This window comes from Homo sapiens, chromosome 9, assembly GCF_000001405.40.
Source record: "Homo sapiens chromosome 9, GRCh38.p14 Primary Assembly".
Taxonomy (NCBI): Eukaryota; Metazoa; Chordata; class Mammalia; order Primates; family Hominidae; genus Homo; species Homo sapiens.
Genome location: NC_000009.12, coordinates 83659667 through 84236382, shown reverse-complemented (window position 1 = coordinate 84236382; position 576716 = coordinate 83659667). Strand labels below are relative to the sequence as shown.

The 576716-nt window shown below is 40.0% G+C and overlaps 7 protein-coding genes, 6 long non-coding RNA genes, 1 other non-coding gene and 1 pseudogene across 81 annotated transcripts, besides 25 other annotated features; 7 read left to right on the top strand and 8 right to left on the bottom strand.

Annotated features, from left to right (window-relative positions):
- Window positions 29875-30169: a silencer, noted in NCBI's record as "tiled region #11289; K562 Repressive non-DNase unmatched - State 3:PromF". NCBI's record gives its function as "represses a minimal TATA promoter and a strong SV40 promoter by Sharpr-MPRA in K562 cells {active_cell/tissue: K562}" and the evidence as "EXISTENCE:reporter gene assay evidence [ECO:0000049][PMID:27701403]".
- Window positions 62895-63404: an enhancer, noted in NCBI's record as "H3K4me1 hESC enhancer chr9:86787894-86788403 (GRCh37/hg19 assembly coordinates)". NCBI's record gives its function as "activates a minimal SCP1, AML or CMV promoter by ChIP-STARR-seq in naive H9 embryonic stem cells {active_cell/tissue: H9 hESC(naive)}" and the evidence as "EXISTENCE:reporter gene assay evidence [ECO:0000049][PMID:30033119]".
- Window positions 84291-85227: an enhancer, noted in NCBI's record as "OCT4-NANOG hESC enhancer chr9:86766071-86767007 (GRCh37/hg19 assembly coordinates)". NCBI's record gives its function as "activates a minimal SCP1, AML or CMV promoter by ChIP-STARR-seq in naive and primed H9 embryonic stem cells {active_cell/tissue: H9 hESC(naive and primed)}" and the evidence as "EXISTENCE:reporter gene assay evidence [ECO:0000049][PMID:30033119]".
- On the bottom strand, window positions 141782-172940 carry LOC101927575 (uncharacterized). Its single transcript, NR_110995.1, has 9 exons — window positions 172854-172940; window positions 168956-169088; window positions 160535-160955; window positions 158296-158477; window positions 154374-154445; window positions 153607-153912; window positions 151982-152431; window positions 142750-142868; window positions 141782-142042 (listed from the first exon to the last, which is right to left on the bottom strand). It is a non-coding gene; the product is annotated as an uncharacterized LOC101927575 (long non-coding RNA).
- HMGN2P33 (high mobility group nucleosomal binding domain 2 pseudogene 33) lies at window positions 157326-157866 on the bottom strand (annotated as a pseudogene).
- A 59368-nt stretch (window positions 172941-232308) lies between the features above and the next one.
- On the bottom strand, window positions 232309-256024 carry RMI1 (RecQ mediated genome instability 1). Of its 6 annotated transcripts, none has more exons than NM_001358292.2 (4): window positions 255379-255578; window positions 247979-248054; window positions 236586-236674; window positions 232309-235432 (listed from the first exon to the last, which is right to left on the bottom strand). In NM_001358292.2, exon 4 carries the CDS (start codon window positions 235394-235396, stop codon window positions 233519-233521), a length of 1878 nt encoding a protein of 625 aa, NP_001345221.1. In that variant the 5' UTR covers window positions 235397-235432; window positions 236586-236674; window positions 247979-248054; window positions 255379-255578; the 3' UTR covers window positions 232309-233518. The 6 variants fall into 6 exon arrangements, with proteins under 6 accessions (NP_001345221.1, NP_001345222.1, NP_001345223.1 ...); NM_001358293.2 differs by having other exon boundaries at window positions 255492-255578; NM_001358294.2 differs by lacking the exons at window positions 247979-248054; window positions 255379-255578 and adding an exon at window positions 255840-256024.
- Window positions 254889-255397: an enhancer, noted in NCBI's record as "NANOG-H3K27ac-H3K4me1 hESC enhancer chr9:86595901-86596409 (GRCh37/hg19 assembly coordinates)". NCBI's record gives its function as "activates a minimal SCP1, AML or CMV promoter by ChIP-STARR-seq in primed H9 embryonic stem cells {active_cell/tissue: H9 hESC(primed)}" and the evidence as "EXISTENCE:reporter gene assay evidence [ECO:0000049][PMID:30033119]".
- Window positions 255165-255244: a silencer, noted in NCBI's record as "silent region_19982". NCBI's record gives its function as "represses an Ori minimal core promoter by ATAC-STARR-seq in GM12878 lymphoblastoid cells {active_cell/tissue: GM12878}" and the evidence as "EXISTENCE:reporter gene assay evidence [ECO:0000049][PMID:35858748]".
- Window positions 255398-255905: an enhancer, noted in NCBI's record as "NANOG-H3K27ac-H3K4me1 hESC enhancer chr9:86595393-86595900 (GRCh37/hg19 assembly coordinates)". NCBI's record gives its function as "activates a minimal SCP1, AML or CMV promoter by ChIP-STARR-seq in primed H9 embryonic stem cells {active_cell/tissue: H9 hESC(primed)}" and the evidence as "EXISTENCE:reporter gene assay evidence [ECO:0000049][PMID:30033119]".
- Window positions 255398-255914: a biological region, named in NCBI's record as "NANOG-H3K27ac-H3K4me1 hESC enhancer GRCh37_chr9:86595393-86595900".
- Window positions 255455-255544: an enhancer, noted in NCBI's record as "active region_28501". NCBI's record gives its function as "activates an Ori minimal core promoter by ATAC-STARR-seq in GM12878 lymphoblastoid cells {active_cell/tissue: GM12878}" and the evidence as "EXISTENCE:reporter gene assay evidence [ECO:0000049][PMID:35858748]".
- Window positions 255565-255634: an enhancer, noted in NCBI's record as "active region_28500". NCBI's record gives its function as "activates an Ori minimal core promoter by ATAC-STARR-seq in GM12878 lymphoblastoid cells {active_cell/tissue: GM12878}" and the evidence as "EXISTENCE:reporter gene assay evidence [ECO:0000049][PMID:35858748]".
- Window positions 255765-255824: an enhancer, noted in NCBI's record as "active region_28499". NCBI's record gives its function as "activates an Ori minimal core promoter by ATAC-STARR-seq in GM12878 lymphoblastoid cells {active_cell/tissue: GM12878}" and the evidence as "EXISTENCE:reporter gene assay evidence [ECO:0000049][PMID:35858748]".
- On the top strand, window positions 255768-268300 carry HNRNPK (heterogeneous nuclear ribonucleoprotein K). 9 transcript variants are annotated; one of them, NM_031262.4, is made up of 17 exons: window positions 255768-255880; window positions 257931-258010; window positions 258104-258188; window positions 258597-258694; window positions 259332-259388; window positions 260878-260921; window positions 261794-261866; window positions 262410-262481; window positions 262984-263097; window positions 263411-263539; window positions 264194-264501; window positions 264657-264711; window positions 265027-265110; window positions 265471-265486; window positions 265564-265646; window positions 266052-266221; window positions 267003-268300. In NM_031262.4, exons 3-17 carry the CDS (start codon window positions 258131-258133, stop codon window positions 267031-267033), a joined length of 1392 nt encoding a protein of 463 aa, NP_112552.1. In that variant the 5' UTR covers window positions 255768-255880; window positions 257931-258010; window positions 258104-258130; the 3' UTR covers window positions 267034-268300. The 9 variants fall into 9 exon arrangements, with proteins under 9 accessions (NP_112552.1, NP_002131.2, XP_005252020.1 ...); NM_002140.5 differs by having other exon boundaries at window positions 266943-268300; NM_001318188.2 differs by lacking the exon at window positions 255768-255880 and adding an exon at window positions 256168-256230.
- Window positions 255865-255914: an enhancer, noted in NCBI's record as "active region_28498". NCBI's record gives its function as "activates an Ori minimal core promoter by ATAC-STARR-seq in GM12878 lymphoblastoid cells {active_cell/tissue: GM12878}" and the evidence as "EXISTENCE:reporter gene assay evidence [ECO:0000049][PMID:35858748]".
- Window positions 256055-256194: a silencer, noted in NCBI's record as "silent region_19981". NCBI's record gives its function as "represses an Ori minimal core promoter by ATAC-STARR-seq in GM12878 lymphoblastoid cells {active_cell/tissue: GM12878}" and the evidence as "EXISTENCE:reporter gene assay evidence [ECO:0000049][PMID:35858748]".
- Window positions 256735-256894: an enhancer, noted in NCBI's record as "active region_28497". NCBI's record gives its function as "activates an Ori minimal core promoter by ATAC-STARR-seq in GM12878 lymphoblastoid cells {active_cell/tissue: GM12878}" and the evidence as "EXISTENCE:reporter gene assay evidence [ECO:0000049][PMID:35858748]".
- On the bottom strand, window positions 260603-264288 carry HNRNPK-AS1 (HNRNPK antisense RNA 1). The gene is made up of 2 exons (NR_186535.1): window positions 264106-264288; window positions 260603-260950 (listed from the first exon to the last, which is right to left on the bottom strand). It is a non-coding gene; the product is annotated as an HNRNPK antisense RNA 1 (long non-coding RNA).
- MIR7-1 (microRNA 7-1) lies at window positions 266526-266635 on the top strand. Its single transcript, NR_029605.1, has one exon. It is a non-coding gene; the product is annotated as a microRNA 7-1 (primary transcript).
- Window positions 273065-273695: an enhancer, noted in NCBI's record as "H3K27ac-H3K4me1 hESC enhancer chr9:86577603-86578233 (GRCh37/hg19 assembly coordinates)". NCBI's record gives its function as "activates a minimal SCP1, AML or CMV promoter by ChIP-STARR-seq in primed H9 embryonic stem cells {active_cell/tissue: H9 hESC(primed)}" and the evidence as "EXISTENCE:reporter gene assay evidence [ECO:0000049][PMID:30033119]".
- On the top strand, window positions 279397-298072 carry QNG1 (Q-nucleotide N-glycosylase 1). 3 transcript variants are annotated; one of them, NM_001317997.2, is made up of 5 exons: window positions 279397-279486; window positions 280129-280219; window positions 280743-281002; window positions 291394-291589; window positions 296640-298072. In NM_001317997.2, the coding sequence occupies exons 3-5, from the start codon at window positions 280829-280831 to the stop codon at window positions 296870-296872; spliced, it is 603 nt and encodes a 200-aa protein (NP_001304926.1). In that variant the 5' UTR covers window positions 279397-279486; window positions 280129-280219; window positions 280743-280828; the 3' UTR covers window positions 296873-298072. The 3 variants fall into 3 exon arrangements, with proteins under 3 accessions (NP_001304926.1, NP_115683.3, XP_005252328.1); NM_032307.5 differs by lacking the exon at window positions 279397-279486 and having other exon boundaries at window positions 279641-280219; XM_005252271.5 differs by lacking the exons at window positions 279397-279486; window positions 291394-291589; window positions 296640-298072 and adding an exon at window positions 282540-282731 and having other exon boundaries at window positions 279641-280219.
- Window positions 298073-311497: 13425 nt separating this feature from the next.
- Window positions 311498-315482, bottom strand: LOC105376335 (serine/arginine repetitive matrix protein 1-like). Its single transcript, XM_011519284.2, has 3 exons — window positions 315122-315482; window positions 314685-315029; window positions 311498-311717 (listed from the first exon to the last, which is right to left on the bottom strand). Exons 1-3 carry the CDS (start codon window positions 315480-315482, stop codon window positions 311581-311583), a joined length of 843 nt encoding a protein of 280 aa, XP_011517586.1. The 3' UTR covers window positions 311498-311580.
- Window positions 313551-314055: an enhancer, noted in NCBI's record as "H3K4me1 hESC enhancer chr9:86537243-86537747 (GRCh37/hg19 assembly coordinates)". NCBI's record gives its function as "activates a minimal SCP1, AML or CMV promoter by ChIP-STARR-seq in naive H9 embryonic stem cells {active_cell/tissue: H9 hESC(naive)}" and the evidence as "EXISTENCE:reporter gene assay evidence [ECO:0000049][PMID:30033119]".
- Window positions 314670-315419: an enhancer, noted in NCBI's record as "H3K27ac hESC enhancer chr9:86535879-86536628 (GRCh37/hg19 assembly coordinates)". NCBI's record gives its function as "activates a minimal SCP1, AML or CMV promoter by ChIP-STARR-seq in naive H9 embryonic stem cells {active_cell/tissue: H9 hESC(naive)}" and the evidence as "EXISTENCE:reporter gene assay evidence [ECO:0000049][PMID:30033119]".
- Window positions 314789-314938: a silencer, noted in NCBI's record as "silent region_19980". NCBI's record gives its function as "represses an Ori minimal core promoter by ATAC-STARR-seq in GM12878 lymphoblastoid cells {active_cell/tissue: GM12878}" and the evidence as "EXISTENCE:reporter gene assay evidence [ECO:0000049][PMID:35858748]".
- On the top strand, window positions 314951-402284 carry KIF27 (kinesin family member 27). 34 transcript variants are annotated; one of them, XM_017014900.2, is made up of 21 exons: window positions 314951-315012; window positions 315463-315610; window positions 316171-316277; window positions 320705-321089; window positions 327731-327931; window positions 332365-333323; window positions 336579-336722; window positions 339474-339551; window positions 344882-345088; window positions 347130-347299; window positions 347791-347894; window positions 349187-349342; window positions 352365-352570; window positions 355889-356086; window positions 365751-365864; window positions 368523-368699; window positions 377012-377227; window positions 382548-382754; window positions 386086-386284; window positions 393982-394146; window positions 398898-402284. In XM_017014900.2, the coding sequence occupies exons 4-21, from the start codon at window positions 320792-320794 to the stop codon at window positions 399380-399382; spliced, it is 4284 nt and encodes a 1427-aa protein (XP_016870389.1). In that variant the 5' UTR covers window positions 314951-315012; window positions 315463-315610; window positions 316171-316277; window positions 320705-320791; the 3' UTR covers window positions 399383-402284. The 34 variants fall into 34 exon arrangements, 33 of the variants coding, with proteins under 33 accessions (XP_016870389.1, XP_047279527.1, XP_011517151.1 ...); XM_047423571.1 differs by having other exon boundaries at window positions 315443-315610; XM_017014901.3 differs by lacking the exon at window positions 314951-315012 and having other exon boundaries at window positions 315437-315464; window positions 315497-315610.
- Window positions 314969-315348: a silencer, noted in NCBI's record as "silent region_19979". NCBI's record gives its function as "represses an Ori minimal core promoter by ATAC-STARR-seq in GM12878 lymphoblastoid cells {active_cell/tissue: GM12878}" and the evidence as "EXISTENCE:reporter gene assay evidence [ECO:0000049][PMID:35858748]".
- On the bottom strand, window positions 377223-388517 carry LOC124900638 (uncharacterized). Of its 2 annotated transcripts, none has more exons than XR_007061620.1 (3): window positions 388475-388517; window positions 386792-387011; window positions 377223-377519 (listed from the first exon to the last, which is right to left on the bottom strand). It is a non-coding gene; the product is annotated as an uncharacterized LOC124900638 (long non-coding RNA). The 2 variants fall into 2 exon arrangements; XR_007061621.1 differs by lacking the exon at window positions 388475-388517 and adding an exon at window positions 387428-387549.
- LOC101927552 (uncharacterized) lies at window positions 398800-418717 on the bottom strand. 12 transcript variants are annotated; one of them, XR_001746795.2, is made up of 7 exons: window positions 417810-418519; window positions 416513-416577; window positions 415944-416072; window positions 405430-405515; window positions 404771-404820; window positions 400678-400832; window positions 398800-399353 (listed from the first exon to the last, which is right to left on the bottom strand). It is a non-coding gene; the product is annotated as an uncharacterized LOC101927552 (long non-coding RNA). The 12 variants fall into 12 exon arrangements; XR_001746793.2 differs by adding an exon at window positions 418656-418717 and having other exon boundaries at window positions 415944-417982; XR_001746789.2 differs by adding an exon at window positions 406668-406776 and having other exon boundaries at window positions 415944-418519.
- Window positions 418420-419239: a silencer, noted in NCBI's record as "silent region_19978". NCBI's record gives its function as "represses an Ori minimal core promoter by ATAC-STARR-seq in GM12878 lymphoblastoid cells {active_cell/tissue: GM12878}" and the evidence as "EXISTENCE:reporter gene assay evidence [ECO:0000049][PMID:35858748]".
- GKAP1 (G kinase anchoring protein 1) lies at window positions 418614-496958 on the top strand. 5 transcript variants are annotated; one of them, XM_011519058.3, is made up of 14 exons: window positions 418614-418866; window positions 419256-419387; window positions 420367-420457; window positions 429823-430081; window positions 437055-437198; window positions 447705-447782; window positions 451545-451668; window positions 455979-456001; window positions 467413-467565; window positions 483024-483125; window positions 488011-488074; window positions 493783-493853; window positions 494354-494431; window positions 496639-496958. In XM_011519058.3, exons 4-14 carry the CDS (start codon window positions 429866-429868, stop codon window positions 496684-496686), a joined length of 1101 nt encoding a protein of 366 aa, XP_011517360.1. In that variant the 5' UTR covers window positions 418614-418866; window positions 419256-419387; window positions 420367-420457; window positions 429823-429865; the 3' UTR covers window positions 496687-496958. The 5 variants fall into 5 exon arrangements, with proteins under 5 accessions (XP_011517360.1, NP_079487.2, NP_001129425.1 ...); NM_025211.4 differs by lacking the exon at window positions 420367-420457; XM_005252241.3 differs by lacking the exons at window positions 418614-418866; window positions 420367-420457 and adding an exon at window positions 418900-419151.
- Window positions 426962-427162: a silencer, noted in NCBI's record as "peak7280 fragment used in MPRA reporter construct". NCBI's record gives its function as "represses an SCP1 promoter by STARR-seq MPRAs in K562 erythroleukemia cells {active_cell/tissue: K562}" and the evidence as "EXISTENCE:reporter gene assay evidence [ECO:0000049][PMID:32103011]".
- Window positions 430833-431734: an enhancer, noted in NCBI's record as "NANOG-H3K27ac-H3K4me1 hESC enhancer chr9:86419564-86420465 (GRCh37/hg19 assembly coordinates)". NCBI's record gives its function as "activates a minimal SCP1, AML or CMV promoter by ChIP-STARR-seq in naive H9 embryonic stem cells {active_cell/tissue: H9 hESC(naive)}" and the evidence as "EXISTENCE:reporter gene assay evidence [ECO:0000049][PMID:30033119]".
- Window positions 466342-466542: a silencer, noted in NCBI's record as "peak7279 fragment used in MPRA reporter construct". NCBI's record gives its function as "represses an SCP1 promoter by STARR-seq MPRAs in K562 erythroleukemia cells {active_cell/tissue: K562}" and the evidence as "EXISTENCE:reporter gene assay evidence [ECO:0000049][PMID:32103011]".
- Window positions 496959-498939: 1981 nt separating the features above from the next.
- LOC124902191 (uncharacterized) lies at window positions 498940-517208 on the top strand. The gene is made up of 2 exons (XR_007061617.1): window positions 498940-504218; window positions 516823-517208. It is a non-coding gene; the product is annotated as an uncharacterized LOC124902191 (long non-coding RNA).
- Window positions 517209-522886: 5678 nt separating this feature from the next.
- Window positions 522887-528548, bottom strand: UBQLN1-AS1 (UBQLN1 antisense RNA 1). 2 transcript variants are annotated; one of them, NR_135839.1, is made up of 2 exons: window positions 528071-528548; window positions 522887-523885 (listed from the first exon to the last, which is right to left on the bottom strand). It is a non-coding gene; the product is annotated as a UBQLN1 antisense RNA 1 (long non-coding RNA). The 2 variants fall into 2 exon arrangements; NR_135840.1 differs by lacking the exon at window positions 528071-528548 and adding an exon at window positions 527930-528052.
- Window positions 527623-528511: an enhancer, noted in NCBI's record as "NANOG-H3K27ac-H3K4me1 hESC enhancer chr9:86322787-86323675 (GRCh37/hg19 assembly coordinates)". NCBI's record gives its function as "activates a minimal SCP1, AML or CMV promoter by ChIP-STARR-seq in naive H9 embryonic stem cells {active_cell/tissue: H9 hESC(naive)}" and the evidence as "EXISTENCE:reporter gene assay evidence [ECO:0000049][PMID:30033119]".
- On the top strand, window positions 528425-576415 carry UBQLN1 (ubiquilin 1). 3 transcript variants are annotated; one of them, NM_013438.5, is made up of 11 exons: window positions 528425-528883; window positions 550228-550379; window positions 553317-553432; window positions 556346-556608; window positions 557784-557942; window positions 558422-558656; window positions 567056-567198; window positions 569950-570033; window positions 571238-571353; window positions 572340-572508; window positions 574444-576415. In NM_013438.5, the coding sequence occupies exons 1-11, from the start codon at window positions 528704-528706 to the stop codon at window positions 574594-574596; spliced, it is 1770 nt and encodes a 589-aa protein (NP_038466.2). In that variant the 5' UTR covers window positions 528425-528703; the 3' UTR covers window positions 574597-576415. The 3 variants fall into 3 exon arrangements, with proteins under 3 accessions (NP_038466.2, NP_444295.1, XP_005252005.1); NM_053067.3 differs by lacking the exon at window positions 569950-570033; XM_005251948.4 differs by lacking the exons at window positions 569950-570033; window positions 571238-571353; window positions 572340-572508; window positions 574444-576415 and adding an exon at window positions 567752-568875.
- Window positions 528512-529402: an enhancer, noted in NCBI's record as "NANOG-H3K27ac-H3K4me1 hESC enhancer chr9:86321896-86322786 (GRCh37/hg19 assembly coordinates)". NCBI's record gives its function as "activates a minimal SCP1, AML or CMV promoter by ChIP-STARR-seq in naive H9 embryonic stem cells {active_cell/tissue: H9 hESC(naive)}" and the evidence as "EXISTENCE:reporter gene assay evidence [ECO:0000049][PMID:30033119]".
- Window positions 528675-528744: an enhancer, noted in NCBI's record as "active region_28496". NCBI's record gives its function as "activates an Ori minimal core promoter by ATAC-STARR-seq in GM12878 lymphoblastoid cells {active_cell/tissue: GM12878}" and the evidence as "EXISTENCE:reporter gene assay evidence [ECO:0000049][PMID:35858748]".

Genomic DNA, 576716 nt, shown 5'->3' with positions numbered 1-576716 from the left:
ATATCACAAGTTAGTGGCCGAACTGAGACTTGAGCCTGGTGCTTTATGTGGAAAAAACAAGATTAAAACAAATAAAAACAAGTTCTACTTCATGAAGCAAGCGATTTACTTATGGATTCACCAACCCAAAGGGTGTTCATCTAACCATAAGTTTAAAAATGTTAAAGAAGGATCAAATTGGAAACTGCAGGGTCATATAGGATTAAAGGAACACTTACATATCTAGGGACCATTTCCCTAACACCTACATTGATATTAAAGAGGGTTTTTTTTGCCCTCACTACGCATTTTTCTTAGGTGATAAGTCGACTAATATCAGCCAACTGGAAAACTGTTATTTTATATAGCACCATTTTAACCTTTGATTCTCACTAACAAAGGGCCTTTAACTGTGTTGGGAGATGATTCTCCGTGAGCCTATTTCATGACCAAGGCATTGATCACCCTTTGCTCTAAACTATCTTTTCAGGGATATTTAGTGAACAGCCTTGGGAGACAGAGGTAGCACCTTCCTCCAGAGCAAAGGGCAATCAACTTACTGTTGATTAGAAAAGATTTGTGTTCTCTGAGCTCAGGGCTCCTTTCCTGTAATGCAAACACTGCATGTGCGACGTCCATCTGGGCTCATCTGTGTCACCCCCATGAGACTCAGAGGCAAGGGGCACTGAGGCAATATGCTGCTTATGCTGCATGGCTGTGAGTAATGAAGTCCTTTGTCTCTGGCCCGGGAGTCCCACATCTGCTGCCACCATCCAGGAGCTTATTAGCTTGAAAGCAGGGTGCAATCTCAGATCCTTTGCAGTCTTGACGTGCTTTCTTTTTGTGTTAGAAATGAGGCCAGATCAACAATAAGAGGACAGAACTTTGCAGGTGGAAAGAATGATTACATTCATTGGTGGGTATAATGAACCTCACAAAGTGTTAGCCCCCTATTTTAGCATCTGACAAACTTGTACTTTCTTTCTCAGGGATCAGCTGTACCTCTACCTTAATTCCTTTAAATCTAATAGGGCTAAAATGTCAAAACACTAAGAGACCAGCAGAGGAGGTTTACCACGGAGTGGTAAGCACCACTAAAGCTCTAGTGGCTTAAGCTGCCTAGGCCCTTCCAAGGTCCTGAGAAAAGCTCTAACACACATGGTCATGTGTTTTATAAAGTTTGCAAAAATAAGATTTTTAACCTCAATTGTTCATTTCCATGGGCTTTTTCTACTCTGACTTTTCCTCCATCTCATTACATTTCATCGAGGGTGGCTTTGAAGTGGCCACAGGTATTTTGGGATACCATTGAAGGGGACCTGGCAATACATATAGCTTGGGTTTAGCTTGAGACATACTTACATGCTTCACAGTCACATCCTGTATGGTTTAACCATCCTCTGTAAGGATGGCTTCCAGGAATACTCCTACTGTCTGCTGTGCTAATACACCTGACATGGCATGAGGCTGCTGGCCAGACACTGCCAGGAAATGGAATGGCCCCACAGCACCTGGCACTGTAAGGATGAGGGTATTGGAGGAAAAACAAAGACTGAGATTCTCATAGCCAGAAGCCAATCTAAGAAATTCTTCTAATCATCAGATGTGTAAAACTGTAAGCAGAAGACTGTTGGTCAAATTCCTCTTATTAGGAATACTGAGTGCAGCAGATACAGTAATAAATCTATCGTACAATTTTTTGTGTGTTTATTGGAAATTGTGCAAAATGGAATTTATCAGGATTCTTGCATTTTGGGGGCACAAACAGTGGTACAAACAGTGGCTGTGTGAGATATTACATCTAAAGCATCCCAAGGTGTCAGATTGTATCTTAGCATATCCTATGTATCCTATCCCAACAAAGTCTGACAGTTCCTGATGAGATGGCATGCAAATTTGCCACTAATGTTCAAAAATGGCCTGGAAAAAAAAGAAGAAATTAGTGCTCCAGCAACAAAACTCCTACACATATTCATCAATTGACCAATGGATGTAGTCTAAATGTAATTTGACTACCTAACTACGTAACACTATTCAACTTAGTGGCAATTTCAAAATGCATCTGAATCAGTCATGTGGAACTTATTTTCAAATTAATTTTATAGATTTTACATATTGTGTTCAGAATTACTGATTATACCAAAATAAATACAGCAGGAAGGAAACATCTTGGCGAAAGTCAATAATGTAAATTGAAAAATGAAAATTAGGCCGGGCATGGTGGCTCATGCCTGTGATCCCAGCACCTGGGGAAGTTAAGGTGGGCAAATCACCTGAGGTCAGGAATTCCAGACCAGCCTGGTCAACATGGTGAAACCCCGTCTCTACTACAAGCACAAAAATTAGCCAAGTGTGGCGGCGCATGCCTGTAATCCCAGCTACTCAGGAGGCTGAGGCATGAGAATCGCTTGAACCCTGGGAGGTGGAGGTTACAGTGAGCCGGTGAGCCGAGACTGCGCCACTGCACTCCAGCCTGGGTGACAGAGTGAGACTCTATCTTAAAAAAAAAAAAAAAAAAAAAGAAAGGAAAGGAAAGGAAGAAAGAGAAATAAAGAAAGAAAGAAAGAAAAAGAGGAAAAGAAAAAAGAAATTTAGCAAAATCAAAGCGTCAACAGTTGTCTTGCTATTATAAGATAATGGATATTAAAGAAAATATTAAAATCCTATAGTGGTCAAAATCATGGAAATCCATAAAATGAATCACAATAGCTGATAAAATATACATGAAAAAATAAAATAGAAAAGATCAAGACGATTAGGAGAATTGGCCACTCTAAAATGGAAAAACAAAGGAAGAAAGATGGAAGATATTGAAAGGACAATGCAATTTGTACAGACAATGGAGCAACGTGGGAACCACATCTGCTTCATTTTAATGAATTTGGTAATTCTGCTTGTGGTCTTTACGATGAGTTATCTAGCTAAAAACATAGGGGGAAAAAGTATTGTAGAGTTGTTATCAGCCTATTCAGTTATTTTCTGCACTTTCTGAAGCTTGTGTTATTTTTCAATTTTTTAAAATTTGTAGTTTGTTGTGATTTCTTTTCCAATCCTAAGGATCCACTTTGATCACTAATTTTGTATTTGTAGTTTTGTACTATTTTTCTTCAAGGAGGCCCCAGAATTACATAAGCTTCAGGCCCCACCAAACCCTGGACCCAGCTCCAGAGGCAGCTCCTGCTGTTTCAAGTGCCCTTTATTTCCTGTCAATCAAAGCAAAAGAATATTCAGACATTATCCTCTGCCCAAAAGAGAGGAGATTTGGTTGTCTGAAAGATTCTGGGCCAGAAGAGAGACAGATCCAGGTGGTCCCAGAGGCTCACTTTGTAGGAGTTTGATGAAAGGTGCCAACCAGATTAGTAGCTTTAAGAAAAAAAAAATAGAGTATATCAGCAAGTGGCAGCTGCTTCTCGTACCTTTCAGGAGGACTCAACAACAAACAGTGAATTGAGGGTCAGGATGGCTGGTTTGAAAGCAAAGACGGGGAGAAAGAAAATTATGTCAAAGCAGGTGCTTTCTGCTGTGTTCCTTAATCTCCATCAACCTAGTTCCCTCTCAGGATTGAAAAAAACAACTCTTTCCTGCTAGTGAAGTTTAAAATACAAAAAAGAAAGAAAGAAAAAGAAAAAAAAAACCAACTCTTCCTCTACTCAGATTCTAGGGCCAATTGCTTTATTAGTCAGGGCCCTTACTGTAGACAACGGTATCCACCTAAATTAGTTTAAATGCAAAGGAGTTGCTAAGGATATAAAGTGCTCTTAGAATTGTTGGAAAGGCTGGAGAAAGGCTGCAGCTGTAGGGCAGCTGCCTGGATCAGCAACTCCCACTTGTGGAGGAGCAGCTCCCTTGGTGGCTCGGTTTGGTGGTGTGGTTTTGGAAGGTGTCTTTGAATCCCAGTCTAGGGTCACTTTCAAGCAGAACTCTGGTCAGTGTATCTCACCTAAGAGCAGTGGTGATAATCTGGAATTCTCATCTTTTGCTGTTAGAATGGAAAAGATCTTTCCAGAGTTGTACCAGTAATGTCTGACCCCCTTTGGGGATTTTCTAAAGGACTCCTCATGATAAAACCCAGCTATATTGAGCAAAATGTGTCTGGAAAACATCAAAGAATCAGGCAGTGCAATAGGCAGGAATATCGGTCCTGACTGAGACTAGAAGTATTGTGGGGACCGATAGCCACAATAAGAACAAGGATACAAAGATAGAGGCATCTGAGTTCCACCACCTACGTTATTATGGCTGAGCCTCCCCTCATTGTCTTTTATCAGGCTGTCTCTGACACTGCCACTGTTGTCAATAAAGCTGAAAAAAAAATTATGCCATAAACAGGAAAATTTTGAAAATGTTCAAGTTTACCACTGGAGGTCTCTTCCAAAGCAGTGAGATTCAGTAGTTGACTACTACCATTTCGAATTCTTTTTTTTTGTTCCAGCCCAGGCTGGAGTGCAGTGGCATGGTCTCAGCTCACTGCAACCTCCGCCTCCCGGGTTCAAGCAATTCTCTTGCCTCAGCCTCCCAAGTAGCTGAGATTACAGGTGTGTACCACCATGCCCAGCTAAGTTTTGTATTTTTAGTAGAGACAGGCTTTCACCATATTGGCCAGGCTAGTCTTGAACTCCTGGCCTCACGTGGTCCACCACCTCAGCCTCCCAAAGTTCTGGGATTATAGGTGTGAGCTACCATGCCTGGCTTGAATTATTTAATATTATAATTTATTGCCTGTGTTTGGAACATATGACAAATATCCCATAAGTGCAATAAAATACAATAGGTTCTCTGGGTTCTGAAGAGGACTGCTGCTACAGACAAGTTCAACTTCTGTAATTGTATAAATTCTTCATGATACAAGATTAGCAGCATCTCCAATAACAATAGCTTCTAATTATTGATTGGGGGTATTTTCATGTCCTTTACAGAGATTTTTATACATAGGTTAGCTCAGATTACTTCCTAAGTCTGTTTCAGAGAAATGATACAAACACATGGTCCTTCTCTGATTGGCTCATCAATGCCTCTACCAAAAGACCTGAGAATATTTGGTTCAGTAATTTCTCTCATGGGAGAAAGTATAACATTTCTCTGCAGAATTCTCTCCTCAGTGTTGAGCTTGTTTTCCCTTCTGGGAAACTTCTTCCCTTACAGGAAAACACATCAGCAAAATTTTTCTGGCTTTGCTACCTCTGTAAGCTTCCCTAGGCAATAGTAAATACTATCTTCACTAGAATTCACTTTTCTGTCCTGGCACTGAGTCCTACAGGCACTGCTTGTGGTGGTTTTACTCTGTCAACTTAGCTAAGCTGGAGCTATGCTTCCCAAAAGTCCTTTCCCCAGATGGTTCCAAGTGAGGATTGCACACAAGGAAGATTTGCATGCGGTTTGGAAGCTACATAACAGCAGCCGTTATGCTTTAAGTGCCTTGGAGGCCCCAGGGGCTGATCTGCTGGCTAGTCTTGTTAGCATGGGGCAGAGGCAGGGCACACAGCTCCTTCAGCTCCCACTAGATCAACTCCTTCAGCTTCAACTAGTCCTGGGCCAGACACATGCACAGCTCCATAGCAAAAGGCACCGATTGTTTGATAGGTCATCAGCACCACTGGAGTTAGACATCAGTGAAACACAGATTCAGGCTCCAGTTTGCCCTTTTGCGTTCTACTTGACTATTTCCCTCTGCTTCACAGCCAGCTTTTCTTCCCAACTGCCTGCCCTGCTGACCTACAACTCCCTCAGGCCAACCACAGCTCCCCTTCATGGCCCCTTGTTGGTGATTTTTCTATGATGCTACCCAATCTCCTTTCAGAACTATACTTGCTTAGCCCTTGCACAGTTGCATAAAGTCTAAGCTTTATAACAAATCCCTTATTCATACCACTCATAGTGGTTGTACTTCCCAGACAGAGCTCTGATGCTCTACTGCCAAGTACGGTGACAGGGAATAGAATGACAAATGAACCAGAGGAATTCTACTCGAAATCTCAGCTAGTTAATGACTGCAGTCAAATCAACATTCTCTCAAGAGCACTGGCAGAAAGCAAATCAACACACCTGACACCCTTGTTCCTAAGTCATCGAAAACATTCCCTTTTTTATGCTTTCTGATCCAGCAGTTCCACCTCTAAGAATTTATCTCAAGGAAATAACCATAATACTTTGATAAATTATTTGGTGAACCTTTCAAGGGACATATGAGTTAAAATCGATGGTCCCTGAACTGCTACGTCAAGATGGTTCGTTCTGCTGACCGCAGAACTTTTTGCTTTGCTGAGTGTACAGAGATGAATGACTCTCAACTCTGGACATCATAAGGGACATTTAGAAACTGTCTGGGAAAGAGAAAAAAAGAGAGAAGAGGCCAGTGTCTGGAAAGGAGAATGGGTACAAAGCACAAATATCAAATGGCTAAGTTTCTGTTTCTCCATGAAACATTCATGTCTTCTAACTCACAGTGGAGTTGGCTCTGTTTGGAGGTAAGTCAAAGCTCTGAGCCCTGCTTCAAAATGCACATAAGGCAAAAATGGGAAAAAATAGAGAACTTTGGGAAACAGTCTAAGTGTTGAACAATTGGGAATTATTTAAATGAATTGTGTCATTTCTACAAAAAACATACCAAGACATCATCAACTGTATTGTAAAAGAATGTTTAATGATATGAAAAAACAAATCTGAAGTGAAGAGAGCACATTTCAAGTAAAATGTAGAGTATTAACCCAGAAAAAAGACAAAGTGACCAATGAATGCCGGCAGCCGCTACGGTACATAAGGCCGATTTTTATTTTCTTCTTTTTATTTACTTATAATGTCTTAAGTTTCTATCATAAACATGTATTTCTCTTGTAACAAAAAAGCAGCTGTATGCATATTTTTGTAAATTGGGTGAGATTTATTGAGATGGAGCAAAGACACTCCCCAGCTTTTAGGGGCCTGTGAGCCCCGCCAAGTATGAAAATAAAGGAAAATCTTGAGTTCCTTGAAAGGGGAATTCCAGGTACCTAGCTAGCTAGCCGTGAGAAGTAAATGAACAACTCGGTAAGCAACGAGGTAATTAGTGGCCTAAAACAATAGCAAAGGAAGTTGGAGTCAGGAGACATTTGGTGCCCCTATCAAAACTAAAGGTAACATCTGAACCTGTGTTTCTGAGTTGTTTTTCAGAAACCCAGACTCTCACCAAACAGATTCAAGTAGACCCCAGATAAGAGGGAGCTGAGGATTGAACTCTGACCACCATTCTGTGTTCTAAATTTCTTCCTGAGGGATTTGGAGGGAGTCATACCCATGAGACAGAGCTAACATTTATTTTTCTGCTGACCTCAAATTTTTAAATAGAGCCTGTCTTCCTTAACCAATTGCAAATCAGAAAAGCTTTGAACCTACCCGTGACCTGGAAGTCACTGCTTCAAGATCTCCCACCCTTTTAGGCCAAAACCAATGTGTAACCTCATGCATTGATTTCTAATTTTGCCAGTAATTTCTGCTTCCTGAAATTTACCCCTGCCTTTAAAAATCTCTTCCTGCAAGATATAGGGGAGGTCAGGATTTGAGCATTATGGCCTGGTCCTCCTTGTTTGGCACCCTGCAAACCAACAGCTTCCTTTCTATCACTGCAGAACCTCAGTGTGGATGTCTGGTCTTACTGTGCTGGGTGAGGAGACCCCAGCTCAGTTTTATAACTTGATACCCAGAATAAAGGCTCAATGGTAGGAGAAAAACAGTAAGTTGACTTAGGCAAGGATTCATGGTCCAGAAATTGCTATTTGGATCCAGCTGCATCCCCTCACCGTCCCATTGCCCTCAGGAGTTGAGGCACCCTCCTCTCCACCCCCAGTAGAATCACAATGGGAACGGCAGAAAAGGCTTAACACAAGAGAGGCGGCTCATTGTCCTCAACGGGAGGCAATCTGAGTTCCTACTGGACTCTGTCAAAGGCTGACAATTGACTCTGGGGAGCAACTTGGCACTCTTTAGCAGACTGAAGGCGCACTTCCAAGTTTATACCCTAAAGAAACATGTGCTTAAGGACTTGTGCATTAGAGTGTTTATTCACTTTGGGGCCTTTTTATTGGATTTTTTGTTGTTGTTACTATGGAAAAATCTAAACATGTATAAATGTTAACAGAGCAGTTTAATAAATCCCCACTTTCCTGTCACTCTGTTTCAATAACAATCAATTCATTGCAATATCATTTCATCTAAACCCCACCCACTCATCACCACTCCTGTATTATTTCAAACCACATCCCAGACATTCTATCATCTCATTCATATTTCAGTAAATATATATATATACTGAATATATATATTCAAAATTCTCAGAGAGAGATATATATATATATACCTCAAAAATAAAGAATCTTGTAAAAAATAACCAAAAATAGGCCAAGCCCGGTGGCTCACGCCTGTAAATCCCAGCACTTTGGGAGGCGGGGGTGGGTGGATCACCTGAGATCAGGAGTTCAAGACCAGCCTGGTCAACATGGTGAAACCCCGTCTCCACTAAAAATACAAAAATTAGCCAGGCGTGGTGGCACACGCCTGTACTCAGGAGGCCAAGGCAGGAGAATCGCTTGAACCCGGGAGGCAGAGGTTGCAGTGAGCTGAGATCGCACCATTGCACTCCAGCCTGGGTGACAGAGCAAGACTCTGCCTCAAAAAAAATAAAATAAAATAAACAACAACAACAAAAATAACCAAAATATTAATAAACATAAACTATATAACCATACTAACCAAAAAAAAACAATTATTTCATAACATTTTTAATTATCAGGTCAGAGTTCAAGTTTTTGATTTTTTTTCATAAATGAGAGAATTCTTAAGACAATTGGTACTCTGAAAATGATGGGATATTTAACGATATTTTTATTTGTTTTGAGACAGAGTCTTGCTTTGTCACCCAGGCTGGAGTGCAGTGGCATGATCTTGGCTCACTGCAACCTCCGCCTCCCAGGTTCAAGCAATTCTCCTATCTCAGCCTCCCGAGTAGCTGGGACTACAGGTGCATACCACCACGCCTGGGTAATTTTTGTATTTATTTTAGTAGAGATGGGGTTTCACTATATTGGTCAGGCTGGTCTCGAACTCTTAACCTCAGGTGATCCACCTGCCTCGCCCTCCCAAAGTGCTGGGGTTACAGGCATGAGCCACTGTGCCTAGCCTTAATGATATTTTTAAATGTTACATTTTTTTAGATATAATAATGATTTTGTATTAATGATTAAGCCTTATGCTGAAATATTTATGGCTAAAATGATATGTTATCTGGACGATTTGCTTCCAATTGGAGTAACAGGGGTACAAATGAAGCAAGACTGGTCATGAATTGGTCATTATGGAAACTGATAGACACGTGAGGGGTTTTTTATACTGCTCTCTCTGCTTTTTTATATATTTTAAATGTTCCATCATAAAAAGTTTTTAACCAGCCTGGCCAACGTGGTGAAACCCCATATCTTCTAAAAATACAAAAAATAACCAGGTGTTGTGGTACACGCCTGTAGACCCAGCTACTCGGGAGCCTGAGGTAGGAGAATTGCTTGATCCCAGGAGGCAGAGGTTGCAGTGAGCCAAGATCACACCACTGCACTCCAGCCTGGGCAACAAAGCGAGACCCTTTCTCAAAAAAAAAAAAAAAATAGAAAAGTTTTTAAAAAGCAGATTTAAACAACATATTGTTTACACATAGAAAGATAAAAAGGATAAAAAAAGAGAAAGGGAAAGATAAACACAAAATTAAGGACATGGTTATGTAGGGTTGGGGGGTGCAGAGGGTTGTTAAATGTAAATTACTGGAAATGTTCTAGCTCTTAGTTGTGAGTGACTTTTATGTTATTTTCTAAATTAAAATATTACATGATAGGTAAAAGACAGTGGTCACTTATGCACCATGACAATACTGTGGTGTCCCAAACCAAGGATTATAATTGGTTCAATTCTGTGCACCTGAGGGCCAAAGGAAAAGGAGAAAAATTGCATAGTGACCAATACACAGACACACACACACACACACACGCACTCACACACTGAAAGAGTAGCTCCAAAAACAATGCTTATCTCTACTACATGTAACACTCTGAAGTCTTCTATTCTATTTTAGTTCACTTGTTTAAAAATGCCAGTCAGGATTCAATAAACTGGTTTCCTGACCTTGTATGACCCACAGTATGCAAAACACTGGACCATGTGATGATGAGGGCCTCTTCAAATTCTCACACTCTAAAATGCTTAAGTTGGTTTAATCTATTCAATAGGCTCTACAGCTGATTACAAATAGCAGCAGTAAAAAAGGGGCTTCTTCTGTATTTCTATCTCAGAAAATATAGGGGACTGCTCTCTTGCACTGGCCTCCTTTTCCAGATCTCTAAATGGTGGAGGGCCTTGGGACTCAGTACTCTTTCTGCACCCAAGCCCAGGGGATATCATCCAGTTCCTAGACTTTATAAACGATTTATATCCTGGTGACTCTCAAATTTGTATTTCCAGCCCTAACCTTTTCCCCGAACTCCAGATTCTGACATCCAGCTGCCTACATAACATCTCTACCAGGATATCTGTTACCTCTCTTAAATCCATACTCTATATTTCTTTTTTTCCTTTTTTTTTTTTTTTTTTTTTTTTTGAGATGGAGTCTTACTCTGTCACCATGCTGGAGTGCAGTGGTATGATCTCGACTCACTGCAACCTCTGCCTCCCGGGTTCATGTGATTCTCCTGACTTAGCCTCCCAAGTAGCTGATATTACAAGCACATGCCACCACGCCCAGCTAATTTTTGTATTTTTAGTGGAGACGGGGCTTCACCATGTTGGCCAGGATGGTCTTGATCTCCTGACCTGGTGATCCACCCGCCTCGGCCTCCCAAAGTGCTGAGATTACAGGTGTGAGCCACCGCGCCTGGCTCCATACTCTATATTCTAAGCTGAGTAATAATGACTCTGTTGCTGATCCTCAGGCACAGACTAAAAGCCCTGCAGTCATCCTTGACTTCTCTCTCACACACCCCACATTCAACTCATCAGTAAATCCTCCCTCTCTATACCTTCCAGGCATATTCCAGATCTGACCACAACTGACCACTTCCTACTGACCACTGCAACCACCTTAGCCCACTCCGTCAACTCACTCTCAGAGTTCCTGGAAGGAACTTACCTCGAATGTATTCCTTTTACACCTAGAATGTTTTTCTGCCCTTCAGACTTCATCTTGTGCCACTCACATCTCCAGAACAGAGGCACATGCCTCTGCTTTCTAGCAGAGTAATAAGAAGAAAGCCTGTCCTAGGTAGGATTCTCCAAGAAATTGAGATGGAGCAGGGCTTCCCTCTTAGGGGCCTGAGATCCCCCCACCCAAGCATGGAAATAAAGGAATATCTTGAATTCCTTCTAGAAAAGATCCAAGCACATCGCTAGCCCTGAGAAGTAAATAAGCGACTTGATAAGGAACAGGGTACTCTAAAACAAGAGCCAGGGAAGCTAGAAGTATGGGATATTTGGTTCCCCTAAGAAACTAAAGATAACATTTTAACCCATGTCTCCAAGTTGTTTTTCAGAAACCCAGACCCTCACCAAACAGATCTGCAGGCAAATGGACCTCAGCTAAGGGGAAACTGAGGCCTGAACCCTGACCACCTTTCTTTGTTCTATATTTCTTCCTGAGGGGCCTGGAGGAAGTCACACCCATAGGTCAGAGCGTACATTCTTTTCTGCTGTCCCCAAATGTTTAAACAGAGCCTGTCTTCCTTAACCAACTGCAAATCAGAAAAAGCTTTGAATCTACCCATGACTTTTAAACTCCTGTTTCAAGATATCCTGCTGTGTTAGGCTTGATAAAAGAAAAACTTTAACCAGATTAAATTTAAAGGAGTTTAATTGAGCAATGAACGATTCACAAATTGGGTGGCCTCCAGAGCCACAGCAGATTCACAGAGACTCCAGCACAGCCATGTGGTGGAAGAAGATTTACAGACAAAAAAAGGGAACTGACGTACAGAAATTGGAGGTGAGGTGCAGAACAGCTGGATTGGTTACAGCTCAGTGTTTGCCTTATTTGAACACACTTGGAACACTCAGCAGTGAGAGTGGTTGAGGTACGGCCGCTGGGATTGGCCAAAACTCAGCTATTGTTACAGGCGCATACTCCTAAGTTAGGTTTTCAATATTGTCTACCTATTAAACTAGGTCGCAGTTCATCCACAAGGACCCAACTACAGAGGTATGGAGTCCTTCTCAGGCCATATTTAGTTCGCTTTAACAGGCTAAAACCAATGTGTAACCTCCATGCATTGATTTACAATTTTGTCTGTAATTTCTGCTTTCCTGAAATTTACCCCTGCCTTTATTGCAGTGGCGCAATATAGGCTCACTGCAACCTCCACCTCCCGGGTTCAAGCGATTCTCCTGCCTCAGCCTCCCGAGTAGCTGGGATTACAGGCATCCGCCACCACGCCTGGCTAATTTTTGTATTTTTAGCAGAGACAGGGTTTCACCATGTTGGCCAGGCTGGTCTCAAACTCCTGACCTCAGGTGATCTGCCCACCTCAGTCTCCCAAAGTGCTGGGATTACAGGCATGAGCCACCACGCCTGGCCGCATTTTTCCAGAGTCTTGAAAGGACATTTGCACAGCACTAGAGAAACCATTAGCCTCAGGAGAAGTTTTCTCCCTCTATTTCCCAATCCCTTGCTGCATTTTCCATCTTCCTACTGCAGTGACTCTTCACTCTAGGACACTAATACCCTCTTCCCACAGACACTCTCAGTCACCTGACTTGCTGCACATGTCACACCAGTAGGGGGAAAGAAGTTAGTAAACTAAACAGCTTCTATCCGCCAGGTCAGTTTTGTCTTTGCAAAATCCCCCATACTGCCCCTTCCATCCCTGTACCCACATGGAGAACCTTCGCCAGCCAAGTCACAGCATTGGCTTCTGTGACATTGCAGTCCCCATGCCAGTCAGGAAAAGCACTATGAAGACTGGGGTGACTCTGCTCCAGTTGGAGTCAACAGTAGATGAACCCTCACTCTGTGCCAGGCACCACGTTAGCATGGGTCATGTCAGTTCCACCAAACTGAGCAGGACACAGCCCTCACGCTTCAGAAACTCCTAGAGTTTATGGGGAGTGATCACAAACCACACTCACGCGAACACACACACACCAAAAAGATATAAGAAAAGTGTAAAGTGCTAGGGGAATTTAGAGGTGAGAAGTCACATTTAATTGGAGAGAAGCTTCATCTGTAAGATAGACCTGTGTCTTTGTAACCTCTATATAAACAGAAGACAATATTTATGAAACATAATCATTTTTTTAAAAATTGAATTTCCCATATTGATTATGCCAATTGCACCTGTCATAATGAGGAAATGCACTCAAATTTCCCGAAGTTTATGTGAACTATGTATGGACTTCATTTCCTAGCTGAGACACTTCAACCAGTGTTTGATGAGACTGTCACAAGGGACATGGGATCCTAACTACAAGCCATCAGGGAATGCATTGACTACTTCCTGGTTCTTATTTTTATAAACACATAGAATTTTTAATGTTCCAAGTACTATTCTAAGCACTTTGGAAATATTTAGTCACTTAATCATCATAAGCACCCAAGAAGTAGGTTCCATCACTATTCCCATCTTACATATGATAAAACTGAGGCACAGGTCAATTATATAACTTACCCTAAGTCATATAGCTAATACAAGGTGGGGTTGGGATTTGTACTCATGTAATCTGCATTCTTAACCACTAAATTGCTTATTGACTTGATTACAACAGTCCTCTAGGTTTGATCTATGGTGGAAGATGATTTGGCATCCATCTCTCATGTTTCTGCACATTTTTGAGCAGAGGCAAAACTCCCATTGTTCCTATTATTTCAAGAATGCTTGAACAGTAAAGAGTCTTTAGAAGATAGAGATATTGTCTCTGCTGGACCAGAGGGCAGACATACTTACTGCCTATTATAAAAGATTCAGACTCCCTGAGCTCAGGGTTCCTCTCCTATAATGTAACTAACAAGTGACATGTGGCCTTCTTTGCATCACTCTGTGGGAACTGGGGCTCAGGGAACCGGCGCAACTGCTGACACTCTGGCTAATACTATAGCTGTAAATGATAAAATCCTCTGTCTCTGATCCAAGAGTCTCCTGTCTTCTGCCAGCAGCCATGAAACTGTAGTAGGTGAACTTGTTAGCTTGAAAGTAGTGTAAAATTGCAGACCCTTCACAGTTCTTGACCACCTATATCTCCAGTATGAACACAGATTTGCTTCATAGAAAACCTTCTAGAGGAGGCAGTGTTTAAGCCATGTCCTAAGTGATGAAGAGGAAGGATTTCCTGGCAGGAGAATGGCATGTAAAGTCAGGAAATAGGAGTGTGCATGATACTGCAGGAAGGGACTAGGCTTTGTGGCTCCAAGTTCCAGGCTATCCAGTAAGTTCTCCATTGCAGAATAAACCTGTTTTTAGATAAATATCCTTCCATGGCTCCCAGCTTCTCTTTAGAATCCACAGCATGGTTTCATTTTTTTCACTTTCTCACATTGGCCACCCATGAGCTAAGACAGCACATGCTATAATTTTCATTCTTCCTCAATTATCTCTGATTGTCTTGCCCCTGGATATCAGGCTTGCTAAAGATGAACATCTAGGTTCTAGCAAGAGCTAACGAAGTCTGTGACAGCTTAAGTCAGGGAGGGTTGTCTTGTTCACTAGGAGCACCAAGGCCTCCTCTGCACACCAAGGGAATGCCGCCATTAGACTGATGTTTGTGCCCTGAGTTACAAATTTTACCCTAAACATCTGTTGTAGTAAGACATCTTGGGCTTAATAGATGTCAACTGCAACCTCCGCTTTCTGGACTCAAGCAATCCTCCCACCTTGATCTCCCAAGTAGCCAGGACTACAGGTACATACCACCATGCCCAGCTAATTTTTGTATGTTTTGTAGAGATAGGGTCTCACTATGTTGCCCAGGCTGGTCTTGAATTCCTGGGCTCAAGCAATCCACCCACTTTGGCGTCCCAAAGTGCTGAGATTACTCTTAATGGGAATGTTCACATATAAAATATTATATCCAACCTGCATGTATAAAAAAATCTCCTAACGATTAAAATGGAGGACTTAGTTTTTACTCCAGCAATATGCTTATGTCTGATCTTGGGGTCCCCCAGAAGCAGAGCCTAAGAACAGGTGTCTTAGTCTGTTTTGTGCTGCTATAACACAATATCACAGCCTGGGTGATTTATAATAAAAATTACCACCCTCCCAGTTCTGTCGCATCTGCAGAAGTTTATTTGGCTTATAGTTCTGGAAGCTGGGAAGTCGAAGATCAAGGAGCCCACATCTGGCAAGGGCCTTTATGCTGTGTCATGCCATGGCAAAAAGTGAAAAGGTGAGAGAGAGAGAGATCAAACTCACAGCCCAAGCCCTTTTATAATCAGCATTAATCCATTCACGAGGGTACAGCCCTTGTAACTTAAATACCTCCCATTACGCCCCACCTCCCAACATTGTTGCTTTGGAATTAAGTTTCCAAGACATGCGTTTTAGGGGACACATTCAAACCACAGCACAGAGATTTAGATGAAATAGCTTAATTCTACTGGGAAAACCCTAGGAGCCAGTGTAGTGTACATACCTCTGTGTTCTGCCCCCTGGGAGTGAAGGGGTACAGTACTTGCATACCAATTGTTGTCAGTCTTTGGTTGAAGGCTGCTAATTCTTTTTTGTTTCTTTTTTTTTTTTTTTTTTTTTGAGATGGAATCTCGCTCTGTCGCCCAGGCTGGAGTGCAGTGGCACAATTTTGGCTCACCTCAAACTCCACCTCCTGCGTTGAAGCGATTCTCCTGCTCAGCCTCCCGAGTAGCTGGAACTACAGGCACCCACCACCATGCCGGGCTAATTTTTACATTTTTAGTGGAGATGGGGTTTCACCATGTTGGCCAGGCTGGTCTCAAACTCCTGACCCCAGGTGATCTGCCTGCCTCGGCCTTCCAAAGTTTTGGGATTACAGGCGTGAGCCACTGTGCCTGGCCTGAAGGCTGTTAGTTCACCAACACTTCTGCTTCCTGGGCAAAGAAAGAAGACTGGTGGGTGGAAGCCGGGCAGCACCCACCCAAGTGGTGAGGCCAGAGGGACGTAGGGAGGACACTGCTCCACACTGAAAGGCTTCTGCTGCCAAGCAAGGGCCACTGGGCCAGGCACACACACTCACCCTCTCCTAGAAAAGAAAGTCATAAGAAAAAAAAAAAAAAACAGCACTTTAAAATTGTATCTTATAACGAATGACTAAAAACTCAGGGCTCAAAGTTGTGTTTTAAAAAAAGTTTTCTAGAAAGATCTTTACTGTGCTGTGAACAACAGAGATGTCTCTGGCTGCCCCTCTGCCAAAAAGCAGTTGCTTGAGCAGCATGCCCAGCTGTGGAGGCAGAAGAGAGAGGTGCTGGAGAAGTTGTCTCCCTTGTTCTGCCAGTAGCTGGTCCTCCACTGCCTTTCACTTGTGTCCAACAAGGGCATAGGTCACGTGAGTGATTATCCTTCAACCGAGAGGTAGTTGGTCCCTGAAAGACTGAGGGTGGGGTGAGGAGCTATATCATCCATACATAAGGTCATTCCCCTGGTCTGCACCATGACACACAGTAGTCATGCCTTGCAGAGACAGCAGACCCTGAATGAGCAAGTCAGGGGATGTAGCTTGGCCTTCATGGCTGCCTCCAGGATTTGTTTAAAAGGATCTAGATCCAGACTGGCGCAGTGGCTCATGCCTGTAAGCCCAGCACTTTGGGAGGCTCAGGTGGGCAGATCACTTGAGGTCAGGAGTTTGAGACCAGCCTCACCAACAATGACAAAACTCTATCTCTACTAAAAATACAAAGATTAGCCGGGCGTGGTGGCATGCACCTGTAGTCCTAGCTACTAGGGAGGCTGAGGCAGGAGAATCATTTGAAGCCTGAAGATGAAGGTTGCAGTAAGCCGAAATCACACCACTGCACTCCAGCTTGGGTGACAGAGTGAGACTCTGTCTCAAAAATAAAAATAAATAAATAAAAGGATCTAGGTCTAGACTTGGGGAGGGATTCCTGAGGCAGGGAAAGTTCATGCCTAAGTGGGTACAATGTGTTCAGTGAAGTTGCTTGAATATCCCTCACCTTCTCCCGTACACAAATAGGGAAAGCATCAGCCAAAGACAATTTGCAGGGGCAGGGGGCAGGGAGCAAAGGGGAAACATCGAGACAACCTGTGGCCTTCAGAATTCACCTTTGTGAGAGGAGGGCTCCACAGGGTCATCACCGTCCCTTGCCTGCTCAGGGCTCTCAGCAAAGGTCTGCAGGCACCGCAGCAGCAAGGGCCTTCCCCCCCAGCTGACCACCGTTGTGCTACCTGCTTCGTGATTTGTCCATATGTAGCACCACCACCTGAACAATGGATGATTAGGTACTCTTCTTCAAACTCAGTCCTTTTTATACACACACACATTTGTTAACAAAGGAAATCTGACCTCATTACCATAAATGAAAATGCAATCTCACTGACCACCCATGAAAACTAAGCAATATTATTAAATTCTAGCCAGATCTTCTTGCCCACCATCAGCTAGAGTTCCGAGGGCAGATCTTGCCCACCATCAGCTAGAGTTTCGAGGGCCGCTCTTGCTCTCTGTTGAAACAGGACACATGGCTCGCTCTTTGATTCATGGGAAGGACTGAAACAGACCTGGGAAGAGAGTGTCTTTCTCAGTCTATGCGATATTGTTATTTAATGCCCTGTCAGTGCTTCTGACCTAGCTCTGGGAGACACCTGCCTCCTTCTAACATTCTGGGTTTCGCTGGCTCACTACGTACTCCTCCACATTGCTGGCAGGGATTCCAAATGCCTAGAAAATTTGCAGAAGAAGTAGGTCAGCACCCAAAGCTGAAGCCCTGCCAATGCCCCAGGGTGTGAAATGCAGACACTGGTCTCCAAAGGACACTGAAGAGAAAGGTTTCCAGTCTCCTTCCCCAGGGAGGAAAGGAGGAGTGAGCCACCAGAGAAAGGAAACCGGAATGGAAGAGAAAGAGGGTAAGAAGGGGCACAGAGTGAGCAAGACAGGATGATGGAGAGGAGAGCACACTGCCCCCTCCATGGAAAAGCAGCAGTAAATGTCATTCATTAGCAGGAACTTTCCTCTCATTAAAGCAGTTCAACCCTATTGAACACAGAGCCTTCCTGTCTGCTAATTACTGCAGTATTGACTGCCCTGGGATCCCATCAATGCAGCCATTTGGACTCAAAATTTAACCTGCAAAAAAAGATTCACTCTTAATTGAAACCAAGCTGACCTTTTGGAAGGCTTATTTCTGGAAGAAAAGAACTGACTTTTTAAGATTAATAAATCCTAGTAAGTTCCATAACCACAAGACCAGTGGGCACGTGCACTTGAATATCTGATAGCGTACCCCATAAGAATGTTATAAAAACCTATTTCACATCTTCTGGAGCCTGGAACGTGAGATGAACAGATGGGAGATGACTCTACAGAGGGCATCTCAATGGGCACCCCCACTGACTTGAGAAATGGAACTAGCCCTTGTGGGCAGAGGGCCATGGCAATTGGTTTTTGTCCCAAGAACCCATAGGAAACACTGCAATGCAAGATGTTGAATTTAGGTTGGGGTGGGGCTGATGTGGTAACCACAGAGAGAACTTAGGGTGTGGGGATGTCAATAATGCTTGGAATCTATGCCCACACCGATGGGGTTCTGCTTTATATATTTGTAAGAATGCACCAAACTTCCAGAGACAAAAGATAGTTTGAACTTATGGAAATCCGAGACTCATCTTCGCCTTTGAGCTACAACTGGTAAAAGGCAGGAGACAGGCAAAAATGGAAACCAAAATGTCCTGGAGATACTAGTGGAATTAAGGGTTTCATGTTCAGTGTACTTGACCAGAGATCAGAAGGATTTCTGGCTTCAAGTCTGCTTGAAACGGAGAGCAACAATGCCTTCTCAGTGTAGATTGATTTATTAATTGTTTTCACACGTTAAATTTGATGCTCACAATAATTTGGTGGAGCAAATACCTGAGATAGCAGGTATTATTGTCCTCATTTGACCAACAAGCCTCCAAAGACTTGACTCCAGCTGGGGTCGCCATTCCAGTTCTACCTGCTGGCTGTGTGACCCTGGACAGGTTACTTAACCTTCTCTGTGCCTCATTTTCTTCATCTGTTAAATAGGAATAAGATAGTACTGATTTTACAGAGTTGGGGCAAGGATTAAATGAAATAATATATGTAAAGTGTTTAGAGATGTTTTGGTATTTAATACCAATGAATATCAATGAATGTTAGTTTTTATTGACTAAGTTGTCAGACCTGGAATTTTAATCCAGATCTTCTCATACCCAGACAGATCATTGATTAAGAGCAAGAACTTTGCAGTCTAGCAGATCAGTGTGCAAACCTCTATTGCACAACCTAACTTTAAGATTCAGTTTCCTTATCTGTAAAATGGGAAAGTGATCATAATACCCATTGCATACTTGCTGGGAAGATTGTATGTGCTCAACATTTGGTAGTTGTTTTCCTCATCTTTATCATTCTTTGTTTTCCACTCACTCACAGAGACACTGACAAAACAAACTGGATACATAAGAGCACTGCATGATCTGAAGACTGCAGAATTGTGAGATTACATGATACAGTTATCCTACAGTAGAGCAACTTTTAAGTTAGATCATTTAGGAATGTCCTGCTAAAGATAGAAGGCTGGACCTACTCATCCACTTTTGCTCCCTCCTGAAATCTCACTAATGACACTAAAGATATTTTTAAAACTTTATAAACCCACAAGGACAAAGAGAAAGCGGAGGAAACATTAGGAACAAAATGTTGAAAGCTGGGAACCAGAGGGGCAAGGATGACTGACACCGAAAATCAAGAAATTCTAATCCTGATCAGCATGGAGAAAACCAAGAAGCAACCTCCAAAGGCCCTGAACTCATCAGCTTAGATACTCGCAAGAGTGGGCATGAAAGTGAGGCTAAACAGAAGATGCTCTAGAAGGAGTCATACTCTTAGATGCCATTCCCTACTCAGCCTGGCCAGGTGACTCATCTCCCAGCACTGGCAAAAGACTGAAGGATTTCTTTTCTGGAAAGGAACATCAGCCATAGTTGAAGATGAAAATATTGTACTGAAAAAAAAGGAGATTAAATGAACATTTATGTGTCAATGCCTCACAAAGACACTTCTAGAACTGTACCATGGAATGTAGTGCCACTAGCCATAAAATGAAATAAAACCTAAAATTCAGCTCCACACTCACACTAACCACATTTAAAGTGCTCAATAGCCATATGGGACATGCAGGTCTAGAGCATTCTCATCATCACAGAAAGGTCTATTGGCCAGCACCGGTCTAATGCCCAGATCAGATCCTTACATGAAGGATCTGATCAGCCCAAGGGGAAAGACTCAAAAATACTGACAGTGGTGGTTTCCCAAACAAAACGGCCAAAATTTTTAAACCCCTAAAATCAGTAGCCTCCAATCAGCTTATTACAACCCTCCTTTGAACTGAAACCAAGTACCCTCAGCTAGATGAAGAACACCTCTATCATGAGAGTAGAATCCAAAACAAACAGAACAAAATAATCTGAAGAAACAAACAAAGCAGGGAGAATCAATCTTCAAGAGAACGGTTATTGGCTGGGCTTGGTAGCTCATGCCTGTAATCCCAGCACTTTAGGAGGCCAAGGTAGGCAGATCGCCTGAGGTCAGGAGTTTGAGACACCCAAGGTCAGTCTCAGGTGGTGCTATCCCAACTGCAGACACCAGGCCATGCCTGCTTGCCCTTGGTGGGGGAAAAAAAAAAAAAGCTGATAAAACTACTCAGCACAACTATATGTTACTTTTTGTGAAAAATTAAAGATAAATTTTTTAGCCTAAACTCTTTAATCTCGAGGGATAATTTTAAGGGCAGATCTGTGAACCCAGAGAGTAGAGTCTTGAGGCACAGAGGGTTCCTGATCAAAAAGGGGGAAAATGGAAGGGAAAAAGGAATCTCTATAGCTGTTATTCATTTCCTGAACCAACATTGTACTTGAGGAGTAGATAACTTGTTTTTTTGTTTTGCAGGTCCACAGGTAGAGGGGAATGTTGCCCCAGGATGGCTAATACTTGGAGTCTCACCGATACCTGAGTTAGACATTTAGAGGATGAGATGTGAGACTTTTGAGCTGATAAGATTTAGCTGAGATTTTGGACTTTGAGTTGACGCTGTAATGGGTTGAGGCTTTGGGTGAAGTTGGAATGGGGTGAATGTATTTTACATCTGGGATGGATGTGAATCTTTGGGGGACACAGGGTAGAGCGTGGTAGGTAGAATAGTGGCGTCCCCAAGGATTTCCATGGCCCACTCCCTAGAATCTGTGGATATGTTACTTTACATGACAAAGGGGCTGAAAGTGTGATTAATTTAAGGCTCTTGCAATGGAAAAATTGTCCTGGGCTTTCCACGTAGGCCTGATGTAATCAGATGAGTTATTATAAGAGGGAGGCAGGTGTGTAGGGTCCAGGAGAGAGATATGATGATGCAAGCAAAGGTCAGAGAAAGTAAAAGAAATTTAAGATGCTACTCCGCTGACTTTGAGGGTGGAGGAAGGGGCCATGAGCCAAGGAATAGAGGTGGCCTCTGGAATCTGGAAAAGTCGAGGAAACAGATTCTCCCCAAGACATTCAGAAGGAATATCTTCTGCCAACACCTTGGTTTTAGACCTGCAAGACCTATTTCAATATTCTGACCTCCAGAACTGTAAAATAATTACTTTGTGTTGTTTAAGCCACTACATTTATGGTGATTTGCTACAGCATCAATAGGGTACTAATATAGAGGCCTTGAAACTTCTGCTTTCATTTTCTTAGAAGTTGGCCAAGTGAAAAACGTCTTACCATCCTGATGGGCGGGAGGCCACAAGAAGTAAAAAGGATCTGGGGAATAAGAGACAATACATAGACAGAAAAAGAGATCCAAACAGTCCTCAGTCTTTGTAGCTACCCTTTTGAGGCAGCAGGCATGTGAGTAATGCCATCTTGAAGCCTCCAGTCCCAATTGAATCATCACAGCCATACCCCATGGAGCAGAGACCAGTTGTGCCGTGCCCAGATTGCAGAACCATGAGCAAGCAAATGGTTGACATTGTGTTAACCTATCAAGTTTTGGGGTGGTTTGTTAGGTAGCAATAAATAATTGAAACAATATGATATCCTTTAATGCTGATCACTATCCTATGAGGTAGGGACCAATATGATTTCCATTTCACAAATGTACTAAGGCTTAGAGAGGTGAAATGAGTAACTTGTCCTAAGTCACAGTTAGGAAGCGGAGCCAGGATTTGATCCTAGGCACTATGACTGCAAAACCTATGCTCCGAACTTTGAGGATTTCATATTCTTAGCCATCACTTTTAGTTTTAAGCATCATAAATTCACTTGAACTACTTTATTTATTTATTTATTTTTTCAAGATGGAGTCTCACTCTGTCACCCAGGCTGGAGTGCAGTGGCGTGATCTCAGCTCACCGCAACCTCTACCTCCCAGGTTCAAGAGAGTCTCCTGCCTCAGCCTCCCGAGTAGCTGGGACTACAGGCATGCACCACCACACCCAGCTAACTTTTGTATTTTAGTAGAGACAAGGTTTCACCACATTGGCCAGGCTGGTCTCGAACTCCTGACCTCGTGATCCTCCCGCCTCAGCCTCCCAAAGTGCTGGGATTACAGGCGTGAGCCACCGTGCCTGGCCTACTTGAACTACTTTAATAGAAAAAGTTTTATAATAGCAGAAAAATCAGAAGAGCGAGACTCTGAGACTAAGCTTTGACTGCTGTTAGAACTTGTGTGCGTGTGAGACAGAGAAATGTGTTTCTTTCTCAAAGTATCCATTTCCTTCTGTTGGATGGGCTGGCTTTCTCCAAAAGTTGAAAAGTTTTAGGCAATTTAAAAATGGCTGAATTATGTCAGGAAATATAGCTCTAGCAGCTCCTAGACTCATATATCCTGACTTTGCCATCAAAGGAAACCTGATTAAAAACTCTTGGGGAAGGATTTTAATTGGTCTAGGATGGGCCAGGTGTTCACCCTTGGACCAAAAAACAGCTCAAGGGATGAGATCTTTTTAAAAGGTGGCAGTTCCTATTTGATGCACATAATTTACATTCTAGGAAAGAGAACATTCCAGAGAAGGGTGGGTAGCAGTGTAGCAGTTTGCTGATCTAGTCAGGCAGGCAAAGACACGCACTGCAGAGAAGGTTAGCTTCAAAGATGCAAAAACTATGTCAATGAAAGACATTTGTATATTAGAAAGGGAAAGGGGAGTCAAAATTCAGTTGCCTTTTTCTTTTTTTTGACAGGTTTTCACTTCATTGCCCAGGCTGGAGTCAATGGCGCAACCTCAGTTCACTGCAACCTCCCCTCCAGGGCTCAAGTGATTCTCTTGTCTTAGCCTCCCAAGTAACTGGGACCATAGGCCTGTGCCACCATGCCCAGCTAGTTTTTGTTTTGTTTTTTGTATTTTTTGTACAGACAGGGTTTTACCACGTTGCCCATGCTGGTCTCGGACTCCTGGGCTCAAGCAACCCACCCGCCTCGGCCTCCCAAAGTGCTGGGATAACCGTGCTGGGATAACAGGTGTGAGCCACCATGCCCAGCAGAACTATCCTTTTTAATGTAGGCTATCTGCTCCAGAGAAATTTCTATTCTACATGAATTCAGTGGCATGGCCTTAGATAAAAGTCTTTGAGAAACTCTCCCTCTTGGTTGTATTTATAGAAGCCTTCCTAGTAATGTGGAATCAGTCAAACAGAACCAAGCTAATACAATAAGCTTGACCCTTGGCAACCAGAAGGCTCCTGGTAGAAAATGGCTCAATGTAAGCGCAGACAGGAAAAATGGCTGATAAGCCACATAAAACCCAGAATTTCCAAGTCAGAGGCACCACGGAGCTCATCTAACCTAACCTGGAGGTGTTGACAAGCAGTGATTCATGAATATGCAGTATCAGTGTGAATACACAGAAACGTCACCAACTACTTCCTTAAATGGAAATTTTGTAAAGACTCTTTCCATACAACCAGCATCCAGGCCCCCTCATAAACTAAGTTACTGAAAAGAGAAAACTCCTTGCTACTTTATATAATCTGTGAAGCCCAAAGACAGAATTTTAGTCATAGATGTGTACACATAATAGGCACTAAGTGGCTAGACTTGAGGTAGCCCTCCCCATTCTAGTAGATCTTAATAGTCACTAATAAAAATCTACACATACACATATTTTACTTGTCAGTGTATATTAATGTATTCATAAAGACTATCAGCTCAAGTAAATTAATCATTCCTCTCACACACAACCCTTAATTAATCCAATGATCACATTCTTGAGCAAACCTGTAATTAAATACAGATTTCTGGAGGTTTGAACAGAGTCTATTAAAAGTTTGTTCCTGTGACCTGTTGATGGGCGTTGAGAACACCAAACATGAAAGAAGCTGTCTTCTTTTAAGTAAGCAAGGTTTATTTGGATCAGAGTGTATGAAGGATGAGACGAGTTTCCAAGTTCTGTACCATGCCCTGAGCCAGAGCGTACATTTCCCAAGCAATGCTCTCCCATACTGATTAGAGCTTGACAATATTTGCATCTGGTACTTGTATGTAATGAGTCCTTCCTCTCTGCTCATGTTCAATCACTCTTCTCTTTCATCAAGATGTTCTCTGTCCATCTTCATCATTGTAATATAAAATTTGGCTCTTGAAATCTAAGTGTTCTCCCATGTTTCATTAGCATTCCTTCTATGGTTTCATGGAATTCTTGTACATGATTCAGACATTTTTAAAGCTGCCCAAAACTTTTTTTTTTTTTTTTTTTTTTTTTTTTTTGAGATGGAGTCTCGCTCTGTTGCTCGGTCGCCCAGGCTGGAGGGCAGTGGCGCCATTCTCCCGCCTCAGCCTCCCGAGTAGCTGGGACTACACGCGCCCGCCACTACGCCCAGCTAATTTTTTGTATTTTTAGTAGAGACGGGGTTTCATCATGTTGATCAGGATGGTCTCAATCTCCTGACCTCGTGATCCGCCTGCCTCAGCCTCCCAAAGTGCTGGGATTACAGGCGTGAGCCACCGCACCTGGCCACTGCTCAAAACTTTTAAACCTTTGATTAGTTATATACATGAATATCTCCAAATACACAAAATTCCTTAAGAAATAAATTCTTCAAAATCCCAAGCAATTTTTATAAACACTTAAAAATATGTGCTATCATGGCCAGGCGTGGTGGCTCATATCTGTAATCCCAGGGCTTTGGGAGGCCGAGGCAGGAGGATCACTTGAGGTCAGGAGTTCGAGACCAGCCTGGCCAACATGGCGAAACCTTGTCTCTACTAAAAGTACAAAAATTAGCTGGGCATGGTTGTGGGCACCTGTAATCCCAGCTACTCAGGAGGCTGAGGCGGGAGAATCACTTGAACCTGGGAGGCAGAGGTTGCAGTGAGCCAAGATCACGCCACTGCACTCCATCCTGGGCAACAGAGCAAGACTCCATCTCAAAAAAAGAAAAAGAGAAAAAAAATGTGCTATCTGCTTAAGGATTTCTCATCCTGATTTTTAAATATTAAGTAAATGCTCAGCAATGTTTATAGTTATTTTGAATAGTCACTACCTACTGTTATCAATTAAGAGGGGTATTTCCAAGTGATTACTGGATGTTGTAAACTCAGTGGTTTTAGAGTGACCACATGAAATGGAAATTATAACCAGCTACACTTGGAGACTTTTGTATATATAGGTACACTGGGACAGAAGTGAGAAGCTCACCCATATGCAGGCTTTTCCACGAAGGTCAGAGAGGAGTGGAGAAAACGGGGATATGAGATTGATGGTATCATACACAAGAGACTGGAGAGGTCAATGGATGAAAGAAGGCTGTGGGCAGAAAGCAGAAAGAATGGGATACCATAGGATGCTAGAAATGTATTACTTTAGGAGCTACCAAATCAAATGCCTCCAGGGATTACACTTATGAAAAAAAGACAAGTGGGCCAAGGGAAATTATAAGGTGAACTGAAACAGATAGGCCTCAACCCAAAGGCATTTAAGCTCATTTTTTTTTGTTTCAAGATGGAATCTCACTCTATCACCCAGGCTGGAGTGCAGTGGCATGATATCTGCTCACTGCAACCTCTGCCTCCTGGGTTCAAGCGATTCTCCTGCCTCAGCCTCCTGAGTAGCTGGGACTACGCCCAGCTAATTTTTGTATTTTTAGTAGAGACGGGGTTTCACCATATTGGCCAGCATGGTCTCAATCTCCTGACCTCGTGATCCACCCGTCTCAGCCTCTCAAAGTGCTGGGTTTACAGGCATAAGCCACCACACCTGGCCTAAGCTCAATTTCTAAAAAAATAATGAATGTCAACCAAAACAGAATCTATGAGCCAAATTCAGCTTGCCAGACTGACTTTTGCATTAAACAATAGCTATGTCAATAGTTAGCTGTAGTGGCAGAGAGTATAGACTCAGGAGCCAGACTATTTGGATCAAATCCTCCTCCACCACTTACCAGCTGTGTGACCTTCAGCAAGTGGCTTCACATCCTAAGCCTCAGTTTACTCAGGTGTACTATCAGGGAAGGAACTACACTTGTTCACAGGTAGGGGTGATCATATGCCCAGGTGGGCCTAGGACGGTCCTGGCATATAGAATATTTTTATAATGATTAGAATAATTAAAAGAATAATTATTAACAGTGTCCCTTTCACTGTCAAAACTGTCTGACATATAGGGTCATGGGAGGGTTAAAGAGATCATAATCTATGTAAAGTACTGACCATTGTGCTTAGGATATAGAAGATGCACCCAAAATAATTGACAATAGCTTCATGTAAGACTAGTTCTGTGCAGAATTAGGAGGGGAGAGAAGTTTGTCTTCAGAGTTGTCCTAGGCCCCAGCCTCATGCTACCCAGATTCCTTCACATTGGCATTTCACATGTGCCTGGACCTTTCTTAGTGACCTCAAAAAGCTGTCTCTGATCCACTCTTTCAGGACTCCCCTTTAGGGTTCAGCAAGCTGATCTCCCAGACAGACTAGTCCAGGCCTTGCCAGGTTCCCAGGAGATTTATGTACTGCTCTTCCTAGGTAAGTTGAGATGAAAAAGGATTAATGGGGACTTCAGGCTGGTAGAAGGAGATGCTTTTGGGTAGCTTTCAGTATTTCTTCAAACAACATTACACTAACAGCCCCTTGTGAACTTGAAGCCTACCTTGATTTCTCCAATCTATTGTATATATATATATTTTATATATATATATTTTTATATGTATAAAAAATAGATTGGAGTATTTATATATAGTATATATAAAATAGAGTATATAATATATATTATATATATTACATAATTATATATTATATATAATATTCATAGCCATTCATGAGGGATCCACCCCCATGACCCAACATCTCCCACATTCAACATTGGGATCACATTTCAACATGAGATTTTGAGGAGGCAAATATCCAAACCATATCAGAAGGTTTCTCCACTCTCATGTCTCATGTATAGGCTGGAAAAGCTGGGGGCTGCTTGAGCATCTATCCTCAAGCATCCTCTCCACATGGCTAGGCTGGGTTTCCTATGCAGTATGGTGGTCTCAAAGTAGTTGGACTGGTAGTAGGTGGTCCGTGCATTTCCCCAAGAGGGAATATTCCAGGAGACCCAACAGAAGCTGCAAGGCTTCTTATGATTTGGAGGTTAAACTATGTCAGTTCCACCATATTCTATTGGTCAAGAGCAAGTCACGGGCCAGCCTAGATTCATTAAGGTGGTGGAATAAGTTCCACCTCTCAGTGAAGAATGGCTTGTAGGGAAAGAAAGAACTTAACAGTATTCATCTTGGAGATAAACTACCATACCATCCACCCATCTCTCTCCACCTTGTTATGAATGGAATTCCTAATGGATTCAAAGTAACTAGAAGAGAGGATTCTGAATGCTCTCACCACAAAGAAATGATAAATGTTTGAGGTGACGGATATACTAAATACCATGATTGGATCATTGCATAGTGTATACATGTATTGAAACATCACCCTGTATACCATAAACATGTACAAGTATTATGTATCAAATAAAAACAAACAAAAAATAATGAAATGGAAGACTTAGAAAGTAGCATCTGACTAAAATTTCCTGAATGATCAGTCTTACATTTTTAAAAATTGTTATTATATCAATAATATCTGTTCATTATTAAACTAGCAAATAGAAATAAGTAAATAAAAAATAAAAGATTTCCATGACCCAGAGAAAATCATTCCGAGGTAGGTATGGGTAAAATTAACATTTACCAGATTAGAAAGCCTGCAGACGTGATTTTTCAGCTCTTCCCCTTAAATACCAACTTAGTGCAGGAAAGCACTCAATGTTACCCAACTTAGTTGAACAGGCAAAGAGCCAGCCCCCAGATGTCAGGAAAAATATAGGGGCTTAGCAATTGAATGGGATGGAGGAGACAAATGATTTGAGCAGATGCCACGTTGAAGTTGTGAGAGGAAACATCTGCTGTCCCATTTGCTAAGGTATTTGGTAATCAGGAAGATGGTGTAAATGCACAAACGGAGCAACATGTATTGATATGCAGAGCATGAACACTGATGTCAATGTTTTGTAGCTAATTAGACGGCGAGTGTTACATTGTGTCTCTAATTTTACAGAATGAAAGCAGAATGTTCCTCTCCATCAGAGTTTACTGGCAATTTTCAAGCCGAGTGTGGCCTCATTCCCATTCGTCTGACAGCATAATGAGCAGCAATGAACCACACAGTAACCAAGCCTCAGTTCCTTACATTATACAGCCCAGATGTCCAGGCTTCATTAGTTTTAAGTGTCATAATAAAGTCACATTTCTTTGTGATTAAAAAGTGATGGTGCCTCGGGTTCCCACTGACTCGGCCTGAGGAAGTCCAGTTCTTCTACCAGCTTCCTCTTCACCAGCATTTCTGGGAATCCCAAGGAATCATTTCGCTTGTCAGGATGCTGTTTTCATGGCTCACTGCAGCCTCAGCTACTGGGGAGGCTCTGGCTGCCGGTGGTGGCTCCCGGGGGGTCCCTGGATCTTCCTCTTTCCAGCTGCTGTTTTCTGCTGTACCATTCTGCTCCCCAAAATGGACTCCTCTGACTTCCCATCATTGAATGCAGAAACCAAGCCGTAAGGTTTAAAAGGGGTCTTATGGGGGGTTGGAGTTTGGAGTTAATTTAAGGGAGTTACAACAAAAGAGAGAAACAGCTGGATAGCAGATCGATTCTCTATGGTTCACAGGCAGTTTCCCTTGCTTGCCTCCTCTTTGCCTGATCCTCTACACACATCAAATAGATAGTCCTAGCTTACCATTCCCACTAGAGGCGAACTCAATACTGTTCTATTCAGCATCTGGACCTCAACCTCCACAAGAGCGCAAGACAGGCGAACTCCCCGCCCCCCCTCACCCTATTCCAGCCTGAGACTTGCCTCCTGAACCCTTTTCTGGTCCCAGGTCCTGCTGTTTTACAAAGCTGATTGACAATGGCAACGTCCTTCAACTGGACATTATTTCCAGGAATCCTATTCAGTCTTCTGTAACATTGCTGTGAGATCCAGGTTTTGGTGTGACCAAACCCAGTGTGACGGAATGCAGTGCTTCTCACCCTCTTCTCCAGCGCGACCCACCTTACAGCTGTCTCAGCTCCTGCCTGTCATGAGCAGCAGCTTAATATTCACACACACACACCAGACACACACACTCGCACACATCATATACACACACCACACACATCCTACACACACACCACAACCCCACACACACACACCACCCCACACACACCACACACACACCACCCCACACACACCCTCCACACACACCACCCCACACACACACCGCACACACACACACCACACACACAATTCACACACACCCTACAACCCCCCACACACCCCCCCAACCACCCCCCACACACACAACCCCACACACACCCCACACACACCCCACACACAACTCACACATATCCTACATACACACACCACAACCCCACACACACACCACATACACCACCCCACACACACCACACACACACACCACACCACACACACACCACACACACACACCTCACACACACCCTACACACACAACCCCACACATACACCACACACACACCACACACACACAACTCACACACACCCTACACACACACAACCCCCCCCACACACCACCCCACACACACCACACACACGCCACACACACTCACCTCCCAAGAACAAGCAAGAAGCACAGAGATTGGAATTCTTACAAAGAAAAGCAATGCTTCCTGCCACTACCAAGCTAAAAAGCACCAACCACATCCACAGAGAGACTCATTAGAACACCCACCCATTACTATTGTCCAGCAGACCCCCCAAGGCGGGACTTCAAGGACTGAACTTCAGGAACCCTAGGCCCAGGCCTTTGGGTAAGTTCCTAATGTTCACATCTTCCACAAGGACAAAGCAGGGGTTCTTGCTTCCTGATTAAACATTCACTGTGATGGTGTTCCCAAATAATAGCGCAGACTGCTTGAAAGGTAAATTTAAACCTGTAGGGTAAACGCACCTGGCAGCAATAGCTTAAGCATACCCTTGGACTGACTCTGCATGGAAGGTATACCTGAAGGTGCATTCCAAACTATGGGATCGGGGAACAGCCAACCAGGAGAGTCGTTCCTTATCTATGAGGAGCAACTGAGCCCCTAGCCCACCCGTGGGACACAGGTCTTACAGAGAACTGAGACCCTGAATTTTGGCTTAAGTGAAGGTTATAAAGGGGAGGTTGTTAGGGAGAGGGTGGTCAGTGAAAATTCTACATAAACTGCATGTTATTTGCAAGTGGTTATGGTTTTCCTGCCCAGCCCAATGCCACTGGACTGTATGTAAGGCAGATATCTTGTCCAGCCCACTGCCACTGGACTGTTTCTGCACATAAAGCAGTTATCCCATTCAGCCCACGGCCACTGGACTCTCTCCCCTGTATGGAAGCCCCTAATAAAACTCCATCTCCTTTGCTGACTCTCGGTCTCTTCTTTGGCATCTTGATCCCGGTGCCTTCCCTATTGAGGCTAACAGGGGTTCAGCACTAAAAACCTCATCCCTTGGAGAAGGAAAATTTCATCCTGGAAGCTTAAAATTGTACGGCTGTTATGTTCAGCTCATATCTACCTCTTAGAGAGAGAGAGAAAGAAATGGCCTTTCTCACTTATAAGCTTAAAATATAAACAAAACAAATGTATTCCAACTTGATCTATATTAACTCTCAGGGGCTGGTCCCAAAGAAGAGGAAAGTTCCCATAAAAACAATTGGGGGGCACTTTTTCGGAAACAATTTCTTATTGATACATAATAAATATACATAGCTTCAAGGTACATGTGATAATTTAATACATTTATATAATTTGTAAGTTTGATCAAGTCAGTGTAGTTGGGATAACCATCACTTTAAACATTTGTCTTTATGCTGGAAATAGTTGAATTATTCTCTTCTAGCTATCTTGAAAGGTAAAATGGCTTATTGTAAACTATAGTTACCCTACTGATTTATTGAACACTAGGTTTTATTTCTTCAATCAAACTGTATATTTTCACCCATTAATCAACTTCTCTTCATGCCCTCCTCCTCATTACCCTTCCAAGCCTCTGGCAACCATTATTCTACTCTCTGTCTTCATGAGATCCACTTTTTTAGCTCCCACATATGAGTCAGAACATGTGGTATTTGTCTTTCTGGGGAAGCATGTTTTTTCCCCTATTTTTTGGTGGGGGGGCAGGCACATTTTTGAAAGGTGTTGTTAGACCACCCAGCTAAGAAAGGTACCTTAAGGACCAGACATCTGTCCAACACAGGGGAGCTTTGGATTTTTACTGCCTGTTCACCTGACTTAACCCCAGTGTTCTCTCATGGACATTTGCACCTCATTGGGCACTCCTTCCTCTCTTCTCTTCTCTTCTCTTCTCTCTCTTCTCTTCTCTATTCTCTTCTCTCTTTCCCTTTCTTTCATTCTTGTTCTCACTTCCTTTTCCTCCTTGTGTATAGACAGTTCTATTAACTAGCTGAAAAACATAGCTGTCCAGCTAGTGAGTAGGTAGGATCCCTGCCTCACCATAAATTCCTGAGCCTTGAAGAAACAGCAGGGCTGCCAAGCCTGGAGGTACCATGTAAGCTAAGATGGTAGGCATGGGAGAGGTACCTGGATGACAAGAGGCTCACCCTCCAATGCTTGGCAGTGAGTAAGACCCCAGGACCTTTTTAAACCGGAGGTGAAAATAAAAAGCTCTAATAATGACCAACATTGAGTTTTCCACCAGAAGAAAAACTTGAGAGAATTAAGAAAAATTTAAAAATAAAACCTTTCTTACACACCAAATCCATAATCTGAGAAGCACATGGAATTACTTTTGCATGTCCTCTGTGCTCTCCAAACTTTGAACCTACCCCCAAATCAAAATCATCAACCCATCCTGATGAAGACCTGGGACCAGTCCGGGTTCTGCATTAACAAATGATATCATTTTTGAGGTTCTCAACGCCTATTTTGTGCATTGTGTTGATAACCTGCTTTCCCTAGCTGTTTTCCCTGAATTGCTACAAATTAGGAGCAATTACAGATAAAGAATGTACATTCTTTTTTTTTTTTTTGTTAATGGACTATTTTTTAGAACAGTTTTGGGTTCACAGCAAAATTGAATGGAAAGTACAGAGAGTTCCCATATACCCCTTAGCCCACACATGCACAACCTCTCCCACTGTTAACATCCTGATCCACAGTGGAACATTTGCTACAATTGATAAAGCTGCATGGATACATCATTATCACCCAAAGTCCCTAGTTTACATCAGGTCTTGGTGCTAAGCATTCTGTGGGTGGAGACAAATTGTATAGTAGCATGTATCTACTATTATATCACCATGCAGAATCATCTCATTGCCCTAAAAATCCTCTGTGCTACGTTTACTCATCCCACTCTCCCCCCAGTCCCTGGCAACCACTCATTATTTTACTGTCTCCATGATTTTGCCTTTTGTAAAATGTCATATGTTTGGAATCATATAGTATGTAGTATATTCAGATTGTCTGCTTTCACTTAGTAATGTGCACTTAAGTTTCCTCCATGTATTTTCATGACTTGATAGCTCTTTTTTTTTTTTTTTTTTTTGAGATAAAGTCTCGCTCTGTTGCCCAGGCTGGAGTGTGTGATCTCGGCTCACTGCAACCTCCACCTCCCGGGTTCAAGCAATTCTCTGCCTCAGCCTCCCGAGTAGCTGAGATTACAGGTGCCCACCACCACTCCCAGCTAATTTTTTTGTATTTTTAGTAGAGATGGGGTTTCACCATCTTGGCCAGGCTGGTCTTGAACTCCTGACCTCGTGATCCACCCTCCTTGGCCTCCCAAAGTGCTGGGATTACAGGTGTGAGCCACCGCGCCCGGCCTGATAGCTCATTTCTTTTTAGCACTGAATAATACTGCATGGTCTGTATATACCACAGTTTATTTATTCATTCACTACTGAAGGCCATCTTGATTGCTTCCAAGTTTTGGCAATTATGAATAAAACTGCTATAAACACTTGTGTGCAAGTTTTTGTGTGGGCATAAGTTTTCAGCTCATTTGGGTAAATACCAAGGGGCATGATTACTGGATCTTATAATAAGACTATGTTCAGTTTTGTAAGAAACTGCCAAACTCTCTTCTAAAATGACTGTACCATTTTGCATTCCCATCAGCAGTGAATGAGAGTTTCTGTTGCTCTACATCTTCACCAGCATTTGGTGTTATCAGTGTTTTTTATTTTCACCATTCTAATAGGTGTACCATGGTATTTCACTTTTGTTTTAATTTGCAATTTTGTAATGACATATGATGTTGAGCATCTTATCATATGCTTATTTACCCTCTGTATATCTTCTTTGGTGAGGTGCCTGCTCAGGTCTCCTGCCTATTTTTTAATTAGTTTGTTCATTTTATTATTGTGGGGTTTTAAGAGTTCTTAGTGTATTTGGATAACAGTCATTTATCGAATATATCTTTTGCAAATATTTTCTTCCTGTCTGTGACTTGTCTTCCCATTCTCTTGACTGTGTCTTTTGTAGAAGTTTTTAATTTCAATGAAGTCCAGTTTACCACTTATTTCTTTTTCTTTCTTTTTTTTTTTTTTTTTTTTTTTTTGGAGACGGAGTTTCACTCTTGTTGCCCAGGCGAGAGTGCAGTGGTGCAATCTCAGCTCACTGCAACCTTTGCCTCCCAGGTTCAAGCGATTCTCCTGCCTCAGCCTCCCAAGTAGCTAGGATTACAGGTGTGCACCACCATGCCCAGCTAATTTTTTGTATTTTTAGTAGAGACAGGGGTTCATCATGTTGGTCAGGTCTTGAACTCCTGACCTCACGTGATCCACCCACCTCAGCCTCCCAAAGTGCTGGGATTACAAGCATGAGCCACCATGCCTGGCCAATTATTTCTTTTATGAATCATGCTTATGGCACTCTATTTAAAAAGTTATCACTATACTCAAGGCCATCTAGGTTTTCTCATGTGTTATCTTCTAGAAGTTTTATTGTTACGCATTTTACATTTAGGTTGATGATCCATTTTGAGTTAATTTCTATGAAAGGTATAAGTCTATGTCTAAATTCTTTTTTTTTTTTTTTTGCACTTGGATGTCTAGTTTCTCCAGCACTGTTTGTTGAAAAGACTATCTTTCTTCTATTGTACTGCCTTTGCTCCTACATCAAAGATCAGTTGACCGTATTTGTATGGGTCTTTTTCTGGGCTGTCTATTCTGTTCCATTGATCTATTTGTCAATACCACACTGTCTTGATTACTGTAGCTTTATAGTTAGTCTTGAAGTCAGGTAGTGTCAGTCTTCCAACTTTGTTTCTTCTCCTTCAATATAGAATTGACTATTCTGAGTCTTTTGCCTCTCTGTACAAACTTTCCAATCATTGTCTATAACCACAATACAGCTTCCCAGGATTTTGACTGGGATTGTGCTGAATCTATAGATCAAATTTTAAAGAATCAACATCTTGATGATATTGAGCCTTCCTATCCATGAACATGAAAGATCTCTTCATTTATTCAGTTATTATTTTATTGTACATATTTTGTTAAATTCATATCTTAGTATTTCATTTTGGGGAGTGCTCACATACAGTCAGCCCTCTATATCCTCAGGTTTCCATCTGTGATTTCAAACAACAGAACAAAAAATCAAACAAGCAGATCAAAAATAATTTTTTTTAAAAAAGTACAAAATAAAAAATAATACAAATTTAAAAAGCACTACAGTATAATAACTATTTGCATAGCATTTTCATTGTATTAGGTATTATAAGTAATCTAGAGATTATTTTAAATATACAAGAGGAAGTGTGTAGGTTATATGTAAATATTACACCATTTTATATAAGGGTCTTGAGCATCTGAGGATTTGCTAACATTTTGTCAAAGATTTTTCCATCTGTATTTATGAGATATATTGTTTCGTAGCTTTCTCGTAACGTCTTTGTCTTGTTTTGATATTAGAGTAATGCTACCCTCACAGAATGAATTAGGAAGTTTTTTTCTGGGGTTTTATCTTCTGAAAAGGATTGTATAGAATTGGTATGATTTCTTACTTAAATATTTGGTAGAATTCCCCAGTGAATCCATCTTGTCCTGGTGTTTTCTGTTTTGGGAAGTTTTTAACTATTGATCCAATATTTTTAATAGATATAGGCCTATTCAGATTGTCTGTTTCTTCTTGTGTGAGTTTTAGCACATATGTCTTTCAAGGAATTTATCCATTTCATCTAGGTTGTCAAATTTGTAGGCATAGAGTTGTTCATAATATACCTTTATTATCCTTTTGATACTCATAGGATTTGTAGTGATGTCCTTTCTTTCATTTCTGATATGAGTAATTTCTGTCTTCTCTCCCTCTCTCTTGCTCTCTCTCTCTGTCTCTTCCCCCCACCCCCTCTGTTTTAGAGACAGCGTCTTGCATGCTGTTCAGGCTGGCCTCAAACTCAAACTCCTGAGCTCAGGTGATCCTCCCACCTCAGCCTCCAAAATAGCTGGGATTAAAGGCTTGCATCACCATGCCTGGCCATTATCTTTTCTCTTTTTTTCTTAATTAACCTGGCTAGAGACATCAATTTTATTGATCTTTTCAAAGAACCAGCTTTTGATTTCTTTTCTCTATTGATTTCCTGTTTTTAACTCCATGGATTCCTGCTGTAATTTTTATTTCTTCTGCTTACTTTGGGATTAATTTGTACTTCTTTTTTTAGTTTCCTAATACGGAAGATAGATTATTGATTTTAGATCTTTTTTCTAATATATGCATTCAATGCTATAAATTTCCTGCTAAGCACTGCTTTCTCTGCATTTCACAAATTTTGATTTATTCAGTTATTCTATTTTTACTCTTATTTAGTTCAAATTATTTTTTAATTTCTCTTGAGATTTCTTCTTTGATGTATGTGTTATTTAGAAGTGTGTTGTTTCATTGCAAGTGCACAGAATGCAAGAGTTGAGGCTTGGGAGCCTCCACCTAGATTTCAGAGGATGTATGGAAAAGCCTAGATGTCCAGGCAAAAGCCTGCCAAAGGCCAGGCACGGTGGCTCACGCCTGTAATCCCAGCACTTTGGGAGGCCAAGGTGGGCGGATCACGAGGTGAGGAGATCGAGACCATCCTAGCTAACACGGTGAAACCCCATCTCTACTAAAAATACAAAAAAAAAATTAGCCAGGTGCGGTGGTTGGCGCCTGTAGTCCCAGCTACTCTGGAGGCTGAGGCAGGAGAATGGCACGAACCCGGGAGGCGGAGCTTGCAGTGATCCGAGACCGCGCCACTGCACTCCAGCCTGGGCAACAGGGCGAGACTCCGTCTCAAAAAAAAAAAAAAAAAAGACTTCTAAAGAGGTGTATCCCTCATGGAGAACCTCTATTAGGGCAGTGCAGAGGGGAAATGTGGGATTGGAGCCCCCATACAGAGTCCCCACTGGGCCACTGTCCTCCAGAACCCAGAACGATAGATTCACCAACAGCTTGCACCCTGCACCTGGAAAAGCTGCAGGCACTTAATGCCAGCCTATGAGACCAGGCACAGGGGCTGAGTCCTGTAAAGCCACAGAGGCAGAGCTGCCCAAAGCCTTGGGAGCCCACCCCCTTCCACCAGTGTGCCCTGGTTGTGGGACATGGAGTCAAAGGAGATCATTTTGGAGCTTTAAGATTTAATGGCTGCTCTGCTGGGTTTCAGACTTACGTGGGGCCTGTAGCCCTTTTCTTTTGGCCAATTTCTCCCTTTCGGAATGGGAATGTTTACCCAATGCTTGTGCCCCCATTGTATCTTGGAAATAACTAACTTGTTCTTTATTTTACAGGCTCATAGGTGGAAGGGACTAGCCTTGTCTCAGTTGAGACTTCAGACTTTTGAGTTAGTCAATGCTGGAATTAATTAAGACTTTGAGGGACCGTTGGGAAGGCATGATCGTATTTTGCAACGTGAGAAGGATATGAGATTTGGGAGGAGCTGGGGTGGAATTACATGGTTTGGATCTGTGTTCCTACCAAATCTCATGTCAAATCGTAATCCCTAATGTTGGAGGTGGGGCCTGGTGGGAGGTAACTGAGCCATGCAGGTGAATTTCTCAGGAATGGTTTAGCATCATCCCCTTGGTACTGTCCTCATGGTCATGAGTGTGTTCTCATGATATCTGGTCATTTCAAAGTGTGTGGCACCTCCCCAAACCCCTCCTCCCGCCATGTGAGATGCCTTGCTACACCTTTGCCTTTGGCCATGATTGTAAGTTTCCTGAGGCCTCCCCAGAAGCCAAGCAGATGCCAGCATCATGCTTCCTGTACAGCCTGTGGAACCATGAGCTAATTAAACCTCTTTTCTTTATAAATTACCCAGTCTCAGGTATTCCTTCATAGCAATGCGAGAATGGACTAATACACCCACACAATGAAAAACAGGAAAGATTTCATTTGGAGGATTCTATAAACACTATGTCTTGTGACCACTAATGGTCCATGATATTATTTTACTTCTTTCCAGCCCAGTCTGATAAGATTACAAACACTGAAGTTCAGTTTGCACAGAAAAGAGGACATTTTTTTCCTTCATGTCCTGCTTGATGAGAACATCTATGAATAGTGATCACTGTACTCTAAAAGACAAGGGTATACACTCACGGATGGCTTCAGTCTGAGAAGTCTTCAATAGGGTGGGCACTGGTGAAATTGATATTTTCTTTCCTCCCAATATATACAGTGGGAGAGATTTTTATTCATTCAAACATTCACTAAGTCCACTGCTAGTCATTGGGGATAGAAAGAGTAAGTTCCACCATTGTCTTAGGTAGCTAAAGTCCAGTAAAGAGATAAACATGTAAATAATAAATCCATCAGAGAGAAATCACACCAAGGCTAGCAAGCAGATACAAGATGTGAATGTATAGGAGAGATATACTGGCTTCCCCCAATTTGGAAACCACATTTAGAGATTATCTACAGGTCCCACTATCTGCTAAGAACCTACTATTTACCAAGTCCTATACTAAGTTCTTTGTATAATCCTATTTCATTCTTTTAACAACTGTGCAAGGTAGTTATGGTTATTTTCATTTTCCTTAAAGAAAAACTGAGACTTCAGCAAGGATTATGTAACTTGCCTAAAGTGAAACATTTACAAATTAGTGGAGCCAGAATTTGCACTAAGGGAAATTAGGAAGCTTTTAGTCATCCAAGCAAAAAATAATAGTGGTCTACACTTTTTCCATGGAATCAACTTGCTTCCTCAGGTAGTATATGTGGTACCTAGGTCATCCAGATACTTATTTTACCACTGAAAGAATATGAATCCTAGGCTTTCCAAGCTGACTGACCTTGACTCTAGAATGATCAAGCCAAAAATATTTTAAAACCTTCAAGCTCAGCAGCCGCCTAGAAAAGAAAAAAAGGTGCTTGCTTCTCATTTTGGCTTTTCCATCAATTAATTGTTCAGTAAGGATCCAACCATGCCCACAAATTAGAGAAACAACAAATAAATATGTCTAAGAAACCTGAAACAGAGGTTTGGCATTCCATGTGGCACTTCAGAGCCACTTCATTAAATACAAAGCCATGTTCATTTAAATTTGTCAATATCTCTCTGATCAATGGACATGGAATAGACTCCTCTGAACACATTTATTTGCTGCCTTTGGAGCAGAGCTTTCACTTGCCCCCCACTTGAACATGGTTTATCTTTTCACTTTCTCTACAGTGTTCTTGGAAGCACAAAAGTTTTAAATTTCATGAAGTCTAATGTATCTATTTTTTTTCTTTTGTTGTTTGTGTTTTTGATGTCATATCTAAGAAACCATTCCCTCATCCAGGGCCACAAAGATTTGCTCCTGTGTTTTTGACCTCTTGATCTTACCCATACAAAAACAGATTCCTCACGGTTCCCCAACACTGATGATGGCATGTTGAAATTTAATCACCAATATGATGAAATTACAAAGTGGGGCCTTTGGGAAGTGATTAGGTTACGAGGTCAGAGCCCTTATGAATGGGATTAGTGTCCTTATAAAAAGAGGCCCCAGAGAGCTAGCTTGCCTCTTCCACATATGAGGACACTGGTAGAAAGGCCACCTATAAACCAAAAAGCAGGCCCTCATCAGACAGTAAATCTGCCAGCACTTTGACCTTTGACTTCCCAGTTTTCAGAACTCAATTTCTGTTGTTTATAATCACCCATTCTATGGTATTTTGTTATAGCAGCATGAACAGACCAAGACAGGAGCATACCTCAATTCTAATTTTTTAGTGGCAATCACAATGTGCTTGATCTTTTTTTCTGGTTCCATGGGACAGGCATTTGCACCAGGTTGCAAAAAAGTTTCTGCAAGACTGGCTATGAAACAGCTGCTATTATGGCCAAATCCCTTTAGCACTTCTAGTGAGAAGGGGGTTGGGGCAAATGCCTAGTCCTCACCTACCCCTTAGATATTGTGAGATTTTAGGAAAATAAGAACCAGCCACCTCTTTCCCACAAAAAGGTTGGGGACTCTTTGAAGACACAAAAAGGTGAAAATCTTTGCTTTGTACTTTTCTTGGATTCTCTGCTTCAGGTTGAGTGTCCAAGTGAAGAATTGCTTTCTTGAATCCAGGGGGCCACGTCGGGGGTTCTCTCTGTCTTGATAGTGACTATATCCCAGCCATGATATCATATGAAACCTTCCACTCCCTGCTCAGGTATGCTATTGGCTAGCTGGTGGCTGAGTTTTTCATATGATTATGGTGGCTGAGAATTCCCATGAAATGCCATCTGCAAACTAGGGAACCAGGAAAGCCAGTGGCGGAATTCAGTCTGAAGCTGGAGGCCTGAGAATGGGGTGATTTCCAAGGCAGGAGAAGATGGAGGTCCCAGCTGCAGAACAAAGGGCCTCTTTCATGTCTTTTCAGAGCCTGATAACTCACTTCTTTTTATCACTGAATAATATTATATTGTATGAAGGTACTACAGTTTGTTTATCCATTCATGTACTGAATGACATCTTGGTTACTTCCAAGCTTGACAATAATGAATAAAGCTGCTATAAATATTTATGTGCAAGGTTTATAAAAGCTTTTATTTTAGGTTTAGGGATACATGTGCAGGTTTGTTATATAGGTAAACTTATGTCACAGGGTTGGCTGTACAGATTATTTTGTCATCCACCCTAAGCATAGGACCTGACAGTTATTTTTTTCTGCTCCTCTCCCTCCTTCCATCCTCCACCCTCAAATAGGCCCCAGTGTCTATTGTTCCCCTCTTTGTGTCCATATGTTCTTATCATTTAGCTCCCACTTGTGAGAATATGCAGTATTTGGTTTTCTGTTCTCGCATTAGTTTGTTAAGGATGGTGGTCTCCAGCTCCATTCAGGCTCCTGAAAAGGATACGATCTCATTCTTTTTTATGGCTGCATGGTATTCCATGTTGTATATGTACCACATTTTATTTATATAGTCTACCATTGATGGGCATTTAGGTTGATTCCATGTCTTTGCTATTGTGAATAATGTGTGCAAGTTTTTATGTAGACATAATTTTCAATTCATTTGAGTAAATACCAAGGAGTATGATTGCTAAATCTTATGGTAAGGGTATGTTTCATTTGCTAAGAAACTGACAAATTGCTACCAGCAATGAGGGTTCTTATTGCTTCACATCCTTATGAGCATTTGGTATCCTCAGTGTTTTGGATTCTCACCATTCTCTTATTTCTTAATGATTTTTTCACCCTTCTTATAGGTGTGTAGTGGTTATGACAGCAGCGGCCATCACCACACTGGCTGCAGCAGGGAGGCCCAGCTGTGGCTGCACATTCCATGGAGCCAGTGGGAACCCCACTCCATCTGAGTTGGGGCAGGAGCTCCTCAGGTGCCACTGTAGCCACCCAAACCATAGCTGCAGACCCAGGCCTCCTGCTCTACAGAGCAGGCAGGAGCCATCCCCACCCTCCTGGGTAGGGCTACAGCCGCCCAAACTGCAGTTGTGGATCTGAGCTCCCTGTGCTCTTGGGGGAGGGCTGGGAGCAGGCAGGATCTGCCTTCCTGAGTGCAGCTGTGGCTGCCCTCCCAGGCACAGAACCCAGGCATCTCTACAGCCTGCACCCTCAGGTCAGGAAAGGACTGTCCCTGATGCCCCAAAGGCTCAGGGATGTTGGCTCCCACTGCCTGGCTTCTCTTCTCTCCCTGCACCTGCTCCACTCTCAGAGTAGGGTTGGGGCCAAGTCCTGGGGCCTTGAATGGCAGCAGGAGGCAGAGTCCTGGGTGGAAGAAGGCAGGTACTTGTAAGGCTCTACCTTCAGGCCAGGGAAGACCCGAAGGCTGGGGACCAGGCTGCCAGTCCCACAGACCAGAGTGGGGACTTCTGGTGCCTGTTCCACCCATCCATGGCTACCCATGGACCAATCTGCATGCACTTCCTCCCCTCTGAGGTCCATAAAAGCCCTAGGCTCAGCCAGAACACGGCAGAGGACAGCCAGAGGAGGAAGAGGGCAGAAAGAGGACAGGACCACCAGCTACAGAGAGGAGTACCCTCTCTGCTGATAGCTGGAGATGACAGGACAACCAGTAGCAGGGAGGAGCTACCCTCTCTGCTGAGAGCTGCAGAGATGACCTGCTAGCAGAGAGGAGCCATCTTCTCCAGGGCCTCCTCTCTGCTAAGAACTGAACACTTGAGGGATGACCTGCCTACAGAAAGGAGCTACCCATTGTGGGTCTCCTCTGAGCTGTTGTAACACTCTATAGCTCATCTGCGTCTTGTTCACCCTTCACTTGTCTGCATACCCCATTCTTCCTGGATGCAGGACAAGACCTTAAGTAAAGGCACCATAGCCACAGAGGTTTCTGGCCAGAAAACTGACACCCCAAATATCCTGTAACTGTGGTATTTCATTATTGTTTTAATTTCCAATTCCCTGATGATATATGATGTTCAGTATCTTTTTATATGCTTATTTGCCATCTGCATATCCTCTTTGGTGAGGTGTCTGTTCAGATATTTTGTCCATTTTTTACTTAGATTGTCTGTTTTCTTATTGTTAACTTAGAGCATTTTTAATGATGTAAATAAATATCTATTTAAATATTCTCATTTCAATTGACTCATTTGGTCAGAATAATCTGATATATTGACATGAATCACAAATTGCAGGGGCAACGTAGGAGTGGGGATGAATGGAGAAAGAAGATTTCAATTAAGTTATTGATATCAGCTCCTCCTTCGATTGTTTTTATACAAACGGGGTGCCTATTTGCAAAGCTGGAAGTAGAAACAGAGTCTGGCATCTGTTGTCAAACTTAAGAGACCAGAGACTCTGATCTTAAAATAGGGCTCTGTGGATTATGATAATCCACCCCCAAGAAGGAAAGAAAGCAGTGCTCACACCCCCAGCTTCATACCTCAGTTCCTTACCTGCTTTGCTAAGATTTACAAGAAAAGGGTAGTAAAAGACAGTATTTTTTTTCTATTCATTAATACCAAGGTAAACTGATCAGAACATACATCATGGTGACATGTCTAAGTCTGTTGATTTATGATTATTTGCAAGACATGTGAACAGCATATAATGTGAAAAAAAAGATGCTAGCATTTGTCTAGCAAAACATTAGCAAGCTATAAATGGGTCCTAGTCTTTGTCCCAGTGACCAAAGAGAGAGCTGTTCTCTTGCTGAGATTCTTCATCTTTCTCTGACAGATTTTTCATGGAGATTCTGTGTTCTGATGGAGGGGTTGATATCTTGACTTCCTGCTGCAGAATGATATGCTCCACTTCAGCACAGAGCCTGTAGACGTGGCCTTCTTTGAGACCTCCGCACTTCCCCACCATTCAAGTGAGCAATCTACCAGAGCATACAGCCTGCAGGGAAATGGGTCAGAGGCTCATTTCCTCAGGACATTTGCCTGAAACCTCCTGAGATTTCTTTTTCGAAAGAAAGAAAGAAAGACAGAGAGAGAGAGAGAGAGAGAAAAGAGAGAGAGAGAAAGAGAAAGAAAGAAAGAAAGAAAGAAAGAAAGAAAGAAAGAAAGAAAGAAAGAAAGAAAGAAAGAAAGCCAAGTTGCACAATTTCTAATGCTTCAAATCTCTTTGTAGACAGGAGCCAAGTACCCCCCAAAATTAAAGTGGGTCAAAAAGCAAGGCAGAGGCAGAGCACCCTGTCAATCCCCTCAAAAATCTCACAATAGAATTTGCCAGAGACCAAAATCGGCTTTCCACACATCCATGTTTTGATGTTTTTTTAAAAAGATACAACCACTTTGAACAACTTTTTGGCACTTTCTTCTAAAGTACAACACACACCTCCCATACAGCCCAGCAATTGTACACTTCAGTATTTACCCAACAAAAATGAAAGTGAATATCTGCACGAATATCCGCACAACATTGCATACATAAATGTTCACAGTAACCTTATTCAAAATAGCCAAAAATGGAAACAATCGATGTGCCCATGAACAGAAAGCTAGATCATTTGTGCTCCATCCACAAAATGGATTACATCTCAGCAATAAAAAGGAACAAACTACTGATACATGCGGCAACAGGAATGATCTCAAAGACATTGTGCTGAGTGAAAAGACCAGACCGAAAAGAATACATACTGTGTGATTTCATTTATGTAATGAATGCATAAAAGCAGGCAAAACTAATCTGTGGTGATAAAAATCCAAACAGTGGGAGTTTTCTGGAGGAGGGTAGATTGGGGCAGGAAATGAGAAAACTTTCTGGGGCAACGGAAATGTTCCTTATCTTGGTGGGAATAGCAGTTACATGGGAATGTACATAAGTCCAAACTCAGAAAACTGTATATGTAAAATCTGCAAATCTTATTGTATTTAAATTATACTTTAGGTTTTTTAAAAATAGATATATTGGGGGGAAAAGAAAGTGAAGAATCCCCATTAAGCTGAAAAGAAGGGGAATAGTCCACAGTTTCTGTGGTAATTTAAGCTCCATATTTGGTCTGTGTGTTCAAATGAATTTTTATTACCAAGGGATTATTGAAAGTCATCATCACCAGATGACAGGAAAAAGAAAGAGCAGACAGACCATCCAGAAATAATGTTCCCCATGATTTTTTTAAAGTGCATTTTTCAGTCATTATCTTGAGAGAAAACAAGCAGCTGGGTCTCTCAACAAAGAGGTTTAATAGAATACTGGGAAAAAAGAGAGGAGAAATTGAGGCGAACAATGCCTGTTTCAGTGCCAGCCACACAAAACCAAGCCTTGCAAGGTGAAGCCGATATCTCCTCTCTGCCAGTAACATCATTAGAGGACTAACATTCGATAATGAAGGGTCCCCTAATTATTGGTGTGATTTGAGGCATATTGTTCAAAACATTCTAAAACCTGAAATTGCAGCAGCAAATGCGTTGATGGCCCTCACCCTCATCTGTGAAAATAGATGTAAATGCAAAAGGAAAGAAGATCTGTGGCTCTTCGGGTCCCTGTGTGCATCGTCAACGTACTAACTCTTGCTTCTTTCTACCTTGTCACTTCAAATTCATCTGGGCTCAAACTGCTGGTTTCAAAGTTTCCATCTGACCTCCAACCCAGTTTGTTCATCTCTTTCTGTCTTTCCCGTATTACACAAAATTAGCAAAACACAAGTAATAGATGATTTGAGAGGACATCACAGAACATTCTGAAAAGCAAAAATAAGGGAGGCTTGGGTTTTGTTTAGCAGATTTCTCTCCTCACCTACGACCACACACATATATGCTGTTTAATTGTAAAATTCAGATGTTGGATGGTGGAGAGGGTAAGCCCAGTAACAAAGAAACACAAAGATGCCTTCTAAATTCTATTTAATCTAAATTAACTGCGTGGCCAACAATACAGGTGCTGCTTTTTCCTTAAACACATATATTAGCAGACACAGGCTAAACAAATTCTGTTTAGTGGGAAATGAATTATGTAAATGTAATTTATAGCATTACTGTGGGTTTGTAAATTTAATCCACTCAAACGTAGAAAGGTTTTCGTGCAATGAATATTTCTGAGGTTGTTTAATATGTTAAAATAAATATTGAGCAGCTGACAGAAAAACATGTTCTCTGCATCCCAAAAGCTGTTTTGAAACAATCATTTAAGTGCCTACTGAATATTTACAATCATGAGTTTTTAACTCTTAGGTAAATTTTCTTCCTAAAATATATTCAGGGTGCCAACCATTCAAGCAGCAGGCAGATTCGGATGGCAGCAGATCAGAAATGTGCATGCCAAGAACACTTTGGGTAAATAAGTGCCACAGTATGAGATGAGGGTGGAAGGGAGGGCTTTTTTGTAAAATAGGCCTATTTAATGCCACCTGGAAGGCTGCGAAAAAACACAGATACAGGCATACTTCAGAAATAGTGCAGATTCAGTTCAGACCACCAAAATAAAGCTAATAATTTATTGTGTGACAATAAAGCAAGTCATACAAATTTTTTGGTTTCTCAGTACATAGAAAAGTTATTGTTGCAGGACTTTTCCTTAGTTCAGCTAAAGATGGTCCTTGTCACATGACCATGAAAAATTAGCCTTGCAAATAACTCGAAGGGTGAGAAAAATGGGATTTATCAGGCAAAAAGGAAAAAAGGGAAAACAGGACTCTCTGCAAAACCAGAGTCATCAGAGTCCTGCTAGTGCACTTCCCGCCTTGCAGATTAAATCCCAGGTACCACACCCCAGAACAGGAGAGAGAGGCCAGGCTCCTGCCCACTGCAAAGGGCGAGAACTTCCCACAGCTCCGCCCCAGTACACATTCCTCCCAGTGCGCAGGTCGCTGGAGGTTCTGCCAGGGAGCTCTTCCCACCTGGTTGTCTCATTATGTTTAAACTATTCTGTGGTCGATTAAGTATGCAAGAGCATTACATCTAAAAAAATGTACACACCTTAATTTAAAGATACTTGGTTGCTAAAATTGCTAATGATCATCTGAGCTTTCAGCAAGTCATAATCTTTTGGAAGGTAGAGGGTCTTGCCTTAATTTTGATAGTTGCTGACTGATCAGGGTGGTGGTTGCTGAAGGCTGGGATGGCTGGGGCAATTTCTTAGAATAAGACAGCAATGAAATTTGCTGCATCTATTGACTTTTCTTTTCATGAAAACTTTTCTCTGTAGCATGCAAGGCTGTTTGATAACATTTTACCCACAGTAGAACTTTCAAAATCGGAGTCAACCTTCTCAAACACTGCCACTTCTTTATCAACTAAGTTTATGTAATGTTTTAAATCCTTTGTTGTCATTTCAACAATGTTCATTGCACCTCCACAGAAGTAGATTCCATCTCAAGAAACCACTTTATTTGTTCACCCATAAGAAGCAATTCCTCATCCTTTCAAGTTTTTTCATGAGACTGCAGCAATTCAGTCACATCTTCAGTCTCCACTTCTAATTCTAGTTCTCTTGCTACTTCCACCACCTCTGCAGTTCCTTCCTCCACTGGAGTCTTGAATCCCTCAAAGTCATCCATGAGTGTTGGAATCAACTTCTTCCAAACTCCTGTCAATGTTGACAACATTTTGATCTCCTCCCATGAATCACACTTTTCTTTTTTTTTTTTTTTTTTTTTTTTGTTTTGGAGATGGAGTCTCGCTCTGTCACCCAGGTTGGAGTGCAGTGGCATGATCACAGCTTACTGCAGCCTTGACCACCTGGGCTCAAGCAATTGTCCGACCTCAGCCTCCTAAGTAGCTGGGACCACAGGCACATGCCACCATGCCTGGCTTATTATTATTATTATTATTATTATTATTATTATTATTATTATTTGTAGAGATGAAGTCTCACTATGTTGTCCAAGCTGGTCTCCAACTCCTGGGCTCAGGGGTTCCTCCTGCATTAGCCTCCCAAAGTGCTGGGATTACAGGCCTGAACCATCATGCCCAGCCCATAAATGTTCTTAATGGCACCTAGAATAATAAATCCTTCCCAAAGGTTTTTTATACACCAAGATCCATCAGAGAAATAGTGATCTATGATAGTTATAGACTTACAAAATGTATTTCTTAAATAATACTTGAAAGTCAATACTACTCCTTAATCAATGGGCTGCAGAATGGATGTGGTATTAGCAGGCATGAAAACAATATTGATCTCCTTGTACATCTTTCTCAGAGCTCTTGGGTGACCAGGTGCATTGTCAATGAGCAGTAATATTTTGAAAAAAAATCTTTATTTCTGCTGGGTAAGTCTCAACAGTGATCATAACCCATTCAGTAAACCAAGGTGTAAACACATGTGCTGTCATCTGGGCTTTGTTATTCCACTTACAGAGCACAGGCAGAGTAGAGTTAGCATAATTCTTTTTTTTCTTTTTCTTTTTCTTTTTTTTTTTTTTTGCGATGGAGTCTTGCTCTGTCACCCAGGCTGGAGTGCAGTGGCGTGATCTTGGCTCACTGCAAGCTCCACCTCCCAGGTTCACGCCATTCTCCTGCCTCAGCCTCCCAAGCAGCTGGGACTACAGGCACCCGCCACCATGCCTGGCTAATTTTTTGTATTTTTTAGTAGAAACGGGGTTTCACCGTGTTAGCCAGGATGGTCTCGATCTCCTGACCTCGTGATCTGCCTGCCTTGGCCTCCCAAAGTGCTGGGATTACAGACGTGAGCCACTGCGCCCGGCCGAGTTAGCATAATTCTTAAGAGCTCTAGGATTTTTGGAATGGTAAATGAGCATTCACCTTTAGGTCACCCACTGCGTTATTCCCCAACAAGAGAGTCAGCCTGTCCTTTGAAGCTTCAAAGCCAGGCATTGACTTCTTCCCTCGAGCTATGAAAAGTCCCAGATGGCATCTTCTTCCAAGATAAGGCTGTTTCATCTATACTGAAAATCTGTGGTTTAGTGTAGATGGTGAAGGTGGTGATATAGTTTGGATATTTGTCCTGGCCCAAATCTCATGTTGAATTGTAAGCCCCGGTGTTGGAGGTGGGGCCTGGTGGGTAGTGGCTGGGCCATGGAGTGGAACCCTCTGGGCTTGCTACCCTCCTCAAGAAAGTGAGTTTTCACAAGATCTGGTTGTTTAAAAGTGTGTAGCACCTCACTCTCTTCACTCTCTCTTTCTCCTGCTTTCACCATGTGAAGTGCCTGCTCCCACTTGCCTTCCACCATAAGTAAACACTTCCTGAGGCCTCCCCAGAAGCAGATGCCACCACGATGTCTCCTGCAGGGTCTGAAGAACCAGGATCCAATTAAACCTCTTTTCTTAGGAATTACCCGGTCTCATGTATTTTTTTTTACAGCAATGGAGAACAGCCTAATACAGGTGGCTTCATCAGTGATCTTAACTAGATCTTCCGGATGACTCGCTACAGCTTCTCCATCAGCACTTCCTGCTTCACCTTGTGCTTTTATGTTACGGAGATGGCTTCTTTCCTTAAACCTTGAGAACCATTTCTTCTGCAGTTTCTTTGCCTCTCTCAGCCTTCATAGAATTGAAGAGATTTAGGGCCTTACTCTAAATTTGGCTTTGGCTTAATACTTATGCCTAGCATTCCATTATTGGAATGCTAAGCATGTAGGGGTTACTTATATGCTACTGCTCAAGATCATCGCCAAGGTCTGATTGCAAAAATTCAAAAAATTGCAACCTCAGGCATAAATGGGTTAAGGGAGTGTTGTGGCTGGTTTTATCTTCTATCCAGACCACTGCAACTTTCTCCCTATCGGCAATAAGGCTCTTTCGCTTTTGTATCATTCGTGTGTTTGCTGGAGTAGCACTTTTAATTTCCTTCAAGAACTTTTCCTTTGCATTCTCCACTTTGGTTGTTTGGTGGAAGAGGCCTAGCTTTTGGCCTGTCTCAGTTTTTAACATGCCTTTCTCACTCACTAAGTTTAAGCATTTCTAGCTTTTGATTTAAAGTGAGAGACATGGGACTCTTCCTTTCACTTGAACACTGAGAGTCCATTGTAGGGTTATTAATTGTTCTAGCTTCCATATTTTTGTGTCTCAGGGAATAGGGACTCTGGGGGAGAGAAAGAGAGATGGGAGAACAGGTGGCAGAGCAGTCAAGTACAACAGTACCACCAAATATGATTGATCGTAGATCACCAGAACAGATATAACAAGAAGCAAAAGCTTGAAATATCGTGAGAGTAACAAAAATGTGACATGGTGGCATGAAATGAGCACATGCTGGTGGAAAAACGATGCCAACAGACTTGCTCCATGCTTGGATGATACAAACCTTCAATTTGTAGAAATGCAATATCTGTGAAACACAATAAAATGAGGTATGCCTCTCTTTGGGGAGCTTTATGCTACCCCAAAACCCTCACCATTCATTGGTCACCTTGCTGAAGCATTTATAATGGTGACTCGAATATTAAAGGGAAAAGGAGAGAGCAATTTAGAAGTGTTTTCTTTAAGAGGGTAAACACGACTTTAAACAGGTACTTTAAAAAATAATTTCAACTTTTACCTTAGATTCAGAAAGTACATGTGCAGGTTGGTTACATGTGTGTATTGCATAATGCTGAGATTTGGGGTATGAATGATCTCATCACCCAGGAGTGGGCACAGCATCTAATATAGGAAGGTTTTCAGCCCTTGTCTCCCTCCCTCCCTTCCCCTCTCCTCTCTAGTAGTCTGCAGTATCTATTGTTCCATCTTTATGTCCACAAGTATCCAATGCTTAGCTCCCACTTGTAAGTGAGAACATGCAGTATTTGATTTTCTGTTTGTATGTTAATTCACTTAGGATAATGGCCTCCAGCTGTATCCATGTTGCTACAAAGGACGATTTCATTCTTTTTTATGGCTGCATAGTATTCCGTGGTGTATATGCACCACATTTTCTTTACCCATTCCACCGCTGATGAACCCGTAGGTTGATTCAATGTCTTTGCTATCAAACAAGGTACTTTAAAAAACATAACTAAAGAGTATGAGACAAAAATTACTCATACTGCTCTTTGGGAGAGAAGAGAGAATGTAAAGTCCTAAACGTAGTATTTATAAGATTACAAGCCAGGAGACTGGGGGGAGCATCAATTTTTTACTCAAATATGGATGCCACGTTCCCTGCTTTCCCAGAAAGGCTTTTTTTGTGGCCATCAGGTGGATTATGGGTATGGGAGCATTTCACAGACTCTAGCATCTTGACTAGGAAGGTTAGTTGCCTTTTTATTTGGGAAGTGATCGTTGCTTCTCAGATTAATAGTATCAGGTCAGAAAGTTCCTTGAGGAAAAAAAACGCAGCCTCTGTGAATGGTTTCTACATGAATTTTCTTCCTCAAGTTCCTACTACTGTTTTTGTAGCCCTGTCTTGGAGCACTTGTTGTAGACTTCTCAAAAGAAGCAAAAACTTTTTCTTACTCATGTATCCCCCAGCCAGAGTCTTGGATATATCTGGGGGCTATATCTATCCCCCAGAGTCTTGCATCAGGCCAGGCACTCATGGCAGGCAGTGGGGAATTAAATTAAGTCTAGCCTCCCAATCCCTACCCTCAGGATTGGGTTATTCCCACAGCTTTTATTCTGAAAGGCTTCTGACTTCTAGGACCTAAAGAGAAGGGAAAGGAGATCCAGGCAAAAATGTCTGTGCTTTAGGCAGATGTCTACTTGGAGTATAGAATTTTGAGCCCTTACCTCTGGGCTTGCTTGCAAAGACGCAACAGAGGCAACAGGAGCAAGAACAATGTCCTGTGAGCCACAGGGAATTCGAATGTTTCCATAAGGAAACACAGCTCGCTATGCCCATCCAATTTGCAAAATCCATTTAATTAACCTTTCCAAGATGGGTGTAAGCCAGAAAAAATTGACATAAAAAGACAAGATGTTGATAAAGATCAAAAACTTCTTAAAGCAAGGGTTAATGTACTCAATTGGATCTATTAAATGTTGAAATCAAAGACTTTTCAGAGGCTCTGCCATCTTGAAATTATAATAGGATTAAATGAGAAAACATGATTTGATACAAAACTTCTCTCCATACATACAGCTTTTTAGGAACACGTTATGCATGAAAATGAAGCAAAGTTTTATTGCCCAGGAAAAGTCACATACTGCTCTTAAGTAGGGTCCCCTTGGGCTGCAACAGTATGACTTTAATAGGACTAGATATGATGGGTAGTACTAAGAACGCACTGCACTGTCCAATAGAGTGGCTAATAGCCACGTGTGGCTCTTTAATTTTTAATTAGTTTAAATTATATTTAAAATTCAGTTTCTCAATTGCATTAGCCACATGATGAATAATCAATAGCCAGGTATGGCTACTGGCTGCCTTATAGCACAAAGAGAGAACATTTCCATCACCATGGGAAGTCCTATCTGGCAGCGCTGACCTATAGCAAACATGAAATGACAACTTTCGACATCAAGGAGAAAGTATTTAATACTTAGTATTCAGAGCTTAGAGAAAAGCTTACTAGACATCAAAGAGATTTTAGAGACAACACTGAATACATTAAAGTGATGAAGATTAGATTTACCTTAAAATACACAGATGTCTTTAAATGAGTTGCACTTACGAGTAACCGATAAGCTTTTAAAAATAGCTAACATAAAAATAATTTTCCTAAAGGATGTTTAAAAATAGTTCACCCTTAAAGTTGGCTTCCTCTAGTTTTTATTGGTCAACATCTTAGCATCTGCAAAGTGTTTTACAATTTAATGTGCAGGCTGTTGGTCCTGAGAGTCACTGTATGTGGTTGTTCAGGTTATATACCCAACAGCTCCGGGGACATCATTCGCATAGGCTGCCACGTGAACTCTGGAAGACTGCAGCATCCAAGCTGCACAGAAACATACAGCAGCTCTGGGCTCCCTCACAGCAATTCTAATTTACAACATTGTTTGACATCACACAATCAGTAATTAGTAAGATGAGGATTTGGAACTTAAATTTTTCTATATCCAAAAATTCCTTTTGACCACAGCATTCTAGCTCCTGAATAGGTAATCAAATGAAGATTAACACCAAAAAAAAAGTGTGCTTTTGTTTCCATAGAGTGGAGCTTCACCAGGAACCCAGTTGCTTTGCTAGAATTGGAGATGTGAGACACTGATAGCATTGGAGAGCTTCTTTTCAAAGACACACTTTTTTTTTTTTTTTTGAGACAGAGTCTCGCTCTGTTGCCCAGGCTGGAGTGCAGTGGCTTGATCTTGACTCACTGCAACCTCTGCCTCCTAAGTTCAAGCGATTCTCCTGCATCAGCCTCCCGAGTAGCTGGGATTACAAGTACCACCACCACACCCGGCTAATTTTTTGTATTTTTAGTAAAGACAGGGGTTCACCATGTTGGTCAGGCTGGTCTTGAACTCCTGACCTCATGATCCACCCACCTCAGCCACCCAAAGGGCTGGGAATACAGGCATGAGCCATTTCGTCTGGCAAAGACACACATTTTTTTTTTCATTTTTTTATTATACTTTAAGTTCTAGGGTACATGCGCACAATGTGCAGGTTTGATACATAGATATACATGTGCCATGGTGGTTTGCTGCACCCATCAACTCGTCATTTACATTAGGTATTTCTCCTAATGCTATCCCTCCCCCAGCCCCCCACCCCTCAACAGGCCCTGGTGTGTGATGTTCCCCGCCCTGTGTCCATGTGTTCCCATTGTTCAACTTCCACTTATGAGTGAGAGCATGCGGTGTTTGGTTTTCTGTCCTTGTGATAGTTTGCTGAGAATGATAGTTTCCAGCTTCATCCATGTCCCTGCAAAGGCCATGAACTCATCCTTTTTTATGGCTGCATAGTATTCCATGGTGTATATGTGCCACATTTTCTTAATCCAGTCTATCACTGATGGACATTCGGGTTGATTCCAAGTCTTTGCTATTGTGAATAGTGCAAAGACACACATTTTTAAGGGATAGAAAGTAACTTTCATTTGAACATTTTCCTTCCACCCAAATGTTGAGGGTAGGGAACAATGTAAATCTGCCTTTGTCCTGAGTATCCAAGAAGAGATAATGCTCAGATGAAAATGTTTCCAAGCCAGGCCCGGTGGCTCACACCTGTAATCCCAGCACTTTGCGAGGCCAAGGCAGGCAGATTGCCTGAGCTCAGGAGCTCGAGACCAGCCTGGGCAACACGGTGAAACCCTATCTCTACTAAAATACAAAATATTAGTCAGGCATGGTGGTGGGCGCCTGTAATCCCAGCTACTAGGGAGGCTGAGGTAGAAGAATCGCTTGAACCAGGGAGGCGCAGGTTGCAGTGAGCTGAGATCACGCCACTGCACTCCAGCCTGGGCAACAGAGTGAGACTGTGTCTCCAAAAAATTAAAAAAGAAAATGTTTCCAGCCTTTTGTACACACACATTTATGTGTGTTTAGAAAACAACATTGCAAACAATCCTATAAATAATAGAGTAGTACAGTGCCCGTCTCTCAAAGAACTCAGGAAACGTGGAAGGCATTATCTCATTAAGGCTGACAGCTGCCTCACTGGTGCCAGGGAGTAGTAACCTCAATTGAACTTTCACATGCTTTAGCTACCAGAGGGAGGGAATGAATCTAAATTATCCACGGAGGCTGGTCAGCTCTGTGGCTGAAATAGGACACTGGAAGCTGAGGCTGCAAAGCTCTTGTAACCAGGACTCCTGCCCAGCCCTCAGGGCACAAGATCAGCTATGAGGGGGCAAAACTCATTTCTTGGAAGTTTAACCAGGAGCACTCAGACTGGCCAGAAACTGCTGGGGTGGCATCTTTAGGTCTGGGAGGGCCAGCCAGGAAAGGAAGGGAGAGCAGGTAGTAACACACACGCAGCAGGGGAAGGACAGCTCCAGCAGCTGACAGTGCCTGCCGCCACAGACCTCTCCTCTGGTTCCAGAGTGTTCCAGCCTCATGTTCACTGCTCTTTTGTGATCTGAATCACCAGCCTTGAAATGCCAGAGGGCAGCTCTCTCTCTCTCTCTCTCTCTCTCTCTCTCTCTCTCTCTCTCACACACACACACACACACACACACACACACAGGCTGTAGGGCTCTATCCCTCACCCAGTCTGCTGATGACTACACCAGACGCTCCCAGTGCCCCATTCATATCCTGTCACCTGTACCACTGCTGGGCACACAGCACCTTCCAACACCAGCACCTGCATTCATTTGCCTCAGGGCTTTCACTGGCTCTTGGAACCAGCTTGGCTGCCGAATAATAGGCCAGTAGTGCCATGGAATTAACACCGTGAGAGCAGCCCTTGTCCAATTATAAACACCCCAGCTCTCTTGGCACATGGTGTTTCCCCACTGGCTTCAGCTTCGGCTGCCCACAGAGGTGACTTGCTTGAAAACACACCATTTACCGGCTCCCTTCCCCAACCAGTATCACTTCTCCACTCCCCTGCCTGTATTTCCTTCAGTAGCTTGTTTCAGGATCTGCTTCTAGGGAACACAAATTCAGATGACAACCCAGCAAAAAAATCCTCAAAGCCACAGATGCCCTTTCTGTCTCTGCTCTGCTCTCCCTCCCTCTCACCCCTAGGCCGGGGGGGCAGGCTTCTCTTTTGTAGCCCCTGTGGACAACTTATAGTTGGCTACTATGCACCAGTATTGCCACTGGGATGTTTTTCCCTGGCATCTGTTCTGATTGGTCAGTGCCTGCATTAAATATTTTGATGATCACCCCTGACCCTATGTCACATCCCTCATCTACCATCAAGCCACCAGGATTGTGGCTGTGCTGTCACAGGTGAAAGGACTGTCTTCTCTATACTCAGGAAAACCCTCTGAACTGGGTGTCCCACTCTCAGTTCTTGATGTATTAAAGCTGGGACATAAAAGTTAAAGATGCCATCCAGCTGGGACTAGGAATGGGTCAGGGGCAGGGTTTATTACATAGCACCAAGACTATGAGAGGTAATGCAAGAGAAAAAGGGCTACAGAGTTGTCAGGAGATGCAACATATGTAATAACACTTAGAAGAACAAGTACTGGCCTTGAAGGTCATGGATCTATTCAACAGAACATCCAGTCTCCCACCAAGCAGTAAGGGTGGGGGTGGGATCGGGATCCAGGTGACCTCTTGCCCTGACCCTTGCCCAGTCTATACTGTGTATAGCGTGGACACTCTGCAGGCTACCTCAGTGTCAAGTTCACTGTGAAAGGCAGCCTAAGATGCAGGAAGAAACTCTGACCTGCAGCCAAGCAAGTAGACCTTAGGCAAGCCTCTTAATCATGCCCTAGTTCCACATCTCTCAAATGGAAAGACACCAAATGTCACCTACTCTGTGAAGCCTTCCTTGATGGGGACAATAGAGAGAATCAGACTGAAGGTGCTATGTTCTGATCGTTCACCCTAAATCTGGTCCCACTGTGGCCAGCTGGGCAATCCTGGACAGGTACTTCACCCCTCTGTGCCTGGAGAGCCTCATCTGAATAATGGCAGAATGGTACCTATGTCACAGAGTTACCGGAGAGAAGTAAATTAAGTCACTAAGCACATGCCTCGCAGAGAAGCTTGGTATGTTTTAGCTAATATTGCTGCTGTTGTGATTGTTAACCTCTAAGTTTCCACGGCGTTTGGGACACACCGCCACTCTAGCACTAAAAAACTGGTGTTATTGTAGGCCCAGAACTTTGGGAGGCCGAGGCGGGTGGATTACTTGAGGTCAGGAGTTTGAGACCACCCCGTCTCTACTAAAAATACAAAAATTAGCCTGGCATGGTGGTGCACACCTGTAATCCCAGCTACTCGGAAGACTGAGGCAGGAGAATTGCTTGAGCCCGGGAGGCGGAGGTTGCAGTGAGCCAAGATCATGCCACTGCATTCAAGCCTGGGCGACAGAGCAAGACTCTGTCTCAAAAAAAAAAAAAGAAAAAGAAAAAAAGAAAGAAGCGGTGTTGTACTCCATCCTCTCCTCTGGTTGGATATGAGTGTCATTCAATTTTGGATCCCCAGCGTCTGACCCAATGCTTAACTCAACTCAGTACAACGTAATGGGATAATGTTTTGAAAAGTATCAAGGTATTTTTCTCTTTTGCTTTTCTGAATGAGAGTCCATCTGCCCGTGGGAAAATTAGGATTTGTTACAGAGGTAAAGTACAGAGTCATATGCAGCTTCTAGCAGGCAAATCAGGATTTGGCAGCAAGATAATAGCTGTACAAGTCAGGCTACCTCGTCCAGAGAGGATTTTCCAAATCCTTTTATGTCCCAGCTTTAATACATCAAGAGTCGAGAGTGGGGCACCCAGCTCAGAGGGTTTTCCTGAGTGTGGAGAAGACACTTCTTCCAGCACAGCCACAATCCTGGTGGCTTAATGGTAGAAGAGGGATGTGACATACGGTCAGGGGTGATCATCAAAATATTTAATACAGGCGCTGACCAATCAGAACAGATGCCAGCCAGAAACATCCCAATAGCAATACCGGTGTATAGTAGCCAAGTTATAAGCCATCCACAGGGGCTATAAAAGAGAAGACTCCCTCTGACCCAGGGGTGAGAGGGAAAGAGAACAGAGACAGGCAGACACATCAAATGGTCAGACATGTTCTCCTAATTTTCAGGAGAGAGGCCAAGTCTTTGGCAACAAGTGAGGGAAGAGTGTCTCTCAAGCCAGGGTTTGGCCACACCAAGTCTGTGGTACTGTACGGCCAGACAGAGGAGGATCAAAGTGCTCTGTTGAATAGATCTATGACCTCCAAGGTCATGTCCATGTTCTTCTAAGTTTTATTACATATGTTGCATCTTCTGACAACTCAGTAGCCTTTTTTCTCAGGCATTACTTCATAATCTTGGTGCTATGTAATAAATCCTTCCCCTAACCCACTCCTAGTCCCAGCTAAGGGCATCTTTAACTGCAGCCAGCTATCAGAGCAAACCTATAAAAGTGTGCCAGGTAATATCCAGAATCTACAAAGAACTTAAAAAAATTTACAAGAAAAAAACAACCCCATCAAAAAGCGGGAGAAATATATGAACAGACACTTCTCAAAAGAAGACATTTATGCGGCCAACAAACATATGAAAAAAAGCTCATCATCACTGGTCATTAGAGAAATGCAAATCAAAGCCACAATGAGATACCATCTCACACCAGTTAGAATGGTGATCATTAAAAAGTCAGGAAACTAACAGATGCCAGAGAGGATGTGGAGAATTAGGAACGCTTTTACACTGCTGGTGGGAGTGTAAATTAGTTCAACCATTGTGGAAGATAGTGTGGCGATTTCTCAAGGATCTAGAACCAGAAATACCATTTGACCCAGCAATCCCATTACTGGGTATATACCCAAAGAATTATAAATCATTCTACTATAAAGGCACATGCACACGTATGTTTATTGCAGCACTGTTAACAATAGCAAAGACTTGGAACCAACCCAAATGTCCATCAATGATAGACTGGATAAAGAAAATGTGGAACATATACACCACGGAATGCTATGCAGCCATAAAAAAGGATGAGTTCATGTCTTTTGCAGGGACATGGATGAAGCTGGAAACCATCATTCTCAGCAAACTAACACAAGAAGAGAAAACCAAACACCACGTGTTCTCACTCATAAGTGGGAGTTGAACAATGGGAACACATGGACACTGGGAGGGGAACATCACACACTGGGGCCTGTTGAGGGGTGGGGGGCTGGGGGAGGGATAGCATTAGGAGAAATACCTAATGTAGATGACGGGTTGATGGGTGCAGCAAACCACATGGCACATATATACCTGTGTCACAAACCTGCACGTTCTGCACATGTATCCCAGAACTTAAAGTATAATTTTAAAAAAAGTGTGCCAGGGGTCCCCAAGATCACCCCCTAGTTTGATGACTCACTAAGAAGATTCACAGGACTCAGCGAATAGTGATAATCATGGCATATTAGTCTATTCTCAAGATGCTATGAAGAAATACCCGAGACTGGGTGGTTTATACAGAAAGGAGGTTTAATTGACTCGCAACTCTGCATGGCTGGTGAGGCCTCAGGAAACTTACAATCATGGTGGAAGGCACCTCTTCACAGTGCAGTAGGAGAGGGAATTAATGCCAGCAGGGGAAATGCCAGACACTTATAAAACCATCAGATCTTGTGAGAACTCACTCGCTATCATGAGAACAGCATGGGGAAAACTGCCCTCATGCTTCAATTACCCCCGACAGGGTCCCTCACATGACACACAAGAATTATGGGATTACAATTCAAGATGAGATCTGGATGGGGATGCAAAGCCAAACATTATCACATGGCTATGATTTTTTATACCAAAAGGATGCAAAGCGAAACCAGCAAAGGGAAAAGACACATGGAGCAAAGTCTGCAGGAAATAGAAACAGGCGGCTAAAAGTCCTCTCCCAGTGGAATTGCACAGGACATGCTTATCTCTTCCAGCAATGAGCAGTGATAACACTGGTAAAATGTTGTCTACCAGAGAAGCTCAGAAGAGACTTGACACCCAGGGCTTTCATCAAAGCTGGGCACACAGGCATCCCTGGCCTAGTAGATACCAAAATTCCAGACTCCCAGAAGGAAAGCAGGTATCCTGCATAAACGATGTTATTGGTACAAACAATTTAGGCACTGTGAGCCTCTATTATCAGCTTTGGAAACGGTGGGAACCCCCTCAAAATCCAAGTTCCCTGACACCAGCCAAGGAACAACCTTGCAAGCAGGTCTTTCTAAAGACAGCAGCCTTGGGGTTGCTATGTTAAGTGTTTTCTGCAGTAAAGGTTATAGGGTTAAAAAGTAAAGATAGCTCAACAGTGTCTTTTTTGTCACTATTCTCCATTAAGTGGGGCTATGGGCTGACTTGAGTCCTCCCAAAATTCATATGTTGACACCCTAACCCCCAATAACTCAGAATGTGACTGTGTTTGGAAACAGGCTTTTTAAAGAGGTAGTTACATTAAAATAAGGTCATTAGGGTAGACCCTAATCCAATAGGACTGATGTCCTTATGAGAAGAGATTAGGACAGAGACGCAGGCAGAAGACTGTGTGAAAACACCGAGAGAAGACAGCCCACTACAAGCCTTAGAAGAAACAGCACTGCAGACACCTTGATCTCAGGATCGTGAGGAAATAAATTTCTGTTATTTAAGCCCCACAGTCTGAGGTACTTTGTTATGGCAGCACTAGCAAACCATCCAAGTTGGCAAAATGGAATCTGAGCTTGGATAACCCACAACAGGTCATTATTTATAACTATTGAAAATGTGGTCATTTAAAAAATAACAATAAGTTGCATTTATTGGATTTCCCCCATACTATATTCACATGCCATGCTGTAGCTAGAACAAGTTGAGGCAGACGGGTTCAGGGCGCCACCCAAACCCCTTTAGCCAACCCCAGAGGTCACTTCAAACAAATCCTGAATACACCATCAGCCTCCTGGGTCTCTCCACCGCAGAACTGTGTGCAGGTGCCCCGTAGGCACCGGACACACCTGAGAGTCAATGTTCCAGAGGTGACCTTCCATTCATGACCTTCCTGTCAGAAGGGACAGGAGTTGGTGGTTTAATACCCTGGTTTCCTCTTTTCAGCAACACACTTCTGAGGTGCACTCAGCAGACTCTGAGACGTCCACACAGGGCTGAGTCCACAGTGGTAATGTGCTGCCAAATGCTCCTTGTGTTGGTGATTTCCTCAAATCGTTCTCCATTAACTGCTTCTGCCCTCCATGTTACGGATAGAATTGAAGAAAAAACTCAGGGTTTCTCAATGCCAAATCCAAGAACATGTTCCATGTGATTACTTAGAAAGCATTTCACCAAAACGTTTTTCCTCAAGTATATTCAGATATATTCTACCCATCCTTTCTTTCTAGACATTACTATCAGTTGTCTCCATTTCAGCCCCTGGTGTATGCTTATGACCAGGGCACATTGCCTTGTGGTTAAGGATGTGAGTTTTGGAATCAGAGATTCTAGGTTCAAATCCCGCATCCTCCCCTATAGAATGCCTCTCGGAATTGATGGAGAAGAACAAGCAGCGTGGCAGCCACAGAGCAAGCACTGAATGTATGTGAGGTTCCATTATTGTACCATGAGCAAGAGGTTCCATTCCAAGCTGGGGGGAGGGAAGGTGGGATCCTTCCAAACTGCCGTCTACCTCAGTGACTTTCTCTCTCCAGCACTGCAGGATGAGAGGCCAAGGAAACACTGTCCTGAAACCATCCTCGCTCTTTTCAAGTGTTCTGCAGAGAGGGCACTCTGCCCCATCTTCTGCATTCCACCTGGGGCTGCGAGTCCCAGATGCCACTCTGTAAATATCAAGTGCCTCCTAATAACAAAACTCAAAATCTGGGAGGGCAGACAGACCACAAGGAGCAGGCTGACGAGCACTTTCTGAACCTCTTCAGTTTGTTTATGTCTCCAAGGCCTGCTTTTAGTCTCAGCCAATGTTCATGTAAAAACTTTCTCTCCACTGGAGATAATGATGCTTAAAAGACTCATGGCAGGAGGGACTCTGTGGGTGGAGCAGTCAAAAGAGCAGAGTTTTGGGGGTCAGAGAGACCCCAGTGAAAATCCTGGCTTTGCCCTTTAATAACTGCTTTGTCTGGTAAGTTTCATCTCTTCGCTCAAGTGGAGATGACACTGCCTTCTTCACAGGGCTGCAGCCACAATTACAGATGGCAGTGAAAAGGGCTTTGCTCATCAACTGGCCTAAAGGACTGTTTTTATGACAGATAAATCCCAAAACTTAATGTTACTTATTTCTAATCTCTTCTACTTTAGCCCTGGAGAAATGTTGCTGAAAAGGAACAAAACATCTGATTAGACTTTATTTCTTTTTTAAATCTTTCTTTCTCTATTTCAGACTTTAACTAATGGGAAAGTGGCCACAAGTATGTTGAACAGAAAAGGAGAGAGAACAAAGGGTTTCGATAACCCACAAACTATACCTGCTATTCTAGGTGGGCCGAATTTTGTCCAGCATCAAGTAGACAGATACTCAAAATGAAAAATATGCTTTATTTGTGGATGTCAGAAAAGATTTAATTAGAGGCAGCTTTAAAAACTGGGTGATTAGGGTCAAGCAATTTCATTGACACATTAAATAAGACTTACAGTTGAGTATCATGCCAAAGTTAACTACTTAGAACTACCAATATGTACGAAATCTGGGTAGATGAGACTGCTGGTATTACCCAATATCTATTCTCTTCTTCCACAGCAAGAGAATTTTTAGCTGAGCATATGAACTCCCAGAATAATAACTGCATTTCTTACCCTCTCTTGCAGATAGGTGTGGTCAAGTTATTAAGTTCTAGGCAAAGAAATGTAAGAGGAAGTGGTGTATGCAACATCACAGAAGTGTCCTTATAGGGAAGCTTCTTTTCCTCCTTTCTGCTGGCTGGAATGGGGACATGATGGCTTGAACTGGAGAAGCCATTCAATGTTCCCTGGTATTATGAATAATCACACCAGCCCCTAGACCATTTACTCAGACTTTCACATGAAAAAAATAAATTTCCATCTTTGTTCCACCACTCATTATTTTGGATTTTCTGTTGCTCACAGCTGATTCTAATCCTAATTCAGTCTGGGTGGCATGAATATACAATTGGCTGTGAATTGTTGAATTTCTTGATTTTTTTAATGCATCAAAATCAGGCATTAAAATGCATTGGCTTGGTTTTCTGTATTTGCTGTTTCTGCTATTAACAGAAGTCCTGCTTTATGAAGCAACAGGAACTGCCTTGGTTATTGTTTATATAAAATTTGCTTTGCATGTACAAAAATCTCATTTATCTTGCCATCTGATACTTGGTAGATTTGGGTGTTTAATGGATCTTTGTTACCAAATATTTTTTCACTCATTGTATACAGATGCTGCTCTTGGGCTATAGCCATCCTTCCTAACAAGCAAAAATCCTCAGAAGATATTTCCAGGTTTTTTTATTGAGGATGCGGGTGGTGATGGATAGCTCATCTCCCCGAAGTCATCCAGTAACCCAATTCTACAGACACTTTTTTTGTTGTTGTTGTTATTTGGATCAGGGCTCCATCTCCTCATTCCTCTCCTTTGTTTTATTTTTTGCTTTTTTGCAACAGAAACAGAGATCTGAATTACATTAATAAAATAGAAAAACAGAGTGTCTGCCTGTCCTCCCCCTCTCCCTCTCTTCCTTCCTTTTTTTTTTCCTCTCTCTCTCTCTCTCTTGACTTTGAGTGAAATATGCCTTTCTAAGACTAAGGCAAATGAACTTTTGGGAGGAAGAGGATCCAAATACATAAAACTTTGCATAATCTCTCAAGGGCTGGTGAGCCCCTGGGAGTCTTTTCAGGAACACTGAATTAAGGACCAGTGTCCTTGAGTTTATTCCAGAAAGCTGGAAGCGCTCCAGTTTACAGGTAACCTCAAGCTCTAATACAATTATCCCCCATTCACACTCTCCCTTTGTGATTTGTCAAATACCCGAATACCATTACTTTCCACTTCGGTTTAAATTGACTCACTTTTGAAACTTAAGCTTCACTAATATCCATGAAATCACAGATACGGTGTGCAATTTATATTTTTTCTAATACATGTTAAAACACATGGCCATTAAAATAAAAGTATGTGCCCATGTGCCATTGTTTTAGGTTGGGTTGAGACTAGGACTAGAGTACAAATCATCTATTTGAGAGGTGTTCCCAAGAAGCACCACTAGGGGGCCGGGGAAATAAGTGTGAAGAGAGGAAAGTCAATCCAGGGAGCATTACGGTCTTTGGGGTTGCATCCCTGCGGACCCCCTAAGAAAGCTGGAGAATGAGCCTCAGAGTTTTACCCACCATCTTCCCTTCGTCATTCTTTGAAAGCTACTCTCGTGGATGTGACCATTAACTCCTACCACTGCAGGCCCGCTGTGAAGGTGGGCAAGCCAGCTCCTGCAATCTGAGTTACAGACATTTGCAGTTAAGAAGCCGTCAGCACAGGCCGGGCCGGGCGCGGTGGCTCACGCCTGTAATCCCAACACTTTGGGAGGCCGAGGTGGGCGGATCACGAGGTCAAGAGATCAAGACCTTCCTGACCAACATGGTGAAACCCCGTCTCTACTAAAAATACAAAAAATTAGCTCGGCATGGTGGCGGGCGCCTGTAGTCCCAGCTACTCGAGAGGCTGAGGTAGGAGGATCGCTTGAACCCGGGAGGCGGAGATTGCAGTGAGCCGAGATTGCGCCACTGCACTCCAGCCTGGTGACAGAGCGAGACTCCGTCTCAAAAAACAAACAAACAAAAAACAGAAGCCATCAGCACAGCGAGGAACTGCAAGTGCCTAGGTAGTTTGCTTAGGGCACTAACCATATCTGCTTCAACTACCTAATACATCTTGCATCCCACCATTAGGATATATGCTGCATGTTGGACAATCCTATACAAAGGACCTGAAACCAATGTTTTTTAGCATAAGAGGACAATTTGGTCAGGTGGAGTAGGCATCTAGCTACATATTATAATTTTTTAATGTCAGAAAACGTCCCCTCCACAAATAGATCTCCTTTTGAAACTCCTCCCCCTCCACTTCATCCTTTCTTCTCAAAGTAAGGTGCTAAAGTCTTTTCGCGGGAAATGTTATCTGGGAAGAATAAGATGTTAAGTCATTAGCAGCCAACAGTTTAGATGTCATTAGCTTAACAAATGAGATAAAGCCGAAAGGCTCTAGCTAATATTTGTAATTATTTATATCACATTTGCCTTCCCCACTGAGAGCGTAAATCCCACAGGGGCAGAAGCCAAGGCTGTTCTGTTCACTGCCGCATTCCCAGAATTTAATGTTGTGCCTGGTACACAGCAGTCCTCAGTCAACATTTATTAAATGAATGGATAGAGGAATAAATAGAGAGTAAGAGATATAGCAGATTCTGACAGAAGAAGAGAAAAGGGGGAAAGAGCTTATACTTCTCTTAAATTGGCAGAAATTATAAGTGGAAGGCAGGTGGGACAGGAGGAAGACATCAAGGAACTTGGTAGAGAGGAGAATTAAGTGCTGCAAAAGTCTTCACAAGAAAGTTTGCCCATTTCAACTCAAACACCAAAAACTAATTCAAGAAATAAAATCTTATATCTTACCTTCATGGCACAAAACATTTCTAAATATTAGAAAATGCTGTTGGAACAACTCAATGACATTGTTTTCATTAAATGTCACAATCTTGATTTATGTGCTACATCTTTGTGAACTCTGGAAAATTTTAGGATGACTAAAAAAAGATGTGATAAATTAAATTCCTCTACTCATTCGGCCTATATATATTGGGCACTTAATCAAATCACCATATAAAGGAGGTGGTGGAGGAGCTCTCTGAGCAGGCTTTGTGTGGGAAACCCCGCAGATGCTATTTAAAGATAGATCCCTCGATCCCATCCTAGATCTCTAATCAGAATCTCCAGGGGTTGCACGTGGAAATCCGAACTGTTAAATACCCTGTGTTATTTGGATGCAGGCTATCATTGCAGGTCAGTCAACCCACATTTGGGGATCCTTTCTACAGAGGATGCAAAGATGCTGCTGCTGCTGCCATTTTCATCAAGGAGTTTGCAATCTCAAGTGGATTTTTAAGACATAGATAAAAGTAACAAAATATAAATTAGACGACAAGTATGGCAGATCATTGACATTCTCTCAGGGAGACTTCATCTGGGGAGCCGGATTTGATCTAGATCATGACAGATAAACAGATGTACAATAGGGAGGCCAGAAGTGGGGCTGAGTGGATTTGAGGAAAGAATTTGGTGAACTTCTAAAACTCAACAAGAAGTTTGTTTTCATTATTGTAAGATCACAGACACTGGAAGAGACCTTTGAGATGCCTGGACTTCTGTTCACAAGGAAGGAAGGGCTCTGAGGGATAAAGAGAGCAGTACTGACAGCATGCACTGAACTTCCAGGCGCAGGCTCTCCACCCCGCCTCCCTGCCTCCTGTTGGTCTGACCACAGAGTTAGGAATGTGTTTCTGTTACTCGGAGGGACTGCTTGGCTCATGTCCTGGAGCATGCACTGCCATATGGGACCAGGTGTCAGGAACGGCCTCCTGGGGGCCAAGCAGACCATAGGGCCAGCTGGCAGGCTTTCCACCTCTCAACAAGGCCCTGTTTCATTCTGTCCTGTCACTTACAGAAGCTCCAGGGACAACAATGTTGGGGAGGGTGAGAAGAACACACACACACACACACACACACACACACATACAAATATGCACACACACCCCCTCAGTGAATGAGTAACTGCAGAGACACTGAGACGCTGCCATTGCCCAGGCTGGAGTCACGTACCAGGGACTTTCTGTCAGAGACTTCGCATATTTGGGCTTGTGACAAACTGCATGTGCTCATCCACATTCACCAGCAAGAACCTAATGGGCCTACCTCTTCAGTGGTGCCAGGCCATCCGGACACACTAGCAGGGGTCCACCAATGAGCGTTCTGTGTCCCAGCCAATGAGGGCTATTCTCGGAGATAGAAAAACCACTTGATCCAACCTGGCTCCTCTGATTTAAGGCATTGCTGAGGTAGCAGTGGCTGCACTTCTACGAACCGTAAAGACTCAGCGAAATTCTTAAAGTAAGACTTGTATTGAAACGTAACATTAAAAAAAAAAAAAGTTCACAAATTATAAGCAAATCATGTAACCAGCCCTCAGAACAAAGAAATAGAACAATACCAGCACCCTAGGCTAATCAGTAGGATGATTTCCAGCACAATTTACTAGTTTTGCCTGTTTTTGAAATTTATCTCAATTGAATCATATTAATACATTATATTTTATCTTCAACATTTATGATAGGTGAATGGTTAACAAGAAATTGCCAGCAAAGTTCCCTGCAAGTTTAAAGAACTACAAGAGTAGAAATACAGTCACGTGCCACATCATGATGTTTCAGGCAAGGATGAACTGCATATACAAGGGTGGTCCCATAAGATTAGAATGAAGCTGAAACATTCCTATCGCCCAGTGCCATCATAGCTGTCATATTTAAAAACAAACAAAAAAATGTTAACTGTAAAACAGTCTCAGGCAGGTTCTTCAGGAGGTATTCTGGAAGAAGGCATTGTTATCACAGGAAATGACAGCTCCATGTATGTTCTTGCCCCTGAAGGTTTTCTAGTGGGACAAGATGTGGTGGTGGAAGACAGTGATATTGATGATCCTCACCCTGTGTAGGCTTAGGCTAACGTGTGTGTTTGTGTCTTCATTCTTAATGAAGAAGTTTAAAAAGTGAAACAATATTAATAGAAAAAAGCTTATAGAATAAGCATATAAAGAAAGAATTTTTGGACAGCTGTACAATGTATTTGTGTTTTACACTAAGTGTTCTTACAAAAGAGTCCAAAAATGTTAAAGTTTATAAAGTAAAAAAGTTACAGCAAACTAAAGTTAACATATTATTGAAGAAAAACATTTTTTATAAGTTTAGTGTAACCTAAATGTCCAGTGTTTATAAAGTCTATAGTAATGCACAGTCATGTCCTAGGCCTTCACATTCACTCACCACTCACTCACTGACTCACCCAGGGCAACCTCCAGTCCTGCAAGCTCCATGCATGATAAGTGCCTTATACAGGTGTACCATTTTTTATCTTTTATACCATATTTTTACTGTATCTTTTCTGTGTTTAGACATACTAATACTTAACCATTGAGTTACAGGTGCCTGTAGTAATCAGTATGTAACATGCTGTACAGGTTTGCAGCCTAGGCTCAATAGGCTGTACCATACAGCCTAGGTGTGTAGTAGGCTCTACCAGCTAGGTTTGTATAAGTTCTTTCTATGATGCTCCTAAACAACACAATCGCCTGACTATGCACCATATATCCCCATCATGAAGTGACATATGACTATATTTAACAACAGAGTTTATTCTAGTGTAGACTAGGAGAGCTGTCTGGCTCAGACTTCACTCTCAGGAAGAATCTCAAATTTAGATCTTTGACATCATCTCCAAATGATGTTAATGTACATTTAGAGATAGATACACCAACAGGGCTGGAACTTTAGGCCCATCATACAATTTTAAAGCTCTGTTCCATTTCTGGACTATATCTTCTATCATGAATTATTATTGTAAAGAAATCTTACTATTTGATGAATTCAAAATTACCTTGAATTTTTGTGTTAAAAGCACTAAATATTTAAATGCAAACAATATATATTATATATACTGCTATTTTGGTAACCTTGTGTTGGCTTTCTCCATTTTTAAAGTCTCAGAAAATTAGAAGTGGTCCAGGCTTCACTTAACTTCTAAAAAAGGCCCTGCTTAGTGACATCGCTGGAGGTTTTGTTGCCAGGCTCAGGGGAAGGGCGTGTGCTGCCAACAGAGCCCCCGAAGATGGAGAAATAAGGAGATTGGCTGGGAAGGAACTGATCCCATCCCATTCCTAACAAGTCCCTGCCAGTGAGAAGTCACTTCGTAGTCCTTTATTTTTTTTTTTCATGACTATTATAAAAATAAGTTCCTATAGTACTTGGAAAGACATTTATGAATCTTCTTACTTTTAATTCAATGGGTCATCAGACTTTCATCTTTGCCAAATCCCCTTTATGCCTTCAATTTTTGCCCATGTTTCATTGATATCTAGATACATAAGTGCACTTTCCTTCTGAAGTGTCACACCACGACGCCACCACCTCTGGGGTGTATTTCTCAATGTGAGTTCCTTAGATCACCTTCGCTGGAGGGACCCAGGGTGCTTGTTCCTCATGCATATTCCTGACCCACCCCAGCTCTCCTGAAGCAGAACCTCTAAAGATGGGGCCCAGAAATATGCATCTTAGGTTCAACACCTGCGGCTTCTGCATCACCATATGTTCCTCCCTTAAGGCAGCGGTCCCCAACTTTTTTGGCACGAGGGACCAGTTTCGTGGAAGATAATTTTTCCATGTACAGGTTTGGGGGATGGTTTCGGGATGAAACTGTTCTACCTTGGATCATCAAGCATTAGATTCTCATAGGGAGCACACAACCTAGATCCCTCGCATGTGCAGTTCACAATAGGGTCCGCACCCCCAAGAAAATCTAATGCCGCTGCTGATCTGGCAGGAGGTGGAGCTCGGGAGGTAATGCTCACTAGCCCACCACTCACCTCCTGCTGTGCAGCCAGGTTCCTAACAGGCCACAGACTGGCACCGGTCCATAGCCTGGAGGTTGGCGACCCCTATTTTAAAGAACTGCCTAGATTTCTGCCTTTCTAAAAACATTCATTAGGCCGGGCGCGGTGGCTCACGCCTGTAATCCCAGCACTTTGGGAGGCCGAGGCGGGCGGATCACGAGGTCAGGAGATCGAGACCATCCCGGCTAAAACGGTGAAACCCCGTCTCTACTAAAAATACAAAAAATTAGCCGGGCGTAGTGGCGGGCGCCTGTAGTCCCAGCTACTTGGGAGGCTGAGGCAGGAGAATGGCATGAACCCGGGAGGCAGAGCTTGCAGTGAGCCGAGATCCCGCCACTGCACTCCAGCCTGGGCGACAGAGCGAGACTCCGTCTCAAAAAAAAAAAAAAAAAAATTCATTAACATATTTTAGTAGCATGCATCCCCAGTTTACATGAAGATCCACTACTGATAGGAAAACCGCATTGGAGCTAATAATGCTCAGAGAAGCAGTTAAATATGAAGGTTAAAAGCTTGATGCCTTGTTTAAGATCCAGCTCAGTTACATCCTGGCAGCATGTCCTGGAAACTCAACCTCTCTAAGCCTCGGTTTCTCACTTGTAAAATGGGAAAACGACAGCACTGCTGTGGTTTGGACGTCTGTCCTCTTTAAACTTCATGTTGAAATGTGATCCCCAGTGTTGGAGGTTGGGCCTAACGGGAGGTGTTCGAGTCGTGAGGACGGATCCTACATGAATAGATTAATGTCCTCCCTCTTAGGTGACTGAGTTTTCACCCTACTATTAATAGTTCTTGCAGAGCTTGTTGTTAAAAAGAGCTAAGTACCTCCTCTCCTCTCTCGTTTCCGCTCTCTCCTTGTGATCTCCGTACACACCCGCTCCCGTTTACCTTCCATCATGAGCGGAAGCAGTCAGAGGCTCTCACCAGAGGCAGATGCCAATCCTGAACTTTCCAGCCATCAGAATAACGAGCCAAATAAACCTTTTTTCTTTATAAATTACCTAGCTCCAGATACTCCTTTATAATAACACAAAACAGACTAAGACAAATACCTAACTCAGAGTCCTTGTGAGAATTAAATTAATGTTCATTAAGCACTTAGAGTGTGCCTGACACACAATAAATACTCAATAAGTAGTCCCTATTCTAATCTTTATGACTACTTGCAATTTAGGCTTTTAAAGTAAATATTAAAATTACACAGTAACACCTGATATTCAAGCAATGTAACCAGATTTTAAAGTTTTACTAAAAAGTGAAATGGTGGCAAGGCACGGTGACTCATGCCTGTATTCCTAGCACTTTGGGAGGCCGAGGTGGGCGGATCACTTGAGATCAGGAGTTCAAGACCAGCCTGGCCAACATGGTGAAACCCCATCTCTACTAAAAATACAAAAAACAAAACAAAACAAAACAAAAATTAGCTAGGCATGGTGGCGCATGCCTGTAATCTCAGCTACTCGGGAGGATGAGGCAGGAGAATCGCTTGAACGCAGGAGGCGGAGGTTGCAGTGAGCCAAGATCGCACCATTGCACTCCAGCCTGGGGAACAAGAGCGAAACTCCGTCTCAAAAAAAAAGAAAAGAAAGAAAAGGGAAGGGAAGGGAAGGGAGGGGAAGGGAGGGGAAGGGAAGGGAGGGGAAGGGAGGGGAAGGGAGGGGAAGGGAGGGGAAGGGAGGGGAAGGGAGGGGAAGGGAGGGGAAGGGAAGGGATAACATCCAAAGCTTACACACATGTAAGCTAACACTTGTCTGTACTGCTCCTGGGAAATGTACCAGCATACTCCAGGAAAACAACTTGGCCACAGAGCCTTCCAAGTTGATTTCCTGGCTGTAGGTCTCACACATACATTGTTAAATTGACCCCCCATGGGAATGTCATAATTTTGATGCTACTGTGTCACTTTTACTCAATTTCTGATTATTCATTTCCAGGAAAAGAGTACAATTGACTTGTGTATATTGACACATCTTGAAATCTTGCTAAATTCACACATTGTTTAGTCACTTTTTTGAAGATTAGGATTTTCTTCATATTTGTTATCTTCAAGTAAAGACAGTTTGACTTCTTCCTTTCCAATATATATGACTTTTACTTCTTTTTCTGGACTTTTTACACTGGCTAGGACCTCCAGTACCATGTCAAATAGAAAGGGTGACTGCAAACATCCTCGCTCTGTTTCCATTCTCACGGAGAAAGCATCCAGTCTTTCACTATTAAGTATGATGTTCGTTGTAGGCTTTTGTATATGCACATTATCAGGGTGAGGAAACGCTATTGTATTCTTAATTTCTTGAGACTTTTTTTTTCATGAATGGGTGTTGAATTTTGCCAAGTTTTTTTCCTGCATCAATTGTGATATAATATGGCAAGTTACATTGTTTCATTTCCAAAATTTAAACTAACCTTATATTCCTGGGATAAATTCACTTCATCATAAGGCATTATCCTTTTCATACATTGGGGGATTAGTCTTGCCAATATTGTGAAGATTTCTCCATCTATGTTCATACAGGAGAAAATGTGTTTTTATTTTCCAATGTTTTGGAGCTTGCATTCTTCTAGCCCTAAGGTATTGCAGGATAGAGAGCAAATTGCCCAAGATCAAATTGCATTTTCTCTGTCAATATCACCACTGCATTAGTCTGTTCTCTAAATGCTATAAAGAAATACCTGAGACTGGCTAATTTATAAAGAAAAGAGGTTTAATTGTCTCACGGTTCTGCAGGCTGTACAGGTATGATGCTGGCCACCTGCTCGGCCTCTGGGGAGGCCTCAGAAAATTTACAATCATGGCAGAAGGTGAAGGGGAAGCATGCTCATCTTACAAGTCTGGAGCCGAAGGAAGAGAGAGGGGGGAGGTGCTGCACACTTTTAAACAACCAGATTTTGTGAGAACTCGCTCACCATACAGTACCGAGGGGATAGTGCTAAACCATTTATGAGAACTCCACTCCACGATCCCAGTCACCTCCTACAAGCCCCTCCTCCAACATTGGGAATTACAATTGAACATGAGATTTCAATTGCAATTAGATATGGTTTGGACACATTTTCTATGGTAAGTAGAAAAGTTAAATATACTAAAGGAAATACAAATAACAAATTAACATTTATGTTAAAATTTTTGGCCAGGCATGGTGGCTCACTCCTGTAATTCCAGCACTTTGGGAGGCCAAGGTGAGCAGATCACTTGAGGCCAGGAGTTCGAGACCAGCCCGGCCAACATGGTGAAACCCTGTCTCTACTAAAAATACAAAATCAGCCAGACATGTTGGCACATGCCTGTAATCCCAGCTACTCAGGAGGCTGAAGCATGAGAATTGCTTGAACCCAGGAGGTGAAGGTTGCAGTGAGCCGAGATCATACCACTGCATTGCAGCCTGGGCAACATAGTGAGATTCATCTAAAAAAAAAAATTGGCCGGGCATGGTGTCTCATGCCTGTAATCCCAGCACCTTGGGAGGCCAAGGCAGATGGATTACTTGTGGTCAGGAGTTCAAGACCAGCCTGGCCAACATGGTGAAACCTCATCTCTACTAAAAATACAAAAAATTGGCTGGGCGTGGTGGCGGGCGCCTGTAGTTCCAGCTACTCGGGAGACTGAGGCAGGAGAATCACTTGAATATGGGAAGCAGAGGTTGCAGTGAGCCAAGATCATGCCCCTGCACTCCAGCCTGGGTGACAAGAGCAAAACTCCATCTCAAAAAAAAATTTATATAATAATTTTATATAATAATGGTCATGATAACACTATGCAGCTTAGAAAGCAGTTTTGCATGCACTATCTTATTTGACTCTTATTATAACATATGTTCAGTATTATTATCCGATTTTGCAAGTGAAAAAACTAAGACTAAGAGAGTTTTCAGATCTTTCTTAATGGCCACTCAGCTAGTAAGAATCAGAGCTCCCAATTTGGGAACAGAAAATAATTTTTATAATCATAGACAGAAAGAATAAATTAACAAATTTATAAATTCTCTATATTTTAATTGCAAAGTCTGAATCTTGGCTTAATTAAGTCACATTTTTATGGCTTGAAAACAAGTGTTTTCATATTTTAAAAAATAAACATTCACTGTGCTTTGCTTCTGGTGTAAGATGATGACATATTCAAATATGCTTAAGGAAATACAAATACAATATTATTTTTGGCAGCCATTAATTGTTCTAATAAAGACAGAAGAAATTAGTTCAAACAAAATAGGAGAGTCGGCAGTGTTTGAATCATTATGACTAATGTAATTAATCTTCTTCAATATATTCATTAGCCCTAATTTGGTCTTTAGGACATAGCTCCACACAAACTGCTCTTTCTGGTCTTAAATTACATGTTCCCGATTCTCTGAGCCACTTGATCTCCAGAGTAAACAGCTGCTTATTTCTTTAGACTCTTCTTGGAAACTCCACTCAGACACTGACAGAGTCGTCCCCTTGTATGTTTGGAGCCAAACCACAGGCTACCAGAGCCCCTGTATGCTCCCCTAAGTCATAATTCCCAGACCCCATTCTAGAATTTCTCAAGGGGCCATGGTTTTCAAACTTGCATGTACATAAGAGTCACCCGGAAGGCCCGTTAAAACACAGCTTGCTGGGCCCCACCCACAGAATGTTCAGTTCAGGTCTGAGGTGGAGTCCAACAATCTGCATTTGACAAGTCCCCTGTGATACTACTGGTCCCCTGACCACACTTTGAGAGCCTCTCAACTAGATGGATGATTGGGCCTTTAATTTTCCAGGTTCCTTATTTTTCCCCAGAAGAACAGAAAAAATAGGGAAGTTTTCAGGAAAGGTGTTAGTTAAAAGCTAGTCCTGGAAAAGCTTGTTTCTTTGCTCTGTAACTACAGGTTTACAGCAGGGCCTTGCCTCTATGAATTTTATATCTCTTTTATTTGGATATTTTAATGTAAAATCTCTTTTAAAGAGACAATATTAAGAATCTCTCTTTTTTTTTTTTTGGTTTGCCAAATGAAAGAATACACACACGCACACACACACGCACATACACACACACACACAAATATAATATTTTATATTATACGTGTGTATACGAGTACACACAACAGTACCCGTCTATTAGAGGTAGAATTGTGAATAATGTATTTTTCTTTTTGCGATCAGCATTTTTGGTCTTTACTTGTTAAAACAAATATAGTTTACCTATGTCATACAAAAATGCAGCTGGTAAAAATCAATTGAGTAAATGGTTTTCCCAGGTATTTTAATAGAGGCATAAGGAATAATCAAAATTTCTTCTCTCTTCTCTACAAGCTGAAGCATTTAAGAATGTATCCATTTTTTAACAAGATTTAAGACCTACCTTCTTCCTGACTCTCTACATTACAGTTCACACTTGGAGCCCATTAGTAAATCAAGAAGTAAAATGTCAAAGTCTGAGACCTCTCTGGTCCCCTCTCTCGTCTGTATCCAGACTAAGGTGGTCTCCCCAGCTGATTACTCCCCCAACCATCTTGCCAGGCAATGCTGGTCCCTTCACCCCTTTTTCCCACACCTTCTCTTGGAACTAGAAGTGGTGGACAATTTGTGTATGTGATGTCTTCAGAATCTGCTATGCACTGAGGAAGACCATGGCACTCCATTGAGCCCATTTTCATTCACAATCTCAAGGAAAAGTTTATCCCATCAATTCATACGTTTCCCCAAATTACCATAAGAACAGACTAAGTTGTTCAAAAAAATAACCAAGATAACCTCAGCTTATGAGTGAGAAAAAAATTTTTGCCTACTTACACTTTCATATGTGTTGGGGAATATTTCATAATATGAAAAACAACAAAAGCTAATTTTTGCCACATTCTGCTTCCTTGTCTATACAAAACAATATTGGTTTTTCTTTTTCACACCTACTAATTGTAAAGCCTTCTTTTTCTTTTTCTTCTTCTTCATGGACTTTTAAAATTGCAAAACACGTTATTGAGTTGAAAATTAAGGAAAGGTTTTGATATTTCACATGCCATTATTTTTTCCTCCTGACCAATTCCCTGTAAAAATTCAAATAGCAAGGATGCTTCTTCTCTGGCCTACATAAGCATGTAGATCTGAACTGTGTAACAGTGGAAAAGTCATATCCTCTTTATTATTGTTAATTCATTGCCAAATTAAAATGCATGCAGCCTCTTCTTCTTACCAAATTGTGCCTCGAACAAGATAATAATTCTATTTTGTAGAATAAAAACATCATCCAAATTAAGACAAGGTTTTTCTTAATGACCTAAAATATGTGTTTTCTCTGAAAAGAGAAAGAAATTTAAAAGGCAATGACAACACGGTGTTTTTCCAGGAGATAGTAATTAGAAATGAATTAGAGCTTCCAAAAGAGTGAAAACAAGAAGGCCCCTGTTTACCTCTTACACTAACTACAGCCCAGGCTTATGAGCCTTCATTACTCGAGAGTCATCTCTCAACCGTATCCTACAAATGAATGTGATTTGTAGCTTTAGCTCAACCGGGATTTGAGAGATGAGTGGGTTGTTTTGGCTTTTATTTTTCGAATCTTAAGAGAGACAGTTTCATTCTATCTAAACCAATTTCAGCATCAAAAAAAAAAGAAGCAGCTCCACTCTGCATACTCTCCTGTTGTCCCTTTTAAAGCTATTTTCATATTATTCCGAGAACTCTCAAGCAAACTCACTGAGACTCCAATGTCCATCTCTGTAATTTTGAACAGAACTCATTCCTGGTAGCTTTTTACTCTGGTTATTGTAGTTTGTCCAAATGGAGAAAGCAATTTACAGAAATAAACATGTATATACAAAGTCTGAGACAATAAGAGCACAACCTTCTGGAAGGTCCTGTTCCCTCTCTTATCCCTGAGGGATTTAGTCACTCCCTCAATACTCTCACATATTCTTTTGTAACCATCAGTCCAGCCAACCTCAGCCATCCAACCCCAACAAAGCCACATGAAAAGAGATGAGGAGAGTTGAAAATGAGGAGATGTCATAAACCAACCGGGCTAACCTGGTAGAAGAAAAGGAAAAAGTAAAGCCCTCCTGGCTCCAACCCTGACAACTCCAGCAGAGGCAGGAAAACTGAAAGCCATGTGCTGGAAAGAAGAAAAAAATAAAAGTCAACCAAATGGAACAGAAAGGTGCATAGCTGGGAAGTAGGGAATGGAAATGGCAACTTGAAGAGAATGATGGTTAGATAAGACCTTAGGGAGAGAAGTGTATGGGAAGGTAGGGAAATACAACCCATGAGGGAGGAGGGAAGGACAAACTAGACCAGCAAGGCAGCTGGGGGAATCCATTGAAAAGACACAGTGCTCACCAGACATCCCCAGTGGCACTCATTATTGCTTACTGGAGTGTCAGCTTATTGAGTTATGTGTTTATTTTATTGTTTTTTTTCTAAGATGTAATACATTATTATAGGAAGCTGTCCTTCAACAGCCAGTTTGGAATAATTTTAATTATTCAATTATCTAGAAAATTCACTTTTCCATGACCCAATCCATCTATAATTAATTTTGTAGTTTCACTTTTTACAGTAGAAGTTCTCTTAATATAGTTCCAAGTCTGCAAATAAAGAAGCCTCTCTATTTTCTTAGAAAAACATCCTGACGGGTGCCCACAGCACACTGAATCTACGTGGCTCCAGCCAATTGAGTTTTACATTTACCAAGGATTGGTCATATGGACCTATTTATGCCAGTACTATTGTAATTATGTAACCAAATTTTAAAATATATGTAAACTCATGAAAATTGGTGCAAAAGGAAAAAGTTCTCACATAAACTAAATCGGATGCCTTAAAAAATTAAATTGCTATTTTTTAAATTAGAAGAATTCACAGGGATCTAGTAAGAGTCTGCATTCAGTCTGTTTTCTTAGTGTCTTTAAACACCCTATTGTAAAGAAACAAAGCCAGGAAATTATAGAAAATATAGGGGAATTTCCAATCCACAGATCCGAATTCAAAGCAAAAGCCTTGGTCTTACATCAAAAGACTGGTAAATTGCCATTCATGTATGCATTTTATGTTAACCTATTTAAGGCAAGTATAGATCATTCCATGACAGCCAAATTGAACCAGCTTTTTTCATTTATTGGTCCCAGTGGCTCAGAGAAAAGAGCTTCCACTACATTTATTTTTAAACTCTGTGAATACATGTGTTCCCTCCACCCCACCAACAACTTTTAATCTTCAAAATGCACAATGGTGCTGGTAAATTTCTTCGTGTTTTATGCATAGAATGGAATTTTACTCATCTGACCATGTGCTGAGGAATCTTTTTGTCCTTATGGTGAAATGTGTTCTTCTTTTGTTGACAGTCCTGAAAGTGGAGCTACTCCTGTGTTTTTTGCACAGGTGGGATTCTATTTTAACAATGGCTTCATGCCCTTTTGTCACCAAAGTCTGCTTATCTTGAGGCTGTCTTGGGGTAGAGATGGCGGTTTTCCTTTAGCTCTTGGGTTTTCTTTGCAGACGTGTAGGTTAGAGGAAGGGAGGTGTGTGTGTCCCACTGCTACCCCATGCCCAGGTTCCTCTCTCTCCTGAGCACCTCTCAACATCACTTTGCCTTTGGAATCAACATCCTTTGCTTGGTTTGGTTTCTAAAGTGAACTTATAAGTTCGGCACAAACATTCCAAGCTTCATCCAAACCAGGCATGAAAAGATTTGAAATGGTTCTTTTCCTGGCACCGTTCTTTTATTTTACCCCTGTCCATAATTAAGTGAATAATAAACTTGGAAAAGATGTAAATTGCTGTCATGGGCGTTCTGCAGCAATTTTCATTCACTCAGAAGTGGGATTAAATAAAAGACCTTGAAAATATAATGCATTTCTCTTTATCTCGTGACGCAGTATAAAAATATCTAAGAGAAGAAGGGCAGAAAATAGAAAAAAAACTGCAGCCAATTATGTAAGAGCCACACTCTCCATTAGGTAGAAGTCTGACCACCAAAGTATTAAACGAAACTACCAGGCAGTGGCTTCTCTTGTGAACTGGACACCAGTTAGATCATTTTTTAACAGCCTCTGCCTCTATATAAGATTATTTTCTGTAATAATCACTATTTTCTGGAGTGGGCTATTTAGTTTTAACTTTTAAAAATTTTTTTAACTTTAAAGATATCTTTTAAAATTAAAGATATTTTAATTTTAAAGATACTATATTTAAAATTCCATAAAATATTTCATGTATGAAATAAAATTTGCATTTGTCAAACAAAAACATTACACCTCACAGTTCACCACTCCATTTCACTGTTTAAAGTGCAAATAAAAATTCTGTGATGTGTGAAATGAATCTCTGTAAAGGACTCCTCAGCCTACCTTTTAATAGAATTGAATAGAAATCTATTTTCTGTGGTTAAGCGTGGGCAACAAGCTTTCCCACCAAAAATGGGCATTTTCCTATACAAATGCTTTTACTCAAAAGTAGTTAAAGTTGTAAATATATCTGCCCCACAATGGATAAGCGTATGGCTCCCTCATTCAACATTAACTGCTGCAATTGTTTAGAACTTAGTGCAACAAATTGTGTGTGTTTGTGTATGTAGGAGTATGTTATCTTTGACATTGTTTATAATTGCCAGCATATGGTAATAATAAAAAGCAGACCAAATTTTAGTTGATTTTGTATTGCTTTTAAGTTCTTCATAAACCATGTGCCTGCTCATTGTCTGTACCTGAGGCAAAGTGCTCCCACAGCTATGCCCCTTTGTATGACACTACCGCCAGGCAAGGGCACAACTGTAATCTGAGGTTATACAAGGAAACTGCCCAGACACAAGGATTCCACTTCTGGTTGAATCTAGACAGAGAAATCAGTAGGGTACCTCACCTCCAGAATATCAGTGAGAACTGGTAAAGTGTTTGTTGGATGAAATTTTTTAAATGATATAAAAAAAAGTCCAGTCCTTTCAGAGGATGATAATTTTTTAAAATGAGATTCTAATTCTCACGTCTTGATTAAATGAAACATGCTTTTTCCAGGTCTTCACTTTCCATTCTGGATTGTAAATATTTGCTGAGTGAACAAACAAATAGATGTTTGGGTGAGTTCATGAGAGGAGAGCTACTATTTATATATCTACTTGAACTCATGTCTCTCAATTTGCTAAAAGAAATGGTAATAGGATTATCTACTCAGAGGGTGCTCCAGAAACAAACAGGTGAACTGAACAGGTAACCAAAAGCTCACCAACAAATTTCAAGTCCAGACCTGGAATTGTGTACATGATATTCAGAACACAGAAAGGCGTCCCAAGTCTAGGATGGCCAACTTTTCAGTAAATGCCAGAGAATGACAAACAGCACCATATCTTGTCCTATAGCCCTCTTTGCTGCCATAAGGAAGAGGGCCAAGAAAGAAAGAGAAATTAACTGAGCCTTTTACTTTGGAAATGCCATGTTAGCCATGAAGACTTAATGTTTCAGATATGTCCTGTGTTCTTTCACTTGACCATAAACTCTAACCCTGGATCATTTACAATCAGTGAGGACAAGCATCTGAATTTAGGATCAACCAAAAGAACCCATTCCAAAGGTTTTCCTCTGCTGCTGTCAGAATACAGGAGTTTTCTCCTTTTTATTCTAATCCTCCCACTAGCAGAGAATAAAGCTTTTTCATTTCTTATTACCTTTATTCTGTTAATCTAACTCTAAGACTCTTTACAAAAGGAAGGAAATTGAGAAGAAACTTATTTCAGAAGAAAAGTTACTCCATAAAAAAAAGACATACACACATACAAAAATAATAAACTCCAAAGGTTTTTTTTGTAATGCATGTGTTTCCTTAAGTTGGGTAGTGGATACACAGGAATTCATCAAATTATTCTCCATAATGTTTTTAATGTCTTAAGTGTTTGATAATAAAGAAATCTGCTCATTGTAATAAATTCAAGTAAGATGAGTTTTTAAAAAGTCAACAAAAAAACTTACCATTCAGAAAAAACTAACATTTGGTGAGTATTATTCTGTGTGTGTGTGTGTGTGTGTGTGTTTGTGTATTAGTAGAAGAATGTATGAATGCCTAAATGGACATAATTTCACACAAATGAAGTCATAATAGAAATGCCATTTATTTATTTATTTATTTTATTTATTTATTTTTGGAGACAGAGTCTCACACTACCACCCAGGCTGAAGTACAGTGGCATGATCTCGAGGCTCACTGCAACCTTCACCTGGTGGGTTCAAGTGATTCTTGTGCCTCAGCCTCCCAAGAAGCTGGGAATACAAGCACATGCCACCACACCCGGCTAATTTTTGTATTTTTAGTAGAGACGGGGTTTCACCATGTTTTCCAGGCTGGTCTTGAACTCCTGGCCTCAAACGATTCACCCACCTCAGTCTCCCAACGTGCTGAGATTACAAGTGTGAGCCACCACACCCAGCCTAGATGCTATTTATTTAAAATATTAACTTAAAATTTTCTTCAGTTAATCAGAAAAAATTAAATTAAAACTGAAGGGGATTTTTTTAGCCACAGGAAAATTATTTACTAAAAGCTTAAAGAGAAAAAATACAAAAAGACCCAAAACATCAGACGCTTCATTTTTTTTTAAATAAAAGTGAATCCCATAGAAAATATCAATTGCCTCAGCAATGAGTGTTGAAAAAAGTGATTACTCTTACACTTCCCATTTCTCATTTTTTTCAGACTATTTCTCTATGATCAAGATTATAACATTTACATCCATCTTTATAACCATAATTCCCATATTTGTTTAATGTCATTCTGTGATTAAATGGATTCCAAGTTCACCAGGCCCTTCGCTATGGCTGTTCTTTTGCTGGGTTCCCATATTTACATCTTCCATGGCTAGATTTCATCGTCACATACTTTTTCAAGTAGAATTCAGTTCTTCTGTCTCTGAAAAAATCTTTGGCCATTACACTTGAATGATAACTTGCCTCAGTATAACATTTTGGGGGTTCACAATTCTTTCTTAGACATTACAACAGATTTTTTTCTGGAATGCAGTGTTGCTGTGGAAACATCTCTGGCCTGATTTTTCTCTTCCTTGTAAATGACTTGCATTTTCTACCTGGATCCATGAGCAATTTATTCTCCATCCTTGAAGCAGACAACTTAACTAAGACATAGTTCAGTGTCAGCCACTCTGTAGCCATTTTTCTTTGAACCTTGTTCAGGAAACTTTCTTCCTCTTATGTCTTTGAAGAGTCTGCACACTTCATTTGTTGGGCTGTGTCCTCTAAGTCCACCAATTATTCTTAAATGTTTGATTATCTTTGTCTGCCTTCAATATGTATCTAATTTCTCTTAAATGTTTCACTCTTGTTTTCCTCTGCAAGCATTGTGATTATTTCAGGCCCTTTCTCTGTCGGTAATTCAGTTTATTGCCGTGTCTGTTCTATTCCCTGATACATCAGATGTAAGTGTCAGGTCTATAATGGTATTGATTTGTTCTTCAGTTTCTTTCTTTAGGTTTTCCATCACTTCTTCTTCTTCCTGTTCTAATGTCCCAGCATCTCATTTCTGAGTTCTTGTTTTGTTGAATTTGTGATCTTATTAAGCTCTTTTATTGAATAAATCTCTCTATTCCGTGAGCTATGGTTTCTTACAGACTCGATTCTCTGGGTGTTCAATGTTATATTCCTTTCATCCTCTCTTATTTTGGGGGGAGCGTGGTATGTTTGCCCAGGGCTTGCTCTGATGTGGTGTGGGTAAATTCTTATCAGCTCTCTTCCCATTGTATTGGAGACCACATTGTGTTCACCTCTGAGCTAGAGTTTGAGGAGACTGTGTCCATGTTTCCGTTACCTGCTCTCCTGGGAGTGGAGGTGAATGGCCAGCTGGATCTATGTGCAGCTTTTTTGGGGGGGATCTGAATTATTTTCTCTCTTCCAACATTTGATTTGATATACAGTCCCAGGCCTTGCTCCACCTAAGTGGGGACATGTTCTATTTCCATAGGGGAATATCCTTCTGCTTCAGATGGATTTCCGGTTTGACACGAAGCGTTAGAACCTAGACTCTGTCAGAGAGAATCAGCCCCTGTTCCTGATGTTCCCCATTTCACTGACATATCTCTCCTCAGTAGCAAGTCCTATTCTTCCAATCCAAAGAGGGAACATAAGCTATTTGTGATTTGGGAGCTTGGTATTTAATAGTTGGGTGAGGGGGTCCTAGAAGAGGTTAGAGGATAGAACCTCACTTACGGTTTTCGAAGCACCTCCCCAGCCACACACAGACACAGATATTCACACCTGCTCTTAGTCCTTTAGAGAGCCTGGCATGTATAAATCCCCCTGGTCTGCTTGTTCAGAGCCTTCAGCCGAATCCTTCCTCTCCAAATTGAGCAACAACACTGGGCATAAGAATTTTCAGTATTTTACTGAGTCATCTGTTTTGGGGGATGTGGACAGAGTTAATAACTGAACAACTCAAAACCTACATTCTTACTGTGTCAGGGTTCCCTAGGCCACCCCCAAGTTCAATGACTTGCTTATGATCTTATTATTTTATTGAATAAAGCCAAGGACACCAGTCCTTTAGGACTCACAGGACTCAGCATATATTTGTACTCATGGCTAAGATTTATTACAGCAAAATCAGCAAAGGGAAAAGGCTAATGGATGAAGTCTGGAGGAAACCAGGAACAAGCTTCCAAGAACCGTCTCCTGGTGGCATTGCACAGGACATGCTTATTTCTTCCAGCAATACCCTGTGGCATGCACTGTCTACCAGGAACACATACCTGAGCCTAAAAGAACAGAGTTTTTATCAAAGATTGGTCACACAGGCACATAGGACCCATATGACTAACTGCAATCCCTGACATTTCATGTTCCCAGAAGGAAGGCAGGTATCCAGCATAAACCACATTGTTTGTATAGTAAGTCAATCTTATCATTTAAGGAAAGTTTTGCATCAGTGTAGGGAAGTTTTTACTAACCCAGTTCCCAGACACCAGCCAAGGACCAACTTTGCAAACAGGCTTTTCTAAGGCCAGCAGTATCAGGCCGGCTATGCCTTTCAGCACACATACCTTGGTCACTATTTTTCAAAATACAACATGAGATGTACATCTATCTGAGTCCATTTAAACTTTAATGTCCCCACTGTTTCTTCCATATACTCTTTATATACTAGAATAATGGGAGAAAAGTCAAGAAAATCTATAAAACTACAGCATGAAGATTGCCGTTAGAGTCACCCTTCCACTTCCTAACTGTCTTAATTCCATCTCCACAACTTCACATTCATTTACTCACATTGTCTTTGACTGAAACAAACAAGAAGAAAAAGAAAAACAGCAAAGCAATAAATTTGAAGTCTATTTTTAAAGTTTTGTAAAATCTCCAGCTCCAAAAGAGGTAAAATCAATTTTAGCTAAATTTGATGCTTTAATCAAATCTCAGACATCCTAATTAACATGTGACATAAAATCTAAATTTACACATGAAATTTCTAGGTAGTCAGATATGCAATAATATGTGCCAATATTACCTCTATAACTTTTCTTAGTTGAGTATAGTTTCACTATTTGAGTAGCCAAGAGGTTGTGTCCAAGCAAAAAACAAAAAAAGAGCTAGAGTGTTTCTTTTTTAAAATCTGGAAGAGATATACTTTGTTTCAATACATCCTACTCAGTTAAATGACTCATATTTTTATGTCATTTGCTTATCCACAAAATAACCTGAGATGTATGTAAGAAAAAAAGATGTATGTATAGTTTCACTATTTGAGTAGCCAAGAGGTTGTGTCCAAGCAAAAAACAAAAAAAGAGCTAGAGTGTTTCTTTTTTAAAATCTGGAAGAGATATACTTTGTTTCAATACTTCCTACTCAGTTAAATGACTCAAAATACTTTTATGTCATTTGCTTATCCACAAAATAACCTGAGATGTATGTAAGAAAAAAAAAGCCTCTCCCTGTTAAGTCATTACCTACATATTTTTAAAGTATCTTATCCTCAAAATGACTGTGATACTTCTACTCTAGAAGCTGATATGATATATATATTTATATATAAATATTAGTATATATTATATATATATATATATATATATATATATATATACTTTTAAATCTTCCTGGGGGGGAGAGAAAGAAAAAATATTTAATTTATGGCATCTAAATATTAGAGATCAAATACACATAAATAGAGCAAATCAGGTGTACCAATATCTGCATGGTGTACATAAATGGAAATGTATGCATATTCACGCATTTCACCAATTATTTCAAACCTTAAGGTGAGATTCTAGTTCCAGAACAGCAACTGGCTAACCTGAAAAAATTTAATAACCACTCAGTAATGAGGAATTAGATATGGTCCCTTTACCACACCACCCACATCTCTGTAACTTCTTAAACCATTTCACAAACAGGTCTCCAAAACCTTCTATTTGCTCTCATAGAAACCAGTGGTCATTGGTTCTGAGATATATACAAAGGGCCAAAGGTAAAAGGCTGAATAACTGATTCTTACTAGAGAAAGGAAATATTACTCAGCTTGAATTTCCTCCTCTTCTTCCTGCAAATTGAAATTCTTGCTCTAATCAGGATGTTTCCAAACACATACGAAATGGACAAAAAGGGAGAGGAAATTAAGTATCCCAGGATGTGCTGTAGGCATGTAATGAGACCCACAGCAGTTTCTAGGACCCAGTGATCACCTTGCTATCACATATTTGCTCTTATTGTAACACATTTTCTCCTAACTAGTTACAATAAAATTAATAGAACTAAAATGCTCATCTCTGTTTTCCTTTGCCCTCCATTTTTCCCTTTCTCTTTTTGCTTTTTTATAAGCTCAGAGAGTTATAGAAAAGGGGGTTGCTTTGGTTACCATTAAATCAATCTCACCTCATATCCTTTCACAAGTATAAAATGAATTCTGAGTGATTCTGATTATAGCAACTGTACCCTAGCCCTGATCAAACCTAATTACAATTTGATGCAGGGCCCCATCATTGTTGCATCTAGGTAATGGAGCCTGTATTCCAGCCAGCAGTGCCTCGTTAATGAATAGGAGAGATGAGAGGCCTACACATTGTCTCCAGTGACCTCTTCTGCATCGTAGAGAGCGAACTGCATTGATAAACACACTAAGATGGGTTATTATCCATTATTCAGTTTTACAATTAGCGAACACCTGGCACCAGGGCAGCCAGGAGCTCTTTGCTTCCCATTTGTATCTATGCAAGCGCCAACTCTGACACAATATAGTATGCCAATTTCCCTTCATTAAAGGAAAGAACTTGTAAAGAAAGGGCTGAGGGAGGCTTAGGGAGGTGCTGTTGCTGTTTTTAAGTCTCCTTACTGTTTGAAAGAGACAGATATTGGCAGAAATCCTGTTAGAGATGGCTTTGAGAGGGGTGGCCTTTTAAATATTGTCCTTTTGTGTTAAGAAGAACTTAGAGACCAGTGAGCTCCCCACCAGTTCCTGAAGGCCATTGCGTGTCCAGATTAACAAGACAATGAGGAGCCACAAAGAACAAAGAAATGCAGCGTTGCCGTCTTCGAACCTGTAGAAAAGGAAAACCCATTGCATTTTGTTGAGTCCTGGCTACCTATGGACTTTCGGTTCTCTTCTGACTTTACAAATCTTTATTTCCAACACTCAATTCCCTTTAAGGAAAGCTGCCTGTCTTTGGTGGCAAATACATTTCAGATGTTTTTATCTTTATGTGAGTTATTTAATTTATGATCATTCTTTTAAAAGAAAAAAAATATCCAGTGAAGATTTTTTTTTTGCCAGCAGCAGTTAACAGGCAAGTTTTGAGCCTCCAGGACAGATGACTTCTATATTTGAGATGTCACTAGACGCATTTTCCATATCCTAACAACTTCATAAGCTGTGGGGGAAGGTAGGAGAATGAGAAAGGGAGAGGGATCACAAGGTAGTGGGGCGTGTGGCCTTCATGTATGCTTTTAAAGCAATTTGGAGCCTCTAAAGTCAGCTTAAACTGGGGTTCCCAGGAATCCCTGGAAAAACTGGCTGCCCTTCCAAACTCACCAAAGAACAAACTGGAATCACAAAAGGCAATTTGGATTAACATCTGAAGATGGAATATTGAGTTTACAGGTTCTCTACCAGAAACACACCATGGCTCATAGGCATTATTGGCAGCCTTTGAGCCCAGGGGCTTGTTTGGAAATGACAGCCTCAGCCACCACATAGGTCCCTCAGCAGCCAGTGCTCAAGGCCCTGCTCACATTCTTCCCTACCTCTCATCTCTTTCCAGCACCTAAAAAACAAGATGAACACCACAAAACACAACAAAAAAGGATGGTTGCCTTCCGAGAAGTGTGCAAGGGCCTTCAGTTTTACAGTTACAATAATGAAAGAAGACATGGTCTCACCAAAGCTTGAGTTGGCACCCAGGGATTTCCTCAAGTCTACACAAATATGGGTGGCTTAGTCAAAGACTTGCCAGCTTCCATTATTCTATTATTGTGTCTTTTTTTAAGTTTATTTTTTATTTTTATCTATTTAAGGGATAAAATTATAGATTTCTCTTTTTTGTTTTGTTTTGTTTTTTGAGATAGAGTCTCACTCTGTTACCCAGGCTGGAGTAGAGTGGCGTGATCTCAGGTCACTGCAGCCTCTGCCTCCCAGGTTCAAGCAATTCTCCTGCCTCAGCCTCCCGAATGGCTGAGATTACAGGCACACGCCACCATGCCTGGCTAATTTTTGTATTTTTAGTAGAGATGGGGTTTCACCTTGTTGGCCAGGCTGGTCTCGAACTCCTGACCTCAGGTGATCCGCCCACCTCAGCCTCCCAGAGTGCTGGGATTACAGGTGTGAGCCACCGCGCCCAGCCACAAGTATAGGTTTCTTACATGCATATATTGTGTAGTGATGAAGTCTGGGCTTTTTGAAGTCTGGATGATTACCTCTCAGGTAATTTTTCAAACTTCACCTCTCCCCTGCCCTTCCACATTTTGTAGTCCCCAGTGTCTATTATTCTACTCTGTACATGTATGTGCACTCAACGTTTAGCTCCCACTTACACGTGAGAATGTGAAGAATTTGACTATTTCTGAGTTATTTCACTTAGGATAATGTCCTCCAGTTGCATCCATGTTTCTGCAAAAGATATTGTTTCATCCTATTTTATGGCTAAGTAGTATTCCGTAGTATGTATATACCACATTTTCTTCATCCTATCCTCGGTTGACAAATACTCAGCTTGATTCCATATCTTGGCTATTGTGAGTTGTGCTGCAATTAACATGGACGTGCAGAAATCTCTTCAATATATGGATTTCCTTTCTTCTGTGTATATACTCAGCAGTGAGATTGCTAGATTATGTGGCCTATTTTTTGTTTTTTGAGGAACTTCCATATAGTTTTCCATGATACTGGTACTAATTTACATTCCCACCAAGTATATACTAACATTCTCCTTTTTCCACATCTTCATCAGCATTTGTTATTATATTTTTGATAATAGCACTCCCATGTTTTAGTACTATTCACAATAGCCAAGATATGGAATCAAGCTAAGTGTCCATCAGTAGATGAATGGATAAAGAAAATGTGGTATATCTTCACAATGGAATATTATTCAGCCATAAAATGAATAAAACCCGATTATTTGCAGCAACATGGATGACCTGGAGGACATTACATTAAGTGAAAATAAGTCAGGCACAGAAAAACAAATATCACATGTTCTCATCTATATGTAGGAGCTTAAAAAGCTGATCTCAGGGAGGAAGCAATGATAGATGCCAGGGCCTGGGAAGGGTAGCAGGAAGGAAAGGATGAAGAGAGGTTGGTTAATGGGTACAAAAATACAGTTAGAAAGAAGGAATATGGTTTAATGTTCAAGAGCACAGTGGGATGACTATAGTTATCAATAATTTATTGTATATTTCAAAATAGCTAGAAGAGATTTAGGATGTTCTCAACATAAAGAAATGATAAATATTTGAGGTGATGGATACCCCAATTACCTTGATTTGATCTTACACATTGTATGCATGTATCAAAATATCTCATATACTCTATAAATATGTACAATTATTATGTATTAATTGTTTTTAATTCCATGAAGCCATCACTTTTCAACCATCAAACTAGCAAAGTTGTTTTGCAAGAGTTTGATGGGTTGAGCACCCTCATACATTGCCAGGCTGGGTGGGTGGCTCACGCCTGTAATCCCAGCACTTTGGGAGGCCGAGGTGGGTGGATCACCTGAGGTCAGGAGTTTGAGACCAGCCTGGCCAACACGGTGAAACCCCTTCTGTACTAAAAATACAAAAAATTAGCTAGGCGTGGTAGTGGGTGCCTGTAATCCCAGCTACTCGGTAGGCTGAAGCAGGAGAATTGCTTGAACCCAGGAGGTGGAGGTTGCAGTGAGCCGAGATTGCACCTTTGTACTCCAGCCTGGGCAACAAGAATAAAACTCCCTCTCAAAAATAAATAAATAAATAAATAATAAAAATAAAAATGCATTTAGAAATACCAATACAGTTAGAAAGTAAAACTATCCAGTAATTTCTCCTAGAATTATGAAACTCAACCTTTAGTGTGCCTATAAATCTCAGGAGCTCTTTTTCCAAGGCAGATTTTTGGCCCCTGACTGCAGAGATTCAGATAGTGCAGGTCTGGGTTAGGACCCTGATGTGCATTAATGCCTGGTTATGGTGGAGGTGGCTAAGGTGTCACACCATAGCAAGAGCTGCTCTAAAGAAATCTCTTCCAAGGAAGCAATCAGGAATGTGGAGAAACATTTATATGCAAAGCTCTTTTCAGCTCTTCTTTATAGTGTTGAGAAATTGTAAACAACCTATATTGACATAGATAAGGACACAGAATGTAATTATGATATATTCTTAGATTATTATACAGCCATTAAAAATGATCTTGGGGGGGGGATATTTAACAATGCAGGAAGATGCTAAATGAAAGAAATCAAGACGCAAAACTATGAATACACCAGCTATATTACTTGAAAACAACTACATCAAACCACTAGTAGTGGCTATGTCTGGGTAGTGGGATTCTGAGTCATATTATCTAGGTGCCACTTTTTATTTTCTGAGTTTGAAACAATGACAAGTACTGCTTTCATGATCCAAAAATAAATAAACTTTAAAAAAATAAAGAAGTCATAAATCTCTTCTCTGTTTCCAGCCAGAAATATACCCAAATCATTCCATACATAGCTGCCCCATCTGCTCTTTTTTAGGCCCAATTAAGGAAATCTTCTAGAATTAGACAGTTGTCATTTATGTCAAGCCTATGCTGTCCCTGTTGAAATGTAAATCTGCTTCCTTTATGGACTCGGAGACCAGTTGTTTTCTTACTTCCTGAAAGGGTTGTTCACAATGCTGCCCAAGCTGGTTTGTGTCTATTTATGTCCCGAAGGTCTCCTGGGAAGGAAATGTGTAAACTATCATTGACAAGGAAATGCTGAGGGAGAAGGCTAGTGATTGTGACCATCTAAAAGGGATAAATTCTGGTTTCTGGGGAAGGATGACTGTGAGGGCCAAGGAAGGCATTTTCCAGATAAAGGCCTACTCAATAGACTTTTGGAAGCAATTAATGAGTACCATTTGAAAACATTTGCCTAAAATTCTTCCCCAAGCACGAATTGCAAGGCAATCCCCTAAATCTTACAAAACAATTATAAAAGAATGCTTCTTAAGAAAAACAAAATTTAATGGCCAAGGCCTGACATCTCTCACAGGGAATATGCAATAAAAGCTACTATTGTGGGCAGAGTATCTCTTTCATCCATCTTTTCTTCTTCCTTCCCAGTGCTCAGGCCCTCATCACCCCACACGGCTCAGGTCCTAACTAGTCCTTTTGTTGCCAGTCCTAGGTCCCTGATTTGGTTGTCGCAGTCTTTTGCTCAAAAGCTTTAACAGGAAGTTACTACATTTGGGAAAAAAAACTCAGTGGACCTAAAAATAGATGTTCAAAAGCATGTGGGGAATCCAAAGAGCCTGCCCTATTTCTAGTAGCCAGCCTGTCCGTTTTTCATTCAACACCCATCTCAATACCACTAATAATCCAGTTTTATTTATCTGGGTGTGTCTGGCTTCAGTCCAACACTCAGCACACAGGAGGCACCTAGCATACATTTATTCAAGGAATAGAACTGACCGCCAGTTCCTCTGATGATGGTGAGCCCCCTCGTATGATCCCCATCCCATGTTTTCCAAATAGAAGGAACTTAATCTCTATTGGTCAGATTTGTCTGCCCTTGTATCCATTATTCATTCAATAGCAACAAATGTTTATTGAGCAAATCCTTGGTGTCAGGTATTGGAGATAGAGCAGTGAACAAAATAGACATAGCTCCTGTGTTCACAGAAGTTACACTGTAGTCAGAGGTGATGGGGCAATTAATCAAATAATTGCTTAATTGGCTTTTAAATTATGCTTTTGGATACAGATAAGCACTATGATGAAAATAAAAGTGGGTTCTGTGATACAGCCTAAGCAGCAAGGACAATCATAGCTGGTCAGGGCAGGTTTTTCTGAGGAAGTGACATTTGAACTAAGGCCTGAATGATGAGACCTAGGAAACACTCATCCATGTAGCTTCTCTATAGTTGCAACTTTTTTAATTGAGGCAAAATGTATATTGAGGAAAATGCACGTATCTTAAATTGATAATTGAATGCGTTTTGCTAAATGTACACACCTGTGCAATCCACCATCAAGATAAAAAAAAATTTGCATTACCCCAGAAAGTTATCTTTTTTCCAGTTTTATTGAGGCTTGCTTAACAAATAAAAATTATATATATTCAAGGAGTACAGTGTGCTGTTTTGATTACCCCAGAAAGTTCCTGCATCTGCTTCCCAGTCATTCCCTGCCCCACTCTCAGGGCACCCACTGTTGTGACTTTTATCATCGTAGCTTAGTGTTGCCTCTACGTTAACTTTATAAAGTGGAATCATGCAGGATGTGCCCTTTGTTCCTAGCTTCCTCCTTCAGTATAATGTGCTTGAGACCTATCCATGTTGTTATATATATCAGTAATTTGCTCTTTTTGTTGCTGAGCCATATTCCATTATAAAACTAAACCACAATTTGTTAATTCATTCTCTTATTGACAGTTATGCAGGTTGTCTTCAGATTTTGGCAATTATTCATAAAGCTGCCATAAATATTCTTTGTTTTTCTTTTGAGACAGAGTTTCGCTCTTGTTGCCCAGGCTGCAGTGCAATGGTGTAGTCTCAGCACACTGCAACCTCTGTTCCCAGGTTCAAGCAATTCTCCTACCTCAGCCTCCCATGTAGCTGGGATTACAGGTGCCCACTACCACGCTAGGCTAATTTTTGTATTTTTAGCAGAGACGAGGTTTCACCATGTTGGTCATTCTGGTCTCAAACTCCTGACGTCAGGTGATCCACCTGCCTCAGCCTCCCAAAGTGCTGGGATTACAGGCGTGAGCACCCAGCCTTTCCTGCCATAAATTTCTTATACAAATTTCTTATATAGTCTTGCTATAGATGTATTATTTTATTTCTCTTGGGTAAATATCTAGGAGTAGAGTTGCTGGCTCATAGGTAGGTGTATGTATAACTTTTTTAAACAGGCAGACAAAAGGCTTTCCAAAGTCATTAATAACACACCCTGTTCCCACCTGCAAATTATGAGAATTCCAGTTGCTCCACATATTTGCCAACGTTTGTGTTGTCTGACTAATTTTAGCTACTTTTAAAATGTGGTCACTCACTGTGATTTTTAATTTGCATTTCCTGATGACTGATAACGTTGAACACCTTTCATATGCTTAGTGGCCATTCTTATTAGTTTGTTTACAGAGTGTCTGTTCATGTCTTTTGCCTATTTTTTTTATTACATGGTTTTTATTTTGTTACGGATTTGTAGAAATTTTTAATATATGTGGATAAATGTCCTTTCTCAGATATGTCTCCACCCCCACATCCACCATATGTGGCTTGCCTTTCATTTTCTTAATGGTACTTTTGATAAGCAGAATTTGTAAAATTTTCACGATGTCCAATACATCAATTTTTTTTATGTTTGGTGATTTCTGTGTCTTCTCCAAGAAATGTTTACCTACCCAAGTTTGAGAAGACTTTATTTTTATTTCATGAAAACTTCATAGTTGTAGTTTTTCCACTTAGTCTCTGATCCATCTTGAACTAATTTTTGTGTGTGGTATGAGATAGGGATTAATATTCATATTTTCATATATTTATCCTGTTGTTCCAACATCATTTGTGAGAAGATTATTCTTTCTCTACTGAATTACCTTGGCACCTTTGTAAAGCTCAATTAGCCACATACGCATGGGTCTATTTCTAAACTCTATTCTGTTACATTGATTCATATGTGTATTCTTACACCAATATCACACTTAATTACAAAGTTAGAGAATACTTTGAAATCTGGTAATGTGAGACTTCTAACTTTTTTTTTTTTTGAGACAGGGTCTCATTTTTTCACCCACGCTGGACTGCAGTGGTGCAATCTTGCCTCATTGAAGCCTCGAACACCTGGGCTCAAGCAATCTTCCCACCTCAGCCTCCTGAGTAGCTGGGACTAAAGGCATATGCCACCACACCTGGCTAATTTTTTTTTTTAATTTTCTGTAGAGATAGGGTCTCACTATTTTGCCCAGGCTGGTCTCAAACTCCTGGGCTCAAGCTGTCTGCCCACCTCAGCCTCCCAAAGTGTTGGGATTACAGGCATGAGCCACTGCACTTGGACAAGTCCTCTAACTTATTTTTTCTTTTACAAGATTGTTTTGGATATTCTAAGTTGTTGAATTCTTACATAAATTTTAGAGCATCACTTCCGCTGTACTGTATTGGTCAAAGCATTCATAGAGCAGCCCAGATTCAAGGGGGCAGAGAGGAAACGAATCTGTCTCCTAATGGAGGGATGGCATGAATACACAGAGAGGGAAGGAATTGATGGTAACTACTTTTCAGACATTCTGCCATCTAGCCACAATAATTTGCATCCCTGCCAAAAGTCAAATACACTAACCCCCTTCAAAGATCTCCAAAATCTCATCTCATTATAGCATCAACTCAAAGTCCATGACCTCATCGCCTGAGCCCCAATGAAGGCAGAACTGCTCAGGTGCAACTCCTTGAGTACAGTTTTGCTCATTAGAACTATGATCTACATGACAAGTTATCTGCTTCCCAAACTCCCAACTTACAATGTTGCTGCAAGGAAAGATAACCACAACAGACACCAATGTTCAGAAAGGAGGGAAATAGGCCCACAGCAGTCACTGGTCCATAGAAAGTAGCCATATGAAATTAACTCTCTGTGCCCTCCTGCCATTTCCCACACACACAGGCCCCAAATGCTTGTGGCCAACCTAGAGCAGAGCTTTACAATGAGTGTGCCACAGTGGGAGCCACGACCGTGTCACAGGGTGCTGCTGGCCACCTCCAACTTGGGGCACCTAGTCTAGTGTTTCTCAAAGGGCAGCCCCAGGGAAGTGGGCCCTGGTGGGGGAAGTACAATGAATGACACAGAGACACGCAGACTTCTTGTCCCATTGTAATAGGATGTGAGAAACCAAAGAGATGCCCTCTCACCTGGCTCAGCAGCCCCTTACAGCACACCTCTGTCCCCAGGGGCAGGGGCTGCTGCAGCCGCTGGGGAATAGGCGGCAGGTCTGGGAAGGCTAAGCTGAGGCTACTGGCACACCCGTCAGGTATGGCCCCAGGCTTTGTCTTCACATTGCCTATACTTCTACCCATTTTTGGCTCCCGTGCCCTCTTCTTCATGGTGCCTGAGCACTAACAGAGCTTCATCATTATCTTGAAAAACTTGCTATGAAAAATTTCTATCAGACTTGAAATCCATTCACACTACCACAAGAAATTCCAGTAACATATTTGTCAATGAAAGCAAAGAATGAGCTGTTAGATTCCTTAAATAAAATTTTAATTGTAAATTTTAGAATGGTTTAAACATTAAACCATTAGATTTAAATAAATTAAACATTTTAAATCCCTGGCTTGTGCAAAGTATAAATAGTGACTACTGACACCTTGAAAAGATTGCCATAAAAAAAAATCTTCATCAGGATTTCCTCACAGATATTTTAAGATTATAAATTAATATTACAGCTATGTTCTTATTCAGCAATAAAAATGAATGAGGTACAGATACATGCTACAACATGGATGAACCTTGACAACATTACACTAAGAAGCCAGACACAAGAGACCATGTATTGTATTATTCCGTTTATGTAAAATGTCCAGAATAGGCAAATCTGAAGAAACAGAAAGGAGACTAGTAGTTGCCCAGGGCTGGGGGATGGAGGGAATGTGAGTGATTGCCAATAGATACAATTTTTCTTTCCGGGGTGATAAAGTGTTCTAAAATTGACTGTGGTGATGGACACATAACTGTGAATATACTAAAAACCATTAAATTCAGGAGACTGAGGCAGGAGAATCGCTTGAACCTGGGTAGCAGAATTTGCAGTGAGCCGAGATCACGCTACTGCACTCCAGCCTGGGCCGCAGAGTAAGACTCTATCTCAAAAGCAAACAAACAAACAAAAATCATTAAATTGTATACTTTAAATGAGTGAGTTGTATGGTGGGGGTATTCGTTTTCTGTGGCTACTGCAACAATTTACCACAAACGTGATTGCTTAAAACAACAAAAATTTATTCTCTCACAGTTCTGGAGGCCAGAAGCCCCACGGCAGCATCAAGGTGCTGGCAGGGCCCCTCCCGCCTCTTCCACCTTCTGGTGTCTGCTGTCAATTCCAGGCTTATAGCTGTGTCATTCCAATCAGACAGCATCTTCCAATCTCTCAGCTCCGTCTTCACAAAGCCTTCAGTGTGTATCAAATCTCCCTCTTGAAGGACACAGGTGACTGCACTTAGGGCTTACTCTTGTAATACAGGATAATATTCCCATCTCAAGATTCTTAACTTTATTATGCTGTAAAAACCCTATTTCCATATAAGGTAATAGTCACAGGTTCCAGGGATTGGAATCTGATATCTTAGGGAGTGGAGGGATCATTTTTCAGCCTGCAAGAGTATGTGAATTACATCTCAATAAAGCTATTTTTAAAAACAGGCACAGTATAATATATAAATTAGTATACATTTAAAAAGTTATATTCATGTTATAGATTCAAGAAGATTTGAAAGACATACCAATCGATCGAAAACTTTGTTTTGATCTTGAATTGACCCAAACGGATCAACAGTAAAAGACATTTTATTGAGGCAAATGAAAAAAATTGAACATGAACTGGATGCCAGATAATACTGAGAAATTATTTTTAATTTATTGGAACTGAGAATGGTATTTTGGTTATTTTTAAAGTCCTATCTGTTAGAGATTTGCATTTTAGTGTTTTCAGATGAAATGAAGTGATTCCTGGGATGTGCTTTTAAATATTCTAGGAAAAAAAAAAAAGGAGGATGAGGTAGATGAAATCTGAAAGGCAAATGTGGATAGCCGTTTAATCTGGGTCCTGGCTATGCGCAAGAGGCGAGCTGGTCATTATGCCATTCTCTTTATTTGTATCTGTTTGAAATTTTTCCATAATAAAAGTTACATTCGTGGAAACAAGCTCAATTTTCTCATTTAAAATTTTGAGCAGATTTTATTTGGAAGTTTAAAACACATACAATTTCTTCTAATACTTCATACATATTTTCTTATAATTCTATAACATTAAAAACTGCATTTAATTTTTAAATAAACCTCACAGAGACGCTCTGAAATCCCCTCCAGTTTTACCCCAAATGCTCTTGAAATCAGGTCATTTTCTGTGTGCCCTGACGGAAAAGGTTGGAAAGGCTCGCCCTAGAGAAGCTGATTTTTTGCGAAGGGCGGATAAATACAGGTTTTCAAAATCTTCCGTTTCCGAAAATGCGCAGGGCGCTCGCTCTCTTCCTCTTCAGCATCTTTTAAAGCGCTTTCAGAAAACAAAACGCTTGCGATTGAAGCAGCGCCCGCAGCTGCAGCGCGGGTTTCAAATGCCCCACTATTTTGAAAGAAGACCCGCACACACGCTCTTTGTGTTCTTTTTTGTTTGTTTGTTTCCCAAAGGAAAAGCTAAATCCACCCCAGTGTTTTCATACATTGAAAATGAAAGGCTTGGGGGCTGCCATCGAGCCGACGGAAGAAGACATTTGGCAGAGAAGGCCCCTTCGGGGCTTTCGTTTCCCCCAAACCCCAGTCAATTCGCACCGTGCCTGCCGGGACGCGGCCATCATCGGGGACTTGAGCGAGGACGCGAAGCCGTGCCCGTCCTGGCGGGGCCGCTTTGCCTGGGGAGCCAGGTGTAGGGTGCAGAGTGCTGGGGGCGGACCGGCGTGGAGGGCGTGGAGACGGCAGGTGTCTGCGGCTCCTTTGCAGCCATAAAATCGACCGGGGCTGCAGCCGGCTGGGGCGCACCCCCTCTCCAGACCCCCGGATGCACCCCGCAACCATGCTGCCCATCATTCCTCCCCTGGTGCTTAAGTATTTGCTTACCTCTGAATTTGGTTGTTGGTTGGCTGTTTGACTCACAAAGTAAAAAAGTTTCAAAGAGAACCAGAAAGGTATCCCTGGAAATTCCGTCTCTCAAGGTCCCAAGCCTAGCTTTCCCATGGAGGAAACCAGCGCTACCAGGCTCTTTGTCACCCTTCTAGATATTTCTATGCCTATACACATGTGTATACACATGTATTCAAGTAATCACACACATTCTGCCCCCACTTCCAAATGCTTGCACCACACACACGCTGAATGTTCTTAACATCTTGTGTGTCTTACCTTGTATTTTTACCCTCAAGTTTGTATTGTGGAGATTATACCCTCTCAATATAGAAAGGGATGGCTTGCATTGGGTTTTGATTATTCAATGCTTTTTTAAGGCTATGTATTTCCCAGTATGGATGTATCATAATTTATGTAAGCAATTCCATATTGATGTGTATTTGAGTTGTTTCCAGAGTCGTGCTATTCCAAGCAAAGCTGCCATAGATTTTGCAAACCCTCCAAGCTTTTATGCAAGACTACTCTAGTTTCCTTTAAAAGAAAGACATACACACCATGCTTACATAAAAAGAGAAGGCAACAAAAATCCCCTTTCCAACACACTTAGAATCTGACATTCTTTTAACAGAAGTAGCTGCTCCCCCGACAGAATCAAAACAACGCGGTAAGGATTCGGGCTGTAGAGCTGGCTCCCGTCTCATAATTCCTACTCCCATCTCAACAGATGGCTTTGTAGACAAACCACTGAGGCTCCAGGGTATAAGGATTTCTACCAAGGATATGTTTTCCTTTACCCTCTGACCCTGAGCCAGTTCATAGAAAACCCAGCTTTATTGTTTTTGCAGCCTTTCTTCCCTCAACAAACATCAAGGCTCTGCCTCCATTCCAAGCTGGCATTTCTCCCAGAAAATTGCTCCAGTGTACCTCACGCCTGCCTGGCAATGAATGCAAGTCAAGAAATTGCAAGCAAAGACCTTTAGACAATAGAAACGAAACCAAAGTGCCAGGGGACAAAAGAACGGGAAAGAGACCACTCATAAGGGAAGTGAAAGTGTTAGGCCTTGCATTATCATGTCGTTTGTCCAAATCACCTTTTGCCAACATTCGACCAAATCAAAAGGGGCCACAAGTTTCTCTCAACAACAGCCAAAAGAAATTCATCCAATAATCAAATTCCTCCAGCAGCAAGAAAGAATATCTCATGGTCACACACACACAATGTTTAATTCATTTGGGCAGATTTGGGAGAAAATGAGCTTAAATTAATAAAAAGTCAGGATGATGGACTACTTAAGGAATACAAAATGCAATCCTGTGAGCACTGAACTAGGGCAAGTGCACCATCCACAGAGCTGACCTTAAGAAAATATGCTTTATATGAAAACTGACGTGTCTGAAGTCTTTAAAAATAGTTTATCCTATAGAGCAGATTGAACATTTCCATATGAGGTTCTTCTTAATTTGAGTCACCAGACATCTTTCCTGCCCATTTTATATTAATTAATTCATGTTCCAAATCTGAAAATGCATATGGTTCTATTTTAATGCTTCGATACAGCAAAAACACAAATACTTCAAACACCCTAAAGACAGCCTTTTACTAGTTTGGAGGCTGTTTCTGCATGAAAAGTTAGCACAGTCATGCATCGCTTAATGAAAGGCATGCATTCTAAGAAATGCATTGTTACGGAATTTTGTCATGTGCCAACATCATAGAGTGCACTTTTCCAAACCTAATTTTATAGCCAACTACACACGTAGGCTAGATGGTACAGCCTATTTCTCCTAGGCTACAAATCTGTACAGCATGGGACTGTACTGCATACTGGAGGCAACTGTAACACAATGGTAAGTATTTGTGTATCTAAACATAGAAAAGGTACAGTAAACACATGGTGTTATAATCTTATGGGACTATATTATAATCTTATGGGAACATCATATATGTAGTCTATCAGTGACTAAAATGTTGTTATGTGGTGCATGACAGTATTGCAATTATGTGTCTTACTAAGGGGGTAGTCAAGGCTCAGAGACTGACCCAGCTGCTTTCCTAAAGGCTACTCAGGACAAGGGCTTTGTTATTAGACAGTGCTATTAGACTGGATGTACTTTCCCCAGATTGCTCAAGCTTTCATCCATAGTAAGTGATTATACACTGGGCTCCTTTGAGTTTAGGTACATGGAATGATGTCATGTCCTTGGCACAAGATAGCGCTGTCCTCCTGCAAGAGTTCACACCAGCTTGCAGTGGGGTAAAGTGGGGGCAGCAGAGGGAAGGAACTCAAGGACCTCAGAGACCTTTGGGCCCACACTTTTCAGAAGCCTTCTGAAATGGCAGAGCAAGTCAGGACCTGCCAAGGTATGATTCAGAATTGCAGCACCCCAAAGCTAGCAAGAAACTTGTAGGTCACTAACTCACCCCAGCCCATCCCCCGAAGCCCAGTAAGGGCTATACAGTTGGGTAAAGGCAGGACCTGGGCTAAAACTCAGGTATGTTCTTTTTTAAAGAGATAGATCTGGCTATGCTGGCAGGCTGGAGTGCAATGGCTATTCTCATGTACACTCAGGGCTCACTGCAGCCTCAAATTCCTAAGCTCAAGCAATCCTCCCAACTGAGCCTCCCGAGTAGCTGAGACTACAGGCACGCACCACCACACCTGGCTAAACTCAAGTATCTTGACTGCCAGATTGGCAGCCTGTCTCTTACAGCAGTGCTTCTCCAACTTTAACATGTGTATGAATCACCTGGGGAGCTTATTAAATGTAATTCTGATTCAGATCGAGGGTAGGGTACGAAATTTTGCATTTTGAATAAGCTTCCTGTGATGCCAGTGTTGCTAGTGGAGGACTAATTCTCTGAGAAGCACATTATTACATCTCCATTCTTAACATTTCTCAATCACAGAAAAATCCAGAAAACAGTCCCTCCTGCACTGCCTGGGATCTGAAGAAAGACAGTCATTTTCTTAATCTCTTTTTATTATTATTATTATCAAATTGACTTCAAACAATTAAGTCCCAGCCTTCTCCACTGGAGAGGTCCCTGAATTTCTGCCTAGCCACTTAGTGGGAAGGGAAAGAAAACTGTAAGACTAATATTCCCATCCTTTCTATCAGGTGAGTTTCCATCTAAAGCAGCAGCTCTCCAAGTGTCATCCACAGACCAACAGCTTCACCCAGACTCTTGGTAGAAATGCAAATTTTAAAACTCTAGGAGTGAGTCCCAGAAAGATGTGTTTTAACAAACCTCTCCAGGTGATACAGATACAGTCTCAAGTCCAAGAATCAGTGAGGTAAGACTCATAGCCAAGAGCAGCCAATCAGTGCTTGCAGCTCTGTATCAAGGAAGGGGATTGTATCCAAAAAGTGCTCGCAAAACAATCATCCTCCAGCTCCAGGACATGGACCACTTTGGAGCAAAGAATTGTATATAATCATAACCCAAACCAATGAGTCTGCATGATTATGTGGCCCACCCATGGTGTCTCTCTTCATTGAACTCAAAGATTCCCGAAGCATCAAAAAAGACACTCAAATTTGCTCCCTCAAGGGTTCCTGTCCTTCAGGAAGTACAACCGTAGTGTCCTTGGAACCACGTGTGTGGTCATAGCCCTCTCTGCCTCACACCCCTGGGTGGAGTGCTTTATATACCTGGCTCTCTCCACCAGATAAGATGACAGCTTCTTGCCATGTTCATCTGTGTGTGTGTGTACACGTGTACCCGTGTGTATGTGCCCGTGTGCCCGTGTGTGTAAACTCCTCAACTATATGTTCTTGGAACAGACACCATCTCAAGCTCCATCCTGTCAAACAGGCTGGGACACCAGCAGGTGAAGCTGATGCAGCCGACCTGTGTTCTGCCATGGTAATATTATGGAAATCCTGTAAATATAATCCCACACCTTCTACCGTCTATGCACCTCCCTCATTTTTTAAAATGAGAAACAATAAGAAAACCTCGTGAAAATGTTTGCTGTAACTTTTAAGCTTAATAAGCCCAGCCCTAATAGAACATTCGCTTCTTTGTCTGGCATATAAAGTTGTGATTCATCTGTACGCAATTCCACCTTGTTTGTTATACTGTTGCCATGACAACATTTTTCAAGTACCAAGTAAATTGTGGAAGAGCACATACAAACAGCACACTCCTATAGGTAAATACTTCATTACTATCTGCACACACATTTCATTCACTGCATCCGCTCTCTCCTATCTCAATAAACGCAGCTCTATTTACATCCAGTTTTTGAATTCTTTCCTCCCAAGGATATGTGAAAGCTTTGCTCCACCTGAAAAAGTCTAAATCAAAGACGATTTGGGTTTGAATATTTTAAAATATTTTTCTTTTTCCACAGTTATTCTGGAGGGGCTATCGACACAACAGAAGTTTTAAATATCAAACCAAGAAGTTAATATCCAAAGTTCTCTCCAACCCAAAGAGCAGACATTTCTGCCTTCCATCTCCATGCAAACCGCACAACACCCAGACACCAGTGGTGGACTTTGAGAGTTGACATCCTAGTAGTTTACATGCTTGTTGGGCATTTGTGTACTTATAGCCATACGAGCTCTAAGCCCCAAGTGGCCAGGATGTCTGTATCATATCTTGAGATGTGCTTAGATACAGATCTGTATCTCATCTTCACCTCTCCCATATCAACCAATGCAATGGTTCCATGGATAGATGCATTGGAATCATTTGGGAGCTTTCAAAAGTAGATTCCTGGGTGCCATACCTGGGAACTACGTTCTGAGTAGGTCTATAAAATGGCCATAAAAATTGTCCTTACTCAGAGGACTGTTGTGAGAATTATATGAGATCAAAAATGCACATAAGGCTGGGCGCCGTGGCTCACGCCTATAATCCCAGCACTTTGGGAGGCCGAGGCGGGCAGATCAAGAGGTCAAGAGATCAAGACCATCCTGGCAAACATGGTTAAACCCCATTTCTACTAAAAATACAAAAAAATTAGTTGGGTGTGGTGGTGCGTGCCTATAGTCCCAGCTACTCGGGAGGCTGAGGCAGGAGAATCGCTTGAACCCGGGAGGCAGAGGTTGCAGTGAGCCAAGATCGCACTACTGCAATCCAGCCTGGTGACAGAGCGAGACTGTGTCTCAAAAAAAAAAAAAAGGACATAAAGCCTGTAGCCCTAGGCTTGGCATTATAGGCAATTAATAACTGACAACTGTATTTATTGACAGTAAAACATTAATGTTAATAATGAAGGACTACATGGGTAGGATCATAATGAAATCTGATGAAGGACCCCTGTTTGATAGTAAAGTGCTTGTAGGAATGTATTAGTCAGTGTTCTCTAGAGGGACAGAACTAATAGGATAGATGTATATATGAAGGGGAGTTTATTAAGGAGTATTGACTCACACGATCACAAGGTGAAGTCCCACAATAGGCCATCTGCAAGCTGAGGAGCAAGGAAAGCCAGTATGAGTCCCAAAACTGAAGAACTTGGAGTTCGATGTTCGAGGGCAGGAAGCATCCAGCACGGGAGAAAGATGGAGGCCAGAAGACTAAACCAGTCTGCTCTTTCCACATTTTTTTGCCTGCTTTTATTCTGGCCACACTGGCAGCTGATTAGATGGTGCCCACCCAGACTGAGGGTAGGTCTGCCTCTCCCAATCCACTGACTCAAACGTTAATCTCCTTTGGCAACACCCTCATAGACACACCCAGGAACAATACTTCGCATCCTTCAATCCAATCAAGTTGACACTCAATATTAACCACCAGAAGGAATGCATACCCCAAGCCAGGACACTTGCGAGAGTGGAAGAGAGTGAGTGCTGTTAACAATTATACCAGGACCACAAGCATAAACCAAAAGGTCCTTGGCAAAAGGGATGTGTGATGTTCCTACCACAAATCCTTCTTTACAGTTAACACACCTGGTTAGGTTTCCATGGATAGGGCTGGCTGTTTGATTAGGTTAACAGCTGATCGTATCATCTCTTTGGATATGGTGATACAAATATAACATCCTGGCATGGGCTTTTATACTCTGCAAAAATGTATAGACTGGCACTAACATAAGGTGTTCAGACAAAGCTGAGTTTATTGCTTACCAAGGTAAAGGAGAACACCAGCTCTATATTACTTTGTGTTTAGGATATGGGATGTCAAGTTTAGAATTTACTGAAAATTGGAAATTTAAAGTTTGGTTTAAGGTGGGTCTTTCAACTGGGGAGATAAAGAGGGCATGATTAGGATTGGGTAAGGATGACACAATAGTCCAGGATTGGTGGAAACAGCAAGGTGAGGAGTTTTAAAGCAAGTGGTTCAAAGAATCTTTAGTCCATTGAAGAGTGTATGGGCCTTTTGGGAAATTTCAGTAATGGACAAGGAACTCTGCCTGGGTAAGAGTCTCTCGGAGTTTTAAAATTATGATAATGAAGATACTGGACTAGCAAAGTCATGTTAAGGTAGACAGTAAGTTATATGGGGAATAGTTTGAGTCCTCAGTGTCCAAACTGTGCGTAGGGGGCCAGGGGTGGATGGTTTTTGTACTCAACCTTTCTAGAGGCCAACTGGGCAACAAGTGTAAGGGGTCTTAAAAACATTCCCACTTTTTTACATTGTAATTCTATTCCCAAGAATCTAAGGAAATAATCTGAAGCATGTACAAAAATTTACGTAATGAAGATGTTCACTATGGAGTACAATTATTTATTAATAATAGCCCCAAATTGGAAATAACCCAAATGACTGATAGCAGGTAAATTGTGGCACATACATGTGGTAGAATTTTTGAAGCCATTAAAAGTTTACTAAAATAGGCCAGACACGGTGGCTCACACTTGTAATCCCAGCATTTTGGGAGGCCGAGGCAGGTGGATCGCTTGAGGTCAGGAATTAGAGACCAGCCTAACCAACATGGTGAAACCCCATCTCTACTAAAAATACAAAAAAAATTAGCTGAGCGTGTTGGTGCATGCCTGTAATCCTAGCTACTTGGGAGGCTGAGGCAGAATTGCTTGAACCCAGGAAGCAGAGGTTGCAGTGAGCCAAAATCGTGCCATTGCACTCCAGCCTGGGTGACAGAGTGAGACTCTGTCTCAAAATATATATACTAAATATATTAAAATATCATATACTAAAATATATAAAAACAATGGAACATGCCTGTACTATATTTGTTAAGAACAAAAGCAGATTATAGACTCAAATAAACAAACAAAAAAAAACCCTGCTAGAAGAATATATACCAAACTTACTAAATATAGTACATCAAAATGATACTTCTGGGTAGTTTATTGACAGTTTCAATGTCCTTCTTTTCACTTTTCAGTGTTTTATATATAATTTAACTGAGAATGTATTACTTTTATAATCAGAATTTGTATGTAAGCAATAACATTATGATAGAAAAACAAAATACAAGCACAAAATTTTTAAAAAACAAATAAAAACTATCTGTAATTTTACACCAAGACGTAATTGTACTGAACCTTGTGGTGTACATTCCTCTAGATATGTTTCTATGTGTTTGAGAAAGTGGGACTTTGCTATTATGAGTTAGTACGGAGGGGAAAAAAAAGCACTTTGCCCCCAAGATAAACAAATAAAAATACAGAATCACTCTATCTAGCAGCAGTCCCCAAAACAAAGGAAACCTCATCCCTCTCCTGTGTGCTGACTTCTCTAACAGTGATAATTTTTTTTTTTTTTTGAGACTGATCTCGCTCTATTGCTCAGGCTGGAGTACAGTGGCAGATCTTGGCTCACTGCAACCTTCACCTCCTGGATTCAAGGAATTCTTGTGCCTCAGCCTCCCGAGTAGCTGGGATTACAGGTGCCCACCACCACACCCGGCTAATTTTTGTATTTTTAATAGAGATGGGATTTCACCATGTTGACCAGGTGATCTTGAACTCCTGACCTCAAGTGATCCACCTGCCTTGGCTTCCCAAAGTGCTGGGATTACAGGCGTAAGCCACTGCGCCCGGCCATAAACAGTGATAACTTTATCCCTGCCTTTTTTGTTGCTGACATCTACAAATATATGATGTTCCTCACAGATGTGATAGTTGTGTGAGAAAACTATTTTTCTACCATGACTACACTATCTGCAACCTTGGTAATCTTGTGGGGAATTTTCTTTAAATGCAACATTCTATCTTTTATTCAGCAGGCAAATTCTTCTAAAGTCTAAACTCCTTTGCAAAAAATTTTCAAATAAAAGTTACCTTTCTTTATGCTTTTTTTTCCCTAGTTTTCCTTTCATGTATACCTAATAAATATATGTATTTAGAAAAAAAAGACATATGTGACCTTTTTTTCAATTAAAAATATATCCTGGCTATCTTTTATGTCTATAAATATAAATTTGCCTTTTTAATGACCGAATGGCATTCCAATATTTGGATATTGGACATTATATGTAACCAGGACACTACTGTTGAATTATGTTGTTTTAATTTACAAGAAAAAAAACAAACAACCCAATCAAAAAGTGGGTGAAGGATGTGAACAGACATTTCGCAAAAGAAGACATTTATGCAGCCAAAAGACACATGAAAAAATGCTCATCATTACTGGCCATCAGAGAAACGCAAATCAAAACCACAGTGAGATACCAACTCACACCAATTAGAATGGCGATCATTAAAAAGTCAGGAAACAACAGGTGCTGGAGAGCATGTGGAGAAATAGGAACACTTTTACACTGTTGGTGGGACTGTAAACTAGTTCAACCATTGTGGAAGTCAGTGTGGCGATTCCTCAGGGATCCAGAACTAGAAATACCATTTGACCCAGCCATCCCATTACTGGGTATATACCCAAAGTATTATAAATCATGCTGCTATAAAGACACATGTACACGTATGTTTACTGCAGCACTATTCACAATAGCAAAGACTTGGAACCAACCCAAATGTCCAACAATGATAGACTGGATTAAGAAAATGTGGCACATATACACCATGGAATACTATGCAGCCATAAAACATGATGAGTTCATGTCCTTTGTAGGGACATGGATGAAGCTGGAAACCATCATTCTCAGCATACTATCGCAAGGACAAAAAACCAAACACCTCATATTCTCACTCATAGGTGGGAATTGAACAATGAGAACACATGGACACAGGAAGGGGAACATCACACACCGGGGCCTGTTGTGGGGTGGGGGAAGGGGGGAGAGATGGCATTAGGAAATATGCCTAATGTTAAATGACGAGTTAATGGGTGCAGCACACCAACATGGCACATGTATACATATGTAACAAACCTGCACGTTGTGCACATGTACCCTAAAACTTAAAGTATAATAAAAAAAAAAAAGAATTATGTTGTTTTGTTTTGTTGGCATTATAATAAAAGCCAGAATAAACAGACATCCATACATTTTTGTGTCTTCATCTAGGATAAATTCCTTGAATCAGACGTCTAACTGTAAGGATGTATGTATTTTAAGGTTTTCAATATATACTGCAAAATTATCCTCCAGAAAGGTACACTTACAATTCTCCCAGCAATGCATCAACATTTACCCAGTGACCTTCTCAACATTAGGTATTAGTGCATGTTTTGGTATTCATCAATAAGATAAGCTTAAATGGCATTTTATTTACATATGTACTTATTAGAAATATGAACTATTTCTTCATCTCTTTCCATTTGTATTTTTTATTTTGTGAATTGTTTATAACTTCTCCTGCTTTTACATTGAGATATTCGTCTTATTCTCATGTATTTATAAATGTCCTTTATATGTTAAAGATATTATTTGTCATATATTGTTATCCAGTTTTTTGAAATTTCTTTTTTCAAAATTTTATTTATAATGCTTTGGGTGTGCATTGTAATTAAAAAGAAGTTTTAAATCCAGCTATTGTTTCCTTTATGGCTTTCTGCCATTGGTGTTATATTTGGAAAAGTTTTTTTAATACCTCTAAGTTACAGGAGTTTTCACTTATGACTCTGTGAGTTTTAATATTTAATTTGCAAACTTGTAATTCTTTTTTTTTTTTTTTTTGACACAGAGTCTTGCTGTGCAGCCCAGGTTGGAGTGTGATGGCATAATCTTGTCTCACTGCAAACTCCGCCTCCCGGGTTCAAGCGATTCTCCTGCCTCAGCCTCCCAAGGAGCTGGGACTACCCGTTTTTGTATTTTTTGTAGAGACGGGGTTTCACCACGTTGGCCAGGCTGGTCTTGAATTCCTTACCTCAAGTGATCCACCCGCCTCAGCCTTCCAAAGTGCTGGTATTAAAGGCATGAGCCACCACGCCCAGCTGTAAATCTTTATTTCTAAATAACATATATATCCTGATTTTCCTTGATTCTTCAATTTCAGATACATCGGGCACAAATTTTATGCACCTCCTCAGTCCCTTGGCCGCCTCTTTGCCTTACCTACCACCACTGGCCAGTTCTGCCACTTGGGGCTAACTGGTCACTTGCCTTGGGAATGTCAAAACCTTCCCTGTGGGCACAGCTGCACACCCAGGTCAGAGTTTCTGGCTCCTCCCTCTATTTCAGGACTTAGATGAAGCACCACACTGTACAGCATGGTTCCTGCCATCCCTGGCAGCTTCCAAAGATGCCAAATGATACCATCTGGATGTGCAGAAGAGTGAACTCCCATGGAGTGAACTTTGACCAAGGGAAAGCAAGAGATGGGAGGGATCTGGGCACATAAACTCCCTCGCCTTCCTCCTCATAGATTGCTGGGAAATACGGTCACTCCTTGCAACCCATCTTAAAAAAGTCTTGCATGCTGTGTGGATCTACCTGACCATCGGCCTGCTTTGTCTCTGGGAGTATGTCAGTCTATCTCTCGATCTCTTCCCTTGCTTCACATTCCTTTTGTGCTCCTTCTTGATTCCCAAGTCGTGTGGCTCTCAAATAAGTCACCAAACCTTTCCGTCTTACCTTGGCCCTTGTTTACTAAGAGAGCCTCCCACTGCTTCTCCCCCTCTGCCTCCTCCTCTTTGACCTTCTTCCTAGAATGTTCATCAGCTTTCTTTTCCAACCTTTCCGCTGAATTTTTAAAATTCATGTTAACATTTTTTAAAGACCTTTTTTAGTCTCAAGTGTCCTTTCTTGTAGCATTCTGCCTTCATTTCACTAATGCAATATCTTTTCTTATCTCTCTGAAGATATTGATAGCCTCTTTAAAGTTTTATTCTGCTTTCTGCCTTGTCTCTGTTACCTGAGTTTCTTTTTGATCTATTTTAACTCTTTTGTATTGAATAGTTTCACATTAAGATATTTCCTTAAACATATAATGATTCTTAATCACTCATTAATTTTTTTACTTTTAAAAAGCTGATTGGAAGGTTTGTGTTTGTGAAAGGCTTATAGAATGGTGGCCCTTGGGCCAGGCGCGGTGGCTCACGCCTGTAATCCCAGCACTTTGGGAGGCCGAGATGGGTGGATCACGAGGTCAGGAGATCGAGACCATCCTGTCTAATATGGTGAAACCCCGTCTCTACTAAAATACAAATAATTAGCCAGGCGTGGTGGCGGGCGCCTGTAGTCCCAGTTACTCGGGAGGCTGAGGCAGAAGAATGGCGTGAACCCGGGAGGTGGAGGTTGCAGTGAGCCGAGATCGCGCCACTGCACTCCAGCCCGGGCGACAGAGCGAGACTCCATCTCAAAAAACAAAAAAAAAGAATGGTGGTCCTCACCACTGAGTAATTGGCATGGACCCAGCCATGTCATTAAGGAATACAAATGTCTATTTCTGCAGGTCTTTTCTCTTAGCTTGGTCACAGTTTCCAGAGAGAAATGTTCTACTCTGAGGGGCACAGGCCTGGCTGCCCGCCTCCTGGACACTGAGCAGGAGAAAGGATCTTGTTCTCATCATTCTCAATGACTGTTTTTAGTAGGACCCCCCTCCGCTCGCCACCACCCTCAGCTACCCTTAGTGTCCAGTCTACATCTCTCTGTCTTAAGGTCTCCGGAGAATACAACTCTGAGCCCTTCTTCCAAGTCAGAGAGGGAGAGTTGTTTGAGTGTGGGAGGTGAGGAGAGAATCTCAGGGTCTAACTGCTCTTGATACAAACTTCAGCAGTACACCTTGTTTTCCGCACACCCATATCCTGACTTTTATGGGTACCTGCTTTTGTCATTGCTGAGCTTTTCTGGGCTTCAGTGGTGCACATTAATCTGTTCTCTGCTATTCCATCTACTTTCTTTCTTTCTTTCTTTCAGAATTGCATTGATTTCTTTAGTCTATTATGGTCTTCTCTCTAATTTTCTTTCTCTTTTAAAGTTTCTATACTTTTGTATTTCCTTACCATTATCTTAGTGGAGTTTTGGACTCTTTTGAGCTAATGCACATAATCCATTTTCATATTTAACCAGAAGTCCTCAATGCCTATCCTACCACATCTATCAAGACAATCAAGGGATTTCTTTTTACCTGTAGAGATAATTATATTGATCCTTAAAATAATATTCAGCTATCCTTGCAATTCTGGGATAACCTCTATTTGGTTATAATGTATTATTTTCTATTGAAATTCATTTTATTTTCTTTTTTGAGTGTTATATTGATTGATTTTGGTATTGGAATTCTGGCAGCTTAGTGAAACAATTTGGACAGCTTTTTAATCTACATCTATGCTAGGAAATAAATTTACACTGCATAGAAATTATCTGTTCATTGACAGTTTAAAAACACTTGCCTCTAGACTTCTAGACTCCATGCCTTTTTAAGGTAAATATTTGAAAATTTTTAAAATTTTTGATTATACATTTTTCCTAAGAAACTGTTCACTCAACTTTTCAGAAAATATTTAAAAATTATACTGAATGAAAGAAGCTTTACTCAAGAAAGCACATATTATTTGATTCCATTTATATTCAGTTCTAGGACAGGCATAACTAATATAGGGGGAAAAGATAGAAGAATTGTTTCCTGGAAGAAGGGGGGTGGGTAGGAGCAGAAAAGGACTGGGAAGGGACATGAGGTAAGTTAGTGGGGTAATGGCAATGCTGAATAATTATTGTGATAGAGGCTTGGGTTACACAGGTGTATGCATTTGTCAAACTGAGTGAATGTACACCCAGATTTGTAAACATCATTGTATTTTACATTAAAAGAGAAAACTATTAAGAAATATTGAACTCTAGTTAATGATATGAGTGCTGAAATATTTAGGGGGAAGTGTACAGGTGTCACAATTTACCTTGAAATGCACCAAGAAGTAAGATGGATTGATAGGTAGATAGAGGAATGGATGAATGAATAGATAATATAGATAATGTGATAAAGCAAGTACAGGAAAATCTTTTTTTCTTTTTTACTTTCTCTGTTGCAGGCTGGAGTGCAGTGGCATGATCTTGGCTCACTGCAACCTCTGCCTCCCGGGTTCAAGTGATTCTCCTGCCTCAGCCTCCCGAGTAGCTGGGACTACAGGCGCAAACCACCATTCCCAGCTAATTTTTGTATTTTTAGTAGAGACGGGGTTTCACCATGTTGGCCAGAATGGTCTCGATCTCTTGACCTCGTGATCCGCCTGCCTCGGCCTCCCAAAGTGCTGGGATGGTAAAATCTTAATGGTAGAATCTAAGTGGTAGATATATAGGTGCTCACCATAAACATTGCTTGACTTTGCTCTATGTTTGAGAAATTTTATAGCAAAAAGTAAAAAATTTTTAAAGTAAAAAAAAACTTAGCATAGAAATGTATGTAGTAATTATATTAGTTTTCTATTGCTATGTAACAAATGAACATAAATCTAGCATCTTAGAACAACATGCATTTTTAAAAAATTTCTTTAATTGTATTTTAAGTTCCAGGATACATGTGCAGGACGTGCAGGTTTGTTATGTAGGTAAACGTGTTTCATGGTGGTTTGCTGCACCTGTCAACCTCTCACCTAGGTGTTAAGCCCCACCTGTCAACCTCTCACCTAGGTGTTAAGCCCCACATGAACATGCATTTTTAAATCTCACAGTTTCCATGATCAGGAGTCCAGACACAGAGTGGCTGGGTCCTCCACTCAGGATCACATAAGGCTGCAGTCCAGGTGTTGGCCGGGTTACATTCTCATCTGCAGGCTCAACTTAGGAAGAGTCTGCTTCCAAGCTCATTCAGGCTGTTGACAGAATTCATTTTCTTGCAGCTGTATGACTGAGCACCGTGCTTCCCACTGCCTATTGGTGGAGGCCATCCTTAGCTCCTAGAGGCCACCCACCGTTCCCTGACTTGAGGTCTTCTCCAAAGGCAGTCCACAACAGGACCGTTTGCTTCTTCAAAACCAGCAGGAGGATTTCTTGCTAGCTGATAGAGTTTGGATGTTTGTACCCTCCAAACCTCATGTTGAAATGTGATCCCTAATGTTGTAGGTGGAAACTGGTGGGAGGTGACGGGAGCATGGGGGCAGATCCCTCATAAAGTGTTTGGCACCATCCCCTGGGTAATAAGTGAATTCTTGTTCAGTTAGTTCATGCGAGATCCAGTTGTTTAAAAGTCTGGAAACTCCCCTCCCCACTCTCTCACCCCTCGATCTCCTGCTTGTGTTCTCACCATGTGATGCACCTGCTTCCCCTTCATCTCCTGCCATGAGTGGAAGCTTCCTGAGGCCTCACCAGAAGCAGATGCTGGCACCATACCTCCTGTACACCCTGCGGAACTGTGAGCCAATTAAACCTCTTTTCTTTATAAATTATCCAGTCTCAGGTATTCCTTTATAGTAACATAAACAGACTAACACACTAGTCTGCTAAGATGGAGTCTTACATAATGTAACCAAATCAAGGAGTGATAATCAACCACCTTTCTTTCCCATATTCTGTTGGTTAGAAGCAAGTCATAGATTCCACACACTCAAGGGGAAGGGATTATACAAGAATGTGACCCATAGGGGGTCATCTTAGGGTGTATTCTATCAAAGATAAGCAAAGCTAGACACAAGTAAAAATGGTAAGGATAGATTGTAATCGCCAATATACGACTGCACTAGAGAAGAGGGTCCCACATGAACAGAACTCAACTTCAGTTTGTACAAAGATGATGACATTTTAAAGGGAGAGCAATGGAGTAGGGAGTGGAGACAATGGGGGCTCAGCAGTTAGGGAAGCGAAAACATTTGCAAAGGGTTGTTCAGTGTAAATGCTGATTGGGCCAGCTGTGTCTGCTAGCTGGCAGTTATCAAAGTCAGGATTGCGTCCTTCCACAGTCACTGGGAGACAGAGGCCCTGTTCTTCCTGATGATAGTATCTCAAAGGAATGGCTTTCAGGTCCTTGAGAAAGACACTCCTGAGTTGCAGGAGGTACACACATATCCCAAGGGACAGAGGAAAGATTCACAATAAGCCCTTTTTAGTGAATGCTCTAAGAAAGGATGATCAAGGGCCTATGGTCAGGTGTCAGCTGGAACAAACAGTCAATTCTTTTGTAGCCTTGAGCTCTCCCAAGCAGGCACTTTAAGGGAAGCTAAAGTCACCTAGAGATGTGGCCTTGACTGGTGAGAAACTAAGTTAATGCTTGCTTAAATCTTTTAATGTGAGTGGGGGGCTGGATGACATCATTTGTATTGAGTGTCTGTAGTTTTTACAGGCCAAGATAGAGGCCTAGCCAAGAAGGGGATTCAGAGGACTCTGGCTAGAGTTTAGTAAGAAGAGAATGTTTATCAGTTGAACACACTATTTTTCACTTTACCTTTTAATCTCCTTATTGGTGGTGGTTCTATTTCCTTTCTCTTTCTTAGCGGGGCTTATTTTCTGCCTTTTCTCTTTTACTCATCTTCTTTCCATCCACCAAGATTTATGTTTTGGCTCAGAAAAAAATATGAAACAAATAAAAAGCTGACCACTAAAACAAAAGGTAAAGAAAAAAGGTAAAGGAAGAAAACAACCCACAGCGATAAACACAAAGGACAGTTTCTATTCTGCGTTTTTTCTTTAATTTTTTTAAAATGTGATTTTTAAAATAATGAAAAGTTAATTTCATGGCACAGGGTATCATAAGAGTGAAAACTTGTTTACTTAAAAAGAATAGAAAGAAGAATTTATGAAAAAGAATAGAGGGAAGCAAACCAAAGTACTTGAAGCCCTAACCAAATTAATCAGCTCCTTGAGAAATGTCCATTCCAGAGCCATCAGTAATTAATTTAATTGTTCTTATCTTGATTTAAAAGGACAGCAAAGCAATTTTTAAATAATCTATTTGTTGGCCACAACAAACAGGATCATAATTGAATTTACCAATCTCAGAATTACATTTCTAATCTGTGAAGTATGAGTTAACAGTAGAGTAAGATGAAACATATGTAACACAGTTTCCTTCTCTGTGACAGTGAAGGTCACAGGAGATACAAGGCCGAATTCAGCAATGAGTAAAGCTTTCGGTTTTGAGTGTTCTAAACCAGAGCACTGCTCTAGGGGTAGTAATTTGCATCTAGTTAGCAATCAAATGTTTATTGATAATAATGATTATTAAATGAAAGCTTATATTCCCTAATAAAAATGTTAGTTTGTGAATCTTAAAGTTTAAAAAGCACTCCTTTGAACTGTATGTGAACTTTGTAAAGTACTTATCAGTAGCACCACCTTTTATAAACGAAGCTGACCCACAAAGGGTGTGAGATTTGCCTAAGTCACAGTTGGTGAGTTCAGAACTAACATGCAAACTCCTGTCTCCCTCCAAGATTCCACTCTCTTTCCAGTCTCTCATCTGCTTCCTACCTTCTCATACATTCTTCAATATCAATTTCATAACTTCCCTCTCTCTCATTTCTATACCAAGAAAAAAAGAGTCCAAGAATGATCTCTAACAGTTAGGGTTTTTAAGTAATACCAAGGTCACTTCCCACTGGAGAGGAATTTTCACATTAGATGCAAAGAGAACTCCTAAAAGAGGCTTCCAGCCACAGTTGTGTGTGGGGTGTGTGTGTGTGTGTGTGTGTGTGTGTGTGTGTGTGTGCAGGCATACTCAGGCAAGTACATTAGAAGAAGCCTAGCAGCTGCCTGATAGAGAAATATGAGTAGCAAAGGGATAAATCATGCCACATGTCAAAGCAACAACTAATTTCCAACCCAAACTCTCTGGACTGTTTTGTTTACCTAGTGCCTGCATATATTCCCAGCACACTTCCTGCCCGTTAGCACTCATCTTTAACACCACACTTAGAGAGGGGCCTCTTTCAGGAAACTGAAGCCATCATTCATTATTGATTTTATAGAAGGATTATAAATAAACTCAACATATGGTGCCATGAACTCAGTAAACTTAATGTCGTTAGAAATTCATTTTGGTTAACTTCTAGTCCAGCCCCATTCAATAGAAATATAGTGCAAGCCACCTATGCAATGGTTTATTTTCTAGTATACATTTTAAAAAGTAAAAAGAAACAGGTGAAATTAACTTTAATACAATATGTTATGTAACCTACTATCTCAAAAATATTATTTCAATATAAGAAAGTATTAATAAGATATCTTGCATTATTTTTGTACTGTTTTAAATCCATTGTGTGTTTTACCCTCACAACACATTTCAGTTAAGACTAGCCACATTTCAAGTGCTCAGTAGCCACGTGTGGCTAGCAGCTACAATTTTGGATAGCACCAGTCAAGACTTAGTTAAGAATAACCCATGTGTGAACTATAATATGAAAATTCATTTTCCAGGTAAAAGAAGAAATTGTAGATTTGAAAATCTGATTCCTGCTGACTACAGTAAAATTTGTATTAGTAACAAGTGTTCCAAATCCCTCAAATATCAGAATGCACTGAATGCAAATGAAAGTATTCCATGATCTATATATAGTGAACAAACCTCAAAAGCTTTTAAAAACAAAAAACAAAAAAACTTTTTCTGTGTTGAAGCAAAAAGTCTCTAACTGTGGCCAGGGAACAATTTAACCCAGGTTGCAAGCTAAATGCATTCAGGATCCAGTCAAGTCACATAAATGAATGGGAACCAGTGTGCTGTATGTAAGACAACAGAGTGATGGGAACTGTGCCAAATTAGAAAATTCTTGCTTTGTTTAAACATACTCAAATTGAAAACCTGCATAAATACCACTGTGTCAAACAAAACATCTGTGAGCCAGATTTGGCCTGTGAGATATCAGTCTGCAACTCCTCATTCAACGGGACAAAAAAAGTGAGCATCACAAAGAAAGGATTTGTTTTATTCCCTGAAGGGGTAGGTCTGTCTCCCTGGTTACATTGCCAAAAACAACATTTTCTCCTCCCAATAATAGTGGTTTCTGTGGTGTAAACATGCCTCCCACTTGGAGTTATCTGTTAGAAGTTCAGTCTTTGGGATGTCCAAGAAATGGGAAAACTCACAGACATAAATCCTCCACTGGAGTGTTATGAAACCACTTGAAGAACATGAGCCTGACTTGGTCACTGCTGTGAAACCAAGAGCAGTTTGAGTGCTGGTCACTGCTACACTGTCCCTGCTGACCAGCCAGGCAGCTCTCAACTGTGGAGCTGTGTACTTCAAGGTTATGGGTCCTTTACCTACCATCCATCTTTCTCTAACTAGACGCACTCTTTTAAAGATAAAGAATATTTCACATATACACAAAAATATGTTAAGCCATCTGTCTTAAAACAAAAAATTGGCTTTAGTTCTGAAATTTCTTGAGAATATGTGATAAGGTTTGCATTAGAATAATTATATTCGCATTTTAGAAGGATTACCAAGCAGGTAATCAAAACACACTTCTCCTAACTGCATAGATATACAACAGAGTATCCTCAAAAAGAGAAAGTACCCTTTTAAAAACATACCATACCATTCTTTGGGTGTTCATAATGTAGTTCCTTTTGACAAAGTGACTTCTAATCAGGATGTTGTCATCATGGCAGAAAGAGCAGCCACCTAATTTTAATTAGAAGGGAATACTTTGGACCTCATTAGGCTCATTCTTTTCAGGGAGTGTATTACTCTGCTAGGGCTGCCGTAACAAAATACCACAGACTGTGTGGCTTAAACAATAGAAATTTATATTCTCAATGTTTGGGGGCCTGGAAGTCCAAGATCAGGGTGCCAGCAGGGCAGGGTTCTTCTGAGGTCTCTACCCTTGGCTCGCAGATGGCCCCTCCTGCTGCCTCTTCACAAGGGCGTCCATCTGTGCGTGCACGCCCCTGGTGTCTCTCCCTCTTCTTATGAGGACACCAGTCACATCGGATTAGGTCCCCACCCTAACAGCCTCATTTTAACTCAATTACCTCTTTAAAGGCCTAATCTCCAAATCTGGTTCCATTCTGATGGTCTGGGGGTTGGGGCTTCAACACATGAATTTTGAAGGACACAATTCAGTCCATAACCGAAAGTAACATTTCTTGACAACGAGAACAGCTAACATTCATTGAGCATTTCTTACATGCTACCAACCGTAATCAACACTTTACGTGTTTTAACTCATTTCATTCTCACAACACCTCCATGAGCTAGATCTTTGATAATCCCCATTCTGCAGGTCAAAAGGTTGAGGCAGAAAGAAGATAAGTAACCTGCCCAAGATCTCACGGCTGCTAGTAAGCGGCAGAGCGAGGGCATGAATGTGGACACCTTAGCTCCCAAAACCAAGCATTTAACCAATTTATTACAGATAAAAATGTTTTTACCAGCAGAGAATCTGCTACTCTGAAATGGTTACCAACGGTCTGGTATTCTGCCTGTTATGGATTAAACTGTATCCCCCAAAATGTATGTGTTAAAACCCTAACCCCCCAATGTGACTGTATTTGGAAACAGGGCCTGTAAAAAGATAATTAAGGTTAAATGCGGTCACGAAAATGTGGCCATAATCCAACAGGACTGGTGTTCTTATAAGAAGGGAAGAGATACCACAGAAGAAAGGCTATTTGAGGCCCCAGGGAGAAGACAGACATCTGCAAGGCAAGCAGAGCGGCCTCAGGAGAAACCAAACCTGCGAACATCTTGATCTTGGACTTCAGCCCCCAGAACCTTGAGAAAATAAATTTATGTTGTTTAAGTCATCTGTGATACTTTGTTATGGCAGCCTGAGCTGATACATACACTGCCTCAATCCCTTTTTCAAGAGCTAGTGTGGTAAGGGTCTCTGATAATCACAGATAACCTTTAAGAGTCTGATCCCAGGAGATTGTCAAGTCAGTAAAAATTCTTGAAGAAAGGGGCTTCTCAGGACACTGGACCCTGGAGTTTGAAATGTTTTATAGAAACCTTTAAGCCCTGCTTTCCATGCCCAAGTAAGGATATGAGCTTCTAGATTCTGCATTTGGATTAAGAGTTAGGAGAACCTGGCCGGGTGCAGTGGCTCACTCCTGTAATCCCAGCACTTTGGTAGGCTGAAGTGGGTGGATCACCTGAGGTCAGGAGTTTGAGGCCAGCCTGACCAACATGGTGAAACCCCGTCTCTACTAAATACAAAAATTAACTGGGTGTGGTGGTGGGTACCTGTAATCCCAGCTACTTGGGAGGCTAAGGCAGGAGAATCACTTGAACCCGGGAGGCAGAGGTTGCAGTGAGCTGAGATTGCACCATTGCACTCCACCCTGGGCAACAAGAGCGAAACTTCTCTCAAAAAAAAAAAAAAGAATTAGGAGAACCTAATGTTTGTAAATTTCATGAAAGAAGAAGCCCATAAGTTAAGAGTATAGTTTCTGAGAATAAAAAGGAAGTGGCAAAACAAGAATGGAACTTTTTGAGCTTGTTAAGACCCTAACTCACAGGAACCATATCCCTGCCTCCCAGCATGTTCCTTAATAGACCTATCCCATTAGGAATGTTGGAGCTCACAGGAAGCTGTGCGGAGATAAACTGCATCTGATCTCACCCAACATAATGACCTCACTTCCAATAAAATGTATAATTCTTTGCTGGTTAAGTTGGGCATTTACTTTAAAAGTTAAAATGCTTGTGGGTGTGTACTTTCTTCTGACAAATATGAACCCACCTGACACCCTGTGGAATTGAACTGTGTTTGTATTTTGAGCAACAGGCCTCACAAATGACAAATGTTTGAAAAACAAAAAAAAACTCATACAAAGGTTAAACCTGCTGTAATATAAAAATGGGATATATGCTGTTATCTATAAAATTCTAATATCTTGCATTTCTTGACAAATTTTATCAACAGTATCTTTATTGTTGTTTAAACAGTCTAGTAACCTGACTTCAATTGAAAAGATAAATAAACCAGAGAAAGACCCAGTGTAGACCAAGGAGAAAGACTGCAGCCTGAAGTAAGAGTGTTCATGCATTTATTCAATGCATTTAATCACCAAGCTTTATTAACAGCCTGTTATGTGCCTCTGTGCTGGGTACAGCCAGACTGAGTTGAACAAGCCATAAGAAAAACCAAGGAGAAAATAAAGTGAGCTCCTAAGACATGAGAGCAAGAGCAGCAAGTTCTAGAAGAAACAGAAGTAACTTGACATGACTTACTTGAAAAGGATACCCTTGCAAACTGGGTAACAGCACAGAGAAATTAAAAAAGAGAGGACAGGGCCAGGTGCGGTGGCTCACGCCTATAATCCCAGCACTTTGGGAGGCCGAGGTGGACGGATCACCTGAGGTCAGGAGTTCAAGACCAGCCTGGCCAATATGGTGAAACCCCGTCTCTACTAAAAATACAAAAATTAGCCGGGTGTGGTGGCACGTGCCTGTAATCCCAGCTACTCAGGAGGCTGAGGTAGAAGAATCATTTGAACCTGGGAGGCGGAGGTTGCAGTGAGCCAAGATTGTGTCACTGCACTCCAGCCTGGGTGAGAGAGTGACACTCCATCTCAAAAAAAAAAAAAAAAAAAAAAGAGAGAGAGCAGACAGCTGGGCTTGCAGAACACAGAGGACATGAAATGCTTAGGAAGAAAATCAGCCCAGACAAGAAGAGAAAAGTGGGCTGAGACACATCTAACATTCCAGGCTTGAAAACTTTACCAAGTTATGGGTAAAAAATAATTTACATATCTACTTTTTTGTCCACAATTGAGTTAATTACTTAGAGATATTTGTGATGAGTTCTATAGATTTCTTTAGGCTGCTTCGTTAAATCCACATAAACGCTACCGTACTTATGATGGTGTTTTACCCAGCATAAGTAAATTGAAAATATTGTAAGTCAAAAATGTACTTGATATACTCAACCTACCGAACACCATAGCTTAGCCTAGCCTATGTCAAACATGCTCAGAACACTTACATTAGCCTACAGTTGAGCAAAATCATCTGGAAACACAGAATACTGTAGATTGTTGGTGATTTACAGTGGTGATCATGTGTCTGGCTGGGGGCTGTGGCTCATTGTCACTCCCTGCCATCACAAGATAGTATCATACTACATATTACTAGTCCAAGAAAAGATCAAAAATCAAAATGTGAAGCACTATTTCTACTGAATGTATATTCAGTATGTAAAGCCAATTGTAAAGCCAATATTCACACAGAGAGAATAGCTCAGCAGAGAGAGACTCCATTTGTTTGGGGGAAAATAAGAGGAGAGAATAAGAGTCTCTGCCTCGTAATCAAAAGAATTCTCCTAGATCTTAACCAAGACCACCAAGGTGGTATCTCTACAAGCCTGCAAGAACCACAGCATTACTGGGCTTGGAGTGCCCTGTTAAACAAATATGGCTGCAGTGACCAAAGATTTAGATCACAACCTACACATTCTCTTAAATATCTGGAAAGCTTTCCCAAAAAAGAACGGGTGCAAACAAGCCCAGACTGCAAAATTTACAATAAGTACGTAACTCATCAATGCCCAGACACCAACAAATATTCTCAAGCATCAAGACCATCGAGGAAACCATGACCTTACCAAATGAACTAAATAAGGCACCAGCAAGACAGAGATCTGATACCTTTCAGATAGAAAATTCAAAATAGCTGTTTTGAGGAAGCTCAATTAAATCTAAGATAACACAGAGAAGGGTAGTCAGAATTCTATCAGATAAACTTAACAAAGAGATTAAAATAAAACAATCAAGCAGAAATTCTGGAGTTGAAAAATGCAATTGACATACTGAAAAACGCATCAGAGTCTCTAAACAGCAGAATTGATCAAGCAGAAGAATTAGTGAGCTTGAAGACAGGCTATTTGAAAATACACAGTCAGAGGAGACAAAAGAAAAAAAAGAATAAAGCATGCCTACAAGATCTAAAAAAAATAGCCTCAATAGCCTCCTTGAGGAGGAGGTAGAGAGAGAGATCTGGGTAGAAGGTTTATTGAAAGAGATAATAACAGAGAACTTCCTAAACCTAGAGACAGATATGGATATTCAAGTATAAGGAGGTGATAGAACACCAAGTAGGTTTAATCCAAATAAGACTGCCTCAAGACATTTAATACTTCCAAATGTCAAAGATAAAGAAGGATCCTAAACACGGCAAGAGAAAAGAAACAAATAACCTACAAAGGAGCTCGAATATGTCTGGCAGCAGCCTTCTCTGTGGAAACCTTACAGGCCGAGAGATAGTGGCATGACATATTTAAAGTGCTGAAGGGAAAAAACATTTATCCTAGAATAGTATATTCAGCAAAATTATCCTTCAAACATGAAGGAGATATGAAGATCTTCCCAGACAAACAAAAGCTGAGGGATTTCATCAACAACAGACTTGTCCTGAAAGAAATGCTAAAGGAAGTTCTTCAATCTTAAAGAAAAGGATGTTAATGACCAAGAAGAAATCATCTGAAACTACAAAACTCACTGGTAACAATAAGCACACAGAAAAACACAGACTATTATAACACTGTAATTGTGGTATGTAAACTACCTTAAGTAGAAAGACTGAAAAATGAACCTATCATAAATAATAACTGTAACAACTTTTCAAGACACAGACAGTACAACAAGATATAAATAGAAACAACAAAAAGTTAAAAAGCGAGGGAATGAAATTAAAATGTAGAATTTTTATTAGTTTTCTCTTTGCTTGTTTGTTTATATAACCAGTGTTAAGTTGTCATCAGTTGAAAGTAATGGGCTACAAGTATTTGCAAGTCTCATGGTAACCTGGAATCAAAACACACACACAAGATACACAAAGATAAAAAAACAAGAAATTTAAACATACCACCTGAGAAAATCACTTTTACTAAAACAAAGAAAGGAAGGAAGGAAGGGAGGAAGGGAGAAAAGGAGGGAGGGAGGGAAGGAGGAAGACAAAACAACCAGAATATAAATAACAAAATGGCAAAAGTAAGTCCTTACATATCAATAATTACATTGAATGTAAATGAACTAAATCCTCCAATCAAAAAACATAGAGTGGCTAAATGGATAAAAAATACCAAGACTCAACAATCTGTTGCCTACAAAAAACACACTTTATCTGTAAAGATACACACAGACTAAAAATAATGGGATGAAAAAGATGTTCTATGGGATGAAAAAAGATATTCTATGTGAATGGAAACCAAAAATGAACAAGAGTAGCCATCCTTATACAAAACAAAATAGATTTCAAGACAAAATCTGCAAGAAGAAACAAAGAAGGTCATTATTTAATGACAAAGGGGTCAATTCAGTAAGAGGCTATAACAATTATAAATATATATGCACCCAACACTGGAGCACCCAGATATATAAACTGAGTATTATTAGAGCTAAAGAGAGAGATAGACTCCTATACAATAACAGCTGGAGACTTCAACACTCCACTTGCAGCATTGGACAGATCATCCAAACAGAAAATTAACAAAGAAACATCAGGCTTAATCTGCATTTAATCTGACCAAATGGAGCTAATACATATTTACAGAACATTTTATCCAGTGGCTGCAGAATACATATTTTCAGCACATGGATCATTCTCAAGGATAGACCATACGTTAGGCCATAAAACAAGTCTTTAAAATTTCAAAAAAAAAAATTGAAATCATATCAAGTATCTTATCTAACCACAATAAAACTAGAAATCAATAATAAGAGGAACTTTGGAAACTGTACAAACACATGGAAATTAAATACTATGCTCCTGAATGACCAGTGGGTCAATTAAGAAATTAAGAAGGAAATTGAAAATTTTCTTGAAACAAATGAAAAGGGAAACCTATCAAAATCCATGGGATGCAGTAAATGCAGTACTAAGAGGAAAGTTTATAGTAATAAGCACCTACATCAAAGTAGTAAAAAAACTGAAAATAAACAACCTAACAATGTATCTTTAAAAACTAAAAAGCAAGAGCAAATCAAATCCAAAATCAGAAGAAAAGAAATAAAGATCAGAATAGAAATAAATGAAGTTGAAACTAAAACAAATATAAAAGATCAATGAAACAAAAAGTTGTTTTTTTGAAAAGATAAAACCAACAAACCTTTAGCCAGACTAAGAAAAAAAGAGAAGAGCCAAATAAATAAAATCAGAGATGAAAAAGGAGACATTACAACCAATACTGCAGAAATCCAAAGGACCATTAGAGAATATTATGAGAAACTATATGCCAGTAAGTTGGAAAACCTACATAGAAGAAATCGATAAATTCCTAGACACATACAACCTGCCAAGATTGAACTATGAAGAAAACCAAAACCTGAACAGAGCTATAACAAGTAATGATTTAAAACAATCAAGCAGAATTTAAAACAATATAAGCCATAATAAAAAGTCTTCCAGCAAAGAAGAGCCCAGAACTCAATTACTTCATTGCTGAATTTTACCAAACATTTAAAAAACTAATACCAATCCTACTCAATCTATCCTAAAAAATAGAGGAGAGGGGAATATTTCTAAACTCATTCTATGAGGCCAGTATTACCCTAGATAATGACACATCAAAAAAAGAGAGCTACAAGTCAATATCCCTGATGAACATTGATGAAAAAACCCTCAACAAAGTATTACCAAACTGAATTCACCAATACATTAAAAAAATCATTCATCATGATTATGTGGAATTTATCCCAGGGATGCAAGGATGATTCCACATATGCAAATTAATAAACATGATACATTATATCAACAGAATGAAAGACAAAAACAATATGATCATTTCAGTTGATGCTGAGAAAGCATTTGATAAAATTCAACATCCCTTTATGATAAAATCCCTCAAAACACTGGGTATAGAAGTAACATACCTTAACAAAAGAAAAGCCATATAAAGCAGACCCATAGCTTGTATTACTGAATGGGAAAAACTGAAAGCCTTTCCTCTAAGGTCTGGAGCAAGACAAGGATGCCCACTTTCACCACTGTTAATTCTACATAGTACTGGAGGTCTTAGCTGGAGCAATTAGACAAGAGAAAGAAATAAAGGTGATCCAAAATGGAAAGGAAGAAGTCAAATTACCTTTGTTTGCAGATGATATAAATCTTATATTTGGAAAAACCTAAAGACTTCACCAAAAAAATATTAGAACTGATAAACAAAGTAAAGTTGCAGGGTGCAAAATCAAATGCAAAAATCAGTAGCACTTCTATATGTCAACGGTGAACAATCTGGAAAAGAAATCAAGAAAATAACTTTATTTACAATAGGTACAAATTAAATACCTAGCAGTAAACTTAACCAAATAAATAAAAGATCTCTACAATGAAAAGTAGAAAACATTGATGAAAGAAATTGAAGAGGACACCAAAAAATGGAAAGATATTTTCTGTTCATGGATTAGAAGAATCAATATTGTTAAAATGTTCATACTACCCAAAGCAATCTACAGATTCAATGCAATCCCTATCAAAAATACCAATCACATTCTTCACAGAAATGGAAAAAAAAACATAAAATGTATATGGTACCACAAAAGACCTGGAATAGCCAAAGCTATCTTGAGCAAAAAGAATAAAACTGAAAGAATCACATTACCTGACTTCAAATTATACTACAAAGCTACGGTAACCAAAACAGCATGATACTACATAAAAACAGACACATAGACCCATGGAACAGAATAGAGAACCCAGAAACAAATCCATACTTCTACAGTGAACTCAATTTCAACAAAAGTAGCAAGAACATACATTAGAGAAAGGACAGCCTCTTCAATAAATGATGCTGGGAAAACTGGATATCCATAGGCAGAAGGAGGACCTCTATCTAGGCTTCTATCTCTCTCCATATACAAAAATTAAAATGGGTTAAAGGCTTAAATCTAAGACCTGAAACTACTAAAAGAAAACATTGGGGAAACTCTTCAGGACATCAGACTGGGCAAAGATTTCTTGAGTAATACCCACAAGCACAGGCAACCAAAACAAAAATTGACAAATGAGATCACATCAAGTTAAAAAGCTTCTGCACAACAATGGAAACAATCAACAATGTGAAGAGATAACCTGCAGAATGGAAGAAAATATTTGAAGACTATTCATTTGACTAGGGATAATAACCAGACTATCCATTTGACAAGGGAATAATAACCAGGAGCTCAAACAACTCTATAGAAAAAAAAAAAATCTAATAACCCAATTAAAAATGGGCAAAAGATCTGAATAGACATTTCTCTAAAGAAGACATAAAATGGTAAAGTGTATTTGAAAAGGTGCTCAACATTGATCATCAGAGAAATGCAAATCAAAACCATAATGAGATACAATCTCACTCCAGTTAAGTGGCTTTTATCCAAGACAGGCAATAACACATGCTGGAGAGGATGTGGAGTAAAGGGAACCCTCATTCGCTGTTGGTGAGAATGTAAATTAGTACGATCAATATGGAAAACGACCTGGAGGTTCCTCAAAAAAACTAAAAATAGAGCTGCAATATGATCCAGCAATCCCACTGCTAGTTATATACCCAAAAGAAAGTAAATCAGTATATCAAAGGGATATCTGCATTCTCATGTTTATTACAGCACTTATGTTTATTATAGTCACACTAGCCAAGATTTGGAAGCAACCTAAGTGTCCATCAACAGATGAATGGATAAAGAAAATGTGGTACATATACACAATGGAGTACTATTCAGCCATAAAAAAGAATGAGATCCTGCTCATTTGCAATGACATGGATGGATCTAGAGGTCATTATGTTAAGAGAAATAAGCCAGGCACAGAAAGACAAACTTATTTGTGGGTGCTAAAATATTTAAAACAATTGAAGTCATGGAGATGGAGAGTAGAAAGATGTTTACCAGAGGCTGGGAAGGGTAGTGGGCAGGGGGAGGGAAACCAGTGGGGATGGTTAATTGGTATGAAAATATAGGTAGATAGAATGACACTACCTAGTTGATAACACAACAGGGTGACTACAGTTCAACAATAATTTATTGTACCTTTAAAAATAACTAAAAGAGTATAACTGGATTGTTTGTAACACAAAGAAGGAATAAATGCTTGAGGTAATGAATACCCCCATTTTACCTGTTATGTGATTATTATGCATTATATGCCTGTATCCAAATATCTCATGTACCTCATAAACATATACACCTACTATGTGCCCACAAAAATTAAAGAGAGACTATGAATGAAAAGCAGGAACACATGGGTTGTATTGCTGTGGACAGAAAAAGTCATGTTTTGTATGATGCTGACAAGTCATGAGTCACTGGGTACACCCAGGAAGATAATAAGTTTCCAGAGGCAAGAAAGCACTTGGGGAGAGAAAACTGCCTGGCTAATTAGTTTGCTAGAAAGGCAGGCACATTATCCCGCCTGGGAGTCCAACAGCTGTGCATGTCTCACTCTACCTTCTGAGCGGGCGGTAATGACCACAAGGCTGGCTGACATCAGGGACTGGTCAAGAAAACAAGTTCTGGGGCCTCTGGGACCAGCACTCCATTGTCTTCATTCCCCAAAGCTCATGTCTGGCATGCACAACACAGCCAGAAACTAAGTTAAGCCCTGGAGAAGGCCCCAAGGTTGAAATTGTGGGAAGAATTTGGATTGACCTGCAGAAAACAATGAATGAACAAAAGGTACAATGGGAGTCTAATATCTCCGTCTATAGAAGAACAAGTTTACATATTTGTAAAAATATATATATTATTATTATTATTTAATCAACTCCCGCTATAACATGTTTGTGGTTGATTGGTTGGTTGGTTGGTTGGTTGGTTGGTTAGTTGGTTTGTCGGTTGGTTAGTTGGTTTGTCGGTTTGGGTTTGGTTTTTACTTCTTTGGACCTAACAAAGGATATGTCATATTCACATCATTAACAGTGAATATGACAAATGGACAGGAAAGACAGACAAGCAGAATGTGAAAGAGTCCTGCCCTCCCCTCGAGCCTGCCCACTCAGCCCCTCACCACCACTGAGATTCACAGCTGCAAACCAAGCAGCATGGAGCCTTTCAGAAGGAGCGTGTCTACCCAATGGCGTCAGACTCTAGCAGTTATACACATTTAATTTTACGCATTTAAGAGAGGCTTGACATGGGCTGAAGAGAGGAGCTCTGGGGATGTGAGAAAATCTCCTGGGGGTCCCGGAGAGAGGGATATAGAGGAAGCTCAGAGTTTGAAAGAGGGGCAAGAGAGAAGGAGGCTTTCCAAAGCTCAGAGAGGCTGGAATAAACTCCTCATCACCACAACACTTTAGAAAGCCAGGAGGACCAAGTAGAAGAGACTAAGAAGGACATGGTCAGAGTTAGTCAGGAACTGAGAAAATGAACTGCTTCGAGTAGAGGGCACCCCAAGAAGAGCCAGGAACAGCTTCATCATGATGTTTGAGAATTTTTTTAAATTAATTTCATTTTTTTCTTCAGCCTACTTCAGTTTAATGAGAATTTTTTTTAAAAAAACAGAAATGTATTCTCTCATAATTCTGGAGGCCAGAATTTTTTTAACAGTTTTCAGTTTGAGAATTTTTCACAGTTAAAATTAAGAGTTGGCAGAATGCAATATGGTATCCTACTATATCCTGGAGCAGAAAAAGAACATTAATGGAAAAACTGGTGAAATCCAAATAAAGTCTAGCATTTAGTTAATAGTAAGGTGCCAATGTTAGTTTCTTAGTTTGGACACATGTACTAAGGTAATAAGATGTTAACATTGGAGGAGGCTGGGTAAAAGATATTGGGGACTCTATACTATGCTTGCAACTTTTCTGTAAATCTAAAATTATTCCAAAATTAAGTTATTTTAAAAATTAATCTTTGGCATTTTTAATGGTTAAACACCAAAGTTATCTGATAAACATTCCAAGAAAAATTTATTCATAGCCTCTTAAGTCTTACTTTCAACACATCAAAGGGTTCTGGAATATTTGTACTGACATACAAAACCAATCATCTTGTTACAGAAACTCAAATACTTTTCTGGTAAACTTCTCACCTCTACTACTCCAACTAAAATTCTAACATCCTGTGGTAGACTGCAAAAATGGCCATAATTCTTCACCCCTCCCTATATCCACACCCTTTGCAATGTGACTTAGAAATTACAGAGATTGGTTGCACAATGATGTGAATGTGCTTAACACCAGTGGATTGTACACTTAGAAATGGTTAGGGTGGTACTTTCTTTTTTTTTTTTTTTTTGCGGCAGAGTCTCACTCTATTATCCAGGCTGGAATGCAGTGGCGCAATCTCGACTCACTGCAACCTCCTCCTCCTGGGTTCAAGCGATTCTCCTGCCTCAGCCTCCCAGAGCGTTACATCTTATGTTATATGTATTTTATGACCAGTTTAGAAAGAAAAAAAGGCTTACTGATACATACATACTCTCTGTTCAGCACTCTCACCCTTTCTCACCCAAACTTAACTTCACAACAGGAAGATTTTGCTCTGAATTCTCAGAAGAAATTTCTGCTGATACCAGCTTCTGGTTTAAAATAGAAAAAAAGGAATACATAAAATTTTCCTCTACCATTGTATACACTACCTTGATCTCAAGAAATTAAAGTTATTCTGGAAGCATCCCCCCTCATTTATTTCACCACTCTCAGGAAACCATGCCTCTATAGAAACGTCTTTACTACAAACTCCTAGATGATGTCTTTTCTCTCTCCTCTTTTGCACAAACACCTCCTTTAAACCTCACCAGTGATCTCACGGTGGAAAGCCAAAAATCATACTGAATTCTAAAAGACTGATTAAATGCAGCCTTTACTAAAGCTCAAATAAAAGTATGCTCGTACAATCCGCCAACACTCCAGCTCTGTGTAGTGGAGTGTGTCATGGAGTCACATTCCCAGAAACACCAACCATTTTTAAAAAAAAAGAAAGCAAATTTTGAAAAAGCACTAAAATCTTCATGAGTTTTTAAACTCAAAGGCTAAAGGATTCACAGGTGCCAGGGATCTATACACACATATACATACATATATACACACACATATATATGTGTATATAGATACACATATATATACACACACGTGTATATGTGTGTTTACATATATGTATAAAGACTAAAGGTCCCAGGAGGAGGAGAGTGAATTTTTTTCTTTTTTTGAGACAGAGTCTCACTCTGTTGCCCAGGCTGGAGTGCAATGGCATGATCTCAGCTCACTGCAAGCTCCACCTCCCAGGTTCACGCCATTCTCCTGCCTCAGCCTCCCGAGTAGCTGGGACTACAGGTGCCCGCCACCACGCCCGGCTAATTTTTTGTATTTTTAGTAGAGACAGGGTTTCACTGTGTTAGCCAGGATGGTCTCGATCTCCTGACCTCAGGCAGCAAAACATCTTTAAAATCTGTTCTCTCCATTTTTGTCTTGTCTTCCCCACAAATGGCAGTTCTCAAATCCCAAACAAAAACTTCTTGGATATTCCCAAGCAGCATTTCATCTCCAACTCTATCCACTTCCAGATATGTTCTTTTTTCTTTTTCCAATAGTTGGGGCTTTTGTTTGTATGTTTGCTTTTACCTTTTCCAGTATGAATCTTATGGTCTTACCTGTTGCTTCTGCTCTTTCTGCTCAGATTGTAAAATAAGGCCCAGGAGGGAAAGACAGGCAGAGGAAATTGTCCAAGGGCCAAAGCTCCAGTTTTCTTTTTTGAGGAGATGGAGGCTGTGCTTCCATGTGCACAAATAACTTTAGTCCCTGTATACCCTGGCTAAAATTGATTCTAAGAAAGTAGACATATAGAGGAAAATGGATAAACAACTTAAGCTTCATGGTTCATGTGAAAAAACTTTTAGATAAGAGTTACATTTAAACTGTACCAAATCTATTTCCCAGAAAGTGTGGTTGTTAAGAAAAAAGCCCAAATGAGCGTAATTAAAGGTGTTTTCAATGGAGCAGGGCTTGACATTTCTCATCCCACACAGAAGAAAATGAATAGTGGTGCTGTCACCATTCAAAAACAACGATTTCTGGCACTTGTTCAATCAGATTCTCACCTTCTGATTGCAACAACACACAACCTCCTTTCTGCACCCAAGGTGGCAGGAAAACCTCTTTCCTTGACACACCCAAAGGGGCAAGACACACCCAAAGGCCCTTCTAGAGAAGAGGCCAGCTGTTTTACAATACTTTGTAGGAAATACTGGCTGCATAAACTTTTTTCATTTGATTTGAAATGGCAGTTGATCTCATTTTATACATTAAAATAATTCCTCAGGAGATGATGTCTGCCACCTATGCCACTCTCCAAACCACATTTTTAGCCTCTTCCTGTATGCTGCAGTTATTGAGAGCAATTAATGCTCCCCTAAACCAGAGTACACCAACCTGTGTCCCACCAAATGGATTGAAGCCTCAAAAACTATTGAGCTGCCTCCAACTCAATGGCCTGGGCTGCCTCCGGCTTTGAAAAGCTGTCCACTTATCCCAGGGTACCTCGTAAATCCTACCTTTTTTTCAAGTGCCATCACTTTCCAAAAGTTTATAAGCACTGACCTTTACATACTGTTTTTGGGCTCAGCTGCCCCTTCTGTCTGGAAAACCTTTTTATCTCTGTGATTTACACCCATCTGATTTCCTCCTCCAGGAACTCTTCCCTCATTTGACCTAAACCACTATTTGGTACGTCTCCTCTATGCTCTGAAATACCCCCTACCTCCTATGCCTAGATTCCACATACATGTGTAGAATTATCTGTAGCCACTAATAAGTAATTCCCCTACTGGATATTGCTTTGAGGACAAAGTCGTCATGACTGTTGCTACTCTACTCTTAAATGAAGTGAGGCTGAGTTTTTCAATAAGCTTCTGTTGCCATCTTCTCCATCTAGGGAAAACCTGTATACTTCAAGGCACCACTTAGGTCTCACCTTGCTGACAGCCTTTCTGCTTGATCTCAGCTCCAGTGAGAGCCAAGCTGTGGTGCTTTGTGCATGCTCCGTCATGGCACTGCATGCACTGTGTTCTAGTTTGATGTGCCTGTCTTTCCCTCTCATTAGACTGCAGCCTCATTGGCACCAGCACCATGTCTTATTTATAGTTGAATATCCAACACCTAGCAGTGCCTGGAATAGAGAAGCCTCTAAATGAACACTCTCTTTCCCAAGAAGATCAACCATAATTCTAGATAAATCACCAGGAAGTGAAGACATGTCAACGTTTTTGCTGCTTTTATAAACCCTTAAAACAAATTTCTCGCTCCATGCTCTAAACCGGTGGTTCTCAACCGCAGAGTACATCAATATCACCTACAGAGCTTGTTTAAACAGGTTGCTGGACCCCATGCCCAGAGATTCTGATTTATTGATCTGAGGAGGGGTCCAGGAATTTGCCTTTCTAACAAGCTTCCAGATGATCCCGAGGCTCCAAGTCCAAGAATTACATTTTGAGTAGCTCTGCACATAGCAAGCCATTGGATAATGCAAACAGATCTCCCCTGTGTCTTATCAAATGCATACATCTGATACTGGACTGAATGAATAATCTCAAAGAGAAACTTACCATATAGTGATTACATATTCTAGGTCAGAAGGAAAATACTCTAACTGTTTTCCACCCAGTATTCTTATCAGTTTTTGTTGCTGTTGTTTTTATCACATGGTCCAAAGGGAATTAACAATCAACTGGTACCTACTATGAAAGAGAGCTGGGTACAGAGTTGAAGAATGCAACCCTGAGGTCAGACTCCCTGATACCAAATCCTGGCTCAGCTTAATCTCTGTGCTCCAGCCTTCTCTTCTGTAAATTGGGACTTCTCTTACATGGTTGCTGTGAAGCTTCAATAAGTTTATACATGCAAAGTTTATACAATGTCTGGCACATAGTGCTAAAAAAGCATTAGCTTTCAGCATCACTCATACTCTTAAACATTACTGTTTTTATGCACACTATCTAATTTAATCTTCACCACAACTCTATAAACAGCTTGCCTATGGTCATACAATTAAAAAGAGCTAAAAATGGTATAGAAATCAAGGTTTTGATTCCAAAATTCATGGAATTGTTTTCTAACTCATTCATATGTGTGACGGCTTCTTAAAAGGCAGCTTCTTGGGTCCCATCTGACTGCCCAGATTCTAATCCTAGTACACGGGGGATGCAGAAGTCGGCATTTTAAATCGGCACACCAAGGAATTCTGCATCTGATGCTGGTGGTCTAGGGATATTTTCCATACACTGCCTGCCTTGCAAGATGAATGTTAGAATTAGCAAGAACAAGTGCAGGACAGAGCTTTAGAAACTAAATACTGAAAAAATGTCTATTATTATTATGGAATTAAATTGATTTTCCTCAAATGTTAGAGCTATATAAAAATAAAGAAATCATGTTAGAACACAGTTGTATGGCTGGGTGCAGTGGCTCACGCCTGTAATCCCAGCAGTTTGGGAGGCCAAGGCAGGTGGATCACCTGAGGTCAGGAGTTCGAGATCAGCCTGGCCAACATGGTGAAACCCCATCTCTACTAAAAATACAAAAAATTAGCTGGGAATGGTGGTGGGCGCCTGTAATCCCAGCTACTTGGAAGACTGAGGCAGGAGAATAGCTTGAACCCAGGAGGTGGATGTTGCAGTGAGCCGAGATCGCACCATTGCCCTCCAGCCTGGGCGACAACAGTAAGACTCCATCTCAAGAAAAAAAAAAAAAAAAAGAATACAGTTGTATTAGTCTGTTCTCACACTGCTATAGAGAACTGCCAGAGACTGAGTAATTTATAAAGGGAAGAGGTTTAATTGACCCAGTTCCGCATGGCTAGGGAGGCCTTAGGAAACTTACAATCATGGCAGAAGCAGAAGCAAACACATCCTTCTTCACATGGCAGCAGGAGAGAGAAATGCTGAGCAAAGGTGAGGGAAAGCCCCTTATAAAATTATCAGGTCTTGTGAGAACTCACTCACTATCACACGAACAACATGAGGGTAATCACCCCCATGATTCAATTACCTCCCATGAGGTCCCTCCCATGACAGACACATGGGGATTATGGGAACTACAGTTCAAGATGAGATTTGGGTGGGGACACAGCCAAGCCATATCAACAGTGGAGAACTAAAAGCTATTGCTCTAATTTGACCAGATAAATGAAAACTAAAATTCTGTGGAATCAAATGATTTCACAAAGATTAAGAACTCAGTTTCGAAGGCCAGGCGCGGTGGCTCACGCCTGTAATCCCAGCACTTTGGGAGGCTGAGGAAGGCAGATCATGAGGTCAGGAGATGGAGACCATCCTGGCTAACACGCTGAAACTCCGTCTCTATTAAAAATGCAAAAAATTAGCCGGGCATGGTGGCGGGCGCCTGTAATCCCAGCTACTCGGGAGGCTGAGGCAGGAGAATGGCGTGAACCTGGGAGGCGGAGCTTGTAGTGAGCCGAGATTGTGCCACTGCACTCCAGCTTGGGCGACAGAGCGAGACTCCATCTCAAAAAAAAAAAAAAAAAGAACTCAGTTTCTAGAGTCAGATAGACTTAAATGTCACCCTCAATTCTGTTTCTTATTACTGTGTGATATTGGGCAACTTATTTTACATCTCTGAGCCTCAGTTTGCTCATTCGTAAAACAGAATACCTACCTCAGAGGATTGTAGTTAATACTAAGTGAAATAATGCATGTGAAGTACCTAACCCTGGGCCTGGAACGGAACAGATTCTCAATAAGCTGTGCCTTTGTTATTCCTATAAACACCCATAGCCAGTTAACAGGAGTTGGACAGGAAAGGGAGGATGTTGTATTTGAAAATAGAACAGCTTTATCCACTGATATTAAAAGGTAAAGAAAATGACAGTATTTTAAAATGTAACCCTACTTAGGAATGTTTAGTGTTTACCATTTTCCCTCACATGTGTGTAAATCTCTGCAGCACCACATCTCTGTAAGACCTGAGAAACATGATTAGTGTGTGCCCTAAGAGGCTCTTCCCAAAAGAGCTCTTCATGGTCCCCAGAGTCTAAAGCAGAAATGGACATTGGCACTTGCTCAGCAGCTGCAGAGAAATGAGAAACCTTCTGAGAAAGTGCTTTCACTCACTGTGGCTTTCTCCTCAGTAAATAGCCCCTTCCCACAACCATTACAAACCCATACATTCTAAAATGTCTCATAAATCACTAGAAAGATCCTGACTCCAGTGTCTCCTTTCTATGGACACAGGGAAATAACAGGAATGAAAGAACCGTTAAACAAGAGCACTCACTTGCCCCTGTTTGGTTAACACTGTCCATAAGCAAATTCTGAATCCAGGATTCATGTATGTGTTTCTTTGGAAAACAGAAATGCAGAAGTAAAAATTAATTCTAAATGCTTAAAAAGCATGAGTTGAAATTGCCTAAACATTATATGCTTCTGGCATGTCATGAAAGTGATCTGGTGTGACATAATTCTTAGAAAACACTCCAATGCAGACAGAACAGAAATGCACTACTTGAAAAGAAGACAAAGAATTGTATTGTGAGATCAGCTCTTCTGTCAAGTGAGTAAGTGGGGCTGTTCATTGGGTACAAAGGATTCAGTTAGCCCTAATATTCTAGAATTCTAAGGTTATTTACTCATATATATTTATATATGTGTGTACACAGATACACATGTACATATATAAATATTACCTGGTTCCAGGTGTATGATAGAATGGTGTGATACTACTTTAAATACACCAGAATTATTTTTTTTTATTTTTATAATTTCAACTTTTATTTTAGATTCAGGGGTACATGTGCAGGGCTGTTACCTGGGTATATTGTGTGATGCTGAGGTTTGGGATACAATTGACCCCGTCACCCAGGTACTGAGCATAGCACCTGATACTTTTTCACCCCTGCCTCCCTCCCCCTCCCCAGTGTCTATCGTTGCCATCTTTATGTCCATAAGTACCCACTCTTTAGTTCCCACTTATAAGTGAGAACATGAGCACACCAGAATTCTCTCTCCTTAGCATTAAGTTTATTCATAAACACCAAGATGTTTCTTACCAAATGGAAAAAGGAAATTATTTAAAAATAAAACTACCTCCAAGAAGTATCATAGTATTTTGTTAGGTTAAAGGTTAGGCTAAAATCCTGAAAATGCTGCCATTGTGGAACTCGGAAAATGTTACCAGGTTTTTAAAATTACATTTAATATGTCACGCAATTTATACAAAGTCTTGCCTTGGAAACAGGGGGGAATAGGTTCTAGGACCTACCCCCAATACCAAAAAGTGATGCTCAAGTTCCTTATATAAAATGAGAAAGTATGCGCATGCTCCCGTATACTTGAAATCATCTTTAGATTACTTATATACATAATACAGTGTAATGCTATGCGAATAGTTGTTATACTATATTGGTTTTTATTTATATTATTTTTATTTTTGCATTGTCAGCTCTCCCCACTGCCCCCCGGAATATTTTCCATCAGCTGTTGGTTAAGCAAGAGATGGAGACCCACTCATGCAGAGAGCTGATTTGTACTTATATTTTGTGTGTGGAATTTGTTGTGCTTTTTTTTTTTAAAAGAGATATCCCTCTTGTAAAACTACACAAAGAAGTCCAAAATTGGAAGTGTAAACGGAACAAAAAGGGGAAGAGAGCTCGGAATCCGCCTTCCAAAAAGGCACACAGACCGTTTATCCATTAAATCTCAGGTTGTCGCAGCTTCCTAAACAAGCCCTTTCTTCTTCCTCCCAGCCCCCCCAACCCCAACCCCACCCTCTGTCATCTTCAATATATAAAAGCTTTTTTTTTTTTTTTTTTAACCTATGAAAGGGGACTGGCACCGCTGTCCAGGCGCCCGACTCTTCCACCTGCTCCCGCGGAATTGCGCTCAGGCCTGGCCTCTCGCAGATCGCGCTCCCGCGGCCACGAGCCCCGGGGGAAGGTGACACTTCTCCCTCCTTCTTTCCCTCCTCACTGTCCGCAACATTAAAAGAAGAAAAAACAAAGGGGGTCGGGGGGGAAGCACAAGGGATCCCCTCGTGAATGGCGTCCCGGTGGCAGGTCTCTTTCTGAGCTGGGGTAAACATCCCAGTGGAAAGCGCCAGCCCCGGGGGTCTCCCACAGAAACCTGCACTCATTCCCAGGCAGAACAGGCAGCTGGACTTGGAAATGGCAGGAAAACAGAAGCTCTAACTAGGCGACTCAAGATGTCATCTTTTCCTGCGAACTGGAAACTGCACAGCACAATCCCAGTGGTTCCCAGGGACAATGGGACGCTCACAGAACGTCCTTCTCATCCTGCGCGGCTGACAGAGCCCCTGCCTGGTGCCCGGCACAGGGGCGGGGGGAGCTAAAGTGAATATCACCAGTTTTCCAGTTAAAAGCGCCTCCTATTTAGGTTTACAGATTTACTAGCCAAAAGACACTTTCAATTTGTCCTGTGCACTTTTGTGCTCTGTGGTCAACCTTAATGTCGAATCGACTGCCTGCCCCTGTCTCCCCACCTAGCTTCATTCCGATGAGATGAGTGTTCAAAGAGGAGCTAGACAATAATTTTAATATCTATTTTAATGTTTGTATTAACCCAAGAGAAATACAAAATAAACCTTTAATAGGGGGCGGGGGAGAGAGTTCATTCCCTAGGCAAATACCGTGCCAAAGTTCTGACCTGTACAGGTGCCTAAGCATTTGCTGCCAGAGGTACTTTCTGGAAAAAAAAAAAAAAAAATAGAAGAAAGAAGAAAGAAAGAGGAGGAGGAAAAAGAGGAGGAGAAGGAAGAGGAGGAGGAGAAACCTACAAAACAAATACAAGTTAGCTGTAGTCTCTCTTAGAAGATAAATGGCACAAAATCTTCATTTTATATTTTGCACATTTTCCCCTGAATCCTTCTATAATCCCAAACTTCTCAGCAAACCAAACATTTGAACAAGAATATGATAATGAACCATCATTTCTTAATGTGGGAAGCTGGTTTTGTTTATGAATATGCACAGAACATCCTTGCCCTGGGAGATGCTTGTGTCTGAAATGTTTAGTGAGAGCTAACCAGGTCTTTGGGCCGGCCTAACTTGGTGCAAATAAAATTTGAACTCCATGTGTACACAGGCTTAAGAAGAGAATTTTAAAGAAAAAATGTACTGTTGTGTTCCAGATGGATTTGGAACCTTCTTTACATTCCTGATTATCCAAACTTTATGTTTTCTGGAATATGCCTGATACATGAATGGAGAAGGTTTGCAAGATGATTTCAAATGTTAGGACTGGAAGGAACCTGAGAAAATTATCCATTAAGCCAACATTCTCATCTTTGCAATCAGGGAACCAACATCCTGAGAGTCTGTGACTTGGAACTAAATGCGTAATATATAAACAACCCTTAAAGACAGGGAAAGCCTGGAAGCCACCATTCAGGTCTAACTAGACAGTAGCAGCACAACCACGTAAAAATCCTCTCGGCAGTCCTCCTTCCACATTGACAGGGAGGAGGCTACCCGAGAGCCCTATGTCTATATAAAGCATCGCACTGCAGAGTCCCTCCCTGATCCTTGCTCTCTTCTTGAATACTTGCCCTTCAGTCTTCTAATGAGGCCCTTCTAGGTGGAAGCAGAGGACTAAAGCACTAGGATGCTGTGGTCCAGGCAGTCTCATATGCACCATATACACAATGTGCACTTAACCCTCTTAACCTGCAAGAGGTAGGAAGCTTTGTTTGAATGTTAGTAATATATTTGGCACCAGTAATGAGAGGAGAACTGAGAATGGGTAATGAAGAGTAAACTCGAATCAAAGCAGAAGCAAGCTGTCTCTTCCTGTCTTGCAGGCATAAGCCTGCTCATGAGCATCATGAAGGGGAAGGGGGAGAGAGAGACCGCAAAAGGGGAGGCTTCTCCAGTGGAGTTCCATTTATTTTTTTTACAAAGGTTAAAAGGGCTTCTTTTGAAACGGAGGCCTAGAATTTAAACCTCTACACCAAAAAAGACATGACATTATCTGAAGATATTGCCTAGTAACCCATTGTGCAATCAATATTCATCTAAAAGAGGTGAGTTTTCTCTCCAAAATAAGTATTTTTATTTTTGTTTTTGAGACGGAGTCTAGCTCTGTCACCAGGCTGGAGTGCAGTGGCGCAATCTTGTCTCACTGCAACCTCCGCCTCCCACGTTCAAGCAATTCTCCTGCCTCAGCCTCCTAAGTAGCTGGGATTACAGGCATGCGCCACCACACCCAGCCAATTTTTATATTTTTAGTAGAGACGGGGTTTCACCATGTTAGCCAGGATGATCTTGATCTCCTGACCTCATGATCTATCCACCTCAGCCTCCCAAAGTGCTGGGATTACAGGCCTGAGCCACTGCGCCCGGCCAGAACTAAGTATTTTTAATGTAGATTATTTTGGTTTAGCTAATGAGAAGAATTAGAACTCATCAAAAAATGTTGGTTTCAACAGACTTTTTGTTGATCTCTACTAAGATTCTTTGTTCAGAAATTTGGACTCCTGTTGCACCAGGAAATCTTTGGTTTCTGAGAAGCAGAACAATATTTACCTGGTTTGAAGCTGTGGGTGAGGTTTCTTTTCCTCAAATGAGGCCAGTGTTTCTTAGCCTGTAACACCCTAAATCTCATTAGAACTTGCCACCAGACCCCTCCTCTACTCATCCTTTCTCTTCTCTTCCTCTGGGCGGACCTGGCTGCTGGTCCTAGTTGTTTTCCTAATGAAGCCAGCTGTGTTAAGGCACAGCTTAAAGGAGTCTACTTTTGTAATTTGCACTGTCTCAAACTAATTATTATACTTAAATCATCTAGAAGTGTGATTTATTCATTCACTTTTTAAAGCCATTGACTGTGCTGATGAGCAAAGTGGAAATTAGTAAAATTTCCCTGTACATCACATCAGTTCTCTGTTAATCTATGTTCTGAGAAAATTAAGAATAATAAACTTTTATCTAAGCACCTCAAATGTTACATCCTAGGGCAGTTAAAAAGCAGAGGGATTGATCAACCATATGAATCAAAGGCAAAGACTGTGAAAAGTTCAAAATTAATAATGTTCTCTTTGAGCGGAAAATCTATCTCTTTTCGAGCATTAGAGTCATTAAATTGTACATTTCTGATTTTGCTAATGAGTTCAATTATATTTGAAATATAGATTAATTATCCTAAAAGCATTAATCAATTTGGCAAGGACACCTCAATAATGATGCAGTCTCTTTATTCCTTCAATATTCCATCATAGTATGATGTAATCTCTTTATTGCTTCCCCCATAATCGTAATCAAGGATTGATACAAATGATTCTTCCCTTCAGTTAATTCGAATAGAACATTTCTCTAGTACTTTCAGTTGATAGGATGGTAAATAATTTTTAGACTGAAAGTTGAAGTGGATTGATTAGAAGCAATTTTTTCTGTTTTGCACAATAAAAAGATGAACTACATGGTTCGCCAAGCCAATTTGCAGAGCAACCTCTTCTCTCTAATTGCTGCCAGACTAATGTAGTAGAAGCCGAGTCCTAGGAAGTAGAGAAATCCATTTACCCAGCCATGACATTTAAGTAGCAAACACAAGTAGTGGATTTTTCCATTATCCTTCATTTCAACCCTGCTACATTCCACCTGTGACCCTTATGTGCTGAGGGCAATGTGCTTTCATACAATTTGGTAACTCTAATAAGGGTCCACTTCAAAATGTTTGAGAGCAGGCTAAAAACATTTTTTAGAAAAGCATAATTAAGTTCATAACCAATCTCACTAATTTCTGATAATGTATTGAAAAGCCAAATTATTTGATAAATGCTCTAATAAATGTACATCTTACCAGAGGAAAAATACCATGTTTTCTCTATCACAAATAGCTCCCTGTTCACCAGTAGTCCCAGCACAGTTCTTTTACTTTGTGTCAGACTTTCAACAGCAAGCAGGCAAGTTTTCTGAAAACCACAGGGGCTCCATTGCTGTATGCCCTTCCCAAAAGAAACAGGAAAGCCTCTTTAAATAAAATCCATATTGAAATTCATATCAAAGAAGAAAAAAAATTCTGTACTTTTATTTTTTACGAATCTCCTAAGACATGTGAGTCTCAGCCAGAGTTTCCTCAGGTAAATTATTATCAAACTGAAATACAGAAACTCCCAGGGATGTGTCTTTTCTGTGGTATGTTCACCATCCTTCCTACTGCAAGTACTTGGAATGGAGTAGATGGCCCATAAGGTTTGCTGAATGCATCATTAGGGTAAGCCTGGTAAAAGTTAAAACCTTAAAAAATGCTTGTTTCTAAATAAAAACAGAGTAGTAGGAATGTTATAACATGCTACAGAGTACATATTATATTATAGGTAAAATAATAATCAAAGGTGTAGAAAGTAAAATCCACTGTTAATCTTTTTTTTTTTTTTTTTTTTTCCCCAAAATAAGGAATGGAGCGGTCTGGTAGTACATGAAGGGAAAAAGGTTGACACTTCCCACTGGGAGAAGTCAAATTTACCCCTCAGCAATGTGGCAGTAAATGGTTTTTTGTGTGCTGTTGTTTTTGTTTGTTTGTTTGTTTTTAGATAGGGTTTTACTCTCTTGTCCATCTGGAGTGCAGTGGTACAATTTCAGCTCACTGCAACGTTGGCCTCCCAGGTTCAGGTGACCCTCCCACCTCAGCCTCCAGAGTAGTGGGACTACAGGCCTGTGCCACCACATCCAGCTAGTCTTTGTACTTTTTGTGGAGACAGGGTTTCGCCATATTGCCCAGGCTGGTCTCTAACTCCTGAACTCAAGTGATCCTCCGACTTTGGCCTCCCAAAGTGCTAGGATTACAGGTGTGAGCCATCACACCCAGCTGCAATGGTTCCTTTCAGGCTAAATAATTCCCTTTAGGTCAAATTCATTTGCCTCATCTCATTCAAGTGTATTGAGACTGTACTTATGAAACCTGGTGCCTATCATAATCCCAAAAAACAAGACCCTAAATATAAAGATTGAAATCCTGAAAGCCAAATTCTGGGGAAGGGATTACTGCATTTTCAGTTGTATGCAGGATAGTTGCTTCGTGTTAGTTTCATCACATTAGGTGAAATTATTACTTTATGTGTTAGTCTGTTCTTGCATTGCAATAAAGAAATACCTAAGCCTGGGTAATTTATAAAGAAAAGATATTTAAAAAAAAAACATGTTTGCTTAATGAAGGATGCATGTTTACAGGGTGCTTCCACTTTAAGGGTGGGGAGAAGACCAAAACAGTATTTTTTTTTTCCTTTGAGACGGAGTGCAGTGGCACCATCTCGGGTCACTGCAACCTCTGCCTCCCAGGTTCAAGCGATCCTGCTGGCTCAGCCTCCCAAGTAGCTGAAATTACAGGCAACACGCTACCACACCCAGCTAATTTTTATATTTTTTAGTAGAGACAGCATTTCACCATGTTGGCCAGGCTGGTCTCAAACTTCTGACCTCAGGTGATCTGCCCACCTCAGCCTCCCAAAGTGCTGAGATTACAAGCATGAGCCACCACGCTGGGCCCCAAAACAGTATTTTTAAATGAAGCAAAGTCAGTTTTATTTCACTTCCCCCCACAAAAAAGGAGTTACTCTTGACCTCTAAAAAAAATAAAGCAACTAAAAGAATTTAAGATTTTTACCTCTGATTGAAATTTCTTCAGTAATTCATCACCACCACACTTGAAAGCAATGCAACACATTCACTTCAGAGTTGAATTCAGAAGCCGATGCCACAAAAAGCCTCAAGTATAGCATCTTCAGTTTCAAACAACCCTGTGCAATACCACAAAAACAGAGGACAGTCCTTGCAGAATATGTTATCTGAAAACTAAATGTTTTACCCCTTTATTTTGTTGCTTGCTTAAATTGCTTTGGTAAGAGATTTATCTGCTAGAGAACTTTCCGATATATATTTAATAGCCTGGATATAAAAAGTATCAAGTTGAAAGTTAGAGAGAAAAATGCTAACCTTACTTCTTAATGGACAGCAGTCCACCTAGTCAACAATATCCTTTAAATACAAGTATATTTAAAATTAGGTATGCCAGTCTCAGGCTGAAAACAAGTTTAAAATCATGTAACACAAGCATTAAGCTTCTTCTTGACAAAGTAGTGATGTGAACTGACAACATTTAGATACTGCGATTGTTTCTGCAAAGTAATTTCTACAAGGAGGGAAACTGTCTTGGTAAGATGAATACAACTCTTTTCTCAGATGAGATAATTTGACATTAACAAGGCCTGGTTCTTTCACATTCATCTTAGTGCTTCAGGTTTTGAAAACTACTTTAAAGATGCCCAGATGTTTTTCCTAGAGATCAGACACAGCTGCATAACTTTTCATCATCAACAAAATCAGAGGCAGTAGGAGGAAAGTGTTAGGAACACAGGCATCAGAGCCACACAAGCTGGGTTCAAGGAATACTTCTGCCATGGACTAGCTGTGTCACTTAGGGCACGATAATTAAACTCTCTGAGCCTCATCTGTAAATAGGGAGAGCAGGGAATCTGAGGATTAAGTGGGATAAAACATGTCAAATATTTAGCATAGTGGACATATCATGAATGATTACTGTTGTTATTATCACACAGCAAAATCCTGCATGGGACGAAGAGCTAGAATCTTACATTTAGGCCTCAAAAGGCATAATGCTCCCAGTTGGAACCACAGCTATTTTTCCTCCTCAAAATCTTTTTCAGAATATGGCAAGATTTAAATAAATAACTAATTAAACAGTCACCTGTTTCTGAAATTTTTTCATTGTCCTTTGGCTTCTGCCCTTGTCTCAATTATTTCTAGATTGCCTCTCTTTCGAAGAAGTTTGTTGCATACTCTAGAGAAACATTTAATATAAGTCCAAACCAAATGTAATTAGTAAAATAATCTTCACATCATATCACACATTCCAAGTCAAATGTTCAAATTATTCTATTTGGCCTATGCCTCTTTTGCAGATAATTGAGAAATGACTGCTATAGCAGTACAGACATTCAGGATTAAAATGTGTGTACTATCCATTCAAATGAGACAATACCTACCCCTTTAAGACAAAGTCACGCCGGGCACGGTGGCTCACGCCTGTAATCCCAGCACTTTGGGAGGCCGAGGCGGGCGGATCACGAGGTCAGGACATCGAGACCACGGTGAAACCCCGTCTCTACTAAAAATACAAAAAATTAGCCAGGCGCAGTGGCGGGCGCCTTGTAGTCCCAGCTACTCGGGAGGCTCAGGCAGGAGAATGGCGTGAACCCGGGAGGCGGAGCTTGCAGTGAGCCGAGACTGCGCCACTGCACTTCAGCCTGGGCGACGGAGCGAGACTCCGTCTCCAAAACAAAAAAAAAAGTCACATCACCAGAAATACTCATAACTACTTTAAACTGGGTCATTCCCACTAGTAAGTTAACATACCTATAAAAAGCTGCTTCTATTAAAATGTGGGGTTGTGAGGGGTTTTTTCCCAGTTTAAGATGCTATGCAACTGGAACCTTAGAGAAAAGGTAAATTTTGTATAAGAAAATAAAAACACAGAGAGAAAGAAGATGAAAAGTATAGAGAAAAGGAACCATTGAAGATGAAAGAGAGAGAAAAGAAGGCTAGCTTATGCCTAGGCCTGATGGTGACCATAAATTCAAGGCATCTCAGGTGGGAGGAGTAGCAGGCATCCTTCAACAAACTGTACCTGGCTGCTGAACAATGCTGAGTAATATCCAGGAGCTGTACATCAAAGTAAAATAAGTCCCAGAAATCCAGGTCCCAGAAGGGTTGTTTCTTTCTTTCTTTCTTCCTTTTTTTTTTTTTTTTTTTTTTTTGGAGACGGAGTCTTACTCTGTCAACCGAGGCTGGAGTGCGGCGGCACGATCTCGGTTCACTGCAACTTCTGCCTCCTGGATTCAAGCGATTCTCCTGCCTCAGCCTCCCCAGTAGCTGGGATTATAGGTTCCTGCCACCACGCCCCGCCATGTTGGCGAGGCTGGTCTCAAATTCTAGGCCTCAGTTGATCCACCCGCCTCGGCCTCCCAAAGTGCTGGGATTACAGGTGTGAGCCACTGCACACGGTCAAAAAGCATTCTTGATTATAAATTGTGCCAAGAGAATTTAAATATATTCAGTGACTATAGTCTAGGGATTTACAATAAAAGACTTACTTTACAATTGAAGCTATATAATGTAAATTAAATAATAACTGTGAAGGTTCTGTGTGAAGTGCAGCCACACAAGTGTATTGTTCTTTATTGGCATGCATTACAATGTAAAAAATGTAGAAAGTGACATAGAGGATGAATGGGCTGTTCGGGTTGGGGAAGATGGACTGAACTATTTTTTCCTAATGAACATAATCAGCTTTCAGCTGGGTAAAAAAGCCCCACAAGTGTTCAGGCTATTAAATGATTCTCACCAGCCACCTGGTCATGATACAGCTAATGAGAGTGAGCGGGTAAAGACTCAAGGAACTGTGAGTCAAATTACGAAGTTTTATTAAAATGTTTCTCCACGTGTCTTCAATTATTTAGATCCAATCTAATCTTCCTTCAAAATTAAAGTCTGGGGTTCAAGCTAATTTATGTTACTGAACTTTTAAAAATAGATGTTCTTTCTACCTGTATGTACCATCATGGAAGGGCATGGTATGTTTCCACAGCACTGTTGTTGAAACACAACCATTTTTCTAAACTTATTACAATAACATGCAATGGAAAGAGCATTACTGGAGCACTGTCCCTGAAAACTGACATTTAGAAACCCTCCAAATTACCTTCTTCCCCACTGTCCTGCCTCTCCACTTCTGTAACTGCATCTTCAGCAGCTATAGCCAAGCTCCCTTTCATTTCTCCTAAACCCCATGGCAAGTTGGACACAGACAAAGTGAAGACTCTAGGTCAAAGTTGGAGAGAATGACAATAGATATTCAGCTTCTTGGATAATTATTACAGAACTGTCCCTAAATCTGGAATGTCAGGGGCCATTCAAGAAATAACCCATCTATGACATAAAAACTATCTATCGGGTACTATGCTTATTACCTGGGTGAAAAAAATAATCTGTATACTAAACCCTGTGACACCCAATTTACCTATGTAACAAACCTGCACCTGTACCCCTGAACCTAAAATACAAGTTAAAAACAAAAAGAGGCTGGGCACGGTGTATTATTATAATAATAATACTTTTTAATGATTTTTTTAATGATGAAGCTGTTTTTAAAAAACATACCAAAAGCAAAGTCCTGGCTCACAATATAAACTTAAAAGACAATGACTCTTATAGTCACATAGGAAATAATGGTTAAGTTTAATGAACGAAATAAACCAAGGTAGTTGAGACTGTTCAATATATGCAATTCTATACATTTGTTAACAAATTTAATTACTTTGATGAATAAGTGAGCTGTGAAAGAGCTGCCTTGTAATGATTGCGATATTTAATTGATCCAGCTTGAACTAAGAGGACAAGGCTGAAACACTTTGGATCAAAACAGAAGCTTCACTGAGGTAACTTAATGTGCACTGAGCTTTGTCGCCTGAAAAGAAGAATAAAAGAACTTTAATCTTAACTGTCTACTCCAGAAAAGCATTCTGAATGACGTGGGACCAACTAGGGAAATTCATGTCTAATGCTGCTGCTGCTGTTGCTAAAAAGCTTCTGTACAGCAAAGAAAACAATCGACAAAGTGAAGAGATGCCCTACAGAATGGGAGAAAATATTTGCAAACTATGCATCTGACAAAGCATTAATAACAAGAATATAAGAGGAATTCAATTTGACAGCAAAAAAAAAAAAAGAATTTGATTATAAAACAATGGGCAAGACATCTGAATAGATATTTCTCAAAAGAAGACATATAAATAGTCAACAAGTAGATGAAAAAATGTTAAACATCACTAATCATCAGGGAAATGCAAATCAAAACCACAATGAAATATTATCTTACCCGAGTTTAAATGGCTATTACCAAAAAAACAGAAAATAACAAATGCTGGCGACAATGTGGAGAAAAGGAACTCGTATACACTGCTGATGGGAATGTCAATTAGTACAGCAACTATGAAAACAGTTTGGAGGTTCCTCAAAAAACCTAAAAAGAGAATGCAATCCCATTGCTGGATATATATGCAAAAGAGAGGAAATTAGTATATCAAAGAGATATCTTCACTCCCATAGTTATTACAGCACTATTTATAATAGCCAAGATAATGGAATCAACCTACATATCCATCAACGAATGTATAAAGTAAATTAGGTATAGATACACAATGGAATATTATTCAGCTATAAAAGAAATGAAATGCTGTCATTTGCAGCAAGATGAATGGAATTGGAGGATATTATGTTAAGTGAAATAAGCCAGCATAGAAGAATAAATATTGCATGTTCTCACTCATATGTGAGAGCTTAAAAAAGTCAATCTCATGGTGGTGGAGATTAGAATGGTGGGTACTGGAGGCTGGAAAGGAAGGAGGAGGAAGATGAAGAGATGTTGGTAAATGGGTACGAAAATATAGTTAGATAAAAGGAGTAAGTTCTAGTATTCAAGAGCACAGTAGGGTGACTATTATTAACTATAATTTACTATATATTTCTTCTATATTTCAAATAGCTAGAGGAGAAAATTAGGAATATTCCCAACAGAAAGAAATTATAAACGTTTGAGGTGATGGAGATTTCAATTACCCTTTGATCATTACACATTGTATGCATGTATCAAAATATTACATATATTCCCTAAGTGTATACGATCATTATGTATGAATTTTTAAAAAATACAAACAATATACAAAAACATAAAGTGAAAAGTGGCATACTCAACCCATTCCCATCACCACTCCAACAGGTAATCATTCTTATTACTTTCTTATAATCCTTCTGAAGTTTCTTTATGCATTTAGAAACAAATGTGAATATATATGTTTATTTACTTCTCTTTTCCCACAAAAGGTTGCATAATATATAGTCTTCTGCACTTTTTTTGCTGAAGAATGCAATTATTTGTGTACAAGTTTTATTTTGCCTGTTTATAGTCATACTTCCAATTGAGAAACCTCCATATTAGGATGTTCATTCTCCAAAAAATTAATCTATATAAATTCAGGCAATTCTACTCAAAATCTCAACAATAGTTTTTGTAGACTATGACCAACTGATTTTAAAGTTCATCTTGCTCTCCCTGGTGTGAAAATATACTATAAAACTACAGTAATTAAAACAGTATGCTACTGATAAAGAGACAAATAGACTGATGGGTAAGAATATAAAGTCCTCCCAGCCTGGGCAACGTGTTGAAACCCCATCTCTACAAAAAATACACAAAAAAATTAGCCAGGCATGGTGATGCGTGCCTATAGTCCCAGCTACTCAAGAGGCTGAGACAGCAGAATGGCTTAAACCTGGGAGGCAGAGGTTGCAGTGAGCTGGGCTCACGCCACTGCACTCCAGAGCGAGACTCTGTCTCAAAAAATAAATAAATAAATAAATAAAAAGAAGAAAAATTAGGCTGTTATCTAATATCAAACATAAAGATAAGTTATTTTATCAATTGTATTAAAGATGTCAGTATTATAAACATATATACAGGTATACCTCTTTTTTTTTTTTTTTTTTTTTTTTTTTTGAGACAGTTTCTCACTCTGTTACCCAGGCTGGTGTGCAGTGTTGCAATCATGGCTCAGTGCAGCCTCAACTTCCCAGGTTCAAGCAATCCTCCTCCTGAGTAGCTGGGACCACAGGTGTGTGCCACTGTGCCCTGCTAATTTTTTTATTTTTTTGTAGAGACGGGGTCTGACTATGTTGCCGAGATTGCTCTCAAACTCCTAGGATCAAGTGATCCTCCTGTACCCACCCCATACCTCATTTTATTGTGTTTCACTTTATTGCACTTTGCAGATACTGCATTTTTTTTTATAAAGATTTGTAACAACCCTTCATTAAACAAATCTGTTGGTGCCATTTTTCCAACAGCATGTGCTCCCTTCATGTCTCTGTGTCACATTTTGGTAATTCTCACAATATTTCAAAGTTTTTTATTATTATATCTGTTATAGTGATCTGTGGTCCATGATCTTTGGTGTTACTATTGTAATTGGTTTGGGGCACCATAAATGACACCCACATAAGACTACAAACTGTCTGTTCAGACTGCTCCACCAACCAGCCATCTTCTCATCTCTCTCCCTCTCTCCTTGAGCCTCCCTTTCCCCGAGACACAATAATATTGAAATAGGCCAATTTGTAGTCCTGCAATTGTCTCTAAGTTCAAGTGAAAGGAAGAGTTGCACGTCTCTCACTTGAAATCAAAAGCTAAAAATGATTAAGCTGACTGAGGTTAGCATGTCAAAAACCAAAAGAAATTGAAAGCTAGGTCTCTTGTACCAAACAGTTGCCCAAGTTGTGAATGCAAAAGAAAAGTTATTGAAGGAAATTAAAAGTGCTGTTTCAGTGATAGCACACAAATGATAGGAAAGCAAAACAGCCTTATTTCTGATATGGAGAAAGCTGTAGTGATTTCTGTAGAAAATCAAACCAGCCACACTATTTCCTTAAGCCAAAGCCTAATGCAGAGAAACGCCCTAACTCTCTTCAATAATATGAATGCTGAGAAAGGTGAGGAAGCTGCAGTAGAAAAGTAGGAATTCAGCAGATGTTGGGTTCATGAGGTTTAAGGAAAGAAGCCATTTCCATAACATAAAAGTCAAGGTGGGGAGTGGGTGTAAAAAACAAAAAAGTGCAAGGTGAGGCAGCAACTGCTGATGGAGAAGCTGCAGCAAGTTATCCAGAAGATCTAGCTAGGATCACTGATGAAGGTGGCTACACTAAACAACAGATTTTCAAAGTAGACAAAAGTCTTCTATTGGAAGATGCAATCTAGGACTTTCATAACTAGAGAGGGGAAGTCAAGGACTGGCTTCAAAGCTTCAAAGGACAGGCTGACCCTCTTGTTAGAGAATCATGCCACCAGTGACTTTAAGTTGAATCCAATGCTCATTTACCATCCCAAAATCCTAGGACCCTTAAGAATTATGCTAAATTGGCCAGGCGCAGTGGCTCACACCTGTAATCCCAGCACTTTGGGAGGCCAAGGCGGGTGGATCACCTGGGGTTAGGAGTTCAAGACCAGGCTGGCCAACATGGTGAAACCCCGTCTCTACTAAAAATACAAAAATTAGCTGGGCATGGTGGCAGGCACCTGTAATCCCAGCTACTTGGGAAGCTGGGGCAGGAGAATCGCTTGAACCCAGGAGGTGGAGGTTGCAGTGAGCCATGATGGTGCCATTGTACTCCAGCCTTGGCAACAAGCGAAACTCTGTCTCAAAAAATAAATAAGTAAATAAAAATAAAAGAGTTATGCTAAATCTACTCTGCCTGTGCTCTATAAATGGAATAACAAAGCCCAGATGACAGCACATCTGTTGGCATCACGGTTTACTAAATATTTTAAGTCCACTGTTGGGACCTGCTCCTCAGAAAAAAAAAAAAAAAGATTATTTTCAAAATATTTCGGCTTATTGGCAATGTACCTGGTCACCCAAGAGCTCTGATACAGATGTATAAGGAGATTAATGTTGTCATGCCTGCTAATACCACATCTACTCTGTAGCCCATGGATCAAGGAGTGATTTTTACTTTCAAGTCTTATTATTTAAGAAATATATTTCATAAGGCTCTAGTGGACTTAGATAGTGATTCCTCTGATGGATCTGAGCAAAGTAAATTGAAAACTTTCTGGAAACGATTCACCATTCTCAATGACATTAAGAACATTCGTGATTCATGGGAGGAGGTCAAAATATGAATATTAACAGGAGTTTGGAGAAAGTTCATTCCAACTCTTATGGATGACCTTGAGGGATTCAAGGCCTCAGTGTAGGAAGGAACTGCATATGTAGTAAAAATAGCAAGAGAACTAGAATTAGAAGAGAAGCCTGAAGATGTAACTAAATTGCTGAAACCTTACGATAAAACTTGAAAGGATGAAGACTCACTTCTTTGGATGAGCAAAGAAAGTACTTTCTTGAGGTGGAATGATGAAGGTGCTGTGAACATTGTTGAAATGACAACAAATAATTTAGAATATTACATAAACTTAGTTGATAAAGCAGCAGCAGGGTTTGAGAGGATTGACTCCAATTTTGAAAGAATTTCTACTGTGAGTGAAATGTTATCAAACAGAATTGCATGCTAGAGAAATCTTTCTTGAAAGGAAGAGCAGACTGATGCAGCAAACTTCATTGTTATTTTAAGAAGTTGCCACAGCCACCCCAACCTTCAGCAACCACTACCCTGATCTGTCAGCAGCCATCAACACTGAGGCAAGATCCTCCACCAGCAAAAAGATTACAGTCCACTAAAGGCTCAGATGATTGTTAGCCTCATGCATGCATTTTTATGCAGAAGGAAACTAGGAGAATATATTTGTAAGCTTGTGGCAAGGAAGATTTTCTTAAGCCAAATGTGAAAAAAATGAAAGATTGGTAGACTTGCTTCCAAAAACAGAAAAACTTAACCACAAAAGACATAAACCAAGTTTTTAGGACAAATGAGAAACAGGGAGAAAACATTTATAACATGATGGCCTCCCTCATCACTTCTATTCAAGTCCTAGCTAGAGCAATCAGGCAAGAGAAAGTAATAAAATGCATCCAAATAGGAAGAGAGGACGTCAAACTATCTCTGTTCACAGACAACATGATTCTATACCTAGAAAACCCCCATAGTCTCTGCCCAAAAGCTCCTTCAGCTGATAAACAACTTCAGCAAAGTTGCAGGATATAAAATCAATGTATAAAAATCACTGGCATTCCTGTACACCAACAAGCCAAACCAAGAGCCAAATCAGGAAGGCAATCCCATTCACAATTGCCACATACACACACGCCTGCAAAACAAACAAACAAAAATAAACCTAGGAATACAGCTAACCATAGAGGTGAAAGAGCTCTACCATGAGAATTACAAAACACTGACCAAAGAAATCAGAGAAGACACAAAAAATGAAAAATCCCATGCTCATGGATATGAAGAATCAGTATTATTAAAATGGCTATACTGCCCAAAGCAATTTATAGATTCAGTACTTTCCTATCAAACAAGTCCATTCTTCACAGAACTATTTTAAAGAAAGGCTATTTTAAAACTTATATGGAACCAAAAAAGAGCCCAAATAGCCAAAGCAATCCTAAGCAAAAAGAACAAAGCTGGAGGCATCACATTACCCGACTTCAAACTATGCTACTAGGCTACGGTAACCAAAACAGCATGTTACTAGTACAAAAACAGGCACATAGACTAATGGAACAGAATAGAGAGCCCAGAAATAAGCCTCACATCTACAACCATCTGATCTTCGACAAAGCTGACAAAAACAAGCAATGGGGAAAAGGCTCTCTATTCAAGTGGGATCTCATTAAACTTAAGAGCTTCTGCACAGCAAAAGAAACTAACAACAAAGTAAACAGACAACCTAAAGAGTGGAAGAAAATATATGCAAACTATGCATCTGATGAAGGTCTAATACCCAGCATCTATAAGGAACTTAAATAAATTTACAAGAGAAAAACAATCCCATTAAAAAGTGGGCAAAGGACATGAACAGACACTTCTCAAAAGAAGACATGCATGCAGCCAACAAGGATATGAAAAAAGCTCAATATCACTAATTATTAGAGAAATGCAAATCAAAACAATGAGATATCATCTCACACCAGTCAGAATGGCTATTAAAAAGCCAAAAATAACAGATGCTGGAAAGGTTCCAGAGAAAAGGGAACGCTTATACACTGTTGGTGGGAGTGTAAATTAGTTCAACCATTGTGGAAAGCAGTATGGTGATTCCTCAAAGAGCTAAAAGCAGCTGATCCAGCAATCCTATTACTGGGTGTATCCCCCGGAATATAAAGCATTCTACCATAAAGGGACATGCATGCAAATGTTCATTGCGGCACTATTAACAAAAGCAAAGACATGGAATCAACCTAAATGCCCATCAATGACAGATTGGATAAAGAAAATATGGTACATATACATCATGGAATATTATGCATCAATAAAAAACAACAAGATCATGTCTTTTGTGGAAACGTGGATGGAGCTGGAGGCTACCATCCTTTGCAAACTAATGCAGGAACAGAAAACCAAATACTGCATATTCTCACTTATAAGTGGGAGCTAAATGATAAGAACACATGCACACAAAGAAGGAAACAACAGACACTGGGGTCTACTTGATGGGGGAGGGTGGGAAGGTAGAAGAGGAGCAGAAAAGATAACTATTGGGTACTTGGCTTAACACCGGGGTGATGAAATAGTATATACAACAAACCGCTGTGACACATTTACCTATGTAACAAACCTTCATATGTACCCCCGAACCTAAAATAAACGTTTATTTAAAATAACATGTATAGGTAATCACTGTACAAAGGTCAGAATCACTACCTGAGGCCCGAATATCAGCACAAGATAGTGCCTGAAACAGTCATAAGAAGAGGCCCCATTCCCCCATTCTTTCTGCCCAAGTGGAGGTTTCCAGTTTAGGTAAATAAAGGGATTGTGGCAGGTGCGGGGGAACATGTACAGCAAAAGATTATTATTCCAAAAGTAAGTTAATATTCCAGAATATAAAAGATACAAATGGCTTAGTAAATATATGAAAAATGCTCACTCTTACTCGGAATCAGTGAAACGTACATTGAGAGATCAAATGAATAGCACTTTCTTTACCCATTAGATTATGAAAAATGTTTAGAGGTTTAAAATAGCTGGTAATTTTGAAAATGCTTCCACAAATGTCCAAAGCGGAATGAAGAATTTTGTTGCAGTATTATTTGTAATAATAAAAAGTCAAACAATATGTATGTCTGTAAAGAAAGGAATAGTTAAATAAACTTCAAATATCAACATAACGGAATCTCAAATAGCAATTTTTAGGTAGATTTAGACCCTGCTAAACATGGAAAGTTCTCCAAATGTACACTTAAGTGAAAAAAGTAACTTACAGAATACTATATACAGCATGATAATTTGTGCATATATATATATGATTCTACATGAGCGTTCAAACGTAAATGTGTAGAAAATTAAATATCTCAAAGGATACACACCAAACCGATAGATACAGTGTTTCTGGGTTTTTGTTTTTTTTTTTTGCCAAAGAGAGAAGTGAAATGACCTCACAGGAGGAAAGGTTAAAAAGGAGATATCTTCTTTATATAATTTATACCCCTTGACTTTTTATAAGAATGTATAAGGTATTACATGTACAAATAAAAAGTATACGTTGACATTTTTTAGGAAGTGCAAAGGAATATAACTTGCATGCATATTTTCAAAAGACAAAAGGCAGATTGGGAAAAATATTTGTAACATAAATTAAAAATGGGATTAATACTGTTCATACGCAAATAATACCTATACATCAATTTTAAAAAGAAGCCCAATAAAAACATTTAAAAAAAGAAGAAAAAGAAAAATCAGTAGGCTGGGTGCGGTGGCTCATGCCTATAATCCCAGCACTTTGGGAGGCTGAAGCAGGTGGAACACCTGAGGTCAGGAGTTCGAGACCAGCCTGACCAACATGGTGAAACCCTGTCTCTACTAAAAATACAAAAAATTAGCTGGGCATGGTAGCAGGTGCCTGTAATCCCAGCTACGCAGGAGGATGACACAGGAGAATCGCTTGAACCCAGGAGGCAGACATTGCAGTGAGCTGAGATCGCACCACTGCACTCTAGCCTGGACAACAAGAGTGAAACTCCGTCTCGAAAAAAAGGAAGGAAGGAAGAGAGTGAGGGAGGGTGGGAGGGAGGGAGAATTAGTAATAGAGTGGCACAGAAAAACTCACAAGAGAATAACTATAACCAAAAAGGGGCAGGTAAATGGGAAAAAAAGAATCACTGTAAATGGCAAATAAGTGTAGTATATTTAAAAAAAAAAAAAAGTCTTATGAGTGATAAGAAAAAAGACTTATAGGGTTAAATTTCCCCAGACCAAATTACCCAAAGGTAATGAAGTTTAAAATGATGAGAAGCCACCAAGCATCCCATAGGAGCAGATGACAAATCAGGACCATCAGGAAATGTTTAAAAAAATGATCTTCCAAGAAATTAGGATTTATGGAGAAGAGGTGAGAAGCAGCAGCCAGGAGCAGCTTCAGAAAGAAGATGTCAGAGAGAGCAGGGGTAAACAAGATAAACTCTTCTGTGTGTTAGCTATATTCTTGGCTCCATTTTGTTGATTCTATTCTTGTTTTCCTTTCTTATTTCACTCCGGTTTTCATAGGCCATTTTGTTGTATTTTATTCATCTTGTAAACTGCCTTTCATGTCTGGAACATTTTTGAGAACAGATCATCAAATGAATGGATGATTTATTCATCAAATGGTCAAATGAATGAATGGTTGAATATATTGTGACTGTTTTCAAGAAAAGAAAGGTCCTTGAAGTAATCTAGAAGGATGAGAATACCAGACATTCTGAGTAAAATCTACTTTAGAATCACTGCACAATAACCTAGGCCTCAGATTCCCAGAGAAGGGGATGTATGAGGATTAAGTGTTATACCAAGCACTTAAAGGAGTGCTGGTCCTATGTCAGCAGAACTCATAGCACTGTTAAAATACATAGTATACCAAAATATTATTATAAGGGAGGTTTTATTATTTATTTTATAAGGATAGGCTACCTGCTATAGCAAATGAAAAAAAAATGTATAATGGCCCAGATTCAATAGAAGTTTATTTCTTGCTCATGGAAACAGTACTGAGCAAGTGAATAACTTGGCAGAATAGTCATTCAGGGAACTCAAGCTCATAGAGTCATAACATCCTCAACAAGTGGCTTCCAAGGTTGCCCTGGGAATCGCATCATTCCAACCAGCCATTAGGAGAAAAAAGCAAGGTACATGTGGGAGGTTTTTATGAACCAAGCTGGAAGTAGTATGTATCAATTTTGAATAAAACTCAGGCATGTGACCAAACCTAACTGTACGAAGGGCACATAGTCTAGCCCAGAATGAAGAGGAGAACAAGGACTCGGGTGAGTCCCTAGTCTTTCCTGCCATACACCTAAAGTGAGACTTAAATAAGGGACCTCAATAAATTCTAAGCTCCATCCTGTGATTCTCCTTCTCAGGAACCTGGGAAAATGTACCAAACACCTCTTCAAGAATTACTTTGGTGGTTGGGCACAGTGACTCACGCCTGTAATCCCAGCACTTTGGGAGGCTGAGATGGGTGGATCACCTGAGGTTGGGAGTTTGAGACCAGCCTGGCCAATATGGTGAAACCTCGTCTCTACTAAAAATACAAAAAAAATTAGCTGGGTATGGTGGCATGTGTCTGTAATCCCAGCTACTTGGGAGGCTGAGGCAGGAGAATCGTTTGAACCAGGGAGGTGGAGGTTGCAGTGAGCCAAGATCATGCCACTGCACTCCAGCTTGGGCAACAGAGTGAGACTCTGTCTCACCAAAAAAAATAATAATAATAAAATAAAATAAAATAAAATTCCTTTGGTAAAAAATTCCAGATGAGAATTCCATCTCCCAAAACTCCACTATTAGAGGCTTTTTCAGAGAAGTCTCCTATTCCAATATAGAAGAAGGAAAGGGAGAAAAAAAAGCTTACCCCTGCAGTATATTTTAAGAGGGTCACTGCGGTCTTCAGGGGAAATCAGAGATGAAAGGTTGACTGTGCTTGTAAATAGGGAAGATTTTTCTGTGCAGCCTTGTGCATTGTTGCAGAGAATGTCACGCTGATGTCAATCTTTGTTAAGCCACTGATCAATCCTTTGCAGAGGCACATTTTTTAAAAATATTACTTCTATTGTTCACTGTGCCTTGCTCTGGTAAGGCTATTTCCACTCTGAGTAGGAGATAAAAGAACAGCTGCACCACATCTCTTAACCATGAACCTTACCAGGCACCCATTTTGCTAAAAAGAAAAAATCAATTTTTAGTTTTACAAGAGAGAAATAAAGCCCATTTAAAAGAAAATGTTTAGAATGTCTATTTAAATGCAAATTGAACTACAGCATTTACATGTGTCAATTAAAGTCCCTCCAAGAATTTTCTTAAAATATTAGCATTTGCTCATGTGAACTTTTTATTTTAAAGAAAGAGACTCACAATTAAAAATTGTTCTGAATATCATGGCAGTTGCTATAAAAAGGTAGCTCATTATTAGCTCTGGTAACGTTTGACTTGAGGGACTAATTTATTTTCAGCATGAAAAACATGATGGCTCCTTTACCCATCCAAGAAAGGTCAAGACTTTCAACTCAATGTGACCTCCCATGATTTTATCCTGCTTCCACCCACCCTAGACAGAAGAGCCAAGTTGAGCAGTGATTGCCTGCCACCCACAACACAATCTAAGAATATTAAAGAACTAACATTTGCTGAGGACCTACAGTGATGCCAATCATTTTCTTCTTCGGCTTATGTCTGTCAGCTTCCACAGTTACCCTACAGAGAGGGAAATGGGTAAACATTATTATTCTATTTTACAGATGAGGAAACAGGCTCAAAAGAATACCAATTTACCCTCAGTATTACAATGAGTAAATTGCTAAGTTCACAATTCAAAGCCAAGTGGATGTTATTCCAAAACCCACAGCCCTCATTGCTCTTCCAAGCTAGCTCACATATGTCCAGGTCAGCTAGGCTCTTCCTAATCAGATGCTCTTTCCTGCCTGCATGGAGGCCAAGTGCTCTTGGGGTTGTACTGCAAGTAGTGGGTCCTTTTCAGTGGAGTGACTTTTGTAGGAAAGAAAAAACAGCAACAACTGACCCTGCAAAGAAACTCTACCTAAAAACCGACATCATGTAATTTGCCTGGCCAGCCCTTTAAGGCTGTCCATCCCCTCTTCCAATCAGGAAAAGTTCCCATGTTATTTTATTATACCCAGATGGATATGATTGGCCTTACTAGATGTACAAGACAGTATGAGAGGATTCAAGGAAAGTCTGCCTACTCACACCCACCACTTACCTCTCCCCAAAAGCTTCCTACATCTGCTCACTGATCCCAGAAATTACTTTAACAGATGATCAAGCCTTTAGTTCACAATTAGAGAGAATGATAGTAGAAGGGATATGAGGTAAGGGAGGCCAGTTACCTTAAATTCACACAAAAACTGCACCGGACAATAGCAAATCTTTTTGTATACAATTCTGACATAAGAAGAGGAACATTGACAAATAACACAATAGCATGCTGCTGCCATTGATTTTTATCTAGACCATAACAGACATCACTAATGGAACCCAGCCCAATTTCCCTCTGAGCTTAGACAAAACAATCACCTCAACACAGCACTCTAATCATAGTTGATACATATGATTAGACCCAATATACCCATTCCAGGAATAAAGGGATGCAGGAATCCTTCTGCATGAGGAAGTGCATAAAGTGTCATGAGGTTGGCAAAGCCTGTGGAAGGAAAAGGGTGTGTTCTCCATGGTGCATTTAACCAACTTCCCAATTTTGTTTGGGATCAGTAACCCAAGATTCACAACACTGCTCACAGAAGGCATCATTGGCAGGTAAATTGTAAGAGTGCAAATGCTGGTGGGGAAGGGTAAGTGTTGCCTCCTTCCTGAGTTTCTTCTGTAACAGCCCAGCTACCATTACCATTGGAATAAAACCAATAGGTCACAAGTATTCATATGTTTACCACAAAGACTGCTGTGATCGTAAATTACCTACCTTGGAACCTCAAAGACAAAACTAAAGAGTTACATATAAGACTGCCAGTTCCAGCCCAGCGTGGTGGCTCATGCCTATAATCCTAGCACTTTGGGAGGCTGAGGCGGGTGGATCACAAGGTCAGGAGATCGAGACCATCCTGGCTAACATAGTGAAACCCCGTCTCTACTAAAAATATAAAAAAAATTAGCCAGGCTTGGTGGTAGGCGCCTCCCAGCTACTCGGGAGGCTAAGGCAGGAGAATGGCATGAACCTGGGAGGCGGAGCTTGCAGTGAGCTGAGATCACGCCACTGCACTCCAGCCTGGGCGACAGAGCAAAACTCCATCTCAAAAAAAAAAAAAAAAGTGCCAGTTCCAGGTAAAATTGAATAAGCCCACTCTACTCTGTCTCACCCACTCGATAAAAATATAAAACCTGGAAATAATGCCTGGAGAAGCTATTTGAGGAATCAGAAAAGTAAATAGTAGACCAGTGGGAGGACGGGTAGATGAGTTCCTGTTTTTCCACGAGTATCACTCAGCCTTGACACAAGGCAAGCCAAAACCCAGAAGTAGGTACCAGGAAATAAACACAGACAACTCCAGGAGAAGCCTTCAAATTTTGGATAAGAATGGTACAGGAGACTCCTAATACTCAGACAAAGTGGGAAAAAGCTCCCATTTTACTTTCTTTTTAAAAAAATTTTTTTCCAAGCCAAACTGTATCCAGCCTTATTAAAGATACTTTTCATAAATAATCATGGTATTTCAGGCAGGATGGGAGCAGACAATCATTAACAATATACAACAATTTTCAAACTCCCTTCTTCCATGGACTACCAAAAGTTGGAAACCCACTATAAAACCCAACGAATTAGCGGGGCAGTAGTAGTGTGCACCTGTAATCCCAGCTACCCAGGAGGCTGAGGCAGGAGGATCACTCGAGCCTGGGAGGCAGAGGTCGAGATCGCACCACTGCACTCCAGTCTGGGTGACAGAGTGAGACCCTCAAAAAAAAAAAAAAACAATGAAGTCTTCATCTGATGCTCTGAACAGAGAAACTTTAGAGGTTTAGAGTGAGGACTGACATTTCACATTTAGCATGTTGTTTAACAACTTTTCACAAGCCAATCCTGACTTTCAGGAAGTGAAATGAAAACGGCAGAATTTATCCGAAGATCCACAGTCTAGAAATGGAACCCCTGCTCTTTTGAGGGGTGCCATCTCAGTGGCATCACTGGAAAGTCCAGATTGCCTGACACACTGGTAACCAATTATTTGGGGTCAGGTCCCAACAGATGTCTGGGTTTGAGGGAGTTAAGTCTATGCTGAAAGGTGGAAAGGGAGAAGAGGACATAAAAACGAATTTGTTTTTCATACCACTAGGCTTTTGTGCCAAGGTGGCCATGTGTGTCAAAGTCAGGAAATCCCTCCCTTGGGAGCCAAGAGGAAGTTTCTCAAAGCAGGCGCCTGTAGTCCCAGCTACCCAGGAGGCTGAGGCAGGAGAATGGCGTGAACCCAGGAGGCAGAGCTTGCAGTGAGCTGAGATCGCACCACTGCACTTCAGCCTGGGCAACAGAGAAAGACTCTGTCTCAAAAAAAAAAAAAAAAAAAAATACAAAAAAACAGAACGGAAAAGTGTTCTCCCCCCATCAATCCAGCTTCAGAGACATTCCATGAGTGACACATGCCCCATCCCCCAAAAACAACAAGGAAGTGTTCTGTGTGCTAACAACATAGCTTAAGAAAAAAAAAAGTAAAACAAAATTCTGCGCTTTTATAAAACTTGATTTTAAAAAATAGTATTTCAAACTGTACAGTCACCAGAAGTACACAGTAATCAAAAATGCAGACACTTCACTTGGCATCTCCAGTGCCTTCAGCTTTCTGGGCCTGCTCTGTTTGGCATCTCCATTTTCTGCAGGCTTATTCCCCTCCTTGCCAGCATCAGCTTTTCCTTTTTTCCCTTTGGGTATCTTTTCTCCCTTTTTTGCAGGGGCCTTTTTAGGCTTGGGCTCTGGCTTTGGAGGAGCAGGTTTAGCAGAGACAACCTTGCAGATCTTCTCTGTGGTTTGTCCTTCACCTTGGCTTTGTCTCCTTTAGCACCCCCTTCAGCCTTCCTCTTGGGCATGGTGGTGGTGGGACATAGGCGGTATGCCGGCTTTGGTCAGTCTGGGGATTGTTGCCCCCTCTTCTTCTTCCTTTTTTTTTTTAATTTTTATTTTTGTTGGCACATAGTAGGTGTACATATTTATGGGGTACATCAGATATTTTGCTACAGGCATATAATGCATAATAATCACATCATGGAAAACGGGGTATCCATTTCCTCAAGGATTTATCCTTTGTGTTAAAGACAATCCAATTATACTCTTTTCGTTATTTTTAAATGTGCAATTGAATTATTTCGACGATAGTCATCTTGTGCTATAAAATACTAGGTATTATTCATTCATTCTTTCAAAGTACTTTTTCTATCCATTAGCCATCCCCACTTGCCCCCAATCCCTCACTACCCTTCCCAGCCTCTGGTCACCATCCTTCTACTCTCCATCTCCATATGTTCAATTGTTTGGTTTTTAGATCCCACAAATAAGTGAGAACATGCAATGTTTGTCTTTCTATACCTGGCTTATTTCACTTAGCATAACGACCTCCAGTTGCATCCATGTGGTTGCAAATGACAGGATCTCATTCTTTTTAATGGCTGAATAGTACTCCATTGTGTATATGTACCACATTTTCTTTATCCATTCATCTGTTGATGGAAACTTAGGTTGCTTTCAAATCTTGGCTATTGTGAACAGTGCTGCAACAAACATGGAATTGCAGATATATCTTTGATATACTGATTTCCTTTCTTTTGGGTATACACTTCTGGTATACACCCAGCAGTGGGATTGCTGGATTATATCGTAGCTCAACTTTTAGTTTTTTGAGGAACCTCCAACTTTTCCACAGTGACTATACTAGTTTACATTCCCACCAACAGTGTATGAGGGTTCCCTTTTATCCACATCCTCTCTAGCATTTGTTATCGCCTGTATTTTGGCTATAAGCCATCTTAACAGAGATAAGATGATATCTCATTGTGGCTTGATTTGCGTTTTTTGATGATCAGTGATGCTGAGCACCTTTTCATGTATATATTTGTCATTTGTATGTCCTCTTTTGAGAAATGTCTATTGAGATCCTTTACCCATTTTTTAAATGGGTATTAGATTTTTTCCTATAGAGTTGTTTGAGCTTCTTATATATTCTGGCTATTAACCCCCTGTCAGATGAGTAATTTGCAAATATATTCTCCCATTCTGTGGGTTGTCTCTTCATTTTGTTGATTGTTTCCTTCACTGTGCAGAAGCTGGGATCTCATTTGTCCATTTCTATTTTGGTTGCCTGTGCTTGTGGAATATTTCTCATGAAATCTTTATCCAGACCAATGTCTTGGAGAGTTTCCCCAGTGTTTTCTTTTAGTAGTTTCAGTTTCAGGTTTAACTCTTTAATCCATTTTGATAAGCCTTTAATCCATTTTGATTTGATTATTTGATTGGAATCAAAAACCTTAGAAATTTGCCTGATGTTCTATTCTACTGCAGCCAAGCTGGCACTTAAACCATAATATAAAGTCCTCCCAATCTCCCTCCTCTTTTCCATAGCAGAGGAGCCTCTCCCTGTAGCCACCACCATCAAGTTTCATTCTGCCAGGCCACCGCCGACGTTCACTTAAAACCCAAGGATTCTGCAGTCAGCTTGTGGTGAATGCTGCCAGGCCTGGGACTCACCCTTCAGGGAAGTGGGTTCCCCTCTGCTCCAGGGCAGGTCCAGAAATGCTGTCCAAGAGCCTAGGCCTGGATTCAGGGACCCCAAGAACCCACTTGGTGCTCTACCTCACTGTGGCTGGTACCTAAGGTGTAAGACAAAGTCCCTTCACTTTTCCCTCTGCTTTTCTCAAACCAAAGGGGTCTTTCATCATAGCCACTACAGCTAGGAATGTGCTGGGTCACACCTGAAGTCAGCACATCTAGAGCCCAAGGCCCACAGCGTACTACCTGGGTATCACTGCTGGTTATTCAGGGCCCAGTTGCTCTTTGGTCAGGAGGTAATAAATCCTGCTAGGACTGGCTCCTTCCTTCAAGGCAACAGGTTCCCTTTTGGCCCAGGGTGTGTCTAGAAATGTAATCCAGGAGCTAGGGCCTGGAACAGGGCCCTCATAGCTCTGCCCAGTGCCCTCTCCTACTATGGCTGAACTGCTATCCAAGATGGAAGACAAAGTCCTCTTTATTCTTCACTCTCCACCCCTTAAGCAGAAGGAAGGAGACAATGTCATTGCTACAAGCTGCACTGCCTGGTGTTAGGGGAGGGACAGTGCAAGCGCTCCTTTAGCTGCCCTGACTGGTGTCTTCCTAGGTCACGTGCCACTTTAGTCCTGTGGCTCTGAGCCCAACCCAGCACTAGGAGTTGCCTAGGATTTGCAGTTCTTGTGTCCTAGATTGTCTTTCAAGTTTACCTATGACCCCAGAGCACTTTGGGCCCCAGTGGCAAAGCGTGCCAAGAAATTTTAGGTCCAACCAATGGGATGAGTGGTTCCCCTCTGGCTAGGTCTGATCCAAGTTCTCCCTCGGTGCACCGGCACTGACTGAGCGCAGCACGGCTTTACTCTCTGCTATGACAAGACAGTACTGAGTTCAATGTAAAGCCCCCCAGTCACTGCTCTCCCTCCTCCAATGGCACAGACTCTCCACACTACAAGGCTGCTGCCAGGGGATGGGAGAGGCGTGGCATCAGCATTTCAAGATTTTCTCTCCTGCCCTCCTCAATGTCTCTTTCAATGATATGAAGTTAAAGACAGGTACTATGATTGCTCACCTGATTTTTGGTTCTTATGATGGTGCTTTTCTGTGTGCAGATAGTTTTTAAAATTTGGGTTCCTGTGGGTAGTAGGAAGGATGTAGGCTTGTAGTCCGCCATTTTTCTCCACCCGCCTATTTTTTTTTTTCTTTTACAATCTCCACGCTATCATGTCCTGGCCGCCAGGAAATCCTCCATTCGTGGCAGTAGTGGCGTTAATGGCAGCAACAGCAGCAGCAGCAGGGTCCACAGGTACCTAAAACTTTGTGGAATGGAAACTTTCTTCTCTCCTCAGAGAAGCTGTGGTCCCATGAGGATGGATCAACTCAAACAGGAGTTGATTTTTTTCTTCTATTTCCTCCTACTGCTTAGCCCCAGATGCGGGTGCAATTATGAGACTTCTGTGGCAAACTATGATCACAAAATTCCAGCTTTCTGCCTAAAAAGACAAAAATAGGGCCAGTGAACTGGAAAGGACCACAAAGATCATAGAAAGGAAGGAGATCAGGAAAGTGACCACATGACATTGTTTATGAGCTCATTGACTCACTCTCAAACTACACATGTGGGATATCATAGACTTGAGAACTAAACTATAGGATAGACCACTGCTCAGGTCCCAGATTGACCAATGGATGGTGCACACATGAGACAGATTCAAATAGCACTTCAAAACCTTTGAAAGCAGAACTGACATTGAAACCATAACCCACAGAAGAAAGGTCAGAACTTACAGCCTGTATCCAAATGAGTGAATTGCCTACTAAAGCAAGAAGACCAACATTATCCATAGGATTTAAACAAGACCTAGAGTCTCATAACATATTATCATATTATTCAAAATTTCCAGGATATAATCCAAAAGTAATAAGCATATAAAGAATCAGGAAAATCTCAACTTAAGTAACAAAACATGATTAACAGACACAAACATCAAGATTACACACATATTGCAAGTATCTGAGAGAGATTATAATGCAGCTAATGCAAAAGTGCTCCAAGAAGTATGGCAAACACTCTTAAAGCAAACAGAAAGATAGAAAATCCCAGCAAAAAAAAATAGAAAATAGAAAGAAGAACCAAATAGAAATTTTGGGGCTAATAAATACAATAGCCAAAATTTTAAAACTCACTGAAAGAGCTTAATAGCAAATAAAGATGACAGATGAATGCATCAGTGAACTTGAAGATAGATCAATAGAAATTGTTCAACAATAGAAAGAAAAAAAATTAAAAATATAATTGAGTGGAGCCTCTGTGACCTAAGGTGCTATACCAAAAAGCCTAACATCTGTGTTACAGGAATCTCATCAGGAAAGGAAAAAGGGTGTGGGGCTAAAAAAATATTTAAAGAAATAACAGCTAAAAATTTACTACCTTTGGTGAAAGACATAAAACATAAAACTTACAGATTTGAGAACCAGTAAGCCCCAGCCCCAAAAGAAATACATGCCCAAATACATCATAATCAAATTGCTGAAAACAAAACACTAGGCCAGGCGGGGTGGCTCACACCTATAATGCCAGCACTTTGGGAGGCTGAGGCGGGTGGATCACCTGAGGTCAGGAGTTCGAGACCAGCCTGGCCAACATGGCAAAACTCCATCTCTACTAAAAATACAAAAATTAGCCAGGCGTGGTGGCATGCGCCTGTAGTCCCAGCTTCTTGGGAGGCTGAAGCAGGAGAATCACTTGAACCCGAACCCGGGAGGCAGAGGTTGCATTGAGCCAAGATTGCACCACTGCACTCCAGCCGTCAAAAAAAAAAAAAAAAAAAAAAAACCTAAAGACAAGGACAACAGTGCACTACTTATAGGTGAATAATGATTCAAATAATTCCAGATTTCTCGCTGGAAACCATGGAGGCCAGAAGTAAAATGACATTTTTTTTTTTTGAGAGGGAGTCTCCCTCTGTTGCCCAGGCTGGAGTGCAGTGGTGCAATCTCAGCTCACTGCAAGCTCCGCCTCCCGGGTTCACACCATTCTCCAGCCTTAGCCTCCCAAGTAGCTGGGACTACAGGCGCCCGCCACCACGCCTGGCTAATTTTTTTTTTTTTTTTGTATTTTTAGTAAAGACGGGGTTTCACCGTGTCAGCCAGGATGGTCGATCTCCTGACCTCGTGATCCACCCACCTTGGCCTCCCAAAGTGCTGGGATTACAGGCGTGAGCCACCGCACCCGGCCCAGTAAAATGACATTTTTTACAGTGCTGAAAGAAAATAGTTGTCAACACAGAGTGAAATATCCAGTGAAAATATCCTTCACAAATGACAGGTTTTTTAAAAAATAAATGAATAAATAAAGGACATCTCAGGCAAGAAAAACCATGATAATTTACTGTCAACAGACCTACTCTAAAAGAAGTGCTAAAAGAAATTCTTTAGACAGAAGGAAAATGATACCACAAGGAAATGTGGAAGATTAAGAATGAAGAAAGAGCAACAGAAATGTTAAATATCTGGTTAAGTATAATAGACAAATCTCCTCTTGAGGTCTTTAAAATATGTGTGACAACCAAAAGCAAAAGTTACAACAATATCTGATGAGGTTTTTATTGTATGTAAATGTATTAGATAAGACAACTATGACATAGATTGTGGAAAATAAAGAGATGCATATGGTGGCAAGATTCTACATTTCACTTTGTGTTGGGGTCCCTACAACCACACTCAGGTTCACTGATTTGCTAGAAAGATTCACAGAACTCAGAAAAGCTGTTAATGATCATGGTTACGGCTTATTACAGCAAAAGGATACAGATAAAATCAGCAAAGGTAAAAAATGCATGGGGCAGAGTTCAGGAGAAACCAAGAGCAAGCTTCCAGTTGTCTTCTTAATTTTCCCCACAATGATGTGTGAAAACACATATGGCTGACTGCCAACCAGTGCCAGGATTTGGTGTCCAGGATTTGTTTTGGGGGTTGGCCACATAGGCATGAAACATCCATATGACAAACCTTACTCAGTCTCCAGCTTCTACAGAGGTCAAACGGATACAACGTGGACAAGGCCCCAGTCATAAATCACACTGTTGGCATAAACTATCTGGCAAGGCCCAAGGCCCAGGTATACAAAGATACTTCTATCAAACAGGATATTCAAAGGGCTTAGAGATTACCTCCCAGAAGCTGGTCAAAGGCCAGTCCTTTTTTGGGAATGTTCAGGCCTTGAACATTGCAAGCCTGCTGAATTAATCCTTTACTGAACATACTTGAAGAGGTATAATATTGATTCTAAGTAGAATGTTATGAGTTATGCTATTATATATTATTATGATGTTATTATAATCCCTAGATCAACTACTAAAAAGAAATACCAAAAAACGGTCAAAGACAAAATGAACAAATTAAATAGAATACTAAAATTTGTTCAACTATCCCCAGAAAAGAAGCTGAAAGGGAAATAGAGAAATAAAAATCAGAGGAAAAACAGAACACATATAATAAAATAGTAGGTTCAAATTTAGATATTTCAATAATTACATGTAAATGCTAAATTAAGTGTAAATATTCTAACTATATCAATTAAAAGACAGAGATCAGAATGGATATAAATGGATTTAGAAGTCAATAAAAACATGAGATCACATGTTGCCTACAAGAAATGCACCACAAATATAAAGATATAGGTATGTTAAGTAAAATAATGGAAAGAATATACCATTCAAACACGAATTAAAAGAAAGCTGGCATGGCGTTATTAGTAACAGACAAAGTAAATGTTAGAGCCAGGGATAAAGAGACATTATACAATGATAAAAGGGTCAGTTCATCAAAAACACATAACAATCCTAAATGTGTATGCACCTAACAACAAAGCAGGCTGGACGCAGTGGCTCACACCTATAATCCTAGCACTTTGGGAAGCCAAGGTGGGCAGATCACCTGAGCTCAGGAGTTTGAGACAACCCTGGGCAACGTGACAAAACCCCATCTCCATGAAAAATACAAAAATTAGCCAGGCGTGGTGGTGCACACCTGTAGTCTCAGCTACTTGGGGGGCTAAGGGCAGGAGGATCACTTGAGCCTGGGAAGTTGAGGCTGCAGTGAGCTGTGTTCACACCACTGCAATCCAGCCTGGGTGACAAAGTGAGACCTTGTCACAAAACAAACAAATGAACAAGTAAAAAACATAAAGCTTCATGAACTAAAAAGTGAGAGAACTAAAAGAAGAAATAGATACATCCAAAATTATAATTGGAGACTTCTATACTTCTCTCTCGCTAATCAACAGAACTAGTAGATATAAAATTAGCAAGGATATAGAACAGAACAATACTATCAACCAACTAAATCTAATTTCATTATAGGACATTTCATTCGACAGGTAGATTGTACATTTTTTTCAGATACTTATGAAACATTCACCAAGACAGAGTGTATCCTATAGATTTCAAAGAGTTGAGTCATGCAAAGTATGTTCCCTGACTGTAATGGAATTAAGCTAGAAATCAATAATAGGAAGATAACAGGAAAATCTACAAAACACTTGGAAATTAAACAATATACTTCTAAATAATCCATGGGTCAAAGCGGAGTTATCAAGGGAAATTAGAAAATATTTTTAACTGAATAAAATAAAACTACAATATATCAAAAATTATGGAATGAAATTAAAGGAGAGCTTAGAGGGAAATTTAAAGCATTAAATGCTCACATTAAGAAAGAAGGTCTCAAATTAGTTCATTTAAGCTTCTACCTGGAACAAAATAAATCCAATGCAAGCACAAGGAAGAGGATAAAAAAGTTAAAAGCAACAATCAATGAAACGGAAAAAAGAAAAACAGTAGAGAATATTAGTGAAACAAAGAGGTAGTTCCCTTTAAGAGATCAATACGATTGATAAGTTTCCATCAAGACTAAAAAAGAAGATCAATAAAACGGATAAACCTGATATGGTCTGGATTTGTGTCCCTGACTAAATCTCACGTAAAATTGTAATCCCCCTGTGTTGGAGGAGGAGCCTGGTGGGAGGTGATTGGATCCAGAGGGTGGATTTCCTCCTTGCTGTTCTCGGGTTAGTGAGTGAGTTCTCACGAGATCTGGTTGTTCGAAAGTGTGTAGCACCCCCACCCTCGCTCTCTCCTCCTCCTGCTCCAGCCGTGTAAGGCATGCCTCCTTCCTCTTCACCTTCCACCATGATTGAAAGTTTCTTGAGGCCTCCTCAGCCATGCGTCCAGTATAGCCTACAAAACTGTGTGAGCCAATTAAACCTTTTTTCTTTATAAATTACCCAGTCTCAGGTAGTTCTTAATAGCAATTAGAGAACAGACTAATACAAACTTCTAGCAACACTGACAAAGGAAAAAACAGAGAAGTCACAAACTACCAACATCAGGAATAAAAAGGGTGACATACCGTAGAAATTAAAAGAATAATAAGAGGATGTTGCAAACGATTCTACACACATAAATTCAATAACAGATAAAATGGAGCACTTCTGCAAACCACAAACTAACAACTCACTCAAGATGAAATAGAAAACCTGGGGAAAATTGAATTAGGAGTTAAAAATCACCTGAAAAAGAAATCTTCAGGCTCCAGGTACTTAATTGATGAATTCTACCAAAACCATTAAAGACGAAATGGCCAGGCATGGTGTCTCACCTCTGTAATCCTAGCACTTTTGGGAGGCCGAGGCTGGTAGATCACTTGAGGTCAGGAGTTTGAGACCAGCCTGGCCAACATGGTAAAACCCTGTCTCTACCAAAAATACAAAAATTAGCTGGGAGTGGTGGCACGCACCTGTAGTCCTAGCTACTAGGGAGGCTGAGGCAGGAAGATCACTTGTAACCCAGCAGGCAGAGGTTACAGTGAGCCAAGATCGTGCCACTGCACTCCAGCCTGGGAGACAGAGCAAGACTCCGTCTCAAAAAAAAAAATTAAGAAATAACACAGATTCTTTTTTCTTTTTTTTTTTCTGATGGCATCTCACTCTGTCACCCAGGTTGGAGTGCAGTGGCGCAATCTTGGCTCTCTGCAAGCTCCGCCTCCCGGGTTCACGCCACTCTCCTGCCTCAGCCTCCCAAGTAGCTGGGACTACAGGCACCCGCCACCACACCCGGCTAATTTTTTTGTATTTCTAGTAGAGACGGGGTTTCACCATGTTAGCCAGGATGGTCTGGATCTCCTGACCTTGTGATCCGCCCGCCTTGGCTGGGATTACAGGCATGAGCCACCGCGCCTGGCGAAATAATACAGATTCTAAACAAACTTTCCCAGAAAATAAAAGAGAAGGGAACACTTCCCAACTTATTTTATCAGGCCAGCATTACTCTGATACTAAGTCCAGACAAAGATATTACAAGAAAATAAAATGATATGCCTTATGAATATTTTTGCAAAAACACTCAATAAAATATTAGCAAATTTAATCCAACAAGATATAAAAAAGAATAACATACTTGTTCAACATGCAAACATCAATCAATGTAACCCATCATTATGACATTCTAAAGAAAACCACATGATCCTATCAATGTATGCAAAAATATCACTTGGCAAAATTCAATATTCATTCGTGATTTTAAAAACTCTCAGCAAACCGAAATAGAGTGGAACTTCCTTAACCTAATAAAAGGTATTGTCAGTGGGCTAAATTGTGTTACCCCAAAATTTATGTAATGCCCTAATCCCCAGTACCTCAGAATGTGACTGTGTTTGGAGACAGAACCTTTAAAGAGGTAACTAAATCAAAATGAGGCCGTTAGGGTGGACCCTAATCCAATCTGACTGTCGTCTCTATGAGAAGAGGAAATTTGGACAAACAGAGAAGCACCAGGGATAAGCCCGCACAGAGGAAAGACCATATAAGGATATAGCGAGAAGGAGGCCGTCCACAAGCCAGGAAGAGAAGCTCCAAAGAAAATAAACCTGCCTACACCTGGTTCTTGGACTTCTAGGCTCCAGAAATGTGAGAAACAAACTTCTGTTATTTAAGCCACTCAGTTGATGGTACTTTGTTATGGAAACCTTAGCAAACTAATACAAGTACCTACAAAATATCTACAGCTAACATTATATTTAGGGATGAAAGGCTGAATGATTTTTCTCCCAAGATCAGGAATAAAGCAAGAATGTCTGCTGTCATTGCTCTAGTGCTTACGAAGAGGAGAGTTCAGGTGATTTATCAAGGTAGCCCATTCCAGAGATGTTATCTCCTCAGGTCAATACCCCCCAAGACCAACTACACACACACACACACACAAACACACACACATATACACATACACCTGTTATCTGGATGTCTTAGTTAAAACTAATTTTCACCCACAATATCAAAATAGTTGCCTCAATTCACTTTAAGTGTCCAGAAGCAGCTTGGGCATAATGAGGAAAACGGACAGGGAATCAAATTAGCAGCAGGATTATGAGGTCTGCATAAAAGAAAACTTAAAAAGGAAAGAAGAATTTCAGGGCACTCATATATGAAAATTACAGCCTGCACATCCCTGCAGTGTTATAAAGGGTCAGAGTGCATTTGATGGAGCTTTCTAACCATTATGTTCTCTGGTCATAATATAATATCTGTATTCTAATTAAAAAGGAGAAAAGGATGATTATTTAAAAAGCATAAAGCTTCTTAGAAACCTCAGTTTCTGGCATTTATTTGAAGGTTTCTACTCTCCCCACATATAATGTATCTGAGCAATTTAGAACTATATCTAACAGGCTCCACTTCACATCTACTCTTGCAAGAAAACGGTTTCATGCAAAATGTGAAAATTGCAGCCGGAGCCATTATGTAAGCTACTTAACCTATAGTAGGGGAGGTCTACATGCTATATGTTGCTCTGGATTGTCATGGAAAAAAAAGGTTCAAAAGAAAATAAGGATTATGTTCTGAGGCTGTTTTTCCCTGAGGCTCTTTAAACAATGCCTCTATCTGTTCCCCATTTTCCAATTGTCTTTTCCAGAGATGTGGCAATAATTTAGTTGTATTATGTGCTGTCACTTCTGCATTAATAAACACCAGGACCTGCTGAGTAATTACAGAATAACCTCATAATAAAATGCAGTGAAGAGCTCTAATTAAATGTTAATGTTGCTTAAAACTATCCTACTTTAAAATGAAAATTTTCCATCCATGTATCCTAATGAGTTATCAGAATGCATTACTCCCAAATAAAATGTACAAACGAGAAGGTAAACATAAAATATTACCACCAGTAGGCATGTGTGTGGAAACATTTATAATCAAAATTAATATACTACATTAAAATTACTGAAATATAAATGCATACCAAAATGCTGTAACAACAATGGGGGAAGATTTTTATGAAAGCTCATGCTTCACTTTGAAAGGGAAAAATGCCAAATTATTCTTCAGTCACGTAGTAGGCAATAGAGGTTAAAGCTACTTCTGAACATGGGACTAACACAAGTTAAACTAAGAACATCTACAACTTCTATAAAATAATAGAGCTAAAAGAAAACTCACTGTCTAATTGAAGAAACAAGGACTTCCATTTACTTTATTCTTTAAAATCTGCCAAGAAGGGGTTCCCCTCCCATATTATGTTGCTCTGCTTCTTCACCCACACATCATCCTTCTGGGCATTTAGTGTGCTGACCTAGGTAGACATGGTGAAAATCTATTACTCATAGGTATCTATATAAACCCATTACTCTTTTTGTTTTTTGTTTTTTTTTTTTTTGAGATGGAGTCTCACTCTGTCACCCAGGCTGGAGTGCAGTGGCACAATCTTGGTTCACTGCAACCTCCGCCTCCCATGTTCCAGCGATTCTCCTGCCTCAACCTCCCAAGTAGCTGGGATTACAGACGCCCACCACCACACCCAGCTAATTTTTTATCGTTTTGGTAGAGATGGGGTTTCACCACATTGGCCAGGCTGGTCTCAAACTCCTGACCCCAAGTGATCCACCCACCTCGGCCTCCCAAAGTGCTAGGATTACAGGCGTGAGCCACTGTGCCCCGCCCAACCCATTTCAATTTTCATATCACAGGAAGAAAGTCACAATCATTCCTCCTTCCTTTACATTGCCGGAATAAACAAGTCAATCCATTTAGTCTTTGGAAAAGACCTATCCCCCAACTCTTCTGCCATTATCTGCTGAAATCTGCTATACATTCATCTCACATTTCTGTCAAACCACTTATACTGCTACTTCTCATAGGCCTAATTAATATTCTTTCATGTAATCAGTCTTAAAATACAATCACAAACCTAGTATAGTATTACCTAAAGAATTCTGCAATATGTATTCCTGTTTTGTACTTCCTGTTAGCTTACTCTTTTTCTCCAAGATGAAAAACTAAGAAAAGTTTTATCATTGACAAATTTGAAATCTTTGTTTCCATTACCAGGCTCTTGCGTTATTAGGGATATGTGCCCACTTCAGTGACCTGAGTCCTGGATATCTCCCACACTTGACCTTCCAAGAAGTGGAATCCCTCACACCCACTTATAATACAAGCTGTTGATGCTGCTATTGATAAAGATATTTGTTTACTGCTGACTGTGATGAGATATGTTGGGACCTTTTCTTCCCAGTTTACACCAAATACATAGAAGAGGTGACTTTTCCTAGCGTTCCTCAGATTCTCTTTGGCCATGGCTATGTCTCTTTGGAACAAGACTAGATGCTCTAAGAACTTCTGCTGAACAGCTTGTACAGCCCGAGAGGAGAAGGAGGGAAGGCAAGGAGACATCCAGGGCCTGGCTGAGACATCTCATGTTCTCTCCCATCCCTGGGAACTTCCCATCTGTGTGCAGGGGATTGTCTGTGTCATGAAGAACCAACATGGCACTGACCACCAATCAGTCACCAGACACCACAAAGAGTTGTCGGCAAATGGCGAGACCTCCCCTGCTGCCCCTTGGAGAACAGGAAATAGAGTCACTCGGCAGTTTTCAGGAGGATAATACTTCAGGACACAAGCTTTGGAGTCAGACAGACTTGAGTTTGCATCTCAGTTCTGATGCTTGCTAGTTGTGCCCCCTTGAGCAGTTTGCTTAATCTCTCTGAGCCTCCATTTCATCATCTATGCATTGAGAATAATGCTCACCTCACAAGATTATTATGAGAAATAGGTGAGCAATATATGACAAGCACTTGGCATGCTGAGTGATTCAAGTATTTAATTAGTGGAAGCTGCTATTATTACTACTACCGCCTCTATTAATGGTGTCTTTCCCCGCAAGTAGCAACACCTCCTGGCTTCTATAGTAACACTGATGTTCTTACCTTGAAAAACTTTCAAGTCATCTTGGCCTCTCCCTCAGTCCCCACATCCAAAGTCACCAGGTCTTATCAATCCATCCTCTCCTTTGCATCTCCATTGCCACTCCTCTAGTTTATAGCTTCACTAACTCTCACCTTGACCTTCACTCAGTAAATGTCTATTAAAGCACCTACTGTGTGCTGGGCATGGTGTAAAATACACACATGTAAAATATCTCAAAATATGTATAATCTGGTGGTATGGCAAGGAAATACAGACATTTAGACAGGTAACCAGAATGCAAGGCCAAATGAAACAGCATGGAATATTTAGAAAGGTTTCACATACATATGATTCAACAACAACAAAAAAGATGTACAGGAAGGTTTCACAGAGGCATTGCCCCTTGAGGGGAAACTTGAACAATTAATAAAAAGAAGAAAAAAAAGGCATTACAGTCTGAGAAAACAGCATGAGCAAACACAAGACCTCAAGAATTATGTCACGTGGAGAAAATGCTGAGTTATACAGTGGGACCAGAGTGGGTGGGGAGGACAGAGCCACAGCTGAAGTCGGAAGCAGTCAGTCAGGGGAGTGGAGTGCTTCCAATTCCCCTTCAATGTGGATTCCTCCTGCCTCAAGGTGGATTCCCCTTAAAAGTCTGCCTCCTCCCCTAAAGGCTGTACAGCTATAGACAAAGTACTTACCTTCCCTGAGACTCATTTGTAAAATGCAGACAACAAAATACCTACTTCATGCTGTTCTTGAGGGGATTAAATGAAATAATGTAGGTAAAGAACTTTACACAATGCCTAGACTATAGTAGGCACTTCACAGATGGTAGTTACTGTTTTCCTAGGAAGCTGTCATGGACTGAATGTTTGTGTTTCACAAAAATGTGTATGTCAAAGCACTAACCCACAGTCTGGCTCTATTTGGAGATGGGGCCTCTATGGAACTAAGGTTAAATGAGGTCATAGGGTGTGACCCTGGAGTCTTGATTCAAAAGGATTAGCCTTTATAGAAAGAAACACCAGAGAGCTTGCTCTCTCTCTCCATGAGCACCACCAAGTAAAGGCCACATAAGCACACAGTAAGAAGGTGGCCATTTGCAAGCCATCTGCCCTCACCAGAAACTGAACTGGCCAGAACCTTGAACTTCTAGCCTCCATAACTGTGAGGAAATAAATTTCTGTTGTTTAAGCCCCAAGTCTATGGTATTTTATTATGGCAGCTCAAGCTGACTAGTACGGAGGCCTTGAATGGCATTTTAAGGGGTTTATTCTTTATTTTGTGGACAATGGAGATGCCTTAAACATTTCTGAGAAGGCAAGAATTAACATTTATATCTGACTATCTGAGAGTTGAAGAGTAATGGGGATGTCCTCTTTACTGACCTCCTGCACCCTGCCCCTGCCTCTTCCCATCCATTCATGACAACCAGTCTATGATTAATATCTCCAATATGGCTCAGATGAGCTGCTCAAAATGTTGGCCTATAGAATACAGCCTGGATCCCTTAGTTTGGCATTCAAGCTGGGAAGATCAGACCCTGGCTTTTGCCACATTTGTGTCTTTGCTCAAACTGTTCCTTCCACCAATAATATTATTTCCTACTGTTTTCAGACAGAATCCAATTTATCCTTTAAGACCAATGCCCATGCCACTTGTCTTATGATGTCTCCTCTCCACTGAACCCCTACCGTTTATGCCTCTAGCATGTCACGGTGGTCAACCTCTCTATTCTAAATAATGTTGTTTATAGCTCCTCTAGTAGACTGTAATGACCTGAGGTCAATTTTTGTGGCTTTCACATTACATGGCACAGAAAAGAATTTGAAGGAGGTATGAGGGAAAATCTATAAAGCAGGAGAGAAAAACATTAGGCTTACATAGGAGAGAGACAGTCTGGAAGAGAAGAGGGTTTTTGAGAGCAAAAACTCTTATTGAAAGGAGAATTAGAGTCACTTGATGTGGGTGTGCATTGTGAAACAGATGAATTTCCCTGCACCCCAATTCCCTACAGAGTCTCCATCTCCATTATACTCCCATACACGTGAATTCTCTGAAATTCCCATGAGATACTAGATGGGAAAGATGGTTATTGGGTGACAATAATCATAATCATAGTTAACATCTGTTGAAGACATACCTGGTGCCTGGCGCTGGGCTACAGTACAGGTTTTCAGTATTCCATATGTTATGTTCTTTTTTAGTCCTGAAATGCCTGTCTTTCTGTTGATATAATGTGGCCATTTAAGTGTTCTTTTCATCTGAAATTTTATTCAGAGATTTATCCAGAGGATTATATGCTGCATTAAAACAATGAGTTCAGTCAGGGAGCATTCATTTAGAAAGTTTCTAACCCTATCCCTCCTCTGTTTAAGACTAATATTAAGACCCTTACTTAAGACTCAGGCACTTACATCACTGTAGTTTTAATTCCAACTTTCTGGCTTACTAATGAGGAAAAACAACTTTTATTTTGATTTTGAAAACATCTATTAAATCCCTATAAAATATCTTGGTTTTTTTAAAAATACATCTGAGATAATCTTTCCCTACACATATTTTAAAAACCTTAAAACCTTTTCCTTTTTTTAAAATGTTTTATTTCCATACGTTTTGGGGGGAATGGGTGATGTTTGGTTACATAAGTTCTTTGCTGGTGATTTGTGAGATTCTGGTGCACTTATCTCCAGAGCAGTATACACTGAACCCACTTTGTAGTCTTTTATCCCTCACTCCCTTTCCACCCTTTCCCCTGAGTCACCAAAGTCCATTGTATCATTCTTATGCCTTTGCATCCTCATAGCTTAGTTCCCACTTATGAGTGAGAACATACGATGGACAAACAACTTTTTTATGTCATTAGTCATTTCTATATTTGCACCCCAGTCTATCAGAGTCACTGGTGAAAACTGGCAAAGGGTGAAGGAGAACTCAGAGAGGAAGAGGCTAGGTGCCCAGGATTAATCCCAGCCCTTGGCATGGAGCCTGCCTGCCTCCTTTTTCCCAGGACCCAGTTCTGTCTCCTTCCCTCCCCTCTATTCCTCCAAGGCCAGCCCCAACCTTTCCTAAGATTTTTATTTTATCTAAAAACTTCCCAATAATTCTACTTGGAGATACTTAAGCCAGGAGGACAAAGGATACACAGTCACAAGCCTGGCGTACTCGCAAGTGAAACAACACCCAGAGACAAAATTTATTTTTAAATAAAATATGGAGATTTCTGGTTACATGAAATAAATATACAAATTACCAGTATTCTCAATGGGCTTCGATGTGTGCAGTTAGTAGCCATGCCCTTTGCTGAGAACTCTACTTGCATTATCTATGTCAGTCCTCATGGAGGGGGGTGCTGAATAATTACTATCTATCTCCTTTAGCAATGGGAAGGGTAGGAAGTTACCCTGGGTAGATGGCGCAGGACACTGAGAGTCCTGTTTTAATTTTGACACAAGGAAAAGAGATTTTGCTATATGCCCTCAGCTAGCTTAGGTAGGAAAGGGAGAATCTCCCTTCTTATTTTAATCAATATGTGACTGATTTAAAGGAGCCTCAGAGGCCTTTAGCACTAACAAGGCCCAATCTCTAGGAATTTAAGAATGACAGTGAGTCTGGCACTGTGAGGAGCCTGATGCATGATACCACCGGGGCGCTGAAAGAACACGGCTTATATCACATCTCACACCCTGCCTAGAGAAAGCCACTTTTATTCTAGGCCAAATTCCAAAGTGAAACTGGCAATGGATTTGTTATAATGTTAAAGTTAAATAAAATTGTTCCCAGTAATACAATCACTTTCCTGCTTTTGAAATCTTTATTGTTTGTTATTACAAAAGCAAATAAAACACACAGAGACTGTTGCTGTGCACACCTGCAGTTCTTATTGCAAGCTCCCCCAACCCTCCCTGAGGGCTTTCTCTAGCAGCAGAAATTAGCTCACTACTGTGCAGGGCAGGCAGGTGCTGCCAGGCTGTAAGCCAATCCCTGTTCCCCCCATAACGAATGGGAGATGGAGGGTAAATTGCCCCTCGGGTGGGACAACCTGAGGTGTGTTCTACACAGTTTTCAGAGGCCCCCAGTGGAATGCAGATCCAGTTGCCCCCAGCAGTGACCTGCTCTGAAGTAGTTTCCTTCCTTTCCCTCTCCCTTCACCTCTGTCATCAGGGCTTCCTGGGATCACCTCCCAAATAAACTACTTCTGCATAAATCACTATATACATCTGAGAAAGCCCAACTCAAGACAATTGCTGTAGTTTGAATATATATACATACATATATATATATGTATGTATATATATATAGTTTGTTTGTTTGTTTGTTTGTTTTGGAGATGAAATCTCACTCTGTCGCCCAGGCTGGAGTGCAGTGGTGCGATCTCGGCTTACTGCAACCTCCACCTCCTGGGTTCAAGCTATTCTCCTCCCTCAGCCTCCCGAGTAGCTGGGACTACAGGCATGTGCCACCCCACCAGGCTAGTTTTTTTTATTTTTAGCAGAGAAGGGGTTTCACCCTATTGGCCAGGCTGGTCTCAACTCCTGACCTTGTGATCCGCCCAACTCGGCCTCCCAAAGTGCTGGGATTACAGGCATGAGCCACCACACCTGGCCCAGTAGTTTGAATATTTATCCCCTCCAAAAGTCATGTTGAAACTTAATCCCCAATGTGGCAGTATTGAGATAGGGCCTTTAAGAGGTGATTGGATCATAAGGGCTCTGCCCTCATAAGTGGATTAATCCATTCATGGATGAATGGGTTAAAGGGTCAATGAATATATGGGTTACCATGGGAGTGGAATGGGTTGCTTTATAAGAAGAGGAAGAGGGACCTGAGCTCACACATTCACACGCTCATCCCTCTTGCTGTGTGATACCCTGCCCTGCCTCAGTTCAGAGTCCCCATCAGCAAGAAGTTTCTTACCAGATGTGGCCCCTCGCCCTGGGACTTCATAGCCTCCGTAACTGGAAGAAATAAATTTCTTTTCTTTATAAATTACCCAGTCCGTTTTCCATTGTTATAAGCAACATAACAATGCCCATATATGAGTTTGCTGAGGCTGCAATACCAGAGTACCACAGACTGGGTGGCTTAAACAACAGAAATTTATTTTCTCACAATTCCAGAGGCTGGAAGTCCAAGATCAAAGTGGCAGCAGGGTTATTTCTTCTGAGGCCTCACTCCTTGGCTTATAGATGGCCATCTTCTCCCCTTGTGTTTACACAGCCTTTCCTCTATTGTGTCTTTGTCCTCATCTACTCCTCTTATAAGGACACCAGTCATATTGCATTAGGGTCCACCTATATGACCTTATTTTACCTTAATTATGTGTAAAGACTCTTTCTCCAAATACAATCACATTCTGAGGTACTGGGATTAGAACTTCAGCATAGGAATTTGGGTGGGAACACAATGCTGCCCCTAAGAGCCCAGTATAATCAAAACAAAGTTATATCAAATATTTATTGAAAACACATGCTTGTGTTGACTTCACCCAGCCAGTGAATGAGTCAAGCCTGGTAGGCTGTGGTGGGATGTTTGCTCTGAATCTGCATAGGCTTGTCTTCCAGAGACACATTTATATTCTGATACTATAAAGCAACCATCAGCATTAAGGGAATTGCCCAGTTAGGAATTTAGCATAGATTAATCCAGGCTCCTTCATTCTAACTATTTCTACTGCCCTCTAGGGTGACCAACTCATCTTGGTTTGTCTGGGACTGTCCCGATTTTAGCAATGAAAGTCCTGCATTTCAGTACTTTTTCCGGGGCACAGCAGGATGGTTGATTATCCTTAGTCTCTCATATTTGAGAAATGCGGGGATTTGGGGGAATCAGGAGTAGATAGAAAGAGAGAGAACAGATGACCATTTTGTTTGTCAGGCTGGGTTGGATTGGATGACTTCTGAAATTGTTTCCCGTTTCATTAGTATGAAGAAACAAAGATGTTATCAACTCCTTGGATATTTACCTCTGAAATTCAGTAGTTGGTGAGAAGGTGAGACCAAACATGATAAAAATAATAACTCTAGCAATATTCCAAGAGAAGCTGAAAGGAAGGTGAGAGAGCAGATAACTCCTTGGGAAAAGGTGTCCTCACACTTCCAGACAGAAGAGATCCTCTCTTCTTCTCCTGCCTCACTCACACACTCATGCTCCTCTCTGATTTCCGGTTATACTGGAAATCATCTGTTAGACTTGTCTGCATGCTTCTTTTTCCTACTAGATACCAAGTTCCTTGAGAGACTGGGTCTTATTCATCATTGAAGACCCTGGCACCAAACAGGTATAAATAATTACCTTTTTTCTTCGTATATTTTATTCACAATACATTGTGCTCCCAAAACCAGCATTACCTCCAGTGGGTATCAGGAGTGCCTGGAAAAGAACATTATTGAATGGGTGATCTCTTCCATAATAATCAAACTAATCCTATTACTGATAGAATTACTGATTAACAGTGCCCTTTCACCCCTTGAAGCTTAGTATTTGTGATAGATCTACACTGTGTCTTTCCATTTGATTCATGCAAGATCTACATTATTAGATTGTAGCCATTTCTCAGCCAAGAGTAATTCTGTTGCTTCAAGCTATACATCTATTCTAATAGATAGAGGTGTTTTTTGTTTTTGTTTTTTACCCAATCTTGTCTGAGGTTTTCCATTGTTTTTGCTAGATAAGTCCAACATTTATTAAGTACCCACTGAATATTTTGCATGAATACCATTGATTTATTCAAAAAAATTGTGTCGGATATTTTAGGACTAATTACAGTGGCAGTGTGGTATTATACAGAATCTCTGCCTTCAAGCAATGTCTGATCTATTGAAGGAAATGAGACATATATACATGAAAAAATAACTGATTGTGGATCTTATGTAAAGCAGTAAATTTAATGTGCCAAATGAGTAACATAGAAAATAAATTCCCTGAATTATAATTATTTTGTTTGTGTTGCCAATTATACTGTGAGTATATTGAGAATATATTATTTTATAACCTCAATACCTGCTTTTAAGAAGACATCTGATTTTTAACAAGTTTCCAAGGTGATTCTTCTTTTTTTTTTTAGACAGAGTCTCCCTTTGTCACCCAGCCTGGAGTGCAGCAGTTTGATCTTGGCTCACTGCAACCTCCGCCTCCCAGTCTCAAGCAATCCACCCCCTCAGCAGCCTCCTGAGTAGCTAGGACTACAGGTGCATGCCACCGTGCCCGGCTAATTTTTGTATTTTTTGTAGAGACAGGGTTCACCATGTTGCCCAAGCTGGTCTCAAAGTCCTGAGCTAAAACAATCCACCCACCTCAGCCTTCCAAAGTGTTGGGATTACAGGCGTGAGCCACCACACCCAGCCTTCCCATGTGATTCTAATTATGCTGAAGTTTAAGAATCACTACTGTGGACAATAGGAAGAGATTAAAGAATTTGGGCAATAACATGGCATGATAGAGATATTTGATGAAGATTCATCTGGTGGAGTGCAAGATAGAGCAGAGCATGGAGAAACTGAAGATAGAGGAGACAGAAAGAAAGCTGACTGCATTTTTCCATGCATGAGATAATAACACCGGAACATTAGGAATAGTATGAAGGAAAGATCGGGTAGGCATGGAAAACATTGAGAAGGAGGAATCGCTGAACTTGGTGACTGAGTGTTAAAGAAGAAGAGGGGGAATGAAAAATAATTTCAACATCTTTAACTTTAAAAACTGGAATAATAATAACAGTAACAGCTAACATATATTAATCACTGTGGCAGTCACTGTGGCCTGGCTGCCTCTACAACCATGCCCAACTCTCTTCTCTTATTACAGAAGCTGGAAAACTAGATCGTCACTTTCTTAGCCTCCTTCAAAGTCACGGGAGGACATGTGACTTAGTCCTGGCAATAAGATGTAGGGAGAAATCTTTTGGAAGGCTCCTGGGAACTGGGAAAGCTTTTGCTTTCCTGATGCAAGAGACAGTCGATGCCACCCCTGCCTTTTCCCCTTCATTTTGCCTTGATCCCTGGAGCTGCAGCAGCCTGGTGACCTGTGATAGCCATGAAGATGAAAAGCTGACATGGGAAAGATGGCAGAAGGGAAAGAGAAAAAGACATGCAGTCTTTGGTGGCACCACTGAACTGCTGCAGCAAGGCTGGAACTTCCCACCTCCAGAATTCTACTTATATAAGATAATTATGAGCCAGATGTGGTGGCTCATGCCTGTAATCCCAGCACTTTGGGAGGCCAAGGCAGGTGGATCACCTAAGGTCAGGAGTTTGAGACGAGCCTGACCAATATGGTGAAACCCCATCTCTACTATGTTGTGGCATGAGCCTGTAGTCCCAGCTACTCGGGAAGGCTGAGACAGAAGAATTGCTTGAACTAGGGAGACGGAGGTTGCAGTGAGCCAAGATTGCACCACTGCACTCCAGCCTGGGTGACAGAGGGAGACTCCGTCTCAAAAAAAAAAAAAAAAAAAAAGATAATTAAATGTATTTATTGCCTAAGCTATTATTAATTGGTGTTCTGTTACTTGCAGCCTAATACAACCAAACTGATACAAGCACTGACTACATTCCAGGCATTGGTCTAAACATTTAATTCAATGCTTACAACAACTTGATGAGGGATGTGTTATTATTACAAAGAGGAGGTAAGGAGGCACCAGGAAGTCAAATAACTTATCCAAGTCCACATACCTAGTAAATAGCACAGCAGGGATTTAAAACCCAGCAGTCAGCCTCCAAAGCCCTCAATTGTAATCACTATATATACAGTTTCTCAATAATCGTGATAGCACAGATAGAAAATAAGGAGTTGGGAACAGGTGTTAATGGCTGGAAATCTGAGTAGAAATATTCATCAAGGAGTTAGAAATGCCAAGTCTGAGGCAAAAGAATATAAAGGATATTATTTAGAATAAGGAGCCATCTGCATTAAAATAAGAGTTTATTTAGAGCCTACAGCGGTTCCAAATCCTCCTTATCTACAAGGTGAGATGAATAGAACCATAAATATATAGCATGGCCTGAATACTCTTTTGTTGACAAAATGCCTTTGACTATCCAAAAACTGGCTCCCTTGTTACTGCAAACGTTTAAATTCTGGCCTGTGAATACAGTAACATCATTTAAAGGAATGCTGTGAAGTGGGGTCCAAGGCTGCTCTCCACTCCTGGCTGCCAGGGAAGATTTTTGGCTACGCATAGCAATTCTCCATTGTAAGCCAATGCCAAACATAGCGTCAATCTTCCAGCCAGCTGCCAGTTTGCAAGGCCATGGTGACCCAGCAAAGCTACCCAGAATCTGAAGTGGGCTTCCAGGGCTGTTGACCATTCTATCACCTTCAACATCAGGGCAGCCTGTCCTCAGAAATGAGAACGGATGCTGTTTACCTTTATTCCACTGGTATTCCGAGTAAAAAGTGAGGACCAAAAAGCGAGAGGGAGGGGGAAACAGATAACATTAATTCCAAATAATAAAAATAATGGTAATAAGCTTGCCGTTTTTGAGCACTGACCCTGTGCCAGGCTCTGTGTGGAGTGAATGCCTTTCACGGATTATCTCACTTGAAGCAAATTAATCTTGTGTCTGCTTCTATTTTAACAGACTCACAAGGTCTGTCGCCCAGGCTGGAGTACAGTGGCGCGATCTGGGCTCACTGCAAGCTCCGCCTCCCGGGTTCACGCCATTCTCCTGCCTCAGCCTCCAGAGTAGCTGGGACTTACAGGCGCCCGCCACCACGCCCGGCTAATTTTTTTGTATTTTTTTGGTAGAGACGGGTTTTCGCCATATTAGCCAGGATGGTCTCGATCTCCTGACCTCGTGATCCGCCCGCCTCAGCCTCCCAAAGTGCTGGGATTACAGGCGTGAGCCACCATGCCCGGCCCAGACTCACAAGGTTTCTAAAGAAAATCGTGGTTAATCACTGAAGATACTGTGGCATTTGCCAATTATTGTTGTCGTTGTTGGCTTGCTTGGGGTTTTGTTTGTTTTGTCTTCTTTATTCAAAGGCCTAACAAAGGTCAGCTGGAATATTCCACTGATGCCCATGGACACTGCAATAATTTTCAAACAAGGCTGACAACCAGAGCAATAGATCAGTCCTGTGGAAAACAGATTGGCCTACCTGGGAGAACTGAGAGGGCAATATATGAAAAAGAAACATCTATGAACTTCCTATCACCAACTTTGTCAGGTTGGTATTTACATAGTTCTAGAAATGGGGCCAGTGTAATCCTTATTAATGCAATACAAGGATATAAATGCTCAGTGGCATTGGAAAAGAACTTAAAAAGGGAAAGATGTCTACACTACAGTCCTGGTATTGGTTAGAATGTTTTGTACTTTCCTTGGTGATGAGCTGCAATTAACCCAGTTCTGATCTGGACGTGCTGATCTTCATCACAAATCACCGATGACACTGGAACAATTTCACTGTCATTAAATGCTTAAATGATGTTACAATCACCTAAACAACTAAAGTACACAAATTAAAGCTTTAATTTATAATCCTTTTGCAAAAGCACTCCTGTTAGAATTTAATTTAAGATTTCTGTAGACTCACACTCTAAGTCCAATCATTACAATTAATCCAATCTCTCTAATCAAGGATGCATGTCTTTACTTACTCTCCCTAAAAGTAATGAAGATTATAAATGAATGAATTTCATTACTGTTCATGATTTTGGTCAATTGTTCTCAGTTTCTCAGTCTCAGGTCATTTCTCTCTGGGAGGCTATTTGAAAGATAAACAACTCTATATTTAGATACTACCAACGACAATAACAACAACAACAAAAGACAAAAAATACACATCAGGCTTATTGCAGAGATAAGAATGAGACAAGCCGAGTCATCATTGAAGTGGTCAGCAGTCCAAGGCCACTCATCTTTCATAATCAGCAGCTGTGAAGGGCTTTGCCAAAGGGCAAGGGGTAAGAATCGCTCACGGCCTCAGAGAAGTGGTTCCCTTGCATTAGTGGCTAAATCCAGACAGACCAGAATAAAACCCGCCGGTGAATCTGATCCAGTATTTAAAAGTGCACAAGCAGGAAAGTACTTAGCAAGTCCCTTCATAATTCTGCAAAAGTTTATTCTTTGTCCCAAAAGAAAATGAGGAAGTGTATTCCCCCCTCCTAGACTTTAAACTCAGGATAAAGAGATACTCCTAGCGGAGTATCTGGTGCATGATGGGAGATTAGTAAATGTTTGTTGAAACTAAAATTAACTAGCATGTCCTATCATTGAATCTGCATAACAGCTTGACAGAGTAGGTATTGTTGTCCTATTCTGTAATAAAATTGAGGAATTAAGAAAGATCAGTTTGGTAACTTGTTAACAAGGAATGAAGCCAGGACTCAAACTCAGGTCTTTCTGGCTCCAAAGTTAGTGTTCTTTTCATTATGTCATGCTGCTGCAAAACACCTGCTTTGCTAACTTAAGACCCTTTCTGTTTCTTTTCTAATTATACAATGCACAACACTCTTCTATAAATGTAAAGCCCCCTTCTATTCCAATCTCCTTATTCTCTGCAGATGATCTCATTGTTCCTTTATTCAAAATGTGGTGGTGCTTCTTCTACATTAACATCACTTCCTGTCTCTTCCCTATCTTTGCTTCCTTCACTGCTGTCCCAGATTAAAAAGTGACCTTCCTCTATTTCAAGGTGAAAGCCCCTCTTTATGGCTCTTAATCTCCCCAGTCTGACCACATTTTAATACTTCTTCATTCTTTCTTCTGTGACTTCTTCCTGCCAGTGTATAAATGGTTTGATGTGCTTCCCATCTTAAAATACACACACACACACACACACACATACACACACACACACACACACACACACCCCACCTCCACTCACCAGGCTATCCCTTGAACTACATTCCTGTCCTTCCCTCCTTCCCTTCACTACCAAGTTTCTTTTTCACAGCCTTCATCTTCTAACCATCTCATCATGTACAGAAAATACTCTCTTGATAACAATTGAAAAATCAGATCTACAGATTTTCTTAGTTTTCATTCTCCTCAGATTCTCTGCAGCAAGCCACTACCACCAATTCTCATTTCTTCACGTGATCTTCTCCCATGATTTGTATAAAGCTGTTCACTCTCAGATCTGCCTCTCATTCTCTGACTCCTCTTTCCTCTTCTGACCCCAGAGGTAATTGATGCCTTTGGTTATACCCAGAGCCCATTTCTTCCCTCCACATTCTCTCCTTTGGGTATTTTACTCAGTCTTTTATAACAATCTTCAGTTTTGACTAGTGCTCCAGTCCACATTTCCAACTCCTGTTAGATATTTCCATCTGCCTGTTTCCTACTGACACCCCAAACTCACTATGCTCAAAATATAGTCATAATCTTTTTTCATACATATTTATTACATTGTAAATACTATTATCTCAGTCATTATGGAAAAAAATTACCATGTTAAGGTTGCAGTGTTCAATGCTACAAAGGCCAAATATTAATCATAGAGGCCTAATAGTCAAATAGAACTCATTTTTTCTTTTGTTTAAAGATTATTTTCCAAAATTAATGCATTTTTCCAAAAGTAATGCATATGCTAAAAAGAATAATTCAAAAAATACAAAATAGTATATTACATACGTAAAAAGTAGGTTGTCTTCATCCCTGAACACCTTAAATCGAATTCCCTTCCTCAGAAGCAGTATTATTGGTTTTATCAGTGTTATCAGTTTGCTATAGAAAATGTGCCAGAAATATTCCGTGTATTTTCAAGTATATATGTATAGATGCCTGTCTTAGTTCATTTTCTGTTGCTTATAACAGAATACCTAAACCTCGGTAATTTAAAAAGAAAAGAAATATATTCCTGGCCAGGCACAGTGGCTCATGCCTGTAATCCCAACACTTTGGGAGGCCCAGGTGGGCAGATCACCTGAGGTCAGGAGTTCGAGACCAGTCTAGCCAACACGGTGAAACCCCATGTCTACTAAAAATACAAAAATTAGCCAGACATGGTGGCGGGCACCTGTAATCCCAGCTACTTGGGAGGATGAGGCAAGAGAATCACTTGAACCTGGGAGGCAGAGGTTGCAGTGAGCCAAGATCATGCCACTGCACTCCAGCCTGGGTGACAGAGCAAGATTCTGTCAAAAGAAAGAAAGAGAGAGAGAAAGAGAGAAAGATAAAGGATTGGATTCCTTCCAGTTATGGAGGATGAGAAGTCCAAGGTAGTGTGGCTGCATCTGATGAGGGCCTTCTTGCTGGTAAGGACCCTCTGTAGAGTTCCAAGGTGGCACAGGGCATCCCATGGCAAGGGGACCAAACATGCTAGCTCAGGTCTCTCTTCCTCTTATAAAGCCACCAGTCCTACTCTCATGATAACCCATAAATCCATTAATTATTTGACTTTCTCATTAGGGGGATAAGGGAGTCAGGGGAAATGTAGTGGGAGGACAAGCAGGAGTGGAACAGTCTTGGATTTTGCTAATGAGGGCTACCTGGAATAGTGTGAAGACCTCTGCAGAAAGATGCTAAAGATGTACGAATATATGTCCAAGGGATACTGAGATACTGAGGTCATCATAAGTGACCAGCCAAAGGAAGTCATTCAACCCTGTCAAGGCACCTGCAGGTGGAGATCCCCAGCAATGTATCTCTGAAGAAACCACTAAGGTGCCCCAAGGAAGTCTGATCACTACTAAATTCAGACAGACTCAGCCTAATACCTTCAAAGTCCAGGGAATAACAGTTGAGACCTTTCCTATTCCTTGCCTCTTTAACCTTGGATGTGTCAGATATCATAACTACTGGGAGCAGGGAGTAAGAGGAGGTACAGCCCAAACTAAACTAATTTTACCTGATGCATAAGCATAAACCCTCAACAAATTATTGCACGTGTGCCCCAAGACTTGTACAAGGAGGTCCATAGCAACAACATTTGTAAAAGCAAAATATGGAAACAATCTATCTGCATGTCCACGGATACATGGATCCAGAAGATATGATCTTTTCCTATAATGAAATATTATGCAGCAAAACAAATCAAGTATAGCTACATACATCAACATGGATGAATCTCAAGAATATAATGTTTAGGAGGAAGGAAAGAAGGAAACAGACACAAACTGTACAATTCCATTTATATAAAGTTCAAAAACATGCAGCACTGAACAACATATTCTTTAAGAACATATACAGACTGGGCCGGGCGCATTGGCTCACGCCTGTAATCCCAGCACTTTGGGAGGCCGAGACAAGTGGATCACTTGAGGTCAGGAGTTTGAAACCAGCCTGGCCAACATGGCGAAACCCCATCTCTACTAAAAATACAAAAATTAGCCAGGCACAATGGTGGGCGCCTATAATCCCAGGTACTCAGGAGGCTGAAGCAGGAGAATCGCTTGAACCCGGGAGGCGGAGGCTGCAGTGGGGTGAGATCACACCATTGCTCTCCAGCCTGGGTGACAGGGTGAGACTCCATCTCAAAAAAAAAATAAATAAAAATAAAACATATACAGACTGCTACAATTAATTAAACAAGAAAGCAAGAAAATATTAAACATAAAATTCAGGGGGCTCCTTCTGAAAGAGGGAAGTGGGGTGAGGAAGGACAATGGGAATTCTAAAATGCAGGGAATGATTCTAACTCTCAAACTGTGGGGTGGGTGGAGATGCTTGTTTTTGTTTTATCATCATTCTTTAAACCTTAATAATTTTCCTCATTTGCATATAAGATGTTACCATTCACTAAAGACCTTTAATAAAAAAATCAATTTTCTACAGGATCCTGGTTTTTTCCTTTACAAATGTTTTTAACCTGTTCATTATTTAAACAAATTTTAGAAAAATATAACTATATATTTTAATTAATCTGAACATATCTTAGTTTTCTTTCATTTTCATAATCATGTGGAATATCCATAAAGTACCTAGCACAATGCCCAGCAAATGGGATCTATTTTTATTTGCCTTCAACTCACCACTTACTTGTCTTTGGGGGATTTAAAATATCCAATCCAAGAGTAGCGAGGGAATTTATTTGCTAAGTATAAGTGATTTTAGTAATACTGAGCAGCCGTAAACCATCTTAGGCCGTGTCAGCACAACACCCAACTGAAGCAGGAAGGCTGGAATTATCACACTACCCTTACAATGCCAGAAGTCCAGTGGGAATTATCTTCTCATCAAAGTGAGTAAGTCTGTCCTTCCTGCTTGCAGCATTTGTGTTCACCTTGACAACCTATCACTGCCTGCCTGCAACCTCCCCACTCCAGAACCCTCAGTCATTACCTTCAGCATACTGGGTCAATGTGGCCATAGGTCCATTAACTGAGCACTACTCTGTGCCAGGCACTGCTGTCTCTTTTACTCACCAACATCCCACAGGGATAGTGTGTATTAATTCTATTTTACAGAAGAAAACAGGCTCAGAAGAGATAATCTGTCCAAAACCACTGTCCGCAGCAAGTACTAGAGGCAGAATTCAAGCCCAGATCTCTCTGACTCCAAGTGCAAACTTCCCACCTGGTACCCAGCAATCTTCACCACAGGCTTCCCTTGACTATCTAATTTCCCAACCAACCCTCTTCTTTGTTAAGTAGGCAACTCTCCTTAATGCCTCCTGAATAAGTCAGCTCAATTTGTGTCTATGCTTTTCCTTATGCTATTTCCCTGCTGCAAACATCCTCTCCTCCTTTCCTCTACTCACCTAAACACAACACTTCTTTCACCTTCATTTGGAACTGCTCTCCTTGGGAAGCCTTCCTGAACCAACTCAACTCCCAAGTGGTCTCATTTTCTCAGAATCCTTTCTATCATCTAGTTGTTTTATTAACTAGACTATAGGTTCCACATGAGTCAAAATGGTACCTTCCTTTACAGCATTTTGTTTCACTTTGTTTGGGGTTCTCCAGATAGACACACCCAGTGACTGCTAAATAAATGAAGAAACCAGTGATTTGGGTACTCTACAGACACAAATATAATCCCTGGGGCAGTAGTTCCAAGAAGACTCCAAGTCTCCCTTGAGGCTTTTTAAATGTACAGATGCCAAGCTCCATTCCAACAACCTCACAAGGCAGAATCTCCCAGGACAGGGGCTGGGGAGAACTGAGTATCTATATTATTTACAGACAATTTTTACGTGCACCCTCAGATGAGAATCTTAAGCGTTGTTGCAGTTCAGGACCATGTCCATCCAGATAAACACACAAGGAATAGCCATATGAAGACAAGTGTACCAAAATGCTAAGAAATGTGTGTTTATAAGACAATCAAGAAATCTATTTTCTGATAGGCATGACTGTTCTAAGGGAAAAATAAGGAAAAGGAGGAAAGAAAGAAGAGATGCAGAGAAAGGAAGGAAGGAGGGAAGGAGAGAGAAAAGAGGGGGAAAAAGAAGGGAAGGGAAGGAGAAGGGTCATAGTCTGCTTGGGCTGACACAATAAAATGCCATAGGCTGGGTGGCTTAAACAACAGAAATTTATTTCCTCACAGTTCTGGTGGCCAGAAGGTTGGGATTGGGGTGCCAGCATGATCAGTTGCTGGTAAGGGCTCTCTTCCTGGCCTGAAGATGGCTGCCTTCTTGCTATGCCCTCACATGGCAGAGGGTGTATCTCTCTCTTCCTCTTCTTATAAAGCCATCAATCCTATTGGATTTGTACCCTCACCCTTATGACCACATTTAACCTTAATTACCGCTTAAAAACCCTATATCTAATATAATCGCAATGGGGGTTAGGGCTTCAACACATGAATTTTGAAGGGACATAATTCAGTCCATAGCAGAAGGGAAGAGAAGGGAAGAGAGAGAAAGGATGTGGGCTGTGACTTTATGAAATTTCATAGAATCTCAAGGCAGCCCATTCTGCATTTGAGCAGTCCTGCTTGATAGGACTGCTATTTTGTGCCAAAATCCATCCCTATTACTTTAACCTCCGTGGTCCAAGCTCCTCCCTGACAGGTCTTACATGGCTAGCCTGCCCAGGGATTGCAAAGGCAAATACCTACAAGGCCAACAAGGATACCTAAATGAGTGAAGGCAGCAAGGTGTTAGACAGCAGGAAGTGGTAGGAACTCAGCTGAATTATAGAAGGGGCACCCTACCTAAAAGAGGTAGCAGATAATCATCCCCATGCAGCTTAAGCGACCATTGACAGATCCTCCCATTTATCAATAGAATTGGGATGTCTCACAATTTTTAAGTATTGACCATTGTTGTTGTTTGTTTTGGTTTTTTGTTTTTGGTGGGGGGGTTTTAGTGCTAGTCAAGCCTGGCTTCCACAGATTAAAATCCTCAGCTCTTCGACCACTTCCTCCTTAATACAGCACCAGGCCTCTTCTGCCTATAACAAAACACCGCTTTTCTAGTGCCATCTAATTAACAACAGAAAAGTGCTTCTTTTTTTTTATTTTTTATTTTTATTTTTTCTTTTTTTCTTTTCTATTTTCTTTTTTTAATTTTATTATTATTATACTTTAAGTTTTAGGGTACATGTGCACAATGTGCAGGTTTGTTACATATGTATACATGTGCCATGTTGGTGTGCTGCACCCATTAACTCGTCATTTAGCATTAGGTATATCTCCTAGTGCTATCCCTCCCCCCTCCCCCCAGAAAAGTGCTTCTAAATGCTGCCTTCTAGTAAGAAAATCTGAGACTACCATCAGATTTCATAGTGGCTACATCACATTGTGCACACTAGGTATTTTTAATACATGCTATGGCTAAGCCATGTTTCCCCCCATCATAAACTTCTACAGTTGTATTTCTTGGACCTAAATGTGAGACTTTTAAGTTATTACCATTAAATTTACCTTAACGGTTTCTGTTGCCCTAGGCTGTCAAACACATTTTTTGGATTCTGATTCTGTCATCCAGTGTATTTCCTATCTCTTCCATATTTGGTGGGAGGGAGTCCTTTCTCTACTCATTCAAATCATTGATTTAAAAAAAACTGTGGAACAAGAACAGATCACAGGGAAAGCTCTCTGACACACTACTGAACTAAAAACCACAATCTCATTAACCCATTCGATACAATCAGTCAACAAGAAATGAATCTTAATTGTTCTTGATTCTAGACTATATTATTAGCAAAGATTCTGTGAGAGAATGTGTCAAATGCCTTGCTGAACCCTAAATACAGTAAATGCATATTCCTGTTTTCTCTAGTAATCTATAACATTTCATTCGTTCATTCGACATACCTCTCAACACTTACGATATTCACAACATCGAGCTAAACCCTGAGAATGCAGCAGTGAAGAAGACATTCAAATCCCTGAGTCCATGGAATTTACAATGTGGCAACAGAGATAGTCATTGAACAACAGTGTTCACAATTAATTATTAAATTATAATTATGATACAAAAATATTGGTGATTAAATTGTATAATGTCTAGGGGTATAGTTAAAATAAGGTTGACCGTGAGTTGATAATTATTTAAACAAAGTGACAAAAATGCAAGGACTTATTATACTATTCTCTCTACTTTTTTCTGTGTTTAAAATTTTCCATTAAAATTTTTAAATTATAGTTATAGTAAGTAATATAAAAATGTATGGAGTTTTAGGAGAATACATAACAGTGAAGATCTAAACTAACCTGATGAGGCAGAGAAGTTTTCCCTGAGGAATTGACTTTTAAGTGTAAATTGGAAGAATAAGTACGTATTATCTAAATTGAAAGGGAAATGGAAGAGAAGAAATCTTTCCAGGAAGACAGAATGGCATGTAAAAAAATTACTTTAAAGCAGGAAAGAACAGTATATGTTCAAGGAAGAAGCCCACTGTGGCTGCAGTACAGAAGATAAAAAAGAGTTGCTTGGTTTAAGAAGTGATCAAGTAGACAGATGCCAGATTATGGGGACCATTTGAACAATGTTTTTATCCTAAGAATAATAAATATTTGCCAAACAGTTCTAGTTACATGATCAGATTGGCACTTTTAGAACAGCACTGTATGTGTATGTATGCTCCTATAACCAGTAGTTGAACCTAGAAATCATTCATGTATATCTATGAGTGAATATATGTATATACACACACACACACATTATGTCACTATACATATTATTTTGAAATTAAGTTGTATAATATATATTTATTTTTTAATGGGAAGGTAAACTTTTTAAAAAATGGTTACCTATATGGGGAGGGAGAGAAGGGGGTGATAGAGGGGAAAGAGCTAGAAACCAGACTTTTTAAATATATCTTTTTTATTCATTTGGCCTTGAAATTATGTCAGTGTATTTCATAATTATAAAATAAGTTAATTTTAAAAAATAAACTTCTAAAAGTTAAAGATAAAGTAAAATTATCTGTGTATTGCATTTGTAGCATGACCACAGAAAAGAATGTTTTCGAGTGTTTTAAAACATAATACTTTGTGAGAATTTTATGTAAATCAAAAAAAATACAAAATACATAATCCTTTAGAGGAGAGGCTTCGAGATGACTGACTAGAAGCACCTAGTACTTGCCACTCCCATGAAGAGGAAGCAAACCAGCAAGTAGATAATCACACTTCAAATAGCTTATCCAAGAGAGAGCACTGTAACTCAACAGAGAAGAGATGGGAAGCACTGGAAGCAAGGAAGGACAAAGTGAGGCAGCTTCTTTGGCCAGGATTGGCTGAGAGTCTGGAGAGGCTCCCAATGTGGGGAAAGAGTAAATGAGAGACCCCCAGAAGTCTGCATTCGCGCCACAGATGCTTATAATCCCAGCCACAGGAGATCCTCTTGGCTCTAATGGGTCCTGAGACTAACATAGGGAGCTGCCTGGAGCCCTTGCAAAGGCATGGCTCCAGAAAGAGAGCTCACGCTGAGTTCCATAAACCCCTGAGTCCTCAGCAGCTGCAACACCCTGCCATTTTGAGAGCCCAGGACCCAGCAGACTGTGTCCTGCCCTGCTACCAGGGGTCAAGGCAGTAGCCACAGGCAGCGACTCCACCCCCACCCCCAGCAGAGGGGCAGTTACACATTTTCATGTGCCCTGAAGACAAATTCCACTGCCTGCAACCACTGCTACAGGCTGCTATGGGGCCAAAGTACCAGCAAAGTCCACACCTGCACCCCCCCACCCCAGCTGCCAGCATATAGGCTGCTTCCAGGGTAAACAACCCCGCCCTCCCCCACAGCACCACCACTGCCATCCCCTAACTGAGCATTCCAACAGCCTGGGGATCACCCTGCCCCTGCCTACCACAGCCAGCACCCTGCAGTCATCACCTGGGGGACTGAGGGCAGGTTCACCCAGTCTGGTTTGAGTTCGATTCCCTCCTCCCAGTAATCAAGTATACCATCCAGGGGCCTGGGGATCACCCATCCACACTGTCTAGGGGCCTGGGATCACCCAGCCCAGTCCACCACTGGTGGCACCTGAGCACTCCACCTGGGGTCTGAGGTCCGGTCCATTCAATCTGCTGCTACCACCACAGCTGGCACCCACCTGCATATGCCACCTGCAGGTATGGGGACCAGTCAGCCGAAGCTGCCACACTCACTACCAACACCAGTGCAAACTGCTTCGGTCCCAAAGAGTTGTCTCACCACTGCTACTGCAATTGCCCACTGTTCCTGCTGCCCAGGAAGTCATCGACCTGCCCACCAACCTGACCCACTACTGCCATTTTTGGCACCCAAACAAGCCACCTCGAGGCCCAATAATTGGCTTACCTAGACCCACTAAAAATGGTGCCAGCATATACAACCCTGGGGCCCAAGGACAGGCCTGCTCAGCCCATCACTACCACCACTGAGGCCCAAAGACTGGCCCGCCTGGCATCCCAGTCCCCAGAAAATCTTCTCCATAGCCTCCACTAACCACCACGACCTAAGCCACCAAGGAAACCACAGTATTCACTGATGCTGTTGACAGCTGAAAAAATCATAGAGACTAAACGAAGTCACAGACTCAGAATCAAAGCCAAAGTGCTCTAGCCAACGAACACCATAGATATATCTTCAGGAAAAAGTGCTCCCCTGTGAAAGCAAATTTTAAACATTGGAATAAGTGACTATTATACCAGATATGCAGATAACAACATAAGAACACAGGAAACATGAAAAAGCAAGGAAACATGACACCTCCAGAGGAACACAATAATTCTCCAGCACCAGAGTATAATCCAAACAAAATTTCTGAAATCTCAAATAAAGAATTCAAAATATTGCTACTAAAGAAGCTCAGTGAAGGATTCCTGGGCAAGATGGCTGAATAAGAACAGCTCCAGTCTGCAGCTTCCACCAAGACCAATGCAGAAGGCAGGTGATTTCTTCATTTCCAACTGAGATACCTGGCTTATCTCACTGGGACTGGTTAGACAGTGGGTGCAGCCCACGGAGGGCAAGTCAAAGCAGGGTGGGGCATCACCTTACCCGGGAAGCACAAGGGGTCAGGGAACTCCCTCCCCTAGCCAAGGGAAGCCGTGAAGGACTGTGCCATGAGGGATGGTGCTATCCAGCCCAGATACTATGCTTTTCCCACGGTCTCCACAACCCACAGACCAGGAGATTCCCTGGGGTGCCTATGCCACCAGGGCCCTGGGTTTCAAGCACAAAACTGGGCCGCCATTTGGGCAAACACTGAGCTAGCTGCAGGAGTTTTTTTTTTCATACCCCAGTGGCACCTGGAATGCCAGTGAGACAGAACCATTCACTCCTCTGGAAAGGAGGCTGAAGTCAGGCAGCCAAGTGGTCTTGCTCAGCAGATCCCACCCCCACGGAGCCCAGAAAGCTAAGATCCACTGGCTTGAAATTCTCACTGCCAACATAGCAGTCTGAAGTCAACCTGGGACGCTCGAAGATGGTAGGGGGAGGGGTGTCCACCATTACTGAGGCTTGAGTAAGTGGTTTTCCCCTCACAGTATAAACAAAGCCACCAGGAAGTTTGAACTGGGCGGCAAAGCCACTGTAGCCAGACTACCTCTCTAGATTCCTCCTGTCTGGGCAGGGCATCCCTGAAAGAAAGGCAGCAACCCCAGTCAAGGGCTTATAGCTTGAACTCCCATCTCCCTGGGACAGAGAACCTGGGGAAAGGGGTGGCCATGGATGCAGCTTCAGCCAATTTAAACGTTCCCGCCTCCAGGCTCTGAAGACAGCAGCGGATCTCCCAGCACATCACTCGAGCTCTGCTAAAGGACAGACTGCCCCCTCAAGTGGGTCCCTGACACCCGTGCCTTCTGACAGAGAGACACCTCCCAGCAGGGGTTGATAGACACCTCATACAGAAGAGCTCTGGCTGGCATCTGGTGGGTGCCCCTCTGGGATGAAGCTTCCAGAGGAAGGAGCAGGCAGCAATCTTTGCAGTTCTGCAGCCTCTGCTGGTGATACCCAGGCAAAGAGAGTCTGGAGTGGACCTCCAGCAAACTCCAGCAGACCTGCAGAAGAGGGTCCTGACTGTTAGAAGGAAAACTAACAAACAGAAAGCAATAGCATCAACATCAACAGAAAAAATGACCATGCAAAAACTCCACCTGAAGGTCACCAACAGCAAAGATCAAAGGTAGAGAAATCCACGAAGATAAGCAAAAAACAGAGCAAAAAGCCTGAAAATTCCAAAAACCAGAATGCCTCTTCTCCTCCAAAGGATCACAACTTCTCGCCAGCAAGGGAACAAAACTGGAGAGAGAATGACTTTGACGAACTGACAGAAGTAGGCTTCAGAAGGTGGGTAATAATAAACTCCTCTGAGCTAAAGGAGCGTGTTGTAACCCAATGCAAGGAAGCTAAGAACCTTGAAAAAGGTTAGAGGAATTGCTAACTAGAATAACCAGTTTAGAGAAGAACATAAATGACCTGATGGAGCTGAAAAACACAGCATGAGAACTTTGTGAAGCATACCCAAGTATCAATAGCCAAATCGATCATGCAGAAGAAAGGATACCAGAGATTGAAGATCAACTTAATGAAATAAAGCGTGAAGACAAGATTAGAGAAAAAAAGAATGAAAAGGACCAAACAAAGCCTCCAAGAAATATGGGACTATGAGAAAAGACCAAACCTACGTTTGAATGGTGTACCTGAAAGTGACAGGGAGAATGGAACCAAGTTGGAAAGCACACTTCAGGATATTATCCAGGAGAAATTCCCCAACCTAGCAAGACAGGCCAACATTCAAATTTGGGAAATACAGAGAACACCACAAAGATACTCTTTGAGAAGAGCAACCCCAAACACATAATCATCAGATTCACCAAGGTTGAAATGTATCGGGGTACCACCCCCGATAATTCAACATAGGTTCTTTTCTATTTTCCTAAGTGTTGGCTGGTCTGAGAAATAAAGGGAAAGAGTACAAAAGAGAAACTTTAAAGCTGGGTGTCTGGGGGAGACATTACATGTTGGCAGGTTCTGTGATGCTCCCTGAGCTGCAAAACCAGCAAGTTTTTATTATGGATTTCAAAAGGGGAGGGGTGTATGAATAGGGTGTGGGTCACAGAGATCACATGCTTTAAGGGCAATAAAATATCACAAGGCAAATGAGGGCAGAGCAAGATCACAGGACCAGGGCGAAATTAAAATTGCTAATGAAGTTTTGGGCATGCATTATCATTGATAACATCTTATCAGGAGAGAGGGTTTGAGAGTAGACAACTGGTCTGTCTAAAATTTACTAGGCAGGAATTTCCTCGTCCTAATAGGCCTGGGAGCGCTACAGGAGACTGGGGCTTATATCATCCCTTAACAGCAACTGTATAAGACAGACATTCCCAGAGCAGCCATTTCAGAGACCTCCCCCTAGGAACGCATTCTCTTTCTCAGGGCTGTTCCTTGCTGAGAAAAAGAATTCAGTGATATTTCTATTTGCTTTGGTAAGAAGAGAAATATGGTTCTGTTCCACCCGGCCCTCAGGCAGTCAGACCTGATGGTTATCTTCCTTGTTCCCTGAACATCGCTGTTATCCTGTTCTTTTTTCTTTTTTCTTTTTTCTTTTTTTTTTTTTTTTTTTGAGATGGAGTCTCTCTCTGTCGCCCAGGCTGGAGTGCAGTGGCACTATCTCGGCTCACTGCAAGCTCCACCTCCCACGTTCACACAATTCTCCTGCCTCAGCCTCCCAAGTAGCTGGGACTACAGGCGCCTGCCACCACACCCGGCTAATTTTTTGTATTTTTAGTAGAGACAGGGTTTCACCATGTTAGCCAGGATGGTCTCGATCTCCTGATCTCGTGATCCGCCCACTTCGGCATCCCAAAGTGCTGGGATTACAGGCGTGAGCCACCGCGCCCGGCCTCCTGTTCTTTTTTCAAGGTGCCCAAATTTCATATTGTTTAAACACACATGCTTTATGAACAATTTGTGCAGTTAACACAATCATCACAGGGTCCTGAGGCGACATACATCCTCAGCTTACAAAGATGGCGGGATTAAGAGATTAAAGTAAAGACAGGCGTAGGAAATCACAGGAGTATTGATTGGGGAAGTGATGTCCATGAAATCTTCACAATTTATGTTTTTCTGCCATGGCTTCAGCCAGTCCCTCCGTTCAGGATCCCTGACTTCCCGCAACAGAAATGAAGGAAAAAATGTTGGCCAGGTGTGGTGGCTCAGGCCTGTAATCCCAGGACCTTGGGAGGCCAAGGCAGGTGGATCACGAGGTCAGGAGATCGAGACCATCCTGGTTAACACAGTGAAACCCTGTCTCTACTAAAAATGCAAAAAATTAGCTGGGTGTGGTGGCAGGCGCCTGTAGTCCCAGCTGCTCGGGAGGCTGAGGCAGGAGAATGGCATGAACCCAGGAGGTGGAGGTTGCAGTGAGCCGAGATCATGCCACTGCACTCCAGCCTGGGCAACAGAGCAAGACTCCGTCTCCAAAAAAAAAAAAAAGAAAGAAAGAAAAAAGAAAAAATGTTAAGGGCAGTCAGAGAGGAAGGTCGGGTTATCCACAAAGGAAAGCCCATCAAACTAACAGCAGATCTCTCTGCAGAAAACCTACAAGCCAGAAGAGAGCAGGGGTCAATATTCAACATTCTTAAAGAAAAGAATTTTCAACCTAGATTCTCATATCCAGCCAAATAAAACTTCATAAGGGAAGGAGAAATAAAATCCTTTACAGACAAGCAAAGGCTGAGAGATTTTGTCACCACCAGACCTGCCTTACAAGAGCTCCTGAAGGAAGCACTAAACATGGGAAGGAAAAACCAGTATCAGCTACTGCAAAAACAAACCAAAATGTAAAGACCATCAACACTATGAAAAAAACTGCATCAACTAATGGGCAAAATAACCAGCTAGCATCATAATGAAAGGATTAAATTCACACATAACAATATTAAACTTAAATGTAAATGAGCTAAATGCCCCAACTAAAAGGCACAGACTGGCAAATTGGATAAAAAGGCAAGACCCATCAGTGTGCTGTATTCAGGAGACCTATCTCACATGCAAAGACACACATAGGCTCAAAATAAAGGGATGGAGGAAGATTTACCAACCAAATGGATAGCAAAAAAAAAAAAAAAAAAAAAAAAAAACACGGTTGCTATCCTAGTCTCTGATAAAACAGACTTTAAACCAACAAAGATCAAAAAAGACAAAGGGCATTACATAATGGTAAAGGGATCAATGCAACAAGTAGAGCTAACTATCCTAAATATATATGCACCCAATACAGGAGCACCCAGATTCATAAAGCAAGTTCTTAAGAGACCTATAAAGAGACTTAGACTCCCACACAGTAATAGTAGGAGACTTTAACACTCCACTGTCAATATTAGACAGATTAACAAGACAGAAAATTAACAAGGATATTCAGGACTTGAACTCAGCTCTGGACTAAGTGGACATAATAGACATCTACAGAATTCTCCACCCCAAATCAACAGAATATACATTCTTCTCAGCACCACATAGTGCTTATTCTAAAATCGACCACATAATTGGAAGTAAAACACTCCTCAGCAAATGCAAAAGAACAGAAATCATAAAAAAACAGTCTCTCAGACAACAGTGCAATCAAATTAGAACTCAGGATTAAGAAAATCACTCAAAACCACACAACTGCATGGAAATTGAACAACCTGCTTCTGAATGACTACTGGGTAAATAATGAAATTAAGGGAGAAATAAATAAGTTATTTGAAACCAATGAGAACAAAGACACAACGTACCAGAATCTCTGGGACACAACTAAAGCAGTGTTTAGGGGGAAATATATAGGACTAAATGCCCACAGGAGAAAGCGGGAAAGATCTAAAATCGACACGCTAACATCACGATTAAAAGAACTAGAGAAGCAAGAGCAAACAAATTCAAAAGCTAGCAGAAGACAAGAAATAACTAAGATCAGAGCAAAACTGAAGGAGATACAGATACAAAAACCCTTCAAAAAAATCAATGAATCCAGGACCTAGTTGTTTGAAAACATTAACAAAATAGATAGACTGCTAGCCAGACTAATAAAGAAGAAAAGAGAGAAGTATCAAATAGATACAATAAAAAATGATAAAGGGGAGATCACCACTGATCCCACAGAAATACACTACCATCAGAGAATACTATAAACACCCCTGCACACATAAACTAGAAAATCTAGAAGAAATGGATAAATTCCTGGACACATACACCCTCCCAAGACTAAACCAGGAACAAGTCGAATCCCTGAATAAACCAATAACAAGTTCTGAAATAGAGGCAATAATTAATAGCCTACCAACCAAAAAAGCCCAGGACGAGATGGATTCACAGCCAAATTCTACCAGAGGTACAAAGAGGAGCTGGTACCATTCCTTCTGAAAGTATTTCAGAAAAAGAGGGACCCCTCTCTAACTTATTTTATGAGGCCAGCATCATCCTGATACCAAAACCTGGCAGAGACAGAACAAAAAAAGAAAATTTCAGGTCAATATCCCTGATGAACATTGATGAGAAAATCCTCAATAAAATACTGGCAAACTGAATCCAGCGGCACATTGAAAAGCTTATCCACTATGATCAAGTCGGCTTCATCCCTAGGATGCAAGCCTGGTTTAACATATGCAAATCAATAAACATAATCCATCACATAAGCAGAACCAATGACAAAAACAACATGATTATCTCAATAGATGCAGAAAAGGCCTTCAATAAAACTCAACACCTCTTCATGCTAAAAACACTGAATAAACTAGGTATTGATGGAACGTATCTCAAAATATTAAGAGCTATTTATGACAAACCCACAGCCAATATCATACTGAATGGACAAAAGCTGAAAGCATTCCCTTTGAAAACCAGCACAAGAAAAGGATGCCCTGTCTCACCACTCCTATTCAACATACTGTTGGAAGTTCTGGCCAGGGCAATCAGGCAAGAGATAGAAAGGGTATTCAACTAGGAAGAGAGGAAGTCAAATTGTCTCTATTTGCAAATGACATGATTGTATATTTAGAAAACCCCATGTCTCAGCCCAAAAACTCCATAAGCTGATAAGCAACTTCGGCAAAGTCTCAGCATACAAAATCAACGCGCAAAAATCACAAGCATTCCTATACACCAATAATAGACAAACAGAGAGCCAAATCCTGAGCAAGCTCCCATTTGCAATTGCTACAAAGAGAATAAAATACCTAGGAATGCAACTTACAATGGATGTGAAGGACCTCTTCAAGGAGAACTACAAACCACTGCTCAAGGAAGTAAGAGAGGACAGAAACAAATGGAAAAACATTCCATGCTCATGGATAGGAAGAATCAATATCATGAAAATGCGCATACTGCACAAAGTAATTTATAGATTCAATGCTATTCCCATCAAGCTACCATTAACTTTCTTCACAGAATTAGAAAAATATGCTTTAAATTTCATATGGAACCAAAAAAAGAGCCCATATAGCCAAGACAATCCTAAGCAAAAAGAACAAAGCTGGAGGCATCACACTATCTGACTTCAAACTATACTATAAGTTTACAGTAACCAAAACAGCATGGTACTGGTACCAAAACAGACATATAGACCAATGGATCAGAATAGAGGCCACAGAAATAACACTACACATCTACAACCATACGATCTTTGACAAACCTGACAAAAACAAGCAATGGGGAAAGGATTCCCTGAAACTGGACCCCTTCCTTAAATCTTACAAAAAATTAATTCAAGATAGATTAAAAATTTAAACGTAAGACCTAAAACCATAAAAACCCTAGAAGAAAACCTAGGCAATACCATTCAGGACATAGGCATGGGCAAAGACTTTATGACTAAAACACCAAAAGCAATGGTAACAAAAGTCAAAATTGGCAAATGGGACTAAAGAGGTTCTGCACAGCAAAAGAAACTATCATCAGAGTGAACAGGCAACCTACAGAATGAGAAAAAAATTTTGCAATCTATCCATATGACAAAGGGCTAATATCCAGAATCTACAAGGAACTTAAACAAATTTACAAGAAAAAAACACACAACCCCATCAAAAAGTGGGCAAAGGATATGAACAGATACTTCTCAAAAGAAGACGTTTATGTGGCCAACAAACATATGAAAAAAAGCTTATCATCACTGGTCACTAGAGAAATGCAAATCAAAACCACAATGAGATACCATCTCACGTCAGTTAGAGTGGCAATCATTAAAAAGTCAGGAAACAGAGGCCGGGTGCAGTGGCTCACGCCTGTAATCCCAGCACTCTGGGAGGCTGAGGCAGGCGGATCACGAGGTCAGGAGATCAAAACCATCCTGGCTAACATGGTGAAACCCCGTCTCTACTAAAAATACAAAAAATTAGCCAGGCATGGTGGTGGGTGCCTGTAGTCCCAGTTACTCAGGAGGCTGAGGCAGGAGAATGTCATGAACCCCGGAAGTGGAGCTGGCAGTGAGCCGAGACCGCGCCACTGCACTCCAGCCTGGGTGACAGAGCGAGACTCCATCTCGAAAAAAAATAAAGTTAAAAAAAAAAAAGTCAGGAAACAACAGATGCTAGAGAGGATGTGAAGAAATAGGAACACTTTTACACTGTTGGCGGGAGTGTAAGTTAGTTCAACCATTGTGGAAGACAGTGTGGCGATTCCTCAAGGATGTAGAACTAGAAGTACCATTTGACCCATCAATCCCATTACTGGGTATATACCCAAAGGATTATAAGTCATTCTGCTATGAAGACACATGCACATGTATGTTTATTGCAGCACTATTCACAATAGCAAAGACTTGGGACCAACCCAAATGCCCATCAATGTTAGACTGAATAAAGAAAATGTGGCACATATACACCATGGAATACTATGCAGCCATAAAAAAGGATGAGTTCATGTCCTTTGCAGGGACATGGATGAAGCTGGAAACCATCATTCTCAGCAAACTAACACAGGAACAGAAAACCAAACACCACATGTTCTCACTCATAAGTGGGAGTTGAACAATGAGAATGCATGGATTCGGGGGGTGGGTATGGCAAGCATCACACACCAGGGCCTGTCAGGGGGTGGGGGCCTGGGGGAGGGATAGCATTAGAAGAAATATCTAATGTAGATGATGGGTTGATGGGTGCAGCAAACCACCATGGCACAGGTATACCTATGTAACAAACCTGCACATTCTGCACATGTACCCCAGAACTTAAAGTATAATAATAAAAAAAAGTCTCCCAACAAAGAAAAGTCCAGGACCAGATGGCTCCACTGCCAAATTCTACTAAGATTTCAAAAAAGAATTAACACCAATTTTCTTCAAACTACTCCAAAGAGTTTAAGAGGAAGAAGTTCTCGGCCAAGCGCGGTGGCTCACACCTGTAATCCCAGCATTTTGGGAGGCCCAGGAGGGCGGATCACGAGGTCAGGAATTTGAGACCAGACTGGCCAACATTGTGAAACTCTGTCTCTACTAAAAATACAAAAATTAGCCAGGCTTGGTGGCACACACCTGTAGTCTCAGCTACTTGGGAGGCTGAGGCACGAGAATCGCTTGAACCTAGGAGGTGGAGGTTGTGGTGAGCCGAGATTGAGCCACTGCACTCCAGCCTGGGCAACAGAGCAAGACTCCATCTCAAAAAAAAAAAAAAAGGGGAAGAAGTTCTCCTTAAATCATTCTATGAGGCAAGCATTACGCTGACACCGAAACCAAATAAGAACAAGGACGCCAACAAAAAAACTAAAGGCCAATATCCCTGATGAACAGAAATGCAAAAATTTTCCACAAAATACTAACAAACAAAAATCAAACAGCACATTGAAAAAAAAAATGCCCAAGTGGGATTTATCTTAGATATGCAAGGGTGGTTCAACACACAAAAATCAATAAATATGATACGTCACATCCACAGAATAAAGGACAACACCATATGTTTATCTCAACAGATGCAGAAAAACAATTTATAAAATTCAACGTCTTTTCATGATAAAAACTCTCAAAAACTACACATGGAAGGTGAGAGATGAGGTAGATCTATTTAAGAAAAACTACACATAGAAGGAATATACCTCAACATAATAAAAGCCATGTATGACAGACCCACAGCTAGTATCATTCTGAAGAGGGGAAAACTGAAAGACTTTCCTGTGATCTGGAACACGACAAGGATGTCCACTTTCACCACTGTTATTCAGCATAGTACTGGAAGTCATAGCTAGAGCAATCACACAAGAGAAAGAAATTAAGGTCATTCAAATTGGAAAGCAAGAAGCCAAATTATCCTTGTTTACAGATGATATGATCTTATATTTGGAAAAACCTAAGGACTCTACCAAAATACTGTTAGAACTGATAAATTCAATAAAGTTGCAGGATACAAAAGTAACACACAAAAATCAGTAGCACTTTTATATGCCAACAGTGAACAATTTGAAAAAGAAATTAAAAAGTAATCCCATTGACAATCGCCACAATAAAATTAAATACCTAGGAATTAACTGAAGAAGTGAAAGACCTCTACAAGGAAAACTATAAAACACTGATGAAAGAAATTGAAGAGTACACAAAAAATCGAAAGATTCTACATTCATGAATCAAAAGAATCAATAATGTTAAAATGTCCATACTACCCAAAGCACTCTACAGATTCAATGCAATTCCTGTCAAAGTATCAATGACATTCTTCACAGAAATAGAAGAAACAATCCTAAAATTTATATGGAGTCACAAAAGACCCAGAATAGCCAAAGCTATTGCATAAAAACAGACACATAGACCAATGGAACAGAATAGAGAACCAATAAACAAATCCACACATCTACAGTGAACTCATTTTTGACAAAGGTGCCAAGAACATACATTGGAGAAAGGATAGTCTCTTCAATAAATAGTGCTGAAAAAACTGGATATCCTTATGCAGAAGAATAAAACTAGAGACCTCTCTCTCACTGTATACAAAAACCAAATTAATATGGATTAAAAACTTAAATCTAAGACATCAAACTATGAAACTACTATAAGAAAATATTGGGGAAAACTTCCAGGACATTATCTAGGCAACAATTTCTTGAGTAACACCCCATAAGCACAGGCAACCAAAGACAAAATGGACAAATGAGATGGTTAAAACGCTTCTGCACAGCAAGGAAAACAAACAACAAAGTGAAGAGACAACATACAGAATGGGAGAAAATATTTGCAAACTACGCATCTAACAAGGGATTAATAACCAGAATATATAAGGAGTTCAAACTCTATAGGGAAAAATCTAATAATCCAATCGGAAGATGGGCAAAAGATTTGAATAGACATATTTTAAAAGAATGCATACAAATGGCAAACAAAAGACATATGAAACAGTGCTCAACATCAATGATCATCAAAGAAATGCAAATCAAAACTATAATGAGATACCATCTCACCCCAGTTAAAATGCCTTATACCCAAAGGACAGGCAAGAACAAATGCTGGAGAGGATGTAGAGAAAAGGGAACCCTTGTACATTGTTGACGGGAATGTAAATTAGTACAGCCACTATGGACAACCGTTTGGAGGTTCCTCACAAAACTAAAAATTGAGCTACCATGTGATCCAGCAATCCCACTGCTGGGTATACACCCAAAAGAAAGCAAATCAGTATATCGAAGAGATAGCCACACTCGTGTGTTAGTTGCAGGACTGTTTACAATAGCTAAGATTTGGAACCAACATAAGTGTCCATCAACAGATGAATGGATAAAGAAAATGAGGTAATTACACACAATGGAGTACTATTCAACCTTAAAAAAGAATGAGATCCAGTCATTTGCAATGACTTTGATGGAACTGCATGTCTTTATGTTAAGTGAAATAAGCCAGGCACAGAAAGACAAACATCACATGTTCTCACTTACTCGTGGGATCTAAAAGTCAAAACAATTGAACTCATGGACATAGAGGGTACAGGGATGGTTATCAGAGTCTGGGAAGGGTAGTGGGGAGAGGTAGGGGAGGTGGGGATGGTTAATGGGTACAAAAAAATAGCTAGAACTAGTAAATAAGACCTACTATTTGTTAGCACAACAGGGTGACTATAGTCAATAACTTAACTCTACATTTTTAAATAACTTAAGAAGGTAATTGCACTATTTGCAACTCAATGGATAAATGCTTGAGGGAATGGATACCCCATTCTTCATGATGTGCTTATTTCACATTGCACGCCTGTATCAAAACAACTCATGTACCCACAAATATATACACCTACTAGTGCCCACAAAAAAATAAAAATTAAAAAATTGAAAAAATACTAAAAACAGAGCTACTATATGATCCAGCAATCCCATTGCTAGCTATATACCCAAAAGAAAAAAGATCAATATATTGAAGAGATATCTACACTCCTATGTTTGTTGCAGCACTATTCACAATAGCCAAGATTAGGATGCAAACTAAGTGTCTATCAACAGATGAATGGATAAAGAAAATGTGGTAATTATATACAATGGAGTCCTACTCAGCCATAAAAAAATGAGATCCAGTCATTTGCAACAACACAGATGGAAGTGAAGGTTATTACGTTAAGTGAAATAAGTCAGACACAGAAAAACAAACTTCGCATGTTTTCACTTATTTCTGAGTGCTAAAAACTCAAAACAGTTGAACTCATGGATATGGAGAGTAGAAGAATGGTTACCAGAGGCTGGGAAAGGTAATGGGGAGGCTGGGGATAAGTAGGAATAGTTAATGGGTACAAAAAAATAGTTAGAAATAATGAATAAGATTTACTATTTGACAGCACAACAGGGTGACTATAGTCATCAATAATTTAATTGTACATCGAAAAATAACTTAAAGATATAATTGGATTGTTTGTAATACAAAGAATAAATGCTTGAGGGGATGAATACTCCATCTTCCATGATGTGGTTACTGCTTATTGCATGCCTGTATCAAAGTATCTCATGTAGCTGGGTGTGATGGCGTGTGCCTGTAGTACCAGCAACTCGAGAGGCCGAGGTGGGAGTGCCACTTCAGCAGAGGAGATCAAGGCTGCAGTGAGCTGTGATTGCACCACTCCACTCCCTCCTGGGCAACAGAGCGAGACTCTTTCTCAAATAAAATAAAATAAAATAAAATAAAATAAAATAAAATAAAATAAAATAAAGGAAACTATCAGTACATTCTCATGGTATATTTTATCTTTAACAAAATTAAAGTGATTAAAACTTTCCTGCCCTTCACCCTGAAAACATCTGTAAAAATAACAATTTCTGTAGCAATGAATGTCCTCAGTGCCCATATGATATGCTCTGCATATCATTTTCCACTAAAAGAAGTAAGGGTCCCTGATAGTAATGGTCGATTCGAGGTCTGGGGCAGTAAATGTTGAAGATGAGCTTGGAGGCCAGGCGCAGTGGCTCACACCTGTAATCTCAGCACTTTGGGAGGCCAAGGCAGGTGGATCACCTGAGGTCGGGAGTTTGAGACCAGCCTGGCCAACATGGTGAAACCCCGTCTCTACTTTACTTCTACCCTCTGAGAAGGTGATTTATTACTTATGTGGGAGAACGCTCAAAATCTGGTGCTAGAATGGTAACAGTGATTTTTAAGTGTTCAAAGAATTTGCATACTGCATCTCACTTGAGACTCTCAAGACTCACCCCAACTTTACCAGTGAGAAAACTAAGGCTCAAAGAAATTAGGCAATTGTTAAGAACAAATGCCCTAAAAACCATACCCTAACAGCCCAAAACTCCCTGTGACCCTGGAGCAGACCTGCCTTCTTCCAACTGACCACTTCCTCCAATATTAGCTCTGGGTCACCAGTCAGCAAAAATCCTTATTAAAAAGTTGAAAGTTGAATGTCTAATTATAGTACTGCAATTCACATTAAGGTGTGGATTTTAATAGATTGATTTTAAAAGGCATTTTAATAAACTAATTTCTTAAATCTCTGGAGTGGTAGGAAAAGGGAAAGGATTGTTTTTGTTTTGCTTCATTTTTGTTTTGTTTTTGTATTGGCATACTCAGGATGATTTCGGAGAGAAGATCTGGTCAGGATGTTCCTTCTCCATACACCTTAGCTACATTTTTACACCATTACAGAAAGGCAGGAGTCAGGAACTTGTTCCCCCTTCTGAAAGTTAGCTAACTCCAACTAAAAGCTAAAAAATACTTGATAGACTTCTTTTCCATTCCTCTTCCATTTTCTAGCTCTACTTCCCCTACCTCCACTCAGAGTTAAATGTTAAAAAATTTAAAACTTCTTGAATAAATAGCTTAATAATATTTAGTGGCCGGGTGCAGTGGCTCACGCCTGTAATCCCAACACTTTGGGAGACTGAGGCAGGCAGATCATGAGGTCAGTAGATCAAGACCATCCTGGCTAATACAGTGAAACCCTGTCTCTACTAAAAATACAAAAAATTAGCCGAGCGTGGTGTCACACACCTGTAGTCCCAGCTACTCGGGAGGCTGAGGCAGGAGAATCGCTTGAACCCGGGAGGCAGAGGTTGCAGTGAGCCGAGATCGCTCGCTCCGCTGCACTCCAGCCTGGGCAACAGAGCTAGACTCCATCTAAAAAAAAAAAAAGATTAAATAAATTTGGGCTTAGAGAACTCTGTTTCATTTTATTAGCATCGAGGTCCCATAAAATTGACATAAAGAATCAGGTAATCACAGAAAACCAATAACATCAAATACATAGTTAGAGTTGATTTATATTGGGTCCTAAATGCGTTATAGATCTGCTGTCCCAAATCCCAAAGCTGCAATGAATACCAACAGCATGAATTTACAAAGACATAAACAGAGTACTACCAAATTTACTGGATTTATTTATGGGATAGTCACCTGTCTCTCACTCCTAATTATCAGAGACAGTTCCAAAAACTTAGTATCCTATTGTTCATTCCAACATTTGAGAAATATTTAAAATCATCATCAAGGAATATTTATAAATAATTCACAGAAGAAATACAAATGATCAGATTGACAAAGGTATTTCTTAAATGATAATATTTTGTATAAGTATTTGAGAGGTTTAGAAGTCCTGAACTCTTAAATACTACAGGTAATAATATTAACTGTAATAATTTTTTAAAGTAGTAATAGCTGCCACTGAGTACTTACTATGTGTGAGACACTATGCCAAATATTTTAAAACAATGTATTCTTCTATTATCTCCATTTTATGGATGAGGAAACTGATGCTCAAAAACATTAGGTAACATACCCAAGGTCACAAAACTAGTAGAAAAAGAAAACAGAGCAAGAAGGCAATTAGGCATGAGGTATCAAAAGCCTTCAAAATTTGTGTATATTTGGAGCCAGCAATCCTCCTTGGAGTTTATCATAAAGAAAGAATTATAGGCCAGGCTCGGTGGCTCACGCCTGTAGTCCCAGCACTTTGGGAGGCCGAGGCAGGCGGATCACAAGGTCAGGAGATCAAGACCATCCTGGCTAACATGGTGAAACCCCGTCTCTACTAAAAATACAAAAAATTAGTCGGGCGCGGTGGTGGGCGCCTGCAGTCCCAGCTACTCGGGAGGCTGAGGCAGGAGAATTGCGTGAACCCAGGAGGCGGAGCTTGCAGTGAACCGAGATCTCACTGCACTGCAGTCTGGGTGACAGAGCAAGACTCTGTCTCAAAAAAAAAAAAAAAAAGAAAGAAAGAAAGAAAGAATTATAGAAATATAATACAATTTTGGCCAGGTGCGGTAGCTCACACCTGTAATTGCAGCACTTGGGGAGGTTGGGAGTTCGAGACCAGCCTGACCAACATGGTGAAACCCCATCTCTATTAAAAATTAAAAAAATTAGCCAGGCGTGGTGGCAAGCACTTGTAATCCCAGCTACTCGGGAGGCTGAGGCAGAATTGTTTAAACCCAGGAGGTGGAGGTTGCAGTGAGCTGAGATCGTGCCACGGTACTTTAGCCTGGGCACAAGACAGGGAGACTCCGTCTCAAAAAAAAAAAAAAAAAAAAACCAGAAAAGAAATATACAGTTTTATTTATTTATTTATTTATTTATTTATTTATTTATTTATTTATTTTTTTGAGACGGAGTCTCGCTCTGTCGCCCAGGCTGGAGTGCAGTGGCGGGATCTCGGCTCACTGCAAGCTCTGCCTCCCGGGTTCATGCCATTCTCCTGCCTCAGCCTCCCAAGTAGCTGGGACTACAGGCGCCCGCCACTACGCCCAGCTAATTTTTTGTATTTTTAGTAGAGACGGGGTTTCACCGTTTTAGCCGGGATTGTCTCGATCTCCTGACCTCGTGATCCGCCCGCCTCGGCCTCCCAAAGTGCTGGGATTACAGGCGTGAGCCACCGCGCCCGGCCTTACAGTTTTATTTTTACAACAATGTCCATTGTAATATTATTTATAAAAATGAGAAGTGCAAACAACCTAAAGGTCCAACAAAAACCAAATGGCTAGTTTCCGTATATCCTGCATTGATGTAACAGAACACTATGCAGCTATTTTAAATGATGGTTTAAATGTATATTTATTGGAACAGAAAATCTATTCCCACGTTACATGGAAAAAGCAAAATACAGAGAAGTACATACAGTATAAGGTTTTACTTTAAATAGCATAGGTAGAAAAAAGTTAAGAATAATATACTCCACAATGCTACATCTTGTGGTAAGATTTTAAGTGATGTATTTCTTTACTCTTATATACTTTTTAATATTTCTACAACAAAAATTAACTACCTATATAAACATTTGTTTAAAATGTCCTAAGAAAACTCTATATACTGCCCATGGGAATGCAAAACAATGCTATCATTTTGGAAAACTGGCATTCCTTATCAAATTAAGCACAACTGTGATATAATCCTACCATTCTACTCTTCAGTATGTACCTAAGAGAAATGAAAGTCTATGCCCACACAAATGTTTAAAGTAGCTTTATTAACAAGAGCCAAAAACTGAAAATAATTCAAATATCCATCAACAGGTGAATGGATAAACAAAATGTGGTACATCCGTACAATGGAATACTACTTAACAACAAAAAGGAATGAAATATTGATATATGCCTGGATATACAACATGCTTAACCCTCAAAATCATTATGCTAAGTGAAAGAAACCAGACACAAAAGAGTACACATTACAGACATATCTTGGAGATACTGCAGGTTCAGTTCCAGAGCACTGCAATAAAGCAAACATCACAATAAAGCAAGTCACACAAATTTGTTTCCCAGTGCTTATAAAAATTATGCTTACAGCCTGGTGCAGTGGTTTATGCCTATAATCCCAGCACTTTGAGAGACTGAGGCAGGTGGATCACTTGAGCCTAGGAGTTCGAGACCAGCCAGGGCAACATCGTGAAACCCTATCTCTACAAAAAATACAAACAATTAGCCGGGCGTGGTGATGCATGCCTGTAGTCCCAGCTACTCGGGAGGCTGAGGTGGGAGGATCACTTGAGCCTGGGAGGCAGAGGTTGCAGTGAGCCGAGATCATGCCACTGCACTCCAGCCCAGGTGACAGAGCGAGACCCTGTTCCCCAAACCCAAAAAAAACTATGTTTACATGATACTGTAGTCTATTAAGTATACAACAGCATTTGTCTTAAAAAAAAATGATACCTTAATTTTTAAATACCGTATTGCTAAAAAACGCTACTGATCATCTGAGCCTTCAGCAAGCAAGTAATAATAGTTTGGCTGGTAGAGGGTCTTGCCTTGATTTTTTTTTTTTTTTTTTATTTTAGAGACAGGGTTTTGCTCTGTCACCCAGGCTGGAGTGCAGTGGTATGATCATAGCTCACTGCAAGCCTCAGACTTCTGGGGCTCAAGTGATCCTCCCACATCAGCCTCCTGAGTACGTGAGACCACAGGTGTGCACCACTATGCCCAGCTAAATTTTTATTTATTTATTTATTTGTAAAGGCAAGGTCTCCCTTTGTTGCCCATGCTGGTCTCAAACTCCAGGCCTCAAGTGATCCTCCTACGTTGGCCTGAAAAAGTGCTGGGACTACACACATGAACCACCACGCCCAGCCGTGCCTGGATGTTGATGGCTGCTGACTAATCAGGGTGGTGGCTAAGGCAATTTCTAAAATAAGACAACAATGAAGTCTGCCATATTGACTGACTCTTCCTTTCATGACAGATTTCTCTGTAGCATGCAATGCTGTTTGATAGCATTTTACTTACTGTAGAAATTCTTTCAGAATTGAAGTCAATCTTCTTAATCCCTGCCACTGCTTTATCATCTAAGTTTATGTACTGTTCTAAATCTTGTGTTATCATCTCAACCACGTTTGTAGCATCCTCACCAGAAGTAGAGTCCATCTCAAAAAATCACTTTCTTTTCTCATCCATAAAAAGTAACTCCTCATCCTTTCAAGTTTTATTATGAAATTGCAGCAATTCAGTCACGTCTTCAGTCTCCACTTCTAATTCTAGTTCTCTTGCTATTTCCACCACCTCTGTAGTTCCTTCCTCCAGTGAAGTTTTGAGCCCTGCAAAGTCATCCATGAGAGTTGGAATCAACTTCTTCCAAACTCCTGTTAATGTTGATATTTTCACCTCCTCCTATGAACCATAAATGTTCTTAATGGCATCTAGAATGGTGAATCCTTTCCAGAAAATTTTCAATTTACTTTGCTCAGATCCATCAGAGGAATCACTATCTAAGGCAGCTATAGCCTTATGAGATGTAGTTCTTAAATAATAAGACATGGCCAGGTGCGGTGGCTCATGCCTGTAATCCCAGCACTTTAAGAGGTCTAGGTGTGTGGATCACTTGAGGTCAGGAGTTCAAGACCAGCCCGGCCAACTTGGTGAAACTCTGTCTCTACTAAAAATACAAAAATTAGCCAGGTGTGGTGGCGCACGCTTATAATCCCAGCTACTCAGGGGACTGAGGCATGAGAATTGCTTGAATCCAGGAGTCAGAGGTTGCAGTGAACCAAGATCATCCCACTGCACTCCAGCCTGGGTGACAAAGTGAGACTCTCAAATAAAAAAGATGAAGAAGAAGAAAGAAGGAAGAAGAAGGAAGAAGGAAGAAGAAGGAGAAGAAGAAGGAGAAGAAGAAGGAGAAGAAGAAGAAGAAGAAGAAGAAGAAGAAGAAGAAGAAGAAGAAGAAGGAGGAGGAGGAGGAGGAGGAGGAGGAGGAGGAGGAGGAGGAGAAGGAGAAGAAGGAGAAGAAGAAGAAGAAGGAGAAGAAGGAGAAGAAGGAGGAGGAGGAGGAGAAGAAGAAGAAGAAGAAGAAGAAGAAGAAGAACAACAACAACAACAACAACAACAACAACTTGAAAAATTAAGATCAAGGAAAAATTATTCCTTAATCCATGAGCTACAGAATGGATATTGTTTTAGCAGGCATGAAAATATTAATCTCCTCATACATCTCCATTAGAGCTTTTGGGTGACCAGGTGCACTGTCAAAGAACAGTGATATTCTGAAAAGAATATTTTTTTCTGAGGAATAGGTCTCAACAGTGGGCTTAAATTGTTTAGTAAATTACGCTGTCAATAGATGTGCTGTCATTTGGGCTTTGTTGTTCCACGTATAGAACACAGGTAGAGTAGACTTAAAATAATTCTCCTTCTTTGAGATAGAGTCTCACTGTTGCCCAGGCTGGAATGGCACAATCATGGCTCACTGCAGCCTTGGTCTCCCCAGGCTCAGGTGATCCTCCCACCTCAGTCTCCCAAGTAGCTTGGACCACAGGCACACCCACACCTGGCTAATTGTATATTTTGTAGAGACTGTTTTTCGCCATGGTACCCAGGCTGGTCTTGAACTCCTAGACTCAAGTAATCCACCCACCTCAGCCTCCCAAAATGCTGGGATTACAGGTGTGAGCCCTCATACTTAGCCAACGTAATTCTTAAGGGCTCCAGGATTTTAAACATGGTAAATGAGCATCAGCTTCAACCACATGTCACCAGTTGCATTGGCCCCTAACAATAACGTCAGCCTGTCTTTTGAAGCTTTAAAGCTAGGTGTTGACTTCTCCTCTCTAGCTGTATAAATTCTAGACAGCATCTACTTCCAATTTAAGGCTGTTTTGTCTACATTGAAATTTTCTCCAGTGTAGCCACCTTTATCAATGACCTTAGCTAGACCTTCTGGGTAATTTGCTGCAGCTTCTACATCAGCACTTGCTACTTTAGGTAGTACTTTTTAAGTTATGTCAGTATTCCATTTTATGGATATACCATATGTCGTTTATTCATTCATCAGTTGATAGACACTTGAGTTACCTCCACTTTTTGCCTACTATGAATAATGCTGCTATGAACATTCATGTGCTTTGATATATAAATCATACATACTGTTTTGTTGCATTTATATGAAATTCAAGAACAGGCAAAACTAATCTACAGTGGTAGATGTCAGAAGAGTAGTTACCCAGGGGCAGGCAACTAGTGTTTACTGAAGAAAGGTACCAAAGAAATTTTCAGGAGGAATAGAAACATCACATATTTTCATGTAGGTGGAGGTCACAAAGAGGTAGGTAACTTAAAAGTCATGGAATAATGAGATACCACTTCACATCTATTAGAATAGCTATAATCAAAAAGATAATATTAATTAATTTTAATGCTTAGTAATAATTGGCCGGGTGCAGTGGCTCACGTCTGTAATCCCAGCATTTTGGGAGGCCATGGCGGGCAGATCACTTGAGGTCAGAAGTTCAACAATGGCCTGGCCAACATGGCGAAACTCTGTCTCTACTAAAAATACAAAAATTAGCTGGGCATGTTGGTGCGTGCCTGTAATCCTAGCTACTTGGGAGGCTGTAGCAGGAGGACCCCTTGAACCTGGGAGGCAGAGGTTGCAGTGAGCCAAGATCATGCCATTGCACTCCAGCCTGGGCAAAAAGAGTAAAACTCCATCTCAAAACAACAACAACAAAAAACAAAACAACAACAACAACAAAACTTAGTAATAATTGTTAGCAAAGATGTGGAGAAATGGAAATCCTTGTACATGTTAATGGGAATGTAAAATGGTGCAACCGCTCTGGAAAACAGTTTGGCAGTGCCTCAAAATATTAAAAGTAGAGAACCATATGACCCAGCAATTCTCCTGGTATGTAGCGAAGAGAAATAGAAACACATGTCCACAGGAACACAATTGTTCATAGCAACATTATTCATAATAACCAAAAGTAGAAACAGCCTAAATTTTCATCAACTGATGAATGGATAAATAAAATGTGGTACATGCACAAAATGAACACTATTTGGCAAAAAAAAGGAATGAAGTGTTGATACTTGCTGCAACGTGGATGAATCTCGAAAACATTATGCCAAATGAAATAAGTCAGTCACAAAAGATGACACATTGTAAGATTTCATTCCTATGAAAGGGCCAGAATACTGTAGTGAGCCATGATGTCACCACTGCACTCTAGCCTGGGTGACCAAGCAAGACCTAGACTCAAAAAAAAAAAAAAAAAAAAAAAAAAAACAAGGGCCAAAATAGACAAATATTAAATATATGGAAAGAGCAAGTAGACCAGTGGTTCCCAAGAACTGGCAGGGTAAAGAGAAAGGGAGGACAGGAGCGACTGCTAATGGGTACCAGGTTTCTTTTAGGGTGATAAAAATTTTCTAAAATTAGACTGTGATGATAGGTATAAAAATCTTTAAATATAGGCCACATGTGGTGGCTCACGCCTGTAATCCCGGCACTTTGGGAGGCCAAGGCAGGCGGATCACCTGAGGTCAGGAGTTAGAGACCAGCCTGACCAACATGGAGAAACCCCATCTCTACTAAAAATACAGAATTAGCAGGGCCTGGTGGCGCATGTCTGTAATCCCAGCTATTCGGGAGGCTGAGGCAGGAGAATTGCTTTAACCCAGGAGGCGGAGCTTGCGGTGAGCCGAGATTGCGCCATTGCACTCCAGCGTGGGCAATAAGAGGGAAACTCTGTCTCAAAAAAAAAAAAAATCTTTAAATATACTAAAAACCATTGAACTGTACACATTAAACAGGTGAATTTCGTGGCACGTTAATTATATCCCAATAAAGCTATTTTTATTAAGCCATTGAGCAATACATTTAAAATTTGTATATTTAAACATATGTAAATTATACTCTAAGGTATTGATCAAAAGACATATTATGAACCACTAAAAATAAAGTAAGAAGATCTAAGTAATAGAATCGTGGAATTTTATGGAAGGATGAGGTCTTGGAGGTCATCTGGTCCAGTATTTTGACTGGATAAATAAGAAAACTGAAGTTTGGGGAAACATGACTTGTCTATTCTCGATGGCACAACTGAAAAGAAAGTCAAAGAGTAAATTTGATGATGGGTTGCCAGGATATATACTGAATATCCAAAAACAGGTTTCTAGTATAACATGTATAGATTGCTATATTCAAACACAGAAGTTCCAGAAAATACCTGCGCTCGCGTATATAAAGCAATATTTGTTGGAAAGTATTAACTGGTCTTCTTAGCATGGCCTGTCTGACACATTCTCTTTTATGCAAGTCCCTTAAGAATAAGACTTCAAGACTGGGCGCGGTGGCTCACGTCTGTAATCCCAGCACTTTGGGAGGCTGAGGTGGGCAGATCATGAGGTCAGGAGATCGAGACCATCCTGGCTAACACAGTGAAACCCCGTCTCTACTAAAAATACAAAAAAATTGCCAGGCGTGGTGGCGGGCGCCTGTGGTCCCAGCTACTCAGGAGGCTGAGGCAGGAGAATGGTGTGAACCCAGGAGGAAGAGCTTGCAGTGAGCCGAGATTGCACCACTATACTCCAGCCTGGGCAACAGAGCGAGACTGTGTCTCAAAAAAGAGAAGAATAAGACTTCAGTGGAAAAGGATGTAAGAACAAACATCTTTTATGTGTGCCACTTTAAACCATTCCACTTTCCCTTTCCAGTTGTTATCCATTTCTCTGGATATTGTTCTTTTCCATTGCTTCTGATTGAAAACATTTTAAAATAGTTAGAAAGAGTTCCAAAGAAGTCAAATAATATGTAGCAATTAATGACTAAATATAAGGAATGCAAAGTTGGATAATCCAGAGCAAAGATAACTTGATTCATTTTAGAATCATCTTTCAAACATAGTTAATTAGGTATATACTTAACTAAGTATTTCCTGGGTCTCTTAAAATGAAATTCTTCAGGATGCAATATTTCTGTCACCTCCTAGGATATCTGTAAATATGGCCTTAGAATTTTATACCAATAAATTTAGAGAAAAAACAAGACCATGAAGCTGTAGAGTGGATTTCCTGGGATTTATTCCCTGCTCCATCACTGAATAACTTATTTGGTTTAGAGATATCTATTAATATTTGGTCTCCTTGGGCCAATGTTCCCAACTCCGTAAAATAACATGATATAGGATTGTTCTAAAAATTAAATGAGATTTGTTTCTGTTTAAGACGATGGAAGAGCTATAAGCTTTTTGTTAGTCCCTCTGAAACTTTATTAAAATGACAGTAAAAGTTATTTTCAGGGTATAAAAGTGCAATATTGAAGAGAAAGAAAGGAAAGCCATCAGCAAACAAGTGATTTTATCAAGCTTTTGGAAAACACTGAGTTTGGAGGACTGATCACTGATAAAGGAGGAACCACTACTTAGAAAATGAGTGCATAGCCAGGAGCAATGCCTATAATCCCAGCTATTTGGAAGGCTAAAGAGGGAGGATCACTTAAGGCCAGAATTCGAGACCAGCCTGGACAACATGGCAAAAGCCCGTCTCTACTAAAAATACAAAAAAATTAGCTGGGTGTGGTGTCGCATGCCTGTAAACCCAGCTACTCAGGTGGCTAAGACAGGAGAATTGCTTGAACCCTTGAGACGGAGGTTGCAGTGAACTGAGATCGCGCCACTGCACTCCAGCCTGGGCAATAGAGCAAGACTTTGTCTCAAAAAGAAAAAAAAATTAATAAAAATTAGCTGGGCGTGGTACCCAGGAGACTGGGGCAGGAGGACCCCTTGAGCCCAGGAGTTAGAGGCTGCAGTGAGCTACGATCAAACCACCGCACTCCAGCCTGCGTGACTGTGTGAGTATGAGTGTGTTAAGTGGAAAAGACTCCCCAATGGAAGAGTACACCAATCTTACCTGGAGAAACTTCAAATGCTTAGATTCAGAAAATTCAGTTAGGATGAAAAAGAGGAATGAGACCTGGGAATGAAAGCAGGGTTATTATTTAAAGCATGTGCTATGGTTTGAATGTCCCCGCAAAACTCTTGTTGAAATTTAATTGCCTGGCTGGGCACGGTGGCTCACGCATGCCTATTATCCCAGCACTTTGGGAGGCTGAGGCTGTTGACCAGCCTGGTCAACATGGTGAAACTCCGTCTTTACTAAAAATACAAACATTAGCTGGGCATGGTGGTGCACGCCCGTAATCTCAACTTCTCGGGAGGCTGAGGCAGGAGAATTGCTTGAACGCAGGAGGTGGAGGTTGCAGTGAGCCAAGATCATGCCACCACACTCCAGCTCCAGCCTGGGTGATGGAGCAAGACTGTCTAAAAATAAATAAATAAAATAAAATAAATAAAAAGAAAAAGAAAAAAAGAAAGAAAGAAATTCAATTGTCCATGTAACAGTATTAAGAGGTGAGACTTTAACAGATGATTAGGTCATGAGGGCTCCACCTTCATGAATGAACTACTACTATTATCATGGGAGTGAATTTCTTATCTCAGGAGTAGATTCGTAATTAGAAGGAGGGGGTTTGGCCAAATTTCCTTTCTCTGTCTTGCGTGCTCACTTCTGCTTTCCATGTTTCTGCCCTGGGATGGCCCTCACCAGATGCCAGAGCCATGCTCTTAGACTCCCTAGCCTCCAGAATTGTGAGATGAATAAACTTCTTTTCTTTACGAATTACCCAGTCTCTGGTATTCTGTTATATCAATAGAAAATGGACTAAAACAGCCTGTATAATATGGAGTATATAAAAAGCGCCCACTCCACTCCCACAAACCAGTAAGCAAAACATCCATCAAGCAGGTGATTGTTCTCCAGGCAGAAAATAATAGTAATAGGCCAGGTGCTGTGGCTGACGCCTGTAATCCCAGCACTTTGGGAGGCCGAGGCGGGCAGATCACTAGGTCAGGAGATCCAGACCATCCTGGCTAACATGGTGAAATCCCGTCTCTACTAAAAATACAAAAAATTAGCCCGGCGTGGTGGCGGACGCCTGTAGTCCCAGCTACTCTGGAGGCTGAGGCAGGAGAATGGCGGGAACTCGGGAGGCGGAGCTTGCAGTCAGCCGAGATCGCGCCACTGCACTCCAGCCTGGGCGACACAGCGGACTCCGTCTTAAAAAAAAAAAAAAAAAAAAAAAGGAAGAGAATAATAGTAATAATAAACGTAAACACAGTTTTCTATAAAGAAGTTTATTGAACCATCTAGGAAGAATTAGGGCAGCTAAACGGGGCACTGTTGGCCAAGAAGCCCATTCAAGTATGAAAAGTTCAAAGTCAATCTTTCTATTGCTTCATTCTTTTTTTTTTTTTTTTTCCCCGAGACGGAGTCTCACTCTGTGGTGTGATCTCGACTCACTGCAACCTCCACGTCCCGGATTCAAGAGATTCTCCTGCCTCAGCCTCCCAAGTAGCTGGGACTACAGACACCTGCCACCACGCCCAGCTAATTTTTGTATTTTTAGTAGAGACAGGGTTTCACCCTGTTGGCCAGGATGGTCTCGATTTCTTGACCTCGTGATCTGCCACCTCGGCCTCCCAAAGTGCTGGGATTACAGGCGTGAGCCACCGCACCCAGCCTATTGCCTCATTCTTAAAAGTGGACAGATTATCAAAGATTGCCAGACTTTTAAGGAAAATCTGTAATGTGAATGAGAAACACAAAAGAAAAGAGAGGAATGTATTAAGAGAACTAAAGATAAATTCATAAGACAATTCATAAAACATAAACAACTTTTTTAAAAAAAGATTAGGCTGGGCACGGTGGCTCACGCCTGTAATCCCAGCACTTTGGGAGGCCGAGGTGGGCGGATCACCTAAGGTAATCAAGAGTTCAAGACCAGCCTGGTCAACATGGTGAAACCCCATCTCTACTAAAAAAAATACAAAAATTAGCCAGGCGTGGTGGTGTGCACCTGTAATCCCAACTACTCGGGAGGCTGAGGCAGGAGAATCGCTTGAACCCGGGAGGCAGAGGTTGCAGTGAGCCAAGATCTCACCACTGAACTCCAGCCTGGTGACAGTGCAAGACCCCATAAAAAAAAAAAAAAAAAAAAAAAGATTACTATGTATCCTCAAAAATATACAGAAGATACTACATTTATGAAACAAGAACCAGCTGCTATTAAATTTTTAAATATAATAATTCAATTAAATAACAGAAAGAGTTTTGGGAGATTAACAATTTGATGGCTGAAAAAAATAGAGGTTAGAAGGTAAGGTCAAGAAAGTCTTTCAGAAAGAAGAAACAAGACAAAAAAGTACACCAAGAAGAAAGTTAAGGCCAAGCACAGTGGCTCACACCTGTAATACCAGCACTTTGGGAGGCCAAAGTGGGAGGATCACTTGAGTCCCGGAGTTAGACCAGCCTGAGCAACATAGGGAGACCTCCATCTCTACAAATAATTTAAAAATTAGCTAAGCTTGGTGGCACATGCCCATAGTCCCAGCTACTTGGGAGGCTGAGGTGGGAGGGTCACTTGAGCCCTGGATGTTGAAGCTGCAGCAAGCTGTGACTGTGCCTCTGCATTCTATTCTAGGCAACAGAGCGAGACCCAGTCTCAAAAAAAAAAAGATGAAAGTTAATACACATGAAGACCAATCCAGAAGCCCAATATTTAACTAAAATGATAATTCAAGAAAAAGAAAATGAAAGGATTTTAAAATTAATAATACCAGAAAAACTCCCAGAATGATAGACTGGACTCGGGAAGCTGAGGCAGAAGAATTACTTGAACCTGGGAGGCAGAGGTTGCAGCGAGCTGATATCACGCCACTGGACTCCAGCCTGGGCAACAGAGTGAGACTCCATCTCAAAGAAATAAATAAATAAAAACACACAAAAATGGAAACATATTCCATTTTCATGGATTTGAAGATTTAATATTGTTAAAATGATAATACTACCCAAAGTAATTTACAGGTTCAATACAATCCCTATCAAAATTATAGTAACTGTTCTTCAAAGAAACAAAAAAAGCAATCCTAAAATTTACGTAGAACCATGAAAGACCCCAAATAGCCAAAGCTATCCTGAGCAAAAAGAACAAAGCTGGAGGCATCACACTACCTGTCTTCAAAATATACTACTACAAAGCTACAGTAACCAAATCAGCATTGTACTGGCATACAAACAGACACACAAACAAAAGAAACAGAATAGAGAACCCAGCTATAAATTCACATATTTAGTCATTTTCAACAAAGGTGCTAAAAACATATATTGGGGAAAGGATATGTTCTTCAATAAATGGTGCTGGGAAAACTGGATATTCATAAGCAGAAGAATGAAAACAGATCCCTATTTCTCACCATATACAAAAATCAAATCAAAATGGATTAAAGACTTAAATCTAAGCCAGGCGCGGTGGCTCACGCCTGTAATCTCAGCAGTTTGGGAGGTCGAGGCGGGCGGATCACAAGGTCAGGAGATCGAGACCATCCTAGCTAACACGGTGAAACCCCGTCTCTACTAAAAATACAAAAAATTAGCCGGGCAAAAGGGAAAAGGAAGGCAAGGCAAGGCAGGGCAGGGCAGGGCAAGGCAGGAAAGGGAAAGGGAAAGCAAGGCAGGACAGGGCAGGGCAGGGCAGGGCAGGAAAGGGAAAGGGAAAGCAAGGCAGGACAGGGCAGGGCAGGGCAGGGCAGGGCAGGAAATCCCAGAAACAGTGGATCCAAGTTAAAAGAAAAATGGAAGATAGTCAAGATGAGAGTTGAGCAGCAGGCTAGAAAATACTGAGAATAATTAAACAAATTGACTCCAAAAAAGTTATTTAATACCCAGTGTCCAGACGTCCAGACATTTTTTTCTACTACCATTCTCCAATAAAAGAAGACATTACTGATTCTAGGTCTGGAGAAGGAAATATAAAAGATAAGTCTTGAGCATCTTGTAATACCAGAAAGTAAAGTACTTTAAAAAATGATGGGAGTGGCTGGGTGTGGTGGCTCACACCTGTAATCCCAGCACTTTGGGAGGCCAAGGCAGGTGGATCACTTGAGGTCAGAAGTTCTAAACCAGCCTGGTCAACATGCCAAAACCCTTCTCTACTAAAAATACAAAAATTAGCCAGGCGTGGTGGCAGGCGCCTGTAATCCCAGATACTCGGAAGGCTGAAAAACGAGAATCGCTTGAACCCAGGGGTAGCAGGGGTGGAAGTTGCAGTGAGCTGAGATTGTGCCACTGCACTCCAGCCTGGGCAACAGAGCAAGGCTCTGTCTCAGAAAAAATAAAATAAAAAATAAATGATGGGAGTATGTCAAAGGGACACAAGAACCAAGGGAAAGAAGATCCCAATTGCCAAAGCTGAAACAATTTGAACAACAAAATTTAAAAAGTACTACTGAATTATAACCCAAATTATAAAATATATATCCATGAGTCTATATTCATATAAATCATTGAATAAATTAATTTATGAGGGAAAAGAAACAAATCTCTGTTTCAGAACAATTTCAAATAATTTATGTAGATACTCTGTCCTCAAGGAAGGAGGAACATAAATGGAACACAAACCTTCACTCCTTAAGTATAGATTACACACAGTTACTTCCTTCCAAAGCATTCAGTGTGGAAAGGCTGGGGGAGAGTGGAAGAATAACTTTACTGTAGAAAAACGACAAACACTATCTCATCCAGGTGATCAAGGTCAACATGAACAGTGATTAAATATGTTGATAGTATGTACCCTTGATATGATATAGTAAAAATGACACTTTACCTGTGTGGTCTTCCTCCCAGAAACCAATTAGCCAGTATCATAATGAGAAAAACATCACACAAATTCCAATAGAGGGGCATCCTACAAAGTACTTGACCAATACGCCTCAAAGCTGTCAAGGTCATCAAAAACAAGGAGAGTCTGAGAAACTGTCACAACCAAGAGGAGAGTAAGGAGACATGACAACTAAAGGTAATATAGTATCCTGGATGGGATCCTGGAAGAGAAACACATTAGGTAAAACCTACATACAATATAGACTTTGGTTAATAATGTAACAATATTGGATCATCAGTTGTAACAAATGTACCATACTAATGCAAGATGTTAATAATAGAGCAAACTGGGAGTAGAGTATATAAGAACTCTCTACTATCATCTCAAATTTTCTGCAAATCTAAAAAGGCTTTTTTTTTACAGGAGGTATCTAGAAAAGTAAGAGATGCAAGAGATTTGATATTGTCCTTAAGAAGTTGGAAGAACTTAAGGATGAGAAAAAGGTGTGAATACCCCCAAAATGGACAGCAAATAACACCCCCCATCACCCAAAAAAATCTCTACAAAAAGACTGGTAATGCCAATATACTACACATAACAACCTGTGCAATCACCAATATTTAAATAGTTGTAATAATGTGATCACTGCTTGACGTTTAACCTTTAGAATAAGCTTATAGAGGAAACAGATGTCATAAATCAGATTAATTAATAGAATGCAAACTTATTCAGTCTGATAATGTTGAAGTATGAGGAGACATTAAGCATAAAGAAAAGTTAGGAGTACTAATTAGACTATTTTGTAATATGAGTAGTCAGGAGAAATGGCCTATAGTTGTAATAAGAAATCAAAGTGTAAGTTCACCATTTCATGGTTTTGTTTGTTTATTTGTTTGTTTGTTTTTGAGACAGAGTCTCGCTCTGTCGGCCAGGCTAGAGTGCAGTGGCACGATCTCGGCTCACTGCAACCTGTTTCCTGGGCTCAAGCAATTCTGTCTCAGCCTCCCAAGTAGCTGGGATTACAGGCGTGTGCCACCACACCCGGCTAATTTTGTATTTTTAGTAGAGACGGGGTTTCACCATGTTGGCCAGGCTGCTCTCAAACTCCTGACCCCAGGTAGTCCGCCTGCCACGGCCTCCCAAAGTGTTGGGATTACAGGCACGAGCCACTGCACCCGGCCCATCATTTCATGTTTTAATAATAGCCAATAAAGAAAACCAAAAAGAGTTTTGTAATGGATGGAAAAAAGAGATGCAGGAATCAAGTGAGTTAAAGCTTTATCAGAGCTAACTTGACAGGTAGAAGTCTAAATAATGGAAATTCCCGTATTATTTAAAGAATGAGGACAATCAATAGATACACTAAAAACAGACCTTAATAGGCAACATCGGTCTCCCTGGGGAGCAGAATAGGAGTGGGACGTGGGAAACAGTGAAAAAGAGGATTGCTACTTTTTATCATGGTCTTTCTATACTATGTAATTTTGCGATTATGTTTATGTATTGCTTTGATAAAAGGATTTTAACTTTCTAAAGAAACATTCTTTGTAAAGCATTTAGCACAGTGTCTAACACTCAGCAAGGAGCTCACAACCTTGGCAAAAATTCTTGGATCCATGCATGGCACAAAAGCTTCAAATCCTACTTTGGTAAAAAACAGTAAACAGAAAACAAAGAACGCCATTTCTCTACTCACATCCCATTTCTAGCACCAATTCTAGAGTGTTTTTCCAACACCAACAACGAATTCTCTGATTCTCTGGACACAAACTGGGTGTCCAATAATTCAACTCAATACTGAATTCAATTCAATTCAATACTAACTACCTGGAGTTAAAGCAGACCCCACAGGTTAAGAGCTCAGTCTCACAAGACTGCTCCCCACATCCAAGTCCAGGCCACCTGTACTTATGACCAACTGGGTATAAATCAGGGGATCCCACAAGCCACTCCTTGGGTTCAATAATTTATTAGAACATCTCATAAAACTCAGAAAAACAATACTTAAATTTACAAGTTTATTATAAAGCAAACAATTCAGTGAAGGAGGGGTCAGAGCTTCCATGCCCTCTCCAGCTGTGCTACCCTCCCAGCACTTTGATGTATTCACCTGGAGGCTCATCAAATCTAATTATTCAAGTTTGTATACAGAGGTGAGTGGGTGGGGCAGAAAGTTTCCACCTTCTAATTACTTGGACTTTCTGGTAACCAACTTGATCCTGAGGCCTTTTTGGGGCCCCACCCTAAGTCGCTTCATTAGCATAAACTCAGATGTATTCAAGAGAGGCTCCTTGTGAACAAAAAGGACACTTATGTGAGTTATTTTACAACTCTATTAATTGTAGATAACTGATAGCAATACAAAACAACTCTTGCCTTGTTCATAGTTTTTTAAAACTTTTGTAGAAATGGGGTCTCACTATGTTGCCCAGGCTGCTCTCCAACTCCTGGCTTCAAGCAATTCTCCTGCCTTGGCATCTCAAAGTGCTGGGATTACCCATTTGAGCCACTGTACCCGGCCTTCTCTTTGGCTCATGTCTGTAATCCCAATACTTTGGGAGGCCAAGGTGAGAGGATTGCTTTACGACCAGCTTGGCACAGGGAGACCCCATCTCTACAAAAAGTAAAAATAAATTAGCCAGGTGTGGTGGTGTGTGCCTGTAGTCCCAGCTACTCAGGAAGCTGAGGTGGGAGGATTGCTTGAGCCCAGGAATTGGAGGCCGCAGTGAGTTATGATTATGAGTTATGATTGTATCACTGCACTCCAGCCTGGGCAACAGAGTGAAATCCCATCTCCAAAAAATATATTAAATACATAAATTTAATTAATTAAAGAAAGAAGAGAAATAATCCCATATTAGGCCTTTTATCAGCCAGTGTGATGGTACCAAGTAGGATGGAAGTAATAGTAGGAGAGACAGACGCAGAATTTCTAAATGGTTTGTTTTGGTTCTGCTTCATCAGTTAATTCAGAATTGTTGGTATAAACTTGTCCTTACATAACAGATAAAAGTATTTGCCTTTGGTGCTGAGTAGTGCATTTCAATTAGCTAGTGACTATGAATTATAATATTAATTCTGTGGAACAGTTTATGTAAAGTAGTGTTATTCTTAATACTTTGGAAGAATTCAGTGGGGAAGTCATGAAAGCTGGGAATTTGTGGGAAGTCTTTAAATCATAGATTCTATTTTTAATTCTTAAATTTTAGAAATATATTAAATCACACACCATAAAAATCACCGCTTTAAAGTAAACAATTGAGTGGGTTTTTTTTGTACACTCACAAAGTTATGCAACCATCACCACTATCTAACTCTAGAACACTTAAATCATCCCAAAAAGGAACTCCGTATCCATATCCATATCCATTTGCACAGGAGTCCTCAACCCCCAGGCCACAGACCGGTAGTGGGCCATGGCCCTTTAGGAACCCAGCAGCACAGCAGGAGGTGAAAGGTGGGAGAGCAAGCATTACCACCTGAGCTCCACCTCTTGTCAGATCAGCAGGGGCATTAAATTCTCATAGGAACTCAAACCCTATTGTGAACTGTGCATGCAAGGGATCTAGGTTGCATGCTCCTTATGATAATCTAATTAAAGCCTGATGATCTGGGTGAAACAATTTCATCCCAAAACCATCTGCCCTTCACCCCCAATCAGTGGAAAAATTGTCTTCCATAAAACCGGTTCCTGGTGGCATAAGGGTTGAGGACCACTCACCATTCATCCCCATGCCTCTGCTCCCCAGTCCCTGGCAACCACTAATCTGCTTTCTGTCTCAATGAATTTAACTGTTGTGGATATTTCGAGTTAATCTTATACTAGTGATTAACACGGTGATTAACTATTATGGATGTTATGGATATTATGTGTACGAACATTCACGTACAAGTTATTCTGTGAGCATACCCTTTCGATTCTTTTTTTTTTTTTTTTTTTTTTTTTTTTGAGATGCAGTCTCGCTCTGTCGTCCAGGCTGGAGTGCAGTGGTGCGATCTCGGCTCACTGCAAGCTCCACTCCCAGGTTCATGCTATTCTCCTGCCTCAGGCTCCCGAGTAGCTGGGACTACAGGCACCTGCCACCATGCCCGGCTAATTTTTTGTATTTTTAGCAGAGACGGGGTTTCACTGTGTTAGCCAGGATGGTCTCGATCTCCTGACCTCGTGATCCCAAAGTGCTGGGATTACAGGCGTTAGCCACTGAGCCCGGCCCCTTTCAATTCTTTTAGGTAAGAATGAAATTGCTGGATCACATGGTAACTCTGTTTAGCGTTTTGAGGAACTGCCACACTATTTTCCAAAGTGGCTGTACCATTTCACATTCCCATCAGCATTATATGAAGGTCCCAATTTTTCCACATCCTCATCCTAATTGTCATTGTCTTCTTTTCAATTATAGCCATCCTAGTGGATATGAAGTAGTATCCCATTACAGCTTTTATTTGCATTTCCCTAATGACCAATAATCCTGAGCATCTATTCATGTGTTTACCAGCCATTTGTGTACCTTTGAAGATATAGCTATTCAAATACTTTGCCCATTTTTTAATTGAGCTATTTGTCTTTTTATTCCTGAGGTGTAGAATTTTTTCTATTCTGGATACAAGTCCCTTATCAGATAACATGATTTGCAAATATATTCTTCCATTCTGAGAGAGTTGTCATTTCATTTTCGTGATAGTGTCCTTAGATCACAATTTTTAAAAATTTTGAGGATCTCCAATCTGTTTTTCTTTGATTGCTTGTGCTATACACGTTATATCTAAGAAACCATTGCATCATCCACGGTCACAGATTTACATCTATTTTCTTGTAAAGAGTTTTATAGTTATAGTTCTTACATTTAGGTCTTTATTCCATTTTTAGCTTATTTTTGTATATAGTATGAGGTATAAATTCAACTTCATTCCTCTGCATGTGGTTACCCAGCTGTCCCAAATAACTTCAGCTCTTTATGTTTTCCTTCCTTCTTTGTGCTTAATTTGCAGTTTTTGTAACTTACTGGGATAAATGCTCAGCTTATTGATGTTTGCCCTTTATTCTTTTCTAATAAATTAAGATACGAAGTTCCCTCTAAGGACAGCTTCAGCAATATTCCATAAATTTTGATGTTTTATTATTATAATTAAAATATTTTCTAATTTTCATTGTTTTTTTCCTTAACCCAAAGTTCCTTTGGAGTATGTTTTATAGTTTCTAATCATGTGGTGCAAAAATAATTATGGTTTCTGCATTGTTGGAATTTGCCATTTGATACTGGAATAGATCTTAAATAAATGTGGTTATGTTATACATCATTTTAATGGGCATTTTTTGCTTTATTGTTTTTGCTAATGACTTATTACTTGCTGTTTATGTTGATTTTAAACTATGGAAATGATGTTAGACAAAAAGCAAATTTGAGTGATTTTCTTATCTGAGTTCAAAATGCATAGTGCCCGGCCATGGGAAGTTGACAACAATCAATTGAGAGCAATCATGGAAGCCGATCCTCCTATAACTGCCCATTTCTCCATTGGGTTGTGATGTACCACAAAAAGTGGATTTTATACAACAACCGGCGATGGCCAGCTCAGTGGTTGGACAGAGAAGAAGCTCCAAAGTACTTCCCAAAGCCAAAGTTGCACTAAAAAATGGTGATGGACACTGTTAGATGTCCTGCTGCCACTCTGATTCACTACAGGTTTCTAAACCCCAGCAAAACCCTTCCATCTGAGAAGTATGCTCAGCAAGTCAATGACATGCACTGAAAACTGCAATGCCTGCAGCCAGCATTGGTCAACAGGAAGGGCCCAATTCTTCTCCACAACAACGCCCAGCCATACATTGCACAACCAATGCTTCAAAAATTGGACAAATTGGGCTACAAACTTTTGCCTCATCTGCCATATTCACCTGATCTCTTGCCAACCGACTACCACCTCTTCAAGCATCTCGACAACTTTTTGCAGGGAAAACTCTTCCACTCTTCCAGCAGGATGCAGAAAATTCCTTCCAAGAGTTTGTTGAATCCTGAAGCACAGATTTTTATGCTACAGGAATAAACAAACTTATTTCTCATTGGCAAAAATGTGTTGATTGTAATGGTTCCTATTTTGATCAATAAAGATGTGTTTGAGCCTAGTTATAATGATTTAAAATTGTCTGAAACCACATTACTTTTGCACCAACCTATTAAATATATGAAATGTCTAACCATTTTTTCTAGCTTACTTTAATTATGATCAGAGAATATACTCTGGATCGTTATAATCTTTTGAATCTTATTTAGACTTGTATTATGGTATAGCAGATGGTCAGTTTTTGTAAATGTTCCACATGTACAGTAAAAATGTGTACTATAGGGCCGGGTGCAGTGGCTCACACCTGTAATCCCAGCACTTTGGGAGGCCGAGGCGGGTGGATCACCTGGGGCAGGAATTCGAGACCAGCCTGACCAACATGGTGAAACCCCGTCCCTACTAAAAATACAAAAATTAGCTGGATGTGGTGGCAGGCACCTGTAATCCCAGCTACTCAGGAGGCTGAGGCAGGACAATCGCTTGAACCTGGGAGGCAGAGGTTGCAGTGAGCCAAGAATGTGCCATTGCACTCCAGCCTGGGCAACAGTGAGACTCCATCTCAAAAAAAAAAAAAAAAAAAGAAGGTACCAGGCATTTGTTTTCTATAAATGTTGACTAGGTCGTTTAATTGTATTTTCTGTATCTCTGCCAACATTTTTGATTGAGTGTGTAATCTTTCTTTATGGTTGTGGATTTTCTATTTCTCCTTATAATTCTCTGATAAATTTAGAAGCTATTATTGAATTATATGTCTAGCATTGTTAAACCTTCCTTGTGAATTAGCCCTTTTATCATTAGCAACTGTTTCTCTTTACTAAGTCTTTTGACTGAAATTCTACTGTTTGATATTATTATAGCCACAGCAACTTTCTTTTGATGTTTAGACATCTTTTTATAACCTTTCCTTTTTATCTTTCTCTATCTTTGCATTTTATGCATCTTATAAATTGGCTGTATTATTATCTTGTTTCTCTTTTATTAGAGGATTTAGCCTATTTACATTTAATGCAATTTCTAATAGATTTGCCTTTAAATTTACCACCTCACCAACTGCTTTTCCCCATATGCCACTCTTTCTTTGTTATTTCCTCTTTCCTACCTTCCTCTGGGTTGAGTGCAATTTGTTCTGTATTATCAAATTTTTGTCCCATTAGCTTGGTGGCAATACTTTTAAGATCTTAAAAATCTTTTAGAGTGGTTACCCTGAGTATTATAAAAGCAACTTTGAATATTCGAGCTTAATATATCTGTAGGCCAGGGTTGGAAAGGAAAAATAAAAACTTTAAAAAAGAAAAAAAGTTTAATGTAAAACTACAGCTTAATCTTTTCTCAGAAAATAAGGCCATTAAAACATTTTAACTTGATTTATCCCTCTCCCAAGTTATATGCTTTTTTTTCTTTTTAAAATTCAGATTCTCACTCTGTCACCCAGGGTGGGCTGCAGCGGCGTGATCTTGGCTCACTGCAACCTCCACCTCCTGAGTTCAAGCAATCCTCAAGCCTCAAGCCTCCCAAGTAGCTGGGATTACTGGCATGCACCACCATACCCAGATGATTTTTGTATTTTTAGTAGAGACAGGGTTTCACCATGTTGGCCAGGGTGGTCTGGAACTCCTGGCCTCAAGCAATCCACCCACCTTGGTTTCCCAAAGTGCTAGGATTACAGGTGTGAGCCACTGAGCCTGGCCTGTTTTAAAATCACTATTCATTTATGCTGGGTGCAGTGGCTCATGCCTGTAATTCCAGCAACTCGGGAGGCTGAGGCAGAAGGTTCGCTCGAGGCCAGAAGCTCAATATCAGCCTGGACAACATAGTGAGACCTTGTCTCTATAAATTTTTTTTTAAACTTAGCTAGGTATGGTGTTATGCACCTGTAGTCCCAGCTACTAAGGAGGCTGAAGCGGGAAGATTGTTTGAGCCCAAGAGTTCAAAGCTGCAGTGAGACATGATCACATCACTGTACTCCAGTCTGAGTGACAGAGTAAAACCCTGACTCCAAAAAAAAAGAAAGAAAAACAATCACTATGCATTTAATCCATATATTTACCCTTTTAATTCATATTCCTTCTTGCATCTCCAATCTTCTATCTGGTAATGTTCTCCCTCTGCTTAAAGGCAATTTTTGTGTGTGTGCAGGATTTGCTAGGGGGAAATTCTCATTTTTCGTGTGAAATGTTTTAGTATTTTTGCTTTTTGTTTTTTGAGACAGAGTCTCACTCTGTTGCCCAGGCTGAGTGCAGTGACACGATCTCAGCCAACTGTAACTTCTGCCTCCCAGGTTCAAGCATTTCTCCTGCCTCAGCTTCCTGAGTATCCCAAGTAGCTGGGATTACAAGTGCACACCACCACATCCGACTAATTTTTGTATCTTTAGTAGAGACAGGGTTTCACCATGTTGGCCAGGTTGGTCACAAACTCCTGACCTCAAGTGATCCATGGGCCTCAGCCTCCCAAAATGTTGGGATTACAGGTGTTAGCCACCATGTCTGGCTGAAACGTTAATTTTTCCTATTGCACCCTATTTTTAAGGACAGTTTTGCTTATTATAGACTCTAGGTTAGCAGTTATGTCATCACTTTGAAAATGTCAGTCCATTATCTTCTGATTCCCATTGTTTGTATTGAGAAGTCAGTTGTCACATTTTGGTCCTTAGAAGGTAACATACCTTATTTTTGTCACTGCTCTACAATTTTTCCTTACTTTTCAACTGTATTAGTAATATTTGTATGCGTATTTTTAAAATTTATTTTGCTTGAGGTTTGCAGAGCTTTTGAAATCTATAGCTTGATGATCTTCATGAGTTTTATGAAATTCTTAAGCATTAACTCCAAATATTCTCTACTTTGCTCTTTCTAGAACTCCAGTTGCTTAATGTTAGCCCTTCTGTTACATTGCTTTCCGGTTCTTTTCCATCCTTTTGTCTCTGTATGTATCATTCAGAATTTTTTTCTTCTGACCAAACTAATTTCACTATCCTCAGCTTTGTTTCATCTGGTTTGAAACTCATTCATCAAAAAAAAATTTTTTTTTTGAGACAGAGTTCTGCTCTTGTTGCCCAGGCTGGAGTGCAATGGCACGATCTCGGCTCACCACAACCTCCGCCTCCCAGGTTCAATTGATTCTCCTGCCTCAGCCTCCCGAGTAGCTGGGATTACAGGCATGCACCACCACCCCTGGCTAATTTTGTATTTTTAGTAGAGATGGGATTTCTCCATGTTGGTCAGGCTGGTCTTGAACTCCCGACTTCAGGTGATCCGCCCGCCTTGGCCTCCCAAAGTGCTGGGATTACAGGTGTGAGCCACAGCACCCGGCCTCATCAAATTCTTAATTTTAGCTCTTGCTTTTTTGCTGTTGTTGTTGTTGTTGTTGTTAGAATTTCCACTTAGGCTAGGCACTGTGGCTCACACCTGCAATCCCACTACTTTGGAGGCCAAGGCAGGTAGATTGCTTGAGCTCAGGAGTTTGCGACCAGCCTAGGTAGAAATGGCAAAACCCCATTTCTACTAAAAACACGAAAAAATTATCTGGGCCTGGTGGCGCATACCTGTAGTCCCAGCTACCCAGAGACTGTGGTAGGAGGTTCGCTTGAGCCCAGGAGGTCGAGGCTGCAGTGAGCCATGATTGCACCACTGCACTCCAGCCTGGGTGAAAAAGTAAGACCCTGTATTTAAAAAAAAAAAAAAAAAAATCTATTTAGTTTTTCAGTTCCCAGTTAACTAAAACTTTCAATCTTGTCTTTTTTCAAGCATACTACATTGTTATTTTTAAGTCTAAAAATAACTGAATGTCTGAGAGCTTCATGTGGTGCCTACTAACTCCAGAATTAGGTAGACTAACCCTCCAAGTCACAAGCAGTACTGGAGCCAGGACAAGGGCCAACCAATTAAGACTTAAGAATGAACAAGCAAAGAACATATATGGTCAACCCTCACACCCATGGATTCAACCAACCATGGATCAGAAATATTCAAAATTAAAATGCATCTGTACTTAACATGTACAGACATTTTTTCCTTGTCATTATTCTCTAAACAATACAATATAACAACTATTTACATAGCAGTTACATTGTATTAAGCACTTTAGGAGGCAGAGGCAGGACAATTGCTTGAGGACAGGAGTTGGAGACCAGCCTGGCCAACATGGTGAGACACTATCTCTACAAAAAAAGTTTAATTAGCTGGGCGTGGTGGCATACACCTGTGGTCCCAGCTACTCGGCAGGCTGACACAAGAGGATCACTTGAACCCAGGAGGTCAAGGCCGAAGTAAGCTGTAATTGTGTCACTGCACTCTAGCCAGGGTGACAGAACAAGACCCTGTCTCAAACAAAAAAAAAGAATTATAAGTAACCTAGAAATTAAATTATTTAAAGTATATGGGAGTATGTGCATAGGTTATATGCAAATACTGTGCCATTTTATATCAGAAACTTGAGCATCTGGATGTTGGTATCCGTGGAAGGTTCGAAACCAGTCCCTCATGGATATCAAAGGGCTACTGTACTCTGAAAGCAGAGTCACTCCCAAGAGAAAGAGAAAGCTCATCTGATTATGCTTATTTTTTTCTTCCCATTTGCTTCTCCCAGGAACTCTTAGGATCGTTCTTTTTTGTGTTAAATTATTAGGCCGGAGATTACCGTGCAGGTAACTTTTAAGTGTCTGGTTAGCCCCACATAAGCACAGACCTATGGCTACAAATTCTCAGGGAAAAGAACACATTTTCCCCCACCCAACCAGAATCTAAACCAAGTCATCCAAGTTTTCTCAGTCACTCTTTACTATAGGCCAGATTTTTCTAATCTATTCTTTTTTTTTTGAGATGGAGTCTCACTGTCGCCAGGCTGGAGTGCAGTGGCACGATCTTGGCTCACTGCAGTCTCCGCCTCCCAGGTTCAAGCAATTCTCCTGCCTCAGCCTCCCGAGTAGCTGGGACTACGGTGCGCACCGCCATGCTGAGCTAATTTTTTTGTATTTTTAGTAGAGACAGGGTTTCATCATGTTGGCCAGGATGGTCTTGATCTCCTGACCTTGTGATCCGCCTGCCTCAGCCTCCCAAAGTGCTGGGATTACAGGCTTGAGCCACCACGCCCGGCCCTAATCTATTCTTTCACTAAAGAGAGCAGCTCTTTGAGATGCTGTGTATGCATAGATGTCAGGGCTTTAAGTACCATGCTATTGGAATGGATGACGGGAAATCACAAAAGATATTAGGCAACAGAAGATGATCAGATTTGATGAAATATTACTGGAGCTACAAGGTAAACCCCTCAACCATACTGTCAAGCAGCTTATATTCCAACAGAACAATGGTTCTCAACTGGGGGCATCTCCAGCTCCAGTGACTATCTGGCAATGCCTGGAGAGATTTTTGGTTGTCACAGCTGGAAGGATGCTGCTCACATCCAGTGGGCAGAGGCCAAAGATGTTGCTAAATATCCTACAATGCACACAGGACAGCCCCATAAGACTTATCCTACCAAAAACGTAGCAGCAGAATAACAGAGAAACAAGCACAGTAAAAACACACATAATATTAGTCTGTACAACGTACAGGAGAGCATGCAAGTGGGCAGGGGAATTCATGAAACACTGTAACAGGCACCTAAAGCTTAAACTGAATTGGAAATGATTTAGGAAGGTAGGGGGATCAGGCACTATAAGCATGAGTATGAAAGTAAGAGGTATATTCTTCCACATGTTTAGTGCACTACAAATAACTTGGTACCCCTAAAACTCAGAGGCAAAGAGTAATGGGGCAAGATAAGGCTAAAAAAGAAGTCAGGGGCCAGATCACGAAAGTCCTTACTTACTCAATGAGGAGTTTGGACTTCACCCTATAAGTAATGGGGTGGGAGGAGGTTGGTATTAAAGGTTAATGAAGAGAAAACAAGAAGAAACTTATTTTCGAAAGATCACTCTGCTAACATTATGGAGTACGGTTTGAGGGCAAAATAAGATAAAAGACCAATTAGTAAACCACTGCAGTAATCCAGGCCAGAGAAGACTAGAAACAGGATGTACCAAGAACCAATATAGTAGCATAGATTGATAAAAAGTACGATAGCCAGTCTTTAATGACAATATGAAAAGAAGTTCTAATCCCAATTTTCAAGCCCCATTCACAGAGATGAGAGTATAGAAGGAGAAAATTTAATGAAAAGATAATGAAAGATAAAGCTATCCCATTCAGATCACTTATTAAAAAGCTATGCAAGTATATAGACAAGATTATTACTAGGGCATATATTAGCAATATCTGTGTCCTGGTGCTTTGAACCCTGATACAACAATGAAAATATTTTAAAATCTTTCTCTTCTACTTCTATTATCATACATCATACATGTATTTATCTTACTTCCTGATATTTCGTTACATTATTTTCAATAAAATAAAACACCAATGTATTTTGTTATTTAAGGATTTGTTTAATGTTTTAAAATTCAAAGCACTTTAAATTATTTTAAGACAAAAGATTAATAAAAACAACATTACCTTTCAAATACAACTTTATAACAGCACAGTGGAAGAATGGTAAACAGTCCCTCTTTTTTTTAAAAAAAAATCAGTACTTAAAACCAAAGGAAGGCTTATATGTACAGCTAATTCAGAAAGGGAACAATGACACCTAAAGACATAGATAAATGCTTCATTTTAATCCAATAAATGTCCTACCTACTGGATCTTAATAATGATGTTTTCAATATGCCATTTAAAATAAACTATCCTTGAAAATAAAGTTTTAAATCATTCAATATAATCTATGAAATAGCATCTAGTTAACTAGATTACCTTAAATATACCAAATATTATAATCAGCAAAATAAAAACCAGTAAATCAATTTGTATCTGAAAGCCTGATGTTCTGATCTACTGGATTTTAATTTTTTTTCCCTAAGATTAACAATATAAACAAATCTTTTGGGTACTCAACATATTATGACAAGCTCAGGCATGTTCAGGGTGGTATGGCCATAGACAGTACCAACATATTAGAAGGAAATTACCTATTTATAATTATTAACTTTCAAAAATATGACTCACCACCGAACACCAGTACAATATTTTAGCAATCATCTTATGTGACGTGACAAGTGGAAAACAAATTTCTCAACAATAGTGGGTCACCATATTCCTCCATCTAACAGTTACTTTTAAAAAAAGTAAACTTTGGAGGCCATGACGGCAGGAGTGAGAGGCCAGGAGTTTGAGACCAATCTGGGCAACATAGCAAAACTCTGTCCCTACAAAACAATAATAGTAATTATAAATTAGCTGGGCATGGTGGTACATGCCTATAGTCCCAGCAACTCAAGAGGCTAAGGCAGGAGGATCGCTTGAGCTCAAGAGGTTGATGCAATAACCTATGATCATGCCACTGCACTCTAGCCTGGGCAACAGAGCAATACCCTGACATTAAAAAAAAAAAAAAAAAGATTAACTTATTTTCAAAAGCTCCACATATAACAAACATGATTAAACACTTTAAAATTAAACTGAAATAAGCTATGAAATTTCATTTTTCCTTTTTACACAAAGTATCATAAGTAAAATTGTGAACAAATTCTAAATATTTCCTTGTTGTTTTTAATTGTTCCTAATACTATTTTAGTTTAATTATTTATTTAACCGCTTCTTTAGATTCTCAAGGTGTTCCATATTAACATCTTGTAATGCCAGTACCATTGCTTTAGACAAGGAAGGATTAAATGAAATAGTCATTAGACAGCACAAATCTATTAGATCTCTTTGACATTTCTGCAACCCTTCCAGGAACTTTTGGTATTGAAGAGGATCCTTTTTTGACTGTTTCATTTCTGGTACTGAGAACCCTATCAAGCTAGTAAGTATTTCATCCACAAAGTCTACATCTAGATATGCAGTACCATCAGACACCTTTGCAGTTATACTCCAAATACCACCAGAACTTGAGAGATTTCCAGTTAAGGTTACAATAAATGCTTTCACTTTCACTGTTGTAACTTCCTTTGGTTTGCTGGCCATTAGAACAGACAAATAGACAAAGGGTGGAGAATACAAATCCATGGCAATAGAAAGATTAATGCTATTCTCTGATGATCTTAAAGAACAACTCTGTAAATTACAATCATTTTCATTAGAAATTTGTGAATTCCTTTTCTGTACATAGTTGACCACCTCTCTATTTAATATTTTATTATTTAAGGAATGGCTATCTGAACTGCTGGTTTGTTTTATTTTATTATCTGTCTCTAAGTTCTTTTCTTTATTTGTAAAATCATGGGCTAAGGGTACATTACAATGAACTGAAAAAATACTCCTGTTTTGGTCTCTAACAGATGGACAACCAAATGATTTGTCTTCATTAGTCATTTGTTCAGATACATTTTTTTCACTCCAATTATTGTTTCCATTTTTGCAAGTCAAAGAAAAGTTATTCGTAGTATTAGGATTATGTGAAAATCTCTCTATACTTCGATCGGCATTTCTGTTAAAAGTCAATGGTTGCAATTCCTTAGTTTCCATCTGTTCTTTCTGGACAGTTTCTTCTAAAAGCAAGGCCTCCTCCAGTGAAAAGTCATCTAATTCTCCATCCATTACATGTATAGATAGGTTTGATGGTTCCTCTTTTGGTCTTGGAGAAATAACAAATTCTGGCTCAAAACTTGACTGTCTTGTGGGAATGGTATTTGAGGAACTACCTGTGGTGAAACATCGTTCTGAGGAAGTGTCATTATTTGCTGTAAGCTCATCATTTTCATCAAGACTTGCCAAGAGTTCTTCATCAGAAGGACCTAATGCAGGATCTAGAACATCTGTAACTCTGGGAATGTTTTCGTTAGAATTGTTTGGTATGACTGAAACTACAAGATCAGGTTCCCCTATTAATCTTGCAAGTACTTTTTCTTGGGCATATTCTTCTAAAAGAGCATCTACTTCACCTCCTAACACTTTCACGTTTTCTGGTTTCAATAAGAGAACACCAAGACGGAAAGATATATTTCCATAAATCAAAATTTTTGTACCTGGAGGAAGATCACTATGAAGAATTGGAATAGGCTGATATTCCATTCCCTGTATTTGTACGATTCCATCAGTTAGCTGCAGCATCAACATTCGTGAAGGCTTTGCTTCCCAAGGTTTTGGGGTTACTTGTGCTTCAGCTGTAACTAGATCATTTGTTGTATTCTTTCCTCTCAACTTCTGTATCTGGGAGTATGCAGGCTGACTTACATCAACCAAGGAATTAATCTGCAGAGCATAAAATCCATTTAATTCTCCTTTTGGAATTTCTAAAATGCCATCGGGTAAAAGAGGATGCTCCAAATCCCTCAGATCAGTAAGGAGCCACTGCTCAAACACTTGTTTATTCATTTGGGCCTGACTCAAGTTAACATTATTATTTTCTTCTTGAATCCAGTTAATACAAGCTTCCAGCCACATCGGAGGTACTTTAACATGCCATGCAGCTAAAAGCCAAGTTTCAGCTCTTAATGCAATACTAGTCACATTCATTTCTTTTAAATAAAAGAAATAATATGCATCTATTACCTGAAAACAAAAAACAAAAAAATTTAGATAATTCAGTATATTTGAATACAGCTTCTGTAATTCTCTACAATGCACAGACAGGCACACCCTTTAGATTTTTCACTCTTCAGCATCTTACATGGTCGAAATTGAAACACTACACATAATCAGATGGTAAAATGAGAAAATCAAAAGGTTTGAGACAGCTATACCTAGGTTTGAAAGCTGGCTCTGTCAAGTTACAAGATATGTGACCTAATATAAAATTCTCAACTTCTGTAACCAGTTTTTTCATCTATAAAATGTCAACACTACCATCTATCTTATAGGATTGTTAACAGGATCACATGAATTATATTTGTAAAGCATAATGTCAGACCTATAAAGGATATTCAGTAAACAGTAGTTACATTAGCCTCCCTTATCTATGGGGAATATGCTCCAATACCCCCAGTGGATGTCTGAAACTCTAAATATTATCAAACTTAATATATATTATTTTTTTAAATCCGATGACCAACCAGCTACTAAGTGACTAAAGGGTGGGTAGCATAAACAGCATAGATATGCTGGACAAAGGGATGATCCAAGTCCAGGGTATGATTTCATCACACTATTCGGAACAGCACTAAATTTAAAACTTATGAATTATTTCTGGAATTTTCTGCTAAATATTTTCAGACCTTGGTTGACTGCAGATAACTGAAACCACAGAAAGCAAAACCACGGAGAAAGGGAGACTACTGTATAATATATTATAATTGATCTAATAATCACATTCTAATCATTTAAAATTTAGTTAAGAAACAATGTTCACTAATGTTCTTTATGTATGTGCAATAGTTCTAATTTAACTCTATTAAAACATACCACTGTGTCTGTCCATTTAGTACTTGAATATGTGGTCTAAAGATAAAATTATAACAAATAACAGCAGACTCTGAGCTGATAGATGTAAAGCATCTTATTTGTTGGGCTAAATATTTTCAAAAGTCTGGCCAGGCAAATATATAAATATTTAACTTCTGATTTTCTCAGTATGATAAAGCAGTAGCAAAACAGTAAAGCCCAATCAATCATGTGTTCACAAAAGTATACTTTGTTCCTTCTACAGATGAAGATATTTATGAAGTAGAATATATTAAAGTTTTACTATGTCCATAAGAAAACTTACCACGAGGAACAGCAGCACAGGATTTGATGACAGAATTTGGAACTGGTTGTTAGTGGATTACTTGAAACCTCCACTGCTCAGAAATGGCCCTGGGAGATAAGACAAAAAGCAGTAAGAGTTATAAGATGAAGTTGTAGAAAGACAGGACTATTTTCTTAAGTGCAAGAGTTTGATGGTATGGTTCATGGGGATCAGAAACAAGAGACCATGAGAAAGTTACACATTCTCTCTAAGCCTGTTTCCTTTTCTATATACTTACCTCATAGGCTTACTGTGAAAATTAAAGAAGATAGGAGGTATAGTATTTGATGTTAAGAGTACATCTCTGGTGCTAGACTATATCATAAACTCTTACTTATAACCTCTGACTCTAAACAAGTTACTCAACTTCATGATATCCTACTTATCCTTATCTGATTTGTAAAACAAGAATAACAGGATTTTCCTCAGGCTTGTTATGAAGATTAGATTAATATGAAAAAAGCAGCACCTGGCACACAGCGAGAACTCAGTAAATGTATACTATTATTAGACTTACAGTGCCTACTACAGCAACTGGCAAAAAGCAGCCACTCAAAAACTATACTTATTGTTATTTTATTTTTTTTTATTTTATTTTATTCTATTCTATTTTATTCTATTTTATTTTACTTTTTTGAGACAGAGTCTTGCTCTGTCGCCCAGGGTGGACTGCAGTGGCGCAATCTCGGCTCACTGCAACCTCTGCCTCCCAGGTTCAATCGATTCTCCTGCCTCAGCATCCCCAGTAGCTGGGACTACAGGTGTGTGCCACCACACCTGGCTACTTTTTGTATTTTTAGTAGAGACAGGGTTTCGCCATGTTGGCCAGGCTGGTCTCAAATTCCTGACCTCAAGTGATCTGCCCACCTCAGCCTCCCAAAGTCCTGGGATTACAGGTGTGAGCAATCGCGCCCAGCCATTATTTTAGACTGAATGACCAATTCCTACATTGGATAAGTTCTACACTGCTCTGAAATTACTGAAATGAGACTTTTTTGTAGGTTCTCAAGAAAATAATATATACCTACCTGAGATTTTAGGGGTTTAAACCCTGAAAATGCTAATACAGCTCACCTTAAGCTACTGCTATAACAAAACTATTTTACATTGCATCCCCAAAAACAGCTGAAAGAAATGCAGCACATGTCTGAGAAATGGAAGGAACTAAAACTTCAGTTTATTATTGATTCTAATGCTAGCAGTTGAACATCTTTTCATATTTCTCAGTGACATGGATTCCTTATCACTGCCTCTAAACAATTTCTCCTCTTTTGTTCTGTACTTCTGTCCTAGCACATAGTAAATGTATGTAAGTGCTTGCTACCATTAAAAATTTTTAAATGTCCCATAAAAGAAGACATAGAAGCATATAGTTCTCAGGAACCTATAAACAGTGGGTACATTATTAATTTAATTTAATGGATGATTAGAATTTAAAGGACATGGGGAAGTTAAGGTCATAATTATAGAACTGATTAATCTTTATATTAAAGAAAATGAGAGTATAAACATTTTTTAAACTATATGTAAAAAACAATGTAAAAATTCAAAAGTACAAAAAGTCTTTACTTGTTGTGATGAAGATAAACTATGCAGGTCAAATGAGCAGGTCTCTTTAACAAAGAAACCAAATCTCCACGCCAGCTCTCTGATTTACCAAATGGAAATACTTCCTATCTTGGCTGGGCATGGTAGCTCACGCCTGTAAACCCAGCATTCTGGGAGGCCAAGGTGGGAGGATCACTTGAGCCCAGGAGTTCAAGACCAGCCTGGGCAACAAAGCAAGATCCCATCTTTAAATTTTTTTTTTTAATTAGCCTGAGCATGGTGGTGCATGCCCGTAGTCCCAGCTACTAGGGAGACTGAGGTGGGAGGACTGCTTGAGCCCAGAGGTCGAAGCTACCATGAGCTATGACTGCACCACTGTACTCCACCTGGGCGACAGAGCAAGACCCTGTCTCTCAGAAAAAAAAAAAAATACTCCCTATCTTATTAAGAAAAGCAAAGTATAGGTGATATGGTTTGGGTCTGTGGCCCCACCCAAATCCCCAGTGTTGGAGGTAAGACCTGGTAGGAGGTGACTGAATCATGGTGATGGATTTCCCCCTCAGTGCTGCTCTCATGATAGTAAGTGCTCCTGAGATCTGGTTGTTTAAAAATGTGTGTGGCACAGACGAGGAGAAGAAGCCCCTATGCCAGTTTTCCATGTGACACCCTCCTCCCAGTGGGTGCGGAGCCCTCCTCACTCCTCTCTGACCCGCCCTGTTACACAGCCCACCAGGGTCCAGGGAGGCATTTGTTCTTGCTTTAAGTCAGGAGTAACAAATAATTTCTTTCTTTTTTTTTTTCAATTAAGGGAAAAAAAGGGCCAGGCACAGTAGCTCGTACCTGTAATCCCAGCACTTTGGGAGGCCAAGGTGGAAGGATCACCTGAGGTCGAGAGTTCGAGACCAGCCTGACCAACATGGAGAAACCCCATCTCTACTAAAAATACAAAATTAGCTGGGTGTGGTGGCGCATGCCTGTAATCCCAGCTACTCAGGAGGCTGAGGCAGGAGAATTGCCTGAACTTGGGAGGCAGAGGTTGTGGTGAGCTGAGGTTGCGCCATTGCACTCCAGCCTGGGCAACAAGAGCGAAACCCTATCTCAAAAAAAAAAAAAAAAAAAAGGGGGGGGTGTTGGACTTACCTCTACCTTTAAAACCACCCAGAGCCCTGCCAAAAAAAAAAGGGGGGGGGAATCCACCTCTATCTTTAAAACCACCCAGAGCCCTGCATCCCGCCCCATGTCCTATGTTGTTGCTAATGACAATATGATGTTTACTCTGTTATTCAAAAACTATTTTTATGTAATTAATGTATGCTTTGTTTATAAATGCCTGATTAAAAAAAAAAAGTGTGTGGCACCTTCTCCCTCTCTGCCCTCCCCCTGCTCTGGCCACATAAGATGCACCTGCTTTGCCTTCACTTTCACCATGATTTTAAGTTTCCTGAGGCCTCCCCAGCCTGCTCCTGTACAGCCTGCAGAACCATAAGCCAATTTAAACCTCTTTTCTTTATAAATTACCCAGTCTCAGGTATTTCTTTACAGCAGAACAAGAACGAACTAATCTAATAGGATATATAGTATGCTAACTTTTGTATACAAAACAAAGGAAAATAAGCACATTATTACTTAATAAACATAAAGTACCTCTAGATGGATATACAAGAAACTAGACAAAAATTTAAATATTTAGCTACACTCAATAACAAGAGTAAGATCTTCGTGGGTCAGGAACAGATGGCAAACTTAAGAGTGGTTAAGTGGGCACTAAAGCCGTGCAGCCCCCAGGAAAAGGGCACTTAGCTAAAAACAGTGTAGCTAAAGATACAAAGCTCCAGAAATCCAGCATGCCATGGATGGGACAGAAGACCAGAAACAGACTCCTTGCTGGAACTGGGCCAAAAAAAGTTCCACCCAACACCTACATGTGGCGGGAACAGAGTTACCCTGAGAATAGACACTGGGCCTGCATAACACATATAACACACGTAGTGTGGTCCAGAACTGGGCTATTCACTAAGTAAAAACCCAAATTCCTAATGAAACAGCTGACCTAGAGCTATGTCAGCCAGAGGGACAGGTGGAGTAAACTCTAAAGCCACACAAAAAGGGTAAAACACACACAGGAAAAAACAATCCAACGTGAGCCTGCAAGCCAAAATTATAATACACTTTAGGAAAATTACTACCAATCAGCAGACAGAGCAAATAGAATTTACACCTGAAGACAGTTTTTTAAATGAAACATCTTAATTTTTTTTTTATCTCTTTGAGCATACTAAATATACTTAAGTGGGACTAACATCCTAAAAGAAGAATAGAAGATAATTAAATGATCACGGGCATTTATAAAAAGAATCTACTGCAAATCTTGGAAACAGAAAATGGTCTCTAAAATTAAAATCAATAGATGGGATAAACATCCAGCTAACAACAAATGAGGAGATAACTTATGCATTAGAAATTACCTAGAACACGGTATAAAGAAAGATTAAGATATTACCTGCTGGGCGCAGTGGCTCACGCCTGTAATCCCAGCACTCTGGGAGGCCGAGGTGGGTGGATCACCTGAGGTCAGGAGTTCAAGAACAGCCTGACCAATATGGTGAAACCCCGTCTCTACCAAAAATACAAAAATTAGCCGGGCGTGGTGGCATGTGCCTGTAGTCCCAGCTACTTGGGAGGCTGAGACAGAAGAATTGCTTGAACCCGGGAGGCGGAGGTTGCAGTGATCTGAGATCGTGCTATTGCACTCTAGCCTGCGCAACAGAGTGAGACTCTTGTCTCAATTAAAAAAAAAAAAAAAAGATATTACACAATGAGGAAAAAAGAACTAAGAAGTAGGGAACATAGTTCCAACAGTGAAATAATTGCAATTTCAGAAAGAAAAAATAGAAGAGGTGAAGGAAATGTTTTTTAAAAAGTAATGGTTGAGGCCGGGGCAGTGGCTCATGCCTGTAATGCCAGCATTTTGGGAGGCCAAGGCAGGTGGATCATGAGGTCAGGAGTTCAAGACCACCCTGGCCAACAATGGTGAAACCCCATCTCTACTCGAAATACAAAAATCAGCTGGGCATGGTTGCACGCACCTGTAATCCCAGCTACTCGGGAGGCTTAGGCAGGAGAATGGCTTGAATCTGGGAGGCGGAGGTTGTGGTGAGCCGAGATCTCGCCACTGCACTCCAGCCTGGGTGATACAGTGAGACTTCATCTCAAAATAAATAAATAAATAATGGTTGAAATTTTTCCAAGATATTATTTTCTAGGTTGAAAAAACTCTCTACTGCTAATCAGTATTTTTTTAATCTACACTTATACACAGTAACATGGCAAAATACAAAACATTAAGGATAAAGAAAAGTATCAGAAGACCTAACAAGCTGGATGTAAAATATAAGATAACAAAAATGTGGGAGCTAGACGTGGTGGTTCATGTCTGTAATCACAACACTTGGGAGGCCGAGATGGGCAGAACGCTTGAGCTCAGGAGTTCAAGACCAGCTTGGGCAACATGACAAAACCCCATCTCTACAAAACATACAAAAATCAGCCAGGTGTGATGTCACCTTCTGGTGGTCCCAGCTACTTGGGAGGCTGAGGTGGGAGGATCACTTGATCCCAGGAAGTATCTGGTCAATCTTTGACAATGGTGCCAAGACTCCACAATGGAAAAACGATACTCTCTTCAGCAAATGGTGTTGAGAAAACTGGACATGCCCATGTAAAAGATTAAAGATGGACGTTATCTCACACCATATACAAAAATTAACTCAAAATGGATTACAGGTCTAAAGGTAGCACCTGAAACTATAAAATTCCTAGAAGTAAACATAGGGAAAAAGCTTCATGACATTGAAATGGGCTATGATTTCTTGGATATGACACCAAAAGTACAGGTAACAAAAGCAAAAATAGACAAATGGGACTACATCAAACTGAAAAACTTCTGTGCACCAAAGGACACAATCAACAGAGTAAAAAGACAATTTATGGAATGGGAGAAAATATTTGCAAACCACATATCAGATAAGGTGTTATTACCCAGAATATGTAAAGAACTTCTCAACTTGATAATTAACAACAAAAAATAATCCAATTTGAAAATGGGCAAAGAGCTTGAATAGACATTTCTCCAAAGATATACAATGAGCTGATAACAGTGGCTCACACTTGTAATCCCAGCACTTTGGGAGGCGGAGGCAGGTGGATCACTTGAGCCCAAGAGTTCAAGACCAGCCTGAACAACATGGCGAAACCCCATCTCTACAAAAAAAAAAAAAAAAAATTAGCCGGGCATGGTGGCGCACGCCTGTAGTCCCAGCTACTCATGAGGCTGAGGTGAGAGGACTGCTTGAAGTCAAGGCTGCAGCAAGCCGTAAGTGTGCGACTGCACTCCAGTCTGGGCGACAAAGCAAGACCCTATCTTAAAAAATAATAATAATAATAATAAAAAGATATACAATGGTCAATAAGCATATGAAAAGATGCTCAACATCACTAATCATAAAAGAAATACAAATCAAAACCACAATGAGATCTCATCCTCATACCTGTTAGAAGTGCCAATATCAAAAAACCAGAAAATAACAAGTATTGGAGAGGATGTGGGAAAATTGAAACCCCTGTGCACTGTTAATATTATTATAAAATGGTGAAGCTACTATGGAAAACAGTATAGAGCGTCCTCAAAAAATTAAAACTAGAACTACCACATTATCCCACTTCTAGGTGTATATCCAAATGAACTGAAAACAGGATCTTGAAGAGATATCTCACAATCCACGTTTGTTGCAGCATTGCTCACATTAACGATACAGAAACAATCGAAATGTCCACTGATAGAAGGATACACAAAACATAACATATACATACCATGGAATGTTCAGTATTATAAAAGAAGTAAATCCTATCATATGCCACAACATAAATTAACCTTGAGGACATTATGCTAAGTAAAATAAGCCAATCACAAAAGGACAAATACTGCATGATTCCACTTACATGAGGTACCTAATATAATCAAGCACACAGAAATGGAAAGTAGAATGGTGTTTGTCAAGTGTTGTGGGGAGGGAGAAATGGGTAGTTTCAGTAATGCAAGATGAAAAAGTTATAGATAACTGTTGCACAACAATATGCACATAAGTAACAATGCCATAAATTGTATTCAAAATTTGTTAAGAGTGTAATTTTTTTTTTTTAGGCTACTCAAGTAAAGCACTGGAAATGGAGAAGGAATAAAGAAATCTATAATTGGTTGTGATCAATTAGTTGTAAACATCACTGCAATCAGACCAGTAGGTAAATTTATTTGATGTGCTTTTCACTACAATTTTAAAAAGAGAAAAAGATGGAAGAGAGAAAAAAGGAATAATAAAAGTACCCCTATTTGCCAATGACATGAATATTGATGAAGAAAATGCTAAAGAATCTACAAAAAAGCTCTATCACCTGAGTTAGCAAGATATAAGGCCAATATATAGCACAAAAGTCAATTTTACTTTTATATAATTGATCTTCATTCACAGATTCCTTATTTGCCTACTCACTAAAATTTATTTGTAATCCCAAAATCAATATTTACTGCACTCTCGTGGTCATTCATGAACATGTGCAGAGCAGTGAAAAACCTGAGTCACCCAACATGCACATTCCCAGCTGAGGTCAAAGTGATATTGTGCCTTTTTGGTTCAGGTCTCATACAATAAACAAGTCTCCTTTTAGTGCTCTACTTAGTGCCATGTTTTTATGCTTTTTTTTTTTTCCAGTAGTTTTGATGTTTAAAATGGATCCCTGGCACAGTGCTCAAGTGCTACCTAGTGTACCTAAGCACAAGAAAGCTGTGATCTGTCTTGTGGAGAAAATATGTATTTTAGATAAGCTTATTCAGGCATGAGTTACAGCACTGTTGGCTGTGTAAGTTCAATGTTAATGATTCAATGATATATATTAAATGAGGTGTCTTTAAACCTTCAAATAAGGTTGCCAACTGCACAAGCAACGGACAAAACAGTGTATTTTATAATAGCACCTAAAAGGCAAACACTATGCTGAAAACTATAAATTACAGATTAAAGAAATTAAAAACAACCTAAGCAAATGGAGAGATATGGATGTGTTCATGGATTAGAAGAGTTTACCTGGTTAAGGTTTTAGTTCTCCCCAAATTCATCTATAGATTCAATGCAATTCCATTCAAATCCCCAGCAATCTTTTTATAAAAAATAACAAACTGATTCTAAAATTTATATGGAACGGCAAAGGAACTAGAATTGCCAAGACAATTTTGAAAAAGAAAAACAAAGTTGGAGGATTCACACTATATAACATCGACACTTCATATAAAACTACAATAATCAACAGTGAGATGCTGACAAAAGGATTAACATACTGGAAAATAGGAAGAAAGGACAGTCTACAAATAGACACACATATATATGATCAATTGATTTTCCACAAAGTTGTAGAAGTAATTCAACAAATAAAAATTACCTCAAAATGGATCACAGAGCCAAGTGTAAAAACTAAAACTACAAAATATGTATAAGAAAAGTTTGCAGAAAAAATCTTTGTGACCTTGGTTTCCTAAAAGTTTTCCTAGAAAAATGACACCAGGCTGGACGTGGTGGCTCATGCCTATAATCCTAGCACTTTGGGAGGCCAAGGTGGGAGCATCACCTGAGGACAAAAGTTCAGGAGCAACCTGGGCAACATAGCAAGACCCCATTTCTACAAAAAATTTTTAAAACAAACTGGGGTATGGTGGCATACATTTGTAGTCCCAGCAACTTGGGAGGCTAAAATGGAAGGATTCCTTGAGCCCAGGAGGTTGAGGCTGTAGTCAGCCATGTTTGTGCCACTGCACCCTACCCTGGACACAAAGTGAGAACCTGTCTCTAAAAAATATTAGTTAAAAAAAAAAAAAGAAAAATGACATCAAAAGCATGATCCATGATGCATAAAAGAAAGAAATTTAAAACGTCTGTTCTATGAAAGACACTGTTAGGAATATAAAAAGACAAGACACACACACATGCATATTAGTCTAAAAGAAACATCTAATTGACAAGAGAAATATCCTGAATATCCAAAGAATTTTTAAAATTCAGTAAGAAAACAAATATCGTCCAGGCGCAGTAGCTCAGGCCTATATTCCCAACACTTTGGGAGGCTGAGGCGGGTGGATCACCTGAGGTCGGGAGTTCGAGACCAGCCTGACCAACGTGGAGAAACCCCGTCTCTACTAAAAATACAAAATCAGTTGGGCATGGTGGGACACGCCTGTAATCCCAGCTACTCTGGAGGCTGAGGCAAGATAATTTCTTGAACCCAGGAGGCGGGGGTTGTGGTGAGCCAAGATCGTACCATTGCACTCCAGCCTGGGCAACAAGAGCAAAACTCCGTCTCAAAAAAATAAATAAATAAATAAAAAGAAAGAAAGAAAGAAAACAAATATTAAAATGAGCAAAATACTTTTTATTGATACATAATAACCTACATATATATGGAGTACACATGATATTCCGATACATACATACAGTGTGTAATGATCAAATCAGGGTAATTAGGATATCTATCACTTCACACATTTATCATTTCTTTCTGTAGAGAACATTCCAAACCTTCTCTTCTATTTTGAAATAATAAATTATTGTTAACTATAGCCACAATGCAGTGCTATCAAACACTAGAACTTATTCCAATTGTTTTTTTTTTTTTTTAAGACAGCATTCTAGCTCTGTCGCCCAGGCTGGAGTGCAGCGGCGCTATCTCGACTCACGGCAACCTCCGCCTCCTGACTTCAAGCGATTCTCCTGCCTCAGCCTCCCAAGTAGCTGGGACTAGTCACGTACCACCACGCATGGCTAATTTTTGTATTTTTAGTAGAGACAGGGTTTCACTATGTTGGCCAGGCTGGTCTCGAACTCCTGACCTCGTGATCCGCCCACCTCAGCCTCCCATGCTGGGATTACAGGCATGAGCCACTGCGCCCGGCCTCTAACTGTATTTTTACACCCATTGACCAATCTGTCTTCCTACCCTTTGCCCCCCTACCCTTCCCAGCCTCTGGTAACCATTGTTCTACTCTCTACCTTCCCGAGATCAACTTTTTTTAAATCCCAAGAGTGAGAACATGCAACATGTCCGTGCTTGGCTTATTTCACTGAACATAATGTTCTCCAGTTACATCCATGTTGCTGGAAATGACAGGATATCATTCTTTTTTATGGCTGAATAATATTCCGTGTATATATACATTTTCTTTATCCATTCGTCTGCTGATGGATTCAGGTTTTTCCGTATCTTGGAAACTGTAAATAGTACTGTAATAAACGCTGGAATGCAGATCTCTCTTCAATACATTGATTTCCTTTCTTTTAGTTTATACTTTGTGGTGAAATTGCTGGATCATATGGCAGATCTATTTTGATTTTTTTGAGGAACCTCCATACTGTTTTTTACAGAGGCTACACTAATTTATATTCCCAATAAAACTGTCCTACCATTCCCCTTTCTCTTTATCCTCACAAGAATCTTTTTTATTTTATTTTATTTTTTTTTTTGTCTTTTTGATAGCCATTTTAACTGGGGTGAGACGATATCTCATTGTGGTTTTGATTTGCATTTCCCTGATTCACGATGTCGAATATTTTTTCATGTACCTGTTGGCCACCTGTACATCTTCTTTTGTGAAATGTCTATTCAGATCATTTGCCCATTTTAAAAATCAGATTATTTGGCTTTTTGCCATTGTTTCAGCTCCTTATATATTCTTGTTATTAATCCCTCGTCAGATGGATATTTTGCAAATGTTTTCTCTGATTCAATAAGTTGTCTCTTTACTCTGTTGGTTATTTCCTTTGCTGTACAGAAGCTTTTTAGCTTAATATAATACCATCTATTTTTGCTTTTATTGCCTGTGCTTTTAAGTTTTTACCTCAAAAAAATCTTTGCCCAGAACAATGTCCTGAAGCATTTCCACAATGTTTTTGCCTAGTAGTTTCACAGTTTCAGGTCTTACATTTAAGTATTTAATCCACAAAATAAGAAAGAGATTTGAAAGGATACTTCAGTCCAGGCATAGTGGCTCACACCTATAAGCCTGGCACTTTGGGAGACCAAGGCAGGAGGATCACTTGAGCCCAGGAAATAAAGACCAGCCTGGACAACATACTGAGATCTTGTCTCTACAAAAATATAAACAAAATTAGGTGGGCATGGTGGCATGTGCCTGTGGTCTCAACTACTCAGGAGGTTGAGATGGGAGGATCACTTGAGCCTGGGAGGTCAAGGCAGCAGTGAGCCAAGGTCACACCACTGCATTCAGCCTGGGTAACAGAGCAAGACCCTGTCTCAACAAAAAAACAAACAGAAGGCTAAAAGAAAAACGATATGGAAACTTCACCAAAGAAAATATGCAGATGGCAAATAAACACAGGAAAACAGTTCAATATTATTAGACATCAGGGAAATGCAAAATTAAAATCAAAGGTGATATCACTACACATGTAAAATAAAAAATAACTGACAATACCAAGTACTAGAATTCTCATTGCTAGTGAGAATGCAAAATGGCACAGCCACCGTGGAAAAGAATTTGGCAGGTTTCTACAAAGGAAAACAGTTGGGCAAGGTGCAGTGGCTCATGCCTGTAATCCCAGCACTTTGAGAGGCTGAGGAGGGCAGATTGCTCGAGCCTGAGAGTTCAATACCTGCCTGAGCAACACAGCAAAACTCTGTCTCTACCAAAAATGCAAAAATTAGCCAGACATTGTGGTGCATGCCTGTAGTCCCAGCTACTCAGAAGCCTGAGGGAGGAGGATCACCTGAGCCTAGGAGGACAAGGCTGCAGTGAGATGTGATCATGCCTCTGCTCTCCAGCTTGGGCGATAGAGCAAGACCCTGTTTCAAAACAAAACAAAAGGAAAACAGTTTAGCATTTTCTTAGAAATCAAAACATATACTTACCATACAACCCAGCAATGCAACTGCAAGGTATTTACTCAAGAGAGTAAATAATTTTGACATCCATTAAAATCCTGTATGTGGCCAGGTGTGGTGGCACACACCTGTAATCCCAGCACTTGGGGAAACTGAGGTGGGAGGGTCACTTGAGGCCAGGAGTTCAAAACCAGCCTGGGCAATATCTCTATCTCTCTATCTGTTACAAAAAATTAAAAAACTGAGTGTGGTGGCACATGCCTGTAGTCCTAGCTACCCAGGAGGCAGAGGTAGGAGGATCACTTGAGCCCAGGAGGTTGAGGCTGCAGTGAGCCGTGTTTGCACTACTGCACTCCAGCCTGAGTGACAGACTGAGACTCTGTCTCAAAAAAAAAACCCACCCACATGTCCTTCATTTGGTGAACGGATAAACAAACTGTGATAATATCCATACAATGGAATACTATTTAATAATAAAAATAAATTATGGACACAAGGAATAATATGCATGAATGTCAAATTCAGTATGGTAAGTAAAGGAATAATTCCATTTATATGACATTCTGGAAAAATGCAACACTATACAAACAGAAAACAGTTCAGTGGTTGCCAAAGGCCAGAAATGTGGAAAGAGGTTGACTACAAGGGGCAAAAGAAAATTTTTGGGGTGATGGAATTGTTCTATAACATGACGATGGTGGTGGTTGGTGGTTACATGACTGTTATCTGTTTATCAAAACTCAGAACTATACTCCAAAAAATATGAATTTTACTGAAGGTAAATTATACTCCAATTAAAAAACTGAAGGTAAACACCAAAAGAATAGAAATGTAACAACTAACTTTCAAACTAGCTGAGGAAAATATAAAGAAAACAATCTAAAAGAAGGCACAAAAGGAGCAGAAAAGTGATAAAAATAGAAACAATAAGAAGGCAGGCCGGACGCGGTGGCTCACGCCTGTAACCCTAGCACTTTGGGAGGCCGAGGCGGGTGGATCATCTGAGGTCAGGAGTGTGAGTCAACATGGTGAAACCCCATCTCTACTAAACATACAAAAATTAGCTGGGCGTGGTGGCACGTGCTTGTAATTCCAGCTACTCAGGAGGCTGAGGCAGAAAATCGCTTGAATCCAGGAGGCAGAGGTTGCAGTGAGCCAAGGGTTTCCCACTGCACTCCAGCATGGGTGACAGAGTGAGACTCCATCGGAAAGCGAAGGGAAGGGGAGGGGAGGGGAGGGAAGGAACCCAGCCATGGCTCTTAGTTGCACCAATTCAATAAGGTTCCTATTTCCTCCAGTAAAATTTAAATAACACAGTGCTGGCAAATGGACCTAGTATAATTTTCAAAGGTGTTGTAAAAATGTGATGACAGACATTAGATTAAGTAAACTGAAATGAGGACAAAGTGTACTTTCAGTTGACTTTGAAACTTCAAAAGAAATGAATCAGTAAGAAAAGAAGACTGATTGGTTATGAACTGAAAAGGTCAAGGCTGGACAGAAAATAAACAAGAATGAATTTCAGAGATATTAATCCTATATTTCCCAGCAGGTACAGATGTATAAACAGAGAAGTGAAGACTTTGCTGAAAATAAATTAAAACCTATTTTGTAAGACTTAAAATTTTTTTAAAGATATCAATAAAAAATGTACTTCTACATCTACAATGTTATCTAAACCTCAAAACAGTAATTTTTTGATAGAAAGAGTATTCTCATCTATTTTTGACAATGATGAAACTGAGGCATGAAGATTAAGGCATACATATCATACCCAACAGCAGACCCAGAACTAGAACATAAATTCTGCTAATCTCCATTCTTTTACCTTTTTCTGTCAACTTAAGTGGAAAGAGGAAGTAAAACCAGTCCCTCAATTCATCTATAAAACCCACTTATGTATAAAATCCACATATAAACGGCCATTCTATAAGAGTGGTTTGCTGCTACTATAATGAACAGAATTCTCAGATCTCACGTAAATAACAAGCCCATCTAATGCATTCTAAATTGTTTCATTTACAAAATCAAATGAAAGAAAAACTTAAAAATATCACCTACACCTACTATATTTATCTTTGTGATAGCTTCGACATAGTGCTGCGGTTAAGTACTACTTTTCCTTTTGCTATAACCCTACTAACATAGCACATAAAATAATTTTTACATTTTTTGAATATTACAAACTGATATTCTAAGGCTTATGTATCAGTTTATTTTTTAATTTTTTTTTAATTCCAAACTTGCTCTTCCTGGTATATGCTATTGTTTTGGTGGGTTTTTTTTGGAGTCTTGCTCTGTCGCCCAGGCTGGAGTGCGGTGGTGCAATCTCGCCTCACTGCAAACTCAGCCTGCCGGGTTCCTGCCATTCTCCTGCCTCAGCCTCCCAAGTAGCTGGGACTACAGGCTCCTGCCACCATGCCCGGCTAATTTTTTTGTATTTTTAGTAGAGACGGGGTTTCCCCGTGTTAGCCAGGATGGTCTTGATCTCCTGACCTCGTGATCCACCCGCCTCGGCCTCCCAAAGTGCTGGGATTACAGGCGTGAGCCACCGCGCCCGGCCGTATGTGCTACTGAACACCGCAAGTGGCAAAACTCCTTTCAGCCAAGAGTTGGGATGAATTCTGAAAAACACTGCTCAGTGAACCCCAACAACTAAACTGTTCCATTAAATGTGTCAGTCCTAATTAATAACTCTAAGAACCACTCTCAACTTCTGAAGCTGACATACTATGAATTTACAGTAATGTTATCATAACTGGGCAAAGAAAAAAATTCCATTGACTAAACACCCAAAAGATAACCAAGACACCTGTAAAACACAAGCAAATGTGATAAGAGATACTTAACACTGTACAAGCATTCCAATACAACTATTCTCAAATATTTTACCAAAAAGTCAAGAACTTTAGGGGAAATAAAATAACTGCTAACATACATCTGTTACACAGATTTCATCACTTAACAACAAAGTAGAAAGTAGGATTGATCTAGGATACAGATATAATTCCTACAACTGCATGTCTTAATTATAATAAAAAGATGATGTGTAATAGGTTATTTTTCCTACAGATTAGAAAGAGAAGCTTATTAAAATGTTTAATCAAATGGAAAAATATTATGTAAGATCTATATTATAAAGTTTAGACTGGATATTAATAATTGAGACCTTTAATAATTTGGTAAATTATATTAATGGCATCTAGTCCTTCAGATAATTCCTAAGGTTTTCATCCCTTCTTTGCTTAGGAAATTGGGTAACCATAGTCACAAGCAGGTAGAAGCAGCTCAGAGGCAGAGGTTAGCAAGGGCAGCACAAATTCCCATGTGCAAAGAACAGCTCCTGATCCTAAAGAACTCCACTGTCCAAGAAAATAATAATAAATTTGGAAAACTGTCTTTTAAATTATACAGTAAGATATGTTCGGGCTGGGTGCGGTGGCTCACAGCTGTAATTCCAGCACTTTGGGAGGCTGAGGCAGGTGGATCACCTGAGGTCAGGAGTTCAAGACCAGCCTGACCAACATGGAGAAGCCCGTCTCTACTAAAAATACAAAAAAATTAGCTGAGCCTGGTGGCGCATGCCTGTAATCCCAGCTACTAGGGAGGCTGAGACAGAAGAATCGTTTGAACCAAGGAGGCAGAGGTTGCAGTGAGCCGAGATTGTGCCATTGCACTACAGCCTGGGCAACAAGAACGAAACTTTGTCTCAAAAGAAAAGAAAAAAAGATGTTCAAAACTGGTAATCCCAGCACTTTGGTAGGCCAAGGCGGGTGGATCACCTGAGGTCAGGAGATCCAGACCAGCCTGACCAACATGGAGAAACCCCATCTCTACTAAAAATACAAAAAAATTAGCCGAGCTTGGTAGCACATGCCTGTAATCCCAGCTACTCGGGAGGCTGAGGCAGGAGAATCGTTTGAACCCAGGAAGCAGAGGTTGCAGTGAGCCGAGATTGCGCCACTGCACTCCAGCATAGGCAACAAGAACGAAACTCAGTCTCAAAAAAAAAAAAAAGGTATGTTCATACCATATTATCCACTTCTTTTACTTTCCAGAATTAAGGACATAATCATAAATAAGGACAAAGAAAAGCCATATATTTAAGGAGATAATATCCCCGGTACTGTGATTTGATCTTTACAAATTAAGTGAATATATTAAATTATCACATATACCCCAAAACTATGTACATCTTTTATGCATCAATAAGTAACAAAATAAATAAAGACAAAGATTTATGTGGCAGAGAGTTTACCACTGAGTTTTTATATTTTGAAAAAAACAAAATGTTCAAAATGGGAAAAAAAGTTAAATACATAGCACTACCACCATGAAATGAAAAGCTATGAAATCTTTAAAGAAACCATTTTTAAGAATTATTTAATGACAAAGAAATACATTCACATTTTGTTGGGAAAAAGAACACATATAAAATTACATACAGCTTAATCCCCATTAATTTTATAATCAGGAAAAAACATTTTTAAGAAAGCTGATTAGCATTGTATGAATGATAAACTTGGCTGACCACACTAATCTGCATTCTAGATCTGTACTGCCAGGAACTGAACAAAAGAAAATAAAGTGGGAAAATTTTATCACCTACCACGAAGGTCTAGGCATATTTGATTTACAGATTAATTTTCAGTCAGCCTCATATATTCCAATTTTTTTTTAATAAAAAGCGAGGCAGGAGTGTCATCCTTTTGGACCTTACGTGTGTCATTCTGACAATAGCTGAGACTTAAAAGCACTAACGAATATTTAAATCTACTCCACAGTTCCATTATCTTCATCTAAACAATAAAGGTAAGTCTACATTTTAATTCATTGAGGATGAGTTCAAGGTAATCCTGGAATTTTTGAGAAGATACTCCGAAAATTAGGGAGGAAAAATTTATACCGTATATGACTGAAATTAGAAGAAGTAATCAGAGGAGATTTTTATGGATCCTCCATAACCTAAAGTAAGGAAAAGACAGAAAGAGAATCTGGAACCCCATTTTGCTATGTGACCTTGGATATGTTCCTTAGCTTCTCTTAGTGCTAGTTCATTCGTTCACAAAACAAAGATAACTAACAACTTGCTCAAAGAACTCTAAAAAGTATTAAACTGCCAGCACAACGTTTAGCACACAGTGGGGAACTCAGGAAATAGTAGTTATAAATACTATTTTAAACAATAATGCAGCTGGATAGTGTACATTCTCAATTATATTAGCCCATCTAAAGTAAATCCCCCATCTAAGTAATATTGGGTCTAAATTCACTGAGTCCAAAGTGATCACTACACCATTACACCATTGTACCAATTACACAAGACTGGAGTCAATGAATGTATTGTTAAGTTCTTGAATGAACACAGGTATAAAATTATTGGGTTGAAAAGTCTTAATTTCAAACAGAGAATAAAAGGATGGAGAAAAAAGACTTTCCTGTTATTTAAAGAGCAAACCTAAAAATTAAAAAGACGTAAAGAAGAAATCAAATGGGGGGAAAAATAGCAACCATCCCACAATGGCATCTAGAGGGGATGAATAATTTACACCAGTCGGGGTCCAGTCTGGACAATGAAACTGGGAGGAAGAGGTTTTTTTTTTTGTTTTTGTTTTTGTTTTTGAGACAGGGTCTCGCTCTGTCGCCCAGGCTGGAGTGCAGTGGCGCGATCTCGGCTCACTGCAAGATCAGCCTTCCGGGTTCACGCCATTCTCCTGCCTCGGCCTCCTGAGTAGCTGGGACTACAGGCTCCTGCAACCACACCCGGCTAATTTTTTTTTTTGTCTTTTTAGTAGAGACGGGGTTTCACAATGTTAGCCAGGATGGTCTCGATCTCCTGACCTTGTGGTCCGCCCGCCTCGGCCTCCCAAAGTGCTGGGATTACAGGCGTGAGCCACCGTGCCCGGCCGGAAGAGGTTCTTATATAGGGCTGCTTACTTGTGATTCCCACTCATCATTCCTTATCAAGAAAATGATGACTGCAACATAAATCCTAATTTGAAAGAAAGCACAGCATCATCATTACCGTACCGCTATTTGTGCATATTAGTGTCAGTGACATGTCTCAGGTTTTAAATGACAAACTCAATTAAATGTTGCAAATACTAACTGGCGGATTAAATCTCTATAATCCAAGTATCCTAAGCCCCTACATAAACTCATCAGTTTTGAATATTTAATAAAATTCTGAACTTTGTGTTTTAGAACTGAAATGCGAGTTAAGTTTTACCTACCCAACAAGACTATACACTCTTCATGGTGGGGACCATTTAAAAAATTATATTATCACTTAAAGAGAACTTTTATAAATTCCACAATCCCGGACATTATGTTCTAACAGCATGTGTTAACGTATCCTCCCAGAATGTAAATACTGGTGTTTGTCATGAAATCCTCAGTGCGCCCTAACAAGAGTTTTCCTCTAATCAGTCAAGTAAAAGATGCTGGGTGGATGCAATCATGGCCATTTAAAAGAATGCTGGTATATATGTTTTGCAAATTACCCAAGAAGGAAACATTATAACAGGAATGAATCAGCACAAATTCATCAACACTAAAATATATGCATGTATTCGGCCAATGGTGGATTTCGCTTTATGTGCAGATTATGACACCTTTATGCTTCAAAATGAGTTTGGGATTGTGGGCGGAGGCTGGAAGGTTGACGAGTAAGGATGTGGAAAGCGGGTACTACCAGGGCTGGAGATTTCCCAGGGCTGTCACCGATTGAAAGTGACCTTATGTGCCTTAACAAAGGAAGTCATGAAAGCTTGGCACAGGAGCCTTAAAAGTAAGGAACCGAATACAATGCAAGTGTGCGCTGAACCCGCTAGAACAGGAGCACGTTTGAGGGCAAGGGTTTTTGTCTGTTTTCATCACTGCCACAAGGCAGGCGCTTTGAATGGAACGTGGAGGTCTGCAACGTATTCAGCGATACGCATTCATTTTAGGAGACAAGGGCAATACATATTGCCTAAAAATTTTATCGGAATAAACTACAGCGACGACACTACAAAATACTTCCATCTCAGGTCCCATTACCCAAGAGGAAAGTCTCAGAACCGAGAGCCCTGTGAAACCGCCTGTGCCCTCTCGGCGAGAAGTTCTCCAGTACTCCCAGGCTCGCCCCGCGTTTCCCCGGCTCCCGCCCCGGCGCAAGGCAGGCCGAGAACCGCCAGCTGCGCCCCCGGGCCCGGCCTTGACTGACGGGCGCCCCGGACCATTACAAACAACGGGTTTCCGAAGCGTGGGCCCGGCCCAGCGGACGCAGACGGCCCGCACTTACCGCGCCGCAGCTCGTCCCACAGCCCACAGACCACAGCCCGGGGCGGGGTAAGGGGCTTCGGGCACGAGTGTGGGCTGTGAAAACACGGGCATAAGTCTGGGCCGAGCACCGACCTGGGCGTCCCGCATTTTCCTCGCGCAACATCGGTCCCTGGGCAGCGCAACTGTAAGGACAGGAACCGCCGCGGCGCGCTCCCAGTTCCTTTTTTACCTCTTCCCGCCCGATTTGCCGCGCGCTCGCGCCCCTCCTCCAACCCCAAAGGACTCCTTCGGGGCTGGAAAACGCCCCTTCCCCGCCCCCTCCCTGTGCGCGTGAACTAGGCAGTTGTTAGATCTCGCGAGAGGTTCGCCCCCTAGCCGCCCCTCCCCCCAGCTAGTGAGTGCGCGAACGAGAAAGGAGGAGGGCGCTCCAGGCGACAGCACTGCAGACGCCATTATCCTCTGTTTCTCTGCTGCACCGACCTCGACGTCTTGCCTGTGTCCCACTTGTTCGCGGCCTATAGGTAATTGGAGTTATTGGAGCTTGGGTATTGCTGATTCGGGTAAGGGTTGGGGCTCCCTGAAAGGCTGCGTTTACTTTTCCCAAGCCCGGGTTTTCTCGAGCCCTTAGTGGCCTCCCAGCCCGAAGGGAGGCGCTGGCGGGAGGCGGGGTTGTCGCCTCCTCCGTCGCCTTGATTGACGTGGCCTCGGGCCAATCGCTTCGCCCTCGCACCATCGCTGAAGCCCTGGCAGCCAATAGGGCGCGACGGCGGGGAGGACGCGAGAAGGCGGGGGAGGGGAGCCTGCGCTCGTTTTCTGTCTAGCTCCGACCGGCTGAGGCGGCGCGGCAGCGGAGGGACGGCAGTCTCGCGCGGTGAGGAGCCGGGTTGGGGGAGCGGCTCGTGGAGGTGAGGGTCGGAGCCCAGTTTTTCCGCTTGAGGGAGGCGTCCTGGGAGCCGCTTTGGTGTTTGGCCGCTTCTCCGAGTGGGAACGTTGCCCGGTGTCCCCTCCCCCACCTCCGCCATTTCCCTGAGCGTGTATCCGCAGTCCGCGTTGTGGTCCTAGAGACTTGGGGATTCGTGAGGCATGTGCCTCTAGGATGAGCTGGAGCTATGTGGCACTGGGAACTAGGGACCTCGTGGAGGAAAGGAGGCCGGTGCGGGGAGAAGGTCGCGCCGCCGCTCTCTTTGTGTGAGCCCCGCCTCACCTTGGGTCTCCCGGCCCGGGGTCGGAGCTGGAGCGGCGGGGATGGAACGGTCAGGGCTGCCTCGATGGCTTTGTCTCGGGCAGTGGGGGGAGGATGCGGGGGATGAGACCTCGGGACCGCGTGGTGGGTGGGGGAGGGGGTCGGCGCTCGGCTCCGCCTAGTAGCACGTAGTCGCCATTACGCGGGCCGCCATTTCCTGTCGGATCCGGGTGAGGAGAGGTGCGGTGCTTCTGCTGTCGACTTTCGCTTTTTCCCGTCCTGTTACCCGGCTGTTTTTGATCTCGGTGCCGGGAGGCGGGGAGGGGAGGGCGCGTTGGCGCTCGGCCAGTGGAGCACATACTTAGCGGATTTTTGAGGCCTGGGGACTAGTGACTGCAGGACCCGAAGGGTGAACGGCAAGCGGCAACGTTATTCTTACAGATAAGCCCTGCTGTTTTTGCTTAAACTTTCTTATCCAACTCTTCTCCCACCACACCTCAGAAATTGCGTGCTGGGCCGGAAGGATGTCGTTTCAGTTGTCGTTAGGAGAGCAATAAGTCGACCAACGGTATGGGAGAATGGGAGGCATAAATGTGCCTCGCTTGTTGGCTCTTTGCTGTCTAGCCAACCTTCTAGTAGAGGCCGCTTGTCAACTCCTAGTCCCGACAAGAGGGAAGCTTAAAAAGGCTGTTTGTAGTCCTATCGACCGTTTTGGCACGTAGACACTTTAGTTTTCGTGTTACAGGCATGATTGTTGTGTTGTACTCCCTTAAGCCTAATTTAAAATAATCCGCTAGTGACTGTTAGTTTTCAAGGGCTCCATTTGTTTCGCTGATTAATAATAGACTGGTATTGTGGTAGTTTGGGTCTGGTCCTATATTAGATTTTTGGATTTATCCCTCCGGTAGATTGTTCTGGTTGTTGGATGTGTTCGCAATTGCCGTTGTATTTGTAAACTTTAGAGATGTCACATAAGATCGCTTCAAGCATGAGTCGAAAGAAATAGGAAAGCAATTGGAAGTTTTAATATAAAATTAGTTTTCCCAGTGAATAAGATGCATTGTAACTTTTCATAAATGTATGCTTTGTGGATGACATTTATCTTTTCAGGGTTTTGGGAATGTGCCGTATAAAACAATTCATTGCTGTGGTGGGACTTAATCCAGTGGCTAAAAGTTATTGTTCTAACTTAGCAAAAAATGAAACCAGGCTCCCTTGAATTTTGTATTTTTTAGGCAGTCATTTGAATTGTGAAACCCTAAAATGAAGAATCAAGTTTTAGAAACAGCTGGTTTTTTGGGTTCAAATCAGTATTCACTGTGATCGGAAACAAATATTCAGTAATAAGAATAAACAAAAGCAAAACTGATTTGTGTTGGTTCTTATAGGCTACTGCAGCACTGGGGTGTCAGTTGTTGGTCCGACCCAGAACGCTTCAGTTCTGCTCTGCAAGGATATATAATAACTGGTACGTTCTAGAAGCAATGTCTTTTTTTTTTTTTTTTTTTTACAGCTTGCTTTCCAATAAGCCAAATGTACTAGCTGCTTTATTTTTCCACAGATTGGTGTGCCCGTTTAATAAAAGAATATGGAAACTGAACAGCCAGAAGAAACCTTCCCTAACACTGAAACCAATGGTGAATTTGGTGAGAAGAAATTTTAGTTTTAACAGTATTTTTTTATCCTGTTAATAAATTGCCTTTTTCTGTTAATTATTGCCTTAGGAGTGTGTGGTGAATTTTTGGTATTACTGTTTATGTAATTCTGCGATTATCAGTAGTTACATCTTAGCTTTTATTTATGAAGTAGAAGTAACTGATTTGCATATAAAGAATTTTTCTTGCATTTTGGGATTTCAAATCCTTTGAAGTATTTTGTGGCAGTATTTTGTGTTTGGTGCATTTTACTAGATGGAAGCATAACGTTCAAGTCTGTAGCAATGCCTTTGGTCTTTTCAAAACATGCCTAAGATTAGCAACAAGTCTCTTGAAACAGAATGGAGTTACTTTGGAGACTTCGCTGCTTTCTTTGAAATGTGAACTGTTAATTTTTAGGTAAACGCCCTGCAGAAGATATGGAAGAGGAACAAGCATTTAAAAGATCTAGAAACACTGATGAGATGGTTGAATTACGCATTCTGCTTCAGAGCAAGGTATAAATTTTATTCTTGAAAATTTGAAGGTGGTTCATACTCAGGTAGAAATTAAGGTCTGGTTTGGCTTTCTAGAAAGTCAAAGTTTTACAGATTGAAGAATATAAAACATTTGGTTCTTTCTAAACAGACTTGAAGGCTCTGGTGGTTTTCTTATTCCACTAACAGTTAAGATTAAAGCCCTTGCTGTAGTGAACCGCCACTACAGGTCAAACTAGGAGGAGAGTGTGATTCTTAAAGTGTTAATAGATTAAATCTTAATTATGTGTGGACTCCTTAGGAAACTGCTTGGTTGGCAGTTTATTGTTTGATCACAGGTCACAATATGAAGGTACCTACTAATACTAAATTAATTGACTTATTTTACCAAAGGGTGCTATAAAATCTGTGCTTAGTTTTATTTTATACTTGGTGTTATTTCTGACATTGAGTACTCCAAACTATCTAGTCCTCACAGCACTTAGAATTATATTTTGATTTTTGGTTTGGTTTTGGCCTGGTCGTTTTTACAACCCCAAATAGATTTTTATTCTTATAACAAACAGGTTAGAGGATTTTTTAGCAAAATCTAAGAGCGTAGGTAGCTATTAATTTTAGGGAAAGGCAAAATAATTTTTTGTCTTTGTATCTTCTCCAGAATGCTGGGGCAGTGATTGGAAAAGGAGGCAAGAATATTAAGGCTCTCCGTACAGACGTAAGTATTAAGAGTTTAAACTACTACACGAGCAGCTTCAGTTTATATGTCTATAGAAATTTAAAGATTTACATCCTAGAAATCATTTCATAGTTTAGCTACAAAGACATTTGTAATAATTTATTATTACAGAATTGATTTCGAAGTTATCCATTCCTGTTTTAACAAAAGCCCAGATTGAGCAGGGTGGGGGGGTGGTTTCTTTCAAACCTCTTCACATTTTAATAAGAGTCCACCAAATTATTCACTTCATCAAGCAAGATAACATCTTAATTAGAAATAGCGACAAAGTGTAAAAATCCTTGATTGCACCATTTCCTGTGTGTGAATCAATTACAGTATTACTGAAAACCATTGCAGGTGGCTGGTTAAATCCAGAAAAATTTTTTTGTTTTCTTTGGGAAGAAAAATGTCCATCTGTTCTTTAACAGCTTGCACATGGAGCACAAAGAATTTAATGTTGAGGTTGCATGATTTAAATATGGGTAAAGAATAGAGTAGGCACTTAATCTTATAATTGGGAAACTGTTCGTCAATGCCTATGATTTGTTTGAGTCTTCATTTTACAGTGGGTTGACTCTTGTGATTAGACACATTAAATGTTGGCAGTGCCAGAAGTGAGCACATTTATAGGACTTGGCTACACCAAAATTTCTAAATTTTTTTTCTCATAGTGTACACATTTCTTAATGTTTTTCTTGCTAAAAATGAGGCAAATAACTTTGTGTCGAGTACTTATTTGACAGTATTTCATTTCTCTCTTGGTCGCAGATCTTTGTATGTTCCTCTTGATTACTGTAAACTGAACTTGAAAATTTGTTTAAAATTTTACAAACTTGCCTGTTAGGATCTAGGAATGCATTTCAAAACCTCCAGAAAACCAAACCAGTCTTATTAGTTAGGGTTTTTGGTGGTGTGGGAATTTTTGTTTTGTCTTTTATAAACCTCTCTCCTCTTAATCCAGATGTTCTGTATAATTATCTGGGTTATTAATTTCCCCATTTCCTCAAGAATTTCAGTAAACTTTGAGTCAGGTTTTGTGTCTACCCTCATGAGCCAGCCTGCTACTGAAACATCGTTTGTTTTTCTTAAAAAATAAAAAAGGCTAGAACCATCATTTGAGGTCCTTAATGTTAAGCCACAGTCAGATTTAGAGAAGTCCATTATTGTGTTAGTCTTCAGAACAACTTAAGCTTGTTTCATTGAGAGTATGAGTATAGTTTGTATTAAATTAAAATTTATTGCTTTTCCCCCTTTTCCCTCTCCTTGTTTTTTTGGCCATATATCTCCGTTGCCCATGTACTGGATCGACTTACCCCTGCGTTGCCCACCATGACGTTGGCCCATCCGCCCCTGAACGCCCATGTGAAAACCCTGGTTGGCTATGCCCAAAAATGTGCTCGTTGCCAAACGGGTACCATACTTGACAACTTCTGATTGAATGCCCATGCCCAATGCCAACATCCACGAACGCCAATGACCAATGCAGTACAATGCCAGTGTTTCAGTCCCAGACAGCAGTGGCCCCGAGCGGTATGTCCCAACAGTTTATGCCTCACTGCCTGATTAGAAAGAGAGAAATGTATTTTATTACCTGCCTTTTATATAATTAAATAGTATCCCCTTTAGACGGTGTATTGTTTTTCAAGTTTCTGTCTTATTTTCCCCATTAAGTCTTTTTGTCACTGAACTTTTACCGTGAGTTGCCCACCCAAACGATCCACTAATTTTATTTCGATGGAAGGAGCACAGCTTCAAGTGTTGCATATTTGCCGCATTGTAAATCAAATTGTTACCAAAATAGTCTCTCGCTCTGTCTTTGTGGCCCACCTTGCTTCCCAACATTGCCTGTTCATAATTTTTTCTGATGAAATGCTAACTCTGGTTCACTTTCCTTCACTTCTCATTTGTGTTGTCTTTGTTTTGTCTTGCATTTGTATTTGTTTTCTTGCAGAGCCCATTAGTGATCTAATTTCTAACTGGTATTCATAACCTTACTCCAGATACAATGTTCACCACTTGCATATTCCCCCACTTTGCCTAAGAGAAGGTGTGCCAGTTTTACCAATGTAACAGCAAGGGTATCCTTAACTCAGTGGTGGCGGGGAACATAAATATTCAACTCTGCTTCAGTTCTGGTCAGTTTATTGCCCACTTAATCTGAGCCCTTCCAAAAGCCCATTCTCTCTGTCTCTCTGCAAGTCTCCTAATATTGTTATCATGTCTGTATTGGGTATAAAACAAAATGCATGTGAGAAATCTATAAATAGGCTACTTTAAATGGGGAATATTAAATAATCATGTGTTACATCTCTGTGAAAGTTTGTATGATTTGGTGACAAACACAAAACTCATTTTTCTTTTCCACCTTTTTTGTACTATCTGGTATTTGTGGTGTTTGACAGCATATTGAGTATCAGTGCTGATATTGAAACAATTGGAGAAATTCTGAAGAAAATCATCCCTACCTTGGAAGAGGTAGGCTCATTTTTTTTTAAATGTATTTGACAATATGAGGGGGGAATGTTTAAAGTATGTTGTATTGGGGTATGATGGGGGAGGTGGAGAGACAATGGATATGACAGTTTGTAGCAGTATCTTAACCTGCTACATAATTTTGTACATGCGTAATTTGTTTTTTTTTTTTTAAAAAAAAAAACAGGCTGGCCACTCCTGGAGTAAATGTGAACTTAACCTGTGGTCATGTGCTTTCATGGGTTTAGTATGTATTTTATGGGCTTTAGTTATCAGAAAGATTTTTAAAATTAGAATATTTGTGGGAACATGTTGAAAAGGAGAATTAGTTAGATTTAGTTAGGATTTTAAGACTCTACATAATTCACTAGGTGTATATAGAGAAAAATATTTTATGTTTTGAATCGTCTTAATGTTGAATAAAGCAGTTTCTCATTATTTAATAATATAGATTTAAAATATGTTGTAGTAGCTTTACCAATATATGCGACAATAGCCTGATCACGCTAGACACTTAACCTATTACTCTTATTTTTCTACTTTCAGGGCCTGCAGTTGCCATCACCCACTGCAACCAGCCAGCTCCCGCTCGAATCTGATGCTGTGGAATGCTTAAATGTATGTCATAGTGCCATTGAACCCCACTGAAGTATGGAGCCTGGCCCATAGGATCGATTATATTTTTAACATAGTGTGCTTTTCCCATCTCTATAGAAAAAGGCTTAAAAACATGATACATGAATGGTCTTACAACTCACTGTTGACCCTGCTCCATGCTGCAGTGGGAATTAACTACATTTGCAAAGTGCTTTGCAGTCATTTTTATTATGGTGTTATTTGAATGTTAATAATAATTTTGTGGTAACAGCGACATGCTAAATGGCTGCAGTGTGGGTATGGTGTTGCAGGACCTGAAAATAAAATAGTTTTTTAAGGTGGTGCAGAATGTCCTTTTTGGGCCTGGCTATTGAGGATAATAAGCACATAACTGGTAAAGTTATTGAAATATAAATTCAGGTTGCTCACTGCAACAGTATATTATTGTTATGCTTATAGCAGATAAGTGTGTATTGGGGAATTGTTGATTTGAGACTAAAATTTTATAATTCTCCCTCCACAGTACCAACACTATAAAGGAAGTGACTTTGACTGCGAGTTGAGGCTGTTGATTCATCAGAGTCTAGCAGGAGGAATTATTGGGGTCAAAGGTGCTAAAATCAAAGAACTTCGAGAGGTAAAAAAAAAAAAATTCTGCCGTATTCTTTGCTGGAAAGTAAATTTTCATATAGACTTGTTTCTGTGAGCTTCTCTCGCTTCCCCTCTCAGTTCCCTCCAAAGATTGCTTATCGCAAATGACAAAAAATGTCTGGCACTGCTAGACATGTTATTTTGTCAAAATTTTTATACCATTGCAAAGCCCTGTGATAATTAATGAAGTTTTTATATTGTGGGGGGTTAATTGTTGAATTCAAATGCAATTTTCACTGAACCTAGGAAAGCTAATTTTCTTCTAATTATTATTATTTTTTTTTATGATCTTACTACAGAACACTCAAACCACCATCAAGCTTTTCCAGGAATGCTGTCCTCATTCCACTGACAGAGTTGTTCTTATTGGAGGAAAACCCGATAGGGTTGTAGAGTGCATAAAGATCATCCTTGATCTTATATCTGAGGTACTTCAGAACACTTTTTGTTTACATTTGATTTTATGAAACAAAGTGATAACCTTCTGCAAAAGTAGCTTCAGAGCATTTAGTCTAATAGTCTTTATTTGCCCTTTCCCTAGCAATTTTCTATCACCTGGCTTCAGCCATCACTTTAATTTAAAAATGGTTTTGAAAAAGTGGAGAGTGGTAATTTGTTGGTGGTATTTCTATAGCCTTTGAGCCTTTGAATGAATTTCCTATAGTGTTGCTTGTGTCTTTGTAACTATGCTGCAGGGCTTCCTATCTCAGGTGCCTCAGTATGGATTACAGGCTTGCCAAGACTGATCTCTTCAGCCCTTGTTGTGAAATGTGCATTGTAGTTTGTCATGTGTAAAATGGGAGGGCTTTGTGGTTTCTTACGATCTAAGTGTAAGAGCAAGCTATTACTTCTCCCTGTATAGGCAATAGAACTCACTTTTGTTTAGCATTTGCCAAAAGTATTGGATTTCTTTGGAATCTTTACTTTGCTACTTTTAGCGTTGACATAATTCCTGTTTCTGTCTCTAGTACCTCCTGATGGGGGAATGACTTACATTTTGTTTGATGATGATGTTAGAAGGATTGGTATGAAGCAGGACTCTTTTTCTTCAGTCTGTAAGTTTGTTCCATCTCTGTTTTTAGTCTCCCATCAAAGGACGTGCACAGCCTTATGATCCCAATTTTTACGATGAAACCTATGATTATGGTGGTTTTACAATGATGTTTGATGACCGTCGCGGACGCCCAGTGGGATTTCCCATGCGGGGAAGAGGTGGTTTTGACAGAATGCCTCCTGGTCGGGGTGGGCGTCCCATGCCTCCATCTAGAAGAGATTATGATGATATGAGCCCTCGTCGAGGACCACCTCCCCCTCCTCCCGGACGAGGCGGCCGGGGTGGTAGCAGAGCTCGGAATCTTCCTCTTCCTCCACCACCACCACCTAGAGGGGGGTAAGTTGTTTTTTTTGTTGTTGTTGTTTTTTCTTCCCCCATCTATGAATTATTAACCTGCAAGAGGCTGCACTTAGTGGTAGACAAGGTAGACTTTGATTTGATATGTGTGGCATGTAAGCACGTTTAGATTACAACAAGTACTATGCTTGCAGAGACCTCATGGCCTATGACAGAAGAGGGAGACCTGGAGACCGTTACGACGGCATGGTAAGAACTTTGGTTTATTACCAGTGTGTTGGGTATGTGAGGGTTGTCACAATGTAGTTCACGTTTTGTTGAAGGTTATAGTGATTAAAAAGTTTTTCTTACAAGTAAATTTTGTTTGGATTACTAGTTAAATAATTCTGTTATTTGCTGCTGGAGGATTACGACTTTATTGAGCTTTGTTCCCCTCGATTACAAAATTGCTGCCTATATATGTACCCTCTTTTGTTTTAATGTAACATGCAAATTAGGCATATTAAAAACAGCTCTATAACAAAATACAATGCGGGTTCATGTTAATGTTTTTATCTCTAACAGGTTGGTTTCAGTGCTGATGAAACTTGGGACTCTGCAATAGATACATGGAGCCCATCAGAATGGCAGATGGCTTATGAACCACAGGTTGAGTATCATAGTTGTTCGTGTGTATATCAGTGATAATTTAAGATGCTTACCTGCTCTCCAGTAAGTTTTTTATTCCCCTGAGGATACTTACTGAAAATAGGATACAGGAGGACTTTGGTTTCCTGAAGAGGGATTTTATGAGATTAAAATACTTGAATAGTGAAGCTGGGTGCAGTGGTGCTCACTCATAATCCCAACTACAAAAGAGTCTGAGGCAGGAGGATCACTTGAGCCCGAGAGTTTGAGACCAGCCTGGGCAACATAGCAAGACTCCATTTTATTAAATGAATTTTTTTAAAGTACCGGTAGTAATTACAACGGCAAAGTAATTTTCTATTTTTTTCTTTCTGTTTTTAGGGTGGCTCCGGATATGGTAAGTTCTCTCCTTTGTGAAGTCAAACATTAATTTCATACTTTTTAAATGAACTTACTGCTCATTATTTAAATCAGATTATTCCTATGCAGGGGGTCGTGGCTCATATGGTGATCTTGGTGGACCTATTATTACTACACAAGTAACTATTCCCAAAGATGTAAGTATCTTTAATACTACCAGGAACATTTTATCACTTTTATGATTATTCCTCCTTTCTGTATATTTTTTAATTCAGAAGGTTTTAACAAAAATACACATTTAGGATTGAGGTTATGTTAATGGGCTTTAGTGAGCTGGGTTTTCAGCTGTTTGAGTCTTGTCAAGTGATCAGTGCTATTAATAAAAGTAGTTAAGTAGGTTTTGAGCCCTTAACTAACTAAGGGAAACATTAGTAAGTGTGACATAAATACATTATAACTCAAACCTTGACAGGTTTAGGGAGCGTTAGATCATCAGTTAAGATTCTGAATGAATAAAATTAATAACTTCATGCTCCTTGAAAATACAGGTAGTAAATGTTAAAAGTATATCGTAAACACATACTTTTAAAAAATCTTTTCAGTTGGCTGGATCTATTATTGGCAAAGGTGGTCAGCGGATTAAACAAATCCGTCATGAGTCGGGAGCTTCGATCAAAATTGATGAGCCTTTAGAAGGATCCGAAGATCGGATCATTACCATTACAGGAACACAGGACCAGATACAGAATGCACAGTATTTGCTGCAGAACAGGTCAGTTTAAGTTTAGCTTTGTGTTAGCTTATACATACTAAAACCTTTAAAAAGCTTTTCTTCTCAATTGATTTTTTTCTTTTAGAAGCCATGGTGTCTCAACCTTTTGGGGACCTAACTTCTAAACATTCTAATAGTTTGCCTTAATTTTTCTTCTGCTTTCTTACTAAAAATGAAGACATTCAATACTAATCTTGCTGGAAGAAGCCTTAACCAAGCAAACTTCTCATTTCTCTGGTGAAAACTGCTGCCAAAACCACTTGTTAAAAATTGTACAGAGCCTGTAGAAAATATAGAAGATTCATTGGATGTTGGCCTAGTTCTGTGTGGAAGACTAGTGATTTTGTTGTTTTTAGATAACTAAATCGACAACAAATCACAGTCTGCCATATGGCACAGGCCATGCCTCTACAGGACAAATGATTGGTGCTGTAAAATGCAGCATTTCACACCTTACTAGCATTCTTTGTCTTTTCTACCAAATATTAACAACTTTCAATTCCGTTTTCTTAATTCTGTTCTACTAATGTCCGATTTACTACTCATCATTTTTCTTGACACTTAACATTGCTTTAATTTGTAATTGCTAATGGTTTTTGAACTCTTCTAATTGTAATGGACGTGTTTATCATTTTAATTTAGCATTGAAATTGTCTTGATGTTGATTAAGATGTTACGAGCAAAAATTCTAATTCGCACTTTTTTTTCTTTTCTTTTATAGTGTGAAGCAGTATGCAGATGTTGAAGGATTCTAATGCAAGATATTTTTTCTTTTTTATAGTGTGAAGCAGTATTCTGGAAAGTTTTTCTAAGACTAGTGAAGAACTGAAGGAGTCCTGCATCTTTTTTTTTTTATCTGCTTCTGTTTAAAAAGCCAACATTCCTCTGCTTCATAGGTGTTCTGCATTTGAGGTGTAGTGAAATCTTTGCTGTTCACCAGATGTAATGTTTTAGTTCCTTACAAACAGGGTTGGGGGGGGGAAGGGCGTGCAAAAACTAACATTGAAATTTTGAAACAGCAGCAGAGTGAGTGGATTTTATTTTTCGTTATTGTTGGTGGTTTAAAAAATTCCCCCCATGTAATTATTGTGAACACCTTGCTTTGTGGTCACTGTAACATTTGGGGGGTGGGACAGGGAGGAAAAGTAACAATAGTCCACATGTCCCTGGCATCTGTTCAGAGCAGTGTGCAGAATGTAATGCTCTTTTGTAAGAAACGTTTTATGATTTTTAAAATAAATTTAGTGAACCTATTTTTGGTGGTCATTTTTTTTTTAAGACAGTCATTTTAAAATGGTGGCTGAATTTCCCAACCCACCCCCAAACTAAACACTAAGTTTAATTTTCAGCTCCTCTGTTGGACATATAAGTGCATCTCTTGTTGGACATAGGCAAAATAACTTGGCAAACTTAGTTCTGGTGATTTCTTGATGGTTTGGAAGTCTATTGCTGGGAAGAAATTCCATCATACATATTCATGCTTATAATAAGCTGGGGATTTTTTGTTTGTTTTTGCAAATGCTTGCCCCTACTTTTCAACAATTTTCTATGTTAGTTGTGAAGAACTAAGGTGGGGAGCAGTACTACAAGTTGAGTAATGGTATGAGTATATACCAGAATTCTGATTGGCAGCAAGTTTTATTAATCAGAATAACACTTGGTTATGGAAGTGACTAATGCTGAAAAAATTGATTATTTTTATTAGATAATTTCTCACCTATAGACTTAAACTGTCAATTTGCTCTAGTGTCTTATTAGTTAAACTTTGTAAAATATATATATACTTGTTTTTCCATTGTATGCAAATTGAAAGAAAAAGATGTACCATTTCTCTGTTGTATGTTGGATTATGTAGGAAATGTTTGTGTACAATTCAAAAAAAAAAAAGATGAAAAAAGTTCCTGTGGATGTTTTGTGTAGTATCTTGGCATTTGTATTGATAGTTAAAATTCACTTCCAAATAAATAAAACACCCATGATGCTAGATTTGATGTGTGCCCGATTTGAACAAGGGTTGATTGACACCTGTAAAATTTGTTGAAACGTTCCTCTTAAAAGGAAATATAGTAATCTTATGTATTTTTTTGTGTGAAGTGTTTTTCTAGCATTTATAAGTGAAAGCTGGCAGGGGTGGTAGTTGGGCTCATAATTAACGTGGTAATTTAGCAAAATGAGAGCCTAGTCATCCAATTTTTTTTTTCTTATAGTCAGCCAGAGCTTTCCTCATTACCTATGAGAAATTTTGAGTGAGTTACTTGGTTCCTTTCTCTAAAATAGCTTTAGTTTGATGTTTGAGAATATCGGAGATAATGTAAAATAACTGCAGAGTATGGTTCCCGGCTCATATTTCTGAAGTACTACTTATTAACCTCCAGCTGTCCAGAAAGCTTGAAAACTGTTTTTGTTTTGTTTTGTTTTGTTTTTTGAGACAGTGTCTTGCTGTTTTTCCCAGGCTGGAGTGCAGTGGCATAATCTTGGCTCACTGCAACCTCCATCTTCTGGGCACAAGCAATCTTCCTGCCTCAAAACAGATGAACAACTATATAGGAAAGGAGTCATGAATGTAATTATTGAATTTAGGTCAGAGGCTTGTGTATAATAAAAGTAACAGTTGGGCAGTTCTAGAATTCATGTAAGTATTAATAGTATGAACAGAATAATGTCTTTTAAGGGAAGTAGAGTTGAGTGACATTTAGTTTGGGGAGGGACGTAGAGTGATCTTTTGATTAATGAAGAACATGAAGTAAATGTCAAAATATTACTTAAAACTAGTGAATGCTACCTGTGGTATGGTTTCCCCAGTGTGGTTGAGTTGGGGTTGCTCAGGGTGAAATGAGCCCTTACCCCTAAAGAAAAATGACAAGGACACTTTAGTCAAATTGTTAATCCTACTGAAGGAAAGCATCCCTGGAGAGAACACTGGCTTCCAAAGCTTTTATCTGTTACCTGTAAATGAGTTATGTAACACATGGACCATTAGCTGCAAATGTTTTCACTTTTGCATTTTACAATAATTTCAGACCTTAAACACATCATTCTACTGAAGACTTAATGGATTGAAGAATATCTGGTATTGATATCTTTGATATACAGCTTTGGGAGGGAGAGGGGCCTTTTGCATTGCCACTGCTATTGATTGGTAAATGGTATTTAAAATTTGGGTGAGAATTGGGACAGGTTGGGAGAATTTTCACAAAGGGTGGGAGAAGTGAACATAAGCTCTTTAATTAAATGGAATATTGAGACAATTTTGTAAGAAGTTACTGGTGTATAATGCTGACTTAGTTTCAAAAATTTAGCCTAACTTTTTGTAAGTTAATTACCAAAATGCCAACAGACAGAAACCAAGTTGTACTAGTTATCTCAAGAATTTAAAACCTTTCCCTACTATTCAAATTTTGTTTGCCTTTGTTTTATTGTACTGAGACATATAATGTAAAATACTAAATCTGATCTAATAGCAAAGAAAATCAAACCAAACAGCAAAATTTCCTTTTAAAAAACCCTTTCATTAGTTTTAAGGTTTTTTAGTACTCAATTACTACCGTTCCACGTGAATTAGGTAATGAATTGCTTCAGATTGCTGTGATTCGAAGTAAATTTAATTAGCCTCGGTGCAGTGGCTCACACGTGTAACCCCAGCATTTTGGGGGCCAAGGTGGACAGATGGCTTGAGCCCAAGAGTTTGAGACAGCCTGGGCAATATGGTGAAACCCCATCTCTACAAAAAATTAGCCAAGCATGGTGGCGCGTACCTGTAGTCCCAGTTAGGAGGCTTGAGGTGGGAGGATCGCCTGAGCCCGGGAAGTGGAGGCTGCAGTGAACCTTGATGGCACTACTGCACTACAGCCTGGGTGACAGACCCTGTCTCAATCCAGTAAGTTTTTATGTTAAAGAGAACCAAAAAAAGGAGAAGAATTTTTGTTTTTAAAAAGATGGTCTGGCTGTGTCGCCCAGGCTGGAGTGCAGTGGTGCTATCTCGGCTCCTGGCTCAGGCCATCCCCAGAGACCTTCCTATATTTCAGACCGGGGCAAGAGCAGTGGGAGATGATTAATGAGAGAGCAGAAACTCCAGATGGGTTGAAAAGGACGCCAAAAGCACAAAAACAAGGCACTAGCCTCACTTCTAATTTGAAACCCTGCAAAGTGTTCCTATGACCACATGGGATAGAAAGCACAGAAGACCGAGAGATACACAATGTTTGGCACAGAGATGATCTGAGATTACAGACACAAACACCCCACAGAATTTTCCTTTGATTCCCAGATGTCGTAAGAGGGACATCACTTGAGAACCAATGGGACTTGTGATGGGGTCATTATGGTGAAAGATAGGGTTACTGCATAGTAGCAGCTGTAAGATAAAGAGCCCAGCTAGTGGCTGGATACAGATGGCAGAATAGCAAAAGATTTGCAGTACCAGTGAAAGCCAAGGCGAGATAGTCAAGGAGAGACCACTGAATTGAGTGCCAGTTATATTAGCTTTGGCGCACACCTATAATCCCAGCTGCTCAGGAGGCTGAGGCAGGAGAATTGCTTGAATCTGGGAGGCGGAGGTTGCAGTGAGCCGAGATCGTGCCACTGCACTCTAGCCTGGGCAACAAGAGAAAAACTCCGTCTCAAATAAAAAAAGGAAGACCAGTTTTTTCTGCTATCAGTGGGAATGGGAATTTATGAGAAAACTCACAAGGCATATCTAGGAATTTACCCTGGAATTACCAAGAAACAGGAGAGTTAAGACTAATGCAATCAAACCATAAATTCTAGGTGGAGGTGATCTCACTTGGAATGGGCCTTCAGATCATTTATTCATACTTTGTGTCTCAAATTGGTACCAATTCTGTGTATAGTTCAGACTCTGGAACTCGGGATCAGGCTGACACTGCTGAGACTGCATCATGGTTTGACCAATTTTCCCTGCCCTGTGCTCCTTTCCTCATTCTGCTTCAACTGAGAGCACTCTCGAAGTGAATCAATTGCACAAAAATCCCTGGCTTAGGCTCTGCTTCTAGGACTTGATCTAACACAGTTAAGCTGAAGCTAAAGCAGAAATGTACATCACCCACATATCCTGGACTTGATTGTGATGCAGCAAATAATGAGACTGGGTTGTCTCCCTCAGAAGAGGGGGTGAGAAACTTATGAAGAATAACTGCATTATACTAGTATTTCTGAAAGTACATGAGAAAAAAATTCTTGAATGCTGAACAGCTAAAGGGTGAATTATAATGGACATCTTATTAATACCACATCAGTTTCCCCTTTCTAATTGCACACAGTTTTCCTTGAGTTTTTCTCTCTCCATTGTACATAGGCTTGAGGAGAAAGAAATCCTGGTCCTTAACGGGTTATTTTGTCACCCCAGAGGGTGGACATTTGATTTAGGCTTGGCCAACCAGACTCTTTCTCCTGAGATTTTCAATCTTGAGGAGAATGATGCAAGCAAGCTGTAATGCTTATAGGTTTTTTTGGGTTTTTTGTTTGTTTTTTGAGATAGTCTCCCTCTGTCACCCAGGCTGCAGTACAGTGGCATCTCGGCTCACTGCAACCTCCGCCTGCCAGGTTCAAGTGATTTGCCTGCCTCAGCCTCCGGAGTAGCTGGGACTACAGAACTACAGCCACCACACCGAGCTAATTTTTTTTTTTTTTTTTTTTTTTTTTTTGAGACAGAGTCTTGCTCTGTCACCCAGGCTGGAGTGCAGTGCTGTGATCTCTGCTCACTGCAAGCTCCGCCTCCCGGGTTCTCGCCATTCTCCTGCCTCAGCCTCCTGAGTAGCTGGGACTACAGGTGTCCGCCACCACGCCCGGCTAATTTTTTTGTATTTTTAGTAGAGACAGGGTTTCACCATGTAAGCCAGGATGGTCTCCATCTCCTGACCTCGTGATCTGCCCGCTTCGGCTTCCCAAAGTGCTAGGGATTACAGGCGTGAGCCACCGCGCCCCGCCTTTTTTTTTTTTTTTTTTTTTTTTTTTTTTTCAGTAGAGACACGGTTTCACCATGTTGGCCAGGCTGGTCTTTTTTTTTTTTTTTTTTTTTTTTCCTGAGATGGAGTTTCGCTCTTGTTGCCAGGCTGGAGTGCAATGGCGCAATCTTGGTTCACTGCAACCTCTGCCTCTGGGATTCAAGCAATTCTCCTACCTCAGCCTCCCATGTAGCTGGGATTACAGGCAGGCGCCACCACACCCGGCTAATTTTTGTATTTTTAGTACAGACGGGGTTTCACCATGTTGGCCAGGCTGGTCTCAAACTCCTGCCCACCTCGGCCTCCCAAAGTGCTGGGATTACAGGCGTGAGCCACCACACCCAGCACAGACTGGTCTTGAACTCCTAAACTCAGTTAATCTGCCTGCCTTGGCCTCCCAAAGTGCTAGGATTCAGGCATGAGCCACCATGCCCAGCCTATAGTTCATTTTTTAAATAGCACTAATTAGAAGACAACTTTGGGCAGTTTCTGCTCTCAAAACTCTAAAGCTGCCGGTTTTCTGTTTATGAGTCTGGTTACCCAGCCTTCTCTTCCATCGTGTGAGCTTTCTCATAACCTTTCAAAACATTCCTCTCACCGCAAAAATAATAACTGTGAGGTAATGCATTTACTAATTAGCTAGATTTAAACATTCCACAATGCAAGTATACTTCAAAACATCATGTTGTACGTAAGTACATATAATTTTATTTGCCAATTAAATTTTTTTTTTTTTTTTTTGGAGACAGTCTTGCTCTGTCGTCCAGGCTGGAGTGCAGTGGCGCGATACTAGCTCACTGCAACCTCCGTCTCCCAGGTTCAAGTGATTCTCCTGCCTCCGCCTCCTGAGTAGCTGGGACTACAGGCTCGTGCCACCACGCCTGGCTAATTTTTTGTATTTTTAGTAGAGACAGGTTTTCACTGTGTTAGCCAGGATGGTCTCACATCTCCTGACCTCGTGATCCGCCCACCTCGGACTCCCAAAGTGCTGAGATTACAGGCATGAGCTACCGCACCCGGCCTTAAAATTTTTTTTTTTTTAATTTTGCTTAGCCATTCAGTGGCTATTACATGCAGCCCTTCAATTAAAGAGGTTTATCTTATACAGGCAGCATTGCTAATTTAAGGGAGGACAGCAACAAAATAATGGATGACAGCTCTTGCTCCACCTCAGCTGCCACTGCTGCCAACCAGTTTCACTAGACCATAGTTACGCCATGTCTGGGGCTGATCAGTCATTTCCTAGAAAGTGCCAGGCTCTACCTCAAGGTTGAACAGGCAGGACAATGAGTAACATACCTGGGCTCTTTTTTTTTTTTTTTTTTTTTTTTTTTTTGAGATAGGATCTCACTTTGTTGCCCAGGCTGGAGTACAGTGGCAGGATCTCTCCTCACTGCAACCTTTGCCTCCCAGGTTCAAGCCATCCTCCTGCCTCAGCCTCCTGAGTAGCAGGAACTAGAGGCGCGTGCCACCATGCCCAGCTAACTTTTTTAAATTTTTTGTAGAGATGGGGTTTCACCATGTTGCCCAGGCTGGTGTTGAACTGATGGACTCAAGACAATTTGCCAGCCTCGGCCTCCCATAGTGCTGGGATTACAGGTGTTAGCCACCATGCCCAGCCCATACCTAGGGTTTCTGGCTTTTCCTTCACTTTCAGACTTGGATAAAATGCCACACCTCACAGGGATACGACTTCCTGAGTAACCACCAAAGGAGCTGGATGATGCAACCTGGAATTATGGAGGAGTTAACTCCCTGTGGGGCAAACTGTAACCAATGGGAATTTGTTTTCCTTCCTCCCAAAAACTGCCCTGAGGCAGTTTGTCCAGAAAGTTTGTCGAGAGACTTCCCCAAAGACTGTGCCAGCACTCCTACTGAGTGACTAGCTGTGTCTCTCTGAGCTCACCATGAAGCAGTGGCAGGACAATACAGTGTCCCCGTCAATGTCCACACCCAAAGATTGCACCTCATAGATTAAATATCAGCACTTAACCCCTGCCCCAGATTCTGTTTTCAAGGGAATCCAAGTTAAATAATCCTTTGTACCTGTTTATTTTTGTACTGTTTTAAAATAATACTTAGCTCTTCCTCCTAAGTAGGAAATATTAACTTCACTAATTAAAAGCAAAATATGGGCTGGGCACAATGGCTCACGCCTGTAATACCAGCACTTTGGGAGGCCAAGGCGGGCAGATCACGAGTTCAGGAGTTCAAGACCAGTCTGGCCAACATGGTGAAACCCCATCTCTACTAAAAATACAAAAATTAGCTAGGCATGGTGGCACACGTGTGTAATCCCAAGCTACTCAGGAGGCTGAGGCAGGAGAATTGCTTGAACCCAGGAGGTGGAGGTTGCAGTGAGCTGAGATCACGCCACTGCACTGCACTCCAGCCTAGGCGACAGAGTGAGACTCTTTCTCAAAAAAAAAAAAAAAAAAAAGCAAAATATGGTTCAAAAAACTCTAACTGGCTTTGAACTGTAGTAATAATGTTAATGATATATAATGGGAAACAATAGATTTATTCCATTATAATTTAATATTTTAAATCAGAAATTGAAGTAATTAATAGGCATGGTTTTCACAGAAAGATTCCATTCTATCCCTAAGTCATATCCTATAAATAGGAAACATTCCAAACTCAGTAAGGAGAGAGTAGGAAGAGCTTTCAATGACACTAAGAAAACCAGGAAAATATAAATGCCCTGCAAGCCAATGGACAATTTCAAGGAAGTGCTCAATCTTAAATGCTAAATATGGATAAATCAAGAAGAAAAGGAACAGAAAAATTACACTGTAGTGAGCCATATCTCTTTTCTGCTATGGCTTCATGGGGATTCAGTCTGTCATTTTGTGTATATAAAAAGAAATAAAAATAAGAGATGTCTTACCTCCACAAAATCCATTTCACTTCTATGCATAACTCTTTGAGCACATATGGGAAACTATGTCCTCCCACTAGCGATGTCTATTGTCCATCCACTGCTCTAGGCAACTTTTGCAACTTCCTCTGTTGCCCAGGCTGGAGTGCAGTGGCACGAACACAGCTCACTGCAGCCTCGACCTCTTGGGCTCAAGCGATCCTCTTGCCTCAGGCGCCTAAGAAGCTGAGACTATAGGCACATGCCACCACACCTAGATAATTTTTTTTATTGTTTTTTGTACAGACAGGGTCTCACTATGTTGTTGAGGTTGGTCTCAAACCCCTGAGCTCAAATGATCAGCCCGCCTCGGCCTCCCAAAGTGCTGGGATTACAGGCATGAGCCACCACACCTGGCCGACCCTCCATTTCTTTAATGCTATAGCCTATCATAGAAAATAGAAGATATAGCAATAATCATTCCCAAGAGCTTGACATGTAATTTAGCTAATCAAAAATGATGACTCTCTTGATGACTGGAATAATCTAACTTGGATACTGTTCAAGGGGGGGAAAGTTATATGGACACATCATTGATCATGTCTTCCTCCTTTGTTAACCTTTAAAATGCAAGCTTAGAGGTTATTTAGAGGTCATCACTATCTCTTCAAAAGCCTACCCCTGCAAGGCATAGTAGCTCACGCCTGTAATCCCAGCACTTTGTGAGGCCGAGGCAGGCGGATTACTTGAGCCCAGGAGTTCGAAGCCAACCTGGGCAACACAGCAGACCCCATCTCTACAAAAAAATTAAAAATTAGCTGGGTGCAATGGTACATGCCTGTAGTCCCAGCTACTCAGGAGGATCACTTGAGCTGGGGAGGTCAAGGCTGCAGTGAGCTATGACTGCACCACTGCACTCCAGTCTGTGTGACAGAGTAAGACCCTGTTTCAAATAAATAAATAAAGCCTATGCCTACAGGGTACAGCTTCTGCCAAAGATTTATCTATCTCTATCAGGAGATAGAGACCATCCTGGCTAACATCGTGAAACCCCCGTCTCTACTAAAAAAATACAAAATATTAGCCGGGCATGGTGGCGGGAGCCTGTAATCCCAGCTACTCGGGAGGCTGAGGCAGGAGAGAATGGCCTGAACCCGGGAGGCGGAGGTTGCAGTGAGTGGAGATCGCGCCATTGCACTCCAGCCTAGGCGACAGAGCGAGACTCCGTCTCAAAAAAAAAAAAAAAAACCAAAGTCGGGTGTGGTGGCTCATGCCTGTAATCCCAGCACTTTGGGAGGCCGAGGTGGGCAGATCATGAGGTCAGGAGATCGAGACCATCCTGGCTAACCGGGCATGGTGGCGGCTGATAGAACCGGGGCGGGGGGGCGGCGGGGGGCTGAGGCAGGAGAATGGCGTGAACCCGGGAGGCGGAGCTTGCAGTGAGCCGAGATCGGGCCACTGCACTCTAGCCTGGGCGACAGAGCGAGACTCCATCTCAAACAAAACAAAACCAAAAAACAAACTCAGGTTGCCATCAAAAGGACTGCAGCAATTCCAGGCCTTACATTCAAGGTCAATCAGGTCCAGAGGGAGCCTGAATCACTTCTGAAAATTCTCCTGGAAGAGTGAGGAAAAGCTTTTCTGCAAGCATTCTGCAAATCTTGCAACTCACTGAGGTGAACTGGGAAATATGCATAAACCTAATCCAGTTGCTGGCAAGAGGGTGATATTACCAGTCCTGACTACCCTTGAGTCTGAGGATGCTAAACTAAGCTACAAGGGAGTGCAGTTGAGAGATGGATTCCTAAACAGTATCACAGTATCTATTGGGAAGGAAAAAGCAGGAAAACCATGTTCAGTAGGTGAAGAACTCACTTTTTTTTTTTTTTTTTTTGAGACAGTGGGTTGCCCAGATTGGAGTGCGGTGGTGCCATTTCAGCTCACTGCAACCTCCGCCTCCCAGGCTCAAGGGATCCTCCCACCTCAGCCTCTGGGAGTAGCTGGGACTACAGGCTCCAGCCACCTGGCTAATGTTTTCTTTTTCTTTTTTTTTTTTTGTAGAGACAGGGTTTTGTCATGTTGCCCAGGATGGTCTCGAATTCCTGGGCTCAAGTGATCCTTGGCCTGCTAAAGTGCTGGGATTACAGGCCTGAGTCACCACGGCCAGCCCAACTCATTTTTGTATTCTCAGCATCTTGTAGACACACTTAAAAAAACAAAAACAAAAATCCCAGACACACACAGTTTTGATTTATCTCAAAGTTGAGTGAAGGAGGCATGTTTTATTCTTGTGTATACTACTTTTAGTGCTTAAATACCTTGAACATAGGCAGGAATTTGACTTTTTGGGTGGGAGGGGGAACGGGGGGGGGTCTCACTTTTTCTCACAGTCTGGAGTGCAGTGGCACAATCTCACCTCACTGGAATCTCTCTGCCTCCTGGGCTCAGACGATCCTCCCACCTCAGCCTCCCTAGTAGCTGGGACCACTGGCGCATGCCACCACACCCACCTAATTTTTTGTGTTTTGGGTAGAGACAGGGTTTCCCCATGTTGCTCAGGCTGGCCTCGAACTCATGCACTCAACTGATCCACCCACCTTGGCCTCCCAAAAAGCTGGGATTACAGGCGTGAGTCACCACATCTGGCCGGCATTTGACTTTTTTCTATCAATAAACCTCAGTGAGAGAAAAGGGTCTAAGTTATTTACCCTTCTGGATTATTTTGCAGATTGCTAGATTTCCTTGCTAAATCAATTTGTCTCCCAAGACTTAGGTGCTGTGGTAGAAAGGAAAAATCCCAAGCCAACAGACTTACATTTCCTTAACAACTGTATTAATGTACTAGTGACTTTTTCTGGAAAACGTATCATAGTGGAGTCCTTAAAGTTCCTTTTTCTTACCAAAATGAAGAAACTGGAGTGATGAAGATCTGCTTTTCTAGGGTAACAGCTGTCAAATTTAAAAGCTCCATTTGGGGCCAGGTGTGGTGGCTCATGCCTGTAATCCCAGCATTTTGGGAGGCCAAGACAGGCGGATCACCTGAGGTCAGGAGTTCGAGATCAGCCTGGCCAACATGGTGAAAACCTGTCCCTACTAAAAATACAAAACTTAGCCGGGCGTGGTGGCGGGCACCTATAATCCCAGCTACTCGGGAGGCTAAGCCAGGAGAATTGCTTGAACCCAGGAGGCGGAGGTTGCAGTGAGCCGAGACTGTGCCACTGCATTCCAGCCTGGATGACAGAGTGAGACTCCGTCTCAAAAAAAAAGCTCCATTTGGGAGGCCGAGGAGGGTGGATTACCTGAGGTCAGGAGTTTGAGACCAGCCTGGCCCACATAGGGAAACCCCATCTCTACTAAAAATACAAAAATTAGTCAGGTGTGGTGGCTGACACCTATAATCCCAGCTACTTGGGAAGCTGAGGCAGGGAGAATCACTTGAACCGGGGAGGTGGAGGTTGCAGTGAGCTGAGATCATGCCACTGCACTCCAGCCTGGGCGACAGGGTGAGATTCTGTCTCAAACAAACAAATTTAAAAGCTCCGAATCCTCCAAAAATACCAAGATTTTCCTGTCGGTAACTAGAGATGGGTACTGATGATTATTTTTAATAGGTGATTTTCAAAGATGTGAACGTTATCCATGGAGATTTAAGTCTCCAAAAGGAAAAAAAATGCATACCTTTATACTAAAACTTCATCACCAGTCAAATTTGGATCATCACTAAATTGGCTTCTACACCTCTCTCCTAATATAAGGTACTTGTGTAAGTTTGCAGTTGTGAGACACTTATTTCCTCATTTTTAATGTCTTCTCAGTAGGGCCACTGATATAGTCACTATTTGACTGACCAGAATGGTTGGCACTGGTGATTGGCTCATAAAGTGCCCTCGATTTAGGGGGCTCAATTATCAAAGGTTTAAATCCTAGCCCAAACCATTGCTGTGATGGGGGTTAATCAATGAACCACTCAGCTTCACTTGCAAAAGCGGGATCACAATAGCCGCTTTCGTCATGACCCAGCCTAGGTGAGATTTAGTACTTAAGTACACTGCCAGGCACACAAGGTTAATTTAACAATTTAACACATTTGTTTCCTCATCCATTTCTCCAAACCTTCCAACTAATCCTAACGTTCGTTCGGCCAAATGGGCCAGGAATTCACTTAAACAAAAACAAAAAACAAAACAAACAAAAAAACACTCCCTGGGGCTTGGGGAAGGAGGCACCGCCGCCCATGTCGCAGTCTGGGGGTGGCTCAGTCCTCAGCACCCAGATCTACGGCCATAATGCTCTTCGAGGCCAAGGAGCCCGGATGCGGGGCGTTGCCGAAGGCGTCTTGCTCAGGCTGCGGGAAAGGAGAGGGGTGGGAGCGGGGTGGGGGCATCGCGACCCAGGGCAAGGCGGCGAGTCGCCGTCTTCGAGTCCCACCTGTCCGAAGCGGGGTGAGAAAAGGCAAAACATGGCAAAGCCATGCACCTCCCAGGGTGGGCAACTCACGGCCGGTGAACGCCGGACCCTTAGCAGTTTCCAGACCTTTGGAACCGGAAGCGGAGCCTGAGAGCGCGCCCGAGAGGGCGTGAACGGGACCGCTTTCCCGGAAGTGCTTGCGGCCTCTGCCCAGCGAGCTGCCCCGGGGTCTCTCTGGTTTCCTAATCAGGGCAACGCCGCGGGAGAGAACCTTTACCTTGGCTGCACTAAGTTCTCGGTGCCACTCCCTGGCAGGGCGGGACCTTGTTTAGGCCCTGTGATCGCGCGGTTCGTAGTAGCGCAAGGCGCAGAGTGGACCTTGACCCGCCTAGGGCGGGAAGAGTTTGGCCCGCCGGGTCCCAAAGGGCAGAATGGACGGGCTCCTAAATCCCAGGGAATCCTCTAAATTCATTGCAGAAAACAGTCGGGATGTGTTTATTGACAGCGGAGGCGTACGGAGGGTGGCAGAGCTGCTGCTGGCCAAGGCGGCGGGGCCAGAGCTGCGCGTGGAGGGGTGGAAAGCCCTTCATGAGCTGAACCCCAGGGCGGCCGACGAGGCCGCGGTCAACTGGGTGTTCGTGACAGACACGCTCAACTTCTCCTTTTGGTCGGAGCAGGACGAGCACAAGTGTGTGGTGAGGTACAGAGGGAAAACATACAGTGGGTACTGGTCCCTGTGCGCCGCCGTCAACAGAGCCCTCGACGAAGGTTGGTGCCATACTTGCCATCGGACCTAACGGCCTTTGAGGTTTCCATTTACTTGGGGTGTGTGTAGGGGAGTTCCAAGGAGCGGGTTGGGAGATGGAATAATGGAAAGCGAACCTGAAGTTCGTTGCAAGTCCTTATGCTTAAAATAGAAGTATGAAAAGGGGCATATTTTAGTGGAAAATGATGTTAATATTTATCATTGCAGCATAAAAGTTACAGTAGCATAAAAGTCAGTTTTATAAAGAATGCCATTTGAATGACACCTGAAGAACAAAAGGACCGATGTTATAAAGCAATTTACTCAGAATACATCTGATGTAATATTGCAATAGTTAGAAATGGGTGAATAAGTACAGATGAACAAGTAGAAAATGAGTTTTGCTTTAGATTTTTTATTCTTCCACTTTTGGTGCATTCCTATACCACTCATTTGGTTTCATATTAATTCCATGTTGTAAAAGCAAGGGTTTAATGCATATGGAAGTATGACATTGGTCCTCTGAATTTTATTTTTTCACTAAAGGGATACCAATAACTAGTGCCTCGTACTACGCGACAGTGACCCTGGATCAGGTTCGGAATATACTTCGTTCTGACACAGACGTTTCCATGCCTTTAGTAGAAGAGAGGCATCGGATTCTCAATGAAACCGGGAAAATTCTGCTGGAGAAGTTTGGAGGCTCTTTTCTCAACTGCGTCCGAGAAAGTGAGAATAGTGCGCAGAAGTTAATGCACCTGGTGGTTGAAAGTTTTCCTTCTTACAGAGATGTGACTCTGTTTGAGGTGAGTTGCTTCTGTTGGGGATTTTAGAAGTCTTAATCATCTCAGAGTTAACTCTTTTACTTCCAGAACTCATTTTAAGAATAAAAACTTAAATTTTTAAATGTATTCCTTGTGGAAGAAACTAACAAAATCAAGTAGTGTTTCAAAGTCATTTCTTATGTTTTCTTTTGTTTGTTTGTTTGAGACAGAGTTTTGCTCTTGTTGCGCAGGCTGGAGTGCAGTGGCGTGATCTTGGCTCACCGCAACCTCTGCCTCCCGGGTTCAAGCGATTCTCCTGCCTCAGCCTCCCGAGTAGCTTGGATTACAGGGATGCGCCACCAAGCCCGGCTAATTTTATGTATTTTTAGTAGAGACGGGGTTTCACTATGTTGGCCAGGCTGGTCTCAAACTCCCGACCTCAGGTAATCTGGTCGCCTCAGCCTCCCAAAGTGTTGTGATTACAGGCGTGAACCACCACGCTGGCGTCATTTCTTTCCTTTTTTTTTTTTTTTTTTTTTTTTTGAGATGGACTCTTACTCTGTCACCCAGGCTAGAGTGCAGTGGCGCGATCTTGGCTCACTGCAAACTCCGCCTCCCGGGTTCAGGTGATTCACCTGCCTCAGTCTCCCGACTAGCTGGGATTACAGGTGCCCGCCACTGCGCTAGGCTAATTTTTGTATTTTTAGTAGAGACGGGGTTTCACCATGTTGGCCAGGCTGGTCTTGAATTCCTGACCTCGTGATCCACCCACCTCGGTCTCCCAAAGTGCTGGGATTACAGGCGTGAGCCACTGTGCCGGGCCTTTTTTTTTTCTTTCCCTGAGATGGAGTCTTGCTCTGACTCCCAGGCTGGAGTGCAGTGGCACTATCTCAGCTCACTGCAACCTCCGCCTCCCGGGTTCAAGCGATTCTCCTGCCTTTGCCTCCTGAGTAGCTGGGACTACAGGCGCATGCCACCACACCTGGCTAAGTTTTTTTGTATTTTTAGTAGAGATGGAGTTTCATCTCATTTCTTATGTTTTCTAATCAATATTTCATTCTTTACTTCCTTTTTTTTCCTTTTAAAATGTTTCAAACCTAAAAAACATGGAACCCTCCATGTAATGTTCTCCTTATGGAAAATTAAGTATTTTTAGTACTTCAAGAAGGTTACTTTATTGGTTGAAGATCAGAATGTATACTAACCTCTCCCTAATAAAAAGTATTTCTGGCCAGACTCGGTGGCTCACTCCTGTAATCCCAGCACTTTGGGAGGCCTAGGTAGGTGGATCAACTGAGGTCAGGAGCTCAAGACCAGCCTAGCAACATGGTGAAACCCCATCTCTACTAAAAATACAAAAATTAGCTGGGTATGGTTGCACGCACCTGTAGTCCCAGCTACTTAGGAGGCTGAGGCAGGAGAATCGCTTGAACCCGAGAGGTGGAGGCTGCAGTGAGCCGAGATTGCACCACTGCACTCCAGCCTAGACGAGACAGAATTAGACTCTATCTCAAAAAAGTATTTCTTGAAAAGTTCAGTGTACTGTATATATATTTTGTGTTTTCTTTTTCATACACAGTGTACTTGAACAAATGATGATCATTTTGTTGGACCCTCACAGGCTGCACCCGGATTTTGTTTTTGTAAAATTCTTTTGGAATCTTTTGAACCTGGGAGGGGGAGGTTGCAGTGAGCCGAGATTACGCCACCGCACTCCAGCCTGGGTGACAGAGCTGGACTCCATCTCAAAAAAATAAAAGAAAAAATAAAAGAAATTGGCTTGGCGTGGTGGCTCACACCTGTAATCCCAGCACTTTGGGGGGCCAAGGCGGGTAGATCACAAGGTCAGGAGTTCAAGACCAGCCTGGCCAACGTGGTGAAACCCCGTCTCTACTAAAAATATAAAAATTAGCCGGGTGTGGTGGTGGGTGCCTGTAATCCCAGCTACTCAGGAGGCTGAGGCAGGAGAACCACTTGAACCCAGGAGCTGAAGGTTGCAGTGAGCTGAGATCATGCCACTGCACTCCAGCCTGGACGACAAGAGCAAGACTCTATCTCAAGAAAAAAAAAAAAAAAGAATTCAATTGTATTAGTGTGTTCTCACACTGCTATAAAGAACTGCATTTCATTTATAGCACAGTGCTTTGGTTTTGCTTTGCTGAAAAGTTCAATTTTTAAAAAATGTACCAGAAAGTGGCAGTATCTTGGCTCACTACAACCTCCACCTCCTGGGTTCAAATGATTCTCCTGCCTCAGTCTCCCAAGTAGCTGGGATTACAGGCATCCGCCACCATGCCCAGCTAATTTTGTATTTTTAGTAGAAACAGGGTTTCACCATGTTGGCCAGGCTGGTCTTGAACTCCTGACCTCAAGTGATCTGCCTACCTCAGCTTCCCAAAGTGCTGGGATTACAGGCTTGAGCCACCATGCCCAGCCAATCTGATACTTTTTTTTTTTTTTTTTGAGACAGAGTCTCACTCTGTCACCCAGGCTGTAGTGCGGTGACACCATCTCTGCTCACTGCAACCTCCGCCTCCCAGGTTCAAGCGGTTCTCTGCCTCCGAGTAGCTGGGATTCCAGGCACCCACTACCACGCACAGCTAATTTTTGTTTTTTTTTTTTTTTTTTCAGACGGAGTCTTGCTCTGTCACCCAGGCTGGAGTGCAGTGGCGCGATCTCAGCTCACTGCAAGCTCCGCCTCCTGGGTTGACGCCATTCTCCTGCCTCAGCCTCCCTCGTAGCTGGGACTACAGGTGCCCGCCACCACGCGCGGCTAATTTTTTTGTATTTTTAGTAGAGACAGGGTTTCACCGTGTTAGCCAGGATGGTCTTGATCTCCTGACCTGGTGATCCGCCCGCCTCAGCCTCAAAAGTGCTGGGATTACAGGCGTGAGCCACCGCACCTGGCCTAATTTTTGTATTTTTAGTAGAGACAGGGTTTCACCATATTGGCCAGGCTGATCTTGAACTCCTGACCCTGTGATCCACCCACCTTGGCCTCCCAAAGTTCTGGGATTACAGGCGTGAGCCACAGCGCCTGACCTAATCTGATACATTTTTAAATGAAAATTGGTACAGAAACCATTTCTCATGAGTACTTGTTTCTAACATACAGTTTTACAGAAAAATCCCCAAAATGGGCCAGGCATGGTGGCTCAAGCCCATAATCCCAACACATTGGGTGGCTGAGGTAAGAGGATTGCTTGAGCCCAGGAGGTCGAGACCAGCCTGGACAACACGTGAGACTCCATTTCTACAAAAAATTTAAAAACTAGCCAGGCGTGGTGGCATGCCTGTGGTTCTAGCTACTCAGGAGGCTGAGGCAGGAGGATCGCTTGAGCCCAGGAGGTGGAGGCTGCAGTGAGCTCTGATAGTTCCACTTTACTCCAGCCTGGAAGAGCAAGACCTTGTCCCCAAAAAAATAAATAAATAAAAATAAACAATTTGCACAAACTAGTCATGTGTTTTTAACGTATACCTATTTACTGAGATTATCATTCATTTTTAGACATGAACAGATTAATAAAGTTAACAATTTTTAATTTAGATAGATTTAGATCAGTGATTTCCCAACCTGGCTGTGCCCCAGAATCACTTAGGAGGCTTAATTCAGATATATTTCCAAAACACCACCCTCAAAGAGCCTGATGAATAGGTGAAAGAAGAGCTATTTTTTAAGCTCTTCAAGTTACTCTGATTTAGAGTAATGCAGTAACTTTGTAAAAGTTCTAATTAGCAAATTGGCTTTCTTATGACTATTACTGTTACTGTGACATACTGATAAATATAAAAAACATAAGCTTTTTGATATTTCAATAGATAACATTTTATTTTTTATTTTTAGTTTTTTTGTTGTTGTTTTTTGAGACAGAGTCTCGCTGTCACCCAGGCTGCAGTGCAATGGCGCAATCTCGGCTCACTGCAACCTCTGCCTCCCGGGTTCTAGTGATTCTCCTGCCTCAGCCTCCTGAGTTAGCTGGGATTAGAGGTGCGCACCACCACGCCAGGCTAATTTTTGTATATTAGTAGAGATGGGGTTTTACCATGTTGGCCAGGCTGGTCTCGAACTCCTGACCTCAGGTGATCCACCCGCCTTGGCCTCCCAAAGTGTTGGGATTACAGGCGTGAGCCACCATGCCAGCCTTTGTTTTTTGTTTTTTGTTTTTTGAGATGGAGTCTTGCTGGCGTGCAATGGCACAATCTCAGTTCACTGCAACCTCCGCCTCCCAAGTTGAAGCGATTCTCCCACCTCAGCTCCCGAGTAGCTGGGATTACAGGCACCCGCCATCATGCCTGGTCAATTTTTATATTTTTGTAGAGGCAGGGTTTCACCATGTTGACCAGGCTGGTCTTGAACTCCTGACTTCGGGTGATCTGCCCACCTCGGCCTCCCTCCCAAAGTGCTGGGATTACAGGCATGAGCTACCGCACTTGGCCTATGTTGTTCTTAACTTTTGTAATCCTTGAACTTTCTATTTATTCATGATAAAATTATGGAATAATTTTTTCAAAAAACTTAACTGTCCAGGTGCGATGGCTCTTTCCTGTAATCCTAGAACCTTGGGAGGCCAAGGTGGGTGGATCACTTGAGCCCAGGAGTTCAAGACCAGCCTAGGCAACATGGGGAAACCTCATCTCTGCAAAATAACAAGAAAATTAACTGGCCTTGGTGGTGAACACCTATAGTCCCAGCTATTCAGGAGGCTGAGGTGGGAGGATTGCTTGAGCCCAAGGAGGTCAAGGCAGCAGTGAGCCGTGATTGAGCCACTGAATTGAGCTACAGCCTAGGCAGCAGTGAGGCCCTGTCTCAAAAAAAAAAAAAAAAAGAAAAGAAAAGAAAAAAATTAACTCATGGTCATAGAGCTTTTTATTGACAATTATTTTATAAAGGTACGATTTAGAAAATATTTAAATCACAAAACAATATCATGAAACATGTAAGCAATTGTTATTTGGAGATTTACTAGTAGTTTTAGTGATACCAGTTAATATTTTAGAGATCCAGAATTTGATTACAAAAATCATTTGATTTCTAAAACCATAATGAGCTTACCAAGAAAATGTTTTATAGAGATGGCCAGGCGTGGTGGCTCATACCTGTAATCCTTGCACTTTGGGAGGCCGAGGCAGGTGGATCACAAGGTCAGGAGTTCAAGACCAGCCTGGCACACGTGGTGAAACCCCGTCTCTACTAAAAATACAAAAATTAGCCAGGCGTGTTGGCGCCCATCTGTAATCCCAGCTACTCGGGAGGCTAAGGCAGGAGAATGGCCTGAACCCGGGAGGCAGAGGTTGCAGTGAGCCGAGATTGCACCATTGCACTCCAGCCTGGGCAACAGAGCAAGACTCCGTCTCCAAAAAAAAAAAAAAAAATAGGAAAATGTTTTACAGATTACTTGAATTTATTTTTGATTCCTCCCTTAAATCTTTTTGTTCTTTTTTATATTAATATATTATTATATCTATTATAATCTATTCTTTATATATACTAGTCTGCTACCATGGAAACAGCAGTGACATGATAATTTACATGTTTTCTTAGATGCTAGCACTGATTTTATTTTTATTTTTTGTTTTTTTCCATGTGGGTTGCTATGTAAGTTTGATTTCTAGTTTTTTCCATTTTGCTCTATGAATCTTGTTAAAAATAGCAGATAATGGCTTCTATCTATTATAATAAACTTGATGGTGTAGTAATTGTGTTTAATAGACATTTTTATAAGTTAAGTCTTATGTCTTGCTGGGTTTTTTTTTTGTTTGTTTTTGTTTTTCCCTTGAGACAGAGTTTCATTCTTGTTGCCGAGGCTGGAGTGCAATGGCGTGAACTCGGCTCATCACAACTTCGGCCTCCCGGGTTCAAGTGATTCTCCTGCCTCAGCCTCCCGAGTAGCTGGGATTACAGGCATGTGCCACCATGCCCGGCTAATTTTGTATTTTTTTTAGTAGAGACGGGGTTTCTCTATGTTGGTCAGGCTGGTTTCAAACTCCCAACCTCAGGTGATCCACCCGCCTCGGCCTCCCAAAGTGCTGGGATTACAGGCATGAGCCACTGCACCCAGCCATGTCTTGTGTTGTTTTATAAACTAGACTTGAACTAGAAACCTGGTTGCCATATATAAATCCAGTTTATATAGAGGAACAATTGCCAAGTTGTCATATTTAGATAGGTTTAGGAATATAGGGTGATAGCATAATGTAGGAATGTTTTAAATTGTGATTTGTTCCTTCAGCCCCTTAATTTAATTTAGAGACATTACACCATTTTCTCAGAAAATGAGAATGTATACTTGCTCTGGAAAACAAATTCTGACTTTTTTTTTTTTTTTTAGTATTTATTGATCATTCTTGGGTGTGTCTTGGAGAGGGGGATTTGGCAGGGTCATCGACAATAGTGGAGGGAAGGTCAGCAGATAAACATGTGAACAAGGGTCTCTGGTTTTCCTAGGCAGAGGACCCTGCGGCCTTCCGCAGTGTTTGTGTCCCTGGGTACTTGAGATTAGGGAGTGGTGATGACTCTTAAGGAGCATGCTGCCTTCAAGCATCTGTTTAACAAAGCACATCTTGCACCGCCCTTTATCCATTTAACCCTGAGTGGACCCAGCACATGTTTCAGAGAGCACGGGGTTGGGGGTAAGTTTATAGATTAACAGCATCCCAAGGCAGAAGAATTTTTCTTAGTACATAACAAAATGGAGTCTCCTATGTCTACTTCTTTCTACACGGACACAGTAACAATCCGATCCCTCTTTCCTTTCCCCACATTTCCCCCCTTTCTATTCGACAAAACCGCCATCGTCATCATGGCCCGCTCTCAATGAGCTGTTGGGCATGCCTCCCAGACGTGGTGGCGGCCGGGCAGAAGGGCTCCTCACTTCCCAGACGGGGCGGCCAGGCAGAGGCGCCCCCCCCCTCCCGGACAGGGCGGTGGCCGGGCGGAGGCGCCCCCCACCTCCCTCCCCGACGGGGCGGCTGGCCGGGCGGGGGGGCTGCCCCCCACCTCCCTCCCGGACGGGGCGGCTGCCGGGCTGGGGGCTGACCCCCACCTCCCTCCTGGACGGGGCGGCTGCCGGGCGGAGACCCTCCTCACTTCCCAGACGGGGCGGCTGCCGGGCGGAGGGGCTCCTCACTTCCCAGGCGGGGCGGCTGCTGGGCGGAGGGGCTCCTCACTTCTCAGACGGGGCGGCCGGCCAGAAACGCTCCTCACCTCCCAGACGGGGTGGCGGTCGGGCAGAGACACTCCTCAGTTCCCAGACGGGGTCGCGGCCGGACAGAGGCGCTCCTCACATCCCAGACGGGGCGGCGGGGCAGAGGCGCTCCCCACATCTCAGACGATGGGCAGCCGGGCAGAGACGCTCCTCACTTCTTAGATGGGATGGCAGCCGGGAAGAGGCGCTCCTCACTTCCCAGACTGGGCGGCCGGGCAGAGGGGCTCCTCACATCCCAGACGATGGGCGGCCAGGCAGAGACGCTCCTCACTTCCCATACGGGGTGGCGGCCGGGCAGAGGCTGCAATCTCAGCACTTTGAGAGGCCAAGGCAGGCGGCTGGGAGGTGGAGGTTGTAGTGAGTCGAGATCACGCTACTGCACTCTAGCCTGGGCAACATTGAGCACTGAGTGAGCGAGCCTCTGTCTGCAATCCCGGCACCTCGGGAGGCCCAGGCGGGCAGATCACTCGCGGTCAGGAGCTGGAGACCAGCCCGGCCAACACGGCGAAACCCCATCTCCACCAAAAAATACAAAAACCAGTCAGGCGTGGCGGCGAGCGCCTGCAATCCCAGGCACTTGGCAGTCTGAGGCAGGAGAATCAGGCAGGGAGGTTGCAGTGAGCCGAGATGGCGGCAGTACGGTCCAGCCTCCCCTCGGCATCAGAGGGAGACCCTGGAAAGTGGGAGACGAGGGAGAGGGAGAGGCAAATTCTGACTTTCTTAAATGTAGCTTTAGAAGTTTTAATTTATTTAGTATAATAAAAATAGGTCTGGATCTGTTACAATAGGCATATCTTAAGGTTAAGCAATATTAGGTTATTTCTTGTTATGACAGGGTATCATTGGCATTTTCTTAGTAAATAAAAGAATCTGTAGTGTCATCTTAAGGAATTTTTATATAGAGCCTTTCCTTAAACTTTTAATCTCGTATTTATTTGTTTATGTCATTTACAAGTTAAAATATTCTCCTCCAAGGTGGTCAGGATATATTTTGGGAGCTAGTAATATTGATAAACATTTATAAAACATTATTTAAGGTTATTACTATTGGTATTAGGACTAGTAGTTGATTGTAATTATCTATGTTTTTCCATAATCTAGGCTGATTTGCATTTGTAGATTTACAGAGTGTTTTTGGGGTGTTGTTTTTTGAGATAGAGTCTCAGTTGCCCAGGATGGAGTTTAGTGATGTGATCACAGCTCACTGCAGCCTCTACCTCACAGGCTCAAGCAAACCCCCTGCCTCAGCCTGGTGAGTAGCTGAGACTACAGGCACGTGCCACCACGCCTGGCTAATTAAAAAAAAAAAAAAATTTGTAGGCCAGGCATGGTGGCTCATGCCTGTAATCCCAGCACTTTGAGAGGCCAAGGCACACGGATCGCCTGAGGTCAGGAGTTTGAGACCAGTCTGGCCAACATGGTGAAACCCCATCTCTACTGAAATATGAAAATTAGCCAGGTGTGGTGGTTGTAGAGACAGGGTTTCGCCGTGTTTTGTAGAGATGGAGTTTCATCGTTTTCCAGGCTGGTCTTGAACTTCTGGCTTCAAACAATCCTCTGGCTTTGGCCTCCCAAATTGATGGGATTACAAGTGTAAGCCACCACACTTAGCTAGAATTTTTTAGTTAAATTATAACCCACTAATGCTTGGTTAAATTTGTCTTTTCTATGTATAAATATAATTGGCTATTTTATTTTCATATTTGGACTTACATATCAACTTTGAGCATTTCCAAAATTGGTAAATATGATCATTTTCTAGCTGTTGATCAATTAATGTCTTCATAAAATAAGTTAATCATATTATCTGAAAGGAAACAGTTAAAAATGAATGTTGTGGTTCTCTTCAGACCTGAGCTTATGGATGATTATTCTTTGTATGTTGCTGTATTTTTTTTTAATTATTATTATTTTTGACAGAGCCTTGCTCTGTTGCCCAGGCTGGAGTGCAGTGGTGCGATCTCGGCTCACTGCAACCTCTGCCACTCAAGTTCAAGCAATTCTTCTACCTCAGCCTCCTGAGTAGCTGAGACTACAGGCGATCGCCACCACACCCAGCTAATTTTTGTATTTTTAGTACAGACGGGGTATTACCATATGGGCCAGGCTGGTCTCGAACTCCTGACCTCGTGATCCTCCTGTCTCAGTCTCCCAAAGTGCTGGGATTACAGGCGTGAGCCACCATGCCTGGCCTATACTTGGCTGTATATTATACAATTAATGTGAATTATATTGCAATCAGAAAAACAGACGTGTTTTAATTTAAGAAACTTTCAAAAGGAATGCTATCTACACATTTAAAATAATAAGCCCTTGGGCCAGGCACGGTGGCTTACACCTGTAATCTCGGCACTTTGGGAGGCCGAAGCGGGCAGATCACAAGGTCAGGAGATCGAGACCATCCCGGCTAACACAGTGAAACCCCGTCTCTTCTAAAAAAATTCAAAAAATTAGCCGGGCGTGGTGACGGCGCCCGTAGTCCCAGCTACTCGGGAGGCTGAGGCAGGAGAATGGCGTGAACCCAGGAGGCGGAGCTTGCAGTGAGCCGAGATTGCACCACTGCACTCCAGCCTGGGCGACAGAGCAAGACTCCGTCTCAAAAAATAATAATAATAATAAGCCCTAGGATTATATTGCAGAAATCTGTATATGAAGTAATGCCATTGAAAAAGAATAGTAAGTAGTATCAAGATTACATAAATTGTATTTTATGTGCCTTGAAAAATGGGAAGCGAGTTTGGAGTGATAGAAAATTTAATGTTCATTAAATCCTTTTGTTTCTTGTAAAAGATCTATGAATTTTTTTTTTTTTTTTTTGAGACAGGGTCTCCCTCTGTAACCCAGGCTGGAGTGCAGTGGTGTGATCACAGTTCACTGCAGGCTTGACCTCCCAGGCTCATGCGATTCTCCCACCTCACCTCCTGAGTATCTGGGACCATAGATGTGTGCCACCACGCCCAGCTAATTTTTTTTTTTTGTAGAGTTGGAGTTATGCCATGTTTCACAGGCTGGTCTTGAACTCCTGGGCTCAAGCAATCTGCCCACCTCAGCCTCCCAAAGTGCTGGGATTACAGGCGGGAGCCATGGTGCCCGGCCAATCTATAAATTCTTACCAACAAAGTAAGATTATTCTGCCTTTTAAAAAATGTTTCAACTGCACCTTTAAAAAATAGCATATATAAAGCTTTCAGATACTCAAATAACGTTTATATTCTCTTCATTCATCAGGGGAAAAGAGTTTCTTTTTACAAACGAGCCCAAATCCTTGTAGCAGATACGTGGAGTGTATTGGAAGGAAAAGGAGATGGCTGCTTCAAGGACATCTCCAGTATCACCATGTTTGCTGATTATAGATTACCTCAGGTTCTTGCTCATCTTGGAGCCCTGAAATACTCTGATGACCTACTGAAGAAGCTTCTCAAAGGTTTGCAACTTTAAGTCATTCTTTGTTATACTATGAATTGTTGGATCTCGGTTTAGTTTCTTTTACAAAAGGTCTCCTTTGCTTTAAAAAAAAAGTACTATTTATTGTTCATAGTATATGTAAAAAGGAAAATGCAAAGACAAAATGTAGAGAAAATGATTTTTCTTTTTGTTTACACTGTGAAATGTGGATATTGTAGAAAATTGTGCTATTTGAACATTATAATTTCATAGCCTAATGAAACCTAAATTTATGTTACATGAAAGTATGTAACACTGATAGTTCATCAGTTATAGTATTTGAAGAGTGTTAAGCTGAAGAGCACACTACATGGTTATATGAAGGTAGGTTGAAAGATAGGTAATATGAATTGGCTTTTGAGTGAAGAGACTCCAAGGTCTGCACTGGGATATCTTGCACAAGTCACTCACTTCCTTAGGCTTATTCGCCATTATTGGATATGATTATTGATATCAAGACTAGGAGCCTTATGATATATAAGCTTAGGTAAATTGGGTTGAAAAGTTTGTGTGAAAATTAGCTTATAACATTTCCTTGTATGAGGAAAATAATTATATGATTTTCATGTTAATTTCTCTTTTAGGTGCAAAATTTTCTGCTACTTTTTTCTTTATTTTATTTTATTTAAAAAATATGTTGCCCAGGTTGGTCTTGAATTCCTGGGCTTAAGCAGTCTTCTCACTTCAGCCTTCCAAAGTGCTGGGATTACAGGCGTGAGCCACTGCACCTGGCCTCTTTATGTTTGTTTGTTTGAGACGGAGTCTCACTCTGTTGCCCAGGCTAGAGTGCAGTGGTGCGATATTGGCTCACTGCAAGCTCCGCCTCCCAGGTTCAGGCCATTCTCCTGCCTCAGCCTCCCGAGTAGCTGGGACTACAGGCGCCCGCCACCACACCTAGCTAATTTTTTGTATTTTTAGCAGAAACGGGGTTTCACCGTGTTAGCCAGGATGGTCTCGATCTCCTGACCTTGTGATCCACCCACCTCGGCCTCCCAAAGTGCTGGGATTACAGGTGTGAGCCACCACCCCGGCCTTATGTATTTTTTTAAAAGAAGTAGATTCTATGATTGAATAATTTCCTCTTGTGAAATAGATTTGAATCCCCCAGATCAGAATAACACAGAATATAAAGGTACCATTATTCCTATGGTTGGCTCTACTGGGTTTTTATGCTGCCATGGGCAATCTGTTTTGTCTTCCATTTCCTCATTTGAAAAAGAACATGCTATTTTTTGTCATCATGCCCATGTCAAGGGTCACTAATTGTTGGATACCTTTAAAAGGGACAACATTTAGCAATCAGGGCTTATTTTTCATATGGCCATATTAAGCTGCTTTTTTTTTGTTTTGTACACACTGTTCATTCCTGTCTCTGAGTATTCTCTTACGTGGTTTCCATCGTCCAGTGTTCTTTCTTTTTTTTTTTTTTTTTTTTTTTTTTTGAGACGCTCTGTTGCCCAAGCTGGAGTGTGGTGGCGTGATCTCGGCTCACCAGAACCTCCGCCTCCCAGGTTCAAGCCATTCTCCTGCCTCGGCCTCCTGAGTAGTTGGGATTACAGGCGCATGCCACGATGCCTGGCTAATTTTTGTATTTTGAGTAGAGACGGGGTTTCACCACACTGGTCATGCTGGTCTTGAACTCCTGACCTCATGATCCACCCTCCTCAGCCTCCCAAAGTGCTGGGATTACAGGCGTGAGCCACCACGCCCAGCTTCTTTTTTTCAATTCAAATCCTATACATCACAGAGGCTTCACTCAAATGCTGTCCTCACTTATAGTGATTTGTCCATCTCCTTCTCAGTTTTTATGGCACTTAATTGTCTCTGCTACTATGAGAAAAACCCTAGTGAGAAGGGATCATCCAGCATAGTTGTACAGAGATGTCAGAATTTTCTTCTCCCATCCATTTCAACTCCAGAGGCTCTTTTCCAATATCCACTGGCACTCATTACTGCCTCCATTTATGCCTTGCTTCTAAAAGGGTACTCTCCTATCCGTAGCTAGTTTGATACAGGGTGGACAAATTCTTTTGCCACTTAGTGCATTTAAGTAAAATTTGGATTTTGTTTTCCAAAAGGTATGTTACTGCAAAACTAGACCAAAAATAAACAAACTGTAAATGTAATGTAACAAACATAAGTATAGTGTACTCATTTTTAAAAACTACCTTAAGTGAAATCTAGGACCAGCTTAATTTGACCAGGTGAGGTAGGACCTTCCTTAACTGGCTTCCAATGGTACTTCCAAACTTGAGGATTTGCTACATTTATATTCTTTCCCTTCTCCCCTCATCTGGGTATCTCAGGGACAACCCTTGGAAGTGCCACTTAGATTTCTGTCCACTGTCTTTAACCCATCTCTTCACCAAAGACGTAGTACTTGGCCAATTATAAAGACTAACAATGCAATTTAACTAAAGTTAGCTTTTCACTGTGATTCCAGGGCCAGTTTTTAGACCAAATACCTGGGCCATATTACCTTCCCTGACTCTAATCTATGTCAGTCCACTTAAATGTCTTTTTCTGTCTGAAGTCCATGTTCTATCCCATACTGTAAGTTGCTGCATTAGTTATTACATTAGTTTCCTAGGGCTGACATAACAAATTACCACAAACTAGATGGCTTCAAGGAACAGAAATGTATTGTGTCACAGTTCTGGAGACTGGAAGTCTGAAATCAAGATGTTGGCAGGACCATCCTTCCTCTAAAGGCTCTTGGGAATAATTCTACCTTGCCTCTTTCCAGTACCTTGTGGCTCCAGCAGTCCTTGACATTCCTTGGTTTGTAGCTGCATCACACCAATCATGGCCTTCTTATCCTTGTGTCTCCTGTCTCTTTGTATCCTCTTTTCTTCTTTTTTTTTTTTGAGACGGAGTTTTGTTCTTGTCGCCCAGTGCAATGGCGCCATCTCAGCTCACTGCAACCTCCTTCTCCCGGGTTCAAGTGATTCTCCTGCCTCAGCCTCCTGGATAGCTGGGATTACAGGTGCCCACCACCATGCCTGGCTAATTTTTGTATTTTTGGTAGAGACAAGGTTTTACCATGTTGGCCAGGCTGCTCTCGAATTCCTAACCTCAGGTGATCCACCCGCCTTGGCCTCCCAAAGTGCTGAGATTACAGGCATGAGCCACTGCACCCGACCTGTATCCTCTTCTTTTCTTGCTTGCTTTCTTTTTTGTTTAGAAACAGGGTCTTACTCTGTCACCAAGGCTGGAGTGCAGTGGCATGATCATAACTCACTGCAGCTTCAAACTCCTGGGCTCAAGCGATCCTCCCTTCTCAGCCCCAGCCTCCTGAGTAGCTGGGGCTACTAGAGGTGCATACCACCATGCCTGGCTACTTTTTCCATTTTTTGTAGAGAAGGGGTCTCACCTTTCCTTCATTGGATTTAAGGTTGATCCTAATCCAGTATGACCTCTTCACCTGATTACATCTGCAAAGTCCCTATTTCCAAACAAAGTCAAAGTCACAGGTACCAGGTGTTATGACTTGAATGTATCTTTTTATGAGCCACAGTTCAACCCACTACTATTATCTATTGCTGTGTAACAAATTACGCTAAAATTTAGTGGTTAAAACAACAGACATTTATGATCCTGGGTCAGGAACCTGAGTGCTGCTTAACTTTGTACCTCTGCCTCAAGGTTACAGTCCAGCCGCCAAGTGGAGCAGTGTCTTACCTGATAGCTCTACTCGGGTGGGAGCGTCTGCCTCCGTGGCCACTCTGTTGGCTGATTTGGCAGTTTTAGCAAGTTGATAGTCAAATTTGGAGGAAATGATTAACAGCAAAACTGAAGAGGAAGGTATGGGCTTCTATGCTAGCACCTGGGGCAAAGTAAGGAAATGGAGGAACCTGGTTAATCACTGTTTCCCCACCTGTTCCACTGACCAGTGCCTAAGCCCATGGGAGAGTTGGATGGAGGGGGCATAAGTAACACTACTTAAGGTCACAAGATATCCTGGGTACTGTGAGACTTTGTGCATGGGTGCAGTTTGGTGGCCAGAGGCCAAATACAGCTTGCAGTTGTGTTAGGTTTGGCCTGAAAAATGGCCTAGCAATTTTTAATTAGTTTCCAACACTTGAAAATTAGGAGATTTCACATAAAAATCAAACTTCCTGACTTCTCTCATAAGAAAAATATGGAAACACACAGTACCTTTGCATAGTACTATGTACACTACCTCGCTCACTACAGTTTGCATCTGGCTGCTGCATATAGACATGGGTCCATGAGTCCTACTCTAGTCTCAGTGGTAAGACACAGCCAGTGCCTACCTTGCAGGATCAGATATTCCCAAAATAAATATTTATTTATTTTGGAGATACGGTTGGTTCTGTTGCCTAGACTGGAGTGCAATGGCGTGATCTCGGCTCACTGCAACCTCTGTCTTCTGGACTCAAGCGACCCTCCCACCTCAACCTCCCGAGTAGCTGGGACTACAGGCAATACTACCATGCTGGGACTACTACTCCTGAGTAGTTGGGACTACAGGCACATACCACCATGCCTGGCTAATTTTTGTATGTTTTGTAGAGACAGGGTTTTGTCATGTTGCCCAGGCTGGTCTTGAACTCCTGAGCTCAAGTAATCCTCCTACCTCAGCCTCCCAAATTGCTAGCATTACAGAGGTGAGGCACTGCACCCAGCCTACAATAATTTTATTTCTGGTATCAAACCCAATTTTAAATTCCATCTTTTTAATAACTAGCAGTCATAGTTTTAAATTTATGGTTACCACTTACTCATTTATCAAATATTTATTGGGGAGCTAGTATGTGCAAGGTGCTATGCTAGCTCCTGGGAATATTGAGACAAGCCAGATATGGCCCCTGTCTTTGTGGAATTTAACTTGTAATTTAAAATCAGTGCGAAAGTTTTGAAATGATTTAAATTACCAAAAATAACGTCTGAGATTTACAGTTTTAAAATGAGTACCATTTAAATACTCTGTTTTGTTCTACAGGAAAGTTCAAGTAGATTATGTATCATTGACTATTAATTTTTCTTACTGCTTTTCCCCCTTGCAGGAGAAATGCTCTCATATGGAGACAGGCAAGAGGTGGAAATCAGAGGGTGCTCGCTTTGGTGTGTTGAGCTGATCCGGGATTGTCTTCTGGAGCTTATTGAACAAAAGGGTGAAAAACCTAATGGAGAGATCAATTCCATTCTTCTGGATTATTACTTATGGGACTATGCCCATGACCATAGGGAAGATATGAAAGGAATTCCGTTTCATCGCATACGTTGCATATATTATTGACCTCAAGTGTAAACTGATCCAAAGAAAACCCCCTGCGTTTTATATCATATCATCTGTACAGTTTTGCTTTGATATTTAGAGAACATGATCGAGGTTATAGGAAATTGATTGCCCATTCTCACTTGAAAAATACTTCCTAGGCCGGGCACAGTGGTTTATGCCTGTAATCCCAGCACTGTGGGAGGCTGAGGCGGGTGGATCATCTGAGGTCAGGAGTTTGAGACCACCTGGCCAACATGGTGAAACCCCATCTCTACTAAAAATACAAAATTAGCTGGGCGTGGTGGCACGTGCCTGTAATCCCAGTTACTTGGGAGGCTGAGGCAAGAGAATCGCTTGAACTCAGAAGGTGGAGGTTGCAGTGAGGCGAGATTAGGCCATTGCACTCCAGCCTCAGCAACAAGAGTGAAACTTTGTCTCAAAAAACAACAACAACAACAACAACAACAACAAAACTTCCTAGGCCAGATGTGGTGGCTCATATGTATAATCTTAGCACTTTGGGAGGCCAAGGCAGGAGGATTGCTTGAGGCGAGGAGTTCAAGACCAGCCTAGGCAACATAGGGAGACCCCCATCTCTACAAAAATTTAAAAATTAGCCTAGCATGGTGGCACGCTCTGTAATCCCAAATACGCGGTAGGCTGAGGCTGAGGAGGGTGGATTGCTTGAGCCCAGGGGTTTGAGGCTGCAGTGAGCCACAGTCACGCCACTGCATTCTATCCTGGGCAACAGATGGAGACCTTGTCTCAAAAAAAAAAAATTCCTGACATCGCTATGTATTCCCAACTTTATCATTTGTCTGCCTGTTTAGTTTTGACTTATGTTTTTTTTTTTTCCCCCCTGTGGACATGTAGTTGACGGAAATCGTGAAGGAACTTTAATATTTTATTTAAATTTCCCAAAACTAATCATGCCTTATGTGACTAATCTTCAGTGATAATATTTCATCTACTGATATATTTTCTTGAGGTGTGTAATTTTCAGTATACCTTAATCATTTGGTATAAAAAAGAGAGAGGTTTTTGATATATGAATGCTGTTCTTGTAAAAATCAATCTTGACACTTTATTTTAAACTTTTTATTGGTAATGACAGTGGGTTTTGTACATCATGATTTTCAATTTAGGATATCTGTCTAATTTGTTTTTTCAGAGTAACTATATTGGAATTCAATAAAAATATTCAAAATTTTTCTTAAACCTGGAATGGATTATTTCATTAAAATAGAATTTACTATATATAATTTTAAAAGGTTTACTGTAAGTTAGATTATTTACCTTCTGCTGCAGAACTCTCATTACCTGTCAAGTACTCATTTCCCACCACCCCCGCCACATTCCTTCTAACAGAATCTTGATTTTGTTAGGTATCTACCTTGTCTGCTTGCTGTGACTTCAGAAAAGTCAGAAAAAGATGCCCTTTTCCCAAGCACTTTACTGCCATCTGCTGGAAATTTGTCATAATAACCTTACAAATGACTGTGAGTGAGGCCTCCTGGAGTTGTGCACTACACAACTTGCACAACCATAGGAGTGGTCCTGTGTCTATCCCTGTCCTGTATGACTCAGGGGATGGTGATCCCATCCCCAGTTCTGGAGGTAGATCTTGTATGAATGGTTTACTATTCCTGGTCACTTTACTCTCCTTGCCTGTGATTGCTTTGATAATGGGTATATAATCTAGTTCTGGACAGTGACACTGGATGACAAGTCTGCTGGGAAGCTTCTAGAAAAGGATTCTTCACTTTTAAGAAAGAGATATAGGACAAAGTTCCCTTTTCTTCCTCTGAGCAATGCTTTTAGCATGATACCTGCTATCATGCAGGTAGCCATTTTGTGGAGCTAGAGCCCAGCTATACTTTCCATGCCTGAGCCCATCCTATCCATGGACTTCATACTTGAGATAATAAACACATTACCTTATTATTTCCAGCATCTTGAATTAGTTTTCTGTAACTTGTACCAGAAAGCATCATAACAGTTTCCAGTGTAATCTCTGGGCCTCTGCTCCTGCCACCCTTCTGGCACTTCCTGTCTTCCCTTCCCCCTTTCCCTCTTCTCCTCCCCTTTGCTTCTCTGCCCTCCTCCTTCTTCTTCCCTTCTTTCCCCTCCCCCCTCTTTTTCTTCTCCTTCTCCACTCTCTTTTTTTTTATTTTTTATTTTTTATTTTTTTAGAGATGGTCTCACTGTCACCCAGGCTGGAGCACAGTCGTGAGATCATAGCTCATTGTAACCTTGAACTCCTGGGCTCAAGCAATCCTCCCAAAGTGCTGGGACCACAGGCGCATGCCACTATATCTGGCTAATTTAAATTTTTTGTAGAGATGGGGTCTCACTATGTTGCTCAGGTTGGTCTCGAACTCCTAGGCTCAAGCAGTCCTCCTGCCACTGGCCTTCCAAAGCACCGCGTTTACAGCTGTGAGCCATGGTTTCCCAGACCCAGCTGCCTTTTCTCTTCTGCCACTGAGCATAACCTGGAATCAATCCTGGATGCCTGCATTCTAATCTAGCCAGCAGGATTGAAGCAATAAAGAAGAGTAGAAAGAAAGGGTTGAAGCCAGGTGCAGTGGCTCGCTCCTATGGTCCCAGCCACTGTGTGGTGGGGAGGAACTGAGGTAGGAGGATCCCTTGAACGTAGGAGTTCATGTCCAGCCTGGGCAATGTAGCGAGATCCAGTCTCTTAAAAAAAAATAAGGAAGAAACAAAAAGAGTTGACAAGAAAGGCTCTAGTAGCCACCACATTCCATTTTGGTTTCATCTTACTAGAATTTAGTCACGTGACCACAACTAACTGCCAAGAAGGCTAGGAAAGTGGCATGTATTATGGGCATTGGATACCAGCTAAACTGTGTAGAGAGTATGGATGGGCCTGGGCACAATGGCTCATTCCTATAATCCCAGCACTTTGGGAAGCCAAAGGCGGGATGATCGCTTGAGCCCAGGAGGTCGAGGCTGCAGTGAGCAATGATCACCACTGCACTTCAACCTGGGCAACAGAGTGAGACCCAGTCTCGAGAAAAAAAAAAAGTATGGGTGGATACTGGGAAACAGCAAGAAGTTTTTGCCACCCATTAAGTGGATTTTATAGTTTTCTTACCTGATACAGACTAAGAGCATTAAAATAACATTTTGCCTAATGGCTTTAACAGCCATGGATGATTATTTTTCAGATCTATTATTTCATTAGGGATTGCAAAATGGTAGTGTTCTAGTTCTAACATTTTTGGTTTTTGGGGATTTGTGTGGAGATAACATCCCTCTTGGATTTCAGGGTAGTCTGGGGGAACATAATTAACATGGGGCTAGCTCCTGACGTTCCAGAAGAGAATGGAATGTAGAATTAAGTTCTGAAAGTGTTTTCAGTTGTGTTGATTCATTCTGCACACCCTTTTAAAGGTAATGAAAATGTGCACAGCCTCCTGAAACTCCCTGGCACAGTCCTCCATTCAGAGAAGTCTTTTCTAATTCTTTGGTGACTCAGTTTCCTTTAGTAGCCTTTGATTTGCCATCAGTTATAAAATATTTTGTTTTGTAAACAAATTTCAATTATTTTTCTTCAGAGGCCTCCTAATGATTTGCCTCACTCTATGAACTCAAGTTGTTTAGCCAAGGCACCTTGTCAATGCTTTCCAACCAAAGTAAACAGGTTAGATTTATTACTTGTAGCATGGGGTGACTCAGTAGGAGGATTATTTGGGGCAGGGTCTAAGGAAACTGTTCTGTTGAGATTGGATACTCTCAGAAAGCAGGATCAGTTATACTATTGGCTGCTCTACCATTGACTGCCTCAAATTTTTTCTATAGGGAGGGCAGACAAGAGTAAGGATAAAGCTGTCATTGGTAAAGAAGTCAGCAGTCACTCATTTTAGTGGAGATAGGATGTTTGGGTACTTTGTACGGCACGATGCCCTTGTATTTTTCTGTGGTTAGGCAAAATTCTGAAGTGGCCTTATTTAGTCTTACTTTATCATGGTCTCTGAGTAACCTTTCTGATCCAGTCTCTAAAAAAAAAAAAAAAGAAAGAAAGAAAGAAAAAAACAAAGGGTTGACAAGAAAGGCTTTGGTAGCCACCACATTCCACTTTGGTTTCATCTTACTAGGATTTAGTCACGTGACCACAACTAACTGCCAAGAAGGCTAGGAAAGTGATTATGTCCAACAGAAGACTAACTGGTATAGCTGTGGGTGCCAGGCCAGCTTTTTATCAGGGGCTGCTTTTTTTCCTTTATCAACCTTAAACTTCTCCCTAATTAGCACCAAGGCAAATTAATAGATTTTGTTTCATTCAATTCAGAAATCATGTATTGAGCTTCCTCACAGTGTCCCCTCCCCTGAAGCTGAATGGATAATGGCTTAGTCAGGCTGGCACCCCAGTCTGCCCCAGATGCGGATTTAATGACTGTATATGACCTAGGGGATCAGCTTTGAGGCAACTAGACCTTCCTTTTCCTTGCAACTCTGTGACCCGTCTTTCTCGAGGTGTGCTGTTTTTTGCTTTAGTTTAAAATTTCCAGCTTTTTGGTGGGTGCTATAGTCAAATACAAAACCTAAACAAGTAAGGGAATTGATCTATTCAGGCTATTACAATAGGAAAAGCACTCCAAATCCAAAGATCAGAGTCTCTTGGCAGGGTGGTTTTGCCTTAGACTTTTATAGAGAGGAGTATACAAGTTACAGGTGGAGGACTTACATGTGGGATTGTTTTGCAATCAGAAGTCTCAGTCAGTTGCCAAACAGGAAATATTTATCTCTGTGTCATGCTGGTTTTAGGTGGACAAAGAGTTCTAATAGAGAGACAAAGAATGAGGAATTGGGCTGAGCATGGTGATGCACATCTGTAATCCCACCACTTTGAGAGGCCCACACAGGAGGATTACTTGAGCCCAGGTGTTCAAGACCAGCCTAGGCAACATAGCAAGACCCCGTCTCTACGGAAAAAAAAAAAAAAATTGTAAAAAAGAATGAGGAATTGAAGGGTCTGTGTCTGGTCTTGTCCCACTGGGATGGGATAATCTCATGGGATACCATATACTATGGTGTATGCAGTTCATGGGTGACCAAATCATTGTTATGTGATGCATGCCTGTAATTTGTAAAATTCCTTGCAGGTATACAATTTATTGATTAAACAATTGGAAGTTTGGAGAAATATATTATTGTGCCATTCATCTAAATTTCTCTTTTTTCCATACACTGTGTATCTTTTCCTTTCTTTTATCCCTTTGGGTTAAGGATGTTTTAGTTTTAAATGAAATAAATCAAACTAAAACTAGCATAGTGAAAAAGCAATTGTAGTGATCAACAAAATAAGCCCAGGGATAGAGCTGGCTTTAGCCATGATCATGTAACTAGTTACAGTCTAGGGATTAAAATGCACAAAGACCATACCTCATATTTCTTTTCTTTTCTTTCTTTTTTTTTTGAGATGGAATGTCACTCTTGTTGCCCAAGCTGGAGTGCAATGGTACGATCTTGGCTGAGATCAGGAGAATCACTTGAACCTGGGAGACAGAGGTTGCAGCAAGCTGAGATTGCATCATTGCACTCCAGCACTCCAGCCTGCGCAATAGAGCCAGACTATGTCTCAAAAGAAAAAAAAAAAAGGAAAAGGAAAAGAAAGCACTAATCCAACTTCCTGTCTGGAGACAGGACAAACCTAGGAATTCTCTCCCTTTCTTCGCCATTCCCATTTTGCCACTCTCAAGATAGACTAAGAGTCAGTTGATATAGAATACTAACCTGTATTTGGTTGCAGGAGTAGAATGCAATTATTAAGGCTCAACAGCTTTGTTCCTTTTTTAAAAAAACATAAACATGTTGCTTTGGCCGGGCGTGGTGGCTCACGCCTGTAATCCCAGCACTTTGGGAGGCCGAGGCAGGAGGATCACAAGGTCAGGAGATCAAGACCATCCTGGCTAACACGGTGAAACCTGTCTCTACTAAAAATACAAAAAATTAGCTGGGCGTGGTGGCGGGCACCTGTAGTCCCAGCTACTTGTGAGGTTGAGGCAGGAGAATGGCGTGAACCTGGGAGGCAGAGCTTGCAGTGAGCCGAGATTGCGCCACTGCACTCCAGACTGGGTGACAAAGCGAGACTCCATCTCAAAAAAAAAAAAAGTGTTGCTTTGTTTTTTAGAGGCAGCGTCTCACTCTGTCACCTAAGCTGGAGTGCAGTGGTTTGATCACTGCTCACTGCAGCCTCAACCTCCTGGGCTCAAGCAATTCCCCCACCTCAATCTCCCAAGTAGCTGGGATTACAGGCGTGCACCACCATGCCTGGCTAATTTTTATTTTTTGTAGAGATAGAGTCTCACTAGGTTGCCCAGGCTGGTCTCGAACTCCTGACCTCAAGTAATCCTCCTGCCTCAGCCTCCCAAAGCATGAGCCATTGTGCCCAGCCAAGGCTCAATAACTTTGACGAAGCCTGAGTCAAAGTGAGAAGAAACAAATAGGTCACAATGGTATTTAGAGAGAAGCCTAGAAATACTTTGAGAACCAAAAATAGTATTTTGAAAGCAAGTAAAAAAATATAAAAAAAACTATGAGTTCATAGTTACCCTCCTTCTACCACACACGTGCTCCAAAAAAAGAAACCGTATTGTTTGATTTTGAAGGTTGGTAGGGACCAATTTGTAATTCTGAAAATTGGTAAATAAAAAGGAAAAAAGCATTTATTCTGTTATTCCTGTACTAACTGCATTTCAGGATAATCTGATAGAGGAAAAGCTCTTCTTTATAGAACAATACCAGCTAATAAATGCAAAAAGGAATATTAGAACATTACCATTGTGCAATCCCTAACGAAATAATAGATATGGGAAATGATCCTCAATGGCTTCTAGGTAAAATGTTAATGAGGAACTTTTTTTTTTTTTTTTTTTTTCCCAGACAGAGTCTCCTTCTGTTGCCTAGGCTGGAAGTGCAGTGTGGTGCCATCTCGGCTCACTGCAACCTCCGCCTCCCAGGTTTAAGCAATTCTCTTGTCTCAGTCTCCTGAGTAGCTGGGACTACAGACATGTGCCACCACACCTGGCTAATTTTTGTATTTTTAGTAGAGATGGGGTTTCACCATGTTGGCCAGGCTGGTTTCGAACTCCTGACCTCAAGTGATCCACCCGCCTTGGCCTCCCAAGGTGCTGGGATTACAGGCATGAGCCACCATGCCCAGCCGATGAGGAACTTTTTAATGGATGGATTATACTGAAAAATATCTGTACTCATCTATAATCTTAACATCACCAAAAGCAGGATATGCAGACATTACATGCCTCCTGGTGTGTTGCAACAGGAAGTACATATGCCCATCTATGAATTATTCTTGCCAGAAGAATTGAACCTGAATCTAATCAAGAATCTAGATCTAACTTACTGGTTAACAGGAAATGTAGGAAACAGAGGAACAAGTTAAATGAAAATACAGTATATGATCAGCCAATTCTAAAGTGTGAGAAATCCTATAGGACAAATAGCAGCTTGCTTGCTTGCTTGCTTTCTTTCTTTCTTTCTTTCTTTCTTTCTTTCTTTCTTTCTTTCTTTCTTTCCTTTCTTTCTTTCTTTCTTTCTTTCTTTCTTTCTTTCTTTCTCTCCTTCTTTCTCTTCTTTCTTTCTTTCCTTCTCTCTCTGTCTGTCTCTTTCTTCTTTTAAGACTGGGTCTCGCTCTGTCACCCAGGCTGGAATACAGTGGCATGGTCACAGTTCACTGTGGCCTCAACCTTCTGGGCTCAATTGATCCTCTCACCCTCAGCCTCCCAAGTAGCTAGGACTACAGGCACATGCTACCACAATCAGCCAGTTTGTAAATAGTTTGTAAAGACAGGGTCTCCCCTTGTTGCCCAGGCTTGTCTCAAACTCCTGGCCTCAAGCCATCTTCCCGCGTCAGCCTCCCAAAGTGCTGGGATTACAGGCAAGAGCCACCACACCCGGCCTCTTCCACTTCTTAAAAGGACACTAATTCCATCATGGGGTTCAACCCTCATGACCTCATCTAAATCTAATTACCTCCTAAAGGCCCTACCTGTAAATACTATCACATTGGGATTTAGAGTTTCAACATGAATTTTGGGGAACACAAGCATTCAATCCATAGCAATAATCCCCAAAACTGAAAGTTTCTCAAAGAGATATTTATGCATACATGTTCACAGCAGCATAATTAACAATAGCCAAAAGGTGGAAGCAACCCAAGGGACCAACAGTGGATGAATGGATAAACAATTTGTGATACATACATACAATGGAATATTAATTCAGCCTCAAAAAGAAAGGAAATTCTGATATATGTAACAACATGGATGAAACTTGAGGACATCATACTATGTGAAATAGTCACAAAAGGACTAATACTCTATGATTCCACTTCTATAACCTAGAATAGTCAAATCCATAGAGACAGAAAGTAGCATGGTGGCTGCCAGGGGTCAGAGAAAGAAGGAAATAGTGAGTTATTGTTTAACGGGTGTAGAGTTTCAGTTCTCCAAGATGAAATGAGTTCTGGATATTGGCTGTACAACAATGTGAAGGTACTTAACCATTTTATGTATGTATGTATGCATGTATGTATGTATGTATTTTTGAGATGGAATCTTGCTCTGTCGCCCAGGCCGGAGTGCGGTGGCATGATCTCGGCTCACTGCAACCTCCGTCTCCCAGGTTCAAGTGATTCTCCTGCCTTCAGCCTCCTGAGTAGCTGGGATTACAGACATGCGCCACCATGTCCAGCTAATTTTGTATTTTTAGTAGAGATGGGGTTTCGCCATTTTGGCCACATAGTCTTGAACTCCTGACCTCAGGTGATCCACCCGCCTCGGCCTCCCAAAGTGCTGGGATTACAGTGTGAGCCACCACACCCAGCCAGTACTTAACAATTTTAAAGTGTACAGCTCAGTAGTGTTAAGATAGTCAATTTTATGTTATGTACATTTTACCACAATTTTTTTAAAGGTGAGGGTAATTGTTATTGATTAAAAGAGAATTAAGGTACATATCAATCAAATGCCATATATGGTCCATGTTTGGATCCTGATTGCAGCCAATCAGCTGTAACACAAACAACAAAACTTGAGATTCATTATATAGAATACTGCAGCTCTGCTCAGCTCAGCCTCTGGGGAGGTGTGTTGACTTTGTCATCTGACAGATGGAAGCTTCAGTCTTGCCTTTGTCACTTAACCATGTAGGCTTGAGCAAGTTACTTGTTTTCTGTTTTTAAATTTTTTTATTTCCATAAACATTCATTGACTCTCTGGGATGTGCTTATTATCTATTATGTATTAGACATTGACTGTGCTCAACAATAGAGACATAAGGCCGGGCGCAGTGGCTCACGCCTGTAATACCAGCACTTTGGGAGGCCGAGGTGGGCAGATCACGAGGTCAGGAGATCGAGACCATCCTGGCTAACACGGTGAAACCCCATCTCTACTAAAAATACAAAAACATTAGCTGGGCGTGGTGGTGGGTGCCTGTAGTCCCAGCTACTTGGGAGGCTGAGGCAGGAGAATGGCGTGAACCCGGGAGGCGGAGCTTGCAGCGAGCTGAGATTGTGCCACTGCGCTCCAGCCTGGGTGACACAGCAAGACTCCGTCTCAAACAAACAAACAAACAAACAAACAATAGAGATATAAAGATAAATAACAGGTTGGGCACAGTGAATCACACCTCTAATCCCAGCACTCTGGGAGGCCAAGGTGGGAAGGAAGGCTTGAGACCAGGAGTTCAATACCAGCCCAGGCAACATAGAGTGACCCTATCTCTACAAAAAATTCAATTAGACCGGGCGCAGTGGCTCACGCCTGCAATCCCAGAACTTTGGAAGGCCGAGGCAGGTGTATCCTGAGGTCAGGAGTTTGAGACCAGCCTGGCCAACATGCCAAAACCCCATCTCTACTAAAAATACTGGGCATGGTGGCGGGGGCCTATAACCCCAGCTACTCAGGAGGCTGAGGCAGGAGAATCACTTGAACCCAGGAGGTGGAGGTTGCAGTGAGCTGAGATCATGCCATTGCATTCCAGCCTGGGTGACAAGAGTGAAACTCTGTCTCAAAAAAACAAAAACAAACAAACAAAAAACAAATACAAAAAAAAATAAAATATTAGCCAGGCATGGTGGTGTGCACCTGTATCCTAGCTACTCTGGAGGCTGAAGTGGGAGGACCATTTGAGTCCAGGAGTTCAAGGTTACAATGACCTGTGATCAAACCACTACACTCCAGCCTGGACAACAGAGTAAGACCTTGTCTTTTAAAAAAGTCATAACGTTTAACTCCACCATCCAGAGATGATGGTGGTTATCATTTTAGTGAATTTTGTTGAAAATTTTTACATCTTATGATTTTTTATTTTAGTCTTAAAAATTATTTTATTTTACAGACAGGGTCTTGCTCTGTCACTCAGGCTGGAGTACAGTGGCTCAATCATAGCTCACAGCAGCCTCCCACGCTTGGGCTCAAGCAATTCTTCTGCCTTAGCCTCCTAGGTAGCTGGCACTACAGGTGCAAGCCACTATGCCCAACTAATTGTTTTTTTTTTTTTTTTTTTCTTTCTTTCTTTCTCTTTCTTTCTTTCTTTCTTTCTTTCTTTCTTTCTTTCTTTCTTTCTTTCTTTTCTTTCTTTCTTTCTTTCTTTCTTTCTTTCTTTCTTCTTTTTCTTTTTTTTTTTTTTTTTTTTGAGAAGGGATTCACACTGTGTTGCCCAGGCTGGTCTTGAACTCCTGTCCTCAACTGATCCTACTGCCTCGGCCTCCCAAAGTGCTGGGATTGCAGAAATGACCCACTACACCTTTGGCTTTCTTCTAATCTTCTGCCTTCTAGGTCCACATGGTCAACCTATGGTTTTGTCCAGCACCAGACTGGACAAATGTGTAAGTTAGCAATGCAGACATCATTGAAGATTTTGCAGGGGAGACAGAGGAAGGGGTTTGAATTGCACACTTCACAGCAGGAACATAAAGGCCACCACTGGGTGGGCGCGGTGTTTCACGCCTGGAATCCCAGCACTTTGGGAGGCCGAGGCAGGCAGATCATGAGGTCAGGAGTTCGAGACTAGCCTGACCAACATGGTGATACCCCGTCTCTATTAAAAATACAAAAATTAGCCAGGAGTGGAGGCGCTTGCCTGTAATCCCAGCTACTCAGGAGGCTGAGGTGGCAGAATCGCTTGAAACCGGGAGGCAGAGGTTGCAGTGAGCTGAGATTGTGCCATTGCACTCCAGCCTGGGTGACAGAGCGAGACTCTGTCTCAGTCAATCAATCAATAAATGCCTCCGTTAGCCATTCCCAGTGTCCCTGGGATTCCCTTATCAGTTATTCTCTGCCTCCTCTCTGCTTCAGCTTCTCCCAACACCACCCCCTTCCCCCATCTTCCTCATTCCTTCTCAAGAGCAGTCAAATAATTCTTCCCCTTGTCTCATATGAGCAACACCACCCTCCTCTCTGAAGCTTGGGTACCAACCAAATCAGGCTTCCAAGGCTTATCTTCCACCTAGGGGCAGGCTAGCAAAGCATCTTCTCAGCAAAACTTTGTCTGTCCACATATAGATTTCCCATTCCAGCTGTTAAGGAATAGTATTCTCCATGCCATCACAGGAAGGCTTTAGGCAAAGGACAGACAGTGAGATTCATGTCCTAGATAGATCAGTGTAGAAGGTGTGGAGGGTGGATTTGTAAGTGCAAGACTGGAGACAGGGGGACTAGTTGGTAGGCTGTTGCAGTAGTCTAGGTGAGTGATTGTGAAATCTTGAACTAGAGTAGAAAGGATTTGAAATATTCAGATGTAAAACAAGCAGAATTTGGTGATTAGAATAGGGAATGGGGTGGAGGCGGGGAGGAAATAAAGGTAGCCTCCAATGAATCCTGCCTCCTAGTATTCATACTTTCATGCAACCTGTCTCCTGAATGTGGGATAGACCCAGTGACTTGCTTCTAATGAACAGAATGTGGCAAAGGTGATGGGATATCCTGTCTACAATCAAGTTATAAGTGACTCTGACTTCTCTTTTGCTGATTTTCTTTCCATGGCTCATCTTACATGCTCAATGTGATGCAGAGGGCCACCTGTTCAAGGAACTAAGGGGAAGGAACTGAGGGCAGCCTCTGGCTAATAGCCAGCAGGAATGTGTCCCTCAGTCCAACAACCCTCAAGAACTACCACCAAACACTATAGAAGCTTGGAAACAGATTCTGCCAGTTGACCCTGAAATGTTCGTGGCCCTGACTGACACCTTGATTGCAACCTTGTGACAGCCCTGAAGCAGAGGATCTAGCTAACCCATGCTCAGATTTCTGACCTATAGAAGCTACGACATAAGAATTTTTTTTTTTTTTTTTGAGATGGAGTCCTGCTCTGTTGCCAGGCTGGAGTGCAGTGGTGCAAACTTGGCTCACTGCAACCTCCGCCTCCGGGGTTCAAGCAATTATCTGCCTCAGCCTCCCAAGTAGCTGGGATTACAGGCATCTGCCACCACACCCAGCTAATTTTTGTATTTGTAGTAGAGACGGGGTTTCACCATGTTGGCCAGGATGGTCTTGAACTCCTGACCTTGTGATCCGCCCACCTCGGCCTCCCAAAGTGCTGAGATTACAGGTATGAGCCACCGAGCCCGGCCAAGAAATTTGTTTTAAGCCACTAAGATCTGAAGAAATAGTTCAGCAATAGATAAATAAGGTAATAGGTGTATAATAGTGTTTAGTAGATGAAAATGTCATTTTTCATCCATTTTCAGCCAGATTGTTACCTTAGACCAGAATATTTCAAATTGCAGGCTGCAATCCATTAGTAGGTCATGAAATCAATTTAAAGGGTTGTAATCAACATTAAGAAAAATTGGGCTGGGTATGGTTGCTCATGCCTGTAATCCCAGCATTTTGGGAGGCCAGGGCAGCAGGATCACTTGAGGCTAGGAGTTCAAGACCAGCCTGGGCAACACAGCAAGAATCCATCTCTACAAAAAAATAAAAAATTAGCTGAGCATGGTGGCCGGTGCCTGTATTCCCAGATACTTGGGAGGCTGAGGTGGGAGGATTGCTTGAGCCTGGAAGGTTGAGGCTGCAGTGAGTCATGATTGCACCACTGTACTCAGCCAGGGTGACAGAGTGAGACCTTGTCTCAAAAAAAAAAAAAAAATTGAAGTAGAATAGGGCCAGGCATGGTGGCTCACTCCTGTAATTCCAGCACTTTGGGAGGCTGAGATGGGAGGATCACTTGAGGCCAGGAGTTCGAGACCAGTCTGGTCAACATAGCAAGATCCTGTCTCTAAAAAAAAGAAAAGTAGAATAGAATAAAATAAAATACATAGAACATTGCACTTAGTAAAGGTAAGTATTGTTTCCCAAAACTTTTGTTTTCATTCATTTATTTATTATTTATTTATTTATTTATTTATTTATTTATTGAGATGGAGTCTCGCTCTGTCGCCAGGCTGGGGTACAGTGGTGCAATCTCGGCTCACTGCAACCTCTGCCTCCAGGATTCAAGTGATTCTCCTGCCTCAGCCTCCCGAGTAGCTGGGATTACAGGCTCGTGCCACCACACCCAGCTAATTTTTGTATTTTTATTTTTATTATTTTATTTATTTTTTTTTGAGACGGACTCTCGCTCTGTTTCCCAGGCTGGAGTGCAGTGGCATGATTTTGGCTCACTGCAACCTCTGCCTCCCGGTTTCAAGTGATTCTTCTGCCTCAGCCTCCCGAGTAGCTGGGACTACAGGCACGCACCACCACACCCGGCTAATTTTTGTATTTTTAGTAGAGAGGGGTTTCACCATGTTGGCCAGGCTGGTCTCGAACTCCTGACCTCAAGTGATCCACCTGCCTTGGCCTCCCAAAGTGCTGGGATTACAGGCATGAGCCACTGTGCCTGGCCTTGTTTTCATTTATACACATACCTGTGTATTGAGTCATGATGTCAAGGGAATTTCTGATAGTGGCTCAGTATCAATCAAATTCGAAAGCCAGTGTCCTGGGCTTGCTTTTCAGATTGGGGTGATGGATTATTTCCTAGTCTTCCAAGGTTCCCCTCATGATTGGTGGAGATTGTGGTTGCCCAATTTGACCATAGGGCCAAGCAAATCCACCTGGCACCAGTTGACAGGACCCAAGCAGTATGTTTCCTTAGGAAAGCTAACATTCTCTGCACTAAGTTAAGGAGCCAAAGGCAAAATGATGGCACAGAAACCACCCCTCCCCCTTTTTTTTTCTCAGACGGAGTCTCACTCTGTCACCCAGGCTGGAGTGCAATGGCATGGTCTCGGGTCACTGCAATCTCCGCCTCCTGGGTTCAAGCGATTCTCCCACCTCAGCCTCCTGAGTAGCTGGGACTACAGGGCCATGCCACCATGCCCGGCTAATTTTTGTATTTTTAGCAGAGACGGGGTTTCACTATGTTGGCCAGGCTGGTCTCGAACTCCTGACCTCATGATCCGCCCGCCTCAGCCTCCCAAAGTGCTGGGATTACAGGCGTGCACCACCGCCCACCCCCATTTTTAAAGAAACCCCATTTTTAAAGTATAAAGCTTCTTTTCTCCCCGCCAGAGAAATTAAGGGAATTCATCAAACATTATAGCAACATTAAAAGAATTTAAAGTGGGAGAAGAGGTATGATCTGTGGTTTCCTTAATACTTCCTTTAATACTTCCTTTCTTTCCTGGATCCAGCTTTTCTCAAAATATGGGTGAGGGAAGATGATTTAGGCGAAAAGGGCACATATTTCTTTATTTAATTTGGTCTAGCTGTAATCTTCTGTTTGTTACTGCTTTTCTGGTAAAGTGGACTGGGCATGGATGTTTTTCTCTGTAGGACAAGCAGCCCAAAGCTGGTCTCCCATGGGACATATGCAGAGTTCTTCAGTGGACCTGAAAGATACAGTTCCCTTAAGGAGAAGACCTAGTTCCCTTAAGAAGATCCAGCACTGGCTCAATTACTTCTGCTAATCCCAAGCCCAGCTCCTCCCACTGCCTCTTACTGATGGGGACTTATCTGCAGGAGACAGTCCTCAAGACAATCTTCATGGGGCTCAAGCTTGGGTACCCTCCAAAGGATCCCCTGGACCATGAGCAAATCACAGCTTCTCCCCCTGCTAAACTGCAGGAACACAGACTGCTCTACTACAGCAACATCTCAGTTGCTTCGCTCCATTCTTGAGAAGAAGATCAGCTCACTTCTTCCCCTAGTTGCTCCCACCAGAAGGCCAGGTTTCCTCTTCTAGCACATCACACAGGGTTTGCCCGTCACTCTTAGAGCCTCCTTTGACTTAGGTGGGAGGCCTCTTACTCTCCAACCCACAAGGCCCAAGACCCCTTGACTCCACTGCCGAGTCTTTCTTACAGATACTTAAAAAAGAGATAGGATTGGAATTTGAATGGAATTAGCTTAGTCCTGCTATAAATCCTAGGGAGGAGGGGTTGGCAATGACTGGCATTCACTTCACAGTGTGGGGAACTTAAGTAACTCCTTTTCTCTAACTCTGGACTCAAGACATCAATTTGGGGACAATGGAAAATGCCCCATTCTAATGCTGTTGGGCATTTGCTGACCTCCTCTCTGCAATTGTGTGGCCTCTTGAGAACTTCTGTTGAGACTTCTGGGTATTCCTAGACTTAAATTGTTACGTACTATTAATTATTGAAGTTTTGTCAGCAGACCAGTCTGACTTACCAATTCACAGTCATGATGTGAGTTTTTGTTTGTTTTCAAAGAGTTCTAAAAATGCAACTTGGCCCTATAGTCAAATTGGGCAACCACAATCTCCACCAATCATGAGGGGAACCTTGGAAGACTAGGAAATAATCCATCACCCCAATCTGAAAAGCAAGCCCAGGACACTGGCTTTCGCATTTGATTGATACTGAGCCACTATCAGACATTCCCTTGACATCATGACTCAATACACAGGTATGTGTATAAATGAAATCTTAGAATTTTAAAAATTATGTATTATTTATTATTTTTTTGAGGTAGAGTCTCATTCTGTCACCCAGGCTGCAATGCCATGGTGCAACAACAGCTCACTGCAGCCTTGACCTCCCAGGCTCAAACCATTCTCTCACCTCCACCTCCAGAGTAACTGGAACTGCAGGCATACTCAGCCACACCTGGCTAAGTTTTGATTTTTTGTAGGGATGGGGGGTCTCATTATGTTGCCCAGGCTGGTCTCAAACTCCTGGGCTCAAGTGACCCTCCCAGTTCAGCCTCCCAAAGTGCTGAGATTACAGGTGTGAGCCACTGTGCCCAGACTGAATTTTTAAAATTTTAAATAATTCAGTTAAAAGAAAAAAAAATAAAAACTATAAATAAAATAGTCAGCTTTTTTCCCCCACCTTCATTCCTATATTTCATGAGAGAAGGAAGGGTTTTTGAAGATGCTTAGATTGTGCTACTAAAAACAGGAGGCATTAAAGCATTTAAAACTAAATTGGTAAAGTTAAATATTACCATACGACCCAGCAATTCCACTCTTACGTCCATACCTAAAAGACCTGAAAACAGGCTCGGCGCGGTGGCTCACGCCTATAATCCCAGCACTTTGGGAGGCCAAGGTGGGCGGATCACCTGAGGTCGGGAGTTCGAGCCCAGCCTGACCAACATGGTGAAACCCCGTCTCTACTAAAAATACAGAAAACTTAGCCAGGCGTGGTGGTGGCACATGCCTGTAATCCCAGCTACTCCAGAGGCTGAGGCAGGAGAATTGCTTGAACCCATGAGGCGGAGCTTGCAGTGAGTTGAGATAGCGCCACTGCACTCCAGCCTGGGCAACAGAGCGAGACTCCATCTCAAAAAAAAAAAAGGAACTGAAAACAGACATCCAAATATTGTATGTGAATGTCCATAGCAGCATGGAAACAGCCCAAATGTCCACCACCAGCTGAAGAATGGATAAACAAAATGTGGTATGTCTATATCCATACAATGGAATTTTTTCAGCCCTAAAAAGTCCTGATAGGGCCGGGCAGGGTGGCTCATGCCTGTAATCCCAGCTACTCCGGAGGCTGAGGCAGGAGAATCGCTTGAACCCATGAGGTGGAGGTTGCGTTGAGCCTAGATGGCGCCATTGCATTCCAGCCTGGGCAATAAGAGCGAAACTCCATCTAAAGGGCCGGGCGTGGTGGCTCACGCCTGTAATCCCAGCACTTTGGAAGGCCGAGGCGGGCAGATCACGAGGTCAGGAGATCAAGACCATCCTGGCTAACACAGTGAAACAAACCCCGTCTCTACTAAAAATACAAAAAATTAGCCGGGCGTGGTGGCACGCGCCTGTAATCCCAGCTACTCGGGAGGCTAAGGCAGGAGAATCGCTTGAACCCGGGAGGTGGAGGTTGCAGAGAGCCGAGATCACGCCACTGCACTCCAGCTTGGGCGACAGAGCGCGACTCGGTCTCAAAAAAAAGAAAAGAAAAAAAAGAAAAGAAGTCCTGATAGATGTTACAACATGACTGCATCTTGAAAACATTAAGCAAAAGAAGCTAGACACAAAAGGTCATATACTGAATGATTCCATCAATAAAGAAATGCCCAGAATAGGTAAAGCTATCACAGAGTCAGAAAGTAGATTAGTGGCTGGCTGGGGTTGTGGGGAGAGGGGAACCAGAAGGAATGACTGCTAACTGGTTTGGGGATTTTCTTTTGGGGTTATGAAAATGTTTCTGAACTATATACAGAGGTGATGGTTGCACAACACTGTGAATGCATTAAACGCCACTGAATTGTGAGTTTTAAGATGGTTTATGTTAGGCAAGTTTTACTCAATAAAAATAAAAATAAACTGAATTGGTAGCTAAGATATTGAAACACGGTGTGGAATCGTTCTCACTCATTTCACGAACCCGTAGAAAGATGCTTGCGCTCAGGCCTCACAGACCGGTCCCAGCGCGTTGGTGGGACACAACTCGGATTTGCAGGCAAGCCCAGGGGCCGGCCCTTTGCGGACTTCCTGGGGACGCAGGACTCCTGCGCGGCGGGCTTGGAGGCGTGGCCAGGATGGGGGCGGGGCCAGGACGCGGCATCCAGGAGAGGACGCGGCGGGAGGCGGGCTTCGCCGGTTGCCAGGAGAACTCGCGACAACAAAAGACGCGGACGGCGGCTGCGCGGTGTGGCAGAGCGAAGCTGAGGAGTCCAGCGCTCGCCGACAGGGGCCTGGGCTGTCCCGAGCCGGTCAGTGCTCGGCGGGCCTGGCGGGCGGTGCGGGGAAGTGGGGCGCCCTCCCTTCGCGGTGCCCGCCCTCCAGCCCGCCGCGCCCGCCGCTCCCGCGCCCCCAGCCGGCCGTTGGGACTAGTAGGCTCCGGCTTGGGGTCGGGGCCGCCGCGGGTGGGTAGCGGAGGGTGGGCGGTTGGGGCGCCAGCTAGGCCTATGGGGGCGTCCGAGGGGTCTGGGGTCGGGGCTGGGAGCCGGCGAGCGACTAGAGGCAGAGCGCCCCTTCCGGAGGAAGTTGGGTCAGCCCTGAGGAGCGGGTCCCGGGGAACACCGATCGACCGGAACGCGGGACCCGGCCTTTCAGAGCGCACCCTGTGTTCGTCTCGTGTCGCTGCACGGCGTGAGGTGCGACGCGAGGGCCACCACCACCGAGCGCTTTGTTTTATCGCAGGCGTCTTTTTCCCACCGTAGAGGTTGAAACTTGGGCGCATTTCCCACCGTAGAGGTTGAAACTTGGGCGCATTTCCCACCGTAGAGGTTGAAACTTGGGCGCATTTCCTACCGTAGAGGTTGAACCTTGGGCACATTCAAGCCCGAGAGCTCCCTCCCTCGGAGGCAGGTGACTATAAAGAGCAAAGCGCCCAGATTCTTTCTTTGAAACACCTTTTAAGTAACACCTTTTAAGTCTCCAGTGTTGAAAATCCTTGTTGTTTGCCCTTCTTTACTCTTTTGTCGTCTTTACGCATTTGGGGCCTTTTCTGAGCTCCGTATGCGATTTACTGTCCATCTACTGGCAAGTTTTTTATGAAAATAATTAACAAACCACACATTTAAGACAACCACTGCTTTCTGGGAAATCAAGGGTACGGGATGGCAACGGTTTTTGGAGACACTCATTCCTGACCAGTGACATGACATGAGGGATTCAATATTTCTCTTGCCTTTGCTCAGATTTCAAAAACCCGTTGAGTATACTTAAATACGACCAATCAGATTTTGCTTTTTTTTAAATCATTTATTGGCAACATAATACGTATGTTTCTGATGACTATAATTGATCAGAATCTGAAGTATAAGTGCTATGGATTGTGTAAAAACTTTATTTCTTGTATATTGATGTTTTACAAGCCCTATGTTTGTGGACCATTACTATTGTTTGTTTGTTTTGTTTTGAGACAGGGTCTCGCTCTGTTACTCAGGCTGGAGTGCAGTGGCACACTGCAGCCTCAACCTCCCGGGCTCAAGCGATCCTCCAATCTCAGCCTCCCAAGTAGCTGGGACTACAGGTGCGTCACCACAGCCTGGCACATTCTTGTATTTTTAGTAGAGACAGGGTTTCACCATGTTGCCCAGGCTGGTCTGGAACTCGTGGGCTGAAGCGATCCACCTGCCTTGGCCTCCCAAAGTGCTGGGATTACAGGTGTGAACCACTGTGCCCGGCCCCATTATTATTTTTTTTAATGCTTAGAATAAGTTTCAGTTGCCTTTATAACCAAATTCTTTATAGATATTACCATTAAAAACCCCAAGAAATGAGGCTGGGCATCGTGGCTCACATTTGTTTTGTTTTGTTTTCAGGAGGGATCCTCTCGCTTCAGCCTTCTGAGTAGCTGGGATTACAGGCGCACGCCACCATGCCTGCCTAATTTTTGTATTTTTAGTAGAGACAGGGTTTCTCCATGTTGCCCAGGCTGGTCTCGAACTCCTGGGCTCAAGTGATCCACCCGCCCTGGCCTCCCAAAGTGCTGGGATTACAGATGTGAACCACCGTGCTGGGCCATGGTTTTTTTTTTTTCAAGGGTAGTGAATATTATCAATTCATTGTTGTTAGTGTTATTAATAAAATATTATTTCAGTCTAGTTGTCTGTGTTACTTAATGGTAATCTTCAAGACTCAGCAGCTTTTCCAAAGAACCTAACCTCACCTCAAATTCATTACTTTTCATCATCTGCACTCAAACATTGTCATAGATTACTTGTTAAATTTTGTATAAGCTTTATCCTTCCAAAACTGAACATTTGTATGTAAGTTTTTATGCGAACACAATGTTTTCATTTCTCTTGGGAGTGGAATTGCTGGATCATTTGATGGAGTGGAATTGCTGGGTCAAGAGATAACTGTATGTTTAACTTTTTGCAGAAATGTCAGTCTGTTTTCCAAAGTGGCTATACCATTTTACCTTCCCACAAATAGTGTATGAGGGTTCTAATTTCTTTATACCCTGCCAACACTTATGATCTGTCTTTTTTATTATAGCAGTGCTAGTGGATGTGGATTGGTATCTCATTGTGGTTGTTGTTTGTTTGTTTGTTTGTTTGAGACAGTCTTGGTGTATCGCCCAGGATGGAGTGCAGTGGTTCGATCTCAGCTCACTGCAACCTCTGCCTCCTGGGTTCAAGCGATTCTCCTGCCTCAGCTTCCCTAGTAGCTGGGATTATAGGCGCCCACCACCATGCCCGTCTAATTTTTGTATTTTTAGTAAGGACGGGGTTTCACCATGTTGTTCAGGCTGGTCTCGAACTCCTGACCTCAGGTGATCCTCCCACCTCGGCCTCCCAAAATGCTGGGATTACAGGTTTGAGCCACTGCGCCTGGCTAATTTTTGTATTTTAGGTAGCAATGGGGTTACACCATGTTGTCCAGGCTGGTCTTGAACTCCTGACCTCAGGTCATCCTCCCACCTCAGTCTCCTAAAATTCTGGGATTACAGGCATGAACCACTGTGCACCTGGCCTCTCATTGTGATTTTGATTGCATTTTCCTGATAGCTAATGATGGTGAGCATCTTTTCATGTGCTCATTATTCATTTGTATATCTTCTTTGAAGAACTGCCTTTTCGGATGCTTTGCCTATTTAAAATTTTTAAAAAACTTTTTGAGTTATAATATTTATATATTCTAGTTGCAAGTTCCTTGTTAGATATATGTCTTGCAAATATTTTCTCCCATTCAGTGAGTTGTCTTTTCACTTTCTTGGTAGTTTCCTTCGAGGCACAAAGTTTTTAATTTTGATGTCGTTTTTCCTTCCCTCCCTCCCTCCTCTCCCTCCCTGTCCTGCCCCCCCCCCATTTCTCTCGTTCTCTCTTTCTCTCTCTCTTTGAGACAAGTTCTTGCTCTGCTGTCCACATTATAGTGTTGTCCACGTTATAGTGCAGTGGTGCAGATACAGCTCACTGTAACCTCTGGCTGCTGGGTTCAAGCCAATCTCCCGCCTTAGCTTCCCAAGTAGCTGAGACCACAGGTGCGTACTACCATGCTGAGCTGATTGAAAAAAAAAATTTCTTTGTAGACATGGCGTCTCACTATATTGCCCAGGCTGGGTCTTACTTATTTTTTAATCTATACTTCATCTTTATTTTTTGCTTTTATTATTATTTTTGTTTGACAAAATCATTGTACATATTTATGGGGTACAGTGTGATTTTTCAGTACATGTATACAATGTATAATGTTCAAATTGGTATTTTTTATTTTATTGCTTTTGGTGTCATATCTGAGAAATTATTGCCAAATCCAAGGTCATAAAGAGTTACTCCTGTCTTTTAAGAGTTTTGTAGTTTTACTTCTTATGTTTAGGTCTATGGTCCATTTTTGGTTAACTTTTGTATATGATATGAGGTAGGGAGTCCAACTTCATTATTTTATCCATTGTCCCAGTGCCATTTGTTGAAAAGAGTATTCTTATACTTCAGTTGAATTGTCTTGGCATCTTTGTTGAAAATCACTTGCCCATGAATGTGAGGGTTTATTTCTGGATTCTCAATTCTATTCTGTTGATCTATATGTCTGTCTTTATGCCAGTACCACACTATCATGATTACTGTTGTTTGGTTTTGAAATTAGGAAAGTGTGAGTCCTCTTACTTTGTTCTTTTTCAATATTGTTTTGGTTATTCTCTGTCTCTTGAGTTTTTCTGTGATTTTAGGATCAGCTTGTCAATTTCTGCAACTAAGTCAGCTGACATTTTGATAGGTATTGCATTGAGTCTGTAGATAATTTGGGGAATACTGACATATTAATATATCTTTCAATTCATAAACATGAGATGTTTTTTCATTTACATCTTGTGCTTTCTTCTAACAGTATTTTATAGTTTTCAGACTATATGTTTTACACATCTTTTGTTAAATTTATTTCTAAGTATTTTATTCTTTTTGATGCTATTGTAAATGGAATTGTTTTTTACATTTATTTTTAAGAGTGTTCTGCCACAGGAAGGGGAACATCACACATTGGGGCTTGTTGTGGGGTGGGGGAAGGGGGGAGGGATAGCATTAGGAGATATACCTAATGTAAATGACAAGTTAATGGGTGCAGCACACCAACATGGCACATGTATACATATGTAACAAACCTGCACGTTGTGCACATGTACCCTAGAACTTAAAGTATAATAAAATATATATATTTAAAAAAAAAAGAGTGTTCTGTCGTGCGCGGTGGCTCACGCCTGTAATCCCAGCCCTTTGGGAGGCCAAGACAGGCGCATCACGAGGTCAGGAGATCGAGACCGTCCTGGCTAACACGGTGAAACCCCATGTCTACTAAAAATAGAAAAAATTAGCCAGGCATAGTGGCGGGTGCCTGTAGTCCCAGCTACTCTGGAGGCTGAGGCAGGAGAATGGTGTGAACCCGGGAGGTGGAGCTTGCAGTGAGCCCAGATCGCGCCACTGCACTCCAGCCTGAGCGACAGAGCGAGACTCCGTCTCAAAAAAAAAAAAAAAAAAAGTGTTCATTGTAAATGTAGTTACCAATTATTTGTTTATATATATTTTTAGCCAGGAAACTACAGCCATCAATTTAAATTTTAATGTATTAATTCTAGCAGAGATCTTCAGAAATAAGTACAACATAATATTTAGAAGTAGAAAAAGCAGTTTTTCTGTTAGTTTTGATTATTTTTGAATACAAATTTAGTTTTAAATTTATGTTGACTTATTGAAATTCTTAAAACTATTTTCATGGATTTATTTCTAATAATTGTGGCAAAGAGGAGATGCTATTTTTCAATGCATAGCTATAAAATCTAGTACTAATGTTTGTTTTTAACACATGTACAGGCTGGGCACGGTGGCTCACGCCTGTAATCCTGGCACTTGGGAGGCCGAGGCGGGCGGGTCACCTGAGGTTCGGAGCTTGAGACCAGCCTGGCCAATATGGTGAAACCCTGTCTCTACTAAAAATACAAAAATTAGCTGGGTGTGGTGGCGGGCGCCTGTAACCCCAGCTACTCGAGAGGCCTGAGGCAGGAGAATCACTTGAACCTGGTAGGCAGAGGTTGCAGAGAGCCGAGATCTCACCACTGCGTTCCAGCCTAGACTCCATCTCAAAAAACAAAAAAACGTGTGTACAGTTCCTTACTTATCTCCTTGCCTTAATTTTCTAACTCCCTGGTTATTTAATATTTAGATTAATGAACTGGGAAACATTATTACTGTAGAAATAAAGGCCCAATGGAATCCCATGTACTTATCACCTAGCTTCATCATTTATCAACTCATGGACCCCACACCTAGATTATTTTGAAGCAAACCCAAGACATACTAGTTTGTCTACAAATTTACGATGTATTTTACAAGACAGGCTTACTCTTTGTAACTGTGTTGTATTGGAACAAAACCTGTTCTAATTGACTTTGCTTTAGAAGGTGGTTAGTTTATTGGGATACAAGGAATCAGTAATTAAAATTTGCTTTTTATTTTTGTTGCACAGGAATCCAGATCTTACATAAGATGGAAGTCTCTCACACTAGATACTGAACATTAAATAGAAAATCTATTTAGTAAAATCTAAGTTGCCATGGAAGAAATACCAGTAAAAGTTGCTGTAAGAATTAGACCTCTGCTTTGCAAAGAAGCTCTTCATAATCATCAAGTTTGTGTGAGAGTTATTCCAAACAGCCAGCAAGTTATCATTGGGAGAGATAGAGTCTTCACTTTTGATTTTGTTTTTGGCAAAAATTCCACTCAAGATGAAGTTTATAACACATGTATAAAGCCCCTAGTGTTGTCACTCATTGAGGGCTATAATGCAACTGTTTTTGCCTATGGACAAACTGGATCTGGGAAGACATACACCATTGGAGGGGGCCATATTGGTAAGATTCTTATACTCTTTGACTTTTATTTGTGACGCTAGAAAGAAGCAAAAATATGACCAATACCTGACACATGGTAGGTGTTTAGCATATTGATTGAATAGTGAAGGAATGAATCATGTAATCAAATGTGATCATAAGATCATCATCTTTGAAAGATTCGTTTTTAAATATTGAAGTTTCATTAAGCAATCTAACTTAGGATTATATTTGCTTGAGGAAAGAAGTTTAAAATAGTTTTCAGTGGTCAGCCCTTGTTATTTTGAACAGAATTTAAAATAGAGATAAATGAGTTAACATGATTAGATTTTGCATTCTTTAACAAGCCAGTTGTAAATATTAAGAGTCCCGCAATCAGGACTTAGGGACCGTAGGAAAAATTTATTATGTAAAGTATCTTTTCTTTTTCATATTCTAGCCAGATTTCTTTTTTAAATTCTGAATATTTTAGGACATAATTTCTCCTGCTTATAATTGTAGTTTGGAAAAGATGGAATCATAGGATCTCATATAGAGCTGAAGGGAACCTTGGAAATCATTTTAGTTAAGTGTCTGGTAATAGAGTGGGGGAATTGACAGCCAAGTCCTCTGTTAAGATTGTTTACTGTATTTATATTTTTCCACTAAAAACAAACTTTTGAGTAGTGCACATATGCATCATTGTCTAAAGTTTTAGTTAGTATTCTCTGTATGAATAGTGGCTCTCAATATTTTTCTATTTTCATATTTCACAAATGTAAAATATATGGCTTTCAGAAACTTTTTTCTCTAGCTGTTCAGATATGAGCTGAAACAATAAAAAAATAAAAAATTTTAAAAAAGAAACTTCTCTCATTAAATGCATGGATGGGAGGTGGCTCAGAGGGTGGTTGTGTAGTTTCAGGAAATCTTTATTGCAAAGATTAAAATGGAGGAGCCTTAAGAAGCCAATACTCTCCAACTAAAAGAAAACAATCTGTATATTCTGCAGGATTAGGAGATCACAGATACTAGATTGTTTCAGCGTCTTACAATAAAAAGAATTCAGTTTTTCTAGTATAAATTGTGGCTTTTCTTTAGGATTGTAGGGTTTTTTTTTTTTTGATTGGCAAATGTTTTATAATCCTAATGATCCATTATGTGCTTTATACCAATAGGAGTTATAAATGTTCAGAAGCTGGTGACTTAATTATAGCTATCTTTTTTTTTTATTATTAAGAGACCATGAGTACTATTTTAATTTTGTAAGGGAAAAAGTTATTGAAGTTATCTATTGTCCTAACATATTTTAATTGCTCTAAAGTTCCCTCTATCAGAAGAAATAGAGGACCATTAAGAACATTTTGGATGGTGTTTTCTTTCTACTTTTTTTAAATTAAAGAAATATTTATTATAAGAAGGATTGCAAGTGTTGCATAAGAAATGAAACAAGTGACAGCTCCTCTCACCCCAAAGAAATAAGTTTGATGCATATTACTCACTTGTGTGGTTTTTTGGGTTTTTGTTTGTTTAATGAGATATTATACCTGTGATTCTGTAACTTTCTTTTTGCATTTAACAATGTAAAATATCATTTCAGACCAGGCGTGGTGGCTCACGCCTGTAATCCCAGCACTTTGGGAGGCCGAGGCAGGCAGATCACTTGAGGCCAGGAGTTTGAGACCAGCCTGGTCAACATGATGAAACCCTGTCTCTACTAAAAATACAAAAATTAGCTGGGCGTCGTGGCACATGCCTCTAATCCCAGCTACTTGGGAGGCTGAGGCAGAGAATCGCTTGAACCTGGGAGGCGGAGGCTACAGTGAGCCAAGATCGTGCCACTGCATTCCAGCCTGGGCAACAGACCAAACTCTGTCTCAAAAAAAAAAAAGTTGGATTTATTTTTTGATGTTTTAGTGAGCATTTTATGTTTCCCAGAATGTCTCTATAGGACACCAATTCTGGGTCAGCTTTTTGGTTATAGACCATGCAAATAATGTTTTCTTTTTACCCCTCCAGTGAATATTTATTGAGCATCTGCAGTGTCTAGGTTACCGTGCTGGGCACTAGGGCAGAATGAAACTCTCTTATTTTAAAATGTATTTTACTTTATTTTAAAAACCTTTTTGTAGAGACAGTCTCACTTTGTTTTTTGTTTTTGATTTTGCTTTCAGATAGGGCCTTGGTCTGTCACCCTGGCTGGAGTGCAGTGGCACAATCACAGCTCACTGCAGCCTCAACCTTCTGGGCTTACGAGATTCTTCCACCTTGGCCTCCTAAGTATCTGGGACTACAGGGACATATCACCACTCCCGACTAATTTTTTTTTTTTTTAATTTTTTGCAGAGACAGGGTTTTGCCATGTTGTCCAGGCTGGTCTTGAACACCTGAGATCAAGTGATCCGCCCTGCCTCAGTCTCCCAAAGTGCTGGGATTACAGGTGTGAACCACCACGCCTGGCTTTATTTTTAAATATGATGCTTATTTAGCTAATATTCATTTTCCTGCTTTTCAGAACGTTGGAATTACCTTTACAAGGTATAGCCTTTTCCAAAAACTTTTGTGTACTCTTTAAATACCATATAATAGCTAAATGAGAGTTGTTGAGGTATAAAACTTTGCAGGTTTTCTTTTGGAAATGGTTTATTTCAGGAATATAAGACTAACATTGCAAATTTTATATTTAAATTATCAAAATACATATTGGAGCTTTATTATAAATATTTGAAATTAAGCTTTTTGATACGTCTTTTAAATTGTGCTTTGTTATCTATAGATGTGGGGAATAACTGAACTATTTCTGGTCAATTATTTATTCTGGATAATCAAGATTGCTTATCTATACTAGAGTTTGAAAGGTTTAGATATTTCCTACAGGCTAGTTCCTATAAGCTCTTAAAAGGGAATCTTCCTTTGTACTGTATTAGAAGAAAACCCACAACTTAACTTTACTTGCCACATGATGGCAGTCTTGCCTCTTAAATTAGGGGAAAGGCAGCCATCAAAGTTGATGGAAACTCGGATTTTCAGAACGATTGTTGCCAAAAACCAGAACTTTGGTAATCTTCAACTTGGAAGCAAGTTGTTTTTAAGTTTCATTTGTAAGTCAACTCTTTGTTGCTTGGAATACATTTTCCATGGAACAATGCTAAAAATGATGGGCAGTTTTCTAAATTAGCCTACAGAAACTTTTAAAGTCTCAGCTTTTCCCTCCACTTATTTTAAATTTATCTCATACACTTTTTTTTTACTATTTTTACAATTGTAATAAAGTACATATAAAGATCACCAAACTTACCATTTTAACTACTTTCAAGTGTAGAGTTCTGCAGCATCAAATATACTAATTGTTAATGCAATAATAACCAGTATTTCCAAAGTTTTCATCACCGAAACAGAAGCTATGTACCCATTAAGCAATAGCTCTCCCCGCATTCTCTGATAATCCCTGATTTACTTTCTGTCTCTTTTAGTTTGCCTATTCTAGGTATTTCATGTAAGTGGAGGCCAGGCGTGGTGGCTCACTTCTGTAATCCCAGTACTTTGGGAGGATCACCTGAGCTCAGGAGTTTGAGATCAGCCTGGGCAACATGGTGAAACCCCATCTCTACTATAAATACAAAAAAACCAGTCAGACGTGGTGGTGTGCGCCTGTAATCCCAGCTACTGGAGGCTGAGGCGGGAGAATCACTTGAACCTGGGAGGCAGAGGCTGCAGTGAGCTGAGATCGTGCCACTGCACTCCAGTGTGGGCAACAGAGCAAGACTCTGTCTCAGAGAACAAAACAAAACCAAACACATAAAAGTGGGCCGGGTGTGGTGGCTCACGCCTGTAAGCTCAGCACTTTGGGAGGTCGAGGCGGGTGGATCATGAGGTCAGAAAATCGAGATCATCCTAGCCAACATGGTGAAACCCCATCTCTACTAAAAATACAAAAATTAGCCATGTGTGGTGGTGGGCGCCTGTAGTGCCAGCTACTCAGGAGGCTGAGGCAGGAGAATCGCTTGAACCCAGGAGGTGGAGGTTGCAGTGAGCCAAGATGGCACCACTGCACTCCTGGGCAACATAGTGAGAGCTTGTCTCTACAAAAGCAACAAAAAAATTAGCTTGATGTGGTGGCACATGCCTGTAGTCCCAGCTACTTCAGAGGCTGAGGTGGGAGGATCGCCTGAGCCCGGGAGGTCAAGGCTGTAGTGAGCCATGATTGTGCCACTGCACTCCAGCCTGGGTGACACAGTGAGACCCTGTCTCAAAAAAGAAAAAGAAAAGAAAAAAAGAAGTGGAATCATACAGTATTTTTCCTTCTGTGTCTAGCTTCTCTCTCTTAGCATGTTATGTCACCTATCAGAACTTCATTCCTTTTTCCAACATTCCATTGTATGTATATACTGTGTTTTATTTATCCATTCTTCTTTTGATGGACATTTGGTTTGCTTCCCCCTTGTAGCTCCTGTAAATAATGTTGCTGTGAACACCGATGTAGAAGTATCTGTTTGAGTCCCTCCTACGCCTATTTGTAAAGCTGCTCTAACTCCTTTTTGAAACAAGTGGGAGCAGAAATAAATGTTTACTCATGATGTTATGGTACCGGTCTGTGTTCTGGTTTGTAGAAGCTGTGGGCTTAGGTAGTGCTGGAGGAGAAGAGGTGTAGAGATGTTTCTTTCCTCATTCTTGAACTGAGGGTCTAGGCCTGGGCATAACTGGCCTTTCTGCACCTGTCTTCTGCACACATTCTCTGTCGCCATCAACTCTGGCTTACGTCCCTGTCTTTTCTTGTTGTCCCTTTCTACTCTCAAGCTCCTTGCACCTTTTCACCCCATCCAGAAATCTCAGAACAGATACACTTGGTGACGTGAAGAAATATGATACAAGAATTTTTTTTAAAAAGCATTCTTGCCAACGTAAATGAATTGTGCTCCAGTGATTGGGATTCCACCCAGACCATAATAAATGATCTAAAGAGAAAGATATTTTAGTGCAAAGGACTGTGAAATAGATTGGTCTTACCTAGGGTCAGTTTCCTGCTTTTTACAGCTCTTTTCTGCTTTAGAAATTATATATCATCTAAAAGCACCAACATTTTTATAACGTGGCTCCCACTAGTAGTAGTGAATATCCAAGAGGTGGAGTGGCTTTGGGCAGGGGAAGCCCTTTGTGTAGAATGATGTTTTATGAGCCAAGGGCCACCTCTCTGGATCTAGTATTTAATGAACAGTGAATTGGGAAAGATTATGTATGTAAGTACGTACGTATGTATGTATGTATGTATGTATGTATGTATTTAGAGAAAGGGTCTTGCTCTGTCACCTAGGCTCTGTCTCCTGGCTCACTGCAACCTCTGTCTCCCAGGCTCAAGTAATCCTCCCTTCTCAGCCTCCTAAGCAGCTGAGACCATAGGCATGCAACACGATGCCCAGCTAATTTTTTGTATTTTTTGTAGACAAGGGGTCTTGCCATGTTGCCCAGGCTTGTCTCAAACTTCTTAGCTCAAGCGGTCCACCCACCTCGGCCTCCCCATGTGCTGGGATTACAGGTGTGAGCCACCACAGTATGGCCTATTTATGGAATAAAATGCCACCCCATATAGTTTTATCATTTATATTAAAATATACATTTCTACCATATCTACCTGCTTTGAAATCCACCTGTGCCACTTAATGTCTGTTTCATTCCTGGGACTTTTCAAATATATTTTCTTATTAAATCTTTTTTTTTTTTTTTTTTGAGACAGTTTCCCTCTGTCGCTCAGGCTGGAGTACAGTGGCACTGTCTCAGCTCACTGCAACCTCCACCTCCCAGCTTCAAGTGATTCTCTTGCCTTAGCCACCCAAATATTTGGGATTACAGGCATGGGCCACCACACCTAGCTAGCTAATTTTTGTATTTTTAGTAGGGACAGGGTTTCACCATGTTTCCCAAGCTGGTCTTGAACTCCTGGGCTCAAGTGATCTGCATGCCTTAGCCTCCCAAAGTCTGGGATTACAGGCATGAGCCACTGCGCTTGGCCTCTTTCAAGTCTTTTCTCAGATGTCACCTTCTGAATGATGCCCACCATGACCTTCCTATTTAAAGTTGCAAGCATCTCTCGGCTGGTAGTTACACTTCTAGTCCCCCTACCCTGCCGTATTTTTTTTCCTCCAGGTACAATTAACACTTTTTAATATGCCATATAATTCACTTATCAGTTATTCTTTTTTGCTATTGTCTGTCTTTAGCAGAATCTCACCAGGGAAGGGATTTCTTTTCTCCCTGTTTTGTTTATTGGTGGATTGCAGAGTCCTAGAAAAGTGCCTGGCACATAGTAGATACTAAATAAATACTTGTTCAATGAATACATGAATAAATTCTTGGTAAGGGGATACATGTGAAAACTGTTACTTGTTAATTTTATAGTTGTGGTTTAAAAGAGTTATAATAGCCTGGTGGTGGGCATCTGTAATCCCAGCTACTCAGGAGGCTGAGGCAGGAGAATTGCTTGAATTTGATAGTCGGAGGTTGCAGTGAGCTGAGATTGCACCACTGCACTCCAGCCTGGGCAACAGAGCAAGACTCCGTCCCCCCGCCAAAAAAAAAAAAAGTTATAATATATAGAAATGTAGTAAAATAAATTAACTATAAATTTGGGGTTGTAGCTTTGCTTTTGTTTTAAGTTCCAGATGTGCTTTCTTTTTCTAAATTTTCAGCTTCAGTTGTGGAGGGCCAAAAGGGTATCATTCCTCGAGCTATTCAAGAAATATTTCAAAGCATCTCTGAACATCCTAGCATTGACTTTAATGTAAAAGTATCTTATATAGAAGTGTACAAGGAAGACCTAAGAGATCTTCTAGAATTGGAGACATCCATGAAGGATCTTCACATCCGAGAAGATGAAAAAGGAAACACAGGTAAAGTAGCACACTTAATCAGTTGCCTTCATTAGCAAACAGACATGCTTTAATGCTTTAATTAAGTTTCTGGATATATTCCAAGGAATCTTTAAAAACAGATGCAGAAGCAAAATGAATTTATTTTTACTTTTAAATTGAACAGCTTTATTATTAATCCCTCTCTCTCTCTTTTTTTTTTTTTTTTTTTGAGATGGAGTTTCGCTCCATCAGCCAGGCTAGAGTGTAGTGGTGCGATCTTGGCTCACTGCAACCTCTACCTCCTGGGTTCAAGTGATTCTCCTGCCTTAGCCTCCCGAGTAGCTGGTATTACAGGTGTGCACCACCATGCCTGGCTAATTTTTGTATTTTTAGTAGAGACGGGATTTCACCATGTTGGTCAGGCTGGTCTCGAACTCCTGACCTCGTGATCCGCCTGCCTCAGCCTCCCAAAGTGCTGGGATTACAGGCGTGAGCCACTGCTCCCAGCCTATTAATCTCTCTTAAATCACTCAGATGAAAAAGTAGTTCAGACTGGTTGGTAAGGTGAAGTTATTAATTTGTAATGCAAGATACTGATTTCCTATCATTGTTTCCCTCTAGACTGACTTCAGATGAGACTGTGATATAGGCTAAATTTGTTTTTGTATCTTTCTTCCTCTCAGCTCTACCATGAGATTGGAGGTGGCTTTTGCTTTAAGTGTTTATCAAAGTTGACCCAGAACTTGCCTTTCTTTTCTTTGATTTTTGTCCCAGCACACATACTTCTTCCTCTTTTTTTAAAGTTGAGAGTTTATATTTTTGTTTTTTGATATTGACATTTACCTGTTTTTTTTTGTTGTGTTCCTCAAGGTCTGACTTTCTGCATTAGTAGCCTGTTAATTTCATTAACCAATACCCATTTGTTGGAAATGGGAGAAGGTTAGAATGGGAGGCTCAAACTGCAAATATTTTAAAGAATAACAATTTATGCTTTTCTGGTTTAAAAGCTAACATGTTCATCATAGAGTATTTTGAAAACAGGAAAGTATAAGGAAGAAAGTTAAAAGATTATCTTTAATCCTAGCGCCTAGAAATACCAACTTCTCTTTTTGGTGGGTTTCCTTCCAGAATTATTTTTCTATGTACATATTATTTATTTATTTATTTATTTATTTATTTATTTATTTATTTATTTATTTTTGAGATGGAGTCTTGCTCTGTCACCCAGGCTGGAGTGCAGTGGCGCGATCTGGGCTCACTGCAAGCTCCGCCTCCCGGGTTCACGCCATTCTCCTGCCTCAGCCTCCCGAGTAGCTGGGACTACAGGCGCCCGCCACCATGTCCAGCTAATTTTTTGTATTTTTAGTAGAGACAGGGTTTCACCGTGTTAGCCAGGATTGTCTTGATCTCCTGACCTCGTGATCCTCCCACCTCGGCCTCCCAAAGTGCTGGGATTACAGGCATGAGCCACCATGCCTGGCCCATATAATTTTTTAAAAATGTATACTTGCAACCCTACGCACAGTTTTGCATTTTAGATTTCACTTAATATTTATATTTTGAATATTTTCACATATGTTTAAATATTTTTCATACTTATGACTCTTCATGTTTATATGGTAATTTGTCTTATGAATGTGTTTATAGTTATTTAATATTCCATTGTTGGACATTTAGGCTGTTTCTAGGTTTTAACTATTATTAATAATATTGCAGTGACTATTCTTTTTTTTTTTTTTTTTTTTTGGAGACAGGGTCTTACCTCTGTCAGCCAGGCTGGAGTGCAGTGGCATAATCACAGCTCACTGCAGCCTAAACCTCATGAGCTCAAGTGATCCTCCTACCTCAGCCTCCCGAGTAGCTGGGACTAACAGGCGCCCGCCACCACGCCTGGCTAATTTTTGTATTTTTTTGTAGAGACGGGGTTTCACCATGTTGCCCAGGCTGGTCTTGAACTCTTGGGCTCAAGAGATCTGCCTGCTTTGGCCTCCCAAAGTGCTAGAATTACAGGGGTGAGCCACCATGCCTGGCCTATTCTTGGATGTCTTCTTCCCCTAAAAACCATATTTAGTGGAACCTTCCTGGAGAACCTGCCAGAGGAGGGAATTTCCTAGCAGTTAGGAAAGTTAGGAAAGTAAGATGGCTTTAGTCATTCAAATAGCAGGCTATAGGAGGCAGCAAATCTTGCATCTTTATAGCCCTGTCCTGGCATTCCTGCATGGTTGAGGAAATTGTATTTGTTTTTGTTTTTTAAGAAGAAACTATATATGGTAGCTTATGGTCTTATTAGATAATTCAGTACAGTTTATCTCTTCTGGATAGAATTCATACTGATGTTTTGAGCTCCTTTATCTTATGGAATACAATTATTGAATGTTTTCATCTTTTATTAAAGAGTTACAAAAATAATACATGCTTCTTTGTAAAATATCAAGCAGGATAGAAGTATATACACTTCACCATCACTCTTGATAAACTTGATCAAAATACTTCATATCTGATATCAATGCTGAAAAAATTTTGGAAGGATGTTACAAATGATCTTAAATTACAGTATGTCTTACATAATGTCCCACTTACAAGTAAAGTGCATTTGTTTGACATATTTCTTTAGAATCTCTGTGTGAAGCAGTGATGTCCATGCTGGCTGCCACACAATTAGTACACGTGGGAAGCTTTTTAAAAATACTGATTTCTGGGTCCTACTTCACAGGGATTCTGATTTAATTGGTCTGAGATGGTACCTGGGCATTGGCACTTTCTTTTTATAAAGCTACCAGGTGATTTGCATCTGGATTCGAGAACCATAGTGCTAACTTATAGCCTAACACTGGAAAAATTTAATGAAAGTTTTACTATGACTTACAGGACTTTAAATGAACTGGGTTGTTTAAAAAGTGTCATGATGGAAATAATGAAACTGAAATGATTATTTTTTAAAGAAATAGTGATGTGACAGTATCTGAGTAAAGAGGAATTATGGCAATATAATTTGAGCATGAAATCAGGAGCTTTTCTTCTCTGATTCAATTCCTAAGTCCACCTACTTCTCTTTGAAATATTTTTGGATATAGGCCGGGTGCGGTGGCTCACGCCTGTAATCCCAGCACTTTGGGAGGCCGAGGCAGGTGGATCACGAGGTCAGGAGATCGAGACCATCCTAGCTAACACAGTGAAACCCCGTCTGTACTAAAAATACAAAAAATTAGCCAGGCGTGGTGGTGGGCGCCTGTAATCCCAGCTACTCAGGAGGCTGAGGCAGGAGAATGGTGTGAACCCGGGAGGCGGAGCTTGCAGTGAGCTGAGATTGCGCCACTGCACTCCAGCCTGGGGACAGAGCGAGACTCCATCTCAAGAAAAAAAAAAAAAGAAATATTTTTGGATATAAACAAATAATGCGGGTAGTAAATGTAGGTTATTTTTAGTTCATTCTGCGATTGAAATAAAAACTTTTTTTTCTTTTTTGAGTATGGTACATTATGGTGTTCAAAGTGTTTTCTTTTAATTGCCATCTCATCTGTTTACCTTGCACTCTGATGCAAGGTAAACAGATACCTGTTTTTAAAATGAATAACCAACTTTATTTATAAACCATACCTATTTTTAAAATGAATAACCAACTTTATTTGTATTGAATTTTTTACTCTTCATTGATTATGACCTCACGATACCAAAAAACATAAAAGCTAAGGATGGCTTGATTATTAACAAAACTGAAAAAAAAAACGAATGCCTTTTAATTGATACTAATTAATTCTTCTAATCTACTGATTAACTTTTTTGAATTATATATTTGATTAATTTATAAAAGATTAATCTAGGCCAGGTGCAGTGGCTCACACCTGTTATCCCAGCACTTTGGGAGGCCAAGGCAGGTGGATCACCTGAGGTCAGGAGTTCAAGACCAGCCTGGCCAACGTGGTGAAACCCCATCTCTACTAAAAATACAAAAAAATTAGCCAGGTGTGGTAGCGCATGCCTGTAATCCCAACTACTCGGGAGGCTAAGGCAGGAGAATCACTTGAACCCGAGGTAGAGGTTGCAGTGAGCCAAGATTGTGACACTGCACTCTAGCCTGGGCAACAGGCCGAGACTCCGTCTCAAGAAAAAAAAAAGGATTAATCTATTAGGCTTTACAAATCAAAAGACTGGAATGAAGGGTTTTTCTTTTGTCAGTCATTTTAAGGAATTGAGTGTGACTCATGACTCAAGATAAACTAGATTGTTTTTTCAAAAAATTGTAGCTTTTAGAATATAAACATCAAAATAAGTGCTGTCTGTTAAAATAGTTTCTTTGGGAGATTATCCAAAATTATTTGATGATGTTGCTGATGTTATTATTATTATCTGAAATGCTGTTGACTTTTTAAAAAAGGGACTATCTTGGCCAGGCTGTTTAGCAAATGGTAACTGTTAACTATACTAGGTTTTGATGAAAACTTGGCTTAAAAACATGTTATTACTATTTTAAGTGATTGTTGGGGCCAAGGAATGCCATGTGGAGAGTGCAGGTGAAGTGATGAGTCTTTTGGAGATGGGGAATGCAGCCAGACATACAGGTACCACTCAAATGAATGAGCACTCCAGCAGATCACATGCAATTTTTACAATCAGCATTTGTCAAGTTCATAAAAATATGGAGGCAGCTGAAGATGGATCATGGTATTCCCCTCGGCATATTGTCTCAAAGTTCCACTTTGTGGATTTGGCAGGATCAGAAAGAGTAACCAAAACGGGGAATACTGGTGAACGGTTCAAAGAATCCATTCAAATCAATAGTGGATTGCTGGCTTTAGGAAATGTAATAAGCGCTCTTGGGGACCCACGCAGGAAGAGTTCACATATTCCATATAGGGATGCTAAAATTACCCGGCTTCTGAAAGATTCTCTGGGAGGCAGTGCTAAGACTGTCATGATCACATGTGTCAGCCCCTCCTCCTCGAATTTTGATGAGTCCTTAAATTCTCTCAAATATGCCAACAGAGCACGGAACATTAGAAACAAACCCACTGTAAACTTCAGCCCCGAGTCAGACCGTATAGATGAAATGGAATTTGAGATTAAATTGCTTCGAGAAGCTTTGCAAAGCCAGCAGGCTGGTGTCAGCCAAACTACCCAGATCAATCGAGAAGGGAGTCCTGATACAAATAGGATTCATTCTCTTGAGGAGCAAGTAGCTCAGCTTCAAGGAGAATGTCTGGGTTACCAGTGTTGTGTAGAAGAAGCCTTTACCTTCCTGGTTGACCTAAAAGATACTGTCAGACTAAACGAAAAGCAGCAACACAAACTGCAGGAGTGGTTTAACATGATCCAAGAGGTCAGGAAGGCTGTCCTCACCTCATTTCGAGGAATCGGAGGCACTGCAAGTCTGGAAGAAGGACCACAGCATGTTACAGTTCTCCAGCTGAAGAGAGAGCTTAAGAAATGCCAGGTACTTAGACATCACTTATTTATTTATTTATTTATTTTATTGATACATAATAGATGTACATATTTTGGGGGTACATGTGTTAACATATTTAGACATTGTTATGGATAACTCTTTTAAGGACTAAATTTATTTGGGCAAGTAAATTCTAAGAGTGATTTTGGAATTTCAGGTTTTTTTAAAAAATGATTTATATATGGAATCCCACTTGCCTCTCTTACTTTGTTCTTTCTACCCTCCCCTTTCCTATTGCTTCCTCCTCACAATTCATACCCTTCTTGGCTCCTCCTCCTTTCTCCTTTGGTTAAAGTGTATTTTAATTTGTTATATTTATTAAATAGAACTTTGTGGACCTGGTTGTCAATTTAGAGACTGAAAATAAACTTGTTTCGGAAATAAAACTTAAGTTATCTTTTACTGAGTTTTTCTCCCTCTCTTGGTCAGTAGTTCTTGAAAGAAAAAAATACTTCATCTCTTGTGTTTGGAGTATAGGTTTTAAAAAAAACCAACAAATTAGCATATTTATTAATGTTTAAGGAATGTAGGTATATACATGTATACATGTTACATGTACGTGTATTGAGTTCAGATTTACATTTCCCCACTTTTCATTCAGAAACTGTTTATTGTGTGAAGATTGTATGTCGTGGGAATAGTGGAGGACAGGACACACCTAGTTACTGCTTGCTTGGGTGGAGTTTGCAAGCTAGTGAGCAAATGAATGGTCCTTCAGTTGTTCCTGAGACAACATGGTTCCCAGCTTCCATGGTTCTGTCCATTTTTCAAAGTAGAAAAACTTAAAAAGATAGCTTTTTAGTTAAAAAGGAAATATAGTTAAGTATATTTCCTTTTTTTTAAGCTCTAAGCTTATTTCTCTATCTAGCTAGACATATTTCCTCAAAGCCTTTTTACATGTAATATTATAAAGAAGGCATTTGTATTATCCTCTGTTACAGCAGTGCTCAAGTTCTCAAACTTTTTGATCACAGGACGACTTCTTTACACTTTTAAAGCGAGATCCCTCAAAGAGCTTTTGTTTATGTGGGTTATATCTGTTGATATTTACTGTGTTAGAATTAAAACTGAAAAAATCTAAGCTATTTATTCATTCAAAACTAACAGTAACCCAATTCCATGTTAATATAAAGGGCATTTTTAATGAAAAATATTCTCTAACAATTTTTTTTTTTTGAGATGGAATCTTGCTCTCTCGCCAGGCTGGAGTGTGGTGGTGTGATCTTGGCTCACTGCAACCTCCGCCTCCCAGGTTGAAGCAATTCTCCTGCCTCAGCCTCCCGAGTATCTGGGACTATAGGCACATGCCACCATCCCCAGCTAATTTTTGTATTTTTAGTAGAGACGGGGTTTCACCATGTTGGCCAGGATGGTCTCCATCTCTTGACCTCATGATCCGCCCGCCTCGGCCTCCCAAAGTGCTGGGATTATAGGCATGAGCCACCGCACCCGGCCAACACACAAAAAAATTTTAGTAAGAGTAGAATTCCTTTACATTTTTGCAAATCTCTTTAACATCTGACCTAATAACAGGCAGTTGGATTTTCTTATCTGCTTCAGTATTCAGTTTGTTGCAATATGTTTTGGTTGAAGTTTGTAAAGAAAATTCAGCCTCATAATTGTATAGTTTGAAGGGAGAAGTATTTCACTGATTTTTTCAGATAATTGTGGATGTTCTTCTTTCCTATTATACCAAACTCAACAAGCAGAAATTTCTAGTTACTTGAAATATGAGATTTGAAACTATCTTGTTACATTAAGATCTATACATTAAAATGTACTAGTCTCAGCCAGCACAGTGGCTTATGCCTGTAATCACAGCACTTTGGGAGGCTGAGGCTGGAGGATTGTTTTGAGCCCAGGAGTTTGAAACCAGTCTGGGAAACAAAATGAGACCCCTGTTTCTACAAAAAATCAAAAAACTAGCCAGGCATGGTGGCATACGCCTGTGGTCCCACCTACTCGGGAGGCTTAGGTGGGAGGATTACTTGAGCCCAGGAGTTCAAGGCTGCAGTGAGCTATGATTGCACCACTGCACTCCAGCCTGGGTGGCAGAGTGAGACCCTGTCTCTAAAAATAAATGAATAAATAAATAATAGCATAAAAACAGGTAAGGTAATACTTTTTAAATCTTTTTTTTAGTTCTTTATTTTTTTTTTTTCTGAAAGGTAATAACTGTCTAGGTAGAGCAGGACCTTCCTCATTAGTATAAGAAACTGGTGGAACAGGAAGTACTGGTAATTGGAAGCTTGAATGTTGGAGTTGGTTTATATAGGAGTTGTGATATATACATATATATACACGTATATATATACGTGTATATATATCACAGTTTCTTTATCCATTCGTTGATTGATAGGCATTTGGTTTGGTTCCACAATTTTGCAATTGCGAATTGTGCTGCTGTAAACATGCGTGTGCAAGTATCTTTTTTGTATAATGACTTCTTTTCTTCTGGGTAGATACCCAGTAGTGTGGGATTGCTGGATCAAATGGTAGTTCTACTTTTAGTCCTTCAAGGAATCTCCACACTGTTGTTCATAGTGGCTGTACTAGTTTACATTCCCACTAGCAGTGTAGAAGTGTTCCCTGATCACCGCATCCACACCAACATCTTATTTAGTGAGATTTTTAAAATGCCAAGCCAATATGTGGAATGAGGCTCTCGACAAATAATTTTCTGTTTATTTCATTTAAAAACTACTTTATTATTTACATATCCCAAATGTACTTAAAAATCGGCAAATTTACTAGAAACCAAAAAGTAAAACTGTTTAATCATTTTTAGACATCTTCAAAATATATCTCTTCATAATGAAAGTGTACAAAATCAGCAAATCTGCTTCATTCAAATGCCCTAATGTATTCTTATAACCCTATATGTCAATTTGGAAAATGTGAGCTCTTTGAGTGATCCACATTAAAATCTCATAGCAGTTCTAGCAAACTTGTAAAAATCTTAGTGAAGGTACTCTAGAACCAAAACAACTAGTTTTTATATACAGGAAGTAAAAATCAGGAAAATCTTCTGTCTTCATGGTAATGAATTCCTGTGTTATAGCAATGGTAGGTTCTCTCAACTCTTTCTGCCTTTCTTAGAAAGAAATCAGAAAAAGTTGAAAATGAAAAAAAATTTATGAGACATCATCAAGCTATAATCAAATCACCATTTTTGTGTTATCATATGGGGTTTCTTGATTATTTTCTGTGGTGAATGTCACTTGTGCTTTCTTTCCCCACTAGTGTGTGCTTGCTGCTGATGAAGTAGTATTTAATCAGAAGGAACTGGAGGTGAAGGAACTGAAGAATCAAGTGCAGATGATGGTACAGGAAAACAAAGGGCATGCTGTATCTTTGAAAGAAGCGCAAAAAGTGAATAGACTGCAGGTAGTTTCTTAATGCATCTAGCTCTGTAGATTTTCTTGAAATAGTACCTAACTAAACACAGTAGCATTTTAAATGATAAATGGGAACTTAAAAAAAGGATGTTCATTTGAAGAGTTCTGAACATAGGCACCTGAAAGAATTATTAGTTTTTCCTTTAAATCTGCTTAAATGGAAACATTTTTATTGTTAGCCTGACTTTGGTTTTAGAAATATAAAGATAATACCCAGGAAATTAATTTATAAATCATATCATGGTTATTTTTCCATACTTTTCCTTCCTGTTGTTTGCCAAGGTATTAGGAAATGCAATATTGTTAGGAGTTGGATGGTAAATACATAATTTAAACTTTAAAATGTATTAAATTATCCTCTTACACCTCGTGAGTGATTTGCTTTTTAACTTTGCTTACATCTTTCAAATTTTCTATCTTAGCTTTCCTATTATATTAACATGGATATGTCTACAGTATAACATAGTATGCCTCTACATATTAAACTCCCTGGCTGTGGCTTCTCCCATCACCCCAAATAGTTAATATCATTTAAAGCCTTTAGCTTCCTATCAGGGAATAACTAATGCCCCGAGAAATAATCTGATCCAGCACACATCAGATTTTGATTTTTACGTTGTTTGATTTTTGTTTTCTTTTTTAACCCTTCTAATTGTATTTTGTTGTTGTTTGTTGTTGTTGTTTTGTTTGTTTTGAGACAGGATCTCATTCTGTTGCTCAGGCTGGTGTGCACTGGCACAATCACAGCTCACTGCAGCCTCGACCTCCCAGGCTCAAGTGATCCTCCCGCCTCAGCCTCATGAGTAGCTGTGACCACAGGTGCATGCCACCGTGCCCGGCTAATTTTCTGATTTTTTTGTGGAGACAGGGTCTCACTGTGTTGCTCAAGCTGGTCTCGAACTCCTGGGCTCAGTGATCCTACCACCTCAGCTTCCCAAAGTGCTGAGATTGATTACAGGTATGAGCCACCATGCCTGGCCCTAATTGTATAATAATTTAAAAACATAAAACTAAAGTATATACAAAACAATGCATATTAATCAGTGATTTATCACAGAGAGAACAGCTGGGTAACCACCACCAGGTCAAGAAATTGCTAACTGCCAGCGCCTCAAAATTTTTAGTGCCTCCTTACAATTATTATTCCTCCCTCTTCCTCAGAGAGCCACTCTCTTGACTTACATGGTAATCATTTCTTTGCTTTTCTTATGGTTTTACTATCTAAATATGTATCCTTCAACACTACAGTTTAGTTTTTGGAATTTTTATTAATTTATTCAGTATAGCTTATTCAGTATCTGGCTGCTTTTGTTGAACATTGTTATGATTCATCCACTTTTTAATCATAATATTTTTTCTGTAAATTCTAATATTTTATCTGTAATGTGTGACTGTGGTTTGTTTAGTTTTATAGCTACATAGGATTTTATTGTATGACTATACCACAATTTATTTTCTGTTCTACTGTTTGATGGACATTTGTGGCTTTCTGTGAAATTTTCTCGTGAATTTTCAGTGTCTCTCGGTGCACATGCACATATATTTCTTTCAGATTTGTGCCTAAGAGTTGAATTGCTAGGCCATAGGGTAGATATATCTTTAACTTTTGTAGGTGATACCAGATTGTTTTCCACTTTATACTCCCACCCAGCATTCTCACTATTCCATGTGAGCATTCTCACTGTTCCATGTGCTTCTCAACATTTGTTATTAATTTTTAAATCTTAGCCAATCTGGTAGGCATGTAGTATTTTATTGTGGCTTTAGTTTGCATTTCCCTGATGACTAGTGAGGTTGAGCATTTTTTTCATATGTTTTTGGCTATTTGGATATCCTCCTTTGTGAAGTACTCATTCAAGTCTCTTGTTTGTTTTTCTATTGAGTTACCTGTCTTCTAGATTAATTTGTAGAAGTTTGTTGTATATTCTGGGTGTGAGCGCTTTGTCACTTACATGATTGCAAATAATTTTTCTGTGGCTTGCTTTTTACTCTCAGTGGTATCTTTGATGAAGAGTTCTTATTGTAATCAAATTCATCAATCTTTTCCTTTATGGTTAATGGTATTTGTTCTCTATTTAATAAGTTTTTCCTTTCCCCAGTTGTTTCCTCTGAGGATACTTTCTATATTATCTTCCAGAAGCTTTATTGTTTTGCCTTCCACATTTAGCTGTATAGTCCTCCAGGAATTGATTTCTGTGTATGGAGTAAAGTAAAGATCAAATTTCATTTTTTAAACATATAGATATTCATTTGTTCTAGCATCATTTATTGGAAACCATCTTCTCACAACTGTTTTGAGTGCTATCTTTATCATAAATCAAGGTCCATTTGTGCATGAATCTCTTGTCTATTTCTTGGCCTTCTATTCTGTTGGTTGATTTGTATCTCCTTGAGCCAAGATCACATTTCTTATTTATTGTAGGTTTATAATAAGTCTAGATATTTTGTAGAGCAAGGCCTTCTGCTTTTCTTCTTCCCTCCCCACTCCCCAGATGTCTTGGTTGTTCCATATAAATTTTATTTTAATTTTTAAATTTTTAAAATAATTACTTTATTGAGATATAATTCACATACTATAGAATGCAGCCCTTCAAATATACAATTCAATGATTTTTTTATGTATTTACAGAATTGTTTAACCATCACACCATCTAATTTTAGAATATTTTTATCAACCCAAAATGAAAATGAAAATATTGTATCCACTAGCAGTCACTCCTCATTTTCCTCCTTTCCTCAGCCCCTGGCAAAAACCACTTTACTTTCTACTTCTATGGATTTGCCTATTCTAAACATTTCATACAACTGGAATCATACAGTAAGTGGCCTTTGTGTGTGACTTCTTTCACTTAGTATGCTATTTTCATTTATTTATTTTTCGTGATCAAATAATTTTGTATGTTTCTGGGATACAGTGTAATGTTTTGATGTATGTATACATTATAGAAAGATTCAATCAAGTTGGTTAACATTAATTAACATTAAATTACATTTATATATGTTTAGAATTAATGAACATATTTTGATTGAGTCTCCTAATCCATAAGCATGGTATTGTTCTCCATTTACTTAGATTTCCTTTATTTTTTCTCAGTAATGGCCTACATTTTTTTGTGCAGAAATATTGCAAATAATTTATAGATTTCTTTTTAGGTACTTGATTTTTTTTCTGTCACTATAAATGGAATCTTTAAAAAATTTTATTTTTCAAATTCCCTAATTGTTGGTATGTGGAACTGTACTAATTTTTAGATATTAATACATTATATATCCAGCAACCTGACTAAACTCAGTTTTTGATAAGGAGTGTCTACAGTTACCATCAAGTGGGGAGCCTTCAAAATTCCCAAGATAAATGGAAAAGATCCAAACTTTTTGGAAGTAATTTCTTTTTTTTGTTGTTTTTGAGACGGAGTCTCACTGTGTCACCCAAGATAAGAGCGCAGTGGCACAATCTCCGCTCACTGCAACCTCTGCCTCCCGGGCTCAAGCGATTCTCCTGCCTCAGTCTCCTGTATAGCTGGGATTACAGGCACCCGCTGCCATGCCTGGCTATAAACTTGTGTGTGTTTTGTTTTTTTTTTTTTTTTTTTTTTTTGAGACAGAGTCTCACTCTGTCATCCAGGCTGGAGTGCAATGGCATGATCTCGGCTCACTGTAACCTCTGCCTCCTAGGTTCAAGTGCTTCTCCTGCCTCCACCTCCCTAGTAGCTGGGACTACAGGCATGCACAACCATGCCTGGCTAATTTTTTTTGTATTTTTAGTAGAGACAGGGTTTCAACATGTCAGTCAATCACTCCTGACCTCAAATGATCTACCTGCCTTGGCCTCCCAAAGTACTGGGATTACAGGCGTTAGCCACCGTGCCCGGTCTATACTTGCTTTTTAATTCTAATATTTTATCTGTAAATTCTTTTGGATTTTCATTTATAATTATGTCATCTGCAAATAGTAACAGTTTCATTTCTTCCTTTATAATCCTTTCACCTTCTGTATCTTTTTCTTCTATATCTTCTATATTGTATACTTTAAATAGTTGGATTCTATAGTATGTGAATTTTGTCTCAATAAAGTTATTATAAAAATACCTTCTTGTATTTGCTGGGATCTCCAATGCAGTGTTGAATACAAGTGGTGATAGAAAGCATCCTTGTCTTGTTTCCAATCATAGAGGAAAAGCTTTCAAAATTTCACTCTGAAGTTATTATATTTTCTATAGGTATTTTTAATTTACCCTTTCCCAAACTAAGGAAATAACTGAGAATTTTTATTATGAATGGATATTGATTTTTATCAAATGATTTTTCTTTATCATATGATTTTTCTTCCTTATTCTGCTAATATGGTGAGTTACACTGATTGACCTGATTTTTTTTTTTTTTTTTTCGAGGCAGAGTCTCACTGTGTCACCCAGGCTGGAGTGCAGTGGTGTGATCTCGGCTCACTGCAAGCTCTGCCTCCTGGGTTCATGCCATTCTCCTGCCTCAGCCTCCCAAGTAGCTGGGACTACAGGCGCCCGCCGCCATGCCTGGCTAATTTTTTTTTTTTTTTTTGCATTTTTAGTGGAGACGGGGTTTCACTGTGTTAGCCAGGATGGTCTTGGTCTCGATCTCCTGACCTTATGATCTGCCCACCTCAGCCTCCCAAAGTGCTGGGATTACAGGTGTGAGCCACAGTGCCCGGCCGATTGATCTGATTTTTAACCAATCTTTTATTCCTGGAATAAACCCTTTTTGTTGTTGATGTTGTGATGTACTGTTGTATTGGGGGTTCCCCAAAACCACCCTCAGATTGGATGATGTACTATGAGAACTCAATATATATTCATTCTCCTGGCTAGGATTTATTACAGTGAAAGGATGCAGAGCAAGATCAGCAAAGGAAAAAGACACATGGAACAAAGTCTGGAGGAAACCAGGCACAAGCTTCCAAGACTTGTCTCTCAGCAGAGTCACAGAGGATGTGCTTAATCCCCCAGCAATGAGTTGTGACAACACCTATAAAATGTTATCTGGCGGGGAAACTAAGTAGACTCAGTGCCTATGGGTTATATTGAGGATGCGTGGGTCATGAAGGCACCCTTTGCCTAGCATGAACCAAAGTCCCAGACTACAAGGAAAGCAGGTGTACAGCATAAACCACATTGATAGTGCAAACAGTTGAGCACAGTGAGTCAGTATAATCAGAGTGTTTAAGAAACACTCCCAAAATCCAAGTTCTCAGACATCTGACAACCTCATAGCAGGTCTTCTAAAAGATAGCAGTCAGGTCTGCTATGTTAACTCTTCTGCACAATTGACCTAGATTTGGTTTGCTAGTGTGATGTTTATATTTGTCAGTAAGTTTGTCCTATATTTTTCTTTCTCATAGTATTCTTGTCAGATATTGTAACAAGTTATGCTGGCCTCATAATATAGATTATTTAATTCCCCCTATACCTGGAAAGGTGTGTGAAAATTGGTATTATTTCTTTCTTAAATGTTTGGTTGAATTAGCCTGTTAAGCATTTGGGACTGGAAATTTTCTTTGGGGGTATGTTTTATGAATTAAATCATATTAGTATTTTCTTTTCCTCCAGTTTTGATAAGGTTTATTTTTCTAGGAATTTGACCATTGTATATAATTTTCAAATGTATTGGCATAAGTTTGTTTATGATAGTCTTTTATTCATTAATATCTTTATTAATGAATAAAGGGGACTGTGTAGTCACATGTCCCCTTTTTCATTCCTGATTATTTGTGCCTTCTCTCACTTTTTTTTCTTGCAGTTTCACTAGCTAGTAAAATTACCAATTCATTAGTCTCTTCAAAGAGACAATTTTTGACTTTGTTAATCCTCACTAGTGTATGTTTGTTCATTATTTCATTAGTTTGTTCACTATTTCACTAATTTCTGCCCTTTATTATTTAATTCCTTCTACTTTTGGGGTAACCTCCTGCTATCTTTTTAACATCTTTAGATGAATATTTAGTATATTGATTTTTAGCTTCTCTTCTTTGTGAGTGCAAGTCAAGATAAGCTTACATATTTCTAAGCTTATCTTGACTTGCACTCCACATTGAGCTCAAAATGTTTCCTAATTTTCATTGTGACTTTTTTTTTGACTTGTGAATAACATAGTTATTTTATTTACAGGACATGGGGGATTTATTTTTCTTTAATCAATTTTTATTGCATTGTGATCAGATAACATACTATCTCTGATTTCAGTCCTTTGAATGTATTGAAACTTGCTTTTTGGCTCAGAATAAGGCAAATGTTTGTAAATGTTACAGAGGTACTTGAGAAGAATATGCATTCTGCAGTCATTGGGCACTGTTAATCCTATTATTCAAATCTACATTTTTTACTCACCTTTGAAGTCTTTTTGTTATATCAGTAATTTATAAAGTGATGTTAAAATCTCCCACTATGACAGACCTCAACTCTGTCACCCAGGCTGGGGCACAGTGGCACGATCATGAGTCACTGTAGCCTCGACCTCCTGGGCTCAAGCAGTCCTCCCACTTCAGCCTCCTGAGTAGCTGGGACCACAGGTGCACACCACAATGCCCTGCTAATTCTTGTATTTTTTGTAGAGAAGGGGTTCTTCACCATGTTGTCCAGGCTGCTCTCAAACTCTTGGGCTCAAGTGATCTACTGGCCTTGGCTTCCCAGCGTGCTGGGATTACAGGTGTGAGCCACTGTGCCCAGCCCTACTATAATTTTGGATTTGTCTTATTTCTCCCTGAAGTGCTGATAGTTTTTGCACTACAAATATTGAAGCTGTGTTATTAAGTGGACACAAATGTAGAATTGTTATACCATCCTGGTGAATTGCTCTTTTAATCATTTTTACCTCTTCTTATCTAATGAGTTTTGCCTTAAAGCTTACCTTGACATTACTATAGCTACACCAGCTTTCTTTTGATTAATATTTACATGGTATCTCTTTTTCTATCTTATTTTTAATCTTTCTGTGTCTATTTTAGATATGTTTCTTGTAAGCAGCATATGGTTAGATAATCTTAAAATCCTTTCTGATAGTCTTTATCTTTTAATTTCATTATTCATTCATTAATTTAACATAATTACTGTTTTGGTAAAAATCCACCATTGTGCCTTTTATTTATCCTTCCTCCTCTGTGTTCCTTTTTCCCTCTTTTGGATCATTGGTTATTTTTTCTTTTTCTGTTGTTTTCTCCACTAACTTAGAAGTTATAGTTTTACTCTTTTTTTAGTGGTTATCCTAGAGAGTATACCATGCACCCTAATATTAATTGGTACTTTTATCCTTTTCCCAGGCAATGTAAGAACTCCATTGAATCCTTTGATGTTGTATATTTTAATTATCTGAATACGTGATTTTTAAGTAAGGTTGCATTTTTATTGCTCAGCATTTATACAATGAAAATGTAAGGTTTTTTTTCCTATTTCAACATTGTAGTACATGTGAAGTATTAAGATGAATGACTGTTTCTTATTTACATAAATTTGTGCTTGTAAAACAAAGATTGACATTAGAGCTTTCTAGATTTGATACACTTCAAAAATTTTCTTTAGAGGATACACAAAAAATACTAAACCACATATACACAAACACACACACACATTCCTGATACACAATTTGTTCTGCCTTTGATTTCCAAGTTCTCCTTCCTCTCAGGACTATCAGTTGGCTATCTTCTATCTGTCTGCTTTTGGCTTCCTTTTTCACTAAGGCTTTCACTTCCCTGCACTTGTTACCTCCTTCTGCCTCCTTTGCTGCAAACTCTGCTGCCTACAATTCTTTCTCCACTTTTTGAACTTTCTTGTTTCTTTTTACTTCTTGGATTTCACTCAGAAAGTCCATACTTTAATAAAGATAGCTAATCAAAGTGCTTCAGGTTGGCAAAGCATCCAGTCACAGTGGATGGCGTGTTATCTTTGAGTATTTGACTTTTGACTTTTTTGGCTGTGTTTGTTGCTCCTTACTATTAAAAAGGTTTTACCACTCAGAACAATGTTAGTTACTTGTGAACACCAGAGAGCTAGTCTCTGGATAAATGAGAATTGACTGTATTATTAAAGTAGTTATGATTTTGGTCAATGTAAAATTCATTTTTAATCATAATCTAAATGTACTGAAGTGCTCTATATTAAAAATTTTCATCTCTCTTCTACAAAGAATGAAAAAATAATAGAACAACAACTTCTTGTGGATCAACTGAGTGAAGAACTAACAAAACTTAACCTGTCAGTGACTTCTTCAGCTAAAGAAAATTGTGGAGATGGGCCAGATGCCAGGATCCCTGAAAGGAGACCATATACTGTACCATTTGATACTCATTTGGGGCATTATATTTATATCCCATCAAGACAAGATTCCAGGAAGGTAAAGTCCAAACAATCTTTTCCTTATTTGGAGATTAAAAAAATTTTAGCCATGTGTAATATCACAGTGTATTTATACAGTCTCAGCAGATTTTTTTTGTTTGATTTTATGGAATTTTGTGTATACCTTTTCTTTTAAGCATACTTCTTTCTAATAAAAAAACTAATAAACAAGAGAATACACAGTTACATTTGGAGGGAATAGTTGGATGGAGATAATGTCCATACTTCTTCAATGTGAAAAAGGTATCCTTTGCCATATTTTCAGACATGACCAAGTTTAATATCTACATGAATTTATTTCTTCCTTTAACCACACAAAGTTGAGATGTTAGAGGATATTTATTTCAACTTGTTTGGTCTGTCATTTTTGAAATAATATTTATATGCTGTTCAGTCTTACCAAGTAGACATAATCAAGACAATATAAATATCAATATAAATTTTAGTTTGTGTGTGGTTGGTAAATATATACACACACAGTTTTAAGAATTATCAAAGAATCTCTATTATGGAAAAGACGTAATTAGCAGATTCATGAGTTTTGGTTTAGCAGGTTCATGAATTCTGGTTTCTGTTTCCTCATTTTATGAAGGGAAATGATTTGTTCACGTGAGATCCATCTGGTTGTTACAGTCAGAGGGATAAGAAATGAAAGGCAAGTGATACATGAGCAGTGTCATGGACTTTGCATCAGGCAGCCTTGGGTGGTATGAATACTATAATAGCTCTGGACATTTGGTTTTCTTTGTAAAAAGAAATTTTAAAAGGAAATTACAATCCCAGAGAATGAAGTTGGACTCTGAACAAAGATTTTATTATTTGCTCCTTAAATAATTCCCAAACTCTCACAAAAGAAAACTAGATGCCTGCCAGTTATGGGATAAAATAGCCATGTCTAGTACGTTGTATTTGTTAGATCAGTACTTCTTGAGTTGGTTCTTCTTAAAGAATTCCCCTCCCTCATACCCCATTGGGAGGCCACCTAAAAAACTTTACGCCCATCTATCATGATGCTGATGTGACAGATGATCTAATTAGGTGACTGACAGCAGAAGCACAAAAATCAGATATAAGATGATTTTCAGAATCAGGTAGGATTTTTTAGGAGAGAATACATGACGGGGGCCTATTGTCAAGTGATTAAATCCTAAACACTGTGTGATACTCATATTCCACTATATGTTATAATTTTAACAGCTTATAATAATTTATATTGATAAATGGACTGTCTCCTCTAAGATTTTATTGCCTTTTGAGAGAAGTCATCTTGAGATTTGGTTACAGAGATGGTGCAGAGGAAATATTTTGTAATAGAAACCAGAACAAAGGTATAAAGGCAATTTCTAATTTATTGTTGTTGTTTTCCAAGGTCATTTTTTTTTGAGAATTTAAAGTGCATTTCCAATAGAAGAATGTTGTACTATAGAAAACTCCCAGGCTAGCCATACGATTTTATTTGTCCTATGACATATATTAAATATTTTTCCTAGAGCCTTAATTCAGCTATACCTAACTACCATGTATAAAGAATAAGTATATACATTGTGGTATTCAGATTAGGAATATTGCCCTGGCAGAGGGAGTGGAGACGGCTCTGGGTTTCTTCCTGTGGTAGGATTTGGATTGGAGGGGATGCAGACCTTTGGCGGCAGCACCACAGTTCTCCAGGTGTTCTGAACTGGGAAGATGGGGAAGAGGGTACATTTGTTGGGGTGTGTCTGTGTTGTGTTTAAGAGCTAGGATGTTTTCCATGCGTTCTTTTGGTTTCATTTTTGAATACTGTTTTCTGTAAGTGAAGATAGAAGAGTTGTCCAGAAGAGAAGGAGCTGTGTGGATTCTGAAAGAAGTATTTGTCTGTGAGGCACAACAGTATTGTTAAATTAATTTTGACCTTTGTTTGAGGGGAGCATTTTCCAGTGATTGGCTATTTTAAGAGTGCCAATCTAATAACCCCTTTAAAAGCACTTAGAGTAATAGGATAAAATTAGACTTTTAAAATATCACTTTTTTTGTTGTTGGGTGGGGGAATCACTTGCAAGGTCCACACAAGTCCGCCTATGTACTCTCTGGATCGAATATTTGCTGGATTTCGAACACGAAGTCAGATGCTGTTGGGTCACATAGAAGAACAAGATAAGGTCCTCCACTGCCAATTTTCTGATAACAGTGATGATGAAGAATCAGAAGGCCAAGAGAAATCTGGAACTAGGTATGTTAAATATACACTGATTTAATAAATATTTAGAATTATATGCTGCAATAAATATAGAAGTGTAGGTTTTTTCCATTGGAGTATATCTTTTATGTTTAATAGAAGAGTAGGTAACTTTTGCTAAAAGTACTATCATCTAATGTGTTATGAAAATAGTATTTGAACACAAGTCATCAGTCTTATAACTGAAAAATAATTTTGCTTTTAGAGCTTTTATAGTAATGAGATTCTAATTTTCAGAGGTTTTTTTTTTTTTTTTTTTTTGGATTTCCTTATTCTGCTGCCACGTTGGCAACAAACATGACTTTTCTACTGGATTCAACATGGATGGGGGGGGCATCCTTTTATTTTGAGCAATATTAGTAACATTCTGTTTTTATATGTAACTAATAATTTTTTTAACATTACTTTCACTTTTCGGGGAAACTAATTTGAGGGCAGATTAGAAAACACGAACAAATAAGTTAACTTTCTGATTTTTTTTTAAGATGTAGAAGTCGTTCATGGATTCAGAAGCCAGACTCTGTTTGTTCCCTTGTTGAATTGAGTGATACTCAGGATGAAACACAAAAGTCAGATTTGGAGAATGAAGGTACATAGATCTTCTTAAATAATGTAGACCTAATGGTTATAGGACACTTATCTTTTTCCTCAGTTGATAATTTAAGAAACATCCAGGAATTCTCAAAGACCAGAATTTGGTACAAATGCTTTCCTAGTTGGTAGAACTTCTTTTATGTTCTCTGTTTTACCTCTTTTACTCTTTTACTCCTTAATAAAAAAAGATTTTCTATCAATTAATTATAGCGAGAGATATAGGCTAACTCCCTCAGAATAAGGATTTTTATATTCAGACCTGAATTGATATGCTTTGTATTCCTGATGATGTTAAAATACAGTATAAATAATTGTACTAGGTGTCTACTCCTTCACTGGGACTTGTGCCTAACATCAATGATGTATTTGGCATTAGAGCCCAATTAGTGTACTGGGTGTTGGTAATGTTTTAGTACACAACTGCTAAGAATTTTTATGCATCAATAAGTGCTGGGATTACAGGCATGAGCCACTGTGCCCAGCCGGTAGTAGGAGATTTTGTTAACTCATCTCTCTTGGTCAATGCGTGGTTGACCCACAAAAAATAAGGGAATAGGGATAATACAAGTGCTACACTTTGAAAATATAGAGCATCTCTTTAAGAACCTATACGTGGCTTTATGAGCCAAAAATTTAAGTATAACTAAAATAAATTTCAAAATGTGGAAATAATAAAGGTAAATGCTACTCAAGCAGCCATGCTTGAGCTGTTTGTTACTGCTCTGCAACCAGGAAAAAAACTTACGTCGGAATGTAAATGAGCTTACACTAGTTCCTTCCTTGAGAAAGTCTGGCTATGAAAAAAATGTCACCTGAACTAAAGCAGTGTGCTTAGTGACATAGTTGATTTACATTCTGGTGCAGGACAGTAACAAACAGTGCTAGACCACACTCTGAGTAGCCTGGTATAGTCTGCATTCTCCAATTACAGTAAAAGTAGAAGTTGATAGGAAACAAATTCACCCCTCTCTCCATCTGGAAATTTTATACCTATCTCAAATAACTCATGTTAAAGGCAATGAAAAACTGTGTGTCTGAACTTATGGGATATTAAGAAAGAATATATACATACATGTATTAATTTGTAAGAAAATAAAAACTCTTACTGTAAGCTGGAATGCTAGAGTCCCAATTGCTGTGTATTTTTTCCCCTTTTTCCTCCCCTTCCTTTTTGTCTCTTCCACTGCCACCTCTAAATTGCTTTTGAGTCTGCTTTTCTTTTTTTAACTCTACTTCTGTTGAATATTTTACCAGCAGATAGTTTTATTTCTCCATTTTTTTTTAAAGATTTAAAGATTGATTGTCTCCAGGAGAGTCAAGAATTGAATTTGCAAAAATTAAAGAATTCAGAACGCATACTTACTGAAGCTAAACAAAAAATGAGAGAACTTACAATTAACATCAAGATGAAGGAAGATCTGATTAAAGAATTAATAAAAACAGGTAATAGTATCTTGTGAACCAGCTTAAATGAGAAAGAAAACTTCTTAAAATTGCTTCTGATGTGGTAACAGTTACTTTAGTTTTTGAAGCTCAGGTCTATCCACTTAGCTTGGATTGGTGTAACAAGGTGAGTTTTTAGGCCAATATGTGGAGGTTAGTTATCAGAAGAATTTTGTTGTTTTGGGATTTCACCTCTGAATTGTTCTAACTGGTGTGAACTCTGCATTGTGCTGAAATTCTGTGGCACTTAATGTACCAGTTACAACATGTTTATTTTATTTTTTTGAAACAGGGTCTCACTCTGTCACCTAGGCTGGAGTGCAGTGGTGCAGTCATGACTCACTGCAGCCTTGACCTCTGGGGCTCAACCAATCCTCCTACCTCAGCCTCCCAAGTAGCTGGGACTACAGGCGTGTGCCACCATGCCCAGTATGCGTCAGTAGTTTTTATAATTTTTTTTTGACAGTGTATTAGAATTGATAAAATATAGTATAGATATTTTATCTATAAAATAGATAAAATATAGTCCTGTTATTATTAGTTGGCAGAAGCAGCTGCTATTCAAGAGAAGTCTTCAGTGAGAGGGCATTGAAAAGTAAGCACTCACTGACAACTTTTGTTAGTCACCATCTCTGAGGATTTTTAGGAAAGCTCCAAATTGCCCTTGGTTCTAATGAGCAAGAAAAGGGTCTTCTCTGTATAAGCTCTGGTATCCTCTATTTTAAAACAACCACGTTGGGTATACCAGGCTACAAACACATGCTTGTTTAATGAGATCCATAGTAAGATAACCTTTCTGAAAGAAAGTCATTGATTCTATTGGGTAAATATCCTCAACTTCCACAGGCAGTACCCTGAAATCTTGGGAATGGAGAAACCATTCTAGATCAGCTCCTAGATACTCCTAAGAGGGGTCAACTGGTGTTTGATCCTGCCTGTGGGGAAGCAGCATGGCCAAACTCATTTAAACATCTGCATAACTGGAGCTAGGATGATGCATAGCACATATGTCACTAGGAATGAGAAAGGAAAAAGCTTTGGGAAAGTAGCTAAGCAGAGGATGCTTCTTAAAAAATGTCAAAAAAAAAAAACAACACAAAAAACTTAATGCCCTTAATGCTCTCTCACTGAAGACTTTTCTTGAATAGCAGCTACTTCTGCCAACTAATAATAACAGGACATCTATACTATATTTTATCAATTCTAATACACTGCAAAAAAAATTTATAAAAACTACTGATGCGTACTGGGCATGGTGACACACGCCTGTAGTCCCAGCTACTTGGAAGGCTGAGGTAGGAGGACTGATTCAGCCCCAGAGGTCAAGGCTGCAGTGAGTCATGATTGCACCACTGCATTCCAGCCTAGGTGACAGAGCAAGACCGTCTCAAAAAAATAAAATAAACATGTTGTAATTGGCACTGTATATTTTTTTAGTGGTTCATAAAATATTGGTGTGTTGAACAATTAATGAATAGTCCAAAATGATTTGTTAAAATATAGTAGTTGTATGTATTTTAAAGTTAGTCAAGTAATCATAAATTAGAGTCAGAGGACAGTTCACACTGCATTTAGTTAAATAACTTTTATAAAAAAATGATGAGTATTTTTGGATAGCAGTATAACCAGCTATATAAATAGTATAATAGGCTGGGCACGGTGGCTCACGCCTGTAATCCCAGCACTTTGGGAGGCCGAGGTGGGCAGATCATTTGAGGTCAGGAGTTCGAGACCAGCCTGGCCAACATGGTGAAACCCTGTCTCTACTAAAAATACAAAAATTAGCTGGGCATGGTGGCGTGTGCCTGTAATCCCAGCTACTCAGGAGGCTGTGGCAGGAGAATTGCTGGAACCCAGGAGGCGGAGGTGGCAGTGAGCTGACATTGTACCACTGCACTCTAGCCTGGGTGACAGAGCGAGGCTCTGTCTAAATAAATAAATAGTATAATAAACTGTCTCTGGTGATTATTCATCCTCTGAGCTTTAGACTCCTGTTTTCTACTGCCACGAGTTTGCCAGTCTAGTTCAGGGACGGTTGCCTATTCAGAGCAAATCAAAACCAAGCTTTTAGGGTCACTAGCTGGATTTAGAATCAAGAGATATAGAAATATCTTTATTCTATTTTTTCTCTTCTATATATTAATAAGAAAAGAATTTAAAAGGAATTAATCTTGAATAAGTTCGGGTTAGTGAAAAAGGAGAGAGTTAGCTTTGGATGAAAAGATTCTTAAGAGACATAACAAATCAAATGTATTGTGGACCTTGTTTAGATCCTGATTTAAATAAACCAATTGTGAGACACATTTTGAGGCAATTGGGGAAGTCTGAATATGGACTGATTGGTGTTAATATTGTTAGTGTGATAATGACTTTTTGGTTATGTCCATATTTTGTGTGAATGCCGATTGCAGTATGTATAAGTAAAAAGAGGAATTTAACAAAATGAAGTATGTATAGGTGAGATGAATGACATTTGGGATTGCTTTATAATATTTAAGCAAAGTAAAACAATAGGCATATTTGAAGCAGCTGTGACAAAATCTTGATAACTTTTAAATCTGGGTGATGGCGGTTCATTTTATTATTTCTTTTGTTGTATTTTAAAATTTTCATAATAATTTAAAAAAGGAATTCAAGCAGACAGATTATTGGTAGCAGGAGGCTGGAGTATACTAAGCAAGAGGACAAACAGTCACTCCAAATATCCTTCTTAACTGAGTTTGATGCCAGCAAAGCTCAACTACAAATTCAGAGGACCAGAGATGTCACTCTAAAACGCCAAACATTGAACCAGTGAGACTGACTGGCAGCAGATGGGAACAGTCATTAAGGAACTAATTATTAAGAGGCCTGATGGCAAGCTGTGTTTGATGGGGGTGGGTGGGGACAACTGGGTTTTTAATGCTATGCCTTAAATAGTATCACTGCCTGGCTGGATTTTAGAGTAGAGTATTTTTATGTTTTGGATGTTTAACTTCTTTTTACATAATTTATACTAATAATAATTATTATTACGGTTAAGGTAATGATGCCAAGTCTGTAAGCAAGCAGTATTCTTTGAAAGTAACAAAGCTAGAGCATGATGCAGAACAGGCAAAAGTCGAACTGATTGAAACACAAAAGCAGCTACAGGAGCTGGAAAACAAAGATCTTTCTGATGTTGCAATGAAGGTAAAATTACAGAAAGAGTTTCGTAAAAAGATGGATGCTGCAAAGCTGAGAGTTCAGGTAATTTAAAAAATGTAATTGAGAAAACTTATTTAAGCTTTCTTGCTTCTGAGGATTCTTGTACTGAGTTAGGAAAGAAGTGGGATTCAGTTTATACCAGCAAGAGAAACTGGGTATCAACTTTTCTTTTGTAGTGTGCTGGTCGATTTACATATTTTACAATCTGGGTAGTATATTTCTTAATTCAAGAAGTATCTTCTTTCAATCATCATATCAAAAAACCACATGGTAAGAAATAAACGTAACCACGAAACAGTGTTTATTTCTGAAGGACAAAGGATTAAATAATGATTAAATAATACAAATAAAACAGCTGGTACATATATGACACTTTGTAGACACTCAACAAATGGGAACTATTTCGAGATATGGTTTTCCCAAACCATAACTGATTGGCTTAAGAAAGGTTAATAACTTTGTGTACTGCAACTCATCCTTAACTTCCTAATGCCTGGTTTTAGCTTTAACTTTAGAAATAGCTACAGTTAAAAATTCTATTCTATGAGAAATATTCCATCACATGGAGATTTTGTGTGATGAAGCCATTTCCAGGTGCTTTGGAGATAGTCACAGTGCTTTGTTAGTCTGATCATAATGAACTTTCTAGGATGTGTCCTCTATTTCTTTATCTCTCATGGTCTACTGCTTTCTTTCATGTTATAGAAACATTTTTATATTTTTCCATTTTAGGTAGAGTTGTAATTAACCTATTCACAGCATTATTATTATTATTATTATTGAACTATGCCACAGTTATTTGCTTTAAACAAAATAGATGTTTACAATATACCTCTGGTGTGCCCGGTATATTGTAATATACCAGTATATTCTGGTGTGACAGGCCTGAAAAGTCCCTCCTGGGGTTTCTGATGCCACCTCAAACATCTGGATATTTCCACTAAAAATTGTTACCTAAATAGTTTCTCAAGTCAACATCAAGTTAAAATAATATGACTTGAATATTTGAACTGCTTAAAGGAGGACATAGGGTGGTTATCTATGTCACACCTTCCATTTTCCTTCAGCATAGTTATTTCCACTTTGGAATTCACCTTTCCATGCTTTGCTTCCTGCTGTATATCCTTTTCTGCTAAGAGTACTGATAAGGAAAGAAAATGAAAGGTGTAGAACTTTACCTCAAAAGAAACATCTGATACAGCAGAGGACAGAAAGAAGACATAGTTTTAGAAATTTTGTACCTTTGACATATCCATGCACTACTCATGGGGATAAGGATGATAAGGAGGATGAGGAGGACAGTAGTTACCATTTGAGGGCCTATACATACCAAATGGTTTATACGCATTATTTAATCCTTTGAAGTGGGCATTTTTAGCCATTTTACAAATGTGGAAAGAAAGGTTTAGAAAGGTAAAATAACTCAGTCAGAGTCCCATAGTGGTGATGACAATACCGGTTTTCAGTTCTCTAACATATCATACTTTTTTTTTGAGGTGAAGTCTTGCTCTGTTGCCCAGGCTGGAGTGCAGTGGCATGATCTCAGCCCACTGCAGTTGCCTCCTCCCAGGCTCAAATGATCCTCTTGCCTCAGGCTCTCAAATAGCTGGGATTACAGGTGCCTGCCACCACACCCGCAAATTTTTGTATTTTTAGTAGAGACGCAGTTTCACCACATTGGACAGGCTGGTCTCAAACTCCTGACCTCAAGTGATCCACCCGTCTCGCCCTCAGAAAGTGCTGGGATTACAGGTGTGAGTCACCACACCCAGCCATATCATGCTGTTTTAAAATATTGAAATACTAGTATTATTATTGGTATAAAACAGTTATTTCAATTTTTAAAACAAAACATTTTTAAATTAAAAACTTCTAAAACCTATATTTTTAATGTCTTTAGGTATATGTAGAGCGTTACATGCTGCATTAATAGTTTAATGCTGACAGATGCACTTTTGAGCAACTATGAAATAAGTGCAAAAGACAATGGCAACAGTATCTCACTCTTAAGTAAGACTTTCAGGATGTACACTGATATTTTTAATATTATGTGAAAAAGACACTAAAATGCTGGTATTATAATTTTTGCTGCAGTATTGTAATTACTGTCAATTGTAAGTGGCAAAGCCAGTGTCCAAATTTAGGTACTGGAAATGGCAAAGGCCTGTGGCCTCCAAGCCAGTGGTACCCAAAGTAGTCCATCTGCCGATTGTTCTTGTTCTGTGATGAGATAAAGGTCAGTCATTGCACAGCTTCCTTGATCAAAAAAGTCTCACATGAAAACGTCAACCGAATCTAACAGTATGCTGAGGAGTGCAAATTGACAACAATGTCTGTGAACTAGCACTGGTCCACAGATCACATTTTGAGTAGCACTGCTCTAAGCAGCAGTGCCTCTTGGATACTTAGTTTAATTAAAACAAAACTTGCCTATGCTAACACTTTATTGCCAAAATAAAGGAAATAATTAATTGTGGTCTGCATAATTTATGAATGACATCCCTTTACCTTTTTTATGCCACCTAATTGGTATTTAGTGCAATGCTAATCACATTATACAAGTTTAATACATGTTTGTTTGGTCAGGACTAAATTGTAACACAAGTATTTTATATTAGTGGTGTGAACACTTTGAAAGTCTAATGCTATCTGTACGTAATTTTAGTTAGATGAGAAGGAATTTAAGATAAATGTTAAAATAGTAATTATAATGGTTGGTCACTCTCAGGGAAGATGTTATCAGCTCTGATCATCCTAACTCAGGGATTAACGATTTAGGCTATAGCTGTAGCTATAAAAACAAGAGCACAGTAGAATGCTGTGCAGCCACCTGGAACAAATCTATATGAAAAGACCTCTGAGATAAGTAGGAAAAAAGGGAGACAGTAGTCTATATAGAATACATATGCAGCTATTTGCATGCATATGCATTGCATACATTTTTTTCTGGAAGAATATTTAAGAAATTGATAATTTTGTGTTGGGAAGCAGGACAGGTAGATTAGGGGTATATGATAAGAGTGACTCTTAAAATATAAATTCAGTTTTATACTGTTTTAACTATTTTTTAAATTAAAATACTTATTAATGAAAAGCAAATCATCTGTTTCATTTGTTTGTTGTCCACATCAGGAAGTCTCATGATTCTTTATACTTTTACATATGTGATGCAAATTATGATGGTTTCCCTAATTGCAAAAATGGAAATGTATGATAGTAAGCAATTGTTTGTAAACCTGTCAAAAATAAATGAAAATCTAGGGAAAATTTCTTCTTTTACCATCAAATGAAAAGATTAAGTTTAGTTGAGGATTGTGAGAGATTCAGTTTTTCATTTTGAAATATTCCATATGATCTCAGGTCTTGCAGAAGAAGCAACAAGATAGTAAGAAACTGGCATCACTGTCAATCCAAAATGAGAAACGTGCTAATGAGCTAGAGCAGAGTGTAGATCACATGAAATATCAAAAGATACAGCTACAAAGAAAACTACGAGAAGAAAATGAAAAAAGGAAGCAACTGGATGCAGTAATTAAGCGGGACCAGCAAAAAATCAAAGTAATATTGTCATACATTCCTGCTAAGTATAATATGAAATGTTAAACGGCTCAGAGCTAACGAATCCATGGTCTTCATTCAGTTGGCTTGTGAAGTATCTATCCTTGACCTGCCCTTCACTGCTGTCCTTATTCACTTTAAAGCTTTGTTCATCTACGTAGTAAAACCTACTTATTGAATTTTGAGTACTGTCTTGAAGGCTTTGACTTCACAAAAGAAGGTACAATGATAATTTCTCTTAGTAGGATCCTAACTTTAATTGAAGCTGTCAAAAACATACATTTATAAAGCCAACTTTCTAAATAATACCTATCATTTGAATAGGATTTTCTGTTTTCAAAGTGCTTTGACATGCGTTGTCCATGTGGCTACACAGAAAAAGTACCAGGTAAAGTGGTACCATTTCATTCACAGTGAGCAGAAAAATGATCAGACCTGTATGCACAGCAGTTCTAGAATAGATTGGGCTGGGGAAGAACTTAGTGGTGTCAGCCTAGGCTCTTTGACCAGGCTATCATAGGTTCAAATCCTAGCTCACTCAGTTGCTGGCTGAGAGATTTATTGAGAAAATAAATTTTCTCAAATTTCTCAAAAATTTTACCCTCTCTGAGTCTGTTTATTCTCATCTAAAATGGCCTTAATCCTACTTGTCCCACAGGGCTTTTTTGAAAAAGATGATGATGATCATAATAACAGACACTTATCTAGTACTATGTGCCAGGCTCTGTTCCGTTGAAATGTTAAGCTGAACCCAAGGCATGGGACATAATTGGAGATTTCCTAGATATTTTAAAAATTAAGATTTTATTTTTTTAGAGCCGTTTTAGGTTCACAGCAAAATTGAAAGGAAGGTGCAGAGATATGCCATATACTCCCTGTCCCTGCACATGTTTAGCCTCTCCTGTTATCAGTATGCCCCAGATTTCCTAGATTTTCAACAATGGATATAACCTATTTTCCGACCTTAAAAAAAAAAATCACAGAATTCAGCAATGGAAGGGAACTTAAAGAGCATTTAAACCAAGTTACTCATTATTTATTATTAATTTTTAAGTTGTGGTAAAATATATATAACATAAAATTTACCATTTTAACTTTTTTTCCTTTTTTTTTTTTTTGAGATGGAGTTTCACTCTTGTTGCCCAGGCTGGAGTGCAATGGTGTGATCTCGGCTCAACACAACCTCCGCCTCCTGGGTTCAAGTGATTCTCCTGCCTCAGCCTCCTGAGTAGCTGGGATTACAGGCGTGCACCACCACGCCCGGCTAATTTTGTATTTTTAGTAGAGATGGGGTTTCTCCATGTTGGTCAGGCTGGTCTTGAACTCCCGACCTCAGGTGATCTGCCCGCCTCAGCCTCCCAAAGTGCTGGGATTACAGGTGTGAGCCACCGTGCCCAACCCATTTTAACTGTTTTTTAAGTGTATAATTCAGTGGCATTAATTACATTCACAATCTTGTGCAACCATCACCACTATCTATTTCCAAAACATTTTCATCACTCCAGACAGACACTCTGTAATATTATGGAATAGCTCCTCATTTTCCCCTTCCCCCAGCTCTTGGTAATCTCTAATCTACTTTCTATATGAATTTGCTTATTCTAGATACTTCATATAAGTAGAATTATATAATATTTTACCTTCTGTGTCAGCCTTATTTCATTTAGCATAATATTTTCAAGGTTTGTCTACATTGCAGCATGTACAAGAACTTCATTCCCTTTTATTGCCAAGTAATATTCCATTGTATGGATATGCCACAGTTCTTTATCCATTCATCCATCAATGGACACTTGAGTTGTTTCTACCATTTGGCTATTGTGAATAATGCTGCAGTGAACACTGGCATACAAATAAGTCTCTGTTTTCAATTCCTTTGGGTATGTACCTAGGAGTATGTACCTAGGAGTAGAATTTCTGGGTTATATGGTAAATCTGTGCTTAGCTTTCTGAGAAACCACTGTTCTCCATAGCAGCAGCATCATTTTACATTTCCACCAGCAATGTGTGAATGTTCTAATTTCTCCTCACTTTTGTCAACACCTGTTTCTTTCCTTTTTTTAATTATAGTCATCTGAGTAGGTATGAAGTTGTATCGTTGTATCTCTTTTTTTTTTTTTTTTTTTTTTTTTTTTGAGACAGAGTCTCTCTGTTGCCCAGGCTGGAGTGCAGTGGCGTGATCTCGGCTCACTGCAAGCTCCGCCTCCTGAGTTCACGCCATTCTCCTGCCTCAGCCTCCCGAGTAGCTGGGACTACAGGCACCCGCCACCACGCCCGGCTAATTTTTTGTATTTTTAGTAGAGACGGGTTTTCACTGTGTTAGCCAGGATGGATGAAGTTGTATCTCATTGTGGTTTTGGTTTGCATTTCCCTAATGACTAATGATGTTGAGCATCTTTTCATGTGCTTATTGGCTGTTCATAAATCTTCTTTGGAGAAATGTCTATTCAAGTTCTTTGTCCACATTTTAATTTGGTTCTTTGTCTTTGTTGTTGAGTTGTATGAGTTCTTTACATATTCTGACATTAAATTCTATCAGATACGTGATTTCCAAATATTTTTTCCTATTCTGTAGGTTTTCTTTTTACTTTGATAATATCCTTTGATATGCAAAAATTTTTAGTTTTGTTGAAGTCCAATTTATCTATTTTTTTCTTCTGTTGCTTGTGCTTTTTGGTGTCATGTCTAAGAATCCATTGCCTAAATCCAAGGTCATGAAGATTTATGTTTTCTGCTAAGAGTTTTATGGTTTTTGCTTTTATATTTAGGTCATTGGTCCATTTGGGGTCAGTTTTTGTATATGGTGTGAAGTAGTGGTCCACATTTATTCTTTTGCATGTGGAACTCCAGTTGTACCAGTACCATCTGTTGAAGAGACTGTTCTTTCCTCCATTGAATGGACTTGGCACCCTTATCAAAAATCAGCTGGAGTGGGAAATAGGGAAATGCTGATGGGGAAACGGGGAGATGTTGGTCAAATGGTACAAAGTTGCAGTTATGTAGAATAAATAAGTCTAGAGACTTAGTGTACAGCATGATGACTATTGTATACTGGAAATTTGCTAAGAGAATGGATTTCAGGTACTCTTACCACAAAAAAAAAGCCAAAATGCTAACTATGTGAAGAGATAAATATGTTAGCTTGACTATAGTAATCATTTCACTATGTATATCAAAACATCATGTTGTATACCTTACATATGTACAATTTTGTTTTTTTGAGACAGGGTCTCACTCTGTCACCCAGGCTGAAGTGCGGTGCCATGATCATAGCCCACTGCAGCCTCCAATTCCTGGGCTCAAGTGATCCACCTGCCTTAGCCTCCTAAGCAGTGGGACTACAGACGCACACCACCACACCTGGCTAATTTTTTTCCCTACTTTTTATAGACAGTGTCTTGCTATATTTCCCAGGCTGGTTTTGAACTCCTGGCTTCAAGTGATCCTCTGGTCTTGGCCTCCCAAAGTATTGGGATTACAGACCTGAGCCACCATGCTTGGCCCCAATTTTTATTTTTAAAAAATCAACTGGCCATAGATATATGGTTACTAAACTCTCAGTTCTATTCCATAGGTCTATATGTCTATCCTCATGCTAGTATCACACTATTTTGATTACTGTAGGTTTGTATTAAGTCTTGAAATTGGGAAGTAAGTCCTCCCACCTTGCTCTTCTTTTTCAAGATGATTTTGGCTCTTCAGAGCCCCTACAGTTTTCCATGTGAATTTGAGGATGGGCCTTTCCATTTCTGCAAAAAAGGCCATTGGAATTTTGATAAGGATTGTTGAATCTCTAGATTGCTCTGAGTAGTATTGACATCTTGACAATATTAAATTTTCTTATCCACGAGCATGGGAAGTCTTTCCATTTGTTTAGGTCTTCATTAATTTCTTTCAGCAATGTCGTAATTTTTAGTGTACCAGTAGTATTTTACCTCTTTACTTAAACTTGTTCCTAGATATTCTTTTAGATGCTATTATAAATGGAATTGCTTTTTAAATTTCCTTGACACTATAAGATAACCCAGTGAAGAGTATGAGTTTAATTGCAGCTATGGAAAAGTATTCTATACTCACCTGGGATGGAGTATAGAAGTTAAGAGGGCAAAAATCAGAGCCATGAGGAACTCCCATATTTAAAAGAACTGGTAATAATAATAATGATATTCATAATAATGGTAATAATAATTATAGCAATAGTTAACATTTATTGAGATTTATATTCAGGCAATACTTTGCTAAGCATGTACGTGTCATCTTTTATCCTTTTTTCTTATTTTCAACTTTTTTTTTCTTCTGGATTTGTCTTTAAATATCTTAGTTTTTTTCATCCTAAAATTATCCTCCTTCAACCTTTTTCCCATCCCTTTCTTACCTCCCCTTTGTAACCAAACTTATTGGAAAAGTTGACTGCATTTGTTTCTGTTACTTCTACTTTCATTCATTCTCTTATCCTCTCCAGCTGGCTTCTGGCTCTATCACCCACTTCACAGCTCTTGAGAAGTTCACTAGTGCTCTCTCTGTCACTAAAGTCCTTATCTTAATACTGTGCATCCAGCACAGTTCAGCACTCCCTCCGTCTTGAAGTGTTTTCCCCTTGCTTTTGTGACGTTATACCTTCCTTGTTTTTTCCTCTCTTCCTGATTGCTTGTTCTCTGTCTTGGCTAGCTCATCCTACTCCACCGGTCCTTTTAAATATGGGAGTTCCTCATGGCTCTGGTCTCTGCCCTCTTCTATACTCCATCCTAGGTGAGTATAGGATACTTTTCCATGGCTACAATTAAACTGAAAATTTCCAAATTTAATGCTTAATCCCAAGTCTGTTCTTTGAGCTCCAACCTCTTCCCTAGGTTGTCTTATAGATGAATTAATGATCTTCCTTACTTACCTTTCCATGATTCCCCACTCCCTGCTCTCTTCATGGGGGAAAAATGTAGTTCTCCAATGTGCCTTACATGATATATCAGTTGGGTGTGCTAGAAATTTAGGCATCATCATTGGCTCTTGCGTCTTTCTTATGCATATCCAATGAACCATTAAAGCCTTCAGAGTATATCTTTAAAACACCATGAATCTGTCCAATTTTCATTTCTTCTGCCAACAACTTAGTCTGTTTTGTTTTAGCTCTTTTTCCAATGTGAAGATCAGGCCAGGCTGTTCAGTGTTGTGGTCTTTGGGTTTTAACTCCTCATCTCTCATAGGCCATGGCTTAAACCAGCAAGACATAGCACTCTCTAAATCCATGCTTAGGGAAAAGAAGACACTGTCTTCTTCAAAGAGTAGAAGTCTGCTGAAATGCAACTCTGCTTGTAACTCAAACTTTTACCTTCTTATCTAGTGCACTTTTTTTTTTTTTTTTTTTTGAGACAAGGTCTTGCTCTGTCATCCAGGCTTGAGTGCAGTGATGTGATCATGGCTCACTGTAGCCTTGGCCTCCTGGGCTCAAGGAATCCTCCCACCTCAGCCTCCCAAGTAGCTAGGACTGCAGGCACATGCCAGCGTACCTCACACACTTTTTAATTTTTTGTAGAGATAGGGTCTTACTATATTGCCCAGGCTGATCTCGAACTCCTGGGCTCAAGTGATCCTCCTGCCTCAGCCTCCCAAAATGCTGGGATTACAGGCATAAGCCACCACACCTTGCCACCTAGGGCACTTTTATTCCATCTTGCCACATCTCTAATTTTAGTGAAATGACCCATTTATGGGGGATATCAGGTATTCCAGAAAAAGGAACAGACTTTCCCAAAGATACATTGATGTATCCTCTACTTAATGCAAAAACAGAAAACCTGCTTACAGTCCTAAAGGATAAAATTTGCTGTCTGTTTGGAGCTAACTCTCTGAGACTCCTGTCTCTTTTCTACTTGACTAAACCATTTCCAAAGAATAGTACAACTTCTGCATAGGTTCTCTTCAGAGCGGTAGTTCTTAACTGAGGTCCATGGATAGGCTTTGAAGAAAAGATATGAGAATTCCTGAAATTGTGGGTGGTGGTGTGATCTTAAGCTTTTTAACCACCCATTTCCTCATCTATAAAATGGATTTTATAATAGTCCCTATATCATAGGATTGTTGTGAGGGCTAAATGGGATAATTAAATAGATATAAAAAGTCTAGCACAGTGCCTGGTACACAGTTATTTTAATATGTATAACAAAGATTACAATGTAAGGAAAAAGGCATTGTCTGGAGCAACATGTGGAAGAGGGAATTAGAAGTACTCCTGTGTCCTTTTTTTTTTTGACACGGAGTCTCTCTTTGTTGCCCAGGCTGGAGTGCAGTGGTGTGATCTCGTCTCACTGCAAGCTCCGCCTCCCGGGTTCATGCCATTCTCCTGCCTCAGCCTCCCAAGTAGCTGGGACTACAGGCACTTGCCACCACACCCGGCTAATTTTTTTGTCTTTTTAATAGAGACACAGGGTTTCACGGTGTTAGCTAGGATGGTCTCGATCTCCTGACCTTGTGATCTACCCGCCTTGGCCTCCCAAAGTGCTGGGATTACAAGTGCAGTATACTTTTAAAGTGTATGTGGACAAACAGAAATACTACGTAGAGAGTCAACTCCAAGTATAAGGTCTCTTTATTTAAGGTAGCTTTATTTCATCATCCTGAAATGTCTAGGGCTATCACAGGGGCTAAATTATAGCTATGAACTAGAACTAGGGAAGCATCAAGAACTATGGGTGGTAAACATAATAGAGTCCAAATTCACTCATAACTCAGATGGGTGTAACATTTTTCTTTATTTAGTCTATAGCACCTGTCTTCTTTGTGAGTGCACTTCTCTTATATCCATGTCATGATTATTGCTGGAAATATGGTGGAAACTAATCAAATGTTCTCTCTGTTCAAACCTTGTTCTAAAAATCTAAACACTTCCTTTAAATACTTCTCAGGTCTTTTGAATAAGAAGGCTCAGTCTCTTAGCCTCCTCTTCCCTATGCTTCTCTCCCTAAGATGACAGCCAGTGTATGTTGTAGTTGGGTGTATAGCCTTCTTTTATCCTATGCCTTGGAGTTGAGGATTGTGACCAGCTGGAAATTGTGCTCCCTTGTCCACCTTACCCTGCCTAATCTGCTGGCCCCTGATGATGAAACCCCTGGCTGGTATAACTCGCAGTTTGATCTTGCTTCTGGTTTAGAGCATGGGGGTGCTTTCCCTTCATCTCATCTCCCACTAGCATTATAAGCCCCTACTGAGGCTACTAGGCATTCTGTCTAGCTTGCTAGCCCAGTGGCCTGTCCTTATACCTAGTTTGGGAGCCAGTTCCCCACAGTGACTACCTACATTAGCTCTCAACTCAGGATCCAAGCCACTTGAGACCAAGGAGTCCAACTGGGGTCTCTTTCCTAATCGTACCTCTCTGCTTTTTCAGCAAGGCTGGGCAATTGTATATGGGTGTGGGGCTTCTGCACTGCAGTCTGCATTTTCTCTCCTGAATAGTTTAGGAGCCCGTCTCTCCCCATTGATACCTTTACTTATCATCCCCCTTTCTGGACCAAAACTCAGACAGAGGACAATTGGGAAACAAGTCTTCCTTACTGTCTCTTTTCTCCTTTCTGCCATTCCCAGGGCTGGAGAGCACTAGGCTTTTCTTTTACTTCCTATCAGTGCTTCTGAAATTACTTGTGGAGAAGGTATAATTTTTATTTTGTTATAAATTTGTCACAGCCTAACACTTTTATAAAACATGAATTAGTAGAAAAGTGAAATTTAAAATATACAAATAAAAGTCCATTTTAAAAATTGTTAGAGTCATCAGACATAAAATTATTCTGTCAAATTGCTATAAAAGTATCTCAGCACTTTCAATTGTGTACTTATCCATCACAGACCAGTAACAGAGAGTATGTGAACTGTCCAGCTTTGACTCATGGCCTCCTTCCTGTCCTGCTAAGCTTTAGTGATGGACAACATCATTTCTAAACCCCTAGAAGGCACCATGAACATTGCGCCTTTTGTTTTGTTTTGTTTTGTTTTGAGACGGAGTCTCACTCTGTCACCTAGGCTAGAGTGCAGTGGCGCGATCTCAGCTCACCGTACTCTGCCTCTCAAGTTCAAGCGATTCTCGTGCCTCAGCCTCCTGAGTAGCTGGGAATACAGGCACACGCCCGGCTAATTTTTGTATTTTTAGTAGAGACGGGGTTTCCCCATGTTGGCCAGACTGGTCTTGAACTCCTGACCTCAGGTGATCAGCCTGCCTCAGCCTCCCAAAGTGCTGGATTACAGGCATGAGCCACCACTCCTGGCCAACATCGCACCTCTTGACTTGACCCTTAAGATGTGGATGGAGGCTGGGCGTGGTGGCTCATGCTTGTAATTCCAGCACTTTGGGAGGCTGAGGCAGGTGGATCACCTGAGGTCAGGAGTTCGAGACCAGCCTGGCCAACATGGTAAAACCCTGTCTCTCCTAAAAAATAAAAAAGAAAATACAAAAATTAGCCAGGTGTGGTGGCACATGCCTATAATACCAGCTACTCAGGAGGCTGAGGCATGAGAATTACTTGAAACCTGGGAGGCGGAGGTTGCAGTGGGCCAAGATTATGCCATTGCATCCAGCCTGGGTGACAGAGTGAGACTTTGTCTAGAAAAAAAAAAAAAAGATGTGGATGGAAACTAATTTGGAAAATGCACTTCATAAGACCATGATCTGTCTTCCAAGTCTATTCTCATATTGCAAACTCCCATTTTTGAACACTAGAAATTGAACATTACTTTTCTTTTTGCATTTCTACATAATAAATTTTAATATACTCACAGCAGATGGATGTCTTGGGTGGAGTAACTATGAAAGTAATAAGCTCAGAAAGGCAGAAGAGAATAACCCACTTATAAATTTCAGACTCTTATCCTTGTTACACTAATGTGTAACACTCACGAAGAATGAAAAAAATGCTCAGTTTTGTTAGTAAATCCTAATTTTTGCAGTTGTATTGCCTCAGTAAGAGCTAACATTCCTTTCTTCTTAGATATGCTAATTATCCTGGTCTGATCACTATACGTTATATGTATTGAAATAATCACTGTGTACCTCACGAAAATGTACAATTATTATTTGTCAATTAAAAATTAAGGCTGAGCATGGTGACTTATGCCTATAATCCCAGAACTTTAGGAAGTTGAGGCTGGAGGATCACTGGAGGCCAGGAAGATCACTAGAGACTGGCCTGGGCAATGTAACAAGACCCCATCTCTACAAAAAATTAAAAAAAAAAATTAGCTGGATGTGGTGGTACACACCTGTAGTCCTAGCTACTTGGGAGGCTGAGGTGAGAGGATTACTTGAGCCCAGGAGCTTGAGCTTACAGTGAGCTATGATCACGCCATTGCACTCTAGTCTAGATACAGAGTGAGACCCTATCTCTAAAAAAATTTTTTAAACAAAAAAATCCACACATTATTTTCTTCTCAAATAGAGCCCCAACTGTCATCTACTCATTTTCTCTTTCTGTGACTAAGGAAGTAAATGTTAAGAAAATGTGGCTGGATGGCTTGAGCCCAGGAGTTTGAGGCTGTGATTGTGCCACTGCACTCCAGCCTGGGTGACAGAGCGAGAGCTTGTCTCCAAAAAAAAAAAAAAAAAAAAGAAAATAATTGTCATCAGCATACTTAATGGTCAGGTGTAAAAGCAATAAGGTGTTTTCAATTTCTTTTTCTATAGGAAATACAATTAAAAACAGGACAGGAAGAAGGTCTAAAACCGAAAGCTGAGGACCTTGATGCATGTAACTTGAAAAGGAGAAAAGGTTCGTTTGGAAGTATAGACCATCTCCAGGTTTGTCAATTCTATTTAGTGTTTCCTGGTTTCTCTTCAATCTGATGGTTGTCTAAATAGAGGTAAACTCACACCTGTAATCCTAGCACTTTGGGACGCCGAGGTGGGTGGATCACCTGCGGTCAGGAGTTCAAGACCAGCCTGGTCAACATGGTAAAACCCCGTCTCTACTAAAAGTATAAAAATTAGCCGGGCTTGGTGGCAGGCGCTTGTAATCCCAGCTACTTGGGAGGCTGAGGCAGGAGAATCGCTTGAACCCTGGAGGTGGAGGCTGCAGTGAGCCGAGACCATGCCACTGCACTCCAGACTGGGCAACAAGAGCAAAACTCCCTCTCAATAAATAGATAGGTAGATAGATAGATAGATAGATAGATAGAGAGATAGATAGATGTAAAAACTGGTGGACTCTGAATAAAACCTTCAAACACTAGATGCCGCCCAAATGCAAAATTTCTAGTATTTGTTTTGAAACTTTATTATTTTTCTTTTCTTAAATTTTAGATTCAGGGATACACATGCAGGTTTGTTACATGGGTATATTGTGTGATGCTAAGATTTGGGCTTCTAATAATCCTGTTGCCCAAGTAGTGAAACTTTTATTATTACAAAATTATGTTCTCATCCAGAAATGTGCTGTATTTTTTGTTTTTTCTTGCTCTCAGCAGAATCAATATATTCTTATTTTGGTAGAAATGAGTTGATTTGAATGTTGTAGAATATAAACATGAAATCCATGTTCACTGGACTGTATTTATTCCCATCTCATGAAGACGAGTATATTTTATTTTTTTTGAGACAGAGTCTCGCTCTGTCACCCAGGCTGGAGTGCTGTGGCATGATCTCAGCTCACTGCAAGCTCCGCCTCCCGGGTTCACACCATTCTCTTGCCTCAGCTTCCCAAGTGGCTGGGACCACAGGTGCCCACCACCACGCCTGGCTAATTTTTTGTATTTTTAGTAGAGACGGGGTTTCACCATGTTAGCCAGGATGGTTTCGATTTCATGATCTGCCCGCCTCGGCCTCCCAAAGTGCTGGGATTACAGGTGTGAGCCACCGCGCCCAGCTGAAGACAAGTATATTTCTAAAAATCAGAACTCTACATTCAAAGAAAACCAAATTGTATATGTACTTTATATATTAAAAAGCCATTATTTTAGTGCCACCTTTTAAAAAGAAAGTCATAATCCACAAACTAATTTTGAAGTTCAAAGAAATTGAAATTTTAAATTTTATGTAAGCAAAAAATACTGTATTTAAAATACCTAGAATGCAATTATCTCTACCTTACTTTAGAAAGATTTATTCTCTCTTCATAAATTTTACATTACATTTTCTTAGTGACATTTAATAGTGACATGGGTACATTCCCATACACACCCATTCCACCCAGAAATGTCATCACCAGTTGTAATTTTTTAGGTTTTTTCCTTTTAAGTGGAGCTTAAAAAGAATCTCTTATTCATCTTTCAAACCCCACTCACAGTTTAAGAATGTTTGTAGAATATATTTAAGTTACTTGCTAGACTTCCTAGGATCTCCTACCGGAGTATTTAAGGATATGACAAAATTAACATTTTTATAGTTGCTCTTTCTCTTCCTAATAATTGTAGAGCTACTATAATATTTTAGGCTCCAGTGTTATCTGGACATGATAGTGCTTATAAGATTATACTATTAATATATTGGTATTATTGGAAGACCGAATAGCTATGCATCTTCTTTGTCTTGGCCATTTTGCTCTCTTTTTCTCATATATATTCACTGTCTCATTGTATGATAGATTTCCAGAAACCCTTTCTATAAGGTTCATGAAGGACTAGGAAATAATACTATATGGATTTCTTTTCCTATTTATTTGTTGTTTTGGTGGCAGTGCTTCATTACCATGTCCACTTGGTAGAGTTCCTTTTAAACAGTCATATTCCATCTATATTTATGTTTGTATTTGTTTCCGCATATCCTTAATTCAAGAGAGTACTCAGATGTTTGTTTTGGAGATCTTTTCAGCAATTTTTTATTTTTGTTTTTTTTCTTTTTTAAAAATAATTATTTGAGGTTGACAAGCTACAATGCAAATTGGCTTTCCTTCCATCCTCCATCATCTGTGTCTTCCACTGTGTGTATTCATTTATTCACTTCATTGACTGACTGAATCAGGCATTCATTCACTCATTCATTTAACATTTTATTGAATGCCTACTGTGGCCCAGGCAATATACCAGCCATGTGGATAGACGGGTAAAAACTACAGCCCCTGCAATCAATCAAGGAGCTCAAGCTGGGGAGATAGATACGTAGGGCAGCCACCAGTGTAAGTGCTGTGATGGAACTGTGCACCACTACAACAGAGTAAAAGATTCCAGCATGTTCTTAATATAGGCATAGAAAATTATCAGCCCTTTCTTCGTCAGGCTAAAAAATCCTAGACTGTTTAACATATCTGGGGAGTAAATTTTAATTCTTTATAAAACAACATAGCTACATCTTGACTAGAACCACTGATGTCTTTAGGATCTCAGACGGCTACCTGAGTTACTCTGAGTGATAGTTTTTAAATGTTCATTTAAGAGATTTCAGCCAATCTGAAATTCTATTATTACCATATAATTTTTATGGCAGAAGGAAAAACAAGTAACTTTTTTTTTAATTTTAATGTAGAAATTGGATGAGCAAAAGAAATGGTTAGATGAAGAAGTAGAGAAAGTTCTGAACCAACGCCAAGAATTAGAGGAGCTGGAAGCAGACTTAAAGAAACGGGAGGCCATAGTTTCTAAGAAGGAGGCTCTGTTACAGGAGAAGAGTCACCTGGAAAATAAGAAATTGAGATCTAGTCAGGTATTCTGTTTAATACACTACTTGATTCTGGTTGTAAACCACTCCCTACTCCCCACTAGGATGGCTATAATCAGAAAAACATAATAAGAAATGTGTGGGAGGAGGTGGAGAAATTGGGACCTTCATACACTGCTGGTGAAATTGGAAAATGGTGCAATTGCTTTGGATAACCATTTTGTAGTTCCTCAAAAGGCTAAACTTACGGATACTATGTGACCCAGTAATCTCACTCCTAGGGATGGGTGGGAGGGTGGGTGGGTGGATTAATGGATGGATGGATGGATGGATAGATAGATAGATAGATAGATCTATCTCTGTATGTATTTCTCCATGAGAAATGAAAGCATGTATCCACACAAAAACTTGAACATGAACATTCATAGTAACATTATTCATAATAGCTAAAAACTGAAAACAACACAAATGTTCATCAAGTGATGAATGGATAAACTGTGATTATCCATACAATAGCGTATTATTTGACAATAGAAGGGAATGAAGTACTGATACATGCTACAACATGGATGAACCTTGAAAACCTATGTTAAGTGAAAGAAACCAGTCACAAAAGACCACCTTTGTATAATACCATTTGTATCAAGTCTCCAGAATGGGCAATTCCATTTCTGTCCAGAGACAAAAACTAGAATAGTGGTTACCTAGGGTTGGTGGGGGATTGCGGGGGAAATAGAATGCCTACTAATAGGTGTGGGGTTTCTTTTTTTGGGGGGGGGGTGAATAAAATATAAAATTGATTGTGGTGATGGTTACATAACTGTGAATATATGAAAAACCATTGAATTATATACTTCATTTTTTTTTTTAATTTTTTGAGACTGGAGTGCAGTGGCGCGATCTGTGCTCACTGCAACCTCTGCCTCCTGGGTTCAAGCGATTCTCCTGTATCAGTCTCCCGAGTAGCTCGGACTACAGGCGCACACCACCATGCCCAGCTAGTTTTTGTATTTTTAGTAGAGACTGGGTTTCACCATATTGGTCAGACTGGTCTCGAACTTCTGACCTTGTGATCCGCCCATCTTGGCCTCCCAAAGTGCTGGAATTACAGGCATGAGCCACCATGCCCGGCCTTGAGTTATATACTTTAAATTGGTGAACTGCATGGTATGTAGATTATATCTCATTAAAGCTATTATGTTTTTTGAAAAGCCATAAAAGGGAAAAGACAGTAGAGGAGATAACAGAGGACAAAAGATTACAAAAAAAGAAAAGATGGAAAGCAAATAGATGAGAGCTTATTAACTTAGCAGAACAGAAGATGCTGCATTCCAAGTACCTAGAGAGACACAAATGAGAGCCAGGCCAAGACCCTACATATATGCTATCACCACACATCTTACCAGCTTTTTAATACCTGACTCTGAAATGTGATGGGCATTTTAGGAATGCTTTAGATGTTTTCCTTTTTTAAAAATAACAGTTTTAGAGAGATAAAATTCACATAGAACATCAAAAAGACTCAGAAATGAAGGGACCAAGATTTTCAGAAGGCAGGAGTAGCATAAAGATGAAAACAGGGCATAGTCATGAAACTATTTTTTCTTACTCTGGGACCGATTTATTTTCTGAAGATTGAACCAGGCACAGCAAAGGTTGTGATAAGTCAAAAAAACTCCAGGTAGGGAATGAATGCAAGTCTGCATATGAATCGTGAAACATCTATTTCCTAATCTCTACTTGGATCTAAGAATGCTGGCAGCCAGATTTATACTTCCTAGCCGGAGATTGGCATATTTTCTGAAACATCTAAAAAGATATGAAAACTCTTAAATTTGGAAGCCCCCACTTAAATAAGTGGCCCACGTATATGCTGTTACCACAAATCTTATCTGCTTTTCGATACCTGACTCTGAAATATGATGGACATTTCAGGAATGCCACTATTAAAGACAGAAAACAAAACAAAAGGAAAAAATAAACTCAGAGACATTAGAGATAGAGCAAGAAGCTGAAAAAAACTTCACAGAAATCTTAATATCCTCAATGTGGTAAAAGATGACTATCTATAAATAACTACAAGTTATTAAAAACATGAAAGAGCTCTTGGAAATTAAAAGGGTTGGAGGATAGGCAGGGCGCGGTGGCTCACACCTGTAATCCCAGCACTTTGGGAGGCCAAGGCGGGCAGATCACTGGAGGTCAGGAGTTCGACACCAGCCTGACCAACATGGTGAAACCCTGTCTCTTCTAAAAATACAAAAATTAGCCAGGCGTGGTTGTGGGCACCTGTAATCCCAGGTACTTGGGAGCTGAGGCAGGACAATCACTTGAACCTGAGAGGCAGAGGTTGCAGTGAGCCGAGACCATGCCATTGCACTCCAGTCTGGGTGACAAGAGCAAAACTCCATCTCAAAAAAAAGGGTCAGAGGATAAAGTTGAGGAAATATTCCAAAAAGTAAGTAAAAATATAAGTTAATAGAAAGTAGGAGCAAAACATTTTTAATTGGCAGATAAATCCAGAAAGCCCAAGATCCAAGTAATGGGAATTCCAGAAAGATACAACAGAGAAAACAGAAAAGAGGAGAGTATCAAAGACATCATATAAAAAATTTTCTCAACACCAGTAATGTGAGGCTCTAGGCCTCTCACGTGCAGAGACACATATAGGCTCAAAATAAAGGGATGGAGGAAGATATACCAAGCAAATGGAAAACAAAAAAAGGCAGGGGTTGCAGTCCTAGTCTCTGATAAAACAGACTTTAAACTAAGAAAGATCAAAAGAGATAAAGAAGGCCATTACATAATGGTAAAGGGCTCAATTCAACAAGAAGAGCTAACTATCCTAAATATATATGCACCCAATATAGGGGCACCCAGATTCATAAAGCAAGTCCTTAGAGACCTACAAAGAGACTTAGACTCCCACACAATAATAATGGGAGACTTTTAACACCTCACTGTCAACATTAGACAGATCCATGAGACAGAAAGTTAACAAGGATATCCAGGAATTGAACTCAGCTCTGCACCAAGCAGACCTAATAGACATCTACAGAACTTTCCACCCCAAATCAACACAATATACATTCTTCTCAGCACCACATCACACTTATTCCAAAATTGACCACATAGTTGGAAGTAAAGCACTCCTCAGCAAATGTAAAAGAATAGAAATTATAACAAACTGTCTCTCAGACTACAGTGCAATCAAACTAGAACTCAGGATTAAGAAACTCACTCAAAACCGCTCAACTACATGGAAACTGAACAACCTGCTCCTGAATGACTACTGTGTACCTAATGAAATGAAGGCAGAAATAAAGATGTTCTTTGAAACCAACAAGAACAAAGACACAACATACCAGAATCTCTGGGACACATTTAAAGCAGTGTGTAGAGGGAAATTTATAGCACTAAATGCCGACAAGAGAAAGCAGGAAAGATCTAAAATTAACAGCCTAACATCACAATTAAAAGAATTAGAGAAGCAAGAGCAAACACATTCAAAAGCTAGCAGAAGGCAAGAAATAACTAAGATCAGAGCAGAACTGAAGGAGATAAAGACACAGAAAACCCTTCAAAAAATCAGTGAATCAAGGAGCTGGTTTTTTGAGATCAAGAAAATTGATGGACTGCTAGTAAGACTAATAAAGAAGAAAAGAGAGAAGAATCAAATAGACGCAATAAAAAATGATAAAGGGGATATCACCACCGATCCCACAGAAATACAAACTACCATCAGAGAATACTATAAACACCTCTATGCAAATAAACTAGAAAATCTAGAAGAAATGGATAAATTCCTGGACACATACACCCTCCCAAGACTAAACCAGGAGGAAGTTGAATCTCTGAATAGACCAATGACAGGCTCTGAAATTGAGGCAATAATTAATAGCTTACCAACCGAAAAAAGTCCAGGATCAGACGGATTCACAGCCGAATTCTACCAGAGGTACAAGGAGGAGCTGGTACCATTCCTTCTGAACCTATTCCAATCAATAGAAAAAGAGGGAATCCTCCCTAACTCATTTTATGAGGCCAGCATCATCCTGATAACAAAGCCTGGCAGAGACACAACAAAAAAAGAGAATTTTAGACCAATATCCCTGATGAACATTGATGCAAAAATCATCAATAAAATACTGGCAAACCGAATCCAGCAGCACATCAAAAAGCTTATCCACCATGATCAAGTGGGCTTCATCCCTAGGATGCAAGGCTGGTTCAACATACGCAAATCAATAAATGTAATCCAGCATATAAACAGAACCAAAGACAAAAACCACATGATTATCTCAATAGATGCAGAAAAGGCCTTTGACAAAATTCAACAGCCCTTCATGGTAAAAACTCTCAATAAATTAGGTATTGAGGGGACATATCTCAAAATAATAAGGGCTATTTATGACAAACCTACAGCCAATATCGTACTGAATGGGCAAAAACTGGAAGCATTCCCTTTGAAAACTGGCACAAGACAGGGATGCCCTCTCTCACCACTCCTATTCAACATAGTGTTGGAAGTTCTGGCCAGGGCAATCAGGCAGGAGAAAGAAATAAAGGGTATTCAGTTAGGAAAAGAGGAAGTCAAATTGTCCCTGTTTGCAAATGACATGATTGTATATCTAGAAAACCCCATCGTCTCAGCCCAAAATCTCCTTAAGCTAATAAGCAACTTCAGCAAAGTCTCAGGATACAAAATCAGTGTGCAAAAATCACAAGCATTTTTATACACCAATAACAGACAAACAGAGAGCCCAATCATGAGTGAACTCCCATTCACAATTGCTTCAAAGAGAATAAAATACCTAGGAATCCAACTTACCAGGGATGTGAAGGATCTCTTCAAGGAGAACTACAAACCACTGCTCAATGAAATAAAAGAGGATACAAACAAATGGAAGAATATTCCATGCTCATGGGTAGGAAGAATCAATATCGTGAAAATGGCCATACTGCCCAAGGTAATTTATAGATTCAATGCCATCCCCATCAAGCTACCAATGACTTTCTTCACAGAACTGGAAAAAACTACTTTAAAGTTCATATGGAACCAAAAAAGAGCCCGCATTGCCAAGACAATCCTAAGCCAAAAGAACAAAGCTGGAGGCATCACGCTACCTGACTTCAAACTATACTACAAGGCTACAGTAACCAAAACAGCATGGTACTGGTACCAAAACAGAGATATAGACCAGTGGAACAGAACAGAGCCCTCAGAAATAATACCACACATCTACAACTCTCTGATCTTTGACAAACCTGACAAAACAAGAAATGGGGAAAGGATTCCCTCTTTAACAAATGGTGCTGGGAAAACTGGCTAGCCATATGTAGAAAGCTGAAACTGGATCCCTTCCTTACATCTTATACAAAAATTAATTCAAGATGGATTAAAGACTTAAATGTTAGACCTAAAACCATAAAAACCCTAGAAGAAAACCTAGGCAATACCATTCAGGACATAGGCATGGGCAAGGACTTCATGTCTAAAACACCAAAAGCAATGGCAACAAAAGCCAAAATTGACAAATGGGATCTAATTAAACTAAAGAGCTTCTGCACAGCAAAAGAAACTACCGTCAGAGTGAACAGGCAACCTACAGAATGGGAGAAAATTTTTGCAATCTACTCATCTGACAAAGGGCTAATATCCAGAATCTACAATGAACTCAAACAAATTTACAAGAAAAAAACAACCCCATCAACAAGTGGGCGAAGGATATGAACAGACGCTTCTCGAAAGAAGACATTTATGCAGCCAACAGACACATGAAAAAATGCTCATCATCACTGGCCATCAGAGAAATGCAAATCAAAACCACAATGAGATACCATCTCACACCAGTTAGAATGGCAATCATTAAAAAGTCAGGAAACAACAGGTGCTGGAGAGGATGTGGAGAAATAGGAACACTTTTACACTGTTGGTGGGACTGTAAACTAGTTCAACCATTGTGGAAGACAGTGTGGTGATTCCTCAAGGATCTACAACTAGAAATACCATTTGACCCAGCCATCCCATTACTGGGTATATACCCAAAGGATTATAAATCATGCTGCTATAAAGACACATGCACACATATGTTTATTGTGGCACTATTCACAATAGCAAGACTTGGAACCAACCCAAATGTCCAACAATGATAGACTGGATTAAGAAAATGTGGCACATACACACCGTGGAATACTATGCAGCCATAAAAAGTGATGAGTTCATGTGGTTTGTAGGGACATGGATGAAGCTGGAAACCATCATTCTCAGCAAACTATTGCAAGGACAAAAATCCAAACACCGCATATTCTCACTCATAGGTGGGAATTGAACAATGAGAACACTTGGACACAGGAAGGGGAACATCACACACCGGGGCCTGTTGTGGGGTGGGGGAAGGGGGGAGGGATAGCATTAGGAGATATACCTAATGTAAATGATGAGTTAATGGGTGCAGCACACCAACATGGCCCATGTATACATATGTAACAAACCTGCACATTGTGCACATGTACCCTAGAACTTAAAGTTATATATATATATATAAAGAAATAGCCCATCAAGGGGCCAGCAAAATGAGTACCCAAAAGATATCACTGTGAAGGTTTGGATACACTGACTGAGGAAAAAAGAAGGTCCTGAAAGCGTCTAGACAAAAAAGACTACTTGTAAGTTGCAAGAATCAGAATGGCATTGGACTTCTCAGCTTTCCTCATTAGAAGTTTAAGATCTGAAGCAATCTTTAAACTCGTGAGGAAAATTAAGTCTAATAAATAATTTTCTTCTTAGCCAAACAATCAAATGTGAAGCTAGAATAAGCATTTTCAGGTAAAAAAAAAAAAAATCTCCCATCAAGCCTATCCAGGGAAACTACTAGAGAATGTGCTCCACAAAAATAAGGGCACAAACTATGAAAAAGGAAGACTCAGGATTCTGAAAATGTGCTCCAACATGGAAATTCTCAGGAAATACCAAAGGGAAGACCCAGGACAACTGGTCCAGTGTGGAGCAGGAGGATGGATGCTCCAGGCAAAATGTTTCCAGAAAAGAATAGATTGAAAAGATTTCCTGATAAGTTTGATAAATGAAAAAGTGTTGAGGAATTTTATAGTTCTGTTGGAGAAGAATTAGCTATAAGGTGCAATAAAAAGTTGTATCAAAACAGAAGCATGATCATTTCACACTAGATAGTTCACCTATGAATAACAAAGTTATAATAATGAAAATGAATATTGATTTAACTAAAAACTGTAATGTAACTTATATTGGGAGAATGGAGGAGGTTGGGAAGTAGAGTAGGTACAAGAGTGCTAAATCCTTATCTCCCATAATACATAGTCAGTAGACAATGTCTAAAATTGATAATGCCATTTAGAAACATGGACATAAACACCAGAAGAACCAACTGAAAAGGTTGAAGGTGGCCGTCTTGGAGTAGGATTCAATTAAAAGCTTGGGGGAGGGGAATGCTTTTTTAAAGTTATAAACCTTATGATAGTATGTGTCTCTATAATAAACCTTATGGTAGTATATACAAATAATTACTGTGAACAGTAATTTACAAATTACCTGATATTTGACCATAGTGAACATCTCCATAAATCTGACCATATTTTCTGATCAGAATGAAATACAAGTAAAAACAAATTATATGTTTAAGCCAACCAATCATATGTTTAAACACACCACATCTCAACCCCTAGTAAATTGTAACATAATTCTACAATGTAGAATGTAAGCCAAGAAAGAAAAGTTCAATTTAGAAAATAAGGAAAAAGAAAAATACTGCCTCTGAAAACCTAGTCAAGGCAATTCTTGGCAGTAAACTCAGAGTTTAAATAGACTTTTTTTTTTTAAAAGGCATTCAACTTAAGATTTTAGAAAATGAACACCCCGGTCGGGTGCAGTGTCTCACGTCTGTAATCTCAGAACTTTGGGGGGCTGAGGTGGGTGGATCACCTGAGGTCAGGAGTTCGAGACCAGCCTGGGCAACATGGTAAAACCCTGTCTCTACTAAAAATACAAAAAATTAGCTGCACATGGTGATGAGCACCTGTAATCCCAGCAACCAGGGAGGCTGAAGCAGGAGAATCGCTTGAACCTGGGAAGCGGAGGTTGCAGTGAGCTGAGGTTGCACCATTGCACTCTAGCCTGGGGAACAAGAGCAAAACTCCATGTCAAAAACAAAAAAAGAAAATGAATACCCCCTCCCTCAAAAAAATCCATGGGAGAAAACAATAATATAAAAACTAAAAATATATTCATTTAGCAATTTTCTCTATGTTTTTCCTAATTTTTATGCAGTCTAGATTTCTAGTAACTGTTTTTGAGGTGGCTGGTGGGTTGTATCTTTTAGGCCTTAAACACAGATAGTTTGAAAATATCAACTCGCCTGAACTTACTGGAACAAGAGTTGTCTGAAAAGAATGTGCAGCTCCAGACCAGTACAGCTGAGGAGAAAACAAAGATTTCAGAACAAGTTGAAGTCCTCCAGAAAGAAAAGGATCAGCTCCAGAAACGCAGACACAATGTGGATGAAAAACTTAAAAATGGTAGAGTGTTATCACCTGAAGTAAGTCAGTATTCTTTGGAACTGGAGGTGCTGTATGATGGATCACTTGAGTGATTTCCTCAGTCTTTTTCACATAATCATAAATATTATCTGGTAAACTTGGTTCCTTGAGATTTTGTCAGATGTAGTGAGTTCACCTGGCACTTATTTGGCACCATAAACCACGCTGGACTAGAGACTGAGATATCCTTACATAGTGGTCCATGGACATGGCCCCTTCCTGGCACTGCCAGGCATTTGGAAACTATTACTTTCCTTGAGTATATTTGCCTCCTCAGCTGGGGTTTCTCGTCTGAAATCACAGAACATAGAAAATGATTTGAGGGACTCTTCTGGAGGGCACCTGACTTTTCTCTATACATATTTCTTGAATGATACTAGGTAATTTATTACATACAAGAGATGCCTAAGGAATTAGGGGTTAATTCTTTCCATGAAACCTTGGTTTAGAAGGCCCAGTGTCCATACTATGTCCAGCCAAATAGATGCACAAAATTCCAATCCCAGTAAAAGACCTTTTAGTTATACAGTTTTTTTAAAACTATAGTTTTAGTTATAGTTTTTTAAAACTATGTAGAAGATGATTCATTTATGGGCTGTCAAATTGCCCCAGACTTTGTCTTTTTTCAAAATTTTCAGTCAGTTGGCAGTGGTACCTTTACCTTACTTCATCAGAGAAAGATGAATTTTTGAATCTGAACTTCCTCTGCAAATATTTATTGTTGGTGTCTCATCATTACCAAACCAAGGGAAAATTGCTAAGAGAAGGTGAATAGCTGAGAATCACACACAGTGGTGAATCTTGTAATGTTTTAGTTTGGAGCAAGTGACAGGAAGTTATAGGGGCTAGTTAAGAAATAGGAGCAAGGATAACATTAGATTGTTGCTCACTGAGAATTGATGAAAGGATTGACTTACAAATCAATCCTTGATTGGGGGCTAAGTGGCAGTTGAAAGGAACATTATAGACCTCTGTTGCCCTGTTTTATAACTTAAGCTGGGTAGCTGTGCAGAGGAACAGAGAGCCAGGCTGTCCTCCCAAGGTATTAAATTGGAGCCTAAGGGTTATAGATTTGAAGACATGAGAGCCTAAGATACAGCAGAATTCAAATATTTAAGGAATTCTGCCTGCCGGTGACTATTACTAAGCTCTATAGAAGATAGAAGAAGCAAAAAAAAAAAAAAAAAACCCAAAGTATTATGTTTCCCTTGAGAAATTAATACTCTATTTGGGAAAACAGATAGAAATATAAGAAAACTCTAAACTCTGAAGGACATTGAAAATCAAGTTGTGGATAATGTATTACAGCTATACCTCTTACATTATTTATTCAAAGCAATGAAGTGATCATTTGGGGGAAGATTCATCAAGGCAGCCTCAGTAGATCAGAATCTTGAGCTAGATTATGAAAAACATGATATGCACTGGCAGATACAAGAAAGAAGTCCGTTTTAGACAGAACATCTTTGAAGAAGGCACAGAGATGAGAATTAACAAATTATGTTTGCAGTAGGGTAGAGTTCCATTAATATCAAGAAACATTTAGGTTTCTATTTCATGTGGGATCCCATAACAAAAAACGTTATTTACAGATTTGTGGTGAAAATATAGTATGGCGCATGATACCTATTTTGCGGCTATTCTGGACTGGGGTTTGAGGGAATGATGAGCCTCCTACAACTGGTAGAGTTCTACTTACTCACATGAGCTTCTATGCACCTTTCTTCCACATGGTTGGTTCTTCTTAGTGTACCTCTCAAGTGAGGCTCTGCTCTTATCACGATTTTAAAGCCAAGGTTAATATTCCAAATAGATCTGTCACTAGCAGATGATCGAGAACATGAGATTCTGATGTGACGACACAAGGTATCAATAAAATCTAGTTGGAATGGTTTGCTATCTTAATGTCTTTAAGCTTGTTTAGGATAATTTTCTCTTTCCACAGTAAATTAAAATATTTTTCCTAATTTTATTACTTTATGGAAATGGATAGAAAGATTTTAGATCGTTACACTAATAGAAGATTACCCAACAATTTACTACAGACAAGTCACACCGCTTTTTTTTTTTTTTTTTGGTAAAATCCAGAAACTAAAATTAAAGAATACCTGAACTTTAGATTTCTAATAATACAGAGTAGTTGCTTAATAAGTAGGGAGGAAAATATAAGAACTATTATGTTTATCTAATCTTTTAAACTTTTAATTTCTCATTTTATGATGAGAACATACTTTTTTTTTTTTTTTTTGAGATGGAGTCTCACTCTGTCACTCAGGGTGGAGTGCAGTGGTGCGATCTCGGCTCACTGCCTCCATCTCCTGGGTTCAAGCAATTCTCCTGCCTCAGCCTCCCCAGTAGCTGGGATTACAGATGTGCGCTACCATGCCCAGCTAATTTTTTTTTTTTTTTTTTTTTGAGACGGAGTCTTGCTCTGTCACCAGGCTGGAGTGCAGTGGCGTGATCTCAGCTCACTACAACCTCCGCCTGCCTGGTTCAAGCGATTCCCCTGCCTCAGCCACCTGAGTAGCTGGCACTGCAGGCAAGTGCCATCATGCTTGGCTAGTTTTTTGTATTTTAGTAGAGATGGGGTTTCACCATGTTGGCCAAGATGGTCTCGATCTCCTGACCTCATGATCCACCCACCTCGGCTTCCCAAAGTGCTGGGATTACAGGTGTGAGCCACTGCACCTGGCCTAATTTTTGTATTTTTAGTAGAGATGAGGTTTCGCCATGTTGGTCAGGCTGGTCTCGAACTCCTGACCTCAAGTGATCCACCCGCCTCAGCCTCCCAAAGTGCTGGGTTTACAGGCCTTGAACCACCACACCCTGCCGAGAACATAAAATTTACAGGGAAATCTCTGCAGTGCTTGCTCAAAAGTTGTTGTTAGTTTTTTGTTTCATTTTACTTGGTCTCTGGACCAGCAGCAACAGCATCACTTGGAGGCTTGTTAGAAATGCAGATCCTCAGGCCCCAAGTGGACCTGCTGGATCAGAATCTGAATTCTAGTGAGCTCCTGGGTACACATTAAAGTTGAAAAGCAGTGCTCTATCATAAAGCAGAGTCAACTCTTGATAACCTGTGGTTTGTATTGTGGCAAATTTTTCATCCCAGGATAGTTACTTACCCATTGCCACGTATCTTGTCAGCCTACACCTATTGCTGAGTTAGAGGGAACTGCAAACACTGATATGCTGCAGCCTCACTGGAGCGGGCTGTCCTTGGGTTTCTATATTCACACTACCTTATATTATCTCAGTACTTCCTTAACTTAGATCCAAAACCATAGAAACTGAATTTATACGAAATTGTCCTCAGCCATGTATAAAGGCAAACTCTTCACATTTGTTTTTGATAAAATATAGTCACAGTATAAATTCAAAAGTCAAGTACAGTAAAGTCCTCACTGAACATTGTGGATAGGTTCTTGGAAATTGTGACTTTAAGAGACACCATGTACATCAGGTCCTCAAATTACACTGTTTTCCTTCAACATAGTTGCTTTTGTTACAAAGTTAATAAGAAAAAAAATTTGTTTCGTTATGTATTGTTTCTCTTAAAGTCACAGTTTCCAAGAACCTATTGATGATAAGGACTTACTCTATATTGGATAATTCACTTTTATTTGTGGCTCCTCTTATTCATTCACCTAAGTACATTTTAGTATTTAAGGGGTTTTTTTCTTGAAAAGGTGAATATTATTTTATTCCTTATGGAGCAATTATCAAACCATCAAATTCCATATGGTTAGTGATTGCACAGAGAAATAGAATGGCTGGTGAACATTTTTCTTTAGGTAGATCAGAAATATTCACACTATTGGCCAGGCATGGTGGCTCACACCTGTAATCCCATCACTTTGGGAGGCTGAGGCAGGGAGATCACCTGAAGTCAGGAGTTCCAAGACCAGCCTGGCCAATGTGGCAAAACCCCTTCTCAACTAAAAATACAAAAATTAGCTAGGCGTGGTGGCATGCACCTGTAATCCCAGTTACTTGGGAGGCTGAGGCAGGAGAATTGCTTAAACCCAAGAGGTGGAGGTTGCAGTGAGCTGAGATCCCACCACTGCACTCCAGCCTGGATGACAAAGTGAGTGAGACCCTGTCAAAAAAAAAAAGAAAGAAATATTCATATTATTTTCCTTTGGGATGTTAGGGGAAGGAGTGGAGAGAAATAACATGGGTCCTGTAACCAAGGACACATGAAACTTTTTTCTCTTCTTTCTTCATTAAGTCAACAGATATTGAGTTCAAACTATGTGATAGGTACTGTGCTAGGCAATAAGGGTGTGCAGATGGACAAGATAGTCTGCCACAGGAACTTATCAAGGTGGCCTCCACAATAGGTATGGGTATATGGAAACATATATCCAAATCTCACCAATCTGAAGTAATTCTTTACCACAGATTTGTATCACCAACATAACATGTATTTGGATAGTTCAAAGAACTGGAAGAGCTGGGCATGGTGGCATGTGCCTGTAGTCCCAGCTACTCAGGACGGCAAGGTAGGAGGTTCGCTTGGGCCCAAGACTTTTGAGTTCAGCCTGGGCAACATAGCGAGACCCTGTGTCCAAAATAAAAAAAGAAAAGGAAAAAGAGAACTTGTAGGTTTTCCTACAGGGATTCATCGATCTTCTCTAGTATGTGAAAAAATACTACGTTGCCCTATTTTTAACACCTACATTTTCCTTCTAATAACATTTCATAGGAATCTTATGAAATATTTCAGATACTTAAATCCTCACTACTTTTTTATGCCATATTGTGCTTTTTTATTACTAGTTCTTAATAACTTATTCTAACATTTAGAATAAGTTATTCCCTCTAGGCAGTATATTGTTTTGATAGATCACTGAAGGGACAACAGTGAGTCTCTAGATCTCACTAGTGGAAATATTGACACACAATATGCACTTTAGGGGTTATGGAGGAGATATATGACAATACTGCTAATCCTGTGGGCTTAGGCTTTGTTCAAGTATATTCCGTGGATTAGATGATCAGCATTTGTTGTATAACCTTGGAACATTTCAGAACTCCCCTAAACTTCTGTCTTTTCCATTTTACTCCATCAGGTTTATTGTGACGGCTTAATGATTATGTTAATATGTTGTGTGTGTGTGTTTATGTGTGTGTATACACACATGTATACACACACTGCATTATGTGGCATAGCAAGCGCTCAAAAAACATTTTCTTAAAATCTAGTACAAGAGTGGTAATATCCATTAGACTCAAATAGCTTAGGAGGATCTGAGTATATGACAAAGTCAAAGTTATACTATTTCATTTAAAATGAGTGATTTCTGTTATATCTAGGAAGAACATGTTCTTTTCCAACTTGAAGAAGGGATTGAAGCTTTGGAAGCTGCAATTGAATACAGGAATGAAAGTATCCAGAATCGCCAGAAGTCACTTAGAGCATCATTCCATAACCTCTCTCGTGGTGAAGCAAATGTCTTGGAAAAGCTAGCTTGCCTGAGTCCTGTTGAGATTAGAACTATTCTTTTCAGATATTTCAATAAGGTTTGTTTTTGAGGGTCAGAATATTTTTCTTATAAAGATGGGTCAAGATGCTTACATCCTATATTTATTTTGAATTTTTAAAGAAATTGAAAGGCTTAAAGATTTGATGATGTAACTACAAATTTAAGCATGATTTCTCTTTATAGAACTAAATGTTGTCATCTGAAAGCTTTGTGATTATCCAAAGATGTAGGCCTAACTTTGTGAGGTTCTTAAAGTTGGAGGGCCTTTCAAAAGAAGTCCTTTTTGAAAGTTTTTAAAACCAAAGAATTTAAGTTATATTCCTTGCTCATTATTTCTTGGATGTTTTCTAGATTTGGATGTTCTACCTGGCACTCATGAAAAATCAAGGGCCCTCCAAGTTTTGATTCCCTTTCCTTCATTGCTGCAGGGTAGGGGAATCTGTACTTTCTCATCATGTATGAGTTGAAATGAAGATGAAGTGGTGTATCAGTGGCAAAGATAATAGTAGATTTTATTAACCTGAATGTGCTTAAATCAATTAAAATGTATTTTTTACAGATTAGACAATTTACTGATCCAGAGATGTTTCATAGCATTGAGAACTATATCTGTCTTTTCTCTAATGTCTTTTCCACTTAAGTTATATATTACGAAGTGTTAAACAATGAGATAAGTCTTCTCTGAAAAGTACATTCAATTTATGGGAATATCAGACAATTAATGAAAAATAAAACACTGATATTTTAAAATAAAGTCCTAAGGCCAGGTGCAGTGGCTCATGCCTGTAATCCCAGCACTTTGGGAGGCTGAGTCAAGAGAATCACTTGAGCCCAGAATTTGAGATCCTTTCTCTACAAAAAATACCAAAATTAGCCGGGTATGGTAGCATACACCTGTAGTCCCAGATACTTGGGAGGCTGAGGCAGGAGGATCACATGAGCCCAGGAATTTGAGTTTGTAGTGAGCTATGATCACTACTGCACTTCAGTCTGGGGCAACAGAACAACAGCCTGTCTCAAAAAAATTAAATAAAATTATAATTCTGTGAAATAAGATAAATGAAAATGTTATGCACAGCCTCCTCTTGGATAATCATCATCAGTAGTAAGCTACTGTTATTGTTATTGATGAGAGTGCATCCTATTGCTGCATGTTTGGAGGGTAGAAAGATAGTGGAGTGCTTTGACATAGATAACTTTTTTTTTTTTTTTTGAGACAGAGTCTCGCTCTGTCGCCCAGGCTGGAGTGCAGTGGCGTGATCTCGGCTCAGTGCAAGCTCTGCCTCCCAGGTTCACGCCATTCTCCTGCCTCAGCCTCCTGAGTAGCTGGGACTACAAATGCCCGCCACCACACCTGGCTAATTTTTTTTGTATTTTTTTTTTAGTAGAGACGGGGTTTTACCATGTTAGACAGGGATGGTCTCGATCTCCTGACCTCATGATCCGCCTGCCTCGGCCTCCCAAAGTGCTGGGATTACAGGCGTGAGCCACCGCGCCCAGGCTGATAGAGATAACTCTTTATGCTGTTCTTTTATTTTTTTTTTCCCTGAGATGGACTCTCACTCTGTTGTCCAGACTGGTGTGATCTCAGCTCACTGCAACCTCCGCCCCCCGGGTTCAAGCAATTCTCCTGCCTCAGCCTCCTGAGTAGCTAGGATCACAGGCGTGTGCTGCCATGCCCAGCTCATTTTTGTATTTTTAGTAGAGATGGGGTTTCACCATGTTGGCCAGGCTGGTCTCAAACTCCTGACCTCGTGATCCTCCCGCCTCGGCCTCCCAAAGTGCTGGGATTACAGGTGTGAGCCACGGTGCCTGGCCCTTGTGCTACTCTTAAAGCAAGGCAACCTGGCTAAGGTCAGTGGATTTTCTGATCCTGGGAACCCTTGTATTAATGATTATTTTTCTGGAGAGGTCATTAGATTATTAACAAGTTCTGTGATATAGACATTGTCTGAAGTATTTTTACTTCACATCAGCAGGGAAGAATCCAGTAGACAAAATGCATAACATGGCTGGGTGTGGTGGCTCACGCCTATAATCCCAGTGCTTTGGGACACCAAGGCAGTAGGATCACTTGAGGCCAGGAATTCAAGACCAGCTTGGGCAACATAGTGAGACCGTCTCTACGAAAATATTTTTTAAAAAACTTAGCCAGGCATGATGGCATGTACCTGTGGTCCCAGCTATGTGGGAGGCTGAGGTGGGAGGATCACTTGATCTCAGGAGTTGGAAGCTGCAGTGAACTATGATTGCACCACTGCACTCCAACCTGAGGTGACAGAGTGAGACTCCATCTTAACAATAACAACAACAACAACAAAACACCCAAACTGTCACTTATTTATAACATCCATTCTGGAGTTAAAACTTGGAATTGTCTAGATGTTTCAAGAATCTTTGCCCTCTCACTATCCACTTAGACTAGAGAAATAAAGTTACAGAATTATTAAATGTAAACTGCATAGATTACATTTAAGAAATTATGGAAGGGTGATTATTAGAGCAACAGTATATTAAAAATGAAAGTGTCGGCTGGGCGTGGTGGCTCACGCCTGTAATCCCAGCACTTTGGGAGGCTGAGGCAGGAAGATCACGAGGTCAGGAGATTGAGACCATCCTAGCTAACACGGTGAAACCCCATCTGTACTAAAATACAAAAAATTAGCTGGGCGTGGTGGCGGGCGCCTGTAGTCCCAGCTACTTGGGAGGCTGAGGCAGGAGAATGGCATGAACCCGGGAGGCGGAGCTTGCAGTGAGCCGAGATTGCACCACTGCACTCCAGCTTGGATGACAGAGCGAGACTCCTCAAAAAAAAAAAAAAAAAAAAAAAAAAAAGAAAATGTCATCAATTCAGAATTCCAACAAATTAATTCTTTTTTTTTGAGACAGAGTTTTGCTCTTGCACCCAGGCTGGAGTGCAATGGGGCGATCTTGGCTCCACTGCAGACTCCGCCTCCCAGGTTCAAGCCATTCTCCTGCTTCAGCCTCCCAAGTAGCTGGGATTACAGGCGTGCACCACCACACCCAGCTAATTTTATATATTTTTTAGTAGAGACGGGGTTTTACTATGTTGGTCAGGTTGGTCTCGAACTCCTCACCTCAAGCGATCCCCCCCACCTCAGCCTCCCAAACTGCTGGGACTACAGGCGTGAGCCACTGTGCCTGGCCTGAACTCCAACAAATTCAAAAGGCTGTTAGGTTGTTTTGTGAATATGTTACAAAGCATTTGCCTAAGGACCCAATACCTGGCAGGAATCATTTACACTATGGAGATTAAGGAAGTTCATCTTGAAGTAGCCTAAGAAAAGTAGATTATTATATTAGCTTATCTAAGACACACTTAACAGGTCAAAATATGTATTTGTTAGGTGGTGAATTTGCGAGAAGCTGAACGGAAACAACAGTTATATAATGAAGAAATGAAAATGAAAGTTCTGGAACGGGATAATATGGTTCGTGAATTAGAATCTGCACTGGACCATCTAAAATTGCAGTGTGACCGGAGACTGACCCTCCAGCAAAAGGAACACGAACAAAAGATGCAGTTGCTATTACATCATTTCAAAGGTAACTTCCCCTTTTGACAGTTATGTAAGGTTGATGTGTAGGTGTGGGTACTGAAGGAAGATAGGACAGAATTTGATCACTTAAAAGGTCAACATGTTTAAATAGTTGCTACTTAGACAAGTTTTTGGGCTTTACATGTTTTGGTTGCCGCATTTTGGGACAGTTGACTTTGTTGTAGGGCTATTCGTGCTTGGAATGCCATCCCTTCTGCCTGCCTCCAGTATGCACATAAGAACTGCTACAATCCTGTCAGCTTGTTGTTGGTCTAGTTTTTATGTAGAAATGTGGGATTGATTCAGGCTTTTTGGTATACAGTTGAATTTTTTTTTATTTCTCAGGGATATAATACTATCATATTTAAGTTATTTTCCACTCACAAAATTAAAGTGATAGGTTCTGTCATATTCCTAGTTATATTTCTGGTTATAATTGTCAGTTGATTATAAAATTTTATGCATTAAAGTAATATCTTGGGTCAAAATTATACTGCCATTGATGGGCACATACCATTATCCGTGAGCAGTAGTTCACCACCAACTCTGATAGAAAACTCTTGAGAGTGATCTGGCCTCATTTTACCTAGGCATATGGCCAGTATACAAACAGCTACTATGGCAGCAAAATCATTGTTAGGTGATACTGTTACTCCTTCAATTCAGGCTGCTTAGTCTTGATTCTCATGAATCCATAGCTGAAAGTAGATCAAAAGGGATCTGGAAGAAGCAACCTGAGTAAGCAGAAAATTGGAAAAATCTGTGAATTTGAGTGTTGAGGCAATTTGCTTCTAAGTTAATTCTGTCACTGGTTAATTAGCAACCAGTTGCCTAATGACAATTTCCTGGCAAGATCTCACACATCATTACATTCAAACATGCTCTCCTTACCTTAGTTTAGTTCTGAAACTGATATTTTAATATTTTTTAAAGTGAGTGGGATTATACCACAAAAGTTCATGCTATAGCCAAATAAGAATATATAAAAACTTGGCCAAACATGGTGGCTCATCCCTGTAATCCCAGCACTTTGGGAGGCTGAGTCAAGAGGATTGCTTGAGCCCAGAAGTTCGAGACCAGCCTGGATAACATGGCGAAACCCCATCTCTACAAAAAATACAGAAAACTAGCCAAGCGTGGTGGCACACACCTGTAGTCCCAGCTACTTGGGAGGCTGAGATGGGAGGATCACCTGAGTCCCAGAGGTTGAGCCTGCAGTGGCTGTGGTCACACCACTGCACTCCAGCCTGGGTGACAGAGTTAAGACCCTGTCTCAAAAAAAAAAAAAGTAAAAAAGTCATTCATTTCTATAGCTGTACAAATTGTTCATAACAAAGTTGTGGCTGGGTGCAGTGGCTCATGCCTATAATCCCAGCATTCTGGAAGGTTGTGGTGGGAGGCTTACTTGAAAGCAGCCTGGGCAGCATAGTGGGACCCCATCTGTATTAATCAAGGATCTCTAAAGGGACAGAATAGCATATATATATCATATATGCATATATGCATATATTCATATAGCATATATGATATATATAGATCTATATATAGATATAGATATATGTATATACATAGATATATATGTATATATGCATATATAGCTATATATAGATATATACATATCTATATGTATATATACATATAGATATAGATATATACATATAGCATATATGATATATAGATATATACATATATATCATATATGCATATATAGCATATATGATATATAGATATATGTAGATATATGTAGATATATATAGATACATAGATATATATAGATATATAGATATATGATATATCATATATATCATATCTGATATATCATATATATCATATCTGATATATCATATATATCATATCTGATATATCATATATATCATATCTGATATATCATATATATCATATCTGATATATCATATATATCATATATGATATATCAGATATATCATATATGATATATCAGATATATCATATATGAGATATCAGATATATCAGATATGAGATATCATATATATCATATATATGATATATCATATATCATATATATGATATATAGATATATGTAGATATATATAGATATAGATATAGCATATATGATATATAGATATATAAAATATATAGGATATATAAAATATACAGGATTTATATTATATAAATATATATATAAACATAAAGGGGAGTTTATTAAGTATTGACTTACATGATCACAAGGTCCCACAATAGGCTGTCTGCAAGCTTGAGGAGCAAGGAAGCCAGTCCGAGTCTCAAAACTAAAGAACTTGGAGTCTGATGTTCGAGGACAGGAAGCATTCAGCATGGGAGAAAGATGCAGGCTGGGAGGCTAGGCCAGTCTCACCTTCTTATGTTTTTCTGCCTGCTTTATATTCATTGGCAGCTTATTAGATGGCGCACCAGATTGAGGTTGGATCTGCCTTCCCCAGCCCACTGACTCAAATGTTAACCTCCTTTGGCAACACCCTCACAGACACACCCAGGATCAATACTTTGCATCCTTCAATCCAGTCGACACTCGGTATTTACCATCACAAGTCCATCCCTTGTCAGTTTGAGCTCATACACATCTCCTGAGATCATACATAATCTTCAAATAAAGACAATAATAAGGTTATAATTACACCTCACATAATACAACTATCCTTCATACAACCGGAAATGCACCAATCCCCAACCCAAATGCTATTACATAAAGTTAACAGTACTTAAATGCTGATGTGAAGTCAATAAATCTTATGTCACATGATAAAGGAAAAAGGAAATAAAATGAAGATATTTTCTTAGTACAAGTGTATATGTGCACAAACATGTTTTTAACAAAATAAGGAGGAACTATGACAGTTACAGTCCTCGTTTCTGCGGCTGGTCACATGGTCGTAGCTGGTATTGATGACCACCTTCTTCTGCTACCCATTCTGTATTCCCTTTGCCTTTAGCAAGCAGCTCAGCAGGTTGTGGGTTTTCTTCCTAGTAGAGTGACCCAACCCTTCATTCCTGAAGGGTCTGGACCATTTTTAGTTGTGACTGGATTGGGCTGTTGTAGTTTCCAGTTGACCTTAATCACAGAGCATGGTAATACTAAGCGACGCCCTAATGGATCTCCTGTATTTCTTGCATACTCTTCCTTACCTCTGTTATGAAGTAGTAGACTGATTTCATCTTGATAGTCCAGGTCAGTCACCCCAGCCAACACTGTAACTCCCTTCGTAGCCTGCTGACTTAACGGTAGGTGGAGCCCAAAGTGTCCAGGTGGCAATCTTAACTTTCAGTTTAATGGAATCATTGTTGTGTCTCCTGGTGGCAGTGTTTCTTCCTCTGAAACAAAGACCTCTAGGCCAGCAGAACATAATATTGCGGGAACAGGAAGCAAAAATGTTGCTAATGGATCACTAGGGGTGATGGTGGGTGGTGCCACTTCCACTTCCACCCCTTGGTCCCTGGACTCGTGAATCCTGGCTATGGAAGAAACAGTACCATATACTGGATGCTGATGCAGAGCATACACAGTCTTCTGGAGAACTTTGTCCCAGCCCTGCAAAGTATTGTCATGTAATTGGCATTGTAATTGTGACTTCAAAAGGCCATTCCACCGTTCCATCAATCTAGCTGCTTCAGGATGATGGGGACCTTCATCCCATGAATGACCAGTGAATCCCATGAGCATGAGCCCACTGCCACACTTCTTTAGCCATAAAGTGAGTAACTTGGTCAGAGGTGATGCTGTGTGGAATACCATGACAGTGGATAAGGCACTCTGTGAGTCCATGGATGGTAATCTTGGCAGAAGCATTGCGTGCAGGATAGGCAAACCCACATCCGGAGTAAGTGTCTATTCCAGTGAGGACAAACCTCTGCCCTTTCTGTCATGGAAGAGGTCCAATATAATCAACCTGCCACCAGGTAGCTCGCTGATCACCCTGAGGAATGGTGCCATATTGAGGGCTCAGTGTTGGTCTCTGCTGCTGGCAAACTGGGCACTCAGCAGTGGCCGTAGCCAGGTCAGCCTTGGTGAGTGGAAGTCCATGTTGCTGAGCCCACATCCCTGCCACCATGGCCACTTTGTTCATGGGCCCATTGGGCAATGACAGGGGTGGCTGGGGAAAGAGGCTGAGTGGTATCCACAGACTGGGTTATCATATCCACTTGATTATTAAAATCCTCCTCTGCTGAGGTCATCCGTTGGTGAGCACTCACTTGGGATACAAATATCTTCACAGTTTTTGACTACTCAGAGAGGTCCATCCACATACCTCTTCCCCAAAATTCTTTGTCACCAGTTTTCCAATCATGCTTCTTCCAAGTCCCTGACCATCCAGCCAAACCACTGGCTACAGCCCATGAATTGGTATATAACCGCATATCTGGCCATTTCTCCTTCCATGCAAAGTGCACAACCAGGTGCACTGTTCAAAGTTCTGCCCACTGGGAAGATTTTCCTTCACTGGTATCCTTCAGGGATGTCCTAGAAAGGGGCTGTAGTGCCACAGCTGTCCACTTTCAGGTGGTGCCTGCATATCGTGCAGAACCATCTGTGAACCAGGCCCTAGTCTTCTCTTCCCCTGTCAGCTGATCATAGGGAACTCCCCATGAGGCCATCGGTGCAGGCTGGAGGAGAGAAGGCAGGGTGGCGAGTGGAGACCATGGGCATTTGTGCCACTTCCTCATGTAACTTATGCCTTCAGGACCTGCTTGAGCCTGATCACATATATAGCATTTCCATTTGATGATGGAATGCTGCTGTGCACGACCCACTTTATAGCTAGATAGGTCAGAAAGCACCCAGTTCATGATAGGCAGTTCAGGTCGCATGGTGACTTGATGACCCATAGTCAAACGTTCAGTTTCCACCAAAGCCCAGTAACAGGCCAAGAGCTGTCTCTTAAAAGGAGAGTAGTTAGCTGCAGAAGATGGCGGGGCCTTGCTCCAAAATTCTAGAGGCCTCCACTGTGATTCACTTATGGGGGGCCTGGGAGAGGCTCCAAACAGCATCCCTATCTGCCACTGACACCTCAAGCACCATTGGATCTGCTGGGTCATATGGCCCAAGTGGCAGAGCAGCTTGCACAGCATCCTGGACCTATTGCAGAGCCTTCTCCTGTTGTGGACCCCATTCAAAACTGGCAGCCTTTCAGGTCACTCAATAAATGGGCCAGAGTAACACACCCAAATGAGGAATGTGCTGCCTTCAAAATCCAGATAGGCCCACTAGGCATTGTGCCTCTTTCTTGGTTGTAGGAAGGGCCGAATGTAGCAACTTATCCTTCACCTTAGAAGGAATATTTCGACAGGCCCCACACCACTGGACCCCTAGAAATTTTACTGAGGTAGAAGAGTTCATCATTTTCTTTCATCACTTTGTCCACTGAACTTAGGAGCAACCAACCAGCTTCATTATGTTCCTTGGTTCTCCACATATGGTCAAATTTATTACACAGAGTCACTAAACTCCTTGCCTCTCATGAGCAGTGAATCAGGAGTGTCAAATGCATTTATTTTGCATAATTCTGTAAACAGTTCATGTCAAGGACTATCAGTGTTCTCCATACTATTAGGAGTAGAGTCCTTAGCATTTTTGGGTCTAATCAGATTAAGCAGCCAACTCCAGAAACCCCAAAACCAACAAAAGAACTCCATCCTTAATATTCTGTTCCTTTAGAGCCACTCCTGGTACCAAAACCTGTATTAGGGTTCTCTAGAGGGATAGAACTAATAGGAGATATATAGATATAGATATAGATATAGATATCTATATAAATATATATAGCTATCTATATATCTATATCTCTCTCTATATATATAAAGGGGAGTTTATTATTAACTTACACAATCACAAGGTCCCACAGTAGGCTGTCTGCAAGCTTGAGGAGCAAGGAGAGCCAGTCTGAGTCTCGAAACTGAAGAGCTTGGGGTCTGATGTTCGAGGACAGGAAGCATCCAGCATGGGAGAAAGATGTAGGCTGGGAGGCTAGGTCAGTCTCGCCTTTTTCTGCCTGCTTCATATTCGCTGGCAGCTGATGAGATGGTTCTCACCAGATTAAGAGTGGGTGTGCCTTCCCCAGCCCACTGACTCAAATGTTAACCTCCTTTGGCAACACTTTCACAGACACACTCAATACTTGGCATCAATACTTGGCATCTTTCAGTCCAAACAAGTTGACACTCAGTAGTAACCATCACACCATCTCTACCAAAAATTTAAAAAATTAAGCCAGGCATGGTGGCATGTGCCTGTGGTCCCAGCTACCCCGGAGGCTAAGGTGGGAAGATTATTTGAACCCAGGAGGTTGAAGCTGTAGTAAGCCATGATTGCACCACTACACACTCTACCCTGGGCAACAGGGTGAGATGCTGTCTCAAAAATAATAGTAATAGAAAATCAAATAAAAACAAAGTTATAACTGACAATGTAAACAATTCATGAATTTTCTAATTTCAACTGAATATCGGACATAAAATTAAGTTGATTAATATGACATACTTTATGGGGATTCTGATTTATGATCTCATTAATTTTAAGTATTTTTTAAAACAAGATGATGGACTAATTTAAAATATACAAATATACTTAAACAAAATTCTACAAAACAGCCAATTGTAACCAAAGAAAATCACAAACCAGTAGGATCATTTTATAAATATGCCAGTAGGGGAGAGTAGGTCTGAAATTATGTTTTTTCTGAAGGTTAGTAAACTGGATTTCACTGGTTCAAGAGCATAACCCAATGGAGACAATGTTAGACATTCATAAATATTAATGAAAATATTAATAAAGTTTCTAAACTTTATTACCTGTAAACTTAAAGTTTAGAAACTTTAAGTTATATTGTGGCATAAACTAGAACTTTATGCTGGATTATATTCCCTCTTCTTTTTCTGTGGTGTTTTCCTTTGTGATTTAGTCTTTATGGCCTCTTTTAACAGGTTTTGGTTTTTGTGGGGGTTTTGGCTGTATATTTCTTGGGCCTATAAATCCTAGTCATGTGACTTTTTATATAACCACAGTTCCTGATATAAACTTTACAGAAGATACTAAAGCAGCCAATGAACAGAGTTCCAAACTTGAACTTTTTATAGAAAACACCTTATTTCTGGTGTTCTAAGGATAGGTCTAGTTGGTAGCTACTGCAAAAAAATTCTTATGAAAGTGTGAGGGTTGGTAGGGGGTAGGATGGAGGTGACTAAGGGCTCTCAATCCTACTTTGGGAAATTTTACAGGCAGAAAAATCCAAATGGTAGCTGAAAACAAACCCATTCAGGTAACAGATATGTGTAACATGCTTCTTATCCTTTAAATATAGTCCAGGGCCTATGTTAAAACATAATTTTGCAGCCGGGCACGGTGGCTCATGTCTGTAATCCCAGCACTTTGGGAGGCCGAGGCGGGCGGATCACGAGGTCAGGAGATCGAGACCATCCTGGCTAACATGATGAAACCCCATCTCTACTAAAAATACAAAAAAATTAGCCGGGCGTGGTGCCAGGCACCTGTAGTCCCAGCTGCTTGGGAGGCGGAGGCAGGAGAATGGTGTGAACCTGGGAGGCGGAGCTTACAGTGAGCCGAGCATATCACGCCACTGCACTCTAGCCTGGGCGACAGTGCGAGACTCCGTCTCAAAAAAAACAAACAAACAAAAACATAATTTTGCATCATTTATTTAAAACTGATTTTAAATGCAAATTTTTGTTGTATAGAACAAGATGGAGAAGGCATTATGGAAACTTTCAAAACATATGAAGATAAAATCCAGCAGTTGGAAAAAGATCTTTATTTCTATAAGAAAACCAGCCGGGATCATAAGAAGAAACTTAAGGAACTGGTAGGGGAAGCAATTCGGCGGCAACTAGCACCATCAGAGTGTAAGACTTTTAGTGTTGTCACTCTTAACACTGTTTCTCTAGCATTTGGTGAAGTCATGCCAGCTTTGTAGTGTAGCCTTTACCAATTGACTGGGTTATTTAGGATTAGATACTTCTATTTGTCTCTGTAAACAAAAATCGTTGTCTAAAGTAGAACCACATGAGAAGTGAATGAACAAATTTATAGATGCAAAGGAAATGATCAATTATTGATTGTCTGCCATGTGCCAGGGGCTTGTAGACCTTATCTCATTTAATCCCTAAATTAACTATATTATCTAACATAGCTGTTGTTTTCCTATTTTATAGTAAATTAAGCCTTCTGATTATCACAAAAAAAGATGTATGGTAGGTAAGAGTAAAAGTTTGTATTTTTAAGATAAATCAGGTATTTTTATATATCATGAACCCTGGAAATTAAAAAATGTAATAGAACCTATTTTTGAGACAAAGATGTTTCCTTGTATAATCATATGTAGATATGTAGATTTAGTGCATTCCTAAATGAAATAACATGACAAAATATACTTTGCAAAAATAAAAAATACTATGAAGGTAATATATTCCTATGATTAAAATATACCCTCTTTAAGATAGCTGAATAGAGAGGAATCAATATTTCTAAAATAATAAAGTCTACATTTTATAAAAGAATTAGCTGATAATTTCTAATAATTCTAATAACTTCGATAATTTAAGTATGGTTTATGAAAAGTTGACTTTAAAATCTTTTAGGCACACATGTATTTTTTACCTGGAAAGAAAACTACTTAAAGATGGGCACACAAGATGTAAGAAGACCAGTGAAAAATAATATGGAGGAGCAATGAAGTGATATATGCTGAAAATGTAATAGAAGTAGAATTGGCTAGGTGCGGTGGCTCATGCCTGTAATCCCAGCACTTTGGGAGGCCAAGGCGGGTGGATCACCGGAGGTTAGGAGTTCGAGACCAACCTGACCAACATGGTGAAACCCCGTCTCTATTAAAAAATACAAAATTAGCCAGGTGTGATGGTGCATGCCTGTAATCCCAGCTACTCAGGAGGCTGAGGCAGGAGAATCGCTTGAACCCGGGAGGCGGAGGTTGCAGTGAGCTGAGATCACGACATTGCACCCCGACCTGGGCAACAAGAGCGAAACTCTGTCTCAAAAAAAAAAAAATGCTAACTTATATTTGTGACATTTATCATGTATAGACATTTTCAAGAATAATTCCCTTTAGCCCTCAAACTCAGGATAGGCTGGGGTCTGCTAACTCCATTTTCAGATGAGGCAACTGACGCTTAGAGAAGGCAAGTGACTTAAGGACAGAACAGTAACTATAACACAGTCTAATGTCCCTCATCTTCTGACTGCTGGTTCAGTATTCCAAGATAAAAGTTGCCTGAGGATAAAGACGTGATACAAACATACGAATCCTGCCAAAGAGATTACACTTTCTGATTCTCAGTATAGTAATACAGAGGTGTTTACTGATGTAACTCATTTACTTGAAATACTGTCTGCTATATATAGCTAAAACTTTAACTTGAAACATTACTTGCCAAAAATTAAAAAGTAAACAAGTATCAAGTAAGAAACAAAATAGTCAACATAAGACCACTTTAGCTTTGAAAAAAAGTCTACTGTCAAATTTGAGGTATCTGATATTAGACATCTAGTTTGTAAATGGCCCATGTTTATGCCACCGAGTCTACTAGACATTTCTTTAAAATGACAATGTAGTATGGTGGTATACAGGTTTAAGAAATCTGGATCTTCATCCTGCTCTTTAACCAAACAAACAGACAAATCTAAAACATAGTTAATCTTGGAGAGGTGTAAAATGAGAACAACACTGTTCTGACCAGTTTACCCAAGGAGTCTAGTCTTGATAATAACGTTGGAGATACTATTTCAGCTAATTTGCTATTCTACCTAGAAACATTTAAAATGCTTCTATTTTTGGCTATAAAAATAATGTATAGTCATTATAGAAAAATCTGAAAATGAAGAAAACAAATCAGTTATAATCCTACCCACATTTGAGCATAATTCTTTTCATATTTTGCCCATGCTTTAAAATATACAGTTGCAATTATATTGGGGATATAGTTTACACTATATCCTGTCTCATAATGCTACTCTAATATAATGACATGAAACAAGGTTTGTTTGAATTATAAAATATAGCAATTTATATCAAACTCTGAGTTTCATAAAATGTTTTACATGCTTAATAATCAGTATCCTAGTTAATAACTATCTTGGTATTTGCTGCAGTGTTTTTTCTGTTTGTTTGTTTTTTGTTTTTGAATGGAGTTTCACTCTTGTTACCCAGGCTGGAGTGCAGTGGTGCTATCTCAGCTCACTGCAGCCTCCACCTCCCAGGTTCAAACGATTCTCCTACCTCAGCCTACTCAGTAGCTGGGATTACAGGCGCCACCATCAGGCCCGGCTAATTTTTTGTATTTTTAGTAGAGACCATGTCGGCCAGGCTGGTCTCAAACTCCTGACCTCAGGTGATCCACCAGCCTTGGCCTCCCAAAGTGCTGGAATTACAGGCGTGAGCCACCGTGCCCGGTGGTTCAGTGGGTTTTGATAGAAGACTGCCTACAAGAATTATATTTTCTTTGAATATTTTTGGCATTTTCAAATTGCAGAAAAATTCATCTTTTGACTAAAATATCTTGGTCACTTGATGGTCCTCCCTCTGTTACAGTGTATATGTTTTCTAACATGAGGATAAAATCAGTTTTATATGAACCTACATTCTCTCTACTTGTATTTAAACCTATCCTTGTATCAATTTAAATCACTATAAAACTATATGTAAGGATAATAGAGTCAAAAGATCTGGGTTGGAATCCTTACTTCTTTTACTAGTTGTTTGACCTTGGGCAAATTAATCTTTCCCTAGTCGGTTCCCTCAATTATAAAATTCTGGAAGAGGGAAACTTTCTTGTGAAGAATCCAAGTGGGCTTTGGAGTGAGCCTCAACAATGAGACTCTTTCCTTAAGATCTTTTGAAAATAAGATGCCTTACTCCTTCCCCCAGATACTGTCACCTGGGGAGCAGGATTTTTTTTTTAGAGTTGGGGTCTTGCTGTGTTGCCCAGGCTGGAGCTACCGGTAGTGGTACATTCATGGCTCACTGTAGCCTCAAACTCCTGTGCTTGAGCAATCCTCCCACCTCAGCCTCTCAAGTAGCTGGGGCTACAGGCATAAACCACCGCACCCAGCTAGGGAGCAGGATTTTTTAAAGCTTCCCAGTGACTCTGATGTACTGCAGAGTTTGGGAGCCACTGTCTGTGGTCAACTTAGTATGAGTTCCATGTACGAGGATCTAGATCATTTGCTAGTTCAGGTTATTTGATTTTGAGAGATTTTTAAAAACTAGAGAGTCAGTTATGTTTTAAACCAGGGGTTACAAACTAGAATGCCTACCTGAACCAGAGTGAGCAGTGGGGACTGCAGCAGTCATCTAAATGGTCAGTGGCAACGGTGTTCCAGCTGCTATTGCAATTCAGAAACTGTTAACTCTTATAGTTTTTCTAGAAAAGCTGTAAATCTATATTTTTATATGAAACTTTTCAAATTTTAAATCTTGGGTCAAGTATTACTAACATTATAGGCCAAGCAAAACATGTCTATGGGCCAGATTTGGCTTGAGAGCTGCCAATGTGCAACCTGTGTTTTAAAACTTTGTCTTGGCAGGACTGGGCCAGGTGCGGTGGCTCATGCCTGTAATCCCAGCACTTTGGGAGGCCAAGGCAGGCGGATCACCTGAGGTCAGGAGATCGAGACCATCCTGGCTAACACGGTGAAACCCCATCTCTACTAAAAATACAAAAAATTCGCCGGGCGTGGTGGCGGGTGCCTGTAGTCCCAGCTACTAGGGAGGCTGAGGCAGGAGAATGGCGTGAACCCAGGAAGCGGAGCTTGCAGTGAGCCGAGATCACGCCACTGCACTCCAACCTGGGCGACAGAGCGAGACTCCGTCTCAAAAAAAAAACAACAAAAAACTTTGTCTTTGCAGGACTGAAAGTGTACTAAGCATGCATCAATATATTGAAGTTGGCATTTTTCATCATATTAGGTCTAGTACTTGTATGCATTTCCCTTAAGCAAGTTTTTGTCTTTGCTATTAGATATTCTTTGATTTAAGAACCTCTAGCTTTGATCTCTTCACTCTAATTCCAGTGGGGTGTCCCCACCAAGGGCATATTCTCTCATCTCCATTTCGATGACAGAAATTGTGGCGCACACCCCAGAGTACATTCAGACAGGAGAACCCCGCTATCATGCTGGGAGTGCCAACCAAGGCCAGATTCCCACACATATAATGCCAAGTCCTAGAGTTTTCCCTCGAGATATGGGGCAGAGCCAATATTATCCAGTGCTGGCATCACTTGGCCATGATTTAGAATTCACTAGTAGCAAGAACAGCAGAGAAGGCAGGCATGGAAAGGCACCAGAGGTGCCCAAAGCACTCTTATGTTTCCAGGGAGTACCAAACCCCCAAAAGACTATTTCTCAATTTGTTCCATGAATTAAAGTTGTGAGTTATTCACATGCAAGATGCCTGTAAGTGAAATAAAAATATTCATATTCACACATCTGTTCATCTAAAATAAGTCATTTAACAAAAAAGTTGAAAAACATTATGCATATTGGGTGATAATAATGTATTTATGTTAAGATGTTTTGATTAAAATACCTAATTTTGAGGAAATAGTATCTAATTTTTTGGTTTGGGGATTATTTTTAGATCAAGAGGCTGGAGATGGAGTCCTGAAGCCAGAAGGAGGAGGCATGCTTTCAGAAGAATTAAAATGGGCATCCAGACCTGAAAGTATGAAATTAAGTGGAAGAGAAAGAGAAATGGACAGTTCAGCAAGCAGCTTAAGAACACAGCCAAATCCTCAAAAGCTCTGGGAAGATATCCCAGAATTACCTCCAATTCATAGTTCTTTAGCACCCCCCAGTGGGCATATGTTAGGTAATGAGAATAAAACAGAAACAGATGATAATCAGTTTACAAAATCTCACAGTCGACTGTCATCCCAAATTCAGGTTGTGGGAAATGTGGGACGACTTCATGGTGTCACACCTGTAAAACTGTGTCGAAAAGAATTACGTCAAATTTCCGCCTTGGAACTATCATTGCGACGTTCCAGTCTTGGAGTTGGCATTGGATCAATGGCTGCTGATTCCATCGAAGTATCTAGGAAACCAAGGGACTTAAAAACTTAGACATTGAATAATAGAACTTTTAGTAGATATGTAAAAAGATTCCTTTTTCTAACCTGTTAAAAACTAAAGCTCAAGTTCACTACCTCTTTCCTCAGAATAAAGGAAGAAGGGGAGGAAGGAATCCCTAATTCTTTTATATGCTATAGATGTGTACATCTTCTATATATATTTGGGGAGTTTTAGTTTATATTCCCATAGTAATCAAACATGTTTTCCAATACTTGATAACATTTAAATATTTATAAATACGCTTAAATGTTTTTCCAGGCATATTTGAAGATTAAAACTAGTAATAGACTAAAATATCTATCAAGTATGTATTATTATATAATATAAATGTACATCATAAAAGTATGTTACAATATAACTATATTATTGTTATTCTCAAATACAAGTATATTTTTTTTTTAAAAGATCCAGCTAAATCTTGCTTTTGTCAGAGGGAGTCACCTGCTGCATATGTGGGCTAAGACAACCTCTCAGCTTTATGGATTGAGGCTCATTTACAGTCCTCAGAACTCACAGAAACGGTCAGTCCTGACTTTTTAAACATGCTCACTGTTCTGTTTCTGGAATTTTTTTGGATTTTTAAAAATTTATAATGCTATCTTTTATGTTTGCTAATATTATGCAATATAAGTTTTCATGTCTTTCCTGCTCTATACACTCAATATATCTCTCATTATGTTACTAAAACTGGGAGAAATGAATGCTGTTCCATGGAACACGGAAATTATAGAATAAAACTAAAGCATTCTAACATTTCAAGAGAAAGAACACTGGTTATGACATCTCTGGTCACATGGAGTATGTCTGTAAAGCTTGAAGTCTTGCCAAAGCATCTTTAATGATTTGATGGGCTTAAGTCTGATATTTTTTTCTATAACCTCCTTAGTCAGGCTTTGCACACCGGCCAAACTACACTGGGGCTGTAAATATGTCAATGAAATTTTTACTAAAATCTCCAAGTTTTTCTGGTCAAAATTTTACTATATAATGTACAATTTAGTTTGGAATTAAGAACTAAACAGTTTGCACACCAAATGTAGTTTGTACTTTTTAACCATATTTTTCAGTTATAGGAAACATCCATTGTAATGACCTGAGGAATTATTTTGTTACTTATGTTGTTCTTTGTTACTTTTCCAAAACACTTGTAAACCGAAGTTGAGTTTCTTAAACTAATTAATGTTTTGTTGGGGGCTGTAGCAAAACCATCCTGACATGGATGCTTACTCAGAGTCACCCACTTCCTTGCTGAATCCATTTTTTTCTGATGTAGTGCTGCTACAGACCTTTTCCTTTTGTCCTTTCCTCTGTTGCTGTGGATTTGATCATCTCACATAGGACCCAAACTGTCACCCTGTGCTCAAAGACTTAAGGCTTCCTTTCTCTCATTGCTAGCCCCTAGGGAGTAGAGTTTCTTGGTCTCCTTGCTAAAAACCAGTTCCTTTAGGAAACAAACCAAAACAAAACAAACTTATAAAAAGGAAAATATCTCTTAAGCATGGTACTAAAATTTATTTAAATTAAATAGATTTCTGTGGACTTACCTGGGAATGAAACAATTTATAAATATTGGTCCAATGAGATACTATTTTCTAAATTTCAAAAAACTAATTTACAAACTTAACTGGGAAATTTTATTTTTACCAGGAACTGTTTGAAGTCAGATTCTGGTTTCCAGCTAGTCTTCCATTTTTATAAATTTATGTACATTTATATATAAATATAAATCATACAAACCAAAGGTAAAACATACACATTATAAATATGTATAAATGCACTGACCTTTTGCCATTATTATATATATTTCATATATATATATGTATATACACTTGTACATATACAAGTATATAAGGAAATGTGTTTGTATTTCCATAAGTAAAACAAGTATGTGTAAATTAATTATTTCTAACTAAGGCATAGCACATAATCTTACAAGGAACTTATAATTAGGATCTTTGTTAATAAATACATATTTATTTAAATATATTATTGCTGTGCTTTGTTGAAGGCACTGACCTTTTACCATTATATATACTTGTATATAAACACTTGTATATATATAGTATTATATATATACTTGTATATAGATATAGGTTATACATTTTACATTATTTCACTTTATATTATTTCATATCATATTTTATATCATGATATATCATTATATAGCTATAATGTATATATAGATACACTTGTATATATACATAGATATAGATATATATAATGGCCAAAGGTCAGTGCCCTTAGCAAGCACAGCAATATTTATAAATAAATATTTATTAATGAAGATCCTAATAATAAGTTCCTTATAAGATTAAGTAATGTGCTATGCGTTATTTAGGAATAATTCATTTAAGAATGTATTCTGATACTGGAATCCTACTTGCTCAAGAAATTAACACATACTTGTTTTACCTGTGGAAATACACATTTCCTCAAAGCCAACTCACTAATAAAGCAAGAAAATTTATATCAAAACAACAATGATTAGGTTTGACTATGCAATTGTGAGTTGATTTCTAAATAACAAAGGTATGGTGTTTTTCTTCCTTTTGGTTAAACATATATCCTTTATATATATGACATTTCATGCCACATATGCAAACACACATATAAATAACGTCGTGAATAATATATTCTGGAAATGAACCTCTGGTCATTCTAGTTTAGTCGGTGTTCTCACAAAGGAAAGAAAAAAATTAGACACCTACCCAAGGCAAGTAAAATTATTTTTTTACATATACTAATAATGATTTTACTTTTTCACATGCTTTTTCTAAACATTTTGTCACTTTATTGCCTTTTTGCATGTATATAAAATGTTTGTGGTTTTCTTTTTTTCGTTCATTATGTTCTTTTTTCCTCTTAACTGTAATAAAGCATTTGAAAGGAAAAATATTTGTAAAGTACTAGTTACTTTCCTAACTCTAGAGTGTTATAGCTAACAGAAATGGAAAATTCTTTATGTTGGGAACCACAGGTGGTGAGAACATTGATGAAGGTGCTTTTGTGCTTTAATGTTTGCTTTCTTTTTGTTAATGTATTTTTTTGTCGTTGCCTCAATTCTTCATATCTTCATGAACCCAGGGTCCAAGGAGTCAGCAAAAATATGATCTTCATTAATTGTGGACTAGATTGCCACTAGCCATTGCCTTGTTCAGTCTAGGCCAGTAAAGTGAGGAATGCTTATTTGAGACTAAATTCCTTATATAGAAAAAAATAAAAGTCTTATACTAAGTTTTGGAATGACTATCAGGGAGTGAAATCCTTAGTGGGAGTTCGGTTCTGTGGTCAAAACAAATTCTCATACATTAAATGCAAGTATGACATATTTTGATCTTTCACTTATTTCCTTAGGCACCTACTCGTGACTTTAAAGCACTGGGGTATCAGTATTTGAAAGTTCAGGTAGAAAGTTACTTATGTCCACAATTCCTCTCTCAACTTCACTGGACTTTTTAAAAAAATTCATTATGTATATTTTAAACATTTAAAGTTGTAACAGATTATAGGCTGCCTTGATTAACACTGGTAATATATTCTTCTACATTTATATTTTCAGAAATTGAAAATATAAAGGTGAGAATGAGATCCATTTGCAATAAGCATCTCAAAAGCATTGGGCATGTAGTACTTTTGAGCTTATGTTGGCAGAAGTACACCAAGGGTAGGGTACTGGGGAGCCTCTGCCCGATAAGGAGAAGTATTTTATCACTGTCATTGCTGCTGATAAAAGCAGGCTGAGTTTTCATAGGTTTTGTTGTTTTTAAATTATCTGTAAACAATGCACCCCTTATTGCCTACACCAAGGTTGACTGCTGTGATTCCTTCCATTCCTTGGAATGTACTGCATACAAAGAAAGCATCAAACACTGGAATAGTGTTTGATTTTTATAATGGCTTTCATGTTGACCCCAACATGACTCCAACATGGAGGTAATTAGAACAAAGGAAATTATGAAAAGAAATCCCAGAAAAAGTTGATATTATAATGATGGCTTTTGATATTTTGCATAGTTCTCATTTGTCTGTTTTTATATTTCCTTCTAGGAATTTCTGCAGTGAGTCAACAGAATTGGCACTATTTGAAATGCTAACAGTGTAATTTGAACCCAAATATATTGAATAAGACTTAGATATTATGTTCTACTGGTTAATTGTAACACACAGCTCTATTGAGTTATCTACAGTACTTTAAGAGAAAAATACAACAATCTCATAGTCTGTTATAATGAGCAAGATCCCTATATGCCCAAGGAACAAAACCATTCACAACAGAAAAGAATAGAAAATTAAATATTTTTTAAAAATGTATACTTAATGATTCTTGGAAATTTAAAACTATCTATTAATAATTATATAACTAAAGTAGAAAAGGAATTATTTTAAAACCTTATTTGTATACTGTATTATTGTGTTTTCAAGCTTACTACAGTACTTATATAAAGCAAGGTATAATTTTTCAAGTCCAATGTGGTAAATATTGTTAGAAGTTATGTGAGCGCATGCACACGTATGTTTATTGCGGCACTATTCACAATAGCAAAGACTTGGAACCAACCCAAATGTCCAACAATGATAGACTGGATTAAGAAAATGTGGCACATATACACCATGGAATACTATGCAGCCATAAAAAATGATGAGTTCATGTCCTTTGTAGGGACATGGATGAAGCTGGAAATCATCATTCTCAGTAAACTATCACAAGGACAAAAACCAAACACTGCATGTTCTCACTCATAGGTGGGAATTGAACAATGAGAACACATGGACACAGGAAGGGGAACATCACACTCGGGACTGTTGTGGGGTGGGGGGAGGGGGGAGGGATAGCATTAGGAGATACACCTAATGCTAAATGACGAGTTAATGGGTGCAGCACACCAGCATGGCACATGTATACATATGTAACTAACCTGCACATTGTGCACATGTACCCTAAAACTTAAAGTATAATAATAATAAAATAAAATTAAATTAAAAAAAAAGAAGTTATGTGATCGGCCAGGCACGGTGGCTCATGCCTGTAATCCCAGCACTTTGGGAGGCTGAGGCAGGTGGATCACGAGGTCAGGAGTTCAAGACCAGCCTGGCCATGATGAAACCCCATCTCTACTAAAAATACAAAATTAACCGAGTGTGGTGGCACACCTATAGTTCCAGCTACTCGGAAGGCTGAGGCAGGAGAATTGCTTGTACTCGTGAGGCAGAGGTTGCAGTGAGCCGAGATCGCGCCATTGCACTCCAGCCTGGGCAACAGAGGGAGACTCCGTCTCAAAAAAAAAAAAGTTACGTGGTCTGCCTTATTTTTAAACGAACCATTCCTTGGACCCCACGCCACACTTACCAACAACAAATCATAGGCATGTACTTACTTACCTTTCATTTCCCACAATGATCCAGGATTCCAATAGCTCTAAGACAGATGACTGGAGTGGGAGGGAGACGGGGGAAAGAGGTTTATTTGAAAGCATTCCATAGACAAGCAGAGGATTTTCAAAAAATATTTTGAGAGAATATATTTCTCTGGCATAAGGACTGAAACTTAAATTCAACCTTTGGCTATCTCTAAACACTAAAGAATACTCTTGGTTAGTACTGACTTTGCCATTAAAAAATAACTTTTTTATACTGGTTTTTATTTTTCATACTGGTATATTTTTATACTGGTTCCTTTTCCTATGTTTACTATTCACTCAGGATATTATGAAAAGAAGCCATCCTAGATCGAATTTGAATAGAAATTGTGGAGCCATTCGATAGAGAATTACAAGAAATAGCAGTTTGTGGTAAATTCCAATGGCCTAACAACATACACTGAAGGAAAGCAGTTAGGACTTAAGTGATTTTACCTTTGAAGAACCATGAATGATATACCAAAACAAACAAAAAAATTGCTGTAGGCAAAATGGGATTTATTTTTGTAAAACAATGATATCTCGACTATTTTGCTTATTTTTTTTCCTCTGCTAAAATGTCCCTGAATTTGTCTACCGAAAAACCTGTGTATAAAAAAACTTTAATTCAAGATTACAAACCAGCAGCTACTCGCCTGCCTTGAGGGGCTGGATTAATATTATTCATTTTCATTTGCGGGCTGTAGTTGCACTTCACTGTCTATCCTCTAGGAATGAAAAGGAGTGAGGAGTTATCCGAGTTCAACTAACTGATAATTTTCATAATAATTTATAACTATTAAAGTCAAAGTTTTGTTGTTACTTTCTAGCATGCTTTTTCTAGATGGGAATAATGGGAACAGGGCAAGGTATTTTAATACTGAGGAGTTAATCTCCTTTTGAAATTCCCATCACCTGGGAGGGTTGGACAGCATCTGAATTGTTCCATTCAAGGCCTGGGGCTAAGCCCATCTGTTTCACTAGACATTTTCCTGGCTAGCTCCAGGTGTCACCAGCTGTTAGACATGACTAGAATGACACAGCCTGTAATTTTATTAATAGAGTACATTAAATGACATTTTCTAAACCAAACAGCCTTTAAAAAACTATTTATGAATCACTACCCTGCATTTAATATCAAAATCATATTTTTCAAATGAAACACAAATTAGGGAAATTACTATTTTTGTTACATAGTGAATATTTTTGTTACATACCCTTGCTTTATCAAATAAATGCTTTATCAAATGAAAGCACTTTGAAAATTGAAGCATCATATATGTTTAAGATTAAATTATAAGTAAGTTTTCCATACAGTTGGATGTCAAAATGGGATAACTGTTTGGAACACATGGTTGTTTATTTTACATATATGCAAATCATAAGACATCTTCTAAACAAATTCTCAGTTTTAGTTATATATATCTTCTAAACAAATTCCCAATTTTAGTTATGTATGTTTCAACAGTATAAATAAGAGTATTCTCTGGGAAGATTAATGTGAATTCTAGCAAAAATATTTTAAAGACTTGCTGAATCTATTTTTATAGGCATAGAAGTGCTTCATGACTATTTCGTTGATTTATGAGTGAAAGAGGATGTTTTTTACTGGATCTTTGGCCACCAGTTTTTGGCTATTTATTACTTATTTTTTTAGTAACAGTTACATTTGTGAGCTATTGAACTATGGCTGGAAAATAACTTTTCTTAAAACTGATAAGAATTTTAAACTATTTTTCCCCAAAGAAACTATAAAACAAGTAGTTAATTTTTTTTGCACATGTATAGGTATATGATCAAATAAAAAGCAAATCAGTCCTCATTTAGCATCTGAGACTTTTAGCTCCTAAATACAACAAGTGTATTAATTTTAACATTACCACAGTGGCCTCTCCTTCATAAACATTCAGAAGGAAGCTCATTCCCCTTAGTTTGCAAGTATCTGCCAGTGTAAGGAACATTTTGTCTCTAGATCACAGCACCTATGACCTGAGCAGCCAAGGAAAGAGAAGGTCAAGACTTTAAGGGTAATGGAACCTACAATCATAAGTATTCTAGTGGATTGTGAACAAATAAATCAGAAAAGAAGAATACTAACATACAGTTTTCCTGAGTTACCTTAAGTGGTATGAGGTATTCTTAGTAAGGTTTATTACAAAATTCAGTATCTCCCATGAGAAAGGAAGCTAGGTTTAAGCATTTGATTATGTGAGTTTAGTTGGCCCTTCACCCTTCAAGACATGGGCCAGTACCGTGGGGTTTAGTTCTTATATGGGAAATAATCTGTACCTCTTCCAAAGGGTGGGCTGGTAGCTAAAGTTATTTATTTCCTGAAAATATAAAAAAATGGCATCTATATGTAAATGCTAAAATGTAAAGATGGAAATTTCTACAGGCTTTTAATTTATAGGCATTTTCCTGCTTTATATTTTCTATCAACCTTTATATTTTTGCTGATAGAGTTGAAAACTAAAAGCCCTATCCCTCAAGGAACTTACAGTCCAGTGACATTACTTATGGAGAGAGTAAAGCAGGGTAAGGAGACAGAAAATTAGGGGTGCTTTTTCAGATGGAAATATGTTTCTGAGCTCACATATATATAAAGCTGTAAGAACTACATGTAAACATACTGATCAAAAAATGCTCTTCTAATGTATGCATGCTCAAAAGAAGCAAGTATCATAAATTGTATCTGAACACGGAAATCACATCCAACCAGCTTTGATGGAAGGAGAAGAGCACTTTACAGTTTTAAGTCTTACATTTGGGTCTCTGATCAATTTTGAATTAGTTTTTGTACATGGTATGAGTTAAGGGTCCAACTTCATTATTTTGCATGCAGATATCCAGTTGTGTCAATACAATTTGTTGAAAAAAACTATTCTTTCCTCATTAAATTGTCTTCATACATTTGTTGAAAACCAATTGACCACACAGGTTTATTTCTGGACTCAATTTTATTCCACTGGTCTATATGTCTGTCCTATGACAGACCATACCACACTGTCTTGATTATGTAGTAAATTTTGAAGTCAAAGTGTGAACCCATGAACTTTGTTCTTCTTTTCCAACATTTGTTCATTATTTGGGGTCCCTTAAGTTTCCATATGAATTTTAGGACCAGTTGTCCATTTCTACAAAGAGGAAGATGGAATTTTGATAGGAATTGCATTGAATCTGTAGATCAATTTGGGGAGTACTGCCATCTGAGCAATATTCAGTCTTCCAATCCATGAACATAGGCTATCTTTCCATTCTTTTAACTGTGTTTTTTAGTTTTCAGTGTACATGTCTTACACTTCTTTGGTTTAATTTATTTCTAAATATTTTATTCTTTTTGATGCTACTGTAAGTGGAATTGTGTTCTTAATTTCATTTTCAGATGGTTCATTGCTAGTGTCAAGAAATACAACTGCTTTTTATATAATGATCACCATTTATTTTTAGTGGATAGTAAATTGGTTTAAGAACACATGCCATGAATCAAGAAACTTAGGTGGTGCTTACCCATACAAACTAATTTAATGAGCAGAAACCCCAACTACTTTTTTGTTGTTGTTGATAAAATTTTAGCTGGTTATTTTTAAGACTGTTTCTTTAGGAATTGTTTCTATTTTATTTCTAGGTTAAGGGTGGTATGAGCACAGTAGGTCATTTGGCATTTGTAGTCTGTAGTATGAGATCTTTCCTATAAGTGAAACACAAAGGAATAATCCTGAGCAACCCATGTCTCTCTGTATCTTGAGAATACTTTCTATATATTCTTCAATGCTATATACTGTATTTTAAAGATTAATTATTAATCCTGACAAATTTAATTTATTCAATAAACTTCTGTGTGCTAGGTCTTCATGCTGAGTGCTAAATGCTAAAAGAAACAAAGCTTAATAAACCACAGATCCATCCACCAAGGAACATACAGCCTGTTGAGGAAAGACAGACAAGTAAATAGGCAGTTACATTTGAGTTTGTTCATTCAACAACCACCTGAATGCAAACAATGAGCCTGGCACTGTAGTGACATACCAGTGAGTAAAACAGACCCGGTCTCTGCTTTTAAGGGGCTCACAAAGTAAAGAGGAATATAATGACTCGTAAAAATATAGAGGGTACTGTGGGAGTATGGAGGAAGGGCATCTAACTTTTAGGGGTAAGGTAAGTGAGAACACATGGTATTTGGTATTCTGGTTCCTGCACTAATTCGTTTACGATAATTGGCCTCCAGCTGCATCCATGTTGCTGCAAAGGACATGATTTCGTCGTTTTTTAGGGCTGTGACTATTTTTCCTGGAGGTTTTTATTCCCTTTCTTCTTCTTCTTAGTTGCTTTTTTGTTTTTGTTTTTGTTTTTTGTTTTTTTTTTTGAGACGAAGTCTGGTGTTTAGTTACTATATGCAATGACCTTGGAACGATAAGAGATGGTTGGAGAGTGGAGGCTTGAATTAAATTAGAGGAGGACCTGTAGTTACCAGTAATATTACAGTGTAAGGAATGCATATGAGAATGGATAATTGAGGTACCAGAGGGTACGAGATCCTTTGAAGGGAGGTCAAGGAATTGAGACACAGTAAGGATTTTGAAATGAACATCCACATAGTTATATATATCTGTTATACATACATACATACATATATACACATACCCCTCACAAAGAATTACCGCAAGAGTGATTCCACAATAGTGTTGTAGTAGTGAGTAGTTTTGGAGAGAGTGATAGTAGCCCTAGTACTAAAATCTTTAATCTATGAGTGAGGGGTTGAATTCTTCAAATTAGGCTGCACAGGGACATCAGTGGTTTAATATGTTAAACTCTTGCAAATATCACATTTCATTAAACAGATGCTTTTACGTTTTATGTTGCTAAAGTGAGATTTCTAATTGCTTCTCTCTGACCTCTCAAATTACGATGGTAACTGCCTTCTTTTACAGGAAATGCCCATCTGTCTGTATTAAACACCAGACACATGCCAGGTTTTCCAATTTAAATGACAGTGCTTTAAAACTTGTCATAGACTACTCTGTCCTACCTCCAACGTGTATTTCAAGTAGATACATCTACAGATGCTAGCTCTGCCACATCAAACAATGCACAGTGAATGTTCAAAATCTACATTAAAAACCTCGGTTATAAAGAGCTAGATACTCTGTTTTACATGATGTGATTATTACACATTGCATGCTTGTATCAGAACATCTCATATACCCCATAAATATATACATCTACTGTGTATGCACAAAAATTAAAATTATTATTATTTTTGAGATGGAGTCTTGCCCGGTCAACCAGACCAGAGTGCAGTGGTGCAGTCTCGGCTCACTGCAACTTCCGCCTCCCTGGTTCAAGCGATTCTCCTGCCTCAGCCTCCCGAGTAGCTGGGACTACAGGTGCCCACCACCACACCTGGCTAATTTTTTGTATTTTTAGTAGAGACAGGTTTCACCGTGTTAGCCAGGATGGTCTTGATCTCCCGACCTCGTGCTCTGCCTGCCTCGGCCTCCCAAAGTGCTGGGATTACAGGCATGAGCTATAGTACCCGGGCCAAAAATTAAAATTAAAAATTAAAAAATTAAAACTTCAGTTATAGCTTAAGTTAACAGTAAGTAGGGACTGGCTAAAGACCTGATAAATTGAAAATAAGATTACCTGTAGCTTGGGAAATGATGTACCATGTTATGTAAGATAGGGGCTTTGGGCTCAGACTGCTAGGGGTAGAATTATGAGGTTATTGTGAGGATAAGACACGTTACACACACACACACACACACACACACACACAACCATTCTAAAGACTGCAAGTACATATAAGCATTAAGTTAGGTATGGTTATTCTATTATCATACTTATTTCTAATTATTATGGAATTTCTTTAACTATACATGGACTTTTCCTACTTAGAAAATGTTCATTACATCTGTACACGTTAAGACCCAGTGGCAAGGGGACATCTGGTTAAGCATAGTGCATTGAACACACATTTGTCTCCACTTACTCCAGAGATCTCATTAAAATGACAGTAAAGGAATAAAAGAGATATAAATCTATAAAGAAAAAGCAAACAGGGAAAGAGATCCCAGCTGAATAAAATGCCAACAAAACTTAGAAGCATGGAAAGCAGATGGATGAGTGATCACTGACTTACCAAAGCCGCCAAAGTGACTACTTCAGCTTTTGGGAGAAGGCAGAACCAGCCAGAAGTGAGCCTATCCATGTCACAGCACCCTGGAAAGGCTCTAAAACTAGAGCTGCTTTCTCTCCGAAAGCAGAAGGAGAACAAGGCTGAAAAGGAGAATTCACTGTGAATGTTTTCTAAAGAGAATGATCCTGCCTCCCCTAGATTCCCTACTCCATTCCATGCTGCCCAAATTCACCGGAAGATAGATGGTTTACTTTCTGGAGAGGTTGACTCAGAGCTCTCCTAGGCACCAGGCAGAGCTGAAGACAGGGATGACTCACTACACAGAAAAGCAGAATTAAGTGAAGTTGTGCATATTAAATTATAAGGCAGACCCCTTTCCCCCAGCTTCATTCACAAATTCAGATCCTAGAATGCTGGGATCCTGTCAAGAGACTGGAAGCTTCTTAGGGGAAAACCAGCTGCTCCAAGAGAAGAGGTCTCCAAATATTGAGGTTTGGGGATCCCACGGTGAAGAGTGTGGCTTGTTGACTGTCTTTTACAGTCAGCCCAATAGTCAGTAATCCCTGATTGTTCCTACAGAGGCTCTCATCAACATCTTATTGCCTCATTCTTTTATTTGAAAAATTTTGGCTGGGCGCGCTAGCTAACACCTGTAATCCCAACAGTTTAGGAGGCTGAGGTGAGAGGATCACTTGAGCCCAGGAGTTCAAGACCAGCCTGGGCAACATAGTGAGATCCCATCTCTACAAATAAGAATTAAAAATTAGTTGGGCCTGGTGGTACACACCTGTAGTCCTAGCTACTTGGGAGGCTGAGGGTGGAGGATAATTTGAGCCAGGAGTTTGAGGCTGCAGTGAACTGTGATTGCACCACTGTACTCCAGTCTGGTTAACAGAGTGAGACCCTCTCTAAAAATAATACAAATTTAACAAGTTTTTCATAGATGGGGTATCTCTGTGTTGCACAGGCTGACCTCAAACTCCTGGCCTCAAATGATCCTCCTGCCTGTGTAAATTAGTTCAACCATTGTGGAGGACAATGTGGCAATTCCTCAAGGATCTAGAACTAGATATACCATTTGACCCAGCAATCCCATTATTGGGTATATACCCAGAGGATTATAAATCATGCTACTATAAAGACACACAAACATGTATGTTTATTGTGGCATTATTCACGATAGCAAAGACTTAGAATCAACCCAAATGTCTATCAGTGATAGACTGGATTAAGAAAATGTGGCACATATACACCATGGAATACTATGCAGCCATAAAAAGGATGAGTTCATGTCCTTTGCAGGGACATGAATGAAGTTGGAAACCATCATTCTCAGCAAACTATCACAAGGACAGAAAACCAAACACTGCACGTTCTCACTCATAGATGGGAATTGAACAATGAGAACATTTGGACACAGGGCGAGGAACATCACACACTGGCACCTGTGGGGAGGGATAGCATTCGGAGGTATACCTAATGTAAATGACGAGTTGATGGGTGCAGCAAACCAACATGGCACATGTATACCTATGTATCAAACCTGCACATTGTGCACATGTACCCTAAACTTAAAGTATAATAATAATAATAATAATAAAGATCCTCCTGCCTCAGCCTCCCAAGTAGCTGGGACTACAGGCATGAGCCATGATGCCCAGATATCACCTCATTCTTAAATGTGGTGAACAGTTGATGATCTCCATTTATTTGAAGAAACCTCCTTACATAAAAGACAGAATCTACAATGAACAAACAAGAAAAGAAAAAAAAGCTTTAGAGGCCAGTTGTGGTGTAATCCCTGCACTTTGGGAGGCCAAGGTGGGTGGGTCACCAGAGGTCAGGAGTTCGAGACCAGCCTGGCCAACATGGTGAAACCCCATCTCTACTAAAAATACAAAAAAGTAGCTGCGCGTGGTGGCACACACTTGTAATCCCAGCTACTTGGGAGGCTGAAGCCGGAGAATTGCTTGAACACAGGAGGCAGAGGTTGCAGTGAGCTGAGGTCATGCCACTACACTCCAGCCTGGGAAACGAGTGAAACTCCGTCTCTAAAAAGAAAAAAAAAAAAAGAAATTGGAGGAAATAAAAGCAGTACAGAAAGCCAGAAAACATGTCAAAATCAAGAAATTCTCAAAAATTTTAACTTCCATATACTCTTCTCACTCAGGAAACTGCTGGAAGGAGCACTCCATCCAAGTAAAGGCGTATATCAAGAAACAGAAAAACATGTGGCTGGGCACAGTGGCTCACACCTGTAATCTCAGAACTTTGGGAGGCTGAGGCAGGTGGATCACTTTAGGCCAGAAGTTTGAGACCAGCCTGGCCAATATGGTGAAACCTCATGTTTACCAAAAATACAAAAAAAAAAAAAAAATAGCCGATATGGTGGCACATGCCTGTAATCCCAACTACTTGAGAGGTGGAGGCAGGAGAATCACTTGAACCTGAGAGGCGGAGGCTGCAGTGAGCTGAGATTATGCCTCTGTACTCCAGCCTGGGTGACAGAGTGAGAGTCCGTCTCAAAAAAGAGAAAAAGAGAAACAGAAAAACATGGGATCTGGTAAACCAGAACTCCAACAAAGCAGAAAACAAAGAGAATTCTCTAGACAAGCTTTTCCAACCTGTGGTGTGTGGCCCAGGATGACTTTGAATGTGGCCCATCACAAATTTGTAAACTTTCTTAAAACATACTTTTTTGTGATTTTTTTTTAGCTCATCAGCTATTGTTAGTGTATTTTATTGTGGTCCAAGACAATTCTTCTTCCAGTGTGGCCCAGGAAAGCCAAAAGATTGGACACTCCTGCCCTAGATGAAGGTGATGGGAGGTTCCAGGAAGTCAGCTGTGTAGCAGGCCTGGAGAGCACACTAGAGGATGGAAGTGTCTAGAAGGGATGTCTCCAAGAAAAGAAAATGGAAATGATGGATTACCTAATATGTCTGAAACTTTTGAACAAAATTTCACAACTCTGGTGGAAAATACGGAGATGTAATGGTGATAGATATAGAGAAAACTAAGCAACCACCAGGTGTGGTGGCTCACATCTGTAATCCCAACATTTTGGGAACTGAGGCAGGGGGATGGCTTGAGCTCAGGAGTTTTGAGACCAGGCCAGGCAACATTGTGAGACTTTGTCTCTACCTTAAGAAAAAAAAAAAAATTAGCCAGGAGTACTGGTGCACATCTGTAGTCCCAGCTACTCAGGAGGCTGAGGTGGGAGCCTGGGAGATTGAGGCTGCAGTGGGCTATCATCGCGTCACTGCACTCCAGCCTTAGTGAAAGAATGAGATCCAGTCTCAGAAAAATGAGAGAGAGAGAGATAAAACTAAGCAACTTAAGAAAGAAGGAAGAGCCAGGCGCAGTGGCTCATGCCTGTAATCCCAGCACTTTGGGAGGCCGAGGCAGGCAGAGCACGAGGTCGGGAGATCAAGACCATCCTGGCTAACACGGTGAAACCTGTCTCTACTAAAAATACAAAAAATTAGCCAGGTGTGGTGGTGGGCACCTGTAGTCCCAGCTACTCGGGAGGCTGAGGCAGGAGAATCGCTTGAACCAGGGAGGCGGAAGTTGCAGTGAGCCGAGACTGCACCACTGCACTCTGGTCTGGTTGACCGGGCAAGACTCCATCTCAAAAATAATAATAATTTTAATTTTTGTGCATACACAGTAGATGTATATATTTATGGGGTATATGAGATGTTCTGATACAAGCATGCAATGTGTAATAATCACATCATGTAAAACAGAGTATCTAGCTCTTTATAACCGAGGTTTTTAATGTAGATTTTGAACATTCACTGTGCATTGTTTGATGTGGCAGAGCTAGCATCTGTAGATGTATCTACTTGAAATACACGTTGGAGGTAGGACAGAGTAGTCTATGACAAGTTTTAAAGCACTGTCATTTAAATTGGAAAACCTGGCATGTGTCTGGTGTTTAATACAGACAGATGGGCATTTCCTGTAAAAGAAGGCAGTTACCATCGTAATTTGAGAGGTCAGAGAGAAGCAATTAGAAATCTCACTTTAGCAACATAAAACGTAAAAGCATCTGTTTAATGAAATGTGATATTTGCAAGAGTTTAACATATTAAACCACTGATGTCCCTGTGCAGCCTAATTTGAAGAATTCAACCCCTCACTCATAGATTAAAGATTTTAGTACTAGGGCTACTATCACTCTCTCCAAAACTACTCACTACTACAACACTACTGTGGAATCACTCTTGCGGTAATTCTTTGTGAGGGGTATGTGTATATATGTATGTATGTATGTATAACAGATATATATAACTATGTGGATGTTCATTTCAAAATCCTTACTGTGTCTCAATTCCTTGACCTCCCTTCAAAGGATCTCGTACCCTCTGGTACCTCAATTATCCATTCTCATATGCATTCCTTACACTGTAATATTACTGGTAACTACAGGTCCTCCTCTAATTTAATTCAAGCCTCCACTCTCCAACCACCTCTTATCGTTCCAAGGTCATTGCATATAGTAACTAAACTTCAACAATTCTTCAACCTCATCAAAAACACCAATTCAGTCACTCTACCGTCTTTCCACCATTCTTCACTCCTCTCATAGCTTTACTTCTTACCACTTCTGAAATTATAAGGCCTCCTTTGCCTCTATCAACACCAACTCTGCCCTTATCTTCCCCTTATACTTGCCTGGTCAAATCTCAGTCCTGGTTACTGCCAAAACTGCCTACTCAGTGCCTGCACATGAGCAACTGAATATGGCTAGAGAAAATTGCATAACCAAGTGGCTAGCCTCACTATAAATTCATGACCACTTATTCAATGGGGCTCTTAGTAATGCCTGGAAACTTTACCATGTTCTTTAGTCAGTTCACTCTCCCTCACTCATAAACTCTGATTTCACCTCCCTTCTCTCTTTTTTTCTCAATACTTTCCGTTAAGGACTACATTACCTAGAGTAGGCTAAACTGCTATAAAAAATAGACTGCAAAATGTTATGGCTCCAACTCAATAGAAATATATCTTGCTCACATAATTGGGTGTCCAGGTCAGTGGGTAGCTCTCCTTCATCCAGGCACCTTCTTTCTTGTGGCTCTGCCAACCCCAGAGGTTTGTGGTCATCTGCATAATTGAATCAGAGTCACCGTGTCCAGGGTCCAGCTGGCAGAAAGGAAAATGCATGAAAGAGGCACAAGTACTCTCAAAGTAAACGCCTTGGCCTGACAGTGGCAGACATAACATCTGCTCACGTTCTATAACTTAATACTTGACCATATGCAACTGAAAGAGAGGCTGAGAAAAGCAGTCTGTGTTTTCAGGGAGAAAGGGAGACTAAATTGTGATGGACAATTAGCAGTCTGCCAAAATGATCTTGCTCCTCACTTTGCTGAGAAAATAGAAGCAACTGGAAGAGAACTACTTTCTCCCACTGTCCAATCTATCTACTTATCTCGACATGTCCCATACACGTGGGAACTGGGGAAGATGGGATGGATCCCTAGACTAAACTTGACCAGAAAGGGGATCTTTCTTCCCAGGCTTTCAATAAGAACAATGTGGTCTCAAAGACCCTACTACCTAATCACAAAGTGCAAACATACCTTCTTTCCTTGTGCTTTTCAACCTCTGTGGTTTTGGATATTGTTGAGCAACACTCCTTCCAGCCCTGTTTTTGTGAAACTCCAATTTACCTTGTCTTGATGATTCTGCGTTACCCTATTCTCCTCCCATTTTCTGCTCCATCCCCTTTCTTTGCTGGCTTGGCTCACCTAGATCAGAGCTTCTCAAACTTTTTGATGTGACACAAATCTCTTCGGGTTCTTGTTAAGTTGAAGATGCTGGTTCAGCAGGTCTGGGGTGGAGCCTGAGATTCTGAGTTTCTAACTAACATCCTCATGTCAGTGCTGCTGGGCCACTGACCACGTTTTGAGTAGCGAGACTCTAAAGAGGGTGTTTTCCAAGATTCTGACCTTTGTTTTCTTCTTTTATCTCACAGCAATATCACTCCTAGGCTGATTATTTATGAGTCTATTTTCTAGTTCAGTCCTCTTTCCCATATTACAAAACCTTTATTTCTAACTTATTAGTGTCCATGTCTCTCTGGCTGTCTTGACAACCCTTTGAATTCTTAAAATGTCCAAATCTAAACTGATCTCTCAAGAAGTAGCTCCCTCTCCTTTGTAATTGTCTCTTTTCTCTCTTGCAATTATCTACAAACTCAAAACCTCCACTTTCTTTGATTTCTCTCTTCCTACCCACAATTAATCAATCAGTTGCCAAATTCTATAGATACTGCATGCACATCATCTCTCAACTATGCTCTTTTAAATTCCCCTAGCTGTCCCTTTAGGTCAGACTCATCATTTTTACCTGGCCTACAGTAGATCTGTCCGTTTTTCCACCTCTGATTTCTGCTTCCCCTCACAGATAAATCACTAGCACAAAGAAAAAAAAAAACCTTCCTTTTCTTCCCCCAAACTTCTGAACCATAAAAACTCAAAATACTGAATTAAATATAAATTCATCCATTTGGTATCTTAGGCCCCATACTCCTTTGTCTTTTCTACCTCTCAACATACCCTGGAGTCTTTGCTCTTTCCCCAACACAACTTTCACTGATTCGCCTTCATATATATTCTCATGCTATCCCTGCTTGCTGTAAAACTCTCCCTGTCTCCTTCAAGGTCAATCCCAAATGCCTACTCCTTCATGCTGCCTTTCTTTCCTTATCCCCAAGACAGATATACACGGTTCTTTGATTCCCGGCAGTACTCTGCCACTTTTCACGTGGCACCTATCATGGTTTGTCTTTTATTGTCTGTTTTATCTTTGTTTTATTCCTTACTTCTTTGAAGGCAAAGGTATCTTCAACTCCCCTCTAACTCTGAAGCATCTTACCTGTGGGGCGTCTAATATTAGTTGAATCATGGGGATTTATGGAGATAATGTGATGCGCTGGTAAGCTAACAGAATTGGAAGCCAGTACAGCTGGGTGCCGGCTCTGCCGTTTATTAGCTGTGAGGTTTTGGGTAAGTCACTTAACTTCGCCTGTAAAATTAGTCCACTACGACCTGATGGAGAACCAAGGGAGATAACGTTAAAGCGCCCTGCAACTCTACAGGGAACTGAGCAATGTTAGTTATTTTCCTTACAGAGATCTGATGCACTCTTGCTACTGGAATCTTGACTTGCAGGACCATCCCTACTTCATTGCCTGGAGGTCGAACCCCAAGTTGCAGGGAACCCAAGCTACCAGGTCCCACTGCCCTTTTCCACTCCAGGGCCCTCTAACCGCTCTCCGCGTCGCAGGTGATCCTGCCTTGCTGCGGGGGAGTGGCCTAGAGTCTCACTCCCTCGGGAGGCCTCCCTCCTTCCACCCGCTTGAGGAGAGCCCTTCTCTTCCCTGTGACCCCGAAGACCGTGGCGCCGCCGCCTACGTGAGGCGTTTGGACCCTGCCCGGCCCCCGTAGCTCCCCTTCTCCAGCAGGTGGTTCTGGTCCTCTCCCCCAACTCGGGCGCTCACGTCACCGGCGAACCTCTAACCAGCGCCAGCGCCGCTACCAACCGCGAAAATAAACAAACCCCCGCGCTCGGCGGACGCGCCAGGCCCCGCCCCCGCCCCCGCCCCCGCCCCGAGGCTCTCACGCCGCCTCCTCCGCCCGGGCTTCCCTCCACCCTCCGCCCGCCCGCCTGCTCTCAGCCGCGCTCTCCCCGCCCCTCACCGCAGCCTGCAGCCGCGCTCACCTCCGCGGTCCGCCCCGGCGCCCCGGGACCCGTTAGTGCCCAGCCTGTGGGCCGACCGCGACCCCCGCCCGGCGCGAGCCTGCCCCCAGCTCTGCCGACACTTGACCCAGACCAGTCCCAACGCCCAGTGCGGCCGCCCGGGGAGCCGCGGGAGAGGCGGCGGCGGGGGGAGGAGGGAGAGGAGGGCCGAGCCGGCGGCACGGGAGGCCCGGTGAGTACGCGGAGGCGGGCCCGCCTCGCGGGTGTCCGCTCCGGCACCCCGGAGGCGTAGGCAGCGGCTCGACAGCGCTCCCCTCGGCGCCCCGGCCTCGGGTGGCGGGGACTCGGCCTGAGGCGACGGGCCCCACTGACCGGAGCCGCTGGGCAGAGGGCACGGGAGGGCCGCGGCCCGACGCTCGGCGCAAGGCTCGGGGCGGCGGGGAGGGACTCGCACCCGACTCCCAGGCCGGCGACCGCTGAGCCTCCCGAGACCCCGTGGGGGCCGCTCGAGTGACAGGTGCCACCGTCCCCTCCCCGCCGCTGGCGCCCGCGCTCCCTCCCGGGGAGCCGGGCGCTCGGAAATTTCTGGAGCAACGACCTGACTCGTTTTCTCCCTTTCAGGTTTTGAAGCCGCTTCTCTGCCCGAGTTAGGTTTCGCCCAGCGCAATTTCTTTCTCTATGTACTTTGCGAATAAGTTTCGGAGCATCGGTTAACAGCCTATGGGTGAAATTTGGCTTTCATTCATGAATGAGGTATAGTGAATTACTTTTTGAATATAGTGCTCCTCCTCCTCCCCCGCCAGCTATTGAAAAGTGATTTTTTTTTCTGTTATTGTTTGGAACAGCCTTACCGAATTTTTGTCAGATCTCTAGCATTAAGGTGCTTCATAAATATTGAACAGTAACGACAAAAATAGTTTATCAAATTGGCTGATTGCCTTTTCTCTTCCTCCTCTTTTTCACTCTTTACCTTCGCCAGATTTTTCAGAGTAGATGCAAGTGCTTTCATTAGAAGAACTAATGAAAGATCGTCTGTCTTACACTAAAAAGCCGGAGACACTTTTCTTCACCATTTAGCATTGTCTGTTGTGTAGTAAATGTGCTTGGGATTGTAACTGGAATCATTTAATAAATGTGACTTGTAGCTATAAAAATATTTGAGAAGCTTTTTGGCAAATTAAAATATTAAAAATCTTCATAGAAGTCTAGATTTCTTTTCTCAACAGATTTATAACACTATAGTAGCTTCAATTCTGGAGTAAGAGCAAAACCCAGAAGTTGACCAAAAGAACCTTGTGTGAAAATAGATGTATTTTACTCGTGGGAGAATCCCTCAGGTCCTCACTGAGTACCTGCTTGTATTTTTTGTTTAACTTTCTTGGCCTGCAGAAAGTGGGAGCTGCAGATTGGAGAGGGATCTCAGTACTTAACTATGAGAAAAAAATGGAGTTTGGGGCATACCCATTGGGTTTACATCACTTACAGTAAGTGTGTTTGGAGCAGAGTTTTAGTATGCACTTCACACTTGCTGATTGTGAACCCTATTTTTTTTTTTTCTTGAGGCGGAATTTTGCTCTTGTTGCCCAGGCTGGAGTGTAATGGCGCGATCTCGGCTCACAGCACCTTCTGCCTTCCAGGTTCAAGCAGCTCTCCTGCCTCAGCCTCCTGAGTAGCTGGGATTACAGGCGCCTGGCTAATTTTTTTTTTTTTTTTTTTTGTATTTTTAATACAGACGGTGTTTCGCCTTGTTGGCCAGGCTGGTCTGGAACTCCTGACCTCGTGATCTGCCCACCTCTGCCTCCCAAAGTGCTGGGATTACAAGTGTGAGCCACCACACCTGGCCTGTGAACCCTAATTTTTAAGAAGCCAAAGTGAAAGATACTGTTTGGTTATCTGAAGAACAGAACATGAAATAACACAATTTTTTATTTCACCAGGTGTTAAATCAGTGATACTTGGTGCCATTTCATATTACGCTCAGTTAATTTCGATCTAAGTTATATTTCAGTGAGGCCACACTAATTGGCATCTACATTAATACCTTTTTTTGGTCAGGCTAATTGGTAGTGTTAATAGAAGATGGCTATCATTCATCTCATAAAAAGTAATATATTTGGTTGTTCTTGATTTAAGGATTTTATATGTATAATTGTGTGTGTGTGTGTGTGTGTGTGTTTTCTGAAGTTCCCTAATTGTGGTCTTCTGGACTGAGATATGGCTGCTGCTGTCTTGATTCTAGTGAGGTCATAGTGTAGAGGGATAAGGTCATAATGGCAATGTGCCTCCAAACCTTGATAGAGGCCAAGACTACCAGCCACTTAGGAATTCTTCTGCTTGGGTCGGGCTTGGTGGTGCATGCCTGTAATCCCAGCCCTTTGGGAGGCCGAGGCTGGAGGATTGCTTGAGCTCAGGAGTTTGAGATCAGCCTGGGCAACATAGTGAGACCCCATGTATACACAAAGAGAAAAAAAAAATTCTCCTGCTTGTAGCTTAGGCTATTCATTTTTAGAAGCAGTTTACTTAAGCAGCCAATGCATCCTAGTTCTCTTAAATTAACACTTTAGTTTTTCATTTTTTTGAGACAGTCTCTCGCTCTGTTGCCAGGCTGGAATGTGGTGGCGCAGTCTTGGCTCACTGCAACCTCTACCTCCCTGGTTCAAGCGATTCTCCTGCCTCAGCCTCCCGAGTAGCTGGGACTACAGGCGTGCGCCACCATGCCCAGCTAGTTTTTGTATTTTTAGTAGAGATGGGGTTTCACTACGTTGGCCAGGATGGTCTCGATCTCTTGACCTTGTGATCCACCCGCCTTGGCCTCCCAAAGTGCTGGGATTACAGGCGTGAGCCACCATGCCCGGCTGGCTTAAATCAACACTTTAAAACCAGATATGCTTCCTAGACAAAATTGGTTGTGGCAATTAGTTTGTTAGAATAGTACTTACCGTAATGAAACAACTTTGAACTGCTAATAATTGCTCATGCACATCTGCGTTATGGGAATTGAGGATTGTCTATTGTGCACTTCACATATTTCTTTTTCTACTTGTAGAGCACATTTTTCACTGCATAGACAGCTGTGTACTTGAAGAATGTAAACATGAAGAAAACACTAAGTTCAATAAATGTGTCTTCTATGTGCCAGATCCTGTGGTATTTGTAAGGGATAGAAACTCTTGTCTTTCAGGATCTTGAAATCAGGATCATAGGGGCTAGGCACAACAATAAAGAGAATTTTTTTGGAGTCCATTCAATAATAGTAAGTTTAAAGTATGGAAATATTACAGAGGAGGGAATGTTTAACTTCAGGAACAGGTCAGAGAACGCTTCATAGATATGCTAGCACCTGAGCAGGATTTTGAGGAATAAATGGAAGTTTTCAGTGGAAGAGATAGATGGCATTGTAGACAAAAGAGAACAGCATAGTTAAAGATATGAACAAGTAAACTAATTGTGTGTTCAAGAAATTTCAAGTTGTTTTTTCTTGGAGTACATGCAAAATCTGAAGAAAGAGGGTTGCTAGAGAAAGCCCTAACGCATGCTATTACATTTAATAAGTCAAATAATTGGCTTTTTGGGTATGAAGTATATGTAAAATAAAGACTTTGTTATATTTTTGACATTGCTGCCATCTTTTTTTTTTCTTTTTCTTCTTTGACAAAGGGTCTCAGGCTGTAACCCAAGGTGTAGTGCAGTGGCACAATCACTGCTCACTACAGCCTCGACCCCCAGGCTCAGGTGATCCTACCACCTTAGCCTCCCAAGTAGCTGGGACCACAGTCATGCACCACTATGCCTGCTAACTGTTGTACATTTTGTAGAGAAGGGGTTTTGCCATGTTTCCCTAGCTGATCTTGAACTCCTGGGCTCAAGCAATCTGCCCACCTCAGCCCTTCCAAAGTACCAGGATTACAGGTGTGAACCACCATGTGTGGCCTGCTGCCATCTTAAGTATAAATTAATAGTTTGTACTAGTGGTAGTCATTACATTATGGAAGATAGTAGAAGATATATTTATTTATGGTGAACTGCCTGCATATTGAGAATGTGTGTTTATTTCACATTTTGCCCTGAAACATTTCTGTTTTTAAAATTATCGTGTGAATTTATTTTGTCTTCCTTCAACTATACATTATCCTTGAAATTAGTTTTATCATTTATTTTATGAGATACGGTTTTGCTATGTTGCCTGGGCTGGTCCCAAACTCCTGGACTTAAGTGATCTCCTGCTTCAGTCTCCCAAGTTGCTGAAATTACAGGTGTGCACCACTGAGCCCAGATATCCTTGAAATTATTTTTAAAAGGAACTCAAAGGGAGGAGGGGAAAAATATAAATAAAATAATCATTAGATTTCTGCACCAAAAACCTGATTTGTGTAGTAGTTTAATAATATGTAAATGTTTAATATACAGTATTAGCCACCATATTCATAGACTAATTTAAGTAACTTAATTGGCAGTCCATTGTATTTTCATTTGCATTGTATGGCTTAATTATATTATGTGTATATAAATGTCTAAGCATAGAAGCATCTAAATTTTAAAGACCAAGTGTATTTGAAGGAGAAAAAGTATAGAGAGGGAGGGAGAAGAGCTGTGTTTGAATCTATTTATCCTAACATCTCTTAGATGTGACTGTATGTGGAGATGCAGAAGTTTAGGACACAAGACTGAAGGAATACTAACCCTAGCCATGACCTGAAATATAGTATCTTTTAAAAGCCTAATGTTTTCCTAGTCTCCCTATTTGTTTCTTCTTATCAAGATTAAAAAAAAAGTTACAGAGGAATTCCTGGATTGCATAACATGACTATCTTTTTGAAAATTCTGAAAAATTAGTTAACGAGGGTAGTGTTCTCTTAAAAGTATGCAACATATTAGTCTTCGATAGTTGCTCTCTGTCGTTTGACTTGTCTGTCACTGATGTGAATGGCCAAAGGCGTCTCATTGTCAATTCTGACCTGTAGTTGCCCTTTCTAAATTTTGACACAGGGCAAAAAAATCAATATTGTATTGATTACATTATGCTTAACTTTTTCAACTTGAGTATAGATAACCATTTTTTCTTTTTGAGGTTGTTTTTCTTTTTTTTTTTTAGAACTAATATCATTGTAGAGCCGGGCATGGTGGCTCATTCCTGTAATCCCAGCACTTTGGGAGGCTGAGGTAGGAGGATTGCTTGAGCCTAGGGGTTCAAGACCAGCCTGGGCAACATGGCAAAACCCTGTCTCTGCAAAAAATTAGCCAGGCATGGTGTCACGTGCCTGTAGTCCCAGCTACTCTGGAGGCCGAGGTGGGAGAATCACCTGAGACCAGGAAGTTGAGGCTGCAGTGAGCCGTGATCACACCACTGCTCCAGCCTTGGTGTGTGAGTAAGACCCTGTCTAAAAAAAAATATATATATATATACGTGTATATATATACGTGTGTATATATACATATATATGTATACGTATATATATACGTATATATGTGTATATATATGTGTATATATACGTATACATATATACGTATATATGTATACATGTGTGTGTGTATGTATGTATGTGTATATATATGTGTATATATATATTTATATAGTCATTGTAGAATATTTGGGGAAATAGTAAAAACCATAGAAAGGAAAATAAGCATAGTGAGTAATCCCATGCATTTCTTTCTTCATTTTGGTATGTGTATGAATAATAGACATATTTACAAATTGGGGATTATTTTCATGTTAAGTTTTATTCCCTTCTTTCATTTAAAATTACATTTCCTTCTCTTCTACTTCTGAAGTACTGGTCGTTGTACCTTTTGACATAGTATGTAGATTTCTGTCAAGGCTGTTGCAGTAGATGATGTGTTGATATGTTGGCTATTTTTTTTTTTAAGTATAGCATAGCACAGATGATTGAACTCTTCCAGTTGTTTCATCTCCTATCCCCTTAGCTGCAGATTAAGTAGTGCTATTTTTTGTCTTTAATATTTACTGTTATGTAAAGTCTAATATAATGGGAAGTGGCTGCCACTGTCTTACTCTTTTTGCACTTTACCCTGATCAAACAAGAGGTCATTAAAGGGGCATTTCCCCCTTTCCATTTTAGCTTTTCAGAAGTAACCTTCTGACAGAAGTACCCTTTCAGACATGTTAACACATAGGTTGCTGATGTGACATAGCACAGGTAGCTGCTTTACCAGAAAAATAATTTTGTCTTTTGAGTGTTTGTCATTGGTTCTTTTCTTGATTAACAGTATTTGTCATAATACTTTCTGTTTGCTTTGTGTTTGTTTTGTTACTTCTTTTCATTCATTCAAGAAACGTTTAATATCTATTGTATGCCCACTATTTAAGATATAGTCTCAACTGTGACTCTTGGGTTTCTGGTAGATAGGTATTTTCCTTCCGTAGTATGTTATGTGTAATCTTTAGGTCTTTGACTCTTTTCAGTGGCTGACCACTCACCTACTACTCAATGCCTAAAAACTTTTTTATTTCAAAGATTAAAGCCTTAGCTTGTATAGGGGCCAGATGTTGATAAAGTTTCAAAACACTTTTCAATGGAGTTAGGCATGCTTAGTCAAATTTTTAGATAGTTTGTACCAATTCTCCTATGCCTCATAGCGCCTCATGGCACATTTCAGTCTAATAAGAATAGTAAGAACACCCATAAATGCTTATATAGTCATGTGCTGCAATAACTATGTTTTGTTTTGGTCAATGATGGACATATATAAAGTGGTATTTTTATTGTACCTTTTCTTTAGATATACAAATACTTACCATTGTGTTACAGTTGCCTCCAGTACAGTCACAGGCTGTACAGATTTGTAGCCTAGAAGCAATAGGCCATACCATGTAGCCTAGGTGGATAGTAGGCTGTACCAGTTAGGCTTGTGTAAGTAAACTGTGTGATACTCATACAATGATGAAATCACCTAATGATGCATTTCTCACAACGTATCCCCATCATTAAGTGATGCTTGAGTGTATTGAATGCTTCTGGCTACTGTTCTAAGTACTTTATGTATATTAACTTATTCAGTCTTTACAACAACTCAAGAGAGATCAAGTAGGTTGCTCAAGTACTTACGTTAAGTAGTAAGTTGGGTGTGATGGGCATTCTGGCTCCAGGTCAGTGGTCTTGTGCTGGTGCTCCCTGCCATTTGCCTTTTGCATTACTGACATAAAGAACCAGAGGCATCTCATTCTCCCAAAACTGGAAAGAGATTTAAAGGTGTCTGTACTGAACTAGATGGAAAAAAATGTGAAAAACGTTTTTGTTATAGTATAGGATAAGTAAAACATAATATAAATTTATAGGAAAGATACTAAATGTTGAATTTCTATAAAACTTCAGACTCTTTTCAGGGTTTCTAATGAGAGAATTGTACTTGCTTCTGTGAACATTAACTTTTCATTTTAAAATCAGTTTATCCATGAAATAAGAATATTCAGTTCCTGATCTAGACTTTTAAATAATGATTTCTTAGAATTGAGTACCCATTAAAATTTCATTTGTATGAGTAGGTAATAAAAACAAACAATTTTTATCTAAGCATTCAATAATTTACAACAGTTGGAATTATTTTTAAATAATCTAACAGCTCTTTTCATCAAAAATGTAATAGAAAATTTCTTGCGATAAAAATGAAAGGATTTGGGGCAGTTGCGGTGGCTCATGCCTGTAATCCCAGCACTTTGGGAGGCTAAGGCGGTAGGATCACTTGAGCCCAGGAGTTGGAGACCAGCTTAGGCAACATAGGGAGACCCCCATCTCTATAAAAAAAATAGAAAAAATTAGCCAGGCATGGTGGCACACACTTTTAGTCCCAGCTACTCAGGAGGCTGATCTGGGAGAATCATTTTAGCCCAGGAAGTCGAGGCTGCAGTGAGCCATAATCATGTTACTGCAATCCAGCCTGGGCGACAGAGCGAGACCCTGTCTCAAAAATAAACAAATGAATAAATAAGCAAATGACAGGATTTCAAATTCAATTGACCTTTCTAATTTCAAGTGTTTAATGACAAAGCTCTAGGTGACAGAAAGCATATGCATTGTTTGAGCAGTCACCTTGCAGCTAGATTTGATGCTGCTGAAAATGCATGTCACTGGCAAATGGGTAAAAATATAATCAATATAGAGATTTAAGGCTGTTGCTTTAAGGAAACCTTGCTCACTAGATTTTGGGCTCCCCCATTCTTGACTTGCTGCTTATTCTACTGTGTGCCTTGCTGTTTAGGCACCTTGAACATAATCTTCCAACAGTTTCACAAGCCTGTCTATGATAATGGGTAGCAGTGCATTCTGCAGTTGTCTGATGAGGTAGATTACTAGGACTTGGAGCACTTCCCTTTTCATAGTTGACATAACTCCAGAGCAGCATGTGCAGGAGCTACCCACTGAGGAGCACCGGATGAGGTTTCTTGTATCTGGAAGTGACTGGAACAGAGGCTTTTACTTTTTCAGGGGTTTCCTGGCTACCCCAAGGCCTAAGGGAAACTTTATCTAAGGATACCCTGGTAAGATAGCTCTGCCTTATGCTACAGAAAGAAAATTTCTATGAGCCTTGGAGAGATGTTTCAGAATAGACATTTATGAACATTTAATGCATGCAAATAATCCATATATGAAATTCACAGTTTTCATATCAGTCCTAGAATGGGAAGAAATTTTTTTGTGTAAGGTGTAAGTCTTGATAAGGCTTCAGTAGCAATCTGAAAATCTCAGCAGCTGAAAGCAGCAAAGTTGCTTTCTTGCTCAAGCTACCATGTCCACCACAGGTTAGTAAGGGGGCTTTGTTCATTGTGGTTGCAGACTTTATTAGATCTGGCTGATAGAAATTCCATCTCACTATATGCTTCTGCAATCGCAGAAGCAGGGAAAAGAGAACATGTTGAACCACACACTGACTTGTAAAGCTTTTTAAAGTTTATATTTCGCTGGCCAAAGTAAGTTACCTGGTTATGCCTGCCTTCAACAGAGAAGTGATGTATAGTATCATTCCCCTTCAGGGAGAGACAGTGAATATTTGTGAACAGTAATACAGCTGCCACTTGCAATTAATAGTCCCAACATTTAAAATTGAATATTAATGATAGTTGAACAACTATGTAGGATAATTGTACCTTGAGTGCTCAAGAAAGTAAAATTTTATATAGGATTATTATTTTTTTTTGAGAGAGAGTCTGACTCCGTTGCTCAGGCTGGAGTCAGTCGTGCAACCTCGGTTTGCTGCAATCTCTACTTCCTGGATTCAAGAGATTCTCATGCCTCAGCCTCTGGAGTAGCTGGGATTACAGGCATGCATCACTATGCCCGGCTAATTTTTTGTATTTTTAGTAGAGACAGGGTCTCACTATGTTGCCCAGGCTGGTTTCGAACTCCTGGCCTCCAGTGACCTGCCCACCTCGGCCTCCCAAAGTACTGGGATTACAGGTGTGAGCCACTGCACCCGGCCTATAAGGTTATTTTAATAAGATATGTTGAGGTTGAAGCAGAATTCATCTTTTCCATAATATTTCTGGAATTTCTTTTCCATTTTGAAACATTTTCTTGTTTGTAGTAACTTATGAAGCATTCGTTCTCATGCTTGTAGAAAAGATTGGAGCCAAAAATCTGTCACGGTTTATCAATGTGGTATCATCTCTGTACATTGTGATATTTTATCTTGATTTGCATATTTCTAGCAATTTGTCTTAACATGATACTGTAATAAAATGCTATGACTTAATGACGACTAGATGGCATCTTCAGACATCAGTTCTTACTGTGATTTTTCTTCATTGTATACCAAAAACTTGAAAGATTTCCAAATATTTTTCTGGTTACTTAAGGTGGAAGATTGAATACATACTTCTCATTTTTCTTCCCTCCTGAAAACATACAAACGATAATGTGTGGTTAGCTTTCAGAATGGATCTTAATGATCCTTACTTCTTAGTATTCACCTTTACATAGCCCTTTCCTGCAATGAATAGGGTGGACCTGTGTGATAATGTGAATATAGTAAGAAATATATATGTAACCAGTGGGATATTGTGGAAATGACAGCAGTTCATTCAAATATGATCACTGTGAATCAAGGCATAGAATAGAACTATAAAGAAAAGCAAAGGAGTAAGTTATACAAAAATCAGGATACTTGTTATCTCTGGCTGGTGCAGTGGGGGAATGCAATTGGAGAGAAGCATAGGAGTCAGTTAACGTTTTGTTAACCTTTGTGCTGGCTACTTGGAGTGTTCATCTTAATTTTTTCAAATTGAATATTCAGTTTTTACCTGAAACATTTCAAAATACAAATTTCTGAGTTGCCATTCTGTTAAGACAATCTTTGTCTTTTTTAATTAGAAGAGCACTTAGTCTTCTGGTTGTTACAGGGCTTCTTAATTTGGACTTTCAGAATAAGGTTCAACAAATCTAGGTCCAGGTGGAGACTCAGCCGCTAACTTCCAGAAAGAACTAAGGGAAGTCACATAACCAACTTAAACTCCACTTACCTTAGCTGTATAACTAAAGGATTTGGATTAGGAACTACTAGGGGACTTTTAAGATCCCTTCTAAGTCTAAACGGTTGTGGAAAAGCTGACAGCACATGGAATGAAGCTACACTGACCTATGCTTGCATGGAAACTAGTGAACTAAACATAATGTGGAAGGCATTTTGAAAAGTTTCCTTTGGTTGAGAGAATTTAAGCTCTTTATTTTTGCTGTCAGTTCTAAATCACAGTCTCTAGAATCAAACCTATGGTAGTATTTTATATATGATAAGAGTGGTATTCCGTCTTTACTCCTTTTTTTCTTGTATTGGAAGTTGGGAGTTAACATGTAGTTGGACTAAAGGTCTTTTTTTTGTGTATCATGAAAAAATGATATTCTTTTCCACTGTAAACCATATTGATTTAGGATGTTCTCTATAACTATGTATATATTTCAGAATGATTGAGAGAGGAAGACTGTGAATTTTTAAAGTATACATGGAAAAATGAGTACATTATATCTGTGAAATCTCATATTTTTCTATTGTAAAATGTTATATCGTTTACTTAAATATAAAAGTATGTTATTGCTAATAGTGCTGTGGGTATTAATCCAAATTTACTAAATCCAGTGTCAGAAGAAATTTATTTTATCTACATATGGTTGTTTTAGAATCTACAACAGATTTTACTCTGTTTGTTTACCCATCTGCCTACTCTTCTGCCTCCCCACAGAAATTATTCTTGACAGAAGTATTTTAAAAGAAAAATCTTTACGATGGCCTCAGCAGTACTTAGTTCTGTTCCCACCACCGCTTCTCGTTTTGCCCTGTTACAAGTGGATAGTGGCAGTGGCTCTGATTCTGAACCTGGAAAAGGTAAAGGTCGAAATACTGGAAAGTCTCAAACTTTAGGAAGCAAGTCAACTACAAATGAGAAAAAAAGAGAGAAAAGAAGAAAAAAGAAGGAACAGCAACAGAGTGAAGCAAATGAGGTAACACAATTATCTGTGTTGTCTGCTTTCCCAGTAGATGGTAATCATCCTGAGAACAGATACTATCTTGTTCCCCTGTGTATCCATAGTACCTGTTCCACAGGTACTCTGAAAATATTACTTCAATGAATGGATGTGAATTTGTGTATATTTAAAATCAAATGTAATGATCTTTTTTTTTTTTTGAGACAGGGTCTCACTCTGTCACCTAGGCTGGAGTGCAGTGGGATGATCACAGTTCACTGTAGCCTCAACCTCCTAGGCTCAAGGTAGCCTCACACCTTAGCCTCCCAAGTAGCTGGGACCACAGGCACACACTGCCATGCCTGGCTAATTTTTGCGTTTTTTGTAGAGATGGAGTTTTGCCATGTTGCATAGGCTGGTCTTGAACACCTGGGCTCAAGCAATCTGCTTGCCTCAGCCTCCCAAAGGGTTGGGATTACAGGCGTGAGCCACCACACCCTGCCTGAACATTTTTAAAGTACGTTTTTTCTGACTGGAAGTTTGTGTGTTCATTGCATAAAGTTTAAAATAGGAAAGTCTTAAAAGGAAACAGGTCATTTATAGATATAACCAGAGATATAACCAATTAATATTTTGGTATGTGTTTTCTGTACACATATATAAATTTATATGAATATATACATGTATGTATATATCCTTCTAATACTTAAATGAAAATGGGGTTATATAATAGACTGTTTTATAACTGGCTTTTAAAAAAAATTAACCATGAGCAGTTTTCCATATTGGTAAATACAGATCTCTGTTATTTTAAATGAATCCACAGTTTACAATATTTAATTACATGGTTTTTTTTTTATTTTTTATTTTTTTTATTGATCATTCTTGGGTGTTTCTCGCAGAGGGGGATTTGGCAGGGTCATAGGACAATAGTGGAGGGAAGGTCGGCAGATAAACAAGTGAACAAAGGTTTCTGGTTTTCCTAGGCAGAGGACCCTGCGGCCTTCCGCAGTGTTTGTGTCCCTGGGTACTTGAGATTAGGGAGTGGTGATGATTCTTAACGAGCATGCTGCCTTCAAGCATCTGTTTAACAAAGCACATCTTGCACCGCCCTTAATCCATTTAACCCTGAGTGGACACAGCACGTTTCAGAGAGCACAGGGTTGGGGGTAAGGTCACCGATCAACAGGATCCCAAGGCAGAAGAATTTATCTTAGTACAGAACAAAATGAAAAGTCTCCCATGTCTACTTCTTTCTACACAGACACGGCAACCATCCGATTTCTCAATCTTTTCCCCACCTTTCCCCCCCTTCTATTCCACAAAACTGCCATTGTCATCCCGGCCCGTTCTCAATGAGCTGTTGGGTACACCTCCCAGATGGGGTGGTGGCCGGGCAGAGGGGCTCCTCACTTCCCAGTAGGGGCGGCCGGGCAGAGGCGCCCCTCACCTCCCGGACGGGGCGGCTGGCCGGGCGGGGGGCTGACCCCCCACCTCCCTCCCGGACGGGGCGGCTGACCAGGCAGAGGGGCTCCTCACTTCCCAGTAGGGGCGGCCGGGCAGAGGCGCCCCTCACCTCCCGGACGGGGTGGCTGGCCCGGCGGGGGGCTGACCCCACCTCCCTCCCGTACGGGGCGGCTGGCCGGGCGGGGGGCTGGACCCCCCCACCTCCCTCCCGGACGGGGCGGCTGGCCAGGCGGGGGGCTGACCCCCCCCACCTCCCTCCTGGATGGGGCGGCTGGCCGGGCCGGGGGCTGACCCCCCCACCTCCCTCCCGGACGGGGCGTCTGGCTGGGCGGGGGGCTGACCCCCCCACCTCCCTCCCGGACGGGGCGGCTGGCCGAGCAGAGGGGCTCCTCACTTCCCAGTAGGGGTGGCCGGGCAGAGGCGCCCCTCACCTCCCGGACGGGGTGGCTGGCCGGGCGGGGGGCTGACCCCCCCCACCTCCCTCCCGGACGGGGCGGCTGGCCGGGCGGGGGGCTGACCCCCCCACCTCCCTCCCGGATGGGGCGGCTGGCCGGGCGGGGTGCTGACCCCCCCACCTCCCTCCCAGATGGGGCGGCTGGCCGGGCGGGGGGCTGAGCCCCCCACCTCCCTCCCGGACGGGGTGGCTGGCCCGGCAGAGGGGCTCCTCACTTCCCAGTAGGGGCGGCTGGGCAGAGGCGCCCCTCACCTCCCAGACGGGGCGGCTGGCCGTGCGGGGGGCTGACCCCCCTACCTCCCTCCCGGACGGGGCGGCTGCCGGGCGGAGACGCTCCTCACTTCCCAGACGGGGTGGCTGCCGGGCAGAGGGGCTCCTTACTTCTCAGACGGGGCGGATGCTGGGCGGAGGGTCTCCTCACTTCTCAGACGGGGCGGCTGGGCAGAGACGCTCCTCACCTCCCAGACGGGGTCGCGGCCGGGCAGAGGCGCTCCTCACATCCCAGACGGGGCGGCGGGGCAGAGGCGCTCCCCACATCTCAGACGATGGGCGGCCGGGCAGAAACGCTCCTCACTTCCCAGATGGGATGGCTGCCGGGAAGAGGCGCTCCTCACTTCCTAGATGGGATGGCGGCCGGGCAGAGACGCTCCTCACTTTCCAGACTGGGCAGCCAGGCAGAGGGGCTCCTCACGTCCCAGACGATGGGCTGCCAGGCAGAGACGCTCCTCACTTCCCAGACGGGGTGGCGGCCGGGCAGAGGCTGCAATCTTGGCACTTTGGGAGGCCAAGGCAGGCGGCTGGGAGATGGAGGTTGTAGCGAGCTGAGATCACGCCACTGCACTCCAGCCTGGGCACCATTGAGCACTGAGTGAACCACACTCCGTCTGCAATCCCGGCACCTCGGGAGGCCGAGGCTGGTGGATCACTCGCGGCTAGGAGCTGGAGACCAGCCCGGCCAACACAGCGAAACCCCGTCTCCACCAAAAAAGTACGAAAACCAGTCAGGCGTGGTGGCACACGCCTGCAATCGCAGGCACTCGGCAGGCTGAGGCAGGAGAATCAGGCAGGGAGGTTGCAGTGAGCCGAGATGGCAGCAGTACAGTCCAGCTTCGGCTCGGCATCAGAGGGAGACCGTGGAAAGAGAGGGAGAGGGAGACCGAGAGGGAGAGGGGAGAGGGGAGAGGGGAGAGGGAGCTACATGGTTATTTCATACTTTATTTAATTGAACTCATGATAAGCATTTGGGTTGTTTCCTATTTTTTACTGTTATAGGCAAAAATCATATGACTAGTTGTTTTTGTTTTTTTGAGACGGGGTCTCACTCTTGTTACCCAGATTGGAATGCAGTAGTATGATCTCGGCTCACTACAACCTCTGCCTCCCAGGCTCAAGTGATCCTCCCACCTCAGCCTCCCAAGCAACTGGGACCACAGGCACACACCACTACGCCAGGCTAATTTTTTGTATTTTTGGTAGAGACAGGGTTTCATCATGTTGCTCAAGTGATCCACCCCACCTTGGCCTCCCAAAGTGCTGGGATTATAGGTGTGAGCCACCATGCTGGCCTCTTTTATTTTTTTTTTTTAAAGAGAAGACAGAATCTCTCTCTCTTGTCCAGGCTGGAGTTCAGTGGCATGATATAGCTCACTGTAGCCTCAAACTCCTGGGTTCAAGCAGTCCTGTTGCCTCAGCCTCCCAAGTAGCTAGGACTACAGGCAAGCACCACCACACCCAGCTAATTTTGTTTTTTTGTAGAGACAGGGTCACAGTACATTGCCCAGGCTGTTCTCAAACTCCTGGCCTCAAGCAGTCCACCTGCCTCAGCTTCCCAAAATGCTGAGATTACAGGTGTGCAACACTATTCCTGACCCTCTGTAACTTGCATTGAATGTACATTTTTATGCATTCGATGGTCTTTTTTTTTTTTTTTTTTCTGAGATGGAGTCTTCCTCTGTTGCCCGAGCTGGGTTTTAGTGCCGTGATCTCAGCTCACTGCAACCTCCTCTGCTTCCCAGGTTCAAGCAGTTCTTCTGCCTCAGCCTCTCGAGTAGCTGGGACTACAGGCACGTGCCACCACACCTGGCTAATTTTTATATTTTTAGTAGAGATGGGGTTTCACAATATTGGCCAGGCTGGTCTGGAACTCCTGACCTCGTGATCCGCCTGCCTCGGCCTCCCAAAGTACTGGGATTGCAGGTGTGAGCCACTGCGCCTGGCCCATTTCTTTTCTTTAGAGTAAAAACTGTATGGAAGGCCCTTTTTTCCTAGACATCCTTAGCTTTACTTAAATGCCCAACATTTAATATGCCCATTGTTTTTAAAAGAAATTCTGAGCTACAACTCTAGTATGTGTTTTGTTTAATAGAAGGAGCCGTTGGGTATATAAGGACCTTTCTTTTTATTATTTAATGAAAGAATAGTGTTTTATTCTCATAGTAATGTCCCAAGACTTAGAAAAAAGCCTTTTCAGTTTATTTTTTCTATTACATTTCCATCTCCATTGCTTTCTGAATATTCTTTAAAATGCTATCCACACAGTAACTTTAAAGGAAAGATACTTTCCTCACTGGATGATAACCTTTCAGAAGTCAGATCTTTCAGAACTTTTGATTGCCCACTATTTTCTTTTAGGAATTAAGATGATTTGGGGGAAACAGAAAATAAGGCAATAATGGAGTTTATATTAGAGAATAAGAAAATATAAAACAGAATGAGTGTGAAGGATCCACCCTTTCCACTTCAGCCATTTGCAGTTCTATAAGCCTTTACTTTCTGTAAAGCAAACAGTAGCTGACCTACCAGTGCTTCATTTCCAGCAGCATCTCCTTCTGAATGTCCTTTCCAAATCAGAAACCAGCTACTTACAGTGGTGTTTCTATCTTACTCCCTTTTGCAGAACAATGTATTTGGTAAAAACCACAATTACTTTGCACCAACCTAATATTAACAGTTAAAATTGTTGATCCTCAGTTGAAATCCTCTTTATTAGTTTCTCAGGGCTGCCTTAAAAAAAAAAAAAACACAAACTTGGTGGCTTAAAACAACGGAAATTTATTTTTTCACAGTTCTGGAGTCTAGTAGAGGTTCAAATCCACAGATCAAAAGGGCCATTCCTTCTCTGAGACTCTGAGTAGAATCTTTCCATGCCTCTTCTAGCTTCTGGGTGGCAGCTGTCAATCCATGGCATTCCTTTGGCTTGCTGTGTCCTCACCCCAATCTCTGCCTGTGTTGTTATGTGGCATTCTCTGTGTATCTGTGTCTTCACCTCTTTGTATAAGGATACCAGTCATATTGGATTAGGGCCCAACCTAATTCAGCATGACTTTATCTTAACTTGATTACATCTGTAAAGACCCAATTTCCAAATAAGGTCACATTCAGGGACACTTGGAGGTTAGGGCTTCAAGGTATCTTTAGGGAGGATACAATTTGTTAAAAACTTAAGACAAATTAAATTGAACACTTCAAATGTGCAAAGACCGATTCACAATTCAGCAGCCCCCAGAACCAGAATAGATTCAGAGCTACAACTGGGCTGTCAGTTGGTCAGATAGTATTTGTGGACAGAAAACGGAAGTGAGGTACAGAAACAGCTGGACTGGTTACAGCTCCACCTTTGCCTTATTTGAACATGGTTTGACAGTTGACCACCTGTGATTGGCTAAAACTGGGCGATTGGTACAAAAGTAGGTTATAGTTTGTTTATACATTGTTAGGTTACAGTTCACTATGTATGGAGAAACTTTCAAGTTGAACTTAAAATATGTAAGGAGGCAGTGGGGGCCGGGCGCGGTGGCTCACGCCTGTAATCCCAACACTTTTGGGAGGCTGAGGTGGGTGGGATCACCTGAGGTCAGGAGTTCAAGACCAGCCTGGCCAACATGGTGAAAACCCATCTGTACTAAAAATAGAAAAAGTATCTGGGCGTGGTGGCATGTGACTGTAATCCCAGCTATTTGAGAGGCTGAGGCAGGAGAATTGCTTGAACCTGGGAGGCGGAGGTTACAGTGAGCGAGATTGTGCCACTGCATTCCAGCTGGCGACAGAGCGAGACTCTGCCAAAAAAAAAAAAAACAAAAAAAAAACGTAAGGAGGCAGCTTTAGGCTAAACTTTTTTTTTTTTTAAACTGCTCCTTGCAGAACAGGGCTAACTCATAGGCAGTATGCTCAGTGTCTGCTGGCTAAACTTAATTTAACAAATTCAGTTCATAACAGCCTCTCAGTATTTTTCTCTCGTTTCAACTACTTTGTCTCAGATTATTTTTATTGTTGGGAGTGGCTTGGCCCATACTGTTTTAGTTGATTATGTTACTTTGTGGACTAGGCCCTGTATTTTTCAGGACTAGCAAAGTAGTTGTCAGAGTTGCTTAGGCGATCTCTCACTATTTAAACTTTTAAATGTGTATGCTTTCTGAACTGTATTGTTTTGCATTTTATTTTATTTTTATTTTTGAGACAGGGTCTCACTCTGTTGCCCAGGCTGGAGTGCAGTGGCATGATCACTGCTCACTGCAGCCTCAACCCCCTGGGCTCAGGTGATCCTCCCACCTCAGCCTCCTGGGTAGCTGGGACCACAGGTGTGTGTCACCACACCCGGCTAGTTTTTTTGTTGTTGTTGTATTTTTTGTGAAGACTGGGTTTTGCCACATTTCTGAGGCTGGTCTCAATCTCCTGGGCTCAAGCAGTCCACCTGCTTCACCCTTCCAATGGGCTAAGATTAGAGGGGTGAGCCACTGAGCCCAGTTGTGTTTTGCATTTTAAAAGCACACTTGTTTTACTGTTTTCTACTCCTATAAACTTCTTTTTAGTAAAGAAGAATGATTAAAATGGTGGTATAATAGAGTATAATACATTTTTCACTTAATCATTTTATATATAGATCTACCAACATTATCTCAAATGCTGGCAAAATTAACATTCTACAAAGATTATAGAAAACACAAATAATAACTTTAGCTGTGTGAGTTAGCAAAACGAGTGGTTTCAGTAGAAGTATAAAAATATCATTGGTTTTTTTTTAATTAAAAAAATCATTAGTATCCCAGGATTGGTAAACTGAATTTAATATATTTTTTGTTTGTTTTATAGCTCAGGAATCTTGCTTTTAAGAAAATTCCCCAGAAATCCTCCCATGCTGTTTGTAACGCTCAACATGATCTTCCATTGTCAAACCCAGTACAGAAGGATTCACGAGAAGAAAATTGGCAAGAGTGGAGACAAAGAGATGAGCAGGTACAACTAAGTAAATAAAATTGCTTTGTTTTTCATTGAATTTATGGATTTTTCACATGGCAGTGCCTCTGAATTCACGTCACCACTGTTCTGAGAAGCAATTTGTATTGGATTAATTCATATTTGTTGCTTTTAATAAGAGGTTCTGTTTTTGATCTACTGAAAAACAAAAGTGATACATTTGTTGTTTATGTTAGTTTTGACAATAGGAAGCAGTTATTTTGTGGTTTTAAAAATCATCTGCCTTTTACAAATCAGGGAGAGACAGGGAAGGTAGGGGAACAGTATTAAATTATTCCAAGTAAGAAAATCACATTTGTAGGGCAGAAATCTCTTGTTAAAAATACACAGTGACTAGGCTGGGTGTGTACAGCCTACAGGTGGCTCACACCTGTAATCCCAGCAATTTGGGAGTCTGAGGCGGGTGGATGGCTTGAGCCTAGGAGTTTGAGACCACCCTGGGCCACAGAGCAAAACCCTTTGTCTACAAAAAAAACAGAAAAATTAGCCGGGCATGGAGGCGCACACTTGTGGTCCCAGCTACTCAGGTGGCTGAGGTGGGAAGATCAGAGCTCAGGAGGTCGAGGCTGCAGTGAGCCATGATTTTGTCACTGCACTCCAGCCTGGGCAGCAGAGTGAGACCCTGTCTCATAACAAAAAACAAATAATACCCAGTGACAGTTTTGCTTAAAAAAGAAATCCTTTGGGAAACTTTACTGTTGTTTGTTTCTTTAACCTGTTTACATGATATTTTGTTCTTCTATGTCTCTATTAAATGTCATTAACAACCAAATAAAATAGATAACTCATTAAGACGAATACATATCTTTTTTGTGTGTGGAGTCCAGGAAAATAACATACTAAGCCTGGAATGTACTCTAGGAGATGCTATATGTATAGTAAGTGATGAATTATTTATTTGCCTGTCAAACTATCATTTGATGCATTCAGAATAAGTATCATTCTAGCAGATGTTAGGTCTAGTAGAGTGGCTGTTTCTATCATTCTTGGGTTACCAGTTTTAAAATAGACTATACTGAGTTATTCTCTTAACATAAACTGTGCTAATTATAACATTTTCTTTAGGATTTTGCAGTGCCTCAGGCTCATGATTATGAGCATTAATTATTACTATAGAGCCATGCAGTAGTGCTGTTCAAATGGCAGTTCCAGGTACTGGTATACTGGATAAATCATCTTGTACTGTTTCTAGGGGTTGATTCTTTTTTTTCTTATAAAATATTCATTATGACCGATTCTTGTTTACAAATATAAATGTTTTGATGATCTACTTGTTTAGCCAGTAATAGAATTTACCAGTGTCTTCATTGGAGAGAATTTCTCCCAGTGGCCTAAAGTTTACTGGAGAACTAATGAAGGAAAACTACTCAAATTTGCACCAAAATAAATTCCATGCAACATGGGAACTTGATCACAGATATCTGATTGCCTTTTCTTCTGCTCCCACTGATTGCTGCTGAAATGAGCAGGTAATGATGAAAAGGAAATAGTGTGACTTGGCCCTGATCCTATATAAGGATGCCGTTGAAGGCCCAGGAACTTTGACGAATTTCTGCTGAGTATACTACTGATGGGTCACTTAGGAAGACCTGGAGCCTTATGTGGGAGACTCACTTGGAAGAAAATAATGTGTGGAAGTAGAGTAGATCTTGGGATAATTACACTGAGAGGTGAGGAAGAGATAAGGGCAAGCCTTGCAACTGATGGACAATATACTGTCTGGAATCTATCTTATTAATAGAGTAATAATAGATTTCAAAAGTAGCTACATTTACAGGGATCAGGCAATGACTATATACTAGGCAGAAAGCATACAATGTAGGGGGTGTTCTTCCTGACACAGTATGAGAAATTTCGGGGATGGAGGGCTGAGCCAGACAGAAAGCTGGACATGGAAAACTTAGCTGTTACTTGGCTGCTTATGTCAAACACGAAAGAGAAATTATGGTAAGAACAAAGTTTCCTACTCCTAAATCACCATATAGATAATGCAAATTTACATCAACTAAGCCTTAGCATACAATCTGAGAGCTAGAATTAAACACCTAACCAGATGGACAGTAGGAAAGCACTCAGTTCGCCTGTTTATGAGCAAACACTGGATCTCAGTTGATCTTGTATCAATGGAAGAAAAGTTTCTGCCACATGAAGGAAAAGCACATTGTACTTAGTGTCTGGAGTGAAAGCACACCTCGAAAAAGATTTGCTGCAGGAAATGGAAGTTTATTTTAGATAGCATCTATGTTTTGCTTTAATAAAAATCAAGAGGCTAGAACGTTTTGTAAAAGTCAAGGGGATAGTAATGTTATATAAGAAAGTAAGATAAAATAATGCACTAAAATGAAAAAGTGACTGAGAGAAATTAAAAGGGAGACGGGTGAATTAAAACTGAGATGGGGCCGGGTGCGGTGGCTCACACCTGTAATCCCAGCACTTTGGGAGGCCTAGGTGGGCGGATCAGCTGAGGTCGGGAGTTCGAGACCAGCCTGACCAATGTGGAGAAGTCCCGTCTCTACTAAAAATACAAAATTAGCCAGGCGTGATGGTGCATGCCTGTAATCCCAGGTACTCGGGAGACTGAGGCAGGAGAATATCTTGAGCCCAGGAGGCAGAGGTTGTGAGCCAAGATTGTGCCATTGCACTCCAGCCTGGGCAACAAGAGTGAAACTCCATCTCAAAAAAACAAAAAAAAGTGAGATGGGTGAATTTTAAAATTTAGGAAGTAAAATCATAGCAGATTAAAAACTTAATTAGAAGGACCAGAGTATCTACTAAAGAAAGCTGAGCCAATTCTGTGAAGGAAAATTTGAGATAAGTTTTGCTGATAAAATTGACATGATAGATTGGAACACTGAATTTAAATCCAACAGAGGCATAATTAATGTCCCTGAAACAAATAGAAGAGACACAGGTATTAGAGATTATGTTGATAGGCCGAGTGCAGTGGCTCATGCCTGTAATCCCAGCACTTTGGGAGGTTGAGGCAGGAATATTGCTTGAGGCCAGGAGTTTGAGACTGGCCTGGGCAACATAGTGAGACCCTAGCTCTAAAAAAAGAAAAAAGATTATTTTGATAAAATCTAAGCTTGAAAAGAACACCAAATTTAAGCGTTTTAAGAATTAGATTCTAATTTTAAGAATGAGGAATAAGGAAATAGTAGTATAAATATATACACAGGAGAAAACTGGTTGCCTATACAGGATGAAGAATCAGGCTGGCTACTTTAATCACCAGAACCAAAATGTTAAGACCAAGAATTTCACATCTAGCCTAGAAGTCATTTGTGTGAATGTGAAAGAAACACACTTAGGCCCAGTGCAGCAGGTCATTCCTGTAATCCCAGCACTTTAGGAGGCCAAGGTAGGCAGATCACTTGAGCCCAGGAGTTTGCGAGACCAGCCTAGGCAATATGGCAAATCCCCATCTCTACAAAAAAATGCAAAAATTCACTGGATGTGGTAGCGCATGCCTGTAGTCCCAGCTACTCAGGCTGCAGTGAGCCGTGATCATGCCAGTGCACTTCAGCCTGGGTGACAGAGCGAGACCCTATCTCAAAAAAAAAAAAAAAAAAAAAGACACTCTCAGACATAACCATAACTGAGAGAGTATACCACCATTATCCTTTCTGCAAATTTTTCTGAGATGTGCTCCTGTCAATTAAAAAGAAAATCTAAATAAAGAGCACAAACAATAAAAAAAACACTAGTGGTGAGTATTTAAGCTAGTTCAATAAAGAATTAACTCTAAGTAGCAGCTAACTTGTATCTATCCCAGCACACTTCATTGTGGAAAAGTGGTCTTATATTCCCTACTCATTTATTTGCTTAGATGTATATATCAAAAGATGTGTATGTTTCTTAATTGAAATGAGTGTCATGTGATACATGATGTATAAAATGATATGTAAATTATATCCCAGTAAAGCTGTTTTTAAAAAAATACGTAGGGCATGGCTTTGACTTGGTTGTATGCATAATTTTCACTTTTTTTTTTTTTTTTTTTTTTTGAGATGGAGTCTCGCTCTTGTCGCCCAGACTGGAGTGCAGTGGCACAATCTCGGCTCACTGTGACCTCCGCCTCCCGGATTCAAGCGATTCTCCTACCTCAGCCTCCTGAGTAGCTGGGATTACAGGCATGTGCCACCACGCCCGGCTAGTTTTTTGTATTGTTTTTTAGTGGAGGTGGGATTTTACAGGCCAGGCTGGTCTCGAACTCCTGACCTCAGATGATCCTCCCCTCCCCACCTCCACCTACCAAAGTGCTGGGATTACAGGCGCGAGCCACCACACCCAGCCACTGTTTTTTAAAACGATTAAATCAAGATCAAGAAACATATTGTTCACCAACAGCTGTTGCCTAGGAATAAATCTCTGTGTAGATGTTTTTCAGGTATAATCTGCTTTATGCATGATGCACTGATACTATTGATTCCAGTGTACCTTTTTTTAAAAGTCATGACTCAAAAAATAAGTAGAAAAATCTCTTCTTAAGGGTTTCAGTGATTAACAGACCAAATTTTATTGTGTATTTCTTCTGTTACTGTATTGATTCAAACTCTACACGTCACTGGTATTTTTCTCACTCTGAAGTGACATGTCTGTTAGTATGTGCACAATAGCAAGTTCTCTCTTACGTGACATCCTTCAGTTCATTTGATAAAGGTTTTTTTCCAATAGCTTGTTCTGGTTTTGTTTGTTTGTGAGTGTAATATTTATCATTAACTGTGTGGCTGGTATAATAAATCCCTTGGCAGTAGTTTGACTACCTGGTTTCCTTATAAGGAGTGTAAATTCAAATAAATCCATTGTATTTTTGGCTCTTTAGCAACAAAATTAATCACTTTTATGCTGGAAAGCATTACTTAGTAGTTGTTCTGGAAAGACTCCTACAGGTCCCTTGGCTTTGTTTGAAAGTGAAACAAAAACTGTGATATCTTCAGGCCACTGGTCTCACCAAGTTTCTTTCTCTCTCTTTTTTAATTTTCATATATTTTTTGAGATGGGGTCTTACTCCCATCGCCCAAGCTGGAATGCAGTGGTGTGATCATGGCTAACTGCAGCCTTGACTCCCAGGCTCAGATGATTCTCCCGCCTCAGCCTCCCAAGTAGCTGGGACTACAGGCACACTCCACCATGGCTGGCTAATTTTTTGTATTTTTAGTAGAGATGGGGTTTTGCCATGTTGCCCAGGCTGGTCTTGAACTCCTGGTCTCAAGCAGTCCACATACCTCAGCTTCCCAAAGTGCTGGGATTGTAGGCATGAGCCACCACACCCAGTCTTCTGACCAGATTTCATGACAGGTAGCTAGGAGCAAATAGATGGATGACTCAAATGAAAATTTTAAATATTCATTATCTTAATTTTCTGTTTATAACTTTCCTTTTCTGCTCCTTTTGTGACATCACTCTCATCCTAACACATACACGTTTATATTCTATATTCACTGTATTGGAGTCCTGTTAATTTCAAAATTTATTGTGTTTTTATAAGTTGCATTATTTACGGTTCTATTTTCATTACTACTTTTAATTCTTTTGTGACTCATGAACCATTTTTATTGCTTGGAGGTGTGATAAAGCATACAACAAAAATACAGACTTAGTAAATGCAAACAGCACTCAGAAGACATAAAAATACATTAGCTGAGATGAACTGAATGTGGTAATGAATGTGAATTATATATGTCATTTTTGTAGAACTCTGACAACCTTTAGAATAATTATGTTCAATAAGACTACTGTAAGATTTCTGGGAAAATAATCTTGCCTTCCAAATTACTGAAAGATATGTAGTCTACACTTTGAAAATCTAATGGGTTAGGGGACCACTATGCACCACTGCTATTAAGTCCAATCAGTTGGCTGCAAGTGTTAGATGTCTTCAGAATGGTGATCTCTTTTGTTTTATAGTAACTATATTTCCATGTTGCCTATGAGAATTGAAGACTAACTCTTCATTTGGAATTTATTTTGTTTGGATTTAAATGAGTAAAATTGTAATGGTACTTAGACTTACAAATTAATTTTTAAAAAATGTTAGTACCAAAATATTTACTGTCCTTTAGGTTTTTCATTGGTTCTTCATACTCTTTAACTGATTGAGCTATAGGTTTGCTTAAATAGAAGAAAAAATGTTTTACTACTAGATGGGGAGTAGGAGGCAATGAGGAAGTCAAGAGGAAGGGGATCTGAAGTACTCCATCTTGGACACATGTAAGTATCTTCTTGAATTCTGTAGGCATTTTAGTGCCTGCTATTTCCTCTTTTTCTTCCTTTCCTCCTACTCCCATAAATAAAAAGAAAATAATAAGGAACTTCCCATTCGCAAACTTAAACAAGGTACTTTTTTAAAAGTATGCTTTTATTTGCATTTTATTGCCTGGAGCCTGTCTTATAGGCCCAGTCTCTGTCTCTGTCTCCCTCTCTCTTTTACCTATACATTTACTGATTAAGTAGATTGTCAGCTATAGTTATAGCAGTCTTTGATAGAGAATAAAGATATGTTTAGAGAATTTTGAATCACATTTTCTTTCTCTTTTCTGATATGTGTTAGTCTTGTGCTACCATTCTCCCTGTTATCTAAGGTCAAAAACCTTATCTTTGATTCTTTCACACTTCATATTGTCAGTGTTCCAAAACTTGATCAGTCTCTTCTTTATTTTCTGCGCTGCTACATTTTGGTCCAGGTGCCCATATGCTGTCTGAGATTACAATGGCTTAGTCAGACACATTGATTCTAGGTTCTCATTCTTCTAATATTCCAGTTTATATCTTAAAAATTACTTTTATTTAATATTAGCATTCCTCTTTTTTCTGCCCTATAGCCTTAAATTTTAGGAAGTGTCTGGAACCTTATGCTGCCCTAACTAAGCAATCTTATTTTCTACTATTCTCCAACATGGGAGAGTAATTCTAATTCATTTGGTACTGCTCTTATGCCAGGAACTGTGCTAGGTACTTCATACATATTACAACTTTAAGTCCTTAAAACTACCTTGTACAGTTGATATTCCAATGTCCTTTTTAAATGTTCTGAGATTCACAGGAGTTAATATAACTTGTTCAAAGTCACAGCTAGCATGGGTGGAATAGGAATTTAAATTATCAATTTCTGTGATCTCCCAAAGCCTGTGTTTTTTCCACATCTTTCTCTTGTAATGTTTAAAATTCACTTTTTGTCAGAATGACTTTCCTTAGTATCCCATAGTATATCTATTCTTAATATTATAACATTAACATAATGTGGCTCTTCCTGCAGTTCTATTTCTGCCTATCCAAATTGTATCTATATTTAAATACCAACTTAAAAGGATTTTTTTTCTGTATTCCTGAATCACATTTGTTGTTGATCTTCTTTTTCTCAACTTTTGTAGCTCTTTTAATGTCTTATTCTATTTCCTGTAGTTCATACACGTTAATCTTACATCCTCAACTGGGTAGGAATTCTTCAAGGGCAAAAGCCAAATTTATGCTGCTGCTTTAAATTAAGCCCCATAGGCAGGGAGGGCACAGCCCCTAGAAGACTCTAAATGAATCCTTAATGGCTGATTGGTCATACAATGAAATTTTTGGAAGATTTGTTCTAGTTTTCAAAAATTTAAATTTAAATCATTTTTGTCTACCTGCATTTTCTTGTATACTAGTTTGTGTTAACAATTAAAAGGTAGATTTAAAGTCTGAGCTACAATTAGAATCAGTTGCTGGGAGGGCCATATGTTTTTACTTTAAAATTTCTATTTCTATTTTCCTTTTTTTTTTTTTGAGACGGAGTCTCGCTCTGTCGCCCAGGCTAGGGTGCAGTGGCGTGATGTCGGCTCACTGCAAGCTCCGCCTCCTGGGTTCACACCATTCTCGTGCCTCAGCCTCCCGAGTAGCTGGGACTACAGGCACCCGCCACCACGTCCGGCTAATTTTTTTGTATTTTTAGTAGAGACGGGGTTTCACCGTGTTAGCCAGGATGGTCTTGATCTCCTGACCTTGTGATCTGCCTGTCTCGGCCTCCCAAAGTGCTGGGATTACAGGCATGAGCCACCACGCCTGGCCTAAAATTTCTATTTCATTCAGTTTTTATCATGCGATTAGAATGAACTGCCTTAACATTTAAATTCTGTAAGTTAATATGAAAAATAAAAATGACATCTAACAAGACTTCCAACTTCCTAACCTGTTCTGCCCACTAACTTATTTCTGGAATATCATCAGACTATGTGACATATTAGAAATAATCTCAAATGCCCTTTCTATAATTAAATGTCATCAATAGGGATTAAAATTTTAGTGGCAAATTGAAAAGCTTTGTTCAGAATAAACAAGTAGTTTTGTTACTTTTTCTTTTTTTCTTTTTCTTTTTTTGAGACGGAGTCCCACTCTGTCATCTAGTCTGGAGTGCAGTGGTGCAATCTCAGCTCACTGCAACCTCCGCCTCTGGGTTTAAGCGATACTCCTGCCTCAGCCTCCCGAGTAGCTGGAATTACAGGCATGCACCACCATGCCAGGCTGTTTTTTTGTTTGTTTGTTTTTTTGTTTTGTTTTGTTTTGTTTTTTGTATTTTTAGTATTTCACCATGTTGGCCAGGCTGGTCTCAAACTCCTGACCTCAGGTGATCCGCCCACCTCGTCCTCCTAAAGTGCTGGGATTATAGGCGTGAGCCACTGTGCCGGCCTAGTTTTGTTAATTTTTCTGTTAGGATGATTACTGTCCTTTAAGTTTAGTGAAACATTTTATTATCAGTTTGCCATGAGGTTAGGTGGAGAAATTGATGGAAATTTCCTTTTACCTTATAACCATTGAATACCCATGTACATAAGTGTATATAGTAAGACTAAAAGATTAATTTATTACTTTTTCTTGCTAATTACTAGTTCAGAGTAATTCTTCAATTCTTTTCAGTTATTCCATAAAGTATGTATAATTTACACTGGGCTTAATCTGATTTTCTAGTTCTATATATCCTTACCATTTTAATTCTAATTGTATTTTTCTGCATTCGATTGTTTTTCTGTGTAAGCTTAATCTTTTTTTCCTCTCTTTTTATTGTATCAGCATAGGATTAGATGCTTTCAAAGGGATGACTTTGCTTAGAAATGTTTAGTTCATAGTGTCTATTAAGATTTTTCTAGTTTTTAAGGTTTCTCCTTGAAACAGATCACTTCTTTTTGGAGTTGGTTTCTATTTTAGTTTAGATTTTTAAAAATCATTAAGTAATAGAAACAATTATGATTAACTTAGCCAAAAACCTTTTTTGAAGGATACTGAGTGATTCACAGATTTGAATTAAAAACTAAATAATTAGGTCTTGAAAAAGCTGGAAACCAAGGAATTTGGGAGTGCTCAGAGGCATGAGCTAGTAGATGTCATTTTTCGAGGGTTATCATCAGATAATTAAACCCACCTGCTTTTCCTTTGTTCTCAAAATTTAATTCCTGGGAGGAAAAAAAAGGAATTGGATCACTTGCCCCCACCTTTTGTCATTGGTGATGATAGCTTGGGTGTTTGTGTGGTATGGTAGTGCTTAGTGTACAGAATTATGCGACTGGCTGTTCTGCTGAAACCATGGGACTTTGGAATGAAGTGCACTTATTTAAAGGAATCGAGGAAGGGATTCTGGACAGATAAAAACAAGAGATGCCCACTAAATTTATGCTTTTGTTATCCTGTACACATAGACACATACATGTACACAAATCCAGGATGTTTACCCATGTCATGTTGCAGCTATCTTATATACAGCTGCAAACCCACTCACCTTATGCCCAGTAGTGGACAACTCAAAGTCGCATCCAACTACTGCAACATTCTGTTTGGCAATTAGGAAAAGTAAGTCTTGTAGAGATTAATTGGATTGGAGGGTGGTGAAAACTGGATTTTAAAAAGTTAGGTGAGATTGATTAGTGAAAAAGAGAAACAAATATATATCACAAAGAATCATTATTAGATGACTTAAAGCAACCATATAGTTTATCATTTTGAGAGTAAAAAGATGCACTATGAACAATTATTCTGTAACACCTGGCATATGCCAGGACATTTGGCAAACTTATTTTGTACCTGTGGTTTTTTCTATATTCATGAAATGGCATATTGTGTTTAATAATGCTTATTGAGTTATTTTTTAGTATTCTTATATTTTTGAGTAATAATCACTCATAATTTTTAGTGTCCTAAACTGAATGTTGCCTTTGACATCTATTATAGTGCCAATTATTTGGTAAGATTTTTTTATTAAGGTAAAAAGTAAGATTATATCATATATAATAGATAACAATGAAGAGGAGAAATGGAAATCTCAAAATTGGAAGTTTGTATTTTGATGTCTTCTATAGAATATAGGCTTCCTAGTTTGGCATGGTTAGATAACTTTGGAGAATCCATATTGTTTTTTAACATATTTGCTTTCTTTTCCTCTGTATATAGTAATATGTATGGTTATTTTGCTCATGTGATGTAATGATACTGTCTGTTTATTGTGAAACTTTTTTTTTGTAGCTGACATCTGAAATGTTTGAAGCAGATCTTGAGAAGGCATTGTTACTAAGTAAACTAGAATATGAAGAGCACAAAAAGGTATTTACATACTTACTGATTTAGATATTTTAGAAGTTTAAGTGGTGAGAGGTTAAAATCAACCTACTTGAATTTTACATAAAATTTTTCTGTAAAAGTTTGTCCAAAAATTCATTACCATAATAAAATATTACCAAGAAGTGTTTATAATAGGATTCCTTCTCAAGTTTTGAGATAGAACAGAAACAGTTGGAATTAAGCTTTGTCCGGTGACTTGGAATGTTAAGGAATTTCCCCACCCAAGATGAAGGGAAGAGAGAGAATAAAATTCACAACAGATGATTTTAATTTAATTTTATTTATTTTTATTATTATTTTTTCTTGGGACCGAGTCTCACTCTCTTGCCCAGGCTGGAGTGCAGTGGCATGATCTCACCTCACTGCAACCTCCGCCTCCCAGGTTCAAGCGATTCTCACGCCTCAGCCTCCTGAGTAGCTGGGACTACAGGCGTGAGCCACCACACCCAGCTACATTTTGTTTTTTTAGTAGAGATGGGATTTCGCCATGTTGGCCAGGCTGGTCTCAAACTCCTGAGCTCTGCTGATCCACCCACCTTGGCCTCCCAAAGTGCTGGGATTACAGGTGTGAGCCACTGTGCCCTGCCGATTATTTTAATTTTAAATGAACATAGAAAATAAGTGGATTTAAAATTTTAATATGGGCTATTACAGTACAGGGGCATTTATTGAGAGACCCTCTGCCAGAGTTGCACTACAAATCAAATAAAGTAGAAGGCCATTTCTGAAATTTTGGCCTTGAAAACTCAGCATTTGTCACTGAGCTTTGATATTAGGTTGTGTGTTGAAATGCATTCTATAGCTTGTTATTAAAGGAGGATTTAAGTAAAAAGAAGTGTTGGTTTCCAGTTTCCGTATTTAAATTGTGTGAGTATTCATTACGTTAATATCATTTAACATTTTATTCCGTAACATTTACTGGGATCCTTTTTTGGTTTATAACATTTGTTCAAGCTGTGATTACTCAGTGGTTGATCATAAATGGCCTCTGGTCACCCTGAAGACTTTTTGGCCATGTCCTTGTGCATTAGTGTCTTTATCCAAAATGAAAAGAAGTGAATAATTAAAATTCACAGCAGCTACTCAGGAGGCTGAGACAGGAGGATTGCTTGAGGCCAGGAGTTTGAGACTAGCTTGGGTTAACACAGCAAGACACTGTCTCTAAAAATTTTTTTTTAATTAGCTGGGCATGGTGGTGTGAGCCTGTATTCCCAGCTACTTGGGAGGCTGAGGTGGGAGAACCCCTTGAACCCAGCAGTTAGAGGATGCAGTGAGCTATGATCATCCCACTGCACTCCTCCTGCCTGGGCAAGAAAGGGAGATCCCATCTTAACAAAAAAATTCACAGCATTGATTTTGCTAGTTATTTATAGTTCAAGGGAAAAGGAAAAAAGTTGCTAATAAAGTGGGCTGTATATATTATATGTGTTTCATTTCCATATCCCTTTCTGTTACCTCAAATAACGAAGAATGAACTGTAACCATTATTGTTACATACCCATTTAGACACAAAGCAGGAAAATTAACAAAAATTGATACAGCTAGTTTTACTATGATTTAATCATTTAAATGGACTGTCAGGTTACACCGGAAAAGTAATCCTGTCTTGCTCAATTAGGAGATAAAATTTATCAAATAGAATATTATACAAAGGTGACTTCTTGCTGTTAGACTTATGGATATATGTCTAGATTCTAAAGCTAGAAGGATTACCTGTATCCTTAGAGGAGAAATAGAGTAAATAGTGTTGATAAAATGTCGTACTCCCAGCCAGTGTTCTTTGCACAGTCATAGGTGTAGTACTCAAAATCATTGATTTTAGCCGACAATAATGACTAAGAGAAGGGAGGAACTTCTTTTGTGTGCAATGGGTAGTTTGATGTGATGACATTGATGGGTAGTCATTGAGATAAAAGTCAATATTCAATAAAACAACTTTTAATACAATTGTTTTAGCCTAAGGATTTTTATAACAGATAACTAAAGTTTGGGATGGCATTTTCTTTTTCTTTTCTTTTCTTCTTTTTTCTTTTTTTTTTTTGAGACAGAGTTTCGCTGTTGTTGCCCAGGCTGTAGTGTAATGGCGCAATCTCGGTTCACCACAACCCCCGCCTCCCGGGTTCAAGTGATTCTCCTGCCTCAGCCTCCCGAGTAGCTGGGATTACAGGCATGTGCCACCACCCTGGCTAATTTTGTACTTTTAGTAGAGACGGGGTTTCTCCATGTTGGTCAGGCTAGTCTTGAACTCCCGACCTGAGGTGATCCGCCCGCCTCAGCCTCCCAAAGTGCTGGGATTACAGGCGTGAGCCACCGCGCCTGGCTGGGATAGCATTTTCTGTTCTATTCTGTCAGTTATTCACCAAATAATTATTGAATAGCCAAAGTGTGCCCCTTGAGTGTAGTGGAGGGAGACATAGTGTATAGTATTGAGAGATGTATGTTCTCAGTGCAGTGGAAATTCAGAATAATAGAAGGCTTTTCAGTGCCTTTGTTGGGGATGGGTTTTAGGAAAGGATTCTTTAAAGAGTCTTATTACATGTGTTAGAAGTTCATGAGGTAGACAAGAGGAAAGTAGGCATTCTGAAGGAAGGAGTGGCAAGTATATAAGATGTGTACATGTGAAAGAATATAGCATATTTGAAAAACTGTCATTTAAGGACCTAGAACTTCTGGAGATACAGCCAGAAGGATAGGACATAAATTTCTTCATGTACTAGGCAAGGAGATTGGGTTTTATACATCCATTGGCAGAAAGCTGTTTAATCATTTTAACTTTTAGATTGATTTTGGGTTTTCATTTTAGAAACTCATGTAGCAGCGTAGAAGATGGATTGAGGAGCTAAAATTGGAGACTGTTGCAGTATCCAAGCAAAAGGGAGATGGGGGAATGACAGAATGTACAAAGAACAGAGAATGAATTTAAGATATCTTCAGGAGATAAGTTAAACAAGACCTAGTAGTTAATTGGCTGTAAGGTGTGTAGGAGAGTAGGCAAGGATACTCTGAGGTTTCCAACTTAGACAGATGTGCACATGGTGGTGGCATAACAAGGTACTTCATAAAGGATCGAGTGGGGAAGGCAGGGTAGTGAGATGGAAAGATAGAATACATTTCGTGTGGAGATGCTTATTGAACATTCCAGTTCAGTTGTCTGTCTATACAGAAATAATTAGTTTATTGGTAGAACTTTAAACTTTGAGATTGAAGAGCAGTGGGTATAAAGCATTAAAAAAATAGGTTAAGAGTGGGATAATGTGAACAACCGCTACGCTTTTGAGAAGGTTGAGGAAAGAAGCCAGCAAAGGAAACTTAGCAGTAGTCAGAAATGTATTAAGAAAACCAAGAGATGCTTGAAAAAAATAATGTGTTTTGGATATGGCAATAAAGAGGAGATTGACCTTAACTTTAGTATCAGAGACCAGCAGAAGCCAGATTTCAGTGGGATGAGGCAGGAAATTGCTGATTATTGTCTTAAATTTGGTCTTGAAAGGTAGAAGGTAGCAATGAGGAGGGGGTTATAGGCCAAGGTATGACTTTTTTTGTTTTCATTTTAATGTTTAAGATGTAAGGGATTGAGTAAATGAATAAAGAGGTATCTCTTTATACAATTTGGCTAGCCTAAATTTTGGTTTTTTATTTGCCTTTTATCTTTAAAAAATAAACTTTAAGAAACATATTACCTGTTGGTGAGTTTATTTTACAGTTTGTAAACTGAACTTAATTGTTGTTGGTAATTCTTTTTAGGAGTATGAAGATGCTGAAAATACTTCAACTCAGTCCAAAGTTATGAATAAAAAAGATAAAAGAAAGAATCATCAGGGAAAAGACAGACCTCTCACAGTATCACTAAAAGATTTTCATTCGGAAGGTAATGTATATACAATGCTATTATGCTAAAAGAACTATTCTACATCTGTTTTATACTTCAGTTGTAAATGTCTTTCTAATTTTTAAACAATAAGTAAAAGTTATTCATGTATCATGTAGAATGTAAAAAATGTAAACCTTTGTCTTAGTTCGTTTTGTACTGCTGTAACAGAGTACCTGAGAATGGGTCATTTATAATGAATGGAAGTTTATTGGCTCACAGTTCTGGAAGCTGGGAAGTCCAATATCAAGATGCCAGCATCTGGTGAGGGCCTTCTTGACGAGTCATCACATGGCAAGAGTGAGAGCAAAAGGGGGCCAAATTTGCCCTTTTATAACCAATCCCACCTGTGAGGGTGGAGCTCTGATAGCCTAATTACCTGTTGAAGATCCTACCTCTTAATATTGTTACAATGGCAATTAAATTCTTCTTTTTTTTTTTCTTTTTTTAGATGGAGTCTCACTCTGTAGCCCAAGCTGGAGTGCAGTGGTGCAGTCATGGCTCACTGTAACCTCCGCCTCCACGACTCAAGCAATTCTTATGCCTCAGTCTCCCGAGTAGCTAGGACTACAGGCCTATGCCACCATGCCCAACTAGTCTTTTGTATTTTTTAGTAGAGACAGGGTTTCACCATCTTGCCCAGGGTGGTCTCAAATTCCTGAGCTCAGGAGATCTGCCTGCCTTGGCCTCCCAAACTGCTGGGATTACAGGCGTGAGCCACCACACCTGGTAGCGATTAAATTTCAACATGAGTTTTGGAAGGGACAAAACTGTTTGGAAATAAACTAAAACCATTTGGGGTTTTAAAGTAATTTAAAATCAGTCATTAAAACCCCATAAAACTTTAGTAAGAATTTATCTTTTTGTATTTTTGAGTTTGTCTCTTTCCTAAAACTTACTGAAAATAAAAACTGACATTTGTAGTTTGAGTCATCTTGAAACATATTTTTTTCCTTATACATAAACTGATTTGGCTTACAGTAGATCAGGAATAGTATTTTCATATTTCAGCCATTGTTGGTCAGCCTCTTCAAGTTATCTGGAACTGCATCTTAGAAAATTAAAATACAAATTTTAGAATGAGACTTATTACCAGAAAAGTGTTTATAGTATCATTTGTATTTTTTATCAAATGGAGAAGACAGAAGGAATTTTACTATCCACTAAACTTTTGAAGATAAACTGCAAAGCACATTATATTTAATGTGGGAAATGTTAAAAATACTTAGCCTGTGCTGTACAGTATGGTAGCTACTATTCATGTGTGGCAATTTAATAAAAATTAAAATGAAAATGTAGTTTCTTAATTGCATTAGCCGTATTTCAAGTGCTCAGTCACATATGACTAGTAGCTTCCATGTTAGTCCAGCTATACAACATTACTATCATCACAGAAAATTTTATTGAACAGCGCTGTGTCTATACCCGTCAGAATAGTTGCTCACCGTATGAACAGCTATTTGTTCATTGACAGAGCATTTTATTTGACTCATATGAATTCAGCCTTAGTACATTGGGCATTGTTCTGTGAGGATAAATATTACCATAGCAATAATTTCAAAAAGAAAAAAACCCAAATACTGCTTTCAGAAATAAGCCTTTCTTTGAAAATCAGAGAATATATTTAGAAGATTATATTGTTTTCCTTTGAGGATCAAGGAAGTTTTTCCCTGTAGGCTGCCAGTGATTAAGTTGCTTTGTTTTGGGGTTAAAAGAACAAATACATATTAAAATTTCCAAGTTTTGGTCGGGCGTGGTGGCTCACGCCTGTAATCCTAGCACTTTGCGGGGACAACGCAGGTAGATCCATTTCAGGTCAGGAGTTCGAGCCCAGCCTGGCCAACATGGTGAAACCCTGTCTCTACTAAAAATACAAAGAGTAGGTGGGCGTGTGGTGGCGTGTGCCTGTAATCCCAGCTACTCCAGAGGCTGAGGCAGGAGAATCTATTGAACCGGGGAGGTGGAGGTTGTAGTGAGCCAAGGTTGTGCCACTGGACTCCAGCCTGGGACAACAGAGTGAGACTTCATCTTTAAAAAAAAAAAAAAAAAAAAAAGGCTGGGCGCGTTGGCTCATCACGCCTGCAATTCCAGCACTTTGGGAGGCTGAGGCAGGTGGATCACCTAAGGTCAGGAGTTTGAGACCAGCCTGGCCAACATGGTGAAACCCCATCTCTACTAAATACAAAAAATTAGCTGGGCGTAGTGGTGCATTCCTGTAATCCCAGCTACTCAGGAGGCTGAGGCAGGAGAATTGCTTGAACCCAAAAGGTGGAGGTTGCAGTGAGCCAAGATTGCGCCATTGCACTCCAGCCTGGGCAACAAGAGCGAAACTCCATCTATCTCAAAAAAAAAAAAAAAATCCAAGATTAGTAAAAAAGATTTCACCTAAGAAATCTATTTTGGGCTGGATGCAGTGGACCATACCTTTAATCCCAGTGCTTTGGGAGGCCAAAGCAGGAGATCACTTGAGGCTAGGAGCCAGAGGCTAGCTATAGTGAGCTATGATCATGCCAGTGCACTCTAGCCTAGGCAACAGAGTGAGATCTTGTCTCTTAAAAAAAAAAGAAAGAAGTGGCTGGGCACAGTGGCTCACGCCTGTAATCCCAGCACTTTGGGAGGCCGAGGTGGGCGGATCACGAGGTTAGGAGATCAAGACCACCCTGGCTAACACAGTGAAACCGATCTTTACTAAAAATACAAAAAATTAGCTGGGCATGGTGGCACGCGCCTGTAGTCCCAACTACTCGGGAGGCTGAGGCAGGAGAATCACTTGAACCCGGGAGGCAGAGGTTGCAGTGAGCCGAGATCGTACCGCTGCACTCCAGCCTGGGCGACAGGGTGAGACTCCATCTCAAAAAAAAAAAAAAAGAAGAAATACATTTTATTAAAAACTAGGCAGAAACATGGAAAGAATGCTTTCTAAAACTCCTGTTTTCCACATTTGATTTCTTAAATGGTATGTAAATTTGAGAAAAACATCAGTATGTTATTAAAGAGAACCTACACAGCTTTTGCAAGTCATGATTAACACAGTTGAGGTTCTTCCTTAGGTTCTGGCATCACTGTATGCTAAATAGAGCGTGCTAGAAGAGTGACTGTCTAATTTACCAAGATTTGGTAGTTTGATCTAAAGTTGGTGATTTTGGCATTTACTGTGTTTATGGACACTATTCTGATCAAGAAATTCTTTAGAGAACTGGACCAGCTTTTAGATTCTCAGTCATAAGAAAGTTATATTTTTAGTCCTTGAGAATAGAAAATTTCTGCTGTACACAAGAAGCATTGTTAAGTATTAGATACCTGATCATCTACTTTAAATAAGAATACTTGCCCACTATTTGTACTTTATTTAGAGACAGAGTTTTGCTCTGTCGCCCAGGTTGGAGTGCAGTAGCATGATCCTGGCTCTCTGCAGCCTCCGCCTCCTGGGTTCAAGCAATTTTCATGCCTCAGTCTCCCAAGTAATTGGGATTACAAGTGTGTACCACCATGCCTGGCTAGTTTTTTTATTTTTAGTAGAGATGGGGTTTCACCATGTTGGCCAGCCTGGTCTCAAACTCCTGGCCTCAGGTGATCCGCCCGCCTGGGCCTCCCAAAGTGCTGGGATTACAGGTGTGAGCCATAGCCCCTGGCCTTATTTGTACTTTAGATTCCCTTATGCTTTCCTCATTCTGCTCTTGATAATTCCTTTCCAGAAATGCTGTGTTGTTTCTAAGCCAATAATTTGTTTCATCTAGATGTATTTGTTATGGGTTATTTTTTATGTTAAGTCTATAAATATATATCAATTTTTAGGTTTTTTAATAGTGCTATTAAATCACCTTGATATATGCTTTTAAAATAAAATAGCTAGTAGTTTTAAAGGACATAAATTACTATTCTACCTTTTCATTACACAAAAGCAGTAATCTGAACATTTTTTGTAGTTATAGTAACCTGTGATTTGATTTTGGACATACTTGTGTCCCCTTGACTTGCTCCCCCCACCTCCCAAATTATGTGGAACCAAAAAACTAGATTATGTGGAACTCATATGCTTAAAATGCAATAATATCCCTTGATATGGGTGGGATTTACTAGGATAAGACGTTCCTTAAGCTGAGTAAATTAGTAATTATATACTGAATTTTAACATCTTAAACCTAGAAAAGTAAATCAGATGAGAATCCTAGAAAACTCTTAAATGACTTCTATAACTCATAGGAGATAATTTTGAAATTCTTTCAGTTTCGTTTTTTTTTTTTTTTTTACATTTTTGTATGTTAAATTCCTTCAATAAAGTTTCATCTTTGTTTCTTTTTCATTTACAGATCACATTAGTAAAAAGACTGAGGTAAGTCTTATTGTAGCCATCTTGTAGAAAACACTGATGATTTTAAGAATAATACTTAAATACTTAGCAGTAAGTCTTTTTTGAGACATAATCATTTAAAGGACAACCCATAGGTTTGTCTTGAGTGAACCCAGTCATGTTTCTGCCATTATATAAGGATGTAAAATGCATTGTTGTAGAATAAAAATAAGATTATTTGCATGAAGCATAATATAATTTGGCTTTATCATCCTAATTTGTATATATATGTGTATGAGCCAAAGGTTACTTTGTGTGTGCCAAGCTTAAAATCTCAGAGAAAAGTGGTTTAATCTCTCACTCTATATTTTAATCTTTATTAAAAACTTATCCTGAGAAGATGTCTCATATTATTTTGGAATTATGGAAGTTTGAAATAAACTGTGATTCTTTAGATATACTCATGGGTAAAAGTAACCTGATTATATACTTCTCTTACCATTCACTGTTAGTGTAGCCTACACTTCCTGGTGTTGGGGATTTGGGGTTTTTTGTTTCTGTTATTTAAATACTATAGTATAGCCTCTCCAAATCTTTTAGTTGGGAGATTGTGCTATTAAAAAAATGCTCTAACATTGAGGAAGATACTAATGAAATGTTAAAATTATTTTTATCTTTTAAGGTAATTTCAAAGTTTTATTCTTCTATTATATATGTGTTCTTATTAGGCATTCCGTTGTTTAATTTTTTATGGTCAGATGGTCCTCGATTTCACTTTAGAATGTGTGTGTGTGTGTGTGTGTGTGTGTGTATATGTGTATATATATACACATATACGTGTATATATATGTGTGTATATATATACACATATACACGTGTATATATATACACATATACACGTGTATATATATACACATATATGTGTATATGTGTATATATGTATGTATATGTATATGTGCGTGTGTGTGTGTGTGTATATATATATATATATATATATGGCTTCTGACCATTTTTTTGTTTGTTTCAAACATTTGCTTCACAGGCTAGGAAAACGAAATCTATCTCTTAAAAAAAATCACATCTAAATAATTTTGTGATTGTATTAATAATTTAGTTCCTAACTATGCATGCAAACACAGAATTGATTTGTTGTTGAAACAGATGGTCAATTTTTTTAAAAGTTATTTGCAAACCATTGTCATCATTTTTTAGATTAAAATTTAAATGACTACATATATAGACTGAATATTAATTCCATGTTTGAAAGTGGAAAACATACTTTTGAACTGATTCCAATTTATTTTTGTCCATTGATTTATTTGGGGGATAGTGTTATACAAATAAGAAAGCAGATACACATGGTGTACCTGCTCCTAAGACAACTCTATAAACTGTTTGATGCTTGCGTTTTCTTCTTTCCTGATTTGAAAGAAGACAAAAAATGCAAACTGACAAGATCCTACCTATTTAATATATTAAAGATGAGTTGTATTTAAACAAGCTTCTGTATGTAGAATAATATATCTTGTCTTTCCTTATTTTAGAGCTGTGTTCTGTCTTGTTAAATAATCTGATATATAATAAAATTCATTTTGAAGATTTCTGATTAAGTTCCACATTTGTAAATACAGTCTAATTATGATTTATTTCCCTTACAACTATATTAAGAATTTGGTTATAAGAATATGTAATTCACATTATCTTTATTTTTGTTTTTGTTTTTTAACTTTTAAAGTTCAGGGGTACATGTGTAGGTTTATTATATAGGTAAATTTTGGTCACGGTGGTTTGTTATACAGATTATTTTGTCACCCAGGTATTAAGCCTAGTACCCATTAGTTATTTTTCTTGATCCTCTCCCTCCTCCCACCCTTCACCCTCTGGTAAGCCCCAGTGTGTCTTGTTCCCCTCTATGTGTCCATGTGTTCTCATTATTTAGTTCCCACTTAAAGTGAGAACATGCAGTATTTGGTTTTTGTTTCTGCATTAGTTTGTTAAGGATAATGGCATCCAGCTCTATCCATGTCCCTGCAGAGGACACAGTCTCATTCTTTTTTATGGCTGCATAGTATTCCATGGTGCATATATACCACGTTTTCTTTATCCAGTCTACCATTGATGGGCATTTAGGTTGATTCTATGTCTGCTATTGTGAACAGTGCTTCAGTGAACATATGTGTGCACGTGTCTTTATAATAGAACCATTTATATTCCTCTGGGTATATATCCAGTAATGGGATTGCTGGATCAAATGGTATTTCTGTTTTTAGTTCTTTGAGGAATCGCCACACTGCTTTCCACAGTGGTTGAACTAATTTACATTCCCACCAACAGTGGATAAGCATTTCTTTCTCTCTGTGACCCTGCCAGTATCTGTTATTTTTTGACTTTTTAGTAATAGCCATTCTGACTGGTGTACCTTTTGATACTTGTTAAAAGTATGCCGAAATTATGTTCCATTTCCATTAGAGGCATTTCTTTCTGGGACTTAAATATTTAAATGTTACAACGGTTATACCATTGATCTAGAAATTTAGAAGATCTTTTTTTCCACAGAGAATCCAAAAAAGCCTAAAGAAAATTCCAATTTGAACTCTCAAACAAAATGTTATTTGCTCCTACAAATGAACTAGTTTTGTTAACGTCGTATGCTGAATGATTAACTTAATTCATTCCATCTTTAATATATTACTTAGGCCAAGGGATTTTTTTTTCATGGCTACTCTTAAGTTCCTAACATCTGTGGCAAATAATATTCTTCTTACCTACCTCCCCTTAAATCAGATATTTATTGGATAACATTCAGAAGGGAAAATATTTTACTTTATTGATGGGTGATGAGGTGTACTTGAACTGCATATATATTCTTGGTGCTAGCTAAACTTGTTCTCAGGTTAATTTCATTATTTCTTTTTTCTTCTGTCTAGAGTAGGTGCTTGTACATACCTCTTTATAAAATCTCAACAAATCATGCCTTTTCAGGAGTTTTATTTGATTCTTAGTCTTTTTTCTTCTGTTGGACTGAAGTTGTTTTGTTTTTTAATATGTTGCTTTTTAAATGCCAGAACTGTTAGGAAGGGTATCTCATAGATACTCATTTCTCTCTAGTCCCAATTTTATCTGGCCTTCCAAACTCCAGTCCTTCTAGTATGGTTTTAGTTTTAAAAATCTTAGTGATCATCATATGTCTTGAAGTCTAAATGATCCAGTCTTCAATATGCTTGAATGCACTATCATTGGAGGAGTACCCAAGAAACTGTAACAGTGGTTGTCAAAGGTGGCAGTGGGGGAGATATTGGACAGAGGGATAGGAGAAATAGCCTGCCTGCTTTTTACAGTATAAGCTTCTGAATTTTCTATCATGTCCGTGTACTACTTATGTAAAAATTATATTAAAAATAAAAAGAACTGTGTGAAGAAAGGAACCAGGGAACAAACCCAGTCCTATCTGTCTCTACAACCTACTTCCTTCTTATAGCACTGTGCTTTAGCACTAATGCTCCACATGTCTACCTTTAGCTGATTATGAGCGTGGACAAATAATTTATTCACTTTAGGCCCTAGTTATATTATGAAAAGTAATGTTGGATCTGTTGATTTCTAAAATTATGATAAATGATCAGAGTGCAATTGAAATAAAGAATAAAGAAAAATACGCTAAAAAAATGAACCCTATTGTTAATGCTACCAACACACAGGAGTGTAGCAGTAATCAAATTAGACTATTAATTTTATTTTTCTTTCTGAGATGGAGTCTCGCTATCTTGCCAAGCTGGAATGCAGTGGTGCAACCTCCACCTCCAGGGTTCAAGCGATTCTCGTGCCTCAGTCTCCCGAGTAGCTGGGGTCTACAGATGTGCACCACCATGCCCAGCTAATTTTTGTATTTTTAATAGAGGTGGGGTTTCACCATGTTGGCCAGGATGGTCTCTATCTCTTGACCTCGTGATCCACCTGCCTCGGCCTCCCAAAGTGGGATTAGAGGTGTGAGCCACTGCACCTGGCCTAAATTTTTTATTTTGTTTCTTTTCTTTTTTTTAGGTTATTAAATTTTAAAAGCAAATAAATTTAATCTAGCTTTAAATAAATCTCACCTAGAATCTGGTTTTACCTAAAGATTCAACCTATTTTCTATTCTTCTCAGTGTGTTGAGCTCATTCTTGTTACTAAGCCTTTCCTTGTTTGTATGTGTTACATTTGTTAGCTCTCTTTGGTTATAAGCAACAGAAGCCCAACTCAATCCAGCATAAACAAAACAGAGACAGTTATTTGGTTAATGTAACCACATCATGGAAGAATAGGGGGAGAGTTGACCTCATAGTTGACTGGATCCAGGCATTTAGACAGCTTTAGGACTCTCCATTTCACTCCCTACTCTCAGCTGCTATCTGTTCCTTCACTTCAGGCGAGATCACATGATTACTTGGGAATCTCGGGGTTATAGCTTTACAGAATTTCTTATAAACTGTTAATTAGCTTTTGAGGTTTGATAGATTCATTTCTTTTTCTTTTCTTTTCTCTCTCTTTTTTTTTTTTTTTTTTTTTTTTTGAGACAGAGTCTCTCTGTGTCCTCCTGGCTGGAGTGTAGTGGCACGATCTTGGCTCACTGCAACCTCTGCTTCCTGGGTTCAAGCGATTCTTGAGCCTCAGCTTCCCGAGTAGCTGGGATTACAGGCGCCCAGCACCACGCCCAGTTAATTTTTTATTTTTATTAGAGACGGGGTTTCACTGGGTTGCTCAGGCTGGTCTCAAACTCCTGGCCTCAAGTGATCTACCGGCCTTGGCCTCCCATAGTGTTGGGATTTCAGGAGTGAGCCACTGTGCCCGACTCAAGTTGTTTTCTTTCAAAAAAAATTTTTTTTTCCTTTTTAACATCTGCCAAGGCTCTGTCATCCATCAAGTTGTTTTCTTGAGGAGTTGAGGGAGGCAAGAATATTTCCTAGATGGTGTGATATATTTCCTATCATATCACATCGGGGTCATAGAATATGAGGTTATTTTTATGATGTTAAATTGATTACTGTTTCTAAAACCATTCTCCAGTAAAAGGAACCAGGACTCGTTGGAGAAATGGCTGTATCTAGGGCGATGACAGGGAATATACAAGACGAGCCCAGAGCCAGGCATGGTGGCTGGCGCCTGTAATGCCAGCTACTTCAGAGGCTGAGGTGAGAGGAATGCTTGAGGCCAGGAGATCCAGACCAGCCTAGGCAACATAGTGTGATCCCATCTCTAAAAATTTTCATAAACAAAATTAGCAGGCTCAGTGGTGCACACCTGTAGTCCCAGCTACTCTGGATGCTGAGGCAGGAAGATCATTTGAGCTCAGGAATTCCAGGATGAGCTATGATAGCACCACCGCACTCTAGCATGGGCGACAGAGTGAGACTTCATCTCTTAAAAAAAAAAAAAGAAGGGGCCGGGCGCGGTGGGTCACCCCTGTAATCCCAGCACTTTGGGAAGCTGAGGTGGGCGGATCACAAGGTCAAGAGATCGAGACCGTCCTGGCCAACATGATGAAATCCCGTCTCTACTAAAAATACAAAACTTATCTGGGTGTGGTGGCATGCACCTGTAGTCCCAGCTACTCAGGAGCTGAGGCAGGAGAATCGCCTGAACCCGGGAGGTGGAGGTTGCAGTGAGTCGAGATCGCACTGCTGCACTCCAACCTGGCAACAGAGCCAGCCTCTGTCTCAAAAAAAAAAAAAAAAAAAAAAAAAAGGGGGTTTCTGTTTATTGATAGTTTCTTTTGCTGTGCCGAAGCTTTTCAGTTTAACTAGGTCCCGTTTGTCAGTTTTTGTTTTTGCTACAATTGGCTTTTTTTTTTTTTGAGACAGGGTCTTGCTCTGTCACCCAGGCTGGAGTGCAATGGCACGGTCTCAGCTTACTGCAACCTCTGCCTCCCAGGCTCAAGCAATCCTCCCACCACAGCAGCTGGGACTACAGGCACATGCCACCACTCCCAGCTAGTTTTTTGTATTTTTGGTAGAGACAGGGTTTCGCCATGTTGTCCAGGCTGGTCTTGAACTCCGGGGCTCAAGTGATCCACCTACCTTGACCTCCCAAAGTGCTGGGACTACAGGCGTGAGCCACCGTGCCTGACCTGCAATTGCTTTTGAGGAGTTGGTCATAAACTCTTTCCCAAGGCCAGTGTCCCCATTGGTATTTCCTAGGTTTTATTCTAGGATTCTTGTAGTTTTAGGTCTTACATTTAAGTCTTAAATCCATCTTGAATTAATGTAAAGTAGGTATAGACCAGGCACAGTGGCTCACGCCTGTAATCCCAGCACTTTGGGAGGCCGAGGCGGGTGGATCACTTGAGGCCAGGAGGTCAGAGACCAGCCTGGCCAATGTGGTGAAACCCCGTCTCTACTAAAGATAGAAAAATTAGCCGGGTGTGATGGCACGTGCCTAGAGCAAAACTGTCTACAAAATAATAATAGTAATAATAAAGTAGGAATAAGGTGATGTTAACAAATATGATTTTTGTTAGGTATGATGATGATAATATGGTTAAATTGGACAATTTTTTATAGCTGCATGTGAAAGAATTTCGAGATGAACTATCATAATAACTGCATTTTATTATAAAATACCTAGGCCCAAAAAGGAGGGCTAAATGTAGAAAATCCTTAAATCTAAATGTAGAGTATATGGATGAAAATTTTCATAATAAAAAGTTAAGAAACCAAACAAAATGAAATTATATTATTTAGTGATGCATCTGTAAAACAACAAAAACATGGAAATGATCAACACTAAGTTGAGGTAATGGTTACCTTGTCGAGGCACGAAGATGAGACTAAGGGAAGAGTATATAGATGGGCCATAAGGTCTGTAGGTAATATTCTAGTTTTTAAGTAGAATGGTGTGGGATCAAGTGTGTTTTTTTTTTAAACAGCTGTATTGAGTTATAATTTAAATACTATAAAATTCACCCATTGCAAGTATATAATTCACTCATGGTTGTGCAGCCATAAACACAGTCTAGTTTTGGAACATTTCCATAATCTCAGAAAATTCCCTCATAGCCATTTGTAGTCAATCCCTACTCCCACCTTCAGCCCCTGGCAACCACTGATCTACTTTCTGTCTCTAGAGATTTGCAGTTTCTTGTAACCTATAATGGACTCATAGAATGTATAGTCTTTGTGTTTGGCTTCTTTCACTTAGCATAATGTTTTTGAGGTATATCCGTGTTGTAGCATGTGGCAGTAGTTAATTCAGCCGTATCACTGAATAGTATTTCATTGTATAAATGTTGTTTATTCACCAGGTTATAGGCTTGCTATGCACATTTGACGTATGTCTTTGTGTGGATATGTTTTAATTTCTCGTAGGTGGTTACTTAGGAGTGAAATTGCTGGGTTGTGTGGTGAATTTATGTCTAACTTTTAAAGAGTCTGTCAAATTGTTTTTCAAAATGACTACCATTTTTCACTCCCACCAGCAATATATGAGAGTTCTAGCTCCTACGCATCCTTGCCAACGCTTGATATTATCTCTTGTTTTGATTATAGCCATTCTAGTGGGTATGTAATGTATTTGATTGTAGTTTTAATTTGCATGTTCCTAATAACTGGTGATTTCAGACATCTTTTCATATGCTTATCAGCCATTCTTATATCTTCTGGAAATATCTATTCAAATTTTTTGCTCATTTTTGTGTATTTTCTTATTGATTTGTATGATTTCTTTATATGTCTGAAAACAAGTCCTCTATCAGATACATGATTTGCAAATACTTTCTTCCAGGCTATGCCTTGCCTTTTCTTTTTAATTTTTTATTGATACAAAATAGATGTACATATTTTGGGGATGTCTTTTTGGTTTTTTAATTGTGTCTTTTGAAGCACAAAAGTTTTAAATTGTTATCAAGTCTAGTTTGTGACTTTATGGATTGTACTTTTGGTGTTCATTAAATAAATCTTTGCCTAACACAAGTCATGATGATTTATTCTAGAGGCTTTATAGTTTTAGTTCTTCCTTTAAGAGTCTGTGATCCATATTTTGAGTTAATTTTTGTGAATTGTGGCATATGCATAGACACTTCTCCCAGCACAACACTCTTATATCCTTAATAAAATACCTTGACACCTTTTTAAAAAGTAAATTTGATCATAAATATGAAGGCTCATATCTAGATTCTCAATTCTGTTCCATTGATCTGTATGTCTATACTTACATAAGCACCATACTGTCTTATTCATTGTGTGCTTGGTACCAAATAGGTGTGCAGAATTTGAATTAAACTGAAATTGAATTGGCTAGACTTATTATGTTAAATATTTTATGTTCTTACATTTGCCATATTTTAATCTTTTTTTCTGGTGTGTGTGGGATGTAGTAGTTGATTTATTTTTGCTTTTCTCCCCCCTATAGTTTGTTATCAGTATCTTTTGAAAAAAATCCCATCTCTAGATCAAAAAGAAACTTTGTGGCCTCACTCAAAAGTACTTAAGGGACAGAATGCCCTTTGTGATAGGCATGATGTGATGGTAATGGGAGCAACTATCAACAAGCAGGGACATTGGCTAGAATTATAATTATAATTATAATCTCTAGTGATATGAAATCCAGAGGCTGATTAGTTGCTAGCAGTATGTTATTCTTTCCACAGAAGCTCAGCAGTGGTTTTTAGCATTTCTGTATTTATTGCTGTAAAATAAAATCTTACAAGAATATACTGGAACTATTTTATGAAGCAGTAATTTTAGAGTTATGCCTGTATCCCTTAGCAATCGCACATGCATTCTTAAGGCCATAATTACTTGGGGGGGAAATAATACTTGCTCATCAACTTCTCATGATGTTTATGAAATTCAAATAAGGTAATGTTTGTTTAAGTGCTTTGCAAGATATAAAGTGTTGCACAACCATTTTTAATGTCATTCATATAGTAAGCACTGGTATACAAATAAATTTTTTTCAAACACTTTACTTTCTAAGATAATGTGAAGTGAAAAGTATGAATAATTATTGAACCTTGGGGTCGTTTGCCCACAGATACAATTGTGAATAGCTGTAGTTCAAGAATGTGGGGACAGGCATGGTGGCTCACACCTATAATCCTAGCACTTTGGGAGGCTGAGGCGGGTGGATCACCTGAGGTCAGGAGTTTGAGACCCACTGGCCAACATGGTGAAACCCCATCTCTGCTAAACAAACAAACAAACAAACAAACAACAAAAAAATTAGCCAGGAGTGGTGGCATGTGCCTGTAATCCCAGCTATTTGGGAGGCTGAGGCACAAGAATCGCTTGAACCTAAAGGGGTGAGGGTTGTAGTGAGCCGAGATTGGGCCACTGCACTCCAGCCTGGGTGAGAGTGAGACTGTCTCAAAAAAAAGAGAATGTGGGACATAGGTGAAACCAATGAGTGAGAGGAATGTTTTCTTCAGTCTCTGTCTTCATAACAGGATGTTGAAGAGGAAATGCTCCTTTTCTTGGAGAATGTAAAATTTCTAATATATAATTGGATAGACAGTGATAAAAATCTTATCTTTTAAAAATCTTCTATTGGCATGTGGAATTTATATAAAAATTATTTTAAAACGTAATGTAACGCCGGACGCAGTGTCTCATACCTGTAATCCCAGCACTTTGGGAGGCTGAGGCGGACAGATCACCTGAGGTCAGGAGTTCGAGACGAGCCTGGCCAACATGGTGAAACCCTGTCTCTACTAAAATACTAAATTACCTGGGCGTGGTGGCACATGCCTTTAATCCCAGCTACTCAGGAGGCTGAGGTGGGAGAATTGCTTGAACCTGGCCTGGGAGGAAGAGGTTGCAGTGAGCCGAGATCTTGCCATTGCACTCCGCCTGGGCAACAAGAGTGAAACTCCGTCTCAAAAAAAAAAAAGCAGTGTAAACGATTGAGCAACATAAAACTATAATAATCAAGACAATCTGGTACTGGCATAAGAATAGACATTTACAGATTGATAGAATAGGATTAAGAGTTCAGAAACAAACTATTGATTTTGGACAAGAGTCCCAACGCAGTTAAAAGGGCAAAAGAATAATCTTCTCAACACATGATGCTGGATATTGTCATGCAGAAGAGTGAATTTCGACCCTTTCTTCACACCGTGTACAAAAATTAACTCAAAATGGATCACAGAACTAAACACATGAGCTAAATCTGTAAAACTTTTAGAAGAAAATATAGGAGTAAATTTTTGAGTTAAGCAATGGTTTCTTGGATAAAATTGGACTTCATCAAATTTAAAAACTTCTGTGATACAAAGAATACCATCAAGAATATGCCAAGACAAGCCATGAAATGGTAGTAAATGTTTGTAAATCATATTCAATAAGATATAGACATTTAGAATATATAAAGAACTGTTACAACTCAAAAAAACAAGTAACCCAGTTAAAAAATGGGCAAAGGATCTGAGAAGACATTTCTCCAAAAAGATATACAAATCTTCAATAAGCACACAAAAGGGATGTTCAGCACCATTCGCTGTCAGGGAAATGCGACTGAAAACCGCAATGAGATAGCACTTCACACCCGGTGGCTATCATGAAAAAGGCAGATAACAACAAGTGTTGATGAGAATGTGGAGAAATTGCAACCCACTTGACTGCTGATGGGATTGTAAAATGATGGGCTGCTTTGGAAAATTATCTAGCGATACCTCAAAAGGTTAAACATAGAGTCACCAGCAGTTCTACTCTTAGGTATATACCCAAGAGAATTGAAAATACGTCCACACAAAATCTTGTGCATGAATATTATAGCAGCACAATTCGTAATAGCCAAAAAGTAGCAACAACCCAAATGTCTATCAACCAACAAATGGAGAAATAAAATGTAGAATGGGATATTTGGCAATAAAAAGGAATGAAGTGCTGATACAAGCCATATATGGATGAATCTTGAAAATATTTTGCTAAGTCAGAGAAGCCAGTCAAAAGTTCACATATTGGATTATTCTGTATATACAAAATGTCCATAATAGGCAAATCTATAGAGACAGTAAATAGATTAGTGTTGCCTGGGGCGGGTGGCAGGTATTAGGAGGAAATGGGGAGTGACGGCTAATGGGTACAGTTTCTTTTTGGGGTGATGGAATTGTTATATAGTTGATTGGGGTGATGGTTGTACAACTCTGTGAATATATTAAAAAACCAGTGTCTTGTACACATTAAATTGGAGAGTTGTTCAGTATATAAATAACAGAAATTTAAAAAGCAATATCTAAGTCCAAAAAATATGAAGTATGAAAGGAAATTTCCAAATGTGTCTCTACTGTTTTATCTTCTGGAGATGGAGAAGGATCAAGTCGTTGATTGTCTCTTAGCTGTCATTTTTCTTTCTTTTTTTATCCTTCTAGTGGTTGACTAGGTGTACTAAATGCATATCCCTTCTTGTGGTTGACTAGGTGTATTAAATGCATATCAGTGCATGTTGAATGATAGTAAATCGTAATTCATTTTTGACAGGAATTGAGTTCTTCTCAGACTTTATCACATGATGGAGGATTCTTCAATAGACTGGAAGATGATGTTCATAAAATTCTTATTAGAGAAAAACGAAGAGAACAGCTTACAGAATATAATGGAACAGATAATTGTACAGCTCATGAACACAACCAGGCATGTAAAGTAGAAAATTCTCTTAAAATCACAGTGAAATTGAAATGTAATTTTTATTTTTTAAACAAGTAAGCAGTAGAATCAAATTATGATTGTATAAAGTAGTAGTTTAGGATATGATCTTAGTAATTATCACGCAAAGGTATTTATATTAAAAAGTATGAAGTATACTCATACTGTATGACTAGTTCATTCATTGATGACTATTTGCTGAGCATGTGCCATAAGCTATGTACTGTTAGGCACTCGTATGAGGGAGTGGAAACACGAAGATGGATAAGACCTTTCTTCCCTTAGACACTCAGAGTTGTGGGGATATGGAGAGGTAGACCTGTAAAAGGATCATCATTCAGCACAAATGAAAACTTTAAGGGGGATATGAACAATAAAAAAGAGGTTTTGAATAGCAAAGGTAATTGATCACTGCTTGGGTGAATTGTGGTGGGTATATAAAAAGTGACATTTGGGATGGAGTATGAATAGTGAGGAACTGTATAAGCTGAGAAATAGAGAAAGACTTTGGGTCTAAGGGAACTGAGAGAACAGACGTCCTGAAATATAAAAGGCCCTAGACCAAATGTTTAGGAAACTGAAAAATTCTGCAACTAAGAAGTTTACAGTTAAGCAAGTGTGGGATGACATGACTGGAGACATAGATTAGATTTATGTCATAAATGTCTTTTCTGTGAAACTAAGAAGTTAGAATTTTATCCTTTACAACAGGGCAAGCTATAGCCCATGAATCAAATCTGGTCAGTGGTCTGTTATTATAAGGACTGTAAGCTAAGAATGGCATTCATATTTTCAAAATACTACTTAAAAAGAGAAAAGAGCCTGGCACGGTAGCTCACGTCTGTAATCCCAGGAACTTGGGAGGCTGAAGCGGGCAGATCACTTGAGGCCAGGAGTTCAAGACCAACCTGGCCAACATGGCAAAACCTCATCTCTACTAAAAATACAAAAATTAGCCAAGCATGGTGGCACATGCCTATAATCTCAGCTACGTGGTAGGCTGAGACACGAGAATTGCTTGAACCCAGGAGGTGGGGTTGCAGTGAGCCAAGATGGTGCCACTGCACTCCAGTCTGGGTGACAGAGCAAGACTGTGTTTCAAAATTAAATAAATAATTTTAAAAATTAGAAAAGAGAGAATATGGCTGGGTGCTGTGGCTTATGCCTGTAATCCCAGCACTTTTGGGAGACTGAGGCTGGCGAATCACTTGAGGTCAGGAGTTCGAGACCAGCCTGGCCAACATGGTGAAACCCTGTCTCCACTAAAAATAAAAACAAAAATAACTGAGCGTTGTGGAGGGCGCCTGTAGTCCCAGCTACTCGGAAGGCTGAGGAGGAGAATCACTTGAACCCAGGAGTCAGAGATTGCAGTGAGCCAAGATCACACCACTGCACTCTAGCCTGGATGACAGAGCAAGACTCCGTCTCAAAAAAAAAAAAAATATGTGACAGAGACTGTATAAAACCCATAAAGTCTAAGATGTTTGTTGTTGGACCCTTTGCAGCAAAAGTTTGCCAGCCTCTGCTACAAACCAGTGTTACCCAAGATATATTATCTGAGGGAGAAAAAGATGCTTTCTCTCCTCATACCCCAGTCCTGGATATATGGGACCAGGAAGAGGTGAGACCTACTCCAAGATCCTCACTGCCACATCTTAAATTCCATCATACAGAGAAAGTGTGTTACCTCTCAGACCTCTATGTCTGCATTTATTTTTATCACCAAAACCACTAGTCTCTTACTTCGTCTTAACTATAAACCTGTTCTTGACCCTATATTGACCTCCAATCCATCAATTCTCCTAGCTTGAAACTTGTAGTAATTTCACTAATGTCCCCATGAACACTTTACCCTTACTTCCTTAATTTTCTGTGATTCCTTTCTTGCCAGTATGTAGCACTGGCTCGCACAATATTGTCTGCCTTGCCTGTTTTAATTCTCCAGCCACCAGGTGTTTAAAAGGTATTTCTAAAAACACTGCTAATGTTCTCATCTGAAAATCAGTACTATGTAACTTTTGCCATAGTCTCATTTCTACTTAACAGTCCTTTGATTGATCTCTTTCTAAATTTGACAGATTCCTACAATAGCCATTCCAAATTCGAATAATCTGGTTCCCATCTGTTTCCATCTTTTCTTCTCTTCAATGGATGTTATCGCTTTGTTTACTACAAAGACTGGTAAATTCAGTCTTACAGTAAATTAACACCATCTATTAACATTTGTGTTATATGGTATACAGGAGAAGCTTTAAGAACTTTTTACTCTAATGCAGCAATAAGGTTTGTCTATAAATAACACTGTTTCTTATGGAAAATCTATTTTCGACTCAGTAGTGGGGAATCCTTGCCTACCCTGACGTACTCGTGAGGTTCTTTCTGGCATTGAATTAAATTTAATTGTTTTCCTGTCTTTCCTCAACTTCCAAATTTTATGTACAATCCAAGCGTATTAGTCCATTCTCATGCTGCTATGAAGAAATACCCAAGACTGGGTAATTTATCAAGGAAAGAGGTGTAATTGACTCACAGTTCCACTTGGCTGGGGAGGCCTCAGGAAACTTAACAATCATGGTAGAAAGCACCTCTTCACAGGGTGGCAGGAGAGAGAATGAGTGCCAGGTGAAGGGGGAAGCCCCTTATAGACCATTAGATCTCATGAGTATTCACTCACTATCACAAGACCAGTATGGGGGAAGCCACCCCCATAATTCAATTATCTCCCACCTGATCCCACCCTGGACTCATGGGAATTATTATAATTCAAGATGACATTCAGGTGGGGACACAGCCCAACTATATCATTCTGCCCCGGCCCCTCCCAAGTCTCATGTCCTCACATTTCAAAACACAATCATGCCTTCCCAACAGTCTTCCAAAGTCTTAACTCATTCCACGATTAACCCAGAAGTCCAAGTCTAAAGTTTCATCTGAGATAAGGCAAGTCCCTTCTGCCTCTGAGCCTATAAAGTCAAAAGCAAGTTAGTTACTTCCTAGATACAATGGGAGTACAGGCATTGGGTAAATACGCCCATTTCAAATGGGAGAAATTGGCCAAAACAGAGGGGCTACAGGCCCCATGCAAGTCTGAAATCCAAAAGGGCAGTCATTAAACCTTAAAGTTCCGAAATGATCTCCTTTGACTCCACATCTCGCATGCAGGTCTTGCTGATTAAAGAGATGTGCTCCCATGGTGTTGGGCAACTCTGCCTCTGTGGCTTTGCAGGGTACAGCCTCCACTTACTGGCTGCTTTCACGGCTGGCATTGAGTGTCTGCAGCTTTTCCGGTGCAAACCGTGGGTGGATCTACCATTCTGGGGGCTGGAGGACAGTGGTTCCTTCTCATAGCTCTGCTAGGCAGTGCCCCAGTAGGGACTCTGTGTGGGGGCTCTTGACCCCACATTTCCCTTCCACACTGCCCTAGCAGAGGTTCTCCATGAGGGCTCTGCCCCTGTAGCACACCTCTCTACCTGGACATCCAGGAGTTTCCATACGTCCTCTGAAATCTAGGCAGAGGTTCCCAAATCTCAGTCCTTCTCTTCTGTGCACCCACAGGACCAACATCATGTAGAAGCTGCCAAGGCTTGGGGCTTGCACCCTCTGAAGCAAAAGTCTGAGCTGTACCTTGGCCCCATTTTTAGCCATGGCTGGAGCAGCTGGGACACAGGGCACCAAGTCCCTAGGCTGCACACAGCAGAGGGGCCCTGGACCCAGCCCAGAAAACCAATTTTCCCTCCTAGGCTTCCAGACCTATGATGGGAGGGGCTTCTGTGAAGGTCTCTGACATGCCTTGGAGACATTTTCCCCATTGTCTTGGTGATTAGCATTTGGCTGCTTCTCACTTGTGTGGTAGACTTGAATTTCTACCCAGAAAATGGGTTTTTCTTTTCTACTGCATTGTCAGGCTGCAAATTTTCTGAACTTTTATGCTCTGTCACCTCTTGAATGCCTTGCTGCTTAGAAATTTCTTTCACCAGATACGCTAAGTCACCTCTCTGAAGCTCAAAATTCCACAGATCTCTAGGGCAGGGGCAAAAAGCTACCAGTTTCTTTGCTAAAGCATAGCAAGAATGACCTTTCCAGTTCCCAACAAGTTCTTCATCTCCATCTGAGACCACCTCAGCCTGGACTTCATTGTCATTCAACAAGTCTCTAGGAAGTTCCAGATTTTCCCACATTTTCCTGTCTTCTGAATCCTCCAAAGTGTTCCAGCCTCTGCTTGTTACCCAGTTCCAAAGTCATATCCACATTTTCAGGTATCTTTATAGCAGCCCCTGACTCTCTGTGGTACCAATTTACTGTATTAGTCCATTCACACACTGCTATGAAGAAATACCCGAGATTGGGTAATTTATAAAGAAAAGAGGTTTGACTCACAGTTGTGCATGGCTAGCGAGGCCTCAGGAGGCTTACAATCATGGTGGAAGGCACCTTTTCACAGGGTGGCAGAAGACAGAACGAGTGCTGAGCAAAGAGTGGAAGCCCCTTAGGAAACCATCAGATCTTGTGAGAACTCACTCACTAACCGGAGAGCAGTATGGGGGAAACTGCCCTCTCCACCTAGTTTCACCTTGACACTTGGGGATTATTACAATTCAAGATGAGATTTGGGTGGGGACAGAGCCAAACCGTATCACCAAGCAACCATGTTAATTAACATTTATGGTTAGCATATTCACTTCTTCCTTTTTCATTGATTATGATTTTCCTTTTTCATTATGATTTTCCCCTTTGTAGTATCTTTTTTAAAGCCACCTGAGATCATTTTTGGATAGAAGGAATGATATTTGTATATTTCAGGACATACTTAGGTTCCTCAAGGCCTTTATAGAACAAAGTTGGGTATATAACTTTATATTAACAAGTTTAAATAATTAAGTAGCAGTATGATTTAAACCGAAGTGATAGTTTGACATAGTGGAAAGAGAACAGACTTTGAAATCAAACAGTTTTATCGATTATTACATTGGGATGAAATTACCTGCCTTTCTTACACTATTAGGAAAGTTATAGATTATTATTTAAAATGTTTAGCAGAACATGTTTTCCACAGTATGCACTCAATAGATAATTATTTTTGTACAAGCAAAAAATGGTGAGCCCCAGAAAAGATACACTGTTAAAATGCTATAGTAATTCACAGGAAAGGGGATCAGAGATGGCTTTGTGAGGAGAAAATAGCATTTGAATTAGAAACTTAGAGTAGAATTTGGGTTTTCTTTGCTCTTTTTAAAGAAATTTTAATTTTTGTGGCTACATAGTAGGTGTATATATTTATGGGTTCCAAGAGATGTTTTGATACAGGCATGCAATGCTTACATAATCACATCTTGTAAGCATTTATCCTTTGTGTTACAAACAATCCAATGATACTATTTTAGTTATTTTTAAATGTACAATTAAATTATTGACTAATAGTCACCCTGTTGTGCTATCAAATACTAGGTCTTATTCATTCTTTCTAACTTTTTTGTACCAATTAACTATCCTAACCACCTGCCCACTCCCTCACTGCGTTTCCCAGCCTCTAGTAACCATCCTTCTACTTTGTAACTCCATTAGTTCAGTTGTTTTGAATTTTAGATCTCACAAATAAGTGAGAACATGTGATGTTTGCCTTTCTGTGCCTGGCTTATTTCACTTAGCATATGACCTCCAGTTCCACCCATGTTGTTGCAAATAACAAGATCTTTTTTTATGGATGAAGAGTACTCCATCGTGTATAAATACCACATTTTCTTTATTTATTCATCTGTTGATGTACACTTAGGTTGCTTCCAAATCTTGGCTGTTAGAAACAGTGCTGTGATAAACATGGGAGTGCAGATAGCTCTTCAGTATACTGATTTCCTTTCTTTCGGGTATATACCCAGCAGGATTGTTGGATCATGTGGTAGCTCCAGTTTTATTTGATTTTTGTATATGGCAAGAGATAGGTGTCTAGTTTCATTCTTCTGCAGATGGATATTCAGTTTTCCCAGTGCCATTTATCGAAGAGACTGTCTTTTCCCCAGTGTATGTTCTTGACACCTTTGCCAAAAGTGAGTTCACCTCAGGTGTGTGGATTTGTTTCTGGGTTCTGGGTTCTGTTCCATTGGTCTGTGTGTGTGTGTTTATGCCAGTACCTTGTTATTTGGTTACTATAGCTCTGTAGTATAATTTGAAGTCAGGTAACATGATTCCTTCAGTTTTCTTCGTTTTGCTTAAGATATCTTTGGCTAGTGTGTCTTTTGTGGTTTCATATATATTTTAGGATTGTTTTTCTATTTCTGTGAAGAATGTCATTGGTATTTTAATAGGGATTGCATTGAATCTGTAGATTGCTTTGGGTGGTATCGACATTTTAACAATATTCATTCTTCTAACCCATGAACATGGAATATCTTTCCATTTTGTCATCTCTTCTTCAGTTTTGTTCATCAGTGTTTTATAGTTTTCATTATGGAGATCTTGTTTGGTTAATTCCTAGGTATTTATTTTTATTTATGGCTATTGTAAATGGGAGTAAATGGGATTACTTTTGTTGATTTTTTTTTCAGGTTGTTCTCTGTTGGCCTATAGAAATGCTACTGATTTTTCAAGGTTGATTTTGTATCCTGCAACTTTACTGAATTTATCAGGTTCTAATAGTTTTTTTGTGGAGCCTTTAGGTTTTTCCAAATATAAAGTGATACCATCTGCAGACAAGGATAATTTGACTTCTTCCTTTCCAATTTAGATGCCCTTTATTTCTTTCTCTTGTCTGATTACTCTAGCTAGGACTTCCAGTACTACGTTGAATAACAGGGTGAAAGTGGGCATCCTTGTCTTGTTCCAGATCTTAGAGGAAAGGCTTTCAGTTTTTCCCCATCCAGTATATTACTTGCTGTGGGTTTCTTGTGTATGGCTTTTATTATGTTGAGGTATATTCCTTCTATACCCAGTTTTTTGAAGGTTTTTATCATGAAGCGATGTTGAATTTTATCAAATGCTTTTTCAGCATCAATTGAAATGATCATGTGGTTTTTGTCCTTCATTCTGTTGATATGATGTATCACATTGATTGATTTGCATATGTTGAACCAGCCTTGCATTCCTGGGATAAATCCCACTTGGTCATAATGAATGATCTTTTTAATGTGTTGTTGAATTCAGTATTTTTTGTGGATTTTTTGCATCAATATTCATCAGAGATATTGGCCCCTAGTTTTCTTTTTTCGATGTTTCTTTGTCCGGTTTTGGTATCAGGGTAATACTGGCCTCATAGAAGGAGTTTGGAAATATTCCCTCCTCCTCTTTTGTCAGAATAGTTTGAGTAGGATTGGTATTAATTCCTTAAGTGTTTGGTAGAATTCAGCAGTGAAGCCATTGGATCCTGGGCTTTTCTTTACTGGAAGACTTTTTATTATGGCTTCAATCTTATTATTGGTCTGTTCGATTTTGGATTTCTTCATGGTTCAATCTTGGTAGGTTGTATGTGTCTAGGAATTTGTCCATTTTCTCTAGATTTTCCAATTTATTGGCATATAGTTGCTCATAGTAGCCACTAATGATCCTTTGAATTTCAGTAGTATTAGTCATAATGTCTCTTTTTTTATCTGTGTTTTATTTGGATCTTCTCTTTTTCTTGATGTGGTTAAAGGTTTGTCAATTTTAATTTTTCTTTTTTTGATGTTTTTTGTTTTAATTTTTTAATTTTTAGGTTTTTTTTCAAGTTTAATTTTTCAAAAAATCAACTTTTGGATTCTTCATTTCAATTTCATTTATTTCTTTTGTATTGCTTTCTTCATTTTAGTTTCATTTATTTCTGCTGTGATGTTTATTATTTCTTTCTTCTCATTTTGTGTTTGGTTTGCTCTTGCTTTTCTAGTTCTTTAACATTAATTGTTAGGTTGTTTATTTGAAATTTTTCTTCTTTTTGGATGTAGGCACTTATAGCTATAACTTTCCCTCTTAGTACTGCATTTATTGTATTCCATAGCTTTTGGTGTGTTATTTCCATTATCATTTGTTTCAAGAAATTTTTCAGTTTCCTTCTTAATTTCTTCATTGACCCACTGATCATTCAGGAGGATATTGTTTAATTTCCATGTATTTGTATAGTTTCTAAAATTCCTTTTGTCCTTGATTTGTAGCTTTATTTCATTGTGGTCAGAAAAGATGCTTGATATTACTTCAATTTTGTTAATGTTTTAGGACTTGTTTTGTGACCTAACACAGGGTCTATCCTTGAGAGTGATCTGTGTGCTGAAGAAAAGAATGTGTATTCTGCAGCTGTCAGATGAAAAGTTCTGTCAATATCTATTAGGTCCATTTGGTTTATAGTGCAGATTAAGTCCAGTGTTTCTTTGTTGATTTTCTTACTAGAAGATCTGTCCAATGCTGAAAGTGGAGTGTTGAAGTCACCAGCTATTATTGTATTGGGGCCCATCTCTCTCTTTAGCTCTAATAATATTTGCTTTATATATCTGGGTGCTCCAGTGTTGGGTGCATATGTATTTAAAATTGTTATATCTTCTTGCTGAACTGACTCCTTTATCATTTTATAGTGACCTTCTTTGTTTCTTATAGTTCTTGTCTTGAAATCTATTTTGTCTGATATTAATATAGCTACTCCTGCTCTTTTTTGGTTTCCCTTGGCATGGAATATCTCTTTTACGTCTTCATGGGTGAAATGTGTTTCTTGTAGGCAACAGATCATTGGGTCTTATTTTTTAATCCATTCAGCTGTTCTATAAAGACAATAGAATTTGAACATGCAGAGATGAAGAAGAAGAAACTGGGATGCCTTGAGTAAAAGTATGGAGGTAATGAAGTATAAACCAGTTTAATTAAAATAGAAGGTTTATAGAGGAATGTAATATAAATTTGAAAAGTTAAGTTGGAAAAGACTGTGGCAAATTTAAAGGCTGGTTTATAATTTAGTCAGCAGACGTTAAAGACTTTTTGAAGATTTTTGAGCAGAAAGCAAAGTTTATTACAGTAATATTAATTTCACTGCAGTGCCTAGGAAAAAACCGAAGGAAGGTAAAGACTACTAATTATTAGGAAGGATATAGAACAGCATTAACATACCACTAGTGGGAATGTAAATTGGTATAACCATTTTGAAAAACAATTTGGCATTCACTTTTAAAGTTGAAGATAATGGGCATGACCTTATGTTCTAGAAATTCTACCCCTAGATTAAACCCTGAAGACATGTCCAAAAAAAATGTTCAAAACTCAGTTGTTTGTAATAGCAAAAGAATAAGAGAAGTGAATAAGTTGTAGTTATACATAGCAACATGGATGCATATCAAGAGCATAGCATTTAATGAAAAACATAAGTCACCAAATAATAATTTGATGACATTCATATAAATTTTTTTTAATAACCCTGTCTCTGCAAAAAAAAAATTATCCAGGTGAGTTGGCATGCATCTGTAGTCTCAGCTACTCAGAAGGCTGAGGTGGGAGGATTGATTGAACCTGAGAAGTCAAGGCTGCATAGAGCTGTGATCATGCCACTCCCTTCCAGCCTGGGCATTGAAGCAAGACCCTGTCTCAAAAAAATAAATAAAAATTAAAAATAGAAATTTAATACATTATTTAGGGCTTCATATACATGTAGTAAAATACTTTAACAAAGGAAAAGAACGACAAAATCTGTAATCATGGATATCCTCAGAAGAGGAGGGAAAAGGGGTATGATTGGGGAGGGGCTGCCAAGGTATTGGTAATGTTCAAATTCTTAATCTGCTTTTTGGTTTATTTTTCTTTTTACCTAATGTGTCGTACATAAAATTCTTTTGCGCATGTGAAGTTTTTCATAAATGAAAAAATTAGAAGTTTTTCTTAGCTTTCATTAAGTGTAAAGGAGAGAAAAGAGGATTCATGCAGTTTAAAAAATTCTCCACTTCTCTTTCTGTATATACTTCTTTCCTCTATCCAATGTGCTCCTTTCTCAGAGAAAGAAAGCTCTTCTGCTTTCCAAGGTTAAAATCCTTTTTAACTGTGCATACATTAATATATTAGGCATTTTTAAAGGTGAAAAGTAAATCAACCCTAAGTCTGTCTGTCATTCAGTTTTTTTTTTTTTTGGAGATGGAGTCTCTGTCACCTGGCTGGAGTTCTGTAGTGCTATCTTGGCTCACTACAACCTTCACCTCCTGGGTTCAAGCAATGCTCCTGCCTCAGCCTCCCAAGTAGCTGGGATTACTGGCATGCACCACCACGCCCAGCTAATTTATTATGTATTATTTTTTTATTTATTTAGTAGAGACAGGATTTTGCCATGTTGGCCAGGCTGGTCTCGAACTCCTGACCTCAAGTGATCTGCCTGCCTCAGCCTCCCAAATTGCTGAGATCATAGGCATGAGCCACCGTATCCAGCCTAGTTTCATTTTTGAATAGTGTTTTTCTAGGAAAATGCCTAGATGCATAGGTATTTTAAAATAATTACAACAATAATGAATCTAGTTTTCTAACCCCTTTTGTAATCCAGGTGTTATATCCTGCCAAATCAACATGCTGTAAGTTGCTTGGTATTTGCCCTATTATTGAACATTGTTTAGAATTGATGGCTTGATATTCACTGATCATACATTTAATTTTTTGGTGAATCATTTCCTTGGAATCGATTTTTTAAGATAATAATTGAATCAAAGGATATAAGCCTCTGTGTTGCTCTTGGTGCATTCAGCATATTGTCTTCTAGCAGCAGGATGTGAGATTACTAATTTCTCCACAACTGCACCAACGCTAGGTAGGTCAGTTATCCCTGATCCTGTCCCCTCTTGTGGCCTTCGGGGCTCTGTTTTATTAATTACCCTTGCGGCATATTCCATCCTGTTGTTTGATGGATACCTTAGTCTCACTGTGTTCAAACCCAGGCTCATCATCTTCCTCTCCATACCAAGCATTTGGCTTGACTTCTGTCATTTCAGTTTTTGGTTTCCTCATTTTATCTAGATATCCAGATTCTACACTTTTTTTTTTTCACTTTTCTGTTTTTCAAGATTTTTAGAGTTTTAAATCTTTGAAATATTTTTCAGATCTATCTTTGTTTCCATTCTTACCAACATTTCTCTAATTTAGGCTCTCATTATCTCTTACTGGCATTATTTCAGTAATCTAACCAATCTTTCTGCTTCTTGCCTTTAATGCCATATAATGTGTTACACCCTGCTAACTAATGCCTTTTTATAAATCATTACTGCCATCATGCCATGCTGTGCCCTTAAACTTCAGTGTCTGTTGAATTAAGTACAGTGTCCTTGACCTGACACCCAAAGTCCTTAGGCTATGCTTTTCAAACTGAGTTTCCCAACCCATTCAATAGGCCCTAAAATCAGTTTAGTAGATTGCTACCAAAAAAATGGGACAGGAGAAAATGTCAGAGTATGTGACACCTATTTATATTTTGTGAAATTTGTTTCTATGTGTGCATGTGTTTGTATAAAACCTATCATACGTCACTGTCAAATAAGTTTGAAAACATTGTTATACAGGATATCCTTAACTTAATTAACTTTAGCTGTTTGTACTCTTCCAATTTTTCTTCTAGCTGGAGCAGACCACTCCTGTCACAGAATGCTGAGTGGGTCCCAGCTTTATTCAAGGTTCATTTCATTCATTTCACATGCCATCTCCTCCCAGAAGCTCTCTCTCACTGCCCCAGCCAAACCCCAAACCCGAGACACGGAAAACCTGGATATAATTTTCCTTTTTCTATACCCCATAGCATTTTGTTTTTCTTACTGCACATTTCACACTGCACATTTTCCCTGTCATTTTTAATAGATTACAGAGCCCTTGTCAGCATAGGCTTTATCTTGTACATCTTTTCATCCTCATTTTAGTATAATATTTTCTACTTAGAAGATACTTTTTAAAAGGTATTTATTGAAATATAGGACTTCATTGAAAATGAGTATACATTAAAACAATATGACTTTGTTTTAAAAAGTAGTATCTCTTGTAGAAATTTTGGGAACTGCTGATAAGTAAAATGAAGAAATGATAATGGCAAAAATAAGTATTTGAGGTTTGCTATGTATATGCCAGGCACTGTGTTAAGTACTTAAAATGCATGATCTCATTTGATTATTAACAACTAACTATGAAGTTGGTGGGTATCATTATCATCCCCAGTTTTCAGATGTAGTGGGAGAAAAATGACCCTAATCTCATTCACCTAGAGAAAACTACTACAGTACTGATAATTTGGTGTGGTCTTACTATGGATATATTCTTTTTCCCTCATTAATGTAGAAACTGTTAGATGGACCACTTTTTCAGTTAAATACAAATGATGAGCATTCAGGACATTAATTCTTTTTGTTTTGTTTTCTTTTTTTTTTTTTTTTTTTTTTGAGATGGAGTCTCACTGTGTTGCCCAGGGTGGAGTGCAGTAGCGCAATCTCAGCTCACTGCAACCTTCGTCCTCCAGGTTCAAGCCATCCTTGTGCCTCAGCTTCTCCAGTATCTGGGATTGAAGGCATGTGCCACCACACCCAGCTAATTTTTGTATTTTTAGTAGAGAATCACCATGTTGGCCAGGCTGGTCTCAAACTCCCGACCTCTGGTGATCTGCTCACCTCGGCCTCCCAAAGTGCTGAGATTATAGGCATGAGCCACTGTGCCTGGGACATTAATTCTTATACATGAAATAATTCAGTTTATAGGTAAATTGCCTCTAATCACACTAAGAAAAAAAAATTTTTTTAATGTACCAGTTTGGCTGGGTGCGGTGGGTCACGCTTGTAATCCCAGCACTTTGGGAGGCCAAGGCAGGTGGATCGCCTGAGATCTGGAGTTCAAGACCAGCCTGGCCAACATGGTGAAACCCTGTCTCTAGTAAAAATACAAAAATTAGCCAGCAGTGGTGGCAGGCGCCTGTAATCCCAGCTACTTGGGAGACTGAGGCAGGAGAATCACTTGAACCTGGGAGACAGAGGTTGCAGTGAGCTGAGATCACACCACCGTACTCTAGCCTGGGAGATAAGATCGAGACTTCGTCTCAAAAAAAAAAAAAAAAAAAAAAGTACCAGTTTGATAAAACCTGGATTTGCTTACTAGTGAGATTGTACTTTTTTTAATGTTTGTTGGTCATATGTCTGTCATATTGGTTGCAATTTATTTTGTTTTTCCTTTACCTTTTTATTTTGTTACAGTGGTTTTTTTTTGAGATCTTTCATCAAATCACATCTACCAATCTTTTCCATTTTTCCTCTTTTTTTTGATGTCAATTTCAGAAGGGCTTCTTATTCAAAGATAATAATCATATTCATCAAGATTTCTAAAAATACATATATGGTTTTATTTTTATTCAAAAGTAAAACAGTATTATTCCATGATTATTTACTCAGTATAAAATAATTTTGATAAAAGGAAATTGTAAACAATAAAGCAAAATCTTTGATAAACCCATGTTCACGACAGTTAAAGTTTTGGTGTATGTTCTTCCAGAATTTTTTCTTTGCACACATTACAACTTTGGAATCATGCAAATATTATTTTATAGCTCTATATCACCATTTTTAGTGACTTAGTTTTCAGTTTTTGAATTTACTATATATTTAACCTATATCCTATTGTTTGGCATTTAAACTGATGTCCAGTTTTTTGTTGTGATAAATCTACAATGAACACTTTTCATAGATACTTCCCTACCTCATTTATCTATTGGAGATAAATTCCTAGAAGTGAGATTCCAGAACTTAATAGTAGTATATTTCTAATTTTGACCTACTCACCTCATTGCTTAAACTAGAAACTTAGATTGTAGTGTTCATCTTCCTCACCTGCCACATTCTTTAAACCTTTCATCAAATGCTACCTCCAAATTATTTCTCAAATATACTTCTCTCTATTTATACTGCTTTCACCCTAATCCAAAGCATAATCTTATTTGACCCAGGGTTAGAGTAGTAATTAAAGGATCTTTCTACCTGTCTTACCTCACTCCATTTCATTTCCACACAGCATGGAAAGGGATCCTTTGCAAACATAAGTCTCACACAGTCAAATCTAACCTAGCAGTCCTGTTCAAAATCCTTCACTGCTTTCTGTTTTACTCAGAATAATGTGCAGACTGTTCTTATGGCCTTCAAGGCCCTCCAGGATCAGTTCTCTACTGGCTTTTCCAAAGTCATCTTGTACCATCTTCCCCCTCACTATCTTACCATACTGGTTTATTTTTTTCTTCAAATTCTCCAGGCCCTTCCTGCATGGCCTTCAAACATACTGTTCTTTCTACCTGGAAAGCTCTCACTTCCCCTTTTTACTTAGCCAGTTCCTACCCATCACACAAGGTTCAATTTAAGTGTCACCACTTTAGAGAGCTTTACTAATCTAGAAAAGAAACACAGAATCTTTTCAATTCTGTTCACCATGGTGTACTCAGCTCCTAGAAGTTAGATGCTCAGTGAGTATTTGTAGAGTACTACATTGATGTTGCCACATTACTCCTTAGATAAATAGAACCATTTATATTCTCATCAAAGGTATGACTTTGGGGTGATTTTTTGTTTACACTAAATTTGTTTATTTTGGTATATGGTGCAAGATGACAGGGATTTAACCTGATTTTTCCCAGTTAGCCACTTGTCCTGTAACCTACCATTATTCTGTAATTCAGCATTTTCTCACTTTTTAAAAGTATCATCCTTACATTACAATAAATTCTTATATCTGAAGTCTCTTTCTGGATTTCTTTTCTGGTACATTGTTCTGTCAACCTAGGTTCCATGATTTTATTTATTTTGCCTTATATAATTGATAGACAAATCTTTCTTCATCAAATCAACTTTTTGTTTGCGTCTATCCTGAATTCTCCAGATGAAGTCTTTACTATCTTTTTAAGTTCCAAAGAACAACATCCTATTGGGATTTCTATTGAAATGTTATTGAACTTACAAAGTAACCTGTAGCCTTCCTATTTACAAACATACTTTGTTCTGTGTCATTTTCGAGATTTTATAAATTTCTTAGTGTTGGTCCTGATCACTTCCTAGTTTTATTGTTCTGGTTAGCTTTTCTTGCTGTTGTGAGGAAATTATTTTTCTAGTTCTGTCTTCTACCTGTTAATTGCTAATACAGTGAAAAGCTATTTATTTTAGTTTTCATATTTTTTATTAATTTTGTATTTGTAGTCATTTTTTGAATTTTTGAATTTTTAAGATAGACTAATAACAACAACTTGTCACAGAGCACTTTTAATATGTTTGTTCCAGGATAGAAATATCCTTTGAAAGCCCTGATATTGTTTGTCAGTATGTTTGGCTTAATTATAAATACTTCCTTGCTTGCATTGTGTATTAGGATTATATAATTGAGTGAAAGTAGAAATGTAGTCAACAGCATAAGGTGGCCTCAGAAAATTAAGGTCAGAATTTTTCCTCTTAAACTTTTCACAAAGGAATACTATAAACCAGAATTAGCGGAATAATCAAAGTCCTAAAGTGTTGTTTCTCTCTTTTCAGGAAGTGGTTCTGAAAGATGGAAGAATTGAAAGACTAAAGTTAGAGCTTGAAAGGAAAGATGCTGAAATCCAGAAGCTGAAAAATGTAATCACTCAATGGGAGGTTTGTGTCCATTTACTGTTGTTAAAGAAAATAATTCTATAAATTTTCACGTTTTCTGTTTTTCTTATATGTAAATATGTTTAATATGCAATTCATGGGAATAGTCATTCTGTTTTTTATGTTCTTAAACTCTTTAATGGTTTAAAGTCTGAATGATTATTTATTTATTTATTTATGTTGTTGTTGTTGTTGTTGTTTGAGATGGAGTCTCATTCTGTTGCCCAGGCTGGAGTGCAATGGAGTGATCTCAGCTCGGTGCAACCTCCGCCTGGGTTCAAGCGATTCTCCTGCCCTGAGTAGCTGGGATTACAAGCATGAGCCACCACGCCCGGCTAATTTTTGTATTTTTAGTAGAGACAGAGTTTCACCATGTTGGCCAGGCTGGTCACGAACTCCTGGCCTCAAGAGATCCGCCCACCCCAGCCTCCCAAAGTGCTGGGATTACAGGCATGAGCCACCGTGCCTGGTTGTATTTTGTTTTTTAAAAATCCACTTTATTGTGGTATAGTTTACACATAGTATAATTTATTTTTGTTGTTGTAAAATACATATAACATAACCATTTAAAGTGTACAATTCAGTGGGGCATTAAGTACCTTTATACACAGTATTGTGTAACCATCACCACTGTCTATTTCCAGAACTTTTTCATCATCCCAGGCAGAAACTCTTAACCCACAAAGAACTCCCCATTCTCATTTTCCACACCCCGGTAACCTCTAATTTCTGTGAATTTGCCCATTCTAGGTACCTCATGTAAGTGGAATCATACAGTGTTTATCCTCTTTATGTGTGGCGTATTCACTTAGCATAATGTGGTTTTTTTGTTTGTTTGTTTTTGTGAGACAGAGTCTCGCTCTGCTGCCCAGGCTGGAGTGCAGTGGCACAGTCTTGGCTCACCACAACCTCCACCTCCTGGGTTCAAGCACTTCTCCTGCCTCAGCCTCCCAAGTAGCTGGGACTACAGGCACGTGCCACCATGCCCGCACCACCATGCCTGGCTAATTTTTGCATTTTTAGTAGAGACGGGGTTTCACTATGTTGACCAGGCTGGTCTCGAACTCCTGACCTTGTGATCTGCTCGCCTTGGCCTCTCAGGGTGTTGGGGTTACAGGCGTGAGCCACTGTGCCTGGCCTAGCATAATGTTTTTAAGGTTCATCCACGTTGTAGCATGTGTCAGAATTTCATCACATATTGTAGCTGAATAATTTTTCATTGTGTGTATATATTTTGTTTACTGGTGCATAAGTATCTGAGTCCTTGCTTTCAGTTCTTTTGGGTATGTACATACCTAAGAGTGGAATTGCTGGATTATATAATTCCACATTTAACTTTTCGAGGAACTGCCAAACTTCCATGGCACCTGTGTCATTTTACATTCCCACCAGGAGTGAACAAAGGTTCCAGTTTCTCCACATCCTTTCCAGCACTTGTGATGTATACAATGTATTTTTAACTACAAATCTTACCTCTCCCCTTAGGTTTTTTTTTTTTTAATCTATTTTTTAAATCTGTTATTCATATCAAGTATCATTCCTTTTTGACTAATATGAATTCACTCAACAATTATTTATTGAGTGCCTGTAATGTGCCAGATACTTTTTGCGCCCTGTGTATGTGGTAGTGAAAAAAAATAAATCAAGTTCCAGCCCTGATGGTTCTTACATTTCCCTTCTTCTTCTACTCATGCCTTTAAGAATCATCCCTACTAAAACTTTTTTTGACTGCACCCACTCATTTACCTTAGCTTTTCATTTACATTTCTCTTCGCTTTTTTTTGTACTAGACACAGAGAATACAAAGATGAGTTAGCAAGAAGCTTGTAGATTAATGGGGAAGATAAACATGTAAATAGTTGCAGTACAATGTAGGATATGACAGAATGCTCCAGAAGAACAGACAAAGGAATGAATGAGTTGCTGCTATCAAAAATTGGTAAAGATCTCATAGAAAAGATGATTTTTCCAGGTAGAGAGAATTGTATGTACAAAGGCATGGGAATATGATGGAAGGAAGGTACATTGTGGCTGACATTCAGAGAAATGGGAAACTAGAAGTTGAAATTGCAGATATGAGTTGGGTTCAGAATTTGAAGGCATTTGGATTTTAGAGAGGTCTTTAGGCCGGGCATGGTGGCTCACACCTGTTAATTCCAGCACTTTGGGAGGCCGGGGCAGGCGGATCACGAGGTCAGGAGATCAAGACCATCCTGGCTAACATGGTGAAACCCTGTCTCTACTAAAAATATGAAAAATTAGCCGGGCTTGGTGGCACGCGCCTGTAGTCCCAGCTACTTGGAATGCTGAGGCAGGAGAATCGCTCGAACCTGGAAGGTGGAGGTTGCAGTGAGCTAAGATCGTGCCATGCACTCCAGCCTGGGTGACAGAGTGAGACTCCATCTCGAAAAAATAAATGAAATAAAATAGAGAGGGCATTAAAAATCTTTAGAAGGTAAGTGACATGATAATTATTAAGTAGCTGGCACGTTACAAGCATTGAATAAGTAATTTTTACATGAATTAATATTAGTCAAAGAAGAATACTTGAGATGAATAATAGATTAAAAAATAGATTTTTTAAAAAGCCTAAGGGAGGAGGTAAGATTTGAGGTTTAAAATAAAATGTATACATAACAAGTGCTGGCAAGGATGTCGAGAAATTGGAACATGTTCACTGCTGGTGGGAATGTAAAATGACGCAGCTGCTGTGGGATGATATTGAGAAGATATTTGCGATGATGATGCATGTTGCTGAGGCTTGGAGTGAAGACAGTCTGCTAAAACAATGGATAAGTATAGAGTGTAAGAGGAAGAGCACGTCTTTGACTGATTTGGGGAATGGGAACTAATAGATTTCATTTTGGATATGTTGCGTTTTAAATGGCTACTTTTTTAGACAGTGCAGTAACAACACGTGTATTTAATTTTATCAACTTTGTATGCTGTCTGTCATGAAATTAAATATGCTAGCAAGAATGTTATGTATTTCATATGTGCTCTTTATTAGCTAATATGTTACTGGTATTTTGTACATTTATATTTTTATATATGCAGTTTTTAAGCAATGCAAATAATTGTCACAGGTAATCATGCTCATTTGCAATTTTTGCTTTATGAGCTATTTTAGACCGTAAACCTTGAATAAGAGGTACCTCCATGAAGACTGATCTGGACCTTGAACAAAGGCTTGAGCCAGAGATAGAGTTTGGTGAAATACTAACATAGGTTGGAGCCCAGAGGGTGGGAATTTCATAGCGAGTGTAGTTTCATATTCACAATGAATATTTCTATATTCATAGCGAATATAGTTGTAGTTGAGTGTATGTGTTTTCCCCCATTATATTTTTATGTTTCCATTTGACTGGTCTCCCTTGTTCATTTCTGAGCTTCTCAGCAGTCTTTCTACGTTTATATTCAGTATGGTGCTTTACTTCAGTTTATTGTATTCACTGCAGTATTACTCAGTAAACATTATTTACTTATCATCAACAATTTAATGGACAGAGTACTATTTAGTAAAAGCCATCTTTATTGGACTTAAAACACATTTTAATTTGTTTTTAAAAAATTTGAATCTGGTAACTTCTATACATATCTATGTATATGTTGAGAGGAAAAAAATGATTTTTCTTATATTAATGTTTTCTTTAGGGTTTTGTTTTTCTATACTGTGTTAAATGCTTTGTTTTCTCTAATGTATTAATGTATTAAATCTTTATAAATGATTCAGGCTTGGGCGCAGTGGCTCACGCCTGTAATCCCAGCACTTTGGGGAGGCCAAGGCGGGTTGATCACTTGAGGTCAAGAGTTCAAGACCAGCCTGGCCAACGTGGTAAAACCCCATCTGTACTGAAAATACAAAAATTAGCCAGTCATGGTGGCACACACCTGTAGTACCAGCTGCTAGGGAGGCTGAGGCAGGAAAATCACTTGAACCCAGGAGGCGAAGGTTGCAGTAAGCCGAGATCGTGCTACTGCACTCCAGCCTGGGCGACAGAGTGAGACTCCATCTCAAAAAAAAAAAAAAAAAAGTAAATAAATAAGTGATACAGAGAGTGTTATAAGACATGTTTAATAAGGGTAGCATGGGGTAAAATTGCCTAAAATATGGATGTTAATGTGGGAACACAATCCTTTTTGTTCATAAATGTATACTTGTATCATTTTTGTAATGTGAGAAGAAGCTAAGCCATCTGGAAAAAGAAATTGAAAAAGAGTTGAAAGATATTTGGGTAAAGTACTAATTCATGCCAGCCAAAAATTATAACAGTGATTATTTAGTTAGTGAAATAACAAACGATTAGTGAATCTTCAACTGAGAAGGTATAGAACTGTCCTATAAAATTCAATATCCACTACAAGTCTATCACATTTTAAATTTAAAATTAAAGTTTAAAATTAAAAATTCATTTTTCTCAGTCACACTAGCCACATTGCTAGTGTTCTTTCAGTAGTCGCATATTGGACAGTGACAAATACAGAGCAGATGTAGAAAGTCCTAGTATATTGCCAGACAGTACTGCTTTAGAACTGTGGCTCATTTTTCTTTTGGTTTTCATTTAAATTATTTTGAATTGTATAAGGGTTTTATCTGAGGAAGAAAAGAAGATTATTTAGGAAAATTTAGTATTATCTTGAGTTTTCTCCACTTTTATCCCTCTCTCCTTTAATTTTCAATCACGTATAATATTGATATGTATTATTGTGCCAGGGACTTAATTTAAGTTGTAGATAGTTCCGAATACATTTTCCTCCATCCTGTTTGTTTCTAAAGTAATTATATCTTTGAGCAAGCCAAGAATTCAGAGCTCTGTAAGTTGACAGTAAATCATTAATTATATCACTTACTTTTAAAAAAACTAAATCTTTTTTCTTTGACTATTAGGCAAAGTATAAGGAAGTAAAGGCAAGAAATGCACAATTATTGAAAATGCTTCAGGAAGGTGAAAGTAAGTGGATTTTATGTTTTTGTAATTAAAAGTTTATCTTAAATAATATCTGAAGGTACTTTTTCAAATGTGTGATTTACCAACTCAACAAAAGTGTTTGATAGCACAATAGGGTGACTATAGTTAACAATAATTTGTATATTTCAAAATACCTAGAAGAAAAGATTTGAAGTGCCTTCAACACAAAGAAATGATAAATGTTTGAGTTCCTGGATATCTTAAATACCTATTTGATCAGTACACTTTGTATGCCTGTATCAAAATATCACATGCACCTCATAAATATATATGATTATTATGTGCCAATAAAAAAAATTGAAAAAAAGACTCAACAAAGTAGAAAGGTTTCCCAGAGTGATATAAGCTACATAGTTGGCCAAGCATGGTGGCTCACCTGTAATCCTAGCACTTTGGGAGGCCAAGGTGGGCAGATCACTTGAGGCCAGGAGTTTGAGACCAGCCTGGCCAACATGGTGAAACCACATCTCTACTAAAAATACGAAAAGTAGCCAGGTGTGGTAGTGCACACCTGTAATCCCAGCTGCTCGGGAAACTGAGGCATGAGAATTGTTTGAACTCAGGAGGCAGAGGTTGCAGTGAGCCGAGATTGCACCACTGTACTTGCAGCCTGGGGAACAGAGCAAGACTGTCTCAAAAAAAAAAAAAAATGCTGGATAGTTGCTGATAAAGTTATTATTACAGGTCACTCTTACAGCACCTTAGTTTTATACCAGTTTATAACTATTCAGGTAAAAGAAACTCTTAAAATTTCAATTCTTATAACTTACTGAACTATATTTAGAGGGAAAACAAGCCTAACATTTGCTTAGGATTCTGCTTTTTCAGTTATTGAAGGAGGCAGCCTGTCATCACTTTAGGTTTTCCTTTTTGTTTCCTTATTTCCTTCTCCCCTCCCCACTGCTCTTCATACTTTTGCTGCTACTCTGTAAACTTTTGACAAGAGGTTACCAGCAGGAAGCCAAGGAAATCAATAGAAAAAAATGATTGCAGATGATAAGATTAGTAAAGCTGATATACAAAAGCCTGCCAAATCAGTTGCATTTCTCACTGTGTATATACCTAGTGACATTTATCTTGAAAGTTTTATGAAAATTTTCCATTCATAATAGAAAAAGAAATATATGTTAATTTTTTAGTATGAGACTTAGGCAAAGGAAATTATAAACCACAAAAGAAACACAGATTAAGACATAAAGGAGAAAATCTTTCTCTGAATAGACAAAATTAATCAACAGTTTTCCTGTTAATAAATGCTAATGAAACTCCAAAGATAGCTCCTGTGAATATTGTATAGCTCTTAAGAAATTGTGAAATTCACCTTGAAAAATGAAAAAACAAAATACCAAAAATGGTTTTCAGATGTGAAGATATAGTCAGCCCTCCATATCCATGGGTTCCCCATCTGTGGATCAATCAATTGTGGATCACAAATATATTTGTTGAAATTGTACATGTGCAGACTTTTTTCTTGTCATTACTCCCTAAACAATAACAGTGTAACAACTATTTACATAGCATTTATGCCATATTAGGTATTATAGGTAATCTAGAGGTGATTTTTTTAAATTGTTATTTATTTATTTATTTATTTTTTGAGAAGGAGTCTTTCTCTGTTGCCCAGGCTGGAGTGTGGTGGCGCTCACTGCAAGCTCCGCCTCCCAGGTTCACACTGTTCTCCTGCCTCAGCCTCCCAAGTAGCTGGGACTACAGGCGCCTGCTACCACGTCTGGCTAATTTTTTTGTATTTTTACTAGAGACGGGGTTTCACCATGTTGGCCAGGATGGTCTTTATCTCCTGACCTCGTGATCCACCCGCCTCGGCCTCCCAAAGTGTTGGGATTACAGGCATGAGCCACCACGCCCAGCTAGTAATCTAGAGATGATTTAAAGCATATAGAAGGATATGCATAGGTTTTATGCAAATATACACCATTTTATAGTAGGGACTTAAGCATCTTTAGATTTTGGTGTCCTCGGGATGTCCTGCAAGCAATTGTATACCAAGGGATGACTATACTTGGAATATAACTGTCCAAACAAAATTTAAACTACATTACAAAATAGTTGTCAAACAATGAGTAAAAATCAGAAATCATGTCCAGTTGAACAGAACATGAATACTCTTGAAGTAGGTTCAACCTTATATTTTTTATAACTTAACTATTACACAAATAGAAGTTAAAGAATTATGGGGGGAGGCCAGGCGCAGTGGCTCATGCCTATAATCCCAGCACTTTGGGAGGCCGAGGCAGGTGGATCACTTGAGGTTAGGAGTTCGAGACCACCCTGGACAACATGGTGAAACCCTATCTCTACTAAAAATACAAAAATTAGCCAGGTGTGGTGGTGCTTGCCTATAATCCCAGCTACTTGGGAGGCTGAAGTGCAAGAATCACTTGAACACAGGAGGCAGAGGTTGCAATGAGCCAAGATCATGCCACTGCACTCCATCCTGGCTGATAGAGTGAGACTTTGTCTCAAAAAAAAAAAAATACGGGGAAAAATATTATTTGGACATTTAGATGTCTACATCCTGAGATTAATTTAGACCTGTGCATGTTATTGATCTCCATGTGGGTCTTTTAATGAACAAAGTTATGAAAATAAAAAATTAAGTTATTTAGAAGATATATTTCTAAGTGCAGAAATGAAGAGTATCATTGCGTATTGGATGTATAAATTCTAAATATGTAAAAATAAAATAATATTTCCTCCCCATAAAACACTGTGGAAATTGAGAAAGTTAACTGATAAAAGCTTGCTCTCAAAAATAGATTAAAAATCGCTATCAGTAACAACAGTGTCCATAGCATAAGTAATCCAAGTAGAATTTTATATAGGATCATTACATGAAAATACTTGTAACACTTATAATGTAAATGTAAATATGGTCAGTTCTGTAATAATGCAGCATGTGTTCCTAAAAATCACTAGTCTCTGCAAAATCACACAAGATGGCCAGGCACAGTGGCTCACACCTGTAATCCCAGCTTTGGGAGGTTGAGACAGGTGGATCGCTTGAGCCCAGGAGTTTGGGACCAGCCTGGGCAACATGACAAAACCTTGTCTCAAAAATTATATGTACAAAAATTATCCTGGCATGGTGGTGCACGCCTATGGTCCCAGCTGCTTGGAAGGCTAAGGTGGGAGGATTGCATGAGCCCAGGAGGCTGAGACTGCTGTAATCCTGCCACTGCACTCCAGCCTGGGCAACAGAGTGAGACCCTGTTGATATGGTTTGGCTCTGTGTCTCCACCCAAATCTCACCTTGAATTGTAATAATCCCCAGTTGTCAAGGGTGGGACCAGATGGAGATAATTGAATCATGGGGGTGCTTTCCCCCATGCTATTCTCATGTTAGTGAGTTCTCATGAGATCTGATGGTGTTATAAGAGGCTTCCCCCTTTGCTCAGCACTTATTCTCTCTCCTGCCACCTTGTGAAGCAGTGCCTTCTACTATGATTGTAAGTTTCCTGAGGCCTCCCAGCCATATGGAACTATTAGTCAATTAAACCTCTTTTCTTTATAAATTACCCATTCTCAGGCAGTTCTTTATAGTAGTGTGAGAATGAACTAATACACCTGTCTCAAAGAAACAAAAAATCCCCACAATACTTACGAGAAAAAGGAAGGTTAGAAGCACAGCACTTAAAATCGTTGTCAGTGACACATGAAAAAAAGATGGGAAACTAATAAAAACAGTAACGCAGTTTTACACATGTTAAAATGGTTAAATACATAAATATTACATAAATATGGCACTTTACCTTGAAGAAAACCTGAAGTTTGCTTGTGGGGAAGTAGGTCTCAGAAGGGTTATAGCTTGTGTGTTACTGCTGCATGGTGGAAGGATGGAAAGTTGTCAGACCAGATGGGTGTGTTTCCTAACACACAGTGAACCAAGGTAGCTGGTAGATATTCAAGGAGTACATGTGGGTGTGGTTTTCTCTGTTCATAAAATTGTACATAAGTGTATTGAAAATTTGTGTTATGTTCAAGTTGTTACCTAATACATCAACCTCATTGAAACAAATTTGTGTTTTCAAAACAAGCATTATAGGAGAACTGATTGTAATTGAAATATTACATAACTCTTTAAAATCACTAGTTTTCAGCAAGTGTTTATAATCCTGGGGATGGAGGAGTAGAAAGCATAATTTGTAAAAGTTCCCAGGTTGATTCTTGAGAGACTGAATTGATTCTTGATAGGGTGTTTCATCTTATCATATTAAACTATGAAAATGAATTTGAACTACAATCTTACATTGGCAGAGCTGTGGTGATATCAGTAGTCATTTTCCTCCTTTGCTAATTTTATTACAATTTTACCTCTCTAGTCTCTCCTAGTTTGTTTTCAAAGTGAGGAGTTAGTTTTTCATACATTAGCCGTTACCATGAGTTAAGGAAGTTCTCAGCCATGTGAAAATTTCTGAAGCTTAGGAAACATAGGGCCAAAGTATAGATACCTCGCTTCTCCCAAGAGAGAGAAGCCTCTAGAAAAAAATGAATAGTTCTAAGAGACCACACATGTCATATGATCATTTGTGATCATATGAGCTACATTTAGTTGACATTGCCTTATTGGTATGAAAATTTATTCAGAGAAATATAATTTTGTTGGCATTATGGTATGCTCACCACCCCCAACAATTCAACAAAAAAAGCACTCTGCATTGTTTTTATTTATTTATTTTGAGACGAATCTCACTCTGTCACCCAGGCTGGAGTCCAGTGGCGTGAGCTTGGCTTACTGCAGCCTCCGCCTCATGGGTTGAAGTGATTCTCCTGCCTCAGCCTCCCGAGTAGCTGGGATTACAAGAATGTGCCACCATACCTGGCTAATTTTTGTGTTTTTACTAGGGACAGGATTTTGCCATGTTGGCCAGGCTGATTTTGAACCCCTGACCTCAGGTGATCTGCCTGCCTCAGCCTCCCAAAGTGCTAGGATTACAGGTGTGAGCTACCATAATTGTTTTTAAAATCATGCCTTAAGATTAGTCAAGGTATTTATAAAGTTTTTTCCATATGTGAAATTTTGTTTTCTTGTATCCTTGTCCTATTTAGAGTAGATATAAAAATTAATCTTGCACCATATTTGTGCAATTAAAAAATATGTATTTTTTTATTGACAGAGTCTCTCTCTGTCGCCCAGGCTGGAGTGCAGTGGCACCATCTTGGCTCACAGCAACCACCACCTCCCCAGTTGAAGGGATCCTTATGCCTCAGCCTTCCAAGTAGTTGGGATTACAGGCATGCGCCACCACACCTGGATAATTTTTGTATAATATTTTTTAGTAGAGACAGGGTTTTGCCATGTTGGCCAGGCTGGTCTCCAACTTCTGGCTTCAAGTGATCTGCCCACCTTGGCCTCCCAAAGTGCTGGGATTATAGGTGTGAGCCACCATGCCCAGCAATAAATATTTTAACACCACAGAAAATGTAAAATTTCTAAGAAAAAAATGCTGTGCTGATGATGATCAGAATTTACTGGTGAAAATGTAAAACAAACAAACAAAAAAGAATTTACCAGTGAAAAGTAAGAGCTATGCAAGGTCAAGAAGTAGATTCTTTAAGTATGACAAGAAATCATTGTTCTAATTGCACTGCTATGTCTTAGTTCCCTGAAGTATTGTTGAAGTATTTGGGTGACTGGAAAATCTATACTGCTGTTTTTCCTTTTTTGTCAGTGAAAGATAAGGCAGAAATACTTCTGCAAGTTGATGAATCACAAAGTATCAAGAATGAGCTCACTATTCAGGTAAGGAACTGTGGAGCATACATGACTGGTTTTCTTAAGCTGTCTTTAGTCTTGAATTATTAAACTTAACAAATACAGCTCATCAACACTGTAAGGATGTAGTATAAATTATACTTTATTATTATGTAATAGCCCATGAATGAAGATTCTGTTTACAGCACTAAAAGAGGTAGGTATGTCCTTCCCCCTGAAGAATAGGGGATGATAAGGCTGTATTTTAATGAACCATGAATTTAGAGACAGAAAGGGCCAATAGAACTTAACCCTGTATCTGGGCTTGATTTTTCTCCCCTTCACATCCTTATTGTCTTCTTCTCTCAGGACAGTTTGCCCCATCTTTAACATAGAGCTGTGTACAATACCAAATGGAAATTATGGGGGGAGCTTCTCTGTTACTCATCCATTTAGCTGTCAAAAACCTATCATTGTGAATATGTTAAGAATTGAGTATTTGCCAAAAACCCCAAAAATTCTTTTTCTTATTGAATATTTGGTTATAGGTGACTTCACTTCATGCTGCATTAGAACAAGAAAGATCTAAAGTGAAAGTATTACAAGCAGAGTTAGCCAAATACCAGGTATGCTTTTATAATTTATAAGTGTTTTTATCACAAATAATACATTTGGAGTAGATACTGTGTGAGAATAAATGCAGTATTTTATTCTTAGGCCAAAATTTATTCACTAAATATATTGATAATTTTATTATCGGTCATATAATTTACAATGTAGAAGATGTTATTCTAGACATTGGTATATACAGCAATAACTAGCATAATTCAGGAAAATTCTTGGTACTACATAGATGATACAGCATACATGCCATTGAATCATATTGGGGAAAGGCACAAAAGGACAATTGTCCTGTTTATAAGGTTGATCACTTGGATACAGTGATATCTCCTAGATATCTCCATTGTAAATATATATTTTCCCTTTTATAATTAATATGTGAGGTGATACTTTAAGATTGTATGAATACCCTTTTCATCTAGTGGCTTTAGCATCCATTGATATTTGTGCCTTTTTTTGTGATTGCAAAATAGTGATTTTCTAACTCTATCATTTCTTCTGCATTTACAAGCTAGCATTGAGCAGTTTGTTCCAGGATGAAGCAATTAAAAATACCAGTGCTTTTGTGTGTGTGTGTGTGTGTGTGTGTGTGTGTGAGAGATATATTTATGTGTGTGTATATATATGTGTTTCTAAATCATAATATAAAATACATTAACTGGAATCATAGCCAAAAAATCTCAAAAGCCACTCATGGTGTGGAGAACATAGCAGTTGATTAGCCGTGGCTTTAAAATTGAATCAGTCCTAGAAAGAGAATTCCCTTTACCTGGGATACCTTGAAAAGATTCTTGTGTGTTTGTTGTTTTGGATTTTTAAGAAATCTCATCGAGAAGCATGGTAGGAGTTTTATGTATAGTGGGTGGGTATCTATTTCAAAAAATATTTTTGCTAAGTTTATTTTTATTTTTCTGCTAACTGGAAATAAATCTTGTTTTTAATACATGTCATTACACATCTCCTGTTCCAAAAAACCTATTCATACTGTTTTTCTCTGAATAAATATTGGCAAAATTTTTATATGGTCAGGAGTGAATGACAGCATTCTTATGTGCGAGTATTGTTTCATTTTGTTTTATAATGTTGATGTTGAAATGGTTATTATAGTCAGAAAAAGAATGAAAGAAACAAAGAGAAACTGCCATCATTATCAAATGAGTCTGAGCTCCATATGCCCCTGATACAACCACCTCTCTTTAAGAGATGCACTTCCACAGAAAAGGTAGTTCCCAAACTTGGCTGATCATTGGAATCACTTGGAAACTTTGAATTAAAGATTGTTAGCCAATTAAATAGGTGTGGGACAAAGCCTAGATGTCAGAATTCTAAAAATATTACTGCTTAGGTAATTCTGATGATCAACTAAGTTTGGACACCATTGCCATAGTTTTATAAAAATGGGAAAAACTATACATACAACTATTATAAAGTAAATACATTAAACCATTATTTATGGTTAAATTGAAGGGGGTAGAGTAGCTATTGATGATTTTAATTTTATTCTTTGCATGTTTGTACTTTCCATATTTCTATAATGAATGTTTTTTAAATCAGAATAAAACAGAAAATGTTATGTTATGTTATGTTATGTTAAAATATTTATGTAAAACCCTTCTTGTCCTTTATGCTGCCTTTCCTTTGCTTTGGCTCAAGTCAAATACCACAAATGATGTTTCATATGGAGCAAATTAAATACAAATTTATATATGCAACTAAGCAATATGAAAAGCATAACCTAGTTTTCAATCCACTAATGAACAAAATCAAATTTCTAATGCTAATGTGAGCAAAACGCAACAGAACTTGAATTATAAATTGAATTACCCAAAAGGTAATGAACTGAATTACTAAATTTGCTGATCATATGGAACAAATTTAAGTGTACTGTTTATTTTAGTATTGATCAAAAACTTTATTTTTAATTCTAGAACAGTCAAAATGAGTTCTAAAAAAATAAGATATCGGTGAGCTTACTAAGGCAAGACTCTTATTCAAATAGAAGTAACTTTTCTAAAACCAACCTTAACCATTTATAAAAAATAACCATATTAAAATAATGTAACAGTATGTAGACTCAAATTTACAACAAAATCAAAAAAGAAATTGCTTCCTTCTCATACCCCAAGATGCCTTTGGTCTATATTTTTTAAATGAAGTGGTCCCAAAATGGTATGTTGTAAATAATTTTCCCTATTTTTTTTTTTTTTTACAGGGTGGCAGAAAAGGGAAAAGAAACTCTGAATCCGACCAGTGTAGGTGATTACATTAGCCTTTGAAGTCAACACAAAGTTTAAAACTTCCAGGATTTTGCAAAGTTGTATATATTTAATGCTGTGCAACTGCTAAACTATGCAGTTTTTCTTGAAGGAACTAAAAGCAACTAGCTCCCTAATGGTCTATAATTTTATTTCTTTTGGCTTAAAGTGAAAAAGAAGAAATAGAGAATTCCAGCAGAATTCAGTGGTTGTCTACTATCCATACTTCTTATCACTTTAGTTTTTCATCAGTCAATAAAATTAATTTACTCTTCCACTAATATGTTTGATTTGTTAAGTTTCAGAAACATGAAATGAAAGTATTTTTGCTTACAGCACAGCCAATCAGTTGGGTCCTTTCAGTTCAGTGAAAATTTTCTCAGCACTTTCTGCACACTAAACCCTGCAGGACATGCAAGATGAAATATGGCTGATACCCTCAAATAGCTTATGCTTGGGGGAAGTAGAAGGTGGGAGTGGTTAGGCCGGGTGTGGTGGCTAACACCTGTAACCCCAGCACTTTGGGAGGCCAAGGTGGGCAGATCACTTGAGGCCAGGAGTTTGAGAGCAGCCTGGCCAACATGGTGAAACCCCGTCTCTACTAAAAATATAAAAATTAGCTAGGCATGGTGGTGTGCGCCTGTAATCCCAGCTACTCGGGAGGCTGAGGCAGGAGAATCGCTTGAACCTCGGAGTCAGAGGTTGTAGTGAGCTGGGTGACACAGAGAGACTCTGTCTCAAAAAAAAAAAAAAAAAAAAAAAGGTGGGGGTGGGTAAAACAAGAGCAAAAAATAATTACCATAGATAGTAGAGTGTGAAATCACATTGTTTGGAGATGGAGAAAACTTGCATGAAATAGCTTTTAAAGGGTAGATATTTTTTCTGTAAATTTATTGACAGGCGGTCCAGGCAGGCAGAATGAAAAACAGTCTGTGGGCTGGGAATGGTGGCTCATGCCTGTAATCCCAGCACTTTAGGAGGCAGCGGTAGGAGGGTCACTTGAGCCCAGGAGTTCAAAACCATCCTGGGCAACATGGTGAGATCCTGTCTCTAAAAAAAAAAATTAGCCAGGTGTGGTGGCATGTGCCTGTAGCCCCAGCTACGCAGGAGGCTGAGGTGAGAGGATCACTTGAGTCTGGGAGGTCAAGGATGCAGTAAGCTGTGATCTTAACACTGAACGGATGACAAAGAAAGAAAAGAATTAGGGCTGGGTGCAGTAACTCACACCTGTAATCCCAGCACTTTGGGAGGCTGAGGCGGATGGATTGTTTGAGCCCAGGAGGTCGTAACCAGCCTGGGCAACATGACGAAACCCTGTCTGTATAAAACTAATAATAATAATGTCTGTGAATGCTTTCACCATAAGATAAGGGCTAAGCCAAGGTTGTCTAATCTCCACACTTCCCCCATGTCAATACTGTATAGATGATCCTACCTCATGCAGTAAAACAAGAAAAAAAAGTGTACAGATTGCAAACAAACAAAAACAATTTGGCTTGAGAATAATAACATGACTCACTGGGAATAGAAAGAGTACTTGTAGCTGGGTTTGGTGGCTCATGCCTGTAATCCCAACACTTTAGGAAGCTGAGGTGGAAGGATCACTTGAGTCCAGAAGTTCAAGACCAGTCTGGGCAACATAGTGAGAACCCATTCCTACGAGGAATTTTTAAATAATCAGCCAGTTGTGGTGGCATGTGCCTGTGGTCCTAGCTACTTTGGAGGCTGAGGTGGGAGGATTGCTTCAGCCTGGGAGGTTGAGACTGCAGTGAGCCGTGATTGCAACGCTGCACTTCAGCCTGGACAACAAAGTAAGACACCGTCTCAAAAAAAAAAAAAAAGTCGGCGGGAGCTTTGGTGTGTAGGAGGAATAAATGAGAGATTTTTCACTAGTCTAATCAATTGCTATAATAATTAGTAGTTTATGGGATTCAACTGTTTTTAGTAGAGGCAGTAAAATACAATTATGATTCATTAAAATACAGGATTTTAGGCCAGGCACAGTGGCTCATACCTGTAATCCCAGCACTTTGGGAGGCTGAGGCAAGTGGATCATTTGAGGCCCGGAGTTCCAGACCAGCCTGGTCAACATGGTGAAATCCTGTCTCTCCTAAAAATACAAAAATTAGCCAGTTGTGGTGGTGTATGCCTATAGTCCCAGCTACTGGGGAGGCTGAAGCACAAGAATTGGTTGAACCCCGGAGGTGGAGGTTGCAGTGAGCTGAGATCACACTGCTGCATGCCAGCCTGGGCAGCAGAGCAAGACGCTGTCTCAAAAAAATAAAAGTAAAATACAATTTTGTGTGTGTGATAACAAAGATGAACACATAAATGCTGGTCTTCAATTGAACAGAATAGGTAACCCAGAAATAAGGCTGCACACCTGCAACTGTCTGATATTTAACAAACCTGACAAAAATAAGCAATGGGGGAAGGATTCCCTATTTAATAAATAGTGCTGGGATAACTGGCTAACCATATGCAGAAAACAGAAACTGGACCCCTTCCTTACACCATATGCAAAAATTAAGATGGATTAAAGACTTAAATGTAAAACTCCAAACTGTAAAGACTCTGGAAGACAACCTAAGCAGTCCTATTCTGGACATAGAAACAGGCAGAGATTTCATGATAAAGACACCAAGAGCAATTGCAACAAAAGCAAAATTTAACAAACAGGATCTAATTAAAGAGCTTCTGCACAGCAAAGGAAACTATCAACAGAGTGAACAGACAGCCTACAGAATGGGAGAAAATTTTTGCAAACTATGCATCCGACAAAGGTCTAATACCCAGCATCTATAAGGAACTTAAATTTACAAGAAAAAAAAAACATTAAAGAGTGGGCAAAAGACATGGACAGACACTTTTCAAAAGAAGACATACAGCCAACAATCATGAAAAAAAAGCTCAACATCACTGATCATTAGAGAGAGGCAGATTGAAATCACAGTGAGATACCACATCACACCAGTAAGAATGGCTGCTGTTAGTCAAAAAATAACAGATGGCTGGCGAAGTTGTGGACAAAAAGGAATGCTTATACACTCTTGGTGGGAGTGTAAAATAGTTCAATCATTGAGGATGATAGTGTGGCGATTTCTCAAATAACTAAAAACAGAAATACAATTTGACCCAGCAGTCCCATTACTGGGTATATATCCAGAGGAATATAGATCGTTCTGTCATAAAGACACATGCACACGTGTTCATTGCAGCACTGTTCACAATAGCAAAAATGTGGAATCCACCTAAATGGCCATCAATGGCAGACTGGATAAAGAAAATGTGGTGCAAATACACGATAAATACTATGCAGCCATTAAAAAAAAAAAAAAACAGCAAAATTGTGTCATTTGCAGGAACATGGATGGAGCTGGAGGCCAGTATCCTTAGCTAACACAGGGACAGGAAACCAAATACCTCATGTTCTCACTTAACAAGTGAGGGCTAAATGAAAACACACGAATGCATAGGGGGAGCGACATACACTGGGGCCTACCAGAGGGTGGAGAGTGGAAGGAGTGAGAGGATCAGGAAAAATAACCAGTGGGTACTAGGCTTAGTACCTGGGTGATTTAATAATTTGTACAACCCCTGTGACACAAGCTTACCTATGTAACAAACCTGCAATGTACCCCTGAACTTAAAATTTTTTAAAATGCTGGTCTTGGCCTCCAAAACCAGCCTTATATGAAAAATTCCACTTCATGACAGTCTTTGAAAAAAGAAAAACGCAAAGGTAATGAAATTGTCATCATTGCTTATATATGTCTGGCCTCTCCCATGAGGTTGTATGAACATTGCAAAGGAATGTAGTTATAAGGCGTATAGAAAACAGCAAAATGACAGAAGTCTTATCAGTAATTACTTTAAATGTAATGGACTACATAATCCAGTCAAAAGACAGAGACTGGCAAAATGGATGTAGATAAAAACCATGATCCAACTAAATGCTCTCCACAGACGCTTGCTTTAGATCCAAAGACACCTGCAACTAAATGCTCTCCACAAGACACTTGATTTAAATCCAAAGACACAGATAGGTTGAAAGTAAAAGGATAGAAATGGATATTCCACACAAATAGTAACCTAAAGAGAATAGAAGTGGCTACATAATATCAGACAAAATAGACTTTAAAAAGTTTGCAAGAGACAAGACATTATGTATTAAAATGTCCAATACAGCAAGTAGATATAATAAACATGCATCTAATAACAAACTATCAAAATATACAAAGCAAAAACTAATAGAATTGGAGAAATAGCTCAACAATGATGGTTGGAGATTTCAATATCCACTCTCAATAATAAATAGAACAACCACACCGAAGATAAGGAAAATAGAGGACTTGAACCACAGAATAAACCAATTGAATCAAACAGACATATACAGAACACTCTACCCAACAACAGAATACCTATTTTTTCTCCAGTGCATATGGAACATTTTCCAGGACAGACCATATATTAGGCCACAAGCTAAGTCTCAAAAGACTTTCCATTTTTTTTTTTTTTTGGTCTCATCTGACTCATCTTCCATCAATAGACTTCAAAAGATAGATGTCAAAGTATCTTGTCCAGCCACAAAGATAGGAAGTTAGATATCAGTAACAAAAGAAAAATGGAAAAATTTACAAACTTGTGGAAATTAACACACTCTTAACCAATGGAACAAAGATGAAATTACAAAAGAAGTTGCAAAATACTTAGAGACAAATGAAAACAAAAACACAAAATACCAAAACCTATGGGACACAGTGAAAGCAGTGCTAAGGGGGAAATTACTATAAGTGTTTATATTAAAAAATAAGAAATCTCAAATCAACAACCTAACTTTGCAAAGTAAGGAATTAGAAAAAGAAGAACAAACTAAACCTAAAGCTAGTAGAAGGAAGGAATCCAGAGACTAAAGCAGAGATAAATTAAATTTAAAAAGAGAAAAATAATAGAGAAGATTAACAAAACCAAAAGTTGGTTTTTCAACAAGATTAACAAAATCGACTTCAGCTAGATTAAGAAAAAAAGGAAGAAGACTCAAATTACTAAAATGAGAAATCAAAGTGGGAACATTACTACAAATTCTACAGAAATAAAGGATAAGAGTACTATGAGCAATTGTACACCAACAAATTCGATAACCTAGATGAAATGGAAAAATTACTAGAAACAGAAAATTCACCAAGATTAAACCACAAATAAATAGAAATTTTTAATAGACCTATACCTAGTAAGAAGATTGAATCAATAATCAAACTTTTGTTTTAAGAAAGAAAAGCCCTGGACCTGATGGGAGACGGATGGTGGTGATAATTGTACAATATGAATATACTTTATGTCACTAAACTGTACACCTAAAAATGATGAAGATTTTAAATTTTATGCTATGTGTATTTACGTTATATGTATTCCCTACCATAAAAAAGTAGAGAAAAAACAATATTAGGCTCTTCACATAAAGAAAAATCTAAATGGCCTGCAATCCTAGGTACTTGGGAGGCTAAGGCAGAACAATCACTTGAACCCAGGAGGTGGAGGTTGCAGTGAGCTGAGATTGTGCCATTGCACTCCAGCCTGGGCAACAAGAGCAAAATTCCGCCTCAAAAAACAAAAACAAAAACAAAAAAAACAACATACACAGAAAGAATTTAAATGACAGTAATGCAGGAAATGAGAAATCAAAATGCTATAAGGCATATAGAAAATAAACAGCAAAATGACAGCAGTTTTTTCTTATTAGTAATTACTTTAAATGTAAATGGACTAAATAATCCAATCAAAAGAGACTGGCAAAATGGATGTAGATAAAAACCATGATCCAACTAAATGCTCTCCACAAGACACTTGCTTTAGACCCAAAGACACAAATAGGTTGAAAGCGAAAGGATAGAAATGGATATTCCACGCAAATAGTAACCTAAAGAGAATAGAAATGGCTACGTAATATCAGACAAAATAGACTTTAAGTCAAAAAAGGTTGCAAGAGACAAAGAAGATTTTATATATTAATAAAATGTTCAATACAGCAAGTAGATATAATAAACATTTATGCATCTAGTAAACTATCAAAATTTATGAAGCAAAAACTAATAGAATTGAATGGAGAAATTGTTCTACAATGATAGTTGGAGACTTCAATATCCCACTCTCAACATTAAATAGAACAACCACACCGAAGATAAGGAAAATAGAACCACAGAATAAACCAATTGGATCAAACAGACATATACAGAACACTCTACCCAACAAAGAATTCCTCTACCAACATGGCAAAAATTTAAAAGTCTGATAATAACCAGGATTGGTGAAATTTGGGACCAACCAAAATTCTCTTACAGAACTGGCGGTAGTGTAAATTGTTACAACCATTTTGGAACATATTTTGGCATTACCTTGCAAAGCTGAAGATTCATGGATCTCATAACCCAGCAATTCCACCCTTACGTATGTGTACCCTGAAGAATCTTACGTACATATTCATAGAAGCATCATTTGTTATAGTAAAAAACTGGGGAAAAGAAATCCATCTGAAATAGATTAACAAGCCTCCCCTATATAGTAACAATATGGATGGATCTCAAACAATACTATGTGAAAGAAGAAAGAAAGAATACAAATAGTACGATTTTAGACATATGAAATTTGAAAATAGGCAAAATTAATTACATATTGATATTTTACAGATGATAACATACAAAATCAAATACATGATTATCATGAAAATCATTTTATTGTTTATCTCTAGGGGCTGGGAGAGGATTATGATAGGAAGAGACACACCAGGGTAATCTTTTGGGCTGCTGGTTCTATTCCTTGACCTTGGATACAATTGTATATTTATGCATATCTTAATATATATCTAAATTATATATATGATGTGCTTTATGTACCACATAATATATATCACAAAATTCTTAAAAGGGGGACTGTTTGCAAGCATCTCTTATCTTAAATACTCTCCATAAGGCAGTTACATGTTATGTTAGAAAACTAAAATAATCCTAGACCCTAGACCCTTAAATAAAATAAACTATTTAAATATTTCTAGGAAGAAACAATTAGGCTTTTTCCTCCCTCTTAAAAACGTATGGATGTGTCTGGGGCCCTGGAAGACTCTAAATGTTCATTTTGCCTTTTTTGTGATTTTAAAAATATTCTCGATTTTGCCCTTTTGAGAAATAATGAGCAAAAGGGGGAATTTTTGAACACCACGTAAATTTTAAAAGTGTACTTTAAACAGTATACATGACTACAATTGGGAATACTATATGCTGAGTAGTAATCTGTGATTTAAGATCACAGTAATGCATTGGCCATAGCTCTTACTTGCTTTAGAGCGTTGATTGTGTGCATCTTTTCCCAGGTTCATACTGAGTAATGTCGTATCATATTGATATCTTGAAATTGAATATGGTGGAATATTTACAGCATGGAAATTGGCAAATGATACAAGCTACAAATGCACCCCCTTCCCTACCCCAGCCATTTGTTAAACATTTATCAGCACACCACTGCTTAAGGACTAAGAGTTCTGAATGTAAGTTTAAACTTTTTTTTCATTAGTTTTCGTATCTTTGGAGAAGCTTAATCTGCTTGACAAACAGCTCTGTCAAGGCAGTCAAGTATTTCTTAGGACTAAAACAAATATGCATCTCTAACAAGATAATTGGTGTAAAACTCAGAAAAGAATAAATTGAAATGTAGAAAAAAATGGAAGAATAAACACAATTTGGCCTGCCTTAGACCATGCCCCTCCCATTTTGTTGCTAATATGAAAAAGAAAAATTACTGAAATAGTCTCCTTTTTAGGCAGTTTGCTCAGCAGTTGAGTTCTACTTCCAACTGCTCCATTTAGGAGAAAATAAAACTGTCCTCTGTTCTTTGGAGGTGAAAACATGGAGGCAGTTTCTCTATTTGGAATATCATGAAATTTGGGGTGACTGTGTTTAGTATTTGATGTAAAGTTTTTTTCTCTTTGTCCCAGCTCCCTGAAGCTATTTAATAAAGGCCTTTACATGGGCGCGGTGGCTCACGCCTGTAATCCCAGCACTTTGGGAGGCAGAGGCGGACAGATCACGAGGTCAGGAGATCGAGACCATCCTGGCTAACACAATGAAACCCCGTCTCTACTAAAAATACAAAAAATTAGCCGGGCATGGTGGCGGGCGCCTGTAGTCCCAGCTACTCGGGAGGCTGAGGCAGGAGAATGGCGTGAACCCGGGAGGCAGAGCTTGCAGTGAGCCGAGATTGCGCCACTGCACTCCAGCCTGGACGATAGAGCGAGACTCTGTCTCAAAATAAATAAATAAATAAATAAATAATTAAAGACGTTTACAGTTTTATTGCTCTTGTATTAATCAGGGATACAGAAGTATTATTTATCCAGCTTTTCCATCAAATGGAAAACTTTATAATAGCCCTTCTAAAGTGAGATGTAGATACTACATGCTTGTGAGATGCAGTGGCCTTTAGTGAGTTAATGTCTAATGAAGGAAAATGGGATGGAAATCCAGAAAACCCAGACTATGTTTTGGCTGTGTTGACCATTTACCCGATGATAGCAATTTAGTTGTCCTTTGCCTCAGTCTCTTCATTCTAAGACTTAGACTTACAATACTGGTCATATAATTCATAAAGATTTGCACTTATCTTTTGGAGCATGTTGGGATAGAGGCAGTGTATGAAGTGGTAAAATAGATTTAATGGTCCAACACCAAACAAGACAAAAATAACTTCTGCATTTCAATAAAGGCTATGTTTTCTTCCTCCTCTTCCTTTTTCTTCCCCTTCTCCTCCTCTTTCTCCTTTTTCTCCTCCTTGTTTCTTCTTCTTTTTTGTAGAGGTGGCGGTCTTGTTTTGTTGATCAGGCTGGTCTCAAACTCCTGGGCTCAAGGAGTACTGGCCTCCTGAAGTACTGGGATTACAGCCTTGGCCTCCTGAAGTACTGGGATTACAGATGTAAGCCACTTCACCCAGCCTCACCCACTTTTACTTTTGTGCCTTGTGATCTATTTCTTTTATTCTTTTTTTTAACTTTTATTTTAGGGTCAGGGGTACATGTACAGGTTTGTTATATATGTAAATTGCATATCACGGGGGTTTAGTGTACAGATTATTTCTCCACCCGGGTAATAAGCATAGTAACTGATAGGTAGTTGTTTGATCTTCACCCTTCTCCCTCCCTCCACCTTCAAGTAGGCATTGGTGTCTGTTATTCCATTCTTTGTGTCCGTATGTACTCAAAAGTTTAGCTCTCACTTGTAAGTGAGAACATGTGGTATTTGCTTTTCTGTTCCCGTGTTAGTTCACTAGGATACTGGCCTCTGGCTCCATCTATGTAGCTATAAATGATGTGATCTTGTTCTTTTTTTGGCTGCACAGTATTCTATGGTGTTTGTGTACAACATTTTCTTTATCCAGTCCACCGTTGATGGGCATTTTGGTTGATTCCATGTCTTTGTTGTTGTGAATAGTGCTGTGATGCTGTGATGAACATACACATGCATGTGTCTTTATGGTAGAATGATTTATTTTCCTTTGGGTATATGCCCAATAATGGAATCGCTGGGTTGAGAGGTAATTCTGCTTTGAGTTCCTTGAGAAATCGCCAAATTGCTTTTCACAATGGCTGAACGTGTGTGTTTAGTACACTGAACCTAAGAGATTTGGCTTCTACTTTGCAGAAAAGCTACTCCTTTTGAAAGCATACTCTCTCTCCTGCTCCTCCTCCTCTTTCTCTTCCTTTTTCCTCTTCTTTCCTCTCTCCCTTCCTCCCTTGCATTGTACTGGCTTGCTTAGCAGTGAATTTTAAGATACAGCCTTCTAAAAAAAAAATGGCTAGTTGTTGTGTAAGATATTTTACAGAGTCTAAACTCCTACAAAAATAGGTCTAAGCCCAGTCCAGCCTGCCTGTAAAGTTTTCATTTAATTATCAAATTCAGCCTATATTTAGAATAACATTCTAATTACACTGTTCACTTAGATGTATTTTTGTACTGATTTTTTTAAATTCACAGTTTCATAGGGGAAACAGCCTCTTTTGAGGTTGAAAAAACAATATTTGTGCTGAAAAATTTTAGTTGCTTTTTTCTTTTTTTTTTTAAATTGTTGAAGAGAAATTTTATGAAATTGTCAACTAATTCTTTATAATATAAATATATAAACATTTGTGGTAATTCTTATAAACAGTTCTGACCAATTCCTTTCATGAAAAGCAGTGTGCTCTGTAGTAATTGCTAAGCAAACAGAAAGCTGTGTTGCAAAGTGGTTTTTTTTTGTTTTGTTTTGTTTTTAGCTTTTTTTTTTTTAATTTTTTTTTTTTTTTAATTGATCATTCTTGGGTGTTTCTCGCAGAGGGGGATTTGGCAGGGTCATAGGACAATAGTGGAGGGAAGGTCAGCAGATAAACAAGTGAACAGAGGTCTCTGGTTTTCCTAGGCAGAGGACCCTGCGGCCTTCCGCAGTGTTTGTGTCCCTGGGTACTTGAGATTAGGGAGTGGTGATGACTCTTAACGAGCATGCTGCCTTCAAGCATCTGTTTAACAAAGCATATCTTGCACCGCCCTTAATCCATTTAACCCTGAGTGGACACAGCACATGTTTCAGAGAGCACAGGGTTGGGGGTAAGGTCACAGATCAACAGGATCCCAAGGCAGAGGAATTTTTCTTAGTACAGAACAAAATGAAAAGTCTCCCGTGTCTACCTCCTTCTACACAGACACGGCAACCATCCGATTTCTCAATCTTTTCCCCACCTTTCCCCCTTTTCTATTCCACAAAACCGCCATTGTCATCATGGCCCGTTCTCAATGAGCTGTTGGGTACACCTCCCAGACGGGGTGGTGGCCGGGCAGAGGGGCTCCTCACCTCCCAGTAGAGGCGGCCGGGCAGAGGCGCCCCTCACCTCCCGGACGGGGCGGCTGGCCGGGCGGGGGGCTGACCCCCCCACCTCCCTCCCGGTAGTTGCTTTTTTCTCCACCAGATTTTAAAGTGAGAACTATGTTGGAGGTTGCCAGGCCCTGCTAGGCTCAGTCAATACAAGAATCCTTCTGTAGCATCATGTAATATACCCATGTAACAAACCTGCACGTGTACCCCTGAATCTAAAATAAAAGTTGAAATTATTTTAAGAAAAAGAATACATACATTCATAGATACATTTCCATCTATAATTATATCTATACTGAAAACCATGAGTTCAACTGATTCTAATCCAGTATTGTAATTTCATTCTAGTTTTCTCGCTTACCATATTTGTAATTCCCTTCTCAGACAGTAAGAGACCTGGCTCCCATTATCCTTAATATCCTTACAATTGAGTCTTATTACTCACAGTAGTTACACTCTATAAAGTCCCCGGGAACACCGAATTACTAAATACTGAACAACTGGTCAGAGAAGAAGCACAGAGTTTGGTTCCTCCAAGTCTCTGGTCACAGCATTTCTATCCACTGATCAATATGTAACCTTCTTTTATGTGTGTTTCTATTTAAGGACCCTTACTTAATATATATTGTTCATTCATTAAAATTAAACTCATGGCCACAGCACTATAACTCATGCCTAACAAAGCTTATCTAATATGTGTTGTCTCCATAAGGCACATCACAGCCTTCTTGTGCTTAAGAACGCTAGTCTGCACTTCAGCCCTATGCTTGGGGCCATTTTAAACAGTGAAATCACCACAAAAAGCAAAAAATGCCTTTTTAAAAAATTTGGCAGTAAATAAACTGTGGAAAAGATACTTGTTTACAGTATGAGAGCTGAAATGAAACAAGAAGGCCTCAGCTGGGAATGTGTATATCCAGCAACTTAAGTTTTTTGTTGCTATGTGCATGTCCATGAATGGTCATGAAAGCATCACAAGTATTGATTTTGAGGTTACAAATACATTTTACCAAGTAGGCAAATTCTCAAATATGGAATCCACAAACAATGAGGATCAATTGTATTTATTTCATGAATGTCCTCATTTGTAACCCATCTCCTATCGGTGCTGCCTCCCCACTCCACTGTGGGAATGCCCTTCTCACCCTGCTCAGTCTCTGACACTCAGCTCTGGCTATAGTGCCTGCCACCATGCCCCCCTACCTTCTTCTCTTGCACTCTTGAACCCACCTGTTGACTTTAGGACTGAATTAGGAAGAGAAAGGAGAAGGATACTACTTCACTTTGAAAGTTTAAAAAGAATCTGTCTAAATCAATGAGGCATTTCAGAGGTAGGGAAGAAATAAAACATGTATGTCTCACTGAGCTTAAGGAATAAAGTAATACGGATACAATTGAGGCACATCTTTCCATGTATTCTTCCCCAATTCCATTCCCTTTCTCTCAAAGGTGGTTACTATCTTCATTTATTTGTTTTTATTCCTATGCATGTTTTTATACCATAATATATTGTTTTGCATATTTTAAAACTTGATATAAATGATATACTATATGTAGTGATATACGACTTGCATTTGTTTCTGCTGAATGTTTTTTAGATTTTGCTAAATTGATACCTATATCTCTGGTTTGCTGATTTTGCTTGCTGTATCATATTCTGCTATATGAATATGATACATAAATATGTTATTTCCCACTTTAATTATTACAAACAGTGTTGCAATAAATATTCTTGTACATGTCTCTTGTGATACTATAAGGGAGTTTTCTAAGACCTATACTTAGAAGTAGAATTGCTGGATTGTTGGATGTGAGTATCATCAACTTTACTGGATAATGTCAGTATTATTTTCCAAAGTGGCTATACCAATTTACACTCCCAGTAGCAGTATGTGAAACTTCCCTTTTCTTTACAGCCTTAACAACACTTACTATTGTCAGATTTGTTTTTGCCTATAAGTATAATGGGTATGAAATAATACCTTGTTTAAATTTGTATTTTTCCATATAAACTAATGAGATTGAGCATTTCTTAGGCGTTTACATTTGAGTGAAATGCTCATTTTTCTTTTAGGTATTTTTTTCTTATTTATATGCAGGTATTCTTGATATATTCTGGATACTAATTGTTGTTTATGTGTTTCCCACATACACTTTGCAGCATATGGCTTGTCTTTTCATTTTGTTTATAAAGTTTTTGATGTACAGAAGTTTTTTATTTTATTTATTTATTTATTTTGAGACAAGGTCTCACTCTGTCACCCAGGCTGAAGTGCAGTGGTGTGATCATGGCTCCCTGCAGCCTTGAAGACCTCTTGGGCTCAAGTGGTCCTCCTGCCTCAGCCTCCTGAGTAGCTGGGACTACAAGGCATGCACCACCACATCTGGCTAATGTTTTTTCTTTTTTCTTTTCGTAGAGATTAAGTCTCACTATGTTGCCCAGGCTGGTCTCAAACTCCTGAGCTCAAGTGATCCTCTTGCCTCAGTCTCCCTGAGTGTTGGGATTATAGCTGTGAGCCATTGCACCCAGCCAGAAGGTGTTTTGTTTTGTTTTGTTTTGTTTTGTTTTGTTTTGTTTTGTTTTTTGAGACGGACTCTCGGTCTGTGGCCCAGGCTGGAGTGCAGTGGCACAGTCTCGGCACAATGCAACCGCCTCCTGGGTTCAGGCGATTCTCCTGCCTCAGCCTCCCGAGTAGCTGGGATTACAGGTGCGGGTCACTGCGCTTGGCTAATTTTTGTATTTTTAGTAGAGACAGGTTTTTTTTAATTTTAATGTAGTTATTTAAGTGTTTTTGTTATGATTTGTGCTTTTTGCATCTTTTTAAAGAAATCCTTTGCTAGCTTCTAAAAGTTACTAAGTTTTGCTTTCCACATTTAGGTTACCAATCCCATACATAAACTTCTTGCTTACCCCACTCAAGCTATGACACCATCTTCCAATGATGGTTTGGATGTGGTTTGTCCCCACCAAAAGTCATGTTGAAATTTGATTCCCGATGTGGCAGTGTTGGGAGGTGGGGGTCTAGTGAGAGGTGTCTGGGTTATGGGTGGCAGATTTCTCATGAATAGATTAATGCCAAGTGAGTTCTTACTGTTAAGGAGTGGATTAGTTCTCTCAAAAGTGGGTTGTTACAAGGTGAGGTTCCTCCTGTTTGGCCCCCCTTTGTACATGTCCACTGCCCCCTGTGACTTTCTGCCATGTTATGACATAACCAGAAAACCCTCACCAGAAGCCAGTGCCATTCCCTTGAACTTCCCAGTCTGCAGAACTATGAGTGAAATAAACCTCTGTTCTTTAAACATGACCCAGGCCTAGCTATTCTGTTATAGCAACACAAAACAGACTAAGATAGTCAATATGTATATCAATACAGTCATACTCTTCAGGGATTGCACCTTGATTATACACAATTGAAACAGAGTGCTTAATCTTTCATGAAACTTCAGAGTTTGTCTTATAAACAGTTGAGCATTTCACCCTAAACTTAATTGAAGACTATTAGGAGGCCAGGCGCAGTGGTTCATGCCTGTAAACTCAGCACTTTGGGAAGCCAAAGCAGGTGGATCACCTGAGGTCAGGAGTTCGAGACCAGCCTGGCCAACATGGTGAAACCCCATCTCTACAAAAAATATAAAAATTAGCTGGGCATGGTGGTGCTTGCCTGAGTCCCAGCTACTCAGGAGGCTAAGGTAGGAGAACTGCCTGAACCCAGGAGGCAGAGGTGGTTGCAGTGAGCCAAGATCACACCACTGCACTGCAGCCTGGGTAACAGACCGAGACTCCATCTCAAAAAAAAAAAAAAGAAAAGAAAAGACTATTAGGGAGTTCTTACAATTAGCATTTTTGTAAACCTTAGTAATTAAGTGATTTTTCTTTTTTCTGTAACTCTAAATTCTCCCAATGTGGGGAATGTACTTATAAATAATAAATTAATTAAAGTGTTGCCATTTCTTAACTGGAATTATGCTAGTTTGAGGATCTTATTCTATAGAGTAGCATGGGCCAAATCAGATCTGCTGCCTGTTTGCCTACAGCCTGTGAGTAATAATAGTTTTTACATTTTTTTATGGTTGAAAAAAAAAGAAAAATATTTCATAACATATGAAAAGCAGAAGAAATCCCAATTTCAGTATCCACAAGTGAAGTTTTATTATAACATTGATTGCTACACTGATTCATTTACATATTGTCTATGGCTGCTTTAGTGCTTACAACAGCTGAGTAATTGCAACAGAGACTGTATAGTATGCAAAGCTCAAAATAGTTACAGCCTCACAAGATAGTGTTCCCTGTGAGAGCAAAGGGCAGGAAGGTTTACTGCCTATTATAAAAGATTTGGGTTCCCTAAGCTCAGAGTTCCTCTCTTGTAATGCAGTCTACTACATGTACTGATGACATTTGGCCCTCTTTGAGTTGCCACAACTCTGGCAGCTAGGCCTTGGGGAACTGGCACACTAAAATACTGATATTTTGCCTACCGTATTGCTGTCAGTAATAAGGTCCTTTGTTTCAGGAGTCTTATGTCTTCTATCCACATCCATAAAATTGTGGCAGACTAACTTGTTTTTTGTTTTTGTGTTTTTTTGAGATGGAGTCTCACTCTGTCACCCAGGCTGGAGTGCAATGGCATGACCTGGGCTCACTGCAACCTCTGCCTCCCAGGTTCAAGTGATTTTCCTGCCTCAGCCTCCCCAGTAGCTGGGATTACAGGCATGTGCCACCGCACCCAGCTAAGTTTTGTATTTTTAGCAGAAACGGGGTTTCACCATGTTGGCCAGGCTGGTCTTGAACTCCTGACCTCAGGTGATCTACCTGCCTTGGCCCCCCAAAGTGCTGGAATTACAGGCATGAGCCACCATGCCTGGCCTCAGACTAACTTGTTAGTTGGCATGTAGAGTAAAACCTCAGATGCTTCACAGTTCTTGAAAGTTTTGATACCCAGGATGGGATGCTGTCAGAGACGTGGCTTTTTGGAAGAGGAAAGATAGGGGTCTTGTGGCCTCATTAATGGGATTTTAGGGAATCATCAGGAAGTCCAAAGGAACCTATTGATTAAATTGTATTCTCAATCAGGCTACACATTGTTCTCCATTTTACTGCCTGTTAATGAGGAAGAATTGGAAAGGTGGTCGCAGGCCAACTACTGGGAAATAGGTTTAATGACAGCTACCCAAATGGTGGCCTGGTTGTTGCTGACTCTTCTCTGGGTGAGAGAACTTCTTTGTCAATCTGCAAGTTACTCCATTGTAACTACAGCTAAATTTTGCCTTCTTTCAAACAATGAAGAGTATGCACTTACATTGAACATAAAAGGGAAATATGCAACTGCTATGGGCAGAAACCAAGTAAATTTTTAGAACTTTGACTGGTTTACTTGGGAGATGAGGGTGTAGGTGTGTAATGTTTGATAAGAAAGGCAACAGCTAGGCTATTTTACAGCTCAGGTCTTCCTTTAGTCTATCATGCTAATCTTAGATCCATCTGGAGATGACAGTAAAAAGTCTTGGAATTTTTTGCAGTGCACATGGACTGCCACAAAAAGCTTTGGTCCTCTGAGAGAGATTTTCCTGAGACACATAACTCCTGTGGGAAATGATAAATGAGGCATTCAGATTACTATTAAGGCTCTAACAAACTGCCTCAGACTGAGATTACAATGTTGATGAGGTAACCAACTGAAGAATAAGAAACCCAAAGAAATCTAGATAACTTCTTGTAATTAGCCCTGCCGTCATGGAAGACTCCACCTATCACTTATGTTGAATTTAAGAGATGTTATTTTGATAATGGGGCAGCAGATATCCCAGATTAAGGTGGACTCCTCAAAAAGGTCACATTTTGTGAGCCAAGCCCTAAGGGCACAAACCCCAGACATACTTGGAAAATGTGGTTCTGGCTGCCACAGTTCCCAAGGCTGAAACACTATGAGCAAATTAAGACTTTGCAACCTTATATATGGCTTTCAGTGGATGGAAAACATTGGAAGTTTGTTTGGTTAAGCTGTGGTCAGCCACTGCATAGCTTAAAATGCACCTTGCTTACTGTGCATAGTCACTCTCTCCTGTGCCTCTCAATCCGTCCCTCCCCCACTACCCCAGCCTGATTTAAGGAATAGATGATTAGGAGTTTCCTGGTCACCAAGGGGTACTGAAGATCTATGCACCTGTCAAGTGTGCTGGGGAACTTTGGGGAGGGGAGGAACTCCAATTCTTATGGTTTTGCTGGATATAGGCATCTGAGTCACTATTCTACCCATTTCCATGGGAGGCACTAGCATGTGGATTCAGCTAATGGAACCTGGGCAGAGTTCACCTGGTGAAGGAGAGCTAATAGGTCGGTGGGACCCGTGGTTCAATCAGTGTATTGTGTATTGCTTTTACATATGAACATATAATAGGAATTGATGTGTTTTATACTTGTGGTCCCTCATCCTGTAAGTGCTATAGGAGAGTCTCCTGATTGGGAAAAGCTGCAGGTAGAAAAGTGCTAGTGCCTGAGGCACCATAGTCCTAACGACCCCTCTAAGTTACAAGTTTATGTGACTGATGATTTTGCTGATTGAAGCCTCTGACAAAGGGGGGCAGCTTCTATCTGGAGGTGCCCTTGGGGTTTGGGACTCATAGCCTCCCTGACATGGCAACCATATATATCCATTTTGAAAAGCACCTGGTAGTTTGCTGCTGGGCTCTTGTTGAAACACAGTGCCTGACTGATAAAGGCCTTTTGACTTCTAGCCTGATATTCCCATTTTGGGGAGCATCAACTTGAACAGAATGACTAACAAGGTGGGAAGGGCTCAACAAGCCTTGTTTGTCAAATGGAAACAATATATTCAAGAATGCCACTGTTCTGGCCCTAGAAGCATCTTGGCTTTATAGGAGAAAGTGGCACCTATCTCTCAGGGAGAAACCTTATCTTTCCCCTTTCCTCCTGACTTTTCTGTCTGAATGAAAGCCACCAGCTCAGTGATGCCTTCAATTCACAATTCATCATCCTAAATGCCTGTGCCTAATTCACACATGGTTTGGCCAAACTGAAACCTGATGGGAGTTGTCTGAGCTGTTGTAGCTGTTCAGCCCTAGTGTTGACTATGTAGAACCAAAAATGGATGTGGTTACTGTATTAGTAGGCAGAATTCAAGGCCAGTTTCTTATCTGTGACCATAGTCCTCTTGATGAACCTTGTTATATTAATACTAACTCTTGGGCTGTTGCACTGGCCTGGCTCTTTGGTCTGCACTTGGAAACTACAAACTAGCAGACTGAAAACACTCCTCTTTGGGGCCATGAACTGTGGAAACAAATCACAGCTGCTGACTCAACTATGTGGGTGCCTCAAGTAGATGTCCATGGTAAAAGCCCAGTCTCTGATGAGGCTGATTGGAGTCAAGCACTGATCAAGCGTGGACTGCCCTGACACCATTGTTGCCTCTGTGCATCATTGTACTAGACATGGTACACACTCATCATCATAGACAGGGCAGAGTAATTTATATACCTGATGCAAAGGCTACCATTGCATGCCAAACCTGTGACTCCTGACAAAAGTTGACACATTTGTCTCACAGTGAATGAGACCATGCTCCTGACATATTAATTTCACTGGACTTTTGACCCCCTCTCATGGATATTGGTGGTGCCTAACTGTTGTTGACACTTTTTCATGTTATTATGTAACTGGTTCAGTCCAATCAGCTGACTTTAGCCACACTGTTGTGGTCCTTGAAACTAATTTGCATCATGCCTTTGAGTTTCTGGACCATTTGCAATCTAGTGCTGCTGTGCCTTTTATGGCAAAAGCCACTCAGTGGGCTAACAATCAAGATACTTAATGGACCTTCCATGCTCCCACTATGCACAGACATTTGGTATTGGTGAGCATTGGAACAATTACCTCAAAAATTAACTCAAAAAGATGTCACTCTATCTCTCACATTTCTTCTTAGTCCACACATTTTGGTACTAGGTATTTTGGTCACTGAATGGGGCTGTCCCCATAAAGGGATCATCTTTTCTTGGCCACTTCCTAGATAATGATCAGGACGAAAGGGATGGGATTGGGTGGGGCATGTGTTGCTTATAAATCTGCCTTGCTGGGCGCAGTGGCTCACGCCTGTAATCCCAGCACTTTGGGAGGCAGAGGCGGGCGGATCACGAGGTCAGGAGATCGAGACCATCCTGGCTCACATGGTGAAACCCCGTCTCTACTAAAAATACAAAAAATTAGCCGGGCGTAGCGGCAGGTGCCTGTAGTCCCAGCTACTCAGGAGGCTGAGGCAGGAGAATGGCGTGAACCCCGGGAGGCAGAGCTTGCAGTGAGCCGAGATTTCACCACTGCACTCCAGCCTGGGCGACAGAGCGAGATTCCATCTCAAAAAAAAAATTAAAAAAAAAATTAAAAATAAATAAATCTGCCTTGAAAATTCAGAATTCCACCCTGGGAATTCCTGGGCATGAAGCTTCTCTCTTTACCCTAATGGCAATCACAGGCCGACCCAGTTGGTACATCCTCTGGGAGGCGGCCAGCCAAAAGGGGGCCTAAGGGATTTAATTCTGGTTCAGCTACTTAGCTCTTGTTTAACAAGGTCCCAGGTCATAAGGATAATGACCACGTGGTTGGGAACATTGCTCCCTATAGTAGCCCATGTGGACCAAAATGGGGGACACAATGGGTCTCTATATGTTTTAGAAAAATATCCTTTTGTTGTTGTTGTTACACCTTGCCTTTCTGGATACAAGATCTGTGTGTGAGAAGGAAATTATTTGACAAAAAGGTGAAGTTACAGCTACTGGATTGAGACACATTGATTTTTTTTTTTTTTTTTGAGATGGTGTCTTGCTCTGTCACCCAGGCTGGAGTGCAGTGGTGCAATCTTGGCTCACTGCAAGCTCCACCTCCCAGATTCAAGCGATTCTTCTGCCTCAGCCTCCTGAGTAGCTGGAATTACAGGCATGTGCCACCATACCTGGCTAATGTGTGTGTGTGTGTGTGTGTGTGTGTGTGTGTGTGTGTGTGTGTGTGTTTTAATAGAGACAGAGTTTCACCATGTTGGTCAGGCTGGTCTCAAACTTCTGACCTCAAATGATCCGCCTGCCTTGGCCTCCCAAAGTGTTGGGATTACAGGCATGAGCCATTGCACCCGGCATGGTGGTGGTGGAGGTAGATTAAACAACCCCAGCACTAGGAGAAGGAACATCTTAGAGCTTGGGAGGCATAGGAAAGGTAGAAATATCAATGATCTTCTATCTTTCAGAGCCATCACTGGATCTTTACTCATGAAGGAAAATAATCTGGTGAGGCTCTCCTGAACTAGCAAACACTTCGAATATGACGGACTACTGCGTCTGCCACATCCTGCCAGACAGCTCTGACTGCAGTTGATTGCCATACTCCTTCACCTTAATAAGAAAACTACTGAAAAGAGCAGAAAATGGCCCAGCTCCTGCATCTCTCATGCAAAACATCTGTCAGCACCTCTGGGTATCTTTCCCACTCCTGCTCCTGTAAATTTTGCTAGTCATTCTATAGAGTAGATGAATACCACCTGGCTGGTGGCAAGGACAAATAGAATGGTATGGACTGAAGGCCCTCGGGCAGTCCCTCCATAAATAAAAACTAGGCTCAGTTATTCAAACTGCACTGGGAATCCTAAGGCCTACCAACCATCTGGGAGGCCCTAATGCGAATCATATGTTGGGGGCTCCAATAATTATAAACAATGTTTTCTTTCCAGGTGCACCACATATACTCCCAGGATTTAATTAATTAATTAATTAATTAATTAATTAATTTTTTGAGGCAGTTTCACTTTGTCACCCAGGCTGGAGTGCAGTGGTGCTATCTTGGCTCACTGCAACCTCTGCCTCCTGGGTTCAAGTGATTCTCATGCCTCAGCCTCCAGAGTAGCTGGGACTACAGGCACACACCACCACACCCAGCTAATTTTTTTTATTTTTAGTAGAGACAAGGTTTCACTATGTTGGCCAGGCTGGTCTTGAACTCCCAACCTCAAGTGATCCATCTGCCTCATGAATTTCTTATGTAGAAGTCAGCCAGTAACTTGCCTTGTCTTAAAAACACCTTACAGGCTGGGCGCGGTGGCTCACGCCTGTAATCCCAGCACTTTGGGAGGCTGAGGCAGACAGATCACTTGAGGTCGGGAGTTCCAGACCAGCCTGGCCAACATGGTGAAACCCAATCTCTACTAAAAATACAAAAATTCACAGGGCGTGATGGCATGCACCTGTAGCACCAGCTACTCAGGAGGCTGAGGCAGGAGAATCACTTGAACCTAAGAGGTGGAGGTTGCAGTGAGCCGAGATTGCATTGCTGCACTCCAGCCTGGGTGACAGATTAAGACTCAGTCTCAAAACCAAACCAAACCCCAAAACACCTTACAGTGACTTACACTGTAGGGGTGGTCATAAGAAATCTTCAAGTGTTTAAGGAAACACCATCAGTAGATAACTGGGAGAACTATGCAAATGAGGCTACTCTAGATTACTCAGAGGATTTTCTCAGAGGGATAGCTGACTTGTCATGTATATATGCACCTGCGCCAGTTATTCCTACAATGTGAGCCCGCCAATTAAAAGAATGAAACAAAATTTTTCCTAACTTTAGCTGAAATGATCAGTGATATCATATTGGCTCTGGAAGGGATTCAAATCCACCTCACTTCACTGCTTAGGGTTGTTGATTGATATAACTGCCCTAGATTTCCTTCTTGCAGGCCATGATGAAATATGTGTAAATGCTAATACATCTTGCTGTACTTGGATATATTCCTTGGGCCAAGTGGAAAAAATCAATTCATAAACAATGCCAAGGAGGCAGCCGAAGTAGACCCTAAAGCTTTATAAGATTTGTTCAGCCGATTGTGCCTGGAACCCTGGAAAACATGGTTATTAATATTGCAGGTTGGCCTTATCTTGCTACCAGTAGTCTTGTTGACAATAGCCTTATTAATGCTGTATGAAACAAATTGAATAGATTTGGTCTCAGCCTCTGGTGAAGATTCATCAGAGTGACTTAACAGTGTGGCATACTCATGGGAAAGTTTGCCAGAAGTCAAGAAAGTACAGAAACAAGGGGTGGATGTTGAGAGACAATTCTCTATAGGTCTTCCATGATTCTGCACATCTGGTGAATAGAGGCACTGCCTGGCTATAGTGGATAGAACAATGGCTGCCCAGAAATGTCCACATTTTAATCTGCAGAATCTTTGAGACTGGGCACAGTGGCACAGGCCTATTATCCTAGCACTTTAGAAGGCTGAGGTCGGAGGATCACTTGAGCCCAGGATTTTGAGACCATCCTGTGAAACACAGGGAGAACGCATCTCTACAAAAAAAAAAAAAAAAAATTAGGCATGGTGGTGTGTACCTGTAATCCCAGCTACTGGGGAGGCTGAGGTGGGAGGACTGCTTGAGCCCAGGAGGTTAGGCTGCAGTGAGCTGTGATCGTGCCATTGCACTCCAGCCTGGGTGACTGAGTGAGATCTTATCTCTTAAAAAAAGAAAAAGAAAAAAATAACCTGGCTGGGCGCGGTGGCTCACGCCTGTAATCCTAGCACTTTGGGAGGCCAAGGCAGGCACATCACGAGGTCAGGAGATTGAGACCATCCTGGCTAATATGGTGAAACCCCGTCTCTACTAAAAATACAAAAATTAGCCAGGCGTGGTGGCGGGCACCTATACTCCCAGCTACTCGGGAGGCTGAGGCAGGAGAATGGCGTGAACCCGGGAGGCAGAGCTTGCAGTGAGCCGAGATCGTGCCACTGCACTCCAGCCTGGGTGACAGAGTGAGACTCCGTCTCAAAAAAAAAAAAAAAAAAAAAAGAAAAGAAAAAAAGAAAAAAAGAACCTTTGAAAATATGTTACCTTACATGCAAAAGTGACTCTGCAGGATGCAATTAAGAATATTAAGATGGGGAGAGAATCTTGGATTATCTGAGTGGGTCCAACATCATCACAAAGATCCTTATGAAGGAAAGAGGGAGGCAGAGAGTCAGAAGAGATATGACAATGAAAGTAGAGGTTGGAGTGATGTGGCCACAAGTCAAGGAATGTGGGCAGCCTCTAGAAACTGGAAAAGGCAATCGATTCTCCCTTACAGCTTCCAGAAGAAACACAGACTTTGATTTTAGCCTTTTCAGATCAATTTTGGACTCCTGATCCCCAGAACTATAAGTTAATAAATATCTGTTGTTTTAAGCCACTAAGTTCATGGTAATTTGTTACAACAGCAATAGCAAACTAATATATTGTGTTTCTTCTGGACAATTGTCTTTTTTTTTTTTTTTTTTTTGAGATAGGGTCTTGTCTGTGGCCCAGGCTGGAGTGCAGTGGCACAGTCACAGCTCACTGCAGCCTCAACCTCTGGGTGCAAACAATCCTCCCATCTCAGCCTCCTGAGTAGCTGGGACAACAGGTGGGTGCCACCATGCCTGGCTAACTTTTGCATTTTATGTAGAGATGGGGTTTTGCCACATTGCCCAGGCTAGTCTTGGTCTCCTGAGCTCAAGCAGTCTGCCCGCTTCCGCCTCCCAAAGTGCTGGGATTATAGGTGTGAGCCACCAAACCTGGCCTGGACTATTTTTCCAAGGGTATTTCTATAGTGAACAGTCTTAGAAGATAAAGTATCTTCCTACAAAGCAAAGGGAAGTCATGCTTACTGCCCATTATAAAAGATTTGGGTTCCCCATGTTTGGATTTCCTCTCTTATCATGCAAACCACTGTGTGTACAGGTGTCACCTAGCTCTCTTTGTATCACCTTGTGGAAATTAGGGCTTGGGTAACTGGTGCAAGAAAATGCTGACATGGCAGCCACTGATACTGCTGTGAGTAACAAAGACCTTTGTTTCTCATGTAGGAGTCTTGTGTTTACAGTTTGAAACTGATAGCTTGTAAGTGGGGACTCAGATCCTTCACAGTTATTTGACATATTATAGAACTTGGATAAGCCACAGGTTCTGCCTTGACCTTTCAACTCATTGACCATTCTCAAATGGGAAAAAAGGCTGTAAGAATTATTCAAGTGCAATGAATGACGGGAAGACAATACTTTCTTCTTTAAACACCTCTCAGCTTCCAGAAGCATTATATTTTCCCCCCAGAAGCATTAGTATCCTCTGGAATTCTTGGATGATTGGCATCATACTACAGATTTTGAAAATTCCTAACCTTCTTTTCTGTGTCCTCAGTAATCACCTAAAATTTCCCCATGGCTCATTTGCTTAGTTTATACATGACGGCAGACTCTTCACATAAGCTAACCTCCTAAGGTCAAGAAACACATTCCAAGTATGTTTGTTTTGAATACATTTGTCCACTGAAATCACCAGGCTTAGAGTTTTACACACAAAATAAGACCAAACCTGAGTCTACTTATCAAAATATATATCCTTCTATTCATATGTTTCCAGGAGAACCAGTCTTAACACTTCTGCAAGATAGTCAATGCTTGCCTTAGGGACTGTGTCTTAGGTTATGAGCAGTAACTTGTTTGTAAGAGAGGTCAAAGGAGAATAGTCTTCAAATATTTTCAGGCATTTTCATAAGACCTGAGTAAATTCAAGACTCTTGATAAGGGATGAGTAGGTGAGATGCAGTAACTGAGATTAAGTTTATAATGGAATCCTGGCAAGACTTACCATCTACTGGGAAAAATTCGCAGTGAAGTTTATCTTGAGTATTCTAATAGACTCAGAATTAAAAAGACTTTGACGTGAAATATCATTTTTGATACTTGATAACATTTGCTACTCCACTTTGTAAGAGGGGAAATAAGAGGAAAGATGCAGATGGTAAAGAGGATTCCACTAGCTCTCTGTACAGCAGTGGTTCTCAACCAGGAGCAATTTTGCCTCCAATGTGACATCTGGCACAGTCTAGAGACATTTTCTATTGTCATGACAGGGGTAGGGTGGGACTGCTACTGACATCTAGTGAGTAAGGATTCTGCTAAACATCCTACAATGCACAGAAAAGCCCCCCACAAGATAAAATGATCTGACCCCAAATGTCAACAGTATCAAGGTTGAAAAACCCTGTAATACAGGAAGGATTAAAAATAGACTGGTGATAGAATAATTCTGTATCTTGACTGCAGTGATGGTAACATAAATTTATGTATGGAATTTTGCATACAGCTACATGCATACAGACACACACATGCAAATGAATGCAGGTTAAAAATATGGTACAACCAGTAAGGTCTGTAGTCTAGTTAACATGTCAATTTCCTAATTTTGATATTATGCAACAATATCAAATGCCACCACTGGGGGAAGCAAGGGTACACAGGACTCTATTTTTGCAACTTCCTATAATTACTTCAAAATAAAAAGCGAAAAAACGAATAGAGCCCCAGCCATGTTCTCCAAAGAGGCTGCTATGTCTCCTTACCTTGTGCCGCTGCCAGCCCCCTTTGCTTCTGTGTGTTATGCAGTGCTTGGTACAGCACCAAGAAAACTATGGGATCCTACTTAGCAACTTTTATCCAAAGTTTGTAGTGGCCGTACATATATTAGGTTGGTACAAAAGTAACTGCAGTTTTGTCATTAAAATATGGCAAAAACTGCAGTTACTTTTGCACCAACCTAATAGTTGCTCCTTCTACCCAGTGTCTAAAGTTTTAGTTGGCAAATTAATAAGCACCCATCTTTACCACCACCTCTTCTCCAGCCCGAAGACTCAGAAACAACTGGAACACTTCATTCCCTTTGATTTTGAAGTAGCCCTAGAGATATTTATGAAGTGTTCCAATTGTTCCTAGGCTATGGACCCAATTTGAGACTGGTGTTCTAGGAGAGTTTCTATTCCCCATTATGAACTCTTTCTCAAGACATCGTCCCTCTCAACATGCTTAAAATCATATCCATTCCTTAAGGGCTGGCTCAAAATCATTTCTTTCAAAAGCCTCTGACTTTTCCACCTTCCCCTGCCCCAGTGTTTTATTTCTTTGAACTTCTATTGTAAAGCAAATAAGTTCTAAGGCATGTATGTATACATCTATCTTTCTTTGAATTAATCAATCATCTATTTATGTCACTATACTATAAACTTCAGGAAAGACAAAGGAGTATAAAATATGATCTACTGCTCTAAAGGAGTTTCCTCTCTGGTGGAAAACAGGATGGTTCAATAATTCATTTCAACAATAAATGCTCTCATGCCAAGAAATCACACTGGGCACTGTGTGGTATTAGCTTGGTGCAAAAGTAATTGTGGTTTTGGACTGTGAATTTTAAATCATTATAACTAGGCTCAAATGCATCTTATTAATCAAAATAGGAACCATTACAATCAACACATTTTTGCCAACGAGAAATAAGTTTGTTTATTCCTGTAGCATAAAAATCCATGCTTTGTGATTCAGCGAACTATTGGAAAGCATGTTCTGCATCCTGCTGGTTGTGGAAGCGTTTTCCCTGCAAAAAGTTGTCAAGATGCTTGAAGAAGTGGTAGTCGGTTGGCGAGAGGTCAGGTGAATATGGAGGATGAGGCAAAACTTCGTAGCCCAATTCGTTCAATTTCCCAAGTGCTGGTTGTGCAATGTGTGGTTGGGCACTGTCGTGGAGAAGAATTGGGCCCTTTCTGTTGACCAATGCCAGCGGCAGGTGTTGTAGTTTTTGGTGCATCTCATCGATTTACTGAGCATATTTCTCAGATGTAAGGGTTTCGCCAGGATTCAGAAAGTTGTAGTGGATCAGACCAGCAGCAGACCACCAAACAGTGACCATGACCTTATTCTGGTGCAAGTTTGGCTTTGGGAAATGCTTTGGAGCTTCCTGGTCCAACCACTGAGCTGGCTGTCACTGGCTGTCGTATAAAATCCACTTTTCATGGCACATCACAATCTGATCGAGAAATGGTTCACTGTTGTTGCGTAGAATAAGAGAAGATGACACTTCAAAACGACAATTTTTTTGTTTTTCGCTTAGTTCACAAGGCACCCACTTACCAAGCTTTTTCACCTTTCCAATTTGCTTCAAATGCCGAACGACTGTAGAATGGTCAATGTTGAGTTCTTCAGCAACTTCAGGTGTAGTTATAAGAGGATCAGCTTCGATGATTGCTCTCAATTGGTCACTGTCAACTTCCGATGGCTGGCCACTATGCTCCTCATCTTCAAGGCTCTCCTCTCCTTTGTGAAACTTCTTGAACCACCACTGCACTGTGCGTTCATTAGCAGTTCCTGGGCCAAATGTGTTGCTGATGTTGTGAGTTGTCTCCGCTGCTTTATGACCCATTTTGAACTTGAATAAGAAAATTGCTCGAATTTGCTTTTTGTCTAACATCATTTCCATAGTCTAAAATAAATATAAAACAAACAGCAATGTCATTAGCAAAAAAAAAAAAAAAAGAAATGCACATTAAAATGATGTATAACATAACCACATTTATTTAAGAATGTATTCCAATATCAAATGACAAATTCCAACAGTGCAAAAACCACAATTACTTTTGTACCGACCAGCAGTTCCCCAACCTTTTTGGCACCAGGGACCGGTTTTGTGGAAGACAATTTTTCCATGGACTGGGGGTCAGGGGGAGATGGTTTTGGGATGAAACTCTTCCATCTCAGATCATCAGGCATTAGATTCTCTTAAGGAGCACACAACCTAGATCCCTCACATGCCCAGTTCACAATAGTGATCACTCTCCTAACAGAATCTAATGCCGCTGCTGCTGCTGATCTGATGGGAGGTGGAGCTCAGGCAGTAATGCTTGCTTGCCTGTCACTCACCACCTCCTGCTGTGTAGCCCAGTTCCTAACAGGCCACAGACTGGTACTGGTCCATGGCCCAGGGGTTGGGGACCTCTGGTATAAATGATGATTAAGACTTGATCCCTGTTTTCAAGGCCTTTATCTAATAAATGAGATATGCACAGACATATGATACAAGACAGAATGTGGTAAGTGACATCAAAAAGTAATAAAGCTATATGGGAATACAGAGGATTTAAAGACTATTTCGGATCCAAAAAGGGTTATTAGGGAATGTCACATTTGAGTCTTGCGGGATGGGTAAAATGATGGGGTCAAAATAAGGGGGAAGAATTTCTACTTGCAGTTGAAGCTGGAAAGTGCAAGACATGCTTGGAGAGCTTAGCTGACCAGTTTGGTTGAGGATAAGATATGAGTGAAGAGCAAGGTCTTTGGTTTACAGAAGACCCTGGACACCATGCCACAAAGTTTAGACATTACTCTTAACACTTTGGTGACAGTGACTGGAAATTTTCAAGCAGGTGTCATAATCAAAGCTTCGTTCTAGGATAACATATGGCATCACAGGAAAATAAGAGTTGAGGATGGAGACTTTAGATTGAGGCAGAGGAATCTGTAGGAGGTTATTGCTGTAATCTAGGCCAGAGCTCATGAGGGTGTAAACTAGACTGGTAGCAGGAGAAAGTTTCAGATAATAGAAGCTGTGCTACAAGTGATGAATGGTCAAGTGAAATGTGCAGGTAATTATGACGGAAGGTCAGATTCTGTAAGCTTGGGTATTCAAGGAGTTTCAGAAAGCAGGTAGCAATAATGGGTACAAGGAGGTGGGTGTAATGACTTGAAGGAATGATCAGAAGTTAAGAAAAGTATAATGTATAAGTGCTTCTAGGGATGATAATAAAGGTATTTGACTGGAATGGAGCATATATATTGAGAGCAACAGGAGTCAACACTAGGAGTTACCTGTGGAAGGCCTAGTTAGGAAGCTCTGGGCTGGGCGCAGTGGCTCACACCTGTAATCCCAGCACTTTGGGAGGCTGAGGTGGGTGGATCACCTGAGGTCAGGAGTTTGAGACCAGCCTGGCCAACATGGTCAAACTCTGTTTCTACTAAAAATACAAAAATTAGCTGGGCGTGGTGGTGCATGCCTGTAATCCCAGCTACTCAGGAGGCTGAGGCAGGAGAATCGCTTGAACCCAGGAGGCGGAGGTTGCAGTAGGCCGAGATCATGCCATTACCCTCCAGCCTGGGCGACAGAAAAAAACTGTCTCCAAAAAAAATAAAAAGCTTTGGCTTTATTTTCTAGGCAGTGGGAAACTTATGATAGATTTTTCAGTAGCCTAGTAACATGATGAAGTCATGTTATTTATAGCACTTACATGACATATGTACTACCTCGTATTAAAGGTATGTTCCTGGACACAAGATTAGAGGATTAAAGTTTGTCAGAGGATACTCAATGAATTCTTATTGAGTTGACTGAATCATTTTGTCAAAAAAGAATTATTCTATCGTGAATAATAACCTTCTATCAATATACTTGAACTCTGAATAATGGATTTTCTCAAAATGGGACTTCTTCAGTTGGAGCTGGCTCATACTGGCTTGTGAGGGCTTACTGGTAAAATTTCACGTGTTTTGTGAGGCAGAGGATCTCAAGTTGGTAACCATTTGCAAGTATTTACATCAAGGAAATTGGCAAATGTAATAAAGTTTATTTTCAGGAGGACTGGTTATTAGTCATTTACCAGGACATCACTGCCAGTCTCCCTCCTATCCCTCACCCCCATCATCCAACTATCACTTCAAGTTTTTTGACGGCAGAAACTGAGTCTTATTATTCTTGTATGCTCAATATAGTATTATACAGTATTAGGATACTGTGATAAAATATGTTCTTAAAATTTTCTCCAGACAGACCATTTAACAAACAAAAACCATTCAGAAGAAAATGCCACAAATAAACATCTAGACCTGGGGTTGGCAAACTATCTTCTGTAGGCCAAATCAGATCCTATGTCTGTTTTTGTTTTGCAAGTAGAGTTTTTAGTAAACATAGCTATGATTATTCATGTATGTATTGTCTATGATTACTCTGTGATACAAGGGCATAGCTTAGTGTTTTAGACCGAGATCCTGTGGCTCACAAAGCCTAAAATATTAGGTTGATGCATAAATAATTGCGGTTTTTGCAAATTTTTTTTTTTGGCACCAACCAAATATTTACTATCTAGCCCTCCCAGAAAGTTCACTAATCTCTGATTTACACCATAGTGCCCCCACCTCCGATTCTCATGCAGGTCAGGATTATATCTAAAAAGTGCCATAACAATGGATAACTATATGGTATCTTCTTACAGGTAAATCTTATTACCTTATAGTGTCACACACATCAAACATTTTTAGACAATAATGTAGACACAGATAATTGCAAAGTCCATAAATGCAGGGAGACAGACACACACACACACACACACACACACACACACACGGTATTTGTTGGAGAATCAAGGGAAAAACCATATCTCTAAATGGTAGGGAGTGAAGTCTTCCTGGGGCATGTGATACAGGATGAGTAGAAGTTAGACAGGTGAAGGCAAGGGGAAAGTCATTCTAGGTAGAGGAAGGCAGCCTAGGCAAAGCATGCAGGTAAGACACAGCATGACAGGGAAAAACAGGTAATGAGGAGCTAATGAAGTTGAGGAGAAATTTTATTTAGACATATGGAAGAAATTCCAAATGATTGGTTGTCCAGTTGTGGCACTTTCTAGCTTTAGAAGCAGTGATCATCTCACACCTGGACATAACCAAGTAGTCATCCTTCATTAAGCAGAAGGCCTTGTTATTGAGCCATGCTGCCAGAAATTTAGGTGATATCAAATGATGTCTATACTGAAATCGATACCCTCAGGATTCTCTTAGACCCAGATTCCATAGAGCTCTGCTAAAAAGTCGTGTTTATGTAACAGTATTTATTCTCAGAACAGGGTTGGACGGCTTAGGAGCAGAAAGGCAGAATGTATCTTTGCGGATTTGGGTCATAGTGGGCTGTCAGGATTTAAATTGTGCAACATTGATTAATAATGGGCTGGTTTGTACATTCCTTGCAAGTCATCTTTAAAAGCCAATGACGTCATTTCAAATTAGGATTCTCAGAGATAATTTCTCTCTGTATTACACTGAAAATAATTTTGGAACTATCCTTAATGCCACTTAAAGCCTGAAATTGACCAGTAACTTAATTTGATAGAATATAAGGCGAACACCTCAACTATATTAAATTGTCCCATTTGGGTGGACACTCCTCGGGCACCCTGTTCCGCCCTACACACAGATAATCTGGGGGCGCTCGCGCACAGCTGTCATCGTAGCAGCAGAGGCCACTGTCAATACAGGTTGCCTGACTGATCGTCTGACCAAACCGGGCTAACCCGAGGGCGGTAAATAAGCTCTGGCCATGAAGCAATGACTCCGCAGGATTGCGCAGGGCAGTCACGGGCGTTCACTCCATTTTCTGTTCGTTGTGCTGAGGCCTTTCCACCATTAACTTACCCCAACTCCCCCGCATAGGGCAATACGACCCCTCCAAATATCAAACGCTAAGCATATTAAAATAACAAAATACCTCGCCGCTATTTTATCACCAGACCCTCCTCCCAGCGGGGAACGCAGAGTAGACAGAGAGGCAAGGGAGGGCAAGGCGATTGTGACAGCGCGGAGGGGTGAACACGGCCCAGCTGGGCATGAGGTAAGGTGGGGAGACTACCTGGACAGCAAGCGCGCAGGCGCAGCCGCGGCCGCAGGGCCCACTGGTCCCTTTCTAGTAATTTCGCTAACCGTGACGTCATCTCGGTGCGCCGTTACAGCGCTTAACTGGAAACTGCGATTTAGTTTTTGGTGAAAGGAGTGGAAAAAAACCATGAACTGACCTACCCCGCCCCATTTTGCTTTTAGTCCTTCACACTGGCTTCGCCTGCACTTTGGGCAATGGAGCGGGAAAGGAAAAGGCACGCAGGCTGAGCTCAAAGTCGCGCCAGCCGGGGATGACTCGGCGACGCCGCCAGGCGCGTTACCCGGCGTGCTCCGCGCGGCGCCGGCGAAGGGACGTGGGGGAAGGGGCAGGGAGGAGGAAGCGGTGGCTGCTGCGGATGTCGGTGTGAGCGAGCGGCGCCTGAACACACGGCGGCTGCCGAGCGCCTGACCCGGGCCTGCGCCAGAGCCTGCACCGAGCTCCGGGGCCCCACACCCGCTACGGTGGCCCTGCGCCCGTTGCTACTGAGGCGGCGTGCTCTGCATTCTTCGCTGTCCAGGCCTGCCGGCTCTGGTGTCTGCTGGCTCCTCCTTGCTCGCCTGCTCCCTCCTGCTTGCCTGAGTCACCGCCGCCGCCGCCGCCACAGCCATGGCCGAGAGTGGTGAAAGCGGCGGTCCTCCGGGCTCCCAGGATAGCGCCGCCGGAGCCGAAGGTGCTGGCGCCCCCGCGGCCGCTGCCTCCGCGGAGCCCAAAATCATGAAAGTCACCGTGAAGACCCCGAAGGAAAAGGAGGAATTCGCCGTGCCCGAGAATAGCTCCGTCCAGCAGGTGAGGCCGCCTGGGGCTCGGGCCGGGATGGGGGTGGCGGCAGGACCTCCGCCCGCCGCCCCAGGAGACCTTTTGGAAGGGCCTGGGAGAGGGGTCGTCCTCGGCCATTCTCCCGGGCGTCGTCCCAAATTAGATCACACCCAAGTTCGTGGGTTTGCGCCTTGGGACACCGCAATGGTTTGTGGCGTGGCGGCGCGGCCTGTTTGTGGGACGGGCTGATGCCGCTTTTCTCGGAGCCTTCCTTCTCTGGTATCCGCCGACCCTCAGCCTCCTCCCCCAGTTCCCCGCCCTCCGTCGCCTCCCCTCCAACTCCTCACAAAGGAAAGGGACCCACCGCCAGCCTCCGGGCGGGGTGGAGGCTGGGCGGGGGCGAGGGTTCGCTTTAGCTCAGGCTGCGGTTTTGTTTCATGAATTAAAAAGGGGTGGGTGGGATCCTCGTTGTTTTACGTGCCTGCTTGTTAAGGTGGGTTTTGGGGTGAGGTGCATGTGTATATTTAGTTCTGCATTTTAACTCCTGAAATCTTTCCCACCTTGCAACCTTTAAAAAAAAATTATGACGTAGAAACTGTTTTTAGCTCCATCTTAAGTAATAGTGATAGTACTAGGTTTAAGGAGAAAAGTGAATGACTTTCTTTCACTGATGACTTGCTCTTTCCCTTTTAGTATGTTTATCATCTCTTAGATGCCAATCATTGGGTAGGTTTTTGTTTGATTTTAGAGGGGCGATAGCGATGTTGATATTAGCGGTTGCAATCAAATAAAAGAAAATCGGAGTGAATGCAGAATATTACTTAAACTTGGTTCAGGAATACAAATCTTGCAGTTAATTAAGATTCTTGGTGGAATTTAACAAATAATTTTAGTGTATTGTTGAATACGTCGTGTTTTCCATAATTACTGACTTAATCTCTGAAGATCGCAAACAACGTGAACAGTTGGTGACAGGAAACAACAATTCCTGAAATGTACCTATCAGTTTCCCCAGGGACAGTAGGTGATTGGGGTATTGGTTTAACGAGTTCCAAAGGTAGTGTATTTTGTGAAGCAGTGAGGTGTGTAACATCAAATGAGAGAAACTTTTACCACCAACAGAATTATCACTTTTGTTTTTGTCTCCCAGTGCTTGTAAAAATTTTCCTTACCATTTTTGTATTTTCAAGCATGCGGAAAGTTGAAAGAATTGGGAAGTGGATACACATATGTCCATCATCTACAATTAGCATTTTACGGTATTATAATCGATTATCAAGTTCATTTAATTTTGGGGAGCAATTCAGAGTAAGTTGCACGTATCAGTAGATGACACCAGTACATGTCACTTCAGCATTGTGAACTTATTTGCCTAAGTTCAACTTCATTTTTTACGTTTTTTTGACGTAATTTTGGCAGCAGTGAAATGCATATGGTTGCCATTCCGTGAGTTTTCATAAATGCTTACACCTGTGTAGCCCAAGCTCTTATCAAGATATAGAACATTATAATTGACTAGAAAGTTTTTTCTTGCCTTTTCCCAGTCATTTCAGTCACTTGGCCTTTCCATCAACCACCCAGTTTTTTTTTTTTATGCCCTAAGTTACAGAGTTGCCTGTTTTAGAACTTAACATTAAATGGGATCCCATAGAGCCTATAGTACTGTGTGTATTTTTCTGGGTAAGGCTTTTTTTTCCCACTCAGCATAATGTTTTTGAGTTTCGTCTTTGTTGCGTGTATCAGTAGTTCCTTTCTTTTTATTAGTGTGTAGTTTTCCACTGTATGTGTATACCATAATTAATCTATTCACTGTTGAAGGTCACCTGGGCTGTTTGCAGTTAGTTACTATGAACAGTCTTATACAAGTCTTTTTGTGGTCTTACTCTTTTATCTTTCATGGTTATATACTTAGACTTGGTTTGAGTAGGTCATAGGGCAATTGTATGTTTCAGTTTTGTGAGAAACTATGTTTTAAAAAATGCTTCTGGGCCGGATGCGGTGGCTCACACCTGTAATCCCAGCACTTTGTGAGGCCGAGGCGGGTGGATTGCCTGAGGTTCGAGACCAGCCTGGCCAACGGGGTGAAACCCCGTCTCTACTAAAAATACAAAACTTAGCTGGGCGTGGTGGCAGGCACCTGTAATCCCAGCTACTGGGGAGGCTGAGGCTGAGGCAGGAGAATCATCGCTTGAACCTGGGAGAGGGAGGTTACAGTGAGCCGAGATTGCGACATTGCAGTCCAGCCTGGGCAACAAGAGTGAAACTCCGTTTCAAAAAAAAAAAGGAGTGCTGGCTTCAGCAGCACATATACTGAAAAATGCTTGTATCATTTTACCATCCCGCCAATGAAGATACATGGGAGTTCCTGTTGCTCCATATCCCTGCTAACATTTTGATATTGTCAGTCTCTGTAATTTTAGCTATTTTAGCGGGTGTGTAGCCATATTAAGTTTTAAAGCTCTCGGATCTCTTTTCTAGGATTCCTAATTCATGCCTCCACCATCCTGGGTGCTTTCAGCATTTTACTGCAAAAGATTAGAAATAATCAGTATTTTATAAATAGAAAAATTCCTTTCAGTCAATATATGATGTTATAGCTGTGAGGATGTTTTTGCTTTTTGTGATGTTAAAATTATAAATTCTGTGAACGCTTTTATTTTACTCTGCTGTAACCAAAGTGAGATTTTTTTTTTTTTTTTTTTTTTGAGATGGAGTCTCTGTCACCCCCCAGGCTGGAGTGCAATGGCATGGTGTCGGCTCACTGCAACCTCCCCTTCCCGGGTTCAAGGATTCTCCCACCCCAGCTTCCCTAGTAGCTGAGACTACAGGCGCATGCCACACCACACCCGGCTAATTTTCCTATTTGTAGTAGAGACAGGGTTTCACCATGTTGGCCAGGCTGGTCTCGAACTCCTGATCTTGTGATCCGCCTGCCTCGGCTTCCCAAAGTGCTAGGATTACAGGTGTGAACCACCGGGCACCCGGCCCAGTACGAATTGTTAATAGATAAAATTAAAGTCTTTCTGAAGTAGCCTTTTCTGATGGTAGTTTATTTTTAAATTCTTGATCATTGTTTTATGTTGAAGCAGAAAATGTGATAAAAATTGACGCTTATCACCACACCAGAGAACCTGTAGACAAGTTGGGCTTTGTATATGCAAGGGAAACAGATACAGGAAAATGTGGAAGAAAAAGAAAAGCAGTTTTCAAATGACCTATTTGTAAAATCTACTTGAAGCACAAAAGATATGCCATTTTATAATTTAAAAATTTTAAAGGGTTTGATTGAAACTGTTTGTTACAAATGAAAATTTGTCATTAAAAATACTTAATGACATTAAAATTCCACTGAAAGTGTCCAGTTAGAAATTGGGAAATATTTAGTCTTTAAAATTTGTACCTAATTTTGGAGGGTCAGAGGGTAAGCCGAAGACCTCCAGAGGATAATATTGAAGGCTTATGCTCTGTATCAGACAAATTCCGTTTTCTATAAGTTAAAATTTCTTTCAATAAGTATTTCTATGTAATGTAGATTCCTTAACACATTATACCAAAATTCTGTTTATATGAACATGCTGTAATAAGTGATTAGATGAAATTACGTTAAACTTCTTGGGTAAATTGTAAGGTGGTAATTTATTTTCCTATTTTTCCATTGGTTTCTGGTCGTGAGTACCAACAGGCAGAAACAGGTTGCCTTAATTTTTTACAGTGCTATATACATTTGGTATTTAATAATGTTACTTGTTCAAGGTTACTAATAAAGCTTAAGCTTTTTTCCAATTTAGAGTGAAATTTATTATTCACGGAGCACTCAGAATCAACTGAGTAACATAAATTTTTACTTACAGGTTGCTAGAATAGGTAGTGAGAATATAAACTGCACTGTGTACATTCCAAGGTGCTGTCATTAATAGAGATTTTTGTAATACAGGTTTTGAGTATCCCTTATGGGAAATGCTTGGGACCAGAAGTGTTTGGGACTTTGGATTTTCTTTTTTTTTGGATTTTGGAATATTTGTATATACATAATGAGATATCTTGGGGATGGCACCTAAATATAAACATGAAATTCAGTTATATTTCATGTACATTTTATGCACAGAGCCTAAAGGTAATTTTATACAATATTTTAAATAATTTTGCGAGTGAAACAAACTGTATACATTGAACCATCAGAAAGCAAAGGTGTTACATATGGGATTTTTCCACATGTGATGTCATGGTGTTAAAAAATTTCAGATTTTGGAGCATTTCAGATTTCATATTTTTGGATTGGGGATGCTCAACCTGTATGTAAGTAAATAGATACAAAAGCATAAATGTGTAGTGGCACAAAGTCCCTGTGTATGAGATTTTTTTTTTTTGGTTAATTGTTCATCATCAGCTATTGAAAAGAGCTTTGAGGATTTCCAAGTATCCACGAGCAAGATAACATCTAGAAGAATGGAGAGTTATATATGTGAGACATTAGTGCAGATAATGGAGGGGAGTTTCTGTGTAACTTCTAATTAGCTTATTCTGGGATTTCATAGACTGTTAGGTTATGTGTAAAATTTTGAAGTACATTTACTTGAAATGTTCAGGCAGTATATACTCTGGTTTTAGAAAGTGCCTTCTGTCAGTGCAAACTTCTGGGAAAATATTAATATACTTAGACATAATTTAAACGTATTGAGTCAAATTGAGCCTTTCTTTGATAAGGCAACTTGCCTTAGGGTCATCATCACACACATGATTTAACGTTATACTGTATAGTGTGGATCTAGAACTATACTGTCCACTTTGATACCATCACCCACATGTGGTTAAGTACTTAAAAAGTGAGATGTGTTAAGTGTAAAATTTATACCAGATTTTGAAAATTTGGTATGAACAAAATAAATATCTTAATACTTTTGATATATTATGTATTGAAATAGTATTTTGCAGATCGTGAGTTAAGTAAAATATCAAAATTAATTTGACCTTTTATTAAAAACTTTTTTTTCAGTATGGCTGCTTAAAATTTTTAAATTACTTGTGGCTTATATATATTTCTGCTGGACAACATCTTATCCAGAAGGTTGGATTGAATCAGTATAGCAAGATATCTGAGAAAAAAAATGTCTGTGAGATCATTGTTTTCTTATTTGCTTTGTTCTAATACTGGACAGCTGAAAAACTCGTTATTTAATGATTCTGATTAACAGAGATTGCTTAGCTTTTTTTAAGAAAGAGCGTAATTGAAGTGTAATTTGCCTACCATACAGTTCACCATTTTAAAGTCTGTAATTGATGTAATACATTCACAGGGTCGTGTAGTCAATTTTAGAACGTTTAGAACCCTCAAAAAGAAACGCTGTACCCTTTAGCAGTTGCCCTTCGTTTCTCCCTGGGCCCCCCAGCCTTAGGCAACTACTGATCTATTTTTTGTCTATAGATTTGCTTGTTCTGGGCGTTTGTTGTAAGTGGAATCATGTGGTCTTTTGTGATTGGCTTTCACTTAGCATAGTGTTTTCAAGGTTCATCCCTGTTGAAGCATGTGCCGGTACTTACTTCCTTTTTATTGCCGAATAACATTCCATTGTGTTGCCAACAGCATTCCACATTTTATTTTTCTATCACGTGGTGGACATTGGGTTGTTTCTACTTTCTGGCTATTGTGACTAATGCCTCTGAACACTCATGTATAAGTTTTTGTGGGGACATAACGTTTTCATTTTTCTTGGGTGTAGATCTTGGAGTGGAAATTGCTGGGTCAAAGCTCTATGTTGAGCTTTATGAGGAGCTGCCAAATTATTTTCTAAGGTGTCTGTACCATTTTACATTTCCACTAGCAATGCATGAGGATTCCGATAACCACATTCTCGGTAATACTTATTACTGTCTTTGTGATTATAGCCATCTTACTGGCTGTGAAATGGTATCTTACTGTGATTATTTTGCTTTTTATTTTCATTATTATTTTTGCTGGGGGCACTCTGAGGAAAACTGGACAGCCTGCTAGACAAATTTGCTTTTTGTTATCTGAGCAGTAGTTCTCACTGTGGTTTGGGGAGTCCCCATACCCTGTTAAGGGTACCATGAGATGAAACTATTTTCATAGTAATTCTGAGATGTTATTTTTATTTTTCAGTCTAATTTTCTCAAAACTGGGCAGTGCACTTGGCTAGAGTCTTTAAGGTGTGGGATATGACAACAGATGTGAAAATCCAGCTGTCTTCTATTACAAGACTAAAGTGATTTCCAAAAATTTAAAATAATGCCACTCTTATCACTGAGAAAATAGTTATTTTTCATAAGGATGTTATTTTTATTAATATATAATGTATTATTTTTAAATGAATTTATTTTTAAAGGTTATTCAGTTTTAATTTGTAATATTATAAATATCAACAGCTATAACCTAAACAAGCAAAACTCTTTGGAGTTCTGAAGTTGTAAAATGGTGTCCTGAGAGCAAAAATTTCTGTGGTGGCGTATTTTATAGATTACGTACTTAAAATATCGGGTAGTGGCTCCAATAAGTTGCCATTACCTCTTGCCTAGAAACTGCAGTAGCCTACTGGTCAGTTGCCTGACTTCTATAACTCTCCCACCAGCCATTCCAAGAGTGATCTCTGAAAAACGTTAATCAGAGCATGCCACCCTCTGTGTAAAGCTAATGGCTCCCTGTTGGTCTTAGAATATATAATGGAGTAGCGAGGCCCTGTGTAATACGGTTCCATGCCCTCTCCATTTTTTGCAGATGCCTTCTTTCTTTGCTTGCTTGGCTGACTACATTGACCTTCTAGTTCCCTGACCTGTTAATACTTTTTTTCCTGCCTGAGGACTTCTGTACAGTTTGTTCTTGCTACCTAGAATGCAAGAACACTCTTTGCCCATTCCTTTTCCATCTTTAAATCTTAATGCAAAGGTCAGTTTCTCCAGGTAGTATCTATTTCTGATTGTCCAGACTGGATTGGGATCCCCTGTTGGATTTCTCACAGTAGCCTGTTTTTGATAAGAATTCATCACAACTAAAAATTGTATATTTATGTGATTCCTTCTCTTTAGAGAGGGGCTGTGATTGTTCACCATTGTGTTACCAGAGCCTAGGGCTCAATAAATTATTTACAGATGAATCTAGTCCATTATGTACAATAATACATATTCAGTAATAACTACTTATTGTTGAACCTTTACTGAGTGTAGTATGTACATAATCTGGTAGCTCCCAGTCCTTTTGTGGAAGCTTCCTCTTAAGCTGTTCCCCCCAGGTCACCACTCTCCAGGCACAACTCTTGACTGCTTCATGATGTTCACTCTTGCTTCTCTGCCTGGAACATTACTCTTCTAGAACCACCTTTCTTAGCTGGAGATTCTCATCTGAACCACAGAGCACAGAAAGTGATATGAATAGCTATCCATTTCTTTTCAAAGATGGTTCATAATGAATATAATTTTAGATGTATAGGAGAGAAGTTAATTCATTACATAGTGAGTGGTTTGTTGGTAAATGCTGGTTTATCAACCCGTTCTTCAGGAAAAACACTGATTTGTAGTGTTTGCTGGATTTCCATGATGTAAATATTCTCACTGTGGCAGATTTCAAGATACCGTTATTAAACTGGCTCACAAAATTTATGAAAATTTAAGAGCCATTGCTTATAATGGGTGCCTTAGGGCAGAGGCCAGCAAACTGGTAGTCGAAATCTATTGTGCCCATTTGCTTATGTGTTATCTATAGCTCCTTTCAGAATAGACCATGTGGCTGGTAGAGCCAAAAATATTTACTGTCTAGCCCGTAACAGAAAGTTTGCTTACCCTGGTATTAGGGCTTCCTGTTAATATATCTTGTTCATCAAAACACTTCTCATTGGAAATTTTTACCATGACTTATTTTTTATAGAAATACAATGTGAGCTGGGCTCAGTGGTTCATGCTTGTAATCCCAACACTTTGCGGGGCCAAGGTGGCAGGATTGCTTGAGCACCATGGCTCAGTGATCATGGCTCACTGCAGCCCCCACCTCCTGGAGTTCGAGACCAGCCTGTCTACAAAAAAATAAAAATTTAGCTAGGTGTGGTGGCACACACCTGTAGTCCCAGCTAGTCCAGCAAGGTTGAGCCCAGGAGTTTGGAGGTTACACTGAGCTATGATTGCACCGCAGCATTCCAGCTGTGGTGACAGAATGAGACTTGGTCTCTTAAAAACAAAAAACAGTATGAGCCACATATGTAATTTTCCTATTAGCCACTTTAATCAAAAGGAAGGACTGAAGTCAATTTTTCAATAGTGGTGACTCACACATAACAAAATTTATCATGTTAACCATTTTTAAGGGTTCACTTCAGTGACATTAAGTACATTCACATTGTTGTACAATTGTTACCACCATCCGTTTCCAGAACTCATCTTGCAAAACTGAAACCCTGGACCGTTTAAACAGTAACTCCCCATTTTCCCCATTCCCCCACCTCTAGCAACCACCATTCTTCTTTCTGTCTCTGAATTTGACTACTCTAGGTATTTCATATAAGTGGAATAAGACAGTGTTTGGCCTTTTGTGATTAACTTATTTCCCTTAGTATAACGTCCACAAGGTTCATTTATGTTGTAGCATGTGTCAGAATTTACTTTTTTTTTTTTTTTTGAGACAGGTCTCACTTTGTCACCCAGGCTGGAGTGCAGTGGCACAATCATGGCTTGCTGCAGCCTCCACCTCCTGAAGTTCAAGTGATCCTCCTGCCTTAGCCCCCCAAGTAGCTGGGACTGCAAGCTCACATCACCATGCTTGGCTACTTTGTATTTTTTTGTAGAGACAGGGTTTCACCATGTTGCCCAGGTTGGTCTCAAACTCCTGAGCTCAAGCGATCTGCCCCCTTGGTCTCCCAAAATGCTAGGATTATACAAGTGTGAGCCACCGCACCCAGCCAGAATTTACTGTGTATGACTGAATAATATTCCATTATATGTATGTACCACATTTTAAAAATCCATTGATCTGTTGCTGGTCGCTTGGGTTGCTTCCACCTTTTGGCTATTGTAATTTTAATATGCTTTATTTAACCCAGTATGTCTAAAATATTTTAAGGTGCAATTGATATAAAGACTATAAAATATCTTGCATTTTGAAATACTAAGTCTTTGAAATATATTTTGTAATTTACACTTAAGCATACCTCAGTTTGAAGTAGCCACATTTCAGGTGCTTAATAGCCATATGTAGCTAGTGACTGCTGAATTAGCACAGCTAATAAAGCTTTCAGGATGTGCTTCCACCTGCCTTTTCTCCTGTTTTCATTGCATTTCAGCCAGTTTGTATTGTCTCTTCCCCTACCCTCAAATATCACTGGCTCTTTCTTCCCCTTTTTGAACCTTTGCAAATGCTGTTAATGACAATGACATAATGGCCAATATTTATTGCAGGCATGATTTATAAGGCATGATGCATTATATTTTTTTAAAATGTCACATAACTTTATGATGAAAGCACTATTATTATCCTTTTTTTAAAAAATGAAGATGCTGGCCAGGCATGGTGGCTCATGCTGCTAATCCCGGCACTCTGGGAGGCCGAGGCGGGTGGATCACATGAGGTCAGGAGTTTGAGACCAGCCTGACCAACATGGAGAAACCCCGTCTCTACTAAAGATACAAGATTTGCCAGGTGTGGTGGTGCATGCCTGTAATCCCCAGCTACTCGGAAGGCTGAGGCGGGAGAATCGCTTGAACCTGGGAGGTGGAGGTTGCAGTGAGCTGAATCGTGCCATCGCACTCCAGCCTGTGGGATAAGAGTGAGACTTCGTCTCAAAAAAAAAAAAAAAAAAAAGGGTACAAAAAATAGCCGCGTGTGGTGGTGCATGCCTGTAGTCCCAGCTACTTGGGAAGCTGAGGTGGAAGAATCTCTTGAATCTGCGAGGCAGAGGTTGCAGTGAGCTGAGATCTTGCCACTGCAGTCCAGCCTGGGCGACAGAGGGAAACTGTCTTTTTTTTTTTTTTTTTTTTTTTTTTGAGACAGTGTCTTGCACTGTTGCCCCGGCTGGAGTGCAGTGGTGCAATCTCAGCTCACTGCAACCTCCGCCCCCTGGGTTCACACAATTCTCTTGCCTCAGCCTCCTGAGTAGCTGGGATTACAGGTGCACACCACCACACCCAGCTAATTTTTTGTATTTTTAGTAGAGACGGGGTTTCATTATGTTGGCCAGACTGGTCTTGGACTCCTGACCTCATGATTCGCCTGCCTTTGCCTCCCAAAGTGCTGGAATTACAGGCGTGAGCCACCGCGCCTGGCCTATGTCTTAAAAAAAAAAAAAAAAACCAGAAGATACTGAGACTCATATTAATAATGTGATCAAATTCATACACATATTAAGTAGTAGACTGTAGATTCAAACCCAGTACAAACTTGGGAGGCCTCACCGATCCACTGCCCCAAACTGCCTTGACTTTCCTTTGACTGGCTTTTCAGTCTTTAAAGTTCATTGAATAGCTAGGTGTGGTGGTGCAAGCCTGTAGTCCCAGCTAATTGGGAGGCTGAGGTGGGAGAATTACTTGAGCCCAAGAGTTCCACGCCAGCCTGGGCAACATAGCAATACTCTGTATCTTTTTTTAAGAAGTTTATTTAAATATTAGTTCATCAGAGGGTAATTGGACTCATCAGTCTATGTCAGATCATTGATTATAATCTCTGATAATATTTTGTGATTATATGGATTGTCTCCTTCACCCAGCCCCCCTGCCCCCGAGTACTGTAAGAACTTCAGGGGCAGGGACTGTTTTGCTTACTTTCTAATCCCATGTTGCCTAGCATTGTGTCCTGGGCACACACTGAGTAGACAAGTATTTATTGAATGACCAAATAGTGTTTTAAATATTTATCTGCAATATTTTGTACCTAGTTGGGATTTTTTTTTTTTTCCTTTTTTAGACAGAATCTTGTTCTATCACCCAACCTGAAGTGCAGTAGTGCGATCACAGCTCACTGCAACCTTGATCTCCTGGGCTCAAGCGATTCTCCCACTTCAGCTTCTGAAGAAACTGGGACTGCAGGCGTGCACCACCTTGCCCAGCTATTTTTCTTATTGGGTTTTTTTTTAAAATTTTTTTGTTTGTTTTTATAGAGACAGGATTTTGCCATGTTGCCCAGACAGGCTGGTCTTAGGAATATTTTAACAATGTGATTTTGAAAAAGTGTGTTTATTCTTAGTCAACTTAAGTGTCTGATGGCATTATTACAGTTACTTTCCTGTACCAGCAGCTGCAACTACAAAAAAGATAAGAGAGGTGATAGATATATTAGCTTGATTTAGTCACTCCACATTGTTTACATATATCAAGACATCATGTTGTACTTTATAAGTGTATACAATCATGATGGCAGGCGGATTATGAGGTCAAGAGTTTGAGACCGTCCTGGCCAACATGGTGAAACCCTGTCTCTACTAAGAATACAAAAATTAGCTGGGCGTGGTGGTGTGCACCTGTAGTCCCAGCTACTGGAGAGGCTGAGGCAGGAGAATCGCTTGAATCCGGGAGGTGGAGGTTGCAGTGAGCTGAGATCGTGCGACTGCACTCTATCCTGGCAACAGAGTGAGACTCCGACTCAAAAAAAAAAATTAATTTGAAAAGTGAAGTGAAACTATACAAATACCATTAAATTGAGATTAGGAGCTTTTTTTAGAGACTGAAGTTGATACTTAAATCTGCTGTTTGCAGAGACTGTTGGATTAGCATACTTCACAGATTCTATTTATTATAGGCATGAAAATATATGTGTGTATTTGCAGAATATTGTTGCTAGACCTGAACTCTGATTTTTCCAGGTAAATTTATACAACTATGAGTTAGTTTGATGTCCTGTAGATATGGCAACAGTCTGCCTGGTTTACTGGTTAAGCAGCTGCCATATAGATGTCTAAAACTTGGGGGTAATTTTTTTTTTTAACTCTTTAAAGCTCTCTCCAGTTTTCTTAAAGGATATAACTTTTACATTTAAAAAATACCTTTTACATATTTTTGCTTTAAAATTAAGAAATTCAAATGATGTTGAAAAGTATAAAAAAGGGGACTGGGCATGGCGCCTCACGCCTTTAAGTCCAGCACTTCGGGAGGCTGAGGTGGGCAGATCACAAGGTCAGGAGTTCAAGACCAGCCTGGCCAATATAGTGAAACCCCATCTCTACTAAAAAAATAAAAAAATTAGCCAGTGTGGTGGGGAGCACCTGTAGTCCCAGCCACCTGGGAGGCTGAGGCAGGAGAATCACTTGAACCCGGGAGGTGGAGGTTGCAGTGAGCCAAGATGGCGCCACTGTACTCCAGCCTGGGCGACAGAGTGAGACTTAGTCTCAAAAAAAAAAAAAAAGGTGGGAGGGCCCATTCAGGATAAAAGGTAAAGTTAACTTTTTTTTTTTTTTGGGTGATTCTGTCCAGAAAGGTATTTATATGTTCATATATAATTTTTACCTTTTGTTAAGCAAATGGGGTCAACCACCCACAATTTTCTTTATCTTACTCGTTCTACTTGTGTTACCTTGGTAGTCTTTCCATATAGAACTAGCTCATTAGACTATTACTTATTATTTTTATGATTTATTGTTTTGGTTTGCTTATTAATATTTTGAGAAAGGAGAGCATGAACCTTAGAATTGGAGAAATCTGATGATGGGTAAGGAGCTTTAATCATCTCAGCCTCACTGGCTACATTTTTAACATATCGTGTAATACCTGCTTCAGTACATTGTTTGGAGGATTTTGTGACATCGTATGCATAAAGTACCTGACTCAGAGTTTATATGATTTACTTATATTGGTTTCTTTCCCCACAGCCTTTTGTTCACCGGTGAATTGAGTTTTAAGTTTTTGCAATAGAAGGAAGTATATCTATCCTAGCATGTGAATAGTGAAACATTTAGTTTGTTATTCTTGTCAGATTTAAATTAGAGAGAATCTAAAAAATAAATTTTCTGAACGATACACTAACATTTGTGGCTGTGTACAGTTTTATGAGAGAGTGCCCCTTTCTCATACGTGTTACATATTCAGTGTAGTAGTTTCTCATACTTGGCATCCTTGTATAAAGGGTTATGCAGTGTTTTAAATAAGACTACTATAAGGTTAAACATCAGACTCTTGGAGAATGATAACTGACAGAACCATGTATATGGATGATTTATGGACTTTTTTCAAATACTATTAGCAATATTGAGTAAGGAGCTAATTCAAAAATAGACTCTTGAAGGATCTCTGCCTTAAAATACTGAAATAGCAAAGATTTGAATACAGTATTCAGATAACTATTTAGAGAATCCTTGCTAAATGCTGTTAATATGTGATTCTGCGGGAAATGAAATTGTGTGTGTTTTATCTTCAGAGCTGAAGTAAATTTTACTTTTGGATAGGTTGATTCCCAACTCCCCGGATGTTTAATAGGTGAGATGGAGAATGGTTGTTTAAAAGCAAGTTTGGATGTTTGGATTTTGAAATGTTTGTAAAGGGTGACAATGTTGCTTTTAAAGTCAGATTAACTCCATTTTCAGAGTGTTTACAGTTGAGAGTTTATCCTTGCATAATTAGATTAGCAATATTTGAATGTCTTAGTGAATGAATTGTGCCCAGGAAATTTCCGTATGTCTCTTAATTCTCCCATCAGCCCTGCAGAATAAGTATCTCTATTCCTGATGAAGAAACCAAGGCTCAGAGACAGGTAACATCCTCCAGGTCACACAACTAGTATGTAGCAAAACCAAGATTTGAATTCAGGCCTACATGTTTCAAAAATACTCTTTCCTAACCTTGATTCTCCTCTCTTTCCTCCATATGTGTGTCTTATTTTCTTCTCAAAAACAATTGAGAACAGGGAGTAAGCAAAGTCAGCCCTCAGCAGCTGAGATTGGCACCATAAAAGTTGATACACTAAATCTTGATACATTTTCATTTCAGGGCAGCATTTCACATTCTCTGCGTACTCTTATTTGATACGGTTTTCTAACTTCTCTTAATTATTTGCTGCTTCTTCCTCAGATTAAAAATAGAAAATTTAGGGGAGAAAGAAGGTATGCTTTCAAGACAAGAACTTGACAGTCTGGTTAAAAAAAAAATAAGAAAAAGAAAAAGGCAGATACAAGATACCTTGAGAGTCTGGACAGTTATCACTATATTGCAGAACAGCAGTTGATATTCACACCAGTAACTCAGCATTATCAAAAGTTAAAATTACATTCAGTAGAATGGAAAACAATTTTGGTGCTCAAACAGAGGTAACCTTCAGTTAGCTGGAGAATCCACTCATGTGCAACACCTGGCTTTTGGATGATGTTGAAAAAAATGGGGTTGCTGAAAGTTGTTTTGTCTGTGCTGGGTTCATTTTGAAATCATTACATTGCTTATTCAAGGTGCATTAGAATTTTGATTCTTATGGTTGTTGAGAAAGAGTTTAGTAATTCTCAGCTTTCAGTTCTCTGGCCTGTAGTTATTGTAGGTTATCAGTGCAAGACCAGAGTTGGATGTACATTTGTAGGAAATATGGATACTTTGAGGCCCGTTCTATCATGTATCTTTCATTTTGAGTTAATAGTGACCACATAGGCTTAAGGATAAAAATAAGTTAATCTAGGTAATCTTTTTAATGGAAATTACAAAAATTCTTCCTTTATGGTTCTGGCTATTCCCTAGATGAAAATATTTTTTTATTATTGTTGTTATTATTATTTTTAAAACGGAGTTCCGCTCTTGTTGCCCAGGCTGGAGTGCAATGGCATGATCTCAGCTCACCACAACCTCCACCTCCCGGGTTCAAGCGATTCTCCTGCCCCAGCCTCCCAAGTAGCTGGGATTACAGGCATTTGCCACCATGCCTGGATAATTTTGTATTTTTAGTAGAGACGGGGTTTCTCCATGTTGGTCAGGCTGGTCTCAAACTGCCGACCTCAGGTGATCCGCCTGCCTCGGCCTCCCAAAGTGCTGGGATTACAGATGTGAGCCACTGCGCCTGGCCGAAAATATTTTGTATAATTGTAATAAGTTTTATTTTTCTGCAGAGGAATAGTGTCAGTGAGCTACCTCTGTCTAAACAGCTTTGAGATTTTCTAAGATGGCTAATTAAGTTTTTCCATATCAATACTATTTAGTTTCTGATTCCTGCTGTTGTATGATAAAAGTGTAGATTAAACAGACAAGGAAGTTACGTTCAAATGTTAGTGATAAAATTTCTAGAAATTTTGAAGACAGTGTAATCTGAAAACTTTCTCTTTATTCTGTAGGAAGCAGAATAGAAGTAAAAGATATTTGAAGTACGTGCAGAATTTTTAGCTGTAGGACAAATTCCATTTAGATAAAAACACTACATTATTTAACTTGATTTAATTTTCTAAAATATGGTTTATTCGGAAAAGTGTACCATATCTGGCACGGTACAATTAAACTTAAGATTCTTTTACCTTTGTTTCAAATAGAGTGGCAGACAGCTAAACTTACAAAGTTGCTTATTTCTTGGTTTTTGCTTGCTTGTTCCAAGTTTTGTATATTTTTTACTCAGAACAAATCAATTTAACAGTAGCCTTCTACTTGGAAGTGGTTCTAGTATCTAAATTAGGTGACATTGGTGGTTTGAAATTTAAAATAAGAACTGAATTATGAATGGTAGTCATATGCAGTTGTCTGTAGTTCCCTAGAACTGTACTGTATGCTATCACCATTTTTAACATGTTTTCCAACTTTTAGCATGAAGTGCCATAAATTCATACTTCAAGACTAAGATACCCCTCCAGAACCAAGAGTTCCATGAGGTTGGAGGATCCCAGTATCTATGACATTAATTGTCAACAGCTCTGTAATTTTGTGAGTGAACGTGATTTCTCACGTGTCTGTCAGGACTTTGGTTTGGTTTCTTGAGGTTTTGTTGTAAGGAGTGAATGTGAAAATGTGTGTGTGGTGCCAGGTACAGCATAGCTGTGTAATAATGATTAATGGAGGTAATTTTCGAATGTGTGGTGTAGTGTCCTACTCTACTGCATCTAGGACATTGTAGAGAAGCCCTTAGTCTGTCCAGAAAGCCCTGATTATCCTTCAGGTACTGATACTGACAACTCATGGTTAGGAGACTCCTGTCTTTAAATGTTACCAGAGGTTCAAGTGAGCTATATTCATTGCTGTTCTATTAGATTTTGAGATTACAGCTGTTTTGGATATCAGGTTTTAATTGTCTCTGCCACATACGATGTTAATGGATCATCTTTTAGCCTTTGGTGATTATCTCTGTTGTCATTTTCATGTCTTATATCCAGTCTGGTCTGCTACCTAAAACTAAGTTCTCTTCATTCCATTTCCTTTCAGTTGACCTGCCCAAGATGAGGCATATATATATATATGTATTATATGTGTATATATATATGTATATATTGTGTTTGTTTTTTATTTTTTTTATTTTTTTGAGACGAGTGCCTCTCTGTCACCCAGGCTGGAGTGCAGTGGCGCGATTTTGGCTCACTGCAATCTCTGCCTCCTGGGTTCAAGTGATTCTCGTGCCTTAGCCTCCCGAGTAGCTGGGATTGCAGGTGTGTGCCACGATGCCTGGCTAATTTTTGTATTTTTAGCAGAGACGGGGTTTTGCCATGTTGGCTAGGCTAGTCTCGAATTCCTGACCTCAGGTGATCCACCCGCCTTGGCCTCCCAAAGTGTTGGGATTACAAGCGTGAGCCACTGCGCCCGCTCCCATTGAGGCATATTTTAGCTTTGGGGAAGGGAATAATTTGAAATTGAAATACTAAGGAGAGCTGGCTGTGTTTCGACTTCTTGATGTTTCTGTTCTTGTTTTTTTTTTTGAGACAGAGTCTGGTTCCATTGACCAAGCTGTTGACCAAGCTGGAGTGCAGTGGCACGATCGTAGCTCACTGCAGCCTCCAACTCCTGGGCTTAAGCAGTCCTCCCATGTTGGCCTCCCAAAGTGCTGAGGTTACAGTCATGAACCACCACGCCCAGCCCCTGCTGCAGCTTAAAAGTTCACAGCCAACTTTTAAAACTATTTTTATTAAAGTACAGTATAGAGGAATACATGTGTCATAAATGTACAGGTTCGTGTTTTAGCCTAAAGGTCGAGAAAGTAGAACATGATACCAACTCCCAAGAAGTCACTTGCAAACTTAAGGTAACCACTATTCTCACTTTGGGCACCATGGATTTTGTCCCCAACCCTTAAAAAAACGAAAAAACTCACATAAATGAAATCATACAATTTATATTCATTTGTGACTGGCTTTTTCGCTCGTGTTGAGGTATCCGTGATGATATGTGGCAGTAGTTCATTTGTTGTCATTGGGGGTAATCTATCAAATGACTATACTATAGTTTATTTTACAGTTGAGGGACATTTGGATTGTTTGCAGTTTTTGGCCAATACAAGTAATATTGGTTCAAATGTTGATTGTATTTTTTGTGGACATGTAGTTTGTTAAATAGTGGAATTGTTGGGTCATAGGGTAAGCATATGTTCAACTTCTGTTGCAAAATGTTATTCCAAAATGTACTGATTTATACTTGTACCCACAGTGTGTGTGGTTTCCAGTTGCTCTGCATCCTCTGTAACGCTCTTTAACAGTCTTAAACTGAACCATTCAGTGCATTTGTTACTGGTTTTAATTTAAAGTTACCTGTGTTGTTTGCCATTTAAATGAAAAGGATTTCATTTTTGTGAAATTCCTGTTTCAATTTCTTGGCCATTTTTCAATTGGGTTGTGTTTCTTGGTGATTTGTAGACATTATGAAATCTGGATTTGAGCTGTGCTGGTTGTGTTGCAAATTGTCTCTTTAAGGGCTTATCTTTTTACTCTGCTAATGATAGTCCAGTATATGGTGCCCCTTTAAAACAATGGTTAGGTCTTTTTGTATCCCACTTAGGTCATCTTTTCCAATTGATCAACACTTGATTTCTTGTTATCTTTTTGGTAGTTTAATTGCATGTGGTCACAGAGTACAACTTGGTCAGATTTTAATTTTTTGAAATATGTTGACTTTCTTTATGGCCCAGCATATGTAGTCTAATTTAGTAAAGGCACTTAAAAAGAATGCTTATTCTGTAGTTGTTGGGTTTGGTGATCTGTGTATGCTCAATTAGGTCATATGTTAATTGTTCATAGCTTTTCTATTTTTACTAATTCATTTTTGCCCATTTAGTCTGTCAGTTTCTCTGAGATAAATGTATCACATTGTTTATAATAGCCAAAAGGCAGAAACAACCCAAATGCTCATCACCTGATGAGTGGATAAGCAAAATAGGTGGTATATTCATACAATGGCATACTATTTGGCCATAGAAAGGGATGAAGTATTGACACATGCTGTGACATGGGTGAATCTTGTAAACATGCCAAGTATAAGAAGCTAGTCACAAAGACCATATGTTATAATATTGCATTTATATGAAATACTCGTATGGAAACAGAAAGTAGAAATTACTGGTTTCTTATGGTTGGAAGTGATGAGCCATAGGTGGGTGATAGCTGTAGGGTATAGATTTTTTTGAGGTAATGAAAATGTTCTGAAATGGATTGTAACACATGTCTGTGAATACTCCAGAAACCATTGAATCGTATACTTTAAATGAGTGAATTACGTGGTATGAGTTATGTCTCCATAAAGCTTAAAAAATACTATTTTTTGGTAGGTATTTGAAAGGATGTAAGAATAGATGCATGTCTTTTTTTTTTTTTGAAACGGAGTTTCGCTCTCATCGCCCAGGCTGGAGTGCAATGGTGCAATCTCGGCTCACTGCAACCTCTGCCTCCCAGGTTCAAGCAATTCTCCTGCCTCAGCCTCCTGAGTAGCTGGGATTACAGACATGCACCACAATGCCCAGCTAAGTTTTGTATTTTTAGTAGAGACGGGGTTTCACCATGTTGGCCAAGATGTTCTCTATCTCCTGACCTGTCATCTGCCCGCCTCGGCCTCCCAGAGTGCTGGGATTACAGGTGTGAGCCACTGCACCCCGCCCGATGCATGTGTTTAATCTAGTATCTTACCTTCAAATCCTAAAATACAATAAAATGCTATATAACTGTATGTTCAGTAATTAAGTCACTTATTTCAGAATAACGAGGGATATCAAAAATTTTGGAAAGCATTTCTGAGTTTAAGGTTAAGAAACACAAATCTAGTTTTACCCTCTCATTTTGCATATGAAAAATAGTTAATCTGGATAGGTTTGTCTTTGAAGTCAAATCTAAGTTTGAATCCTAACTACCAGTTTATTAGCTGTATCAGTGTGAGGGGAAGGGAGACATCTGTAACCTCTTTTTCTGTGTCTGAAATAGGATTAAAAACTCTCTTCCTCGAAAAATTGTTGAGTATTAAGAGAACTGGCATAGTAGTAGCTACCATTTATTGACTACTGCCTATATACCTGATGTTTGCATTTATATACATTCTCGTTTAATTCTTACAAACCATGTGTTCTGCCATTCATTATATTACTATTTCGGATAGGTACTAAAGGGAAAAATGAGATGTCTAATAATGGGAGTATAGTTAAATTATGACCTGTTTCTAGATATAGAATATCATGCAAATGGTGTTCTGTGAAGATTTTCTGTTAGTTACTTGGAAATTGCTTATCTTAGATAAAAGGATTATATATCATAGGATTTCAAATAAAGGAAAGAATGCAGATGGAAAAGCTTCAAAATATTTACTGAAGTATAGTTTTGTGTTATCTTTATGCTTTTTTGGTTATTTTTCAAAATGTTAGCAATGTGTATGGGAGTTGACAAAGGTAAAACAGATTTTTTAAAAATCAGTTGTTTATATTGGCTGTTGTAAATTGATTATGGAAAATTTTGTTCATACACAAATGTAGAGTGTTAGGAACTTTCATGCACCTATCTCTGATTTTCAACAATGATATATAGCTTATCATGTTTTTTATATATGCCTTCCCTTCCTTGTCCCCACAAGATTTTTTAAATCTCAGACATTCTGTCATTTAATGTCTTTCCGTTTATCGTGACAACCAGAAGAATGCCCCTATATATTTCCAAAACACCTTCTTGGCAGCAATTTCCTTATCTGTTGAGATCCACTGCTGTGGGACAGTGAGGTAGAGTGGTTTGAAGATGTGATTCTTTTCTGAATTTGGACTGATTTCTTGAGCCAGTCTTTTAATGTAGATTCCTGGGCCCACTCTGAAGCTTTCCTATTTGGACAGTCTGGTAAAGCCTAAGCATACTGGTGATTTTGGTAAAGATCTGAGAATAGTATAAGTAAGTGTTTCTTTATAGCATGATGCTCTTTTCTCTTGTCTGGTTTTATGTGTCTGGTCCCTGGAAAGCCTTTCTTCAGGTTTTATCGGCTACTTTCTTTAGTAGTCTTTCTTTAGTTTTCACTTAGGGAAAGCTTTCCCTGACTTCCCTTTATGCTTCCTTTGGACTTCATGGTTTTACTTGACTCTCATTGGACTGCTCACCTTCAGGGAGAGTTGTGTCTTTTATCTTTGATTTTCCACAGTACTGCTTGTTAATAAATATTGAATAAAGTAAGTGGGAAGGATGGTCAGTATAATACAGATTAAGTATACTTTATCCAAAAACTTTTTTTTTTTTTAAACAGACAGACTTGGGACCAGAAGTGTCTCAGATTTCAGATTTTTTTTTCTTTTTTTGTTTTTTTGGATTTTGGGATATTTGCCTTATATACTTAATGGTTCAGCATTCCTAATTTGAAAATCCAAAGTTGGAAAATGCTCCAATGAGCATTTCCTTTGAGTGTCATGGATACTCAAAAGTTTTGGATGTTGGTGCATTTCATATTTGGGGTATTTGCATTAGAGATACTCCACCGCTAGGCCAAGAATATGAGATTGGCTGTGTATACTGTATTCAACTAGAAAGAAAGGAACAGGACTGAAGATAGAAGTCTGAGGAATGGATTATTTTGGACGTGGTAAGAGCTAACTGTGGCTCGAACTAAATTTGGTCTCATTAACATAAAAAGAATAAGGATATTGGGAAGCAATGCATTGTTAGGCCTTAGCAGAGGATCGAATATAGGATATGTGCACCTATAGTAGGACCTTTGTGTTAGAGATGAAGTAATAATCATTTCTTACTAACATCAAGATACTGACATAAAAAGGATGCATCTCTGTATTGTTTTGAATTGGGGATTTTTTGTTTTGTTTTGTTTTTAGAGGCGGGATATCACTCTGTCACCCAGGCTGGAGTGCAGTGGTGTGATAATAGCTCACTGCAGCCTCGAACTCCTGGACTCAGGCAGTCCTCCTGCCTCAGCCTCCTGGAACATTGGGATTATGGTGTTTGAATTGTAGCGTCTGTAGTAGGGGCCTCTATGAGGTACCTGTAGAAACTAGACTGTATGGTGCTGTGCAAACAACTGTAATACATACTTATTTTATTTTTATTTAGTTTAAGGAAGAAATCTCTAAACGTTTTAAATCACATACTGACCAACTTGTGTTGATATTTGCTGGAAAAATTTTGAAAGATCAAGATACCTTGAGTCAGCATGGAATTCATGATGGACTTACTGTTCACCTTGTCATTAAAACACAAAACAGGTATGGTTTTGGAAGATGTACAGCTTTAAAATTGTGGATAAATGTTCGTACTTCTAAAAGTAACTAGTGTTGGCTGTAAATTACTTTCCCTGTCATTAATATTTAAATAGTTAAAATTCTTTCCTTGCTGTCGATAACAATTTTTTTAAAAAGTGTGATTCCATGTTAATGCTTACGTGATTGTCAGATAACCATTTCATATTTTACAAGGTTCATTGGTATTTAGTTATTATACCTAAATTATTTGCATTAGAACAGGCAAGTTTTTAGCTTTTCTTTTAGTAAGGAAATTTTTAGACAAAGATCATGAGTAACTTATCTCCTTAGCAAACCACGAATTGATAATCATATTTCTTTAAGTCTAAGGAACTTTTTTTTTTTTTTTTTTAAGAGACAGAGTCATGCCATGTTGCCCAGGCTGGGCTCAAGTGATGCTCCCATGTCAGCCTGGGACTGTAGGTGCGTGCCACAGTGTCCAGCTGGCACCACCAGTTTTAAAGAGATACCTTTGTGTATCACTAAGAAAGAATACTGCTAACTGAATTGATGTTTTCTTGTCACTTAAAATGTTTATTTTATACTTAGTGAAAGAGCTCCTTTAGACTTACATGGGTATGGAATTTTATCATATCACTCTTGCATAACATACGAAGACTTAGTTGTCAGTGTCCATATTTTTTCATACAGTATCAAACTCTGTTCTGTCAAGAGTGTTGGTGGTGTAGCATTGCTTAAAAGAGCTCTCCAGTATTTTCTCCAGGATTTTGTTCCAAGCCATTAACACTCCTGTAAGTTTTTATGCTGTTGTTTACCAACAGCAAATACTTGCTTTACTCATTCAACATATTCCTTCTATTTTGGTGCTATTCTGAATACATGGTAACTTCTGTCAGTGCCAATTAATAGTGTAATTATTTTGAAGACACTTAATGTGGTAATTAAGCCCGTTACATATGATACAACAGTGTACCCAGGCATTCAGTTGAAGTCATGTAGACTACATGTGCAGGCATGTAGTTGATGCCTGGCTGTCAGCAATTGTAAGACAGATCCTGATTTCGGAGATGTTAAAATAGAAAAATGTGTGCCTTAGCTAAATTCAGGGAAAGAAGCAATGAGTGGCATTCAAAACTCTTATCTGGTATCATCTGGAAGGGTTTTTTTTATTTCCTTACTTTTTTTTTTTTTTTTTTGAGACGGAATTTCACTCTTGTTGCCCAGGCTGGAGTGCAACGGTGCGATCTCAGCTCACTGCAACGTCTGCCTCTGGGTTCAAGCGATTCTCCCGCCTCAGCCTCCCAAGTAGCTGGAATTACAGGCATGCGCCACCACGCCCGGCTAATTTTGTATTTTTGATAGAGACGGGGTTTCCTCATGTTGGCCAGGCTGGTCACGAACTCCTGAACTCAGGTGATCCACCAGCCTTGGCCTCCCAAAGTGCTGGGATTACAGGTGTGAGCCACCTTGTCTGGCTTATTTCCTTTTAGAGATAATACTAAGTAATAATCAGGCCAGGCGCGGTGGCTCACACCTGAAATCTGAGCACTTTGGGAGGGTGAGGTGGGCAGATCACCTGAGGTCAGGAGTTCCAGAGCAGCGTGGTAAACATGGTGAAACGCTGTCTCTACTAAAAATACAAAAAATTGCCCAGCACAGTGGTGTGCACCTGTAGTCCCAGCTACTCGGGAGGCTGAGGCAGGAGAATCGCTTGAACCTGGGAGGTGGAGGTTACAGTGAGCCGAGATCATGCCACTGCACCTCCAGCCTGGGTGACAGAGCAAGACTCTGTCTTTAAAAAAATAAATAAATAAAGTAATAATTATTAATCATATTGATTTGTTGGCTTTCTTTTGGTGAAGTCTCTCGCTTTTTATTGTTTTCAAGAATTTCAAGGGCCAGAGTAAAACTGGCTCATAACCCTCAAGAACTAGAAGGGGATAGATAAAAAAGTTGTGGGTTTTTTTGTTTGTTTGTTTGTTTGTTTTTCAAGAGTCTCTCTCTGTCACCCAGGCTGGAGTGCAGTGGCGCAATCTTGGCTCACTACAACCTCCGCCTCCTGGGTTCAAGTAGTCTTCCTGCCTCAGCCTCCTGAGTACCTGTGATTACAGGCATGTGCCACCATGCCCGGCTAATTTTTGTATTTTAGTAGAGATAGGGTTTTACCATGTTGGCCAGACTGGTCTTGAACTCCTGACCTCAGTTGATCGCCTGCCTCGGCCTCGCAAAGTGCTGGGATTACAGGCGTGAGCCACCGCACCTGGCCAAGATAAAAAAGTTTTTTATATAGTCAAGCTTTGTGGGTGTAACTGGTCATTGGCTTCCCTCTTATGAGATAACCTACCTCCATCTCTTACATAAGCAATATGATTGAAACTAATGAAATATTTGTGTACATTATACTCAAAGAGGAGGGGCAATTGCAGCATATTTTGTATTTTGTAGGGTTTTATTTTATTTTGTATTTTTTGTTCCTAATGCTTAGTTTTCTCAGGCTTTTTACTAAATGATAATTTGATTTGGTCTGAGAGTTTACCCTTTATTTCTAGATGTCAGGATTTCAGTGGTTCTTTTTTTTTTTTTTTTTTTTTTGAGACGGAGTCTCGCTCTGTTGCCCAGGCTGGACGGAGTGCAGTGGCGCGATCTCGCTCACTGCAAGCTCCGCCTCCTGGGTTCACGCCATTCTCCTGCCTCAGCCTCCCAAGTAGCTGGGACTATAGGCACTCGCCATCACGCCCGGCTAATTTTTTGTATGTTTAGTAGAGATGGGGTTTCACTGTGTTAGCCAGGATGTTCTCTATCTCTTGACCTCGTGATCAGCCAGCTTCGGCCTCCCAAAGTGCTGGGATTACAGGCGTGAGCCACTGTGCCTGGCCTTTGGTGGTTCTTTTAAAAATAATCAGCTCTACTGCTTACTCTGTGATTAATTATTTTCCCTAGGCCTCAGGATCATTCAGCTCAGCAAACAAATACAGCTGGAAGCAATGTTACTACATCATCAACTCCTAATAGTAACTCTACATCTGGTTCTGCTACTAGCAACCCTTTTGGTTTAGGTAAGTGTCTTTAGTCATTCCAGTAGGGATGGGAAAAAATACTCCTTTCCCTTCCTGGGTAGTTTCAGATAAAATGAGAAAATAAAACATTATGTCACTTTAACAACAAAAATTAAAAAAAAAAAACATACATTCCTATAATTGTAGATATTAAGGAAGTAGTTGGGGATATGGATATTCTTACATATCAGTTGGCGCCTTTCTTTTTAATGATGAAAGAGATGTAGTTTGTGTATACCTGATCTGACTACCACATAATTTAGTATGAGTAAGATTAGCTGGTTATTAATCGTAAGCCAGCGTCCCTGAATAATAATTTTTTCATTTGTAAAAGGAAGGGATCAGACTGCATTAGTTATTTTGTAACTGTCCTGAACACATGGAAGGGGGTCTGGGAAGCCAGCCTCGCCTAAAACTGCTTTTGTTTTTCTTATATTAGTTTTTGTTTGTTTGTTTGTTTGTTTTTTTAAGAGAGGCAGGATCTTGCTCAGTCACGGAGGCTAGAGTGCAGTGATGCCATCCATAGCTCACTGCAGCCTCAAACTCCTGGCTTACGGTGTCCTGCTGGTGTCCCAAAATGCTGGGTTACAGATGAGAGCCACTGTGCCTGGCCTGTATTAGATTTATATATTGAGGTTCTGTGGAATATATATATATATATTTTTTGAGACAGAGTCTTGCTCTGTCGCCCAGGCTGGAGTGCAGTGGCGCGATCTAGGCTCACCGCAACCTCTGCCTCCTGGGTTCAAGCGATTCTTCTGCCTCAGCCTCCCGAGTAGCTGGGATTATAGGAGTGTGCCACTACGCCCGGCTAATTTTTTTGTATTTTTAGTAGAGACTGGGTTTCACCATATTAGCCAGGATGGTCTAGATCTCCTGAATTTGTGATCTGCCAAAGTGCTGTTATCCATTTTCTTTTGATAATAGATAGCCAAACTCAGTGGCTTATTACAACAAAGCTTCATTTCTTGCTGCATTTTTCTGCATGCTACGCTTTTTACCGGTTTGTAAGGTGCCCATCCATATAGTCCCTCAGAGACTCAAGCTAATGAAAGTCATTTTTCATTCTGCTGTATTATAGCTCTACCATTTGGAACACGGCAGAAGAGACAGCTACAGGGTTTTAAGTTGAACCTGCTATACTTTGGCCAGAAGTGGCATATATCATTTCTTGTAGTCCTTTGGCATTTCACATAGGCCTGTCCAAGTGCAAAAGAAATAATAAGGCTGCAAAATGAAATGTTTGGTGAGCACTGCTATCTGCTACTGTAGTTAGTCATACTGAAGTTTTTGTGGTTTCAAGAATGCATTAATACATTTATTTTTGTGCTTTTTGTATATGGTGTTCATTGTGCCTAGTATTCAGTCCCCCTCCTAACCTTCTTCACGTTTCCTTGCCAAAGTATTTATGCTCCAGACTCATTAAGTGTTATCTCTTCTTCTGAAAGTAGCCATTCCACTTGGGTTATATTACCATAATATCCTGTGAATATTCTTTACTGAAGTACTTAGCATCTGTATAGACATTTATTTTCTTGTCTGTCTTTCCTACTAGATTGAGTTCTGAGGATGTCTTTCTTGTTGCCTTATTCTCAATACATATGTAACACAGTCTCTGGCATATATAAAAAGTGCTCAGTAAGTGAGAACTGAATGCATTTAGTTGGTTATGTAATTTTACGAAGTAAACACTTTGTGGTAAGCACTTGGTCATCCTGTTGCTCTGTTAGGTTTCTCCTTGATTGAAGTCCTCCAAAGAGAAATCTATTTCCAGGTATTCCCTGGCTCTCTGTCTCCTTGACTGGCAGTATCAGCCCTCTTGTACCCAGTGTTTATAGGTGAATTCTGCTTCCTGTTAATAAAACTTAAACTAGTCTTTTGGAAAGATTATTAGAAGCATAGTCTGGTGTGTGTATTTATTATTTCTTCCTTTAGCTGGCATAATCTGGACTGTTTTTTCTGACACCAGCCAATTGTCCAATACCAGCTCTGTGTCCAAGATTCAGCTTCATTTCTGATACTACCTACCTACAGTTAGTGTCTGATCTCACAAGTTAGCAGACTCAGTCCTGCAAGACTGCCCCTACTTCAGATACTGGTCACAAGTTCTAGGCCATCTGTACTTCTGACTGACCAGCTCTAAGTTGGGGGTTCCCCTGACCTCCTCCTCAGGTTCAATAATTGCTAGAATGGCACCTAGAACTCAAGGAAACACTTATGTTTACCTGTTTATTATAAAGGATACAACTCAGAAACAGACAAATGCTTGGAAGATAATTATTAGGGCACAAGGTATGGGTATGTGGGGGATGGAAGTTGGGCTCAAAGGTTCCATCCAGGTTTCCTCAGCGCACAACCCTCCTAACACTCAGATGTGCTTTTCATTTTGAGTTTTCTTAATTTTATTGTTGAAGAATTTGCATAGAGCTCTATCTCCACCTCCCTACCCTTACTTTCTTGGTGGGTGGGGCTGAAAGTTTTAGCCCTTTAATCACTTTGTCTTTCTGGTGACCAGCTCCTTTCTGAGGCTTTCCAGGGGCCTAAGTCACTTCATTAGCATAATGATCAAAAGGGCTTGTAATGAATAATAAAAGATACTCCTGTCACTCAGAAAATTCCAAAGTTTTAGTAACTCAGGATCAAGGAGAAAGACCAAATATATTTATTATTATACTACATACATGAAAATATATTTTGTTGATTTTATTACTTTAATTACCAAAGTGTAAATTTTTGGCTAATTTCAATGATAGGAATTAAATATTAGTAATAGGTATTCGATTTGTTTTTAAATGATTTCTTGTAATAGACTATTGGGTCAGCTAATACTTTTTTGCATCTTCATATTTTATGTCATGTTAATGATAAATTTTCTGACTTTGATTTGTATGTTTTTGCCCTTTATCCTCTTAGGTGGCCTTGGGGGACTTGCAGGTCTGAGTAGCTTGGGTTTGAATACTACCAACTTCTCTGAACTACAGAGTCAGATGCAGCGACAACTTTTGTCTAACCCTGAAATGATGGTCCAGATCATGGAAAATCCCTTTGTTCAGAGCATGCTCTCAAATCCTGACCTGATGAGACAGTTAATTATGGCCAATCCACAAATGCAGCAGTTGATACAGAGAAATCCAGAAATTAGTCATATGTTGAATAATCCAGATATAATGAGACAAGTATGTGGAAAGTTCTTTCAGTTCGTTTAGCTAAAAAATGATATATTTGTTATTTAATTTTCTGTGGTTAATGAGATTGTCCTGTATGTATGGTTAAGCTAAAGAGAGAAATCCTTATCTTGGTTTAAGAAAACTCAACAAAGCGCTAATTTGGCTGTTTGAACTCTGAATTTTCTGTTAAATTGAAGGATCTTTGTAAATAGTTTATTTTGAAGGCTTAAGAATCAAAAAGTCCAATGCTGGAGATGGGAAATTCACTCATAACAAAGTGCTTCCTTCTTTATGTTATTTGAATGCTAAGTTGCTTTTTTGAGGTGAAATACACCAGGGATTATTTAAAATAACCTCCTGCCTTATATGTTGAATACAAAATTGCAACAACTTTAAAGCTTTAATTGGTTTTTATTTGTGATTCTAGAATCAGACAACACCTCATTTTATAAAATAGAGTGTTCTCATGAGCTGAGCAGAAGAGGTTGGCTTTATAGGCATAAAAGGGCTGAAGAAAGCAAAAACGAACAAAAAGCAGATGGGTCATTTCGAAGTTACTTTCCTAATAGGGTTAAAATGGAGGGAACTCTTTCTTGTTACAGTGACTCACGTTGACTGCAGCTTACTATGGTTTTGGGGGGGAAACTGGCCCCTTTCATAGTTCACTTTGATTACATGGCACTTGGCACAAGTGGCTCTATTTTGGTTTGTTGTGGTCTGCTGGGGCATAGTGCAGGAGGCTGGTCCAAAACAGTGGCCTCCTGGCCGGGCGCGGTGGCTCACGCTTGTAATCCCAGCACTTTGGGAAGCTGAGGTGGGCGGATCACGAGGTCAGGAGATCAAGACCATCCTGGCTAACACGGTGAAACCCCGTCTCTACTAAAAAATACAAAAAAAAATTAGCGGGGCGTGGTGGCGGGCGCCTGTAGTCCCAGCTACTCGGGAGGCTGAGGCAGGAGAATGGGTGTGAACCCGGGAGGCGGAGCTTGCAGTGAACCAAGATCATGCCACTGCACTCCAGCCTGGGCGACAAAGCAAGACTCCGTCTCAAAAAAATTAAAAAAACAAAACAAAACAGTGGCCTCCCATAAACTTTGTTTAATGGCAGTTAATAAAGTAATTAATGTAATTCATGTGTATTTCAATGCCTTTTTTTTTTCTTTTTTTGGAAATATTTTTCGTAGACGTTGGAACTTGCCAGGAATCCAGCAATGATGCAGGAGATGATGAGGAACCAGGACCGAGCTTTGAGCAACCTAGAAAGCATCCCAGGGGGATATAATGCTTTAAGGCGCATGTACACAGATATTCAGGAACCAATGCTGAGTGCTGCACAAGAGCAGGTGATCCACTGGCTCCAAGGTTCAGGCCAAGGAGTAGCTTCTGTTTTAACACAAATATGTGTATGATTGAGGGTAGCTTTTATATGAGGAATGTGGTTTTCAATTTTTAAAAAGTTCAGTGGCCGGGTGCAGTGGCTCACGCCTGTAATCCCAGCACTTTGGGAGGCCGAGGCGGGTGGATCCCGAGGTCAGGAGATCAAGACCATCCTGGCTAATACGGTGAAATCCCGTCTCTACTAAAAATACAAAAAATTAGCTGGGCGTGGTGGTGGGCGCCTGTAGTCCCAGCTACTCGGGAGGCTGAGGCAGGAGAATGGTGTGAACACAGGAGGCGGAGCTTGCAGTGAGCCGAGATCGCGCCACTGCACTCCAGCCTGGGTCACAGAGCGAGACTCCGTCTCAAAAAAAAAAAAAAAAGTTTCATATCTTATTTAAAACAAAAGCTTATTCTTTGTGATTTTTTATGTCTTTTATTACAGTTTGGTGGTAATCCATTTGCTTCCTTGGTGAGCAATACATCCTCTGGTGAAGGTAGTCAACCTTCCCGTACAGAAAATAGAGATCCACTACCCAATCCATGGGCTCCACAGACTTCCCAGAGTTCATCAGCTTCCAGCGGCACTGCCAGCACTGTGGGTGGCACTACTGGTAGTACTGCCAGTGGCACTTCTGGGCAGAGTACTACTGCGCCAAATTTGGTGCCTGGAGTAGGAGGTATGCTTTTAACAACTCAGGCTTTTTTCTTTGTTGTCCTCATTTACATAATTAAAACATTGTTTATACTCTTATTCTTTGTGCTTTTGTGTGTATGTATAGTGAGTATCTTTTATAAACTATATTTTTCATGTTGCTTTTGTTTTGTTTTGTTTTGTTTTTTTGAGATAGAGCTTCGCTCTTGTTGCACAGGCTGGAGTACAATGGCACGATCTCAGCTCACCGCAACCTCTTCCTCCTGGGTTCAAGTGATTCTTCTGCCTCAGCCTCCCGAGTAGCTGGGATTACAGGCACCTGCCACCATGCCCGGCTAATTTTGTATTTTTAGTAGAGACAGGGTTTCTCCATCTTGGTCAGGCTGGTCTTGAACTCCTGACCTCAGGTGATCCGCCTGCCTTGGCCTCCCAAATTGCTGGGATTATAGGTGTGAGCCGCTGCACCTGGTCACATTTTGTTTTTTAAAGGAAGCTTTAAATGTAGAGAGAACACTTATTTACTTGTGTAGTTGTTACTAGTTACCTGTGTAGTTGTTACTAGAGCACATGTTTGCTGTCTTTAGCCTGGTTTTGTATTTTAGATCAGTAGATTGTCAAGCACCCGTCTTGAGGTCAGGGCTATACTGGCTGCATCAGAGCACCTGCCAGGTTTATTAAAAATCAGATTCCCAGATCTTACCCTCAGACTTTGTGGAGCCAAATCTTTCATAGTGGGGTTAAGATCTGTGTTTGTGTGAAGCAGATTCTCATGTGTGAACAGGTTAGAAATTTACTTTTGTCCACTTTTCTGTAGACTGAACTCAGATGTCTTCCTTTCAGCTATTCAGATACTACATGCGGATGTTTTGTCCATGAATTAGGTCCAAGATCATTAGCCATAGTGACAATTTTAGTCCTAATACTTGGCGTATAAGTAGGAAGAAATGGAGACATGGGAGCACTTCTCTAAGATGAGATAGACTGGGCATGTTTTAAAAGATGCCTGTACTTTGGCAGAGGAAGTGGAAAGATGAGGTGCTGGATGAAGAATTTTTAAAAATTCATTGCTGAAAGAAGAATCAGAATGAGAAGAGTAATTAATGATCACAGTTGATATATATTCTTTTATAGAATACAGTGGATATCTTGAGATTTATGTTTATAATATAGGTTTTGTAAAACCTGAAGTAATACCATTTTTAAATCAATAAAAATATTCTGTTCTATATTCTACTTAATCCTTACTTTGATACTAACAATCTTTTGAGAGGGTTGCAATGTTCTTACTTTAAAGGGTATAGAGCAGGCAAAGATTTAATCATATTTCCTGACTGGTTAAGCTGTTGTTTTCTTTCCCTTTACCATGATTGTCTACAGTAATAACTTTTGTCTAAAAAACCAAAAACCAAAAATCAGTTTTGCATCCTTTTACTCAGATACTTAATGGTTTGATACTTTAACATTTCATGTTAATATTTCCATCAAGGGAAAACAAGAACTAGCAAGAATGAACTTACTCTGCTGGCCTATCAGATTGTCAGCATATTTGTACAGTATTATGATTCTTACTCAACTGTGACATTTGATGCATACATATATGCACACATACACATGTAAAGATGAAATTCTTGACTCTTCTTTGGTCCTGTAAGCACCTACTCTAGAATGTAAGGAAGTGTTAGAGCAGGAGTTGACAGATTTTTCATGTGAAGGGTCAGATAATACTTCAGGTATTACTGGCCAAGAGGCAAAATGGAGAATGTATTACATCAAGAGACAAAACAAATTCCCACAAATTTTTTAATTGAAAAAATAAAAAAATTGGTAATATTTAGTTACAATATTTTCCTTGTATCTACTGATAAGAGGAATGGGACTTCTTTGGGGGAATAACATTTTGCATAATTGGGGTTCAGTGTTCTGTTTACCAGAATTGCAAAGTTCATCTGTTAATACTGATATGTAGTGAGACTTGACTGACTTATTCAAAATACGTACTCATTCCAAAAGCATTTGATTTTAATAGCATATTTATCAGTGTGGAAGGCATTTATAGAATTCCATTAGATAATGTTGTTTTTAACATGCCATTACATTCAGATTAATCACTTCAAAGTGAAAGGTAGTAGCTCCTCAATTGCACAGTTAAGTGAACTTTGAATGTCAGTTGCCTTTGCATTTGCATTGAGGTCTGAAAAATGTTGCTGGTGGTATGAGCTCAAAAGTAAATCTGCAAATTTGTGAGAATGGAGGTCTTGCTTCTTGTGATTTTTTTTTTTTTTTGACGGCATAGGAAGTCTGTAAAGCACCTTGACATTGCTTGTGATTCAAACAATTTTAGTTGTCAAAATGACTTTAGTATGATCACACATAAATGCTGCTTTGCTTTGTAGTTTTAGGTTGAATTCATGCATAAGCATTACCAACTCTCTAACAAAAACGAATTCATATAGTAATTCAATGTTTGGTTGTTGGAGGGTTGGCAGGGTAGTGGTTCTCATTTACTAAAATTTTAATCTTTGGCATGAGCTAATAAAATAATGCAATGAAACTTTACCTCTGCTAAGCCACCATCAACCTTCTGTGTGGTTAGGCATGTCAGAATATTGAGTTATTGTTAATAAAAATTCATGAAGTTGACTGGTTAAGTTTACAGGAGTTAACAGTGCTCCTCATTGATACTCCTGGTTCAGTAACATGATAGATCCAAATGTTTTCCAGAGTACCTACTGATGAATAAGACAGTCAATAACTATAGTCTTTAAATACCTTACATTTTTATATGCTTTGAAAATATGTCCAACTAAGTCGTTTTAATTCTGCACGTTTTTGCTGCCATGAGATGTAGCACATCTTAGCAGATTCTACTTCAAGTTGTACCAAATTCTTATTTCTCAACTTTTTAAAAAATGGTCTTACCCTGGTTGTTCCATTCAGACTATTTATAGAGGGTAATTTTCCGGTCACTTCAGACTTACCATTGACTCCCCATACAATTGAGCAGTATCAGTAACATCTGTCAGCTTATCAAGAACTTAGAAATAGCACTCAGAATCATTTGCGTTGTTTTTAAATTGAGTATTGACATCCTTAACTCTGAGAAAAACTGTTCCTCCTGAGAGCCGAGTAGACTTCAGTGAGTTTATTTTCTCTGGACACATTTGGTTACTGCAATCAAGATTTAATTAACTGTTAAATTAGTCATCACTAGTACTTGGCTTCCTTTGGCTAACAAGCCACTTGGAAACTTAACTTTGGTTGCAGTCTTATTTTCATTTTTATTTTTTGTGAAAAAGTGGCTATGATGAGATATTTCATTCTAAAGTTTATATTTCTTCTGACCATTGCTTTTCTGTGAGTGGGGAGTATTGTGATGAGTGGTTGGTCCGGCAGTGCTTATATATGTTGTATTCTTTTAGTGTCATTGCATAAGAAACACAAGTTTTGCCATCTCATTTAGTAAAATATATTCCACTGTGCCTTAAAAACCTGACATTTGTAACTCTCCTTCTTCCTTTTTTCTTGTTCTGGCATGATTGGTATATACTGGTTATTTTTTTTTTTTTAATGCTGCAGTGATTTTGTGCTGCATGAGTATAACTGATTCACTGTGTTTTGTAGTAGTATACTGAACAACAGTACGAAGGAGGCCAGGTGTGGCATGGTGGCTCATACTTGTTATCCCAGGACTTTGGGAGGCCAAGGTGGGTGGATTGCTTGAGCCCAGGAGTTTGAGACCAGCCTAGCCAACATGGTGAAACCTCACCTGTACAAAGAAGACAAAAAGTAACCGGGCATGGTGTGCAGCTGTAGTACAGCTACTTGGGAGGCTGAGGTGGGAGGATTACCTGTGCTTAGGGAGGTTAAGGCTGCAGTGAGCTGTGATGGCATCACCGCACTCCAGCCTGGGAGACAGAGCAAGACCCTGTCTCAAAACAAAACAAATAACAGTATGAAGGAGTGACAGTACCATAGACAGTTTCTGTTGCAAGTACTCACTGCTTTTGTAAAAGTGCAAAACACCCATAGACAATAAGTGAGAATGACTGTTCCAATAAAATGGTATTCATGGGCGTTGAAATTTGAATTTCATATAGTTTTCACGTTTCACAAAATATTTATCTTGGATTTTTTTTCCCTTAACTATTTAAAAATAAAAACGTAAGCGCAGTTTTTTTTTTTTGTTTTTTTTTTTTTTTTTTTTTAAAAGACCGAGTCTCGACCTGTCACCCAGGCTGGAGTGCAGTAGCATGATCACGGCTCACTGCAACCTCTGCCTCCCAGGTTCTAGAGATTCTCGTGCCTCAGCCTCCTGAGTAGCTGGGATTATAGGCACCCACCACCACACCTGGCTAATTTCTTTGTTTTTTTTCTTAGTAGAGACAGTGTTTCACCATGTTGGCCAGGCTGGTCTCAAACTCCCGACCTTGGGTGATCTGTCTGCCTTGGCCTCCCAAAGTGCTAGGATTACAGGTGTAAGTCACTGCACCCGACCAAAAATTGTTTTGGTTTTTTGGTTTGTTTTGTTTGAGACAGAGTCGTCGCCCAGGCTGGAGTGCAGTGGTATAATCTTGAGTCACTGCAACCTTCTTCTCCTGGGTTCAAACGATTCTCCCTTCTCAGCCTCCCCAGTAGCTGGGATTACAGGTGTGTACCACCACACCCAGCTGATTTTTGTATCTTTAGTGGAGACGGGGTTTCGCCATGTTGGCCAGGCTGCTTGAACTCCTGACCTAAAATGATCCACCCGCCTCAGCGTCCCAAAGTGCTGGAATTACAGGTGTGAACCACCATGCCTGGCCTTGAAACATAAAAGCAATTTTTAACTCATTAGCTTAGCAGAAACATGTTGTAGGCCAGATTTGTCCTGCAGGCTGTTATTTGCCAGCCTATCTTAGAATACAGATATACCTCATTTTGTTGTGCTTCACAGATAGTGTGATTTTCACAGTTTGAAGGTTTGCAGTGACCCTGCATTGAGCAAGTCTGTTAGTACCATTTTTCCAACAGCATGTGCCCACTTCATGTCTCTGTGTCACATTTTGATAATTCTCACAATATTTCAGGCTTTTTCATTATTCTGTTGTGGTGATTCTGTAATCAGTGATCTTTGATGTTACTTTAGTAATTGTTTTGGGGTACCAGGAACCACCTTGTACCTGGCAAACTTAATCAGTAAATGTATGTGTTCTGACTGTTCAACTGACTGGCTGTTCCACTTGTCTCTCTTCCTCTTCTTGGGTCTCCCTATTCTCTGAGACACAACATTGAAATTGGGTCAGTTAATAACTCTACAGTGGCCTCTAAGTATTCAAGTATAAAAAAAGACTCCTGCATCTCTTACTTTATATCAAAAGCTAGAAATAATCTTGTTTAGTGAGGGAGGCATATCAGAAGCTAAAATAGGCCAAAAGCTAGGCCTCTTGCACCAAACAGCCAAGTTGTGAATGCGAAGGAAAAGTTCTTGAAGAAAATTATAAGTGCTACTCCAGTGAAGACATGAATGACAAGAAAGCAAAACAACTTCATTGCTGATGTGGAGAAAATTGTAGTGATCTGGATAGACGATCACACCAGCCACACTATTCCCTTAAGCCAAAGCCTAATCCAGAGCAAGGCCCTAACTCTCTTTAATTCTATGAAAGCTGAGAGGTAAGGAATCTGCAGAAGAAAAGTTGGAAAGTAGCTGAGGTTGACTGGCTTATGTTTAAGGAAAGAAGCCAACTCCATAATGTAAAGGTACAAGGTGAGGTAGCAGGTGCTGTTGTAGAAGCTGCAGCAAGTTATCCAGAAGATCTCCTAAGATCATCAAGGAACGTGGCCACATGAAACAACCAGTTTTTAATGTAGGTGAAAAACAGCCTTCTATTGGAAGAAGATATCATCTAGAATTTTCATTTCTGGAGAGAAGTGAATTCTTAGCTTCAGTTCTTCAAAGGAAAGGCTGACTGTTGGGGCTAATGTGTCTGGTGACTGAGTTGAAGCCAGTGCTCATTTATTATTCCAGTAATCCTAGGGCCTTAAAAATTATGCTAGATCTATTCTGCCTATGCTCTGTAAACAGGAAAAAAAAGAAAAAAAGAAAAAAAGCCTGGATGACAGCACATCTGTTTACAGCATGGTTTACTTAATATTTTAAGTCTACTGGTGAGACGTTGCTAAGGAAAAGATTCCTTTCAAAATATTAGTGCTCATTGACAGTGCATGTAGTCACCCAAGAGCTTTGATGGAGATGTGCAAGGAGATTAATGTTGTTTTTATGCCTGTTAACTAACACAGCATTCATTCTGCATGCAGCCCATGGATCAAGGAGCACTTTCAACTTACAAGTCTTATTTAAGAAATACATTTAATTAGACTATAGCTGCCTTAGTGAGTCCTCTAATGGATTTGGGCAAAGTAAATTGAAAACCTTCTGGAAAGGATTCATTCACCATTCTCAATGTCATTAAGAACGTTCCTAATTCATGGAGAGGATGTCAAAATATCAACATGAACAGGAGTTTGGAAGAAGTTTGTTCTGTCCCTCATGGATGCCTTTGAGGGGTTCAAGACTTCTATGGAGGAGGGGACTGTAGAAGTAGTGGAAATAGCAAGAGAACTAGAATGTGAAGTGGAGCCTGCCAGGTGTGTTGGCTCATACCTTTAATCACGGCACTTTGGAAGGTTCGGGCAGGAGGATCCCTTGAGCCTAGGAATTGCAGGCAGCAGTGAGCTATGTTCGTGCCACTCCCCTCACTCCAGCCTGGGTGACAAAAGCGAGACTCCATCTCAATTTAAAAAGAAAAAAAGAGGTGGAGCATGAACACTGACTGCGTTGCTACAATGCCATGAAAAAACTTGTACAGATGAGGAGTTGCTTTTTGTAGATGAGCAAAGAGTGGTTTCTTGAGATAGAGTCTGCTGTAAGTGAAGATGCTGTGAACATTATTGAAATGACAACGAATTCAGAATGTTTCATAAACTTTGTTGATAAAGCAGTGGCAGGGTTTGAGAGGATTGGCTCCAATTTTGAAAGTTCTGCTGTGGTAAATGCTGTCAAACAGCATAGAGTGCAACAAAGTTTTCCTGATGTGGCAAACTTCATCGTTGTCTTATTTTAAGAAATTGCCACAGCCACCCCAACCTTTAGCGACCACCAGCTGACTCACTGTTAGCAGCTTTCGGCAATAAAGTATTTTTATATTTATGTGCAGAGTTTTTTTTTAGACCGAAGGCTGTGGCATACTTAATAGACTACAGTATCATGCAAACAACTTTTGTATGCGCTGGGAAACCAAAAAATGTGTGTGACTTGCTTTATTGCACAGCAGTCTGGAACCAAACCCACAGTATCTCCAAGGTTGGACTCTAGGATGTGAAAAAAAAACTAAGTTAAAATTTACAACATGAGAAAATAGGAAAAACAAGAACTATTAAAAACAGAATTATAATAAACTAGAAAGATAAGTGAGAAGAGTCAGATGTCTTAAGCCTGATATAACTGGATGGAATAGCAGAAAGGAGATGAAAAACCTAATGAGTTGACTTGGCATAGTAAGTTTGAGAATATATTTGAGTTTGAGTGTATCTAGTTGGCAGTTGAAGATCTAGGTGTGAGTCAAGCAAATTAACTTAGTTTTCAAAGAAAATTTGCCTAAATATACAGTTGTCATCACATATGGAATTCACATAAATTCAGCTGTAGCCCTTGGCAATAAAAGGAAAAACAATAATCATAAGTGCTTTGTACATTAATTTTCTTACAACCACCCTATGAAGTAGATACTGCTTTCTCCATTTTACAGATGGGGAACCTGAAGTATGAAGACGCTAGATAACTTGCCCAAGATCACATGGGTTAGATTAGATTTGAACCCACGTAATCAGGCTCCTGATACTGCTTGGAGTCACTGTGCTCTATGGTTTCAAATGTTAAATGTGCCTACCATTTTACTCAGTGAGTGGCAGTACACAGTGAAAATGGGTGGAGGCATTACATCTTTTGTTGCCTTGGGCATGAAGGCTTACTTCTTTCATAAGGGTGGGCAATATTAAGTGCCGAATATGATTCTAATTAATTCTTTGCAGTCTTGGAGGAAAAGTTGGCTCAGTCCTTTTCACTTTATGGAATTTTTCAGCAGTAATTTTGACCATACGTAATTTTTGCCTTAAGTTGACTTCAGAAGCTAGCTCTTCATTAGACAAGATTTTACTGTAAATGCAGAATGTTTAAACTCATCAGTCCTCTTTTCCTGGTATATGTTGGGCATGTACTTTTAGAGATGTTTTAGTTTTAAAGTTCTTTCGTAGTTCAGTTGATACATAATATGTATAATCATTTGTACTTGGTGAAATTAAACACAGTGCATATTATATTTTAAAGCTTTAACTTTTGTTTAAGTATTTTTCCTTAATATGTCTTTTTTAAAAACAAACTTTCAGCTAGTATGTTCAACACACCAGGAATGCAGAGCTTGTTGCAACAAATAACTGAAAACCCACAACTGATGCAAAACATGTTGTCTGCCCCCTACATGAGAAGCATGATGCAGTCACTAAGCCAGAATCCTGACCTTGCTGCACAGGTGAGTTTGTAATTGTATTGAAAAAGACTGTGCAGTGTGAATTAAAATAACCTAATCTTGTAATTGTGATTTTGGCACATTTGTGTTGTGTATGATATCTTAATACACTAGAAAAATAAGTAAACTGTGTCTCCAATTTTTTAGACCGTGTGTTTCTTTGCAGTAAATTAATACTTCATATGTAATTAAAACAACTTTATCTCTGCCATTCATTGACTAGAAAGAAGTGCAGGTTTAGTTTGTTTCTACATATGTTGAGTTAGGAGACAAGTACAGAGTTCTGGAATGCCCACTCTTTTGAAGATAAACTACTTAATGAAATGTAAATCTTGAAAGCAATTAAGAGCAATGTTAATACATTTGAAATACTTTTATTTAGTAGATCACTCAGATTATAATAGTCATGCTCAGAATGGCAGTTGTAAAATAGCATTTATTAAAGACGGGAATTTGTCAGAACAATGTTCTCCTTCTTTCAACTATTGATTCCCCTGCTGAAAATCGTATACAGGTCCCTTATTAATGTATTCCTTTTTCTAATTTGTTTCTAAAGAGACCACAGCTAAGAAAATTGGGGATCTTAATGCTGGCTGAACACTCAGGATCACTTGGGAAGCTTTATAGACAGTACCGATGGTTGGGGCCTCATCCTTAGAGATTTTGAGATAATTGCGTCCGATAACCCTTTCTCCCTCAAGTTGCCTAGGTACTATCTAGGTTCCATACCACAGGGCTTGAAAAACCACGGAGAATGTGAAATAAACCTTGATAATCTGTAGTTTATATTTGCTGTTCGTTAAAAATGGCTTCTGTAGTGTGTCAGGAATTTGGAAGACTTTATAGTTAATCTCATCCCTTAAATTTTAAAAGCTTTAAGTCAAATGAATGGTTTTTATTTTCTAAATTCTAAAACTATATTGATTCAGGTATCTTTGTGTATAATTCTCAGTAATAACTTATGCCCTCACCAAATTTGTGGAATTGGAAATAACAAATTTTAAGAAGAATTTTTGTGTCTGTGATTCTGTATATTGGAGGTACATTTTATGGAAGATTGATTTATGCATATGAAACTTATCAGACTGAGTTGTTAGTATTAAATGCTTCAATTTACCATAATAAGCCATTTTAAGTGTGTATTTGGCTAATACTGAATGTGCATCTTGCTTTTAAAATTTGACTTTAACAAGCACATGCGTAGCAATTTTGTAATAATCTTACTTTAGTAAAGTGACTTGAGCACTCACATACTATTTTTTTACTCTAAAACAAAATGTTGCTAGTACTAGATTGGCATGTCTTTTATTACAGATAATTTAGAAACTTTTACAATGTTCTTGTTATCTGCAGATTAAAATTTGTGGTTTTTCTATTCTTTTGATTTTTAAATATTTAAAAAGACTCTTGAGTGTAAAAACTTGTGGTATAAGCACTCAGGTAAGTTATAAGAAGTATCTAATAAGATGATTATCTGTGAAAGGATACGTTTAAGATGACATGCTTTTTTAAGATGAAATGAAGTGAATTCCAAAAGATATGTGTGATAACCTCGTTAATATGTTGATGATAAGTATTTGGAACCAATAAAGAAGCAGGTTTGTTGACCTTAAGCCTGTATGAGTTTACTTACTGTGAACTTACTGGTCACTTTGAAATAAATACTGTATGTTCCTGAAAGGTTGTCTGACATCTGCTTTTGTTATTGTATTGAAATTAACTAAAAGATCACTTTGCAAGAATTGGGGCGAATTTTCTCTACCAGCATTTACATTGCTCTTAAATACGGTTAACTTCTTGAGGGCAAGGATCATTTCCTCCCCAGACTTTGGATAGATAAATAGGCTATCAGTAAATCCTTGTTAGTTGACTTTTTACTCCGCCTGGGGAAAATGATATAAAATGTGTCTTTTGAAGCTACAAGAATTTATTAGCTCTGGTTATGCTCCTTGTGTATTTTAATCTTATTTTCAGGTATATGACATCATACTAATAATGATCCTGATTTTTAAATTCTTAACGTTTATTTGAAGTTTAGGAGATGCCACTTTTCTCATCTCTGGTAGTAGTGAGGTGAAATCCAGATGCTAATCTTGGTGTTCTCAAATGGATTTACATCTTTTAGGTCTTAAATCATTTTAATACTTTTCCCAGAGGACTGTTGGTGCTAGGCCTGACTGATTTTCACCTAGCAGCTCCATTTCTCTGGCAAGTTGGTTGCTGTTTTGCGGTGTTATTTTTTTGGACCTAATATTAGCTGTTTTGTAGTAGGCAGGTAGATGTAGTGGTCCTTTTCAGATCTAGATTTTCTCTGTGCCTGCCACTTGTGTGTTGAGGTTTCTAAGCAAGCCATGTTACATAGTTCATGTATTGATGTTTATGTTTATTCTGCCAGTGTAGTAGAAAATATATCTTCATGAATGCCAGTTACTCCCATTTTTCTTTCAATGGCATATATTCACGTTTGTTCAAGGAAAAGCCTAAGAAAATGATTGCTTTTATTTTTTAGGATATTGCATGTCATTATCATAACCACCATTCTCATTGAGAGAGAATATGCCTCATTTTTTTGTTTTTGTTCTTCTGGAGATCCCTCTTGTGGACAGTATCTTCCCTTTTCCTTTTTTTATTTATGTTCTACCTTCCTCCCTTTTAAGTGCCAGCTGAGGCACTTGGGGGAAGATAGAATAAAACAAGGTACATTACTTGTTTCAGATATTTCCAGTTAAAATTGTTTGAACACTTGCCCCATAGATGATGCTGAATAATCCCCTATTTGCTGGAAATCCTCAGCTTCAAGAACAAATGAGACAACAGCTCCCAACTTTCCTCCAACAAGTGAGTAAGACAAGATGTTAGCTATCTTGGGTAATGATTTGCTTGAAAAAATTTGATGATAAACATTTTTCCTTGCTCTTCTCTGGCTGATAGCAAAACATAGAATAGAGACCAATAATGCTGTCAATTCGTAGAGAATTCAGCTTGATCTTCACTGAGTCCCATTTCACTGCTGACCTTTTGCTTATGTTTCTTAAACATACATTCTGAGGAAAGAACATTTTGTTTTTGCTTTTGAGGACCTAGGATTTTGAATGCTTTGTTAATACCATAAACCATTTCCTTTCATTGTACTAACTTTGAAGTGCTTCCTTGTGTCATGTTACGCTTTATGGTTTAACTAATTTTGAGTAACAGGAAAGAGCTACCCTATTCTATTTTATAGGTTTTCTTCCAAATTAGTAGAAGGCTTTTTTTCCCCAAGGGGTAGATCTCATTTCCTCAAACTCGGGATTAGTAAGATTAAAATAGTCAGTGTTGTCATATAAGGAAGTAAGGAAGGTTATAGTATAAACGAGTACTTGAGATTGCCATGGTATTTTATTATTTAAAACGACAAAAGAGAAGTCAGTCTTGGTGTTTTGAAACTGGTAGTTCTAGGGCCTCATGTATTATGCAAATGACTCTCAGACCTGTAAACCATTTTCCAAGGTTGGTGTCCTTGATCTATTGTAATGATGTAAGCCTATCTTTGGTTAGTCAGGTGGTGTATATTTGGAAGTAGTAAAGCTAAACTCAGGATACATGTATTAACGTCAAATTTGGAACTGTTGTTTTAGAGTGTACCTTACTGGTAAAATTGTTATATTAGTAACAGATAACACTTGGTTAGGTGGAATATGTGGCTTTTTACCATATCCACGTCGTAAGAATTGTGCCTTTGGAGGTTGTGTCTTAGAAGTAATACTTTATCTTCTGTTGGAGAAGGGGAATAGTTGTGGCTTCCAAAGTAGCTCCTGATTTTCTTCCATTATGGAAATGGCTTTCATGATGGACTTAGGAGGAGGTCAAGTAATAATTTGCACACTAGGTTTGCTGTCAAAGAGGAGATACTTGCGTTTATTTTGGGAAAGAAATTATGGATTACCAGTGTCCAGGAGTAAGGTTTTAGATTTTCTCCAGAAGCATAACAGAGAAAAGATTTAAAAATTTACGTTCACTGATTTTAATTCCTTTGTAACCACTAGTTTTCTTTCTTCCTTAGATGCAGAATCCTGATACACTATCAGCAATGTCAAACCCTAGAGCAATGCAGGCCTTGTTACAGATTCAGCAGGGTTTACAGACATTAGCAACGGAAGCCCCGGGCCTCATCCCAGGGTAGGCTTATTTGGGGAAGATAATGAAAGTGTATAATGGTTACTTTCTCTGAGAATTTCAGATTTAGTATTATTCTGCCTGCCTTTTTTTTTTTTTTTTTTTTTTTGGTGGGATACAGGGTCTCGCCCTTCGCCTAGGCTATGAGTGTGGGGGCGCAGTTGTGGCTCACTGCAGCCTCGACCTCTCGGGCTCAAGGGATTCTCTCACCTCAGCCTCCCAAGTAGCTGGGACTACAGGTGTGCACCACCACACCTAGCTAATTTATATATATAATTTGTTGTTGTTACTGTTTTTAGAGATGGAGCTTTGCCATGTTATCCAGGCTGGTCTCAAACTTCTGGGCTCAAGAGATTTGGCCTCCCAAAGTGGGATCAGAGACATGAGCCATAGCACCTGGTTCTCCCCCACCGTTTTTATTTATTTATTTACTTATTTATTTATTAAGAGATCGGTTTTTGCTCTTTTACCCTGGCTGAACTTGAACTTCTAAGCTCAGGTGATCCTCCCACCTCAGCCTCCCCAGTAGTTGGGACACAGTGCCTGGCTATGATTGTTTTTAAGTCAGGGTTTTCAAAGTTAAAAATGATTATTATTATTTTTTAAATTCCTTTTAGAGATAGTCTCACTCCATCGAGCAGACTGGAGTGCAGTGGCGCGATCTCAGCTCACTTCAGCCTCTACCTCCTGGGCTAAAGCAATCCTCTTACCTCAGCCTGCCAAGTAACTGATACTACAGGTGTGCACCAGCACACCCAGCTAATTTTGTTTTTATTTTTTGTAGAGATGAAGTCTCAACAATGTTGCCTAAGCTGATCTCAAATTCCTGGGCTGCTGGGATCATCGGTCTCCCAGAATGAGCCACTGCACCAGGCCAAAAGGGCTTATTTTAAGAAGATGGCTTAGCTTATATTAAAATGTAACTGATTTACGGACTGGCTTCTGGTTTTGCAGGACCTTAGGATATTTCCTATTTGTGCTTTCTGTAGGTTTACTCCTGGCTTGGGGGCATTAGGAAGCACTGGAGGCTCTTCGGGAACTAATGGATCTAACGCCACACCTAGTGAAAACACAAGTCCCACAGCAGGAACCACTGAACCTGGACATCAGCAGTTTATTCAGCAGATGCTGCAGGCTCTTGCTGGAGTAAATCCTCAGGTATCAGTTCTTTTCCATTCAAGTTTTGTATTCCTTAATGTTGGAAATTTAGAAATTTCCAAAAAGAAGGAAAAAGGGAGAAAAAAGGAAAGCAGTAGTTCTTAGGTGTTTAGATTAATGAAAAATACAGTCTTAAGGATATTGAGTAAGAAAACAGGCATTACAAAAATTGTTGACTTTGGTGCTGAGACACTAAAGGAAACGTTGTTACGGTTGTAGAGAAGACATGCTACAACCTAAAGTCTTATTTTTTAGAAATTGCCTTTAAAAATGCATTTTTTTTGTTCCTATTTGAAAATCATTTGAAATAGATTTTGCTTTAAAAAAGTTCTTAGGGAGGAATGGAAACTTGATTATCCCAAGTACCTCCAGGGCAGCTGTATTCTAGTCTGTCTTTTGACTGGAAAAAAGTCCTAACTACCTTAACTCCACCCATGACACCACCTCCTGCGGTAGCTTGTGTTACATATATATATATCTCGTAAATATGGCTAAAGAATATGGACCCCCTAATAATGTGGTTGCATCTACAAACATACATTGGTTTTACTAATAATGTGCCATTATATAAAGATGATCGCCAGTTTAAACCTGTTTTATTAGGTTGTCCCCAAACTTCTTAATGTCTCAAGGTCTGTTAGGTGCTTTCTGTTTTCTTTTCTGGGTTTCTTTTTTCTTTCCCTTTCTCCTTTCCCCTTTCCTTTTCCTCCTTCCTCTTCCCCTTTCCCTTTTCCCTTTCCTCTTCCCCTTCCCCCTTTCCCCTTTTTCCTCTTTCCCCTCTTTGCCTTTCCCTTTTTTTTTTTTCTTTCCCTTTCCCTTTTGACAAAGTGCCCAGGCTGGATGCAATCACAGCTCACTGCGACCTGCACCTCCTGGGCTGCAGCAATCCTCCCACCTTAGCCTCTGGAGTAGCTGGGATTACAGGCGCAGACCACCACACCTGGCTAATTTTTGTATTTTTTGTAGAGCTGGGGTTTCAACCGTGTTGCCCAGGTTGGTCTCAAACTCCTGAGCTCAAGCGATCTCACCCGCCTTGGCCTCCCAAAGTGCTGGGATTACAGGCGTGAGCCTGGCCTGCTTTCTGTTTTCAAGCCTTACTAAATATAATAAATAGGGTAGGGTTCTGTCTCATACATATCTGTATTCCTGATAAGCTAGCGTAGCATAGTTTCTGGCTCTTGGTAGGTACTCAGTAAATATTCATGGAATAAATAAGAAAGAAGGATTTGGAGTATTAGAATTAATTGTGACATAAGTTAACTTACAAGCCTCCAAATTATCAGGTAGGCCTAGGATTGATTGGTCATTTATATGGAGATTTTTTTTTTTAACTTCATTTCTGAAGAAAAGATTTGATGCTGCTGAAATGTCAGAATTAAGAGTATAATTTTGGGCCTGAAACTGAAGCTCTTTTCTAAGAATTGACTGTCCAGTGCAAAAATTAAACTCACATTCATTCGAAGAATCATTGAAGCTTTAGAATTTTATACATGAGGATACCAGCTTTTATAGTTACTCAATTGGTCAGTAGCTACACAAATCATCTAATTCTGAACTATCTGTGTGTGTGTGTGTGTGTGTGTGTGTGTGTGTGTGTGTGTATATGTATATGTATATACACACACACATACAGGTTTTTCTGCATGTACGTGATCCTCTAAAATAATGGTTGATGTTTATTAAGCTTTTCTCCCCCTCCCCTAAAGTAGAGTCGTGATCTATTTGACATGATTATTTAGGTACAAACTAGACTATTTAAAATAAACTGCTAATGGACTTTTAAATATGTTGGATAAGTTTCAAGAGGTGGGCAGTGTTTTTAAAGCTCAGTAGATCAGCATATGTTATAAAAAAGCAATTAAAAAATTTTAAAAGTCATGTGTGGCAGGGACTGGCTTCCTTTAGAGTTGGATTAATTTTTTTTTTCTTTAATAGCTACAGAATCCAGAAGTCAGATTTCAGCAACAACTGGAACAACTCAGTGCAATGGGATTTTTGAACCGTGAAGCAAACTTGCAAGCTCTAATAGCAACAGGAGGTGATATCAATGCAGCTATTGAAAGGTTACTGGGCTCCCAGCCATCATAGCAGCATTTCTGTATCTTGAAAAAATGTAATTTATTTTTGATAACGGCTCTTAAACTTTAAAATACCTGCTTTATTTCATTTTGACTCTTGGAATTCTGTGCTGTTATAAACAAACCCAATATGATGCATTTTAAGGTGGAGTACAGTAAGATGTGTGGGTTTTTCTGTATTTTTCTTTTCTGGAACAGTGGGAATTAAGGCTACTGCATGCATCACTTCTGCATTTATTGTAATTTTTTAAAAACATCACCTTTTATAGTTGGGTGACCAGATTTTGTCCTGCATCTGTCCAGTTTATTTGCTTTTTAAACATTAGCCTATGGTAGTAATTTATGTAGAATAAAAGCATTAAAAAGAAGCAAATCATTTGCACTCTATAATTTGTGGTACAGTATTGCTTATTGTGACTTTGGCATGCATTTTTGCAAACAATGCTGTAAGATTTATACTACTGATAATTTTGTTTTATTTGTATACAATATAGAGTATGCACATTTGGGACTGCATTTCTGGAAACATACTGCAATAGGCTCTCTGAGCAAAACACCTGTAACTAAAAAAGTGAAGATAAGAAAATACTCTTAAAGCTGAGTATTTCCTAATTGTATAGAATCTTACAGCATCTTTGACAAACATCTCCCAGCAAAAGTGCCGGTTAGTCAGGTTTGTTGAAAATACAGTAGAAAAGCTGATTCTGGTTATCTCTTTAAGGACAATTAATTGTACAGACACATAATGTAACATTGTCTCAACATTCATTCACAGATTGACTGTAAATTACCTTAATCTTTGTGCAGACTGAAGGAACACTGTAGTATACCCCAAAGTGCATTTGCCTAGGACTTCTCAGCTTCTCCCATAGGTAGTTTAACAGGCATTAAAATTTGTAATTGAAATGTTGCTTTCACTGAAAAAGTGTCTTGATGTTTCAGTTATTTTTAATCGCCATAAAAAAATAGAACTATCTTTTGGGTTTATCTGTTTTCTCATGCACAGGCAATACACAAATTTAAAATGAGTTGTGAGCCAATTGTTTCTGAAGTGTTTTGGTAGTTCTATTAAGAAATAGTTAAATATTGTGCTTTTCAGAGCCTCAGAGAAAGGGGGACGGGGTGGGGGGGTGGGGCAGCGGAATCTGTCCTGGATGGGGCCAGCTTAAATAATACTGGCAACCAAGATTCTGTTAGGATTTCTGTGCATATAGTGTAGTAAAGAAGTATCATTCAGGGGTGAAAAACAAAGAGCCGTTTTAATGATGTTGAGTACATTTGGCTGTTTTATAGCCTTTTTCTTCCCTCCCCCAAAGAATTCTGTTTGCCTAACTCCCAAACTGTTGGGGTGGTACATTCCTTTAGGACCAATTAAAACATAATTGAGGGTCAGTGATACATTTGGCTGACTCTGGTTCAGTATTCTCTTAGGTGATTATATTCTCTCATGTACAGTTACAGGAAATTAAAATGTTAAAGTAACCTAAAATGAATTCAGACCAATAAAATCAAGGGAAATACAAGTTGATTGCATTACTTCTGTATGTTGCTTGCTATTAAAAAGGTTAAGAGGCCAGGTTACCCACCAGTCCTTGCACTGTTCTGACACTTTCCCCAGGAGGAAAACAAGTACAAAGGTTACGGTGGAGGCATAAGTAGAAGAGATTGTTAAGAAGGGTATTCATGTGTCTTTGCTCTTTCTGCTTTATGCCTCAGTTTGGTTTAAAAACTTCTGTACTGGCAAATGGTGGTATTCAGTGTGGGATAGTGTCATAACTAATTTGACAATTTATTAATCATAAAATAACAATAAATCTCTAGCTTTTACACTTGATTTGTCTTGCCTCTTTTGTAGAAAGAAAAAAAGTCTTTAACTTTTGCTAACCATGTGTTTTAAAGGCTATTGGAGTTGATTTACCCCAGATTTTGTCACATTTTACATTCTTTATTTTTCAGGTTTTCCAATTAAAACGTCACAGTCTTTTGTGGTGTGATAAAAAGATAGCACACTGGGAAGGTAGGTGACTTGAGCTCCACTTTTGATCTTGGTACTTGACTAGTTATGTGACATTGAGGCGTCATGGTTTCTTTATTATACATGTGGTGGTGAGGCTTATAGGTGTGCTGGAC

What these genes read in the sequence shown, in the direction of transcription:
- RMI1 (NM_001358294.2), bottom strand. Translation starts at nt 235,396, where the DNA reads ATGAATGTGACTAGTATTGCATTAAGAGCTGAAACTTGGCTTTTAGCT.
- HNRNPK (NM_002140.5), top strand. Translation starts at nt 258,131, where the DNA reads ATGGAAACTGAACAGCCAGAAGAAACCTTCCCTAACACTGAAACCAAT. An exon ending in AAATCAAAGAACTTCGAGAG is followed by an intron (nt 263,098 to 263,410) that starts GTAAAAAAAAAA and finishes ATCTTACTACAG; the next exon opens with AACACTCAAACCACCATCAA. An exon ending in CCACCACCACCTAGAGGGGG is followed by an intron (nt 264,502 to 264,656) that starts GTAAGTTGTTTT and finishes CTATGCTTGCAG; the next exon opens with AGACCTCATGGCCTATGACA.
- QNG1 (NM_032307.5), top strand. Translation starts at nt 279,883, where the DNA reads ATGGACGGGCTCCTAAATCCCAGGGAATCCTCTAAATTCATTGCAGAA. An exon ending in GAGATGTGACTCTGTTTGAG is followed by an intron (nt 281,003 to 291,393) that starts GTGAGTTGCTTC and finishes TTCATTCATCAG; the next exon opens with GGGAAAAGAGTTTCTTTTTA. An exon ending in ACTGAAGAAGCTTCTCAAAG is followed by an intron (nt 291,590 to 296,639) that starts GTTTGCAACTTT and finishes TCCCCCTTGCAG; the next exon opens with GAGAAATGCTCTCATATGGA.
- LOC105376335 (XM_011519284.2), bottom strand. Translation starts at nt 315,482, where the DNA reads ATGCGCCCAAGTTTCAACCTCTACGGTGGGAAAAAGACGCCTGCGATA. An exon ending in GGAGCCTACTAGTCCCAACG is followed by an intron (nt 315,030 to 315,121) that starts GCCGGCTGGGGG and finishes ACCGCCCGCCAG; the next exon opens with GCCCGCCGAGCACTGACCGG. An exon ending in GCGCAAGCATCTTTCTACGG is followed by an intron (nt 311,718 to 314,684) that starts GTTCGTGAAATG and finishes TGTATCTTTCAG; the next exon opens with GTCCACTGAAGAACTCTGCA.
- KIF27 (XM_011518848.4), top strand. Translation starts at nt 320,792, where the DNA reads ATGGAAGAAATACCAGTAAAAGTTGCTGTAAGAATTAGACCTCTGCTT. An exon ending in GGGACCAGCAAAAAATCAAA is followed by an intron (nt 356,087 to 365,750) that starts GTAATATTGTCA and finishes CTTTTTCTATAG; the next exon opens with GAAATACAATTAAAAACAGG. An exon ending in AGAAATTGAGATCTAGTCAG is followed by an intron (nt 368,700 to 377,011) that starts GTATTCTGTTTA and finishes TGTATCTTTTAG; the next exon opens with GCCTTAAACACAGATAGTTT.
- GKAP1 (NM_025211.4), top strand. Translation starts at nt 429,866, where the DNA reads ATGGCCTCAGCAGTACTTAGTTCTGTTCCCACCACCGCTTCTCGTTTT. An exon ending in AATATGAAGAGCACAAAAAG is followed by an intron (nt 447,783 to 451,544) that starts GTATTTACATAC and finishes AATTCTTTTTAG; the next exon opens with GAGTATGAAGATGCTGAAAA. An exon ending in AAAAGATTTTCATTCGGAAG is followed by an intron (nt 451,669 to 455,978) that starts GTAATGTATATA and finishes TTTCATTTACAG; the next exon opens with ATCACATTAGTAAAAAGACT.
- UBQLN1 (NM_013438.5), top strand. Translation starts at nt 528,704, where the DNA reads ATGGCCGAGAGTGGTGAAAGCGGCGGTCCTCCGGGCTCCCAGGATAGC. An exon ending in GTCATTAAAACACAAAACAG is followed by an intron (nt 550,380 to 553,316) that starts GTATGGTTTTGG and finishes TATTTTCCCTAG; the next exon opens with GCCTCAGGATCATTCAGCTC. An exon ending in TTGCTGGAGTAAATCCTCAG is followed by an intron (nt 572,509 to 574,443) that starts GTATCAGTTCTT and finishes TTTCTTTAATAG; the next exon opens with CTACAGAATCCAGAAGTCAG.